The 576,716-nt window shown below is 33.8% G+C and overlaps 1 protein-coding gene and 1 pseudogene across 2 annotated transcripts; one reads left to right on the forward strand and one right to left on the reverse strand.

The window, feature by feature from the left end:
* Nucleotides 1-73,657: 73,657 nt before the first annotated feature.
* EPHA3 (EPH receptor A3) lies at nt 73,658-430,985 on the forward strand. Its single transcript, XM_081078199.1, has 17 exons — nt 73,658-73,873; nt 92,615-92,679; nt 188,829-189,489; nt 307,617-307,772; nt 308,515-308,850; nt 354,986-355,110; nt 357,260-357,422; nt 364,171-364,273; nt 364,971-365,038; nt 370,278-370,403; nt 378,080-378,265; nt 390,174-390,235; nt 391,896-392,105; nt 409,356-409,505; nt 411,089-411,282; nt 423,374-423,529; nt 430,235-430,985. Exons 1-17 carry the CDS (start codon nt 73,786-73,788, stop codon nt 430,338-430,340), a joined length of 2,955 nt encoding a protein of 984 aa, XP_080934325.1. The 5' UTR covers nt 73,658-73,785; the 3' UTR covers nt 430,341-430,985.
* Nucleotides 430,986-508,898: 77,913 nt separating this feature from the next.
* On the reverse strand, nt 508,899-555,543 carry LOC308506499 (heat shock cognate 71 kDa protein-like; annotated as a pseudogene). Its single transcript has 3 exons — nt 555,480-555,543; nt 517,006-517,157; nt 508,899-510,866 (listed from the first exon to the last, which is right to left on the reverse strand). The product of its transcript is annotated as a heat shock cognate 71 kDa protein-like (transcript).
* Nucleotides 555,544-576,716: the final 21,173 nt, after the last annotated feature.

A 576,716-nucleotide genomic window follows, 5' to 3' on the forward strand; every position in this document is an offset into this window, starting at 1 on the left:
ACTCATCAGGAAGCACTCATGATTTTGTGGGTTGCTGTTCAATTTTAAGGGTAGTTTGACCACTTGTACAAAAACATTATAATATTAGGTTGGTGCACAGGTAATTGCGGTTTTTGCAATTATTTTTAACCCTTTAGACTGCAATTTCTTTTGCACCAGTCTAATAGCAAAAAGCTCAACTTTTCTATTTTTATATCTCCCATTGCTCAACAGATTTTCTCAGAAACTTTATATATAACAATAAAATTATTTTTAAAAATGGATGAAAGCATTGAAATGGACATTTACAGATTATTAAAAGGAATAGAACTCTGGGATATTGTTAATAAGAAATTAGTAAGTTACTCCTAAAAAAGTAACTTCTAGAAATTCTGCCTTCTAGGCGTTTGTCTCATATTAAAATCAACAATTCTAAATTTTGTATTATAGGTGGGCCATATTAATTGATAAAAGAGGCTGGACTTGAAATAAAAATTTGTAGGTTTGAATTTTAATTTCTTCTGCTGACAGTGTATCAAAATTTACTCATCTTTCTGGGACTTCAAGTAGGTCAGACAAGATGGTATTTAAAGTTCTTTTCAGATCTGGCTTACCATAAGTTTTTGAATTCTAATCATGCATTAATATATAGACAATTCAATAATGAAAAATACAATAATGAAATATTAAATATTGTCAATACCTGTTTTTAACAATTAACATCCCTTCTCAAGTTTTCTGAAATTCTCTTTGCTGAAATGCAAAGCCAATTACTTCATTTTATTTTATTTATTTTATTGTCATAAGAACACTTAACATGAGTTCTTTCCATTTAACCTATTCTAAGTGTATAATACAGTACTGTTAACTATAAGTTCAATGTTGTACAGTAGATCTCTGGCATAACTGAAACTTCATACCTATTTAACTACAACTTCCTATTTCCCCTTCCCTCCAGCCCCTGCAAATTACCATTCTACTCTCTGCTTCTATGAGCTTGACTATTTTAGATACCTTGTATAAATGGAATCACGCAGAATGGCTTATTTCACTTAGCATAATCTTTTCCAGGTTCATCTATGTTGTCACATATTGCAGGATTCCTTATATTTTGAGGCTGAATAATATTCCACTGTGTGTGCATGCCACATATTCTTAACTTATTTCTCAGCTTTCCATTCAAGTTATTTCCATATCTTGGCTATTGTAATTAATGCTGCAATGAAAATGGGCGTTCAAGATCCTGATTTTTAATTCTCCTGGATGTATACCCAGAAGTTGAAATGCTGAATCATATGGAAGTTCTAGTTTTAATTTTTGAGGAAACCATACTGCTTTATGTAGTGACCACACTATTTTAATTCCTACTAACAGTGTACAAGGATTACAATCTCTCCACAGCCGTGTCAACACTTACCTTTGTTTGTTTGTTTGTTTGTAATAGTCATACTAATAGACGTAAGGTGATATCTTGTGATTTTGATTTGTATACCCCTAATGACTAGTGATGTTGGTATACCTATGGATCATTCATATGTCTTCTTTGGAGAAATGTTTATTCAAGTCCTTTGCTAATTTTTAAATCAAGTTATTTGTTGTTTTTTTTTTGTTGTTGTTGTTGTTGTTTGCTATTGAGTTAAAGGAGTTCCTTATACATTTTGGATATTAAGCCCCTTATCAGAAAATCAGTTTTGAAAATATTTAATCCCATCCTGTAGGTTGCCTTTCCATTTTGTTGATGGTTTCCTTTTCTGTACAGAAGCTTTTTATTTGATATAGTCTCACTTATCTATTTTTACATTTGTTACATGTGTTTTTGTCTCATATCCTAGAAGTCATAGCCAAGTCCAATGTCAAGAAGATCCCCCCCTGTTTTTTTCTCCTAGGAGTTTTATGGTTCCAGTCTTACATTTAAGTCTTTAATCCATTTTCAGTTGATTTTTGTGTATGGTATAAAATAAGGGACCAATTTTATTATTTTGCTTGTGGATATTTAGTTTTCCCAACACCATTTGTTGAAGAGACCATTCTTTCCCCAATGTGTGTTCTTGGTACCCTTATCAAAGAACAGTTGATCATATACATGTGTGGGTTCATTTCTGCATTCTCTATTTTGTCCCACTGGTCTATGTTTTTCCTTACACCAGTTCCACACTGTTTTGATTATGATCACTTTGCAATACATTTTGAAATCAGGAAGGTAATGCCTACAGCTTTGTTTGCTTCCTCAAGGTTACTTTGACTATTTGGGGTCTTTTGTGGTTCCATATGAATTTTAGGATTGTTTATTATATTTCTATAAATAAATGCCATTGTGATTTCTTTTTCATACAGTCTTTGTTATGTAAGACTCTTTCTATTTAGTTGTGCATAAAACATTATATATATTCTTAACTGTTTCAAATGCTAGAATTGAATGTATTTTATAATAAAAAATGACACAAGTATTGGGGACTTTGGAATGGTACTTTTAGATTAAAATAAAATATTGTCTCAAAATATATGTGATATAGATAAGAGCATCTTATTATACGTATTTAACAGTGAAAGATAGTAATTGTATGTTTGATATTTAAATCTCAATTTTTAAATATCATTTCAATTGTACATGAGAGTTCTATTACTTAAGGACATATAACATCTAAATGTTCTGTAAACCTTTCAAGTGTAATATTATTCTCAAACCAATGACATAGTGGTGAATCTACCTTAACTATCACCTAAGTATTCTCCTCAAATGTTGCACTTTAATGTTTAAGGGGGGGGGATATATATATACACACACACACACACACACACACACACATATATAGGTATATATATATATATGTGTGTGTGTATATGTATATATACATATATGTATATATACATATACATGTATATATGTACATTATATGCATGTATATATGTATACATATGCATATATACATATATGCATACACATATATACATATGCGTGTACATATGTGTATATATACGTGTGTGTATATGTACACATGTATGTATACACATATGTATGTGTGTGTATTATTTTATTTTATTTTATTTTTTTTGTTACCATAAATTGGGATGATTTGTTAGTAGCCACAGACTTGGAAAATATAAGAAAAATAAAAACATTTTCTGTAGACATTTACTATTTATCATATGTTATTTGCAAACTGTATGGTTAGATATATTTTACTCAGTATATAACTATACTCCCAATAGATCAGCAATTTGCATGTTTCGGTAACACTACAATAAAACCTTTGAGAGTCTGTGACAGCTAGGATCACAGCTTAGATAGATTTAACTTTTTTTTATACTTAGAGACAAGTATTAATGTGCATTTCAAAAATATAAATGTGCCTTAGAAAAGGTAATATTTTATTACACAAAATATGAATATTTTTATATTGTACCCTACTTTTAAAAATTACAACTGTACTTAGCATGGTTTCTCCATGTTAGCTAAAATAAATCTTTCTACTATCTCTCCAAACAAGCACTGCAATTGTCATTTTTTGAGTTGAATAAGAATGTCTCTAGTACAGTCAAATCAAAGAATGGTCAATGGGTATGTAATAAAATATAGATGTCAAAATCCAGATGTTTACTATTGAAAATTGAATTTCAAGGTATATAGATTGAAATGTCTCAGGGTTGATCAAGTAACTGAAGTTTCATATACATGTAGGCTGGCTTTGGCAGGATCTAGATGGTTTGTGTGTGTGTGTGTGTGTGTGTGTGTGTGTGTGTGTGTGAATGTGTGTGTGTGTTCTCTGATCACAGAGTTTTAATATTTTTGAGCCAATATTAAAAATCAGAAATTTCCATACAACAATCCAGTTATTCTCTTTTTTGAAAACCAAACATGATATGGAACTAGATAAAAGTTTCTGTTTTGCACTTATTCACATTGGAGACCTATAAGCATTTTAAACCACAATTTTGTACCAACTTTAAAAGTTCTTGTCTTTTTGATACATTACACAAAAGCACCCAGTCCCCACAAATATTGTGGAGAGAAAAATATACGACATAGTTAATTATATACTGAACTAAAAGCTAACAAGATGGACTTTAATTTTAGTGATATCTTTACAAATACAGACATTTCTTGCTCAATGTCAGTTGTTCTTGAAAATCAGACATCCTTCATGAATGCACTAACATGAAGCCTATTTCATCTTATTGAAAATATGAGAAATCATAATACACCTTTTGAACTCATTAATTATTGTATGGATCATTATGTAAGGCTTGTAACATTTATTTTCACTATATATATATATATATATATATATTTTAAATTCAGTAATTTGTTTCTAAAAGATAAAATTTCTGGATAGTTAAAACCATCAGAGGGGATATTATTGTACATCCAAAATAGATATTCAATACAACTGATGATGAATATTACAAAGGAGAATGAAACAATGTCAGAGACCAGAGACTTTGGAGACATCATAGTCAATCATGCTTATAGTTTTCTATGGTAAAATTCAGCGTTGTTACAAGAAACAAAAATCTGACAATATGTTTTCTTAAAAAACATCTGAGGAGAAACACAGCTATAAGGTAGTCTTGAAGAATTTTGGGAATTTTGTTTTGGAGGAAAACATACTTTAAATTTTTTTGCTAGAAGACTTCTCAGTTGTCATGTAAGCCCTCGTAAGTAAACATCACTTTTTTTTTTTTTTCTAATGGCAGCAAAGGGAAATTACTATTCTTACAATGGGCAATCAATTAGAATTGTAATTTCTTGTGTCTATTTTATAGAATTACAACACTCAAACATGTATTAACAAATGTTTCTGAACCTACAGATTATTGCCATGTTTAACTTATTCTCTCTCTGTGTGTATGTGTGTGTGTGTGTGTGTGTGTGTGTGTGTGTGAGTGTGTGTGTGTGTGTAGTGTAGTACTGTTGAGAAATAGTGATGAGATCTGGTCAAGATGATGGAGTAGGTAAACACAGTGCTTATCTCCTCTCATAACCATATCAAAATTACAACTAAACTACAGAATAACCATCATTGAGAATCACCTGAAGTCTACCTGAACACAAGTCCTACAACTAAAAACATACAGAAGAAGCCACCTGGAGACTGGTAAGAAGGGCAGAGACACAGAAGAGACTGGCCCCACATACATATGTGACCATTAAAAATTAAGAGGGCTATCTTGGTTGGGGGGCCACCCATGGAGGAGTGAGGGATCCCAGCACCACACCAGGCTCCCCATCCCAGTGTTTCAGTGCCAGGAAGAGAAGTCTCCATAACTTCTGGCTGCAAAAACCAGAGGAGATTGTGGCTGAGTTAGATGAGGGAAGCTATACTCCCAGGCACTCCTCTTAAAGGGCTGACACATGGACTTACTCACTGGTTGTCTCATTTGCTCTGAGATTCAGCACCGGGGCTCCAAAGGCAGCTTGAAAGGTTACAGAGTCATACAGGGAGAAACTATCTGGCTTGAGGGCAAGGGCTAGAGGGCCAGCTTTAACCCCGATGGAGAAGCTGGGAGAAGCCATTGTTTCTTTGCTGAGCCCTCCCTCCTTTCGGCATGCAAACACAGGCCATATGTGAGTCTCCATCAACCTGACTAACACCATTCATTTGTCCTGATTCCCTGAGACCCTGCCCTACCCAACTTTTGGGCCCACCCAGTCTGTATCCAGTGGCTTTTTCGTATAAATGGCTTGTCTTAGCTCATCCTGCCGACTTTCCTAAAATCTCTTACAGGTTCACAAACCCAAAATAAGCAGCATCTGGCCTTGGCATATTCCACACCTCTGGCTAAGCAGCCCTCACTAGCCCAGCACTAGAAACAGCCAGCTGAAATTTGCAGCTTGCCCTCTGGAAGCACCTCCAAGCCCAGCACTAGATTGCTTTGTAGCTCATGCAAGGTGGCCTCGGACAGAACATAAGCTGCAGCTGAACTTGGCCTGTGGTGGTGCCCCTCCTAGGAGGCCTTGGGACTGGCACACCCAAGGCCATCTTTGGACTCAGCCAGAGGATCAACAGGCTACCTTTGGAGATGACACACACAAAGGGCACACTGAGCAGGCACCAGAGCTCTGCTAAAGTGAATCCTACTCCATAGGGTCAGCCCCAGCACAACACTTCCTTCACTGTAGTTATGGCCAGTCCTCACAACAAATCAGCTCAGAGGTCAATACCTCCAGTTGACATGCAAACAGCAACCAAGGTTCAGCTACAACTGGAGAGTACACACAACCCACACAAGGAAAACACCTGGAGTGCCCACCTCAGGTGACTAGGAAGACTGTGCCACAGGGCCCCACAACACACCTACTACATATGGTCACTCGACTACGAATGGGAGAAATAGCAAACCAATCTAATTCATAAAAACAAACACAAGGAGGCAGCCAAAATGGTGAGAAAAAGAAACATGTCCCAAATAAAAGAACAGAACAAAGCTACAGAAAAATAAGTAAACAAAATGGAAACAAGCCATCTATCAGATACAGGGTTCAAAACACTGGTTATAAAGATGGTGAATTAACTCAGTGAGAACTTCAACAAAGAGATAGCAAACACATATATGGAGATGGAAAACAAAAAAGAACCACTCAGAAATAAAAAAAAATACAATAACTGAAATGAAGACTGTATTAGAAGAAATCAATCATAGATTAGATGAAGCAGAGAACTGAATCAGCAATTTAGAAGATAAGGTAGCAGAAAACACCCAAACAGAAAAGCAGGAAGGAAAAAGAAAAAAAGAGAAAAATGAGGATAGTTTAAGTAGCCTCTGGGACAACATCAAGTATATTATAGGGATACCAGAAGGAGAACTGAGAGAGCAAGGGATTTATAACCTATTTGAAGAATTAATGATAGAAAACTTCCCTAACTTGGTGAAGGAAATAGTTATACAAGCCCAGGAAACACAGAGAGTCCCAAAAAAGATGAACCCAAAGAGGCTGACACCAAGACACATCATAATTAAAATGCCAAAGGTTAAAGACAAAGAAAGAATCTTAAAAGTAGCAACTGAAAAGAATTTACTTACAAGGGAGCTCCCATAAGACTATCAATTGAGTTGTTAACAGAAACTTTGCAGGACAGAAGGGATTGGCAGGAAATATTCCAAGTGATGAAAAGCGAGGACCTACAACCAAGATTACTCTACCCAACAAAGCTGTTATTTAGAATTGAAGGATAGATAAAGAGCCTCCCAGACAAGAAAAAGCTAAAGAAGTCCACACCAAACCAGAATTACAAGAAATCTTAGAGACTTCTCTAAGACAAAATAAGAAAAGAAATAATAAAATAATATTAATAGTAATAAATTTGGAATGACTACAGATCTATCAACAATTACTTTAAATATAGATGGATTAAATGCTCGAATCAAAAGATAGAATGGTTGAATGGATAAGAAAACAACACACTTACATATGCTGCCTACAAGAGAGTAACTATAGATTGAAAGATGCACACCAAATGAAAGTAAAGGGGTGGGAAAAATATATTTCATGAAAATGGAAACAAACAAACACACAAACAAAAATGCTGGGGTAGTAATACTTATGCCAGACAAAATAGACATTAAAACAAAGGTTAAACAAGAGTTAACGAAGGTTAAAGAAGGTTAAACAAAGGTTAAACAAGAGTTAATGAAGGTTAAAGAAGGACCCGGTAATCCCCCATCAGGGTATTAGTCCAAAGAAACCCAAAACTCTACTTTGAGGGAACAGGTACATCCATATGTTCATTGCAGAGTTGCTTACAATGGCCAAGATATGGAGGCAACCAAGATATGACCATCCAGGTGGTCATCACTGGATGAATGGATAAAGAGGAGGTGCAATGTATATACAATGGAATATTTCTCGGCCATTGAAGGAAATGGGTTCTTGCCATCTGTGAAGGTATTGATGGATTTGGAGGGTTTTGTGTAGAGTGGAGTATATCAGACAGTGAAAAACAGATGCAATGTGATTTCACTTAAATGTGGAATCTAAAGAACAAAATAAACAAAGAAAACAGAAAGAAACTCATAGATACACAGAACAAACTGATGGTTGCCACATGGGAGGGGGGTTAGGGATGAATGAAAAACGGGACGGTATTAAGAAGTACAAATTGACTGTTATACAGTATTCATGGGGATGTAGCATATAGCATAAAGAATACAGTCAAGAATATTATAATAACTATTTATGGTGTCATATGGGTACTAGATTTATAGGGGTGATAGATGGAGGGGAGTTGGGGGCAGGATGTAAAAGATGAAGGGATTAAGAAGTACACATTAACAGTTGCAAAATAGTCATGGAGATGTAAAATAAAGCATAAGGAATATAGTAATAAATATATTGCTATATATGGTAATAACTATGTATAGTGCCAGGTGGGTACTAGACTAGTCAGGGGGGGTCATATCTTAACTTACGTAAATTCTAACCATATGCTGTACATCTTAAATTAATATAAAATAATATTGAATTTTAACTAATTGAAGAATTTTAAATGGGGGGGGAAGTGAAGGAGAATAAAAGTTTCAAATTCCAGGTATAAAACAAATAAGTCATGGGGGTATAATGTACAGCATAGGAAATAGAGTCAATAATACTGTGATAGCATGGTGTGGTGCCAGGTGGTTGCTGAACTTATCATGTTGATCACTTCTTCTCTTGGCATATAAATGCTGAATAACTATGGTGTCCTTAAAACTAATATAATATTATATGTTAGGTATGTTTTAATAAAAATCCTAAGAAAACTGATAAAAAAGAAATAGTGCTGATACCTTGTTTACAAAGATCACTATTTCAAATGTTCAGAATGTATAAAAAATACATAAATGCATACATACTTTTTTTTTAAAAATATTAAATATACAAAACTCTCTGGGAAACATGTTAGTTTAGTCCTTTGAAATTATTTTTTTGAAAAAGTATGAAAAACATTTAAGATCGACATATTTCATTGTCAATTTTAAGATAATAATAAGAAACATAATTTTATGAGTCATAGCCTGCTTGACTTTAATCCTTTTAGACATTGCAACTATTTGATTAAGTGCTATATGAATTTTCTCTCCCAACACTCTCAAAGTGTCATCTGTCATAGCCTTGCTGTCATAGCCATAAAATATGACTGTCTAATGATATTAGAGCCAAGAAATATGATGTTGGGTTTGGCATTTTAGACCGCAATGACTCCTTACTGTAAACCATGTAGCATGGTCCCTGTGTACATAATGAAAGAGAAGATATCATTTGAGGCCAAGAACATGGCATATTTGGGGGAAAAATAGACTGAAAAAAACGGTAACTTTACTTTTCAACTGTATGTAATGCAGAATATCATGTATAAAGTCCTATTGTCTGCCAATTTTGATTTTGTCTAAATAAATTATTATAAATTTACTGGCATGAGCAAGTGAAAGTTATGCATTTAGGCCAATTCATTTAATCAGAACATTTGCAATGGCTTCAGATGCCTAGCTTAATATTGCATCAGATTTGTTGTTATCTAGTCCCTGAAAATGCTCTTGACACTAAAAGTGTTAACCAAATGTGGAGCATGATCTCATGGGCCTTGTAATAAGAGAAAAAATATTTCACAGAAATAAGTAATTCAGCTGTGTGATATTAGGCAAGTTACTTCTCTTTCTTACATTTCTTCTTCATAAAACTGTGCTTCCAGCGTCTGACTGGCAGATATTTTTTATGAAGTAAGTGGAAAACGACATAGAAAAAATTTAGTAGAGTGCTTAACACATAGTAGGTGCTCAATAAAAGGTAGCTCTATTTATCATTGGGAATAATTGGAAACATATTGTAAATCTATTCATGTCCTTGTACAATAATGTGGATTAGATCTGTAATTTGGAAATTCAGATCATCATTCATTAACATGATTAAACAAGTCATGGAGAATAGAAGGAAGTGCAACATAACTAATTGAGGAGATAGAGTGGTTTAAGAATAATTGCTTTGATTCATAGTGTTACATGGATTGTGAGATATGTCAGAATAGACAAAAAAGAAATGTGGAAAGAAGATATTGTTCACAGGACAGAGAAGATGACGGTTGGTGGGAAATAGCATATATTGAATAGAAGGAGCTTTAGCCAGATTGTTAGATGTGGAGTGGAGTTTATCACATTTATGTAATGAACAACCACTGAGAACAATGTGAAAAACTCAGAGACATAGGACCTGACCTCCAAAAATAAATGTGGAAGTGGAGGAACTGAAAAATATATCAATGCCATAACATACACTTACCAGACTATAAAAATGTATACCTGTGATATGTTGTTGGGACGATCTTGGTCCTTCTTCCCAGCAAAATGACTGTAATTCATGGAAATAATAAAAGAAAAACGCTATCATTTTACTCTCTGAGTATTGTCCTCTGGGAGTTTGCAAACAGCAAAAAGAGAAACATTTATTCAAGAAAATATATGCAATTTTAGTTTTTGCCATTTTATCCACAACCTGCTTCTTCTGCTCCCTCAGCTCAATGTGGTAAAAGCTCTACTCTGGGCATATTCAAGCAAAAAGATGGGATTCACACTTCTCCCAGCTTCCTGCTTAAGGTGAGGGCTTCTCTGTGAGAAAGACAGGCTGTGACCATTACTCATCCCCTCCCTTTAGCTCCATATAGCAGAAGCTCTATTCCAGGAAAACAGAGCCAAGAGGTCTGGAGTTCTGTCTTCTAGCCATTTGTAAAATAAAAATTCTAACACAGAAACCCCCAGCCTAGAACACATGGCCTCAATTTCCTGTTACTCTAGTTTGTTCATAGGGTAGAGTTACATGCCAGTAGAGGCAAACAAGAAGAGAAACCTATCACACACCACCATGACCCAAGTGCCCAGTGCTAAGGTAGAGTTGTCACTCCAGCAGTAGTAGACCACTGTCCCTGCATCTGAAGCAGTGGCACAGTGTTTCTTCACAGGGAGAGATGCAGTCTACATGAACATAAAGTGCTATAGCTCTTTGCAAAGTATTTTACTTTATTTAAAACATAGGAGAAACATTCATGCCCTAGGGCAGGGTTAAAATCAGTGGAGATCTTTGTGCAGAAGAGTTAAGAGGAGACAACCATGACAACAACAAGTAGACTAGATAGAAGTCTAACAGAAAGAGTGGGGGGATAATTAGTTCAGAAGAGCCCTCCAGGTGTTAAAGCAATTTACAAAGACTGACCTGAAAGTTCTTGAATCTTTCCTTACAAATGGGGACATACTTTATTTGGATAAAAATGTGGGAAAATGTATATCCCAGAAACTTTTTGAAAACAATACATCCATCAGCTCACAGTTAGTGGATTCTAACTGGAGATGATGCCACTAGAGACAAACAACTCAAAGCTTAACAGGGAGATCTGCCAAAGGGATCGTCAAAGAGCTCAGCTAACACCAGTTACCTCTGTGTAGATTAGGGAGATACCGTGCCCTGTAGCAAGGCTACACACTCTAAAGGCAACATCAGAGGCTGCACATTGTGAGAGAAGTGGACTTAACTGAAACCGTCCAGCCAAGTCACTAAACAAATAAACAAGCAAACAATGGAACAGGGAAATGGAGGAGTCAGGATAGAGAGTTGTTAAAATATATTATAAAAAAATGTACAGTTTTAACACTAAAATTTTGAGTTATGTAAAGACACAATAATTGGTGATACACACACAAGAAGAAAAAACAAAACGGGCAATAGAACTTGCCTTTGCAATTTGTTGGTACGCTTGATGTTTTCCTAGAGACCTCTTAAACTCTGACATTTTTTGGATTCTGTTCACTATTTTGATTGGGTGTTTTCTCCTATCTTATCTTCTAAAATCACTGATTCAATTCTCTGCTTCAGTTAATCTACTTTTGATCCCTTGTAATGTATTCTTCATTTCAGTTACTGTATCTCTATTTCTGACTGGTTCTTTTATGTTTTCTCTCTCCATTTTTATGTTTCCTATCTCTGTGTTGAAATTCTCCCTGAGGTCATTGAGCATCCTTATGACCAGTATTTGGCACTCTGTGTCTGGTAGATTGCTTGTCTCCATTTTGTTTAGTTCTCTTTCTGTAGTTTTGGTCTGTTCTTTTATTTGGAACATGTTTCTTTGTCTCCCTATTTTGGCTGCCTCCCTGTGTTTGTTTCTAAGTATTAGGTAGGGCTGCTTCCGTTCTTTGTAGAGTGGCCTTATGTAGTAGGTGTGCTGTGGGGGTTCAGTGGTGTAGTCTTTCTGGTCACTTGAGCCATGTGCTCCAGGTACATCCCTTGTGTGGGTTGTGCGTGCCTTCCTCTTGTAGTTGAGCCTTGGTTTCTATTTGCACATCAATTGGAGTGACTGACCCTCGTGTTCACTGGTTGTGAGGACTGGCTGTAACTATAGTGGAGAAGTTGTGGTTCAAAGGCTGACCCTACAGAGCAGAATCTGCCACAACAGGGCTCTGGTGTCTGCCTAAGCTTCCCCTTGGGTGTGTCATCTTTGGAGGCAGCTGGATGATGCTCCTGCTCATTTTCAAACTGGCCACAGGGCACACCAGCCCTAGGGCCATCTGGGAGGGGACTTGCTGCAGGTCAAGTTTAGCCACAGCCCATGCCCCACCAAGGGCCACCCAGTGGGAGCCACAAAGCAATTCACAGTGCCATGCTTGGAAGTGCCTCAAAAGGCCAAGCCATGAACCAAGGCCACCTGCCTCTAGGGACGGGCTTAGGGCTGCTCAGCCAGAGGTACAGGACATACTCAAGCCAGATGCTGCTTGTCTGGGTTCCACTTTCTTAGGGACCTTTGAGAACCCCTAAGAAAGTTTACAGTATGAGCCAATACACAAACTTCATAAGACAAAGCCACTGGAAGTGGCTTGGGTGTGCCCAAAAGCCAGGTGAGGCGGAGGTCTCAGAATCATCAGGGCATGGCAAATGAAAAGTGTTCACCAGCTTAATGGAGACACAAATATGACTCCCACCTGTGTCTGCACATTGGGAAGGGTGAGAGCTCAACAAAGAAACAATGGCTTCTGCCAGCTCCTCTGTCTGAGAGAAAGCTGCTCCTCCAGCCCTCGTCCTAATGCCAGACAACTCAATTTCCCCCTCTATATCCTTGTTGCCTCTCCAGCTACTGTGTCGGTGCTGGAGTTCAGAGCCAGTGATTCCATTGGTGAGCCCATTTGCAGTCCCTTTAAGTGGAGTGCCTGGAACTCCAGCCACCCTTGTCTCACTGAGCAAAATCTCCTCTGGTTTTCACAACCAGAAATGATGGGGACTCTATAACCCTTATTCCTCCAGAGTGGGGAACTCCACAGCCAAGATATCCCTCCCAATTTTCTAATGGCCACAAATGGGTGTGGGACCAGCCTATTCTGCGTCTGCTTCTAACAGTTTCCAGGTGGCTTCTTCTGCATGTCCTGAGTTGTATGGTTTCTGTTCAACTGGACTTCATGTGATCTTCAATGATAGTTGTTTTGTAGTTTAGTTGTAATTTTGATGTAGTTGTGAGAGAAGGTAAGCACAGCGCTTACCTACTCTGCCAGCTTGACGTGAACTCTCAAATTTTTTTTTTTTTTAATACATTCATCTGTTGATGGACATTTGGGTTATTTCCATCCCTTGGATGTTGTGGAAAAAAATACTACAATGAATGCGGGTATGCAAATATCTCTTCAAAATCCCCCTTTGAAGTTTTTTGAATAAAAATCCAGAAGTACAATTGCTAGGTCATATGATAATTCTCTTTTTAATTTTTTTGAGGAACCTACATACGCTGTCTGTAGCGACTTCATCATTTTACATTCCCACCAACAGTTCACCAAGAATTCTAATTTCTCTAAATCCTCAGCAGGACTTTTTTTTCTATTCTTTTGGTGGTGACCATCCAAATAAGTGTGAGATGATATCTCATTGTGGTTTTGAATTGCATTTCCCTGATATGTAGTGATGCAGAGCATCTTTTCATACGCTTGTAGCTCGTTTGTGTATCAGCATTGGAGAAATGTCTATTTGAGTACTTTGACCATTTTATAAAATTGGGTTATTGCTTTTTTAATGTTGTTGTAGATTTTAGGAGGTACTTACATATTCTGGTTATTAATCTCTTATCAGATACATCATTTGTAAATCGCTTTTCTCTTTCTATGCATTGTCTTTTCATTCTGTCAATTGTTCCCTTTGATGACAGAGAGTCTTTCACATACTAAAAGGGCCTATTTTGTTTTCCTTAAGAAGTGCTACTTTAAAAAGTGCAGCACTTTTATATAACTACTGTGTATCCCCGAAAATAAGACTTAGGTGGTCCGTCAGCTCTAATGCGTCTTTTGGAGCAAAAATTAATATAAGACCTGGTATTATATTATAGTATGTTATATTATATTATACCTGGTCTTATATATTGTATTATATTATATTATATTATATCATATTATATTATATTATATTATATTATATTATATTATATTATATTATATTATATAGACTCAGTCTTATATTAAAATAAAACCCGGTCTTATATTAATTTTTTGCTCCAAAAGACACATTTGAGCTGATTGTCCAGCTCGGTCTTATTTTTGGGGAAGCAAGGTAGTAAATCAATCCAAGTGAAAAATACATTTCACCATGCTGCTGTTTCCACACACAGACACTAGAGCACGTCCCACTATATCTACCTCTGCTGAACACTGAATACTAATATTATTACCGTTGATGCTGTTGATTCTGGAAACTAGCCATAACTGCCATTCCTTATACTAGTCTCACCAGCAAAAGCTCACTCTAGTTCCTGCTTCTACGTCTCACTAGCTTCAAATGAGTGGCAGCTTTGTATGCTTGGCAGAGCCAGAGTGAGAAACTGTTCCCATGTTTTAGCTGCAAGTGAGGATTGGAGAGTGAATACAAGACGTTTTCAGCATCTCAAATGGGAGATAGGCTAGACCTCCTTAAGCTGGAGAATTCCCCAAATATATATATATAGTCATTGGCATTGTGGTCGAAAATAAAACATTCATCCACCAATCATCCTTATTTCTATATGATTCTATATGAAAGATATCTTGGTGTAATTATTATAAACAATTATCTTCCAGATAGGTCATTTACCTAACCAAAAATAATGTTTTTTACAGTTTAATGTACATAGAATAACAGGGTGAATTTCAAGCCCAAAGTCCTCTATTCAGTTAATAGCTTGGATTACAGATTTGGTGAACAGTTATTATAATGCTTAGAGACCTTTACCTGTAAGTCCATTCTATTTAAGTAGAGTATACATGTCAGTGATAAAAGAAAGAGTGGGTCAATAAATAATAAATTAGGCCATTGAAATCAGTATCAGTGACTTATATGATCTTAAATGTTATAGCTGATCACTCTCAAATCCTGAAGAATAGTCTGAATTATGTCAGTTGGTCAAATCAATATTTCTTTTTCAAAGGCTAGAGGAGATCACATGCTATACCATTCATATTAGGAATGAAAATAGCATTACGATATTATCTTTCACGAAATAAATATACAATAGCCATATTTAATTACATTAACTATATTGCCTATTCTCTCCTGAAATTAATGATTTATTAAACGTCTGTGGGACTTTATCAGACCTATTTTATTATTTTATTGACATTTTTAATTTATACAGCCATTATCAAAATTACCTCTTATTATATATTTTCACCAAATCTTGTATTTTTACATTTTCATAATTAAAAAAAAATACCTTCCACATGAAAATTTACATGGCGTATTTTTAGGGCTTAACCATCTCAAGTACCCAAAACTCTATTAACAAGTTTAATCATTTAATTAATATATTTTGGAATTTTCACCCCAATAATTTATAGGCAGATGATATGACAAAACAATTAATTAGCATTACCTAGTACCTCTTTTTCAATTTTAACATTAAGATATCATGCAGATCCGGAATGTAACACTTTAGTTTTGCCCTATAGGGGCCAAAGCTCATGTGAGAAGGAAGTGTTACCCTTCTCAAACTGAGGAAATTTAACTAAAAAGAATCCTTAACTTTAAAGCTAAATACTGTCATTGGATTGAACAAATATCTGTTATGTCCGCACACATAAAGCAAACCAGATTCCTGTTGACCATCTCTTGTCTGCAGTTTATTTTTATCCATTTCCAGTCGACTAAGGATGAATTTCACACATAAAAAATGGTGCATTATTGGACTTTAGAAATGGTGGTATTAGTTTTGCAGGCTCTCACCCTGAGCCAGTGACATGGGCAGATTTATATTAATTCCAGAATTGGCTGGAAAAACTTCAGTTAAGCATGGGAAGGAGAGTGAGATGTGAGTCACAACCACAAAATGCTTTATTTCATGTGAAACTGGTGTATGTGAGAACTTTAAATGGTATTGACAGGGGTGTGAATTTTCTTTTTTGAGAGCTCCACCTGCCTAAAAGTGGAAGCCTCTCCTGCTGCTGCCCAGGCTGTCCTTATTTGAGGGATAAACAAAAGCCTCCTCTCCAAAAGTCTGTCAATCCAGCACTTTTGTGAGGCACTGAAATCATTTAAAGGAAAAAAAAAAGTGCTAAATGAATATATCGTCACACTAAAAATGATTTTCATTTTTTAAAAGGAAACTTGGCATACCAATTATTCTGAATAATTATCTCAGCAATGTGTAGTTTTGGGTTATCAACTACTATGATAGCAAGGAATCCAATAGTATGCATGCTATTTTAATCAGTAGCTAGTGTTGATATCTAAAATATATCTAGCAAGAAATGGTTACAAAATTTGCACATAAATGTCATAGAGTGGGAAGTAAAACAGCTGCTTCAATAAATAAACATCATCAGACTAAATATTAATATAATTTAAGACGGTCTGCCTTTATTTTCTAACATTAAACATAAATTGTATAAAAAAGATTCTGATATTTTAAACCAAATCTTCTATTATTTCTTGACAGATTTACAGGAGCAATTTATTGAACTATTAACTCACTGTCTTCAATTTTTAATTTTCTTTATGTTTCTATTTTGGTCCAAGCAAAAATTTTTAAATGCTTTATTATGATTTTTTTAAGGTTAATTTTTGTTTTTTTCTGGGCTCTCTTTCAACTAAAAGATTATTGTAAGTCATTTGTTTATGTTGGTACAAAGGAAATAATGTCTCCAGTTATGATGATACATCACAGTTTTCTCTTTTCCAATAATCAAGTTGGGAACATGTTTTTCAAGGGCTCCTTTTGAGTGCTGCACTTTAATTTCAATTCATCTTCTCCTACACAGGACCTGAAAAAGATAGGATCTAGTTAATACTCCAGATCCATTGTGTTCACAGGGGCTTCCTCTGTGCTACTGTGATCATAAGAAGTACACAATAGGAGGCATTTTGGTACTTATTGTGAATAATTATTAAGGTGTGACAAAAGAATAAAGAAATTGCAGAGGCAATCTGTTCTTCAATCTGGGCTGTCTGAGGACCCTTTTAGATTGGTAGAGTGTTAATTTCCTGAACTACTCATGATAAGGAAAACAAGCCTTCTCTGACAAGGAGGCGCCATAAAAACATGCAGTTGGTGCATGATTTGTTCTCCAACGTAGTGAAAACCTCAGTGAAATAAGAGGGTTCATTCTCTTAGGAAAAGAAACTCTCAAGATTTTATAAACAATTGATGTCTTCCTGCTGAAGTGGGAAAAAAGCAGACACTTTTTAAAAACATATTTTGAAAGTTAATTCCCTCAATTTATAATAATTTCTACTTCATGTAAGCAGTGATGAAAAGATAATTTTATGATAATTTCTAGTGATGTATGAAAGTCCACTCTTCCAATAAAGTAGTTTGCAAAATAACTACAGTTACAGAGGTAGCATTTACCAGTTAATATTATTTAACTGTGTATTGGTTCCAAATAACTGTGAAAAATAATAAACACATTAAAATTTCAAATACATATGCCATGTAAAACTTTTTGATTTAAAAAACAAAAACGTGTCTGTTTTAATATAATAAGCTTGAAAATAAACCCTGGGTATTTTAGCATTATCAGCCTTTGACAGATTATCTTTAAAGCAAATGCCCTATTCAGGAAATAAAATGGACAATTTATCGTTTTGAACTGACTGGAATCAGAGAAAAAAAAGTTTTATAATGAATAATACAAAATACCCATTTTTATCCCCTGAGTTGGAAATATCAGGTTATGTTATAAAATTCTGGTCTGCAAAATAACTCATCAGCTCAGAAGTAAAAAGCCATGTTTTGTTGCCTCCCGTGAGGCTCCAGACCTAGTTAACTTGGAGATTATTGTCTATCTTACTCTACACCTCAGGAGTTTTAGCTCTCATCCAGAGAGCTAAAAGCAGTGGCCTCCATTCTGAGTCTATTGAAAGAAACGGAAAGGAAGAGAAGGGAAGGGCAGGGCAGGGCAGGGCAGGGCAGGGAAGGGAAGGGAAGGGAAGGGAAGGGAAGGAAAGGAAAGGAAAGGAAAGGAAAGGAAAGGAAAGGAAAGGAAAGGAAAGGAAAGGAAAGGAAAGGAAAGGAAAGGAAAAGAAAGGAAAAGAAAGGAAAAGAAAGGAAAGGAAAGAAATCAAAAGCAGAGGCTGTTTGGAATATATTCCTTCTCGATTATTTTAGGTCTGATTCTATATGTTAAGCCCCTTAGGCATTTCAGCTCTATATGAGTGATTTTTAGAGGTGTTTTATGACGGCTTAAAAAGTAATCACAAACTTCTTTTTATCTATCACCTGGGTAGGAATACAGGTAGATCAACTAAGAGACACGCATCTCAAACTGGATATCTAGTCCATGTAGAGAGAAACCATAATCCATTCCAAATTAGGCTGTTCACTAGGGCAGACATCAGGAGTCTTAAAACTGACATGTGGAACAAAAATGGGAATATTTCAGTCATATTCTAAAGATTAGTGTTACTCAAATTTAGTTTGTTAAAAATACAAATTGTCAGTTCTCTTCATCAGAGACTCTGATTCATGTCTAAGTTGATGCCCAGAAATCGATCTGAATGTTTAACAAGTGTCTCCAGTGCTTCTGATAATCACACTCTGAAAAGCCCTACAATAAACCAATTATTACCAAATGTGCAAATAATTCAATGAATTACTGAACATTACAGTTAATCTCAATCTATGATATCGTGTGAGTATACATTTTTTATTCCAATGCCTCCTGTGATGGATTGTAAAAGTTACCAGAATCAGCATTGTGTCTCCATTAAATTTCCTGAATGCTTGTTTTCTCTGCTTTTGCCTTTATTTCTTTCTATATCTTAGTGTGGCTGTTTTGCCCATTCTTTTAAAATATTTTTCAAAGTCTATTTATTGTTTGTTAGGAATTTTTATCCTGATTCCCAATCCGTATGTGTGTTATAATTAAAAAAGTCAAACTGTGTTTTCCACAGGCTTTCTCCAGTACCACTTTACCCATAAATAGCAGGGAAACTCTAATTCAGAAATTTAATTTAGCCTAAGGTTCGAGAAATGGTTATTGGAAGCATTGGTTGCATTTTCACACAGCTGTCAGTGTGCTGCACCCTACTTAGATAGTTTGGCTAAGGTGACCATCCCAAAAACCAGGGTATACACAAAGATGTAGTTAACTGTTCTGCAGGGGATCTAAGAGAAACTAGGGTGAAAGGAACAGAGAAAAACAAAAGTGAGAGAGGAAAAAGAGAAGTGAGAAAACATTATTTCCAGTGGCTGCTGCAACAAATTGCCACAAACTTGGGCACACAAAGCAACAGAAATTGATCCCCTCACAATTCTGGAAGCCAGAAGTTCAAAATCAGCATCACTGTGTTTAAATGAGATGTTGACATAGCTGTGCTCTCTCTGGAGGCTCTCAGGCAGAGTCCATTCCTTGCCACTTCCAGCTTCTGATAGCTTCCGGCATTCCTTGGCTTGTGGCCACATCACTCCAATCTTTGAAGTTGGCATCTTCAAATCTCTCTTTGCTTCATTTGCACATCATCTTCTGCTCTGTGTGTCTGCCATGTCTTATAAGAATACATGTAATTTCATTTAAGGCAGAACCAGACCATTTCGAGATCCTCAGTTTGATCACAATGATCTTTTTGAACCATATGTAAGGTAACTTTCACAGTTCCAAGTATTAAAATGTGGATATCTTTTCGGTGGTGGTAGGGAGCATTTTTGAGCTTAGAGACAAAAAATAAAAGAGGAAACGTATATCAGGAGGCTGACGTTAGTGCAGAAAGGAATCATTGAAACAGCCGCAGGCTGGAACAGGAACATGTAAGATCAATTTTAAGCGGTACGTTTTGCTCAGATAAAAACCATCTTGATCTTCCTAAATTGTCACTTAATACTTCTTCAAAAACAGACACTTGAGGGAAGAACCACCCGATTTTCACAGAAGTAAAAGCGTCTGTCAGAAATGACCACAAAAATTTTAATTCCTGCATGTACTGGGACAGGACTTCCCAAGGACTTAGTATAAAAGCTTGAACTAATTTTATCTAAAAATTCAAGGCCAGTGTTGCTTAGTTGAAATCTGGATAACACAGTGCTTGATGTGGTTGACACGGAGTTTTAACTATGACATTAGGGTCTTGTTTTGTTTGTTTGTTTTGCTTCTGTGGATCTGTCTTTTCTTGGTTGTTCACACATTTCTGGAAGCCATCTCAGTTTACTCTATATTTCCTTTTCTATCTTCTTTGCTATTCCATGTGTCCTGACCACCTTCTTTCCAAGCCTGAATGAAAGATTTTGTTGAAGCACTTTCCTGTTAAAAAGAAAAAAATATATATGTATATATGTATGTGTATGTATATATTTTTTATATATAAATTATGTATACATATATACACACAATTTGTATATATAAATTATATATATATAAATTATATATATAATTTAATATAATATATAAATTATATATATACATACATATAATTTATATATATATATATATATATATATAAATTATATATATATATATATATATATATATATATATATATATATATATATATATTCTTTTTCTTTTTAACAGGGATGTGAAATAGGAGTTTTCATCTGCCTGCCCCTTGATTTATAAGTTTCATTCATTAAATCTTTATCTTCAAATCTATGATGGGAGAGATTTTTAATCTCCATCAGGAAACACTGTGGTCCAGGAGGAAAGGAAAAACTCTCTGCCAGATTGACTTTAGAACTATATGAGTTCTGTGTGTACGGGGTATTGTCTGCCTTACAGTAACCTGCCACATCTCAAAAACAGTCCTTTTTTAGTTAATGGAAAGGTTCACATTAGAGTTTCTGAGGAGGTGGAAATGGAAATGATTATCAGTCCATGGGCCTGCAGGAATTAGGCTGAGGGAATACGAATGCTGTAGAGCCTTATATGAGTGGGCTACACAATGCTCATTATGGCTCATGTCTGCTTATATGTCCAGGTTCCCAGACATCCCTAAATGCCAAAATTGTGAGAAGTGGTTAAACATGAGTTGCCAGGCCACCTTTGTAGGGCATTGTAACAGACTGCATTAGAGTTGCTTCACCTCCAGGATGAGGCTGAAGAGGAACGAAGACTCAGGATTTTCCTTGAGGGCCAAGGGCACACACAAAGCAGGAGGAAATCTCCCTCTGCCTCCTCAGAAAGCTTTCCTCTAGATCTTGTAAAGCTACCATGTAACTCTTGACAAGAAAAATTTAAAATCAAGGTCGATGACTGGATTAAGAAGCTGTGGTACATTTATACAATGGAGTATTACGCAGCCATAAAGAAAAAAGAAATCTTATCATTTGCAACAACATGGATGGATCTAGAGAACATTATGTTAAGTGAAATAAGTCAGAAAGAGAAAGACAAGTACCATATGATCTCACTTATATGCGGAATCTAAAGAAAAGAATATGTGTATGAACTAATCAGAAACAGTTTTGGGGACACAAAAAACCGAGAGTGGTTAGATGGGCGGGGGGGAGGGGGTTGGGGATGGGGGGAAGGGTGAAGGGATTGGGGGGCGGCTGGTGACCACAGGATGGCCTCAGGGTTTTTTGAGAATTACTTTGGGTTACTTATTCAATAGTGTTTGGGGATTTTGTTGGGTGCCCGATGGACATGTGTCCTGTTTGGGAGACCACCTCAAGGATGCTGTGGATGCCTGGTCATGGCATTGTACACCAGAGGCTGGACATTAATGAATGCCAACTATAATTTTATGTGTATAATGTGATGGCTGGGTGTGAGGTCGGGGTGGTGGTGGATGGGGGGAGGGGGGTTCACGGTGTGAGGGATGTAAAAATAAAATAAAATAAAATAAAACTATAAAAAAAATAAAAATAAAAAAAAAAAAAAAAAAAAAAAAAAAAAATCAAGGAACTGTGCCTGAAACTTACCCTTCCTGATGGTACAAGGAGAAAGACTGCATGGGGTGAGCTCTGTAAGTGATCTCTGCTTTCATGGCCATACTTGCCCCACTTCAAATTATAAATATTTCAGTGCTCTGACAGAGCAACAAATTTATTTATTCTTTCATTCAACAAATACTTATTGATATATCTATTGTGTGCAAAACACTGTTGCATTCCTTAAGTGAACACGTAGTACTCAGTCATTTTATTTAGGATAATTACCAGTAAATTAATAGTATTAAAATATATCATAAAGAAATCACAAATGAAATGTATTTATTTACTGAATCTATCTCTGCACAGTACACTGCGTGGGATCCAAAGATGAATCTTATGCATTCTTGCTCAGGAGAAAGAGGAGCTTACTGTTCAGTGATTAATTATGATATAATATCACATGTAGTAAAATATGACACATGAAAAGCAATGCATGTTCAGTTGCAGTGAGATAGTGCCATGAATCAGAGAAAAAATCCATGGGTTTCATGGATTGTAAGTGAGATCTTGCTAACAACAGTTCAATAATCTCATATAAGTCTGCTTGCTTTTTGAATAAGATAATACCACACAAAGATATATGGAGGTGTTCAGGTATCAAATTCTATGCCAGAGGAAAAGAATGTAAAGACAAATCCAATCTATTCCCTAATCTCAAAAAAAAAAAAAAAAAAAAAAAAGGTTATAACTCAGTGGAAGCAATGGGCATTGATGGAAAATTTTCTAATTAAGTGTGTGTGTGTGTGTGTGTGTGTGTGTGTTCCAAAATTGAGGTCCACATAAAGTTCCCAACTCTGTTGAGAAAAGTCAGGAGATGGGGAAAGAGAAAAATCAATGATGATTTTAGAAAGAGCAGACGGTCGCAGTACAAACTTCTCTTACCCAAACCAAAAGAAGTCTGAATCCAAAGATGAGTCTCAGGAAACCAAGGAGATTGATTTATGGCTTGAAGGGTGGCTGCTCCTCTGCCTGTCCTCAGTGGCAAAACAACACACGCCTCATGTTTCACCAGCAATGGTAACATATGGCACCTACCTTAGGCACCATAAGTAAGAAGCTTCGGCATACATGTGCCTGACACAATGCTAGTTCTCTATAACAGTTTTACTGGAGGTAGAACCCAATTCTTTTCTGCATTTGATGATCTTAACTACTAGCCCTGTCACTCTTTCTCCCATTTTATTTCTCCTCAACTTCAAGTTCCCTTGTAATATTTGAAACTCCTTTCTGAAAAACATTAACCTTTCTCAGTAAGATTTTTTGTTCTTTACAAAGGCTGCTCTGATTTAGGGCAATGTGTGTAAATGTAGATCCCCAATTTTTTAAACCATTTCAATCTCACAATCAGAACCTCATCTGTATTGGCACCCTATTATTAAACGTGCTTTGTCCCAAAGGGTGATGTTTAGACACTCTTCACTAGTAATACCACTCTCCACTAATGTCAATAAAATAGGAATCATCGCTCAGCAAAGATTATTAAAATTTCTAAGAAAAAAATGGAGAGCAAATTTAATTGTTTTTGAATACCAGACGACTTTTCTGAAGTATATTTGAATTAGTTAAGTGTAAATACTCTGAAAGCATAAGTTCCAAAAGAAACTTTCCATGAAATACATACTAAATATGGTATGGATTGGCAATTTAATCTAGGGAAAGTAAACCATTGAAGATTTAAAAATTTAAAAAAAAGAAAACACTAAATGCAGAACCAATTATAAAATTGCTGCTTTGACTGAAATGAACATTTTTTTTAAACATTTGGGGATTTAAATTTTATAAAATGCACACAGAAAAGATTGCAAAAAAAAAAAAAAAACCCACAGAAAAACAACTTTTTTTTTTGCTCTTTTAAAAAGGCTCAGCCAGCCATATCAGAAAGACCATATGTTACTTGCAAGAAAAGTTTGCACTAAGGGGTTTTAATTAGAATTTCGCAATTTGGTTACTCTATATGAAAAATACACTTTCAGAAAAGATTTAAGTCTCTTTGGTAAAGGTAACACAATTGAATTATTTTATAATGACAAGAGTCGCTACTTTAATGGTGTCCTGTGCCAAAATAACCACAATATATTCTGTTGTAGTCACCCTTTAGAAATGAGATGGATCCTCCTCAACTTAAAATTTAGTTAGATATCAAGATTGATGATGCCACAGACTCATAGAGAGAGTATGAAAAGGTTTATTACTCACTAAATGAGTCTTTCTGGGGGAAAACAGAATATGCTCCTAAACAGGTTCAAGAATGTTTTGAAAAAGCAGAGAACAGAGATCGTGTTTAAGGTATTTATGATAGATAGCAAGGGTGGGGGTAGGGTGAGGGCTCTTGCACATGGTCTGTGGCTTATGCAGTTTAGAAGTCCCACTAGCCCCATTCAAGGTAGGATGATTTTCAAGTAATAGTGTAAGTGGTGTCAGTCAAAATTATAACTGAGGAGTATATTGCCTCCAGAAGTCAAAAAGGCCTAAAATACGTTTGGCTTGCGTTAAAATGATGGATGCTAAGAAGGTCAATATTTGTTTCTTGTCAGTGTCAGAGTAACCTCAGTTTACCTAATTATTTTTAGAAATTTAACAAAGCATGTGGAGTCTTATACTATTTGTGGGACGATGGCCCAGTCTCATTTGTGAGCTTTTTTGTAACTATTAATATGTCCTGAATTAGTATGTCAAGTGAATCTCTTTGGAAGGGGATGTCATCAGTATAATGTCATACCTGGGTCCCTGTAGAAAGTTGAATGGGGTTAAGAACTTGCCTGCAAAGATTGTGTGTGATGGCAGGGCTGTTTCAGTACTCCTGTGCAGCCAGAAAAAGGTGTTTTGGTCGCTTCAGAGGTGAAAGCAAACTGCAGTTGAGAGGCTGTTGAAATAGGAACTGATCAGAGTACATTAGCCACATTTATGTCTCCAAAGTATCTATCAGTTGCTGATTGGACAGAGTCAGTAATTTTAATAAAGGGGGTATGTGACCTTAATGAGCAGAACAAGGACATTAAGTCAGGGTAATGTGTCATTCATTTTTTCCAAATTTAAAAATAGGCCAAATTGGGCTGTGAAATAGAGAAGCAGTGTAAATAATCGTCCCTTTTCTAGATAAATCTTGCACGATGGGTTTCAGTCCTCGAAGGCCCTGTTTTAATTTACACTGGTATGTATTAACTATTTTAACTGGGGAGGAGAAGGATGATGGAGTCTCATTTTATCAAGCCATTTGTAAATGTCAAAAATTTAATCAATTTAAATTTATTATTCACTTAGTAAGAGCCTTTATGCCTATTACAGGATTCTTTAGGGCAATAGCACAGTGGTTATGGAAAATTTGGGCAAAGCGACAGTGGTTAAAGTAAAGCATATCTTTTCGTCCTGTATTTTATATTCAGGAACTCCGCTAAGGTTATAGGGAACATTGTGTTTAAATGTAAGGGGATCCCAGGTTGAACTGTAATTTGAGCTTCAGTATTGATTTGTCAATTGATGCATTTCAGCAGATGTTAAAGTTAGTTTAGGATCTATATTGTAGAGGCACAAAAGCCAATCGGCACTCTTTTATTTTTCATTGTATAAACTTTTTTTTTTTTCAGTAAATTTTAGATTTTGCATTGGATTAACTGGTGAATTTCTATTTTAGATTTTATTTCTTTCACCTGTATTTCTGTTTTTATTTATTTTTTCCTTTCTTTTTTGTTTGTTTGTTTGTTTGATTTTTTATGGATGTAATTCAGGGAAGGGGTTGTCCTCTCTACTCTGCTCAGATGTGTAAATTTCTCCTCCTCTAACGTTCTCAAATCAGAGCTTCAGAGTTAGGGACTTCTCCCGTGCCAATGGTTGCTTCATAGGGTTTAAGGGCTGTGGATTTCAGTTGGGTTTGAATCACACCCTTGGCTGTGGGAATGTCATGGGTATTTTTGCAACAACCTTGAGGGTCAGGATCTTTGTTAGAGAACCAGACAGTAGCAGTAGCAAAGGCAATCGGTAGGGTCCTAGTGAGTCATCTGCTTTTAAGAGTGTCATCTCAGCATGCCATATGGTAAATACTTTTCCTCCACATGAGTAACCAACCAATGGGCCTATACATTGTGCAGAATATCAGTCTTTCTTCTGATCACCCTATAGAATGGGAACTCATAATTGAGACGCACAGCCAGTGGTCAGGTATACTCTGCTTTCTATGCCAAATGTTGTGGTCACTCACAGTAAGGGAATGAACTTCCTACTCAAAATTTGGTTCCAATGTCAAGAATGATGATGTCACACATGCACTAAGAAGGTTTGAAAAGGTTTTTTACCTATAAAAGAGGACTTTCTAAAGAGAGGAGACCAGCTTTGGGATTTTTAAGAGAGTTAAGGGTGGGGCTGGTATGAGGGTTCATCCATGAAGGCTGAGACTTGCATGGTTTGAACTTTCCACCAATACCTACTCTTTCTTATCAGCTTGCCCATGTGTGGGGCAAGGGAAAAGGAAATGATGGGGCCTGAAAAATGTCAGCAGTCAAACATCAAGAAAATGAAGTCTAATACTTTATCACACATTGTGTGTGTATATTATATGTATGTTGTTTTTTTTAAAGATGTAATTTGGAACATTACCACATCTTCACCTGTACCCAGCGTGAAACAGTGATTCACGGGGACTCAAACAGCGGGGGGTGGGGTAGGGAGGAAGGGCGTAGAAACAGCATGAATTTTAGAGTCAGACAGACCTGAATTCACACCCCTAATCTGCTATTATTTATTCTTTGCCCTTGGAGAAATGTGCTTAAATGTTTCAGTGCCCTCCACTGTGTAAAACAGAAACCTCACAGAACTATTGGGTAGAAGAGGCCGATGTGTGAACTCATGCAAACTGGGTGGCAGGGTTCTCGGCATATGGTAGGTATTATTAATGCTAGTTTTGCCTCTTTTCCTTCAGTCATTTAGTAAGTTCTGTTTATTTCTGAATGGAAATGCTGGCAAAAGTCAGGTTTTCCTGCGCAGCCAATTTCTGATTATCCACAAGTGAGTTGTCCTCCTTGGGAATAAAGTGATGCCCCAGGATTTGCCCAGTTCCAATTTTAGCTGGCCAGCATTCTTTATCTTCGGTAAGGCATGAGTCAAGCCGGCTAATTTAATCACATCTTAAATTGGATTATGCAAGGTTGCTTTCTCCAGTATGTGCTCTTACACCATAAAAAAAGTATATCTGAACCTTCCTGCTAAATCCTTATGAATTACTTCTCTTTTTAGCTATGTACTACAGAATGCTTATCATGTATAGTTTTGTCACTCTATTTTTTTCTTTCAATAAACATGTACTTGGCACATTGTCACATGCCATGGTGACACAGGGGGCCTCATGACAGGATATGATATAAGAATAAAAAAATAAAAACAATTCAAAATACATATATGTAGCAAAGCAGAACGCTGTTGGTTCATAGGTAGACCATGTGCTTCTATGTCCTATTCTTTTACTTGATGGCATCAAAGGGTAAAAATCCATGAGTAGGAACATCTCTAACTTGAAGTTTCTTTATCCATAAGGACTATTTTTAGCATGCAGTTGACATTTTGCCATCCAGACCATATCCTGTTAGCCTTACAATTTGGTGGACACAAGTGGATTCCAACTCCAGTGTCTGCATTTGCCTGTGCCTAATGGCTTTCTCCAAATCCAGCGACAAATTTGCCCAAGCCAAGCATCTTAGAAATTCAAGTATTTAATACCCCTCAAGAGTAGCTGACAACCAATAAATGTTGGGAATTGGCATATAAATATCCCATCATCCTGTGTCTTAGATGAGATAACTCTGAAGCATGTGCTTTACATTGACTTCCAGAGTTTTCTTAGTGAGATTAAGATCTATTACCCTCAGTGGCTGGTGGCTTTATCTAACTATGCTTTATTGATTGCTTTCTTCTATGTCTCATTTCTCTGGTTACCTAACATGTTTTCTGCTACTTGTAAGTAAGCTACTTGCACTCATCTCCTTGATTTAGTGTCTGCTTGGTGGGGGAGGGGTGGGAAGCCAAATTAAGATAATTTAATTTCTTTTGTTGAGGAATTAGAAAAGAATCAAGGTGGTAATAGTCACTTGTATCTGTCAAGAACTGTGAAATGTATTGGATTTTACTTCATTGTGAGTTAGTAAGTAAGCCCATTTCTGTTTCACAGTTATTGGCATAAGACACAAGACTCCTGTATCAGAGGCAAAGAACCTCATTCCTTATAGCATAGCGGGCACCATGCTCGTGCCAGTTCTTCTTGCCACCCTCTTTTCCTCTTTCCTCTTTCTCCAATATGTGCTCTTACACCATAAAAAAGTATATCTGAACCTTCCTGTTAAATTCTTATGAATTACTTCTCTTTTTAGCTATGTACTACAGAATGCTTACCATGTTGCCTTCCCTTTGTCATCAACAACATCAATGAGGTGTTCTGCATGGGTGGTGGTGGGGTACACCTGAACACAAGAGTGTATTTTCTTATTGAGACCCTGTATCTTTCTCTGTGTATACATAAAGTGCCAGTGTGTTTCTCGGCAAAAAAAAAAAAAAAGGAGTGTGATGGAGAGCAACTCAGATGAATGAGGTGTCAGATAAAGACCTGTGTTGAGATAGCCACCTCCATTACCACAATCAAACAAGAAAGTACTGCTTTAAAACATCTTTTCTATTTCAGTAGTAAAGTTCAGTGAATTTGAGACTCCATGGAAATGGCAATTGCAGAATGTATTATATCAGACTCTAAATTTAAATTCTTAAGTCTTCAATCTCTAGGGTGAGATTTTTTAGCTATGTGACATTGGACAAGCTACATAACATGTTAAGGACTCAGTTTTCAAGTCTGTGAAATGGGAATAATGATGTTTTATTCCTCATGCAAAGTGTTCTCATGATTAAATGAGGTAATTCATATAAAGTGCATGGTGGGAACCTGACACATTTTATCATCCAATACAAACTGTTATGATTATTAGGTTTATATTCTTATCAAGTAAGACTTGAGATGGTTGGAAGGTGGCAGTATTTGATAGATAGAACAGCACATATAAAATTAATCTGTTAGATTTATTTGGCTCCTGGTAAAGTATTTACAAAGAGTTTTCCAAATGGGAAATAATCGTACTGTTTACAATTTGTAACATTCTTATCAAAACTGAAATCTGCTTCCTACATCAAAATCTGACTGTGGCTTCCTAAAGAGTGTCAACACATTTTCAAAGAAGTTTTGAGACATGGATCTTTGGTTTATTTTTTAGAAAATCCCCACACATTTATAAGCAACAAATAATGCATTATCTTCATATAAATTATTTTCACATGCCATAGTGGATTGAAAGAGTTAATGTAGTTGCAAAACACCATTAAACTGCTGACAATAGCTTAAATTGGAAGAAAAAAATTACAGAATTCAATAGTTAAGACATATCAAACATAGAACACATGGTTTAATACCTGATATTATCCCAGTATACTTTGTTATAATTAGACATGAAGAAAGATAAGTGTGTGTAACACTGTACCACAAGTGCTTGTGACACTCCTCTTGGCGAAACCCCAACCTGGAAGCCCCAAAATATGCCCTAATGGATAAACCTGGGGACTTCCCACTTGCACGTACTCTGACACAAGTCACAAACAATGCTTGGGCCAACAATTACATAACATGCTTTGCAGCTATAGTAATCTTGCTCCTTCCTCTCTGGGGCCCACTCAGTCATTGCTCATTTATCTTGTTTCATGCCGATCTGTTCACTTTACCCAGTTACTTTAAGCCCTGGTACCCAAGCTCTTCACCACACTGCTCAATTCACATAAGTTGGACTTGAAACTGCACACTGCAACAGATTTTCTTTTAGCATTCACCTCTGATGTGATCCTGCCTCTTCCAAGTACCTTCCTGAACCCTTGTCCTGTATCTACCTTTCTCTTTGCATTTAGTACAAATGTGATATAATTCCTAGGGATGATCCTCTAATCCAAACTTCTCACTTTACAGATGATGAAATGATCTCACTTTAGTTACTTTTAGATTAGAATGTTTCACGTGGGATTTTCTGCAGAAATATTTATCAATCACTCCAAATGCTAGGTTAATTTCGAGAAGGTTTCCACAGCGACTGGTCTCACCCTCTGTGTTATACTGATTCCTAATAGTTTTATTCAAAGGATAAAATTTCTATATTGTTTCCTGAGAGGAAATGCTTTTTATTGATAAGTCAGTGGATCAGAAGAGAGAATATATTGTGTGAAAGTAGATGCACAGCATATTTAAAATATATTTGAATTCTTTATAAAAGATATTAGTTCAAATTATATATCATCCTTACGAATTCACTCTGAAATTTATGTCTTCTTTATTTAGTTCCCCTGAAATTTACCACATTGTTATGTATATAGTACTTCATAGTTTTTAAAGTTCATTCCCTCATATTCTACTAATAACAGTGGATAATATTGAGTTGGGAAATATACCATTTTATTTAATAAATGAATAAACCATGGATCATTTCTAGCTGTGTAGATTAAACTGTCGAAAGAAAAAAAATAAATGAATTGTGAAAATACCAGGGTCGCTGGTGAAAAATTGAATGTTTATATACTTGAGATCCCCAAATTCCATAACTTTATCTCCCCAAAAGGCCAAGTATTTTAAAATACTCACACATGGTGAAAACATCCAAGGTACTGTCTCACACTATGTCATTCTCTGGGTGTGCCAAAAGCAAGTCTTGCGGCATTTTAGGAACTAAATCCCCTTGATGGAGTCCATTTCACAGTGAATTCTTCTCTGCCTGTATAAGATCGTTGCAAGTTTACAGTATCTGTACTTGTCCTTTGAATTAGTTTGGATAGATTATGAGAACAAACTTACTTTGAATTTTAACTATTTTGTTGTCTAAATAACTATATAAATAAAGCTTAGGGTGAATAATTAATTCTTTTTAATGTCTGTCAAAGCATTTCAAACTCTATTGGAAAAATATCATTTAATGTTTATCTTTGGAAGAGAAGGTTTGAAAAAAGAAGACTAATGTGTCATTTTTCTCCTTAAACCCATTCCCTGGTGTTCATTTGGTAAACTTGGCTAAAGATCATATTGAGGAAAACCAAAAGTTAAGCCATTAACTGCTTCAGTGGCACACATCCATTTTAAACAATGAAGACCTTTCAATCTAAATTTACTAATCTGTCATAGTCAGACACACTTTAATCCTCCCTTTTTTATCTAGAATATGACAGCTTCCTCTTATACTTTGAAAGCACTTCAGTCAAAATACTTCATCAACACTCTCTGTTCCTCTTAATACTATTTCTTTCATGTCGTTTGAAGGGTTTCTGTAAAAGTATTTTTTTTCTCTTTAAAATGTCAAATTTTACTGCTTAAGATATATGTGCTACTATACCTCCAGAAACCACCTGCTGGGCCTAGTGATTGAATATGCGTTGGCTTTTCCTTAGGAAAGATGCCATATTTTCCCCAAGACCACCTCTATCCTGTAGCACATGGCCTCCAATCCCGCATTAAACAAGTTGTTTTGTTAAAACAAACAAACAAACAAAAAATACCCACACTTAACAGAAAAAATAGTTAGAATAGTTGGTTATCTAGATGTTTTTAATTGTTTTGTGTAATATTTGTTCTCTGCATTGTCAGAAAAATTACCTCATTTACAGTACTGTATAATGTAGATTGTCACACCGTTACGAATAATATCAAAAAATTGTGCAGCATTACTTATTAGTAATAGAACTAGCAACGATAAAAATTAGCAAAATTTTTGACTGTATTTATATACAAAGGAACCAAGTCTACTTCAAATGTTTTAAAAGCCTATTTATATCTTTCCTTGTGGGTTGTGGTACATTGGGAAACGTACTCCATAAGAAGCAAGAGGTCTCAACTTTTTAGGCAACTCCTCAGCCAATTATCTTTGTGACTCTAAGCCTGGGTGGCTCATGTCTGATCCACAGCTGAAGAACCCTGATGATAGATAGATAGATGATAGATAGATAGATAGATAGATAGATAGATAGATAGATAGATAGATGATAAAAGGTATAAAGGTAGAGATATTTGTATAGGTATAGATATACATGTAGATGCAGATCTAGGCAAAAACCTAGATATAGAGATATATGTACATACAGATATAGATAGACTAGCATAAAGGTTCTTTCACTATTCTGTTCTATCCTGTTTCACTCAGAAATTTATGAGAATTGCCTGGTTCAGATAGGTATATGAGTTCCCATCCTTTATTTTAAGAATTGTATAGTAGTTGGAAGAGCTTGCTTCACAGCCAAAGGACTTCACGTGCTTGGGATAAGCCAACAACTCGTCGGATATACACATTCAGCTCTTACTGAAGTATGAAGTAAACAAAGCATAGGAAATACTTGGCAAAGAATTTAACCTTTGCAATCCTCTGAAAATCTTAGTAAGAAAGGGGTACTATTACAATTTACAAGTGAGAATCTATTAAGTTGACCTTCAGAAACCTTCTTTCTAGCTTTAATAGCAGTTTTCTCAACTTACTTAAGTGTGAGGTTTATTTGCTAATATTATACAAACAGAGCCTGATATGTTGGTAGAAAAAGCAAAACATTTCTTGAAAGCACTAAAGGTTCACCGGGCAGTCGATGTCTTAAAACAACCATACAAATACACACACACAGACGCAGGGCATGTACATATTTACAGACTGTTTCAAATTATTTTTTTTTAAATGTGGGTAATAGATTGACCAGTTTTTCACAGATATAATTTTTCACTACTGTTTTTTCCCCTCTTATATATATAGTTTCAAATATATCCAATTCACTTAAGAAATAGCAAAGGATTAAAAGGCTTCATCTTTAATTAGTAGATTAAGAACTCAAATTCACATTTTCATTGACCTAAAAAACCATTGTGTTCCCCAAGCAGTAGTCTTTGGTTACAACAGTATATACTTTCCACAATAAAATGGGAAACAAGAAGTGCAAAGCAATGCCTGTACATGATGGATAGTATGTTTGATATATATGTTTGATATATATTGACTGGAGTAGCAGTTTGCACTAGTAGTTGTAAATTGATCTGCCATTTATGCTATAATCCTAAATGTTGATATAAATTTAATTGCTGTTTACTTGTTCTGCACACAGATGATTTTGGCTTATAGAAGGCCTTTAGGTCTCCAAACTATTTCTCCATGAGCTGATGTAATTGTTTGCAAACATAGTATAAAATGCAAGAGACCAAAAACAATAACAGTAACAACAAAACATGGAGAGTCATTAGAGATCACAGAGTATTACTTTGGCATGAGAAAAATAAAGTATCTTCTGATAAACTAAAACATTTCTCTTGTATATCAACCTTACAGACTTCTTTAAATGTTTGTCAATTACTCACACATTTCTCTAGTTTCTCTATGATGTTCAGAAATTCTGTGGGAGATTATTTCAATTAAACATTTATATCTTAATTTTGTGATACCAATTTCTCCTTAAATGTCTCCTTAAATTTCTCCTTAAATCATGGGTTGTTAGAACATATCTACAGATTACTGAGTTCATTTTCTGTAGATGTCTGATGTTAAAAGTGAAGAGAAAAACAACAATCAAATAACTGGACAGTAACCTATAAATAAATGGTGTTTTTTGAGCTTCCATTAAGAAAATATTCCAGTACATATCCAAATTAATTTAGATATGTACGTGGGGTGAGGAGGGAGAATCAAAGTTTCTTTGACTCAGGAAAGTTAGAAATAAAGGCAACTGGGGGGGACACTTATTTTCAAACTTTATGTATTGAACACCTACTAGTCACCATTCACTAGTCTAGTCCCTAAACATAGAAACATAAACACAGCATGAAAAAAATCTGCTGTCCTTGGAGGACATATTTAGTGTAGGAGGTGACGTAAAGGAATAAGATTATGTATATGTTCTTAAAAATATGCAAACTGTAAGCAAATAGTGTATTCCCTAATAGTTTGTTAGTTACACAGAGTAACTGAGAAATCATCACAGTCAGACTCAAAACTTCTGAGTGCTGGTCCGGAGTCTGAAACACACAAAATACTTTCATAGGTTATTTACCTCTTTTAGCTTCAGCTTCACGCTAAGTTGATTGTGAATCCAAATATGCTCCCAGTCATCCTTGCAATCTTTCTCTGAATCCCAAAGGTGGTCAAAGGACGTTACTGCATTTTCCAAAATTGAATCAAAATAAGGCAGTGTCATTCTTTGGGTACTTTGGTATGGGGACAAAAGCAAACTGCAACCTAGCAAACAAAACCCATAAAGCATTCCTGGATCTTAGCAAGTGCTAGAAATTAGCCAGCTAATTGATGTCTTATACAAGCCACATGAATAAAGATTGTGAGAATTTAGGGCATGTACATATTCCGTGTTGCCCCATCAGATCCACCCCTAACGTATAACATACTTTGGCCTTCCTCTCAGTCCAATGTTTTAAGGGGACCTTTTTGCTGGACGGTGAGTGGTAATGCAAGACAGATTTGAATGGAACAGCGATTGGGACAAAAAGAGATCACTCTCCCAACCTGTGCTAACAATCAATGATGACTTCCCAACAAGCTAAAGGAGAAGGATAGCTCACCTTTCAGGATTTATAATTTTATTTTTTATTTAAATTTGCTCTTGATGTTTATTTTAAAATGACTGCATCTGCTTTTAAATGCTTGACATTGGACCTGGAGGTAGTATAACTACAGAAAGTATTTTTTCTTAGATTCTATGGCTTCTTATATCAGGGGTTTTCTTATTAATGTGGGTTTAAAGTCAATTGTTGTTCTTGGAAAATATTGGCATCTCTGGGCCCTGGCGCAAATATTCTGATTCAGTAAATTGGCATGTGGCACAGACTCTGTATATTAAATAGTACCCACCCACCCCTCCCCCATTCTAATTCAGTTGACCTTTATAATACACTTTAAGAAAAATAAATTATCTAAGGATAATAGACAACCCTGAAAATAATCCCTTTTTTAAAGTTGCAGATTTTTTTATATAAAATCTTGATTTAGGTATTCTTGTAAAATATATTACAAACAAACTAGTTATAATAGGAAATAAGACAAACACAGAGATTTATTAAATCCTGCTCAGCTGTCATTTTAAATATGAGTTTGTGTTTTTTTTTTCTATTCCAATTTGTTCTTTTTGCTTTCCTTGAGAAGGTGTTCCCCACTATCTGATTAAGAAAACAAACAAACAAAAAGCAAAAAGAAACCTAAACAAAACAAATTAAAAAAAAAAAAAGAAAAATATTGAGAAATTGTTACCTTTTTGGCTTTTACCTAAAAATAAAATATATTTCCTACAACAACCTGAAAAATGTCAAAATAGAAATTTATTAGAGAAAGAAAAGGGAAAATAAAAAGTAAAATAAATATTGATACGAGAGGAACGAGGGAAAAGTATATGAAATAAAGCAAGCTCAGGATCCTGGGAGATCTATCTTTGACTTGGAAACTTCAGGTAAAAGACCTTGTGTTTGAGAAGTTGTGTATGATAGAGGAGGAAAGAGACAGAGAGAGAGAAAATGTGTGTGTGTGTGTGTGTGTGTGTGTGTGTGTGTGTATGCATGTGCTAGCATGTAAAACTCATACACATTTAATACCACAAAACGATAAACAAATCTGCCAAGGGTTTTGTTTTGGTTTTTGTTTTAAACATGCTGTCGATAACTTTGGAGGATGAATACTTCAAAGAAAGTTTGTGAAAGTATATTTTTCTTTTGAAATAATAAATACAAGGGAGGAGAGGAAAAGAATGGTTTTGATTAAGGTTTTCAATTGTCTTATATATGTCAAGAACTTCCTTTGCTCTTCCTAAATTTTAAAAGGTTCAGAAACATTTGATGGGGTTTTATTTTTCTCTTGGTGTTTTCTTGGCTATCCTCTTGGGTTCTGAGAGTCATTACTCAATAGGATGAAGTTGGGGCAACTCCAAAGTTGAAAATAAATATCAAAGGCTTAGGAAATAAGATGTATGCAGAATGGTAATAGAAAAAAAAATGCTGTGGAACCATGAACGAAAGGTACTATAACCCTTTCAGCAATATCAAGGGCAATTACATAGAGCATTTCTCCAGGTGTTCTTCATCTCCATTGAGGACAGAATGAGAGGAAATGAATGAAATTGGTTTATTTACTTTGAAATAAGAAATAAATTCCTGAGACTGAAGACCAACAACTATTTTATTTTTTGTTGTTATTGTGTTGGGTAATTTTTTGTATGTTTTTAAATTATTTCAATGAGGCTTGTAACTTATTACCATAAGATTTCCAAATTGGAGCTCCTTGGTCTCAGTTGGTTTAGGTATGTGCCGAGAGCAAAAGCAGCGTAAGAAGGCTCTTAGAATGCTTTCTATACCTATCATTCTGTAAATAAAAAATTCAAATGAACATTTTATTTTCCTCAGATAGTTTTAAACTACCTGATGAGATGTTTTGGGGGCAGTTTTCCCTGAATTAAATATAGATTTCTTTCCCATGGTGGGTCCTCTTCCCCTTTTACTCTCCATCTCATTCATTCCCAATTAGATTCTTTCTCATGAGAGCGGAAGTAAAATGGGTGGGGAACACAGAGAAGGTTTTAGATGTAATCCTTCCTGCCTGAATTAAAAAACAAACAAACACACATTTGGAAAGTTTATGTTCTAATTTTCTGAGATCTTAAATGAAAACCTATTGAGTTTAGCTTTTGGAAAAAACAACAACAACAAAAAACAATAGTAGCAGATTCCAAAAACTAGTTTATAAACATAAGATGTCCCTTTCATTATAATGGGGAATTTTGAATTGCTCATTTCAAAAAGCAACTGAACTGGATTGTTTTAAGCTGTGCCAAACTGTCCTTTAATTGCTGTATTCTATAGAGGTACAATGCAACCTAAGGTGCAAAGAAAAGATGATATCGAAAACTTATAATGTGTGTTCTCAGTATAGCTGTTATGGAGGCCCACCGCCCTCTCTAGAGCCTGAGGTCCCGGAATGTCCGGGATCCCTTTCCCTGGGCTCGCAGTGAAGAAGGAGCAAATCCTAGAGAACAGGGTGGCAGGCCCACTGCAGAGCACTGAAGTCCGCGGCAGCAGCCCAGGCTGAGGTTGCAAGTTAGTGAAGGACTGGCAACCCTTCCACAGCTGAGTATGCGACTGGGGAGCATTGGTCGGCCGTGAGGTTTTGAGCGCTGAAGGATGATCAGCAATGCAATTTTAAAGCTGGTGGTGGTGGCAGTGGCAGTAGCATCTCACCCAGAGAAGAGGCTAATTTCCCAGCGAATGGTCAGCCATGCTGCTGCATGGGGCAGAATTTGAAGTCCTAAGGACCAGTAGCAACCATCAATTCGGACTCTGAAAACCTAGGCTTCAACTTTTGGTGTAGAAACATGCTTACTTTGTTCTGAGTATCAAGAGGCCATTCTTAGCAACCTAGAACCAAGAAAGGAATATGGCAGTTTTTTTCTAGGATAGGCACTTTTGGTGTCATTAAATTCATGAGTTTTCTAGTATTGTCCCTTGCTCAAAAGGAGCTCCTGTATATACATTTTAAAATTGTATAAATTTGTTATTATCGGACAAGGGTCTGAATTCTTAAAGCTGGAAACATTTCCTCCTGAAATTATCTCCATGCAATTACTATAAGCTAACATGGTAATAAAGGACAGCCTTTGGAACAACAACAGCAAAATATAATGTGTCAAAGGCACATTAAGTTTGGCAATTTAATACATCTTTAGTACTAATATTGTCATATTCAAGTCTCAGCTATTCATTATCTGGGCTAGTAGAGCAAAGGAAATGTTAAAGAGAACACCGTCTTCGGTTTTCGCAAACTTTTTGGATAAGAGGTATCTATTAGAAACAACTTTTGCTTTCTAGAGTAAAACCTATATCATATTCAAAAGATAATAATTAACTCCATCAATATTTTGCAACCTATATTTTTAAAATTGAATTTTATCCCAAATACTTTTCAATAGTTCATTTTTCTATCAATAAAGATGTAGAAAAGAAAATGACTTGATAGAACAAAATAATCACTTAAAATTATTTATATATTTTATATTCTAGCGATCCAGTCTAATAAATAAAAAGTCATTTAAAACTAAATTAAAATAATGTTTGGTATCAATAGCCTTTTCCCTGTCTTTTTTTATAAATTGAGTCATGATTTTGTTTGGGAAAACAATGTTCCCAAATTTTGCATGTTTCTTTTTTGCCACATGATAACTTTCTCTGGCTTTCTTGCAGCCAGGAGTGGGCCTATGACACAATTCTGGCCAATGAGACACAGGAGAAACATGAGGACAGTTTCTTAAAAATTAGCATTGCCTGTTTCTCATTATTCTGCCTCAAACATGCTTGTGTACCTAGAGTTTAGTACTTGCAGCCATCTTTTGGACCATGAAGCAAAAATGCATAAAGACAAAGCTTTGAGAAGTGCGGTATTAAAAAAAAGAATTTTAATGGTGATGTAAACCTGTGTATTAAACTTTAGCCTGCTTACCTCTAGGTTCCCATTTACGAAAATAATACATGTTGATGAATTATGAATTATTATTTATGATTTAAGTCACTTTTATAGGTAAGTTCAGTTACTTGCAGCTGAACGTATTTTGCAGTGATATATTCCCAAAAGAGTTTTCAAAGATGTGTGACCCACATATCATCCTAAGAATAATCTTAACTCAGGAAAACAAGTAAATAGCACTTGCTTCTACCTTTCAAAAATTATTTCACAATTTCTTGATAATAGGAAAGTATTTTTTTAATGAGCACATATTCTCTTCCTGTTTATTTTTACCAAGTACATTTTATATTTCTGAGATGTTTATTTTCATAATTCTAAACATTTTCTATTTATATGTGGAAATCACTTTACTACATAAAAAATATATCAAAAGACAAACATGTTCAAAGATACACCCTTAACAGATAACATTTCTGGATGAAAAATAATATTAATAATTATTGCGATTCCTGAAAATATCACTGAGTTACTTTTAAAAATTATAATCCTCTTCAACAACTATAAATTTCATTCACACTAAATAGAAAGATTTCCATATCAAAAATATATAAAAACAATTTTATTCAATAGCAAATAATGCATTCCAAGTGTTACAATATGTCCTTATCATAAATGCTGAAAAATGTGGAAATATTTGCATTTCTTCTCCATCCCCCATGTATATATGACAAATGCAAATATATCCCTATTTAAATAAAAATGTACATATTTATATGTATTCCCAATACATGCTCTAGTATACTTTCTATTACATTTATATAATTTTAAATACAGTATGCTTGTTTAATTTTTAGATTTTTTAAAATAAATTTTTTATTACTATAGTGACTTTGAGAATATGGGAATAAATATTTAGGAATTATCAAAGTTTTATTTCAATATATTCTGAATTTAGGCTTTCTGAAGAAATAGTTTGGATTGTAGTTAATTAAGAGTGTTAAAGTTTCCAGTTGTTCATTACTTTTAAAATTTGCCTGAAATATTTTAAAGAATTATATTCCCCTTTTTAGTCAAGTGAAACAAGGATAAAAATTCATGATTTTTATTCTTGTTACTTTGTTAAGCTATCTGAATGTGACACAGCATATTCATTTTAAACTTTCATAATGCAAATAAATTAGATTCCAATAAAATTATAAAAATTATGAAGTTTGGCAATTTAATACATCTTTAATACTAATATTGTCATATTCAAGTCTCAGCTATTTATTATCTGGGCTAATAGAGCAAAATAAATGTTAAAGAGAACACCATCTTCGATTTTCACAAACTTTTTTTTTAACAGTGGTTGAGTAGTGTGATAACTTAATAAAAGTAAAAATGAAACTATGATTCTTCAACGAGGAGATAAGTAGTTGTATAATTAAAAACAAAACCTGTTATATACATCATTGGATAAATATACATTACCTTGGTGAAGAATAAATTCCTTCAAAAAAAAAAGGATTAAGAATAGTTATGAAAAAATAATAAATTTGGGGAAATGGAGAAAAACTGAATTTTAAATTATTGTATATAATGCAGATTTTCCCTTTAGCTACAGAAAGTCTATGAGAAAATAATTTCTTATAAATTTCATTATGTTTTACAAATTAATTTTATAAATTTTATTTTGTGGTCACTAAGTCAGTTATGTTTGACCCTAGTATGGTACCCATTTAAACATTCAGGTTGAAGAATTCTAAATGCCTTATGGGAATGTCTCAAGTGGAACTATAAGCTATTAACAGAATTTTATTTATTTCTTCTGAACTTAAACCCTTACTCTAGTTAAACCATGTATAACATGATATGCAATCAACTTAATCATTAATGATTTTTACTTTTAGTTGTAAGATCTGAAGCAAACAGATAATTCCTAACTCTAATATAGTTAGGGTTAACTCTAATATAGTTAGCCCTCTAATATTATTAAGAGGGGGTGGATTGGAAAGGGCTTGATTAATCAAACCAGGTATTTTGTTTACAGATCTTTCAAGAACAATGAGAAATGCAATCAGATAAAAATGAATTTTACTGAAATTGATAAGAATCCCTGAAGTGAGTATGCAGGTAAAACAGATTCTTAATCATTTTCACTCTGGAATAATAAGAAAACGAGAGAGAGAGAGAGAGAGAGAGAGAGAGAGAGAGAGAGAGAGAGAGAGAGAGAGAGAGAGAGAGAGAGGAGACCATAAACAAACAGGAACACTAGGCCTTCAGGCCTTTGTGATAAGGAGTTACATGGCAGGGTTTCTTAGGAATTTTGTCTTCTCAAACACACCTTCACATGGAACAAAGAAGCCAATGTCTTTCCTCTCATCTCTCCCCTTGTCCTTACTGTTTTTAATGTCCATCTGACATGCTAACAATTAAGCACAAGTTCTTTCCTTGCTGTCTGATCTCAGCTGTCTGATAATCACTTAAGAGGAATGATGAGTGGAATCACACATCAAGGGTCTCCTTTGTTGACAGCACAACCAGGGGTGTATTTCCAATTTGCAGTTTGGTGCTCCAGCTTTAGAAGTGCAACATTTGTTTGCTCTCCACTTGGTGCTGTGCCATTGATCTACCAAACTCAGAGGTCAACTGTTCCAACAATGTGTGAATGAGAAATAAAAAATTTGGACTTTGTATAAGTTTGTGAAAAATAAAGGAAACAGTTTGTTTCCCAGGTTATTTTTTTTTTAATCTTTATACATAAAATAATAAAATATCTTTCTGCTAAAATTTAAGTATACCATGTAATATGTACATACGTTCTATACCATCTCTGTATTGGACCTAAAAAAAAAAACTTCATGTTTTCCATAATGAATGAAGAGTCAGTCTCTTCTGTGTTATACCATTTGGAGTTAATCCAAGACCAATTACTTTCCAGATTATTATCACAATAATAAGAGGTTTTTTTTTACATCTCAAACTCTTCTTTTTGGGGAAAGATACATTTTTTCATATCTTAAACTTTTTCTACCATGAACATGTTACTGACGTAGTAATAAAATATAAACCAAAATTTGATAAAGACCTTAAAAAAAAGTCTATGATTACAAAAATTAGAAAAGGCTTATGTTAGAATATTAACTTTTCCCCCTGCCAATAGTAACATGTTGTTTTCATAAAGTTCACTTTCTAAAAGGAATCCCACTCTCTGACTAACTGCAATGCATTGCATTAATAATACATTTTTGGTCTTATATAAAGACACTTGATAGTGATGGAAATTAAGTCTTTTTTGTTGTTTAGGCTACATTCACAGTTAAGAGATTTGAATTCATCTACAATACATTTGTCTAATAGATATGTGTGTGTGTGTGTGTGTGTGTGTGTATGTATATATATACAATCATGCTATATATAATATGTTACTGTCTCCTGTTTTTACTTTAAGAATAAAGAAGAAAAGCTTATATTACATAAACATGACTGATACTTTTTCGGCACAAATACTTATCTCTCAGAACATTATGGTACAAATGAATATTCTAGATAAACCTACTTTTTATTCTAACACTTCTATTAGAATTGCTTTTAACTTTAAGGCACAATGACATTAAGGATTTTAGGAATATTCTTACTTGCACACTCAAACTGTGTCAATATTATAATACAGACATATTTAAGGTAGCATTGTACACATGGGTTTACTTGAACTTAGTACGTGGTAAATTTATTATTTTACCATTTTTATTTTTTTCTGGTTTCTTTTGTATGTTCTGATTGTATTTTACTGAGCTGCGATGCATAAGAAAGACAGAAAAAAATTACAATGCATCAGTTTAGTAAATAGCATTTAAATTAATGTTTGAAGCAAATAAGTGAAGAAAATTACAAAACCTGCAAAACAAAGGATTAGCCATAATAAGTATGGAGAGTTATTAAATTAATAAGTCTGCTATGTACTAATTTATGTCATCGTAATGAAAACTCTGCTAAAACGAAAACTTGCTGACAAAAAAAACTTGTTAATGGAATACTGTTATTTTATTCAAAGCCTAAACCTTTAAGAGAACTTTTGTATCTACTTCTCATGGGAAAATTTACTAACCTTAAGTCTCCAGCAATAAATAATCCATTTTAACTCTTTGCTTTCCAATATGCATTTTTAAGATAGGAATTCCTCTGAAAATAATAACATTTTAAGTCAGATTGTACGTGCTCTCTTTCAAATGGCTCTTAGAAATTATGTAACCCTTCAAATTACATATAAAAAAATGTTTCAGGTGCAATAATAGAATGTAGAAAACCATGAGCTTTGAGAATAACCTTTTAATAGGACCTGTATATATACTATAACTTGAGCAAGTGGTTCTCATGAAGCCTTATTGTGATTTCATTTGCCTTACAACAGCAACTCTCATTGCAACAGCAAAGGTGGGTGGGATAATCAGGGAAGAGAGGAAAGTAAGAAAGAAGGATACCATGTTTCCCCAAAAATAAGACCAGGTCTTATATTAATTTTTGCTCCAAAAGATGCATTAGGGCATGTTTTCAGGGGATGTCTTATTTTTTCATGTACAACAATCCACATTTATTCAAATACAGTCATGTCATCTTCTTCTGGAACATACTAAATGCATCCTTCTGGCTGATGATCCTAACTGGGGTTTATTTTCGGGGTAGGTCTTATTTTCGGGGAAACACAGTAGCATAATCGCCAAGGCAGTTTCCAAGCCAAGTACAAGTGTGGCAGTTTACACTCCAGAATAGGTAGTGTAGGTACCTATAGGTAGAATAGGTAGAATAGATACTGTGTTTCTAGGTTTTCAATAATGTCTCACAATAGACTATAGGCTTGTAACTTTGAATGTTACAAGGTCTTTCATGCTAAATGTGTTTCCAAATTTTAACAGGGTAATTTCACCTTACAAATACCCTATTAATTGAATAGCATTTTTAATTGAAATGCGTAACTGTGATATTGATAATAACAATTATTTTCATTTGGGATAAAAATAAAAACTTGGCAAACATTTGTATTAAGTATTACTGTGAAAAGATACATCTTTATAGGTATAGTGAAATTGTATCATTTTTAACTCATTTTGAGCATCAAAATGTCAAGGTTGCCTTGTTAATATTTCTTCACAGAGATTATTTTCTTTTCCTAAAAATACATATTTTGGGGAAGGTGTGAGTTGCCAGGGAAAGGTTTGTGAATTTCCCTTTAAAGTAATCTTTGAAAGAAAATAGTCATCCATTTTGTCATGGAGGCAATGGAGGTTAAGTCTGATATAGCATTAAAAAGCAATTGAAACTACCAAGTAGAATTAATATAATATTAAAGGTTCTATATCCAAAATGTAGAAGGATAGCAAATTTACCCATTTTAAAATGTGGAGGCAAAAGGAAAAGTAGCTTCTTTACTCTCATTTTTTATAAGGCCAAACTCCACGAAACTAAAGAAATAGAGATATCTTAGCAATTGAAAAACATTCCTGTATTTTCTAGTTTAGTCATCTTTTTTGTTGTTGTTGTTTGTTTGTTTGTTTAAACAGTGAGCCTATTCAAAGTTTCTCTGCTATAGAGTTGATTTTGTTAACTCTCTTTTTTCAGATGAATGTCCTTACAAATTTTATCCTTTTTCACTTCCCCCACACCCAAGATAGTTGTGGTTGTGTTTGGGGAGGGAGATTGTGTTTAGCAACAGGGCAGCAGGGATCCTCAAATGGAGAATCCAATGATACTCCTGGTCTTTCCTTTGGAGTGGCTACAGTGATCTTGTCAACTTTATTGAGCGGGGCTCTTTCCTTCACATTATATTCAACTATTAACTAAAGGCAGCAAGCATCATGGCCAAGCCATCATGGATGAAATGGATTATTTTCTATGTTGTGGAAGAAACTCTTTAATCTGATTCCTCCAGATTTGTTTCTTAGTATGCCGAAGAAAATTAAAAAGTCCTGTTGTCTCAAAGTCTGAATTTGCAAAATTACACTGTAAATGGCATACTAAATATGATTCATTCTTTATTTTGCATACCTTTTGCAACAGACTTACCCATCCTTTAACACATCTACTACCTTGAGATTAATAAGCAACAAACTGATATTGATAAAAGTACAGAAGGGAAATAATATATGTAATATATTTTCAAAGCCTCTTTGAAGTGCAGATAATTTGGGTTAAAAATAATTAAAATAAATCTGAGTGTTAATAATGGTTCCCTTAAGTAATTAATGGATTTATTCACCCAACCAACATTTACTGAGTCTTCATATATTCTAAAGAGTGTTCTATGCCCTGGAAATACATCACTGAACACAACAAACACCTGCCATATTTGACCTATTTTTGTATAAACAGCACAGTTGTTAATATTCTTCTTTCCCATATCTTTCAGTCCCATCTACATGCTGATGACTATTATCAGTGAGAGTCTAATCCAGAAAACAGAAAACACTGTAAGAATTTTAAAAAAAAAGATTTTTAATAAACTCAATTGTTACATCAGTGATAAGGAGAGAAAGAAGAAAAATGGGGTAGTCCTCATGTTATCAATAGCTACACTCTTGGATTAAAGGTTCAAAGAATGGAGATGGAAGTATAGATATCAGGTACAGGGCGTCACCATAAGAAAAGTAGGATCACAGCCAACATATGGAGTGGGAGTTGGAACCAAAAAGGCTAGTGACGTTATTCAAGGCAAATGGAGAGGGAGAGAAATACCTTTTGTTCTCTACTCTTTCACCTTCTTCCAATCTCTCACCAGTGCCTGCCATCAGCCAAACCCAAGGTGAGGCATGGCCAGCAGTGAGAAGCCCACTCATGAGGCAGAGCAAAACAGAGGAAGGATAAGGAATGCACCTGAGAAAAACAAAAGGACAAGGCTGGCACCACTATCAAACTTACATCTCCAGGCATTATTTTCCTCCTCACCTTCAGACTCGCATGTTCAAATGCCTTTGTAAGATCTCCCTGGGATATGCAAAAGGCACATTATACTAAATATGAAAAACATCAAACTTTGGTTACTGCCACAAACACACACACACACACACACACACACACACACACACCAACACAGCTATACTAACGAAAATGTGACCCCTCATATCCTCCTGTACACTAAAAACTGCATCAGGAATCATAGTTGCTCAGGTATTAAGTTAGGGGTGCCTCATTTATTCTTTTTTTGCCTTTACTTTCTTTTCCTTGACTCTCTCCATTTCATATATAAGTCCCATTTCTGAAACATTCAGGGTTTACTTGTCTTCATTTCCACAACTAACACTCTAGTCTGAGCCACCATTATATTGCTCCTGGAATTTTGCAATATCTCCTAACTAACCTGTTGTAGTAGGTTGTGTTTTTCAAGGCTGGCTATATCAAGTTCTCTTATCTCACATAATTTTCTGCCCCATGACTTTGTGTCATCACTATCAGGATAAGGTCTTCTGTTCACGTGGGGTTACTTAAGCTTGGTATGTGGTAAATTTATTATTTTTAGCATTTTTATTTTTGTTATAGTTGCATTTTACTGAGCTGCTGTGTATAAAAAGGAAATTAAAAAAATTACTATTCATCAGTTTAGTAAATATCATTCAAATTAATGTTTGAAGGGAAAATGACAAAATCTGTGAAACAAAGGATTAGGCATAATAAGTCTAAAGAATTACTAAATTAATAAGTCTGCTATATACTAATTTATGTCAACTCAATGAAAACGCTTATGAAATGAAAACTTGCTACATCTCTACCCACTTGAATATGGAAGGACCTTTACATTTTTTGTTTGTTTGTTTTTAAAACTTTTATTTATTTAAGTGTGTTTTTCCAGGACCCATCAGCTCCAAATCAAGAAGTTGTTTCAATCTAGTTGTGGAGGGCACAGCTCACAGTGACCCAGGCAGAGATTGAACCTGCAACCTTGTTGTTAAGAGCACTGCACTCTAACCAACGCCTGCCCCAGGACCTGTGACTGTTTTGACCAATAGATTAAAGTAGATATAACACTGACTCAGTACCAAAGCTTCAGTTTCATGCCCCTTTAAGTCACGTGTCACATAAAAAATGTAACCTCCAGAAACTATGACGCTGTGAGATGTTCAAGTCTTTTGGAGAGATCCTAGAGGATGAGACCAATTTGAAGAGAAAGAGACTAAGAAGCACTTCTGATGCCAAATATATAAATGAAGGAGTTATCTAGGAAATGCTTCCCTGAAGCATCAGTTGCCCAAATGATTTCCTCAAAATGCTAATTTCAGAGTTACCCTAAAACTCATTGATCCACTTCCAAGTATCAAGCAAAGAGAAATGAAAATATATGTCCTCACAAAAACGTATACATGAATGCTCATAGTAGCATTATTCATAATAGGCAAAAAGTGGAAACAATCCAAATATCCATCAATTGTGTAATGGATAAACAAATTGTCATATACTCATATGTTTACAATGGAATATTATTCAGCAATAAAAAGGAATGAAATACTGATACATGCTACAGTTAAGAATGAACCTTGAAAATATTATGCTAAGTGAAAGAAGCCAGCCATCAAAGACTACAAACTGTATGATCTTATTTCTATGAAATGTCCAGAATACTCAGAGCTTTAGACAAAGAATGTAGATTAATGGTTGCATAAGGCAAGTTGGGATGTGTGTGTTGGTGGAGGGGGTGGATGGGTGGGAATGGGGAAAAGGTGCTAATGGGTATAAGATTTTGTTTGTGGATGATAAAAATATTCTAAAATCAAAATACAGTGATGGTTTCATGTGTTCTTGAAAATACTAAAAACTGTTGAAATATAACCTTTAAATGAGGAAGCTATGTAATATGTAACTTATATCTCAGTAAAACTGTTTTGAAAAACTATAGTCAGATCATATCAATCCGTTATTAAAACGCTTCTTTGACTTTTTGTTCATCCAGAATAAACTACAAATCCTTCACCTAGGCCTATAACCCTAACAATGAATTTCTGTGAGGTCACGACCTGATCCACTATTCTGATCTGACCTTTCGCAATTCTTCCAGAGGTCCACTATGTTTTAGTTATGCTGGCTTTTTCAGTGCTTTCTCTATATAGTCTGACTTTGTTCTCTTTTCATGGTATTTGATCCATCGCTATACCTATACCCGGAAGATTCTTCCCCCAGGTCTCCACATGTTTATATTCTTCTAGCCCTTCAGGTCTCAGCTTAATATTAATTTTTAAGGTGGATGCACTCGATCAAAATACTCCACCAATCGCTCTTACATAACACTTTAGTCTTCATGGCACTTCTAACACTATAAAATATTACTGAGTCAGTTTTATTTCCTTATGATGTCTTTTTCTCCCACTAGGATTTGAGCTCCATGAAAGTTGAAATCTAATCTCTTGATCATCATTTTGCAGCACCTGGAAGAGTGCACAGATTAATTGCTTGCTAAATATGTGTTCATTGAGGAATTCACTGTACTTAATTGTCTTCTTATATTTATCATCATGGAGTAAATGATAGCTTTTCAAAACAGCCATAAGTCTCATTGCAACCTTCATTCTCATCTTTTTCTGCTCACTGCCGAGGAAAGCTCCAGCTGCCTTTGGATTAGACCAATGCTATATAGAGAGAATGGTTCATCCTCTTCTTACCTGCTTGAAACACAGATCTTCCCACTGCTATAGTTACAATAGAAACTTCTTATAAACTATGTTTTATCAGTATTTACACTTTATATTTTTACTATATGTGATATAGAATGGTAAAGAATAGGACATAGCAGGAAATCAAGAAACCTAAATTCTTGCTTATATTCTGCCCCCAAAGAAGTCAAGTCACTCATATGAGTCTATAAAATATTGAACTCTTTCTAGACAACTTCTGAAATCCCTTCTTATTGTAACATCAAAAACAAAACAAAACAAAACAACAAACAAACAAAACACACACACACACACACACACACACACACACACACTACACACACAAACACCCACAAAAACCAGAAACAAACAAACAAAGAAAAAATCAAAATGGACTGCAGGAGCAATGAAGATATCCTAACAGCATTAAGAAATCCTAGATTTGTCCCTTTGTGGTTATGCTCATTTTAGTCTAATTGCTTCCCTGATTTGATTGGGATGATTTTCTACTTCATGCTCCACAATCTTATGAGAAATTGCATGTGTTGAGCTGATTTACAACCTTACGACAGTCCCTTGCAGGGCCAGTTTGTCCCACTCTTACAACTGATGCTGGGATCATTCTGTCATGCCACATTGTCCATTCACCTCCTACCCTGGGGATTCCCATCAGCGTCAAAGTCATTAGCTCAGCACTGGCTCAGCAGTCTGCCCTGAGACGTTGTATGCTACATGAGGGTGAGTAGAGAATGTATCTTCCTGATCATCCTAAAAGACCTTATACATTCCTTATGGTACTATATCAGGTACTATATAGTTGCTATTTTTGATTTGCTTGTCTGCTCTCCTTGAGATGACTGGGACAAATCTCTTTTGAGATTTACTTTATATATTGACATTTTAATCACAGTATCTGGAGTAAAATAGTGATAAGAATAATACCTAAGTTTATTGAGTACTTATTGTCATCAGGTATCATACTAAATGCATTTAATCTTTGCAAGACTTCTATGAAGTAGGTAATGATTGTATCGCCACATTACAGGTGAGAAAAAAGCAGAGAGAATAAGTCATTTACATAATGTCATACACTTCACAAGAGACAAGCCGAGATTTCAATGCAGATAGTCTGACTCCAGGCCAATTAATAACTATGCTATTTTTGCATCTGATAGATGCTTACTGATTGTAGAATGAATTTAATAAATTCCTATGACCAAATTTTACAATCTGGTTAAAAACTTGATTGTAATTCAGACAGGCTTTGAACTTCCAACTACCGGCTGCATGAGTAAATTGTCTCAGCTTTCTGGGCATTTTTGCCTTCATTGCTAATATGTGGATAAATAGTACATAATACATATCACATAAAGCAGAGTAAGTGGCAGATAGGTTTTTTGTTAGTTAAAAGAAGTATAATAAATAGCTGCATTACTTTGTAGAAGTTTAGTTTTTCTGTCTTAAACCTAAACACCAATATCTCAGTTGCTTCAAATAACTTTATTTCATGCTCATGTTACCTGTCCATGATAGGACCTGGGCTGATGGAGCATCTACAAACTGAAATGTGATAAGTCTCCGAGAAAGGAAAAAGACAAGATAAAGAATTAGGGACCCAATTTTAAGTGTTTGCTTCCTGGAAATGACATATGTTACTCTATTCACATATCTGGGTCAAAATATGTCACAAAGCTGTATCTATCAAGAGGTTGGGTAAGTTGCAATCCTACCATGTGCTTGAAAGTCAAAAAGAAGACATATTAATGAACTGTTGTAATGTTTATTACGGTAGTCAACATTAGTTTGCTCTTCTTACTTTTGATTGTGACTATTATATAAGGTCCTATATAACTGAGCAGTTTCAGAAATATACCCTATTCAGCTCGATTTAGAAAAGAGTTTTTGAAGCATTCTCATGTGAAGCCACTAGGGTTATCTAAAGGTAAATCAGAGTTCTGATGCTTAAGAAACTTATACTGATATAATGGAGACCAAGTTGTATAAATTGAATATTGGCGGTATTACTGGAAAATCGGTTCTTGGCATTGTCACAGGAAAGAGTTCAAGGACGTACTGAATAAGACACGCGAACAAAGCCTAGCAAGCAGTGGATTTATTAAAAGAAATAGTACACTCTCAAAATGGTGTGAGAGCAGGCAGGCCCAGAAGAAAAGCAACTGCACTGAAGAACAAAGAGGCTTAGGATTTTATTCGAAGGAGGGTGTGAAATCTTCAAGATTTAGGGGTGCTGCCGCAGGCATTTTCAGGCTGGTCCTTGCTGTCCTCCCTGGCCACTCCTTCCTGTTGGTAGGTGGTTATTCCCTACTTCTAACTTGGTCCGTGTCCTAACTGTCATGATGACTCTAGGGGTGGAGATTTTTCCCTGTCTGCAATGCTAATGGTGTTATAATCCACTACGACTAGCTGTAGCTGCACCTATTTTAAAGAACAATCTCATCTCCTCCTTTCTTTGTTTCCCACACTTCCTCCTTCCGTTCTTCCCCCCCTCTCTCAATGGCCCTGTTTTTTTCTGCCTACAGTAACAGTGGTACAATGTAAAGTAGCAGGATGCTTTTATATTCTTAAATAAAATAATTTGAGGTCACAAAAAATGCAGTAATAAATTCTAGTTGAAGACTGAAGAAAGATGTGCACAAATGGCATCCCAAGTAAATTATACTAAATGACTACAATCCATTAGAGAAGGATGAGAAAATGGGGAATACTTACCCAGGTAAGGAGACCAAGAGAAGAAAGACAGAGTAGTGTGAATGTGCCTCAGGACCAGAGTTCAGCCCACGTCAAGTTGTGGAAGCTTTGGAAAATGGAGCTGGGCCTCGTTGAGGACTATGCTAAGAAGGTCAGGCTTTATTCTTTGGGAAATAGCGAATCAACTGAGTTTAGATCAGGAATATGGATGATCAGATCTATATTTTAGAGAGATGAGCGTGTGACTGTGATTTTCTTTTTCTTTTGGAGACAAGTGGGGAGAATTTTCTGAATACAGGAGTACAAAGACACGTTTCCTCCAAAAGTATAAAAAGGCACATTAGAAATGAAAAGAAGAAATATCAAAGAAAGATTAAAAAGGCAACGAGCTGTAGAACACAGAAAAACATCCAGGCCTTTGCCCTGTCTCAGGTCTTTGCATTTACAAATCCTGTAATTTCCTTAGTTATTTACTTTTTAAAAATATCACCGTAACAAATAGACTTTTCATGGCCATCTGATTAAAAAAGTCTTCTCCTAGTCGTCATTTACTATCCTACCCTGCTCTTTCTGTTACAACCTGACATATTAACAAATATATTTACTTCAATTATTTTCCTCTCTTTTCTCCTTCCCACCTCTCAGAATCTAGGCTATAGTAGAGAAGGTATTTCCTTTGTTTTGTCCAATGCTGTACTCCTAGGGTATAGACTAGAATCTGGCACTTACTAATTGTTCAATAAATATTGGTTAAATGCATGAATAAGAGTATGACAATTTTGGGCTCTACTTAAAAATAGGAATTGAGGTAAAAAAAGATATTTTTTCAGAAGGATTCTGTTAAGGTGAAATTCAGGGAATCAATAATGTAGTTCAACTTAACTAGTTTGCAGTTGAACTCACCACAGAGCTCACTATCTAGCCATCTAAACAAAGTAATTAGACTTTGTTTGCAGTTTGATCCACCCTGATATTCATCTGTTTTCTCTTTGTTTCTCCCCTCACTGATTAACTGAAGAACTCTGTTCCCTTTCTCAAGGCCACCCATACCTTGTTAATTAACAATATCCTAACCTGGAAAAGAGCAATTTCTTAATCCTCAGGTACCTGGACACCGAAATCCAATTTACAACTTCTTGCAGTTTTTACTGGTAACACATAGGCCCAGGCCTCAGTGGCTGAGTCCGGAGATAACATCATCTTCAAACAGACCAGACCGCAGGAAGCGATGTCAGCCCTCAGACCTGCCTGACCGTCTCCCCCTTTCCTATATAAGAAAAAAACTAACCTGAAGTTAGCGCAACTGTCCACTCTCAGACTCCAGACTCTACCCTGGAGCTCCCCTCTCCCGGTCTTCTTTAGACACTGCCAAGGGCATTTTCCCTGCCCTAATTTTAATAAAACCTCTCTTCACTCTCCCACTTTATAGAGTCTGTGAATGCTTTCACCTTTTGTGAATGACCAGGGGTTAATTCTACACCAGGACAGATTCAAGCTTGAGAATATCGTGTCTGGGACTATTTGTGTCAATATGGAGGAAAAGAATGATGACACCTTGTAAATAAGCAATAGGACAAGATTCTGGAAAGGGTTGTGCATAAAAGGATTACATCAAGGCAACAGTTCAGGAATAAATCTCAGAAAGGAATAGGAGAATATCTCCATCTAAAAAGTAAAAAAAAAATCAATCAATAAATAAAAGGCACGGGTAGAAATGAAAATAAAATTTAAAGAAGGGAATTGGAAGACTTCATTCTTAAAAGTTGTGGTAGAATTCAAGAATTCTGAAGCAGGCTAGAAGGAAAAGTAGTGCAGAGTCTAAAAGAGAGCCAGAGGAAAGAAATCTTGGACATGCTTCTTAGAGTGAAAAGAGAAAACACGGAGATTTGATGGAAGTTGGTCCAGGGCAGGATTCTTCTCTCTTCATTATACTTGCTTTCCATGTTGTTTTCAAAGTGATCATATTTCCATAATAGAGTATTTGAACAATTTATAATGAAATTTTATTCTACTAAGTTTTTCAGATATAGTCTATTTTTTTGTAAGATAGGCTGTTATAGAATGCAAGGGTATTCTATGCATTATATATAATATATAACGTATATTATATAAATTATATACTTTGATGCTTGTATGTTTAAATATATACAGTAAGTCCTAACTTAAACTAATGTCATCAATAGGTTCTTAGAAACTGTGACTATAAGTGAAACAACATATAATGGAACCAACCTTAATATAGGCTAATTTTTAGGCTATAAACAAGAGTAAATTCCTACGACGTATTTCTGGTCACTAAAACATTACCAAAGTTCTAAATAAAAGCCCAAAACACTTCTAATATTAAACATTGAAATAAATGTGACCTGCACATACATTTAAGAAAGATGAATAAAAACAAGCAAGATAATTATTTTCCAACCCACTTATTCTACTTCAGGGTGGCAAGTGGCCAGAGCCTTTCCTGGCTCAGGGCACAGCTCAGGGCACAGGGCAGAATCCAGCACTGGACAGGGTGCCCTCCCATCACAGGATGCCCTCACTCACACCCACACCCACACACACTCAGACTGGGACAATTTGGACAGGCCAATTCACCTAATGGGCACAGCCTTGGGACGTGCGAGGAAATCGGACTCCCCACAGAAACCACACACAGATATGGGCACACACAGATATGGGGAGAATGTGCAAACCCCGCGCAGACAGTGGCCCAGGCTAGAATTGACATTTTTCCCCACTCGTCAATGTTGTAATGAAATAACATTGAACAAAATGATGTTGTTTGAGGACCTGCTTTATGTACATAGATGTACATATAAATGTACATACATATAAATGTGTGTGTCTCTGTGTGTATCTTCAACATAGAACATAATATTCACTGGGGTTTGATTTTCTTAGACTTTCCTAGCAGACCTGCAAAAACCTAGTATCTTTCTATCTTGAAACTGAATTTTCCACTTGATCCCTGACAGAAACCTTCATCATCTGTTCAGAATGATAGCTGCTGTTTCAGCTTTAGTGGGAGACTCCACATAGCATTTATGCCCCTCTGATGATCCAGCTGCTTTAATAGAGGTTGCCATTTTTTCTAATTAGCATTGGAACTCAAATGACCATAACGTATTTTTTTCTATATCTAAAGTAGTACATTCACATTAAAAGGAAAGGGAAAACAAACAACAAAGAACATAAACGTTGTCCCTAATTTTACTATCCATATAATCATTTGGTAATTTTTTATTGGTGCTTTCCTTCCAACTTATTTCTCCACATATATGATCAATTTTTAAGTGTTCCAAATAATAATGTATGCAGCTCTACAGTCTGCTTTTTTTACCCTTTTGTACATTTTCTCTCATCAGTATTTTGTCAGGCAATAAATGCTTTTGGAAAAAGTAGTTTTTTCTAGCTGCATAATATTCCATTATAAGGCATTTATTTCACCCTTGTTCTACTTGGGATTTCTTTGCTTTTTTTTGTTATAAATATTATTTAAAAAGTTATTTCTATATAAATTCAGACTCTCTTAAGGGCATAAGTTTTAAAATTCTTTAAAACATGATCATTGTTTCTGTGAAAGATTATCATTATAATTGCTGCTAGAGTGTTTCCTTTTAATCCAATATATCAGACAGAATATGGGATACTACTATGTAATTCCATATTTATATGTTAATGCTGACAGTTGCTTTTGAGTTGTTGCATTATCTTACCCAAGTAGTCATAGTTGTGAATTTTCATGAATTTGCATCCTGACTGTTTTATATTATGCTTTTATTAAACTTAGTAAAGCTAAAAAAAATAAATGTTGTGCCTTATGTATTCCTGAATGCACTAAGTTAGAAATAGCACTAAATTCTGTATTTGGGTCATACTTTTTCTAATCATCATGGAGAACGATATTGCTATAAATTTTGTTGCAATAATAGATAAGATTGTCATCCAGGCCAATGTTCAAACACTGGGAATTACATTGAAAATTGTTTTTCTTTTTTAAACCTAAATGGATTTTTTTTGCATTACAATATTCCCTGATAGTGTTAAAACAGACATCATAAGTCTTTCAGAATACAGCTTATAAATGAAATACAGTTATGTGAAAGATTTCTTTTTCCCTGGGCAGAAATATCCTGCCCTTTTGCATTTCAAGAGCTATTTCTTTTTGTTGTTCTTGTTCCAGGAACATAAGTGCTCGTGAGTGAGTGGATAATGTTGGTTGAGAGGGGAGCATAAAGGAGGATAAATCTCACATGTTTCTATTTGGAATTCATCAATGGCATCTGCTGATGTTCAAGGCAGACAAAGTTGCTTAAAATGCAGACTTTTTTCTGTTCCCACCACAATCAATATCTCATATTTTTCATACTTTAAAGGCTGATTTTACTGTAAATCTTCTGGAGTTCCTTAGGTGATAAACGGCAGGCTTTTAGGGACCAGACCATTTCAACTAATATGGTAACTGTATTTCTATGATTAAGATCATTTAAAATAAAATAGACTTTGTTTCTGATACAATAGCAAGAAAGAAAGGAAGATAATCATCATTCTTATCATTTTATTGACATATCATAGGATGGTGCTAGCATACAGGCAGTGTTTAGTTTGTTTAATTTGTGTGTGTGCGTATGTGTGTGTAGGCACATAAGTATGTATGTTTGTTTCTTATTTGAATTTAAAATGTTCTTAGGGCATAGTAGGAAAGAAAGCCTTTTAAGAATATATGGTCCTTTTTCTTCGATCACGTACCTTCTAGCTGAAGGCACATATAGTTTATGAAGTTTACTAAATCGATAATTTTCTTCTGGGAAGACTATTACAAAGAAAGAATTGAGAAAAAATTAGTATAGTTTTAAAGAGTAATAATATGCAGAATAATTTATATTATATATTTTTTTTGTTTTAAAAAGTATACCAAGAAAGTCAAGAATTTAAATGAAATGGAGAAATTATCTGAAGAAATGTAACAAAAAATCAGCACAAAATAAAATAGAAAATCTGAATTGACAATTAATAAAATAATTAACCAAAGATACGTAATACAACTACATATGAAAACTTAAAAACATTGCTGATATGAATTAAATAAGACCTAAATAAATTACAGAAATTAAATTCATTTTTTAAAGCTTTCTCATGAAGGTATCTCCAGGCCTACATGTGTTTATTGGTGATTTCAATGAACATTCAAAGAAATGTACGCAAACACTGTCAGAAAACAAAAGGAAGAAGCACTTTCTAACTAATTCTACCAGGCCTAATGACAAAATCTAAAAAAGACTTCACAAAAAATAAAAAAATAAAAAATACAGATTAATCTCTTTCATGAATATATATGCAAGAATCATTAACAACATATTAGCAAATTAAGTAGAAAAATATATTAAAGGATGATAAATTATAACTATGTAGGGTTTACCGCAGGAATACAATTTTTTTTTAACATTCAAAATCCTTCACCGTATCACAATGAAGCATAAAAACCATATAGTTCTTTCAGAAAAAGCAGAAAAGGATTTGACAACATTCAACATTCATTTATGATAAAAGCTTTTCCTAAAGAGTCTTCAGTTAACATCATGATTAATGGTGACTGTGATGGCTTATTTTATGTGTCAACTTGGCTGGGCCACAGGGGGCCTATCCCTTTGGTGAAATATTACTTTGGGTGTTTTTATGATGGTGTTTTTGGATGAGATTAGCACTTAAATTGGTGGATTTTGAGTAAAGCAGATTGCCGTCCATGTTATGGGGGTCCTCCCTCATTCAATAAATTGAAGGCCTGAATAGATCACAAAGACCAGCATCCTCTGAGCAAGAGAATTCTCCAATATCTCCAGTAGACTGTCTACAAATTTTATGTACAACTTTGGCTCTTCCTGGTTCTACAGCCGACTACCTTTAGACTCAAACTGAAACATTGGCTCTCCTGGGTGTCCTGTCTTTCAGCCTACCTTGCAGATTTTGTAGTTGCGAGTCATCATTGTCACGGAGCCAGTTCCTTATCATTTACATTACACACACACACACACACACACACACACACACACAAACACACACACACAAACACACACTGTATTGGTTCTGTTTCTCTGGAGAATTCTGACTAATGCAGTGATGCATTAAGTGTTTCCCCAGCAAGATCAGGAAAACAAGGATAGATATTCTCATCATCTTTTATCAACATTGTACTGAATGTACTAGTCATGGGAATAACATAAGCAAAATATAAAATAGTCATAAAGATTCAAAAGGAAGAAGTAAACTTTATCTTTTCAGAGATGGCAAGATAGTTTCCATAGAAAATCCTAAAGAATGTACAACAGTACTAAAACCAGTAAGTGAATTTATCAAGGTTACAAGACAAAAGTCAATAATACAGTTGATCAGTTATATATTTATATATTAGTAGAGAAAAGCTGGAAAAATGAAATCTGCAACAGCATCAAAACACATAAAATACAAGAATACATTTGACAAGTGTCGCGTCCTGCACGACAAGAGCTGTAGGAAGCAAGAAGGGCCACACGGGGTTGAGAAAGACAGGAGGAGCCAAGAGTAGAGCACAAGCGGGGCCAAGGGACTCAAGTCTCAAGGACTGAGCCCCGAATCGAGCCAAATGCATAGCTTTTATTAGTGGATATACAAAGAAGTAAAATTGTTTTTTCCATGGTCTGTGATTTCTGTGCCCACTGGCTGTTTTCCCTAGTTGTCTGCATTGTGCTCCAACCTGTACTGTGCCTTCACACACACACACAATCCCAGGAGATGGAGTCATTATTTAGAAACTATCCGGTAAGAGGGGCGATGACCAATATCATTCCATCGAGTCTCTACTCTGCTTAGACACTTGCTTTGGTGCCACAGGATCTGTGCAGGGCCGGTGGGGAGGGGGGGGCAACCGGTTTGGCAGCTGTAAGGCAACAAACAAGGATATGCAAGTCATTTCCTGAAAATCACAGCCATTGCTGAGAGAAATTACAGAAGATATCAATAAATGAAAATATATGATATTTACATATTGGATGGCTAAATATTGTTAAGATAGCAATTCTTCCCTCATTGCAATCTCAATCATATTCTTAGAATATTTTTTCACAGAAATTGTCAATCTGATGCAAAATTGCATATGAAAATGCAAATGACCAAGAATAGCCAAATTCTGTTCAGAAGGAAGAACTAAGTTGTAGGACAACCTATTCTTAAGCCTTATTGTGTCTAAATCTCTAGTAATCAAGATAGTGTGGTATTGGTGAAAGAATAGACATACAGATCAGAGAAACAATAGACAATCCAGAAATAGACCCACACATATGTGCTGTACCACTTTATGGACCAAAAAAAAAAGTCAAAACAATTCAATAAGGAAAGTCTTCTGAACAAATAGGTATTTACCCATTAGAAATGAAAATAAATATTCACAAAAATGTACATGAATATCTATAGCAATTTTATTCACAATAGGTAAAATTTGGGGAAAAAACAAGCAGCCAAGTGTCTATCCAGAGGTGAATGAATTAAAAAAATAAAAATTCCATCTTTTTAACGGAACAATTCTCAGCCAAAAAAGGAAACAAACTACTGATGCATACAACAGCATGGATATTCTGAAACACATTTCTCTGTGTGGAAAAAAAGTCGCAAACAAAATAATACATAGTGTAAGACTCCATTTAATTAAAATTTTAGAAAATGCAAACATGGATTGTAGCTAAAAGTGATCAACTGTTGCCTGGAACTAAGCAACCAAGGAAGGAGGTACTGCAAACAGGCCTGGGGACATTTTTGGGAGTGATGAAAATATTCTACATCTTGATTGTACGGGGGTTTCACACATGTATTTATATATATATAAAATGCAAATATATTTAATTTTAAATAGATGCAGTTATGAAAATAATTATTAAATTAAAAAAAATTAAAAATAGAAACAAATGTACTGTCAAATAAAGTATATGTCCACAGGACTAAATGTTTATCTAACTATGGAAATGATTTTAAAATGTTGATAATAACATCTTTTAAAATGCTATGAAAAGAATAGCCTGACAGATATTGGTTTATTTAGAAAGATCAAAACTATGTAAATGTATATGTGCAAAATAACAAAGGAAGCTTGAAAGACTATTTAAGATATCTTTCCGGTCCCCCTCCCCCGCCCCAGTTTGTGTAAATTCCAAACAGTCTACATATCAGGAAATATCCTTTTGTTCTAAAACGTCTTTTCCATGATGTTGATATGAGAGAGGTAGTGGTGGGATGGGCCACAGGGAATCTCTGTAACCCTTTACACTTAGTTGTGTCTTGTTTCTTCTGAAGAGACTCCTCTAATGAGCTGCCTGCATTACTTCTAGGGAGTGAAACGGATAGAAGACAACCAGTGACTTAGACATCACGTGCTAATCTAATAGTATTTGAAGCTGTGGTTTAACAGAAAAAAAAAATGGCAAAATGTACAATATATGTTGACAAAGCAGGCAAGTATACTAATATTGAGGTTCCTTGCTTCATCATACAAATTAGTATTACCGATAGTATAATTTTCTAGTTGCAGTAAATAAAATATGTTGATGTAGTACACTAAAAGGTAATTGTACTTCAATTTGTTTTGTAAGTGTTAGAGCTACGGAAGACTTTATAAATCATAGGCCACAAAACTTATTTTGTGGATTAAAATGGTAGAACAACAGGGGCTCATTTAGGATTACACATCAAATTTGGGCAGAAGAGACATGCTTCTGAGAATTAGGCTGTTTTTACTAAATCATACATCTCAGTCATTTCTGGAACCTTAAAGAATTAATTTTTAGTAATCCTTTCTGTTTTTCTTCCCTCAAAAGTTCTGGGAGAGTATAATTTTTTGATCCATTACTTACATATCTCTTAATTCCTGAATTAAAAAACAAAACAAAACAAATTATTGTATTTTCATATGATTGCTAAGGGTTTATATTTACATTAAAAATAAATCCTCTTTTTAAAGTTTCTATTCAAATTAAATAATGGTGTCTCTGTAAAATCTTATCTAAAGTATACAACTGACTCACACAATCATGATAATATACTGAAATAAATTGGGTTTGTGAAATGCAATAAAGGAAAAAAGTCCCTGTCAATTTTAGCCTCTAGATTTCTTAGTCTTTTCTTTCTAGTGGTATAATGGTCATAATATGACAAAAAAAAAAAAAAATTTCTCTTTGATCTTTACTACTGAAAAACTAATCTCAAGAGCTTTTGTGTATTTTCACATGTGCTTTAACTAAAACAGTTTGGTGTCAACATTCTAATCACTGCATTCAAGTGGTTGTCATCATTCCCTTAACCAAATGTGTTGATTTTAAATCTCCTTGGAGTTCCTCTCACCGTGTGAAATTACCATTTACTCTAGTAAGAGGGAACTTGTACGTTCTGATCAATGACAAGAATTTTCTCTTTCTTCAACTAACTAAAATGTCAATGTTTTCACAATTGTTTTAGATATCTTCTGTGAACAGTGGAATTCTACAGACAAGTTATGGCCAATGCACTCTTCTCATGACGTTACAGTTAATGTTTGTGGCCAGGAGTCTGAAATTAGATGTTGTTATTGGTAAGAGACAGATAATTTTAGTTAGAGATTATAGGATATATATATATATATATATATATATATATATATATATATATATGAATAAAGAGTCATATTTTCCAAGTTGAAAAACCTCTTGATAATAGTCAGTAACTGTTAAGCAGGCTGACTTCTGTTTTTAGTCCTACTAAGACGCTTTCCTTCACCATAGCTAACCCTGTTTATTCTTAAATTCTTAGATAACTAAACATATACATATATATACATATATACATATATATATACATATATATACATATATATATACATATATACATATATATACACATATACATATATATACATATATACACACACACATATATATGTATATATACGTATATATGTATACACACACAGTAGGTGGTCCTAAATATATACTTAATTCCATGATATATGTTCTAACATTTTTTTGTTTGTTTGCTTTTTACAGCAAATGGTTTTTTTGTTTGTTTGTTTCTTAAGGTTTTACTTTATTCTCTTTCTTTCTTTAGTTGAAGCAACAGTGCAGCTCAAGTATTAAAATTGCTTTTTGTGGGTCTCTCCATGAAAATTGGTAAGTGGAATATTTATACAATTTTCCCGGAGGCTTTTTCACTTAGTGAAGTCTTGGCACTCTAGTTTCTGTAGAAATATCTTTAAAGGAATGTATCTGACATGCTGACTCTCTCTCCCAAACCATAGATACACCCTCTTTCAAACTTTAAAATTTCAAAATACTGAATTTCTGGAATCTTTAAACCCATGAAAGAAAAGTGTAGTTCTTCATAATCAAATTGCTGTTTATAGACAAATAGCTTAAGTTAAATCCACTAAGACTGGTGATTACTATTAAAGCAGAGAGGTGTGTGTGTCTCTACTCATTAAGCTTTCTAATATCCCATTGATTATTGTTTACTTTCAATTTACTTTTATTTTCCACCTTTATTTGCATGGAAGAAAAAATACAGGATCACTAAGCATTTGAAAAAAAAATCCTCCATATAAATCACAAATAAAATGCATATATTGATCTCTACTGGGGCAGGTTATCGAATTAGCTTTGAAAAGTTCATGCCTTCTGTATGTCCTGAGTTTGAACATCTACTCTCATCTTCACTTCGTGTTCTAGTTTCTGCCTATCATTGCCCAATTATCCAGTCCTGTCTTCCTCTCGAGGTCATTCATTAGCAAGCTGTAACACAGATTCCAACATTATTAGCGTTCTTCCCAAATATGCAAAGTTATGAGTTGCAAGCTGTTAAATAAGCAAGATTAAAAAAAAATGTTCTTAGGAAGACCTCCTGAAACGGTACTATTAATGAGGCCAAGCAGGAATTTCTAAATATTTAGTAAATGCTCATAAACAGAGTAAAATGCTAGAAAGTGTGTTGATCAAGTAGATTGAATCGTTTTTCCTGTCACTTAAAATTTTATTTACCCTATTTCTCCAAGAACTTACTGCTTTTTAGAGAGTTTGTTATTGAGCAAAGACACCTACAAGAACCTATTTTGGATGTTAGAATGATTTGGAGATATTATGAATTTTCTATACCTATAATTTACACCTGTCTTTTTCTTTTCCCTTATTAGTTTTTCTGTTTATCATATTGCAATATAACCTGGTGAAGTATGTTTCAAGATTTCCGTGGCCTAAGATTTCTTTGAAGAATTCAGTGAAGTAAATCTTCTGAAACATCATTAACTGAATTAATTCTAAGATTTCAGTGCTTCATAAAGCAAAGCAGCAACTAAGGGAGTAAAGAGTTATATTTTTCAAGTTGAAAAACCTCTTGATAATAGTAACTGTTAAGCAGGCTGACTTCTGTTTTCAGTCCTGCTAAGACACTTTCCTTCACCATAGCTAATACTGTTTATTATTAAATTCTTAGATAACTAAATATATACAAATAAAAATGGAGGGGCTAGGTTTTTCTTTTAACCTCACAAATAATACATTCATAATTTTCTTTAGGTTCTTTTCTTATAGTCTTAAGATTGATCAAAAGATTCAAGTGGCTACAAAAGGCTATTTAGATAATTGTATATCGAAGATGAAAATTAGTTCAACAATTAGAAGACTATATACTAGATATGAACCGACACACGAGGTGGAGAGCAACATAGAGGGATTTGAGTGCCATTATTTTTTTCTATATATGCTTGTCCTGAGAATAAATAAGGACTTTAAATCTCAAAGCTGCCGACCAGGCTTTCTCTATAAATCAGATGCTACATTTGTTCTATTCCACACTGAGTTATTTATAATATTAGTAAAAAAAATATTGCTAAATATCAGTGTCTCTAAAATGAAGATCACTTACATATGAAGATCACATAATTAATGAAAAATATAAATTAAACTTTCTGGACATTAAATAGCTTTTTTACATGAAGTCTAAAAATTGCAATTTGACTGATATAATAGTTGCTTTCTTCTGCAGTCATATGTAATAGTTATTTTCTAATTATTTTTGCAAGCATGAGGCCTAAAGCTCTCTGTATGGTTTGATTTGGGGTGGGTTTAAAGATATAAGAATGTCCTTCTTATTTTTGGGGGGGTAAAAAAAACTCACCAAGTAAAACATTCCATTTTGAGAGTTTAAAATTTTACAAACTAAAATTAAAGAGAACATTTTTTCTTCTTCTTTTTTTAAGGAGGCCACAACTCACGGTGGTCCACGTGAGGGCCCAACCGGCAACCTTGATGTTAATTAGCACCACACTCTAACCAACTGACCTAACCGACCACCCCAACAGAACATTTTTACAGATTGAAAATATTTGCACTCCTTTGTTAAGCTGTAGTTTTATTTTGCTTCCATCATTTTAAAAATTCTTCTGTATAAAATCATTTTATCATGAATAATAATACATTAATTAACACAAAGATTGTTAAATAAATTCGATGTGTATACAGAGAAGATTTTGCTATTTATTTATTGGTTGCCTTAAGAATACTTTCTGGAGAGGGGACTGGAAGTCTTGGTTATGCTAAACTGTTTAGAAAGGAAAATTATAGAAGCAAGCTAAAAGGTTGATTGTTGAAGTCTGACATAAAATGAATCCCAAAAAGGGACAAAAGAGAATAGTAAAGAACAAAACTTTAGGTATATTATCATGAACACAAATTCCATTTTTGTTAATTCAACAAATATTGATTGCTGGGCACTGTGCTAGATGCTGGGAAGGCAGCAGTGAACAAAGCAGACCGAAATCTCTTCCCTCCTGGAATTTACTTAATTCCAAATTATTTGCTTTATCGCATAGTGTTTTGGATGCAGTCATCTTTTGGCAGGTCAGAGGTTGGTCACCAGTGGTTTGTAGGCCACTCAGTGTCTATAGCATCCTTATCTTTCTAATAATACAGTATTCTGGACTTTATCAGTTTCATCCTAATATAATATGGTATTTCTTAGGTTTGGTATATTATTCCATTGGTGAGAGGTCTCTAACAACCCACATAGCTCTGAGTTAGAAGATTGTTAAACAAGGACATTATAAAATATTGTGGAAGTTGTGCAAGGTTGCACTCTGAAGGATATCAAAAATAGTTCAAGTTTTCACAATAAAGATACAAGATAAATTAGTCTTAAAGATAAATTAGTCTTTCTGAGTTAGTCATATTCTCCTCCATAGGAAAAGTTCATCCCTACAAGATTTCTCTGTCCTTATTCACAGAGTGTATCCTGTCTTTTGAAAATCATGATGGGGTAAGTCACTTACTAATGAGAACAAGACGCATTCCACAGGAACATCAGGTATGCCTCCAAAAGATTAGGACATTTGGTCTATCCATTCTTATTTTGATCCCTTCTTGAAGTTGTACACATTTAAATTTAAAGTGCACAGACTGAATTGTTCAGTTTTGGCTATAGATGTTGCTCTCTGCCTTACCTCTACCACAAAGGCTATGGGAAAGCCCTGTCTTGTCACCACCATACATACACCAAGGGGATTTTTTTTTAGTCAGTGACTATCCATTTTGGAGATCCTGTTTATTTCATTGTCAGTTTTATCATATTCCTTTACCATTTCCAGTAAATTTTGCTGAGTCAGCTATTTTGCAGAAAACATCTGTAATACACTGTAAATCTTACGTTCATGTCATTCTCATTATATATTTTAATGGGGAAATATGAGGAAAAAATATATGAAAAAGGAGACATATAAAGAAGAAATTGTGTCACTCATCTCAACACTTTTTAGTGTGGAAATAGATTTATCTGGACCATTGATCAAATGTGACACTTTTCTTGATTCCTCAAGGCTGTGATGAACTCCTCTCAGTGTCCAGAGAAGGTAAGTAAAAGAATGTTATGTGATCAGATAAAACTCACACATAGGCACCCATCACCCTTCTTAATTACTACCCACCCAGAAACTAATTAAACCTAAAAATAAAGTTGTGGTAATTCCTGTGAAGACCTCTGGACTTCATGTCAAAGATCTAATCTAAACACCTCAATCTTCAACTGCAGTGACTGCTGCCTCTGCAGAGCCCTCTAGTGGAGTTCCCGGCCTATAGCAGTTTCCTGAGCCAGGGCCTTGACATCAAAAAATTCTTTTGTTTTTCTTTAAAGTTTATTGGGGAGACAATTGTTAGTAAAGTTACATAGATTTCAGGTGTACAATTCTGTAATACATCATCTATATCTCTCATTATGCATTTACCACCCAGAGTCAGTTCTCTTTCCATCACCATATATTTGACCCCGTTTACTCTCTTCTAGAACCCCACTCCTACCTCCCGCCCCCCCCCACCCTTACCCTCTGGTAACACCTGAACTATTGTCTATGTCTATGAGTTTCTGTTCTTTCAGTTGTTTGTCTTGTTCTTTTGTTGTTTTCGGTTTACATATTGGAAAAAAAAATCTTCCATGAAATTGAGTAGAGTACTGGCATATGACGTTATTCTTTCATGTGTTTAAATGTGGCACTACCTCCAACAGACAGACTTCCTGTATGTGAACTTGGCATGTAAATTTATTCCAATTCGTGCAATGTAAGGTGAATTGAAAAAGTACACATTTTCACTGGGGGTTTACTCATGCAAGTTTTTCAAAAAATAATCATTGAACATCTAAACCTAAATTAACAAAATAATAGAAATTGCAAAGTTAACACATTTGAAATAATAAGAATATAACACACACATTTTGAATATTTTCATTACCATAATTAAGAACTAAGGGAGTGTATAACTTTTTCTAGAAAAAAAAATATCATCAAAATTTGTAATTATTTAAAAATGTTTTAGGTGCAACCCCTTTCACCTAGATTATTTTTCAAATTCAGTTACTTCTTGAGCTTCAATCACCTCTGTGACATATGTATTTTTTTATTTAAGGGAATATATTTAGATATATAAAAACCTAGGGTTTAAAATGGAAGTAGCTTCCATTTTAACTTGGGAAATACTGTATGGGTTACAATGATTGACATTAAGATGTGAATTACCTGCCACATTTTAAATTATTTATCATTATTTAACCACTGTATTGACGTAACATGATAGGGATCATTGACCCATAGCACAGTCTAGGAGACAAATTGGAAAAGCAGGTGAGGTTATTTGGGCACTTGTGGAACCCAGAGTGTCCATGAAAAATCACAAATGTTTGACACTGTTGAGTGTAAGATCCTTATGACTTAATATGAATTATTTTTCTGGTTCCCAACTGAATTGACGACTATGGTTAGACAAGTGCATAATCAGTTAATTTTTTTTATTGAGTAATGCTATTTTATGTTCATGCTTATAAGATACATGAGAAACAAAACTGAAGCTATGTTCTCAAAATATGCTTCTACAGAGCATTTAATTATTCTTTACCACCTTTGGCTTTTTTGTTAAAAATACTATGGATACTCTTACATTTTTAACTGAGCCATAAATATAGCTTTAGTTATGACATCATTTTAAAAATTCCCTTCAATTGATAAGCCATATTACTATTACTTGTTTTACTGACCATACATAAATCAATATATCAAGAAAAATAAAATGCTATTTTTCATTTGATATTAGTTCATTAAAAATAAGGGACATTTTTTTTTCCATCTTTAGGTAAACTTCCTAATATTTGTAAACTCCCTAATACTTGTAAACTTAAATTGATTTCATATTAAGTCATGGGTTTGTTTTTATGACACTTTACTTAAGTATGTAAAGCTTTGCAAATCTCACTGAATTGTTGAAATTTGAACTCTTAATATATATCTTGAAAAATTATCATCAAACTATAATTAGCACATATTCAACACACTGACATAAAATGAAAGAGATTATTATACATTCTTGAACAATGTCGTCTCTCTTCTAGATGATGTTTGATATCTACTTCATCATTAAAGAACTTAAAATATTGAACACACTCAGACCCTTGAAACAAGTTAAATAACAATGAAGATTAGTAGATTATAAAATGCTTACAAGAGTGATTTAGATAAAAGTGAAATAAGAGTTCACAGATTTAGTGTTGACTATATACTTTCAAATAAAAGAGGGACTCAGGGTAACATAGTATTATCTAACTAGGTTCTGGGAGCATTAGGTTCATCCTGAAGTTTATTGGGAGACAAGGCTGAATTGATTGGGCCATGTATTTCCATAATTTTACCCTCTGATTTTTAAATATTCAATGCTTGTGTTTAAATATACATCTACATATTTACACTAATTTTCTAAACACAATTTATGTGTTCTAGAACTTTTCAATATAAAATTTATCAGAACTTCAGAAGACACTGCTGAGGAACTTGTCAGAACTGCAGAATCTCAGGACCCATCCTACCTTTAGTAAGTCAAACTCCTCAGTCTTCTCCATATTAAAGATTGAGACATCGTGCTCTAGAAAACACTATGGGATAGTGTTGATACAGTATTTCGCGTGTGTGTAATGCTAGAGTACATATGTATATTAATGTATATGTGTGTAAATATATATGATTATTTTTCAAAAATGGACTTACAAGGGCAATGATTGAGGTTCTCTTTCAACCAAAATACACCCTTCACTCCCCTACCACTTCAATTCTCATATGCTCTTTGCTCAGAATTGGGATGTTTTCTTTAGATTTTAAGATGAACTCTTGGCATGTTTTGACTGTCTTTTGGCAAGAGAAATGAAAGACTAGGAAGTAATGCTATTAGTAAAGTTTGTTTTTAAAAAAGGAGAAATGGTCCAGAGGTAAATCCAAAAGGGAGCATAAGAGCATGTTTCGAATAGTATTGTTTAATTCTAACAAATTACAATTATGATTTTTTGTGTTTTTGTTTGACTACTTTATAACAATTGGATTCAATCTTTCTCATTTAGAATTAGCATTTTCAATTGATTCAAGCATGCTAAATTTTATATTGATTGCATAAACATGCATGTTTAAATTAAAGGTATATTAATTCAGTGGCTATCAGTTAAAACAGCAAATTAATTTGTACGACCTACTGTGACTATTTTTAAATTCAAAATTAAATAATTGTCCCAAAAAATCATGGCCCTTCAAAGACCTTTCTTGGATTATTCTATTCTTCTAATCAATCTCAAACACTTGAATGATAGAAGATTCCCAATAAAGTTTTGTGTTCAAGTAAGTGTTTTTCTTAATATTTTGTTTGTATAAGGGCAAGATCTCCCAGATATTGTCCCTCTTGTTGCCTTTAACTTGTGACTATAATGAAGTCACTAATGTTTTAGTCACGCTTAAGTTTTAGTCTCTTATTTAACTGTAAAATGATAGGCTTTAAAGAATTCTTCAGTTCCAAAGATTTTCTGGGACAGGATTCCCAGTCCTGTAGTCTTTCCATTAACTGGAAAAACTATTTTGTTTTAAATTTTCATCAAATGCAATCTTTTTTTCTTTGGTTGATTGTCCCCTTTCTAAAAATATCATCTCTCTTGTCTTTTCCCACTCAAATTTTACTTTTCTTTTAGAATATTTACTCCTACTCAGTCAATTCTGATAATTATGCATCCTCCATCTGCCTTTGAATATTTTATTTAACAGAATTATATTCCCCTCACTGTTTATGATCTTCTGGTTATTTTCATCTATTCCAGTGGATTAAGCTACTATCGATTTACTAATAATTGCTTAACTTGCAGTTTCTAACATGCCTACCTTTCTGGCCTCTTATTTTATATCTAACTACAGACTTGAATATCTGCATTTGCATCTCACCATGTCCTAGTCAGAAGTCATTATTTTCCCAACTTTTTTCCACATTCCAAATTTGATTCACCAAATATCTTGTCAATTAATCACATCACTAGTCAAAGAAGCACATGTGAGAGAAATCCTATCAGCTTCTCGAAAGTTTTAACATTCTCATTACACCTCGGTCCCCCCTTTTCTAGGCTTGCCTTCTCCTCTAAGCTGACCTTCTTAAAAGAGTAGTACACATACAGTGTTTACTTCTCACTTTCCATTTACTCCTTTGTCTTAATTCTACTTGCAGTTCAATTACTCTTCCAAAACTGTTCCCACCAAAGCCATCAAAACCTTCAGATGTCAAATCCAATGTGTCACTTTCAGTCAATATCTTATTGGATATTTTTGTTGCATGCACTGTTGACTGTGCACTGTTTATGAAACCCTTAAGAAGTTAAGCTTCTGATATGCTAATCTTTTTTAGGTCTTTGGTCTCTCTTTCTCCCTGCCTTTTAAATATTGGTATATGTTAGGGTTTCATCCTTGGCCAACTGATCTTTCTGCCAACACTTTGCTTGCATGAATGAACCTACTATATTTATGTGTGTGTGTGTGTGTGTATGTGTATATATGTATATATGTATATATGTATGTATACACATACATATATACATATATACATACATATATGTGTGTATATATGTATACATACATATATACATAAATATGTATACATACATATATGCATATATATATATATATATATATATATATATATATATATATATATATGTATATGTGTATATAATTTGCAAAGAAAATTAATTACAAAGAAACAACTCCAGTCACGGTCTTTGTCTCCTAGTAGTTCATCTATTCTTGGCTTTCCCTCAAGTCGCTTCAACTAGATATACCTGAGGTCCACACTGCTGCATCTCACGCCCATTCTCTCTCTTCAGTCCTCTCTTGCATTCCTGATGACTTCTTCACTCAAGCCAGAGATGGAAAGGCTTCCTTGATATGTCCTTCTACCTGTTTCGTAATCAATCTGCTATGAAGTTTTGCCAATTTCCCTGGCGTATATTTGTGTGATTTGTAGTTTTACTGTCACTGCTCAGTGTCATAACCTCTAGATCTGCCTAGATCAACATTAAAAAAAAAATGAGTATTGAATGTTCTTACTATAGAATTACACTTTATCAGTATTATTCCAAATTTCATATAATCCTTACAATATGCATAAGAGATAAGATCTGTTATTATTAGAATTTTACTAAGAGCCAACAGGTCCCAGGCAGTGATCTAGGTTATTCTGGTTTAAAAGCCCCACTTGTGTCTCTACATGATATTGGCTAGCCTATTGCTAAGGATTTCTAATTGGTTTCTTAGCTCCTTTGTGCTTCCATTTTACCCTCCTCCCCTTAAATATGTCAAAATGATTATTTTAAAATGCAAATGAATGTCTCTCTTCTTCTGCTTATCACCCTTAAGTCCAGGCTCCTTAGAAGAGCTCACAGAATTCTTCAGAACCTTCTACTTCCTGATACTCCTGTCACCTCTTTCCCATATCCCTTGAGGGCAACTCAAAATCCATGCTCTAGTAATAGAGATATTTGTCATTTCCTCCAGAAAGCATGTTTTTCATGTTTATTCTTTCTTCTCAGAACTCTTTTGATTAAAACACATGACACTCAATTGCCATCTGCTCCAAGAAATATCCTTTAACCCTTACCTTGAGTGACCTCCCTTCCACCACATACTAGGAAAATACTCTACACATGCTTCTATCTCACACTTGCCATATTTCCTCCACATGATTTTAAATTATTTTAAAGGGCAGGGACAAGGTTTTATTCCTGTTTTTACCCTCAGTGTCTAGCACACGATCAAGCATATGTTCAACACTCACATTCTGTGGAACTGAACTATTAGGTGAACTAAATGTTGCAAATGTCTTAGTTATCTCCCCCTTCCTCAACTCCCAAATGCAATTTTTCTTTGGAGAATATTGTTTGTTTCACCTCAAGCATGAAATAGGATTTCATCTTGTATTTTCTTTCTTTCTGTTAGATGGATTCTAATTCAGTTCTTTATCACTTTAGTTTTACTTCAAAAATAGCCTAAAATCTCACCATTCTGTCTCTGATTCTCCTTCCTTTACACTCAGCAGTGATTCTCCAATGTCAGGGACCACAGGAGAACCTGAGGAGCTTGTCAAGGTTTCTGGGTCCAAACCTCAGAGATTCAGATTCAGTTTAAGTCTGCAATGGGCAGAAGGCATGTCCATTTTAATAGGTATTTCAGGTACTTCCATAGCAGGTGGTCATATACTACTGGTAGAGACACTCTGCTCTATGCTATCCATCAAATTTATTTCCTAAAACTCAGATATGATCAGTATTAACTTGCTGAAATGCTTTTGATGTCTCTCTTTCATCCAGAATATATTATACAATCATTATCATGTGGCCTAGAAATTTCTGCTGTTTCCAATCTGCCTTTTAAAGGACATTTCCTAGCACATCATCCCCACCATTCACCTCATTCTGTCCTGGCCTTTTTTCCATCTCACACACACTCTTTGCTCTAAATACTCCAGATGCTTTACTTGCCTTCACTGGGAAATGATTAGGATTCTGTGTACGTTCCATCTGTATACCTGCAGTGACTTCTGAACCACTCTCCAACTATTGAATTCCTACTCATCCTTCCAGCTACAACTCAATTTTATTTTCTTGATGAGGCCTTCCCTGAATCGGCTGCCCTCACCTCTATCCTTCCTACTCCTGTTTAGGCCAAATTCATCATTCTCTTCCATTTGGGGGCTGCACTCTTTTCCACATATATCCAGAATGGTGCTCAGATTGTGGAAACTCTTTACTTACTGTCTGAGGTCTCTTGACTTAGAGAGTCTATCATCGAGAAATCTTATGTTGTTTATATTATATTCCCAGGCCAGAAATTGCTTTTCACTCCTTTTCACACTAGTGTAGCTTCCTTCAAACATGAGGTCTCTTTCCACAGTGACAAGCAGTTTAAGTGTGAAAAGAGAAGTAGTAAGTGTGAGGGGAAGCCAATGTATGTTGAGATCAGCACATTGGCATGTTTCCTCAAAATGTTTTTAAATTGTCCCTTCCAAATAAGACTTTATTTTCTTTCAAGTTTCAGAAAAATTTTATCTAACCCTATAACAATGGAACTGTGCCTTATGGAAAGACTGCGGTTATGTTGGAACTTTTCAACATGCCAGAGTCACCGTTATCTGAGTCCTCTGTTCAGTATCTGTCCGTATTTTCAATCCTGACAGACTTGGCACTTGAAGAGGGTTCTACAGCCTCCGGTGACATAATGTGCGAAGAAGTTAGAGATACAGAGTCACAAGGCACACATAGAAAACTAAACAGGATCACTTCCTCTGGCTTCCTCTACCCTCTATCCCCTACCCAGCCAAGGAACTATGGCCAGAAGTCACTCACTTAAATTTATGTGAAAATTGTGTCTTGTTAAAAACATAGTGTTTGTGAAATGAATATCTTATTAGGGAGAACTTTTCAAACCTTTCTTTAGGGTCCTCAACTTAGAGCTCTAAAACTCATCACTGATCTTAAAGTTGTTGACCTACCTTTTCTTTCCCGAGTTGTGCAAAGAATGTGAGTCTTGTCTTCTGTATAGAATAGGAAAGATAGATGAGCAGGGGGATATTTGACTACTCATCTTTTGGGGCCTGCTTTACAGATACGAGAGGATATTTTTAAAAATACAAATAGCAAAATTATTTGTGTTGAAGTAGATTGCAATCACGTGGTCCCTCAGGGAACTGGACATAAGAGAAACCATTTATAATTATGGTGCAAAGTAAGTGAGAAAGCAAGGATGCTGTGATAACCGTTGGATTGGGGATGGTAAGGAGGCACAGTTTGCAGCGATGATCAGATTGGAAGTGGCTGAGAGCTGAATGAGGACCTGTGAATTATGTAATGTTTATCTCAGGGAACCCAGAGATCCTAGCTTAGATGGTGAGGGGGTAGTGTTGTGTGGTCAAGAACTTTAGGTCGGATTTGTATTACTCTTCTTTATACCCCCAGCACAGAACAAAGGATGAATGCTGACCTGCAGCTATTCCCAGGGCTGGGTTAGTTCATTTCCTTAGGATGATGGTTACTTCCCAGCTTGGAAAAACAAAGCGCACGTATGTGCACTGAAATTGCTGTGCCAAAGCTATTTAAAAGCCCTGATACCACTTAGTGCAGAACTGAAAAGACTTCCTGATCTGAGGTGGGTATTAGTGTCTGTGTGACCCGCAAAGGATGTGGGAAGAGTTGTGATCACAGTGAACAGAGTAAAGGCATAACTCTAGTTTTCCTTTGACTTACACAATCATCATTAATTTTTAATTTTTTTTTTAAATGAAAGGCTCCGTTCTTTTAATAACAAACATTTCTCTGGCATTTCAGTTTCTTTTCCACTTATACTGCCACATGACACTTCTGTCAGGGTTTCTTGTTTCTTCGAGGTATTAATCTAAGAGAATGCGTAGCAAACAAAATAGCTGCTTTCATTGAAAATAAAGAGGGGGTGTTTTTCTCGCGCCACCACTGCTCTCCGCCACTGCCCCATCACGCCTTTTGCGTTTCCTGCCGCTTTGGCAGGACGGCACCACCCCCACCGCCTTTCTCCCCAGCTCTAAGCTTCAGAGCGGTCTGCGGGCCGCCGCGTGCTGTCCTGCCCCTCAGCTTTCGCTTCGGACGGCACTAGGACCCAGGGAAGCCCCTGAGCGAGGTTCGCGGAAAGGCAGCCAGACTCCTCCTTATCTCCAGTGTCAAACTTGACATCAGCCTGCGAGCGGAGCATGGTAACTTCTCCAGCAATCAGAGCGCTCCCCCTCACATCAGTGGCATGCTTCATGGAGATATGCTCCTCTCACTGCCCTCTGCACCAGCAACATGGATTGTCACCTCTCCATCCTCCTCCTTCTCAGCAGCTCTATTCTCAACTGCTTCGGGGAACTGAGTCTCCAACCTTCCAATGAAGGTAAGCCAGGTGCCGCGACGTGCACAGCACTGCCCCGCCGGTCTAAAGCTCTTCAAAGCACTTTCTCACCGAAACCTTTGCAGGTCTTTCAGGTACCTCCGAATAAAGCAGTTGGCTCTGAGAGTAAAGTAAAGACGTGTTTTTATTTTCGGCTGCCTTCTAAAAACCATTTTAAGAGATCATTTTGGATTGCCTGAACACAAAATGTGTTTTTAAATCTGAAACCAATTCGAGCAATTACCTTGTTTGCCAATTTTAAGCAGGAAGAAAAATTCTCCAGTTTCTCACCCAGGATATCAACTACCTATTAGCCACAGCAGAATTTTATTTTTTAATTATGACCATTGTAGTGCACGGAGAACTTTAAAAGGCAATTCAATCCACCTTTGTAGATTATTTTTTAGTATGCTTTATCATAATGACAGGTTGTTCCTAGTAGGATCATGGCATTTATGAATGGACTAAAAGGGGAAATCAGTTTGTTGAAGCGGAGGGTGTGTGTGTGTGTGTGTGTGTGTGTGTGTGTGTGTGTGTGATGTTTATAATGCAACTGCTATATAGAAGTGATGTGTATCCCACCTGGTGATGGTTTGCTCTATACTACAGGTTCTAATGAGCAGCATATGCCACATTAACATAAGTAATATTTGCAGGAATTACAATAAGCTTAGGTTGGATTTTCTTTGTTTAAGGGCTTATATACGAATAAGAGAATGTATTTAATGCACAATGAGAAGCTACCAGGTAGATATATTAACTAACTGAATAGAACATCAAGAAGGAATGTTCATATGCAGTAAATGGCATTTCATTGATGTTGGGTTATTTATTTTCCTGTTAATGGGCATTCATCTCTTTTCAATGGATTAAAGTGCAAACCTAATATTAAGAACAATGATATTTCCAATAAGATTATGTGCTTAATAGATGCATTGCCTTTTTCCTTTATGCCTTGTGTGATCTGTTCCTAATGATTTGTGAATACAATCACTAACTCTGAAGACAAACTTCTCTGAATAATCACTTGCTTTAAAGCAACACTTACAACTTTGATTTCCTCTTAATCATTTTAACTTACAACAATAAAATCTAGCTATTTACTCTGCACTTTAGCAATACAGAGTAATTAATGTGCAAATACTACCTTATATATTCTTATGTCACACACTAAAAATATACTGACAAGCCAATACTTTATATATTATTATGCATTGTTATTTTTAAAACTCAAAATATTTAGAAACTTTTTAATTAAATATAGAAACCGTCTGTCATATTTGATGACCTACTTTCACTGCCAATAGAGCTGTTTAATTTTGTTCTTTCTTTAGTGACTGCTTTTATCACTGTGGAAGATTTCATTAGATTTTTCTGTGTCGTTTTCTAATTGGGAACTTGAAAATTCTAAAATTCAAGGATCAAGGAAGTCATCTTACCCATAAGTGACTTTTTCTATCCAAATCAAATTAAGATGTTTATTTAAAAGTAATAGTCAATCATTCTTCATGAATGAAAGGCAAGAATAGTCATTTGAATAATGAGTAACATATCAATTAGTTAAAATGAGCGTTTGTTTAATCTTTTGTTTCTTTGAAGATATTAAAATATTGACAATAACTAGAAAAATAGTAATATTATTTCCATATTTCTTTGATAAATTGTATTTCTCCAGATGGACTATTTATAAACTATTTGGCTAATGGATTTTATTGAATTAATAATGCACAGACATATAGCTGAGAGACAGTAATTTTATGGAAAATATAACCTTGCAGTAAATTGCAAGAGAAAAAAAAGACACTTGAAATTTATGCACACTTATATAAATTTAATGAATATTAATTTAATGAAATAAGAATACTTGACTGCAAATGGCTTTTAAGCCATACCACCTTGTGTGTGTTTTGGGGTATATACTGCATATTATTATACAGGCAGGTACACATTAACAATATGTATATTGAAAGGTAAGTATACTCAGAAAACTGACATAATTACATTTAGTTTGCTTGGGTAAAAGTTTATCTATCCATTCTTCATGGGATTATTCTTTCCAGATTGTGTCCTATGGGTAGTGTCTTATTTTTCTCTTTTGAGGTCATGAAGGGAAGCTTTTAAACAAAATTTGAACGGGATAATTTAACTTGAGTAATATTTGAGTGAGAGTTTAAATATTAATACAATAGCTTGGGACTTCATAGTTGTGTTGAACAATGTGAAAAGTGAAAAATCCATGTATATGCCAAGAGTCCATGTATTTCTTCTAACAGTATTATTTGAATAGAAAGCAATGTTTCTGAAAAATCATGTAGTGGGTATAACTGATAAAATGAATCTTCTTGATATAGCTTTCTGATATAAATTTTGAAAACTGAAATATAAAATATTAGGCTGTATTTAAAATACTATGCTAAAATTATATTTTAATACTATAGAAAATTTACTAGTAAATTTTACTGGAATTTATTTAGCAATCTATTATGAAGCTAGGCATGATAGAACAAAAAGAGAACAAAACCATGCCATTGAGTTAATTACTAGGAAATTTGCCATGTGTGTGATTTTTTTTTTTTAATTTGAGATTTTGATAATCAAATATCAATACTGAAATGCCATGAGTCCATGCTAAGGAAAAAAAAAAACTTTAAAAAAGTTTAATATGAACCTTCTTTTTCTTAATCCACTTACAAATAACTTTCTAATAGCTTTCAAAAAATATGATTCCAGGTGATACTTTCTATTACTGGCCTCCTCAATGATACTAGTTCATTTGTAATTTCAATGATCACTTAAATCAAGAATTGGCTTATATGCTTAAACAGAAACTTTATAAAAGCTGCATAGAATTTTATTACAATCTTATAATGCCTCTCTTTTTACATGACATACCAAGGAGAGACTTCCAATGGAAATCAACTACTTTTCATGACAAAACAGGATTGTTATATTATTAGAAAAGCTCCTATATTTGCTCCCTGTTCCCATCCCAGGTGGGTGATGATAATAGTAAATAAAAATAACTTTGGAAAGAGGATGAAAATTGATGTAAAGTGAAGTATTTACCAGTGTTAATTCCATCTCTTTTCACATTGAATAAACTACTCTGTTTAGGTACTCTTCTACATTTGAAGGAATCTGAGGCAGAATGCATGGCTTATTCATCAGTACATAGTACACTAAATAATTTTTCTATCCCAAAGTATTTGTGAATTAGATTAACATTTACCCATAGTGCCCTTTACATTATAAATAATAATTTTCAAAATAAAAGTGAACAAAATTAAGTCTGCATATTTATATACTATTTATTTTGGGAGGCTTTCATTAGAGTAGCTGGGACATAGTTTCTATTAAATGTATTCAACTGAACATAAATCTTCTAAGTACTAGAGACTATGTGATTGCTTAAAGCTTAAAAGTAAGACTTGCAGATGAACACTGTGTGCTTCCTTTTAAATTGAATATTAGGCAAATGCTAGAGAAAATAAATATTTAAATAATGGAGTTTTCCCTTTTAAAAAATTACTATGAATTGTCATCACTTTTTATATATAAACACATCCTCAAATAATATATTGTGATTGAAACATTAATAGAGAACTGAGCTATCATATCATCTTTATAGTTTTTTTTTTTTTGGAAGAGGGTTTACATTTGCTTTTAATAGCATTTCATCATGCTAGACTAAATAATTGAATGCATTACACATTTTTGTAATTTAATAGCTCTCCTAATAGCTCGCCCTACCTCCTCTCCAACAGTTATAACTGTGCTATTTGCCTGGAGGTAGGAGAAACCTTAATTTCACTATTTTATAACCCACAACAGTTAACACTTGACCTAGGTCATTAACAGGATTATCAGCAAATTTGTTTAAGCTTTTACTGACAACCTGAATTGCTACGATAATATTTTGATTGTGCCGGAAAGAAACTTCTTATAACCTCTCAAAATCTATCATGAAATTAATTCATTCTGAATCTATATCTTCCTAAAGACTAATATTGATAATAATAATTCAAGTGGGGAAAATGAACACTTTGATACCCCATTCTCCTCACTCTTACATTTCACATGTTACACCATTCTAGTCTTGTTATAAACTACCAATTAAAAACTTTTTTAAATAGTAAATATTCTGGAAATGACAATAGATTTACTAATATAAACCAGCTTCACTGTAACTATCAACCTTTTCAATTTTATACATTTTTATTATTGATGCTATAGTTGATATGATTTTTCTGCCTATTTTAAGATATAAAGTCGATTGAATATATTTATAACTCAGAAGCAACTGGAACTATAAAAGGGAAACCACATATAATAAAACACCATGCCATGTGTTAGATCATGGTTGCATTTTATATAAAGTTGTCTTCCATGAAACACTAGAAATTGGGAGTACAATGAAAGCAGTTAAATTTAACATAAAAATTTTAAACAAAATGTACACAATCAGAAATTAAAAGCACTTTTTAAAGCATTGTTTAGTTTGTTTAGGAAGTTTCATGTGAAGTTTTTTATTATTTGAATATAATTATGGTTTACTCCTTACTCATATAAACGATTTAGTAGTTTCACCTTGATTGTTAAGAAACTTATCCTTAAAGAAAGAAATTAGTAGATTCTTTATGATTATATGTTATCCACATTTTAATATTCAAATTTTGGTGTGGTCTTTAAAGGTGCCTCATTTTAATTTCTTACAATAATTTTCTTTATAAAAATTCCTAAATGTTAAAATTCTTCCTGAAACTTTGATTTTTTCTGAAATAAAATATATACAATTTTTAAATATCAAATAATCAGTTACATATGCAAAGGATTTTTAAAGGCAAAACATATTTCCACAGAATATTTGATTTACTAACTTCAACGCAAATGGAAACAGCAAGAACTGTTCTTGAGAGGTACATTTTCCAAGTCATAAAATCTTCCAGAAAATATTAATAAAACTTTCCACAAATCATCAAAACTTGATAAGTTCTTACAGACATCTACTTACTAAGAAATCTATGATGTGGGTTACCTTTGATTTTAGTCATTTTCCAATGATTTTGTTTGGCATAAATACTAGATGTAAGGGAAAATATGTATTTCTTGGAAGAACACTAAGTTTTACAAATCATATTCTTTCAAGATTTTCAACTTTGCTTATATTTTAATACACACATTTTCCTTTAAAATATTTAATAAACCTTGTTCTTTTAATTCCTGTTTGATAAAAGATTTAGAAAAACAGATGCAGGTGTCCCTTTTTGGTTCTGTTTTCAGAGATCTGGATTTTATCACCAGGGAGGGTCACTGCAGGGCCTTTTCCAAGTTCACAAGTAGCTTTCCACAGATTTTTCAAATAAAGGGTTGACTGCTGGTGTGAAACGTTCATTACATTATTCATACAGGTATACAGAAAACTAAGATTCGAAATTTATTTCTCTAAGACTTGGACGCATTAGATAATTCTTCTGTAACAACTTTAGAAATAAAAGCTGCTGTGCCATTTATACAATGCAAAGAATTCCAAGCTGCAAAACAATTTAGGAGGACACTCAGAATCAGGGTGTAGGTACTTGTGTACCCCTTGATTTCACTCTGTGGGTCTGCGACCAGCTGCCTAGTAATCAGGTAGTTTTTGGAATCTGGCAGGAGGTTTCCTCTTGGAAAAGTCTGCAAGTCAGTAAGTTTTAGTTTGCCTTCTACCAGTTTTCTTTGAAATAAAAAGGGTGGTAGATTACAAAGAAAAAAAAAAGTCTGAAAGCAAAAAGAAAATAAAAAAGTTGATTAGAAAGATGGAGAGGTAGAGAAGTGCAAAGGTTCTAAAACCAATGTAATATATAAATCTTTCGCTTAAAATAAAAACATTTATCACGTAAAACATCTGGCTAATCAATTTTTATTAAATTCCTAAAATCCTGCACACTTAAAAAGGGGGTGGAGTTGCGATTGTTCCTCCTTTCAAATTTATACACTTTTGTTGTTTTCCCCCAGAAGATAATATTTTATCCGGGAAAGTTTTAAGAGTATAAGCCAAAGAATGTTTCCCCCTTTGGAAGCCCGGGCGAATGCATGTGGCGGGTGGATGGAATCAAAACCAGTTCAACAAATAAAGCCTCCAACTTGGGAGTGATGTTATTAAACTGGAAGCCCTGAGTGTGGAACCTCCTCCCTCCCCTCATTTTCTAAACTATGTCCTGCTGTTCCAGTCAAAGCAAAGGGTGAAAATCCAGATAATCCAAACCAACATGGTGAAGTCAGAATAATAGACGAGGAAGGGGTGGGGAAACAAGTGGGCAGCACTGTACAAACTGTTGTGAATAATCTTAGCCATGGACTGGGGTGGCCACAGGAGGGGATGACGGCGCTTCTTTTCCTTCCCGTTACACCTCCCGCAATGCAATATTGATTGGATTTCAAAAGTGTGCCCTGAGAAATTTTTAGCGCGAATCAAGGTAGTGGCAGTCGTGTGGCCACTGAGAGAAGAGCAGGCGCTCCTGGATGCAAGTACACCCACCACCAGGGCGTCTTAACTATTGTACAAACTATTCCGCCGCCAGGACCAGGCTCAGTGAGTGGTGCAGCGCGGGGCGGGGGGACGGGGTTTCCTAACAATCCCCTACTTTTCTCTCGGAATCGGATTAAAGATCCGATCATAGAAACCCAAGTCCGGGTCCCGGAGCCTCAGCCCTAACGCTCCGGGGCCGGTGGGGTCTTGGTGCTCGAGTGATTTCGCGCCTGGCGGCCAAAGCCTGTTGCCGAAGGGCTGCAAGCTGGCCTCGGCTTCTGCTGCTGCGGCTTCTGCCCCGCGGCCAGGGCCCGGGGCTCTTAGGCCAGGCGGTGTGTGGACAAGGGGGCGCGAAGGCGCCAAGTTCCGGAAAACCAGCGCCGGGAGGAGTCCGGGCGGGGAAGAGGCAAACGTGCGCCCTCTGCCTGCTGCGGCCGAGCTGCTGGCGCTGGGAGAGGCGGCGAGCCTCTCACCACCTGGACCCTCCCTACCTGTGGTCGGTTCCGCCCAGCGCGCTCGAGCTGCTCAGACCCGTCAGGCACCTCCCCACTTTCACGATAGATTTTGACCCCAAATCTATGCCCTCGACCCCAGATCAATGGCCCCCGCCCTCTCCCCCGTCGTGATCAGCCAGCCTTTTCAGTTTGACGCCCGGAGGTGGGATGGTCTCCTTTCCATCCACGTGCACGGATCCACCTGATGACAGGTGGGGGAGGGAGTTATAACTCTGCAGGGTTCCTGATACTCCTGGCCCGCTGGGTTGGGACGCTCGGGAGCGCCTGAGTCCTCCAGTTGTCCTGCTCCCTGCTGTCTGACCCAACCCCTTTGCTGTTTTCTTGACCTTTTGGACTGTCTCCTTTTCTTCAGTCCTTCATTCGCTAGAGGAAAATAAGGAACTTTTTTTTTTTGTTGTTCAGTTTTCTTTATAACCACCTACAAATGCCACCTGATAGGATCCTCTTGACACCTATACATACATGAACGTTCCATACATTTTCACCCCATGGACAATGGGAAGTTGTCTGTTTTCTCCTTCAGCCCCATATTTGATTGGCAGCATTTTATTAAAACAGGATTTTTTGTCTTCCAATTTGAGCAGTAAACCTAGAAACGGGCCAGAAAGAGTTTCTAGGAGCAGTGTTATGGAGGTAGGTTACTAGTTGGACGATGCTAATGTTTCTGTGGTTGTGTCGGATTTTAGTGTTTTTTATAGAAGATAAAATTTTTGAATCCAGGGGATTCCGAGACTAATTTACAGCTTCAGTGCCATGCCCAACATTGCAATAGTAATTGTACAGAGTTCTGCTGGCTAGAAAGATTATTCCTTTATGTTATCATTCACTACTACTGGACCTCATTTAGTTATTAAAGTAGCCCTAAAGTAGGTATTATGACATCTCCCATAGTTACAACTGAGGAAATTCATCATAATAAAGCAGTAACTGAGCCAGGCCCTCTCTTGTCTTAGGCTTTAGATTTTAACCTCATATCTTTTCTTCTGTACACAAATGCCAGTGAATTAAGAGCCATCCTTCTAATCAGAAAGTCACTAGCTTTTCCAACCTTAATCCCGGTGACTACACTAATTTGTCTTGTGACTTTGTAAGAAAAACTTAGAAATGTACAGAGTATTGGTGTGAAAAATTGTACTTCAATGTACTTTCAAAAGTACTTCAAAGAGTGCTTAGAAACTTCAAAGTGTTTACATTCATAAATTATGATTATCTGTATAAGCGTAGGACACACTAAAAGAACAATTGAAATAAAATTTGATGTGGACAGAGGAACAGGAGAAAATGTCTGTGCTGCCTTTTCTTCACACATTCTTAACCTTTGTCTTCCTTTCCTGACACTCAAACACTCCTGTCCTCACCCTGGTAAGAAGATTATGTCAGAAATTCCATTCACAGAGATTGTGAGGCAATTGCCAAGGTAACTCAAATGTTATTATTTAGGGCTTTATGTAATAAAACAGAATGTGAATTGTTATAAAAGTCAATAATGGGGGGAAATAGATATGATCTAAAAAATAGACTTGAGGCCCTGTGGAAACTTTTTCTCCTTTAAAAGATAATTTATAAGTTAATTAAGATGAAAATAAATTATAATGATTTATCTCCTCTTTCATAAAAACACTTGTCCTCTGTTTAAGTGGAAGCATTGAGAAAAGGTAGCTAAAACAAGGGTTTGAAAGGTAGCAAATTAAGTTGGGGCAATTATATTTTTCATGTGGGTATTTCAGCACATATGTTTTGTATTAATTGCTGCGATAAATTCTGTTAACCTGGCAAAGAGCAAAAATAGCATGTTGGTGACATCAGACTTCCAAATCAGAAAGCTGCTTTTAGTATCTTGCTTTCTTCACTGTAAAAAAAAAAAAAAAAAAAAAAAAAAAAAAAAAAAAAAAAAAAAAAAAAAGAAAGAAAGAAAGAAAGAAAGAAAGAAAGAAAGAAAGAAAGAAATTCTAATGTGTTCTCATTTATGTTCCCAACAAATTATCCAACCACTCACAACCACTCACTATTGGAACATTTTTTTCAGGAGCAAAAGTGAAGGCTTAGCAACAAACTTTTTGTTTCTTGCTTTTGGAGAATTAGAATAAAACAACTAGTTTCCCTACTTTTAAAATTTTTATTCATGTTTGAGTTTGTGGAACTGTCTCAAATCACAAAAATGTAAACGACTTTAAAGTCTCCAAACTGAGTTGCTCTGGTTTTAAGACAAAAATCTTGATTGACTACATGGCAGGATCTCAAAGGGGGACTGAGCCAAAGGAGAACCCTAGGTTAATTTCATTGCTGATAAGGCTATTAAATCAATATCAAAATGGTTTTGTCTTAAATTTTCTACATATTCATTAAGGGAAGGTTATTTTATGTTCTTTCAAATAACAGTTAAGGAACATAGATGAAAAAAACTCTACAGATCCAGTAAAGAGTCATACCCCCACCCCTTCTTTACTTGATAAAAATATAAGGCTTTAACATTAACTTTTTGCCAGTGACAAAGTTGGTTGGTTTCAATCAGTATGAAATTTAGACATCCGCTATCCACATCAGAGTGACTGTTAGTAGTTAACTTATTTATTTCCTGATTTCAAACCTAATTTCGCAATTAATAAGTCTATAGGTTTTAGAACGAGATTGTGTGTGTGTGTGTGTGTGTGTGTTGCATATATATTTGTGTTGCATGTGATAACAGTCTTCACACTGAGGAGAAATTTGGCTGCAAAGATGATTTGCAATGGTTTCCATGTGGATTATCTAAATAATCCTCTGGTTAAGTAGAACACCATGCAGAAGAAAAATCTACTAGCAAAACTGTGTGTGTATATGTGTCTATGTCACTAATAGTATTGTCCCCTTACAAAACTAAACCATACATTGTGGGCAAATTTTTATGGATGAATACATACCTTTGGTAACAAGATAATATAGAAATTTTGTTTTTCTAACTTGCAAAACGGTTATGAGAAAAAAAATAAAAACAACATTTTCAGTTGTCACTTCTAATCTCTTTAATTTTTCCCAACTGGATCCCTAATTAACTTATGATATTCAAAAATGGCATAAAGCTAGAGTTATCTCCAAATTGTGATTTTTTCCCCTCAATATGTCAAAGCTATTTATGGTAGATTTTGTATTTTAACAGAATGTAAAGAACTGGCATAATTGCAGAAACTTTAAATAGAAATAAATTAGATTGTTAGTCTTCTATTGAAGACACAAACACTATCAAATATAGCTATTGCCAAATGTTAAAAATGTTTTAAAAAGACAAATAAAATGGAATAGTGTTTTTTTTTTTCTTGGTTTGCTCTTACTATCTGGTTTACTATAGATAAGGTAATACTCATTTACATTAGATAACTCAAAAAAGATAAACAGATCTTATTATGGTGTTCTTGACATTTCTGATCTGAAATTATAATGTTCCGATATTCTTTGTTTTTTGAAAAAAAGATTTTCAGTCGTATTTATACGTATTTCATTTGACTGAACAAGTTAGATTAATCTATGCTTAAAATGATGGTTTCCCTATATTTTGAGGTATAGCTGCTTTCCTTAAACATTTATACATTGAATAAGGAAATTTTTTCTTACCTTTGCTGTAAGTCCAAAATCATTCTAAATGTTTTAACATCTTTAAAAAAATCTATATAGGATTAGAGAAGAAAAAACTAAAAATAGATAAAATTAGTAGTATCCTTTTAAATTTTCCTTTCCAAAGGTGATTGTTTGGAAACTAATTTAGAATGTTTTACTCTATGTTTGGCCAAGTACGAATAGGTTTACTATTCTAACCCTTGTAGTGAAAGCTTCAAACCCTAAGTTTAATTTCAAAGGCACAAATTTAAAAACCTTTAACATGAATCAAGAAAAATATTAAGTCAAAAATTAACTCATTTTTCATATTATAATAATTTGTTGTTTGTATTTGTTTATTTACAAAATAGTGGAAACTTGAGTATTAGCTACATACTGATTTTGGAAAAGAAGGTTACAGTGAATGGTATACTCTATGCCCTTGAAGATAATTTAGGTGGGACAGATGACCACAAAATAAATAGTTATATTAAAAAATCATGTTTTAACATAGATAGGAAAATTATGAAAACTGAGATATGAATCTTCAGAGTATAGTGCAGTTAGCCTCCCAAAACAGAGCCCCTGAAATGTAGAGAAGATTTATAAGATAAAAGCTAATAATAACAACCATAAATTAATAAGTGCAAGGGGAAGGAGATGAAATGATTTGCCTAATTTCATGTGGGGTTAATTGTAACCCAGATTTTTTAAACTGCATATATATAGAAAACATAAAAAATAATTTGAATGAATGCATAATAAGTATAGGCAAAATTAAAAAGCACTTTGAAAGAACATTTGGAAATATTTTTAATAATCATATATCTAAGGTTAATGTAAATACTGTGTGAGTACATGCATGCACATGTGTCCATGTGAGTATATTGGAAACACATTATTGAATATCAAAAAAGAATTTATCTTCAAATAAAAGTTTCTGTGGATATTCCTCATAATATGACTACATTACCAAGTAAAACCACGTTGAAGTTTGTCTGAACTCTACCTTCTCTTGGAGTGATAAATTAAAAGTTTTCTATCACCAGCACTAAAAGTTTGATACCTTCCATTGACAACATGGCCCTAGGATGGAAGGAAAAGGGCTTGAGTTTCGAATTAAGCTGATAAGCAATATGGCACCTTATTTGATCCTTTGTGGGTTATTGTGAAGACCCATATTTATGCCTTGAAGAGTCTGTTTATGTGTGTATGCATTTATGACTGTAAACACCAGTAATGATGTATAACATAAGGTCTAGAAATAATTATCCTCCAGAATATGATGAAGTCAATGCTATATACTGACTTTAATTTTCCAGAAATTTAAATTGATTCACATATTCTGCAATGAGCTTCTTTTGAAATAAAATTTTTAAAAAAATGTTTTGTGATATGAGAATATCCAGAGAATGTTCTTAAATGGAAACATTTTATCACTATGCTTTTTGTTTTGTATGCTAAATTTTTAAACCCTCCTATTTAAGGGACTTCAAGTTATAAAATATATATATTGGGGATGTAATGTATAGCATGGGGAATATAGTCAGTAATATTGTAATAACTATGTATGGTGACAGATAGTAACTAGACTTATCATGGGGATCATTTCATAAAGTATATAAATGTTGAATCACTCTGATATATACTCAAAACTGATGGGATATTGCATGTCATTAAGAAAAAAATAAAGGCAACACTATATTAGAGCTGTTCTGTAGGCCAGTCTGCTTATTCTATTTCATTTTCACGGTCATCAGTCAAATCCCGTCTGAACAGATAGCTTTCATTTAGTATTTGAAGATTGGTAATCGAGATTTTATGATAATATGATTAAAAAATATATACAAGACAGCTTGAATTTATGGTGTGAAAGCAAAATGTATATGCTAAAGTTTCAGCACCTATTTGTTTTAATTATTTTTATATAATTTTATATTTGAATAATATGTTTCCATTTCTTACTTTGTAATCTATCAAGAAAAAAAAGAATCTTTCCAAATTAGAAATAAACAAGGTGTTCTGATATTTCTAGGACACTTTAAAAGAGCAAAAATGTGTTGAAAATATATACTGCTTACACAATCATTAATGTTTTACTTTTAGTAACTTTTACATTTTAGGAAACACATTTCACTTGTCTAAATGATTCATACTACCAGTGGCCAATGCACAGAAACAGACCTGTTATTCTAGGCACTGTTATTAAACTGAAGTTGTTAATGGACTAAAGCTTCACTGACAGCAGAATATCCCTACACATTGATGTGAAAGGATTATTTTGTTATAAGAATACATTCCCTAGTGATATTTTGATAGCAGTTTTCTCCATAATAGAATTGATATCAGAATGATCTTTAGATTTCTCTGATAAAAAATAAAATAAAATAACACTTTAGAAACAGCATACGGTTTACATTTACTAAAGCGTCCAGGTTTCAAGTCAAATTTTGGTCTGTGTTTCTGTTATTTTCTTGAACCACTGTAGTCCTGAAATACTGATGTCTTACTGTGAGACTGTGTGTTTTGATTCCAAGGAGTTTTCCCTGTTGTTGGCAAAGAACTAGATGAGGCAACTAATTACAGTTTCTTCTATAATTAGGACCTGTATAAAGCTAAATCTAAACTTATTGCCCAGGAGGAAAGTTAATAAGAAAGAATAAGTTGACAGTATATCACCTTGTCCAGGAATCTGCTTATATCACATAAATGAGCCACTAAGATACCATGTGACAAAATAGGTTTGTCACAGAAATGTTGAGCACGACAGATATATTTTCTTTAATTCTTACATAATGATTTTAGCTGGTCATCTGATAGAGAAATGCTCATAAATCAATTCTCTGTGAAACAAAATGCCTGAGTTAAATTTAAAATGGTTTATAGGAATTTTTATCTGCACACAATTGATAGAGTATTCAGGCATATCTCATTTTGTTGAACTTCACATATGTTGCCTTTTTTACAAATTGAAGGCAAGACTCTCCACCAGCAAAAAGATTACCACTCGCTTTATTGCGGTGGTCAGGAACCAAACCTGCAATATCTCCGAGGTATGCCTGTAGTTGACCTCATTTATAGTCTAAAAACATTTCTTATAATTTTAGTCTATGAAATAATACTAACTAGAACTACTGAATAATATTTTAATTACATTTATGTAGAAATACATACACACAGGAAGTCCACAGAAGCAGTTAAACTAAGACTGTGTAATCACAATAGATGAAAATTATGTGGAACTACGTAAGTACATTAATAAACCTTTGACTTCTCTAAGTGTCTTCTCACTGGCATACCCTGGTGTATACAGTAAAATGAGAAGCTGAGCTATGGTGCTCTCCCATGAGAACAGACATCTTGATTTCTAGATTCCATGTTATGGTTTACCAAGATACTACACAGAATTACAATACTGAGGACAAAATCGATTACTTGCTATATCATTTTCTTCTCTTTGTGACATTTAAGTGTAACCCAGAACAGATTAAAGGACCCTTCAGCTCTGTGTAACCTAGAGCACAGTTACTCTTTCTATCGTAATAGAAAGTGATGAAAATGATAGAGTAATATACAAGAAATGTGGTTGTGACTATTACAGTGATGGTGTGAGCAGGAAAGGAAATGTCATTATTCTTTAGTAAAAGCAAGATGTAATCAAAGCAATGGTTTGTTTTCCGTTGTAGTGGTTTTATAGTTATTTGCAATTGGCTTTAAGGCATCTTATAGCTGAAGGTTTTATTTAAAAATGTCTATTATTGTAAGAGTCAGAAATTCTTTAGCCATTAAACCCTGCTGTTCACCTTGAAATGATTATTTGATATTCTTTTGTAACTCAATGTTTTCATAAAATGCAACCATAACATTACCACAAAGCATATTGATGTGGTATTAGATAATTGAAATTATCTTCCACTTCAGTAATAAATGTAGCATTTAATTTTAAAAATTATTTTAGCACTGTCTCCATATTTGCAGCATTTAAGCAATCTATAAGATGTTTAACTCTCAGTCTTTCTAAGTGGACAAATAGTCAGTTATGAGTCAGAACTTTAAAATACCCTTGAAAAAAATCTAAATTAATGATTCTCTAACAGTGAAAACTTAAGAAATGTATACCTAAAATTTTAAATCTGTCCTCATTAACTGAGAACATTTTTTCAAACAATAATGGTGTCCTTTAAAACATATTATTGCATTTTTATTAGTAAGAAGGAAAAGTAGTGTAAGTTCTTGGTATAGATTCTTCATGACATTATCAATGCAAATAAGTAAAGGAATGGACATTTGATTGTTTCTTTCCATTATGATGGAGGATAGGAAAGGATGAAAAAAAAAGACTCCTTAACATCTTAAATCTGCAATCCAGCTAAGTGGGAAAAGTGACAATAAAGATTCATGGTAGCAAGATATCCTCCTTTCCAGAAGTACTCACAAACCAGTTTGAACCAATTTACTCTATACTTTGTTCTTATTCCTTCACTCTATTCTATACATTTTAGTTCCCATCAGGCACTAAACTTCCTTTTGTTCAGCATATCTCATGTTGTGCCCACCTAAAAGCCAACCCAAGGAGTTTGAATAAGAATTTCCTTGTCATGTTCATGAATGTAAACTCCTTCACCTATTCATACATCTTTTCTTTTTAAAAGCAATGAAACTAGACAGAGTAAAGTGTATGAAAGAAACCCAGAACCATATCCATCCAGACTTCGGATAGTGATGTCTTAAAACAATTTTGCCAAAAAGCACCTATTTATATCTCAATTTAAATAGAGTCATAACATTTAAAAATGTCTCCAATTTAAATTACTTTAAGAAGTTAATGTATACCACATTGTTCTTTGAATAGGAAATATTCTAAAATTAATGAAATGATGTGTTTCCTGTTATAAACCCAAAATATTTGGAAATCTCATGGTTAGAATATGAAATCTGGTAAGGGACAGTTCATGTCTTTGGCAAATGACCTGGTATGAGGCAATAATTAAGGAATTAAGCCATCCATACATTCCCACCTACCCTTAAGAATTATTTCTTAACTCTTTTTGTTAAAATTCATAATTATTAACTCAAATTTTTCAGCAATTGAAATAGACCTTCCATATTGCAAGTTTTCATTAAAACTCAGACTACAATGTACATCACAATTCTATATGCCCTGGCATTTGAATAGTAACACCACGGGCAAGGTTGTGATCGGGTCTACATCTTTTTTTAGCAAAGGAAATCATTAGTAATCCAATTCTTGTCTATTATCTGTGTGGAGTTTAAGATGTATTACAATGTTAGATTTAGTCAATGCATTAAGAGAAATCACGCACAATAGGCTGACCTTGAAATTCCATTAACTTTCTCTTCTTCTTATCTCAATTATGCTATACTCATATTGCTATACAACATATCACAGGAGAGTAGAGATTTTAATGCATGAAAGTTCCAGTTTAGCAATCATTCACTTTAAAGTGGCTAGAATTTTAGATTCTGTTGTTCTTAATTGGCTATAAACAAAAGGCACCTTATAAACTCAAAATAAATGATTTTCAAAAAGTGTTTTGATGTCACTAGTCTTCTCTATTAGGTCATATATAGATTGCTGATTATAAATATAATTCAGAAGCCAAACTAGAACTGCTGTTAATGAATTAACTTTACAAGAACACTGAATCTGTATAGCACGTTATAAAGTCGGTGGCCTTAAATGCATTTATATTATGTGATCATCAAAGCAACATTGCGAGATAACCAGGGTGAATATAATTATGTTTGATAGACACAGAATAAGAATCATGAGTAATGCTGCTAATTGTGTTGTCATCATTCATGCTAAATGGAGTGCACTAAAAATTAAAAATTTAATTTCTGAGTAAATGCAGTACATTTAATTAATCTATTACACTTATTTTAATTGACAGTGTGACACAGTTCTTTTTGGTTTAGCTATTCTCCTTTGAGTAGAAACCAAATGCTGATGTGATTAGTCCAGTTCTTTTTCCCTCATCATTATCATCTGAGAAAACTTAAGGGTATTTAGTTCTTTAGTTAACAACTTACATACCCAAGAGTAATTTCCTAAAAGGAGACAACATTCATATCTTCTTTACCTCAAAATCTGTTTTCCTCTGGTTATTAAAATTAAAATTAAATCAATCATTCATCTTAGCATGTGGAATGACACATATTCATCATATTTAATTATTACATACACACGAAATGCATTGAACCATTTAAGCCCCTAAATACACTGCAAATATGATCTAATGATTTATGCATACTGGGACTGTAAATTCTACTGTGAAAATCCTGTTTAAAACTCAGAGAAGTCAACTGATGACCGGGATAGAACCAACACTTAAAGTAGGTATATCTTTATCAGAATAACTATTGATAGCATATTTTCAAATTGAGGATGTATTATCATATTTTCAAAATTTTTCTAACACTGGTTAATCTGAAATGTCTATAACATTGATTAATTGGTAGAGGTTTCTTAAAAATCCTTTTTGAGAGATAATTTTAATATAATTAAGCATACTGTTAATTTTCAAACTGATATGCTGGGAAATAATTTCATTATGGAAATTACACTGTGTGATCAATCCATGCTAATCCTACTATCTTCTTCTCTTATCTAAATATAATTACTTGTCATTGGGATTCATTTATTGTGAGACAAAACTTGAATCATTATGGAGTTTCAGTGTAATAGATTAAGTTTATGTGTTTCTTTCACTAGCAAAACTTCGATACTCTAACTTTGAGAATTTTATCTGTTTTATCTTAATGACCAGGAGCCTTTCTTACCTCATCTAGTATATTTATCATCTAACCAGCTAACCAAATATCTGTCTTAAAAAGCAGCCCTTGAAAAATTAGAATTCTAATAGCTATGAAATATATTATTTCTTTTTCTTAACGTTTTACAAGGTTCAGGTTTCTTTTGTATGAAACTAATTAGGATGATTAAAGAAAGGGTGGTACTTTCCATGCATCAGGAAACACATTATTCACAATGCTTGGATTTGCTGTGCATGTATGTATTAAAATTTTGTTTTTATTTGTGACTATATGGAACCCTGGAAAATAACTCTCTCTTATTGTAGTTATTGATTCGCATGCTCTGGTTCATGCTAATAACACATATGCAATTTATGTAAACTTCTTGTACATCTTCTATCAGTCAATAGTGGGATTGTTTTCAAATTTAGCATGATGCAGTAAAGCTATAGTTTTCATTATTTAACAGATCAACAATTAAAGTGAGCCCTTTGCTATTAATTAAACCTGAAATATCTTTCATATACCAATTTCGAATCCATTGCAAATTGATACTGTGTTGTAAATAATGCATTTGTTTTTCTCTTTTAATAATATATTTACATTGCAACCACATTCATGTTCTGTTTTATTATTCATCAGACACCAGATGTTTTAATAAGTAACAAAGTTCTGAATAAAATCATTAACGCCTTTGGGTAACAATACCTTATTTCAACAAGGAAAGCTTTACACAGGCAATATGATAAAATATATTTTTGCTTTGATTTCTCCTCATGTTAGTATCTAAGCATTTTGTTACACATAAGTAGACATCTCATACAGTATTAAAAAATACACATTACAGAATATGTTTAGGATTGGCCAGGAACAATTTGAAGATGCCATTTCAAATATGCACAGATATAAACATTGATTCATTATGGAAGCATATTTAAGAAATTAATTTATAATGAAAAATATGCCAATTTATCATATTGAATTATTTTTACAGTTATTTTGATTTCATGTTAGCATTATTGTTTCTTATTTTGCATTTTTATTGTTTCCTCTTTAAATCTGTAATTATTCTGTAAAAAAAATCAGTGTATTGAATATTAACCTATTTTTGTAAACAAATGTAAACAGTTAAAAAAGCCACAGAAACTTTCCATCCTTTAACTTTCCATCCTTTAATAACCTGTGGTTATTTTTCTTTTGTTAATTCTTTTCCTATATTCACTATTCACAGGTAGAAAGAAAATGAAATCATGTGCTTTGAATATGTTGATATTGTTATATTACCAACAAGAGCAGACAACATTAACTTGAAAGAGGCAAATAGAAAGAACTCACTCCTCCTAACTGTGTTTGTGTATTTGTGTTTTCTTTTAGTCAATCTACTGGATTCGAAAACAATTCAAGGGGAGCTGGGCTGGATCTCTTACCCATCACACGGGGTGAGTTCAGTAAACTATTGAAAGGGAACATTATTCTGTCCATTTCCTCTCTTAGAGAGCAGAAGAAAATATTGGTATGTTCTCTAAAACAAACTCCTGTGCTTCTGGTGACATGTTTATCAGTGCATTTAATACACGGACTAACACAGCCTAATATCTGTGTCCAATGGAACAGCTGACAATTTTGAGGTTTTTTTCTTCTGAATTTATCAATTACTTGAATTGACTAAAGTTTATTACTAACATCATACAGATGATCTAAGCATGACCATCTAATATTGTGTGTGTGTGTGTGTGTGATGTGCTCTGAATAAGTGAATTGAGAAGACATTCTAAAGTTTAAGTAATGTAGAAAGTATAAATTTGGAAATAGTGGCCTCCAGAGTTGTAACCTTAAAATAAACCTTAGTGACGGTTCTAAGTAGTGTAGGATATATTTGTCAACAGTATAAACCTGCGTCACCTTAATTTCTTTGCTTAAACTGTCTTCAACTTGTCTAGTTCAGTTTATAAGTTGAGATTTTATTTAGGAAAAACCTGGATGCTTTTAAGTTTTACACTTTTTTTATGCCTCTAGTACTTTACCAAGCCAGACACAAATTACTAAGGTGTGTGACATATTGGTGGCCTGAATGTTTATGATAAGCCTTTTGTGTGAGAAATTTTCATTTTGCTCTTTCAGGAAAAAAAAAAAAAAAAAAAAGTCGTAGGAGAATTCTTGTTCCTACAGGTTGTGTAAAAGATGCCTAAACATAGCTTTATAGTTTCCAAGTATAGCTTGTAGAAAACTCCAAGTATTTGAAATATTTGTGATAGGAGCAAATTTTTGTATTCGTTCTCCGTCTACACTGGTCCTTTTTTCAAAGAGGTTATGATTACTTCTACTTAGTATTGGTGTTCAGTCGTTGGACTTTTGTGCCTAAACATACTAATTTTTATGGTACTATTGACTTCTTCAACAACGGATGTTTTACATCAGGGATACTTCATCTATCTGTCATGTTTGTATCTGTTTCTCTTCCTGGTACACCTTGACATTGACACAATGCCAAAACCTATCACATAATCAGGCCATGGTTAGTTGCTTCAGAGAGGAAAGGATGAAGTAAGCCAGAATTTGGTTTTCCCATAGGTGTAAAAAGATTCAAATGATTGGGATAAAAGCACATCCTGGGTAGTTATAAAGAGTGAATCAAAACTCAGGATTGAGCTAGAAAATGCATGCAAAACTAATCATCCAAAAGTCAAACCTAACTTTAATTTTGATTTTAGATATTTGAGTTTTTCATTACTCCATCTGACAATAAACCATAGAAACCTGCTTCTTAAGGGTATCTATATATCTATCTCTATCTCTACCTCTACCTCTATCTATATCTATATTTACATCTATATCATCTATATCTATCTATCTATCTATCTATCTATCTATCTATCTATCTATCTATCTATGCAAAAAGCAAAACATGTAGTGACATTTTACTGATATTTCTGTGTTTTTTCAAACAACAAGAAATTAACTTATATATCAAAGTAACAGTCTACCTCATTTTTTCAAAGACAATATAAAGAAAAAACACACTTGTATATATTGACAATTTGAGGAAATGTATTTGTTTCATTTTGTCAATATCATAGATTTTGTGATGAAACAAAGTTGGCACTTCTACTTGCAGAGATATGTTGGGGAAGGGGGTGGTCTAGAAACCTGCCACACCAAAGTGTGGTACACACACCAACTACTAGCAACATCAACACCTGGGAGATGCTTAGAAATGCAGACTCTCAGGCCTCACCCAGGCTTCTGCTTCAGAATCTGCACCTTAGCATGGTCCCCAGGGGATTGCTAAGCACATTAAATGTAAGAAACACTCCTCAGTCTAATTTATTCCTTGACTTTTTCCACCTCTCATCCAATTTCCTACTTCGTTTTTGCCCAGGAATCTCCCCTGGTTTGCTCAGTGAACAGTTTTTAGTTTCTCCTTTGGCTTGCTGTTGCTTCAGAGAGCAGATCTCAGGAACCCGGGGCCCCCTCTTCATTGCCTTCCTGGTTGATCCTCTTGCAGCTGCGTCTTCCCTCTTTCTGATGCAATAAATAGCCTGAAACAGCTGGCCTAGCTCTCCAAGCTTAGCATTAAAACTTGCAGGGAGAACAACTAAAATCTTCCCAACAGGTCATGATATTTATAATACCTCAAGACCCCAAAGCAAAAAGAAAAAAAAAAAACAGAAAATCGAATATGTGAATTATTGTCTTGTGTTGATGTGTAGTCGTGTATTTTTCCTTTACATTTTCTCTCTATATTATGTTAGCCAAAATGTCCATGCGGAAATAAGAAGTGCTAATTTAGAAAATGTTAGATTAATATTCATTTGTTTTGTGAGAAACCGATGACATTCTTGAGTAAAAGCCCTGCATAGCCAATTTAGGTTTGGGATCGAACATCCTTGCTTGTATAATTGCTGGTGCTTTTAGATTCAGTAAATTATTTTAATGCCTAATTGTTGCCATTTTCAATATGACAAGGATAGATGAATTTTGTGGTATCATTGCTGCAAGCTTTTCCATTAAAAAGGACACAGAATAGCTGGAAACAACTTTAAACTTGTGATTGTTTTAAGTAATTAACCCTAATAAATAGCAGTGCATCTGTTTTTAGGTTAATAAGATATGAATGTAAACTCTAGAAAAAAATTATAATAACAATATCACACCACATTGAATCATTGAAAAGCTGCTCTTTTTTCTCTTGTTTATCATATAACTGAAAGTTTGCATTCTTTTACCATCCACTCTCTATTTCCTCCCACCTCCTGGCCCCTAGCACTCACTTTTCTATTCTCTGATTCTCTGGGTTTGACTTTTCTTTTAGATTCCACATATGAGTGAGATCACACAGTAGTTGTTTCTCGGTCTGGGTTATTTCACTTATCATAATGCACTCAAAGTCCATTCATATTGTCGCAAATGGCAGGGGAAATCCTGGTCTTTTGATGTAGGGCAATGGTTTCCAATGCGATGAGGGGGTAAGGAGAGAGGTCATTTTGAGTTTGCCCTGTGAGGAGATTTGGCAGTGTCTGTAGATATTGTTGATTGTCACAACTGGGGAGCCAGGGCACTACTGGCACCTAGTAGGGAGACCAGGGATGTCAATAAACAGCTTAGAATGAACAAGGAGCCTCCCACAACACAAAATGATCTCATCCAAAATGACAGTGCCTAGGTTGAGAAACCCTTATTTAGGAGGTGAACACTGGTGCTCCGTTAGAAGCTGTGGGTGGCCACTATACAGATCCTGGGAGACTACCAGTGGCTTCTTTAAGATCAACCTATTTTTTCATCGGAAGCTCTAAATTCCAAAATATAAATTTAAAAAACAAACAAACAAAACAAACAAACAAAACAAAACAAAAAACAGACAAATGATTCATTCCAAATTTGAAATATATATATATATATATATATATATATATATATATATATATATATATATATATATATATATATATTTTTTTTTTTTTTTTTTTGTCATGGAATGATTATATCATCTGAGTATAGACAATTAGTATGTTTGGAAGAAAATGACCAAGAATGGCTCATACTTTCATGTATACTATGTATGCTTTTTCTTTTTTTCTTTTTTTTTTTTTTCTCAAGTATTGGGAAGAAATTTAAGGAAACTTTGGTTTTCTCTAAATAAAAACTGTGAAATTAATACTAAAATATGCAAAATGAAATTATCAAGGGGTCATGAACAACACTTCATTTTTCAATAATAGAATTCTATTTGACAGGAATATTTTCTACCACTAAATTTGTTCATTTCAGTAAAGTGGACACAGCAGTTACCTTCTTTGCCCCTATAAACTAGGAATTATTTTTTTAATTCTGGGCTTAACTATATTCAGACATTTCAGTAAATATGTCAATAGTTTATATATTCTTTTGATTTAGAGGACAAACACATATATAAGCCCTCATGTATTGTTGGATTACAACCTAGAAAAATCTTTTGTTAACTGGGTACTTAAAAATATTGATTAACTGATAATTTCAGTCAAATGAACTTTCCTAGTCTAGTATCAATACAGAGGACAGATCAGAGGGAGATACAGCTACATAGATTTCCCTTAAGAAAATATTTTATGCTGATTAAGTAAAACAAAGGAATCATGAGTCTTTACTCATTTAATTAAAGAAATTCTAATGAGAAAAGAATGGGGGGAAGTTGGGAGAATGTATGAAAAGAAGTCTGAAATGAGTTATTTGTGTATATTTGTGGATGGTAGAAATATGTCTCAAAATTAGAAATTGTGGAATTATTTTATTTTCTGCCTTCCTCCTTTTTTTCATATCTTTTAGTGTTTTTTTTTTTTCCTCTAAAGTTTTCCTTAGATATTTCTTGGTGCCTTAGTTATAAGATACTTAAATAAAAAACACTCGGTGAATTGAAACCCAACCACTGTTCTCTGGCTTCTCCATGGGCATGGGACACAGATATTGTTCTGGTTTTCACCTTTTCATGTGCTCCTCTGCCACTCTGTGGGGTGAATGTCCATTCATCTGAGAGCTAATCATGAGAAGTACAGTCATTTTGACAGAGAATGGTAAGTAAAGCCAATGAGACTGGAGCTGAATTCCAGTGACTTCTGGGATAGGTTTCCTCCTGGTAAAAAGAGAAGGGGAGAAAATAAGTACTTCATGCTTCTGGGTTTGCCCTGTGAAGACCCCGTATCTGGAGCAGCCGCCCTCTCCTAATAACCAGAAATGTGGAGTCCAGTGAGCATTAGTGAAACCAGCCGGGAATTCTGACATCTCGACACCACTGAGTTACCTGAAAGAATACATTCCCCTTGTTTAAACCACTCTTCTTAGTAACTCTCATACTTGCAAATTAAAGTCATCCTGATAAAATATGCTGTTTTATCTTCTGGACAGATATCTTAATTTCTAAATGAAGGCTATGGTGATGCACAATTGTATTTTACAGTGTTATTTACATTTTCCCAAGTTATCTTTTTTTGTGTGTCAGCACAAATGATGCCAAAGATATTAGGTAGAGTAGTGACAAAAAATAAGTTAAGAATCAGGACATATGCATTTGAATTTCCACTCTACTGTTTATTGCTGTATGAATTAATGCAAGCCAATTAACCATCATTAACACTTATCCTCATGTTTAATAAAAAAGAACAACAGTCATTCTATTGTCACAGCACTTTAGAGTAAATGAGAGTTGAGCAAATGAGATGTTTCTATACAGCTATGAATATATGTATATATATATATATATACGTATAATATATATAGATGATAATGCAGGTGAAAGAGCTACACAAATATCATTTCTTATTCTTAGATTAGTTTTGAAATTCTCCCATCCTAATCTAAAATCTTTTTGCAAACTTCATTAATATGTCTTCTTAAATCTCAGTCTACACTTGATGTCTTGGATTTGGACTTAGGAGGGGAAAAAAAAAAATGACAGTATGGCCTGAAGTGCCAGCAAACCCCTGTCTGAATTAAGAGCCCAAAACGTTTTCATTAGCATCAGAGGACTGTTATTCCGTTGAATGTGAGCAGGCTAAAGTTTGCATATAATATTGAACTACATTTTTAATTGAAAGAGTCAACATACGGTGGTTGGGTAGTTAATTTATTTATTTAAAAATTTTAAGTAATGGGAATTTCCTCAAAATTCTAGTATTTCTCCTTCAGTGAGACCTGACTCATTTACACCCTCCTGGCACCCTTAAACTAGCACAAAACACCTGTTAAACTAATCTACTTTGTTCTTTGTTTTACCTCCTCAGTTTGTAACTATACATTAATAAAATTATTTCATTGATATTATCTCAGCCAGGAAACTGAAAGCTCTTTGAGGCCAATTCGCTTTTCATGAAATTCTGTTTTTCATTCTCCTCACTTTGCGGTCCTGAATTAGTTGTCCATAAATTACAATTACTTGAATAAATGAATAATAAAAGCTTTCCAAAACAAGGAAGAATAACTAAGCTAACACTGATTTTGTATTTGTTAGATAAATTTGATAGTTTCTCATTTGTTATTTAAATGGTGTCTGTCAATAATTCCACTCTCTTTTGAATGGCATAAAGTTAAGTGAAATTATAATATATGTTACTATGTGTGCACATTATATATGTACATATACATATATTACACATGTAGTATACAGATATATATTTATAGCTATACTAAATATAATATTATGTGATTTTTTTTGTACTAAAAGAGCTATTTTGAAAATAGTGTCAGCCTATGAATCGGAAATTTACTGTAAAGAAAATTAGCTAGTGAAAGCTCTATATTGAAAATTATATTGATTGTTGTTATAAGGGTAAAAAGCCAGAATCCTGCAAATAAATTCCATCTAATTGAAAATAGAAATATTTAAAATTGAATGAATCAGAGAGATTAATGGAAATACTAAAAATGCTCTCTAAAACAAGTCATTGCTTTTCTGTTCTCCAGTATAGTGTAATAATTTACCTTCAATATTGGAATTATTGCTGTTTGTGTAGTCCAGTTTCTAAAAGAGTTATCTACTGGATTTCTAGCTTCCAGTTTGTGAACAGTGTCTGAAATCCAGGAAGAATATTTTGACAACTGGGTGTCAACAATAACCACTTGGGATTCTGCTTTTATGAGTCACAGTCCAAATTGTGCTTCATATGCTGAATAGTCGATCCAGGAAAATCAAATTTTTGACATATATGATGTGTGATTCTTGGTGATCTGAAATTTTTCTGCCTAGAATGAATGAGTCTACATATTTTAAATATGTCACTTTCACCTATTGTGCTGACCTCTCAAAGAAGGACATCTGATCAAATTAGAAAAACATGGCAAAGTTTTACAGTTTTTTTAACCTTGACTTAAAAAGCACTGTAAATGTAGGGGATATGTGGACGACTGGTAGAAATCAGGAAAGCCAGAATTTATTGTAAGAATATTTAACTTGTTAAAATGACAATGTTATCTAGCATTTGTTTTAATAGAAATTTTATCAGTGCTTCCAAACAAATAGGAACAATTTTTCTCTTGCTAATGTGTATTTCTATGTGAATCCTTCTCTCTGCATCGAAACAGTGTTTATTTATATTTTGGGGGTTGGATTAGAATTTTTAAAATATTACATGTATGTAGTGTACTTTGCTTCTTTTACTTTGATGTACAGCTTTTGTGGGATTTAAAGCAGAGGAGACTTGAAACGTATTTGGATGGGTTTCATTTAGTTCAGCTTTGCACATAAATTCATTTGTGCTATATGATCCTCACTTAACATGCAGTAACTATAAAGTTAAATAAAAAGCTAAGATCTATTCAAATAATTTTCATTTCTATTTTGAAAGTTTAAATAGTTCATAAATTCAGTATGATCATTTCTTATTTACTTTTTAAAGTAACTTTAAAAAAAATGGAATCAGACAACATTGTGCTTCTTGTGGTTTCTCTAATAGCATTTGTTAAAAAAATTAACTTTGTTACCAAATTTTGTTACTTTATGCAACTTCAGATAAGTGTACTTTCTTTTCAAAAAGGAATGGTTATTAAAATAAAAGCAACCTCAAATATAAACATGTGACTTAAAAATATGGTTTTCACACTCAATTCATTATACATTAAATTTGTTGAAACCTGTGCAAAACAGCATATACCATACTGAATATCAGTTTCCATATTGCTAAGAAATGTCCAGTTCCTTTAATATTTTAAAGAGTTGACTTAGAATAAACACATATTTTCAAGCTTCCAAGTTTTTGTTTGAATATAAGATATAAATACAACAGATGAGTGTATACTCCAATGCAAATGAATATCAATTCTGCCATTCCTTTAAGTATAATTTTGATGGGAATTTATAAAAATGATTGCCCCGAAGATTTGCTCATTTGTTTTTCTTCTTTATTTATTTTATTTCATAAGTTTATGGTTTTGACCCTTAGGATTATTATTCTCTGGTGATTAATTTCTTTTCAAAATTAAAAAAGAGAAAATTTGCCTATGAAGTATAAGGTGTGAAATAGCTTTTAAGTAACTCTCCCATGTCCTAAATGATAACTGGGGGCCTCGAAAACATTTAAATATTGTAATATTTACATTAAAAACTACCTGGAGTATTTCTTCAACCTTAGTAGCCCATTGATTACCATCAGGTTTTCTTTTTTATTTTTTTTTCTTCTAGTGATGCTCACTTTATTTAGGAAGTATTATATGAATAAAAACTTTAGCAATGTGGTATCTGAGGTCTTGGGAGTTGCTAAAATCCTGTATCCCCTTTCCATGAGACCCAAGAAAGAAAACATCAGGGGGGTAGAGTACTTGATTTTCTGCATAGCCTAAGTTTATACATTATTTTTATTCATTCTGATTACTTTTTAATTTGTAAACACTAGTTGTTAAAAATGCAAATCCTGAGTTTCCAACCAAAACCTTCTACATGAGAAATCCTGCGGTGGGGCCCAGAAACCTGCTGTTTCACAGATCCTCCATGTGGTTCTGATGCTGCTTAAGGTTAGGCATCGCTGTGCTAGAAATCATTATTGCTGCAAGAAGGCAAGCATTACTTACAAAGGTATTTAGCTGCTGCTTGATACAATGTGGTGGTTCATTGCAACCTGTTACTTAACACAGCACTGTGAATAATTCATGATTAATATAACTCTGGATGTTTTTAAATTTAGGATTGTACAATAAACATGCAACAAGAAAAATCAGGTATTTGCCAACAACTAGAATGATCTATTGTTAGCAATTTGTAACCAGAATTGAGAATCATCAATTTAGAGTCATCACTTTGCTTTCATGTAATGTTGGAGTTGAGTTTAAACTGTATGTAGTATCTTCAGTATTTGCAAGTACTGAAGATATTTATACATCTGGCATCTATTGCTAATGATGAAAAGATGACATTAAAACAAAAAGACTAGAACAAAACATGAATTAAGTGATAGGGAAATGGTTTTAAATAATATGAACATTCCCCATCAAGGAGTTACCAGAATATAAGGTTGTCTGAGAAGTAACTATGAGATGTTCCCAGAAAGTTACACAGATCAGCTTATAATGAATTTTATGTGCTGCACTAAAGATATTGGACATCAATCAAAGGCAATATTTCAACTAGGTGATTATGGAGGATGTTGTAATTGAAGAACAGACAGGAGTCAGAAAAAGCAATTGGTAAATAGGGTCAAATATATGGTGATGGGAGAACTGACTCTGTGTGGTGAACACACAATGAAATACATAAATTATATATTATAGAAATGTATACTTGAAACCTATATTATTTTACTAACCATTGTCACCCCAATAAATTCGATAATTAAAAAAAAGCAGTTGGAAATCACTGTGAAAATTTCCATGATGGGAAATTAGGATCCACCCTGTATTCCTTTGGTTTTGTATCTTAGTGATTTTGCATAGGTTGACTTTTCACTGTCTTGTTAACACTCCAAGAAGACTGTATTTTTCAAAGAATCAATTTTTTTTGGATTAACAGATCCAAGACTTTATAATAAAGTCATAAAATAAAGAGAAGCCAAATTTGGTAAACTGAGTAAGCTGTGAGACATTTGTGACCTCAGTAGAAATTAAAATTAAAATTATCTAGTAAACTAAGGAAGACAAAGCAAAAGAAAAAAAGAGGGCGTAAGGTGCTCTAACTGTAAAAGTAATCAAATTTTCCTTCTGTATGACAATACCAGTTAATGTTCTTTGGGGCCTGAAGTTAAGAATAAGCCAAATTTTAGAAAAATGTAAACGGTAATCTCCTTTCACAACAAAAAGTAACAAAACCATGGATCCAGCAACCAGGGAGATTCAGCCAGTGCAAGAAGAGAGAAGAAATGTAATATGGTGGTTTCAAAGAACCTAAACTCCCATTCTACACTTGGATATTTATTCCATGACATGGAAATCAAGAAAGTGGATAGCCATAAACTTTATGGATTTACTCAGAAGTCTTCAATGGAGTTTAAAGCTTGTGGATGATATGAATCAATTCTGTAAACTGTACCCTAAAATCATTTGGCACCTGTATGCTTAATGTTGGATGGATGTGCTAGGTGGTCATTTCTCAAAACAGAATTAGTGATATAATTTTGACTTAAATTTGCCTATTCTCCTGAGTACTGGAAAGGCAGTAAACTACAATGTAATCATAAACCAACTAATAATAATAATAATAATAATAACTGTAGAATTTAGTGAAAATGTTTATTGATAGAGTTGTTTCATTTTTCATTAAGGGCAGCAAAATTTTATCTTATTTGAAGCACTAAAGTATATGTAAGTAATCAATTTTAAAGCCAGCAGCGATTTTAGAAATTATGGAGTTCAATACCTTAATTATGCAGAAAAGCAGCTAAAGATGGGCGAGTCTCCATGACTTGCCAAAGGTCATATCTTTGCTTTCTGGGTCTGAGTTCAGTGGTCTTTTCATTAATCCTCTCTGTTTTGGCTATGGAAAGTACCAAAGAAGTCTTCAAGATAATGTGATTTAATTTTTAACAGACTATATACTTCATAGAATTTCAGGATAATTTTGTCTGAGCACCATGCCTTATAGCACCCTAAAAATTAACCAAGTCTTGGGATACATCAGTCAACATAGAGCTACTTTTCTCAGCTGTTGAAAAATGCTTATCTTTCATAAACCCAAGAGGAAAATTGGTTTATATAAGATTATTATTAGCTTTCATTTCTTGTGTATGCATATCCTCTCATCACAGCTTGATTTATGATCTAGGGACTGAGCTGTCACTTGATGACTAAAGATTCTTAACTCATTCTCTGACAACTGAAAATTGATTTTACCTTAGATTTACATATAAATCTGAATTTACTTGCATTGAAAGAATATCTTTAAATGTTAGCTTGTAACCAAAACAAATCTCATCTACTTTTATTTTTCATAAGTTCCAATAAATGTTTTGAGATCTTTTAAAAAATGGTACATCATTTTAATGTGAATAGTTCCAAATCCTCTTCAAGATTTAAAATGTTTCCAAATTGTTAGTTCTACTTATTTTTTCATTCTGAACTGGTAAAATTCAGTCATTTTTTTTTATTGGATACAGAAATATGTGGTGTGGTTATGTAGCCTTAAAAATAATTTGTTAATTACAAATTAAGGTAACAAGTTAGTTAGTTCTTCAACAAATTTTGAAAACTAAAACATAAAAAAATAATACAGGAGTTGTGTAACCCAAAAATATATGTGGTTAAATTTGTCATAGTGATAATTCCTTCTAAAATAAATACTTTTTTCTTTTCTGAAATAAATGGCCTTAATTTAAAGAAAATTTCAAGAGTGGTAAACATTTGGGGGAGGACTAAGGATGATAGCAATATTCTGGGGAAAAAAGTATATGAGGTATTAATAGTTTTCAGAATCTACTGAGTTCTGAATAGTTTACACAGTATAAAGGGGTTTTGTAAAATCTTTAGTATATTGGAATTAATTTATCCTGTTGTTCAATAATTGCTTGAGCTCCTACTATGTGCTGGGCACTACCATAGCAGTGGAGATGCAAACAATATCAACAGCTAATATTTCACAAAGTTCTATGATCTGTTTCTAGTATTTTCCATGTATTAACTCACTTTATTCTCACAACAATTCTATGAAGGTGCACTATCATTTTATAGAAGAAAATAATGTCCAAAGAATTTAAATAACTTGAACAAGATCATACACCCAGGAAGAGTCAGAATCAGAAATGGAAACCAGGCAGTCTGATTCCTTACATTATGTATATCACCTCTACGCTACACTGCCTCTTGTAAGAGAGGTAAGGGAGATATTTCCTTGGGAAGCTTACAGTTTGGTGAAAGAGAACAATCCATGGAGCAGCAACCACAGCACAATGGCAATATCACGATACATTATCACACAGAGAGTGTCAGCAGTTCTGCTTTATATGAAGCAGGGAAAATTAGACCAAGAGGTTGTGAAGCTTTAAAGATAAATAGGAATAGACCAAGTATATGTAACTGGGGACCACACTCACAAAGCACAAACTATAAAACGTAGTGTATGCTGAGAGAAAAAAAAAAACAGCCCATGTCATCTGAAAATAGGTGGAGAAATGGGTGATGGAATTTTTCAAGTTAAAAAAGACAGAATTGTAGACTGAATTATGAAGAGCCTTGTATACCAAGCCAAGGGGTTTGGATTCTCTTAATGGAAAATTGTTAACGCAGTATAGGAATTAGAGTTTACTCTGTGACTTAGGTGAGAGGTTCAAAGAGTTGTTTATTACGGTCATCCAAGAAAGATATTTGGCAGGGTATAAAAGGAAGGTGATAGATACTGGGTCATTTATGATGTCCTATAAGAAATGGTGTCAACTGGATATAGGCAGAAAGGAGATGGAGAATTAAAGTTTAATTTCTATGATATTATGTGTGTGATTGATGATGACTGATGTATATCTCAGTTTCTCCTAAATTAAAGTTTCTCAAATTTTAGAGCGCATCAGAAGCAACTGTAGGACACCACCCCTATAGTTACGGATTGCATTGATAATTGTGCTGGTCCAAGGACCACACTTTGAGAAACAATGTCCACGATCAACATTAAGGGATTCACCTGAAAATACATACGAATAGCTTGGTTTTATGGAAGTTTAATGGACAAAAATTACATGATTTGAAAGGAGAGATGTGATCTATTCTCATGCTGTAGATATGTGTAGTCAGTTAAGATTGAGAATAGATGGTCAGTTAAGATTAAGAATATTTTTTTTAAAATACACTGTTGTCACACACACATCAAAAGTTAAACAAAATGTTCCATATACAGAGGGCACAAAAAAAATGTACACACATTTTAAGAGATGTTATCTATGTAGCAGTAGTTTGCCATAATCAGAAGTGACTGGATGCTGATGGTAACCACTTTGAGTACCTCTTGTAATTGCAGACGTCAAACGTGACTATATATTGAGTATTACAATTTTAATACAGTTTTTTCCTTTCTTTTCTTTTCTTTTTTTTTTTTGGTTTTTTTTTTTTTTTTTGCTTTTTTAGAGATTGAAATGGTCAGAGAATAGTGATGCTTTTTAAATTAGGGACAACATGCATACAAAAATCATGCATAACTTTTAAAATTGTAGAACATCCTTTTAGAATATCCATTGAGGATTGATTCAATCTGATAGACTGAATCAGATTTTTCAATCTACCCATCTCCGGAAATTATTGTTATTGAAACAGTTGGTGCATGCATCTATTTATTTTCTATTTATGTCACTGGCACTTTAGAAAGAGAGAGAACAAATCACTATCCTTCCTTAGTTAGATAGTTGCAAATAGAAAATATAGTTTAACTGGAGGAACAATGTTGTAAAGTAATTGTAAAAAGATAGAACAATACTGGGACCTAAAAGTATTGAGTCACAGAAAGCTAAAATGACAAAACACAAAGTTTAAAGCCAGCACATTCTAATCAAAAGATTGTAGCTCTTTAAAAGAAGATAGAGAAATGGCAGCAGAAACTGTAGTATGCAAGGAGACTGTTGAAATGGAGAAAACCATGCCAAAACAATGATAAAGTATTCTATACGTCAGTGGATTTTGTGGAGTGGATTTTGTGGACTATTGGTTTCTTCCTGAAACCAAGTATGTCTGACATGATTTTGCAGACAGAAACGTAAAGGTTGCATGAAGTTGCATGAAGTTTTGCTTTTGAAAAGCATTCATTCATTCTGTAAATAGTTAGTAAAACACCCTACTTAATTGAGGCAGTGCCAGTTAATTTTTAAGGTACTAGTCTAAAGATAGAACGAGCACTATTTTGAAATATCAGTTGTCTTCTGGATTTCCTTTTCTGAAATAGAAAACCATTGCAACTAGTCAGACAGAAGTACTGTATCATCCATCAGACACTAATCAGGAACTTTTAAGTGATTAGTGTGACCTTATTTAAGAACTACGGTGATGGAAAGAGAACTGATTCTGGGTGGTGAACACACAATGGGATTTATAGATGATGTAACACAGAATTGTACACCTGAAATCTATGTAATTTCACTAACAATTGTCACCCCAATAAATTAAAAAAAGAACTACCCACATTAAATACATAGAAAGAATAAGAAAAAGCAGTATAGAAATCCTACAGAAAATACAAAAGTTGTATATCTATCTTTATAAAAGTTAAGAAGTCAGAAGAAGCCCTTTAAATGCAAAGTTTAAATGGTGTGTCAATATGTGATTGACACATAATATTAATCATGTGTCAATCACACATTGACACACCAGTGATTGATATTAGTTAATAGGAACTTTTATGTAATTTTTACTGTTATCCTCTCAGTTCATGTAATAAAATAATAAAATTTGTAATAGAGTTTACAAGTAAAGGCACAAAAATGGTTTTCTATGTACCAGTGCCAGTTTGTTCTCAGGTAGGACTACAACCTACCAGCAGCAGCAGATAATTCAAAGGACCTGTTGCTGTATATCGATTTCCACATTCTCGGCTCTCTGTTCAGTGACACTAGTGGTTGGGATAGAAAAACACATGACTCTTAAAGGATATCAGTGCCATGCAAATGACTTCATGATTAATTTAGCACCTATCAAGTCCAATGATGTCCAGTCATACAACAGACATTGCAGATACTAAATTTGACGTGATAACGAACAACTAGAATTCTATGGGGTATTTTTGATCAATTGAATAAATGCTTTGAATTTTAAACAAACGGAAAATCATCAGCGGTCTTCAGGAAATTTGGACAGTGAAATTTGACACATATCTCTAGTGTATGTATAATCTTTTTGTATTTTATATGTATAGGTAGCTAATGTACATTAAACATTGGTGGAAAAAAAGAGAAATTTAAAAGACTAAAACAAATAATATCAATAGCAGGGGCCCATGCACCTCGTTTTGGAGACCTCCTAATGTAGATGATAGATGGTCATTTTACGACCAAGGGTCATTTTCACAATTTGAAAACTCATGTAACTTCCCCCACTGCGTATACACACCTTTGAGAAAGCTTCAATATATTGATAACAGATCATGTAACATTCTACGTTACTGAAATGTTTAACAGGTATCAATTTAAATTTAATGTGTTAAGATTTTTTCATATGATTAATTACCTACTTCATATAAAACAATCAGAATGCAGATTGATACAGGCAGAACAATGCATCATATGTACCTGTAGGACATTCATAAATTTGATGTTTTTAGTGTGGGATTCATAAATTTGAACAAGTTATAACACATTTTCCTGTGTTATACATACTGAGGACTGAGCCCTGTGGGAGAAGACATGCTCGATGGCTTAGCTTTGGTAATGAGGGAAATATTATGAACAAATTATTATTATAAGGGAATGGAACAATTGATTCATAAAAGCAGTAGAGAGGTAGACCAAGGTATCATGGCTGGGTTGTGGGCCACTGAAAATCATTTATGTCCAATTGCCTACTCCAAATTCTATTCAATTCTTTTTCTTAATGACAAGGATCTTTATTTTATTCAGACTGACACTGTACCCTGCAAAACGAATACATTTCCAGCTTCTATTAATTCAAAGTGTGTCTATATTCAAAGTTTTGACCAATGTGATGAGGTAAGCAAGGGTGTGGGGCTTCTAAGAAAATGCTGTACAGGAAATCTGCCACTTGGAAAATGACTGGCACTACAGCAGCCATCTTGTCATAGTAGGACGAGGACCACATACTGGGGGTGGTGTAGGAAAGAGCTGGACAGAGGGAGCCTGGGTCACTGATGATGTCAGCAAGTTGCCACAGCAGATGTAAACTGCCTACTTCAAACTCTTTATGTTAGAAAATTAGATCTTGTATATTAATGAAGATTTTCCAGGTCCCATCACTACCAGTAGAACATAACTACTAACTAATATACCAAACATATATTATTTGGAAAAACTTAACCTAAGTCTAGTATGGGTATGTACAAACACATACAGTCTATAATCTGTATATAAATATCATATTGGAAGTAATAGAAATTTAATATATACAAATTAAATGTTAATATGTAAAATTAGCCAATCCATTTCATAGCCTGGTATATCCCGAGCCTCAAGAATGAAAACTCTTCTTCCAAATTCTGTTTGCAGTGATCAATCTACCTATACCCTTAAAAATGGTGACTCGTGGTTACAGAAGGCTGAAAGTGGGACTTTTGTTTTTAAAACTCATAGATATCCCATGTTGAAAAACTATTTTAAAAGGCAATATTGTTTGAAAGGGATTTTTCATTTGAATAAAGTTTTTATCCACCTTCAGATTGTAAAGTAGATTTGTGTACATTATTTCACGTACATTCTTGGGTATTTTAATTCATTTTCTTTCTGGATCCTAAAAGTAATCGTCATCATTATGGTGTTCATACTAATTTGTATCCATGTGTTCTCTGCTTTATCTGATTACAATACCAAATCCCATCTCTAGTTCATTGAACGATCAGAGGTAACACGACACACATAAGTCATATATACGTTAGAATTAACGAAATACTCTCAGTTGTCTACTTCTGGTAAACGTAAAACAATGTCTTCATGCTGTTTCTTATTATGATTAAAGGCTTTCAGAAACTACACAGACCCTGCTTCTCCACCCCCAACCTCCTTTCACATATGGAAGTTTTAACTTAGGGTCAGGACCATTCAAGATGTCTAGGTGATTTTACTCATCTGTTTTTATGAATAATACTTAGGACCTAAAATATTCATACTGTTAAACATTTTAGGGAGGACTAATGGAATACAAACCATTATATATAAAAAGAACTGGAATTCACATTGTTGTTCTTTCATTTATTGTTTCAACCTTCAGAAACTTACTTATAATTTTCTAAATGAACATGCTTAAATCTCCTATCCAGTAAATATTTTTTTGTGGAATCAAAACACAATATAACATAAAATGAACACTATTTTTATGATTATAGGAATACCTTTAATGCAAAAATCAATGTGAAAGAGTGATTTTTAGCATGTTTATAGATAAAAGAGTAAATGTAAGTATATGTATGTTGAAAACATACATTGTTGAAAGTACTTATTATGAAATAGGAACTAAATTCCAGTCTTTTAGGTACCAATCTGCTAGGTACATTTAGAAAAGTCTCTCTATGTTCAATTTTTAGTATCTACCTGTAAAATTTTCTCATTATTTTATTTTCTATTTTTCATAAATAGTAGGTATATATCCATAACCTGAAAGAGCTAAGTGGAAAAAATCTAAATAGAGATTATTCCTATTATAAAGCATATTTAAATAAGCACAGCTGTAATAATCACTGCACTATCTGTTAGTTACTAACTGGTATGTATAAAATACAAACTAGAGATGTTTAGATAATGGAGATATCCATGATGAACTGGGGTGGTTAGGGAAAGAGGCCCTCAGAATTGAACATTCAACTTTGCTTTGAAGAGTGTGTATCAGTCCCAGAGAAAACGAGAATGCTCCATAATCCCTGCACGGGATTCATGATCCCTTGCTCTCCTGCTTATTTCTTTCACACGAGTGGCAACTTCTTCACTGATGTTGCTGTTGCCTTTTGTTTCCAGATGCCCCCAAAATGCTGATTCACATATTTAACATCCTTCTTAACATCTCAATCTCAAATTAAACTGATTAAATATGTATTTCCTTTTTCTCTCCCTATCCCAGCTCTAAAACATACTCCCGTAGTCATCCTCATCTTAGTTTGTAGCCGCTCCCTCCTTCCAGGTCAACTGTGATTCTTCTTGCACATTTCACTTGCAATGGTGGTAAATCTTGTTGGCTTTTCTTTCAAAATATATCAAGAACATAGACACTTACTACTTCCACTACTACTACCTAGGCCAGGATACCACCATTTCCCCCACCTGGATTATTGCAAAAGTTGAGCTCTCTGCTTTGGCCTTTGTCCCATTACAGTTACAGTCACATAGAGTGGTCCTGTTAAACTATTAAGTCAATCGTATAGTAACAGCTATGTACAGTGGCAGAGGATAACAGACCCGGTGGGGAGGGGTTATCACTTTGTGAGGGCGTAACTGTCTAACTACTACATTGATTTCTACACCTGAAACTAATAACACACACACACACACACACACAGACACACACACACATACACACACAGAGTAGTGCACCACTCTGGCAATTAAGTTCGCAAATTCGTCCTAGAAAAAGAGCTACATACCTCATTGCTGAATATCACTATGGAGACCTTCAAAGTACTCCCCTTGGGAAGCTATGCATCGATGCCAGCACCTAGTCCATCCTTAAAGCCAATTTTGGAACTCTTTTTCTGGAATGGCCATTAGAGCTGTTGTCGTATTACCCTTGGTGTCCTAAATGTCATCAAAATGTCTTCCTCTCAATATTTCCTTCATCTTCAAGTAAAGAAAGAAGTCACTGGGGGCCAGATCAGGTGAGTAGGGAGTGTGTTCCAATACAGATATTTGTTTCCTGGCTAGGAACTCCCTCACAGACAGTGCCGTGTGAGCTGGTGCATTGCTGTGTTGCAAGAGCTCTTTTGGGATCATTTTTGCACACATTTTTCTCATGGCAAGATTTTCAGTTAAGATTTTCCTATCTGTTTCTTTATCCATGTTTACTTGGTCTGCTATACTTCTCACAGTCAGCCAATGATTTTGACACACAATTCCATGAATTTCTGCGATGTTTTCATCAGTTCTTCTCGTTACTGGCTTTCCTAACCTCTCCTCACCAGTGACACGTTCTCTCCCCTCAGAAAAATGTTTAATCCATTTGTACACTGCTGTTTTCTTCACGGCATTATCCCTATAAACTTGGACTAACATGTCCCTGATTTCACTTCCACTCTTGCCTAGTTTAACAAGAAATTTAATGTTTTCTCGCTGCTCTAATTCAAGCTCAGACATTCTCCCGTTGGCACACAAAAACACGCAACAATAATGAATACCACTCAGAAAGATACCACCACACGTCGACATGAATACCACTGTGAGACACTGATATGCCAAGGTTATGAAACCTTACCAAGCTGTTTGTGCAGTGCTGCCGGTGTAAGCCCATGGTGGCAAGTTCACAAACTTAATTGTCAGACCTCGTGTGTGTGTGTGTGTGTGTGTGTAAAATATTAAGTCTACTATGTCACTCATTTGTTCACAACCATCCAATGGTATTCATCTCACTCAGAGTAAAAGTCAAAGTACCTAATAATTGCCTACATGGCACAGATATCTCCCTCCAGTGATATCAATAGTCTTTTTCTATCTGCTTCCTCATGCTCCATCCTTGCTGGCCTCCACTGTGACCTTGAACAAGTTAGGTCTGTTTCTTTTCTCTGGGTGTCAGCACTTACTCTTCCCTCTTCCTGCAAATGTAGCACATGCATGAGCACATCACTTCAATATCCTTCACGTTTTCCCCTTTAAGTGCCAGCCTCTTAGTAAGGCTTGCATTGATCACTCTATTTTCAATGTCATTTCCTCCCTTCCCCAACACTCCCTGGGGCACTTCTACTTTTATTATTTCCATAACACTTATTACTTTCTAAATTTCTGTATAGTGTATTTAATTAAAAATAATTTAAAAAATTGTACCCTTTTCTTTAGAATAAAAAGGCAGGTCATTTTTTTTTTCTCCTTTGTTTTCCAATTTATCTTCAGGACTCAGGACAAAGACTGACAGAAGATGAGCACTCAATAAATATTTGTTGAATGTTTCAATAAATAAATTAATTAATTAATATCAATGGACTGTATATGTTTATATGACAATGAAGCTGTGTGAATAGAGTACAGAAAATTATAGTCTCTTACAATTTTTAAAATACTGATTTGGAGTCTAGTTTCAGAGACTGCTTTGTTTAGTAAATGGCTATAAAAAAAAGCACATTTTAAATTCCTTGATCAAGTTAGGGTTAATTTTATCAGTCATGTAAAAAAATTCAATCATTTGGCAGTCCTTTTGTAAACAACTGTCTGTAATTGGTAGATTGGGCAAAAGACTGAAAAATGTAATACAAAGTTATCAGAATTGAATGGATAATGGTTTAGAAATAATGGAGCTTTAAAAGTTAATGTTTTATTTGAGACATTAGGGAGACATCTATATGTTTCATCCAAAGCTAAATGGTATACTCAGTAGGCCAATTTTTTCAAGAAACACAAAAGTGTATATAAATTGATTTTGACTATAGAACAATAATAATTGTAAAAGATGGAGAATCAATTTATCCACAATTCAGCAACTAGTGTTGATATATAAATTTTAAATTCTAGATAACTATGGAATAAGTTTTTATATATATTTAGCTTCTCTTCATTGAGCTAAAAAAAAAACCCAGGCTTTATCTTTTAAAAACCTTCATAAATAACAGTCTTATCTTCTTTTTACTTGTACTCTTACCCAGAAAGCTACATATAATTTTAATCATTCCATTTTGGTGCTTTTATCTACACAGTTTAGAAAAGGGAATTCATCAATAGAAAATAATTGTGCTAAAAGGTTTGGAAGAGTTTTGTTTTCTAAAGATAAAATTTCATTAAAGAATTCTTGAAGTCTGTCAAAGTGACATCTATTAAGCACTTACTGTGTATGTGTCTAATAGAATTGTACATTAAACAGGACAAGATGACTATATGATATGATTTCCAGGTTGAAGGAGTTTTGCAACTAGTAGGAAACAGAAATGTAAAGTTCATAGATAATGAGGAGTATTCCAAAATATGAATAATGATTTCATATATTCTTCAATTTCAATAGCTTAGAAACTAGTTTTGAAATTGTAACTATAATTTCATCCAATCTATGTCATATAAAGTTCAGAAAACAGATAAAACAGCTGTTTCTAGTTATATTAAGATTATTGAGTTGCATTTATTGTGCTTACCTTGTGTAGGGCACTGTCAATATATATTATGCATGTTGTTTCATTTAATCTTTTCAAAACTGCATTAATTTCAAGTATGATATTAACCACAATGGTGCTACTACACATGAGAAAGAAAACAAAATAATCAAATAAGATTTTAGATTAGATCAACTACAATAGCAATCAATTTTGATTGTAAGGGTTGCTTTTGCATTGTTAATGGTAGAAATTCTGAAAAGGGCAAGAATCAATACTTTTTCACAATGCCAGGCTTCACAGAATTCATTTGTAAAAGAAAATAAACAAACAGTAAAATAACCACAGTTTTAGTTGTATTTTAACAGGTTTAAATTAAAAAAAAAATCTTCTCATATACCTGTTGTTGAGGGTTGAATTTTTTTGAGAGTGAAAATATGGCTTTAGTGATTTTTTTTACAAGATCACCCTTTCTCATCTTTAAAAAAAACATTGAATAGATTCATGGTTTATACAGTACGTAGTTAAATGTAGCTCAACGTTGAGAACCAAGTCCTGCTGCAGTCCTAGGAGTAATTACAGCTGTCAGTGCTTTCAACATGAGAAAACAACCTCGTTTCAACTTTACAAGAAACAGATTGTAAGTATCGGGAAAAAAAAAAAAAAGAAAAGAAAAAGAAAAGAAGAGAATTAACAATTGTTATGTGATGAATAGTGTGGTGATTGTTCAACTAGTCAACTGGGTCATTTGAAAGGATATATTTACTGGAGGCTTGGGAAGAAGATACAGTTTATATGCAAGTCCAAGAGTATTTTATGAATGAACAAACAAAAACATGAGTACTAAATATCTTATCAGGACAAGACAAATGACTAGTAGACTGTTCAGGGTAGAGACATGGTGTCTAAAGAAGTCTTAACTGCTTTCATGTGAGTTTTGTTTTCTGTGAAAGCACTTCTTTTGTATCTCTGGGTGTTCCTCACATCTGGTTTATTTGGATGTTAGAAAGTCAGGATTTCCTTATACTAAACAAGAAGTAGATGAAGTTGGCAAAAATCATAAATGTGTTATGAAATGAAGATCAAATACTCTTATTTTTAACTGATCTCCAATAAGTAAAGTTTACTTTTTAAGCTATTTGTTTTGCATATAGTGCTTCCTCTCTTATTCTGTGTGTGTGTGTGTTTGTGTGTGTGTGCGTGTGTAGGGGTAATTTGATGTGCTTTCGGCAAAATTAGAACAAAGGGACAACCTCAGATGTCTGAGAAACTGGCAGAAAATATAATCTATATAATCTATTGCTTTTGGTTTTTATTCCACCATGAAGTAAGACTTCAAGGTCTGGTTTTCTAGTGTCTGCTATTTTCTCCTTCCCCCCTTTTAGTAATGACAAACTGTTTGTTTGTTTTTTTTCTTATCTTAGGCAAAAATAAAAATGAACTGAGTTGGCAAATTATCAAAACCAGTCTATATGCAAAAGATAAAAGATGATATTATAATGCTAGATAGGCAATTTTTATTTAAAAAAAATAAGTCCACTGTAAAAGTGTTAAACGCACATGTTTTTCTGAGTGCTTTTGGTAACACCACTTTTCTTTATCTCTTTATATTCACATATGTCCATTACATATTTTTTTTTCCTAAACAAAGTGTAATAAGGGCAGCCAGATGACCTAGGACAGAAAACAGGACACCTCTCATTGCCTGGACAGGTTTCAAAATTGACACAGCATCAGTGCACAAATGAAGTCAGATAATGTGGCAGAAAAAAGGTGTCTGACTCTTAATGTAGAGTGCAAAAATTGAAGGAATAGAATAAACTTTAGTAGACAGTTCTGGTTTACAGATATATAAAATTGAAACTGTGATGAAGTGAAGGTTTCTACTGAGATAAAAGCCAGGCCACTGAGGTAGTGTGATCCAGTGTCCCAGCCTTGGCCAACTGAATTTCATCCTTTTCTGATTAAATCACATATTCCCAAGGTTTACTCCAGAAAAATTAAGAAAAAAAGAGATGCCTATGTTAAAGAAAAAAAGGAAAAAAAAAAAGCCAGCTATTTCTTAATGTAACTTTCAAATAATTTCTAAGCTTGCTAAACTAAAGGAATTCTATTTGACCTCTATTAACAGGAACCCTTTCTCATACTTCAGCTGTTATCCATAACACCTGTAGCAAATTCCTATGGAGTTTTTTCACAAAGCCAGATCACTTGCGAAGCTGGTGGAAGGGGAAGAGGAACAAGTTGCAGACAATATCACATTTCTTTTAGGTGTTTTTTCTTATTTCCTTTGGGTTCTGGAATATGTGCTTAAGTTTATGATTATCTACCTAACCATGCTGTTTCAAGCAGATGGCTGTTGTAAAAGGGTAACATTAGGGGGATAAAGACCAGGCCATGGAATCCCAGAAACAGAGATGAAACCCTCTGGGGGCTGATGATGTGCGTATATTGATTTCACAATTATCCTATAGGTGACTAATTCTAGGAGTTGTCTCTGCATGTCTCTGGAGATGCAGTGGTAAAGAAAGAGAAAAACTTACCCTTAAAAGAGGGAAGTTACACAACAAACATCATTAATAATATAGATGGTGTTAGATGCTAGGGTGAGATATGCTAGGGAGGAACATAGTATGTAAAATAGTATGGAGGAAAATAATAAGTAAAAGTAAAGCAAGGGAGAGAAATATGGAGGATCCATGAGTAAAGCTGAAATTTTAAATTGGATTGACAGAGAAAAGCTTGCAAAGGTGTCATCAAGGATTAATGGTGGTAAGGCCTTTCTACCTATCCCAGGTGGAAGACTCTGCATTTGTTTGTTTATTTATTTATTTATTGCATACTCATGCAGCTCAGTATATAGCAATGCTTTAAAAGTACAAATTAATTTAATCCACATGGAACCCTATGAGACCCACTCTATTATCATTTTATTCATGAGAAAACTAAAGTAAAAAGAAGGTAAATAAATTACCTAAGGTCATATAACCAATAAATGGTGGAGACAGGATTTAAACATAAACACCTCCAGCTTACTCTAAATCACTTCTAAGTGCTTCTCCAAAAAGTAGAAACATGACTGTAGACTCATCAACTCAATTGAATATCACTTTTAATGCTAATGATAGAGGTTATGTGGTTTCAAGTTGTAAGACCTCATCTCTTAGTTTTCCATTAGGGTACAAATGTAAACTGGCGAGGTTTAATTTTTTATTGTCTATTAAAAGGAGATTTGAAAACATACAATTTATTGGTTGGCTATTTTATTTGCCCAGGAATTCCCAAATTTGTCCACCAAAGGCTATGTATTACTCAAAAAAAAAAAAAAAAATTCAGGTTAACATTTTAAACAAGGGGAAATAAGCTTAGAAGATGCTACATATCGTAATTCTTCCAGATTCACAACAAACCAACACATTAATATTTTAAAGAGATTGAGAAGTCCGGTTTTAAAGAGACATTATTTGCTTTTTTACAAACTCAATGTTTCTCAAACATATTTTACAATAGGCCTTTATTCTTAGCAGTAACTTTTAACATAACAAATAAACAGTAATAAATAGAACCAAAAGAAGATTATTGGTTCAAGCTATTTTTCAAACTTGAAACTAGTTCTATCTGAAAACATTGAAAACCTTGTAGGCCACTGCGTATGAATAACATAAATGTACTTAATTTTCTTATAGAAAGAAAAAAAAATCTCTTACACATACAATGTGGAGAGAAAGAAGAAAATAACTATATTTTTCTTGTTATTTGCCTAAATAGTACCTTAGTGTAGGGCAAGGAAAATATAAACAACTTTACCCATATCTTAATAAAAGTATATACATTAATTATAAATGACTTACTTTAGTTCTTTTTGTATTAATATGGCTGGCATAGTGATCAAATGTTTCTAATGAGATTTCACTGATTAATTAAGCTAAATTTATTAAATATTTACTATGCATTTTGATACACTAGAATTTATTTTTAATATCATTTCTATAGCCCTGGTCATTTTACACCAAACTGCACTTCTATTTACCAAATCAGATACTACTCTTAGGAATCTGAGTTCTTAGTTTGAAGCATCAGAAACCCATTTATGTGAAAGAGTCAGAAAAAGAATTTACTGAAAGGAACATCAGCAAGACCTGACAACCAGCTCAAAAAGCAACAGGATCCAAGTCAAGGAGGAGAAGTGGAGACCACAGCAAACACCACCAAAATCCATTGGTGATGTCTCTGTCATCATCACCTTTATTTTGTCCCTGGCTATGGCATTGGCAACACTGAAAGGGCTCCTGATGGAAACTAGATGGCTTTGCTAAAACCACAGCCACAGAATAAATTTCCCATATTCTTTCACTGTTTTGGTCAGGAACATTTAATGAGCCAAGTACTAGTGGCCAGTTGGAGACACATAAAATAAGTGGGGAACATTTGGTGGTTATGTATCCAAATATAGGAAGATAGTTCAGTTCCTGGGAATCCAAACTGGATAAACATCTGTAATGGTAATAGTAACACCATTACTATTTTTAATTTTATAATTTTAATTGTTATGTTAGAGTACACCCAAGCACTCAGTGTAACAAAACATAAGCTTCACCTGATGATTAGTGAGATTTAGTGTGGAGTATAAGCATGATTTATTAAGATACTAAACACCCCTAGACACCACCGCACCCAAATCATGGACCACCAGAGGCACCGTCAGGAACCAGCAGCTAGCCCTGCCCTGCACAACCCAGGAGGCTCTTTCAACAACAAACAGCTGGTCTCAACTTGCTTGCCACCAGAGGCACTGACATAGCCAGCAGCCAGCCCCTGCCCATGCTATAGTCTATCTTGTACAACTCTTGGGGATCAGTGAGCACCAGGTATGCAGTGGTGGGCCTCAGTGAGCTCTGAGCCCTTTTTTGAGCAGCTTCAGGCACATCACTGGCGTCGAACCAGAATATATATTAACCTGGTAAATACCACTAAGCCCATCCTGGTGACTCCCTGAGATCCCACATCATCCAACTTGCAGCCAAAATGAGGTATCAAAGAAATATGTCCAAAATAAAAGACCAGGAGAAACTTCAGAAAAATAACTAGTCAAAATGGAGGCAAGGATGCTACCAGATACAGAGTTCAAAATAATGTTTGTAAGGATGCTCAAGGAACTTGAGAACTATAACAAACAGATAGCAAACATAAAAAAGGACATAGAAACCATAAAAAGAATCAGTCAGAAATGAAGAATACAATAACCGAAACGAAGAATGCACTAGATGGAATCACCAGCAGACTAGATGAAGCAGAGTATCAAATCAGTGATTTGGGAGACAAGTAGAAAATGCCCAATTGGAACAGCAAAAAGAAAAAAGAATCACACACACACACACACACACACACACAATGGGATAGTATAAAAGACCACTGGGACAACATCAAGTACAAAAACATTTACATCATAGGAATAGCAGAAGGAGACAAGAGAAAGCAAGGGATTGAAAACCTATTTGAAGACATAAAGACTGAAAACTTTCCTAATTTGGTGAAGAAAACAGACAAACAAGTCCAGGAAGCACAGAGAGTCCTAAACAAGATGAAACCAAACAGGCCCACACCAAAATACATTGTATTAAAATGGCAAAGGTTAAAGACAGAGACAGAATCTTCAAAGCATCAAGAGAAAGCCAACTAGTTACTTACCAAGAAGTTTCAATAAGATTATCAGCTGATTTCTCAACAGAAATTTTGCAGGCAAGAAAGAATTGACATGAAATATTCAAAGTGATGAAAAGCAGGGACCTATAACCAAGACTAGTCTATCCACCAAGGCTGTCATTTAAAACTGAAGAAAAGATAAAGAGCTTCCCAGACAAAAAAAATCTAAACAAATTCATCACCATCAAACCGGTATTACAAGAAATGTTAAAGGTACTTCTTTAAGAAAAAGAAGGGGGGGAAGAACATAAATATGAATAATAAAATAGCAATAATTGTGTATCTATCAATAATCACTTTAAATGTAAATGGATTAAATGCTCCAATCAAAAAAAGGTAGCTGAATAAATAGGAAAACAAGATCCCAGCATATGCTGTCTACAGGAGACCCATTTCAGATTGAAAAACATACACAGACTAAAAGTAAAGGGATGGAAAAAGATACTTCATGAAAATTTTAAAAAGTCGGGAAGCAATATTTATATCAGACAAAATAGACTTTAAAACAAAGTTTATAATAAGAGACAAAGAGGGACATTACATAATGATCAATCCAACAGGAAGATATAAACTTTGTAAATAATTATGCACCCAACATAAGAGAATCTAAATATATAAAGCAAATATTGACTGACATAAAGGGAAAGATTGACAGTAATACAGTTATATTAGGGGAATTTAACATTCCACTGATACTAATAAACAGATCTTCAAGACAGAAAATCAATAAATGAAATAAATGAAACACTAGAGCAGATGGATTTAATTGATAGTTTTAGAGTACTTCACTCCAAAGCAGCAGAATATGCATTCATTTTGAGTGCAATGGAACATTTTCCAAGAGAGAGCACATTAGGTCATAAAACAAATCTCAATAAATTTAAGAAGATTGAAATTCTATCAGGCATCTTCTCTGACCACAATGGTATGAAACCAGAAATCAGTTACAAGAAGAAAACTGAAGAACTCACAAACACATGGAGGCTAAATAACATGCTATTAAATAATGAATGAGTTAACAAGAAGATCAAGGAAGAAATCAAAAGATACCTTGAGACAAATGAAAATGAAAATACAAGAATCCAAAATCCATGGACACAATGAAAGCAAACCTAACAGGGAGATTCATAGCAAATACAGGTCTACCTAAAGAAACAAGAAAAATGTCAAATAAACAATCTAAACTTACACTTAAAGAACTAGAAAAAGAACAGCAAACAATGACAAAGTGAGTACAAGGAAGTAAATAATACAGATCAAAGTGGAAATAAATGAAACAGAGTCTAAAAAAAATTACAAAAGATCAATGAAACCAAGAGCTGATTCTTTGATAAGATGAAAAAAAATGATAAACCTTTAACCAGATTCATCAAAGAGGGAGAGAGAGAGAGAGAGAGAGAGAGAGAGAGAGAGAGAGAGAGAGAGAGAGAGAGAGAGAGAGAGAGAGAGAGAAAGATCCAAACACATAAAATCAGAAATACAAGAGGAGAAATTACACTGATATCACAGATATGTAAAGATTTGTAAGAAAATATTATGAACAAGTATATCATAACAAATTGGACAATCTGGAAGAAATGAATAAATTCCTAAAATGTACAATCTTCTAAGACTGACACAAGAAAAAACAAAATCTGAATAGACTAATTACTACTAATGAAATCAAATCAATAATCAGAAACTCCCCACACACAAAAGTCCTGGACCAGGTGGCATCACAGGTGAATTTTAACACAACATTCAAAAAGAATTAACACCTATTCTTCTCAAATTATTCAAAATAAGTTCAAGAGGAGGGGAAGCTCCAAAGTTCATTTTATGAGACAACCATTACACTAATTCTCAAACCAGACAAACACATTACAAAAAAAAATAAAATTATAGACTGATATCCCTAATGAACATAGATGCAAAAATCCTCAACAAAATATTACCAAACCAAATTAAGCAATACATTAAAAAGATCGTACTCTATGATGAAGTGAAATTTATTCCTCAGATGTGAGGATATTTATTCCTTAACATCAGTGAAGGAATACACCACACAAGCAAAATGAAAGATAAAAATTATATGATCATATTAACATATGCAGAAAAAAAGGGTCTGACAAAATCCAGCATCCATTTATGATAAAAAGCACTCTTAGCAAAGTGGGAATAGAGGGACCATGCCTCAATATAATAAAGGCTATATACAACAAACCCACAGCTGCCATCGTACTCCACATGGAAAAGCAAATAGTGTTTTCCTTAAGATCAGGAACAAGACAAGGATGCTTATTTCCATCTCTTTTGTGCAATATAGTATTGAAAGTCCTAACCACAGCAATCAGACCAAAGTAAAAAGAAAAATAAAAGAAAGAAAAATGAGTAAATAAAAGACATCCAGACTGGAAAGGAAGAAGTAAAACTGTCATTGCTTGCATATAGAGAACCCATATAGAGAACTACATATAGAGAATCCTAAAGATTCTACCAAAAAAAGCAAAACAAAACAAAAAACTACTAGAACTAATAAATGAATCCAATCAAGTAGCAGGATACAAAATTAATATTCAGAAATCAGCTACATTTTTATACACTAATAATGGACTATCAGAAAGAGAAATTAAGAAAACAATCCCACTTACAACTGTAGTATAAAGTAAGAAAGAATGAAAGAAAAAACAGAGAGAAATAGAGAGAGAGAGAGAGAGAGAGAGAGAGAGAGAGAGAGAGAGAGAGAGAGAAATAAACTAAACTAAGGAGGGAAAAGACCTGTATCAGAAAACTATAAGAACGCTGAAAAAAGAAATTGAATATACAAATAAATGGAAGTATATACTGTGCTCATGGATAGATAAGAAAAATTAACATTGTTAAAATGTACATACTACCCAAAACAATGTATAGATTCAATGCAATCCCTATCAAAATACCAATGGCATTTTTCACAGAATTGAAACAAAAAATCTTAAAATTTATATGGAACCACAAAGACCTCAAATAGCCACATCAATCTTGAGAATGAAGAAAATAATTGGAGTTATGTATCAAACTATATTACAAGACCATAGTAATCAAAACAGCATGGTACTGGCATAAAAACAGACACATAGATCAGTGAAACAGAATGGAGAGCCCAGAAATAATCTCATGCCTATATGGTCATTTAATCTATGCACCAAAAACAACAAACAATCCAATTACAAAAATGGACAGAGGACCTGAATAGACATTTCTCCAAATAGGACATACAGATGGCCAGTAAACATGAAAAAAAAATGCTCAACTAAAATAATCATCAGAGAAATGCAAATTAAAACTACAATAAGATATCACTCATAACTGTCAGAATGGCTATCAGCAATAGATCAACAAACAAAAAGTGTTGGCCAAGATGTGAAGAAAATCCATCACAACAACCCTCATGCATGTTGATGTGACTGCAAATTGTTGCAGCCACTATGGAAAACAGTATACCGGTTCCTCAAAAAAAAAAAACAAAAAAAAAACAAAAAAAAAGAACTACCTTATAACCCAGCAATTCCACTTCTGGGTATTTATCTGAATAAATCAAAAACACTAATTTGAAAAGATATATGCACCTCTCTCTTCATTGCAGCACTATTTACAATAGCTATGATATGGAAACAACCAAAATGCCCATTAATAAATTATTGAATAAAGAAATAGTGGTACATATATACAAAGCAATATTACTCGGCCTATAAAAATATTGACTTCTTACCATTTGTGACAACATAGATAGACCCAGAGTGCATTATGCTAAGTAAAATTGTTCAGACTGAGAAAAGCAAATGCCGTATGCTCTCACTTATGCATGGAATCTAAAGAACAAAATAAACAAACAAAACAGAAACAGACTCATAGATACAGTGAACAAACTTATGGTTGTCAGAGGAGAGGGGGTAGAAGGACTGGGTGAAAAAGGGGAAGAGATTAAGAAATACAAATTGAGATCCAGGATGGCAGAGTAGATAAATGCTGTGCTTGCCTCAACCTGTGAACACAACAAAATTACAACTAAATTCTAGAACAATAAGCCTGTAGAATCACCTGGAGTTTGGTTACACAGAAGTTTTATAACTTCTGGATATATAGAGAAGCCACGTCAAGACTGGTAGGAGGGGCAGAAATGCAAAATGGGCTGGTCCCACACCCACATGTGGGTGTTGGAAATGAGAAGAGATATCTGGATCACAGTGGTTCCCCCTGAAGTGGTGTGGGGGATCCCAGTCCCCCACACCAGGCTCCCTAGCCCAAAGTACTGGACCAGGAAGAGGAGCCCCTACAACTTCCGTCTGTGAAAAACAGTGGGGATTCCGACCACTGCAGGAAACCTGACATTCTCTTAAAGGGCCTGTGCGGGCACTCACTCTGGGCTCCGATGGAGGGACCGTAACTCTGGGGTGTTGGAGACATATGGGGAGAAACTGAGTTGTATAACTTAGGAATGAGGACTGGAGGGACAGTCAGTCCCCATTTTCCCTGTGTGGGGCCTGCTTGCAAGCAGCCAGCAGGCAGATGCCATCTTTCCAGTGTTGAACCCACCCACAGAGGCCAAATTGGAATCTGATTGGCCTGGTGAGCTTTGCTACAGCACCCTGATCACTCACTAATATCCTGCCTCACCCAACCGGGGTATCTCAGGAGGCTCTATCTTATAAGGCTGCCACCTTACAAGAGCTGGCAGGTGGCAGAGGGCCTCGGAGTATCCTGACTTTTTGCGGAGCTACCCCAGACCCGGAACTGGTGGCAGCCATCTTCAGTTCTCAGCTTTGCCTCTCCCACATGCCTCCAGGTTCAGCACTGGCAGTGAGCAGTCATAGATTGCTTTGTAGCTCCTGCCAGCTACTTCCTGCACAGTCACAGGCAGTGGTTGATTTGGGCCTGCACTGGAGCCCCTCCCAAGAGGCCCCATAACCAACACACTTGGAGGTTGGTTTCAGACCACAGCAGAGCACCACCCAATTAGCCCCATAAGCAGCACACCCAAATGGCAGTCTCAACAGGCACCTGAGCCCAGTGAGGTGAATCGCACTCCATGGGGTAAGCCCTCGCACAGAAGCCCAAAAGCTGTGGATGTGGCCAAACCCCACAGCCAATCAGCCTGAACGTCAATCCCCCCCTCTCTGACATGCTAACAGCAATGAAGGGTCAACTATAACAGGAGGGAGGGCACACACAACCCACACAGGGAAACTACTGGAACACCCAGAGCAGTTGACCAGGGAGACTGTGCCACTGGGCCCCTACTACATAAAGCTACCTGGCTAGAGTAGGAGGCATAGCAGCCCTACCTAATACATAGACATAAGCACAGAGAGGCAGCTAAAATGAGGAAACAAAGAAATACATCCCAAATGAAAGAACAAGAGAAAACTCCAGAAAAAGAAAAAAACAAAATGAAGGCAAGCAAGTTACCAGAGACAGAGTTCTAAACACTGGTTATAAGGATGCTCAAATAACTTAGTGAGAACTTCAACAAAGAGATTGCAAGAATAAAAAGGACATGCAAACCATAAAAATAACTGTCAGAAGTGAAGAATACAATAATTGAAATGAAGAATGCATTAGAAGGAATCACCAGCAGACTAGATGAAGCAGAGGATCAAATCAACAATTTGGAAGACAAGGTAGCAGAAAACATCCAATCAAAACAGCAAAAATAAAAAAAAAGAATTCAAAAAAATGAGGATAGTTTTAAGCAATCTCTGGAACAACATCAAGCATAACAACATTCGCATCATAGGTGTACCAGAAGGAGAAAAGAGAAAGCAAGGGATTGAAAACCTATTTGAAGAAATAATGGCTGAAAACCTTCCTAATCTGGCAGAGGAAATAGACATATAAGCCCAGGAGGGTCAGAGAGTCCCAAACAAGATGAACCCAAACAGGCCACACCAAAACACATTATATTAAATGAGTGCAAAAGTAATTGCAGTTTTTGCAATTGTTTTTAACCCTTTAAATCACAATTACTTTTGCACCAACCTAATATTAAAATGGCAAAGGTTAAAGATAGAGACAGAATCCTAAAAGCATCAAGAGAAAGGCAACTAGTTACTTACAACAGAGTTCCCGTGAGATTGTCAGCTGATTTCTCAACAGAAACTTTGCAGACAAGAAAAGACTGACATGAAATATTCAAAGTGATGAAAAACAAGTCCCTATGAGCAATGATACTCTACCCAGCAAAGCTATCATTTAAAATTGAAAGAAAAAATAAAGAGCTTCCCAGTCAAGAAAAAAGCTAAAGGAGTTTATCACCAACAAACCAGTATTACAAGGAATCTTGTGAGACTTCTTTAAAATGGAAATAAAGAATATGAATAATAAAATGATAATAACTACATATCTATCAGCAATTGCTTTCAATGTGGATGAAATGCTCCAATCAAAAAATATAGGGTGGCTGAGTGGATAAGAAAACTAAACCCTTACATATGCTACCTACAAGAGACACACTTCAGATTGAAAGACACACAAATTTTTAAATTGGATTGTTTGTTGTTTTGTTGTTCTTGAATTGTATGAGTTCCGTATATATTTTGGATATTAGCCCCTTATCAGAGGTGTTGTTTGCAAACATCTTCTCCCATTCCGTTGGTTGCCTCCTTATTTTGCTGATGGTTTCTTTTGCTGTGCAGAAGCTCTTTAGTTTGAAATAGTCCCATTCATTTATTTTAGCTTTTACTTCCCTTGCCTTTGAGGTCAAATTCATAAAACGCTCTTTGAACCCAAGGTCCGTAAGTTTAGTACCTATGTTTTCTTCTATGCATTTACTGTTTCAGGTCTTATGTTTAGGTCTTTGATCCATTTTGAGTTAATTTTGGTATTTGGTGACCGATAGCAGTCTAGTTTCATTCTTTTGCACGTGGCTTTCCAACTCTCCCAGCACCATTTGTTGAAGAGGGTGTCTTTTCTCCATTGTATGTTTTAGGCTTCTTTGTTAAAAATGATCTGTCCATATGTATGTGGGTTTATTTCTGGGTTCTCAATTCTATCCCATTTGTCTGTGTATTTGTTTTTCTGCCAATACCATACTGTTACAGAAATTTCTCCAAAGAAGACATACAAACGGCTAATAGACTTATGAAAAAATGTTCAACATCACTAATCATCAGAGAAATGCAAATAAAAAAAACACAATGAGATATCATCTCACCCCAGTTAGAATGGCTATCATCAAGATAAATAATAATGAGTGTTGGAGAGGCTGTAGATAAAAAAGAACCCTCATACACTGTTGGTGTGAATGCAGATGGTGGAGCCGCTCTGGAAGGTGGTGTGGAGGTTTCTTAAAAAATTAGGAATAGAGTTATCATATGACCCAGCAATCCCTTTCTTGGGTATCTACCTCCAATTCTGAAAACATTTATCCATAAAGATATATGTGCTCCAGTGTTCATTGCAGCTTTATTTACTGTGGCCAAGAGATGGAAACAACCAAAGTGTCCTTTGATAGATAATGGGATAAAGAAGATGTGGTATATATACATAATGGAATACTATTCGACCACAAGAAAAGGTGAAATAGTACCATTTGCGACAACATGTATGGATTTTGAGATTATAATGCTAAGTGAAATAAGTCAGACAGAAAAAATAGAGAACCACATGATTTCACTGATATGTTATATATAAAACTGAAAATAACAAAAGAACAAAACAAACAAATGAAGAAACAAAAATTCACAGACACAGACAACATGGTTACCAGAGGGTAAGGGGGAACAGGGCTGGTAGATGAGGGTAAAGAGGATCAAATATATGGAGATGGAAAGAGAACTGACTCTGGGTGGTGAACACACAATGTAATATACATATAGATGATGAATTACAGAATTGTACACCTGAAATCTATGTAACTTTACTAACAATTGTCATCCCGATAAACTTTAATTAATTAAGAAAGAAAGAAAGGAAGGAAGGAAGAGAGGGAGGGAGGGAGGGAGTGAGGGGGAGAGAGAGAGAGAGAGAGAGAGAGAGAGAGAGAGAGAGAGAGAGAGAGAGAGAGAGAGAGAGAGAGAGAGAGAGAGAAAGAGAGAAAGAGAGAAAGAGAGAAAGAGAGAAAGAGAGAAAGAGAGAAAGAGAGAAAGAGAGAAAGAGAGAAAGAGAGAAAGAGAGAAAGAGAGAAAGAGAGAAAGAGAGAAAGAAAGAAAGAAAGAAAGAAAGAAAGAAAGAAAGAAAGAAAGAAAGAAAGAAAGAAAGAAAGAAAGAAAGAAAGAAAGAAAGAAAGATTGACACACACAAAGTGAAAGTAAATGGAATGGAAAAAGTTATTTCATGAAAATGGTGGGGTGGGTGGAGGAAAGTCTGTGGTAGCAATACTTGTGCCAGACAAAATGGATTTTAAAACAAAGGCTATCACAAGAGACAAAGAAGGACTCAGTGATCCCACTTCAGGATATTTATCTGGAGAAACCCAAAACACTATTTTGAGGTGACCTGTGCGTCCATATGTTTATTGCAGCATGGTTTACAATGGCCAAGATGTGGAGGCAGCCTGGGTATCATTAATGGATGAATAGATAAAGAGGAGGTGGGACATATATACAATGGAATATAGTTTAGCCATGGAAGGGAATGGGTTCTTGCCATCTGCAGTGGCATGGATGGACCTGGAGGGTATTGTGCTGAGTGGAGTATGTCAAACAGAGAAATCAACTGTAATTTGATTTCACATCTAAAGAAAAAAAAATAAACAAACAAAACTGAGATAACAAACAAAAATAGATTCTGAGAACATTTTAATGGTTGCCATATGGGAGGAGAGTTGGGATTGTGGGTGATAAAGAGGAAGGGATTAAAAAGTACAAATTGATTGTCACAAGGTAATCATGAGGATATAGGGTATAGCACAAGGAATATAGTGAGTAATATTGTAATAACTATGTATGGTGTCAGATAGGTACTAGATTTATCGAGGCGATAGATGGGAGCGAGGTTGGGAATGGGGGAAAGGTGAAGGCATTAAGAAGTACAAATTGATAGTTATAAAATAATCATAGGGATGTAAAATAAAGCATTGGGAATAGTCAATAATATGGTAATAACTATGTATAGTGCCAGGTGGGTGCTAGACTAGTCTGGGGGATCACTTCTTAAATTATATAAATGTCCAACCACTATGCTGAAATTAATATAAAATAATACTGAATGCCAACTATAACTGAAAAATTAAAAAGGGGGGAAGGTGAAGAGCAATAAGTGGTCCAAATTTTTAGGAATAAAACAGATAAATCATGTGGATGCAATGTACAGCATCAGGAATATGGTCAATAATATGCGTCCTATGGTTGCTGGACTTATCACGGTGATAACTTCTTTAGGTATATAAATGTTAATAAGTATTGTGTACACTTGAAACTAATATAATATTGTATGTAGCTATATTTTTAATAAAAATCTTAAAACAATGGAAAAAGAAATACAAATTTGTAGTTTCAAAATAGTCATAGAGATGTAAAGTACAGCATAGACAATATAGTCAGTAATATTGCAAGGACTATGTATAGTGTCAGATGGGTGCTAAACTACTTGGGAGATCACTGCATGTATTATATAAATGTCTAACCACTATGCTGTACACCTGAAACCAATATAAAATGATATTGGATGTCAACTGTAACTAAAAAAACATAAATAATAAAAGTTGTTTTATAAATTATAAAATTATCAACATTCACACATAAATAAATAATAGCTTCCTATAACAACACTCACAAAATGTCAACATTTGGATTTGGGTATATTTCTTATATATATATACACTACATTTAACCTAGTAGGGATCACGTTGTACAGGAAAACTTGTATCCTGTTTATTCCCATCCCTAATCAATGTCCTAGAATACGTTTTCTTTAGTGTTGTAACAAGCTGATATGTCTCTTTGGCAAATGTTTTCCAGGTTTTTTATAACCTATCCATCAGTGAAAATGTTTTACTTTTTATGGTACTTTCATCTCATAACCTCAAATGTTTCTACGTTGCAAATTTTCTTCTTTTTTAACGTACTGTATCAGAGTGGTTCTCCCACATTTTGGTGTCAGTACTTCTTTATATCCTTAAAAGTTATTGAGGTTTTGTTTATGAGGGTAATGTCCATCAGGATTTGTCCTAATAATAATTTAACTGAAAAAATTAAGGGAATTATTAATTTATCTAAAAAATAACTATAAGCTCACTAGATGTTAACAAGAAAGCTAGGTATCTTCATGTATCATAGAGCTTCTAAAAAACACCACTGAACACTAGTGGGACAATTAGAGTGACTAGGCAAATGCCACCTTAGTTTTACTACCATGTTTCCCTGAAAATAAGACCTAACCAGAAAAGAAGCCATAGCATGATTTTTCAGGATGCCATCCCCTGAACATAAGCCCTAACGCGTCTTTTGGAGCAGATATTAATATAAGACCTGATCTTATTTTTGGGGAAACACGGTATGGAAATCATTTTGGTCTTCCTGGATCACACTTTGAGAGCTATCATATATCAGAAAACTAGAATAAAAAAGAAAGTTTTGAACAGGTAATATACTTATACATTTCACTTCCCTCTGCCACTAGGACATCTTTTCTCCTCTCCAGAGGCAATTCATATTACTAATTGTGTATTTGTATGTATATAAGAATTGTGCAATGTTACCGTGTTTCCCCTAAACTAAGACCTAGCAGGACAATCAGCTCTAATGCGTCTTTTGGAGCAAAAATCAATATAAGACCCGGTCTTATTTTACTATAAAACTGGGTATAATATAATATAATATAATATAATTAATATAATAGTATAGTATAGTATAGTATAGTATAGTATAATATAGTATAATACTGGGTCTTATATTCATTTTTGCGACTGGGTTTTGCATTAATTTTTGCTCCAAAAGACTCATTAGAGCTGATTGTCTGGCTAGGTCTTATTTCCCAGGAAACATGGTATATAATTTAGATATAATTATTCTTTAATAAAAATAGAAACGTTTTAAACATGTTTTATAGCTGTTTTTTTGTGTGAAACCTAACAATGTGTTTTAGAGATCTTTGCCATAAAGAACTTTCTTTTTCTTTATTTTTATGTTTTCATACTATTATATAGTATGGGTATACCATGATTTATTTAATTAGTTCCTTTAGGATGGGCAGTCATTTCCTTTTCTTTTTCTTTTTCTAACACAAACAGTGCATCCAATGAATCATCTTTTTGTCGTTATTAGTTTTAAGTGTACAAAACAATGTAATAGTTAGACATTTACACCCCTTACAAAGTGATAACTTCCCTTCCCCAATCAACAACCCTTTTGACATAGTATATAGTTATTACAATTCCATTGACTCTATTCCCTTTGCTGTACTCCACATCTTGTGACTACATATACAGTCATATATATACACATATATTTATATATATTATATATTTATATATTATAAATATATAATATATATAAATATATGTAATTATAATTGACATTCAATATTATTCAGCTTCAGCCTCAGGTGTACAGCTCAGTGGTCAGGCATCTACACCATCCATGAAGTGGTCTTCCTAATAAAACAAGTGTCCATCTGACACCCTACAAAATCTTTACAACACTATTGATTATATTCCCCAAACTGTCTTTCGTATCCCTGTGGCAATATTGTGGCTACCAATTTATGCTGTCTAATTCCCTCACCTTCCCCCTCATCCTCAACCCCCTCCCATCTAGTAACCATCAGTTTTTTCTCTATATCTCTGAGACTGTTTCTGATTAGTTTGTACATTTATTCTATACTTTAGATTCCACAAAAAAGTGAGATCAAATGGTATTTGTCTTTCTCCGTCTGACTTATTTCACTTAGCATAATGTTCTTTAGGTCCATCCATATCATTGCAAATGGTAAGATTTCATTCTTCTTTATGGCCAAGTAATATTCCATAGTATAAATGTACCACAGTTTCTTAATCCAGTCATCTACCGATGGACATTTTGGTTGTTTCCATGTCTTGGCTATTGTGAATAGTTTCGCAATAAACATAGGGATGCATATATTTTTTTGAATTAGTGTTTTGGATTTCTCTGGATAGATACCTAAAAATGGAATTGCTAGGTCATAAGGTAGTTCCATTTCCAGTTTTTTGAGATACCTCCATACTGATTTCCACAATATCATTTTCCAATCGAGTACACATATCTTTGTTAAATACCTAGAATAGGAATTTCTGGACTAAACTTTCTATGTATTTTTTTTTATTTTTTATAAATATTGCCAAATTTCCATCAATAGAGGTTGTATCAGTAAACTCTCTGGCTAGCAATCCATGAAGGCATTGGGTTCCCCAACTGCTTACCAATACAAACTCGTATCACGCTTATGGATCTTTCATGAATCATTAATTTATCATAATTTTTATTCATTTAAACTTGTGTTTAGTGACCCTTCTTATCCAAATAACATTCATTTAAAATCACAAGTAAGAGATTTATCCATTTGGGAGAATTATTTGGATGAATATGAAATGATGATAGAATGTTAATTTTATGCAGAACCAAACACAATGAACCAGGAGAAGGTGTTTTACTATGACCTGACTTTGCATTTTGTGCAGTGTAGCTGTCTTTAGTGTTATTCTTTTTACTCCTCTCTTGCCCAGAAACTGCATGTCCAGCTTCTCTTTCTCCATTCCTGTGAGTTGGATTTCCCTGAAAGCCTACTCTAAAAAGGAGTTGAGAATGCTAAACATTTATTAAAAAGTACCTTGGGAATCCATACCTATGGAAAGGACAAGAAGGCAGCAGGAGTGGGCAGAAGAAGTGGAGCTGGGATACAGGACCAATGGGAGTTTTGACTCGTCCCAGAGGGCAAATGCTCTTTTAGAATTATCTCACTTTGAGCTGAAAGCCAGCTCTTTATTCCTGCACAATCAGTCATTGGATATGCCACCCTAGGAAGGGCATGGGCTCTGGCCTGGCTGCTCTCCACAACAGAAGCAACCTTTGAAGGGATTGCAAGATGCAGTCTGCCCACTGACAGCACTGCCAGCAGCCAGGGCACCAAGTCATGCAATGAAGATGTGCCTGGGTGGTGAGTTGCAGTGTTAACCCGATGTGTCAACACAGTTACTAGACAAAGATTATTTACACTAAGTTATAAAGAATTAAAGCTGAGGTTTACCAGGGATATTTAATTTTATCATGAGAACAATAATTGAGCCAAATTAGAGTAGATATAGTTTTGGAATCACGTAGACCTAAATTGGACTCCTCTCTCTGCCTCTTATTCAATGTAAGCTTCAGTTTCTCCATCTGTAATGTAGGAATGGTGACGCTTATTTATGGGACTACTATACAAATTAAATGGTATATTTTATATAAAGAATTTAGTGCATATATAGTAAGCAATTGACAATGATGATTCATATTTTAAAGGATAATAACAAAAATAAAAAATACTTGATTAATTTTTAATTTCAAGTATAATAATATGATTTTTTTTTGTCAGGGGATTGGGGACAGGGATTGGATAGGAAAGCTTTCTCAGAACATGTCTTTTATATGGCTGCTGATTCATTAAGCTAGCTCTGTTACTGCATTATTATACTGTATTACATTATACAACATTACATTACATTACATTATGTTATAGTGTTACAATGTCGAATATGTGTTATATTCTTATGATATAAGAATGAAATGTAGAATTTTTGTGAGTTCCTTTACTCTCTAATGTATGCAGTTGTTCCTTGCTATCCACAGGGATTGGTTCCAGTACCTTCCCAGATACCAAAATTCACCAATGTTCAAGTTCCTTATATACAATGGCATAGTATTTGCATACAACCTACACATACCCTCTTGTATTCTTTAAATCATCTTATAATACCTAATACAACATAAATTCTATATAAATAGTTGTTATACTATATCATTTAGGGAATAATGACAAGAAAAATTCTGTACACGTTTAGTACACTCAACTATCATAGCTCTAACTATGTAGTACATGTGAGCAACACTGTAACTTTTTTCCCCAAATATTTTTGATCTGCTGTTGATGGAAGCCAAGGATGTAGAACCCACAGATATAGAGGGCCTACTGTATTCCTATGGAATGACAGGAATGAGACTCTAAATACCCTAAATGGATACAGTTGTGGGTATCCAAAATGCATTCTTGGGATTTGGGAGACAGACCCTCAATTTTCTTGGTTTCTGGCATGAGCTATGGGTATTTACTACAGTTACATGGCATAGGAGAAAATGCATCATTACTGAACAAATCAAAATCCATTCAGAGGGCACCCAACAAGTTTCCATTACAAGATTGATGGACTAGGGAGGGGAGACACACACAAAAAAAACATTGTAAAATGAAAAATTCTCTACTTGAGGTGAACAAGAGAAGTCTGGTGGGTGTATCCAGGTGAATTAGGGGCAGATTAAAGAATGGGATATTTAGCATCTGACTGTGCCTTGTTTGGAGTGGAAAAGTAAGCAGTTAAGAGCACCAACCAGAGTAGAAAGTGACATCAACTGGTATCAAGGGAATAGAAACACCTCAAATTAATCTGGTGATAATGTTGAATTGTTCATAGTGGTAACATTTCAGACAGAAAGGAGCAAAGTGATTAATCTAGAGATGCGTGTGGTGTGTCATGCGGGGTCTCAGCTCCCGCTCCCGGCATAAGAACGCAGGATATGGTGAGGCCAAAAAGGAACAACAACGGAGCCATAGATAGAGGAGTCATACCATATATTCTCGCTGGCAGCTAGGTTAGAGACACAGGGAGCAAACATCTGCCAGTATCTCAACAAGGGATCTTCCTGCACCCCAGTCTCTCTGGCAGCTGGGCGACACACACACACACAGGAAGTAGTGGCCACACAATGCATAATCCGCTGTCCACTTTTCTGCCTGCCAACCAATCAACCAACCAACCAACCAACCAACCAGCCAACGTAGTCACAGCAGTTGTTTCAGTGGCCAATTGGCTAACTGGTTACAGCTCATGGCCAACCAGTCACAGCTGATGGCCATCTACTACCTGAGCCAGCACATTTCCAAGCGAGGCTGAGAGCCTGGAAGCTGCTCTCTGGGTCTCTGTCCCCACACTGGACATGCCAGACAGCCTTGACAAACACCAGCTTAAAAAAAAAAAAGCCAAGGAAATTTTGTATCATGTAATATCATTGCTGAATCAAAGAGGAAATCATTGTTAAGGGACATTTTCCAGAACGCATTCCACACCTGACCCTTCCTGATTCTTGCCACCCACAGCTTCCCCTGCCCATTGGATCTACTTCCACCCATACTCTCTCTCAGGGGGTGAATCCCATTAGCTTTTTCTAATTTCCTCTGACTCACCAGAATTTTTTCAACACAAAATTCTAGGTGCCTTTATGATCCTTTTCTTTCATGGAAAACATATTAAGTAGGCAAAGGAAATGATCTCCAGATTATTCAATGAAAACATGTACTTTTCTTCCCATTTGCTCTCCTGAGAGCATCAGATTAGTGTGAATAGACTGTGTGTTGGTATGTTGATGCCTCAGAAGGCCCAGCAGAATAGCCATGGAGTATGTCTCAAGGACTAGATGAACACATTTAAGAGAGGGAATATACTGATGATAATCAGGATACTTTAAATGGAATTTTATTTATACAACTACACAGAGACCGTTGATAACACTACTTAAACAAAAAGTCTTTGAGAGTGTGACATTGCTGAGTTGGGGTTCTCATATACTTATACTTTAGAAATGTGGTTTTTAAAGATCGCAGGGGGTCCTTATAATCTTTCTGTCACTTCTAATTCTAATCAGTGAGAGATTAAGAACATGAAACAGATGAACACAGGAGACATTCTGTAAGTGATTCTGGTTCAACATTCTAAACAATCCCAGTGGGATCCATGGGAAAAGCCAATCTAGTATTTTTTTTTTCCCTACCTATAATGGGAAAAGAGAGGAGAACACAAAGAACCTTCATTTAAGAATAAGACAATTTATCAGTGCCTTAGCTAATTCTCAAAAATTGACCTTCAGAATTAAAATAAAACATCATAGTATACAAAGTCACCAACGTGTATTATCAGCATATAAAATCTTCTCCAAGGACACAACCCTTTTCATAGAATTTATTTTTTAATGCAGTGTAGTGCAAACACATTACAAGTTAGTCAAATTCTTTCCACCCCACTGCTGCCACCATGGTCCAGACCACCATCTCTTAACGGTGCTCATGCATGTAATAAAAATGTCACTGCTCTTCCAATTGCATTTCCCCTTCAAAATCTCCAAATTGCACTCAAAGTGATCTACTTAAACCACACATTTTACGTTAATCCTCTGCTTAATTTCTAATGTCATCACTTTTAGAAAAAAAAAAAAGAAGGCCCCTGTCACGCGGGGCAGCCTGCGGGGTCTCAGCTCCCGCTCCCCACATAAGAACGCAAGACATGGTGAGGCCAAAAAGGAGCACCCACAGAGCCATAGATAGGGGAGTTACAACACTATACTCTCACTGGCGACTGTGTTGGAGACACAGGAAACAGGAGCCACACTGTTCACAACCCTCTCTGCGAGGCTTACAGGCTCAGCCACTATCTTCTTGCTAGCCCCCATTTGTCTCGTTAGCCCCCATTTTCTGCTACCGTAGCCACGGCAGTTATATTAGTGGCCAATGGCTCACTGGTTACAGCTGACATCCAACTAGCCACAGCTGATGGCCATCCAATCACAGTTGATGGCCATTTACTACCTGAGCCAGCACCTTTCCACGTGAGGTGGAGAGCCTGGAAACTGCACTCCTGGCTCTGTCCCCACAGCCTCTTTCCTACAGCCCCTTTACACAGTCTGTTATATTGAACACTTATATGTGATACACACCTTCTGAAGGAAGAGCAAACATCAGCTATTGCACAGCAAGCAAAATCCAGACTCCTTGCCAAGGCTAACTAGGCCTTCGATGATTGGGCTTCCTCTGCTCTTGAATTTCATTTCTACCATATTATATTGTGGTTACACTGTCAAATTTCAGTTTTTCGGAAGCACCCGATGCTTTCTCACCCTTTAGGTCTCTCATGCCTATGTTTTCACTTTTCCCTTAACACTTCCCCCTGGCTTCTCAAATGCAGTTCACCCCATGGTTTTAGATGCTATCATTATCTTTGTTTTACAGATGATAAAATTAACACCAGGGAGATTAAATAACTTGCCCAAAGCCTAATTAATAGAAAAGAGGTGGCGGAATTAAACACTCCCGATCTAATTCCAGATTCTGGGTTTGACACCATCATAAGATCCCCATCTCATCGTCCTGTAGGTCTGCTTCTCAGCTTAAATGTCAGGCATTCCTTGATGTACTGTCTAAAGTAGACTTAGCAACTATCCTTATTAGCTTCTATTTCTTTTCCTATCTTCTCCCTCATGTAACTTATCACAATTTGTTATTATTTATTATGGTAATTTTTTCAGTTATTTTTTTAATGTTTAACAATTTATAAGATTTCTGAGAGCAAAACAAAATACATCAGCATATGTTCTCTCCTTTCAGCATAAGCACTCATGCTATATATTTTTGCTTGAAGTAACTAAGACACACTGGAAGGCCAGACAGGTATTGGATATGTCTGTAACTCTTGAAATGACACAATGTCTTTTAAGGTATAATAACTACTGTTTTCCGATTTTTACTCTCCTACCATCATAGCAGCTATATTATAAGAGTCCCTTTAGCGAAAAATACTAAAAAATAACACCAATAATAAAAACAACAGAGTTCTTTGTACTGTTCAAGACAAATCAATCATTTTCTATCATTAGGATTTCCCTTCATCAAATTCACCAGTTTCCTTGATTTGCTCTCTCTTTCTCTCTCTTTTTCTTATGCTTCTTGGAACCATGTACTTGTAATCAGTTTCATAAGTGTTTCATCAGAAACTTCAGACTCTCAAAATATTTTGGAATAAAGTGTATTTAGCGCAGACCCAGATAGAACTAGACTTCGAGTGAATCGACCTGGCATTGAATGAATGATTCTCTGAGAGCATCAGTTAACAAACAATACAAAAACACAAGCATAGAAATCCAGCAAGTATAATGTATCATTTAAAAGAAGTATAGTGGGGCATTTATCTAACAGGTCATAGCCAGGAAAAACATTTCTGCAAATTGGCCCATTTCTCCTCAAAAATGTGTCTGAGGTGAAATGGAGCATCTTTTGTTTTACACAAAGAAAATAACTCAAGAGGATGGCAGTTTAGTGATATATGTCTTCTGGCCTAAATCTCAAGGGTCTGAAAAAAATAAATAAAAGGATTAAATTTAAGTAAAGTTGGAAAAGTGAAGTACAGATAGTTTAAAATATCACATTTATTTTTCCATTAATTAATATGTTTTTCTTCTCTACATAAGAAGAAAAATTATAACTAAAATATACAGCATGGGTAGGGCAAGGAGGAGCAATGAGGAGGGATAATGAAGTGTGTCCATAACATTGACCCCATATGGAGAGAAATAACATCACAAAGAATAAATAGAAATTAAAATGCATTGTCTTACATCCTACATATCAGTGAAATCATATGGTTCTCGACTTTTTCTGTCTGACTTATTTTATTTAGAATTATAATCTCAAGATCCATCCATGTTGTAGCAAATGGCACTATTTCATCTAAAACTGAAAACAATGAAGGAATTTAACAAATAAAGAAACAAAAGCTCATAGACATGGACAATAGTTTAGTGGTTACCAGAGTGTAAGGAAGGAGAGGGGTGTGAGATGAGGGTAAAGGGATAAAATATATGGTGATGGAGGGAGAACTGACTCTGGGTGGTGAACACACAATGTGACATATAGATGATGTGTTACAAAATTGTATACCTGAAATCTATGTAACTTTGCTAACAATTGTCACCCCAATAAACTTTAATTAAAAAAAATGCATTGTCTTCATATGAATGTTATACTTATTGCATAGTTGGAAATATTTATAGTTATTAGAAATTCTGACATCAGTGGTAAAAGACACAGGTGTCTCAGTTTTTGCTTTAAATGAAGGTCAAAGTGCGCTGTGGACCTTCTAATGAACAGCAGAATGTCAAGGGTCTCTTCCTTAAGAAAGTATGGTGATAGTCTGAGGACTAACTTGACACTGAAGAGAAATAGTCACATGTTGTAAAGCTCTTTCTTTTCTTTTCAACAGGAGAGAATTCCCACAGCTAGGTCATTACCATATTTTGACTTCTAACCCCTCATCTTTATACCATTTGAGAACATATTTGAACATTGCAAAAGGCGGGAACAATACTCTCTCCACTAATTTCCATCTTTCATTTAATACATATACTCTTTACAAAATTCTGATGACATTTTATTTGAAGTGTTCAAAGTACCAGCAAGTCTCTAGGAAGAGGGTTTGAGGTTGGCAGTGGATAAAAAGACAACCTTGAACTAATTTTAAAGTTTGCAATTAGCAGAGATCACAGTGTGGCAAGTAAAAGTTTTAATGATAGACTGGCCCAGGCCTTGAGGTAAATTATGCATAATTATTCATAACTGCTATTTTTGGCTTGCCTGATTTGTCCTAGACCTCTGGCTGAGGAAACAATTTGAAATAATTAGTGTACTAGTGCATTGACAATGATGAATGAATTGAATACTTCTTGTGCCAAACATGGGTCTTGATAGGAAGCAGATAACTTTGGTCACTGTGGTATTTTGTTATTGGATCTCCGAAGGTAGTAAGTTTGTATTTTTTGTTTTTTTGTGTGTATGTGCGTGTACGTGATTTTTGTAGGTTGTTTCTTAAGTCATTCACCAAAGACCTCAATCATTAAAAGAGACTATAATTAAAAATAAACCAAAAAAACAAAATGGAAAAATAACATTTGTTGCTATAAAACTTCTAAATTATGTGTTTATTTATACCTAATTTGTGCATGCTTAATGTTGAGAGTTGGAACTATGGTAAATATAAACTAAATATAATTCCACATTAATTAAGAAACTTTCTTTAAATTTTAATTTCATGAAACGTCTTTCAGAGCTTAATACATTAGATCAAAATTATAGTTATGTAATAAAATATATTAGTAATGAACTAAATGCAATACTTTTTGAAGTAGATTTTATATAATTAATACATAAGAATACTTAGTAATTTCTTTCTACACAATTATTTTAGAAAGTAAGAACAAAATAGATATTTCGCTACATGCTGAATTCCTATTGCTAGGCAAAGAAACCTCATCTTTTTATATGATAATATATACAATAACTCTCAATGATTGTAATATATAAATGTGTTGAAATAGAAATGTTGAGTAATTCTGGTGCACCATCAGGAGATAAAACTAGCAGAAAAATTAAAGGAGTTCAGAAACCTAGCTTTTTAATTCACTGTCCATACATTATATAATGCTCTTTTCTTAATTAAGCAAATAGTCAGAAGCACAATATATTCACATTTTTCAGTAGAATAAACACCAACAATTGTCTTTGTCTAGAGAAAACAATTGCCTCTTGGTTGGAGGTTTGGACAAACAGCCAGACATTCTTTATTTAGGTGAAAAATCTTCAGCCCATTTAGGTCACCTGAATGCAAAATTAATTTCCTTCTCCCAAAATCATGAAGTAATTTAAAAGCACAAAGAATAGAATTTCCAGACAACCTTTGAAATCTATATTAGCTGAATTTTATCACTCTTTTAATTGTATATGTTGTTTTCTCTATTTTAAAATAGTTTTTTAAGACATCCAAAGTTACAATAAAGACAGCATAACTTTTTTCTCATATATACCATGAATACATTTTCAGGTAGAAAATATAAATATCTTTATATCATGTACATTACTTGTGTATGAGCTATGCTTCTGAAATGTTATGTCTAATCCAATTATATCATTCTTTATTACTTTTCACAATGACAATATTTTTATATGTTCTTGCCTTAATATATATAGGATAAACTACTGTCTTAAATAATCTGCACATAAAATATGTGCAGATTATTTGCTGATTGTTATATATCATTAAAAAATTATGTTATGTAACTCTTCCCCCAAATGAAAAGGGGAAAAAAAAAAACATGTGTAGCCATATAGTTTTTTCTGTTTATTATCAGATATTATACATGTCAGAATGCTGTGTCCCTGAACTTGAAAAATCTGTTTTTGCAGAGTGACAAGGTCATCAAAAGAGAGGTGTCTCTCAAATTATTTCTCTTGTTATTTTATTCTTGGGTTTAAAACCCAAGTATGTCACAGCTTAAGTTTCACTGGGATATAAATGCCACATCATAGCTTTAACTCTGGTTTTTGATTCACGTTTTCTGATAGAAATTGTATAATTGAGTCTCCTTTTCCTGGAGGAATTCTATCATTAGGGTATCCCATAAGGTTACTGGTGGTGATTGAAAAAGAATCAAATGAGTAATTCTAGAAGTCACAAACTCAAATATTGAGATTATAGTCTCACACAGAAAAAAATATTTAATCACAGAAGTAGAATTATTAAAGCTTAAACATGGGGATACTAGCTTAATCTATTTTTATTTTCCTCATAAATCATTTATTACATTGGATTACACTGTATCCAAACCTTCAAGGGCACCTTACTTTGACTGTCTTTACAGGAATGGAACAGCAATATTCTGGCAATAGAGGTTTCCACTGGTGCTTTGAATACATGCAATTTTGGGGAAAAGTGTATCCAAGGAGTTGATGGCATATGAACTAGTTAGTATCTTCTACAGTTTCCTCTGTGTCAGCTGTGAAAGTCTCTGATAAAGATAAAGCATGAGGGTAAACAGTGGGATCCGAAGCCCAATTCTAAATCTGAATTGCAATAAAATATATTTCCAAATAATAAATCAGTGCACATTACTAATGTTATTTTTGTTACTATTACCTAAAATTAAGTTCAGTAGTTCACTTACTTTTTCTAACATGTCATTAAAATAAAACATATTTACAGCATGAAAAGCAAATGTATACTTTTTATAATCAAGTTTCAAAAATTACATTCTGATACTTTTGCTCAGCTGGGTAAGAGAAAAAAAAATTCTTAACAGATTCGAATCTACAAAAAGGAGTTCTGTTTAGCATGGCATCACGGACAAATATTTGCAGGTTGATACAAATTCACCTCGGCACTACAAATAGAATTTGATGCTTCAAATTTATGAGAGTTGTGTCAAAGGCTATATAAAGAAGGAAGCATTTACCCACTAAAATGAAGTGAAATGTTATATGACAGTCTTACCTACTTCTATTAAGTTCCTTATGATAGGATTTTAAATAAGCACACCATATTTTTCAAATGCCTCTTCTCATTGGAAGTCAGGCTGATTCAATTTCATGGCAACAACACAATATTCAAATCTATGGAAACATTAATTTTTCAAATAGGATAAATAATCAGCACTAAAGAAAGAGTTGCTGTCTTTCTTTGAGGCAGAAGCAATGAATTCTGACACATAGTGTAGCAGGTGGTGTATATGATAGGGTTTTCTTCTTAGGATAATAGAAATAGATACTAAATATTGAGGTTTACATTGAATGAATGTGGTGAGACACAATATTACAAACTGTATCTAACATTTGTTTTATTGTAAGAAAACGGTCAATGATAAAATAATGGGGAAGAAAACATCTTTCATAATTTATTCAGGATTGTTCGATGATTTCTGAATTGCTTCAGGGTAGAACTTCAGGCAGAACCTGTTTCCATAGTGTCATGTTTTTTCTTGTGACATGATTTTTCACAACCTTAATAAAAAAAAATTAAATAAAAAAATTCTGTTATATAGGGCAGATGTTGAAGACTCTACCTGTAGGGCTATGGAAATCCTCCTGAAGGAGGTAATTGAAAGAAGGACAACACAACACACAACCACACAAGGGCCACTGCTGGACTTAAAAATAGTTTAAATCAGAGGCCTCATGGGGATGTGTATATCATTGATAACATTTCCCTCAGGGCACTGTGTGAGTCTGACTATATTCTTTCCATAGACAGAAGCCCTCTGTTTGGGTGGAAGGCATTTTAAATTCGTTTTCTGTGAGATAGATTGCAATTTCTCCATTCACTTTTTGTTTCTTCCTCCTCCCTAACCAACTGTCCCTTCCTCTCCCACCACCTCTTTTAAATTTGCAGCCATCAATGCATGTATTTAAATGTCCTTGGAAACTGAAAGTAATCTAGAAGGTTATTAGCATATTGTTGTAAATGTTAATAGCCTGACACCAAGGATGGGGTTTTTCTTTTATGGGTGTTGTGAACATTATGAGTTTAAATGGGGAAAAGCTTCCCCATTCAGAGTATCACCCTGGCCCTTCATTCACATGTCAGGAGCCCATTGTGTGACCAAACCTTGTCAGAGGCTTCTAGATGTTTAGTGGCAGCAGCTTGCCATTGAGAGCTGGGAAGAGAGCTATTGGGGATGGGGGGGGGGGAAGACTGGCCTCTGCAGCCAGGTGGTGGCCAACTGGCCAGTAACTGACAGACAATTTAACCTAACTAGACTGTACAGTCAGTCCTGTGTTACAAAAGGCCCACATGTGTCTTTAGCAAGCTTCATTAACTCCTTTGGCTAGAGCTATGCTCCTCTGACATATTAATTAGTTGCAACGCTTTCTCTTACTCCGACTTAACCTTCCCATTGGTCACTCCAGTGGATCCACTGGAAGTTATTAGAATAGTATGTATGCAAAATTACTGGGAAAAAGTACTGCAAGAGCAGTAAATATTCTCTATCACTGGACTGATTTTATATAAAACAATAATGATTAAAAAGAAAACAAGTGATCATTAATATTTTATCCAGAATGGTGACCTATTCCATATTGTTAATAAAAATAGGACATCAATTATTATGTAATTATGTCGTGTGATAGGTATAATATTGTCTTCCTTTCTTCTGTTTTTCTACTGAAAACAAAAAAAAAATACTATAAAAATATTTTGAGACATTTTAGATTATCTTAATGACAACAGTGACCAGACTTTTGGATGATAAATTGATTCAGGGTTTTGAGCAATTTTCACAGCTTAAAAAAGTTTTAATGGTGGAAAGCTACTATAAATGTTTTTCAAATTATAAAAAGTACAAAACATTCAGAATATGTAAAACCATTTCATATGTATATAGGTAGATACAGCTGTGCATATAACTATATTCACCGATAAAAATGAGATGAGATTTTTGTGCGTAGTCTTGCAACTTTACATTTCATATATTTGTTACATTCCATAATCAAGTGACATATATTGTGAACTAATGACTATAGATGCATCAAGTATTAAATTTCATGATGGATGATCCTAATTTGTATGTGTTGTTCTTTTTTCTTAGAGAACATTTCTTGGCAGAGATATTCTATAGATGTACATTGTTTTAGAAAAGTCCAATGGCGAAAAATGCATTTTCTGTGTTTGTACTTGGTAAACAGTATCTTCAATGATATAATACTTTTCACTTCTCACAGCGGATTAGTCACCTCTCAAGTCCATTGAGAATAAATTCAGTCTTGTCTGATCATTTTATATCGTGTGATTTTTTTTCTAACAATCCATTTTATATTATAATTAATCCAATATTCTAAAGGAAAAAAAAACTACATAGGAACAAGCACAATGTGTTATTTGTGACTTATTGTTAAATAATGTGTTTTTATTAGCTGATAAAATCTACTGCTCTATGAGAAACTTTGACATCCTTTTAAGTTGCACTGCTAGAGACAGAGAAGCTATGTTCCAAACCTGATAATGAGCACTGCCTATGCTGATTTTTCAATCAGCCTGATTATATTGTTCCCAGCAGTATTTTGTTAACATGATTCTTATTTAGGCTGACTCTAAAATAAGCAAAACCAAGAGGTCCGGACACACAGGTCCAGATTTGAATACAGGTTCCGTGCCACGCATAGAAGTGTGGCCCTGGGGAATTTGCTAAGCCTCTCTGAGCCTCAGCTTACTTGTCTGGAAAGCAGTGAGAGCTACCTTGGGAAACTTGGGGGGATAAAAGGCATTATTATTGTTTTCACAGTAAAAATCTGGAGAATGATAGCATTTCACACGTAAAAATAAAGACACAATATTTGCTAGTAAAATATTTAAAAAAGAAAATAAGCATAGCATAGGCAATTCTTGTGGTTTATACCCAGACTGGTTGGTTTTAAACCCTACAAAAATAATACACTGTCACAATTTAAGGAAAATAAAAGATCTCTTAAACATTGGTTGATGCTTCCTAAACAATGTTCAATAAAATATAGTTTCTTTAATATATTGGTGGTAAGCACAGGCACTCTGGCAGCCTCCTCAGGTGGCCTCACATGTGTGTATTTTGGATATATGTTTGTCATGCCGGGCGGCCTGCGGGGTCTCTGGTCCTGCTCCCCACATAAGAACGCAGGACATGGTGAGGCCAAAAAGGAACACCCACGGAGCCATAGATAGGGGAGTCACACCACTATATTCTTGCTGGCGGCGGGGCTGGAGACACAGGAAGCAGGAGCCACACTATCTGCAACCTTCTGTGCATTTCTCTGCAATCTGTAACCCACACTCTGCTTTGCTAGCTGCAATCCGCTCTTGCTAACTCAGCCACCATCTTCTTGCTGGCCCTCATTTTCTGCTACTGTAGCCACAGCAGTTATATTAGTGGCCAATGGCTCACTGGTTACAGCTGACATCCAACTAGCCACAGCTGATGGCCATCCAATCACAGTTGATGGCCATTTACTACCTGAGCCAGCACCTTTCCACGTGAGGCGGAGAGCCTGGAAACTGCACTCCTGGCCCTGTCCTCACAATGTTTTAGGGGAAAAGAGTTGAAATTGGAGGTAGAAGCAAGAAAAATGTCTCAAGCTATTACAGAGAATAAACTAAGAAGAATACTATGTAAAAAAAAATGACTTGCGAATACGAGTTGTTGTGATAGTTTTCAATTTGTTTATAGTTGATAAGTACTTTGAAATTATGTGTATTATAAGGTGGTGAAAGCTGCATATTAAATATCAAGGAGGATCAGTTAGGTTTCTGTGGCACTAATAGTCCTTTTCTCCTTGGCCCTCCGTGATCAAGGCAAATATATGGGTAAGGCCATTAGGAGTATTTCATTATTGCTTTTATTAGGGAAATTATATTGTTTGCAGCTATATGCAATGAACTTATCATCTGTGGATTATGTTCGGATTGGTTTTTTTAATCCATTTCTATATAGCATATGCACTTAGTTTGCATATCACTTCAGAGAGTAAAATTATGGAAAGATTGATTGGAGAGAGTATATCTGCACTGCATTCTTGCAAATCTGTCATTCTTTTTCTAAGGATTCCTGCCTTGAACGTAAATCAAAATTCATTATTAACCTAATTTTCAATTTATAAACTAGATCCAAAAGTCTTGGAAACACACATTTGAATGAAAAGTTATTCTTTCTTTTTTTTACTAAGCATCAGGTGAAATTATGAAACAAACATCAGATTATGATATCTATAGAGGTAATAATGCTCAAAGCAGGAAGTTCAGAATAAATACACACTAGTCACTTTAAACAATTGTCAAAAATTATAAAAGTTTCTGTTCTGCTTTAAAAACTCAATTCGAGCTTTGTAAATCTGACAACAGCATTTGCAAAGGAAAAAAAAGAATGACAGCATTTTGTAATACTAGTTTTGTTTGTCTCAGTTTAACTAGGGACATATAATAATAACATTCTGTTGCCCTGCATAACACATTTCCAATTTAACCAAACTTTGAAAATCTGATGACAATAGGTTTTGGAAGGGGAGAAAAAGTGATTGCATTTTTCATTTGACCCTGAAACTTTCACCTGAAGAAATAAATAAGAGTTGGTTGTATTTGGCAATTGAATGTTGTCTTTGAAAATATGCCCTTTTTATTTGATGTGATCTAAAATAATGCTTAAACAAATTGGGTCACAAGTGCCAGCACTTGATAATTTAAAGTGTTGTAAAAATGATTGGTGTTTACAAGTACAATTTGCTCCAGGAAAATTTGGCACCACTTTTAGTTGGAAGTGTGTCAATATTTTATGATATATTTTATACCACCCATGCTCAGATTACAAGATACGCTCCAAGTACAAGCTCTAGAAAATTTTAAACTATCCATTTAAGGTTGTGATTTACAGGTATAGTATAGTTACTGATCATTTAGTAAAGCCCATCATTTTTAAAAACCAAAACACTGGAATGAACAAATATATGTACTTTAGTCTGTGGAGGTTTATTTTGAACAGTGTTGTAATATTAACTTTTAAGATTTTTAACTAAATTAGCAAAAACAAGTTTTCTTTTAATTAGCTTCTAAAATAAGTATACACTAATATTAGTTTGTAAAATCATTCCACTTTAAATATTTTATACTTACAAGTTAGTTAAAATATTTTATACCTACAAGTTAGTTTAAATTTTTTCAATTACAGTTGACATTCAATATTATTTTATATTAGTTTCAGGTGTACAGCCTAGTGGTTAGAAATCTATATAATTTATAAAGTGATCCACCCAACAAGTCTAGTACCCACCTGGTACCATATATAGTTAATGTAATACTATTGACTATATTCCCTATGTTCTACTTTACATCCCCCTGACTATTTTGTAACTACCAATTTGTATTTACTTCTTAATCCTTTTTCAGGCAGCTCTCCAACTCCTCCCATCTGGCAACTACCAGTTTGTTCTCTGTATCTAGAAGCACTATTTTATGAACCAGCAATTCCATTTCAGGGTATTTATCTGAGGAAATCCAAAACACCAATTTAAAAAGATATATGCACCTCTTTGTTCGTTGCAGAGTTATTTAAAATGTTTTTCTGATAAGCAAAGTTGCTATGTAACAATTTCCTTTTGGTTTCTGAACCATGCCTATGATTCTACTAGAGTTCTCTTATATTCTGTGACTCCTAGTGTTAAAAAAAGAGATCAGAGGAAGAAGAGGAAGAAAAAGAGGAGGAGGAGGGAGAGACCATTCTATTCTCTAAGATTTAATTTCTTTTAATGATTTGGTTTAATCTGTTTTGTTGTTCTTTAAGTTTTTTTTGTTCTGGCCACCACCACCTCCAGCTATCTTGAGTTGGATGCTATCTTCAGTACAAATTTCTTTTTCTTTTATATGCACGTTACATATGAGTTTCGAGAGATATTTTCAATATTCTCATACCATAACTAAATTGTATTTTAGCATTTGCTCATTCCATTTCGGTGTTGCTGATGCAACTCGCAATACATTCCAATTTGGGGCTATCAGTAGCATAGCACAGTAGAAAGACTTGACTTGGAAATATCCCTTTTCATGTACTCTATTCTTGTCCCAGTAATTTAATCTTTCTAACTCCCAGTAAATTCACTTGTAGAATGAGAGTAATAATTCATATCTCACAGAGTTGTACATGACAACTCTTCAAAGCACTTTAAAAATATTAGCTGCTTCAAATATTGCTTAAAATAGGGAGTGGTGTTACAAATGTACCTAATTATATGAATAAATATGTAACACAATATTTGTCACTGTTGGAAATGGTGTAAATTACTGTAATTTATCTGGAATATACTATAGGAAAATGAATTGAGGGGAATAAATAAAATTCAAAAATGACTTTCAAATATATAATTTTAATTTTCAATGGAAATTAAAATACGTACAGTTTTTCAGTGTTTCGGACATTCATGAAACAACAAATACACTCAAAACACAGATACAAGACATATAACACATATACACACAAATCAGTTGTTATAATATAAATTAGTTATTCTTCAGTGTCTAGATTTTCCTAATCTAGACACTGATGAATAACTAATTTGCACAATCAAAACACTTGCATACTTGTAGCATAGCATAAAGGACTGATGTGTGTGTGTGTGTGTGTGTGTGTGTGTGCGCGCGTGTGCATGTATCTGTGTGTGGAGGGGGAGTGTCTCAGTTTCATCACTACCCACAATCATTAGCGATTTTCCTAAATATTTTAAGTGTTTGTTTTTTTTCTTTTTATGTCCAATTCCATATCTTAACAAGCACGTTTACCTCTAAGAGTGTGCAGAATACCTGACAGCAATTCTATGCATGAGGTCTGCAAAAGACAGTTTTCTAGGTGACGTGAATGCCTTGGTGTGCTCTGGCAACTGAATGGTGAAATCTCTGAGGGGGGCTTCCAGGAGGGACTGCAAGTCTGATGCATTGGATTGCCTGTCCACATTTGGAACTCTAACAATAAAAAAAGATTTGTCTCTCATACACCTGCCTTCTCTCTTCAGAGTTGATATCCTCTCTCCTATTGGTAAGAGCTCAGTCAAGAACTTCAAAGGCTGACACAGGCTGACAGCACAGTGCAGATGCTAAGAGTTAACTTTCTCCATTACTCCTGAAATTGCATCTTTTGTCAAAATTTTTTGAACTTATCAATTAAATTTAGGATTGTTTATTACAAAGAGGTTTAGAAAATCCACTTAAAGTGCCAGAAACTGTAAAAAAAAAAAGGCAAATATTGAAGTGTTAGTTCAAATTAGTGGTTGCAAATTAAATATACTGTTTTATTGTAGAACTCTGTACATCTCCTTCTGGTAATTTAAAGTGTAATCCTGACAACAGCATTTAATGTGCTTTATATTTGTATTAACTGTTTTCTGATAAATACCATGCATCTTTTTCTCCCACCCCTCTTTTCCTTACTCATTTTATCTCTCATTTTTATATAGTGTGTTACTCAAGTAAATGTTGTCCATTCATTAGTTTATTTTACCCAAAATTTTACAAAGAAACTTGAGGCACAAGCAAAATGCAATAAGTCTAAAGATAATGAAAGAAGTATCCACAACAGGGAACAAAGTATTGAAGAAAAATTGTAAAGGGTGGACTATATTAATATCTATTTACTCAAGCACATTTCTATTTCTATTTTGGATTTTACCATTGAAACTTCATCTTGTTTAGGAATAGTTCTAAAATATTGAGAACAACAATTCTATTAAACCACTTCAAGGTAGTTTCCTAGCATTATGATCCGTAAAATACTGTTAATCAGGAGTGAACAATATTTTGAGAGCTTATTATCAAAAGGAACATGCAACCTTTTTTTTCATATGTGAACTTTTCAAGTTATTTTTTTTTAAGATTATATATTACAACTGATAAGTGTGTGTTATTTCTAGCTGGATGCTTCTTTCCTTTCTTTTTCTTTTCTTTTTTTTTTCATTTGTAGAAACATGAGCATATATATATATATATATATATATATATATATATATATATATATATACTGGAATGCTATAAAAGAACTTATGATTTCATATATATTATTGTTGATTTAGGAATTAGAATTGGAAATCTGCTAGTGGAGTCATATATCATTTCAAAGATGTACCAACTGTTTTGAAAGAAATTCTTATTCTGAACTTTCAGACCTTGGGAAATAATGGTCCCTATAAATACATTATTTATTACTATGCATGGTACGTTATCTATGAAGTTTGTGGATTAAGACAGATTTTGCCTTAGTTATTTTTAGGTTCATTGAAAAATATATTTAAAGGATTTTTTTGTTGTTGTAGGCATTATTTATTATTTCTGAACAATATAATTTAATACTTAAATTAATAATTGTCCATGACTGTTACATTTTTAAAGATCCATATTTTTAAAAGCTCTTTGAATATCTTAACTTTTATTTGCTGAGATAAATAAGAATTTATTTCCAGGGCTAAGTAAAGGAAAATAAAGAATAATGAAAATAAAGAATATATTTTATATTAGTTACTGCTTATCAGTAGCATCTGAATTGTAAGACTATATCTTTTTCTGTATGTTTAAGGTCATAATTTTATTACTTTTGGTCATGATACATTATGCCATAAGAATTCAATAAATATGTGTGATATAAAAACTATAGGTGTAATGTATTATTAATATGTGATGTCTTTCTAAAAGCAAGAGATACAAAATATGTCACTTTTATTATACAAGTAATTTGCATTTTATTTTTTTATCTTGAGGAAAATAATTTCTTTATTCCCTATCCAACCATTTTAGAAATGTTATTTGTGATTTCTTCCAATGTTGAGTTATTTCATGTGTATTTTTATGTTTTGCTCAAGATTCAAACAAAAATTGTGAATTAACATTGAGAAGAAATGATTTGGGAGATTAATTAATATGTTTCTTTCTAGTATTTTTCCTAGTGTAACTCTGATCTCTTATTTTCCCAATTATCACTGAGTCGGGTATATACAGGTTATCAGAGAAGGAGTTTTAAATACATCTATTTTTTTAAAAAAATAAAAGTAAAAAGGGAGATTTAAGAATACGTTACCATCTGACTTTATTTCTGAAATCACCTGATTTTATTCCTGAAATAACAGAACACACACACTATCATCTAATAAGAAAAAAATCATGATCCATACTGAGCCTCTTAATGATCTTCAGTCCAGACTAGTCCAAGGGGAATGTAAAAGTGTCAAGTTTGAATCTTCTCTCATCTTTTTTGTTTGGACTGAGGTCACTGGTGGGGCAGAGCAGAAAACTATGTGGTAACTGTAGTGAAGACAACCTTCAAGCCAATGCTAAGTGTTATGTTCAAATGTTAGCAATATTTTAAAACTCTACAAGAAAAAAAAGATCTTCAAGAAATGTGGACAATGAATCCCTTGTCTTGCTTCTTTTTCACTTTTTTCTATTAACACATAGGCACAAACGCGTGTTACCAAGTCAAACACACTCACACTTGTAGATACATGTTCCCAGCAGGGTTTCATTTGTGCTTAGTGCTGCGGTTGGTGAAAAATCCTCTCATGTGTGTAGTTGTTTTCATTTTTGAGCTTGTCACAGCATGGAATCAATGTCTCACTGAGAGCAGTTTTTCTTTAATACCCTGAGACTTAGAAGCTAAGTAATTCGAATGTCTGGATATGCAGGAATATAGCTCAAATGTTGTTTATTTGCCCTATCATTTCCTGTTATCAAAGAATAGGAAAGTTACAGTAAAACAATCTGTTGTGTAGTTGAGGATGTTTGGAAAACCTGTTCTTTTTATTTTCATATTTTTCTAGAACAGAGTGAATAACTTCTTTCTTAAAAATCCACAAATGCGTAGTGTACCATTTATAAGATATCCACACAGCTATGCATTCAAAAAAATGATTTTTTCTTAAATCCCTTCCTTAATTTCCAAATATCAAAAATATTTTAGAGAGACCAGTCTTGAATGGTGTTTAGACATTGTCCTTTATATGATTCCAAACCTGATGTTTCTTTCTTCTATGAGTGTCTCATTCTACCATAAACTGAATCACGAGTTAGTTTCTCTTGATTTTTAAGGCTGTTTACTCAATTCCCGAAAGAGAAAGATGAGACCATACCCTTAAATTTATAGTGTGTATATTTACTGACTGGCATGCGACAGGCTCACTGGTTAGGAAGCCACAGCTTTTTGATGCTTTGGGTCAAATATTGTTTTGACATTTGCTTATTTTACAGTAATCGGCATATTAAGCCGAGGAGAGTTAGCTCATATATGCAAAATGCGGAGTAGGAAAAGCAGCAGTTTAGTAGCATTACAAGGCCAAGAGAGATTAAGGTTTACTTGCCTGGTGGTGCAGCTGATAAAACAATTGGACTGTGTCCAAGATTCCTCGACTTCAGCTTTGTCATTTATTTTTCTCTGTCATTATTTTTCAAGGAAAAGAAAGACTTATTTCCATGAAACTCTGAGGTGGTAAACCTGTACTTTACATGAAAGAAAAACATTTTTTTTTGTAAGTGAAATGCATATGGAAATACTCCAGCAAGTTCAGTTTGTGTAATTTGCTAAGACTTACGTATATAGGAGGAGCTAAAATAATTTCCAGAAACTTAAAAAAAAAAAAGAAAAGAGATATTTTGCTACAGCCTTTTGACCAAGATGTAGATAAACAAAGTGAACATTTTGCCACTTTAACCAGAGTTTTTTCCATACTCTTTAATATATAGTAATTAAAATTTGTTTTTACAGTTTTGAAAATGCTTTTTATTTAAACATGTTTCTGCATTATAATAAAGCAATTTATGTTTGACAGACTTTAAAATAATCCAGTTTCGTATTTAAACAACTCCCTTAATCTACCTGTTTTTGTTTATACTGCAGTTTATTCTTTTTAGACTTTCAGTGAATTTATATGTATTTATTACTGCCTTGTTCTCAAAATTGTCTTAAACGTTTTGAAGAACACAGAAAGATTCCTGAGGAATTTACAGACTAGCTGAGTAAATATAAGAAAGATATATTACGTAAATGAACAATTACTCTTCTGATTCCTACTGAGGAATTTTTTTTTTCTTGCAGCAAAAGGCAGGAATTACATGCTGTGTCATGTAGACCACTTTTGTATGCAGATTGAAATTTTTGAGGAAACAGGCATCCCAATAAAGCTATTTGGTGGGTGGGTAATCAATAACAACCTCAGGAGAGGATGCAGCCAAATAAAGCAAAACTCAAAACAAAACAAAATTAAAATTAAAAATTAAATCACACTGGAGATGGTAGTGGAGATGTTGAAGCACTTAATACTGTGTGGAGATTTAAACTTGTTTGCGTTTCTGAATTTTTAGTATTATAATCTGTAAGTATGCCTTAAATGTTGCTTGCCACTATTACAATACATCAGTTGTAGCTACATAATTTGAGGTGCACAGGGCATAAAAAAAATTCCTTATTCAAAAATTATAAACAATTTTAAGATGGTGATAGCAGAGCATTAAACCAAATGCAGGCCCCTCTAGTTAGGCTTGGAGCCCTACAAAACTGCACAGATCGCAGTCCCAAGAAGCTGGTACTAAAAGCAAGGTAGTGTGACAGTCTCCAGAGTGAGACCTTTTTTCCAATTCTTCAGATTGTTATTCGTGGCAGAATACTAGTACCTTCTTTAAGGATTGCCATGAAGATTAATGAGATAGTGTAATAAACTATGTACACAGCCATGGGCTTTAGAGATCACTGGACAAATGATAATAATTACTATTATGCATTCTTATTTCTGTTAGCTCTGTATCACTAAAATTTTTCTCTTATTTACTATCATAAATTTATCTTTTCTACTACTCCGTTTCGTTGTTTTTTTTTTTCACTTTTGTCCTTCCTGATTTTAATCAGCCCCTCCCTACCCCCAGTCCTTTCATTGAAAAATAAATATGGTTCTCATACCTTCCTTTATTTTTTATAGCGAGGGCATGACATAGTGGTGGCACTTTACTGTCCCAACCATACCTCTATTCTGAGAACATTCTTTCATCAAATTTCCTTGACATCTGTAAAAGATCAGTCCGGGAATGTATAATTGCTAGTTGTGTAGTATGTGCAGTACAGAAAATATGGCTATTCATCGTGGAGAGTAGCCCAGTCACTGAAGTTTAAATATACAGTAGTTCCCCCTTATCAGCAGGGATGGCTTCCAAGACCCCCAGTGGATTCCTGAAACCTGGGATAGTACCGAACCTTTACTTTTCACTTCAAGGAAGCACTTCATGGCTTCTCTTTGGCATGTTCGGATTGCCAGCATCACAATTCTTACACTTTGGGGCTATTACTAAGTAAAATAAGAGTGACTTAAATAAAAACACTGCAATACTGCAACAATCATCTGATAATTTAGATGGCTATGAAGTGACTAACAAGCCAGAAAAATGGAGAACACAAATAAGCTAGACACAGAGAGAATTCTCATCCTGGGCGGGGTGGAGTGGGATGGAGCAGAAAGGCTGAGGTTTCATCACACTACTCAGAATGGTGTACAATTTAAAACTTTATGAATTGTTTACTTCTGGAATTTTCCATTTAATGTTTTCAAACTATACTTAACCATGGGTAACTGAAACCTCGGAAAATGAAACTGTGGATTAGGGTAAATTACTATATTACAGTGTTTTTTAAAATAAGAGGTAGGGATGCATTAATAGCTTGGTGTAGGAAATTTCATAGTTTGAATAGATGTTCAATTGACTCTCCGTACAGTCTACCTAGGTTGCTGCTCATTTCAAAAGATACATCTTACATTATGCCATGAAAAGGGAAAGGTTGAAGGGTGTTGAAAATAAAAGGAAAAGTCAACACATATACAAAATTTGAACAGGAAAAATAGAACTTAAATTAAACAGCTTTTTAAAAAATATAGGTATTAAATTTTCCTGTATGTGTCTGTAATTCTTTTGCTTTACTTGGAAATAGTATATATGTATATGAAAATTTAGATACAATCAAGACAAACTTAGCATGTCTTTTTACTTTTGTAACAATGTAAGGGAAGTAAGGTGTTCCCTACTCACTTTTGTTGAGGAAAACTTGAAAGACAAAAACTATCCTGTGTGATATAAAACTCCATGCTTTATGATTTCCAGAATCACATGGCATACGTTACTTTCTTTTTAAATGTTTTCAATGAAAAGTATCTGTGATAAATACCTTGGTCTTTGAGTTGGAATGCACAAAACAGGCACTACCACTTGTTTAAATGTCAGACATTTCTGAATCTAAAAGGAAAACTAATTACAAATATGATTTTAATTTGGCGATTCAGGGCGGTAATTCTTGAAGTCAGATTCCCAATATAATTTACAATCTCCAAGATTTTGATGATAAAGCTCAAAAATTAAAATAGTTATTGAGCTCCCACTATATGTGTAGTAGTATCTACAGATTTAATTTTAAGTGTGTACTTTTTTTTTTAGTATACTGTAAGCAAATTGAAATTAAATATAAATTAAAAATAAGACCTCATAAACTGGAATTGAGTTTGTGATATATATTTCCCCTGCCTCCCGTAACTTCCTGAGTCATTGAAATGCATTTATTCTGTTCTGGATAGACCTGAGTATAGACTGAATGTTTGTGTAGCCCCCAAATTTGTACGTTGAAACATAAATCCCCAATGTGATGGTATTTGGAGGTGGAACTTTGGAAGGTCAGAAGGTCATGAAACTGTAACCTTCCTGAATTGAATTAGTTCCTTTATAAGAAGAGACAAGAGAGAGATGATCTCACTCTCTGTTGTCTGTCATGTGAGGATACAACAAGGAGATAGGCATTTGCAAATCAGGAAGTGGGTCCTAACCAGACTCTGTATCTGCTGGCACCTTGATCTTGGACTTCCCAGCCTCCAGAATTGAGAGAAATGAATATTTGCTTTTTAAGCCATGCGGCTCATGGTATTTATGTTTTAATACCCCAAGCTGAGTAAGACAACCTCGGATCGTGCTTTGGGTGGGATCTACGATATTTAATGTTTTCTCAAGCCTGCAGGCAGATCTTCTCTTGCTATGCCACCCCAACAAATAACCAAAAAGATGTTAACATTAACCTGTTCATAGGTGTGTTAAGTCCGCAGGACTTTAATATTTTAATATTTTCCATCTTGTACCTTTTCTTTATCACTTAGGTCCTTACCCTAAAGTATTGAAATGTCCTCTACACACACACACACACACACACACACACACTTTTCTCAATGGTGGTTTAATCTACTTTACAAAAAAAGTTAGTTTATAGAAAACAGACGCATTCTAGACCTTTTCTATTAATAAATTTATTTTCAAACAATGTATGTTCTTTTTAAATTTATGAACAGCAATCTTGAATTTGGAACTCCATACACTTTTTGAATGATTCAAGAAATAGTTGTCATTGTTTTAGGAATTGGGAAGAAGTTACAGATTTTTATACTGAAATTCCTTTGCAAAACTCTAGGCTTGAATGTAACTATGATTATAAAATCTTCGAGGTTCTTAAGTAAAATTATTTAATTTTAAAAGATCTATTAAATCTCCTATGAATTTAAAAATGTTCTAAGGATGTAATTTTTATAAGGGAGAATGTTATTTCTCTTTATATTCAAGAAAGGGACATAAAGATAAGCATCTCAAAGTAGGTGAATGGCTGGTTGATTTGTTTGAATGACTTCATCATTCAAACAGGCTACTGTACAGCACTGGTTGCGGGCCACAAGGATTTCATGGCATCAAAACTATTGTTCTCTATTTGTGCTTAAAAAAACCTCCATTCATTGGGTTGATAGTTTATATTAGCATTGATCAAATTACATTCTGGTTATTTTGAATTTGGTTTAGCTATGCCATCACTGATCTTACTTTCAGTAATCATACATAGAAACTACAAAGTAGCAGTCAGTAGAGAACTTTTTTAAATAAATGAGCACTGGAACAACCAAACTCTTATGTTTTTCAGAAGTATACTCCAAAATATAAAACACACTGAAAAACACTTTTAAAAAATTAATAAAAGGTTAATTGACACTCATGGCACTCAAATATTTTCATGCCAGAATTCCTGATATTCCTTGTGATTGCTAAAACAAAATGAAATAAAACTCTTGAAAATGAAATAGTCCTACCATTTTCCCCCTACTTTTTAAAAAAGGCTGAGTGTTTTGTTCCAAGATGGTGTTGGGGGTTCAGGTGGGAAATAAGGGGCCTAGGAAAAGGGAAAGCAGCACTGAAGTTGGGATGTCAATGGAGGAAGTACAGCTCTCAGGATTAAATCATCAAAAGGCTCCCAAATCTTGTGTTCGTTACCAACAAGGAGTTTGGTATATCCAGTTTGGAAAGCATGTCCTTGATTTCTGTATGTCTAAAATAGAAAAGCCAACTTTATTATTTGCTTCTTTCCTATTTCTAGATTATTTTGGCATGAGCTCTGAGCTTTATCTGCATGTGTGTACTATGATGACAATGTACAACTGTGTACGTACACCTATTATCAGGGGAGAGTTAAGAACCTAAACCTTGAAACATTATACTGTCTCTCAATATACAATTTAAAGTAAAAACAGTATCAGTGATGTAATTATAAGGAAGATCAGCAAAGTTCTAGCTTCTCCCCCCAAAAAACCTTCTTTATATTTATTGTTTTTTCCTGTAAATTACATCAAACATCTTTTTAGATTTTGGAAATAAAAAATTAAAAAAAAATCTAAAAGTTTCATGATCTAGTGTCCCTTGGGTACATGTTCTATCTGGTGGCTAATGCAGCATTAATTGTGACTTAATTGGGCATTTAACTGGCTAATTATGCAGAAAGAGGCTTATGTTTGATATATGTAGATGAAAATAAAAAAATAGAGATGTCAGGGTAGTTAAGTAATTGACCAAATGTCTCAGAGACATCATTAGAAGCACAATTAGAATTCAGGCCTCTTGTTAGTTTCGCATCACCCCACCCCACCTCAATCTTTCACTATAGGCTGAAGAACTGCATTTTCTGTCTTCTCTAGGGCTAGAACTTGAAAAAAGTATGGAGTAGGTAAGATTTAAAGAACGCGTTTTGTTTCTCCAGTTATACTCTCTCATTTTTCATTTTATGTGGGTTCTCACAATCTCCATGCAGTCCTGCCTCTTCCATCCTGTGTGCTATCAGAGCATTCTGGGTTCACATATTCACACTATTATGTAAATGACAGTTTAGGTTTAATATATTATCACACTCAAGTATGCGGTCATTTTCAAGGACAAGCAGTCTTATTTAGATGAAATAACAACTTAGTGGAATTTCTGTTGTCTTTTAAAAAGTGGTATTTTGAAAGGCAGATCACCTTTTTGTCACTAAGTCAAATTGGAAGCATATAGAAATAACCTATTTTGTTTGCAAGACAAGTGTCTCTTTTTCCCTCCCTCCCTCCCTCCCTCCCTCCCTCCCTCCCTCCCTCCCTCCCTCCCTCCCTCCCTCCCTCCCTCCCTCCCTCCCTCCCTCCCTCCCTCCCTCCCTCTCTCTCTCTCTCTCTCTCTCTCTCTCTCTCTCTCTCTCTCTCTCTCTCTCTCTCTTCTCTCTCTGTCTCTCTGCTCCAGAAGTGCAAATCTGCTGCTCACTTCTAGAAATGAACACCTAAATCACCATAGTATATTTTTGATTAGCACAGTTAGTGGCTCTATCTTACTTTTGATGTAAACTTCTCTTGGCAAAAATCTCTGTATTGTCATAAGATATTAATCTATCTTGACACTAGATTGTGACTTCCTCCAGGGCTCAATAACCTTTACCTTGTCTGAGAGGCCCAGGGGCCTGTCTAAATACCTCTGTTCATCCGTATAATGGTGTAAGCTTTACCTACTAATAATATACACCCCTGGTTTAATAAAATGTAGACCAGATGGTAAGCTTATAACTCACCTACAGCTTAGTTTACATTTTTTTCTTTTAAGTTGTTTTTTATTATTTCAGAAGAAAAACCTGCTTAAACTTATTTTTCATTGTCACAAATTCAATTATGTGAAATGAGAACAAGTCAAACTTCACATTGAGCAGTATTTTCTGATATTTTGTTAGTTGTGCTTGTGTAGTACTGCCAATTACATTTATTAGCCCTAAATATTAAACAGCTGGCAGAATCCCATTGTATATAAATAAGACATTTGAGACCTGGACAAGTGCCATTTTGAATACAGCCAGCTGGTGTATTTTTACAGTTTCATTCAGCCCAGCAGTACTGATTCCACAGTATATTCAGTGTTTAGGTAAATGACAATAGAAAAACATGTTGTGAATAGTGAATTCTGTAGGAAATTCCATTGTGTAGAAATATAACATTTCAAAGATTTGTTAAACCAAGGAAATGATATGATATGCATCTGTTTGTTGAATTTCTTGAATATTTTTGTTACCTGAGCTATGTTTTCAATCTTTAATTTTCTATGTGTCCATTTTGCAGAGCTGAGTTATGCCATGCAAATGTTTGCTGCTTTGTTTATTTTTCTCCTAATAAAATTAGAATTCTTTTTTTCAGATTTATATTAACCATAAAATATATATTGAACTTAACAATGTGCAGTTTAGAATCTCATATCATATGGTGAATGTACTCTTTTGGGATGCTGTGAACTTTAATTTTTATTTTCACTAATATTATCATGTGCGTATCTTACCTTTGTTGAATAACTACATAAAAGCCCTTTATCATGGTATTACACCAAATTAATGTTTTAAAATGTAAACATATAATATTATCACATTGAATGAGATATGCAGATAAGTGCTGCTAAAGTGACTCGAACATTTATGAAAATAGTAAATATGAAGTCAGTGTTAATATATTGAAATTATATGATGACTTTGGACGTATCAGTCAAATTCTAAAAATACCCCCTTGTTTTGATTAACTATCTCCATTCCTAGAATTGGTAAATAACATAGAAAATCTTTACTGATGTATATCATGTGTGTGCATTTGCATATGTATGAAAAATCTAAATTAAGCAGCAGGCTTGTCACTGCAGGCACTTATCTGAGATAATTAGCAGTGGCATGGCTCTGTGGCGTCACTTACAGGATTAGGTTGAGGAATGCAATACAGCAACCCTCTTGACTTGTTGGAAAATATTTCTATTATATATTAACACACCAAAAAATTATCTCTTCACAACTCAATCTATATTCTTTGACAATTTTAAATATATTTCAAACCATATAAGTAATACATCCTAAATTAAAATGAGCAATCTGAGGAAATAAATAATTTTAAATGGGCAATATAAAACAGCTTACTTTATTCTAATAACAAAATAGAAAACAGTCTGATATGTGGCGTTTTGTTTTTCATTTGTTTTGTGATTTAATGGTTTGCATTATGAAAATAAATGAATTCATTGTTTTTTATAGTTACCCGTTGAGTACCTACACATAATACCTCCTCAATAAAATGTTGTGGAAGAAACGAATAGGTTAAACACATCCAGACAGGAATAAACCAGCTCACGTCTATTCTGTAATGCATATACCATCGACATCCATGTTGCCAAACGCAGAAGCCCAGTCTTCAACCCTCACTTTCCTCATCTACTAGGAACATTTGACAAAGCTTATCATTAATTTCTCTTTCTAAAACCATTTTCTTCATTGGGTTTTGGAGCACAATTTTCATAGTTCTCTTGCTTTACTTGCCCACTTCTTTTTCAGTCTCTTTTGATGGATTCTCCCAATATTCTTGATTTCTAATAAAGAGCTCCAAATTCAATATTCAAATCTTTTCTCTCTACTTATTTCCTAGCCAACGTCACCATCTCTATAATGACAAACCCTATCCACATTGTGTCTGTCTTCATTGTGCTTCTGAATTCCAGACTCAAGAGGACAAGAGCTTGCTGCCATCTCCGCTTGGAAGTCTAGCAGGCATTCATAATGAACATATCCAAAATACCTCCACATTCCTTCTGCACACCTGCTCCCCTACAGTTGATCTTCTTGATCTTCATAAACAGTTTTCTTCCTCACACCATGCAGACCTCTGCCCATAACGATTTATCAGCATCGTTGTCCTTGACCACTGGATCCCTTTATCTACTTTCATTTCTCATTATTTGCTTCCACCCCTTCCTTTTTACTCTCCCCAGAAATTAAGTCCCATGGAACTTGACACTTTGCTGTTTGTTTGTTTTTTCACTGGCTCCATACATACCTCGTCTTGAATATGTTCCGGTTCATAATAAGCCCTCAATAAGTACTTTGGAATGGATTGAATGCAAGACTGTAATAAATGCTTGTCTCCTGTTCTACCTAGATGAAATGCTTATGGCTAGAGTGTAATCATTAAATGGATTCCAGCCTGCTTAGAACATGTTTATAAAACTTTCTGAAGGGAATAAATTTGAATCTTTCTCCAGAATATGAAGAGGGCCAAATGAGAATTGATCACACATTATGAAATGAGAAATATATCATACACTATATGTGATACAAAGTGGAATTCTAGTATTAATATCCACATTTTTATTGCAGTAGTATTAATATTCTATATTTCATTTCAAGTACAGCGTTAAAAACTGTACTAGGATATTCAGTTATATTAGCTATATTCTGAGACACATTTCTCTTTTGAGAAGTCCTGGTTTCCAGAAGATGTTACTTTCAGCTGCTCATTGCCTCATATCAATCTGCCCTGACACAATCGATTTTATTTCAAAATAGAACTGTTGCTTTAATTTGCAATATTTTTCCATATCTAGTCTTTTAAAAACAATCACTATAAGTACTCTATTTTTAACAATGGAATTAGTAAGAAGACATTAACTTTGTTCAATGTGCTCTGCAATTTACTCTACCGTGTTTCCCCAAAATAAGACCTAGCCGGACCATCAGCTCTAATGCATCTTTTTGAGCAGAAAATAATATAAGACCCGGTCTTATTTTACCATAAGACTGGGTCTACATAATATAATATAATATAATATAATATAATATAATATAATATAATACAATACAATACAATACATACATACATACATACATACATACATACATACATATATATATATACCAAGTCTTATATTAATTTTTGCTCCAAAAGACGCGTTAGAGCTGATGATCTGGCTAGGTCTTATTTTCGGGGAAACACGGTATGTCTTCCTTTGTGCGGTAGCATAAAGGTGTGTCTTCCTTTATGCTTTCTTTGTGCTGTTTTCTATCCAGATATAACAATGAAAAACAAACTTTAAACTCAGCTACTTTTATTTGGAAGCATAATTTCAGCATTAGGTTCTTAGCTGAAAACAGGTCTTTCATTGTGCAGAAACTTGAACTCTCAGACGCTTCCTGTGCAACACTATTAAACATCCTCCATCTGCAGCAGTTCAAGCTTTTAGTGCTTAACTATTTCATGACTACTTAACCCAAAGGCTATATCTGCCTCTTTGATATATTCTATATATCTTATTGAAATCAGGTCACAATTTACTTATCTTTTTAATACTTGCTAGAAAATGCTGATAAAGAAAATAAATATTTAATTGCTCTGGACTAGTCTAATTGTAATAAAAGTTCTTAAATTTTTTTCTCACTCTCTTCAAAACTCTACCAGGCATATCTATGAAAATAGATGAATCAGGAATTTTGGAGACTATAATATATCAACCAATTATTGGGCACCTATAAGTATAAACTTTATTTGAATATTAAACTTTTGAATTGTACATAAATGTTATTACATGGTATATTCTCTGCTATGGCTGCCACCACTAAGCACCCCAAACTGTGGTTTAAACTACAGAAATTTATTCTCTCACAGGGCAGAGGTCCCAGACCAAAGTGTTGACAGAGTTGGTTCCTTCAAGTGCTGTGTGGGAAGGATCTGTTCCAGACCTCTCTCCTTGACTTATAAATAGCTGTCTTCTCTCTATGTATTCACACAGTCCTCCTTCCATATGTGTTTGCCCAAATTTTGTCTTCTGATAAAGACCCCAGTCATAGAGAATTAGGGCTTGCCCTAACAACTTTATTTTTATTTAATTATTTATTTAAGTATGGTTACAGCCTGAGGTACTGAGGGTTAGAACTTCAACATGTAAATTGGGGAGGGGACACACTTCAGCCCATAACACATAGTTAAAGGCACACCTGTTTCATTTTTTAATTTGATAAAATTAAAATATAATGTTATTCTTTTATGAGTTGAGCAAATGTTTATTGATAACTCCTACTAGATATTGTGATAGATTAGAAGACAACCATGTTTATGAACAATTAAAGTGGAATTTCTTCAGACCAATAATATACTCTCAAGCTGACCATAGTTCCCTTGAGTCTCCACTGTGTCCAACCAGCTTTATACCTTTATACGATCTACCCCTCAAGTATATACATTTTTCAGCACTTTGCTGGATACTGCAGCTACACGGAGAATTTGCACTCTTAAAGACCACATAAATTTACCTTCAGGGAAAATGTAACCTCTTTGGAGAAAAATGTTTAAGCAAATCAATGCAGTATGAGGTAATACATGCAATAGTATAACTATTTAGGAAGTGATGGAAGTGCACAGCTGAGGAGCAAGTGACTCAATCTTAGTGGGGAGGGGGAAAAATCTTGATGAGGTGTCACATGAATTGGGCCTTAAAGATCAAAGCGTACCTCACTGAGTAGGCACTAGGAAGCAGCAGGAAAGGGAAAAGAGGAATTCTGATTTCTATATAAGTGGAAGAGTGGCGCAGAAGTGTTTTTTGGAACAGCCCTTCAAAAAATAATAATAATAATAATAAATACCAGAAGGAAAATAGAATAAGCAAAACCAAATCAACAGAGATGCGTGTGTTTGAGAGTAGACTGTGAGCTGAGTGCCTGAGTTTAAATCTCTGCCATTTCCTAGTGCTTAGCTACAGGATTTTACTTAATCTTTTGGTAGCTTAGTGTCTTCATCTAGCCCAAGGAGATATTAATAGTCTTTAAACCTATAGGGTAATTTTGAGGATTATATTAGATTATACATAAAAAGATCTTAGAAAAGTGGTCAATAAAAAACATTTAGTACATGACCATGTCGGGGAGTAGGCAAGCCTGGTGAAATAACACCAAAACTCAAGAGGAGAATCTTGGGCATTTTGTTCTAAAATCCATACCACACTATATAGTGTTCATTAACTTACTTTCAACATATACAGTACTATTGGATGATTGTTGATATTGAAAACAGCTTACTCTGGGCCCTCTTGGATCCAGAGTTATAGGTATAAAGAGTTAATTATCTTCAAAATAGCAAGGCTGGGGTTTTAAAGTAGGAAACTATGATAATAAATACAAAAGGGCTAAAATATACTACATATGTGTATACGATCACTATATATTTTACATATATCACAAAGTAGTATATATAGTACACATTTTATATGTGTATAATTAACTAGAAATAAATAACACATGGTATTTATAACAACTGACATGTTTGTGGGATTTAGGAATTAGTTCTCCAATAACCAGGGTTTAAAATTGATTGAAATATCCCACCAAAATATTTTTTTTCCAGTGTACTTCTAAAAACCTGCAAACTGCTGGATTAATATTGGTGTTCTTTAATAGTGTACTACAATCCTATTTAATTCCCTAGAATTGATTCAGGTTCTGTTAGGCTAGTGCAAAAGTAATTGCAGTTTCAAAGGTTAAAAATAATTGCAAAAACCACAATTACTTTTGCAACAACCTAATATATTTTGAAAAGGATCATAATACAGAGAACAAATTGGTACATCTTACCATTAGGAGCCATATCTAGGAGGGGAATGATTCTGGAAGCATGCAATATTGGGAAAATAATACTAGGAGCAATCCTGTTGTTAATCCAGCACAAACACCTGCTTTAAAACATACCAACTTTAGCCTTATTCAATCAGGAGAGCAGAAACTGAGCATCAGACCAGTTGTAAAATTAGAAGCAGTATTTAGACAAATAGTTTCAAATAAATATATTTTGGCACATCTGTTTATACCTAAGTTTTGATTTTATCTGTGAGCGTTCTCTAAAATCTTTAGTAGAAGGTTGGACAAAAATTTATTTGGATAAGAAACAGAGGTGCAATATCATACAGTTGTGGCTTATATTAATGCAATAATTGGAACTACAAAATAATAGGTTCTGTTGAATACTTTTCCTTTATATGGGCCATTTATAAGATATGGGAACGTTTGACATACCACACATAAATAAATAGTCAAACTGTAAACAAAGAAAACAAGAACTCTGTAACTTGTGTAGTTAGCCATGAAGTTTGAATTTAATTTTTTTAAATTCAAAATTGCTCTGGTGCTAATTAATAACTGCCCCTTCCCACCAATTGATAGTGGATTTTACATTACTTTAGGAATAAATGTTACAATTTCATAAACCTATTATTTACAATTTAATTTGTCATTAGAAAAAGATTTCTCTGTTGTCAATAGTTTTTATATTGGAACAATTACCTTTTGTTTGAAAATTTTATTACACAAAATGTTCTGAATACATATCATTTAGCTCTTTAAGTGTTTTCCTGTGCATTTAATTGATATATAAATATCACATAAATAAAACAATTATTTTTCCATGCTCAAAATGTTAAATTTTCATTCATCCCTAAAAAGTTATGATCCCGTGTATTATACTTAGTTCTCCTCCCGAACATGTGTGTATTTGAGATCCAACTTTTTTCCTCACATTAGCTTCTAATCACATTCACTTTAAACAATAAAATAATTTTTAGAAAACTACAATTACTGCAATTTCTTCTCTGCTATCTCCTCCTTAGTTCTGTAACATTTGGGAAAAGCTCTGCTACTTAAAACAAAACAAACATCCATTATTGTGACTGATATCCTTCTTCTCAACAGTTTATTCTTCTCAGACCATTTGTTTTTTACTCCATATTAAATGAAAAGTTCTTGAAATTCTCTCCCCTCTAGTATCACTGAAAATGTTCTCCTTGTTCTATTTCCAACCTTTGTAAATCCTCCTTTCCCGGCAGTATTTACCATACTAAACTTGAAAAGTTTTTTGATGTGGGGAACTTTTCAATATGGATCCTCTGAAGGAGCAATTTTTATAATATTTCCATTTCTTTCATCAGCTCATCTTTCTCTTTCTACCCTCTAAACATAAGCATTTTAAAATATAGTTTCTGAAATTCCTTTTTTCTTGTGTTTTTTTTTTTCTTTTTTAATCATCTTAATCATTCCCAAAGCTTTAATTAGGCAACTCCAAATCTGAATTTCTTCTATCCTTATACTATTTCCCGTCTGACTTCTGGATGACCTCTCCAACTTTTGAAAACATCTTCGTCTGTGTTTCATGTTGACATATCAGACTCTGCTTATGTTAAACAAAACTGATTCTTTCTCACATAACTTTTCCCACCTGTATTGCTGCCCCTCACCGCTCATGACATTATTTCCGAGTCACCAAGACAGATTAGTGGAAAATAAGAAAAGCTTTGTAATCAAAGGGTTCTGGGTTTGAATACAGGCTGCACCATTTACCAGCTATCTGGTTTGGGGCAAGTTGTTGAATTTCTTACAAAATTTCATTTGTCTCATTTATAGAATTAGTTGATAATAACACATGCTGCAAAGGAGCTTTTGCAAGGATAAAATCATTCATTGCCAGGAAAACCCATTACTAGTAACTTCTACCTAAAATGGTCAATATGATTATCAAATGTTAGCTCAGAGTCATTTTCAGGTTTTTAATGTTTTCAAACCAACTATTCATCAATTGCCAAGAAATAGTCTTATTTCTGAAATATCACTGTCATTCCAAAATCAATCCATTCATTTACTCATTCAATGAGTGGATTATGTGGAACTATGCTGGGTGTTGAGAATCATTAATGAGCAAAATGGACAAGTTCCCATAACCCTTCTTTTAGTAACCTCAATAATTGATTAATCTCTCTCCATTCCTCCTCCAATCCATTGCAAACTCTCTTGAAGTAATGTCTCTAAATCTGATCTTTGAATGTCTTGAGTGATGAGAAAAACCTCAGTTACATTCCAAACCATCCTACATGATCATCTCTCACTCCTACTCTAATTTTCTACTGTTCTTATAGCAAATAGAGTGTGATCTTATGAAAAGCTGAGTCTTGTAGGTCCTCTACTCGGATCCCCAAATTGGACCTAATCTCCAACTCTTCTGCTTCCTCCCTCTGCCCTAGTCATGCTCTTTTCCTCTCTCTTCCTAGGACATACCAGATACACTCCACTTCTTGTGTTTTTTTTTGTTTTTGTTTTTGTTTTTGTTTTACTCCAAATATACTTCTTTGGCTTTGTACTTCTATTTCATTTGCATTGAATACTCTTTCCTGATGTGAGCCATCCTTCCAGGTCTTGAAACATCACCTTTCAGGTGAGGTCTCCTTGGGAAGATTTTAAAAATCTTCCACTCCTCCCAACATACACAACTGTCCCCTCTCCCTTGCCTTCTTTATTGCTTCTTTTGAAAATATACCACTGTACAAGAAAGCATAAATTTTACTTCTTTAGCTTGTCTTTTTGGTCTGTCTCTGCCACTAGAATGCAATCTCCCTGAGGAGAGATATTTCAGGCCATTTTGTTCACTGCTATAGTTCCAGCACTGAATAGAGTCCCTAGTACATAATTAGTGTTTGATAAATACGTTAAATTAATCAGTGAAAGGCTAGCTTTATTTCTCACTTTAGCTGCTTCATGAACTCAAACTCAGTCAGTGTTTTTGTGTTTTATTCCTTTGTCTATATTGTTTCTTCTGCCTGGAATGTGTTCTTCTCCCCATTCCCTCTTATCATCTATTTTCACTAATCAAAAGTTCACTTATTAAATTTCTTGCCTAAATGCCACCTCCTGGTTAATATTCTCTTTCTCTGTCACATAAGCGTTACCAATCTTGAGGGTGTATATCTCACTCTCCACCATTCTCTAATATCCCATAGCTAATTTATCAAGTCTTTTGGCTCTATTACCAAGTTTTTCCAGAATTTTATCTGTTCTCTCTACCTCCACCAATAATACCCTGTCCTCTGTCACTTGAACTATTATGATAACCCCTTGCACCCCATTACCTTTCTGATCTAACGTTTCACCACTTCATGCCCGGATCACTCAGTTTCAGCCCACTGGCCTCCTTACTAAGCCTTAATTACAGCACCAACCTCAATATCACAGCCCGTGGGCTTCTGTCTCTTCAGCCTGAGATGCTGTATCAGCAGTTATTCTCTCAGCCTTTTTTCTCACTGGGTTCATTCACGTGGCTACAAAAATAATATCCTTGGTTACTCCACCTAAAATACCATTTTCATCAATCCACATATGGCCTTCTATCCCCTTAGCTGTTTTTATCTTTGTTTTTCTTTATGATTATCACAGGTCAACCATCGTGCATGCAAGCAAGCATACACTGTTCAATTCTCTCAAGTAGAACATAATAAGCTCCATGAAAACACTAGTGGCTTTATTATTTTTTCCACGATTGGGAGGTCTCCAGGACATAGAAGAGTGCTTAGCTAACAATAGATTTCTGTAGAATTAATGACCATTCATTTTTAAAAAGATTTTTATAAAATATAGCCAGCATGCAATATTATATTAGTTTCAGGTGTACATTATGGTTATTCAACAGTACCCATTGGCACTATACATAGTTATTATCACAGTATTGATTATATTCCCTGTGCTAAAGAAGTGATCATTATGATATGTCCAGCAACCATCTGACACCATACCACATTATCACAATATTATTGACTATATTCCCCATGCTGTGCATTACATCCCCATGACTTATTTGTTTTATACCTGGCTTTGAACCTCTTATCCCTCATTATCCCCCCTTTATTACTTTTTGTTTAATTACAGTTGACATTCAATATCATTTTATATTAATTTCAGGTATAGAGCATAGTGGTTAGACATCCTTACAATTCATGAAATGATTTCTCTGACTATTACCTATCTAGCCCTGTGATAGTCATTATCATATTATTGACTATATTCCCTATGCTTTATTTTACATCCCCGTGACTGTTTTATAATTACCAATTTGTATTTCTTAATCTCTTTACCTTTTTTCACCCTGACCCCAATCCCCCATCTATCAACCTGATAGATCTAATATCTATGTGACACATAGTTATTACAATAGTACTGACTATATTCCTTATACTATTCCCTATATCCCCATGACTACTGTGCAACAACCAAGTTGTATTTCTTAATCCCTTCTCCTTTTCCACCCAAACTCCCAACACTACTCCCATCTGGCAACCATCAATTTGTTCTCTGTACCCATGGGTTACTTCTGTTTTATTTGTTTGCTTATTTTGTTCTTTAGATTCCACTTGTAAGTAAAAGTCATATGACATTTGTCTTTCGTTGTCTTACTACACTCAGCAAAATACCCTTTAAGTTCATCCATTTTGTCGCAGATGGCAAGATTTCATTATTTTCTATGGCTTGGTAATATTCCATTGTGTGTATATACTACCTCTTCTTTATCCATTCAGGGACAAACAGGTTGCCTTCATGTCTTGGCTATTATAAATAATGCTGCAATGAACATATGGATGTCCCCTTGAAGTAGTGTTTTGGATTTCCTCCGATGAGTACCCAGAAATGGGATTATTGGGTCCTTCTGTCTCCCTTTATAGGTCTTTGTTTTCAAGTCTATTTTGCCTGGCATAAGTATTGCTACACCAGCTTTTTGTTTTTTTGCTTGTTTCCAGTTTCATGAAATATATATTTCCATCCCTTTACTTTTTGTCTGTGTGTGTCTTTTGATCTAAAGTGAGTCTCTTGTAGGGAGCACATCTAAGGGTCTTGTTTTTCTTATCCATTCATCCTCCCTACCTGTTGATTGGAGCACTTAATCCATTTACATTAAAAATAATTGTTGATAGCTATGTAGTTATTGCCATTTTATTATTCATATTTTTTATTTTTTGTTTATTTATTTATTTGGCTTAAAGAAGTCCCTCTTAGATTCCTTGTAATACTGGTTTGATTGTGAGGAACTCCTTTAGCTTTTTCTTGTCTGGGGAGATCTTTATCTGTTCTTCAAATCTAAATGATAACTTTGCTGGATCGAATAATTGAGGTTGTACGTCCTTGTTTTCATCACTCTGAATATTTCCTGCCAATCCCTTCTGGCCTACAAAGTTTCTGTGAGAAATCAGCCGGTAGTCATATGGGAGCTCCCTTGTCGCTAACTAACTGCTTTTCTCTTGCTGCTTTTAAGATTCTCTTTTTGTGTTTAACCTTTGGCATTTTAATTATGATGTGTCTTGGTGTTGGTCCTTTTGGGTTCATCTTGTTGGGACTCTGCAGTTTTTGGGCTTCTATATCTATTTCCTTAACCAGATTAGGAAAGTTTTCCATTGTTAGTTCTTCAAATAGGTTTCTAATTCCTTGCTCTCTCTCTTTTACTTCTGGTATTCTTATAATGCAAATGTTAGCATGGTTGAGGTTGTCCCAGGGGCCTTTTAAACTCTCCTCATTTATTTATTTATTTTTTGACTTTTTTCTTTCTGCTGTTCTGATTGGGTGTTTTCTACTACCTTATCTTCTAAATTACTGATTTGATCCTCTGCTTCAGTTAATCTACCTTTGATTCCCCCTCTAATGTATTCTACATTTCAGTTATTGTAGTCTTTATTTCTGACCGGTTCTTTTTTTTATTTTTTGTCTCTAATTTTATGTTTCCCATCTATTTGTTGAAGATCTCCCTGAGATCACTGATCATCCTTGTGGGGACAGAGCCAGGAGTGCAGTTTCCAGGCTCTTGCCCTCACATGGAACGGTGCTGGCTCAGGTTGTAAATGGCCATCAACTGTGACTGGATGGCCATCAGCTGTGGCTAGTTGGCCGTCAGCTATAACCAGTGAGCCATTACCCACTAATATAACTGTCGTGGCTAAGCTAGCAGAAAATGAGGGCTAGCAAGAAGATTGTCGTGCGGGGTGTCCGGTGGAGCGGCCTGCCGGGTCTCTGCTCCCGCTCCCCACATAAGAACGCAGAACATGGTGAGGCCAAAAAGGAATACCCACGGAGCCATAGATAGGGAAGTCATACCACTATGGTCTCACTGGAGGCTGGGTTTACACGACGTGCGACCTGCTGACTGCTTTGCTGTCAACCGACCAACTGTCCTCGTCTCTCCTTACTCTCCTTCAGTCTCCTCCTTCACTCTCCTCGGCTCCCCTCTGTAGCCGCGGCAGTTATATCAGTGACCAATGGCTTAATGGCTACAGCTGGTGGCCAACCAGCCACAACTGACGGCCATCTACTATCTGAGCCAGTACCTCTCCACATGAGGCCGAGAGCCTGGAAACTGTTTTCTGGGGCTCTGTCCCCACAAAGATGGTGACTGAGCCAGCAAGGGATGGAGTGAGGGTTGCGGATCTTGTGGCTCCTGGTTTCCTGTTTCTCCAACCCAGCTGCCAGCGAGACAATAGTGGTATGACTTCCCTACCTATGGTTCCGTGGGTGTTCCTTTTTGGCCTCACCATATCCTGCATTCTTATGTGGGGAGCAGAAACTGAGACCCCGCAGGGTCTCCCGCATGACAGCAAGTAACAACTATGTACACACCTATCACTATCATCTATTAAGTAACTGAAAAATCTTATAAGACAGGTGTGGGGACGAAGCCCCAAAAAGCAGTTTCCAGGCTCTCGGCCTCACATAGAAAGGTGCTGCCTCGGGTAGTAAATGGCCATCAACTGTGATCAGATGGCCAGCAGCTGTGGCTAGTTGGCCGGCAGCTGTAACCCGTAAGCCATTGGCCACTAATATAACGGCTGTGGCTACGCTAGCAGAAAGGAATGGGGGCTAGCAAGAAGATGGTGGCTGGCAAGCGCGGACTGCTGTTAGGCAGATTATGTAGATCCTGCTTCCTGTGTCTCCAGCCCAGCCGCCAGCGAGAATATATTGGTTTGACTCCCCTACTTATGGCTCCACGGGTATTCCTTTTTGGCCTTATTGTGTCCTGCGTTCTTGGACAGGGAGTGGGAGCTGAGACCGTGCACGACAACAGGTACTATTATCATCTCCATTTAGACAGGAGAAATTGAAGCTTAACACACTGCCCAGTATAAAGTAAAAATTTTATAATAATAATACATATTTAATGTTATTAAACAATAAAATATTTGCATTAATATGTTATACACCTATGTTATATACTTTTTAAAATATAATAGTGAAAGAAAGTGAAGTCAAATGTCTAGTAAAATTACAGAATTATTGTACTTGTTAATGTGTGGAATATTATTGTCAATTCTTTTACTCCACAAGAATGACAAATTTATCATTGATAAAAGACAGGAGTCTCATGTATAATAAAAATATGAAGCAGTCAAATATTCAATTAATTTTTGTCATTATATATATGTAATAATATATATACATATATAAACAACTTTATATGTATATATACATATATATATATATATATATACACACAAAATTTCAAAATAGTAAAACCAACTACACTTGTCAAAAATAGTGATTACCTTCAACAAATTTGAAGAAACTCTAGACTAGTGAAAAAATAATAAGAAATAGGGAATGCTTGAATTTAAAATACATTCTGGTTATTTTATAAGGGAAAGAAAAATCTGTATTCCAATGACATTTTTAGTTAACTGAACTTTAGCAGAATATTACTAACTTTTGTTTATTGCTTCCAAGCATACTATAGTGCAGCATACTATTACAAATATTTTAAACAGATAATCTACTTATATTTACAACATCTCTACTCATAGAAAGAGTTTACTATTATTTCACTTAATTTACAGATATGTAAATTAAAATACAGTTTATTAAATCTTTTACTAAGTAGCAGAACGAGGTTTCAAACCCAGTATCTGTCTATCTCTAGAGTTTAGTCCTTTAATCTGGGCTCTGCAAGATGCTCAGTGGATAAAGGATTAAAAATATTCCTACGAAACATGGTTGCTACTCTTGTGAGAAAAACAGAATTCTCTGTAGCTTTAAAATTGGTGCAATAACGCAGCTTCCATTTCAAGAAAACACTCTTAAGAATTACACTTATTGTGTTAAAAAATAAACTTAGTTATCTGAAGATCTGTGAAATTTAGCACGTTTCACAGTGACATGAGTTAATTTCATTTCCGTCACTGTAAGTGCTCCACAGGTATATCGTAAATTGCTATGATTACTGTGGCTGTGACCTATTATCGTAGCAGGAAATTACATGAATCTCACCACTGATATGAAATGTCCTGCTGTCACTGCTATGCATTAATTTCTACATAGTTGGCCATTTGTAATAATTCTCTAAGTGTTCATCTTAGCACCGTTTTCAGTCTAGACAAGTTAAGCCCATGTGCATGGAATTTCCCCCATTATTTTCAAGCAGTTATACTGAATTCCAAAATTATCTTTTTATTGGGCAATTTCACATTGAACCTTTTCCCAAGAATTGGAAACATGATAGTCTACATTGTTCTACTCCCTAATATTTAAGGGAAACTTATTCTATAAAAAGTAAAGTCATTTGGCCATGTATATGAACAGAAAGACAAAGTGAGAAAATCTTTGATAATGTACATAATGTTTATTTTTCTGACTTTAATGGAATACATAAATGATTTCTTAAATAATTTTTAACCAATCACTTCTTTGCTAAGGGAATTTCAGATAATAGTAAACTTCATGGTTATAGTTTTTAAAATAACATTTTTGAAATTATAAGTCTTTTACATTATAAATAGTAATATTTTACCATTTAAATGAAGCCTCTATAATGTAAATTATATTTTTCCTATCCTTCCTTTGATATTGACGTTCTTCCTCACAGAAGAAAAATAAATTCAAATTAGCAAGCTTACTTGAAAACTTGTGACAATAGTGAATTTAGTAGAGATGGTCTTTGCATGGTATATTTTATATTTTAGTACATCAGATCTATAGCAGTTCAATTTCCCTGGGTAGATATTCCCTTTTTTTGTTGGTCTTAAACATTGTGCATCATTTTTGTAAGTTTTCCTGTTTTTACTCCACCACATTCCAGACTTTAAGATTATTTTCTTCATGTTCCAAAAATTTTTCACCATCTATTCACCAATTATGATAAAAATATTTATCATAAATTTACTGATGTGAATTTTCTAGAAATTTACTTTCCTCGTCTTTCAAGAAATTACAAAATGCTCATAAACATGGAAATGGTCTTATATTTACTCAGTTAAGACCACTCTCTGACACATAACTATCCAGAATATTGATTTTTAAAATATAATCCCTTATGTACCCAAGAGCTCACTTCTGTGCCTTGTTAGCTATCTGAGATTAACATTTTGCACATCACATGATATTTAATTCTACTTACTCTCTATAGGGTTCTTAGTTTTAGGCCAAGACTAAATGTTTGGGAGAATAAGATGAGCCAAATCAATAACTGTTTTGGAGAGAAAGAATAATGAATAAAGAAATAGGTGAATATGTCTTTAAAGTAACAATAGATATAAAAATGGATATGACCTAAATACTATATGTTCCTTAAGAACAAGTACTCTATTTCCTTCGTTACTCAATTATCAATACAGAGGTTTGTCCACAGTTATTCAGTAAATATAAATCGAATGTTCTTGAAAGGAGGCATATGAGGTCTAATGAGAACAATTGTTTATAAGAGAAAATTAAATATATGCATTTGTTTCCATACATGAACTTTGATTAATTAATTAATTAATTATACTTTACATTTTATTTTATTTTCTGTTGCTAGTCGTCTTTTAGTACAAATAAGCATCTTTATAAAATACATTTTAGTAGTCAAAAAAGTATAATATCATGAGCTGTTACTCCCTGTATATGTAGATGTATTCTGTATACATTCATATGAAAACATATCTATTTATAATATTTAAAGAAATGTTCAATGTATGTTCATTCAACAGAGGTCAACTTTATACCTCTCATCGGATCTTTGCAATAGTCTTTCTGAAGCCCTCCTCCTTTTCTTTTTTCTGTTTTCTTTCCCCTTTCTTTTCTTTTCTTTTTCTTTTATTTGTCCTTTTTTCTTTCTTTTCAGAACCAACTTCCAGTGCAGAGCTAACCATGTGCCTACCTTCAGTAGTTTCTCACTGTAGCAGATGAAGTAGAGACGTGTCAATTGATGTTGCTCAAATCGGCCCACGTCTTTCTGTTCTAAGTAACTGCCTACATACCCACTGCTCAGTGCCCTATTTTAAAACTATACGGGGAACCAATGTCTGACACAGGTCTGCCTTACATATCTTCCTGTTTGCTAACAGTTTTTCTCTATGTATGCCCTGTAAATGTTCTAAGTCTTACCACCCTTCCATTCCTTCTTCCTTAATGCTTTCCCAGGACTTTTCTTTGCAGTGTTAATCCTTCCTTTCCCACAGTTCCTTGTACTACCTGAGATAGAGACCGTTTCATCATTTGCCTTGTGTGACACTTGTGCCTCTCCTTTTAGCATCAAATCCTCTAGATTAACAAAAATCACATTTTAATGTTTTACTACACACAGTTTCTACCCCAGACTCTGCATACAGAAATATTTAATAAATGCACGTATAACTGAATAAAACTTCTAACATAGGGGCATTTTTAAAAATCACAAATCATCACAGAAAATCACAGTAGGAAACTATCAAACTATGGCAAACATACAAATAGCAGCATGTCTAAAACCAGTTGTCTTGCATTCATACCAAGAGAAATATGTGATTGAAGATAATCCTCCCCCACACACTGTTTACATCTTTTTGTAATACACACGGTTTGCATTTACCACCAGATGTGAAATAGAAGAATAGTATGATTAGATTTATTTTGTTACAATAAAATCTTACAATTCTTTGTGGGAGGTAGAAGAAGAGGTTATTCAGGTGAGCTTCTAAGACTTGGCAAATCTGGAATAGAAAAACAGATGGGAAGAGGGCCGAGCAAAAGGCCAATTTATATAAATACATATATAGTCACGGGATGTAAAGTACAGCATAGGGAATATAGTCAATGGTACTGTAACAGCTATGTACGATGTCAGAGGGGTAGTACATTGCGGGGGTTATCACTTTGTGAGAAGTGTAGATGTCTAATTATTACATTTTGTACAAATGAATATGCATATATATTCATATATATATTCATATATATATTCATATATATATGAATATATATATGCATATTCATTTGTACAAAATGTAATTATATATATATATATATATATATATATATATGTATATATATATATATATATATATATATGCCATTCCACAGAGACAGAGGCAGGGCTATCTAGAAACTTTAGACATAGTTTCTGAGGTAATTTGAAGTGTTGGAAGCTGACATTGGAGTATGCTGTCAGGTCAAGCAGAGATCAGAAGTTAAAAACCCAGTTGGCCAAGAGACATATAGCATTGGTTTTTCACCTTAGGGGTACACTAGATCACCTAAGCAATTTAAAAACAAATAATTAGTTTGAATAGGCACCTATGAAGCAGTGTTTTAGAAAAGCTCCCTGGCTAATGTTTAGCAAATGAGAGACACTGATGTAAGGGAATTAGAATGTGGTCAGAAATATGGTACATTTGTCCACAAGTACAGTGATATGGCAACAGCCCTGAGATATCAGTACAGTAGCCTTGATTTCCAGCTGGGAGGACAATCACTAAAATTGAAAGCCTAGAATGGTAAAGCCAAGGCTGCTCTAGTTCTTGTCTCTGTCTAAGGGTTTAAGGAACTGAGAGATGCTGAGAATGAAGATGGATACATTTGTGAGCATGAGGGTCTGGGTAAAGCCAGAGAATCCAAGGCACGAACTTAGAAGGGACCCAAGGGTCCCCACACCTTCCTGCTTTCTGGAGACAATGCCTTTCATAACCCATGTCTAATTATAACTACAGAAAGTACGGTGGACTGCCAAATATTCCTGAGAATTCTAAACAGGGTTGTTACAGCATTCTAGTTCTAACTCTTGCTTTCACTCTCTGAAATCAGTTTTTGGCTTTCCTCATTAATAACCTCTGGTCTTTTCAGCACTTTCCAGATTTTTCAGCTCTTTTCAGTATACTTTACCCAAACTGGGAAGCTGCCCTCCCTATATTCAGTAAGGCAGTTCTAATACCATTATCAAATTTCTGCTGAACACTTAGGTGTTTCAAGGTGGGTGGGTGGAATAGATAGTGGTTATTACTATTAAGATTACTGGCCGTACCATCCGTGGCAGGTCCCTTCTGGGCATTTCTGTTTTTAAACTCTGTCTTTCCAACGTCAAATCCCCATTTTCTCTCTTCTTGATTCCCTGGTGACTAATGTAATTCTCTGATTTGACCAAAAATCAGCATCAACACCAACAACAAAAAAAACCCAAAACCCAAAAATGATTCTATTCCTCTCAACTGGTTTATTTTACTCTAACTTTTTATATAATATACTATTAGAAATACATACACACATATACATTTATATCTGTATGTATGTACTTTTGAGACAGAGAATGTGCTAAGAAAATGTATTTATCAATAAAAGGAAACGGAATGATTTTTGTAAATATATCTGTGCCTGATACTTGACAGTAACACCCTTACTATAAATAATTATGCATCATCCCCATGCTTAAAATGCTGATGCATGATAAATGTTCAAATATTTCTAAGATGAACACTGATTTTTTTTTAATTAATTTTATTGGGGTGACAATTGTTAGTAAATTTACATAGATTTCAGGTGTACAATTCTGTATTACATCGTCTATAAATCCCATTGTGTGTTCACCACCCAGAGTCAGTTCTCCTTCCATCACCATATAGTTGATCCCCTTTACCCTCATCACGCACCCCCCACCCCCTTACCCTCTGGTAACCACTAAATTATTGTCTGTGTCTATGAGTTTTTGTTTCTCATTTGTTTGTCTTGTTCTTTTTGGTTTATATACCACATATCAGTGAAATCATAGGGTTCTCTGCTTTTTCTGTCTGACTAATTTCACTTAGCATTATTCTCTCGAGATCCATCCATGTTGTCACAAATGCTCCTATATCATCTTTCCTTAACGCCGAATAGTATTCCATTGTGTATATGTACCACAACTTCTTTATCCATTCATCTATCGAAGGACATTTTGGTTGTTTCCGTGTCTTGGCCACCGTAAACAAAGCTGCAATGAACATTGGCGTACACGTGTCTCTATAGAGAAATGCTTTTATATTTTTGGGGTAGATACCAAGGAGAGTGATTGCTGGGTCATATGGTAATTCTATTCGTAATTTCTTGAGGAACCTCCACACTGCCTTCCATAGCGGCTGCACCAGTCTGCATTCCCACCAACAGTGTATGAGAGTTCCTTTTTCTCCACAGCCTCTCCAACACTTGTTACTATTTGTTTTGTTGATGAAAGCCATTCTGACTGGGGTGAGGTGATATCTCATTGTGGTTTTCATTTGCATTTCTCTGATGATTAGCGATGTTGAGCATTTTTTCATATGTCTATTTGCCATTTGTATGTCCTCTTTGGAGAAATGTCTCTTCAGGTCCACTGTCCATTTTTCAATTGGGTTGTTTGTTTTTTTGTTTTTGAGTTTCATGAGTTCCTTGTATATTTTGGATATTAGCCCCTTATCAGAGGAACTGTTTGCGAAAATCTTCTCCCATTCAGTTGGTTGCCTCATTATTTTGACAATAGTTTCTTTTGCTGTGCAGAAGCTTTTCAGTTTTATATAATCCCATTTGTTTATTTTAGTTTTTACTTCCATTGCCTTTGGAGTCAAATTCATAAAATGCTCTTTGAACCCAAGGTCCATAAGTTTAATACCTGTGTTATCTTCTATGCAGTTTATTGTGTCAGGTCTTATGCATAAGTCTTTGATCCATTTTGAATTAATTTTGGTACATGGTGACAGATAGCAGTCCAGTTTCATTCTTTTGCACGTGGGTTTCCAATTCTGCCAGCACCATTTATTGAAGAGGCTGTCTTTCCTCCATTATATGTTTTTTGCTTCTTTGTCAAAAATTATCTGTCCATATTTATGTGGTTTTATTTCTGGGTTCTCAATTCTATTCCATTGGTCTATGTGTCTGTTTTTCCGCCAATACCAAGCTGTTTTGATTATTGTAGCCCTGTAGTACAAGGAAAAATCAGGGAGTGTGATACCTCCAGTATTGTTCTTTTTTTTTAATATTGCTTTGGCTATTCGGGGTCTTTTGTGGTTCCAAACAAATCTGATGATTTTTTGTTCTATTTCTTTAAAAAATGCCATTGGGATTTTAATGGGGATTGCATTAAATCTGTATATGGCTTTGGGTAATATGGCCATTTTAACTATGTTGATTCTTCCAATCCATGAGCACGGAATGTCTTTCCATTTCTTTGTGTCTTCTTCAATTTCTTTCAAAAATGTCTTATAGTTTTCAGCATATAAATCTTTCACATTCTTGGTTAAGTTTATTCTTAGGTATTTTATTCTTTTTGCTGCAATTGCAAAAGGAATTGTTTTTTCTATCTCTTTTTCTGAGATTTCATTGTTGGTATATAGGAAAGCAATGGACTTTTGTACGTTGATTTTTGTAGCCAGCAACTTTACTGTATTCATTGATTGTTTCTAATAGCTTTTTGGTGGAGTCTTTAGGGTTTTCTATATATAGCATCATGTCATCTGCAAAGAGTGACAATTTAACTTCTTCATTCCCAATTTGGATGCCTTTTATTTCTTTCTCTTGCCTGATAGCTCTGGCGAGGACTTCCAACACTATGTTGAAAAGCAGAGGTGATAGGGGACAACCTTGTCGTGTTCCTGAACGTAGAGCAAAGGGCTTCAGCTTTTCACCATTAATTATGAGATTAGCTGAGGGCTTGTCGTATATGGCCTTTATTATGTTGAGGTATTTTCCTTCTATACCAATTTTAGTAAGTGTTTTAATCATAAATGGATGTTGTATCTTATCAAATGCTTTTTCTGCATCAATTGATAGAATCATATGATTTTTGTCCTTTATTTTGTTTATGTGATGTATCACATTGATGGATTTGCGAATGTTGAACCATCCTTGTGCCCCCGGGATGAACCCCACTTGGTCGTGATGAATAATCTTCTTAATGCATTGTTGTATTCGATTTGCTAGAATTTTGTTTAGGATTTTAGCATCTGTATTCATCAGAGATATAGGTCTGTAGTTTTCTTTTTTTGTGTTGTCCTTATCAGGTTTTGGTATCAGGGTAATGTTGGCCTCATAAAATGAGTTAGGGAGTACTGACTCTTCTTCAATTTTTTGGAAGAGTTTGAGAAGGATTGGTATTAGATCCTCTTTGAAGGTTTGGTAGAATTCACTGGTGAAGCCATCTGGTCCAGGACTTTTGATTTTGGGAAGGTTTTTGATGACTGATTCAATTTCGTTGCTGGTGATCGGCCTGTTAAGATTCTCTAGTTCTTCATGATTCAGCCTTGGAAGGCTATATGTTTCTAAGAACTTGTCCATTTCTTCTAAGTTATTAAATTTGGTGGCATATAGTCCTTCATAGTATTCTTGGATAATCCTTTGTATTTCTGTGGTGTCCGTGATAACTTCCCCTTTTTCATTTCTGATTTTGTTAATTAGTGTCTTCTCTCTTTTTATCTTAGTGAGTCTAGCCAAGGGTTTGTCGTTTTTGGTAATCTTTTCAAAGAACCAGCTTTTTGTCACATTAATTTTTTCTATTGTCTTTTTGTTCTCTATTTCATTTAGTTCTGCTCTGATTTTTGTTATTTCCTTTCTTCTGCTGACCTTGGGTTTCGCTTGTTCTTCTTTTTCTAGTTTTTTAAGGTGTAACATGAGGTTATTTATTTGGGATTTTTCTTGTTTCTTGAGATAAGCCTGTAATGATATAAATCTCCCTCTTAAAACTGCTTTCGCGGCATCCCAAAAATTTTGGTAGGATGTATTTTCATTGTCATTTGTTTCTATGTATTTTTTGAGCTCTCCTCTAATTTCTTCTTTGACCCATTCGTTCTTTAAAAGTATGTTGTTTAATCTCCATGTATTTGTGTTTTTTCCTGCTTTCTTTTTGCAGTTGATATCCAATTTCAAAGCTTTGTGATCAGAGAATATGCTTGGTATGATTTCAATCTTCTTAAATTTGCTGAGGCTGATTTTGTGTCCCAATATATGGTCTATCCTTGAGAATGTTCCATGTACACTAGAAAAGAATGTATAGTCTGATGTTTTAGGATGAAGTGCTCTATATATGTCAATTATGTCCAATTCATCTAATGTGTCATTTAGGGCTGCGATTTCGTTATTTATCTTCTGTTTGGATGATCTATCCATAGCTGTCAATGATGTATTTAAGTCCCCTAGTATAATTGTGTTTTGGTCAATTTCTCCCTTTAGTTCTGTTAGTAGTTGCTTGGTATATTTCGGTGCTCCCTGATTGGGGGCATAAATGTTGATGACTGTTATGTCTTCTTGTTGTATAGTCCCCTTTACCATTATGAAATGTCCATCTTTGTCTCTTGTTATCTTTTTCACCCTGAAGTCTGTTTCATCGAAAATCATTATGGCTACACCTGATTTTCTCTGGGTACCATTTGCTTGGAGTGTCAATTTCCACCCTTTCACTTTGAGTCTATGCTTGTCCTTGTAGCTGAGATGTGTCTCTTGTAGGCAGCATATGGTTGGGTTTAGTTTTTTGATCCAATCTGCTACTCTGTGTCTCTTTATTGGTGAGTTCAGTCCATTTACATTTAGGGTGATTATTGATATGTGAGGATTTCCTGTCATTCTGTCTTTAGTTTTCTGGTAAGGCTGTGTCTCCATTGTTTCTTTGCCTTTTTGTTGTTGTCTGTTATTTCTGTGTGGTGGTATTCTATGATGTTTCCCTCTGTTTCTTCTTTTATTACAGTATATATTTCAGATTTGGATGTTTTTTGAGTGGTTACCCTTGAGTTTATGTAAAAGAAAGTTTGATATTTAGAGTATTCCAGTTTCTTCAGTACACTTACTTTCTCTATTCCCATATTCCAGTTCAGGCCTTTAAGCTCCCCCTTTTTATGTTTCGGTTGCCACAAGTTGTCCCTGTTGATGGTGGTCTAATAGCCTCCTTTAGTATTTCTTGTAGTGCAGGTCGTGTATTAGAAAATTCCCTCAGCTTCTGGATGTCTGGAAAGGTCTTTATTCCTCCTTCATATCTAAAGGAGATCTTTGCTGGATATATTATTCTTGGCTCATGATTTCTCTCTTTCAATAGTTTGAATATTTGGTTCCATTCCCTCCTAGCTTGTAGAGTTTCTGCTGAAAAATCTGATGATAATCTAATGGGCTTTCATTTGTAAGTTACCGTCTTCTTTTCCCTGGCTGCCTTGAGGATTCTTACTTTGTCATTGATTTTAGACAGCTTCAATACAATGTGCCTTGGTGAAGGCCTGTTGGGATTGAGGTAATTAGGTGTTCTATTTGCTTCTTGGATTCGAGAATCCAGTTCTGTCCACAAGTTTGGGAAGTTCTCATCGACGATTTGTTTGAATATATTCTCTGTTCCCTTCCCTCTTTCTTCTCCGTCTGGTATGCCCATTATTCTTATATTGCTCTTTCTGATGGAGTCAGAAAGTTCTTGTAGAGGTCTTTCATTTCTTTTAAGTCTCAAGTCTCTTTCTTCTTCCCTCTGTGTAAATTCCAGGTTCCTATCTTTAATGTCCCTGATTCTTTCCTCCATCTTGTCAACTCTACTACCTAAGCTGGATATTTAATTGTTAATTTCTTCTATTGAGTTCTTAATCTCCAGAAATTCTATTTGGTTCTTTTTCAAGATTTCAATCTCTTTTGTAAAATGCTCATGGTGTTCTTTGATTGTGTTTCTGAGTTCATTAAACTGCCTTTCTGTATTTTCTTGCATCTCGTTCAGTTTTTTTCAGAATTGTGATCTTGAATTCTCTGTCATTTAAATCACAAAGGTCCATATCTCTAAGTTCCTTTTCCGGAGACTTTTCACTTTCTTTCTGAGCTATCTTGTTGCCTTGGTTATTCATGGCAATCACTGATTTACTATTTCTCTTCCTAGACATCTATAGGAGTGTCTTCTGCAACAGGTTGATAGGTATGCGAAGAGCTTTTGGAGTTCCAAAGCTCTTTCTGCACCAGATTCAGAGCCCGTTTGTTTCAGCAGTTCTGTTTACTCCTGCAGGGATCCGCCCAGATAGGTGGGGCCAGGGGCGGGGTGAGTTGTGAGAGGTGGCCCAGAGCAATGGCGGCGACCACCACCACAGCCAGTCCTGCTTCCACAGTTCCCTCCCCTTTGCCGGAACTAGTTGAGCTGCGAATCTGTGTCTGCGGTCCACAGTTCTCAGAGCAGCAAATATTCTGTCCTTTGATCCGACACTGCTACTTTATCGCTTCTAGCACCGGGCAGGTGGGGGCGGGGAGCTCTGGGAGGGTAGGGAGGGGGCGGCTAGTCTCCGTGCCTAAGGCTTCCGTTCTCTGCTCGGCAGTGAGGGCTTAAAGCACCGGTTTCAGCCCTCTTCCCTTAGTCTTTGCTACGAGGTCTGCCGTGAGCGAGCGTTGTGTTCAGCGGTTTTGTATGCTGCCCCCTCAGCCCTGTGGGCTGTAAGCGGAGCGCTAGCAGTCCGAGTCCTTCCCTCTCCCGCAGCTGCGGAAGATCCGGTAGCAGCGGGCTCCGAGCACTGAGCTAGGTCTGTGTCCTGCGCCCGCGCGGCTCCGTCTCTGCACTTCTCTTCTACCTCCTCCCCCGCTCGTGCGATTCACCCACCTGGAGGTGAATTCAGTAGTCGGCCTCTTTGTCTTGCCTGTCTGCTGTGCAAGGAGTCCTTTGTGGAGTTATTGTTGTCCGATTCGTTGTAAATTCCAGGGGAGCGTTACAGAGGCTCACCTCACGCTGCCATTTTTTTTTCCCACCCAGATGAACACTGATTTTTGAAATTACTATAGGTGTGTACAAAGAAGGAAAAAACATGGGAGTGAGAAATTTGAATGGGGAAAGACTAGCATGAACCAGCTTAAAATCATAAGCGTCTAGTGCAAGATTAATCATTAGCATTTTGTAAGGTGCAGAAATATGAGTTTCTTATTAACCATTTAAATGTAAATGCAATATTGTAAGATAAGAATATTGGTGATTATTTTATTTTTATTTTGTTTGTAAATTTCTAAGAAATCAGTTTTGAATTATCAGATAAATCATGAAGTTGTTTTTTTCTCATTTTCTTAATATTTTCCAAATCCTGTTAGTCTATGCGCTAAATGTGTTATAGATACTCCCTCCTTAAGAAAAATAAAAGCAAACATTTTTCTCTTTACTCCCTATGAGCAAGTCGCTAAAAATGTATCCAAGAGAGTAATATCAGCAATGAATAAAAATCTTAATTACTATAATTGATTTTTATCAGAATGATAGTTATTAGGTTAAATTCTGATTAATTATTAAAAATATATATTTTCCCCCAAAATATGTGTTTGCATCAATGAGATGAACCTGTGCTATTTAGAAAATATAAATTAAGAGTCTCTTTTGTATTCTACACCATCTTTTGATGATGGAGAGGTTCTCTGTGATTATGATACTGGGCTTGGATTTCAAAATGACCTTGTTTGAGAGAGGGAGTCTGAATACATGTTTTCCAATTGTATAATCTGGAAAAAAAAAAAAAAGGTACTCAGTTCTGGCTTCTGTGTTCTAATAATAAACACTTGGAGTAAGAATCAGGGACCCAAGCTAGATATCAGAATTGTTGATTTGGGAAAATTTGAGCTTTAGAAAGAATTATGACCTCTTAGTATTCCCTTTTGCTGAAGACAACATTACTGCTGGGTACATCTTGCAGAGATTTCCTTTAGGATGTCGACATAAGAAATGTCTAAGCCTGTAGAGAACTTTAATGAGTTTGTCTGAGCCAAATTGATGACAATTGCCAGGAAGCAAAATTTCAACAGATGAGAAAATGCTCCAGAGAATGACAGTTTTGCAGCTTATTTTATACATTAGAATCAACTGAGGAGACATAAGGAGAGTTACATGAAATACATTGGTAGTAGATTAAGGGGGCAGGAGAAAGTAAAGCAGGAAAATCTTAGATTTGATAAAAAAGTACAGTGGAGAGACACGTTCTCCTTTTTCTTTGATGAGTGCATGATAGTTAATAATTAACATTTACAGCACATAGATAGAGATAGTATTTGGGAAACAAGATAACAATGAGGGGTTCTGTGGTCTGGTGCTCTGGTGTGGTGGGTGTGCCCTGAGGGATCCAGAAAAAGGGCTTACTCTGACATTCCAAGGGTATGTTAATTTAGATGCATAAAGACAATAGACAGACTCACTTAAGGTAATATAAGACACAATTTTATTTTACTAAGATCATGTATAATATAATATAATATAACATAGTATAATATAATATGATATGATATGATATGATATGATATAATACCAGGTCTTACATTAATTTTTGCTACAAAGGACGTATTAGAGCTGATTTTCGGGCTAGGTCTTATTTTCGGGGAAACACGGTAGGATGTGACTACCTGCTATGACCAGCTTTTAGTTAGACATTTTTATGTTAAGACTATCCTTTGAAGTTAATTTCAGTCTCTGAGTTTGTAGGGCCTGCCACGCTGGTGTCCTTTGAGCTTGTCAGTTTAGTATGTGGTCCCTTTTTTTTCCCCACAAGAAATTAGGACTATCAGGAGAAAGATCCTTTGAACCACCCAAATCTATATGCCATCAATTCTATGTCATCGTTTTATTTTTCTGAATCTTCCTTGCGACAATTACTATGGCAATATAGCATCTCTCATAATTTATGAATATTACAGATTAGTTGTTGAAGTAGGAAGATAAGGTCAATACGGGCTTTTTTCTTTAATTTATAAAGTGTAAGCTTTACAGCAGCAGCTTTCATTAATGGTTTTTGCTTTTGCTGCTGCTGTTGTGAAAATGCTCATTTGGGGATTTTATTTCTACTGTGTTCAGTCCTCAGTAAATGCTATAGTTAGAGACTTGTTTTTGCAAGTGGTCCGAGATGGCAAGTCACCATCACAGGCAATTTGGCCTTCATTACACATTAATGAAGTGATAATTACTCTCTCCAATCTTTTATGTACAAAGCATTGTGGTGCTCTTTGCATTATCTTGCAATTTATACCTCTGCATTCAAGGACTTGTGATAGCTTGCCGAATTAGCATCAAGAGGAAAAATGTTAAACTACAGTGAGAGCTCCATAATCAAAATCATATTTTACATCAAATTACACAAATCTCTACATAATCTCATCTCTGTTTGATGTCCAGTAAAATGCTATTCATACAGAGCAGAAGACATTTGCAATCGATTCATCAGTTGAAGTACAATCTCACATTTTATACTTAAATTCTTGTAAGGGAACCTTGACTTAAAAGTTTTTAAGTCAATTCGTTTATTTAAAGTTATATCATGATGCCCATGATATAACTTTCTGTAAAATGTCGACAGAAAACATTTATTTTCTAGAGTTTTTGTTAGCTCTGTAGTTTACAATGCCAATGTAATGATAATAGAGAGATTCCACGTAATACTAACTTTTTAACATTACAGATTTTTGGAGCTCCAACTCTGTTCATTCTTATTCTTTTTTTTCTGATATAAAACTTACACATAATTTCAGTTTGAATATGACTTTAGTATTATAGGCATCTCAATGTAAAATCCTCATGACTGAGATTCTCATGTATACTTTTCTTCTTAAAAAGTTCATAAAGTGGATGTTTGAAACTGGTATATTGCTGATTATTAAGAACAGTGTGAATATTTTCTTTTCTTATATTAATATATAAATATATCTTCTATATTAGGTCTAGGGTTTTCTAACACAATTCAAACATATTTCTTAAATGAACCTTGGGTGTGAAAATGAAGTAAAACCAATTATGACTCCAGAAAAGTAGTGACTTTCTTATATTCTAGACCCTGAATCATCATGATTATTAAAATAAGTAATGCTTATTAGTTACTTGTTTTTGCTTTGTTTTTAGGATTGTGGGAAAGTAAGAAGTTTTTAAACTATGCTTTTCACACGGGTGGGGACCCACAGATTGGTTTTGGTAATTCAAACACCCTAATGTAAATAATTTATTTTTTCTCTATTGAAGTTCAATGGTCAAATAAATGCCATATTTCTTTGCTCGTGATTACTATCAATTTAACAAATTAACATTTTACCTCATTTTGTGACTAGAAATTGTAGATTGAAATTACTATGTGGTTTTAATAAATATAAATGAAAAAAAATTCAATACACCATAGATGCCATTGATTTAGTTTAAAAGTATGTAAAACTTGCCATTCCCTTAATGGGGAAAAATTAGGAACATATTTCCAATGGGCTTCACAAGGATTGTATTCATTTATTTACAAAGTAAAAATACATTATCTAATAAGAACTTTTTATTAGTTACTCCCTTGAATGATTCCTACATGTATTATAAGAGAAAATAATTGTAATGCATTCCCAAAAGGTGAAGTTTTGTGATGCATAGAATGGAGCATATGAAGAGGTCTAAAATTTAGCGAATGAGTTGAAACAAAACTAAAGTTACCATATATCATGACATAAATTTAATAAGGGTTATATAATACAGTTTCTGAAGCATGACAAGAGTATGGAAGGCATAAAAAAGAGAAGAGCACAGTCCAGTTACAGTTATAACATAAACAAAAAAAAAGATCAAATATCTCTTTTGAAAATATTACAAGACCTCACAGTGATGAAAAAACATAGTATGTGAATAAGTGAAACACAATTCACTAACTTCAATTCATATTTTTAGAAAAATATAAATGTAGGTTAGAAACAGTTTTTGGAAAAATTCAAATGCCAAACTAAAGAGTTTGAAAGTTATTACAAACATCATGGGGAGCTCTAGAAGACTTTGAATTCAAGAATGAAATTTCTTGAACCATTTGTTCTCTGTATCTAAGAGGTTTTTTTTTTCCTTTGTTTTGTTTTGTTTTTAGTTTTCTGTTTTATTTGTTCATTTACATAGAAAACAAACCGATGGTTGCCAGATAGGAAGGGAGTTGGGGGACTGGGTGAAAAAGGTGGACGGATTAAAAAGTACAAATTGGTAGTTACAAAATAGTCACAGGGATGTAAAGTAAATCATAAGGACTATAGTCAATAATACTGTAATGACTATGTATGGCGTCAGGTCAGTATTAGACATCGGGTAGAGCCGAGTGTCACTTTGTAAGTTATACAAACATCTAGCCACTATACTGTACATCTGAAACTAATATAACTGAGTGTCAACTGTAATTGAAAAATAAATAAAGAAATAATGACATAAAGATGTATTTTCCTGGAAGAAATAAGCAAAATTGGGCATGTTAAAAGTGTAGATGCAGGGATAATAGTTAGAAACAATGGTGTAATATTTGTATTATTGTAAGTAACACAAACTATCTCATGCTAAATTAGATTCTCAAAACCTGTTCTAAGGATAAGGAAAGTAATGATTCAATGTTCTAAAAAGTCTTGAAACATTTTAAATGTTTTTACAATAACAGCATGTGTATAAGGATAACCCTAACTGCTATAACAACAACAACCCAAATAGCTATTTATTTTTTGCTTGTGTAAAATTTAATGTGGGTAAAAGATTTTAAAAATTGAAATGTTCATTACACTTATATCTTCTGTTCTCCATGAATAACTACTAGGGTTTTTTGTTTGTTTGTTTGTTTTTGGGGGGACTGTTTATATTTTTACTTCAAATTTTCTTTCATAGTTCCCCAAAATGTATTCCTTGAAATGATTAAATACATTAAAAAGTGCCATGCCTGAAGATATGTGGTAATGACATCATTTACACTCACCTTGCCTTGACATTTATATTGATTTTACCAAAGTCTGACATAAACTGGGAAAAGATTAATAAAGATGAACTTAGGCAGTGTTATTTTTTCCATTCTATTTTTTAATAATAAACAAACAAAAAAGCATTCCAAAAATATACAACAAAACCATTTTATAATGTTATAGAAAATGCCTGACTGGAATATTTGGCTAAGTTCAATCAATTGCTAAGCAAATTTTTCCTAAATTTCCCACAAACTTCAATGCAGTTCAAATGTGTTTGTCAAAATTATAAATGACTTTGTGTCAATGAACTCCGAGAAGCTTGCTTACAAACAAACAAACAAACAAAAATGTTATGGAGTTACTCCACATCAATAATGAGTAAGACTAAATTTTCTGCTTATTTGTTTTGTATTTCCTGTGATGCCATTGACACCCTAATCTTGTATTCACTATTATTCATTATACTTAAGTTATTAATTCTCTCTTTCATTTTTTTTCTTTGATTCTTTAGTGGGAAGAAATCAGTGGTGTTGATGAACATTACACGCCCATCAGGACTTACCAGGTGTGCAATGTCATGGACCACAGTCAGAATAATTGGCTGAGGACAAACTGGGTCCCCAGGAACTCAGCTCAGAAGATCTACGTGGAGCTTAAGTTCACGCTACGGGACTGCAATAGCATTCCGTTGGTGTTGGGAACTTGCAAGGAGACTTTCAACCTGTACTACATGGAGTCTGATGAGGATCATGGGGTCAAGTTCCGAGAGCATCAGTTTACAAAGATTGACACCATCGCAGCTGATGAAAGTTTCACTCAAATGGATCTCGGGGACCGTATTCTTAAACTGAACACTGAGGTTAGAGAAGTAGGTCCTGTCAACAAGAAGGGATTTTACTTGGCTTTTCAAGATGTTGGAGCTTGTGTTGCCTTGGTGTCTGTGCGAGTATACTTCAAAAAGTGCCCATTCACAGTGAAGAATCTGGCTATGTTTCCAGACACCGTACCCATGGATTCCCAGTCCTTGGTGGAGGTGCGAGGGTCTTGTGTTAACAATTCCAAAGAGGAAGACCCCCCCAGGATGTATTGCAGTACAGAAGGCGAATGGCTTGTACCCATTGGCAAGTGTTCCTGTGATGCTGGCTATGAAGAGAGAGGTTCTGTGTGCCAAGGTAAGTTGTCTCTGTTTTCTTTAGTGGTACTTCTCACCTAAGAGTTTATCGTAGAGTGATTAAAAGAAATGAAGTTAGCCTGAACTCACTTGGCAGCAAGATGTGCCTCAAACTGAACAGTCTATATATAGACTAAATTTATCCCTCTTGCTGTGTTGATTCATAGTTTGTTGTAGAAATATTAACATGTTTGATTATGTGGCGCTGGCCTACAGCCCACGAGAGGTGTTACATATGCTATTTTTAAGTGTTCCCTGCTATTTAATGACTATGGTAGTATAACTCTAGATCAACTGAAAGGAAAAGCAATTCTCTCCTTTTTATGCGGAGGGAAGAAATATCGTGGGCACTCAGATAATCTTATTCTAAAAGAATTAGATACTGTGTTAACTAGGTGTGTGCTTTTCTATCTTATCGCAGTATGTACTTCGTTGTTATAAACTATAGTCTTTTCATATACATTAAAAATTTAAATGTATAAATACATAGGGAAACTTAAGTACCTAGTCTTTAGAATCTAACCTGTTTTAATACCTTTGTTTGCTACTACACACTGCCAGGGGAATTGAGTTTGATATGCTACTTATGGCCATTCAATAAGTCGCAAGTCCATGTGGAAGAAATTAATATACTTTGTACTTTATTATATAAATTAATATACTTTATATTTAATTAGTATACTTTAAATTGACCTTTCTAAGAATCTGAACATAACATAGCATTTTGCCTTTGAATGTGGGCACAGGTTATAGGAAAAAATAATTTTAATGAGAGCAAGTGATACATTCTACCCTCACACTTCTTCATGTTATTTAGATACTTGGAAAGCACCATGAGAATACTATTACCGTGTTTCCCCAAAAATAAGACCAAATTTTATATTAATTTTTGCTCCAAAAGACGCATTAGGACTTATGTTCAAGGGATGTCAGTCTGAAAAATCATGCGAGGGTTGATTTTCCGGTTAGGTCTTATTTTCGGGGAAACACGGTACTAAGTATAATTTTGAAAGTCCTAAAATTAAAACAACATACTAGCCACTACTTGCTTATTACATGAGTTGAGAGAAGTCTCAAAAGCCTTCATATTCCACTTTGAATTGTATTTTATTATATGGTATTATTTATGATATACAATATTTGTAAGATTTATTTTAAATAAAATAATGACGGCCTAGCTCAAAAGGAGTTAAAAAAATTGTCTATCCCCTTTAATTTGATCCCTACTGGAGCAGACTCTGATATCCACACCAGGAAAGAAATAGATGTGTCTTCATGTCAATAATATGAATGAATTTAAGCAGAGCTATCTCATAAAATATTCTCCTTTGGCAAGAAATCTAATCATTAGATGTTTGGATTTTAGACAATTTGTATATGGTGCTTTATATTTTATTCAAGTTATAAGAAATAGAAAAATAAGTATCAGTGTGGTAAGACAATCACATAAAAGTGTTAATAGAAATAATTAAAGCATTCAAATTATCAGCTCATTATACATGTTATCTTGAGGACGAACTTTAGTAGAAGAATTTTTTTAAGAGTCATATTAAGTTGTATTCAGAAAGTTTACAATAATTTCAGAATTGCTACTATTTTTCTAATCTCATCTTGACTTAATGATCTACATTTTTAAAGTAACTACCATGCTATTCAGTGGCACTCCATGTCAAATTACTCCTACACATAATATTTATGTCAAAATTTTACATCCTTGATTCTAGTAGTTTATTACATTGCAGGACATCAAAAAGCACCTCTTTGATATAGCAATGCTATATTATTACAGATTTTCTCAGCATTTAGAAATACTAGTTTTAGAATAAAAGATACATATGCATAAATAGAAAATTATTCTTTGAAAATAAACCAATAAAATTAATTTTAGTAGAATTAATTTAGTAGAGATGGCACATGAAATGGGATTTGCTTAGAATTTTAAAGGGGGATGATTTTTTTTTAGCAACACAATTTGAATGTGAATCATGTTCTTATGCTTATATCTTGACATTTGCTGATATTGTCAGGTGCGTTTTGTGTGTATCAACAAATATGTGTGTATTCAGGTTTTTAGACAATGCATCAGGTATTCTATTTTGTTCTGAATTACATGTGCTGCCAAGTATAAACCAACTTTAACTGATACTTGTTGTAATAGATCAGTTTAGTGCATCTTGAAAATCCAGTAGTCAACCAATTAATTCTATAGACTGATATCTGTAATTCTGTAGGTGAGCACGGCTTGAGGCTTCTAATTTTGCTGTTGTTGTTGGTGATGGTTCTGGTGTTTGTTATGGTTCTCTTTTTAATTTTTAATTTTTGGTTGGTTTTTAATAAGCTTTTAGGCTGGTGAGGATACCTTTCTGTTACTCAGAAATCAGTGTTTGATCACCAGTACTTCAATTCCAGCACACAGAGGAATGGTAATACCAAAAAAAGACACATATGAGAAGATAGCTACATAAACTTATGTATTTCATGAGACCAGTTTTATTTTATTTGTTTGTTTGTTTGCTTCTTATGGTACTTCTGTTTTATAAAAAGATAGAACAATACTTTGATATACCCACTACTTGGAGTGCACATATAGCCAGACATAAAAAAAACATCAGGATAATTTTATAACACAATGATGAGCACCCATGGGTTTCTATTTGCCTAAAACAGAGGAAAACAGGACCCATTCACTTTATTTCTACAAATATTTAAGGAGTCCTACTTCATTCCAAGCATTGTATTAAAAATACAAAGATATTTTTAAACATTCATTAAGTCATTATTAGATTCCAGGCACTGTGCTAATTTGCTAAGTATTTGTTATAAGTTATCTAATTTATCCCTTAAAATAACCTATAGGTACCTACTATACTACTATCTCCATTTTAAAAATGAAAACAAAGCTTTGATAGGTTAAATATCTTGCCTTAGGTTCCTTAGAGAGTGAATGTTAGAGTTTAGGTCTGAAATCAGTCAGTCTAATTCCAAAGGCTGCAGCTATAACCTCAACCCACGTAGTTTCCCTAGATTTAGTGCAACAGTGAAAGAAACCAGGAAACCCCACAATGGCACAAATTCCATAGGGCTACTGTATATTAAAGGATGAGTAGGGCTACAGAGAGTTAGCACAAAGTAACCAAGAATCTGTTAATACAAGGTTTATCTATTTCAGTTTATTTCCCAGATCTTTAGGTTTCTATATTTTTAAGAGAGAGTTGCTTGTCAAAATGCCCTATTGTGGGAAGATTAGGTTTAGCCTGGTGATATCTAATAAAATTTGGATATGTAGCATCTTAGATATGCAAAAAAGTCTAGCATCTTAGGTATGCAAAAAAGTCTAGCATCTTAGATATGCAAAAAAGTCTAGAAAGTTCAATAAGTGTTTTGACCATCTATTAATAAAAGTAATGTGTCAGAAACAGAGGAAACAGATGAATAAGTCATTCTATCTACCTTCAAGGAGCTCACGATCTAACATGAAAGACAGATACATAAATTAATAATTTTATTGCAAGACAGACCAATAAATCTTATACCAGGGGTACAAAGATATGTTGGTAATGGATGGGAAGGATAAATTAATTTTGAGTATTTCAAAATTAATAATGGAAATTGTTATTAGTAACGATGCTCTTTTGCATTGAGTTTTGGACTTGTCACTGTTGTGCGTAGAAACTTATTTTTAAACTTTTTTTTATTAGTTTCAGGTTTACAAAACAATGTAATAGGTAGACATTTATCATTTATATCCCTCACACAGTGACAACCCCTATGCCCCATCCACTATCCCTCTGACATCGCACACAGCCATTACATTTCCACTGTCTCTATTCGTAATGCTGTACCCCGCTTCTTGTATATATATATATATATATATATATATATATATATATATGTATATATATATATATATATATATATATATATATATATATACACACACACACACACACACACACACACACAATTGTAGTTGACATTCATTTTTGTTCAACTTCAGCTTCAGATGTACAGTGCAGTGATCAGGCATCATCCCTGAGGTGGTCTCCCTAATGAGACAAGTGTCCATCGGATACCCCACAAAATCTTTAGAACATTATTGATTACATTTCCCAAATTGACTTTTGTATCCCCATGGAAATCTTGAAACTTTTGTAGTAGAGAGAAAGGGCTAACTAAATTCCACAGCTTACACATTTCAGAAAGTGAGGTTTATCATTTGTTTATTGAATCATTATCTCAAAATCTCAATATGTGTACAAATCCCATTAAAAGTCTGTGTTTGTTCTACAGGAAGGCCTTATTGATGATCTAAATTTCATAACTAAGTTCTTTTGTTTTTAGTAATGAAATATTTTGAATTATCTATTCCACTCTAGATGAACACTTGGGACAGTTACCAGCTGATGACAATGTGACAATCTCTGTTTGATAAGAATACATATATGTATAATATATTTCTCTTTATTAGATTTACTGGCTGACATTGGTTAATAAAATTATATGTTTCAAGTGTATATTTCTATAATACATCATCTATACTCCTATATTGCATTGTATGTTCACCACCCAGCGTCAGTTCTCCTTCCTTCACCATATGTTTGCCCCCATTTCCCGTCTTCTACCACCCCTACAACCCTCACTTTCTGTTAACCACTACACTGTTACCTGCATCTATGAGTTTTGCATCTATGAGTTTTGTTCTTTTGTTTTGTTTCTTTGACTTATTCGTTTCTGTCGCTTTCAGATTTAAATGTGTGAACTCACATGGTGCTAGACTTCTGTCTGATTTACTCTCTTAGCATGATAATTTCAAGATCCATCCATGTTTTCACAAATGGCAATATTTCATCTTTTCTTATGGCCGAGTAATATTCCATTGTATATAGTCATCTATCGAAGGACACTTTGGTTGTTTCTATGTTTTGGCCACCATGAATAATGCTTCAGTGAACACAGGGGTACTTATACCTTTACAGATAAATGTTTTCAGAATTTTGGGGTAGATACCTAGAAGAGGGATTGCTGGATTGTATGGTAATTCTATTCTTTGTTTTTAAAGAAACCTCAACTGTTTTCCATAGTGACTGTACAAATTTATATTCCCACCAGCAGTGTATGAGGGTTCCTTTTTCTCCATAACCTCTCCAACATTTGTTATTACTTGTCTTGTTGATAAAAGCCATTCTAATAAGTGTGAGGTGGTATCTCATTGTGGATTTGATTTGCATTTCCCTAAAAGCTACTGAAGTTAAGCATTTTTACATAGATCTGTTGCCCATTTCTATATCTTCTTCAGAGCAGTGTCTGTTCAGGTCCTCTGTCTATTTTTGAAATTGGATTTTTTGTTGTTGAGTTGCACAAGTTCTTTATATATTTGAGATATTGCCCCATTATCTGAGGCATAATTTGCAAATATCTTCTCCCATTCAGTTGGTTGCGTCTTTGTTTTGTCGATGGTTTCTTTTGCTGTGCAGAAGCTTTTTAGTTTGACATAGTCCCATTCATGTATTTTTGCTTCTACTTCCCTTGTATTTGAGGTCAAATTCATAAAATCTTCTCTGAATCTGAGCTCCGTAAGATTAGTACCTATGCTTTTATCTATTCAATTTATTGTGTCAGGTTTTATGTTTAGATCTTTGATCTAATTTGAGTTAATTTTGGTATATGGTAAGAAAAAGCAGTCTAGTTTCATTATTTTGCATGTGGCTTTCCAATTTTCCCATCACCATTTATTGCAGAGGCTTTCTATTCTCCATTGTATGTTTTTGGCACCTTTGTCAAAAATTACCTGTCCATATGTATGTGGGTTTATTTCTGTGTTCTCAATTCTATTTCATTGGTTAGTATTTCTGTTTTAATGCTAATACCGTGCTGTTTGATTATTGTCACTTTGAAGTATAATTTGAAGCCAAGGAGTCTGATACCTTCTGCCTTGTTCTTTTTTTCTTAAGGTTGCTTTAGCTATTCAGGGTCATTTGTGATTCCATACAGATCTGATTATTTTTTGTTCTATTTCCTTAAAAATGCCATTGGGATTTTGATGGGGATTACATTAAATCTGGATATTGTTTGGGATAATATGGTCATTTTAACTATGTTGATTCTTCCAATCCATATACACAGAATATCTTTTCATTTCTCTGTGTCTTCTTCAATTTCTTTGAATAATGTGTTATATTTTTCAGTATAATGGTCCTTCACATATTTTGTTAAGTTTATTCCTAGGTATTTTATTCTTCTAGTTGCAATTGCAAATGGATTTATTTTCTTTATTTCTTTTCCTGAAATTTTATCATTAGTATATTGGAAGACAATGGATTTTTGTACATTGATTTTGTATTCTGCCAATTTACACTATTTGTTTATTGTTCCTAATAGATTTTTGGTGGAGTCTTCATTGTTTTTTATATACAGAATCATGTCATCTGCAGAAAGTGACAATTTAACTTCTTCATTTCCAATTTGGATACCTTTTTTTCTTTCTCTTGCCTGATGGCTCCTGCTAGGACTTCTAATCCTATGTTGAATAACAGTGGTGACAGGAGGCATCCCTGTCTTGTTCCTGGTCTTAGAGAAAAAGCTTTCCGTTTTTCATCTTTAAGTATGATATTGGCTGAGGGTTTGTTGTATATGGCCCTTATGTTGAAGTACTTTTCTTCTATACAAATTTTATTAAGTGTTCTATCATATGTGGATGTTGTATCTTGTCAAATGCGTTTTCTGCATTGATTGGTCATATCGTTTTTATCTTTTATTTTATGTGGTGTATCACATTGATCAATTTGTGTATGTTGAAACATCCTAGCACCCCTGGAGTGAACTCCCCCTTTGATTGTGATGTATAATCTTTTTAATGTATTGTTTTATTCAATTTGCTAGTATTTTGTTTAGGATTTTGTATCTGTATTCATCAGAGACATGTAGTGTTCTTTTCTATGTTATTCTTATCAGGTTTTGGCTTCATAAAATGAGTTAGGAAGTACTGCTTCTTCTTCAATATTTTGGAAGAGTTTGAGGAGGACAGATATTAAATCATCTTTGAATATTTGGTAGAATTCACTAGTGAAGATAGCTGGTCCTGGAATTTTGCTTATGGAGAGGTTTTGGGTGATTGTTTTAATTTCATTTCTGTTGATTTGTCTACGTAGATTTTTCAGTCCTTCATGATGCAGTCTAGAAAGGTTATATATTTCTAAGAACTTGTCCATTTCTTCTAGGTTATTGAATTTGGTGTCTTTCATAGTATTCTTGTATGATTTTTGTATTTCTGTGGTATCCATTGTAACTTCTCTTTCATTTCTGATTTTGTTTATTTGTGTCTTTTCTTTTTTTTTTCCTTAGTGAGTCTAGCAGTGGTTTGTCAATTTTATTAATCTTTTTAAAGAACAAGCTCTTTGTTGCGTTAGCTTTTTCTATTGTCTTTTTGTTTTCTATTTAACTTAATTTTGCTCTACTTTTTTCTTATTTTCTTCCTTCTACTGACTTTGGGTTTCATTTGTTATTCCTTTCCTAGTTCTTTAAGATATAATGTTAGGTTGTTTATTTAGGATTTTTCTTGTTTCTTGAGATAAGCCTGCAATGACATAAATTTCCTTCTTAATACTGCTTTTGCAGTATCCCAATAATTTTTGACACAATTTATTTTCATCCTCATTTGTTTCTATGTATCTTTTGATCTATCCTTTTATTTCTTCTTTGACCCAGTCATTCTCTAGTAGCATGTTATTTAGTGTCCATTTTTTATGTTTTTCCCACTTTCGTTTTGCAGTTGATCTCCAATTTCAAAACTTTGTGGTTGGAGAATATGTTTGGTATGATTTCAATATTCTTGAATTTGCTCAGGCTAGTTTTGTGTCCCAACATGTCGTCTATCCTTGAGAATGTTCCATTTGGACTAGGAAACAATGTATAGTCTGGTGATCTAGGATGAAAGACTGTGTGAATGTCAATTATGTCCACTTGGTCTAACGTGTCAATTAAGGCTTATATTTCCTTATTGATTTTTCTGTTTGTGTGATCTATCCCTAGCTGTCTGTGGTGTATTTAGGTCCCCTACTATAATTATAGTTTTGTCAGTTTCTCCCTGTAGTACTATTAGTAGTTACTTTATATATTTTGGTGTTCCCTGATTGGAAGCATATATATATATATATATATATATATATATATATATATATATATATATATATATATGTAATATATTGATAAGTGTTATGTCTTCTTGTTGTATTGTCACCCCTCTATTGTTATAAAATGTCCATCTTTATCTCCTGTTACAGTTTTTTATCCCGAAGTCTATTTCATCAGATATTAGTATGGACACACCTGTTTTTCTCTGGATTCCATTTGCTTGAAGTATTATTTTCCACCCTTTCACTTTGAGTCTGTATTTGTCCTCGTAGCTGAGATGTGTCTCTTGAAGGCAGCATATGGTTGGGTTTTGCTTTTTTGATCCAGTTTCTTACTCTGTGCCTTTTTATTTGTGAGTTCAGTCCATTTGTTTTTATGGTGATTATTAATATATGAGGATTTCCTTTAGTCATTCTGTCTTTTGTTTTCTGGTATCTCCGTGTCTTCATTGTTGTTTTGACTTTGTGTTTCTGTCTTTTATTTTAGTTTGGTGACATTCTATGATTCTTTTTTTTTTTCTGTTTTCTCTTATTTTATGTTATGTGTCTCAATTCTGGACATTACTTGTTTATTTATTTATTTACTTATTTACTTATTTAATTATTTATTTTTATTTTTTATCTTTTTGGAGTGGTTACCATTAAGTTTATGTAAAATAAAGTTTTAGTTCTTCCTCTTCCTGTAAATGGCCTAAGGTGACCTCTGAATGTAGTTTGCTATTCGCTTGAACCAGAGAACTCCGTTAATCATGTAAATTGAGAGGTTCAAATCTACGGGTTCATTTTAAGAACACTCGTGAAACTGCCCAGGCCTTCAAGGGTACGCATATTTTAAAAGCCACCAAGTATCTAAAGGATATCACAGTACAAAAACAATGTGTGCTATTCCATCAATGTTACAGTTGAGAGGTGTACCTATGCCAAACATTGGTGTTGGACACAGAGTTGGGGGCCCAAAAACAATGTAGAATTTTTACTGCACATGCTTAAAAATGCAGACAGTAATGCTGAACCTAAGGGTTTAGATATAGACTCTCTGTTCATTGAGCACAGCCAGGTGAACAAAGCTCCCAAGAGGTGGTGCAGAACTTACAGAGTTCACAGGTGGAGTAACCCATTTATGAGTTCTCCCTGCCACATTGAGATGATCCTAACTGAAAAAGAACAAATTGTTCCTAAAACAGAAGAAGAAAAAGACCTCCCAGAAGAAACTGAAGAAACAAAAACTTATGGCATGGGAGTAAATTCAGCATCAAATAAATGCTGATAAAAGTAAAAGCAGAATGTTTGTTGTCTTTATTAGTAAATGCATTTCAAGTGTCAAATAAAAAGGAGAATCTTCATATATAAATTTGTCCTTTTTCTTCAGCATTCATCTCATCTCCATACCCCTTTGCAAATTCGGACCTTAACCTCCTCCCCTTTTATGTTTTTGTTTTGTCAGAAATTATCCCTATTTGTGCTGTCAGTTCATTTCTGAGTTGCAGTAGCAAATTGTCTTCTCTTTTTCCTTTTTTATGTTTTTATCTCCCTTACCCTTTATGCTATGCTTAAGTGTATAGTGCCACATTCTGTGTAGGGATTACCATTTCCCATTCTGTCTATCAGTTAGTAATCTTACTCATAGTTTTGTATCCTTTTGTCTTTTTGTTTTAGGTAGAATAACCTCCTTCAGCATTTCCTGTAATATAGGCTTTGTGGTGCAAAGTTCCCTCAGCTTCTGTATGTCTGGAAAGGTCCTTATTCCTTCTTCATATCTGAAGGATAACTTTGCTGGATACATTATTCTTGGCTGGTAATTTCTCTTTCAATAGTTTGAATATTTAGTTCCACTCCCTCCTGGCTTGAAGAGTTTCTGCTGAAAAATCAAGTGATAATCGAATAGGCTTTCCTTTGTAAGTTACCGTCTTCTTCTCTCTGGTTGCCTTGAGAATTCTTCTTTTGTCATTAATTTTTGACAGCTTCAATATAATGTACCTTGGAAAAGGCCTTTTAGGGTTGAGGTAATTAGGTATTTTGTTTGCTTCTCAGATTCAAGTATCCAGTTCTTTCCATAGGTTTGGGAAATTTTCATCGACTATGTTTGAGTAGGCTTCTGTGCCCTTCTCCCTCTCTTCTCCTTCTGGTATGCCTATTATTCTTATATTGCTCTTTGTAATGGTGTGATATAATTATTGTAGAGTTCTTTCATTTCTTTTATTTCTCAAGTCTCTCTCTTCTTCCACCTGCATCATTTCTAGATTTCTATATTTGATATAAGTAATTATTATTTCTTTTCCCAATCTGGGCAGCTCTATTTCCTAAGCTCACTATTTCATTCTTCATCTCTTTTGTTGAGTTTTTCAGTTCCAGAACTTCTATTTGTTTCTTTTTTAAAATTTCAATGTCTTTGGTATAATATTCATTTTATGGATTGATTTCATTTCTGAGTTCATTAAACTGCCTATCTAAGGTTTTTTGCATTTTGTTGAGTTTTTTCATAACTGCAATCTTGAATTCTCTGTAATTTATGTCACATATTTCCATGTCTTTAAGTTTATTTTCTGGAGATTTTTAATTTTTTTCTCCTAGCTTCCTTGTTATCTTGGTTATTCATGACAATTAATAAATTGTTTCTCTTCCTGGGCATCTATGGCAGTGAATTCTGGGGCAGGTTGATATGAAGAGGTCTTGCTTTTTTTTCCAGTAGGTAGCTCGGAGCATTTTATTTTCTCTTGCCCTATTCAATCTTCTTGCTATGGATGATTTACTGGGGAGGTAGGAGTCTCCATCTCAGGGTACCACCACTGTGGTGGGATGTGGTGGGTGATAGGGTTCTGAGCCTCTGAAATCCAGTTCTGCCCATCCAGACAGATGTAGAGCTGTGTGCCTTAGCAGCTGTGGATGTTCCCACTAGGATCAGCTGTGAATGGTGGAGGTGGTGTGGGGTGGGCTGGGAGAGACTGCTGGTGTGTCTCTGTCTTTGTTCTCCTCTAAATAATGGCAACTACTGGACTACAGCTGCCTCACCCCTATATCTCCTCTCTTGTCACTGGGTTTAGCTGCAGTGTATGTCTGCCACTCAGGAACTGTCTCTCCAGCTCTCAGAGCTGTGGATATTCTGCTCTTTAATCTGACACTTCTACTTTATTTTCTGGGGCACACTGCTCAAACTGGGAGGGTGTGGGAGACACAACTGCTGGGAAGGTGGCCAGGCTCTGTGGCTCTGTTTTCTGACTGGCAGTGGGGGCTGTTAAACCACATCTGTATTTGTTCTTTGCCCTGTGATCTGTGCCCCAATCAATTGGTTTAGCCATATTACATGCTGATCCCTCAGGCATAATTTTTGGGGCCACAGAGAGTATACCTGTTGTCTTCATCCCCCCTCTCCTGGGACTGCAGTGAGCTCCAGGCTGTGTCCTGTGGCACCTGTCTGCTTTTCTCCCTTCCTTTCTCCCCTGTTTACCCAAATTTGCCCACCTTCAGACGTTTCAATGTGCGGATCTCTCAGATGAGTTTGTGTGTTGCATAGAGAATCCTTTGTTGAATTATAGCTATTCAACTTGTAACTTCAAAGGGAGAAATCAAGGGGGACCCTCACACTGCCATGTTTCTGATGTCACTCCCCAGAACAAAATATGTATATACTGACACAAATATTTGTATTAAAAAAAATCATCCATCAATTTCAGAACTATAAATAGAACCAACATTATCTCTGTGTGGGACCAGAATTGCAGCCATGGAATTATCTACTCTTGTATATAATGCTAACTTTCACAACAGTTCACTTTTTTCTGAAATGAGAAAAAGTAGAGGAAACTATCCTTTAACCATTTATCCAATTATTCAACATTTATTGAGTTTCTAATATGTTCTAAATCCTGTGTTAGACACTGGAAAGAGAAAGATGAATGTTATGTCTGCTAAATTAGTCTGGCTGATAGTTCAAAAATGTGATTGTGTGTGTGTGTGTGTGTGTGTGTGTGTGTGTGTGTCTTGTAAGATATAAAATGTCTTGGCCTCTGCATGCAAAGGAACATAGATTTTTAACTGAATTAGTAAACAAAGCTAAGTTAATAATAGATTAAACTGAAAAAGAAGTTATTTGTATTAATCAGGATGTGTATTGGTATGGTAGGATATGAGTAATGGGAAATTAGAATTTTCTGCAATAAGACACTTTATGTTACTGGTCTTATTTTTCATTGCTAAGGCAGATAGAACTTAGGAAAGTGAGAGTAGAAAATAGTACAACTTTCTCTTTCAAGGGCTGGTTTGAAGAAGAAAATAAGGGAGGGAAAGAAGTATTGGTAAAGAATTATTAAGAAATTTCATGACAAGCAAACTGGAAAATCCAGAAAAAGGAAGTTCCAGAAGTATAGAAAGTACTTATTACAATAAATTTGGTAAAATAGAAATGCACATAAAAAATAAGTACATCGGCTTAAGTGGATAAGGAGTAATGTAAAGATTAGTGAAAAAAATAAGAAATCATGCATCAGACTTGGTTTTCTAGAAGTTTCCTTAATGTGTAATTTTAAAATATGGCTTTTCTTTTAAGAAGTTAGTTCTCAATTTAATGATAGAGGAAGAAATCATGGCATCTCTTTTAATTTAGTGTGTGTGTGGCTTAAACCTCATTTGGGGCCTCATTTGGGAAATGTTTCTAAGAGTTGGATATTGTGAATACAGCCAAATTGCAGATTAAGTTATTTTTGTAGGATTTCAATAAACCTTTTTTTAAAAAGACAACATTAACAAAATTAAAATTATAAACCTAAATCATCTGCTATTGGCTTTCAATTATTAATGATCTTGATTTACTTGATTTATTTCATTTGGGAAATCCTCCATACCTCCTACATGCCAGCATAACTCTTCACTTTTTAGGATTGGTGGTGTGAGGAAATTTCACATTAATTCCAAGGAAACCTCATGATCTTTATTATTACCGTGTTTCCGTGAAAATAAGACCTTGCTAGACCATCAGCTCTAATGCATCTTTTAGAGCAACAGTTAATATAAGACCCGGTCTTATTTTTCTATAAGACCGTGTCTACAGTATGATAGAATAGAATAGAATAGAATAGAATAGAATAGAATAGAATAGAATAGAATAGAATACAATACAATACAATACAATACAATAGAATACAAAACAATACAACACAACACAATACAATACAATACAATACAATACAACACAACACAACACAACAAACACAATATAATATAATAAATACTGGGTCTTATATTAATTTTTGCTCCAAAAGACGCATTAGAGCTGATGGTCCGGCCAGATCTTATTTTCGGGGAAACACGGTATTATTTTTATCTGGGCTAATGAGTTATTTTATCTGCTTTGATTCAATTTGGAGAGAAGAACTGAGAATGCTAATGGCTTTTTATATAGTCAATTAATTACATTTGAGGCAGAAACCAGGAGGTCACTATAAATATTTCTACTCCTACAAACTTTGTTTAGACTTAATATACCAACTACCTTATTAATGTCACTGAAGAATCTGTTGCTCTGTGTTTTATCTCTGTGCATTCATTGTGGAATGCTAACTTTGTTCATGTACACTAGCAACTTAATAGTAAAGTGTGTTCGATGTGATGTGCAAAGATATCTAGACTTTCTAATGGTTATTTGTAATTATATTTGTTTCACCTAGGACTTAATAATACCAACTCTTAACTCTCTACTTATTTCTGTCAATTCTGAAACTCTTTTAAAAAGCCATCAAGCTCAATAACAGAATGATTTTGAAATTCTGCTTGCTCTGACAGAGGAGCTAAAGAAAATTAAAAATCTCAGTAGAAGTTTCTTTGTACCTACTGATTCTCTGTGCACCTTCTAGAATTTCAAGGTGTTCACATATTTTAATAAATTCAGAAGCATTTCTTTCCTGTTGTTTTAAGACTGGAAGTTCCTTGAGGGAAGGGACCGCATCTTGTCTTTTTGTAGGAACATCGTGCCTAGAACCTGGCAGAATATAATTAAGTTCTCAATTAGATATGTACTGGGTGACTAAATACTGGGAGATTTCTACACCAACAATGCATGCATAGAGTGTAAGTTCTGGAGAGAACATACTTTACATTGTTTTTCTTTGAAGCCATGAGGCCTTTTGGAATGCCTTGCACATAAAGATATTCATGGTTCTAATTTGAAATCAATGCATTTGACTATTAAGTCACATGCATTTGCACTAAGTTAAGACTAGTTTTATTTGAACTATCATTATAGTAATGAACAGATGAAGTAAGTTAATAATAATAATTTACATAGTACCTGAGAGAATACTTTTGCTCCTTATAAATTTATGATGAATATTATTTTTTCTGACTTGCAAAAATCAATTACCACTGGTTTCCTACCTATAATAAAGCAAAGATCTGTTTAAGAAGATGGTGAAATGTGTCTCTTAATTTTACACACCTTTTTCTTAAAGCATTGATTCATCCCATAATGACTGCACTGAAATTATCAGGTTTCTTACCTAGAATTACAAAAATTTTAGTTGTGTTTCCTCAGTTTAAAATGATAGCCCTCCATTTCCACTTTGCCTTAGCAGTTGCACACCCATGACTTTTCAAAGCAATGAATTTATTCGAATAAAAAATATGCCACTGATAAGTAATAATGTAAATAACTTTCAAATAAATTAGAGAGATACATTATGACAGCTTTATAATATCTATAAAACCTTTGATTTACATAAGTTTCTAAGTCTTCTCATCAATTTATGTAAGAAGTACGGCAGCATTAACATGATCCAAAAAGCTTCCTCAAGGTTGTCCTCAAATTTATGTTTGAATTTAATTGTTCTATTTAGCAATATGGTCTTATTCCTAATAAGGGTTTGAAAGCTTGGGCTCAAGAGTCTCAGGGACACTGCTTATCACTGGTGTGGCTAACTAGTTTGAGCCTCAGTTTTCTTATCCACTGAATGGAAGAGATAATATTTACACTTTAAAATTGCCAACAGATGTGTCCCTTCGTCTATTGTAGAGTGTCTAGCTATGGATGAAAGGTATTCGAACCTCATTGTTAATTGTCAGTCTTCAACATTATTGGACTATGTTGCCTTACTTGCTTTCTTGTTTTAATCTGTGTTAAAGCACTTAGATATGACAAACTCACTCTTTCTCTTACCTCAAGCGCTAGACCTTACAGATAAGCTGAGGGAGAAAAAAGTATTTGTAATGAATTCATATAGTATGTATTCATTACTCAATCATTTGTTGTCTACCGTCTTTCAAAAAGGATTTCTCCCCCGAGGAGACTTCATTTTTAGTTCCATTAAACCTCTAGTCTATTTAGTCATAGGTGATATTTCCTCTATTTTCTTATTCATAGACTTTTATTTTTCTTCTTCTTTTAAATAGCTGTCGGTCGATTTTTCCTATCTGGTATATATCTCAGTCGTTTATCCTTTCAAGCACGGATTTTTTTCATTGGTTTTTGAAAAGCAGCCTGAATTTATAGATGGGCATTTTTATATTGCATACACAGGAAGATTTTCAGGATCTAATTGATTTAAGAAAATATAATTTAGAAAACAACAACACTAGCAAAATAAGATAAAAAAGCCACATTTCAAAAATGTTAAATCTTGAATTTTTTCACACTGTGTTATGTTCTAACATTCCTTGTATAAAGAACTAGATTAGATAGTTGGAGAAAATATGACAATTAATAATGTTCTTGCTTTGCAGGAATTATATGAGTAAAAAATAAGTAATCAAGTGTGTAAAAATATTTGTCAAGCCATTTTACTTGACTGTGTAGAACTAACTATATTTCTGACTTGTTCACGTATTTATTATGTACACCTAAGAACCATCCAAATAATAAAAAAGGCAGCGAAGAAAACAAGATGAAGTGAATGAAGAAAATGCTAAATGTGCTTACATGAATTACTATGTATTATTACTGGAAACTTTCAATCAAATTATGTCAGTGTGCTGTCTAAACAATAATTAAGTAAAAACTCCTTTCAAATATGAAAAAAGAGAGGGAAAAAGGAGTGTATTCCATTTGTGACTTGTTTAAATATTGTAGTTTATCTTTGAGTTTATATAAAAACAAACAGTATAAATTTAAACCATGGATTTGCATGTTTAAGATACTAGAAAGAAATGTGAGTTCTTTGTTCTGTATATACTACAAATCAGATAATTTTGAGCAGTCAGAGACAATTTAATTGCAAACATATTTAGGAGATATATGGCTGTCCTTAAATTTAGGGAGTAGAACAAATTCCTATCTAACCATTTAAATACCTCATAATGAATAAGAACAAGTTAAATGATCAGCAATGACCCAACATAAAAGACCTTAAAAAAATCACAGGCAGTTTTATAAATGTTAATAACATTTTAACACAGAATAACAACTAAATAAGAATTACAGAGTTTTAGTAAAATATGTGTTCTTGTAACTTATGTGGGTTATCTTTAGTTACATAATCTTATCCATTCCATTGTTCAAAGAGGGGAAAATAATAAGACATTTTCTCTTTAAATAGATGTTTTGCTACTTTTTATCATAACTTGGAAGACCATTTTAAAGGTCAGTATTAAGGTATTTTCCTAAGGTTCTAACCCACTTCACAATGATCCCTTATTAAAAAGGATATCTGCTTTTGGAATACCAAATTAATTTACATGACTTAGTTGTGTGAACTTTCAGTTATTTTGACTGGTTCAATCCAAATAACAATTTCAGTAAGGTCTATATGCCATGTATAGTTTTTGGAGTACACAAATAATTTGCCCTTTGAGTAGTTTATTTGAGCATCTGTGTCGAAATATGGATTAAGCTTTCCAGGATAGTACTCACTGTGGAAATCTAACATATAGAAAATATAATTCCAGTTGCAGAAAGGAAAATAGCTCTGACTTTATTTGAAAGAAATTTTTTCTGTCATTGAATTTTCAGTCTCATTTTCAAAGGCAGACCAGAACATTGCTTTGTATACCACTCTCTAAATATCTATTAAATATAAACTCATCTGAATATCAATTAAAATTGTCCAGTAAAAGCCACATCTATACCCATTTCTTTGTGGGAAATGGAATGCTGGTTATTTTCAATGTATAAAAATTAGGGTGTTTTGGCATCTTAAGAAATAACAATTTGTCTTATAGTTCATGGGTCTGCCATCATATTTTACTGTCAAGCCTAGTTGGACTCAGGAGGAAGACTTGACATTTTATTTCAATTTTTATTCCTTTAACTTAGATTACTTTAGAGATTATGTGGATAGTCTTCCTTAGTTGTAATTCACTGCATACCATTTTTTTAAACAAAGTTTTTAAAGCGTACATAATCTGTGGCTTTTGTAGAAAATATAATCTTCGATTTTTCAACCCCATGCTTTTTCTTTCTAGCTATTAAGACAATATGAAAGCTTCTTTAAAATTGTTAAAGAAATTTACAAATTTTAAGAATGCAACATATTTTTTTCATAATGCATGTAGTAATTCTAAAGAGAGATTATTAATATTTTATTAAAATTTCCAATTATTTGTTGTATTGTTTTTAGTCAACCCTCCCAGAAGAAGATAAATCAAAACCTATGCAAAGTAAACTGCGAGCTAGATCATTTTCTCCATCTTGTGATTCTTAGATTCTGTGAAATGCATCAGTAACAGTTTCACAATGATGGATTTGTCAGTACAGCTTCACTGAACACTTTTCACCTTCTTTTCTGTGATTTCTGCCCCCACTTAGGTCTGTTTGGAGTTTTGACAATCCCTTATTAGTTCCAGAGTAGAACTTATAAGAGTTAATAAGGGTTGACATTACAGCTCTGACAGCTGGTACTAAACTTTAATGGAGAGCAATTGTAGAGAGAAGTGTAAGTTTTGATAATATTTGAGGAAAGTGTCCTTAAAGTAAGAATGATTTGGAAAGAAATCACAGGACTAGAAAAGACTGCATGTCTGCTCTGCTATTGTCACTACTCATCTTCCAGGATGTAGGCAAAACATCCGGTTGGCAGATTACTCTGTAATCATTTATGGATGTCTCTTTTAAAGAACATACTCTGTGATAGCAAAAAAGGAAATATGTGTTATACACTTTGGTCTTCTTATTTACCACTGTTTTTATAGTCCTCTGAGGTATTTTGCTGTTGATTATCCTTTAGAAACGGGATCACAATGTGAACCTCTAATCATAGACCTGGGATCCCAAGAGTGAGTCAAGATCATCAAAGTCGTAACCCTCAAATAATCAGCCACAGACTTTTTGCATTGTTTAAAAAAATAACAGCTAAGAATACTTCTAATAGCAAAAGACCCTGAATGTAAAATATTCCCGAATTCTCTGTTCAGTGGTCAGCTTCAAAGCTACAAAAGTTAAACGTGGATGTTGTAATTGAGAACAGCTGCTGCTTTTTGATATAAAGACTCACTTTCAACAAGAAAAGACAAAGCATATATGCTATGGGATGAGAGAATACCATCATGAATTAATGCATGAAGAACATGAAAAGTTTGGTGAAACTCAGAAACAAATCTGTGTATGTAAACAGTTGGAAAAGAACATTTTTGCTTCTCTGGTGGTTATTAGAGAGAAATCTATATTTCAAAGGTTTGGACCCATTTGTTGTCTATCTCATGCTGCTTTATTGAAGATGGAATATTTCAATCTATCAATCATCATGCATAAAATTTTATGGCATACAGAATTGATGAATGTGCTGAACTGGGGAGGAAAGTTCAGTTCTTGCTCTAATGCATCTTGTATTCTAAAAGAGGAAATGAACTGAATGTATGTTAAAAGGAAGTGAGAACAATATTCTGAAGGGAAAAAATGGGTAAAAGTGAAAAAGAAAAGTTGTTTAGAGGTTCATCAAAATGTGCTGCGAATGGAGAGTTTTCAATTTCTGCGCAGTTATGTATTATGTCATTTGTTCATTTTTGTCAACAAAAGTTTAATGAGTTCCTACTATACCAAGTATCCACTGGAAATATGACTGAACAAAACAAAAATGTCCCTTCCCTCAAGGAACTTAGATTTCAGTGGAAATATCAAGAAATCAAATGCTAATGCAGTTGATTTCTGTTTAACACCTACAGTATTTTAAAACCGTTTAAGAAGTCATGTTCTCAACCAGGACATGATTGCCGCCAAGGGATATTTGGAGTGCCTGAGGACACTCAGCAGTGTCTGAGGATATTTTTGGTTGTCACAGCTAAAAGAGGGGATTGCTACTGGCATCTAGTGTTTAGAGGCCAGAGATGTTGCTAAAATTTCTACAGTGCACACGGCAGCCTCTACAACAAAGAATTACCCAGTCAAACACGTCAGAAATGCCAAGGTTAAGAAAGTCTGCTATAGAATAACCTCTTCTTTTATAGAGATATAAATTAAGGCTAAAAGGTCATGTTACACATTAGCAGAGTCTGACTGGGAACCCAGGCTCAAGCATCTTATGATTGTATCTAGGAATTACTCTTTCTGGAATTTATTTAGAAATTTCTATAATTTTGAAGGCATAGGAAATCCTGCTAGCCATTTAAAACATTGGAAAGTGACACCTATGCAAAAAAACAAACAAACAAACAAACAAAAATCTAAGATTCTTTATCTGGGAGAACAAATGAAGATTTCAGGAATATTCACCTGAAGATGAATATTTTGAAAGAGAAAAGGAATGTAACTTGCAAAGATCTGGACAAAATGACTGACATTCAGTGGCTTGAATTAGGTAGTACAAGAACAGAGAACGTGAACAGAGTAGTAAAAGAGATATCAAAGAGAAAGTATTTGGAAATTGAGGGTGTTTCCTTATGCAAAGCATTCAGACAGCTGCCACGGAGTTAGTTCCCTTATAGGATACTCTGAAGTGCTGACATGAAATCAAATCTGACATTTGACTCCCTTTTTTCTGTAATGTGATACTAATGCAAAGATAATAGGTAGATGTGGTTATATTACATGACATATTGTATTAATAGTTTTTGTATAAAAAGATCCTGTGCTTCGAGTTCTAAGACTGTTTTTTCTTTGAAAATTAGAACAGCACCGCAACATCAGCTGCTTCCCTTAAAAATAGCCATTTCTGTCCTCTGACATGTAACTGAGCCTAACACTTCATTTAATCCTCCCAGCGAACTACGAGCAAGGTGCTATCATGTCCCCATTTTCCATGAAAGGAAAGTAGAGGCTTGGAGAAGTTGGACAATTGTCTGAGGTCATAGTAAGTTGTGAAACTGGACTTTGAGTGCAGAGTACTTGTGTGTGACCAGAGCTCACTCAGGCTCCATAGTGTCGCAGGCCAGGAGAGTAAGGACCTGAAGCCCATCAGCCTATGTTTTTGGAAATAGCCTGTGAAGCTCAGGCCTGTAGTTACCATCAGGATGCTTTTGAGGATGATATTTAATACCCTCTACCCTGTCCTCTGTTGGCGCCCATCATAGACATTTACCTCTGGCTCCAGTGCCAGGAGTGATTGTGTTTCTTCAACTATTAGCTTGTTTTACTTTGGGACATTATTTCATTATCATGGTCATGATATCTTGTTTGCATTTCCTACAAAAGTTCACAGAATTGTGTGTCTTCCTACATCTGACTAACAGCTGTGCCCTCTCAACACACCTTTTTGATACTAAAGTCACAGTTTTACTTTTTCCCTTTATATTCCCTTGGTGCTCTATTATTCACCTTTTAAAAAGTATTTTATAATGATGTATTCCATCTTGAATTGTGGGTATCCTCTCTCACGTATGGTAAGTCATGAATACATTTGAATTGCCATTTAGTGATTGCCTGCTGTGTACCCAGTGATTAACATACCACTTCATTCTCAGCAAAACCCTTACCAGGTAAATATTAGCCATATTTTACCAGGGCCATGCTTAGAGAATTTACTAATTTGCCCTGCGTCACAATGCCAGGATGGAAATTCAGGTCTGTCTAATTCTGAAGCCCAAACCTTCTATAATATAATAAGCTAATAGTTTTTCATTTAATGATGCTTTTGCAAGTCACCGTAATGTGAAATTTACAAGTTCTTGTTGCCAAAGGGGTGCCTTGAGGATTTGGTAATTAGCGTTGAGGAAAAAAGAAAAAAGAGCGAGATTGACAATAGTTGTTTAAAGAAGCAAGAACTTCATATTCATTAACACAACACTTTTCTCTTTTTTGAAATATAGAATTACGTAAGACTATAACACAAAGATATTTTAACAGGGTATCTCTGGCCTTTATTTTCTGGGCATGTGGAACTGAGTCACGCCTCTAATTACCTCTGCTTCTATTTCCATTGCTCCTGCTGTTGCTGAGGACATGATTGATAGGAGATGATGGCGACTGGGAAACCAGGGCTCAGAAAGACACTAGCTATGTGCCCAGTGTGTATGCTTGCACAATATGCTTCATTAGTAGCTTGACAGATCTCCAAGTGGCAGATTGGGAATTCATTTTGGAGATGGCTGACGTATCTGCTACACACACTGGGCTTTTAAAAGCTCATAAACACTGCTATGTATGAAAAATATATGCACATATGAAAATAAACATGCTCATATGCATGTTTATATATGCATGTATATTTATACATGTGTACAGGTGTATACATAAGTAAACCTATGTAACATTCACATATATAATATATGCAGGTATGTATACATGTATGCATGCTATATATGTCATAACATTAGCACATATACATATCTAATTACTATAATATGTGTACTTAAATATGCACTTAAAATATTTACTTCTTAAAAAATTAAGAGGAATGAAGTATAGAATAAAATACCAAACTGAACTTCAGATGGTGTTGGCGGCTACAGATATTCTTATATTTCGTTGTTGCTTTTAAAATGAGGCAGCATACAAAACAAGTTAATAAAAATAATACGCATAACTTTCAACATTTAGACAGATCACACATATTAAAAATCTTTACACTTTTTTAGTTAAGTAAATGTTGCTTAAAATGTACACAGTTCCTAAGTTACTGATCAGATTGTTTTATATGAGAATCATTTATGAAACTACTTTTCTTTGAATATGTTATTGGTGTTACAGATTACAAATTTTGTGTTGCTATCAGAAATTTCTTAGCCCTTTAAGCTTTCCAGGTCATAAAGGCTTATATAAAGCAACTATTTCATTTCTATATTAAAACTCCTTTAAAGTGTTGTTGTTCAAGAACAGAAGTAATTTGCTAGGGTTTTTATTAACTAGAGTTATTACATTTTAGTGACAAGATAGACACTGTTTTATATCCAAACCTGTGCAATGATGATGAGTGGGATAATGGGGTTCTATTAGTGCTTCAGTGTGGAGCTACTGGGAAAAGGAAGCTGAAAGTGAAAGCAGACTTTATCCTTCTTAAGGTTGATGGTTGCTCTTATTAGTGATGAAAAGGAAATGAGAAAATGCATTGGCTTGCCTTTTATTAAGCACAGTAGGTAAAGCAGATGATCGTTTGAAAGCTCATTGAACTGCCATAAAGAAATTTAAAGATTGTTCATATTGGCTACTAGCCAAGTTCATGCTGCAAACTCCAGACAAGGGTCGGCATTGCAGGGGAATTGTCAGCTCTATGCGTAGAGGATGGTTTCTGTACATTCTTAGCCCAGGAATAAACCTGAGATTTACCCAGAAGGGTTCCTAGGATTACATTTATTTTACATGACTTGATATACATCCACATTTACCACAAAATATCCAATAACATTCTTTAGCATAAGATGATTGTGTCACTTAATTTTATACTTTAGAATCTTATTTATATCATTCTACCATAATATCTTATATCTATGAATGAGATTGGTGCTACATGTCTTGACCTAGAATATTATCTAAGAGTTAGAGTTAGGAGAGAACCATAAAATATGGCACCAAAAAATGAGTACTAAATATGTTTTTAAAGTGAATAAAAAGCAAACTTTGCTCTTGCTATAGATTCCAATCTAAGATTAACAGCAGTGCTTCCTTTCCACTAATTCATAAATCCTTTCAGTCTAGTTCAAAATCTGTACATCAAAGAAATGCATCTATTGTGTGAATATTTACAGCTCAGTTACTAATATTTTACGCTTTATCAACAGATGCACTATACCAATACATAACAGGAAAAATTAAGCAATAGGAAAAGGCGGGTAAGTTTCTCAAATGTAAGCACCCAGGGTAGGTTGACACAGGAGCACATAATCCTAGGGATTTGCTATTTCTTCACCTTCTATTAAAAAGACTTAGCATCTCTCCTTCCTACATAGACATTTTTTTTTCAAAAAAAGTGATTTAAAATTAAGCTTCATAAAACAGAAAAATTATCTACACATTTAGCTAATCAATGTAACTGTTGATGGGTGAATGAAAATATTGAGACCTTCAGTGGGTCAGATGAGTTGAAATAGTTAATTAACAATAAAATGGTAAAACAAATTAAGCTGTATTAGTGAACATAGTTTGCATTACACAGTTCATCTTTAAATATTGTTGTTTTTCTTTTGTTTTAAAGAAAGGCTACAAAGAGGAAGTAACAAGAAAGTAATTGCCTTAAGTTCTGAAGAAGGAAAAAGGCTAGAAATAGCCATTAGTTTATATTAAAGACAAAGATATTCTTCTAAAGCCCAGACATTCCAAATAGTCTTTAAATGTTGAAGAAAAATACAGTAAAAACAGTTGTTTAATTTCTCATACACAAATAAGAAAATCTGCTGTGATTTGTGAAAATTCTTTCCCAATTTAAACTACAATAAAAAATTAAATTTAATTTAAAGACAATGGATTTCTTTAAAAAAAATACCAATAGAAGATGAAAAGGCAATTGGAAACTGTCAAGTTATTTACAGCTAAAATTATCCATCGTAGAGTTTCTGTATTAAGGTATAAGGACTTGAAGGGTTATTACTTAATAATTACATTTTTTGTTTGCTATTATTTATTTGCTGGTCAGTTGTGAGGCATGATTATATGCTGCTGCTTAGAGGATTGTAATGATAAGAAAAGGTACATTTGTAATCTAGTAGATTCCATGTCTAAGAAACTCAGTGAATATATTCTATGAATCTCTGAGGACACTCTATATAGAAAGGGCTTTTATGGGAGTTCCAATAATCCAGAGAGCCAAAGATTTACAATATATCAAATAAAAGGCCAAAACAAACAAAATAAAATTTAACTAAACAGTGTATTAGGTTGGTGCAAAAGTAATTGCGGTTTTTGCAATTATTTTTAACCTTTTAAACCGCAATCACTTTTGCACCAACCTGATTCAATTTGTCTTATAACATACCATATTTCTGTACTCTAAATTGAGAGATCTTCAGTTTTTATATATTTAGAACTTAGACTGATCCATGACTGGATAGTTTTTCAGAATCAAATCACTTTACTTGGTTCAATAATTTGTTTTGATGGTCTGTCTAACCTGGTTCAGGTTTATTTCTTTTAGAGCAAGGCATGTCATATCATTCTGAATTCCTTATATTTTGAATTACTTTGTTGTGACAGCATTTTCCCTTTATCATGTAGAAAACCAATTGTTATTCAGGGCCGAATAATTAGCTACTTTGCAAATGTCATGAAGTTTGAAGCTCAAGCATGATTATTGCGACTTAATCACACTTAAATCCCTCAGCGGCATTCCATTGTCTAAGATTGTGAGTGTGAGGGGGTGATACACAAATAAATGTGTGGCAATGTGTATATCAACATGTAAAAAAGCACAGGATAGATTATAAGGCAGAAAGACAGTGACAGTGAGTGCGCACACATTACATAATAAATTTGGTTTAAAAGGGACAAAAGAGAAAAATCAGGAGTCCTTCAATTTTATATGCAAATGTTTAGTCAAGTATGTAATTGGTATCTGTCAAGAATAGTATGTGTATTCATATATGCAATATTCTTAAATTATTATTTTAACTGTTTTCATTTCTACTGCTTTTTTCAAGTGGAGAAACAGAAGTTCTCACATTGAGAGTCTAACTGTGGCTACTATTAAGCTGCATCATTTTTAAGTGAATTGTTTCAAATTGCCTTTGAGAAATAAGTAATAGCCTTTCTCTTGGAAATTCTGAAAATTGACCTCAGACTTTGGATGTAGCCTTGTTTAGATATTGAGGAAATAAGCCCAAGGGATCACTTCCAGGTCCCTGATTTCTCATTCATTAATCATAATTGATTTCCTGTGTGTTTCTTGAGTAAATATTACATTGAAGTAAGGGACTTATACATCACTGAAGATGGAATATTTAATCAATATGTTAAGGAAAATATCTTATAAGTCATGATATAAATTTAAATCCTGGAACTGGAGCAAAATTCTTGCAGTGCCCTATACCCTTCCATGAACAATTTGTGAGTCTTACTTGTTGTGTGTACTCAGGCACAAGAGGGGTGATTGATTCACAGCTTTACTTGTGATTCCAGGAGGCTGAGTACTACTATTTTATTCATTTAAACACTTTAGGAAACTTTACAATAATAATTCAGGGTCGAGATATCACAGAACATGATGGCTATTATTTTCGGCAGTTTATTTGTAATGTCCCATGTCCAAGAATGACTAACTCTTGTTATGAGGCTGTTTAAACTGGAAAGGTCAAATGACTTAAGCTTCCAAAAATTCATTTAGCAAATTTTACATTTGCTTTCAGCACTTTGGTTCCTTTCACCAGAGTACATACATGTTAGGTCTGTAAGTACAGTGAATTTACAAGGTTAATTACAGTGTATTATGCATAGCACGGTCATTTTGTTGGTGGTTCAATATTATGTTTGGCATGTGAGATAACATTGCAAAGTAGATTTGCAGTAACTTTGACTTTAGTATCCTTATTAAAAATGATTGCTTTGTTAGAAACATGGTCCCCAGATAAAATGCCTACTTAGATTCACTTTTAAATTTTAAAAAACGTTTCTACTGAAAACAGTTTTACCCATTGGTTGACGTTCACAGACACAGTGTATGTAATTGGCAATGTGTACTTCAGTGGTACACACAAGTCTAGAAATAAATAGGGAATATTGAAGATGGAAACTTGATTGAGACGTAGTTTTCCGGAAAAAATGTAGGAAATGCAAATAGGAAAACGTGTAAATACAGTTATAATGGATTAATTTCCTGGTGTTCACATACAGGCCTAATAAATATGGTATATCCACAAGTTCTACTATGCATAGTGCTCTCATTATTTAACATATTTGAGAATAAATATTGAAAAGCATAATAACAATGTGATATTCACTTAAATACAATTTTTGTGTATAGTACAATTAGATATACTATCATATGGCATAAATTTGGCTTTAGTAATTATGAATTTCATAGATACTAGTGTTTGACTATTAAATTCAAGGCGTTTTGCAAAACACTGTGTAGGATGCAAACCTCTTTAACCTATAAACAAAACATACACAAGGAAGTATGTACCTCCAGCGGTTTTCAAACTGAGGTCCATTTAAACTGGAGAGTCATAGAGAATGTCCAAGGGGTACATAGACATTTACGTCTTCAAGGAAATTAGTTTTCATTCTCAACTTTCATATGTACTGATGTTGGCTTGTGTGAGAATTAGACTATTTAGACTCAAACTCTCAAGCTAGTAGTTATCCTTCCCTCATTCTCTTTTCACAATTTCTCTTTCCCTTCTTTTCTAAAGGAAAGTTTTCCTCTCATCGTTTTGAAATCTTATGGTGTGTTGTTCTGTTCTTTGGATATGAGTGGTAAACATAGGAGGATGAAACATCGGTGTTGAGAATGTGAATGTGTATGTGTCACATTTTATTTCAAGTCAAGTAGTTTTAAGTTCTTTGTTTTCATTCAAATTAAAGAAAACCCTATAAATTGTCCATTGATAAAATAGTAAAAAAATATCATTTTAATGATAAATTACTATGGCATTTAACATATAACTCAATTGCAAAGAATTAAGTCACACTACTGTAGGAAAACTATTTCCATTCCTATCTACTTATTTGCGTAAGCATGATTTCCCAGTGTTTATCTAAAATAATAAAAAAAGAGAAAGTGGATTGGTTCTGAGTGCATAGCAATTTTTTTCATCCTAATTGGAAAAAAAACCAAAAACACATCTAGTTCATCTCAGTAAGATATGAATTTCTAACCAAATTTTAATTTTTATTCAGATTGTTTATAAATGTATATCTGAATTTTATAATTTCTTTACTAATAATTGTAACAAGAAAATTTAGAAAAATAATTTGCAGACTTTAAAACATTATAATTAAAAAAATATTGTTAATTTCAATACTTTATTGGGGCAATACATAATAGATTGATCAATATAAAATTTTCAAGCATAAACATATATTACCTTAATATAATATTTTATCAGGGAGTTGATCAAAAATGTGAACTGAAAGAGAAAAGGAAATAACATAAAAACCCAGATCATTAGAGAAGAATGTGATAATTTATTTTTATATGATACTGAGTATCAAATCACTACGGTATTTAGATTCCATTGGGTGCATTTAAAAGAGTGGTGTAACAGCTTTGTTTTAAAATGTCAATATTTACAGCATGCTGGAAATTACATCATTTCCAATTATTTACACTCATGAGGAAACATTTTAAATGTCAACTTAAAATATATGAGTCAGTATATAGGTTTTAAAAGATTATTTTAGGGTGCATGTGAGCAATAAAAGTTAGAAATTCATAGATCTAAGCCAACTACTTTATATTACCAATGAAGAGAGGAAGACCCAGAGCAATTACCTATATTACCTAGGTTACTTCAGCTAGTTAGCAGCAGCACCTTACTAGAAAGATGTATGGAGACAAGGAAGTTGCGTGAAGGGTGTAGCATTGATGCTAAAATTTTGCTGAGTGAAATGGCCTCTTAAGGCTATAGAAAGCTTTGAAGATAGGAAAAATTTTTACTTAGAGCTGTCACTTCCATCTCTAAACCACAGACCATATCACCCTGCCTGAATTTCAGTTTTGTTGGAATGTATTTGTATAGATGAGTGGAAAGTTATGTCTACTGGATGGCTTAGGCCAAAGATTTTAGATTTTAAACTTTCAAATATTATGTGTGTGTGGGATGGTTAGCTTTTGAAGTTGTTTTTCTTTTTTTTTTCTTTCTTTCTTTTTTTTTTTTTTTTTTTTTTACCATGAAGGAGAAAACTAGTATGAATCTAACCTAGAATTTACAAATAAATACTGTGTTAGGTAATTTTGATCATCTCAGGGGAGGTGATTTTATCAAAACACTATGTCAGGGAAATCAATGAAGTATCACTTTACTTGGCTTTACCTTTCTTCAGATTTTACAGTATGGCTGTATCTATCAGCATTGTTGCACTCCCCCAACATACCACACACACACACACACACACACACACACACACACACACACACACACAGAACTGAATAGCCAATCTGATCTCACAAGGGCTTTATGTTCCAGGCTCTGGGCTTTGTTTTAAGGCACAAGCATAGTGGGGTTTCCTCTATAGCTAAATATCTGTGCTTCTACCTACCTACCTACCTACCTACCTACCTACCTACCTACCTACCTACCTACCTATCTATCTATCTATCTATCTATCTATCTATCTATCTATCTACACATAACCTAGGTATTTTGTATTAACACATAACTTAGAAAGAATGTAGTTTTTCATTCACTTTTTTCCTTCCTCTCCCTACCTTCCTCACTTCTAGTTACTGTTTGCATTGTTGTTATTCTTTTGTTTGCTTGTATTTTGGGCAGTGTAGAGTAGTGTGTTCCAAATGTTACTGAGCATGTGGATTACCTGAAGATCTTGTTAAAAATGCAGATTCTGAGTCTGTAGGTCTTGGGTGGGGCCTGAGATTTTACATTTCTAACAAGCTCTCAGATGATTTGGGAAATAGTTATCCGTGGACCATAGTGTCCTAAGACTTAAGAGATTAAAATGACACATATATACTTCTGCTTATAAAACAATTTCCTTTAAAAAGTTTAATTTAAATGTACATATTTTTAAAGTGAAAAGCAAAAATCTAGTGACTGGGCAAGAAAAACCTATTTCTGACCAGGATGATAGATCTGAGAAAGACTTGCTACAGGGAGAATCAAGAGATCAGCTTCCTCCTAAGTGTGGAGATGGCAGGTAGTCTGACAAGGGTGTCCCTGCAGATGGGCTAGATGCGGTAAAGCAGGCCAGACTGGTGTACAGCTTGAAATACAAATTTATGTTGGAAACACAAAGGTGTCTGAAGCTTCAGATAACTTTAAGGGAAAGAAAGTTACCTTGATATGTGTAGATTTAATGTAAAAAATACATATGTGCCTTCTTTTGGAGGTATGCTTTACTTTTAAATTAATGGGAAAATTTAAGTACTAGTGGGGAAAGATAACATTTTTAGTAATGTAATTTAGGCACAGAAGTCAATTCTCAATTTTAAGCCAGATTAAATAATGGAAGACAATTAATATTGCAGTGTGTTACACAAAATGGTTTCTTCATACTTGAGAATATCCAAGTAGCCAAGAAAAAATTTGAAGTGCTCTGTAATTAATTTTAAGCACAGACTCATAATGAATGTGATGTTTTTTTTTTTCTTTTTAATCCTATCCTCCAGTCTAGAAGAGACTTTGCTATTTACCTATCATTCAACCAGGTCATTTTTGGTATCAAATGTAGTCAAATAGTAGACAGAATAAACTTTTAATTTTACTGACTTATAGCTGTCAGTTTTCTTTTATCCCTGCACCTCATTTCAATATATACAAGGAAACATGCCTTTTCAGGGTGTGGGAAAATGAACCCCTATTTTATATCCAAAAATGGTCATTTCGATTTTACTAAAATATAGTAATTTATCCCAATATAAAAGACCACTATCATTCCATGTTTACATATTTACCTTACATAAATACAATGATACCCAGAATAACAAAAGATTAGGATTTATGAGCAGAATAACTCTTTGTTCCATGTGACAACTGTTTGTGTGTATTTTAATTTTTCATGTATTTTTCACTCTATTATATCTGAAGATAAACTACTTAGAAAATAGAAAATATTAAAATAAAAAAGTGGAAATTCTCATTTCTTGGTAGCATTTTTTAATGTAATAGATGCAATAATAATACTATCAACTTAACCGTAATGCTTCCCCAAAGATCTGCATTGCCTTCCCCACTTTTCTGTCTTTGGCATTGAACTAGCGTGTGTAAATGAGGTTGTCTGCTCTTTCTGCCCTGTTGTTAAGTCATGAACAGCAGGCCTTGCCTTTGGTACCCAGGCTATTCATAAGATCAAAGATTTAAAAATGTTTTCATTGTTATTGTTGTTGACATGACTTTTTGCTTCTACTTCCCCTGCTGGGCCAGACCCTAAGAACTTTGCACTGGCTGTTATTTTTTCTCCTGTGCTGAATTGCTGTTTGTTTGAAGACTGCAAGGAGAGAGTGAAAATTATACTGGTTCCTCAATTAGAGTTGTACTGTTTCTAACGGGAGAGTAGAGTGTAAGTGCTACCTCTCTCTGAGGGAATCAGTGGAAGGCATAACGAAGATAAATGAATGCATTTTGGAGTTTGTCAGCTGGAAACGGCAAAAATTTAACTGAAGAAAATTTTTTTTTTTCTCTCAGAGACTTTCAATTACATTTTCCATCATGCAGTGTTGTTGATTGCTTGAGCCTGCTTCATGTGGGAATAATGAGAATAATAATTCATTTGTTTTTAGATCCTTTAGTTCATTTTTTCACTAATATGCAAAGGGGATGCACATACCATTGAAGCAATATATCAGGTGTCTACCTTCTGAAGTCATATGTAATCACACAGGTAGCAGAAAATAAAGTAATGATGTCTGGACTGCTTTCAAAATGCCTATTTATTTAAAATCATAGTGGGAATGTGAGCCACCCATCACTGCTCCAGAGAGATTCCCTGTTGGAGACAACCTTGAAAGGAACGGTTCCCAGTCCTACTGTTCTTTATGAGGTGTCTATAGAATCAGTGGGCTATGGAGTTAGCTGCTCATGGAGCTGCTCACATGGCCCTCAATATGATGAATGATTTCTGGATTAAAATAGATGAGCATGAAAAACATAGTTGGTCATTTGTGCCAGAATTTAAATGTCATGTTAATTTTAAAACTTTGTTAGTGAAAACACTTTTGTCTTCATACATATACTTTTAGGGAGAAACTCTGTGATATGTGACGTTTTTGTAGTCCTCTATAATGTTGATTTACCATTTTTAAAACATAGTCGATTAGAGGAACTTATATTTCATTTTACTTTCTTTTCAGTGAGACATATTTTTTTTTTCCCTAGCTCATGCATTTGTCACTTGATTTTTTCCAGAGACCAAAGCCTATGTGAGATGCTTATAAACTAGATAAATTACTGTTGCCATAATTAAAATGACAGGGATTTTTCTATTTTCTTATCCTCTGTACAGGAAGAAAAAGTATGATTTTGAGGGCTTGCAATTGAGGTGGAGTTCAGTTGGAAGGTAGAACAGTGGAAGGAGGTCTCTGATATGATGGTACAAACTTTAGTAGTAAAGCTCAATAGTTATAGTTTCAAAATTTCACTTCTCAGGTAAACCAAAGGAAAAAAATATGGGGTGAGAATTTAACAAATTATGCCATAAAAGAAAAAAAAAATGTCACTTTGAATTGATATGAAACGAAAAAGCAAATTAAATATAATTTTATAGAGTATTTTTACTCCCTCTGTACTATATACAGAGGAATTAAAAACAGAATAAAAATAGCAGTAATGAAGTAATTCTACAAAATCTTAATATCAGCAGAAAAAATAATTTAATTCATATTGGAGATTACATTAAAATTTAATGTTATTAATTTTCCATGTGACAACTGGTTGTGTGTATTTTAATCAATAAAATTTTGTAAAACTTTACACCATGTAGAAAAAAGAGTTATTTAAACTACACATTAATGTACAACTATTCAGTCTGTGTGAATGGATTTCATTTCTATTTTATTGGTTACTTTCTGTCAACTGTGTAATTAAGTAAGGTAATGTTGGTTGGTTATAATTTGACATATATGGACCAATAAAACTTGTCATTTCCTTCCTTGGTAATAGGGACTATTAATTACTTCTAGAGGTGAATTTCAGTAGTAGACTTGAGTAGTGTTTGGATGGGCTTTAGCTGGGTTGTTTTCAAGATAAATGCTCTCCTGGCACTCACTGATAGCTTTGTAGAATAGACAACTCTTCATGGAAAGAACACTCTTTTCTTGAACAACATTTCAACATCCAAATGGACAAAACAAAATGACTTTTAGTGGCAACATGGGAATTTAAGCCTACAATCAAATATTTTTTTCATAAAAATATTTACCCCTGTGTTAGTATTTCAGTTTCTTAAATAGTATAGCATGACTTCATGATAAGTCCTGATATACAAAAGAGCAAGTTATCTCATTTCTGCCCTTGATATTATTGACAATTCTTCCCCTTCATTCTTTTATACACATTTAAGAATCATGTTATTCAATACCATAAAAATTCCTGTTGAGATTTATATTGTAATCTGAATCTATAGATAAATTTAGGCAAAATTGGTATCTTTTCAATATATTATTCTTATTCATGAACATGGGAAATCTATAAGCTTATTAAAACCCTTTTTAAATTAAAGTTTATTGGGGTGACAATTGTGAGTAAAGTTACATAGATTTCAGGTATACAATTCTGTAATACATCATCTATAAATCCCATTGTGTGTTCACCACCCAGAGGCAGTTCTCTTTCTATCATCATATATTGGATCCCCTTTACCCTCATTTACCACCCACCTCCTCCCTTAGCCTCTGGTAACCACTAATCTATTGTCTGTGTCTCCAAAATTTTGTTTCATTTGTTTGTCTTGTTCTTTTGTTGTTTTCCATTTTATATACCACATATCAATGAAATCATATGGTTCTTGATTTTTTCTATCTGACTTATTTCGCTTAGCATAATAATCTCAAGATCCATTCATGTTGTCACAAATGGTACTATTTCATCTTTTCTAATGGCAGAATAGTATTCCATTGCGTATATATACAGTGAATATATTTCAGAAAGTTTTATTTTTTTTTGGCACCTTACTGAATTCTTAACACTAAATTTTTATTTATATTAAAATTAAGAAATCATTTTATCAAAATATATTTTAAGAAAGTGAAACAAGGTTCAAATTCAGAGAAATTATTCTCAGCACATATTGCTGAAAAATATAAGGATTAGTAATATATAAAAAATTTCTATGTTTTCGTAAATAAAAAATGAAAAGTGAGGAAAAGTTATACACTGACATTTTCCCTCAACAGCAAACATATATGTTCAAGAAACATAGGGAGTTTCAATATTATTAATGATCAGAAATACAAATGAAAAAAGAAATAGGTTACATTTTCAACTATTTAGTTCGAAATGCAAATGTATGTATACATTTAAATCAGATATTTCAAGTTTTGGAGATGTGTTTTTATATCTTCTAGTCAAAATTTAATATAACTTGTGGGAATTTAAATGTTTTAACTACTTTGGGAAATAGTTTAGTGTTACATCTGAAATAAACTATCCCTTAGCTACTAGAAACATAGTTAATAAAAACTCTTGTTTATATTCATAAAGATATATTTTCATGAACCACAGTTCGAACTGTATATGACCTGGAAATAATCTAAATATCATTAAAAAGAGAGTGGCTGAATGACCATTACATTTGCAAAATTGAATATTACACATGGAATATTACACATCAATCAAATTATTACACAAAATGGAATATTACACATCAATCAAATTAATGAAAAGTAATGATATAAAAACTATGAATGCTAGCATTAGAATATTAAGGGACAGATGCATCCTTAAAGTTGTAATTCATTGTATCATGATAACCTTTTTATAAAGTTAAAAAGAACTAAAATTTTTAAAAGTGTTAAAAATATTTATGAAATTAAGCTATATAAATGTACATAAAAAATAAACCAAAATCATGGTCTAAATGCAACTCTGAGTATTGATTACCTGAACTGGAGGGAGACAGTAATGAAATAGGGGAAATAATGAGGTTAGTTGTCTGTAGTTATTATCAAGTTCTTATTCTAGATGATTGATTTACAGATACTAATTAGAGTATTAAAAATTAAATCAATGAATGAATAAATAAATGAAGAAATGAATGAATAAATAATCAAATACATAAATGATGGCCATATATTAACCAATTAAAACAGGTTTTCATAAACCAAAGATTATGATTAATTTAATTCTATAAGCTCAGTTTCAGTTTTAACAAAAATAAATAAAATAATATCTAAAATTGTCACTAAACTTATTTTTTTGTTTACATTTTTTCCTAAGCTTTTCTGCCTATGATTCCAAAGTCAGACTTGTATGAAAACTTAGTTGGTAGTGGATGGTCAGTCTTTGCACACAGAATAAATTTGACCTGTTATGTTAAATCATGACTAATCTGTAGTTTGTAAAAGTATGTTAGAATACGGACATCTAAAGTTTTGTACTTAAAACTCTTCATTAGTAGAAAAATATCATTTGGCTCTCAGCATATTAATGTGAATATCAAGCAAGATTTTTCTTTCTGATATTCCTGAGGGAACAGCAATGACAATATTCAATGTATTCTTAAAATAACTGTTATTTTCTATTCATTACTATGTTCAATATCTTACATCTTTAAAAAGAAAAGCATAATTTTAAGAGGCGATAATTTTATAACATGAGGTAACCAGATAGAAATATATAGCAAGGTTCTATTCACTTTGGCAGTTGATTTAACATCCTCTGCCAAAGAACCAATGCAAATAATTTGCATAACAATCTTAATAAAAAACAACAGATAACTAGGAAACTTAAGAAAATTTTTCATTATTGTACTAGCTTAAAATCTTGCTGAGGTATATGAACCCAATTTTGAATTTGATAATTGCATTTTTTTTCCTAAAGATCTCAGTATTATAATTGATATCTTCTGCTTTCAGTCAAAACCACATGAAGCCAGTCTCAGAATCATGAAACTATTCTTTATTAACCACTCTTTTAATATAAGACATTCATTCTTGAGTTTAACAACTCTCAGTTTAGGGAAGTATTTCATTTTAATGTTTGTTTTAATGTGGATAGTTGTCATTAATGGCAATTTATCTGTAACTAATATAGGTTTTAAGAAGTAGTGTTGTCCAGGAAAATTTGTGAAATGGGAGCCTAAAAACAATATGAAGTTGTCTTCCTTTAAAGCCTTGTTAACCTCAACAAATTACTTATTTCAATTCCAAGACATTCAATGCCAAGTACTTGTAAAATAGTTGCAAATATTTAAAATTAAACTAGTTTATAAATGTTTATAATAAACAACACCATGGATTTGATTATATTTGAGAGGGAAAGAAAACGTTCTAGGAGTTATTTGGTAGTCATGAATCTACACTTTATGTTTCTCAGAAACAGAAACCAGTTGTATTCTGTCTCAAACAGCTAGGTTTATATTAGGTTGGAAAAAAAAAATCCTACCCAGCATGGTATAAATACATCTTAAATTGGGCCCCATTTCCTTGCTCAAGAGAATGACGTGAGAAGTTACACAGTGTACTGGAATGACTGAATACCTTTAATCTTTGGTCTTTCTATACATTGCTGCTCAAAGTCAAAACGAAAGCTCCCTGTGCTAGTATATCTATAACTGTGTACGTTGACCATGGGATATCAAATGTGAGTAGTGCTCACTCAAACAGAATTGTACTGCTCAAATGACATGCTTTTGTACTGTAAGTTTTATTCCTGAAGCCAGTTCAAGTAAATTAAAGATAAAGGGACATAGAGGGATATTTTGCCAGTGAATTCATTGCTTTCCATATTTCAATATACCAGGTTTGTAATTTTGATGATTTTCCAATTCAAACTATTCACCCCTTCAAAGGATGCTGCTTTCAGGTAATAGCTTAGCCAAGACAACCAACTAATATTCATGACAAATCATCTTACATTTTAGGAGTATTATAAAGTTACAGATGCTGTCAATTTTTAAACTAAAAGTAATGATTTGCACAGTATATATTTCAACACTACGATAAAATGTTAGGTTCAAATACAGTAAATGGGAACCGATAGAAACATTTTTTTAATCAACTAGCCTTTCTGAATCCATAAATTGGGTTTAAGGATCTAAACGTATCACAGACATTTATCACCACTCCTCTTTTTGGTGACCTTTTGAAAGGAGCATAATTCATCAAGAAAATATTTTTTAATAATCTCTGCACAGGATAATTTGCCTTTTTTCTGATCTTCAATGTGACAGATTGCATAGGTTGAGCCTCTGTGACTTAAACCACAGACAGTTTCATGTTTCAGTGTGCCTTTTTGTCTCTGGCTGACTTGATTTATAATAGTTGAGGTAGCGCCAGATTAAAAATTAATTAATTTGAGTGAATTGGTAATAAAGGGGACTGAGTGGCTGTATTGAGATGCTAATAGGTCTATTCCAGACCTATTCGGGCCATCTGATCCTCTGGAATATCCAACAGCTGCGGTAGGCAAAACTGACAACTGAGCACATTCAAGAGGAAGGGTCAAGAGTTTGGCATCTAACCTCAGTGGGGCCAAAGCAGGGGCTGCTCTTGGCCAGATTCTCATTCGGGGATGAAAGCAGGTCAGACGGTAGAAATAGTATATTTGTATGGCACTACTAGAGAATCTCTATATAGACACAGTGATTTGATGTCAAGTTGTGATTTTCTGTTTGTTTGTTTTTTTCTGGAAAATGACTTCTTGAGCAGTTTTCTGTGCGACTTCCAGTAACTATAATGCTTGCTTCATTGACTTTTATTGGGAGAATGCATAATTAATGAAATTAAGATTTCTAGGGGGGAAAAACCCTACAATTACTGGTATTTCAATGTAGATATACTAAATGTTACACAACATATAGTAAGTGTTATTCATAGATACTGGAAATGTAAAATATGTATATTTTTGAAAGAGTGAAATACACTATTGAATACGAAAATTATGTTTTGCAACATATACAGTAAAGAGTGTTTTCCCTTTTATGTAACTATCCAATTTTTAAAGCATCTAGTATAGGATGTTTTTATATCTACCACAAAATAAATATATCAAGCATTGCGTTTTCTACTTATGTAAATATAACATGCTCATTTATGAGATATTTTTGTTTAAATTCAGAATAAAGTAAGGAAATAAGATCATTGACATTTCAACTATCTAAGATTATAATTACATGCCTGTCTGACTAAATGGTAGAAAAATAATGGTACAGTAATAGGAATTACTGACAACTGGTCCTCCATAAAAGTATCACAAAACAACACTGATTTAAATTACAAAGATTGGCAAGCTTATCTGAGACAATTAGTTTCAATAATCATTATAGAGCAAGTTTTAAGACCAACTCTTTAAAATTTAGTATTTCTGAAATGCTAAATTCAGGAATGAGTAAAGCAACACAGTGCTTTTTGAAAACTAAACATATGGATAACAAAATCAAATGAACATTAGTTTATTTTTATGTTTTACAAAGACATACCTCAGTTTTTCCACTTTAAAAATCTCATGTGTTTCCTGGAAGAACACAAGTTGTACACATTGAACACATTTTGTGCACCATGGCATTGTCATTCTATTAATTTGAAGCAGTCAAATATCTAGTCTAAACATTAAAAACAAAACAAACAAAAAACAGTCATTGTATAACAATGTAATTTTTAATGTTTCTTCTTCTTGATTTCTTCTTGTTTTTCCTCAGGGAGAATAAGGAAAAAAGGCTATTAGCTATTTCACTCAGAACCCAATTACCTCCATGTTTCTAGAGGGAATTTCCATACCATATATTAAGTAGAGAATCAGCCAATCACTCTTGACCTCCTGTAGCTAAGTTAGGTAATTTAAAATTGTTTGGTATTTGCCCCTGACCTAAAGCATTCAGCTAAAATTTACTATGGTGGTTGTGAGTTTCACATATTTTAACAATCCTGTCATAACTTTCTATTTCATCCACCAACAACACCTATAATATCCCTGCTATTTCTACCTCTGCTACAACTGCTACTGACAGCTAATTAACACCACCACCACTAATACCTAATATTTATTAAGTTCTTCCTTTGTGCCAGTCATTGTTCTACCATATATATGTGTATATACACATACACACACACACACACACACACACACACACACACATATATATGAGTGATACATGGATACATTTAATCCTCATAACAACCCTCATTGCCAAGTACTACCATTTCCTCTATTTCAGAAATTAAGTAACCTAGATAGTTTATCAGTCAATACACTTTTAATACCTGCTACATGGTTTTAAAATAATATAATATATATTATTTGTTTCTCATTTAAATAGTTCATTGTTTCTTACAACACAAATAAGTAAAAGTATAATAACATATTTTATTATGACGTTATTTCCAAACAAAAGTATAAGAGAAAATATACCTTGAGAAGCAAACTAAATATTTCCTCTAATTATTGAATAAAATAACCCCCAATAATAGCCCCCAACCCCCAACTCCCCGCCCCCCAGGGATAAACTAAAGGGATAAACTAAACTAAATAAATCTCAGACTTGTATTGATGGGGTGGTAAATAAAATTATATTTTACTATTTCAGAAAACAAGATTAGGATGTCCTTTAGTGCAATCAAATGCTGATTTCAAACCTAGGTTGATTCTTTTAAGGTGCTTTCCAATCAATGAGGATATGAAAGGAAATGCATAGCTGGCAGAGTTGGGAATCCAACTGAATGTCAGAGTAATGTATCTACCTAATTGCTACAAATGCTGCAATATGAGCTGATGATTTTTAAAGCAGTTTCAAGTCAGGAACTGTAATTCTACTGAGACAATCATTCCCGCTACAGGTTAAAATCCATAGACTATTCCTGTTCAAAATAATAGTAACCATTTGTTAGGAGACACACAGTGATATGAATGTCTCAAAATAACTTAAGAATTACTGTAAAGATCACTGTGAAAACCTCATCGAATTGTGCATTGCAGTGTAATGTTTTAGTATTTCCTTTATAATTTTTATTTTCTATAGTTAATAATTAATCAAAACACTTTGATTGGTTGCGGTTCTCCATGTCATTGGATAGGTATTAAATAAACATAATCTAACTACTTGGGTTCATTTATCTCACTCCTGTGCTTTCAAAGCTTTTTATACATTTTATTCAGTAAAGTATGAAAATTCTTCTACTCAAGAAAAAAATAATAATGCCTCTTTTAAAATTTTGTTCTATACTACCTCTAACAATGTTTGTGACTATAACTCACTAATACAGTGCTATGATTTGGAATTTGATTATTTTGCATTTGAAAACATTAAAATATTGCCTTCAAATCTTGTTTAACATTTTTGAAATAACAATTTTATGTTACATTATTGATACAAAAAGCTTAACTATGAAAAACTATTGAGGAGAATTGGCCTATAATGAGAGATTTTAACTAAAATTAAAATGATTTTTAAATTCTTAATAGAATTAGGTTTCCAAGAATGTCCACGTTAAGGGAATGTGAAGAAAAGTTAGTAACTTTGTTATATTTTATGTTTACTTTGCTTATGTGTAAAACTTTAATCAGACAAACCTGTATATGCTAATATTTTAAAGTTTAAATGGTGTAATTTAAAACAATGATATGAGCTAATTATATCACATGGGTCACATATATTTCTACACCCAACATATTTGAACTATTTTTTCCAGTAAAAGGGAAATTAAAACTTTAAAAATATTTTATACCATCCATCAATTCTCAAAACTAATATATTTATATTATTTTTCCTATTATTTACAAAGGTACTGATTTAATGATCCTAAAGTTTGTACATTAGTGTTTCCTCAAATACAAATATGAGAAAATAAGTGAAATAGAAAATATAGAGAGGTATTTCAAATTATGGTGGTTTGTTACATTAAAATATTATTTTAGCCACTATGGTAATAATACCAGTAATAGTGATATTAATATGACTTCAATAGTGGCTATCGTATGTGTGAGCATTTCGTCAGCTATGTGCTACGCAGTAGAATTGTCATGTTAGAGGTATTGGCTTGTTATTTTTTCCAAATTCTGACTTTGTGCTAAGTATTTGTTTTTGAAAATGAAGTGACACTTTTTCTTATGAAAATGAGTTGAACAGATTGTTTTGAGCAAAGTTCAAGTGCAGTTAACCCTCCAGATGAACAATTGTACTCCCATAAGTCTGTGTCATTCAGGTCAATTTGAATTATTAAAGAGAGTTGCAGAAAGGGCAAGTATGGTTGGATATTCTTAAAGAAACATTAAGGAAAAAAAAAAAAAAAGAATAACTAAGCCAGAATATCTGTAATGGTTTTGATTCACTTTTATTTCATTGCTTTTAAAGATAAATAATGCAGATCATGTCAATCCTATCAATAATTAACACACTTGGTCTTTTTTTTTTAAAACTTTGAGTCCCATTAAAACTTTATATGTCTTTTATGTCCTCATTTTAGGAGGTACATTTTAAGCTATCATATTCATTCATTCTAGAGTATCTAGATATATAATAATCTGAACAATATTTTACAAAGAGTCAAAGAGTGCTTTATATATCAGTGCTTTATTCTTCTTGTAAAATATTTCATTGTTAAAAAACGTAAAATATAACATTTTGGTATTTTCAAATTTATATATAATCAAACCTTATATAAAATGGCTTTTTATTTCTTATAAATGGTTAATGCTATAAATACTAAAAATAATATTTATACATTACCAAAGAAGTTATTTTCACCTTGAAAAATAATAAAATGAAAAGGGAAAGAAAAATTATAAGGTCCTTCATGTTGATTGTTCTGGTGAGACAGAACAAATATAAAAATCTAGTAGACTCTTATAATTGTGAAAAATCCTACTGCAATGGATAAAATTAATCTATAACACCTTCTCTGAAGTGTGAATTAAATCTGACGTTTCAGGATCCTGTGGATTTGATGTGTGGATGCCTGTGTATATCGTGGAACTGGCTATCCAACTGGCAGTTATGGTTATCAGAGTGCTATCCTTGGCTAGTTAAATGGATTTTGCTTCAGGTTAAAAGTCTGCAGGGAATGGGTCAAATTGTTCAAGGACATCTTTTCTAATTCCTTGCCAATGATGTAAAAGTAAGAGTACAATAAGGTTACTTAAAACCCTGCGATATCTAAGATCATTTTGAAATACTAGAATGGGGGATCTCAGGAGAATAAATTAGACCCACAGTTGGATACTGGCAAACGTCTTTTACTAAAAGGATAGGCTAGAATCCCAGTTTCTCTTTACTTTTCTCCCATGTTGTGTGACTCTGTTATGATCAATTTAAACCACAGAAATGCTGACTCTTCAAAGAGAAGCCCTCTGACATAGTGACATAACGTTCACATATGATGCAGGATTGTTACAATTATGCCATCTTCTGCATTTTAGATCATGTTATTCTGAAGATTTTAATGTGGCTGAGAAATATCATACAGTAGAGACTTCCAATATAGTTATGAAATTGTGAAGTTTATATTTTACTATTTAATTGGGAAAGTAGTGTTTTAGATACTTAAAAACCTAAAGAAAATCCTCTCTGCAAAGCATAAAATAAACTCTTACAACTCATTAAATATTATTATGAACTAGTTATTATATATGCTTTAATTGTTTAGAAAATAATAGGTATGAAGTTGACATTTTGTGTTTTCTTATGCAACTCTGAAGGTTAAAGCTATTTATTTGGAAGATGAAATAACATTTCAGTTTAATGTGGTATAAGATATAGCTGTCTCTTAACGTGATCCTCTATTGAATAGATCTGGCCCCCTGCTGGCCTAATTCTTTAATTCTCCCACTAGGTTCTGTCAAAAACCTTGCAAGAAACACAATGAAGTTGCCATCCCTTCCATGGTCTGTGACAGTTTGATTATTTAATCTGTGAATATACTGTATGACAATTGCAACTCTGCACTTTCTGTGATACAGCAGACATACTTTCAATCATTTTTATTTGACAGAAATTTCATTAGCATCTAAGAAAATTAAATATGAGTTATAGTAAGAAGCATTCTGGGCTTCTTCAGAAATTCACTACTAACATTTGAATGATTATTCATTTTGCTTCTTATTACCTTTGAAATCATCAGAAAATAATGTCAGTTTAATGTTCTTTGGAATAGTAGATTTTCTTGCTTGACAATATCAAACTGAAGTTCTTGTCCTAGGAGTTCTTAATGATGCTTGATATATCTGATATATTTATGTCATATATATGATGATACATATGATTATATATATATTTACATGGTGATATAGATATATATATATATTTACATGGTGATATATATATATACACATATGTGTATATATGTATATATACATATATATATATATTTATTTATATACGAGCAAGCATTAGCATATTGTATGTAGGGCTACTGGTGTTTGCTGACTTGGTCTCCATAAGAATATTCAGCACCATTCAGCAAGTATTTCTTGAGCACCTATTCTGTGCCAGTACTTTTCTATATTCTGAAGATAATCGCCAAGGTAAATAAGCCCCAGTCATTATTCCCAAACAGCTCCCAATTTAGAAGGTAAAAAACAGGAAGAAGTCAAGTAAAGGAAATTATTTCAAGCAACAGAGATTAACAGACAGCATCCTCTAATATTGGAAAAGACTCAGAGCAACTTGAGGGCACAAAAGATAATTCTAAAGAGCAGATAAACTTAAAGTGGAACTTGAAGAATTATGAGGAGATAATTAGGGACATAAAAGGTGAGATGGATAAAGAAATCTAAAATACGGTAAAATCATGACAAAGTACTGAAGGTAAGAAAAAATACGACGTAAGCAAGAATGGCCAGTATTTTGGTATTGGTAAAACCAATTGTGAAGAGTGCAGACTGGGATGGAAAATGTTATCTGAAAAATATTCATGGGACAGGTGATATAGTATCTCATATGCCATCCAAAGAACTTTAATTTTATTTATGTGTGGGTGTGGGTGGTGCTTTTCTTTGAGGAAAGTTTTGGGGATTGGCTTTGACAGTCTCCAAACAAACAAGTGACCTAGGTAGAGCTTTTGATGGGAAGAATGTTAGAGATATAAAAATGGAGGCTATCATAGTTGTCAATTCAAGAAATGGTGATGGCCTTATCTGGACTAGTTTTATAACTGAAAAGAAAGAAGCAAATGCCAGAAATACATAGGACATGAAATCCATGAAAAAAGGTCACCTATGGAGAGAAAAGGCTAAATGAGCCAGTTTTCTGATGAAAGAAATAGGAAATATGGGGAAAATACAGGACTGTGAAAAAAGTGATGTGTTCAGTTTTGGACAGTTTATAGTCCAAGGCATTGTGGAACATATGAGAATAACTACTAAACAAACTTGAAATTTGATTCTAAATTTCATTGCTAAATACTGCCATGTCGATTTGTGAGATTCATCAATAACAGATGTAGCTAAAAATCTAGAGTTAATGAGGTAGACTGCAGAAATTGAGAAAGTGAAGACAATGTTAATGTAAGGACCCTTGGGGAACACAGATGCTTAAAGGAATTTTCAATTATTTTATGTCAATTACGTATTGTTTATGGTACATGTCTTTAAGTCATGCATTTTACTTGTTCCCCGTCAGTGAGCATACCTACATATTCCCAAATTAAAACAAAAACAAAAATACTTTCCCAGTATATCTCTCAAGTTACTCTACTATTTATCTTCTTTCCTTATTTTCAAATAATAAGGAAATCTAATCATTTCCTCAATGAATTGAAACGTCTACTGCCTGTACATTTTCACCATGAAATCCCTGGTTATTTTTCCCTGGTACTGTGTGGAAATAATGTTCTTGGAGTTCAAAACATGGATTTTCAGAATCCAAAGCAATGCCCTTTGTTTTTCATCAATGCACATTTTCCCTGATCTCTCTAAAGCCAGTATTCTATTGCTCACTAGACTTAACTCTAGAAAGTGTACCTATCCACAGCTCAGTCCCACATTTCTACTACAACATTCCTGAATAAGGACAGTCAATTTTATTTTAAAATTACGAAAGTTGACTGATTTTTTATTCAAAACCACAGTCAGCATCCTCTGTACAAAATCAGTTCCTCTGAGCTTCTTTTCCCTGTTAGTGAAAACTCCTTTATTCCTTGCTTAGAACCTTTACAAGCTTTTTTGACTTAAGTATACTCACACATTTACCCAGTTGCTTCCTTCCTTAATGTTTGTTGGCCAATCTTCTACCTTGTTTTAGGACTTCGGTAATTCTCACATGTATCAGCAAAGTATTACTAATTGTTGGTATGGGGTGTTTTTTTTTTTTTTTTCTTAAATGTTTGGTCTTTTTTGTCTCCCTACCTTTACCTGCCCTAGGAAGAACTGCAAGATTAATTTTCCTAATTTGTTGTCTCATTTCCTTTTTCACTTAGAGCCTCAATGTCTTCCATTGCATACCAAATTCCTTAACCTGGCTTTCAAGAATGTAGTCTCGGTTACCTTCTGTTATTATTCCTACTGCTGTCCTGTTTTGACCTAATATTTAAACCAAATGGCACGTCCTTCTGAGTTCAACAAACTAGACATACTAACTGTATCAGAATTTCCTTAAAACACCCAAACCTCTTATCAATGCCCATTACTCAAGCTTTGTTCTACTACCCTCTTCATTGGAATGGCTTCTGTATATAAAAATCCTATCATATGTTTCTCAATATTTTACCTCTAATAATACTTCTATATGAAGTCTCAGCTGATTTTTGTCAAGGTCAAATTTCTCCCAATGAATGCCAGATTATATTTTTCTGTAAGACTGCACACTTGACCTTAAAGATTGGTCATGTTCATCTGAGTAAGTCTATAGCTCTTTTCATGAGCCTATAGATACATAGTTAGCAAGCATTAACAACAATCTTTTATGGAATTGTTAGAAGTATTAAATATAGAACGAGTTGTTTGGGACTATGAAACAAAAGGTTCAGCCTTAGATCTAAGCAGTTAGACGTATAGCATCATATCTAACATTTTGCTCTTGAAAATTTGAAAGTCTTCACAAGTTTAATCATCCAAGTGCTGTACATACTCTTGTCAAACTATTGAGGGTTTTTTGTGGGTTTTTTTTTTTTATTATTGGAATCTCTCACGGTAAAAACCAAACAGGAAAACACAAGACAAGTTAAAAATAAACAAGCCATGCTAAATCAGAACCTGTGGGAAAACACTTTTCTTCAGGATTTTTTTTCAGCCTCTCAAATAGATTATGTCTTTTTCTTTAGAGAAGAAAACATATATAATAACTTATAAAAAGAGGTAAGTGTTTCCATCATAGTAGCAATTCTGTGCCAAATTAATTTATCATATATAAACATTGAAAATGATATATGAGAAAGGTGACTAAATTTTATGAGGGCATATTATGTGCTAGATATGTTTTACATAATATCTCAACCCTGAAGGTAGGAGATATAAATCTAATTAATAGAGATAAAACCATAATTCCAAGACATTAACTCATTTTTCTAAGGTAACACAATCAGTAAAGGGCACAACTCTAATTTAAACACAAATCTACCTGATTACCGAATCTATGGTCTTTCAACTCTCACATGATTATAAAGATAAATATATTCAGCAATCAAGTACAACTGTCAAAAATATCCAAATATGGTATTATTTTAATAACAGTTTTATTTTTTGCTAATTTGTCCTACATAGAATAAGTTAATCCACTTGACTCCATGATATTGTATGTGGCTAAACAAATTTAAATTTCTTAACATTATAACCATATATTCTATTTAATAGAAAAACATATTGAGTTATTTTATCATTCCAAGTACCTCAGGATATCTTTATTTAAATTTATCATGGATGTTCATTGTTAATTATTATGTTTTGTTTTGTCTTTCTAAATGGAGCATATATGGATAAAAAGAAATTTGGCGCATGTAGCCTAAGAGAAAGAAAATCATGAATTACACTTTGAGTTTTTGTTTCTATAGATGGTGTATTCAAGAATAATAAATTACAGAGCAAAAACATGTCATAGTTACAAGAACATTTCTTTTAAAAAAAATATGAAATATTTGCAGAATAAACATGATTCTATATATTTCTCATACTGCAAACCTTTTCCAAATTTCCATATATGCTTGCCAAGAACAATGATAATTAATGTTTCATTAAATTCTTTGAGAAATGTTGAATTTCAGGACTGTTTTATACCATATTTAAACATATTATGTTAGACTAAATTCCAGAGCAAGAGAGAATGTTTTATATTTTTGGATATTTGTGTTAATAAAGAAAATTCTCAAGTGGAGTATAGATGCAAAATACATTGGTTAAAAAATTCATATCCCATTTACCAGTTGCTAATTTAGCAATTTTTTTTTATTATTCCTGGCTATTTTTAAAAATCCCTAGTAATTAAGAAACATTGAACCTTTTGTCCACTCATATTTTTAAAATATTGTTCATGTTTGTCATGCTCTTACCTTAATAGATGTCAACAGCACTAATAATATCATTTCCATGGAGTCCGTTGTTCAACTTTAAAACTATATGTATATGTATGTATATATATATGTATATATGTGTATATATATATATGTATATATGTATATATATATATAATTTTAATGTGGTGTGATTATATATATGTGTATATATATATATGTATATATATATATATATATATATATATATATATATATATATATGAAAAACTTTTCATTTAAGGTAAAAGTATAAAAGATCAAAATAGTTTAGGGAAAAAAACATTGGTAGAATTTACTACTTCTAACTGGTTTGCTTTAAACTTGCTTTATTTCTCCCTGCCCCTAATTTAGTCATTCCCCATTGCTAGATGTCATCTAGTTATTCGAAGCAATAGAAAAAGATTTATGAATTGACAAGTGGAGAGATGAAACACTGGTTAAAAGACTTCTGCAAATGATACTTCTGATCCCAGCAGGAGTTATAAGTTTACATTAAGGGGAAAAAAAAGTAAAGTTTTCCCGGTTAATAACTATAAATTACATGCTATAGTATTTTATCCTTTTTTTCTTTTTCCAATGACTAACTATACTTCACTTTAGGGGAAAAATCCCTCAGGTAAATAACTGAGACAGATACAATAACATATTTGAGGAACTCTTGAAGTTTTCTTTGAAAAGAATAGATTTAAAAGGTTGAAAGATACATATGATTCACACACATACCACGCCTGGGTCCCCACCTCAGAGTCACTCTTTTAAAATAAAGGAATGAAAGTTCTCTAAAACACTCCCGACTTAGGACAGTCTGTAGTGATTAGGGCACTCCTCTGTTCTCTTAGTCTCGATGAAGACATGTATTATAGCTTCACCTTTCAAGTGTATGTACATATTAGAAAGTTATACTTACAGAGGATGTCAAAAGAATTGTCAATTCCTTGCAAAAATATAAACTTGAACAACAATTTAGGGAAGTATTTATGTCTCTCAATTTTCTTAAACTATATATGGGTTTAGACACTGAAAATAGTCAGTTAATAGTAAAGTTTATGGCTAAAGATAAACTCAAAATTAAAAAAAAACTCTAATTTGAAATTACAGTTTGTGGTTAGTTTATTTGAAATAGAAAAAAATAGGATGAGTTTATTTATTTATTTATTTATTTATTTATTTAACAGTAACAAAGCACATGACATGGTGAACTCATGGTGTTGCATTGTGGAAATGAAATATCTGCCTCCTCTCCGTATTTTAAATATACTCTAAATAATAGAGGAGGAATCACACATAATAATGTTTAATCTTGATTAGAGTCCTTATAAATCATATCAAGTGTAGGCATTTGCTTTGATCATTGATCCCAATGATTTGATAGAAAATGACACTAGAAAATGACATATTCACTTTTCTTTTAATCTTTTAAATTTGTTTCTCCACACTAAATTTCGTATCCCTATAGCATCAACTGTATATACGTAAAGCAAAACTTTTGAAGAACCAATATATTGATATCGTTTAATATACTTGGGCCATTTTTTACATTGTAAATGCCCCTTTTATAAATGTCCCCCAATTGCTAATGTCCAGAAGAGCTGGAAGTTTCTACACCTGGAAGAACTGATAAGAGATATTCTGAACTAAAATAAAGGTTTTCCTATAGGAAAAGCATGTTTTTAAACATCATTCAGTAACATGATTTGAACCTAATTGTTCTATTACCTGAACAATATGGCATGTAGTGGGAAGAGGGTGATAGGGGAAAAAAAAAGTCTTCACTATTTTGTATTTATATTTATAAGGAAGTATCTAAAATTATATCTGTATTTCTAGCAAATCATGTCACTCATTTTCTTAAAATCTCCCAAAGAAGTCTATCTCATTCAAAGATTATGTTAACACCATTGAAATTAAGGTCAGGTAGTTGTCAGTGTTTAGGGGTGAGTTAGCATGTAACAATAATTGGATGGAGTTCTGGGGAATAATGGAGGAATTCTGCACACTGATTGTGGTGGTGTTTATACAAATCTACATTCATGCAATAAAATTCAAGTAACTTTACACCAAATGGCAACAACAAAAAGTGAATGTATGGAAAATCTCCTGGAATTTGATTAAGGTCTATAGTTTAGTTTACTGCGTACCAATATCAGTTTCCTGGTTCTTGTGATGTAATAACGTTATTCACTATGTTATCATTAAGGGAAGTTGGGTTTGTAAGGATGCTGCACTATTTTTGCAAATTCATTACAAAATAAAATGTTTTAAAGTCACCTACCATGTTTTCCAAAAATAAGACCTAGCCAGACCATCAGCTCTAATGCATCTTTTGGAGCAAAAGTTATTATAAGACCCGGTCTTATTTTTAATAATATAATAATAATAATAATAATAATAATAATAATATAATACAATACCAGGTCTTATATTAATTTTTGCTCCAAAAGATTCATTAGAGGCGGTGGTCTGGCTAGATCTTATTTTCAGGGAAACACAGTATATGACAATATATAACCAGCGCAAGTTACCTCTCTGATCTCCTGCCTACTACACTCTAGGTCATCAGCTCTGCTGTTTTTTGTCGCTTGTAGGCACATATCATCCTCATGTCTTTGTTCTATCATTTTTCTCAGATATTCTCTTGGCTAACGTCTAAGTTTTTAGTAACTATCAATTAGAAAGTCCTTTAATACAGCCTTGTTCCATGGCATTCCCCCATCTTCTTACCTTGTTCCACTTTTTGTTTTCCAGAGCATTTATCACCTATCATCATCATAATTTTCTTGGCCATTATGTTTATTATCTGTCTTTCTGACTAGAGTGAAAATTGCAATGGGACAAGGATCTTTATTTTGTTTATAGATGACACGGAGTGACTAGAAAAAATGCTTGAATGTACATTCTCTGTACATTCATAATTTTTTTTTAGAGAATGCATACTAGGCATTCTCTTAAAAAAGGTGATGAATTAACTAGCATATCTTAAATTTTAAGTACTGGAAGTTTCTATGTGATTAGTGGGAAGTGCGTCATTTCAAGAAAGTACTGTTTCCTACCACTTTCTATGTATAAAATTGACTTAAAGCCCCAAAAAGGAACAAATAATATTCGTCAGCTTGCTGCTACAAGCACTATGGAAAGAACATATTACTTCTTTCTGTGCTTTTTGTTTTGCACACAGTCAAGATCTCCCTCTGTGCTGACTTCCACACCAGGCTGATTCATGAACGATTTCTGTTTCCCATTGTTTCATGCGAGGATTCTGTGGGCCTCCACAGAGCTGGTACTGAAATCTTTGAGGCTGTCTTCCTATTGTTAAATACATAGCAGTCACTGAGGTGTGCTGCTGTCATCCATTCTCTGTACATTTCCTTCTGTGGAGTTATACTCCAACAAAGAAAACCAACATGCTGACTGAGCTTGCTCTTCCTCTTACTATGCCACTTAATTTTTAGTAGGGTTTGCTGACAGATGATGAGGTGGCACAAGCAGCCAGTTATATTTGTTTTTAGAGCCGGTCTTCAAGAGGCTGTAACACATTTTATAATTTTAGAATTCATTTTCTCACTTTAGCACCTGTGTATGCTTCACTGTTTACGTATTTGGAAATGCAATGCATTGCTTAGGCTATCTTTACATGTGCTATGTTTTCCATCACAAATCATACCTCTGTCTTGTCCTTTGTACGTTCAGCTCTTTTCAATACTTCAGACTTCAGTTAGAAGCACAGACAACTGTTCCCTGACCAATAAATTGAAAGTATACTCATTTGTTCTTTCCTGTGGCCATACCCTACATAGAACTTATTATCTTACATGTATTTTTAAATTGTATGGATTGTTTCTTTCCCAATGACCTTCATGTTCTGTGAGAACATGAGGGAAACTTCTCCTTGGTTTACAGTTGTACCCTGGCACCTTGCTAGGGGTTTGTATATGATAGGTGATCACAATAAATATTGTTTAAATAAATGTATTTTTGTCCAAATTAATTTCCACATGAGTAAATTCATATACCCAGGAAATAATTATTTAAACAAAAGATAACGACAAGCATTAGATATTGACTTATTCATAACTAGTGTATTATTCTCACATTGTTCTTTAAACGTCATTTTCAGTCATTTTATATTTCAAAGTAGTAATTTAGAAAGTTGTTGCACTACCTTTAACCTTCAAACACACAGATACTGACACAAATAATATTTGCTATTATAGACAATATTATATTTTATGTAATGTAATAATAGATAATATATTATAACATTGTCCATAATATAACTATTGATATTATTTAATTTGTTTACCTTATTGAATACCTACATCCAAAGGTAAAATGTAAAACATGTAATATTTTAAAGTTACAATTTTTGTTTTTTACTGGAAAGAACACAGCTAATATAACTAGACTCAGAAGAAGCTGTCATCCTTATATCTATTTAGCCTACCTAACTACAGAAATCAACTCTGATGCTCCTCAGAGCTCTGTTATAAGTATGCATACTGATGCAAATAAAAATATCTCAGGATATTTACTCTGGTGAGAAGCTGAATTAATTTTCTAGGAGTGCTGTGACAAGATGCTACAAATTAATTGGATGGCTAAAAACAACAGAAAGTCTCACAGTGGTGGAGGCTAGAATCTGAAATAAAGATAAGGTCAGGGCCCTGCTCCTCTGAAGATTCTAGGGAAGAATCTTTCCCTGCTTCTTCTTAGGTTTTGGTAGTTGCTGATAATCCTTGGCATTCATTGGCTTATAGTGGCCTCGCTGTCACTCCAGTTTCTGCGTCTGTCTTCTAGTGGTCTTCTTCCCTGTAGGTGTGTTGTCATATGACCAGTTTATAAGAATTCCAGTCATTGTATTTAGGACTCACTCTATCCAATATTAAGATAAGATCTGATGTTAACTAATTACATCTGCGTAGACCCTACTTCCAAATAAGTTTACGATTGAAAGTTCCAGTGTACGTGAATTTGGGAGTGAAGATGTTGGGAGATCTATTCAACTCAGTTGAGTCTGTCTTATGACCTCCAAAATTTACGAGGTCAGATAACTAAGTTCACAAACTTTCCACCGTTTAAGTGCATTTCCATTTATTTCATGTGCAAAATAAATTCACCCCTCTCCACTATCCTAAAAAATCTTAACCTATTTTAGCATCAACTATAAATCGAAAATCTCATCTAAGTATCATAGACTAAAGGAGTTTCAAATCTCATACTATCAGTCAAATCTGGGGAGACTCTGGATGTGATCTATATTGCAACAAAATTCCTTTCCATCTGTTTACTTATGAAACTGAAAAATTAGTTATCTGCTTCCAAAATGCAATGGTGGAACTGGCATAAGATAGATATTCCTATTTCCATAGGGAGAAAATGGAAGGAATAAAGGGGTCATTTGTCCCACGCAAGTTTGAATCCCAGCAGGGTAAATTCTATTAGGTTTCAAGGACTGAAAATATGCCTGTGTGGCTTGATACTCAGTTCTGTAGGCCCTCAGATATCCCATCAGCCTTCTCAACTATCTCTTCCTCATCAGCTCCCACATCTACCCTACCCCTTTCCCAGTGAAATCTTAGTAACTGTTATTTAATTATTCTTAAATAGATGAACTCCCTTTTATTTAAATTCTCATACAAACCTCATCTGCACTTTATTAGTCAGTGTTCTCTAGAGAAACAAAATCAATAGGATTTATGTATTTTATATATAATATATACATAATTTTTATATATATATATATATATATATATATATATTCATAGACAAAATGCCTGATTCCATATTAAAGTTCCAGAGAGTCATTAAGCATACTGATGAAATGGAAACTAACTCTTCTGTTTGAATAATTTCAAGATTTAGACAGAACTGGAGACTTCTAAAATTAGTAAAATAACTTTTGGAAATTGATTAAAAATTAAAAATTATTTTCAACATTAATAAAGAGAGACTATACAATGAAAGTTTTTTGTCTATTTTAATTTTTTTAATTTTTAATTTTTTTTACTATCATCATTTTCCTAGTGTAAGTGCATCTCCAAAATAATATTTGTAATTAAAAATGCAACAAAATCTTCTTTGCTTTTAAGTAACCTTTCAGCTAAGGCAAAATTTCCCAAAACTGGTATCATAGAGAAAGGAATTCCTTTAGAGCAACATCAGGAAAAATTGGGAATTCCTGGACAAGTAATTTTGGGAAATATTGTATTCAATATCCTCCACACATTTACTTCCATTAAGCACATTAATGAGGTTAGAGCTCTGAGTAGTTCTACAAAAAAGAAATTTTATTTTTGGTAAACAATTGCCCCTCCAATGACTGTTATTTTAATGATGTTTGTAAGCATTGTGGTGCACCAGTATTTCATGAAACACTTTTTGACAAATGTGTAAAGTAAAATATGATATGGCTTTTATGATTAATCTTGTTCCCATTTATGGTAAATTAGGTAAAAAGATGTCCTTTCTTTCAAGGAATAGCTCAATTTTTCCATATATCTCTTTATGTGCTGAAATGATTATTTTAGGGAAAAGTAGAGTCAAAACAACTGCTTGATTTCTGACCCAACTGCAGAGGTTTATTCCTTTGATAGTGTGAACATTCTGAAACCCAGTACATTCTAAGTAAAAGTCAGGTCCTAAGGATGAGACTGGTTGGATGCCTGGGTAACCTTTTTCATATACCCCTCTCCTCCATGTCAAATCCCTCTGTTTTAGGTCAATGTGACCCTTGGAAAAAATTATTGTAAGAGTATACACAAGGCAATTTCTGTTTCTTGTTTGTATTTGAGGAATTTTCAGGATTTGAGATGAAAACTTGTTTGGGAACTTATTATGACTCAGAATTTTCCAGCTTGACAGATACTAGCAGAAGATACCTAATTGCATTTAAATTCCCAGGTTGGCCTGGACACTATTTCCTGGATACCTTTAACCCCAGGGTGTTCCAGAGAACAGTGCTGCAAAGAAAGACACTCTAAAATCATTTAACAATAATGAAAACATAAAGTGTGGACTCCTTTTGAAAGGAGGACTCATAAAAATCTATAACACAAATATAATTATCAATTCCACTTTACAGAGGGAAAAACTGAGACTTAGAGTGTAAGTCTCTTGTCCTAGGTCACACAATTATTAACTAAAACAAATAGGATTCGTTTCAAATAGGAGCTCAACTATCTCCTTATAGTTACTCCTAATTCTATAGCATATGACACACAAGTTCCATTAGAAACTTGCTTTTTTGAAACCAGCTTAAGTTCCCATCTAGCCAAATCTGAATTTTTCTTCATATTAATAGGACTTAAAAAGTTTTGCTTTATATTTTAGGTGTGTCAATATTGAATTCAGAATTTAAATTCTATTGTAGCACAACATATATATCAGTGAACTTCAATTACTCCTACAGATTTTAACTAAATGGCTCTCAAATGTTATATGTAGATGTTTATAAGAGACCTTAATTTTCCTCTGATCCTAAGGATATAATTTTTCTTAAGTTATTAGACTATTCAATCATCACAAGTGATTTCTTTATGTTTTCTTTGTTTCTTTACACTTTGCATTTCTAAATATTTTTTTTATGTTCTCCCTTCATCTCTATACTTGTAATTATATTAGTTATAATTATAAACAACTGATTTTTTTTTGCTATTATAACTCATTTTATTTCTTGTCACTAAGATATGACATAAAAATTTAGGGCAATTTAGGACAAAAAGAAAGAACCTATTCATTGTCTTAAAACATTTTTTTGTTTTGCTTAATTTAGAATAGGGCTCAAATTACAAACAATTGAGTTTATTAAAATATATATCATTAAAATAAATCAACTCAAAAAGAGAAGTAGACTAAGAAAATTTAACAGTAAAAAAATATCATTGTCATTTACCAAATGTGAGTACCATTCTCAAAACCCTTTTAATGTGTTCTAATTTTCCTTTAGAAACAAAGATTCACTCTCAAAGCTAAGACCTTTGGAAGCCAATGACATTTAAAGATGGGGGAAAAAAATACAGTTGCCTAATGTCTCCTACCATTTCTTCTCCTCTTCTGCCAGGAAATTTTCTTTTTTTTTTTTGGAAGTGTAAGAAAAATTGCAGAATATAAGCAATCTGGATGGAGAGGAATCAGACTCTTTTTAAGGCAGAGATAGAAATGAAATGAAATAAAACATGTAACAGAAGGTGAGTAATAACAAAACAAGATAGTGGATAAAATAAGCTTATCTTGCCAAAGGTTATATTATAAAAGTTATAGTAGATAATGATAAGAACTCCAACAAATCTAAAAAGATGATGAGCATCATTGTTATTTTCTTTGTAACATTGAAAAAAGATGACTGTGTACTTGAATTGAAAGTGAATGAGGGTTGACTCAAAGCATATAATTAATTATCCTTGGCTATTTTACACTGTAGCTAATTCAGATGTTACTCTCAGGCAAAGAGGAAGAAACTTGATTTATTCAGTCTGGAATCCTATTCTCATTAAAAAAGAAAGGCTTGGGCATCACTGACTGACACTTACAAGTCACAACCCTGCTGTTAGCCCTGGAAACCAGGAAGCAGAATAGAAAACAAAGGATGTTTCTAAATGAGCATTAAACGTCCTTCATGTTGGAGGAAGGTATATTCAAAGTAAAGGTTTGATGTTGATGTTTAGCCAATTAAGTTTTAAAAAATAACTTTATGAAGGCTGTCCTAGTATGTTTAAATAATACAAAATCAACCGTTGGTTTATATCTATTTGAATATTGACTTATTTTTTAAATTAATTAAAAGAAAAAAAATTGAAAAAAATGTTAAGACTAAATGGGGAGCAAGAAAAGACTTAAAATTTTATACTAGCCTGCTAACAGTTTCTGAGATGATCCTGAATTCAAGGTTGAGAAAAGAACAACTGATAAACTGATATGATAACATTTTGTTTAAAAACAGTTGATGCCATGAGTCTACAAGTATGTTTTGTTAGTAATTTTCACTGGTTCCAAAGAAGCTCTCTGTTACAGGGTTCATTTCACAGTGGCCTTCAATAAAGTCACTAACAAATGTTTATAAAAGAAAAAGATATGTGAAGTTCTTCATAGCTAGGATGTGCTTACAAATGTAGGTTAAGAAAAATTATGAAGTTAATTATTTGTGGTAGGTTAAAGTAACTTTATCCATTTTTCTAAGGATGCATTTAAATGCCAAAAGAAACAATTCACTTGTTCCAGGCCACACAAGTCAGTAGAGTGGGGTAGTGTTTGAGAGGGATTAAAATTCACAACTTCTGACACCTAGTCTACTAGGCCACACTAGTTTCAAACTGCCCCCAATAGATCAACTTTCTTCTTTCTGAAAACACATGTTTCCAAATGCTGTTGCTGCTGAAAGATATGTCTGTTCATGTGGCTAATCCTCATTACTTAGAAAAGAATAATAAGAAAGGATCACTCATCTTCAAGTTCACTGCCTTCTCAAAAATTTAAAGGGGTACTTCAAGTTTCTAAAAATTTGATTTTCCTTTTCCTTATTTCATAACATATGTGGTCTATCTGGTTTTTCATGTTTCTGTTTTTATTAGTTTTAACCCCTCAAGATGTTACTACATAATCAATGTGCTTGAAAGTGAGGAAATTGAGTATATTTTCAGGATTGTAGAAAAGTAGACTATTATAAATTATAGTGATAATGTATTAAAAGAGAAAGCCTAACTGCTGATTTTCGGGGGGTGGGGGGGAGGAATCCTTATCTATAACTTTAGCACTTGAGCTATAACAATAAATCAGCTGAGATTGAGAATTTACAATGTTCTTTGAGGAAGGTGAAATTTATCATTAGCTTTTATATACTCTGTTATTTTCACAAAGTGCTATAAAACAATTTTACAAGTTATTCTTTTTAACCTTCCTGTGTTGTGGTAAATGATATAATTTTTCTTATTTATAAGTAAAAAAAAAAAAAAAGCCACCTGAGGTCAAAGCAAGGTTTTGTATCTGATACAAGTTTACAGAATTAAACTATGAGCATTAATTAGAATTGAAAAAATAATGTTTTATAACATGACTAGTTCTCCATTCCTACGCTTTTAAACATCACAATCTAATTCAAATATTATTTTTGGAACTCTACTGCCCAATAATAAGATCTTTTATATATTTAGTGTTTATTATGTGCGAGATACAGTTTTACGTGGTAATTTATTTAATCTTCAAAAAAAAAATCCTATGAGGAAGATTTATTTCATATTGTACAGACTGAGGCACAGAGAATTTAAATGACATTTTCACACCCGAGAAGGAATATAGAACACTAGTTCTTCAAGTGTGCATCCGAGGCCAGCAGCATCAGCACAGGGAGGGGGTTTATTAGAAACACAAATCCTCAGGCCCCAATCCAGACCAGCTGAGTCAGAAACTCAGTGTTCAGATCCCAGCAATGTGAATTTAACAGGTGATTTTGATGCATGCCATAGACTGAGAACCATGGCTTAGAACATAGATTCTAGAGGTAGACTGCATGGTTATGAGTGATTTTCAGTTAGGAGCTCTGTGACTTCAAGTTTCTGATCTCTCAGAAGAGTTGGGTTATTTTGAGAATGTGAATGATAGTGATAGTTCCTCTTTGATGGGGTTGTCAAGAGCACTAAAAGTATATATAAAGCAGACCTCAGGCAGGGAATGTATCTTCTGTGAATGTCAAATCCAAAACTCAATTATTATTATACATGGGATCAGAATTAATTATTACACGAGGATACATTATTATAATATGTTAAAGCATTCTGCATGGTATCCCACAGTATATGGTTAGTAACTGACATCTAATATTATTATTGTTATAATTACTGTACTATTATTAATCATTACCATGCCAGTAGTGAATTGACTTGTAGAAGTCTCAGTTATTGGTTTACCTTTGATTTTAGACTCAAACATCTGTTTCCACTCTGCTTTTGACAGGACTTCTGTCCACTGCCTTCTTCTTTGTGGCTGTCGTCTTTGGCCAGCTGTTGGTCGACCTGTTCTTTATGGCTAGCAGTGTTAGCCATGTGGACAGCTTCTGATCTACAGCCAGCCCAACCCTCACTTCTGTGTTATTTCTGTAGGAAGAGACGCAATAGTGTGTTGAATTGTGTGGCTTGAGTATGAATGCAGTCCACCATAATTTTTCTGATAAAAGCTATCTGTGCTTTGATTTAAGAGCAAACAAGGAAACAAAAAAGTGTGCTACTTCACCAGAATATGTCTCAAGTTGCAGCAATAATGCTTTTTTAAAAATTAATCAAGTAAGAAACTAATATGGAAAGACTAACACCTTCCCTTCTCTCTCTCTCTCTCTCTGTTACATATTATATATGTTACATATATATGTGTATATATATATACATATATATGTGTATATACATAGATATGTAATTTATGTATATACATTATTTTCAGCGGGTATTATTTTCCTGTTGACATTATTATTTTCTGTTTCAGCACTGAGACAAAATAAACAAACAAACAAACCTGTTTATTCTTATTCTTCAGGGAACATTAAGCTTAAAAATATTGTGGAATGTATATCTTTAAATATAGTCAGTCTGTTACCTTTTGTATTCTTAGGAAGGCAAAAGGTAAGGGGAAAAAAGTTAGAAATGGTGATTTTTTTGAAAATCCAAATTAAGGTTATCTTTTCACAGCATACAACAAAGTTGGGTATATTTCTGCATGGTGTTCATAGCTAATTTCTAAAAAAAATGGGTGAAGTTCCATAAGGTTAGATTTCACATGGGGAAGTTAAGAGGTCTGCGTGAGCTTGGCCCTTTCTGGTCTTCAGTGTCCTTGGAACTGATGATCTCTATAAGATGCTTTATTTAGATCTCTGGATTTATGTTCAGGGAAGAGGAGGAGGAGGTGGGTGGGAAACAGAAAACAAGAAAGAAGAAATTACCAGAAATATAAAGAAAGAAAACGCTGTCAAATGAGTCAGTTTATATTTATTATTATTATATCAGTTACATTGTCAATCTTTGGCTACTGTGTTTAGAACTAATTTTTCAATTATAATTTTTACTCAAATGTAAATTAAAAATGTTAATAAATCATACAATTTAACTAAATGCCACACACCAGTGGTTGTATGGACTGATTGCACAAAAATTATATTAGCATTTAAACTAAAACCCTATCTTTTACAAATAATTCAGTGTCTTTGAAATTTGCCTATTGCAAGGGTCAAGGAATTTTAATCCATTAATACTTGTTAGAAAATGGAAAATAAATATATCTTTTGCCAGACTTTTAGGTATCTATGTCTGTTTGCAATGAGACAGAGTGGTGTTACATGGCATTATATTTCTCTTTTTTCTAGGTGTATGAGAGAATTACCCATTGAACATCTTAAAATCATTTCTGTTTAGTGTCACTTTGATCTTTTACCCGGTTCATATTTATATTTACTCTTTTTCTCTTTATCCATATTCATGTTCCTGGTCTGTCATGTTTGAAAGGAACTACAGAGTGCATGAAAAGTTGAAACATTATTAGAAGAATGAGGGAAATATTTTCACAACTGGTAATATAAAGAGGTTTTAAAGTAAACATGTAAATCTGCGAGATATTTTATGGAATTGATGTTCTCTGATGGTCAATATAAGTCTTAAGAAACCACACATTTCCGACTTGAAATAAATTCTGGCTTTATTATTTATTACAAAATTATAATCTTTGTCAATTTGTTATATGTTCATTAATGGAAATGGATGCTTTCCTTATCTAAGCAAGTAATTTATTAAGCCAAAAATACATCTATTATCATTGTAAGATACATTTTTAATTTATTCAAATGATTTCTGTATTGTGAGCCAAAAAATTTTTGTTTTTTATTCCAACTCCTTCAGCACTACCTATGTTCTCTTAAAGATGTTACTTTATCTCTGTAAGCCTCACTTTGCTTATATGTTAATTGAAAATAGGAATGGTTTTAAATATCTAACAGGGAGGTAAAGCTAAGATAAAGTAACAAGTCTTAAAAGGCTGTAGAGGGGAGGGGGGTGGAAGATGCGGGTAAAGGGGATCAAATATATGGTGATGGAAGCAGAACTAACTCTGTGTGGTGAACACACAGTGAGATTTATAGATGATGTAATACAGAATTGTACACCTGAAATCTATGTAATTTTACTAACAATTGTCATCCCAATAAACTTTTAAAAAAGGCTGTGGGAATGTAGTTTTCTCTTTGCTGTCCGTTTCTGCATTATACCTATTCGTTTGTATGTCTTTTGCTTCTTATACCTTAATTGAAACCTTATACTCATAGAACAGTAGACAACTTCTTTCTTTCCTCCATTTCCATTAGCCTTATTTCTAAAAACTAGCTTAGAAGAGAGCTTTCAATAAATATAATTCATGTGGATGAATGATTTTCCAGTGGAAATTGGAGTGCCAAAAGTATGTTAAGTGTGTAAAAACATCACAGTGGCAGCAAACATGATCAATTCCCACTATTCTTTGTAGTTATGTTCTATAAAGTTGCCAGGAATACTGAATTTCTGCTCTTAGGGGAAATGTAAAATTAGGTTCCTTGGTGTATCGGTCACACAATTTTTATCAATCAATCAATACATATTCTTGTTTTATGATACCTTATTTAATATACATTGTTGATTAATTAACATTAGACTCAGTCAACAGCACTATAACTCGCACTTAGCTGAAGGGATATTTTCTAACACTTGTATTTTCTCGGTTAGGCACATCGTAGCATTCTTGTGCTTGGGAACACTGGACAGCACTTTAGCACTATACGCTGGGCTCGTTTTAAATAGCAAATTCACCAATACAAAGCATAACAATGTGAAAAACAGGGCACTAAATAGACCGCAGAAAGAACGCTTATTTGCTGTATGAGATCTGAAACAAGAAGGCAGAATTTCTCCTTGTTCGATGTCATCTGGGAACACGCATGTGGGACAAGATTTTTTCTTTTTATTTTCTTTTTCCACTCTGTGCTTCCCTCAAATGACAAAAAAAGAGCCACAGGTATTGTGTTTGGTGTCACAAATAAATTTTAGTAAGTGAATTTGCAAAGACAGAATGCATAAATAATGAGGATCAACTTTGTTTGCTATTTTCGATGTATCTACACTCTATTGTTTGGTCCGAGACTCAACGGAATTTGTTTCCCCTTGAATTTGTTTCCCCTTCTATGACATGCTTTAAATTTATTTACCTTTTAAGACTTTAAGAAAGTAAATCCTTCCATCTCTGTCACTTTAGTACTCCAGTATTTTGTTCTTTTTAGCATTCTTTAGTATTTTATGAATATTACAGAAATTCAAATGCTAACTAATTGAACTAAGTAATTTTTAAATGACATGCAAGTCTATTTGGAGAGGAGAAAAATTAGGGCAAGTCATTTAAGTATAATCATCCAACACTCTGTCTAATGTATTAAAGTCTAACATTTTTTAATGTGTAAAGAATCATATTCTAATCTGAATGGCATATATTTCTGTGAATTAATAGAGAACAGATAAACATGTCTGAAAGAAGTATCACATGTGTCATAATTAAAATGGCTTATCTGGAGGTGAACATCAATACCATTGATAGAGTCATAATTTTGATATAATGAATTGAATGACTGTCTTGTACCTTTTTGTGTCATAGTTTTATGCACTGTTGAAGACTGAACAGAAATGTAGAATGGTAACCAGGGAGGGGGATGTGGGCATAACCAAGAAAATTTAAGAACTGAAACCAGAATGATACATAATCTTTACCAAGCCACTCCTTCCAATATAAATATCAAATGAGAGGATTGTCATCTTTGTTGTCCATTATGTATCAGTCAGATTTTATGCTCATATTTCACTAGCTTGATATGTATGTCAGGTACTTCATATATATATATATATATATATATATATATATATATATATATATATACACACACACACACACACACACACACACACATATATTCACATATATGCATGCGTGTATATATATACACATATATACATATGTGTATATATATACATATATTAATTCTATTAACATCCTATTCAATAGATATTAATACTTTCAGAATTTTACTAACGATGAAACTAAAACTTTAGAGTGGTCTTAACTTGTTCAAGATAAAACAGCTAATAAGCAGTTTAATTAAAATTGCAGTTCAAGTGTAAGTGACTTCAAAGTCCATAACTTTCCACTATACAGATTTTATATATATGAAATCCAAATTCCTACGATTGAATATCTGTAAGCAATGTCAGTTCTATATACTCCTTACCCTGGAGATTTGTGTTCTTCAAAAATCACTGACAGCTACTAAAATCAAGAAGACATCACAGAAGAAATAAAAAGCCCTTGAGATCGGAACCGTGATATTTCTAAGACAAGGCATCTTCGTGATAGAGGAAACTAGATTTCCCTCTACAACTGCATGTTCCCTAAATCTTCACAGTGTATGGCTGGGAAAATGTGCGTTTGTAGTCACACTAATAAAGTTATTAAGTTGTGAGAGCACTAAACCCTCTTTTGTAAAAAAAGTGAGCATTAAGATTCTTGTCTCTCTTGGATGCCAATGACATATTACAGCTGAAACTACCTTTAAAAATACAACTAACTCATTTACAAATGTGCACCTGACTCATTTACAAATGTGTTGTTCTTCCCATAAAATTTCTTCTCCAGCCTCAAATTTTCTCAGTAATTTGTTAAAAGCTTCAATCAATTGATAGTTGACAAGATATGCTATATAGTTTGTGTGATTTTATGTAGAGTCTTCATATTTGGTGTATTCTGACTCTGCATCATAGAACAAAGTATTGGTTTCTTTTATTCATTAAATGAATATTTATTGAGATGAACTTTGCAGAGAACTGGTACTATAATAACAAGTAAAGCAAAATCTCTTCCTTTAGTTAAAGGAAATACAATGCGATGCAATACAATACCATACATATTCTACATAACTTAGGAGATATACTCGACCACGTTTTGGAGATTGTAGAAGGTGATGTCTGAAATGAAGCCCATAGAATGAGTAGTGATCAGTGAGAATAGGACTGAGGGAAAAAAGCAAAGGGAAGAGGCCTCAAGGCAGAAGAGCACATTCAGGAAATCAGAAAATGGCAGCAACTGCATTTTTTAAATAGATGCTTTCAAGGATATGCGTCTTCCTATAAAATGTCCATGCTTTCCAATTGTATATGAGTAATTTCTACTCCAGAACATATTCTGATTGATTTATCAATGTCACTGAATGCCAGTCATAAAAATATGTCAACCTTTTAAAGAATAAGTGCAAGTATGAAAAGGTTCATAACACCTTCCCTTGATCCTTTCCCTCTCTGATAGGATTTCTGGAGAGAATGAAAAAGCCTCTGCCCAAGTGCTTAAATTATTGATGGAAGCTGTCACTAGAAAATTCTTTAAACTGGATACGTTTTGATTGAGTAGGAAGGAATGTTTAAATGGATGCCTGACTGTGAAGAGAATGGTTTTGCAAATTTCTCCACAGTGCTCCTAATTAAAGTTCTGATAATACTGTATTGTGAGATAACTTGTTCTCTTCTATTTTTAATATGGCAATTTAAAATGTGCATATAAATTAAAAACACAGGAGTCAAAAGCAGCAGAGATTGATACCAGTCCTTCCCTTAGCTCTTAGATGTGATTTGGGGAAGAAAATATGAACAAGGACTGATTGAGAGAGAAAATCTTACCAGGCTTTCTATATTCAGGAGAAAGATTTATGATTCTAATCTCAATAGCTCTCTCAGGAAGTCTAGGTTCCCACAGAACATAGGAAATGATGTATTTTTCTATAGCACTAAAGGACACATCATGTATTAAAAAGGATATCTAAAAGTCAGTATGTTTTGAAGCTATCCAGCTGCAGTATTAACTTAAATAGATCATAGTAACTTTTATACTTTCCAAAGTTATATTAAAGATCAATTTAACAGTTCTCAACAAGCAGATCCTTTTTAAAATGTCACCTTATAGAGCTCATGATTAATTACATGGATATTCTTAGGAAATAGCTTTGCCTATCCCATCGCCTGCCTCCCCAAGAAACAAGCTAGGCACATTGGAGTAATCAAAACTTCAGAGGCCATGCTATCTCTCTGTTTGCTACTGTATTGCTAATTTTCATATCGATATCAAGACTTACACTTTCTGTGAAAACTTATTTTCTTCATATAGATGGCTCTCCTGTCTTAATGCAAATGATGATGATGATGATGATAATGGTGATGAGTATAATACACTCTAATTATGAATTTTAAAGTGGAATGATTACAGGCACATTTAGTGAAGTAATATTTAAAATCCAAGCATAATGTAAGTATAAAAACAATTCTTTATGCGTTTAAATATATTTCTAGCCAACACGACAATGACTATTACACGCAATGAAAATTTTTTATTCTGTGGTCATACTAGATGATTAGATTTGATATTTGAAAATTTTTAACCAAATTGAAATGAAAATCTAAAGGATGACACAAAAATGATCTGCACCAAAAAACTTCAGTTGAGAACTACATGGCAATCATAGAGTTATTCTAGGCCACTGAGAACATGATGCTTTTAAATAAAATATTTTTACTTACTTATGCATTTTAAGATATGTTACTATAGGGATAGCACACTCTGGAGAGCTTTTATTTCATGGATTTATAGTTCAAACTCTAAACCACCCATTTTAATGGGAAAATGATCCCAGTATTTTCTATTTGTTGTCATAATATGATGCCCTAGTGTTTTGTTGCTCTCGCTCTCCAAAAATTTCTTGAAAGTTTATTTTTCAGTGACTATTTATTTTCCCATTTATGAAAATTCCTTATGTATTAGCTAATAGGGTTTAAAACACTGTTCTGTTTTTTTTTTTTTTTTTTTTTAATTTGTAAAATTGTTTTACACAGTGATTCTCTCTCAGACCCTCCTTGGATGGTGAATGTAGTTTCAATGGGTGTTTAATTCTCTTAACTCTCTTACACCACACTCAGAAGGTTGGCCGCAGCTGCCTTTCCAAGGAAGGTTCATGAGGTTTGTCTCAAATATAATTTACTTTTTGACAAAGATCTTTGCTTTTACAAGCTTTATGATGGGTTTATACTTTTTACAAGATGGCTTTCTAAAAACATGTATAATTCCCCAGCAGTCCTTTAAAATGGAGTCAAAATACTTTTCTTTTGGAGTTTTACCCGAAAGGCTAGTATGTTATATATATTTCCTGCTTTACTTTTCATTTTAAAAAGATTTATTCTTAATCCCAGGCATATTGGGACATTTTTCAGACAGGGTATCAAGTTTGCTGGCCTCAGTGGCATACTGGCAGACTGCATCTTGCCACAAGAGTAGCTTGAAGCAGGTCTCTGCCCTGTAGGTGGTGAGGGCCAGGAGAAGCTTGGCTCCTCCAGGTGGAAAATCAACCTGTCAGGACGAGTCATGGAAACATGATTAGTTTACTAACTTCATTAAATAAAAACGTTTGCAACACAGTGTTCCCTTTGCTCTCAGTGTCTGCCGTTGCTAAACAATCCCGCGTTTCATGGGCTGAGTAGATTGCCATGTGTACACCCAGCAGGAGGACATTCCAGAAGGTTTGTGGGCTTCCTCTATCTTATGATCTGGTGGACTTCATGTGCAAAGTCCTATTTTTGTGACTTGTTCTCCCCTCCCATAGCCACGAGTATACAAATTAAAAATAAAGTGAAAGAGAGGTTGCTCTACTATTTTCAGATCTTGATAAATTTTAACAAATCGTATATATAAATGATCAACTTCTCGGGTAGAGCATTTTTAAAGACTAGACCCATTGCCCTGGAGGTTTACCTAATATCCCATGAGAAAAAAAAAAAAAAAAAGAGGTCTAAAATGAGTGCAAATTAACTTTTAAAAAGAGGACAGATTCCGTTACTTTAAATGCCTCACATTGGGGGAGGAGCATGCGGCTGAGCTCATATTGTGTGTTTAGAACTGTATCCTTAACTGCCTTTCTCAGTATGCATCCGACTTGCTTGGTGGTGATTTAAATCGTGGAAAATTTGAACCAAATGTGTGCATGGTGGGTTTTTTCCTAGGTTTTCAAATAACAGACTATGTATCATTTACATTCTTGGAGTAGCCTTTTATTTTTAATTTAAAATGATTTTCGCAAGTAAACAGCTATGTCAAATGAACTACACTCTGTTTTCCTAGAGAATTTTTTTATTTTTTATTGGTGTACGCACATATACACAAAACCTCATTCAGGTAGGGAGAACTATGTTCTCTTCTCCTAAGGAATGAATTTTAAAGAAACTGTTTTTTCTTATTAATGAAATTTATACAGTTTACCATTCTGGAAAGAGTTAGAGAAAAAAATCAGTGACAAGCACTTGTTCTACACTTTAATATTTATAGTTATTGAATAAGTTATATTCATATACCCCGTGCTGTCCATGGCTAATTAATTTTTATACTTTCTTTTTTTATGTATAGTTGCTTTTTGGTTACTGTCTCAGACATGTGTTCAATAAATGTTTAAAATAAATGGTACTAAAATTTCAAAGGAATTATTCAATTTGTTTAAAATTCAAGAAGTGAGCTAGTGTATAAGCTAATTTTTAATGTAAGACTTAGACTAATTGACTTTAAAAAAAAACACACAACTAAATATTCCTTAATAAGGCCATCTGTTACAATTGTGGATCTATCTTACAGTACTTATTTGTCATGATTTTAAAGTAAGGGTAGGATGACTACATTATGTATTTAACTACTAATGGGCCTTCTTGCTAATTGCTGGTTATGGTTCTCTTTGCCAATCATTATAGAAGAAAGATAACAATAAATAATGTCTGAGCCCTCAGTATTATTATAAACTGCATTGGGAAATGACACTTTAGACTACAAATAATATGAAAAGAAAGATTTCCTTCAAAAAGAAATGATCTTTATTAAACACATTAAGCCATAATATCCGACAATGTACTATTGCTATCCTCAGATGCAAACTATCTTTTATTCATTCGACTTATGAACTCAGAAAAAAAGTATAGACAATTACTGACTTTTTATGTTAAAACTAAGTATTTTAACATTCCTTGTTGTGTACGTGTGTGTGTTTGTAATGGGAAGCCCAGAGTAAAATATTGTATCAAAAGAGCTAGTTAGAGAATTGATGTGATGACATTTACTTCCTGAAAATATGAATGGATTTATTAGTAATACTCATATTTCATAATGACTTTTGAATACTATTTTATAGAAAATACTGATATTTCATGTAGGAAGCTAGATGAACTTTTAAACATGACTTAAGGAATAAGTGGTTATAGACAATTTGTCCACAACTCTGTGATGCTGGTATAGAGACAGAGTCAATAGTAATCAATGAAAAGGTTCCAGGAGATTGAAAAGAAAAATGGGACTGGAGTTGGGAAAGGGTTTGAACTGTCACTATGTCTCTTCTCTGTTGTACAGCTGATGCAAATCAAAGCACTTGTGTAGAGGCAAGTGATGTTTCTATTCTCATTGATCAGGATTGAATGAAATATTCTGGAAGGAAATATTGCTTCTCAGAGAGTCAAGCCTGGTATAATTGGGTTATAGTCAAATTAAGCAATGCATGAATATAGTTACAAGATACGGTTTTGATACACAGTCATCATCCCTCTATTTATGCATGTCTCACCTCTGTACATAGCCATAAAATATATAAAGGACATACTATTTAGTAATAGGTATGGCATAATCATATGAATTATATAAAACATATTAACAATGCTATTTTCAGTATTGCTATTTAATTATGAATAGGGCAGATTTTATGTTATTTTCCCAGAAGTGGGAACAACTGTATCTTTTCACATAATCATGATTCTTATGTTTAGACTTACGTATTTTACTTAGAAAATTAGCTCACGATAATAATAGATAAATAATAGATAGTATTTACTAAATATCTACCATGATGTTCACATCCATGATGTGAACATTCATTCATTCAGTCTTTCACTTGACACACTTTTATTAAACATATATTATTGTCTACACATACAGCTAGGGTCACATACAATGGTGAGTAAATAAAGACATTATATTGGCTCCTCTGGCATTCTCAATCTTTGAACAAAAATCCAACATTATTCAAATAATCGTTTGATCAGAATTGTGTTGATTTCTATAATAGTCTATTCTCTAAGGTCACTGAGAAGTGACAGTTAAGTTGATATCCTACAAAACTTTACTGAACACTTACTACGTGACATACATTCTAATGGGGGTTGGAGAAATACCAGTGAATATGGATACTTTTCATCTAGTATAGAAGTTATCTATTACTCTTCTTGTTGATTAATCATGAGATATAAACACCTTTTTTGGAGGTAGACCTGTAAAAAGTATAGGTTATCTGTCATGTACTTAAAAAAAATCTTTAACGTTTCTTTTCCTGGCTTTTTTTAATCTTCCCTAACTCATCCCCTTCCTACACAATGGGAAAATGATACTCCATTTATCTATACTCATGGGTATTCATAAATCATTATCTTATGGTAGATCATAATTTCATTTGATACATGCCATGCTTTGTCATGTGTTTTATTTACTATATTGGTATTTTTTGAAATATCTATGATCAGTTATAAGTATCGATACTTGGATTTAAACATAATAAGTGAATAAATCTGAAAAATTAAGGGAGTTATTACTATACCCACCATGAGCAGCCAATAAATTGTCTTTCCTCTGTAGAGAAAAAAACAATCCTCTACACCAAAACTAAAATGTGTTCTTTTTAAATATAATGATACAAATCACTGTGAGTCATGCTGATTCTTTTGGACATGGAACTGATATGGGAATAATAGAAGTCTTTGAAAGGTTTGGACTTTATTTCTTGGAATTTAAGTTCTATTAATCTTTGTATAAATAACGGTTTAACAGTTGACAGTTTCTGTACTTCACTTATTACAAGAGTAACCAGGCAAAATAATTGTTATAGGTCCTATCAATATAAATAACTGTTCGGAATGCAGGTGTAAGCAACTTGTTTTCAAATGAAGTAACAAGGCTTGAACAAATAACTAGTCATTAAAAATAATAGAATTTGTTGTAGATGAAGCAAAATCAACAGGAAAGAAAAAAAGAAGTCTTAACTGGTGACTAGCATCAGATTTTCTGAAGGTTCAAGTCCTTGTTTGAAACTTCATGAGATGCTATGTGGGCAGCTACCTAAAGCAGAGGAAAAACATGATATTGCCTTGTAATTGATATTTATCCAGTGGGGGCTGATGAGGTGATGGTGCTTACCTGAATACGAGAAAGTAACAAAATGGTACATATATGCTTCCACTGCTCTTTCCCAGTAAACTATTAGTAATAACACTGAGGGAAGAAAAACTCAATTGTGTTTTTACTTTGCAGGAAACATCTGTGCTAATCTTCAGATGGAAGAATAAACAACCAATCCTACAATATCAGGTCCCTTGTTATCTAAATATGCATTTCCCAGCACACTAAAGATAAGAGTTTTTTTTTTTCTGAAATATAATTTGGAACCAGTTTAAATTAATTCTGAAATGTAGGTAGAAACCAGGGCCCAGCATAAAGTATGCTGAGATTGTTCGAAGAACAAGTAATTTCTGGTCTTAACTCTGCTAGTGACTTACTTTAAGATTGTTGATTGTGTCATTGAGTGCAGCAGGGCAGCAGTCAATGTGCTGGACTGACTGCTGTTGGACTGATAAAGACATTTTACATATGCACTAAAATAATGCAGAAATAGAACAGAAATAAGAGCAGAAGCATGATAACCGGGTGATAGAATAGCTCAAAATAGGATGCTTTTTATCCCCTTTTCCTCTATATTCTGATTCTTTTAATACAAATCTCATTGTACAGCACCGTGAAACACAAAATGAAAGAGAATTTATATTCTATACACATATGTTTGACATTTAACTGCTCCTACAAACTTGAAAATGCTTTCTTCCCCTATATAATTATGCAGTAGAATAGAACAAAGAAAATTATCATAATGAAACAAATGGGAACATGTTTAGTTTTCTCTTCTTGATTTTCTTCTTAAAGATAGAATTGAAGGTCTTCAATTACAGGGTTCACATTAGAAAACAAAATTCTAGGAACATCCATGGACTTTTTTTATCCATAATTCCATGTCAGATTTATAATTGCTAGCCTTTAGTCACATGTATTAGTGGTATACTAACATAAGTATGGGACATTTGTTAACATAAGTACGGGACACGCAAAAGTCTATATTTATACTGACACACTACAAAAATACTAGAATTTTACTAATGTTAGAATTTTATTAACAAATATTAACATTTAATTTATTATTAATTTTATTAATTTAATATTTAATATTAAAATTTTATAAATGTTATTTATCACTTTTCTTCTGTAACACATTAATGTAATTAATATATGTGTAGAATATCATAAATATAGATACAACAATTAACATAAACTCTATAACAAGATAATTCTCAAATACAAATTACGTCAATTTTTTATCCAAAGCCCACACTTGTTGTCACAGGCATATATTTTAAATCACATAATATCTAGTTTCATTTTGTTTAATTCATTCTCATTATCTTTAATAAACTGCATAATTTAGGAAGTTCTATCAATGCAACTTGCTATATTTTTACAGTTTTTTTTTTTTTTTTAAGATTCAGGGAAGTGAAAATATCTGTTAATCAATGTAAAGCCTTCAGAAAACTAAGCAGTAACAGTAATAAGACCCCTGATAAGCTCAACTAGACTACTTAGGAATATTCAGATTATATTGAAAAAAATGTGAATTCAATGAACTTTTTACCTGTCATCAACTTTCAGACAGAAAAACTTAGTGACTTAATTTTACAGAAAATGTTCATGTTACTGATTTTAAAATCTGGAATTGTGATTCCCCTGATTACTTTCTCCAAGTTAAAAACAAAAAATAACAACTTTCTAGTCCTTGCCGATCAAATGATCTTTTAAAACAAAACTACATTATATTGCTTCCCTCGGCCCATACTTTTAATAATCCTCTTTAACAATGCTTCCTTTTTCATCTAAAGTGAACTTCAATTTTTTACTCCATCCTATCTAGAAGGCTGGAGATGAAATCCCACTCCCTCCTCAAAAGTTATTCCCTACCTCTTTTTTCCTCACTTACTTTACTTCACCATTCTTCCTGTTTGTTAACAGAGTAGTTAGAACAATCATTTAAGGATATAACACACTTCATGTCTCTCCTCTCTGTTCAGACTCTGATAGTTGTTAGGTCACTTTCCCTGCTTAGAATATTCTCTGCTTCTCGATTGCCTAATAGTTGTCTGTGTCTAAATATTTAGGGCTCAGAACAAATATTACTCCTCCGAGAAGAGTTCCTAGGCTACATTCATTTATTCTTTCTTTAATGAATTCATTCATTCAATAAATATTGAAAGAACAGTTATGTGCTAGGCAATTGCCACTGCAATTGGAATACAGCAATGAATGACATACACAAAAATCTGCTTTTAGGATGTTCCTATTCCAAGGGAGAAGAAATAATACAACAAAATAACTACATCAATTAAAACATAATTGATGTGGAGCAAAATCAAGCCTAAATGGAGAACTAGTTCTAGGGATTGGGGATACAATTTTAAAGAGGTTACTAAGGAAGGCCTCAGTGAGAGTGACATTTAGATAAAGCCCTGAAAAAACTGAGGAAGTAAACCACACGGATAATGGGAGAACAACCCAGACATTTGCAGAAGAGCAAAGGCCTGAACTGTAAAGATTGTTGGTGTAGTTCATGAGTTTTGAAGGGTTAAATGGTGAAGGGATTAAGAAATACAAATTGGTAGAAACAAAATAGTCACAAGTAGAGCATAGGGCATATAGTCAGTAATATTGTAATAACTGTATGCTGTCAGATGGGTTCTAGACTATTTGGATCGCTGCATAAATTATATAAATGTCTAACCACTATGCTGTACACCTGAAACTAATATGAAACAATATTGAATGTCAATATAACTGAAAAAAAAACACAAAAATAAAGAGCTGGTTTATCAGGTACAGAGTGAAGTAGGTAAAGAAGAGTGGGATATAAGGAAAGTAAGATAAGGGAGGTGGGACAGCTCAAATAAAGCCTTATGGTGATACTTCTACTTTTATTCTAAACTGAAATCAGAGGCGTTGGAGCCTTTGAATAGGGGAGGCACATCATCCAATTTACGTTTGCTCTGGCTGTGTGTTGGTTTAAGCTTAAGCTGTATGTGGGTAAAGGTGAAAGCAGAGAGACCAATTAGGAAGGTAAGGTATCCAGTAATTCAATTAAGAGGTCATGGAGTCTTGGGAAATGGTGGCAGGAATGAAGGTGGTGAGAACAGGTAAAACAATGGATATATTTTGAAGGTACAGCTGACAGAATTAGCTGCTGATTTGAATAGAAAATACAGGCAAAAAGAAGTCAGGATGGTTCCAGGATTTTTGGTCTTAACAATGGGAAAATGCCATTTACTATAATAGGTAAGACTGCTAGTCAAGCAGGTTTAAGAAAGATAACCAAATTATACGGTACATTTTGGAGTCATATTTAAGCCCCAGTCCTGGGTGAGGTAATACAGGAAAGGCATATAGACAAAGCAGGGATAATTTGCAAGAACTGAGCCTTGATTCCGTCCAACATTCAGACATTATCCATAGGATCAGGGAAAAGCACTTTTTTCCCACTCCATTCTCATAAACCTCTTAATCTCTGTTTCACATACTTTATAAAATTTTCTTAGCAGTTATCTCTACCTGAACCTATCTTATTCATCTGTTTATATTTACTTGCTATCACCTTTTTGCATCCACTGACTGAAATGTAAGCTTTATTAGAGCAGGAATATGATCTACCCTGTACCTTATTCACAGAACCTGATTCATGGGAGCTCTATAAAAACACTTGTGGAAAGAATTAATTTTTGACTCTATCCTTGGTGTTTAACAAGAAAAACAGTTATAGCTGCCGAATGATTAAGGACAGAAAAGCAAGAGCTAACATTTATTAAATGTTAAGCACAGTTAATTCCTTGCGGTTACACGCAATGAGAGGCAGAACAACCCTGGAGGATGAGAACTCTTATTATGTTCATTTTACAGATGGGAAAACTGAGACACTATGCTAAATACCTCGCCAAAGGTTATGTGGAGCATAGTGAGTAATGGTGAGGTCAACAAAAGTGTGACAAGGTTTGATATGCTCGTGGGATATCCCAGGTAAGGCATGTGTGATATCAGCTAAATAAAAGAAGGATCCATCACCATCGGGAGTGTCTATAACATTCTGGGAATACATGTTGCAGAAGCAAACAAGTTTATCAAATGTCCCCCCCCCAAAAAAAATCTAAGGACAAAAGACAGGAATAAAAGTAGAGTGAACAAACATATTTAGTGTGCATAAATTTATAATTGCATAAATTTATAATATCTTCATAGAGATCATTGAGGTCAACAGTTATTTACAGATAGAGAAACTGAGAAAATTACCCCAAGTTACAAAAGTTTGGGTCAGTATCTTGACTCTTACATCAGCCATTTCTTTTCTCCACTCAAGATTCTCCATAAATAGGACCTTGATTTTGAGTTTTCCTTAGAAGTGGAAAAAAACACACCAAATTGTTGAATTTCCTTTTTTATTTCTGACAACTATAAATGTGTTTGAATATTGTAATATAACTTAGATTACTATTCCAGCTCCATAGAGGTATGGCTACATGATAAGAAAACATACCCGATTTTTTTTTTTTTTTAATGAAAAATAACCTATGGTGTGTATGCTTCCTAACGAGATGACTTACAAACAGCTATCAAAGAACAAAATTAATTTTTTGTGTAATGTTTGTATCTAATAGTTATCATGATATACAGAAATTTCTTACATACACATAAAACAATTTCTCACATACCCAGTCAATGTATATTCAGGCTAGGGTATATATGCATTCGTCTTTTTAATATAATATTCTCTGTGAGCAGAACATCTTTCTAAATGGACGTGTCATACCATCACTTGGTAGGACATAAAAGATTACAGCTTTAAAATGGTAATATGCCTTCCTGACACAAATATAGGACTCTGATATTGTATAATGTTGACATTTATAGCCACTTTCATGGACTTTATCTGGAATCCTTGAACGGATACTTGAACGGAGTGTACTGCATATCTATTTTAAAGTGCCGGTGTGGACAAGCTCAGCAACTACTATGTGATGAGAAGTGTTATAGATGCCAGTGTTCCGTTACTATGGGTTGTTTTAGAGCCAATGGAGATACCGACTGGAACCAATCCTTCTATGTCAGTGGCAAATGCTGACTATAACCTGGCAATGTTCTCAGATGACAAACCCAGCCCGAGGTTGGGTCTGATAATAAATTCTGTTTATGTAAGTCTTGAACATTAGTAGGCGTATTATACTCAAAAGCACCATAATGGCTGTATAAATTATACTGCCTTTCTTCAGTATTACAGGAAAACAAGGCATTATGGTTTAGAAGGTTGTCAGCATAATTAAAGTTTAAAACTCAAAATGTAAACCATGTTTTTATTTACCGTAAGATTGATGACAATGCTTCTAAACACCTTCAAATATTCTTTGGACTTTATAAAGAATCCTGAAGATCCTGTCATCCTTTCTTGATAGCAAAATATTTCTTATGGACATGTTAATTATATTACAATCCCTACAGTAACAGCTAATGTTAACATAGCACCTACTATGTGACAATGTTCCAAGTCTTCATACCTATTAATCTATACAGCCGTCAGTACAACCTCATGAAGTCTCTACTATTATTATTCCTCCTCTACAAGTTAAGGGACACTGAGAGAGGTGAGATGACATGTTCCTGGTCCCAGAGCCAGTACATGGAATCCACCTATTATCAGGGACCACTGAGGTGTACAGAGCTTAACTCTTCTGCATCTGAATTCCCTTAGAGTGGGGACTGTGGGGGTGTAGAGAGAAGCTGGGGTTTGGTACTGCCTTTTATTCTTTATTCCCACAGAGAGCCCAAAATACTAATTAAGGTGCCTTATGGTTAGCTAATTTTGGTCTTAGCATTGGTACTAAAAGTTAACAGTTTTAGAATTTACTTCTGAGGATGTTCTATGAAACAGAGAGAAATTATATGTGGCATCTTGAACTAATCCATCCTTTATAATGGGATTCTGGAACAGACAGGGTGTGCCAGGCAAGTTTAATTGAGAGCCTTGAACCAATATTTAATTTGTTAAATTTCTCTATCTGAGATGATGTGCATATATTTAATGTTTTTAATTTATAGAGCCTCATGTTAGAATTTTCTTTTTCTGAATTCTTCTCAGTAACATAATATTAAATATGTGTGAGTATGTCTGTGTACTTATACAAGGGGATGACAAAGAAAGTTGAAACTCACAGAGACATACAGAGAGGGGGCGGAAATGTAGCGAAGACAAAAAAGCCATGGTTCCTACCCCTTGCCACACGGTCATTTTTCCTTTATTTCCACTCAAGTTTGATTAATAGAAGTGGATTCCTTTTCACCGCATTTTAGTGAGCAGCCTTTCTGGTGAGAGAAGCCATTGTGGGTAAATTTAGCTTCTGGGTTATAAGCATGAAAGAGAGCTCAGCCTGAGGGCACCTGATCTAACAGATCATGCTGTCTGGCCTTCAGTTTAGGATTCATCCTCTGATATCTCTGATATCTTCTGTTTTATCAAATATAGTGTCAAATCATACAAACTGTGAGGCTGCCATCAGCTCCTTGTTGGACAATTCTTCTGTTGCTATTTTAAATGTTCATTTCTGTAGATTATATTACGTTTTGTGATCATTCTAACTAGGAACTTCTCTAAGAGGTTTTACTATACAAGTGTCTATAAGCAAACAAAAAATTGTCTTCCTTTTTAAACAAAGTAATGAACATTATTTTAATGAATTCTATCATTATTTCCAACAATATTTTGAAAATTCCTGCTAAACTTTTTCTGATATATTCCTCACACCTTCTCTCTGATAAATCAACAAATGAAAATAGTGTTGAAAGTGTGGTCTCCTCTGCATTGTGGTTTCCAACGAAGAGGAAAATACGTTTTTCCATAAGTAGCATACATGATTTAGAAAAAAAGGCTACAACCTCTCAGAAATATTCTTGAAAATAATTTCATAGTAAGTTATAAAATAGGAACTGTGGCAAGTGTTAATTAAAACTCTTAGTAATTCTTCTTTTTTTCTGTCTTGGTACCGTCGAAAGCAAAATACAAACACGTGTTTGGTTAACAGTAAAACTACCTTATTGTAAAGGAAGTTGAAGACATATCTGTAAATAAACAATATACCTACCTGTCCATTATAAGCCGTAATTTCCAAAACTTTAGCGCTGCATGATAAACTTGTCTTCACTGTTACTATGCAATGTATAGGTCAAATAAAAAACTATAGCGTAGTCATTCTTTGATAAAAAGATTTGCAGACAACTTTCCCCTCTCTTTTAATTAATGACTGCATTTTGTAATTGAAATAAATTAAATTAAACCCACAACTCTATATTGTTAGGTGTCATATTATGAGTACTTTGTTTGTAATGTATTTTTAATGGCAGATTTATTTGAAGAAAGAACTATGGATATCAAGAATCAATTGAGTTGAATGATGTGCGGCTGGGTTTCTTCCCAGCCAGACTCCAATCATGTGGATGACTGGCTTTGTGCCATTTTCTCTATACAGCTCCTGTAGCTAGCATAATGTGTCACTTATCACTAGAATTTTATAGTTGATTAAAGAGTGAAGACAGGGATCCAACTCCAGCTAAAGCATTTATTCAGTCTATGACCATGCATAATTCACTGAACCTCTTTCATATATACCGTCATTTATATGAGGGTTTGTCTAGACTACCTCCCACTTCCCATGTACTTTGATTGCAGGATTTTCCTGGAAGATTTGTATGTAAGAAATAATTACAGAAGGTACACAATTCAACTACATATATTTTCATTCCTAGTTTGCATTATAAAGGAAAAGAAGTCTAGTCTGAACTAAGTTCTGGGGAAAACAATGCAGTTTTTTATTTAGTAACGTTCTCTAAAAATTACGTCTTATGAAAAAGTGATGATAGATAGATAGATAGATAGATAGATAGATAGATAGATAGATAGATAGCATTTGCATCTCTTTTAAAATTAAAATTTTATTTGGACCAGCCTTCTATAATAATAAGAAGATGAGAATACATGGAAGTTATTTAAAGGATTCTTGAGTAATAAAATCAATAGGAGAGGTAGACATAAGATAACTTATGGTCAATTGTATGTACTTAAGACTGAAGAATTACTATTAAATTGCTAACTGAGGACCTTGAAGTGTGATGTTGCATGAGATTACATGTAAGGATCATTTGCTCCATTTTATGACTCTGTCACTTAAAAGAGCAGTATTTTCCTCACTGTGCGACTAAAAGTTTGGCCTGGCTTATGGGACATGTGCCAGCTGGCCAGGATAAATGAAAATACCTGCTTCCTCAATGAACTTTTGATAATGTGTGATACTTAGTCTTCTTTTTAAAACAAGATTAATTTGGATTTAATGTACCACCAATGTTGGGGAACAGACATTGTTACAAGAGTGTAAACTATCTGGCAATCAAATTATTATTAGGTTGACAAATTCTCATGTCCTGATGTCCAATAAATTTTGGGATCTCTGGATTCCTGAGTCTAGTTCTTTTTCTAGTTCTAAGAAAGTTGTTAGAAAGATACTATAATTCTTTAAATAAACCCCTTTAATAATGAATAAAGGATTATTTTATTGAGAAGTTAGAGGAGGATAAGGAAGGAATTTATAAGCCCCACAGGATACCTACTACATAAGGCCACTCTACTAAGATTGGAAGACATAGCAGCTCTATCTAAGACATAGAAACAAATGCAGGAAGGCAGTCAAAATGGGGAGACAAAGAAATATGTTTCAAAAGAAAGAACAGACCAAAGCTCCAGGAAAAAAAAAATAAACAAAATGGAAATAAGCAATCTACTCGACACAAGTATTAAAACACTGGTTATAAGGATGTTCAATGATCTTAGGGGAAGGGTAGATGAAACAGTGAGAATTTTAACAAAGAGATAGCAAACATAAAAATGGAGATTGAAAACATTAAAAAAAGAACCAGTCAGACATGAAGAACACAATAATTGAAATACAGACTACATTAGAGTGAACCAACAGTACATTAAATGAAGCAGAGGACCAAGTCAGAGATTTAGAAGGTATGGTAGGAGAAAACACTGAATGAGACAGCAAAAAGAGAAAATAACTCACCAAAAAAAATAAAATAATAATAATAATAAAATGGCAATAACTACACATCTACCAACAATTACTTTAAATGTAAATGGATTAAATGCTTCAATAAAAAGATAGATTGGCTGAACGGATAAGAAAACAAGACCCCCTCATGTGCTGCTTGAGACTCACTTCAGATAGAAAGACACACAGATTGAAAGTAAAGGGATGGAAAAAGATTTCATTAAATTAGAAATGAAAATAAAAACATGGTGAAAACCTTGTGCTACACGGAAATATAGATTTGCATAAAGATTTGAAGGTACCAACATCAGTAACTACATTGGGAAACATACAAGATTTGTGTAAATATTTAAATCTCTTAAAAATATGATTGAATATTTAAACTAAAATGATAAAAGTGTATTATTAGATTAATAGCATCTGCAAACGGAAGTATACTAGCACAAGGTTTTCATACTGTACATGAAATGGCCTAATATCACTTAAAGGCAATGATATACTAAAATATGTATATAATATACCATAAAACACTAAAATAACAAAACAAAGCACTAAAATTGATTTGCTAACAATGAAATAAAATAGAACCATAAAAAATAAAATTGATCCATCTCCTAGAATTTAAGCTATTTATTTCAAACATTTTACTCTTTTGCAGATGCTATTAATCTAATAATACACTTTTATCATTTTAGTTTAAATATTCAATCATATTTTTAAGAGATTTAAATATTTACACAAATCTTGTATATTTACCAAGGAAATATAGATTTGCATAAAGATTTGAAGATACCAACATCAGTAACTACATTGGTAAACATAATCGTAGATCTGTGACGTTATAGTTTCATCAAATGTAGGAATTTTTCAATTATTACTTCTTCAAATATTCCTTCCTCCCCTCCAATTTATAACTCCTGTTACACAAATATTAGGTAAATTTAAGTAGTTCTAGAATTTATGGATGCTCTATATATTGTTTAAACCATTTTTCTCTGTGTTCTCCATTTTAAGTAGTTTCTGTTGCTACACCTTCAAGCTCAGGAATCTTTTCCATCATTATATCTGATATGTTACTAATCCAATTCAGCATATTTTTCAATCAGACATTGTTACTTTTATCTCTAGAAGTTTTATTTGGATCCTTTTTTATCTTGCATTTTGTATTTAACTTTTTGAGCATATGGGATATAGTTATAACTGTTCTAATGTCCATGCCTATTACTTCTAAACCATATGACAGTTCTGGGTTTATTTTGAATGATTTATTTTCCTCTTCATTATGAGCTATATTTTCCTACATGCCTTGTATTTTTTTTTTTGGGGGGGGGGTTGCCAATCAATGTGAATTTAACTTTTTTGGGAACTGGATACTTTCATATTTCTATAAATATTCTTGAGCTTTATTATGGGGCACATAAGTTATTGGGAAGTAGTCTAACCATTGTGAATTTTGCTTTTAAGATTTGTTACGTGGAATCATAGCAGTTAAGTCAAAGGCGATTTCTCCTCACTATTGAGGCAAGACACTTCTATGTACTCTATGTAAGGCCCCATCAATATTGAGGTTTTCCAATTTGGCTGGTGGGAAGAAAGATTTTTCTCAGCTTTGTGTGAGCACAAAACACAATGTATTTAATGCTTTTGGATGTTCCTCGTTGGCTTCAGGAGGTTTTCTCACACATGGGTTTATCAGTACTTTGCTAAAAACTGAAAGAAAATCTTTCCAGATGTCCTTTATCTCTCTCTGGGCAGCTCTCTCCTCTTTGATATTCTCTCCTGAGAACTCTAGTCATCTGGTCTCCCAAAAATTTCCACACCGTCTCCTCAATTCAGGGAGTTTTCTGAGCTCTGCTTTGAGTCCTTCCTTGTCTTGCAGCCTAGAAAATCTGAAAGCAGTAAGGTGATGCACTGTAGTGCTTATCTCATCTTGTTCACTTTTGTTAAGGATCACTGTTTTTGTTGCTTGATAATCAGTGACTTGAGAATTGATGATACATATAATTGATATTATTAATTAATTAATTAATTAATTATTTTTTTCTTATGAGATAAGTCCAGTTCCTGTTACTCCATCTTGGCCAGGTGCCAAGAATTGAGTTTTGTTATGCATTAATTCTTTTAAAAATATTTGTTGGGCTTTTAAATTTTATATTAGAGGTGCTAAGAAAGACATAAGATCCTATAAAATAATGTGTGTTAAGGATTATCTTAAAATGAATAAAATATTTGGGATAAATGTCAATTTAATATTACAAAACAGAATGAACATTGTATGCTTAACCTCTAAATATTTTGTAAAGATGAGAGTTCAGCATAATAAGAATTTACTGAGGATTGTACATTTAGAGACACCTTCATAGAGAAGGTATAGGGGTAAATTTTCCAAGGCTGGTATGGAATATTTGGAAAAAGTCATCCCATGCAGGTAAACAATATTAAAGGTGTGTTGTATAGAATGAACACAAGAGAGATTTTTTTTTTTTTTTATGGCAGAGGGCAATAAAGGATGACAATATGTTTGAAGAAGTATTTTACATAAAATTACCATTAACATTTTGGAATAAGTTTATAATAGAATGATAAGGGCTATTTTTAATAAGAATACTCAGGATGAAATGACAGGAAAACAAACATTTTGGAGAAGAGTAAGAGAACTATTACACTTATCTGAGTTGAATTAATTAATTGATAATGCAGATGAAAAGAAAATCAGACAGAAATGGAATTACATGCTATAAACTGACAATAGTTGATGATTGATTGTATGCAGGAAAGAGAGAAGGGGTAATTTCTAAGATGACTGAAATTTAGATAAAGTAGAACAATGAAATTATCAACAGAAAAAGAAACACCAGGAGAACTTAGTCTAGAAAACTAAAACCAAAATGAACCAAAAAAAAAAATGACAACATAATAAAATAATAAGTGAAAATATTTCTTAAATGTGCAATATGTGCAGGCTTTCTACAAACATCTTCACATGGACTACTTCATTTAATAATCACAACATTGTTATGAACTTCTATGATTGTCTGCAAGTTACCAATGAAGAGATTGATATAAGTCTTCTGCTCAAGATACAGCAAGGAAATGGTGGGAATGGGATTTGAATATCAATATATCCAGCTCCAGAATCCAGTTTCTTGTTATAGATAATTACTATTAAAGTGGGATAGGCATAGTTTTAAAGAAAAAACATATTGGATAGGAGTTTGTCTAAAACTGTCTGTTAAGTAGGAGAATGTAACTGAGAATTGCAATATCTAGCCTTCAGGAAAAATTTTGATAGCCCTAAGTAACAACCACTCTCATAGCAGCTAGAATCTGAGATAGTATTATATTGTAACTGCATGTTTCTGTATCAATTATATCAATTTTTCTATTGTATATGAGATTATTTTCTTTTTGTTGTTACATCATGTTTTTGCTCCAAACTAAACAAAAACAATGTGTTTTTTTTTAATAAGGCAATCTTTTATTTTATTTATTTATTGGTTTTAAAGGTCTTTTAATTTTTTTTTTATTTGGAAATATTGGGGAACAGTGTATTTCTCCAGGGCACATCAGCTACAAGTCATTGTCCTTCAGTCTAGTTGTGGAGGGTGCAGCTCACTGGCCCATGTGGGACTCTAACTGGCAACACTGTTGTTCAGAGCTCACTTCTAACCAACTGAGCCATCCAGCCATCCAACAAAAAGATAATTTAAAATATTAGTGCTATACTTACTAGGATTTGAACCACAGTAGATTTATGTTTTTGATAATTGTGATTGTTTCATTTTTTTTTAATTATCTAGAATCTCAGTAAATCTTCTAATTGAGAAGGAACTACTAAAGTCTCAAGCCCTATAATGTCTTGTCTTTCTCCACTGGATTATTATTTTTTCTATCAGAAAGCTAGTATTCACTTCAAGTCATTTATTTTTCTGTAATAAAAGAGATATAGTTAATATCAACATAAACTACTCTCGCAGGCCATTTAACATTGTCGATATGCATAAAGTTTACTGACAATGCTACACACACACACACACACACACACAAGCTAAGAAGCAGAAAGAAAATGGGAGGACTGAATTACTTAGTAGTACAAACTGTGTACCAGACACCATGCAAAACAGTTTTATTTAGATTATCTCATTTCAATGAGATACTTTCAACAATTGTCTCCATTGTCTGAAATATGTTCTATGTCACTCAGGTAATAAGCTTTGGAACCAGAATTTGGAACCTTTGCTGTTTGACTTCAAAGTTCAAGTTTTTAACCACAGTGTCGTACTGTTCTGTGCTAAGATATAGTGAGTCAATACAGTATCTGCCATTTATTTTAATAAAGGAAATCTTGTGTGGTGAAGCCAATTTCTTAAAAGTAAAACCTCTCAAATAAAATGCCTATGTCGTCTTTCCATATCGCCATACCTACTCTCTGGAGACCTCTGAGTATCTCTTTCATGCCCTCACTTGTAAATTACTTCATTTTGAGACCTGATTATAAAATCGTTTGTCTGATGTTTCCATGAAGGTACCAAAATATACCTTAAGAAACTATGATCTAGTCCTTCAATGAATGTAATAACAACATATTTTGATTATTTTTCCTAAGGTGAATTTTACTTTTCTTAGTGATTAAGAATCATCCACAGTCAGACCTGATGGCTAAAATGAATTATGAATTACCAAATAAGAAAGGCCGTTTAGGGCTTTTTTTTTTTTTTTTTTTTTAAATGAGTGATGGATTTAAAGCACTAAAGGAAATTTTCTCATGGAGCTCATAAATGTCTCCTGGGTAAATATCAAAGAAGAGTTTTCAAAAATGTTCTGAGTTTCAGCCTATTTGTAGAATAAATGTAAGCCTCCTCAATTTTCATTTTTAAGCTTCCACAATAATTTGGAGTGATATATTATGAGGTAGTTTTGATAAGAAAAGTTGATAATGTCACTTATATCTTAAAATAGATTTTACAAAGCTTACTTTGAACAAAGACTAGCACATTACTACACACAGGGAATTCATAAATGTCCTTTTCAATAATAATATTTAGTATCAGATTAATTAAACTGAGTCATATAATACCTTCATTTACATGTTTAAGCATTTCTAGCTCCCCATCTCCCCATGTTTGTGTATGTTTGTTATAGATTCACCAACTATATTCACAGAATAATTTTAATCATCTGAATCTTAATATGTTACAGCTAAAGATAAATTATTATGTGAATGGAAAGTGGTATAAGTTGGGAATTAAGCATAAAATACCAAAGGATACTTATTTAGAGTTGAAATCATACCGTGTTTACCCTAAAATAAGACCTATCTGGACCATCAATTCTAATGTGTCTTTTAGAGCAAAAATCAACATAAGACCCATTCTTATTTTACTATAATATAAGACCGGGTCTTTCATATAATATAATTAATATAATATAATAATATAATATAATATAGTATAGTATAATATAATATAATATAATATAATATAATATAATATATATAATACCAGGTCTTATATTAATTTTTGCTCCAAAAAACACATTAGAGCTGACGGTCTGGCAAGGTCTAATTTCTGGGGAAACACAGTAATCTCTTTTACAGAGTTTCATGTTTGGGAATGTATTCTAATATTTTATTTTCTAAGAAGCTCAACAAAACAGAACATACCCTTGGATGGTAATCTAGAACATTATGATAGAGTATTGATAAGCTCTGTAAGAGTAAGTGTGTGAAGCTTAAGAAAAACTATCAGGAGTACAAGAAACAAACAAAATAAGGTGTGCCTATTTTGCAAATGTTGACCTTCTTAACTTTGGGCATATTCAAGCATGTAAAGAAAAATAAAATGGGACTACCTCACCACCTAGAAAAATTGTGACCATTCAGATCGATGAAAGAATCTTGCCTTGTAGTCTTACTTGGACAATGAAATATGTAAATACCGCATTTTTAAAAAACATGAAACACATTTCATGTTAGGGGATGGCATAGCATTAGCTTTTTCATTTTGTTTTTTAAATCATTAAAATACCCAAAGTTGTGCCATCTGTAATTGAAAAAGCAATCCACTTACTCCATTTTTTAAAGGCAGTCACATAGTCATATACATATTGCAACATAATTTTAAATTTTAGTAGTAAATAAAATCCTTCTATGATGTCATGATTTTTCCTACTTACAGTTTCTTTGCTTGTTATTGATAACCTTTTTTTATCTGTTTTATAACAGTCTCTCCTTATACTATTACTCTGGTTGATCTAAAAGAACAAAAGGGGTTCTAACATTTAGCTTGCTTTGTGGGAGGTACAAAAGCCTTTCATTTTAGATCTATTTGAGGAGTTTGACTCTATCCTAACTCAGTACAAGTTGAGAATAAGGAACTGAGTAGGTGGAAATGATTAGAGACTTTCAGTCAGGAGCAAAGTGGTGAAAGATACTGCATGTGAATGAAGAATACCATATGGTATTAATTTCATGTGTATATCATGGCTGCTTATTTTTCTAATATTCTTCTCCCCACATGTTTTAAGGTATCTGAAAAAAAATCTTTAAAATGTCTTTATGTTTTCTGAATTTAGAATCATAGTGGTTCCCTACTTGCTAATACTCTCCTAAAGCTTAGCTCTTTTCTATTGCTTTTTGATCTCTCTTGTTCTAACAGACATTAGAATTTCAAAACAACAATATTGTATGGCCCAATAACAATATTTATTACAGGATTATGAAAAGTAGCATTTGAACACATTCTTTTCTCCTTGCTTTATTTAATCTATATTTCTTGACCTTTAAAATAATTTTGATGGATGGTATTTATCCTCAAAATGCTGGATTCTTTTTTTCTCTTTGAAATTCCTATAATTTCTCTTTTCTGTTTTTTGCTCATTGTCTCATTTGGCTTCAAAAGCTTCTTTCTTTTTCTTTAATATTTCTGTAAATATTTTCTCTCTTTAATTAAAAAAAGGTGATCTAAAAATGCAAACCCTAATACAGGGAAAAAGGGAAGGAAGAAAGTGAGGGAAGGAGAAGGAAGGAAGGAAAGGAGGAAGGAAGAAAAAAGTGAGGGAGGAAGAGAGAGAAGGAAGGGGCAGTTTGTGAAACTAGAATTGTTTGTCATACATTTTTATTACTCTTACACATGTGATACATATGTTAGTAAATATCAATTCCTTACACAAAAATGAGAAGCAAGCAATTTAGTTCACATTTAAAAGGATGTTTGAGAGATATTTTGCTTATCCAAGAACACTTTAAATAAAGAAGCATGTCATGTTGTTTTTATTAATATATTCAGGATACCAAAAATAAAGTAACTTTTCTATGATGTGAAAAACACGGACTTCTCACACCAGCTAGCATGTTTAGTACAGAGAACTTCCTCCCTTCACGAATAATTCAGATGGCTCTTTGTACATCTCTGTATTTTTATATCCAACGTCACTTGCTAACCCTTCATGTATTTTTACCAAATAATAGTAAGAGCTGATGTTTTATGATTTAGAACCAGATCTTCTTTTATCTTCCTTGTTGATTTTCAAACTATTGAGTCTCTTTAGATCATTTTATTTTACATTGATAATCTGCTGAAACCCATAACTAAGAGAAGTTTTAGTCTTTGTAGTATCCCTAGCCGTAGTTTTGCTATGAACTTGGGAACACAATTAAAGGTCCTTAAATGTTTGGAACCAGCTGTGGGTTTTGATAAAATTTTCATCACCAGCACTCTCACCAAACTTAGTCCTTTAACAACAAACTTCCTACTTCCTATCTTGTTCAGTTTGAACTATATTTTAGCCTTAATTTTAGTCCCCCTTACCCTTCTACCATCTATTCTCAACATAGGCACGATGTTGTTTTTCAAATTAATCTATTCATGTTTCTCCTCTGTGTCATACCCTCCAATGACTCCCCTATTTATTCAGGATAGAAGCAAATATTCTTATACTGGAAGTTACCATTATACAGGTATCCGATACTTTTGAATACCATCCCTAGTATGACTTTGAGGACTTATCTCCTGTTAGTCTCAGAAATAGTTTCTTCACTCTGGGCATACTAGTCTCCCTAATGTTCCTGAAATATATCCCCCTCCTATGGTTTTTGTCCTGGCTGGCTACTAGGCCATAAACAGTCTTTCCCAGATAATACCCTTACCTCTATTAAATGTTTGTTCAAATGCATGACAAGTTGATGCTCTATTCAAAATATTCTGTAATTTCATGGTTTGTTTTTCATTTTTCCATTTTATTTACTAATATAGCTAACATAAAATATAATATACATATTTATTATATTCATGAATTTTTATCTATTTTCTTTCCCTCTTACCCTTTTTCTTCCTCTCTGCACACTGCACACTACAACATAATGGACAAGGTTCTTTGCTTTGTTTATTGATGACACTTCAGCACCTTGAAAAGCTCATGGAACAGAATGACCATATAATAAATATTTAAAAATGAGAGTTTCCAAGAGTTTAATGAGCATCTTATGTTGATGTTGATCTTCTCTAGTCACATGATAAAAAAGATTATTCATTTAAGGATTTTTCCATTTTATTTCTGACTATTTCAAACAGCAGTGCTTAGCAATTTTTATAAGATGTTTGACTCTCCCTTGCATCAGGAATCGTTTTTATTTTTAAATAATCATTTTATATAGACCTGCATATACACTTTCCATTTTCAGATATATTTCTTCTTGTTAATTATCTTTTTATTTCTTAATGTTATAATCATCTTCCTGTTCTGAATATCTATTTCAGCCCTCTCTGTGATTTTCAATGTGATGAACTCTTGAGCATACCACATGAAAATTGCTATAGTTTAAAGAAAAAATATAAAGGCCAAGAAAAATATTACTTTGCATGACAACTCATGCCATCTGTTAATAGAAGATTGAGTTCACATGCTGTAATTTTAGTTTTATTTGATGAATATTTGTAAGTTTTAAATTTATAAGTATAGGCAGTTCTTTTTTGAAACCACCATGTAGAGTAGAGGAAAGAATATTAGATTGATATTTAGGAAATAACAGATAAAAATTCCTCAATGTTACTATATTCTTATTGTGTAACATGAACAGATCACTTCATACCCCTGAAACTTATTATTTAATATCTTGTTTACCTCTAAAATGTACTCATTCTACTATACATTTGGGGTTCTCGATTATTAGAAGAAAAATCTACGTGTCTTTTCTGACCCTGGTGTTGCCACCATTTTTCATGTTAACAGTATCAACTCCTTGGCTGCTCTCACTTCCAGATCACTGCTTCCCAGGATTTGCTTCCTTTCTTCTCACTGTGTATGTCAAATCGGATTGTTTCACCCTACTTTTCAGGACAGAGAATAAAACTTTGTGGAAAACAACCCAGTTGCATTTTTCCCCTTATTATTCTAACAAATTAGTAATAATACACCAGGTCAAATGTCGTATAGAACAAGAGTAATTTTCATGGAAAGTATGTTTTCTAGAAGAAGAGAAGTGGGTGAAAAAGTAAGGGGGTATATCATTGATGAAATCATCAGTACACCTTGACAGGTATAGGTATAAAATAGTCCTTGTCATCAATATGATATCATCATCATCACCACCACCACCACCATTATCATCAGTGTTTTATGTGTTCTTACTCTGTCCTAAGCAATGTTTTCAGTAGTCTACATTTAATAATAATTCATCTCAACAATTATAGTATGAGGGAAGTATGTTTTGATCCCCATTATGCAGGTTGACATGCTATGCTGAAGCACAGAGAGGTTAAGTGATCCATTTAAGGTAACAGAGCTTGTAAATGGTGAAGTTAAAATTTATGTGAAGTATTGGGCTTCAAAACCTGTTTTCTTAATTACAATACCATTTTGATTTTATCCTATCCATTAAACTAGGGGCAAGGCATTTAAGACACTTTGACAATTAACTCTATTGAAATCATCATGAAAGGCAAAAGTAGAGGATTTTAGATGACGCCATGAGTGTTTTGTGGTTAGAATATAATTCATGTTAGCACTGGCTTTCAGAAAATTTAATTTTCCTATTCCAACTATCTTTAAAAAAGTATCCCAGAAAGTACTCATTGGACATGTTAAAGTCCTGAATGAAAAATTATAGTTCAATTTTGGGTCAAACCTTTAGGAAACAAAGATAAGAGCTGTATAATGGCAGTAAAATTAACGACATAAAACTGAGATCCGATAGATTATCAGACTCCTGTCTTTCCAGGTCAGTTCACCTAAGCTCAGTCTAGCTGTCCATTCATAGCAAACTGTGAGTAATCCTCAGAAAATCCCTGTGGGTTTGGGTCTGTTTGGTTCTGTATACGCTGTGGTTTGGCTAGGCTAAAAGCTGAGAGTAGAAAACTGTGTCTTCCACTACATGTTATACTTGCCAACTGTAAAGTGGTCCTTTTGAATTTGACATAATCCTTGCTAGATGAAGCACCTCTCAGGGCTTTTTTGGTTAAAAATGAAAAAAGTCTGAGAATTGCAAAATGATCATATTAAAACAGTTGTTCCTCTCACATTTCAAAACATTAGACCTATAATTGAAACTTCAAATTTAACAAAATAGTAATTTAGCATTAAATTTTATATTAATGTATGTGTACAAATATAAGTGACTTTCTGTTCCTAGGTTTCAGAAAGTTTGATGAATTCCCAGTTCCCCTCATGAATAGATTTTCAGTCTCTTCTCTATTCTTATGTTGTACCTGAAACTTTATAAACCTATTTACACTAAAATCATCATCATCATCATCACCATCAACTAGCATAACCATGATAACCAAAAAATCCAAAAGTTTTTAAATGTTTTTAAAGAGGGAAATAGAAGATTATTGGTAACCAGAATCCCTGACCAGTTTTGGAGTAGCCTTGGGATTTTCAAGTGTGGAGTCCTAATTCCAAAATTTGAGAGTTGCTAAACTTAATGAGGGCCAATAAAAGCAAAAGCCATCAAAAAAAGTACTAAGAAACCAGAGAGAAGTCTGAAGATATACAAAATGTAAAGGTTTTAAATATTCAGCTGGTGGCATTGTTAGACCAGTTAGGAGTCTGGAAAAAGTCAGGAGACTAACCTGGCTTTATATTAAACATATAACATTTTTGTTTTAAATAAAGCACATATGTAGTTACTAAAATAGTAGCTGCTTATGTGTGTCAGATTAGGAATCATCTTGTATTGATTGATTGTTTTAACTTTCATTTACTTCCAAAATTTTCTTTAATATGGTTAAGTTTAATCACATATGATGAATAAAAATTAGCTGAAAGTTGGGATGTACAATAGCATCCAGCAGTTATTGGAATTTAACATTGAGTTAACATAGAGTATCATCATTAAAAACATACTGATTGCCTGAATCATCTAATGAAGTCCTGGGAATTTTTAAATATCCATTGCCTCAATTAAGCGACAACTAAGTATCTGTTGAGTATATATTATGTTTGGCCCTGTGTTAAATTGTGTAAAATATATGGCAGAAGGATCATATAGTGTTAAGTCTCATTTATTGAACTCAAACTGTATAGCAGTAAAGAAATTACCTACACATGAAAAACATTAGATAACAAAACTGCATTTAAGGAAAGTTAAACTGCATGGTAGAAATAATTCGTGAATATAACAGTGTATACATATAATACGGAAAAGAGAGAAAAAGAAATTTGAGAAGAGACATCAGTGTCCACTGGGATCATCAAAGATGAGAACTAAGCAGGAGTTTAAAACACGATGCTGGCTATAACTTAGAGTAGGAAGGAGGAAACATGAAATGGAGAAAATAAGAACTCTGGCATAGGGAGCAATGGAGAACGTTGCAGTGAAGGTTATACTAAGAATACTAACTAAGGTAGTGGAAAATAAGTAGGAGCAAGTCAAAAGGGATCACATTTTTTATGGATTATAGCTAAAGGGTGACATTTGCAACTTTCCAATTGTTTGCAATTACAGGCTTTGAGCTAAGAAATGACATCCAACTCAGCAAATGTTATGAACCATCACATTGGTCATAGCTGGTTATAGTTGGCAAGAGTGATGTGTGAGATTTGTGGAGTGGTTGGAGAGGTTTGTGTAAAAGGAGCTGGGAATAACAAGTTGAATGAATGACACACAGTAATCTTTTGTAGATAATATTAACAAAATTAAGAAGATTAATAATGAATGCATTTGTAAAATAGATAAGATAGCAAAGGAAATGGATTCAGGAAGATATTTAATCTTTTTCCAGACTACCTTTTCAATATGAATGATCACTGCTTCCTAATCACAGTATGTAGGAGGCAAACAAAGGAATATTCTTGGAAACATTAGAGAAATTAGTAAAAAGAGAGAGTGTTCTCTCAGCGTTGTGAAAGTTTTGAAGATGAATGGAGTAGTGAAGTATCAAATGTCACTTAACAGGTCAAGTAAACTCTAAGTAAGGAAAAAGTATCTTTAGATATAGCAATTGGGAGATTATTCTTGACATTTATCCTGGTAGTTTCATTGAATTGGTAGGAGTTGGAGAATTAATGGGTGGGTATAAGAAACTAGAGGGAGGATAGGATAATCTTTCTATAATTGTTTTGAATGAGAAATTAATAGTTATATCAGCATTTTGGCCCAGAGAAGGGAACTAAGAGAGGCTATTATTATGTTTGCTTCATTTAAGAAAGTACTGTCTTGAGCTTGTCTATAAACCACTGGAGAAGAAGCTAAAAAATATGAGACATCATAATCGATTCTCTGTAAAATGGGAGAAGTGGAAAGAATCAAGAGTGCAGGTGAAGGGAATATGAGAGAGGGAAGGACTAATTTTTAGTTTTAGACTCTCAAAGTCATGAGATTTTGTTGCCATTCATTTTCAACATCCTGCCTTAAACATGGCACACATGTGTGAAATCCCAGGCACACCCACACACACACACACATACACACAGAGCCCCACATCTGTCTGAACCTATGTTAGCCTATTATTCATATTCAGGCAGGAGAACACTAAACTTAGGTAGTCTTCTCTGTTGTTATTATCTTAATATATTTATTTGATAACCTTCAATAGGAAAATTTTCAATTTCACTGCCAAATTTGGGTCAATAGTAATTTAAGTCAAATTTCTAAATGTTCAAGTAAAACCTTTTAATAAGTGATTTTAATAAGTAAGTTTAAAGACCTTGAGAGATATTTGGGTCTATCCTTCCTTTCTTCTTTTCACACAGCAGAATGCCTCCACCAAAAAATATTTTGTGTCATAATACCACTCTCATAGCCTGTGGTTTTGTCACTATAAGTTACAAATCTTGTGAAGTAAAGCTCAGAAGCAAACTGAACTCATTACTCCACAATCAGGATTCTTACAGCAAGTCAAATTTCTGATGGTAAACCCACAGGGTGATCTATACATGCCTTTAAATTATCTATTCTAAGTAGAAAGTGTCACAATGTTTTAAATGTTCACTGTCTCTCTGCAGAGTTTTTAATGGGCTGATACCTATAAAACCCTTTAAGCGTTGAAACCAGGGTTCTTTATATATAAAGTAGACATATAAAAGTAAAAAACAGGTGATTAAAAACATATTAGATCACGAGAGTACTAATGTTAAGGAATAGGAAAAAGAGACAATATATTAGCTTGGTGCAAAAGTAATTGCGGTTTTTGCAATTATTTTTAAACTTTTAAACTGCTATTACTTTTGCACCAACCTAATAATAGCTTTAAAAAAGTAAAAACCGAAGACACTATCACAATTATCCTTATAAATGCACAGAATAATATCAGAATGCTCTGGGAAAGTCATAAAATGCTTTTCTAAAAATGTTAGTGTTTATATAGTGTTTCTAAGCTTATGTTCTTAATGATAAAGTTAACTGAAAAGAACTTTAATTGAGGAGACAAAGCTTAACTTAAATTATTTTAGCCCATCCCCTTCTTAATGTAGGCTACTTTTTACATTTTTTTTCCTAGCCTGGAACTGACTACACTCTCCAAATATCTTACTTATTCATCCCTCCAAAAGGCAGGAACAAACAGTCTGCTAATTAAATCACCTATTAATTAGTAATAAACTCCTGGAAGTCAATAAACAAAGTAAATCTCCCAAATATGTGTCATTGCTTTGTCTAGTCAGCTGTTTGAATATAAGACTTAGAGAAGTTAGCTGGCATGCTGGTGTTATATGACAGATATATTATCAACATCAGTAAAGAGCAAATTGTAGTCTTTTGGAGATGGCTTAGATATGTCATTAGTTGTTGTTGTTGTTTGTTTAAGCATAGTCATTTGCAGTGCAATCTCTGGAGCCAAAATGCCTGGGTTCTTATCCAGACTCTACCATTTCCTGGCTAGTTACTTTCCTTCCCTGGTGGTTGGTTTTCTCATCTATAAATGGAACTCATAATGGTACTGATATGAAGGATTGTAGTGAAGATGAAATAAAATGTCAGAAAGATACCTGGCCAATAGCACACATTTTGTGAACGGTCATCGTCAATATTTAACAGTTTTTTTGTTTGGAGGAAAAAAATATACATAATGATCTTCCCTATGTCTAAAAAAAAGAAATAAATTATTTTTTTAGATTCTGGATTACAAAGAAAAGAAATAGAAAATGAAAGAATTTAACTTCAACCTATTTCCCTTTGTTCTCCTAACTATCCTTGACAAAGGCATGCAGACATTTTGGAAAAATAAATTTTTGGGTGAACATTACAATTTCTTTGTTCTTGCTTTTTGACATTTACTGTGTCGACGAATAATCTAAGTGAAATCATGCAAATGTTGATATCCAAAATGGGCAAAAGGAGATATTGTGATTTGAGGCATAGAGATGGATTTAAAAGTTCTGCATTTTGTTTCCATGTGTATCATTCACTTAGACTGGAAAGACAGTTTTATAATCATAGTTCAGTCAAGACATTTTCAGAATTTTCAAATGTGCTCAAGTTCAACATTCTCTTCAGTGCTAGCTAGCGGACCCAATGGATTTAGAAGAGTCATGGTCCAAGCCATCAACTGTCTCTTAAAATTCATGTTTATTATTCTGGTTTAGTGAACATGGATTGTCTTTCTTCAGCAAATACCAGCTCTGGAATTGTTTAATAAGCGTCTATATCATTAATACTTTCAAGGGGCTCTTTGACCTCAGAGAATCTTTCCTTGGCACAGGCACTTGTATTTTCAACACTTCATAGCTGGCAATGTAACTTGGAATATTTTCCATGTAATGTCTGAAAAATATTCTGGGATTTGTTGTCTCATGTGAAATTGCCAAGAATATTGAAGAGTGGCTTTGGGAATGGTGCAACTGAGGCATGATTTTGTTGGAAAAGAGGGGAACAGAGGGACAATGAAAATGGAAAGAAAATCATTAACTCAAATAAGAATTAAAGTTATAGAAGTGGAGGTATGGAATCTATGTGGCTTATCAAAGTCTTGGCACCTCAGTTTCCTATGCTCAGCACATTCCTGCACAAATGTTTCCTGATTTTACTTCTTTCAGTTTCTTGGTCACTTATATTTATGACCTCTGCTAATAGTAAAGTCAACAAGTAAACTCTTTGCTGAAGGACTTGAAGTACTCAAGGATTGTAATAATACTTATCTTTTATTTTTATTCATTAATCTCACAAATTCTAAGAAAACCTCTATGAAGTTGGAGTGCCTTGTTTTTTTTTTTTTTAGAGAGAGTCTAAATTGTGAGAGTTCCTGTACAGTTATACAGTAACTTTTTTCATAGATTTCTTAGGATTTTCTACATAGACAATCATGCAGTCTGTGAATAAAAATAGCTTTAAGTGTTCTTTCTAAACTTACCTTTCTCCTTTAAATTTTGTCAATTTTTGCTTTGTGTTTTTCTGCTATATTTTTAGATTCAGATACATTTGTAACTGTATTACTTTCTATCATGTTTATGTTTTTATTATGTCCCTCTTTATGTCTAATAACATTCATTTCCTTAAAATCTGTTTGTCAGATGTTAATATAGGTACTCCAGTTCTCTTTGTACGGTATATCTTCTTTTATCTTTTCACTTCCAACTTATTTTTGCCTTTGAATTTAAAGTGTATTTCTTATGGATAGCATATAATTGAATCTTGATCTTTTGATCTAATCTGACTGATTGTCATATGGTTGGAGTGCTTAAATCTTCCACATTTAATATGAAAGTTCATATGTTTTAATTTAAATATGCCATTAGCTGTTTTTTGGTTTTTTTTTTCTACTTGTCTAAGTGCTTTTTTTCCGCCTTATGTTTCTCCTTTAATCTTTTTGGTTTTGTTACACCATTAGTTTAACACAATAATTAGTACATCATTTGATTCCTCTATTGACCTTTAAAAATACTTCTTTGTGTAATTTTTTGGTGGTTTCTGTTGTGATTTCAATGTACATTTCTTACCAAAATCTATCAGGTTGATAATTAATTACTTCCCATATAAGGTAGGACATTTGTAAGTATAGTTTCCCCCACCACCCATGATATTGTTGTCGTATATATCAGACATGTCTTAAAATAAAAGGTGAAATCTAATGTTTAATCACTCATGTAGCTTTTAAATAACTTAAGAAAAGAAATTATATGTTAATGAATAGTAACAAAAGGGAAAAAGAGTAAAAAATATTAGACTTTTATTGTATTATCTGTCACTCCAGCTTCTAACTGCCCCATATTTTTGTGCAACGTTGTCATCAGTAAAATAAAATGATACATTCTCTTGTTGCCATGGGAAGTATATAATTTTTGAATAGTAAACTATTCTTGTAAGAATTCAAAAAATGATTTTATGATGGTATCAACTTAGAATCGAGGTAATTATAATATTAATTTGATAGTGTACGTGTGCACACACAGACACAAATACATACTCTAAGAATTGACATTTTATAATCCTTTTCAATTTGCTAAGCAGTCAACATGCTCTTCCCCATTTGGTTGTATTTGAGGCATCTATGGTTACGGAATATTACATTTGAGCTATATTCTGATAAGTTAACATTTCTGCCACAAATTCTATAATGAAATTTCCAATTTTGTTTAATTTCGTTACCTCCTTTACCATCAAATTATCAGCACATGGTCAAGACAATTTTGGGGGCCAATATAAAAAGCCACATTTCTAACTTTTAACAGTTTCTAATCTATGTATTTTTGGGTTGTGTTTTATTGTGATACTGAATGTATGTCACTAATTTTTTTATAGACTGTGGACCATGAGGATCACATGGAGATAAATAAGATAATTTGTTCAAACAATGGGAGATCTTCAATATAATGAGGATCGATATTGATATAATGCAAAGCAATTTATAATGTGTTTATCAAAGTTCCAAACCACACACACTGTAGAGTGAAAGCTCATAGAAATAAATGATGAAAGTATATAAATGAAGACGCACATTTTCATGACCGTGCCTCATTTCCAGAGCCTGGTGATAGGCCTGCTGTTCTCAGCGTGTTACTCAGTGATGACCTCATCAGTAACATAAGATGCATTCAGCTATCTGGCACCTAAATGGCAGCCTAGAAAAGATAAACACAGTACCTTCAAATGGACCATAAATCCTGACTAAAATCTACAAATTAGTGATAGAAATACCTGTTATATCGTTACATCATTTGGGTACACCCAGCAAATTAATTCCTGATGTATATATTTGGGGGAAAAGTATTACATATATGTGTGCCCATGTGTGTAAAAATTATTCTTATTTTATTTTATGTTTGCTAAAATGTAATGTCTTATAACAGGAGTGCATGCCAACAAAGATGGATTTGAAAAGGTTAGTATTGGGGAGCATGCTTTGATTGTATCAGCCAAATTACGTGATGAGACATTTGGAATAGGAACTACAGTTTAGAATTCAGTGGACAGGAAGACTTCAGTACACATTCAGAAATTAGTAAAATTTTGTTTTTTGTTTGTTTTTTTTGTCAATAGTGACTCACACAAATGTGTTATCATTGATCTGTTTTGGCAATGACATTTAATCTTGTTTTAAGGTTGAATGAATATCACTATATCTTTGATTTAGGAGGCTTGAAACCTGTGAACAATTTTCTTAAATGAAAATGCAGTGTTGTCTTCTTAACCATCTAAGCTTAAGAAATTCCGGCAGAGTTCTTTTTCTTCAAGCCTTATATTGGATTTGCCTCATAGATTGTTTCATGGGGAGAAGCCAATGATGCTAAGATGGTCTGTGCCAGCAAATCTAAGTGTGATAGATGAAGCCTGGTTTCAGATAAAGATTTATTCTTATTTTAGAACTTCATATTCTAGTTGGCACTATTCTTTGAGAATATAAATCTGGGATGCAGGCCCCCTGAATTATCTCTAAGGCATTTTCACAAGAAAGGCATGCCCATTCAGGTATTTGTCAGTCAAGGGAAAGCTTCAGGATAGAATCTGTCAACTCAGATATAGAGACAGAGAGAATGGATGAGTCATGTTTTTGTGCCCACTTGAAATGCCTTTCAGATACTTAATATAAATGTAAGACGTATTCCTCGAAAGAAATCACACTGAAAGATAACTCCTCTTAAACCTACTCTTTGCCTGGGGAGGAATTATGAGGAATAATGTGTTCATCAATATTAACTCTTTCAAATAAGTAGCTGGCACAAAAGTAAACACAGGAGGAGAACAACATCCTGAATTATGAATGCTGTTTGCTATTTTCATGGCACCAGGTGGAAACGTTAACACTTAATCAGTCTCTCTGGCACTATTCCCATCCATATTGCCAGCTTTATCACCGTGAAAGATGCTTTGATCCTCTTCTGTGGTGTTAAGAACAACAGGCCACAGCATCAATGACATTCCAATCAGTGGGGTATCATTTCACATTAGTTGTTATCAGATATGATATTTCACTAATGCATTTTGACAACATCTAGCACAAACAGGGGTCTCTTTCTCTCATTCTCGCTCTCGTTTTAGGATATATGTATATTTAGGGTATATTTTAAAATTCTAAAAAAGAAAATATGTATCCTAAAATGGAAATTAAACACAAAGCACTTTTTCTTTCACTGTTTTAGATTTTGAAGGCAGAAGGAAACATTCTCTTTAAAACTGTGCTATAGCTTTCTCCTTGAGAGTGCTTAATACTGTTTGATGGAAAATGAAATCCTTAGATTTTGGATACACTTGATAGTTACTGCATGTTAAAACAATACCAAGATTGAAATGCTGAGAATTGAAAAATGCTAACATTGCACACAAGTACGGGCTGTGAACTATGAATAATAATAAAAGCTCCATTTTTTTAAAGCAAATACCTGCTCTATATTAGACACTTCATGTAATGGCCATTTTAGTGTTTAGAACCACTCTTTGAGACAGACATTTTTGTACTCAGTATACTTCTCTGAGATCACTTAGAAAGTGGTGAAGCCCTGATTTCCCCCTGAAATCCAGCTTCACCATACTCGTGCACTCTCTTCTGCCACTGGAGGCTGCCCTCCCTTTTTAAACCTTCTAATCCAACAATCAAATTATTCTAAAAATTAGTAACAATACAATTTTCAGCCATAATGGAAAGAAAGTGTTGCAGTATGAAATAAAATGATGGTCACAAAAAGTCATATTGAAACACCTCCATATTAGATTTTCTATTTGGAACTGCTTTTTTTTTATCGTTTAATAATCAGTTAAAAAATTAGGATGCATCGCATCCTAGTGTTTGCAAATAGCAGGGAGGAAAGAAAAAAGGACTTATAAATATTAATGTGTTGTTGATCCAAGACAGATTTGAAACACAGGAAAATTTCAGATCTGGGTGTGTTCAAATCTGTCTTTTCATTGTCAAAGGGAAGAGCCAGGCATTACTGAAACATAGGGGTAGGGAGGGACATTTGTAAAGAGCGAATTGAAGAGAAGTAGCAGAGCATCATACAAAAGTTAACAATCTACACACTGATTCCTAAAAGTCCAGTTCTGATCGCTGTGTATACAGTGATAAATTGCATCTTGATATGTATTGTCCTGTAAAGTAGGAACTGTGAGATATTCTGGATAGCAAACAATCATTTTTGCATTATATAATCAAGAAAATGTTAAGGCTCCCCCATTTCCCCTCCCAAATGTACACAACTATTATTTTTACTAATGCAAGCTATTAATATATGTTAGCTACTCCGTATGTAAAAGACAGACTGGACATTTTCTTCAGATTATTTTTACAATTAAAAAATGTTAGGAGAACATTTTGTATCAGACCAAAAATAATTCAAACAGATGAGGTAATGCATTCTTTTGCATCACTTCTACATAAGCAATATTCTTTGAGGTTTCTAAGTGGCTTAAAAGGCGATTTTATAGGTTGAAATATTGTCCTTTCTAGTTTTATGGCCGGAGCAAAACATTATTCGTCTGGAATGCATATAATATTGCACACGAGGTTAATTAGGTTAGGGATGAATTAATTTGTAACAATTTCCGTTATTTGACAGGCATCAATAATGTAGTATATTGCTTACATTCCATACATCAGCATACTGCCATGACCCAGTCAGATTCAATTTAGGAAAATCTTGGATCATATGAATATTTTATTATTGATTTTTTTTGTGACATCATATTTTACAATCAGGTTTGGTTATAAAACATCATAATAACTTGAGGAGATATTTTAGAAAGCCATACCATTGATGAATGGAAATCATGCTTTCTGTAGCGAAATAAAAACTTACTGTCCTCTTCCTGAAATGAGATGTTAAGGTATAATTTTGTACATTATTAACAGCTATTAAGGAAGTTCTTTTTCTAAGCAATCTCCCCATCCTTTGATTGAATGTTTTTGTTGGGGGAGGGGGAAGGACGATGATTGTTTGTATAACGTACTTATTCCGGCCTCTTTTCAAACTTTTTCTATTTCATACCATTTTCAGTTGAGTAATTTGACTTCTAAAAATCCCTCCATGTTATCCAGGCCCCCATTTCTTTGCACAATATGATCAGATAAGTTATTCAATGTTGCACATAAATGATCAGACGGCTGGCCAGCTTGATACAAAAAGGTTATGTTCATGGGAACTATGGTTGAATGTATGCATTTCCAAACAAGAGCTTACATTCATCATAAATCAAATTGTAGAACGTTTAATCATGGAGAGGCCAAGCTGAACCTAGTCACAATGTGGAAAGATACAAAAGTGACACCTCTAAGGAATGATAGAGGTGTAAATCATAAGAATTGCTATCAGTAATGAGTTTCCATGTTCTATATATATTTGAAAAAGTAGAACACCTTACAGAGATGCTTATACTGTGTTAATTTCATTTAATGATTTTGTACGTTCAGAATTACACACACACACACACACACACACACACATACACACACACCCCTCCCCAAAGGAATGGCAATTATAGATGTTTCTTACGCTGAAAATTGAATTGTGAATTGCTTATCCCGAACTTTCTTGGTTCTCATGTTTTTTACATTTTATTTAGAATATTTTATTCTTGCTTAGTGTTTGTTCAAATTATTGAGCCTTAGTATCCAACATATCTCATTCATCACTCCCTGTATCTGCTTACCTGCATCGTGTTCTCTTTCTCCAGTTTCCAAAATATAGACGGCTTATAAATTTCTATTCCTAAACATAATTTCTCATTTTTTCTATTCTTTTTTTCTATAGAATCTAAGAATATTTGGGGAGAAAAATTGAGAGTAGGGTGGTGGGAGAGAGGTTGAGAATGGAGCTAATATTGTGGCATGGCATGTGTACTAGCTACTGTAAAAGTACACACATATACACACTGTATTTATGTATGTGTGTGTATGTAAGTGTACATGTATTCGAGTTAATGTGTTACAATAAATAACTACTAATTTTGCACCAGACAGCATTAGCATATCTACTACACAAAGATAGTGGGGCCTCATGCCTCCCCTCAATGAATTTTCAGTATAACAGGGCTGAGAGCAACCCCCAAAAGTTAGTAAGACTATAACATACTATGATTGAAGCATATACAAGTGTTAACATTAGTAAACAGAAGAATCACATAGATATTAGTACACCAGCCAGGATGGTGAGAAAACTGAAACTCGTAGAGGCTAAACACGTTGATGCTACCCATTTAACCCCATCCAGGGGAAAGGCCTTGGCCCAAGCTTGTCCTGTCCAGAGACAGGGTTACTCTTTAGGTGACAGTAGAGGGCCCAGATTGCATAAACCAAAGCCATAAAATGTTGAAACAGCTTCTCTCTCTCTTTAAATGCGAAGCTACCATGTGAATTTTTTACACATAATTGTGAGGGGCTTTTTAGTGGAGGCTCGTGGTGTAACAGCTTGCTCTTATTATGCTTCCTATGAACATCTGTAGAAATGAATTTGAAACACACGTAAGTTTGTCTCTGCAAGTAATGGTATACATACACATACATATAAAACATTTATAAATAGCAGTTTGTTCTGTTATTGTAAAAATAAATTAGAAAAAAACAACAACATGTCTTTAAACAATGGCTGTGTTCAAAATGTCAGAATTTTGAGTACTAGATCATTCCTGTGGTTGAAGAAAAAATTTCATAATTCTAGAAAGGTGACTCATACTTTTATCCGTATTATTGCACAACTTGTTTTATTAGTAGTATTTAGAAAATGATAGGCATAGATGTAAGTGCAAATAATTCACATAGAAATAATGGGGGAACCAGATGTAAGTGCCAGCTCCCTGCTGTTATCCCCCCATGAAGCCCAAGCCTTTCACTTCATCTGCTGTGGCAGCATTTCAGGGGCCTCCAGCTGTGGTCGGAACACTGTTCATCTCCTGCTATTCCCCAGTGTCCTAAAGGTGTTTAATTTTCAAGTTATAGTTGACACAGAGGAATAAAAATTCAGCAAATGAAAGAATAACTTGAGATAAAAAAAACTAAAGTGACTACAGGGATGTTATCTTTGCTTTCGGGGAGACATAGTCTCCAATATAATCATTGAACGATCTTGTGTCGTCTTCTAATCCCGGGAGACCAATGCTAAATAAATGAGGAAATCTATTTATTCTAGGATAAGGGATTTTAAATAAAATAATCCTGTGAACTCTTTTTATTTTTTTTTAAGCTAGGGAATTTTTAATCCTTGTTAAAACTTAATTATATGCTTATTTATATATAAACAAAAGTTAGTTAGTAGGTTACCAGTAATGAACACAGATATACAACACCACAGTATTTAAAGTGTTTTACAACTCCTGAAAAAAATCATTAATGGAATAATCAAACATGTTACTACTGACTAAAATTATTCATGTGATCAGTAAGTAACAAGCTATCTCTATGATTAGTTGCTATAATTTTTACTATAAATTAAAATTGAAAAGGAATTTCTAAAACAGAATCAATATCATCTTAGCTATTGAAATGTCAATCCTGGACCTATAGTAATTGATAGAGGAAGGAATGATGAATAACATAAATTTGAAGAGAGGTGCTTGTTTTATTCTATTTCTCTACAAAGAAGTTCACACCACTGGCTTGTCATATTAGACTGCTCCCAGACTTAGCATGGAAACATGTATGTAGAATAAAATATTATAAAAAATGCATGCAAGCCAGGTAAATTGACCCAGGAAAATTTGTTATCTGATTTTAAAGTTCTATGCTCTGAGCATAATGAAAACAGCATGCGATTTGAGGAAGAAGATATGGTGTCAGGTCCATCTCCACCACCCACTGACTATGGAGTCTGTGACAAGTTCCCTCGGCCTTACCTAGATAGATGAGGCCAGCCAGGACTAGAACACAGGTTTATTGCTTCCCAATTTGGGGCTGCTCTTCCTCCAACATGAAAGGATAGAGTTGAATAAGGAACTGTGCTTAGAGTTCAAAACTAAAATAATAAGTTAAAATACATAAACATTAAAAAAAAAGTTAAACTATTTTTCGCTCTAGGAAATGTTCTCAGACCACTTTACTAAGTCAGCATTTTCTTTTAATGTCTATTATTTCTTTAGAAGCTCCATAATATTTCACACATTTGTCGATTGCATGTGAATCTGAAGAATAGCTAGTTTATTACCAAATGTGAGTCAACAGAGAAAGGTTAAAGAGAAACAGAGTGGGGTACACTAGAGCTTTATAAACCAGCTTGGACAAAGGAGCAAAGGTTTAGAAGTGTAAATAAATTACTCTCTATAATCCCTAAATATTGAATTAATAAATGCCTTAACAGAAGTAGTCTCCATGTTCTGCTACTTTAAAAAAAAATCAAAAGAATGAAAAGATTACCTAAAATAGCATTCTATAAATGGCATTAAGCTTCTTGAAAGAATATTATTTACAAAGCTAAGCTGCTGCTCCTAGTGCTATGGTATTTATTGTATAAACATGTTGGCTTGTGTTCATTTCAATCTATAATACCTTATGCAGTGTGGGACTGAAGTATCTTATTTCTGAGGTTTCAATTGCTATGGAGTTAAGTCTAGAATGTTGGTAGTATGATATAAAGTCTGGCATAAGCTATTCAAATGAACCTGTTTCACTGGAAAAGTCCATTGGAAAAAAATCAGTAACTTAACTAAAAACGATATATGCTTATCTTATTCAGGAGAGTTTCCTATTTGGCACGAAGAAATTATTCAAGTATCCATTGGATCTTTAGAATTAAATAAAGCTGTGATCACCTACCAATTATTGCCATATGTGAATGTGGTTTTTGTAATCTGGACGCTTATCCCCTAGGATTTGGATTAATAGCTCTAGCTTTTTACTTCTCATTAACTGTCAGAAAAGCTATCAGACGGAGGAGACATTGGTCAGTGCCAACATAATACAAATTTAGACAAGTGGCTAGAAGTTGAAAGGATCAGTATCACCTTAGCCACAGTCTGAACTTACAGAGAAATAAGACTCAGGAAACCTAAAGAATTTGAAAGTCAGATATGTTTTGATACTCAGTAAAAGAAAGCTCCTTCAAGAAGCGAGGACAAGATGTGGAAGGAAATCAGCCAAGTTTGTGTTTCCTAGTGCATATGGCAGCCAAAAATATAAAAATAAAATGTTGTCAGTATTGGGGGTGGGAAGAGTGAATCTGTATAAAGAAGCCAAAAGGTTTTGAACTACAAAGTCAGAGGTAATTATTTCAATTCCCCCTGAGGGGAACCCATTCAGCTTTGGCCCTTCCACCAGTAAATGCAAAGATTTCAAAAGAGAGTAAAGGCATTAGTTATGTGTGACAAGATGATCTGGAATATCAACCAGCAACCAAGGCCAAAACATTGCTCTGGTTTATCTATGTTAAAGAAAAATGTTGTGCAGACATAATATATCTATGGAAATCTCCAGGATCGCAAGGACATAATTGAAGTATTTGGTATGGCAAAGGACAGGTCAAACATCTATCAATAACTTACTTGTAGAAGAGACTCTGTTTTCTGATATAATTTTGTGAATCCTCTGAAAAACTATAATTCTAACAGAGAAGGATATTGCAATATGTTTCCAAGGAGAAGTGAATGCTTAATACATCTGCAAAAGTAGAAAACTAAGAAAAGGCAAATGTGGTTTAATGGTTTCAAATATATTGACAAATAGATTGATTTATGTCAGAAATTTGGAAATGCATGTATACATTATGTAAATATTTAATTACTTATATATGTACATGTGTATAAATACTTAACCAATTTCTAATATGTATTTGAAATTTATATTCTGAATTTAATTCTTACCAAATCCTAGTAGGGTTCTCTTACTGTCTTTCTTTTACCAATGCAGTAACGGAGACATGAAGAGGCTTTGTAATTTGATCATTTACACAGGTAGTATGTGGAAGAGTCAAGGTGTGAACCAGAGTAATCTGAACCTATGCTCTTACAATTACAATCTCCACATCAAAATAATGTCTCCTACTGATTTACCAGGATTGGCATTACATTTTAAATTGTTGGTTCAGTACAGATTACATATTTTTGTTGATCTGCTCATATTTTTTCTCCATTTCTGCTTTGATAAATAGCATATATTAGCAAAATCAGACAAAAGTTAGAGTCCATAGAACACAGGTTTTCTGTTTATGAAGTCAAGTATCTGGGTCATGAGGAAATCAAAATCAACATTGTGGTTTAGTTACCATCATGTTCTGAGAAGAAGAATCCCCCAACTCAATAGACACTTTGTATCCGTAAACAAGGAAGAATTATCCAGCAGTATTTTATTGGATTCATTTTTACATACAAAAGCCCTGTATTGCTTGATCATGTTTGCTTCTCTGGAAATCCACATTTTTGGTAACTGACTTCATTTGGTGTCAATTAAAAAAAAAAAAGCCTATGTGACAAAGATAACTATATGTGGCATTTTCTTGAACATGAAAATATTAGAATCAGTTTTTTTTTTTTTCTGTAGTACAAAGACTGTGAATAGGTCACAATTCAGTACAGCAAATGCTTATGTGGCTAAATCAATGTAACATATCCAAAATTAAAGTCTTACATCTTTACCTATATATCCATTAATTCCCTAACTCAGGAAGGAAACAGAAATATCACCCAACAACTTGAACAAGAAGCTTAGATGTCAGTCTTTATGTTTTGTTCCACCTTATGCTCTGTATCCATTCTACCTGCAAGACCTATCAATATTATTTACATAATATATCTCAAATAAATAGTTCTTCCTATGCTCATAACTATTCCTCTATCTATGTGATATCATCTCTAATTTGGATTATTTCAGTAGTTTCCTGTCTGCTCCATTCTTGACTCAACTCAATGTGTTTTCCCCATAGGAGCAAGAATAATTTCTTTGAAATGTAAATCTGATTATGGTGTACCTCATGCATGAAACATTTCAATGACCTTCCTCAAACTTATTATATGAAAATAAGCCCTTACTCTAATCTGCAAGACACTCCATGGCCTGATTGGTCTGCATGCCTCCCCAGACTTATATGAGTCCCATGTATCCTCTGCTTTAACTCTCCCCTCTTTTTCTTTCATTTTCATAAACACTCAAAACGCTTTCCTGTGCTGATGCTTCCACCCTAAATTCTCTGCCTTCCACTTATGGCTTTTACATATCACATAAATGTGTTAGTACTTTGTACATAGCACAGAAAATGATAGACCTTACTTTTAAGGTTAGATAGCATACATTCCAGAATTCTTATTGTTCGATTGGAAATTTGCATACTCCATTTCCATTCTAAACTAACTTAACATGTTTATTGAAGAAACAAAGTTTCATTACTAAATGTAACTCTTGAGTGTTTTTATCCTGATGATATTTGCTTAAATACAATTGAAGGTTTTTTTAAAAGGAATATTTAAAATAAACTGTGGAATCTCCTTTATTTCTCATTTAAACATATGATTTATGATTATTGTTAATCACATATATGATTATACATTATGTATATATTATATATATTACATATTTCTGCTTTTAGTACATTTTAGTACCTATTATGCAACATTATAATTTTTAAAATTTTTTCCATCTTCTTTCTATTTTTTCATTATGAACCTTCATGATTGATTAATAGCTTGAGACTCATTCTTTCCAGGAAAATTTGGTCTATTAATATGTCTATCTATGATTAGTTAAACCTAATAATTGAGCATAGGACATATTATTATGGGACATTGCTATGGAGAGATGAAGAAGGCTTCCATTCTTCTCCCAAAATGTACTGGTTGATTTTCATGCACCAACTATTTTAATAGGAGCTTAGACATTAAAGAAAAATGTATCTATGAGGTGCTCAATATATTATCTATGACACCACAATCATATAATAGGAGTTTCAAGAGTAGAATGTTTTTATACATGTTTTATGAAAATACGATTATACCTTCAGTGTTTGGTTTATATGTACACCCAATACCTAAATTGCCTTGTAAGATATATCAATTACACCTGAGTAGAGTACAGTGTTTGAAAAAAGAATTTCAGGTTGTTGAAATTTTCTCTGGCCCATAAGCATGTAGATGATGAAATGTGGAGGAATTCAGAAATGAGTGCTGGACTATGAGTTTGGATGATTTCGGATATTCCTGAACATGAACTTAGCTAGTCACAAATAATATATTCTTCTTTTCTGATACAGATTCTTTCTATATGTCATCTAATAAATTGATAGTACTGTGAAACCAACATTTGCTCAGAAAGAAAAGGGTACAGATCCAGCTATTATAAGTTATGTTAAAAGCATTTTAAGTGTACTATTTTCTGGTCCTAATTAATGAATATCTTATTGGTTTTTAACAGTGTTGTTACTTACTTGTGCCAAATTTATATTTAGAGTGACAAGTACAGGTTGAGGTCAGTGCTGAAGGCTTTTCTGGTCATCTTGTCTGAAATGCATCAAATATACCCCCTAATCTTGGGAAAGGTGCTGATATTTTTCACTCTTGTTGGTATCCTGAAAATTTATTCTTCAGCAGACACTTTGAAGATCTCCAAAAACAATGTTATGTTTTAGTGAATAATCACCTATCAAATATATAAAAAAGTTGAATATTTCATTTCCATAGGCTCCTTAAGAGTTCTTAATATCAGAATAAAGCAATAAAGAGGAATTACATTAGTCTTTTTAGTTTTTTATTGGAAACTATTTACAGTATTCCTTTTCCCCCTACATAATAAAGTTCCTGTTTCAGTTGATTACCTAGACAAAATAGAAAATTCATTTCATGGTAAGAAAGCAGATTCCCCTGCAAAGAAATGCTTCAGAAATACCTGTCCTTCAGACCTACAACAGCTAAGCATTCTCTGCTCCTAGTGCTAGACTTTCCTTCCATCACAGCCATTCACCAGGCTAGTTACAAGCTTGACCAATTGTTGAAGAAAACTAGAAAACTACTATCAACGAACAGTTACTGTGACAAAATGATGTAATCAGTTTTCCTATGTGCCAGTAAGACCTGCCTAACATCTCTATAGTCACACCATATAAATTTGTCATATTAATTATAGGTTGCTGGATCTACTGTCAACCCTACGTTAGTTACCACTTTTCAATTTTCCGGGATGAGAAGACAATAGATACAAAACCACATAAATGATTGTCTAGGAAGCCCTAAGGCTTAGGTTTCATTTTTGGTTATAGCACTTAATAGTGGAATAAGCAGCTAAGGGACTTAATATCATTAAGCATCAATCATCTCCTCAGAAATAATAGATAATACCTGTCTAGCATGATTGTTTTAAGTACAGAAGTGAAGCACAAGTGCAGTGCTAGACCTGGAGGAGATTAACAATAAGTTATATTTATTATGTTACACGAAGGTGAGAACTATTCTATGCAGGGAGACAGATCTGGGGGAGGTCGTGCAAACAGGTAGTGTAATCAGCCTGGGTTTTCAAAGGCTGTTGGGATAAAATGTGACCCATTCCCTTCTAATCCCTCACCTCTCTAGCCTCACGTGTAAGAGCTAAACCCCTGAATTTGCAGAATATGAGAATAAAACAATTACCCTGAGTAAATTTATCAAGTCAGTTGACAATATTCTAAAAAGTAACTCCAAAGGGAAATGAAGTATAAAATAATCTCTGTCCTGGAAAAACACTTGCAAAATGTACCCAGTGATCTAAATTATAGAAACTCACACACATATGCACACACACAAGAGAGGTAGCTATTATAACACACGCAAAGATGCACCCATTCTCTCCCTTCCCTCTCTCCTTCCTTCCATCTCCCACCTCTTCTCTCTCTCTCTCTCTCTCTCTCTCTCTCTCTCTCTCTCTCTCTCTCTCTCTCTCTCTCTCTCCCCGCCCCCCTCCCCACCACCACCACTTCCTCCCTTTCAAGGGTGGCAAAATTGAGCACGGATTCCAAATCTAAAGTTATATGAAATGGCCAGATAGAGCGAACAACAATGGCAGACAGCCTCTTCTTGTTCTTATTCTTCCTTATATTCCAAACTGCTAATGTGCCCCAGTTATTTGTACTAGGAGAGTAATATATGTTTGCCAAATGTAAGCAATGTATTTTAATACTCACATTTCCTCTATAATATGTTCTCTTTCCCCATTCTTTCTGCTCTTTAATTATCTCCTCCTCTTTGATAGACTTAATCTCATCCCCTTTATTGCAATGCATATATCTCCCAAGTTGAATGTAAAGTTCTAAGACAATAGTCATAACTATGAAGAAAAAATGTTCATTGCCATATTTCAAAAATAACCACTTTAATGAATTCAAACCAGTGGCATTTTATTTTTGTAACACCATAAATGCTACTGTGTATTGCTGTGGCACCAACCCATGAAATTTTTCTATATATTTTAAAAATTTTCTTCCTACCTCATTTTGGGAGGTAGGTAGGTAGGAGAGATATTTTGTATTTTTGACATACAAATTAGAATAGATATACACATTTGAAACATTACAATGACATATTTTCTTTATAAACTTTGCATTCTTATGCAAGTAGAAACATTCTTGAGCAAAATTAATTTTTATGTGACATTCAAATATACAAAAATACCATTCTACAAAATTTTGAATATTTATGTCTTCCTAAACAGTTTCAAAATAGATTACTGGTTTAATTTTTGTAAAACATTCATTTGACCAACAGTTTTGCTGATCCCATGGACATCTATCTATGATAGTTTCCATGTTTTTGTTGTGAAATCCATTCTTATACATTTAAGGAGTGAATTTCAAAATTCACTGAGTAGAAATTCCCTTTTAATCTTAGAGCACATATTTACTATGAACATAAAAATAAATGAAAATGAGAGAGACCCTAGAATTACACTGATTTTTTTCCTATGTTATCGCATAAATGTTTGTTAGCCACAATTTCAAATACTGAATACTTTTAAATTGAAACCTCTCCTAGTTGGTAATATTTTGTGATCATAAAGTGAATACAAATGTATAAATAACACATTAGTTTTATTTTAAATCCATTCCATTTTTAACCATAATGTTATCAAATGTGTCATTTTAATAAATTTCAAAAACTAAAAATAGAATGAAAAGTTGATAGAATTATATGACGTATAGGATGTACACTCAAAAGTTGCAAAGATAATTCCTCAGAGAGTGGATAATTAACAATATCACTGAGACAGTAAATATTATTACAGTGTATTGAAGTGTTCACAGAATTTTGTTTGTTTGTTTTTCCTCTGAATTTTCCACCTTATACAAGTTTTCATTTGAAGCCTGTGTTTCAAAAATTATGCTGTTTTCTGTATAAATTTTCCAAAGTGGGGATATAATTACTTGACATCAAAAGTGTGCAATTCACATTAGTGGAACCATCAACATTTGCGGTCAACCATAATTTTCCACCAAGGTGCATTTTTTAAAGAGAGGAAAAGAAGAAAAAGGAAAGTCCTAGACCAGTATAATAGAAACAAGAGCTAATAAGAACTGGTTTGTGTGTGTAGTGTGTATTTGAGTGTGTGTAGCTAGGCTAAGAGAGAAAATCACATAAATGTATAAATTTAAGCTCCACATATAGCTTCATACCTTGTTTTGTACTTTCATGACATGCACTTAAAGTTCACATTACACCCATACACACACACAAACAATGTTTATTGACTAAAGTGTTTTGATTTTTTGTATGTGTATATATAATCTTTTTGCTTCTAAGAGCCTTTAATTTTTGTTTTATATTAAATAAGTGATAATGTCAATATGAATGTGATAATGTCAATATGAATGTGATAATCTTAATATAGATATACAGTAGAAGGAGGATTACATATATATTCTATAATATTATCCTGCTTTTTTTCCATAAAAATAAGAGCACTTTTCTATGTGAGCCATTGACTCCATCATATAAGCATAAGACAATAGCATAATTTATTTGTAAAAATATTTGAACAGATTAATGTAACTATCTTTGTCATTTGAGGCTTTATATATATTGTTTTTAATTTACCGACATTATAAATGTTGTTGTGTATGTTTGTGCATATAAACATACAAAGGACCTAATTGTTCTTTGTGTATTTATAAATCCTATAGAAATAGTATTTAAGGTTTTCATAATTCATTATCTCAAATTTTTAATCTGAGAGATTATAAATTTATGATGACAATTCTATTCTCCTAAAATTTACTTGTAAAAGTGACCTTTCAATGCTCAAATTATGTTTTTAATGCAGCTTGGAAAATGCTAATTGACAGTAGGTTATTTAGACATAGAAATGATTTACCATCTCCAAAATCACTTCCTAGGAGTATCCAAAATCACTTCCTAGAAACAGTTTTCTTAGACATTCCAATACTATTTTGATCTGAAGAACACGTCTGGCATTATTCTGAAAAGTTTTTCCAGGCTGTCTCTCAATATATCATGAGTATAGATTTCGTTCCTGTGCATTTTACGTTCACGATAATAATATTCCATAAAAATATTTTTTCTCTTTCATTTTCTCTGTCTATCCCTCTTTTAGTACTTACCTGCTCATTATATACATACATAAATATGAATTTGTAAACTTAGTTAATGGGTCTCATTTTCTGGGGATTGATAATTAAGGACACAAAAACTCAACTAGTACTACTCATATTTACGGTTCTTCGGTAAATATGGAAGACAACTGGAAAATTGGCAAAACAAAATGTCTTGAGGAGCAGGGGCTGCTTTAGCATTCTCTTTGTGGTGAATGTACCTTGGACATATTTCAGTGTTACTGGCACCTGTCTTGCTAAATCTGATGAAACAACAACAAGCACAATCAAGCCTTGTTACAAAGCTATCTTTGAGGCATACTAGATTGTGATTGATTCTGTTGTGTTTAATGGTGTGGTGGCATTTTGCCTTAGGCCTTTTTTATTGAACAGTGGAAAGAACAGAAGAAGGAAACACTTGATCACTTTATAAATGCTGCACATTGCAGGCAGGGTTTAATGACTGAACGGAGCTACTTCCAGTGTATTGAAATGCCTCTGCCTCGCCTCAAAGCATTGTACCTCTATTCAAATGGCAAAGAATAGAGTTCCTGTAAGATTGTGGAGTGCAGCTCATTTTGGGAATAAACAGTGGCTTTGACCTTGTACTGGCAAATAGACCCTGTCATGCCTGGAATTGCAAGGCCAGGAAATCATCTGTTTAGTCAGTGCTGGTTCTGGTCATTAGTTTGTGTTTATGGCTGGGAATTGATAATATAGCCCTGTGTGTACAGAGTTAAGGTCTGAATACTAAAAAGGGCCCTATTTACCAACAGCTTTGTTTTTTAATTTAAAGTTAATTCAAATTGAAATCAGCCTTTTAACTCTTAATTAGGACCATGTTTTTTCTTAAAAGTCAACCACATTAGTCAACTGGAGACAAAATTCACTTTGCAATTGAAAGGCTGTCTACTTTCCTTCAACAGTAGCCACCATGGTTTACTAAGTGCATTTGTTTTCCTTTCACTATGGTAACTTTATCCATTCTCTATATCAGCATAGCTCAAACCCATCAATTACAACTTGGAGGGAAAGTGTGTTATGTGCTTTGGGAATGAAGCCAAGATTCTATCTTGAAGCCTTTCTATAATTATTATTCACTGTATAGGTAGTGCTCATAATACTCCCTATTTCATACTTAAAAAAATATATTTTCCAAAACTAGTAGTTTGTTATTTTACCCCACTACTTACCCATAGTATTTAGTTCCTGTTTTATTGTTGCCTCTTCATAAATGTAGAATCAGAAGATTCCCAAAATATTTCAAATTCATCCACTACAAATTGGTATTATTTTGGCTTCCTTCTATTATTCGTGTTTTCAGTGTTTCTCAATAGAAAGTCCACATTTGGCAAGGGCGTCATCATTTTTGTTCCATTGTTGCCCATCGTGTTGTTTTTCAATAAGTTTGGGCTTTGCTTAATAAACGAACGCGCATACCCTCACTAACTCAGTGCTTAAAATACAGGAACTACAAGTTAGATTAACAAGGATAAGGCAAATAACACTTCACTGCAGACTAACAGAAGGAAAACATATTCTCTTTTAAATTGTAATTTCAATCCTGTGCTGGTTTTCCTTGCAAAATAGAAAGAAAATCACATCATCTTACATTCCAAAACTTAAAAATAATAATTATCAATATTTTTAAAAATTTGTATTCATTCACATAAGATTCTCAAAGTTCTAACATTCTAATCTATCTATAATGTACATAAAAGGAAGACTACAATTAAATATAGTTTTATTATGCTATTGGTTAACATGAAAATATAATAATAGGGCATTATTCGTTTGGCAGTCAATTTATCTTTCAATTTATGGAATCATGAAATCAACATTCCCTTTGAATATACTGCACTGATACTAGAAAACATAAAATGGTCAAAATCTGTTATTTCTTTTTCAAGTATATTTCTTTTAGGTCAAAAGAGAACCCCATTTCTTTGTTTTGTTGCCCTATGTGATTTTATAATTTCAATGGCTAATTATCCTTATGTAAGTGATGAAAGTGAAGATATTTTCTTCTATTTTTTTCCTACTTATATAGTTCTAGGAATCTTCCAAGTTTTTGTACACAAATATTAATCTTTTAAAGTGTCTAGCCTGAAGAGTTTTGTAGAGACAACTTAGCCAATACCTGTCATTTAATAAATGAGGAAATTAAAGTCCAGAGAGGACAACCCATTGTCAGTTAAACATGCAGTTAAAAAAGTACATCTCACCAACTTCCAGGTGCTGGAAAATGTGAGACACAAGGCATTTACAACGAATAGGAAATAGGTCCTATGTCTGTAATGCTCAGGGACTAACCTTGGACTACGTAATAATAACTAAGTAGAACTTCATACTTATTTATAGATGAGTAAGTCACTATTCCAACTACCTCATTAAAATGTGAAGACTTTGAGATAACATCTGTCTATCGAAAAGACTAGATTAAAACCTGCATTTCCTCCTTCCTAGTCCAGTGTTCTCCCTATAAAATGCTAAAAACACCTGGGATTAAAAAAAAGAAGAAGAAGAAGTTGGGGAATTGCTTGGTGAAGATAACATAAAAATGTGATATTGAAAAGTATCTTAGCAATTACATTCTCAAGAGTCTCAAGAGGAGACTCATTTCTAAAATAACAATGACATATGGAATTGGTGTCTTTAATGCTAAGATTATAACTTTTATCATTGTAAGACTGCACACAACAAATTGTCTAGGTCATTTTAGGGGATCAATGCATGTTTATGTTGATGAAAGTGAATAAATGACATCTAAACATTATACAAACAAATCTGATTCCTTGTAAATCTATGATGATATCCAGTAGGGTTTGAGAGTATGGTACCTTCCATTTTTAATGGTTATTAATTTCTATTCGTGGATCACCCTACTTTGATTTATCAACGGAAATCAAACATGAGAGTTCCTGTCAAATTTAAGTAGCTCAGAAATCTCCATTACAGCAAGGGGATAAAATGCCTCTGGGATTGCCTACAAAAGGACCACTTAAAGGTTCTTAATCTGCCTAATTACTCTTTGGTTTTACTATTGTAGGACTGAAATCTGTGAATAATTTTACCAGTGTTTGACTGATAAGAACTTGTACTACTGGGTTACTGAATAATGATATAAATCAGAATTCTGTCATTTGGGCAGCAGATTTTGAATATGTGTGTATCCACCTTAGTTAAGCATTTCTTTAGTAGCTGGTCGACTCCAGGAAGGGCCTTGACCATATAGTAGTTCTTTATTTTAAAATTCAAAATTAGATAAATATGAATTAGTATCAATTTGTTTACCCTTCCTGCCTGTTCTCTGTTTTCTTTGATATTCTGAAATAAGTTGAACAAGACTTCCCCTGAGTAATGAAAGCAAAGAAAACATATTAACATTTTTACTTTTTGTGCATTACCTGGATTTTTAAAATATACTGAACCTTCTCTGTTTCTAAAATAATACTTAGAATGAGAGAAATGTGCAGATTGTTATATCCTTAGCTTTATGTGGAATGTAGGGAAGGAGATGCTTTTAAACTAAAATCATTGCTTTTACTACTATAAGCAAAAATGATAAATCACAAGTAATTATGCCTCCTAAAAGTAAAGTTTCAAATTCTTCCATGATAATTTTTTGAAGGATAAAGAAGGTATGATATATAGGTATTTAAGCACAGTTTGATTTACTGCAAGGGAGGAACATTATTTATTGATAGGAAAATTTTAAAAGTAGACATGTTCTATAAAGAATTCCCCCTTATACATCCAAAGAGACTTTCCTACCCAGTATGGTAATTTTATTAGTAATATAAATTCTTCAGTCAGATTCTCAAATTTGTTGAACAATTTTGGTGGAGAATTTAGAGATTGTGCTTATAGTGTGAAAGGGGAAATTTACTTGTATGCCTCCCACATGTAGCAGGTTGCCCTAGTCGCCAAGTTGACAGACCCCACTGCCCTTCCAATGAAAAACACCCATCTATCCATAACAATGTTGGGCATCAAATAGAAAATCCTAGAGAAAGACAAGAAAACATTAGTCTTTTTGAAATGGTTTCTTACTAAGAATAGATACAAAAGACTTTCACTTATGTAATTAAAAAAATGTTTAGATGACTTCTTCAATGTCATACTAACAGTTAAGAATTGATAAAAAAAAATTCATAGTTTTAGAGAATAAGTTGCTTTTTTTTTTTAACTGTAAGACACTCTTTTTTTTCTTTTTTTAAAGATTTTATTGGTGTAAGGGGTACAGGACTTTATTGGAGAACAGTGTGTACTTCCAGGGATTTTTCCAAGTCAAGTTGTCCTTTCAATCTTAGTTGTGGAGGACACACAGTTGTGTCCTCAGTTGTGTCCTGAGTTGTGGAGCTCAGCTCCAGGTCCAGTTGCCATTGTTAGTTGTAGGGGACACAGCCCACCATCCCTTGGAGGGAGTCAAGGAATCGAACTGGCAACCTTGTGGTTAAGAGCCCCCTGTCCCATGTGGGAATTGAACCGGCAGCCTTTGGAGTTAGAAGCACGGAGTTCCAACCGCCCAAGCCACCGGGCTGGCCCCATAATTTGCTTTTAAATAGTGATTTATATACAATTATAAGTAAAAAAATCTCCTGCTTAGACTACCATTGAGTATCTTTCTTTTCTTGAGTGTGCTACCCTTTCTACTTATGCTTCAATTATTAGTTCTGTAAAATGTGTAGATAAATATCTGCCTTGATTATTTTAATAGAACTGTTGAGATTAAATGAAATGGTAATATGAAAGTCCTTCAGAAAGAGTAAAGATGTCTACGAAATTTAAGATACTAGAGAATATTGCATTGTATTATCATATAGTTGACATTCAATGCATATCTATAAATTGTTGTTCAAAGCCTATCAGCCAGAAGATACAGAGCAGACCCTACCCCTGTGTGTCACCTAACATCCTGGATGTCAGGGTCCTCAAATGTACAACATACAGACTGGCCAATGTAATTTCTTAGGATCATTTTTTTTTTTTTTTGCTCCATTAAGCTACAATTCTATTCAATCAGTACATCTCAACTGAATTCTTTGTCTTTTTATGTTATTTAAAAATGCTTTCTGCTACAAGTAAAAGAAAACTTGACCAAAGTGACTTAAACAAACCAAGCGTCATTTTTTCTGACATTATAATAAATCTTGAGATAGATGCTTGCTGACTCAACAAGTGCAGGGTACACATGATTTTCTTGGTCTTTAACTTTCTGTCCCATGTAAGTCCTTATGTCCATAATCAATTTTAGAATAATGTAGATGAAGGGGTATCAGTTTTTACCATCTTGTTAAGGGGGGAAAAAAGGTATCCCAATGACTTCCATCAGATTTCTGATTGTATCTCTTTGGCCATAACTTTAGCAGTCCATCGCTATTTGCAATGAAGTCAAAGTTAGGGAGTACTGCGTTAGATGCCATTCTAAACAAAATCAGTAGTCTATTAATGAGTAGGAAGCAGAGTTGGAAGAGTGAGTACGTAGCCAACAATACCTACCACATTCCTCTGCTTAGCAGTTTGTCTGTTCATGTTGATCTATTTATGTATTTAATTATGCTTTTTACAGACCAACTCCTTCTATCTTTCCATGATCTCTCTTAAATAGGATTCATTCTGTGGAGTCTCTTCCAACAGCTCAATCAGAATGTATTGCTTGCTCCTTGTGGCCTGTATTAATGTCTGTTGCCCATTTTTGTATTGCAAGAGCCCTTTAGGGATGGACAGAATTAGGGACATTTGTATCTTTAATGTTGTCTAGGAGCCCAAACAAGTAGATGATTGACAAATATTTATTAAACTGCATATATATGTGCTGACCTATCTTTACTATTATCATCTCTAAGGTTATTTAGTCATAATTAGAGAAAATCTAGTTACAAGTTTGAATTAATATTCTTAACATCTGGGTTTATTAACTGTAGCTACTTTCAAGTTACTATCAGAAGTCCTGTGGGGTAGTGCTGCAGCTAAGAAGTGATTGTATGACTGTCTTGTCTTTCCTTTAAGTATCACATAGTATACTTATTGAGAAGAGTAACAAAAAATTGATTGCGTGTTTAATGAATAAATTTATGCTAAATGATTCAAAACTCATGAAGTCTCCAAATAAAGACACACAGATAAACTTATAAGTGAACAAAATAACGAAGCACATTGGAACAATGCAATTGAATCTTGCAAGGCTGAGCAGTGCCCCGCCCCCTTTTAAAAGCACTTTGTGATGAGCTAAAGTGAAACCAGAAGTTAAGTATATAGTTTGTTTATACCTTATATAATTTCCTCTGAGGCAATATAACAGGAGATATGAGCAGAAGTTTCTAACCAAGGTATACAGACAGTATTCAGAATTTCATAATCCTAATCCATGTTTAGTTAGGGCAAGAGAATTTATTTGAGTGGCTCTCAATGTGGCACCAAAATTTGTTCAATTTAATGTAACATGGTCCTAGAGCAGCCATTCTTAGTAGGAACTAGAAAACAGCAATACTTAATTAATGATGGCTATCATTTTAAGTTATTCTAAATGTTTGACTTGGCAGTGTATTTCCCAAGAAATGTTCAGGAGGAAGATACACTATTATAGATATACATGTGTTATCTTTCAAAATGTATTTAATGATCGTAAAAGTTAAGACTTGTCCACACAGGTTTTACTTGAATGTAAATAATGTGTCATTCACAATATGAGTTGATATAAGAAAATTCTGGATTCAGTGATAATCTTTAGAGCCTTTTCTATATGTAAGTGCTTTAAGTCATCAAATATCACTGTAACACTGAAACTGAGTTTTAGAGATTTAAGATATTATTGATTTCCAAAAGTGTTCTGGAGAAATTAAAAAAATTAGACCCCAAATTACTTCCTGAAAAGAATATCAAGGGACTTCTTGCTAGGATTTTCACAATGATTTCAGTTTTTAATGTAATTATGAAAATGGACAAATGAAACAGTGCAGCATTTTGAATTTTATATCAGATTAAATAAAAATCAGGTAGCAGAGGGAGCTGAATTCAATATTTGATAACAAGTTTATTGGGCTTAAAAAACACATCATTTGGATATATGGCCAGGAAAAAAGAAGATAACATAGAGTTATTGAGTTATTTTTAAAACCTTGAATCTAATAACAATTTAAAGTTATTACAATTTAAATATAAATTGTACCTCCTTCTGTATTTGAGATACAGGTGAGGAAATATATTACAATTTTTATTTTAGTCCACTACCACAGAAATAAAATAATGACACTGTCAAGGCAGAAAAAAAAAATCATAGCTCATGAGAACCATGTGTCAAGACTCTTAAAAATATAGACAAAGCGTGACTTCTTCCTATAGTTGTTTATGATCTGTAGGGATAAACTTGTACACACAGAAACCAATTAGCAAACAAGTAGGGAGTAATATAGTGCTAACTGCAGTGAAGATAGTGTATACGTCGTATCATGTTTAAAAAAGGGAATGGCTACATATGACATGGCTTTGCTTTATTTTCTCCCCAAATATCCCAATGCCAAGTAAAGCTGTGAAAACATGAGCTGGAAATTTCATCACACTCTATTGCCAGAACAATCTAAGTCTTTTTTTTTTCTTTCTTTAACATTTGGTGCAAATTCAAATGTATATGTGGAAAAACTACACTGGGCCACATTATTTGCTTCTGTAAATGCTGGAAGGAAATAAATGCATTTTTATTCATAGTGAATGCGTGCCCTAACATCCTGAAATCTGTTTTACATATTTTCAGAAATACGTTTTCAAAGTGACCACAGAAGTTTAAAAGAGTCATTTTGTTTGCAGCTTGTCAACCGGGTTTCTACAAGGCTTTGGATGGTAATATGAAGTGCGCTAAGTGCCCACCTCACAGTTCTACTCAAGAAGATGGTTCAGTGAACTGCAGGTGTGAGAATAATTACTTCCGAGCAGACAAAGACCCTCCATCCATGGCTTGTACCCGTGAGTAGTTTTGCTGCAACCCATGCCTCCATGTTTGTTTTATTTTGTTTTGGTTTTGTGTGTTTGTTTTGTTGTTTTTCTTCTTGTTATTGTGTTTTATTTTTATTTATTTATTTATTTGTTTGTTTTTTAAATCATTTGCCCCATTTCCTTATGTTATCCATGTGCAAACTGAAAGCTTTCTCTGCTTCAGCTTCACTCTTCATGCTTGGCTCATCACAAATGCAACATTTATCACACAAAATGAATTAATTCTTAAAGCACTTCCTACCACAGGGCCCCAGAAAGAAAGACAATTTTCTACATCTTGTTTTAGATTTTGCATTATATTTGACAGGAGAGGGGAGGTTATAGGCATGGGATTTGTGTTTTTACATTTCTATTCCCTCTTTTTATATGTTGGTCAAAGGTCATAGGGAAAAAGGACTAAGATTTATAAAACTAATGCTAAAGTTTGCATAACTATTCACAAGGGTATTGAATTTAGTGGTGAATTCCTTTGTAGGACTTTCTCAATGCATCTTCAGCCTTGAGGGGAAACTCCCCCACTCTCAGCTTTGAGAGAACAGTGCTCTTGAGTGCATGTGTCTATAATCTCACGGATCCTCTAAGGATGAATTAAAAGTGTATAATACAGACAAGATGGTTATTTACCTCTTTCAGTTCCATTGTAAATTATCTATTTCCCTTGTAGTAGAAACCAGAAGTGAAGCTCATTAATCTTTGTTGAACTACTTTGCAGGACCTCCATCTGCACCAAGAAATGTTATCTCTAATATAAACGAGACCTCGGTTATCCTGGACTGGAGTTGGCCCCTGGACACAGGAGGCCGGAAAGATGTTACCTTCAACATTATATGTAAAAAATGTGGGTGGAATGTAAAACAGTGTGAGCCATGCAGCCCAAATGTCCGCTTCCTCCCTCGACAGTTCAGACTCACCAATACCACAGTGACAGTGACAGACCTGCTGGCACACACTAACTACACCTTTGAAATCGATGCTGTGAACGGGGTGTCAGAGCTGAGCTCACCACCAAGACAGTTTGCTGCAGTCAGCATCACAACCAATCAGGCTGGTAAGTACATGCTGGGCTCTTCCTACTCCTGCCATCTCAGAGTTAGGTAACAGTGTTGACAGAGAGTGGAAAAAAGGGTGGGAGAAAACAAGATTCGAAAGACCTCCAGGATTTTCTCTACTATCACTTTTAGATAGTTGTGGTACATTAAATAACTCAATGTAATTCTTCAAGTGACAATGAATCATATGTTAGATGATTTAAGACTGATTTAATCCATTGTGTCTCAATTTGGAATATTTAAATATTTGGGGCTCTGGAGATAGTACTTGTGGGTACCTTGAAACATATGCAGATTTCAAAGAACTTAACAGACATTGAAACTCACCTGTGAAAAGTTTATGTAGAATGTTTAAAATTAGAAATACCTTTACCTTAGTTACAGATTTTTGATACAGTTATTCAGTTATTTCGTGATTTTCAGAAGCTCTGAGTATTATAGCTCAGAAAGTTATGTCTCTGATTAACTAAAAATAAGAAAAACTATTATTTAATAGCTGTAGCATGTTTTTAAAATTTTAAAATGTGAAATTTGTGGAGAAGCATAATGAAAAGTGGTCTTGGGGGAGAACATTTAGAAGCAGTGATCTAAAACATTTCCTGGGGTAAATTTTTAGGTGATTTTGCCTACTTATATTTTTTCACTGACAATCTTTTCCCAATTAAAAAAAAAAAAAAGCTACATTGGCAGGTAGTAAGTTAAGGCCCTTTAATATGAAATGGAAAAATTAAACAAGCAAACATCTCATCTTAATTTATCTTACATCCACATCTCCCTTTACTGTTAGTACATCTTGTTCTTTCAATCACTCATTAAATCTTCTATGTGTTTTCTAGGTCTCTGATAATTCTTGTGATTTTTTAATATATTTTTAACAGTGTGGTGTTCAAAATTACTAATGGGATTTTAGTTGTGATTTTCTCATACATAGAGAAGTGTCATACTTTACAGAGTATACAGAGACATACCAATGATACCTCTTTGAGATAAGACAATCATTTCTTCAATGTTGACTACTGTGATGAATAAATAAACAGTTTTCCTTTGGAACTAACAAAGCTGTGCAAAGTTAAGCTGATAGATATTTATGTGCTTAATTGTTGCTATAAGATATCATAATTAGGGATACATTCCAAACAGTTCAGTTCAGAGATATGATTTTCATTTACACACAAAGAAATAAACATTGTAGCCAAAAAGGGCGAAAAGGAAGAAACAGAGTGCTCCCTGAGAATACTTCAACTAGAACTACAGATTCTTCAGTCAGCTCCCAGGTGGGTTCACCACTGAGCTGGAAGTCAGGATTGAGTGTAAACTCTGCTTTTCTCTGCATTTGGCTTACATTGTGAAGTCCCTGTGCTCTCTAGTGAGTTTTGCCTTTTGCTTTGAGGATATGTATACTGGATGCCTTAGGAAAAGGTAATGGAGAGATGACAAAGTTCTCTCATCAGTCAGAAGAGGTTGTAGAGCCAGCAAATAACGAGCCAAAAAAAGTCACTATCATTTGTCTCCCTTGGCTTGCTCAGTAAGGTTAGTTAAGCTACCAAGGGCACACAATTAATAGGTGTCATCCAGGGCTAATATTCAGCAAGTCTGCACCAGTATGACTGCTGCTTCTTAAAATTTTGTATTACTTCTACACTGGTTAGGAGTGGTTGTAACTACTTCTGCAGGTTAGTATAGAAATGCATCTGTTCTGGTTAATCTCTCACATAACCTAGTAAAATCCTAAACTCAGCGTCTCAGGTCCATCCCATCCTCCCCCCATAATCCAGCAACCAAAAGGATAAATCCTGTCAAAAAAAGATTTCTAAGGCCATTTGCTGGAACTCCTTCCTTTTTTGAGGGGTCTATGTTCCTGACATGCCCGTTGATAGATATTTTCAATATAACCCTTGACAGAGTCCATGCTCAAATGTGTCTCCATCTAATTCCAAACCCCTCTCTTGTTCCCACTCTGCTTCTCCTCTCTCTATTAATGCAAAGTTTATTTTTTTAGAGGTCTCATGATGACAAATAAACTTTATTTGTGGAAAAGACATGACTTTTAAATGAAGTACACTGAATTATTATTTAAATCTTAAACGGTAATTTCTCCCACTTGAAGATAGATCCCAGACTAGCATATGTTTTTGCTTTGCTTCAATTAGTAATATTTAAACTTAGTTACTAATAATATTTAAAATTTTGTAACTTAAGTTTATTTAACTGTCTTCCATGAGAGAAAAAGTAAAAAAAAAACGTAATGCTATTGCTATGTATCACATGATGATAGCTTCTCATATTCAGTGAACACAGGAATTTAGAAACTATAATTATGTGGCAAATGGCTTTCCCAAATCTTATATTTCATGCTGATTTACTACCTGGTTTAAAATGGAAGCATCAGTCTGTATTATAATTATGTCCTAAGTCAAACAGAAACGTATAAAAATAAGCAAGGATCTCCTTATTTCCTATCTCATCATTAGCTTCTAGCTTTCTGACAATTCATTTATCAGGACCAATGATTTCAGATATATACAGTGAATGAATCTAGGTAAAGTGGCAACCCAGAGAATGTTAAGACGTTAAAAAACAAATGGGGTTGATGCTTTGGCCCTCCTAGTTACAAATCACAGGGCAAGACAGAGATTCAACAGGGATGATATCAGTTACTCTCCCTAACCCTACTCTCATTTTTTTTTTCCAATCACAAACTTTTCTACAATATGCACTGCTAGGCTTCTTATATATTTATTTCAGAGTATAGGTATTATTTTGTGTGCCTGGGAAGGTAGAGGTCTTTGTTCCATCTTCAAATCTCCACAGTAAGATATATAAACAAGATTAGAAGCAATGCATTTCTCCAGAGCACGTTTCTTTGTTTTGCTTTATTTTTGCTCCTGTGAAGGTTAATGGACTGGTAGCCTTGAAAAATGAACTCCATAACACTAGAAAGATATGGCTGTGTCAGATATGATGCCGTGGTGTTTAAATTCCTCCTAGTCTATCTTTGACATGACATAAAGGGGAAATGTGAATGTGTCCCTTTTAATTTAGTTTGTGAAATTGAGTTTGTTGATATTTCTCTTGATTATATTGTAAAAGACATGTGATGACCACATGATAAGACATTTTCTAAATTGTAGCCGATTATGTTGTAAATTTGGATGCTAGTTCTCAGCATTCAATAGGTTCACAAAGTATGTCAGTGAGATGAAAAGCATGCCTCTACATAAAGATTGAAACTATGAATCCATCAGCTTAGCTTGCACAGAAAGAACTGCAGCTGGCAAAACAATAATCTGTAAAGTTATAACTTCATAAACATTTCTACTTTGTTTTTTCTTCCTTGAATTCGTCTATTTACCTATCAGTTCCAGAAACAATCATTCTGGAACATTAGTGGAATATCTATCTCTGTTTATTCTGAATCATCATCATAAAATCTGCCTTCCCCCCGCCCCCCACTAACCTATAACATATAATGATCTTAGACTAGAATAGGAAGTACTAACAGAGAATTTATGGGCTTTCAATTTTGAGGTCCACTCTCACCCCCATTTTACAGTTGAAGAAACTGAGATATGAGAAGGTTTTTCAACATTTCATCAAGAGATCGAACTTCCACTTAAGTGTCCCAACTCCAATCCACTTTCAACTTCTTTTCTTTCTGCCATCCTGTGATTCATGCAGGTAGCTACAGAAATCACACTGCCTTGAAGACAGAGAGAGCCTTTGCTGGGAAAATCTGCTATAACCTATGCCATCCACAATAAACTTGGTCTTTGCTTCTTATATATCACAGGGGTTCTGAGGGGATTCTGCAAAGGATCTTCCTTATCATCTCCATTCTTCTTCAAACCTAATCTCATTTTTTACTCCCTCATTCTCCACAGACAATTCTCCCTCTGTGATCTTGTGATTTATAATAAGAAATATATATTTGGTCTTGGTGCCGGTTTATGGCACAGAGCTCCCAAAACCCTTGGAATTTCCTAACTGATAAGAGCAATAAAGGTGCATTTTGTTATTCATAAACCACCCTTTAAACCACACCTGAGTTTATGTGAGTAAAGTGACATTTGGGAAACCCCTAAGGATGGGAGCTGGTTACCAGTGGAACCAAACCCTGTGATTAGAGAGTTGAAACTTTCTGAACCCCTCCTCCACAGCCCCCTCTTTCCAGGGAAGCAGAGAACTGCTGAAGATAGAGTTCAGTCATCCATGGCCAACAATTTAATTAATCATGCTTAAGTAATGAAGCCTCCTTAAAAGCCTAAAGGAGAGGATTCAAAGATCTTCTGGGTTGGTAAACATATACACATACAGGTAGATGACATGCCTGGAGAGAGCACAGAATCTCTGTACCTCTTGTCCCATGTCTTGGCCAATGCATCTCTGCCATCGGGCTTTTACTGAATTGTATCATTTTGTAATAAACTTGTGATTTAGTAAGTAAAATGTTTGCCAGGATTCTGTGAACTGCTCTAGCAAATGACTTGACCCTGAGGAGGAAGTTTTAGGAATCCCCTTTTTTATAGCTGGTGGATCAGAACCACAACCTGGACTTGAGATTGGCATCTGAAAGGGGGTTAAGGGTGGTCTGGTTGGACTGAGCCCTTAACCTGTGGGATCTGATGCTAACTCCAGTTGATCGTGTCAGAACAGAATGGAGTTGTAGGACACCTGGCTAGTGTTGCACAATTGCTTGTGTGGGGAAAATCCCTACACCTTCAGTTACCAGAAGTGAAATGTTCCGTGAGTGGAGTATTGAGAGGAGAGGAGACACACGGGAGTGTTTTCCCTCTTACACCCTCCTAACTTATTAAGGCCATAACGTTTTAAAGGGAAAAGAAAACATGATGCCCCACCTTCTTTAAATCTAATTTCCCCACTCTGTAGTCTTTAACTCCCATTGATTCCTGACTCTGTAAAGAACATTCTCTCAAGCAAATCTCCTTCCCTTTCAGCATCTTTAACAAGGATTCTCCTGGCTCTTTTTTATTGCCTTTTACATTGCACAGGTTTTCCTTCATCTTGAAGACAAAATAATGAAGTAACAAAACCAGCAATAACAATACACTCCTAAGTGCATGTCCGCATTACAAATCGACTCTTCAAGATTGCATCCTATTTTTCTCCTAATTTTCAAGATAAACTTAGACTTTTTAAAAAAAGTAATTATTTCTCCTTTTGTTCTCTCCTTCTTACCACAGTTTTGTTTCTGCCCTCACTGAAGAGCAAGTTCCCTCCTGAGAACAGGAATAATTTCCTATGTGTGTTTTATGTTAAATTGTTAAGAAGGATGTAAATTCCATGAGGGCATGGACCATGTCTGATGTTCACATTTGTATTTCTCAGACTTAGAGCAATGACTAATAGCACCTTGTAATCACTCAAATGTTTACTGAATTAATGAGTGAGTGAATAAGTGTTTAAAGAAAATTTTACTCATTGAAAAATTAAAATGTATTCTCCTTCAAACCACTTACTCACCTTATTTTTTTCCTCTCTACTGATAAGACCACCATTTCCCCCAGTTTACCAGATTCTAACACTTAGAATCATGTTTGTTTCATATTGTACTTTTAAGAAGTTCTTATATGTTACTGAGTTTTCTTCGGAATTGTTTTGGATCCTCATACATTTTTCTCCACATTTAGTGGTATATTTTTTAAATCCTGGTTATAACATTTATAAATTAATAAAACCACAAATTATAATAGTCCTCTTTTCATTATGTTGAGATTTCAAGATAAAACAGAGTTTTCCAAGATAAAACAGAGTTAGAACTAAAATGTATTAACTTAAATAAAAATAAAAACAACTGTAGCTAGAGACTTGGGTGAATGGCCTTGTCTTTCTCTCAATTTACATTAGTTGAAGACGTTCCCCTCCATTTTCTGAGTCCTAGGATCAATCCAGTATTACCTTTTTTAACATTTCCTTGAACCTTGAATTTTTGCTCCACACAAGCATATTTTTAACATACTTTTTCTAGTTCTAGTTAAACTTATGTTTCTCTCTATGAAGATTATCCTGACTCCTATACTTCCAAGGACTGAATGGACCTTTCCCTCCCTTTTAATTTACCCTAATGGAGTAAGTGTATAATTTATACCATAAAATTTGATTTGTTCCCATGTATGAAAATGTTATAAAATGTTACAAATAGTACCATACTTCATAATATGTGCATATACTTTTACTCAGATTTCTTAAAAGTTAATATTTTACTACGCTTACTTTATCATTCTCTCCCCCATCTTCTCTCTATATAGATATTAATTGTAAACCACTTGAGGGTAAATTGCAGGTATTAAAATGCCTCTTTACTCCTATATACTTCAGTGTGAATTTCTATTGTTTCATACTATGATCTCATCTGCACATTTAGTCAACTCTGTCAATTGTTCCACTAATGTCTGTTTAGTAGAAACAAATGGACATTCTGTTCATGTTCAGTTTCTATCTATAGTATAGTTCCTATCCATAATAATGACTACATGAATCATTTTCTGTAAATTAACAATATGAAGGGAAAGAGAACCAAAGCTTATTGGTAGGACATTCTAAGGTGCATGATAAATTGTTCTAGGAATTTCACAGTTGCCACCGCATTGAAAATGATCAGTAAATAATGTTATTTAAAACCAAGAAAATTCAACTTCACTTTATTTAGATTTCCTATTGAAAGATCATGAATTGATTCAAAGGAGGGTAACATCTTAGAGACTTTATGATGTAATAAAAACATACCTGCCTCAGCTTTAGACAGAATGATCTTTATTGTGCACTGAATTTGATATCAAAGACAAATCCCTTTTTTTCCCTCTTGGTCACAAATTGCTATCCATCACATAAGAGAACTGAACTAGACACCCAAATCATAATTTTCCTATTTAGTTTATTTTGTATGTTTGTGATTTTGGGACTGCAGTTCAGAACTTCATTACCAGTATAATTTTAATCAATCAATATCTTTTTTTCAGCCTTTAAGTACACATATCAACTCACTTTTTTTTTTTTCAACTCCTTAAAAATAATTTTAGAAGCTTTCCACCTGTGGTTTCATGGACTATTTCACAAAACAAAGTAATAGCATCCATTAGTAGAAAAAAATAGATATCTTTACTAAATCTTGAATAAACAATACACACTTTTAAAAAATGAATCCTAGACTATCAGAGCCCTTTGGCAAGATTTAGAATCCACTCTTTTTTTCTTTTTTTTTAACGTTGATAAAGTAGATATTTCTAAATCTCTTATATTCCTGATTTTGAAATATATTTCCTCTATCCACCTTGGGATTTAGAAATAGCTTACATAAATATGACTAGGAATGCCTCATGTCGAAGAAAGCCAGGCAGTCTTGAGCAATTCTGAAGAAGGAAACATTTTGAAATAAAGGTAGAAAAGATGCAAAGTTGGATTTGCTGTTAAACTGTGGACACATACTGGTGTGTTTTCTACAGAAATGTATGCTGCCATGTAATTCTGTACTCTGGAAGGAAACTAGACCGGATGAAACTACATGAGATTTTTTTTCAGGATGTGAAGGAAAGCATTTCATAGTATCAGAATAGAAAATCAGAATGTTAAACATAATGAAAATCAACTGAAAAAAATAAAGATAAGATTCTAGTAATGTACTCTGATGAATCGCCTCTTTCACTGGTATGATTAATAAACCCTAAGAATTAGCCTCAACCTTTTACTTCTTTCAACACACAAGTGAGGTCTGAATCAGTCCCAGAGAATACCAGTGGACATATACAATATAAATTTCGTGGTGCATTTTCCCTGAGTAGTAATTTAGCTTCTTGCTTTCTGATTTGAAATTGAGGCCCATACCTGTGCACCTGGCAATATCACTGCACAAGGTGTTACAGTGTGCCTGAAGCATTCCATATCATTTAACACATTAATGCCGACTTTCAGCCATCATACCATAGTATGGAGACATAGTATATATCTACAACACGAGCAATAAGCTGAACAAAAGCAGAACCATATATTGTCCTGACAGCTATTCAGAACTTTTACATGAGCTTAAAACCACAACCGATGGAGAACCAGCAAATGGAGGTGGTTTGGGGGCTTCCAGGATCTACTGAATTCTCATCCCATCTTCGTTCCTGATCCTTCCTACCACTGCAATTAAGGAGCAGACATGTGCCTGGTGGATTGTGGTTACTCTTTTCCTGCTAGTTTCTTTTAAAGAGTGCTCCCAAGAACAGGAATATGAACGACCAATTAGAGGAGGAAATATGGTGTTAACTAAACACCTACATATTAAGAAAGATTTAATACTAACTTATGCCATCTTCACTGCATTTTTCCAAGAGCAAAAAATATTTTTTCAATACAAATATTTTTATTCTTATTTTTCCCAGGCAGAACAATTTTAGTCACACAGTAAAGATAATAATATCTGTATCTATATAACTTACTGTAAAAATGTGATCTACTCCTATAAAGTTAAATATAGAAGTTCCTTAGAGAATAATTGCAATATGAATACATACAAATAATTGAGAAATTGAACAAATACAAATATTTAGTAGGAAAAGGTGCTTTCTCCTCAAAAGCAAAAATCTACTACCATTGGCCAGCTTTTCATAACAAACTCTTTATTATACTACAATATATCCAAATGTATTATCTCAGTGTTAATAACTATGATATAGCCCAACATTTTGACTTTCTAATCCTATCAATATAGCACCCTGCCGGAATTGAAAACAGGACACCCCTTCCTCAAGGAATTTTATTGCCAGCTGCCACAAAAATTGTTTCAATAAGTATCCAAATTAAAAGAACTATGAGTAAGCACCCTCACATACAGGGAGCCTAAAATTCTATAATATCCACACCAAGACAAAGGGTGTCAAGGCTAAAAGACGTCACATTTCTTACCCCACCCACTTCATCAGTAATAATTGCTAACCTAAGTCCTCTTGATATGATAGGCACTGAATTAAAATTCATTACATAATTATATCATTCAATCCTTACAATTTCAAACAACTGTAAGTGGTTAAATGTCTTGTCCATGATTACACAACTCCAAAATTTCTGTTGTTTTCAAAAAAAATAAATTATTTTTCTTACGGTTCAGGAAAGAGAGGCTTTGCACAAAATATAAGTAAAGCCGAATAAAGAAATATACAAAGATGTTTATCATATAATTGTACAATGTTGGCTGCCTGGAACATAGATTGTATGATTTTTTTTTCTTTGAAATAAAAATTTTACATGATTTGGGCAATGCTAAAAATACTTAAATCTGAATTGCTTTATTAGGAAGTTAATTATCCACATCTTTCTTGCCCAAACCAAATAACAGAAACCCTAAACTCTAAAGTAGATTTGAAATATTGCACTTAATGTTAATTTAAAAGCATTTATGTTGACAATTTGTTACCCCCCAGAAATTGCCTTTTATTGGTTTTCATTCTTCATTCCAGTAGGAAAATTAAAAAAAAATACAACAAACCAACAGAAATAAAATCTGTCTCTGGTCACAATTTTGTCCAAGAAATAGTTTTAAAGGGGAGGCTGTATGTTAGAGTAGGGAGTTCTGGAATGTGTGTCAAAAGAGGAGAAAAGAGCTTTCAGAAGTCTAGTTGTAAATCCAGGTGTTAAAACTGAATAGTTGACTAATTCTTTTTTTAATTTTTAAATTTGGTTTATTTATGCATTTATTCCCAAATTTGTTTAAAAACAGAATTTAAGGCAGTTATTAGACTAAACTTACTGGAGTTTTTGTATCATTTTGAAATAGATACGATAATAATTACTACACACAGATTGTTATCAGGACTAAATAAAATGAGACAGAGAGCATATGTGGCTGCGGAAGTACTAAGATAAGTATTGTGTCCTGTTTCCAGCATAAGCATGCTGATCTTGCGCTATCTAAGGGAAACCGACACTTCTTTTTAAAATTAAAAAAATAATAATAATAAATATGAAAACATATGAGGTCAAACTCTGAAACACCCTACTTTGATGTAGTGATGTAATGTGATATGATTGGTTTAGGCTCCAATTTTTTCACAATTCACATATGTGTGTGTGTAACAACCTTCACTAAGACAAGCCATCCTTGCTTTATTCATTACATACGCATATGTATGTATATTACCAACTTTGAGCCTGCAGTTGAGTGCCCATGAGAAGGTCTAACAGAAGCGTCAAATGGGCAGTTGAATATACGGGTCTATAACTCTGAGACTCAGGCTAGGACAGGACCCAAAGGCATCCATAAAATAAGGGATTGGTAAGAATAGTAAAGGGATAGTCAAGCAAAACATATCTATAAAGAAATCATGTGGCAAAAGAATATTTGAACAATTTTTATGGATAGAGTTAAAATAATAAACTTGTACCAGAGACCATGTTGTGACATAAAACAAGTATTTTGCAATTACATAGGAGATGCCAAACTTTTAATCATTAGAATATCAGTTATTTTAAAGTACATTTTAGTAAGTTCACTATATTTACAAGAAGAGAACATGCTAAATGCCCCACAAATATTTATGCTGCATTATAATGTTACATTTCATGTACTTTTAGTTGTTTGGTTCATCATGTTATTTGAATATACTTTTTGGGCAGTTTATTCATCTTTGTCCATCTATGGAGGATAATTATATGTATATCCTCTAAGAGGGAGTATATGTCACAGTTATTCATGCAGATTCCAATGTACCACAGAACTAGATTCTCTCTTTCTGTTTCATTAAATAAAGCTTGTTTTTTTTTTTCCTTTAATTAAAATGTTTTCAAAAAGGCTTTTCATAGTTGACATCTGAAATAACGTATTTCTTTTCTGATTTGAATTGACATGGTTGAAGCATTTGGTTTAATTTGAAATCTTCTGAAAGGTTTAAAAAATGAATCTCATTAATCTTACTTGAGATATGTTTCCATTATAAACTACTTCAATACATTCTTATTATTGTAGATAGATTTCCTTAGTAAAGTCCCAATATAAAATAGCTAAAGAGCTAGGTTTTACAATTTATTACTTAGGTATTAATATGTGCCTGTGTGTTTGTATATCTCTCTGTGTGTGTATACATACATCAAGAAAAATATAAAGATCTACAAAGAGTAAAGTTCTAGAAAGTGTTTGAAGTCTAACAGATTTGAGAGAATAAAGTCTCTTTTTTGCTAGATTATGTAAACTTGGATAGTTTTATTCTTGATTCTCTATTTAGTAAAGATTATACCTACACTGAGATGTGGTCAAGACGAGAACAAATGCCCATATAGGCATTTATAGAGCTCGCTACTTATAAGGGATCAATACTTGGTACTTAATATCTTTAATGAACATTGGGAACATTGAGCAACAAGCATACTCTTGAAGATCAAAATAACTTTTAGGTGTCCCTGATTTTCTGTGGCAATAAGTAACACATTTGATTAATGGCTTTTTCTCATTCCCTAAGCATTGACTGAGCATTTAGTATGAGCCAGGTACTACAGTGTTTCCCCGAAAATAAGACCTAGCCGGACAACCAGCTGTAATGCATCTTTTGGAACAAAAATTAATATAAGATCTGGTCTTATATTATCTTATGTTATATAAGACCTGGTCTTATATTATAGTAAAATAAGACTGGGTTTTATATTCATTTTTGCTCCAAAAGATGCATTAGAGCTGATTGTCCGGCTAGGTCTTATTTTCAGGGAAACACGGTATGCTGCATTCACTGTGGATAAATGGTGATATGATTAAGATGTGGCTACTATCATCAAGGAGCTTTCAGTTTAGTAGGAGATCTTAAAGGTTTGAAGAAACCAGCATGAAATTGATTAGTTTGGCCAAGAAAAGTCAGGCAAGGGCCAGCTGCCAAGAGACTTCAGCAAGCATCAGCAGCTCAGGGAAGCCACCCAACAAATTTACCTTGAATTTACAGATAATGCCAAATTATGTATAATAGTTTAATCTTTTTTCATTACTAAAGGAGAGATTTTTTAAAACTGTATTTTTTGTGATTTTTTTTGTTGTGTGTGTGTGTGTGTGTGTGTGTGTGTGTGATGTGATGCTAAAAATCAGCCTACTATGCCAAAGATTTTCACTAGGAAAAAGAGGAAAATAAATAAAAGACTTTAAATTAAGTACACATTAAATGATAGTTGCTCATGTAGTTTAAAGGTCTCTCAACTGAGTGTGTCTGGTGTGTATAAAGGACTTAGTAAAAAATATGAACTTACAATAATGGGATGAGACCAAATATTTAGAACTCTCCAGTGAAAGTTTCCGCATCAGTTTTGTTTCTTTGTCCATCTATTTGTCCATTCATTCATTTATTGATTAAGCAGGCTTTTTTGTTATTAGCATGGAATGGAGCAGTCTATTAAATACGCCAATTGACAGACAATTACCACATAAAGCATATGAAACTAGAATATCCTAAAATATAATTAATAGTAAAAGTAATTCTTCATCTTAGTAATTAAGGAAATGTCAAAATTTTAGAAATCTTCATGATAATCATTGTAAACATGAATTATAATTGTTCTGACTATATATCACCACAATTTAGCACTGATATCATATCAATATGCAATGCTTTTCTAGTCTGTCTGCTTTTTGTTAGGATATTGATGTTTACAAATGTTGCCTAATTCTAAAAGTGAAAAGATATTGCATACTCTTTCTATTAAAAGTAACAAACAAACAAACAAACAAAAACCTTTGAAATGGGTTTCAAAAAAAGAAGTCTATCAGAAAAATGAGATATAAAGGAATAATCCACCATTCTTTGTCCAGGTCAAAACACTTTGTTGAGAGAGAAGAGTTTGTCTTAAGTACTTTCCAAGTACTTAAGAAGATTGTAAATTTTAAATGCATTTCACATGTAATACTTCTTTTTGTACAACTATTTGCTATAATTTTTAGAATACTGAATGAACTTTTTCAAAAGATTTGTATATTCAGGCTGTAAAAATACCCTCACTAGCTCTTCCTTATTTAGACGAACTATTGGCATTAGATATTTTACATCAAATGCTATGTGTGTATCTTTGAAATGTAGTAGCCAAAAGGAAGTGTTGAATGAGCATAGAATCAGAATAATTATTATTTAAAGGAGCAGCCCAAGTGTGTAGTGTAAAGCATTTGCCAAACTCTGTATTGGGTATTTTATAAGCATATTTTAAGCCTTAAATCAACTCTGCAATTTCAGCATTATTACCATTATTTATAGAAGGAGAATATGTCTTCAAGAGGTTAGTTACTAGCCCCATTTATCTAACTTAAATGGCTTCAGAGAATTTAAACTCAGGTCTTTAACAATGCAATGATATTACCCAATTTTCAGTTAGCAACTTACTGCTGTCAAGAATTTTGCTTCAACTACCATACATACCACTAGAAGTCTTATAATGTAACAGTATCCTTACTTAAATCAAGCTTCATTTTTCTTACCTTAAAATGTAGCTGAAGCTGAATAACAACAAATGTCAACTATAATTATATACATATATTCACAGGATGTGGAGTACAGCATAGGGAATAGAGTCAGTGGAACTGTAACAGCTATATACGATATCAGAGAGGTAGTAGATTGGGACAGGGAGGTTATCACTTTGTGGGAGGTGTAAATGTTTAACTATTACATTGTTTTGTACACCTGAAACTAATTTTTTTTAAAAAGAAAGAAAGCAGAACCACTGGTAGGGGGAGGGAATATATTTGAAAAGGCAACTTTTCTCCTGTAAATTGAAAATTAATAAAACTTACTAAATATTCATGATTAATTAGATAAGAAATGTTTGTTCAAGTAACACCTAGGACCCTTTTACAAGCCACCAATGGTAAAGTTGGAACACTGGGTAATATATTGCTTCCCACCAATACTGCTTCACCGGCATTTGCAGTATGGGGTCAGTAACCTACCTGGCTCCCCATTTGAGGTAAGGGCAACTTCATCCTTCCGAGTCATCAGATCAAAGCTGTTGGGTTCACCCTTTACCCCTCTCTTTTTCTCACACCTGACTTCTGATCTATCAGTATATTCTGCAAAACATGACTTCAAAATATGATGAGAATCTGACCACTTGTTACCACATCCATTGCTACCACTCTAATTCCATCGTAGCCTATCGATTGTTTAAAATGTCTCCTAACTGGATTCCTTCCTTCCTTTCTTGCCTTCTTTACAACAACAAGCCTGTCATAACATATGAATGTGTATTATCATTAATTATTTTATTGTATAGATTAATGATTTTTATGTTTTTTTTTTCTGAAATATTTTCTAGCTGACAGAATTTCCTAGTTATTTCAAATATGTTATTCACTTCCCCTGTGTCATTTTAAAGGAGACAGCATTATTTTTTATTTAACCATTGAAAAGATGAAAGAAATAACCTTGTATATGACAAGATAGGTTTATTTAAAAATAAAAAAAGTCTCAGGGCAAAATTGCTACTAATTGTGTATCCTTAAATGCTGACTCACAATTTAGATGACTTACTAAGTCTATAACTTGCACCTTTGGCATTTTCTTCCTCACTTAACATCTCATAAATAAAATATCCCCCTTTATAATTTTACCTAAAATGCACATATGGTTTTGAATCCAAAAGAATACACTAAAACAACAAGAGCAAAAAAATACATTAGTGTTTCCCAAGGTACAGCCCTGGACTTCTTACATCCTTTGTCCTTTGGAAATAAAGACCTATGATTTCCTAATCTATACATTTTGCTAAGATACATTTTTAAAAGGGTGTCCTGTGTAACCTAAGACATAAATTTGAAAGTTGATATGAGTGGTGCTTTGTGACTGAACCACAGATGTTCAGTACATGATATATTTATTTTTTACCCCAGTGGCCCTTATAAAAAAAAGGGCTAGAAGATCAGCTTATAACAAGTCACCTAATGACATGATATAGAGACGTCCTGGTTTGGTGGCTGTTATTACAGCTGCATCCCATTTCATATTAGATACCTAGAACATGCCTGCATTCCGAACGGCATTTATCTTGTGAATTTCAAACATTCCTGCCATAAATAAGGATTTTATGCTTTTCAAAAATGTTTCACAGTTTAGTCTAGGGAATACTGAAAGGTTGCTTTTGCTTAATGAAATTCCCCCTGTAAGAATTTCTGGAGCTGTGATGAGCGTTGTCCGGGAACTGAGCCCCACAGGTCTGTGCCACTCTCCTCTCTGCCCATTCCGTGCAATTCCCTTAGCCTGGAGACATGATAATAACTTGAGTTTCACAAAACCAGTGGTGTGGAGACCATATGAGAGGTGGCTTTTGACCACAGTTTACTAATTCTCTCTTTGTTACTTCTTCCAATAGTAGGTATCTGAACCTATTACAGGATGATGACCTATGCTAGTGCTGTGGGAAAAGCAAGATTTTCATATGTGTTTTGTTCCCAAAGTTAACACACTATGTCTTAAATATATTCTACGTGCAAGGATGAAAGAGTGATGACCACTTCCTCACTCCCCAAGATCCTGATTATAATAAGAGGGAACTAAAGACTCACGTGTTTAAAGCACACTAGCCTGAAATCTTAAGAATGACTATATGAGATGACCCTACTCCAGAAATAATAGTCACAATTATTCCTTTTAAAAAATAAGTAAAATGCTCCATTTCATCTTTTTGAAAAGGAACTATGTAGCTGCTATTAATCAAGGATATGCTCATTTTTTTTTTGAGATGTGCCTGTCTCATATCTTGAGGAATGAACCATCTAAAAGAGGAAATTCATTATGTGTGCCCTTGATTCAGGGAGAAGCTCAATCATCTTCCTTTTTTTCTCCAAATAATTGTTGGGATGGTGGGTGTTTAGCCTGGGTAATTATTGCTCGAGTAACAACTGCTGCCTAGGAATGAGCTTTGCTCCACCTCGATGTAAGAAAAGCAGCTGCTTTCCCATTGCAGTTTGTTTCCAGGCAGCTGCTTTTATTGTCTATATTTCTCTCTAGGGCTTCTCATCCTCGCTGTAGTCACCTGCATGCAGGCTGCAGTTTTCTTAGTTACAAAGGCTACAACCAGAAAGTGTCGTATAACCACAGTAATGAGCAATGCAGAAAGTGAAGTGGAAAGACATTTTCCTTCGATATTGAGTAAAGAGTGTGAATAAGTGTATGTGTGTGTGGAATGTTGGGAAGTGGGGCAAAGGGGAAAGTGCTTAACGTGTGATTGAGTGTTTGTGAAAAACACCAGATTGACAGATGGCAAGACGTACACAACATTGGAGAAATGGCAGAGAAGGCTACAGAGAAAAATCACCAGCACAATGAGAACCAAAACTATGCACATGAATGAAGTTTTATATTTGTTCACAGTTTTATATTTGTTCAAAATAAAAGAAAGTGTTCTCATTAACCAGGATTATATTTATTAAGTCAAACTAAGATTTTCAGTCTGGTGCCCATTTCAATCTTCATTTTCCTCCTACAGTTTCACAAAAGAGAGTTTATACAAGGGAAAATCGTGAGGAGATTTGTAAGAAGGTCGGCAGTGGCACCAAAGAAAACAACTCTATCAATTTATCATAAATAAAACTATGTATCTGTCTTTCCTTTCTTTTTCTTTCTTATTTTACATAGCTTTGTTTTTATAAGTATTTTTGGAAAGCGTTTAGGGAATTTGATTAGTCTCTGCATTAGGATTTTCTGGAGAACAAACCAACAGGGTGTGTGTGTGTGTGTAGAAAGAGAAAGAGTGTGAGAGAGAAGTAGAGAGAGAGAAGAAGGGAAGGAGGGAGGGAAGGAAGTGAGGAGGAAAGAAGAAAAAGATTGATTGCTTTTAAGGAGTTTGTTCACATAATTTTGGGAGCCAGCAAGTCTGAAGTCTGTAGCACAGTCTGGCAACGTGGAGACCCAGAGAAGAGCTGATGTTGCAGCTGAGTCTAAAGGCAGTCTGGGGACATAATTCCCTCTTTCATGGGAAAGACTTCAGAGTTTTTCTCTTAAGGCTTTCAATTGATTGGATGAGACCCAGCCACAGAATGTAAGGCAATCTGCTTTACCCAAAGTTTACTGACTTAAATTTCAATCTCATCTGAAAAACACCTCACAGTGACATCTAGACTGGTGTTTGGTCAAATATCTGTGTATCATGGCTTATCCAAGTTGACAAAAAACTAACAAAAATATTTCACCATGGAAGTGGGCTGTATGTGTGTGTGTATGTGTGTGTGTGTAACTGCTAACTCTCTTTTGAATGAATTTCTGGACCATAAGTTTAACGAAAATGCCAGGATAAATTATTACACTGAAAATAATAATCTTTAATCTTTTCCACTGAACATATTGAAATTCTCTTTGAATCACTATTCTTCTCTGGAAGACCCCTTACTTAAGTTGTCCTTAGAATATAATGCCCAGTGCATCAGAGAATGTCCCCTTCCTTAATCTCTATCTCAGATGTATTGAGTTTCAAGACCTCCCTTGAATGACCACTTACAATAGCAATGTAATTTGTGGAAAAGTCACATTATAGCATTTTTGTATTGGTAAATATTTTCATGCCAACATTAAACTTTTGAAGATCACTTTTTAAAATTAAATTTGTTGGGGCAACATTGGTTAATAAAATGCTGTAGGTTTCAAGTATACAGTTCTATAATATACCATGTGTATATTACATGTGTGTTCACCACCCTAAGTCAGATCTCCTTCTGTCTCCATATGTTAGACTCCCTTTGCCCTCTTCAGGGAAGCTATGCACTGATGACAGTGCCTAGTCCTTCAAAGCAATTTTGGAACTCTTTTTCTAAAATGGTCATCAGAGCTGTCGTCCTATTACCCTTGATGTTCTTAATGTCATCAAAATGTCTTCCTTTCAATATTTCCTTTATATTCAGGTAAAGAAATAAGTCATTGGGGGTCAGATCATGTGAGTGGGGAGGGTGTTCCAAAACAGTTATTTGTTTACTGCCTAAAAACTCCCTCATAGACAGTGTCTTGTGAGCTGATGCATTGTCGTGATGCAAGAGCCATGAATTGTTAGTGAAAAGTTCAGGTCATCTAACATTTTCATGCAGCCTTTTCAGCACTTCCAAATAGTAAACTTAGTTAACTGTCCAGTTGGTACAAATTCATAATGAATAATCCCTCTGATATCAAAAAAGGTTAGCAACATCATTGCAACAAGTTCGTGAACTTAATTGTCAGACCTTGTATATACCACATTCTCTTTATCCAATCATCTATCAGAAGACACTTGGTTGTTTCCATGTCTTGGCCACCATGAATAATCCTGCAGTGAATGCAGGGGTACATATATCTTTACATATAAATGTTTTCAAAATTTCGGGGTAGATATCCAGAAAAGGGATTGCTGGGTCATATGGAAATTTTATTCTAAATGTTTTACAGGAACCTCCATAACATTTTCCATAATGGCTTTACCAATTTACATACCGACCAGCAGTATGAGGGTTTCTTTTCCTCCACAGCCACTCCAACACTCGTCATGACTTGTCTTGTTGATAATAACCATTCTAATAGATGTGAGGTTGTATCTCATTGTGGCTTTGGTTTGCATTTCCCTAATGGTGAAACTGAGCATCTTGTCATATATCTTTTGGCCATCTGTTTGTGTTCTTGAGACAAGTGTCTATTCAGGTCCTCTTCTCATTTTTTAACTGGATTTTTGTTGTTGTTGTAGCTATTCAGTTGTATGAGTTCTTTATATACCTATTTTGGACATTAGTCCCTTATCAAAAGTGTTGTTTGCAAATAACCTTTTCCCATTTGGTTGGTTGCTTCTTTGTTTTGTTGATGGTTTCTTTTGCTGTGCAGAAGCTTTTTAGTTTGACATAGGTTCATTCATTTATTTTTTGCTTTTAATTCCCTTGCATTTGAGATCAAATTCATAAAATCCTCTGAACTAAAGGTCCATAACTTTAGTACTTATGCTTTCTTATATGCAATTTATTGTTTCAGGTCTTTCATATAGATCTTTGATTCATTTTTAGTAATCTTTGTGTATGGTGACAAATGGCATTCTACTTTCATTCATTCGAATGCAGCTTTCCAATTTTCCCAGCACCATTTATTGAAGAGGTTTTCTTTTTGGAGATCACTTTTTTACGTGCCCCTTTCAATAGATTTTCAGGAGTTTTCATCAGGCTTGACAAAATACCCTTCATCATACTTTCCCCCCTTAACTGCCTTTGAGGGTCCTCTCTAGGTCCAGGACAGCATTGCCACTGCCACAAACACCACTCAGAACTTATGGATCATCTTTGTGTAGTCCTAATGATGAAAATGCACAGCTCAGTAATTTTCAAATACAAAATTAGCTAAAAAAAAACAAAACACACACACAGAAGCTTTTCAGCACAGCAATATGCACCCACTTCAAGCCAATTCTACAGAACTGAAGTCTCTGAAAACAAGTGTGGGGATCTCCTAGCACATGTATATGTAAAACACAATACAACTGGTCAGCAAGCACTTAGAAGTTCTTGGGAAGAAACTTTTTCCCAATTGCAAGGCTGCAGACAGGCAGAAAATCTACATGCCCTTCACATTTGATGTCTCTGTTTAAGCTTAAATGAACTGCTTGGCCGGCAGCCATGAATATTAAACTTGTAGAAACAGAAGATGGGTAAGTCTCCATTAAAAACCAGATTTATGTATACTTATATTATCTTGGCCTCAAAAGGCAACACGTTTTTCTAGGTCTTATGCAAATTTAAAAGATTGTCATTATTTTATCGCTATATCCTGAATCCATTTAATTCTGAAGGATTTTAACATCCATTTGTATTTTGATTTACCCCAAAATTTGTTGTTGAGTAATGCTGAGTGAGTCAATCAGTGGAATATACAGACGATTCTCCAAAATATGCTTTAACTCATGTTGATTTTCTTTCTGCATTTAGATCATTCTTTACTGCACTTACATTTTTTTTCTTAAAATTCGTTTCACAAAGTGACTGTTCTTTTTTTAACAATGAAGTATTTTATTTATTTAATTTAATTCCAAAGATATTTCTTGAATACTTTTACGTGACCAACATAGTTCTACATATTGTGGGTGGATAGATAACTAACACATGCTTACTGCCCTCAAGGATTTATAATTAATTCAACATTTAATCAACTAAATATAGCTTGTGCAATCAAAATGAATCAGAATGAGGAAAAAGTCATGATTATTTCCAGTTTGAGAATTGAGGAATATTTTACTGAAGATATAGGGTCCTTGGTGGACAATGAAAGGTAAACAAGAATTTAATAGGCACAAAAGGCATCAAGACATTAAGGACTGGAGAATGAAGCACAGAGGCTGGGAGGGTAATTGTCTCTCCAGGCATGTCTATTTACCTGAAGTATGGGCATGAGGAGGACTGAGTAAGGGGTGCTGGCTTAGAAGGTAGTTTGAGGTCTGCACTATTCCAGGAAGATTCAGTTTGTCTGAAATGGGCATACCCACACTCACATTTTCAAACATACAGAGGGTGCCAAAAAAATGTATACACATTTTAAGAAAGGAAAAAAAAAACTGTATTAAAATTGTAATACTCAATATATATATATACCAATGACAAAAGATGAATACAAGAGATGTGTATACATTTTTTTGGCAGCGCCCCCAGTGTTTAATCAAGGATACAGAAGTTAATTGAAGTAAATGGGCTATAAGCACAAGAGCAGATACAGCATCTCTTAGCTCAGCTTTTATCCTGGTTTCTGAATTTTTGCCGGACAACAGCCTCATGTGACTGTACAGCAAGAATCCTGACAGGCTAGGAAAAAAAAAAAAAAAAAAAAAAAACAGAATTTGTGCTCTTCAGTTTAGGGGACTATTTGCAAATATTGAGTCTTTTTGTTTCCTGAACCAACTCAGTACGAACAATACCAATAGACAGAAGGGGAATAGGGGTCAAAGTACAGTGAATGTCACAATCTCCTCGAAAAGTATCTCTGATTCCTACTTTCCTTTGACAAGGAAGGTCCATCTCCCTGCAAAGCCTGCCATGCAAATTCTTGCCTTGTCTAGCATGTATGGGAATGTTTTCTTCATTTTACACATAGTGATGCTTGTGTGTGTTACAGAAAGTTTGGGACAGGGTGGGCAGAAAAACATGTAGATATTTGTGTAGAAGAATGATTTGATTGACCTATGATTTAGGGAAATAAATGAAGTAACGAGGAAGACTAGTTAGCAAACTAACAATAACTTAAACGAGAGACAGTAAAGTCTGAACTAAATTTGAGGAAGGAGGGAGATGACCTTTCAGAGGTTAAAACCAGAATGTACACATTGACCAGGTTTGAACTGAAGAGTAATGGGAAATTGCATGAAAATAATCTAAACAAGTGTGGAAAAAAGGATGATGGAGACATCGAGATCAGGAAAGAGGTAGAACATATGATAAAATAAAATGGAGTATTTTAAAATTTATGAACATTAATTAACAGGTTGTTCATCTACATGGTCATACAAAGTTAACAGTTGAGAATTAAAGTCTGATTCTTAGGAAAGAACTTAAATATAAGTTGTATATTTGAAGTCATGAGAGTTGAAGAAAAAGGGAGTGGATATGTATAGGGTTTTAAAAGATGTGGCCAAATATGTGATCTTGGGAACAGCAACAGGTAACTCCTGAGCATAGGAGAAGATGCCAGTTTTAGAATCAAAGCTCAGACTTGAGGACATAATTGCATGAACATGTCACTTATGAAATCTTATTTTCTTTATCCCCTCTGTTAATCTTTCTCAAAAATTTAAGCTTCATGAGGGCAGGAAATGTTTGCCCACCTTTGTTCATGGATGCGTTGTTGATCCATTTCCTTGGTGCTTAAAATATAGTGGGTTTTAAGTGAATGTCTATCAAATGGACACATAGTCATGTATGCCCTGTTGATTTCACCAGCACAAATTCTCTCCTATTTCTTACAGTATCCTTTCCGTCTTCGCTGATATTTCTCCCTTGAGGTTCTCATCGACTCTTATCTGGTCTATTACAATAACCAATAGTCTGGAGTGGCTCCCCCACCTCATTTGTTTTATAAAGCACCTGAAACCCAAGTGCTTTATTAAGGTTTACAAAGCTGTCCACAACGTGCTCCGTGCCTACTTGCCACTTAATACCTATCCCCTTCATGCTCTGTGAATATAATTTCTTGTGATCTTCATAAAGTCTCCACAGTTTTATGCCATTTAAACCATTTTAGCTCTTTCTACTTACAGGAAACTCTACTATTTCCCTTCTCGGCCTGTTCATTTCTAATCTCTTAAAAGTTAGTTCATGAGTCACCTCCTGCAGGAAGTTTCCCATTTCCCAAATGGAGTGAGCAGGCTGCTCGGGCACCCCCACAGGGGTCTGTTTATAGCTCTGTCACTGTTCCTAACAGATGTTGTGACTCCTCAACGGCTTAGCCATGTCTTCTGAGCTATGATGAAATCATGGCAAGATTAATCTGATTGAATGAGGTTTTGGTCATGTCACTTACCTACTCTAAAGTTTTAATGGCTCCTCATAACACACAGAACAAAAGTCAAACTTTTTAGCCTAGACATGAAAACCCTTCACAGGTAAGCTTCACGCAAAATTCCAACCATAATCTGCCTTATTCCTTTCTACAAAGATGAATTTAACTCTTTCTTGTTCTCTAGGAAGTTTTGCAAGTTTGATGACCTGCACCTAAAATACACTGATTCAATATTCATGTGTCCAAATGTCTTTTTTTTTTTTCTGCAAGGCCCAGATTAAATGCCAGCACCTCCATTAATTATGTTTCTCTAATTCTTAGCTAGAAGTAATTGTGCTCCCATCTGAACACCCATGGCACTGCATGAACAGTTATTGGTATATCTTCCAGGGCTCCTTTAGTCTAATACACATTAGAATGGCAATTTATATGCATTTAATCTTCCCTACTGTACTTGAAGTTCGTTGAGGGCATGATCCAGGCATGGCCCACATTTATCTCCGTTATAGCAGCTAGCTTGGTCCTTATCCAAATAGGTACTTTTGGATACTTTTTAAGTAAACGAAATATAAGAAGAAGGGAGAGATGAGTATCAAATTTATATACTAGAGATTTCACAGAATTAGATTAGCATACAAAAGCAACTGCACTTGGTTGCTTTGGATGTGTGGTATCATTTGAGACAATTTAGAATGAAACTTGGGGGCAGAGAAGTTGAATTGCAAGTGCTGAAGTACAAACTATGGGGCAGGCACTGTGATAATCATGTTCTGTATATCATTTAAGGCAATCTTCATTAAAAGAAAAAGACAAGGTAGATGCTATTATTTTCCTAGTTTTTCAATGAAAGTAACTGAGGCCAGGGTATGAAATATGCCTCAATTCACACAGGAGTTGCTGAATCATGAGTTAAACTCAAGTCTTCTGACAGGAGCGTCTTTACGCTTAACCAGCACTTTCTCTTCTATCGAAGCATGCCACTGAAGGGAAGGAAAATATGGATCAGTAATTAACTGACAAGTTAGGCAGGTCTTTTGAGGACTAAAGGGATGGTAAAAAAGAATAGAATCAGTTACAGGTACTAGTTATGGAAAGGAATAAGAAAACATGTTTCTCTCAACACCAGGAAGAAAGGAGGAAATTATGGGTGAACCTAGATAGTCACTGCCTGAAACGGTCTGTAAACTGAATTGGATGAGAAAAAAAGGAATTGATGTGCCTTGCAGTTAAAAGGTTTTTAGCTTTCTCCTACTGGTACCACAGTTTTTTTTAATCGTCTTTGTGTACCTTGAGAAAATGTCTGCAACTCACAAGAGGGTATAAAAGAAAAGAAAAGCACTATCAAGGAATTAAGGATGCTGATATGGAAATTTTTTACTACATCTGCTCTTAAACTGTATGAAAATGAATGTTTCAAGGTACTCAGATTCTCTGGAAAATTAAGTTTTATACAGTTATGGCCCTTTGTCGTAAAAACTTCCATGTTAGTTGTTTACACATTTGGTTCATAAGATAAGAGGAAGGATGGGCTGGTATTATAGTATTTCCTTCATGGGAATGTGTAGCGTTTTCTAAGTACTATCAGCTAGTTTTTTCTCTAATTCAGTATCGATAGCTACCTGATCTGACACATTTAGAATTTTTAGGGGAAATGTGTTCATGGGTAGAGTTTGTGCTAGTTTGTACCTCTATTTTATTGTGAATAGCACAGTGATATTAAAGAAAAAAAGAAAAGACTGAGATTCACAAGTAGCAAAATGTCAAAACTAAAAATAATTTCTCTTATGGAAAATTGTCAAGTCCTGGTCAACCTTGATTACGTATGTTGAAGAGAAACACAGTTTCTGAAAATGTAACATTTGACGAGTTACTAGAGTATGTCTGAGGTGAGCTTTAGTATCAAGTCCATTGTTTCCAGAGGCCAATTTTCTATTATTCACCTGTAGCCAAGAAGTTATCTAAAAGCTTTTAGTTCCAAAAATTCGAAATTCTATGTCACTTAAAAGCAAGGAAGAAAATGCAAAAAAAAAAAAAGTTTTTTCATATTAATAATCAACCTGATCTGAAAGACTCAAGTCAAATATAGATTGACTTTTGCCTACCTTGGAACCAAAAACTAATCTATCCGAAGTTTTGGGAGCCAGTCGACCCCAATGAACTCTGCAGATAAGAAGGCCAGGGTGTATCAAGAGAAAACCTGAGACGACTTATAGTTTAGTCACGACCTAGAACTTGAAGAGGTCTTGGAAACAAAATTGGGACTGAGTGGCTGTATAGTGGATGGAAAAAAAATGACTATTTCTGATGGTCCCTCGTCATTCTCATGCTTACGCTCAGTTTTCTGTATTTCAAGATATTTTAAAAAATACAAAAATCCAACCATACAGCAAATTTTATTCATATCTAGTACAGCTAATCCATTGGTATCCATGCGCCACTTTGAGGAATGCTCTTAACCACTTTACGAAACTTGGCACTGCCTAGATGTTGATTTTGATTGCCAACCTACAAAAGAGAAGGGAAATTACAAAAGAGAAAATTAACAAGTGTGCACAGTTCCAAAATGTGTTCTACAAATGTGTTTTAAATCAAATGAATCATCTTTTGGCCCAAGCTATTCACTTTATAGTCATTCATTTGAACGGCTTAGTCTCTGTCTCCCGAAGACTGTGGTTAGCATTATTCTTGATGAATGAGACAGTTACCTTAAATCATAAATAAAACAAATAGAATAACTTAACATTTGACTCCCAGAAGAAGTTGTGTTATCTCACTTTACACTGGAAATATATTTTAAAGGGAAGTGTTCAGAAAAATCAGTTTAAACCACAAAAAGAACCAAGGATGTGTCTGCGTGGAACTGCTGCATGAAAAAAGAATAATTTGATTAAACAAATGCATCTTGATTAAGAAAATATGTGATCCTCCCAAATATTTCAATTTGATATTCTAGTCTTTTCACTCCATGAAAGTGGTTTCATTTCTTATTCTTGTTAACTTTCTAATTTGATTCACTGTCTCTGGCACTAAATAGAATTCATTCTGTGGAATATGTGTATTTATTCTTGAAATCAACATTTTGTTTTATTAACTTCAAGTCTTTGCAAGGATAAAGACTTACAAAGGTAGATACTATGTAAAAATTAACCCGCTAAGAGACACATTGGACTTTTCTTATTTTACTTAACTTAATCTTTAATTAAAAAAATTGCTCATTCATTTCTTCAAGACCATTTTTTAAACTGGATCCTTACGCAAGATAAAACAATATTCTTCCTAGGTTTACATAGGCTATCTGTAGATAAGCCTGCATATATTTATTTCTGCCCCTCTTTCTAACAGTAGTCTTACCTCACAAAACAAAACTATGGGAGTAATAACTGTGAAATGGCAGTGTTATTTTAGAACATTTATAGCAGCAAATGAGAACTGAGGAAGTAAGAAACAGAAAGGGTTTTTGTGTAGGCCCACTTGTCTCAATTCCTATGTGACAGGTGTCTTCTTTGGTGAATTCTGCTAGGCAGTGGTATACCAGGATATTGTCACTCTGCTGTGAATGAGCCTCTCCCAGAGGGAATTTGCTTATCTGCCTCTTTCTCTGATTTCTACTGGACTCTAATTTCCATTTACCCAGTGAATTGACAGGAAGGATTTATTCAGAGATATGTTTTTACCTCACTTTTATTCCTAGTCCAGGCTTCTATTTGTGGGATTCTGTAACATGTTACCCCAATACAGAACAAAATTGCATTCTGTAAGTCTTGGAAAGATATAGGATGGGGAAGGTGTTATTATATGGTTTTATTCATCCTGGTTATAAAAATTTAACTCTAAGAGTTAGATAGAGTCATTTGATACAGTTATTATGATATAGGTATTACGTGTAGTACTATATATTATAAATATGAGTTTATTAAGACAACATAATTTATTGAAAAGCAGTTTTCAAACTAAAAGCTAAGATATATACTATTATACACACTTCACACACACATATACATAGATATATAGTCTTATATAAAATGTTCTGTAAAATATTTTTCTGTTGCTTGGCAATTGGCAACTAAAGCACACAATTGGACAAAAATGCACCAAGTAAATCACATTCAGAAGAGGACTGCAAACAGTTGGGGCCTGATATATCTTGAAGATTTTGTAAGATAACTCAAAATGGGTCCCTGCAATGTAGAGATCTGTGGTCTGTTGAAAAAGGTACCGGGGCCTAAAGATCAGCACACATTTCAAAGGCTGATACCAGCCAAGAAACAGTGGGGCTCAACAAATACAATGCAATTGTGTGCACAGTAAGTATAAACATCTTCATTTGTCCTCAATTGTTCCATAGTGCCCCAACATCAGAAGAGGAAATGAAAGTGCTGACTTTTTTCTCTCTCACCCAGGAAATCGCTGTTGTATAGTGGTGTACACTGGGCATTCGTAACTGAAAGTGAACAGAAAGCTATGAGATATCCCAGCAATGTCATCAAAGAACAGGAAAGCAAGGTTCAATAGATCAGAGGAGCTCTGTTCTCTGTATTCCACTTAAAAAGCATTCCATGATTCTGGTCTGCACTGAGGTGTCTGCTTTTTGTTGGAGGGCCCATTGTCATGATACGTCTTGGTGTTTTGCTCGGAATCCCCAAGAATGGCCAGGGAATGAAGCCCTTCTGCTTCTCTAATCTGAGAATGCTGCATTCTGAGCATTGAACGGGAGAAAAATAAATAACCATTTGGTTCAGAAGAGTTATCTGTGCTTAGAGTGGACAGAAAAAACAAAGGCTCACTGAACAAAAGTGGTGCCACTAAAATTCTGTGTAACACCACAAACTATCTCCTCATCTTACCATAGCAATTGTAGTCCAATTACTCCAACAATGTATATATTATTTGTATTACAATTTACGACTCTAGAGGGAGTTTAGGGGATTGCCAATGCCGGGGTGAGGTATATGTTTGTGCATGTTAGCCCTGTGTTAATGTGCATGTTTGTGTGTCTGTACTGGGTTTCCCTATGCTCAGGTCCAATGGATACCAAAGTTTCCTGACACAGTTGGCTGTTAACTAGTGTAGACATAAATTGGTTAAGTGTCTTGAAAATCAAAATAAAGCTTAAGATGGCCTCAGCTCTCATCAATATTCCAAAGTATTCTCAGAGATCCAAGGTGTCTTAGTTTGTATTCGTCCAGAAGTAAATGTTAAGATGAGAAATTTAGTACATATTGTTTGTTGGGAAGATGATCCCAGGAAACACAGGTGGGGAGTATAAAAGTGAAACAGGAAAAGTAAGGCAACCAGTGAAAGGTGAGGTATTGTCAAGTTACTTGGTGGAAAACTAGAATTTAATTCTGCTTCTGAACAGTGAGAGCCAGTGTAGAACATTTGCTTCCCGCCAGAGAAGAGAAAGCTTAGGTATTTATACACTGATTTCTCATCAGTTTTTGACTGATGGATGTTCCAAGAATGAGAGGTAATTGAAGGTATATTCATGTTTAGAACTTCCAGTTTGAAGTTCTTGGGCAGAGGCGACTCTGATGGCTAAAGAAAGCCCTCCTTAGTCAAATACACTGAGATGCTGGCAACTTGAAATAGAAAAGTGACCCTACAATTGTAAATTCCAAAGGGATATTTCTAAGACACCAACAAATTATGCCCATTGGGTGTCCTAGATGTGCTGGAGTACTTCAGACCAGTTAGTGTTTAGATGAGATGATCGGTTCCATATGCATTTGGGGGATCATAGGGTATCAGTTAGTCATTTGTAAAGAAATCCAACTCTAGAGATGAAAATATTTTCAATCTCCATGAAGGCTGGAACCACATCTGCATTGGACACTGCTTTAATCATTGTACCTTCCATGGTGCCTGCCATGTAATGGACACACAAACTCTTCTAGAATGAAATCATTTTATGATATTTACTTTAATAATGTTTACTGAGGAATTAAAGATCTGTAAAAAGCAACATCTAAAGAGATAGTTATTACATTAATACTTTAGAAAGGCTCTTAGAACCATAATAAGGTGAGCTATAAAACTAATTAAAATTGTTGCTTTATTAAATGAAATACAAAATTATGCTGTCTCAGGGGTCTTTCCAAAAAAATACCTGACTACTACTACTTTAGTCTTATTCTAATAGAAAAATAGAAAAGGGGAATAGTATAGGATTAAATGCTAGTCATGATGTTTTTCTCTATGGTAAAATTGAAATAGAAATTATATCATTATTAATATTTCAAAGGGTAATGGCAGGTGTGAATGGACGAATCCAAATGAGAGAGGTATGTGAAAATGAATGGGAGCACCACCATTTTCTAACTGTTTAGTTGAATTTCTTAACATATTTAATTCTGGATTTCCTTTTTTTGTGTGTTAAATCAGAAAAATAATTCTCATTTTTTTAAGTTTGCTGTTAGAATTAAATAAAAGAACGTGTGAACCTAATATATAAAATGGTCGGTAATTGAGCTTTATCTAGGATATGTATATATAGATATATGTACAATGTGTATATATGTACATGTATACATACATATATGTGAAAGTAAATATAGTATATACATATAAATTTGTCTTCTTGTGTGGGATTTTTAAAATTATTACTTTCTGGTTTTACATTTCATCAGTTTTCTTTCTTTAAATATCAACTATCAGTGTATAATTTTCCTGGTGTTGAATTTCTGATGATTCATATGGATTAAATAATTTATCTTCAAATTTCATATAATATTTGTACCTATCAGTATTTTTTGTAATTTTAAATTCATATTTAAAATATAAACAGTCTCCTGTATATGGCATGTACTTTCACCTATATTTGGATTACAGTTGTGTTGATTTAAGATTTCAAATTAGCAGTAAGGTCGACACTAAGTACTTAGATGCCAGTTTTCGCAGCAGCCACTTTTAGGATAGTTTGTCATCAATGTTATTCCTTGTTTCTTTAAATGAACATTGGTAGTTAGCAATTTGTAGTCCATAAGGGCCTTTTAATTTGTCTTCAAAAGTGACTTTGAACATATGTTATTTTGTTAAATTATAGATGTTAACTGAATAAATTCTTTGGTTGCATGTTTTCTTTCTACAATCACTTGATTGTTTCCTGTAAAGCCCTGCTGACTTTTCATGGAATGTGTTGGAAAATTTTTCTCACAATTTTCCTTCTGTGACTGTTGTTCTTGTAGTCACTTCCCTTATTATAAGCTTAAATGCTAAGGATTTTGTAACAAAGACATGGTTTTTTGTTGTTTTTGTTGTTCAAATTTTTGTTTCACTTGGATCAATATTTTTCTTATCTGATTTCATGATCCACCATTTCATTGCAAGTTAGTGTGAATTAAAGTACTTCCCTACCTGTCGGTATACATTTTTTAAATTTATAAACGAAGATCACACAAACATTACATTGATTACATGTAATTGCCTATACGTTGGGTAGTTTATATTGGACACATATGTTAATGTAATGGAATATTTATCCCACACATACCCATTGGCAAATTTTATACATTGTTTAGAACCCAATGTCCGGTCTTACAGGACTCTCATTTCAGGATCCCCTTGCAAAGGATTATACTAAGCCATTATAGCCCAAGATAAATTTGATAGTTATTCCTAAGGTTAACAAAAAATAAAAGTACCACACTTTAACCATCCAAGAAAGCAAGATATATACATAGTTCCATAAATACATATATGAAAACCAACTGTGAGCCCCCTAGAATTTAGCAGGGGTAGGAAAACCCAGTGGTATTTGGAGAATGGACTGCCAGACCTCTCAAACCTCAGGTTTGTTTGCCTCTAGCACTTTTCTCTCAATTTTTTTATTTTTTTTTAAATTTCCAGGTAGGTGCATTTTGAAGAAAACTTTCTAAAGCCAAACCACAAACTGTGTAATGTGGATAGTAATCATCCTTGGTTTATTATTTTTTCAATTTCAGAAGAAATCTGACAGACCAGGACCAGGCCAGTAAAATGTCATAATGCTTATATAATAGTTTCACACAGAATAAAAAAAAAAAAAAAAAAAAAAAAAAAAAAAAAACCCTGATAATTAGGGAAAAAAGGAAAAAAGGAACACAGAAAAAAGGAACATATGGAATATAGTAAAATGATCAAAATAATTCAAAGCCATACAATTAATTTAACTACTTCTCAATACTTACAAACCATGTATATTACCTTTATTTTTCAGGATATATATATATATATATGTATATATATATATTATATATATATGTATATATATATATGTATATATATATATATATACATATATATGAATATATTATATATAATGTTATTGAGGTGTATTTTACAATATGATGTTATTGAGGTGTATTTTACATTCCATGAAATCTACCCTTTTCGATAATTTTTACTAACTACTAACTGAGGCAACCATCACCATAAATCACTATTAGAATATTTTTATCCCCCCAATAAGTAATGATTATGAACCCTTCATTGTATTTTTTAACACAAATTCTAATTTAAGAGTCTTTATTTTGGATTCAGTTTTTCGTAAAGTTCAACACAAAGTGACTTTAACTTTAGTTCACAAGCTTGGGAATGAATGTTTAGAATTTTTCCAAACCTACGTAAAATATAGTATCTCCCTGTAAAAATTCATTTCTACAGCTCTGTTTGAGAATTCTTGCTCTGTGTAGACTAAAGACAATCTTCTGTCAGCTATTAGAAATTAGAAATGCAGGAAACTTAAATACACACAATGAAATGAAAGCCAAAAGCTTAAAAGTAACAAGTATTACTATATTTGTATCCACATAATTTTCTTTTTAACTTTACTTGTGCAATCTAAAAATGGAACAACTTAAGGCTTTTTTTTTTTGTTAATGTGCTAAAAATTTTATTGTGCATGTAAAAATTAATCTGCTCCAGTTCTCAAAAGTCTAAGATTGATTATGTGAAGTTTACATAATTGCAAAAATATGTATCTATGCATTTTCCTTATTTGGGTAGATGTGAGAACAAGATGAGCTCCAAAATTCATGGCTAGCTAAAAAGGTATTTGACAAAAATTACTTACATAAATTAATCTTGCGCCTGAAACTAACGAGGTCAAGCCACAGGCATCACGGAAATTAAACACCAGGTAGTCTGCCTCTGCAATTTCCCCTTTGTTTTCTGCATATACTTTTAAGAATCTCTGTTTGGATAAAACATTATTTATTGCAGCTAAATGTTTGCATTTCTTAACCAACTGATACAGAGTGTAGGAAGAGGGAATCAGGGAGAAAAAGAGGTAGGGAAGTATTATTAAGTGCAAGCATGAACAAGGCAAATTTTGCAACCAAAATAGAAACTTTGCAGGCATGATGGCTTTTAGAAACTCTGTAAGTCTCTGCATTTTGTTTGCATAATTCTGCAAGTACACTCAAATTGCATGTTCCCACCTGCATCCTTTAGATAGCTAGACTAGAAGAAGTGAATAATCACAACCTTTTTTTATTACATTTTTTTTTTAATTTTAATTGAAATTAGATAATGGGTTTAGGATGAATACTTTAAGGAGATGTAGTATGCATGTAAGGACTCATGAAATTGTGAAATGAATTTAAGGTTTTCTTATTTTACTTAAATTTTTTGAATTAACAAATAAAGACTACGTGTTCTTTAAGAATATATCTATATTACAAAATTAGTTCTCAGCATCAAGGTAACGTGGAATTAGGGCTGCTCAGAAAGATGATTTCATGGTAATCAAATATTTTAAATTTTATATATGGTAGTTACCCATCTAAATGTTCTCTTTTTTTGGAATACTCCTTTGTCCCATTTTTTTTTCAAGCCAATGAGTATTTTTATATGAAAGTAAATTGGATAGCTCTGAGCTAATTAAGAAAATCCGATTTCCAAATGTTTCTCCAGACTTCGCAGATTTCCTGTTATGGGAGTTTTGAGCTTTTACTTCCCTAAAGGAAGGGTTCGACCTACATGATTTCAAAAGAGGACCTCCCTCCCGCTTTAGTCTGTGTTTCACTTGGGGTAGAATTTCTGGGCCTATACAAGCTACATGGGCTAGGCATGTATAAGCCATATGCTAAGCAGAATTTCTCAACATTATTTTTCTGCTTCCACAAAGAGGATCACTAATATTTAGATGAAACAGTTACTTCTATGGTGTACATTTATTGAGAGATAATGCACTATAAAAATCCAAGATTCATACAACAGAGAAGAGTAAAGTAATGGCTGCTCACTTATGCATGTGATTCTTATAAGGACAATGGTCATTCCTTCAGGAGTAAATCAATTCCTCGCTCAATCAAGGAGGTATGCAGTAAGTAAGTGAGAGTGAAGTTATCATAGGACCACACTTGAATTCATACAAATGAATGCATGCATAACTGTGTGTGTTTGTGCGTATGTGTTTGCATGTGTGCTTCTAATTTTAATACCTCGATTCAAGTTATTAAAGTTATTACTTATGACACAGACCCCAACTGATCCTACCACAACAGGGTTTACATATGATGCTGTGAAGAACTCTGTACTGACATAACTGTGGTATCATTTTCTCCATCTTGTTTTCCTTTTATTGTAAAAATGAAAGTATCCAGCAAAGGCTGAACAAAATTGTTCACCATGGGCCTCAATGGTACCAAGTAGGAGTAGGTCCAGATAAGTGTGTTAACTCGTGACTTAGTATCCAGTATCTAACTAATGATGTAATCTGACTAAAATCATGGGCCAATGAACAGAGACACAGGAGCTCAACAGAAAGTAAGCCTATAAGCACAGAAGTATGTATATATGAAATAGCATAATGGGTTGCAACGATGTTTTATCAAAGTTTCCATTGGCTGAAACTGAGTGTTGTGAAACATCAAAGAGAGTACACCATGGAGGTCTCTGCTTTTGAAAAGAGTGAGACAAAAACAAAATTACAGCAAGAACATGTGTGTGCCGATTTTTCCTGAGGTAGTTCATTACCTCTGTCAAGAAGAGATCTTTTACTTGCCTGCAAAAACTTCTACGTGATATTCTATGACTGTGATTGATTTAAGATGTAGGTTTTATTATTGTTCAGCTCTGCGGAGGCTTACAGATCAGATAATTGCTTTGGGAAACATAGTTTGTTCAAGTTCCTGAGAGAAGAAGGAATGCCACACCCTGGAGGCCACACAGAGATAGTTGTACCAGGGTCAGGCAGGAGGCAGAGGAAGCAAAGGGAAAGCACAGCGTCTTTATCGTGGTTAATGGGAAAGGCAAAGCAAGATACAATAAGTAGCCTTAGGCTTGTTTACTTTGAATAATTTGAGTGGTCTCTGAGATATAGGGAATAGTTATCATTGTCTAGTACCTGGCCTTGGTATGATTAGAGTGAGGGATGTTGCCTGCTGGACCCACTGGTAGACTCATTTGTATATGAAAAACACACTCCTCAGCCAGCCTTTGCTATTTTTTTTAAATTTATTTATTTATTTATTAGTTTCAGGTGTACAAAACAAGGTAATACTTAGACGTTCATCATTTATATCCCTCATACTGTGAACCCCCCTCCCCCCATCCACTATCCCTCCGACCTCACACTGAACCATCACATTATATATATAAAATTATAGTTGGCATTCATTAATGTTTAGCTTCTGATGTACAATGCCATGATCAGGTATCCACAGTATCCCTGAGGTGGTCTCCCAAATAGGACGCATGTCCATTGGATACCCAACAAAATCTTTACAACATTATAGAATACCTTCCCCAAATTAATTTTCAAAAAAAAACCCTGAGGCCATCTTGTGGTTACCAGCTGCTTCCAAATCCCTTCACCTTTCCCCTTATCCCCAACCCCCTCCCACACACCCATCTAACCACTCTCGGTTTTATCTCTGCGTCCCCAAAACTGTCTCTGATTAGTTCATTCACATAGTCTTTTCTTTAGATTCCATATATAAGTGAGATCATATGGTACTTGTCTTTCTCTTTCTGACTTATTTCACTTAACATAATGTTCTCTAGATCCATCCATGTTGCTGCAAATGATAAGATTTCTTTCTTCTTTATGGCTGCGTAATACTCCATTGTATAAATGTACCACAGCTTCTTAATCCAGTCATCTACCGATGGGCATTTTGGTTGTTTCCATATCTTGGCTATTGTGTAAAGTGCTGCAATAAACATAGGAGTGCATACAGATTTTTGAATTGGAGTTTTGGATTTCTCCGGGTAGATGCCTAGGAGTGGAATTACTGGATCATAGGGTAGTTCCATTTTCAGATTCCTGAGATACCTCCATACTGTTTTCCATAGTGGCTGCACTAATCTGCAGTCCCACCAACAGTGCACTAGCGTTCCCTTTTCTCCACATCCGCGCCAGCATTTGTTGTTTGTTGATTTATTGATAATAGCCATTTTGACTGGAGTGAGGTGGTATCTCATTGTGGTTTTTATTTGCATTTCTCTGATGGTTAGTGAGGTTGAGCATTTCTTCATATGTCTTCTTGCCTTCTGTATGTCCTTTTTAGAGAAATGTCTCCCCAAGTCCTCTGCCCATTTTTTAATTGGGTTGTTTGTTTTTTTGGAGTTGAGTTGAGTAAGTTTTTTATAGATTTGTGATATTAATCCCTTATCAGATATATCATTGGCAAATATCTTTTCCCATAGAGTAGGATCCCTTTTTGTTTTATTGATGGTTTCCTTTGCTGTGAAAAAACTTTTTAGTTTGATGTAATCCCACATGTTTATTTTTTCTCTTACTTCGCTCGCGCGAGGGGATATATCAGTGAAAATCTTACTCCGGGTAATGTCCATGAAGTTTCTTCCTATATTTTCTTCTAGATATTTTATGGTTTCAGATCTTACATTTAAGTCTTTAAGCCATTTTGAATTTGTTTTTGTATATGGTGTAAGGAGGTGGTCCAGCTTCATTTTCTTGCATGTGTCCGTCCAGGTTTCCCAACACCACTTATTGAACAGACTATCTTTACCCCATCGTACATTCTTGCTTCCATTGTCGTAGATTAGATGGGCATATAGGCATGGATCTGTACTCAGAAAATTATACAACACTGAAGAAAGAAATGAAAGAAGACATAAATAGATGGAAACACATTCCATGTTCATGGATAGGAAGAATTAATATAGTTAAAATGTCCATACTGCCTAAGGCAATATACATATTCAACGCAATTCCTATCAAACTACCAACGATGTTTTTCACAGAAATAGAACATATAATCCTAAAATTTATATGGGACCATAAAAGACCCCGGATAGCCTCAGCAATCTTGAGAAATAAGAACAAAGTGGGAGGTATAACGATACCTGATTTCAAACTATACTACAAGGCTACAGTAATCAAAACAACATGGTACTGGCATAAAAATAGATACATAGATCAATGGAACAGAATAGAGAGTCCAGACGTAAAGCCTTTGCTATTTTGAAGAATTTGCTAGCCCTGGGAGCGTTGGTCCTTCTTGTCAGCAAAGCTCCCAATGTCAGAGCCTCAAGAAGACAGAAAAGAAGAAAACATAGTTAATACAGTGACGTACAATTATATCCTTCTTTTTTAAGTTGAGGTAACTTTTATATGTAGTGGATTGCATTAATTGTAAGATTCAACGACTTTTGATAAATATATCTACCCCATTCAAAAAACAAAAAAATGTAGAGTATTTCTATCAGTGTTCCCTTTCCATCTATAGTTATATTAAACAATAAAAAGTTAATTTACTTATGACTACTACATGTTGTGTCTAGTTTCTAAATAAAACATAACCAATATAATGTCACATGAACATTATATTGTCTTTCTGTCCTGCTTGAGCACATGAACCAAGCAACCCAAGAGCATAACCTTGCAGACTAGTTTTCGCTATCGTTACCTGTGAAGTGCAAGCTGGGTTGATGTCAGACCTCTTCTGGACTGAAGGTGTATTTTAGTTGTACCTCTCGGCTCTTGCAGCTAATTAGAAAGAAGGCAGCAAGCCCTTTGTCAGAATCTCCACAGAGAATGCCACCAGCATCCAGAGTTCGTTACAACTGTCCCAGACTGGAAAGTGGCAGCTGTATGCCTGAATGACTCAGAACAGACCTATTATCTCAGCAGTGCTTTAAAACAAAACAAACAAAAATGCACAATGTGGTTAACCTAATGCTACTCCGAAATTTGCTCTGCATTCATCTGGCTTGATCTTATGCCATTACCGTTTTTTTCACCATCACGTTTATATTAGCTGCATTCATAAGCTGGCCCTTAAGTTTTGGAACCATCTTTGGAGCCACCAAGATTATTTTAGTATAAAATAATTTTGCCTACACTAAAATGTTGTGTAAAATATTATCTTATTTTGCCCAACATTTGATATTTATTAATTATATTTAATTTTTTATTATAAACTCTGGTTTTAAATTTTCTACTTTTATTGTCTTTATTTTGTGGAAACCGCTGAATTCAAACAAGCAAGGGGTATTGTCTAAAACAATGGTATATTGGTTGGGAGCTTGAAATCGTAAAATCCCATCAAAGTAAATGTTTTAAATACAATAACTAGTAAACTTACCCAAAGAGAACTTTGAACACAGTACTTAGACATATTACTACTCACAGAGTCAAGCTGTATCTTTTGGAAATTTTGAGATATTTGAAAGCCTAATGAAGTGAGGAATTTCTCAAACAACTTTTGGCTCTCTGGGAAGAAAGATTCTATTCTTTCCATGTGGATTGTTTATATTATCTCTGGAATGCATTTTTCTAAATTTAGGCTCAGGATAATACTTAGAAGTGTGAAGTATGTATTTTTAGAAATAAAGAGTCTTGCATATTTAAAAATGAGGAATGCATAGCTAAATATCTATCTGTCTAGGAATTTTGAGAGTTCTTTACATTTCATGTGCAACTGATAAAGGAAAAGAATGTCCTAGATTTAATTCAATTCCAGGGTCTTACACTAAGAGTAAAACACATTCAGACCCTCCAGCATCATCATACCATCTGTATAAAAAAAGAACATTCAGCTAAAACACACACACGCACACACGCACACACACACATACACACACTCACATACACTTAGATGAATAACCCACTATCATTCCCATTGCCTTGTATATTAATGCATGAAGTCCTTGGATGAGGCTCACTAGACTCTGAAACTCAAACATGTTGAAAACACTTATGGCTCCACAGAGGACCTAAAGAGAGAAAAATATTGTAGAACATCTCAGCAAATCCAAGAAACATTATTGTTTTCTGAAATGTACTGGTGCTGTGATGTCCATAACTTGTCTAGGAATATCAACATTTTATGATAGTTTGTCAGTATACTGCATTTTTCAAAGACAAGTAGTCAAGATAAAAACTTCATTTGCCCTAATCTTTATTACTTCCTATTTACATGATTTCTTATGACAGAGATTAATCAATTGCTAATGGACAACAAGAGTTCTAAAAATAGCTCTTTAACAATATTAACCTTTCACATTGAAGCATTATATTTAGAAACCTATGATTATCCCCAAAGATTTTCAAAGCCATATTACATATGTGAGATAATAGAAAATATATATTGGTCTCTGCCCCTGGTTCCTGGAACAGAGATCCTTAAACCCTTATAATTTCCTAAATGATAAGAAAGCTAGGAGCATCTTTTGTTCTAATATTTCTTCTTTGACTCCAGCTCTGGACACAGAGCTCCTAAACCCCATGTAATTTTCTGGGTGAAAAGAGTGTGTGTTTTTTCTAGTAAGGTGACTCTGGGTGAGTTCCTGGATCGCTCCTGGTTGAGGACTGGTCACCTGAAAGACCAAGTCATGATTAGAAGCTTGGAATTTTCAGCCTTTGCCCCCCATTCTCATGAGAAGGGAGAAGGGCTGGAAATGGAGTTAATGATCCATCATGCCTGTGTCACGAAGCCTCTGCAAAAGAAAAAAAAATCCAATAGTATAGGATTTGGAGAGCTTCTAGCTGGGTGAACACATTCACACATGGGAGAGGGGGGATGATACACCCAACTCCATAGGAACTGAAGCTCTTACATTCGGGACCTCTCAGGCTTTGCCCTGTGTATCTCTTCATGTGGCTGTTCAACTGTATCCTTTATCATATCCTTTAATAAACTGGTGTAGCAGAGTGAAATTCTCTGCCTCTCTGACTCCCTCTTATTCAAACCTGCTTTGTTCCTGTAGCCTTCAAGCTAATAACTTTGGCTGTTTTGCATATAGACATGCTAATCATTACATGAATTCTGCTTGCGGCTTGAAGAGATAAAGAACATATATATTGTTTATCAAAGATTTGCAAGAGACTCTCCACTGTACTCTCATCAATAGGCACAATCTTCCTCAGACCGCAGCTGGCACCCAGAGGTCTGTACCTCCTGCCCATCCTATTTCCCCTTTCCTTGACATAAAATAAGCCTGAACTCTGTAGTTTCTTATGATGGATTTAGGGTATCCCTAGGTCTCCCATCTTCTTGTTTGGCGCCTTCTCAATTAATAAACCTTTCCTTACTCCAATGTTTTGAATTTTGGCCTTTTGAAGTTGGGCACATGGACTTGGGACCATTCATGCTGGTAAAAGGGTTTCCCTGAGTTCTGTGAGCATCTCTGACAAATCAACCAAACCCAAGGAGGGGGTGTTGGAACCTCCAATTAGTAACCAAATGAACAGAAGTTGTGGGTAACCTGGAGACTTATTACTTGCGTTGGCATCTGAAGTGTGGAGCATGCTCAAGGGAACTGAACCCTTATCCTGGCAGTGTTAGAATTGGGATCTGACAGTGTTAGAATTTAGTTAAATTATGGGACACCCAGCTTGTGTCACAGAATCACTTGTGGTGGGAAAGACCACGCATGTGGTCACCAAAAGTGGCAGAAATGTGTGATGTGGACGGAAAAGGGGCCACATATTAAACCTGACAAGCTCAGTAGACTGAAAATAACCACTAAGATGGCGTGAGCATAAAAAATTTCATTACTAGGTGGGCCATGGCAGGAAGTCATATCTTTACTCAAAAACTTCCTTCATAAAGTTAATCTGTGCCTCTAAGTGGGTCTGTCTATTTTCTTTTTGCACCTAAAATGACATCCTTGGAATGTCATTAATCCCTTGTTTAGATCAGAGAAGAAAAGTACAGAATTCCTCATTATTATTCCTGTCCCTTGATTAACATTTCTATATGAACTATTATAATAACTATCCTGTATCCACCTATATGAAAGAAGTACCTGTCTCTCCAATTTACTTGTATCCTATCTCAGAGATTTCCTAGCTTTGTTTTCTTCCACCTCCTTAATCTATTACCAGTGGATTTCATGTAACTCTCCTCCTTTGATTTGATGTATAAAATAAGCTGCAAACCTTCATTTCATGGAACATTTTTCTCAATACATTGAGATTTTGCTTCCCAGCAAATGTCATCAGTTTGGTGATTCAAATAAACTCTCATAAGCTTTCTCTTAGGCTGGATGTTTTTCATCCACAGTTGTAGTAATATGAGAGTAAAGGGGAAAAACAGGAGGGAAAAACTATTACTTTTTAAACAACATGTTTGAAGATTATTTTGATTATGTGAGGATATTCAGTGATATTAAAAGAAAGAGAACTTAATGCTAAAAAATAAGGAATGTAATGATCAATTAGAAAATGAAAAACAAAATCTCATCTTGATAAATCCATGCAATGAACATCAATGAATAGAACCCTTCTTCTATCACTATTGTTTTGTGTGTGTGTGTGTTTCTATGATGAATGGGAATGAGATTATAAATTGTAACCACATTCTTGAATCTTTAAAATTACTCTGGGGTCTTCAAATTTCAATAATTAAATGTTTAGGGTTTTCTAGAAATTAGAACTGAGAAGACTACACCAAAATTTATTTTCAATGTATATGTCTGAAAACGTTTTTTTCCCAGCATTATTGATTAAGTTGAGGAAATTACTTTTCTTTTTTACTATGGAAAATGAATGACATGGTTTTATTGAAAATAGTCTCTTCATGAAGCATATTATAATTTTCATTTTGGTTTGGATTTTATTATTTTAACATCAGAAGCTAAATAGAATTTATCTTTCACAGGAACGAGCCACAAAATACACTGCATGTTTTATTACAAAGCTAATCAAACTATATAATTAGATTTATGTAAGGTTGGTACTATGTGAGGCACCAAAGACTCTGAGGGACTTACAGTCTAGTGGGAAGACACACTGGTAAGCAAATGACGATGTTATGACACAATTCAGTAGGCTAAATAATAAGAGAGAATGATCAACTATCCTGTAAATCAGAACAGGAAGGAGCTGATTATTTCCTAAGGGACTCAGGAAAAGCTTTATGAAGGAAATATATTAACAATGGTTTTCTAAGGAAATGTATGAAAGAGATTTTCAGGTGGAAGTGACTGGGTATTCCAGACAGGGAGAACAGCAAGCACATTGTGAAAAGATGACCAAAGGAATTGTCTTTAGAACTTTAGTTTTGAAAGGAGAACAATAAATGATAAAACTAGTATGTGTGCTGCAGTCTTCTGAGAAGTCTTAAATAATAATATTAAAAATTTCGATTCTATCATAGTCCAGAATTCCCCAAATGTGTGATCCGGAGAGCGTTCTGATATCAACATCTTAAAAATGTGGATTCCAATACCTTTGCTTTGAAGCATAGTTTTTAGTTAACAAGTTTAGGAAAACTGATTTGAAATTAGATTTGTGAGAAGGGAGGTTAAAGTTTCATTTGTTTTATAAAATGATAAATCATCAAAATGTGTAGAAAATTGGAGTTCTGAAAATATTGCGATGAGCAGCACAAAATCCAATCAATGTATGTGAAAAATGGCAGGGGTTTGTTTGGACTAACGGAGTGATGGAAAATGAACTGGGTAGAAAGAAAATTCATTAGTTCTCAAATGTTGGAGCTGATTGGCATGAATGGTTATTGGTGAGGAAGAATGTATAAAGAAGTACAATTCTGAAATTTAAACTGGGTAGACTGTATAAATGGTGAGTCCTGGGACCAAAGCAGGAAATTCCAGAGAAGGACAGGTGGGGAAAATCAGGGTAGGGGTGGTGAGATGGAGAACATTAAGCTATGAATGATTATGATAATTCAAACCCAACAGTGTTTCTAGATTTAATAGAAGTGTTCATTTCTGAAAAAAACTGAGAAGTAAATGTTCTTAAGTGGGCATCAGAATGAATGGTACAAAAAATAAAAAGTAAGGGAGTAATGCTTTCAAAGGCATGTCTGATTCAAAGGAAAAATCTTTCAACCATTTACTGCGTGATATTTTCCCATGGAGATAATTTTTAAAAGCTTTGGCTCACTTAGCAAAGAAATACTGAGCTCTTTTTGTTATTATTTTAACTTATCCAATGTCTAAACCACAGAGATACCTCAGAGGTTCATTAGAAATTCCCAAACCTAGAAAGAGGAAAGTCCCAATAAAAACAAACGAACCAAACCAGATCCTTTAGGAGTTGAATTTTGAAGTTTTGACTTCCTGATTCTAAGGATGGGTCATATTTTCATTGTAGAATAATGGTAAATGTAGCTTAAAAACACCATAGTTAAAATAAGGAATCCCTTCCAATGTTTGTTAGTAGATTTTGCATGCCTAAGTGCCAAGTGTACTCATACAAATTGTGAAATATACAAGCCCCATCTCTAACCTGTTCCCTTTATATGCAAACTATTTTAGCCTAATTTTTCTGCTTCCTTATGGTTAATTAGCTTTTATTATTATTTCATTAGATGCAGTCAATGGCTTAGGTTACATTGATAATGACAAACTATCTAGCCCTTCCTATAAATAAATGACTGAGGTTCTATCATCAACTATTATAGGTTATAATTCTATGTCTCCCTGCCTTCTAGACAAGTCATTGCATGCTTCTAATTCACAAGGCTACCACTGTAGTGGCTTAAGACTAGGGAAGAAAACACCCAATGAATAATTCAACCCTTTCTTCCCAGAAAGTTTCGTCTCCTTAGAACAGAAATTGGAAAGCATTTGATACCAGCTTTCACAATACATGTTACTAGGTAACATGGGGTGAAACTATCTGTCTAGTCCTATGTCATGACCAAATAAATATTTTAAAGAAGAATGCATTGAAAGAGCCATGAGAAAGTCCAGTGTGACACCACAAGTTATTATTATTTTTTTTACTATTCATCATGTTCAGAACTTTTCAGTAGTGTAGTGTAAGTTCAGGAAAGCTTCATGAAGGATGATTAACTGTGTGATTCATGAGTCTCCCTAACTATTTCCCTCCTAACGTTCACTATTTATCTCTTTTATTTGTATTCTTTTAAGAAATATTTCAGTGAAAATATAATACATTTAACTTAATTTTCTTTATTATGTCTCCTTTATTTTCCAAAGGGCACATATGTCCAGTTGTATGCAGAACAGCAAAAGCTAAAAATCAAATATTTGTTCCCTCTCAAATACCAACACAACAAAAATTTATATTACACACTACGGCACTATTTTAAAGAGAGCCATTCACTTGTTAAGAATTATCACCTTCCTACTGCTTTATTTTTTCTTGTTATTAGTTTTTTCCTTTTTATTTTTCTCCTGCAAAACGCTCCATTTACTAAACTGCATAAATGTGTGGACCATTTTTGCAACAGACCTGTGTCAATTTCGTCCTCCTAATAAGAGAATCATTTGTATCATTTAAGGTATATAAAAGAGGCAGCAAATTAAAACTCTTTATCCTGGGATATTGGAGCTTACACACCAGCATTTTGCCAGAAAAATCTGTGCCACCACCTCCTTCTATAAATTTTCATCTAGTTCTGAGCTTTTTCTTGAGTCTTAGGATAATTTTTCTTTCTTCATTCCTTATAACTATTAACCACCAATCTTTCAAATCACAAATTTAAAAAAAAGCAAAACGGGAAACAAGGATAAAATAAATCACAACTATTTTATGATATACATTCTTTTGTACAGAAAAGAAAATAAATTTAAGGAATCTCTGTGGATTTTGGAAATTAGTTCTTTGAACAAATCATTCTTTGATATCTGAAAACTAACTAAAAGAAACATAATCCATATCACTTTCTCATTAATATTACAAATTATATTACAGCACATGAGGAAGTATGGATAAATTATACTTCTGGACATGAATTCAAAATGTTTTAGAAAACTTGTTAGAGAGTGTGGATACAGTGGAGTGCTTATAGAATCTGTCTCTTTCTGCAGTGTTTTATTATGTCTTAAAATTATTTATTAAGGGAGAGAAAAACAATTTCTGTTAATTATTTATTAATATTAAAATATTGATGAGCATTACCTAAATGTAACAGGATTCCAGCTGGTGCACTGGGGTGAAACTACTGAAATGCAGCCAACACAAGGGGCGTATATTAAAAGAGCAGAACAAATGACTTAAGGGGCCTAAAAGCAGCAATCAGAAAAGGTTCATTTAACTTAGAGATGGCACAAGCTTCGAGCAATTGCCTCTACTTAAGTAAGTGTGGAATTACAAAAGGCTATTTATTACAGTCCTACAGGGCTCTGCAGCTTGCTCAAAGACTTTTGAAGAATTTCAACAGTTATAAAGTCTTGCTCAGTGCAGAAGCAGTAAAATTGGGCAGATCCCCAAACAGCCTGCATAGCTTCCATTAAAAAGTTAATACAATCCTCCTCACAATTATTCTTTGAAATGGATTACTTTCTCTTTTTCTTTAAGGAGAAATGCTATAACTGGTAATTTTCAAAACTTCTTTGAAAAATGTATTTTAACAACTAGGAAAAATAAACCAGTTTCAGGGTGATATGGAATGAATGTAGGGTTTACCAGGAAAGTTTACCAACATTCAACTTCTTTGAAATGCTCTGTAAGAATACCTTAGTTACTTTATTAATGAGTTTACTTCAGCAGGAAAATTAGTGAAATTTCTCCATTTATTTTTTGTACAAAAAGCAAAATTTGGATCCAAGGACATTGGAGTTGATTTTTTTCTATTAGCGATTGGATCATGAATTGATTTTCTAAGTATTAGTATTAGTGTTAATAAAAAAAGTAATTTTCAATTATTTAACAAAGATTTATTTATAACTCAGTGAGTATGTTTATAAAATTTTAATTAAATATGGCCAAAATAAATTATCTTTTTCTTAGAATCAATTTCAGAGCAGCAAGCCACCAAAGGGGTGTTGTGAGGCCATTTTGGGAAAAAGAAAAAGAAAATCAAACGTGAATGATAAATGATGAGGATATTGATTATTAATGGGAGAAAAAGTGAATAAGAAAATGAATTTACTTTTCCATTAGAAAAGCAATACCTACATTTTCCTTTGGCAAAAAATCAGGTATCATTCCCAGACCATCAAAGCAATGATGCTTTAATTATAAAAGAATTCATAAGAAGATTTTACAAATAATAGGAAAAAAAGGATGGGAAAATTATCGCAATTAATTCTTTGTTTAAGTTTACAATTTCCAATGAAGTGTCACAGGGCAAGCTTAATGAAAATCTATTTTAAAGTGAGAAATAAAAATGAAAGGCATTTATCAATAGGAACAATTTAAATGAGAGTTTGGGTATACAAAAGCTGGCATGTGATAATCACAGAAACATTAAATCAGCAAAGCTACTGATAAACTGTTGTGGGAAATACAAATACACAGGGTTCTAAGACTCTGTGATTTGAGAAAACTCGATAAGAATATAGGTCCTTTAGCAATAAACAATTTAACGGTTAATGTACCTAAGAATTCTTGATATTTGTTTTTTTCATGTTTGTAATTTATTTTGTTGCATTTGTTAGAGAAGAATGCCACTGAACCTCCAGTAAGATATTTCAGTTGGCCAGTGTTGAGATTTGAAACCAGAAGTGCATGGACGGAGACTATGCATTTTTCTTTTTAATGGAAGGATTTGAAGTAGGATATTACTTAAAATATATTTAATCTCCCATTAGAAATGTAGGTGACCCTATGATATCTGATTCAAACGGATGCTTTTTTTACTCATAATCTATACTTTTGATAATTCATAATTCAAATATTGAGTCACCACCCAAAATATAGCTTAAGAGTTGTGATACAAATGGCAATCATTTCCCTGATAGTTATTATTTTTTAAAGAAATAAAAATATAAAAGCAGAAGATTGTTGTTTCCTGGTGTATATTTTTTTCATGAGACAATTTTGTCAGAAGTCAAAATATATTCTACTACATGTTCAAAATCCTATCTATTTTACTATACACTGAGTATTATTGTTACCTACAGATACCAGGGGACTCCTTATGCCTAACGGATTCCAGGCCTCTTACAGGGTTATGTATGAAAATGTTATCAATGAGCTGAAGAATCTGGCATTAATAACTTTGCAACATTATAACAAATAGGTAGTCCTGATGTTTTGTTCTTATTTTAATATATCAAATATATTTCATTGCTTACATTAGAGTAGCAGATTGAAAACATCTGCTCACTTGCCACTATTCCACGAGCAGCTGAAAATCTCAGCTCATTTTCCATAGGCCTGTATGTACCAGGGCTATAATCCAGCTGCTGAGGTTTGATATGGGGCCAGATTAATACTCAAGAGCCTTTGAAATGGAAATAGTGTTTTCTTGCCAAAGATTAGAACAATGATAGACTCCATTTGCTGTTTGCTTCTCTCCGTGCTCTTCCTACCACCCTTCCCAACCTGATTAATTTGTCCCCTCGCACCATCCCCTCCATCCTCTCTCTACAGCTCCATCACCTATCATGACAATTAAGAAGGATCGGACATCTAGAAACAGCATCTCTTTGTCCTGGCAAGAACCCGAACACCCTAATGGGATCATATTAGACTACGAGGTCAAATACTATGAAAAGGTGAGGAGGTGATGGGAAAGGGTTAGGAAGTGTAGGGAAAGAAGTCACTGACTTATGAGCTGTGCTTTTGCAAAGAAACCAGTGACATTGCTAGGAAGTGGTAGAGCTCTGTGTAAAGCTGTGGACATGTGATACTTTTGATTTACAGGTAGAGAGGGGTTTAGAAATTATTGTGTAGAATATCCCCCATTCTACAGCAATAAGCCACAGCAGAGATGTCACTGCCAAACTTAAACCAGCTAGCGTGGCATTAGAAATGACATTTATGTCCTTCTACATCAACATCTGTACTCTACCAACTGTTTTACAGTGATTCCTTACCCTGTTGAGAACTATCCCTTAGTTCATTTTCTTGAGCCTCATTACTTAACTTTCACATTCACATGAATTTCATTTAATGCAGATAGGAACACTGAACTAATAACAAAATCCCTGTAAAAATTAAACTGATGAAGAAAAGCTTTCTTGACTTTGTCCAAGGAAATTTAGATGATGGGGATGGGTGTAAGTCTGCCTCACATCATAAAATTGAGGTTCAGTAATAAAATTATTAAACAATAGGTCCATGGCTATTTATAAATAGAATTTAGGCTGTGATGTTTCATCACTAAATAGCATTTATTTATTCCTGGTTATAAATTATGGTGAGATTTGAAAGCAAGATGTATTCAAACCTTATTATCAGAGTTGAGGGGTTTTATAGCTACTAATATGAACACAACATATTTGTGTATCGGTTGCAGTTTACAAAGAATTAAAAATAAATTGTGTGTTTACATAGAACTTTATATTTGTACAACACTTCTGCATACATTATTTAACTTAAAGCTGTCTGATAATCCTGAGAAAGCAGGAAAATAGGCTCTTTAACAAATAAGAAAATTGAGTTAGTGACGTTATTTGAATTTCTCACACCCTCACGGCTAATAAATATTGGGTCTCTGTTTGGAACCCTGACAGCCATGACTCCTCGTTTAGTATGTATTCCCTGCATTCCCGGTCTCCCTCTACATGACAACAGATCATTAGAGACATGAGAATCATTGCAATGATCAATTGTGCAAAGAGCATAATGCGTAAACATTTCTTTGCAATATTATGAATGTTTCACTAGATTTTGAGCTCTCTTTCTTGACTGTCTAGTTCACTAATGATAATAAATAAAACCAAATTCTGGATATATTCTCAAAGCATGTTTTATCAAATGAAATAATTTTTCCTGTAAAATAAATATATTTGACTCTTCATTATTTCTTATATTAACTCAAAGGCTACCTAATACATAACCAGCATCTTTAACTGAAAAGTGTCTGTAACCTACAACTTTTTTTCTGCAATGTTCTATTTAGTTTGGGTTGACGATATTATTTCATATAACTTATTCCAGGCCCCGCCATGGAATGGTGGAAGGACATTCCATCATTGCTCAAAATCAGGCAACCCATAAAGTGCTCAGTATATATTAATATATGTTAGAGGAAAAACACAGTTCTGTGCAAAGCCATTTTTTTAAACAAGGTTTGACACAAAAAGATTTTACTATTAATGTGTAGAGTGAATCTCTTAATACACAGTGTGAATCTCCCAAAGGAGATCCTTTTGGGGAAATAGTTCTAGACTTTGATCTGGAGTTCTACTAAACCACTGTGACTTGCATGCAATGCAAATATAGTTGATGCTGAGAAAGTTATTCATGTAGAGCTATGTATAGAAGTTTGTCTTTTAAAAATATTTTACCATTGATAGAATGTTTTCTATCTGAGAATCTGTAGAGCTTTCCTATTAAGTTGAATTCAAAAGGGTATTTTCCTCTTTGTAAATTTATTCTTTTAATTGGGTTGAAGCTTTTTTTCAGCCTTGGCTTTAAAGAGCACAGATTTTTGCTCAGATTTTCACTAATTGGTAAGAATGAAGAACCAACTTTTCCTGCTTTATGTGCAGGACAGAAATTATCATATCCAAATTAGGAAACTCTGTAAATATTTTTATCTTAAGAAATATTTTTAGAGAATGAAATGATTATCATATCTCTTTATCTGTTACACGTTCTGTGTTAAGATTTAAAATAATTGGTTATGAACACTTCACCTTTTTACCACTTGATACATTGGGAAGATTTGATGTTAACATGATTTTTCTTACCTCAAAGCAGGAACAAGAGACAAGTTACACCATTCTGAGGGCAAGAGGCACAAATGTTACCATCAGTAGCCTTAAGCCTGACACTACATATGTATTCCAAATCCGAGCCCGGACCGCAGCTGGATATGGGAGCAACAGTCGCAAGTTTGAGTTCGAAACTAGTCCAGACTGTATGTACTATTTCAGTGTAGTGTATGGGGAGGAGGGCTGTTGAAAAGGTGTCTGATAATTCACTCTCACTCTCTCTAGGTTTTAACTAAATGTAATAAATCAAAAGTACATTGCTTAGGACACTTAACAACTTGTATAGCATTGGGTCTGGGTATTTGTGTTTGTATGGATATGCATGTGTTTGTTTGTTTCTTTCTCTTATATAAATCAAACACATTCTAATGCCTGGAGTGATTCCGGTTTTCTATTAGTCCTAAGTTGCTTTCAGGAACATTATTTAGTATGGTAACACACTTCCAGTGCCTGTTAATACAGATATTCCAGGTCCATTGAATGAATGAGCCAATAAATTACAATTAAAAAAAGGAAAAGATCTCGCTGATCTATGAGGATCCTAATTTTGTTTTAATCCTTAACCCAGTCAACCTTGTAGCACTTAGAGATGAACGATTTCCTAAAACCTGATTTATCACTTCATTTACATTCACAAGCAATTTGAATAGTCCCGTCTGTTTGACCCCAAATTTGGCTAAAATTGGCCTACAATTAGCAAACATTTCCCCCAAAGCATTTTCTTTACTTTGAATGCATTTGCTTCATATTAGAAGAGATTTCTGATAAAATATAATTTTCAAAAAGGTAATATCATGACTATGGTGCTCATATAAAATGACAAGTATTTTATTTAAATTATAAATTAATGAGACTAATATGAAATTAAAATTTGAAGAACAGATACATATATACACGTGTGTGTGTATGTGTGTGTGTGTGTGTGTGTGTGTGTGTGTGTAACCAGAAATATTTAAATAAATTTGCTAATACGTCCCAAACTGGTTAATATTCTATAGAAAAATAAATGTAATGATTGGGGTCATCTTTTCTATAGCACATATCAATTATATCTCTAGTAAGTGTCATTTTAATTATCGTGGAAAAATCGTGTACATCTTGTACTATAACTTTTTTTCAACTCAACTACACAGCTGTAAAATAGCTTAGAAAGAATCAAAGATTAACACCCTTTAGATACAGATTATCCCAGGGGTATCTAACATAGGCCAGCCCTCCACTAAAAGGAAGCCCAGTCAACTTTTTGAACTGTCTAAATATGTAATTTTCCCCTGACACCTATATTTCCTATTTTCTAAATATTTTGTTCATGATATAAAAATATATTGTTTTTGGTTTGGTAATATTTTTTATGCCCAAATTTCATACCTAATAGAAACACTCAGGATTAACAAAAAATTATAAAAATGGCTTAAGTTACTATGATAAAGCAAGTATGTTATGGCACACTTTTTGTCTGACAATTAGATATGGTGCTTATAATAACAAGCTACACATGCTGCAAGCTATTGAGATTCTAGTGTTCTTAGAAATCATATGCTCACAGAGGAAACCTGATAATTCTACTCAGAGGAAGCTGCCATCCTCTAATACACAAATCTATACTCTTAGCCTTCTCCAAATCCTCCTGTGATGGAATGCGCATGGGGAAACCACTCTAAGGACATTGGAAACAAAATGCTGTAAAACACCATGAAAGTCACGTGAACAATGTTTAAAACAAATTTAAAACTTTTGATAACACAATAACAAAATATAACTGCAATTTAACATTAGTAATTCTAAATCTTTTTTTTAAAATAACTTTTAAGTGGTGCAAAGAAAGTTTCTTAGCGTGAAATGCTTGTAGATTGCCTTTTTTTATACTTTTAAATGGTTATTAGAACTAACAACAACAAAGCTATATTTGATTTTACCAAGAATGACTCTAAGTCACAGTTATAGAAAAAGCAAATATTTATTATATCCTGTGATATAACTTAGGTATATTGAGGGCAGGAAAGTCAGCTCCCCATTAGATAAACTTTTATTATGTTCATCTATATTTTGGAACATAAATCTAACCTTGCATGTTCTTAATTATCATTAACCCTATATGATAAGTAAATTTGTAACAATAAAAATTTCCGAAATTCTAATGTGATTCCAGATTTATCACAGATATTGCTATTATACATAAACTTCTAATAAGTTTATGTTATACATGAACTTCTAATAAGGCTTCTGTGTCTGAAATCTAAGAAATATTCCATTTAAAAACTACAGTCTTAGGATTTTTGCCAAATATGTTTTATATTTGCAATACTCTGTACTATTGATTGAGAGAGAGCAGATGAAAAGAGGATACAAAGAAAAATACAAACTTTTTAACATCCCACTCTCTGTTTATAGTTGAGTCACACGGTTTTATTATTTTTTTAAATTAACTTACTCATATTTCTTCACCATAGAAATCTTCCAAACTTTATAGATGAGAAAAAAAAAAAGTACATATTGTCATAAGGGGAAAAGGACAAAATCAATTCTCACTCCATTTTTTAAAATCATAATGATGTACAGTTGACCCTTGATCATCTTGAGGGTTAGAGGTGCCGACCACCTGTGCATTTGAAAATCCACATAAAATTTAAGTTGACCTTCTGCATAAGCACATTCCCAACTGTGAATCAAAAATACATATTCATAAAAATGCTAAGGATTTAAGACTCTTATTTGGTATATATTGATATTTAATGGATATTAAAAAAAGACTTGGGTTTAAGGTTTTTAACACTTTGCTATTCTGGTTTTTATTTTTAAAAAGTATATAAAAAGTTCTCATTCATAACACACGTAAATATTTCTTAGTCAAGTACAGTGTTTTAAGCTGGAGTTTAGGTAACATTTTCTGATCTTGGTTTGTAGTAAAGATAGGGAGGCACAGTGAAGCATATATATATATATTTAAGTGCTTTAAAAAGTCTTACTTTTTATGTATCAGTGTTTTACATTTTATTACCATCCTCCTTTCACAAATGAGGAAACAGGCATACTGAAGTTAAGTAAGCTTTCTAAAAATCACACAATTGGTAGGTGATGGGTCTGATTCTAGAACCCATGTATTTATGTATCAGTATATAGCATTTGTATAAACATTTCATTTGATCCTATTCTGCAAGCTATTCAGATACTTTCATTTGTTTTAATAGATGGTCTAGGACACAGAGTTTATATGTTTTGTGTTTTTTTTCTGAGGATGCGTGGCTAATAAGTGAGGTCAATGAGCCTACAAGCCCCAGATTTTGGACTACGACTGATTCAGTGCAGCTACTTTACATATTAAGAAATAAAGATGTTAAACTAAGATACACAGAAAGCATAGAAAGCAGCAGTCAAAGAGGTTTCCTAGAGTAAAGGCAAAGTCCACCAAAGCCAGAAGTGCCAACAATATGGCTTGTTTGGTGAAGCAGACAGTCCAACTGTCTGGAAACCCTCAGCGAGCAGACAGGATATCCTCAATAAGGTTTCTATGTTCATTGCATTAGTTACGTAAAGTGCTTACAATATCCCACCTCAGTAGGTAGTTTATATGTGTGTATGTGGGTGTTTTGTGTTTAAATAATAGTACATGATTTGAACATCTAAGGAATTTCAAGAGCAAAGATATGTGGGATAAAGCTGAGTTTTGGAATTGGAGGATTCTATTGAATATTACTCTCCAAGAAGATGAGCCTCAGGAACAATTCAGTTAGCACTCCTGAATGCTTCCCACCTCCTTGTCATGGTTTTTAATGAGTGTGTCGGTACCAACTTTAATCTCATGGACCCTATTATAGGACACTAAGACAGCCTGACAAATATTGAATGTAGTCATTATATAGAGAATTATGTATATTAAAATTATACATTCATTTATAATTTTGTAGAATATAAGTACTTCTGCCAGTTTTCCATCAGAGAAATGAAATAATAAAAATATATAGCATTTATTAAACACTATATGTGTGGCACTGTTCTAAGTGTTTTATTTTATTAACGCATTTAATCCTCACAATATCATATAATGGCACACAGAAAGTAAGTACAAATCCAGGCACGTTGGTTCAGGAGAATGAACTATCCAGTCTGTTTTAAGGAGAGAAAGCTGAAGGATGGATTAGATAGGGAAGTGACTTGAAATGGGTTGTGGTTTGCTTGTGGGAAAATATATTTAAATTGAATTTCTACGACATGTAATAGATATCAATTTTTTAACAGTGTGCCACGTAGAATTATTAAACAACTCTATAACATTTAATCCATATTATTCATTCAAATGTTTGCTCATTTCAGTAACAAAATGATCTGATCTGAGTATGTGCTATATATAGTCTCTGGGATTCGTAAATATTTTGCGCTAGAGGAAATTGTAGAGAGGCCCTAGTTTAATCCTGTCTGTGACAGAAAAGGAAACAGAGACTTCTTTCTTCAATCATGTTTCCCCTCCCAGTTTCAGTGACCTTTATTTTATATACTGGCTAAAATTTACTGGAGAATGTAGACCGTGATGCTCTTTATAAGTTGTCACAGTGTACAACATGAAAGGTATCAGATAGTTATTATTATATGTTTATGGAACATTATTGAATCGCTAGGTTAAGTGATTTTACAAACTATTCACAGATCTGTAGTCAATGGGTAGAGAGGTAACAGTTCAGGTCTCCTAGGAAGCAGATATTAAGATGGATTTACAAGAGCTTTAAAGGGGGAAATACAGATAAAGGATAAAAAGGGGAGGAGCAGAAAGAGGGCAACAGCACCTCAGACTGAGATGTAGGTCAGCATCTCTGAGGAGGCTGAGAGAAAGAAGAGGGTTGAGGAGGACAAGTCTCAGACAACAATGCAGTTCTGACGGCCTTGCCATTCTGATGAGGAGCTCCAGAGTGAAACCTGCCCCTAGATGAGTCCGGCATTGGGCAGACATGGGCTGGCTCCAGTCCCCTGCCATGTTTAACCACTGAAGAGAGCATGGCCTGTGCATGAGGTTGCGGTGGATTTTAAAGGGGCAGCAGCTGGAGGCTGTCTGCCCACTGCAGACGTGGCAGCAGAGAGATCCGAGAAGGCAGTCCCATGACTGCCACAGTGGTATAAACAATAGTTTGCTGGTAGTAAAGAATAAAGTGCGGCAACAGTTTATATTACGAGTGTGCATGCCATCCTGCATAGTCTGAGCTCTTTTTTCGATGCTCGGAAAATGTCTAACAGCCTCTCTGCCATGTTTCTTTATTTGCATCATTTAACGAGTCCCAAAACTATTTTAGAGAAAAGCTTCCAAATGAACAATTTGATCGGGTTGAAGATGTGTTGTTGGCTTCTGGAGAGGCGAGAATATTCAAATAACCACATTCACTCTTGTAAGCTCTCCTTTTGATACATCACATGTTCTTCTGTTTAATAAGCACTTACCACAAAAGAAATACATGTTAAAGTATGAGCAAATGAAATAATTGTTCCAGGAACTGCGTGAATTTTATAAAGGGTAGAGATTAGATATTTATGGAGTTTGTTAAGCAGTTGAAGCTGGAGGTTTAGACATGGGACAGAGGTGCAGGCATTTCACATGTTCTGCTGCAGAATTTGCATTTTATCCTGAAAGTGATGGAGAACCCTGCAAACATTTTAGGCCACGAGAATGACAGACTCACATTCATGGTTTAGAAAGAGTACTCTGGTGGCCAGTAAAAGGAAAGGCACGCAAATAGAGACTAGTTAGGAATTACTAATTGGAATCCAGAAGAGAAATGAAGACATAAACCAAGATATTTTAAAGGGCTTAGTGATTAATCAGATCTAGAATGATCAGGAGAGGAAAAGGACAAGGTGACTTCACATTTTTGATCTACTACCTTGCTACCAAATGTTTTGGTCTGGAATCAGCTGCATTAGCACCACTGAGAGGTCATCAGAAATGAATAATTTTAGTCCCCACTCCAGACCCACTGAATCAGAGACTGCTTTTTCCTAAAGATACCCAATAAGAACGTTAACATTAGAGAAGCACTGGTCTAGGTCAAGGTCAGTAAATTTCCTGTAAAGGGCAAGATAATAAATATTTTAGGCTTTGTGTTTATACAGTCTCTGTTGTTCCTACTCTATTTGGCTATTTATTTATAGCATAAAAGCTGCCATAGACAATGCACGAATGAATGTGGTCCAATGCAATCTTATTTATGGACACCACAATTTAAATTTCACATAATTTTCACATCACAAAATCTTCCTATTTTGTCTTTTTACAACCATTAAAAACTGTCAAACCATTCTAAGCTCCTGAGCTATACAAAAACTGATGGCAGGCCAGATTTGGCTTCAGGGCTATTTTTTCCAACACCTTCCGAATGGGACAAGTAATGGGCCTTTTGCAAAGCTAGGGAATACAGGGAGAGAAACAATTCATTGGTGGTATATGTTGAAGTCCATAGGACAGGTGGTCTGCCACCTTCTAAATAAATGTAGATCTTGAAGACTAAACCAGCTTAATTAAAAAGCTTTTATCATTTCATTTGGGGAACTCTTACCTGTTCTCTATGTGCCTCCTCTAACTTCTGCTTTATCCATTGAGCTTCTTACAAGTGAGGACAGAGAAAACCAGTCCAGTGTGTTTCATACAGTAGGCACTCAAATAGTGTTTGATGGATGCCACTGAAACAGAATATTTAATCTTATTAATTAGAAGTTCCACACAAAATTATAAGAAATGTCTAGTTTTGTTTAAAACATAATGAAGAATTATTTTTACATTGTATCAGACAGTAAGCTGTAATTCAGATTGAAGCAGAATAAATGAATACATATGACTTAATTTGTCATATTTCCATGTAGATGTTAGTTAATTACTGGTCTTTTTAATTTTTTTTTTTCTCTTCAACCTCACAGCTTTCTCTATCTCTGGTGAAAATAGTCAAGTGGTAATGATTGCCATTTCAGCGGCAGTAGCAATTATTCTCCTCACAGTGGTCACCTACGTTTTGATTGGGAGGTGAGTTCACAGTCTGTTTTATGACTTACTTTCATTATTGCTTTGCCTGTTCCCCTCCTCCTCCAATAGCTGCTAAAATCTAAAGAGTGTGGTTAATAATGTATTTTAACAAATAAGAATGTCTCCATTGGTATTCTAGACCTTTCTACCCCTTCTTTTGTTTCTTCATCTTTAGCTTTGATTTTCTTTTTTCCATTAAATTCCCGCCCCACTCTCCAATACACACCACTTTTCTTCTCTCTTTTGACCTCAGTCCTAGTTTGTACCTTCTTTTTCCAATTATCCCTTCACTCTTCAAATACACCTCAGGTTTCCCTGACGCTTTCTCACCCGGAACACTGGTAACACTGCACAACCCTAATCACTAACAATGGAGACTTTACCCTTCATTCATTCTAACAGCAGTTGTTTAAAAAATACTATAAACACTTTCTAAGGCCATTATAAAAACTCAACTGAAGGGGTCTGCACAGTGGGGAAGTAACCCTACATATCTCCTCATTAGGCAGCTTTCCAGTGTCCCCAGAGAAGGAGGCTTTCTATAGAGGATTTAGAAAATATGAAGTCATTAAACTTTCACTAAAGCATTTAATTGTTTGAGGAAAATGCTTTATTTTTGTGCTTTGCACATTCTGAGCATAGATAATTGTTTTAAGTATATATTTTTCTGTGTTCTCTTCCCTTTATTTATCTCTAGGTTCTGTGGCTATAAAAAGGCAAAACATGGTACAGATGAAAAAAGACTTCATTTTGGGAATGGACATTGTAAGTTTCGAAACTGTTTTGGTTTTACCATTTTAGTTTTAGCCGTTGTTGATTTATAATTGGATAACTTCATCCTGACATAGAGAATTCAAAAGTAGTTTTATGGAAAAACTGAGCAAATTAAATTTATTTTAAAGAAAGAAGGAGATTCATGGCTCTGAATTAAGTGATTTTTTTCACGGCCACATTTCAGTATATGTTAGCTAACATGAAGGGTAACCTGTGGTTTATATTCAAATAATGCCCATGATGGGGAGTACATATCATTGTCAGCTCTGCATAACTAAAAGGAAAAGTATATCTTCAATTTCCTTATTACTGTCCTTTGCTAAAACCTAAATAGGAGCCTTTCCCCTTTCCTAACTGCCAAGTAATAGTAAACAACCTGTGTTTATGTAAAATGCCTTGCTCCATTTTTGTCAGCCAACCAGGAGAACTCCTTTAGAATAAACTGTTTATTTTGTAGTTACATGATATCCAATTGGTAGGAAAGCCAGCACTTCCTCCCATATTTAATATCAACCAATTTAGTTTTTTAAAAAATATTTGCTAAAAGAAATACTCTTTTAGGAAACAAAATATTTATATCTAATAAAAAGACTCATTTTTTTTTCTTCTTCTGGTAAAATGAATCATCCCAGACAAGTATTTTGCTTTTCCAGACTGTGGCTCAGTTTAATGTGGCAATTACGAATCAGTGGCATTAAAAGGAATAGCATGTTCTGATGGAAATTAGTATGGAGACAATACTCAAGTTTATATGCTTTCAAATAATCTCAATATAAGTAGTATAGTTTTCTAAGCATTACTTTCTTTGGCATTCACTATTGCCTTCTAAAATTATTTTCAACTCAACGTGATACTTTGTATCAGTCATTGGCTTTGCATTTAAAAATTATAGCTTTAGTTGTAACTCAAGCAAAAACTTGATGACCTGCTGCTGATATGCAGGAGGCAGACAGTAGCTTGAAGAAAACAACAAAAAAAAGTTTTCCAAAATGCAAGTTGATGTGGGATGGACACAATGCAAGAGTTTAAGTTGCACGTTGTTTGCTTTATTCATCTTACTGCTGTCATTATAAAATAATTCATCAAAAAAAGCCAAAGTACTACTTTTCTAATATCAACATTTCATCATTTCTGATTAGTTAGGTTAGTCATAAAAGAGTACATGGACAAATTAAAGGATTCTTGTCTAGTTTTTTTTTTTTTTCATGGTTCCACAAAACACCAAAAATTGCCATGCATAAATTAGTCATACCAGTTACATTCCTTTGGATTAAGTTGCTCTTAATTTGAGTTGGACAGTCAATGTAAATATTGTCTTTAGAGCAAGACCATACTGATTTGGTTCTTTATATGGGAATTATAAATCTCATGAAGTTGGAGCATTAATAAATGTCTGTGTGCCAATTGTATGCAGGTTTCTCTATCACTCCGATCAGTTTTAGCTATCGGTTTTTAAAATAAAGTTTGTCGAAACTTTAATTTCTTTCAAATGCACAATATCCTTATGATAGACAAACAAAAAGACATGCACTTTATTCTAGCTGCAAGGGCATAAAGTAATTTATATGCATGTCGTAAACTTTCTGCACCTTAATACTACAGCTGGTTTATTTTAGACCATTTATTTGGTATTACTTTAAAAAGCTCTAGCTATGAACTGTTCCCTCCAGCCTTGTTACAAATCCCATAATATCGCTTCAAAAGGAAAGAAATGTGTTTCACCTCCTAAGATCCTGTCCCATTGCCCTCTCTAGCTGGGCCTTTTTACTTTTTTGCTATCCTTAGGGCAACTCATGCTGGTAAAATGGAAATGTAAATTATTGTGTTTGCACAGAACGAGCTGTAAAGTAGTGCAGCTTAACACGTGGGCATGTGTTTATGGTCTGGTTTTCTTGACACAGCCCAGTTACTCTGTATGTTGCCCTTAATTATTGGTGTGAGGGGATTATGTGCCCTGCATCCTGAATCACCCGATTCCTGGAATCTCTGGGGTCTGCTGTTAAAAATCAGCAGCCAAAGCTCCCACAGGGAACAGGCCATTTTACTTGGGGATGTGTGTGTGTGCGTGTGTGTATGTGTGTGTTTATATTTGTATTGTTTCCCCAAATGTCATGTGGAGAGCAAAGCGATTTACTCAATTTTAATTAATTACAATAAATTTGATTGATTTTATTTGGGAATGATTATTTAATTTTCAGGTTATTTAGTAATACATCTCTAGGGCTGGCAGGTACTGAAGGGTAACTCTAAAACACAATTTCAAGGCTTTATAAAGCCAGTGCTTATTTAAAATACTTGAGACATTGTTTCTGGTAACTCATTTTATAATTCTTTTGTAAATTTTGATGTCAATAAATCTCTCACAAATTGATTTCCTTAAGTTTAGCAAAGTGAGATATTTGGAATTGTTTAACTGGAAAATAATTCATTTTTACCCTATTTTTTAAAGTCCCCCCCCCCCTTGAAAAGGAATGCTAGATTTTCTTCTTACATTACCATTTCCTTAACTTACTATAACTAGTGACAGAGCAAAACTGGTTGAACACAAATCATAACCTCCATTTGCTGGGCTTCATCATTAAAATGTAACCAAATTGACTAAACAAAAAGATTCTGACAAGGCTTTATTTCCTAACATCTTTTAGTATGTCTATGGCTACTTTTACTGTTTTCCTTACTCCAAAGCTTTTCATAATAGTTTGAAGGTATGATATGTATCCTTCATCTTTTTGCTTTTTTTAAGGGTAAAGTCTTTAGTATTGGAAATGCTAGAAGTAGTTTTAGTGTAGTAATAAATTATAGTAGACCCCTGGACTAAAGAGAGACCCTGTTGTCTATTTTTATAGACACAATACTATTTGTAATAACAGCAGATGCATGCAAACTCATCTGTGAGCTCAAAAGAAATGGCCATTTCTGAGCCCAAATTCTGTCTCCAGGAAACCTCAATGATATGAATAACTGTTAATACATATTCTTACATAAAAAAAAAATCTAATAATGGCATTAGGCACCTGAATAGCAAGTTTTCAAGAGCTTTCTTTTCTATGATGTCTAGCTAATTCTTTTTGCTGAGCTATTCAAAATAGAAAAAACTTCAAAAGTGGAGTTTTCACTTCAAAAGCTGTTCCACACATAGTTTGCCCCAAGCAAGGGCAAAAGACTTGCTGTTTCCTCATTTCTGTGGATATTGACTCCCTAACTACTGGTGTCTTCTCAAATTATTTGCACCTTGCTTCAAGATAGAGAGTAGTTACTCTTTTGCCCAGGCAGTGTCAACACCAGGCAGAAGTAGTAGTGTCAGCCTTTCTTTTGTGTTTTCTATTCACTCCCTCACTTTCCCATCTCTATTCTGCTGTTTCAAAATCATCTTAAGAAATAGTGGAAATGTAATTGCTGTATGCGATATCAGAGGAGTAGTAGATGGGGGGAGGGGATTATCACTGTGTGAGGGATATAAATGATAAATGTTTATTATATTATTTTGTGCACCTGAAACTAATAAAAGAATAAAAATGAAAAAAATAACAAAGAAATAAAAATTTTAAAAAAATGAAAAAAGAAAAAAGAAATGCATAAGAAATTTTGAAAAAAGAAAGAAATAGCTAAGGAAAATAGCTTTTTACCTCCCATCTCTCCTGACCACCACTTTTTTTTTTTTTTTTTTTGTATTCCTAGTTATTATTATGCCTATATTTCTTGACTCAAAACCCCAATGAAAGCTTTGCAGGAACATAAGTTATAATGTGGTATAATCATGGCATTCACAAAGTGAGTGTAGGTCCACACACTAATCATTTTGTACCCCAAACTCTGAAATCCTGGATTCATTGGACCTAATCTCCATTGTGCTGAAGTTTCTCAGAACAATTGCTGTCATCATCACAGTATCCGCATCTATTTCATGCAAACTACAACACTCATTCAATGAAATCTGGTCATCACAGATTTTTCGGCTGTGATTTTGCCAACAAGATTCTTTCATGATAAAGAGATCTTGGAAAAAAAGAATGTCTTATTTTTTATTTGTTATTTTGGGATTCAAAAATCTTTCAATATTCTAGTGTGATAAAGGAAAAAATATATCACCAGTAAGCACCCACCTCCCTTGGTGAAACAATGTTACCAATACTTTCTACAAATGTTATCAAATTAGAAGGATAATCAATAATATTAGTACATACACTGTGGGAGATAAATTACATTTCCTTTAATGTTAGAGCATATTTATATACTTTAATAGCTCTTAGGCTCACTTTTTAAACATTTAATTTTTTTTCAAAGAAAGTTAGTTTATTGAACGTTCCAAATTGTTTCTAATATAAGCTATTTTCCCAAATGATAGAAAACGCATTAATAGTAAATCAAATCCAAAATGATTCTCCAGTAATTTTTGTCTTTGCTATTTTGATTACAGAAAATCATGAAAATGTTTCACATTCAGAATAATTAAATAAATAAATTATGAAGGGTATTTATATTTAATAAGCTATAATATGATTTATCTTTGCAATTTAGTTCCTTAGCACCATAATTAAACTTACAGAGAATAGTTACATTGCCTCTAAACATGTTGAAAATCTACACAATAAGATTTTAGTTAACTGATACTATGTTAATATACACCTTAATACCCACATCATATATGCATAAACTCATATCTTAAACTATGTCTATAATTGTAGAGTGGGACTTTGAATGTGAATGTTAGTAAAAGCAGAAATGTCAGATAGAAGGCATGCCATTTTATACACTTTAATTTATCTCTAATTACAGTAGCTATTCCCTCCTTATGAGAGAATTTCACAAACTTTGATTTATTGTCAGAAGTTGCATTGTGATAGATACTTTGTTACTATTTGTAAAATCATAAACGTGCAATGGGGTGATGGCGTTCATTCACTAGTGCTACTGAAAGTAATTACTGGGCCTACACAATTTTTGAACCATCTTTAAGATCCCCCTCCATGAATGTCCATTTTCCTTTTGCAGAGAAAGCTCACTGCGGTTCATCTTTATGTTTCATTGCGGGGATCTTCTTTTTGTAAACTGCTCAACACTTAATCCAATCTACCTGCCAATTTCTAAGATACCTTAGAATAAACTAAAGGCCGGTGCCCTTTATCATAATGGGAATTATTTTTAACCAATCATGTTATCATAAAATGTGCTCAATAAAGGTTTTATAAATCTAGCTACAATAATGCCTTTTCTTCCTTTCCGTAAACAGTAAAACTTCCAGGACTCAGGACTTATGTTGATCCACACACATATGAAGACCCTACCCAAGCAGTTCATGAGTTTGCTAAGGAACTGGACGCCATCAACATATCCATTGACAAAGTTGTTGGAGCAGGTAACCACCACCATAGTTTACCACTGCCAATCTAGTGTGTTAGTAACAAGTTACAACTGCAGGTAGGAATCTTGCCTGAGATTGCTCAGGTTCTCAAGTCTAAGTATATTGCTCTGAAACAGGACATTTTCTGATTTGATTTCATGATCAAAGGCAAGCAATATATAAAAGGGCATTTAATGGGATATAAGGATTTCAAAGGTGCCAGACCTACAGACTTACAGACCACGGACAGCTTTTTATTTACTGAATTTCAGAGGCGGCAACAGCAAAAGCTCAATCTCCCCCTGGCTACGCTGATCAAGTGTCACAAAGACTATTTGGCTAAGTAGGGATAACAGGATAAAAGTGTGTCTTACTTTAAATAAGCCCACTAAGTGAGATTTTGGATTTGTAGAAAAAGGTAATTTTAGAATCCTCTTCGGAAGTTAAAAAATAGACACACAAAATAAAATCATAAATGATCAATTTTATGGCAACTGTTTTGAGAGACTAGTTTAAATGATATGAAGTGCTCCATTTTAATACTTGCCTGTAATTTTATACAGTCTCAATTTATTTGTATTGACTCTTGTTTTCTAATGAGTCTCTTTGTTCTACCCATTAATTTGCTCTATCATAAATTCATTAATAAATACCTATGAAGTGATTATTAATAGCTGTTTTATATTTCTGATAAAATTATAGAAATTTATAAAATAACAGTATTTTATACATTTGCACATAAACACATGGACATTCATAGTACGTGCAGTGTGCATTTGAATAATACCACTACTCCAAATGAACAGTACTGTACAATAATAGTTTTACACCATCATCTCATTTCTCAATATTGCTTGAAAAATAAATAGAAACTAGTTACGTTGATGTGGGAAATAGAGTGAAAGACTGAAAAATTAGCTCATTGAATTATGCATAACATATCAGATCAATTTTCTGCAAGTACTATATTTATGATTGATGCTTTTTATACAAATGTGCATATAATTTTCTGGTTTTGTTTTCTATACACCAATGCAGTATTTAGAACTGAAGTCGTACTTACTATTCAAGCAGTACCATCTGAGTAATTCATGTTATCTAAATTAAATGATAATTTATTAAATCTTCCTTTAATTTTCTTAATGTTGTATCCTCCTAAAACTCACATATTAGGTAATATTAAAATATTAAACCAGTGGCTCATGAAAGGAAGCTAGAGTTATTTTTTTTTCACAGTCTAAGACTTCCTAATATTTACCTTCATGATACCTCTATGTCAATCCTGTTAAAACACGTATATATTAATTACTCACTTTCATTTGTGTAGTTCTCTCTGTGAACTAACTGCTCCATGGAGCAGAGGGTGCTTGTCATTGTTTAATGTTGCCCCACAAGAGTGCACTCTTCTCCAGCATGGAAGCTGCAGTGTCAGAATAGAACTTTTCACACTCAACTGGAAAATCTGATCAGAGGAGGAAAATCCCACTGATTCTCCGCCAATGTCCAGAAGGCCAGACAGACACATTGGGAACTCGAAATTCGAGAGCCTCTGAATTAGTAAAAGCTTATATATACAGATTTTATTGACAAAGACAGATTTCTAGAACATGGTAGTATGAGACAAAGTGTACTCATTAAAACTGGTATCTGATAAATGGGATAAAGGGAATGGCTACTTATGCTGAATCAGTAATCTCTGATGCTCATTAAAGATTACTGTGAATCTGATAAGGGGCTAATATCCAAAATATATAAGGAAATCATATAACTCAACAACAACAACAACAACAAAAACAATTCAATTAAAAACTTGGCAGAGGTCCTGAAAAGACATTTCTCCAACGAAGACATACAGATGGCCGACAGACATTTGAAAAAATGTTCAACATCACTAATCATCAGAGAAATGGAAATAAAAACCACAATGAGATATCACCTCACACCAGTGAGAATGGCTATCATCAACAAATAGTTACAAGTGTTGGAGAGGCTGTGCAGAAAAGGGAAACCTCATCCACTGTTGGTGGGAATGCAGATTGGTGCAGCTGCTATGGAAGGCAGTGTAGAGGTTTCTCAAAAAATTCGAAACAGAATTACCATATGACCCAGCAATTTCTCTCCTGGGTATCTACCCCAAAATTCTGAAAACATTTATCCGTAAAGCCGTATGTGCTCCAATGTTTATTGCAGCTCTATTTACAGTGGCCAAACACGGAAACAACCAAAGTGTCCTTTGATAGATGCATGGACAGAAAAGTTGTGGTATATATACACAATGGAATACTTTTCTTATTTGGCCATAAGAAAAGATAAAATAGTACCATTTGTGACAACATGGATGGATCATGAAATTGTAATGCTAAGCAAAATAAGTCAGACAGAAAAAGTAGAGAACACATGATTTCACTGGTATGTGGGATACAAAACTGAAAACAACAAAAGAACAAGACAAACAAATGAAAAAACAAAAACTCATAGACATAGACAATAGTTTAGTGGTTACCAGAGCATAAGGGAAGTGGGGGTTTCTAGAAGAGAGTAAACGGGGTCAAATATATGGTGATGGAAGGAGAACTGACTCTGGGTGGTGAACACATAATGTAAGGTATAGACGATGTATTGCACACCTGAGAATTGTACACCTGAAATCTATGTAACTTTACTAACAGTTGTCACCCCAATAAACTTTAATTTAAAAAAAATAAAAGGAATATCTCACAAAAAGAAAAACATTAAAAAGGATCAATTAAAAGAAAGATTACTATGGATCCTCTTTCCCTTTCTCTATTCAAACGTACCGTAAAAAATTAGGCAAATACCACATATTCAGGGTTTTGTTGCCAATATTCTCATTTACCACATTAAGGGCAATAAAACTGTACTTATTTGGTTTTCAAATAAGTATATCTTCAAGGTCGGTTATGCTTCTCCGAGAAGATTTCAATATTCACACTCAATTCTAGTCTGTCTTGACTAGTCTTTAAATGCTTTGGCATCTCTAAGATGAAATATGAAATTAAGACTTTGAAACATTCTGTTCTACAAAATTTTAAACAGCCATGAAAATAGATGAAATTGTATGAGTATAATGAACCTGCATGTACCCGTTTCTACAACAAATATAACAATCCACCCATGGCCAGCCTTCCTTCATCTACATACTTACCTACTTCCTATATCCTTTTTAATTTTTTAAAATAATTTTGTATATAAAACATGAATAATTTTGCTTAATTGATTAGCAACTATCTTTCATTGTTAAAAGCCTAAATCTTTTGGTCAAGGACAGAACTTTCACAATTAAACATACAGAAAGACTCTATATACATATATGTGGGCTAATCCTCTAATTTTCTGTCAGAGCTTTTATACAAAGAAATAGGTAAAACAGAGATTTTAATTTTATTCCCTAATCCAACCATTATTTCAAGGATTACTGAAAATTTCTAAAGGTAGAAAATATTTATTTAACTCCTATTCTAAGCTGGGCATTCACTTGATATTTAATTGTATTAGCCTTGTAGATAAGTAGTATCTTCATTTCACCAGATAAGGAAACAAAAGGTGAAAATTTGAATAGCCCATGGTCACATACTTATTAATTAGGAAAAAAATTTTGAATTTATAATTTTCAATGTTGAAGTCCATGCTAGACATTGATGATAACACTGGTGCTTTTTTAAAAGATTTTTGTGAGGCTGAATTGTGATAATTCATGTATAGTGCTTAGCTAACATACTAGCATTGTTCCATCTGTATTTTTATTTTGTTTCTTTGTATTAAAACAGTAGAAGGAGAATGGGCTTTGAGGCTCATGCAAAGAGTCAATTTATTTAAACAGAAGTACATTTTTCTTCCATTTTAAATGATACTGGTGTAAGAAATTTAATTTTGAGCAATTGTGCATCTTAAATCAGAATATAGTATACTAATTATCATAAAGCATACTTTATTTTAACAAACAAATACTACTGCAATTATGAATTAAAAAAAATCACACAGTATCTTTTGAAATTATCTTTTTGTAGGTGTGCTTTTATATAGAAATAATAGAATCTAAATTTTCTTCCTTATTGGTTCAAAGTTCATTGAATAATACCATGTAAAATTTGGCTAGATGGAAAGGTCAGGCATTGTGTTTCCCAGTCTTCATTAATTTTTGAACACAGATTTTTTAAGTTATTACAAAGATAATTAAATTAATATTTAACATTTCTATTTCTAATATAATATATTGGTGACTATTTCTAGTGTTTGATGCAATAATCACATTTTTAAATTTTGTGATTTTTAAAAGTTAGCATTACTGAAACATGATTTTTCTGAAATTTGATGGTAGGTACATATATATATATAACTTATAATATATATATTATATTATTGTAATATTATTATTGTATATTATTGTATAATATTATGTATATTGTATAATATTATTATTGTATATTATTGTAATAACATATATATATATACACACACACAGATATCCCATTGAGGAGAAAGAAAGGAACTCTAATCTGTCCACTTGAGCTTCAAACCTTTCCCCTTAATCTCCCTAGTGAGGTACTTTTACTCTCCTCTAGAAATACTTGTCTAATGTGACATTATATCACCATCATCATCACAGCCATCTCTTCTTACATTAATCCAGCATTTGTCATTTTTAAAAGCACTTTTATGTTTATCCTTCAATTTGTTCTAACTCTTGAGAGGTAAATAGATAATTTATTCTTCTTAAGGTGGGTTTGAACTTGAAGAAGAAAATAGTGACTAACAGTTAGATGGCACTTACTATGTGCCTGGCACTCTTCTAAGTGCTTTACATACATTAATTCCTTTAATAGCACAAAAACCTTATGAGATGGACACAATCGGAGTTCCTATTCTATAGATAAGGGGACAAAAACACAGAGAGGTTAAGACACTCACTTAAAATCACACCGCTAATTAGTGACAGAGACAGATTTAGACCCAAGACAAATCAATTCCAGAGTCCATGCTCTGTCCCACAGCTCTTACTGTCATGTAAACTGATAAGTGACTTGTCATTTACAGTAAGTGGTAATTACATCCAATTTTTTCTGCCAATGCACTTTTTTTTATTTAAGTATAGTTGGTATGCAATCTTACATTGGTTGTATATGTTTTAGTTGCACAATATAATGATTCGACATTTTTATGCCTTACAATGTGATTCCTACTATTCTAGTAATTTTGTGATAGGTGTGAACTTGTCAGAATATTATTGACTGTATCCCTCTTCCCCTTTTCACCCATCCTTCCACCCCATCCCTCCTGGTAACCATCTGTTTGGTCTGTTTCTATGAGACCGTTTTTATTTTGTTTTGTTTGTTTGTTTTGTTTTATTTTATTTTAGAAACCATATATAAGTGAAACCTCATAGTATTTGTCTTTCTCCTACCTGACTTATTTTACTTAGCATAATAATACTTTCTAGATCTATCCATGTTGTTACAAGTGGCAAGATTTCATTCATTTTTGTAGCTGAGTAATATTCCATTGTATGTATGTACTACCTCATCTTTATCCATTCATCTGTTAATGTACACCTAATTTGCTTTCATATCTTGGCTGTTGTAATAGTGCTGCAATGAACATAGGGGTTCACATAGCTTCTAGAATTAATGTTTTTGTTTTTTTTGGATGAATACCCAGAAGTGGAATTGCTCTGTCATATAGTATACCTATTTTCAGTTTTTTAAAGAATCTCCATGTTGCTTCCATTGGGGCTGCACCAGTTTGCAGTTCTACCAACAGTGCACAAGGGTTCTCTTTTCTCCACATTCTCACCAACACGTTATTTGTTGAATTTTTGATAATAGCCATTCTGACTGATGTGAAGTAATATCTCATTGTGGTTTTGATTTGCATTTTCCACCATATTGCCTCATAATAGTGGCAGAACTTTCAGAAAATGAAAATTCATTATGGGTGCCTCCTAGTGGTTTGCCCAAAATTATGTTTACATGAAATACACTGTAGCTGTCTGGTAATGTTTCGATAACCCTGAAAAAAGAAGAAAAATTTACTTTTGTTTGTACATTCTAACAATGATTTATTTTGCATCACACCTTCTCTTCCTAATACTCACACATCTATAATGATGTATTCTACCTTAAAAAAATAAAATCAATGACCGTTCTCAAGTTCTGGCCCTAATTCTCTCTGTAATATTAAGGAACATTCTAGATGCAGGTATTGCTATCTTCTCTATACTTCCTCTTCCTTGTTGACCGTTAGATCTCTGTGTTTTTCATTGTGTCTTTCATTCTGTTACCACTTAATGAATATTTATTAAGTAAATGTATAAATAACTGCCTTCGGACCTTAAGTGACTTTGACAAGTTGCAGTATAAGTCGTTGTTTTAAAAATAGTGGCAAGACTGGATTACTAAGAAGGGGTCAAGTCTGGTGATTTGATGAGCAAGCCATTTGTAGTGATGCAGTCGCCGATCAGTAAAACAACCTGCTGCTTCTGTGGGTCAAACCACTCACTTGGACAAAAAATAGAGAAGTATCTTATTTGTTGATACCATCCCTCTGGCTGATCCCTAGGGCACAAAGATTGTACAAAAACTCACAGTGAGAAGGTTGGATCTAGAATGTTATTCCATTCCACAGAGAGCCTACAAATGGATCATTCAATTAATTCATTTCCATGAAACCTTTCGTTTGATATTTAAATACCATTTTTAAATGTTGTACAAAACCAATCTTACAATACCCACAATATTAGGACTTTTTTATGAACAAGGAATATTATATGGATGGCACCACTTTATGACTATCTCTATGGGGCAGAGAAATGAAGGAAAGGGTCTCTGATCTCAGACAGCTCAAAATCTAATGAAAGAGCAAATCTTCTCAATAACGATGTATATGAAGATAGTGCTAAAACTAGTTCTAGGAAATTTTATAGCAATTGGATCAGACTATTAAAAAGTCAGCAACACTTTACGTTCAACGACTTCTGGATTAATTGTTCACTTGAAACAACTTTTTAAATTGAAGACTTGGAATGTGAGAAAATATTTTTACAGTGATTCTATAGATAAAAATGGGGTATCTTTTATGTGATACTGTTATATTATTGTACATCTCCCAGAAGCCCAGAGAACTTTACAACTATTAGTCTGTCAATAATGCAATATGCCGATACTCCAATAAAATGAATTGATAGCAGATGCTTTGATTCTCATTTTCAGGAAGTCTGAGTATGTTGTTAAATTGTCCTTTGTAGTAAAAACAGAATAGTTAGAAACATCTGAAATTTAATCCGATGCTCAACCCATAATATCCCTGCCAGTCTGTTGATTACCCTGAAGAAATGGTAACTATAAGAACAAGGAGTGAAAAGTCTAACAGCTAAATATAGCTTTCAACGTTCCCCTTGTTCATTTTGCATTCTTCACAGTGTGGGACTTAAAAATACATGAGGCTTCTCACAAGGTCGATTTCCCACTAGGGTGTGGATGTCCTTGTGCTTCTTAGGGAGTCTCAGATTACCATCTTCCAAAATAATTTGGAGGCCTACAATGTATATCTTCCAGGTCAAAGGTATACATTTTTTGTGTGAAATGATTAATAGGAAACAATTGCTCTGTACTGCTAATGTTTTATTATGTAATTGCTTCCCTTTTGTTGTTGATTTGTTCTTTGCTTTCTAACAGGTGAGTTTGGAGAGGTGTGCAGTGGTCGCTTAAAACTTCCATCAAAAAAAGAGATTTCAGTTGCCATCAAGACTCTGAAAGTAGGCTACACAGAAAAGCAAAGGAGAGATTTCCTGGGAGAAGCAAGCATTATGGGACAGTTCGACCATCCCAACATCATTCGACTGGAGGGAGTTGTTACTAAAAGTAAGTAAATTCATGAGACCAACATTTGTGTATGTGGAACAAAGGTTGTTTAAACCCAAATTCAATCATTTAAAACTTTTGATCTTTTAAAATTATTTTTTTCATAAGTACCTATCATTTATAACAAAAAGACCAGTTTAAGATTAACATGTCTTAGTTAAAATGGCCATAATACCCAAAACAATACACAGATTTAATGAAATCCCCACCAAAATCCCAATGGCATTATTTTTAAAGAAATAGAACAAAAAATCATCAGATTTGTTTGGAACCACAAAAGACCCCAAATAGCCAAAGCAATCTTAAGAAAAAAGAACAATACTGGAGGTATCGCACTCCTTGACTTTAGCTTGTACTACAGGGCTACAATAATCAAAACAGCATATTATTGGCAGAAAAACAGACACATAGACCAACGGAATAGAATTGAGAACCCAGAAATAAAACTATATAAATATGGACAGATAATGTTTGACAAAGAAGTTAAAAACACACAATGGAGGAAAGACACCCTCTTCAATAAATGGTGCTGGAAGAATTGGATAGCCACATGCAAAAGAGTGAAACTAGACTGCTATCTGGCATCATGTACCAAAATTAATTCAAAATGGATCAAAGACTTAAGCATAAGACCTGACACAATAAACTGCATAGAAGAAAACATAGGTACTAAACTTATGGACCTTGGGTTCAAAGAGCATTTTATGAATTTGATTCCAAAGGCAAGGAAAGTAAAAGCTAAAATAAGCAAATGGGACTATGTGAAACTTAAAAGCTTCTACACAGCAAAAGAAACCATCAACAAAATAAAGAGGCAACCAACTGAATGGGAGATTTTTGCAAACAGTGCCTCCGATAAGGGGCTAATATCCAAAATATACAAGGAACTCATGAAGCTCAACAACACAAAAGCAAATAACCCAATTGAAAAATGAGCAGAGGACCTGAAGAGACATTTCTCCAAAGAGGACATACAAATGGCAAATAATCATATGAAAAAATGCTCAACATCACTAATCATCAGAGAAATGCAAATAAAAACCAAAATGAGATATCACCTCACCCCAGTCAGAATGGCTATCATCAACAAGACAAATAGTAACAAGTGTTGGAGAGGCTGTGGAGAAAAAGGAACCCCCATACATTGTTGGTAGGAATGCAGACGGGTGCAGCCATTATGGAAGGCAGTGTGGAGGTTGCTCAAAAAATTACGAATAGAATTACCAAATGACCCAGCAATCCCTCTCCTGGGTATCTACCCAAAGAATTTGAAATCATTTATACATAAAGACACGTGTGCTCCAGTGTTCATTGCAGCTTTGTTTACGGTGGCCAAGACATGGAAACAACCAAAATGTCCTTCGATAGATGAATGGATAAAGAAGTAGTGGTATATATACACAATGGAATACTATTCGGCAGTAAAAAAAAGCTGATATAGAAACATTTGTGACAACATGGATGGATCTTGAGAGTATAATGCTAAGCGAAATAAGTCAGACAGAAAAAGCAGAGAACCCTATGATTTCACTGATATGTGGTATATAAACCGAAAACAACAAAAGAACCATACAAACAACTGAAAGAACAAAAACTCATAGACACAGACAATAGTTTAGTGGTTACCAGAGGGTAAGGGGAGTGGGGGGAGGGAGATGAGGATAAGGGGGATCAAATATATGGTGATGGAAGGAGAACTGACTCTGGGTGGTGAACACACATGGGATTTATAGATGACGTAATACAGAATTGTACACCTGAAATCTCTGTAATTTGACTAACAATTGTCACCCCAATAAATTTAAAAAAAAAGGGAAAAAAATTAACATGTTTTTCTTTGACAAGGGAACAAAGATATTTAACAAGATATTCTTATATTGGCAGTACTATTCTAGATCTTTAAAAAGTTTAAAAAAAATTAGAAGTGAAACATTGGACTATATTATATTAATACAGAATGATTAAAATATGGTAAGAAGTGGGAAAAATGATAGCTTAATTTTGACAGAAATTGTCAGGAACTCCCAGCTAGCTGCTTTTTCTTTTATTGTTCACCAGTTTTATTTAAGCTTCCATGTTTTTCCCTTTGCCTTTTGGGAAATTATGGGAGTTTGGGGAATGCTTCTGAGCTGTAAAGTCTGGGATCACATCAGGCCCAAGGTCTTTTCTTGGTTCTCTGTGGATTTCAAACAATTCTGATCTACAGCCTCACATGGCTTCTTGACTGGTCTGGGGAGCTCTGGCTCACAGCCTGTGATGGAGAGCTGAACTTATTTCCATCCATGATGGTTGTTTCTCCAGCCAGACTCAAAAGGGGTCCCTTGAGGCAACTATGTGATTTTTGGCTCCAATCCCAATGAAAACCTCTTGAGAATACTCTGAATTTTTTTATTTTATTTTTTTTTCCCTTCAGGATTTTGGAGCACAAAATGAATTGGCAGCAAACTCCTCAGAGTGAAAGACGACATATGGCAGGGAATTTGGCATCCATTAGGGAATAATTCATTGACACTGCATTTACATATTATGTGGCTACCAACAGGCATTACACATTATGTTTTTCACAATGATATTTTTCTTTAACATTACATAAAGCACTTTCCTAGTGACACTAACACTTATTCCCATTTTAGTGTGACTAAAAACGCCAATCTTTCTTCACAAGAGCATGGTATAATTGCAAAAAACATTTTGGTATCCTTTAGAGTTTTCTTCTATAATAAAGGGGTCAAGAACTTGACAATGTAGAAGAATTTACCCATAAACTTTAAATCCATATTAAGCTATGTAAGAAGCATTTTCCCCTTCTGTATGTCTAAAAATTAGACCATACTAGTAGTAATACTGAAATATTTTGTTACGAAAAACTTTTTATGTTTTTTAATTAATAATAAAAACACTGGTAATAGTAGTAGTACGGATTGGGAAAATGTATGAATCCTTTGTTCCTTTAGAGCAAAACCATAATACTTAATATCCATGGGATACAATCATGTCTCCGTAGTGTTTTAATAGTCAATTAGCCACTTATTCTCCTCCGTAGCATCCTTACCAAGAATGCCTGTCCTTCGTATCTTGAGCCCCACTGGGAGAGGAAACTCATTTGTACTTACGTACCATTTTTTTTTTTTTGACTGCCAATTTTCACAAGTTTTTCTTTTAGAGTTGACTACCATGTGCTCCACACTGTACTACAGACATTATTTTATTCTTACCACCACCCTGTGAATTAGATACAATTCCATTTTACAGTTGAAGAAATGATAACCAAAAGAGCAAGTAGCTTGTCTAACTAGAAAGTGCTAACTGTGGCATTGGGAACTTGGTCTTCTCATTTCACTTCTATCACTAACTCAACAAAAACGATATTTTTTATCATTATATTCTACTTATTATTTTATATCTTCATTTTTGTATATTCCCTAATAATTGACCATAGCAGGGCATTCCTCAAGCTTCGGCAACTTTCTCTAGGTAATTAATAACCTTTAACACTTAAAACAAAAATGTTCATGAAGGGCAAATCCATGTGGTTTGATAATCAGTGAGTAAAACAGAACCTGGATCATAGTAGGTACTTAATTTAGCAATGTTAAGCAATGAAAGATTGATTGATTCATTAAATTAATGAATGAATAAAAGAACTGTATCTTCTACCAATAGGTCTTTCTTTAATGTTGGTTCATTTAATTGAATGCACATTTCAAAGAAGTACAATTGTGTAACTGCTTGCAGCACTCAGGGAGTGATGAAGAAAATGTATACATTTTTGCAACGGCAGAATTATCACCTAATTTCTCCAACACCTTCAACTAAAAAAAAAAAAATAAGATAACAGTAACTATAAAAGTATTAGGTTTAAATTTAAGCTTATTGATAGACTCATATATTGTCAAATGTGAGTTAACTTTTTTTGTTTCCTGTGTTATAAATTATTGAAAACAACTTGTTACATTTGCTAGCTGTTTCCTATAAATTCATGACTGAATAATAAGCAGCATTAAACCAAAATTATTGTGGCAGGGTTTTTTCAGATATACAAATGAAATAATCAAATATGAATTATGGTCACTTAGCAAAGAAAGTCATAAAAAAATCCCCAAGACCAAAATGCAGGGGAGAAAGAAAAAACACATTATGAAAAAAATGACCTTTAAAAATTGCAGGTACTATACATTAAATGTTTTGTTCAAATCTGATTCTATAACATTCTAATATGGATTACGACTACCTTCTTCTTAGAGAAAAAGTTCTAAATTTGATATATCTCGCTAGTCAAATAAGTATGTAAGAAGCTGCCAAATCTGACTGTATAAATCCCAGTTAACTCATATAGTGCAAACATAATAGAGTTGCAGACCTAGAATTAGATTTGAGCTCCTTTAGTGACATATTTAAATGCTCTAAGTCTGGCACCCTGTAACATCTGAGAGAAAATAGAAATGCCATAGAATAAATATAACATGCTGCATTTAACATATAAATAAGACAATTTTGTTACCAGAATAAGGTATTCAATCCGCTGCTATTTCTTTGTTTCCTCAGTCTTTAAAATGGCTAAAACAATCTAACTGCAAAATTCAAACACACAGGCGCGCGCACACACACACCTAGAGTGATGCAAAGCTTATATTTTAATGAACACAATTGTATTTAAAGAAGAAAAGGAAGCATATTGGTATTGGGATTGAGAATCAGAGGGTCACAGTTCCAGTTCTGATTTACACCTACTGGTTGTGAGACCTCTGGCAAATCAAACCACTCACAGAGACTCACTTTCTTCACTTGCAAAATGGAATTAGCAGCTCTAATTTCCTATTTCCAGATACTTCAAAGATCGAATAAGATTACACAGAAATACATTGTTAAGTGGAATAGAGCCATGAAAATCTAAATGACCACTTCTGGTTGGTTTGAGATTTTACCAGTTAATATTAGGTGTATAGAAGAAATACTTGGAATATATATATATATATATATATATATATATATATATATATATATATATATATATATATATATATATATATATATATAATTTTTTTTTGCTCAAAGATAATTCTTTTTATTATTGCTGTTAATTATGTGCTTTGAAGCACTAGATCTATTATAATGTATCATTTTCAACTCATTTAAAGAAAGCTTCAATCATTATATTTTCATTTATTTGAATTGAGCCATAAACAATTTTAATGGTACATTTTGAACCTGATGGTCTTAAACAAGAGAAGGTGAGAGAGTCTCTGATCTTCAAAGTAGCAGAAAGCTGGGGACACAGTCTTTGCTCAGAACTTGGCACTAACATGTGTTATCAATTTTACTTGAAGTTCAAAAAGATGAAACTTTTTTAAAGCAAATGTTTGATATTTCTGCCATCACACCATTAGTCAAATGATATTCAGACTTCAAGAACTCCATTGGCCACTTTTCACCTAGTGAAATAGAAGGGATTAAATTTAATGAAGTTGATGTGTTTTGTTTTGTTGCTATTTGGGGGGAATTATTTACTGAAATTTTGAAAAACAATAATAATAATGCAACTTAACTGTAAACTTGTATTATTGAGGAATGCTGTGAGCAGAACTTTGCGATGATTTCTCACAATTAAAACATTTCCATGTTGGTGTGAGCATCTACTTGACACAAAACAGTCATTTGTTTTCACCTTTTTAGCTCCTCCACACATGATAAAGAAATACTGCAGGAATAAGATGTCATTCTTTAGTGACAATGCCAAATTCTTGCTATTTCCTGTTTTCTTTTTTTTTAAAGGTATTCGCTACTTGTCTCAGGGATACTACACTCCAGGTCATATTCTCAATAGGCAATATATAGTTGTATTTATTTTATTAATAATTTACAGAAATTGTTTGTTAGAATAACAAAATCTCTACCTAATTGCCCACATCAATAAAACTAAGAAAATCTCTACTTAATATATTAGAGAAAAAAACATAAGGTAGGGACTGCTATTTTAACATATCTAAAGAACTTTCCTTATTTCTTCACATTATCCAACTCATAATCTTGGTTGAATTGGCCACATGTGAATTACAAAAGAATGTGTTGTATATTTTTCCCAATCATTTAGATAGGATGTATTTTTGATAGTTCAGAAAAATTAAATTCAACTTACGAAATTTGTTAGAGCATGACTTACATGTGTCCAACAAAACTGTCTATTAAAAAGTGCTAGTTTAAATTTACAATAATTCTCATAATAGAAGAAGAAATATAATTATACACTTGTTTAACAACTGTCTGAGTAATTCTGGTAAACTCTTGCAGAAAGGGAGAAAAGGAAACACCCCTAACTCATGAGGCTAGTGATATTTTGATATCAACTCATACAAGAATATTATCAGAAAGGAAAATAACGGGTCAGTGTAACAATATTTTTATTCTTCCTTATTCCATTCAGAGCTGATTCATATAATAAGTGCAGTGACACTGCATATAGTAATCTCAGTGTGCTTAGTTGGTTTTACAAGGACAGCTTATTTTTTTCTTTCTTTTCAAGCTTTCTACCTTTTACTTATTTTCTTGTCTAATTGCAAAAATTAATATGTTAGGTATAATAATGAATTGAAGTGATAACAGGCTTCTTGTTTCTACTTTAAAATATGTGTTTTTTGTTTGTTTCATGATTGAATATGACATTTGTAGGTTTGTTTATTCTTGTTTCTGTGGTGTTTACATACATTTACCAGGCATACGTATTTTCTATGTATGGTATACTAAGAAAAAATTTTAAATTAGAAAGTTTTTAAGAAGATACTACATCATGCCCAAGTTTAGTTTATTACAAAAATGCAAAGTTGGCTTAACCCTTACGTTCAAGAAACTCATCTTAATAGATAGAAAAGAAAGAGTCAATATCAATAAATGTGGAAAATAAACAATATTTTAATTAAAATTTTTTTCTTAGTATATCATACATAGCAAATCTGTATGCCTGGTAAATGTACGTAAACACCACAAAAACAAAAACAAACAAACCTACAAATGTTATATTGAATCATGAAACAATAAAACCATTTTTTTAAAAGTAGAAAAAAGAAGCCTGCTATCATCACTTCAATTCATTATTATAACTCATGTATTAATTTTCGCAATTAGACAAGAAATAATTCAAAGGTAGAAAGCTTGAAAAGAAAAAAAACAAAAAAACAAAAAAAAAACTAAGCTGTCCTTGTAAAATCAACCAAGCACATTGAGATGACTATATGCAGTGTCATTGCACATACCATATGAGTCAGCTCTGAATGGAATAAGGAAGAATAGAAAGATTGTCCCAGACTTCAAAGGTATTAAAAATTGTGTTTCCAATTAGCAAAATAAATTAAAAAATCTCAAAGTCTGCTGAGTGTAAAGCATTTGATGTGTTAAGATTGATAGAGTATGGTTGGTTAAGGAAGACTTGGAGAAAGTGTTTCTTAGCCTAGTTTTCAAGGGAGAGATTATCCTTAGCCAGCCTGAAATGATAGATATAATGTGATCATTGTCACTGGCACTCTGCTAGGTGCTGGATTTACAACTGTAGACAAAATAGAGTTGGCACTTGCCCTCATTAACTCATAGACCAATGGATATAATAAAGGTCATTCTTAACATGAATAATGTCTTGATTAAAATGGAATTTGGGAAAGATAGTCCTGTATTTTTATATAATTTAAGGGACCACCTGCAGAAAGATACTCTAATTTAATGCATTTCAATAATTCTATCAGTCAGTTAGGTACAGTACGTGAAAATTTATAACCAAAACATTATCTTTCTAATCAGAGATGATTCAAGTCTTCTTTCCTGGAAATAGTGAGACGTATTCTGTCAGTTTTTTTTTTCAATTTTATTTCTCCTGCTTATGCTTTTTTACTTCCACTCTGATTTTGATTACAAGATACTAAGTACAAGTGTGGGCAGCTAATGCCAAATATTTTGACTTTATAAATCATACTCATATATTAGAGTGTGTTTAAGACTTCTGAAAATAAGACATGGAGTATGTAAGACACAATTACTATAAATAGGAGTTAATAGCATTTCTTTGGAAATGAATTAAATTTCCATAAGGTGTAATATTTCAACCACTGTGAATAATTTTATGTTTGCAAGAAAATATTTCAATCTAATGTAACACTTAATTGATAACTGCAATAAAATTTCCTATGTGTGACTATATATTTATCACATTATCCTGCTCTTCTTTTTATAGAAAAAATGTGATCAAGAAAGTTGTGGTGAAATACTGCTGAATCTGGAATTCTTAGACATTCTGAATCACATTTCTTCTATTATCAAACAGTAGTTCAATGATTAGTAACATCTTTGAGCCTGGGATAGTTGGGGAAATGAGCTGATCGTAACAGACTGATATGCTTCCCTTAACCCTTAATTATGAGATATCATGATGTTTATCTTTACAAATTAATTTAAGAATCAAAGCAAAATTCCACTGCAAATTTTTGTTTTGCACATTTTTGATAGTTTCTTTTCAGCTGGTCATTTAGCAATAATTTCATTGCTTTTATTATATATACTCAGATGTATTTTAGGATCTCTGAATGTGCTAAATGATCTAGGTTCTTTTTTTTAATTAAATTTATTGGGGTGACAATTGTTAGTAAATTTACATAGATTTCAGGTGTACAATTCTGTATTACATCGTCTATAAATCCCATTGTATGTTCACCACCCAGAGTCAGTTCTCCTTCCATCACCATATATTTGATCCCCTTTACCCTCATCACCCACCCCCCACCCCCTTACCCTCTGGTAACCACTAAATTATTGTCTGTGTCTATGAGGATCTAGGTTCTTGATGATAATGTCACTTCTAAATCAACATACACACGGAAGAACATGCAAACTTGAATAGAAATAATTGTATCATGCAGATGAGCTGGTATTTTATAGATGATTTCCAACTACAATTAATAGATGTTAGAATTAGTTCTCACGACTATTGCAATTTCTTTTCCTTTAACCCTGTTCATCATAATCAAAATCACAAGGGAAACTAAAAGAAGATATTGTTTTCCAAGGTAGAATATCTGTGATTCTGTTTATTCCTTGTCTGTACATTTGGGTTTGCTGAATCTTTGAACTTAATGTAAAGCACATTTTCAGACTTGCCCATTTTAACTGATGTGTTTATAAATACCTAAATTATAGAGCTGCATACAGCCTGATCTGATTTCTGAATGGTCATGGGGCTTTGGCTTAATTGACTGGTTTGATTTTTTTCAGCTACTTTTATTTTCCTTGCCAAACATTGTACTAGACATGCTAACAAGAAATGAAATGGTCATAAGTCTGGGAGCCAAAAGGAAAGAGTGATAAGCAAAGGTCTGGGTAGTACTGTATACATGGTAACTGGCCACTGTAACTGAGAGTTGGCTGTATGGGGTGAAGTATCTGTGACTGCATTCATGGTAGGCATCAAATTTTGTTAGATGTTATGCTTTCTAGAATTATATTAAAGAAGGAACTTAGAAACTAATAATGATTTATGGAGAACGTAGATATCCATTCATTCATTCATTCATTCATTCATTCATCCATTCATTTCATTACAGGTCAGGTCTATGGGACTAGTCTTTAGGCATTAGATTTACCAGTTCAGGAGAGATGTCGAATGTTCCATTTCTTCCTTAATATTGTCAAATCAAAGCTTGATTAAAATTTTGAAAAAGTAAGTTCTGGAAGATTAAGGTTTTGGCTAAAATGACTTTTCAGAGAGTACCAGACTACCTACATATATAAAAGGTGCCAAAAATATGTATACACATTTTAAGAAAGGAAAAAAACTGTATTAAAATTGTAACGCTCAATATATACCAACAAGAAAAGATGAATACAAGTCACCTGTATACATTTTTTGGCACCCTTGGTATATGATCTGTTACCCAAAATATGTAACTAAATCAGGTTCTTAATAGAAAATAGATTGATGTATCAATTGATTGTTACATATATGAAAAGTATCTGAGAAATTTTATGAATTTAAATAATTTTTCTCACAATTTAATAAGTAAAACATGCAGCTTGGGATATATTGAAGTACTAAATGTAGTAAGTATCACCTTCACAATAGTAAGCCATAATTCACAACCAGTATGAATTAAGAATCTTCACTTGTGAAAGGAAAGAAAATCAACCAAACAAAGCTATTTTCTATCATCAAATGGCAAACTAACCTTCATAATATAGAAGGAACATATGAGAAAAAATTATAAGTATGTTCTACAATTAGGTGTATATGGATGTTTGTTAAAATTCTAGAATTTGCTTGCGGTCTTTCATCAGTACTCAGTCAAGACAACTCAGATTTTCTAGATGTGGAAGGGTTATTTTCTTCTTTTTGTAATATGATGGATTTAAAATTAAAACAATATTATAGCAACAAAAGAAGAGAATGACTGTGTGATGATTAATATATGTAGCCCTTGAAATCAGAGACAACCATGTTGGGGGAATCTGCTGAAGTACTAGCTAATTGTTTGACCTTGGCAAATTTCCTTAATCCACAACACTTTCATTTGAGGAAACAGTAACGTGGGAATAATACATATTACTAAAGCAGAAGGATGATGTGTAGCTGAAGTGATGTATTTTTAATGTAATATGTCAAGTACTAATACAATGTTACATTATTCTAAATATGGGAAAAATTACTAGTGTTTCCTACATATCAAAAATATAAATTTTTCACAAATATCTTTCTGTTAAGAATGTTTTTTGCATTACTTATTTTACTAGTTGTTATCAGACCATATGTAGAATGATTATTTTCAACATGTGCACATTATATTAATACTATAATGACTGTCTAAAGTACTTCAATCTTCAGTCATTTTAATTCAGAAAAATCTACAGAATTGATATCCAGCAATTGCCTAAATTATTACCTGTGCTTGAACAGGTAGTAGATTGTTAGATTCGATTGGTAGATCTATGTATATTAAGTATATTTAGTACTTTTGTATCTAATGCTTTTCATATTTTAAATGTTTCCCTCAGTATAAATTTTCAAAATAACAGAAAAGTATATTAAATTTGCAAATTTCGGCTTTATAACTTACTAGTTGTGTGACATTGAGTAAGTTAATTACCCTCAGTATATCTCAAAGTACTTGTGTGTGAAATGGAAATAATAATTAATAAGTTAGTATATGTAAAATAAGCCAACCTGCATTTTGTACATAATAAGAGATAAATAAATACATTTAAATGCTTGTTTAAAGGATTATTGATATATAAGGCCACATATTTCCAGATAGTTATTACAAGTTACTGCCAACAGAAATTTTAATTTTATTTTCCTTTTAAACATAGACAGTGTGGATTTTGTAATTTAATGTGTTAATTGTTAATATAGATTTTAAAAGGTTATGATTGTATAATTCACATGTAAAATCAATTAAGGTAGGGACTTTCATTTACTTGCTTCTGACTAACCAGAACAAGAGAACACCTAGCATATAGTTAAGTAAATACATGTAGAATCTATATGACTGGAATTTATTGCTTTATCTTGAGATTGAAGGCAGAAATACTTGATTTTGTTGATAGGTTATGATGCAAATAAAGGGAAAGAAAGGTCATATTTTGTGTTCAAGGAAAGCCATGCTAAAGAAGCCAATTTGTATATCATAGGTTATGGGCTCTTGTTCTGAAAACCAAGCTTTAATTTTTTAAAAAAGAGTTATTTTCTACTGGAATCTTTTTTTTTTTTTTTGGGGGGGGGGGTTAAGTGCAACTTTGCAAACTTAGGAAGACAGGGAAAGCTTTTATGTTTTTTAAATTCATCAGGTGTATCCAAGTGCATTATATATGTTCATTGCATGATATTTGTTGAAAACTACTGATGATTATATATTTAATTTATCATTTACAATGTATTTAGGTAAACCAGTTATGATTGTCACAGAATACATGGAGAATGGTTCCTTGGACAGTTTCTTACGTGTAAGTAGAAGATTTTATATACATTCATGTATCTCTTATTGCACATGCATACATAAATATGGAATGAATTACTGAAAATGTTGGGTCAACCTCTGACATTTCTGCCAAGCAATTAGATAATCAATTTTTAAAGTAAAACTGAAATTTTCTGAGACTAAGTCGTAAGAGAAAGACTATAAATTTGCATCTTTATCTTAATGCATCCAAATATTAATGGTTTATATATTTTTAAACAAATGTGTTCAATCTTCTTCAGACTTTTTCTACTGCCAAGATTCACATAGGTTAAACTAAAAATTAAAAAAAAAAATAATCCTAAAGTAAGACATAAATAACACTGATGTAAAAAATATTCCCTTTTCTTTATTTAATGTAACCTTGGACTCCTGTGAGATAGAAGACCATTTATCACTCACATAGTGCCACCCACTCAGAAGATAAGCATGTGCTATAATTCCAAAGTATTCTCAATTCAGAATATGATTTTGAAACAAATATTATGTTCAACAACATACAAAAATTTTGTAGAGTATTAAACATTACCAATCACCAACCACTGCAAGGAATAAAAAATACATAGATCTGTCCTCAAGCTGCTTTCAGCACTATACAGTATAAAGAGAGATAGACAGATGATAGGTAGATCGGTCGGTAGGTAGATAGATAGATAGATGATATATAAGATAGTACAGTCATTATGGAGGAAAATTTTCTGTGAATAAGAAATTGTATTGATTGTATAATTCACATGTAAAATCAATTAAGGTAGAAACTTTCATTTACTTGCTTCTGATATTCATGAGCCCGATATAAATTTTATTAGCAATTATTTTTCATAACCATGTTTCAGAAACATTTTCCAAATTAGGTAATTAAAATCATAATAATAAATATTCTTTTAAAATATTGTTTGTGTAGCTATAACTAGATATGGCATTTTATATTTATATATGTATATATGTATATACATATTATGTACCTATCTAACCATCTCTCTATCTCTCTATCTCTCTATCTCTCTATCTCTCTATCTATCCATCCATCTATCTATTTACCAACCTATCAAATAAACTATGTGTTTCTATTTTAATCCAAGTAGATTGAAAGCTTTTCTAAGTCTAAGACTCTAATAGGATCTCCTATACTTTCTATTTTATGACCTATAACTCAGGTTTGTATAAAAAAAACATATGTTCAGTAAATATTTTTGATTAATTTTGAACTAATTATTTATGATAATTAAAAATTTAACATCCATCTTATTTGAAGCAATTGATGAAATACATAGGAAACCAAAAGGAAATCAACCAAATGAATAAAAACTTAAAATAGTCACAGGATCCATTTTATCTTGTTTTTCTTGAACGTAAAATTTCTGAACAGAGGTTAATATGTCACATAAACACTAAGGAAGTTCTAGTTTTGAACCTGAAGTCAAAGAATATTAGGGTATGTTTTGTTACAAAGTATTTAGTAATGCAGCACCTATCCTATTTTGTTTTAGCCTTGTCTCCATTTATTCACTTATCTTGTTAGGCTGCAGTGCTTAGAACTACAATGTATATAGTCAGACTTGCTACAATTCAGTGAGAGATTTTAACTAGCTATGTTGTTAAGAAATAGTGACATGTCTTAACTATACATTTTAAATACTTCTCAGAAACATGATGCCCAGTTTACAGTCATCCAGCTAGTGGGGATGCTTCGGGGGATAGCATCTGGCATGAAATACCTCTCAGAGATGGGCTATGTTCACCGAGACCTTGCTGCCAGGAATATCTTGATCAACAGCAACTTGGTGTGTAAGGTTTCTGACTTTGGACTCTCCCGTGTTCTAGAAGATGACCCAGAAGCTGCTTACACAACAAGGGTGAGTAACTAGTTTTTTGTGTTGTTTTTTTTTTTCAATTTTCCTTTTAGCTTTGTTTTCCACTTTGAGTTATATAGACGTGTAAATAGATAGAAATCATGCCCCACAATGCTTTGTCATTTATATCTTCCCCAAAGGAATCTTATTCTTTAACATTAAAATAGTGTTGCTTATCTGGGAAACTGTTCTCTTCTTGTTTAATTCTAAAAGTTTATTCCTGATTAAAGAAAACACAACTCAATATCTAGTTTCACTGTTCATGAGGCTAGTAATCATTTTAATTCTGAAATTCCAAACATTGAATTATTGCTTCCCTTCTAAAGGTAGTAAGGTTCTCACATGCCTGAAGTTTTGGTATTTTTATATTTACCATCTTTCTATCATGGATGAGCCACCTTTAAGCGGATTGGATACATTTTCAGTATCCTCATCCAACTGTGTATAGTTTTGAAGCATTTTTGAATTAATGTTTATATAGATAACACATATTCAAATTATAAAAATTTCAAAACAAAGCACTAAAAAGGAGAAAAGTCACCCAGAATTGTGCCACCCACAAAGAACATTTGTAAATTTGTGAGTCAGTTCTTCCAGATTTTTCCTACATACATAAACACACACACACACACACACACACACACACACACACACACACACACACGAGTAGATACGTAATTAGAATAGGATTATTCATAATACCATTGTGTAGCCTATTGTTTTCCTTGGCAATATACTTCTTGAATATAGTTCACTGTCAATAAATAATCTTTATATTTTCATGTTTAGTAGTTTGATGTTTTCTAATCTCTGGTTGTACCATTTTCTTAACAAACAACTACTAATTAGTGGGCAAATTTTTATTATGTCTAGTTTTTCAATTTATACAAATGTATAAATGATCAATGTGCATTCATAATTGTATGAGTCTGATGATTTACTTAGGATATATTTCTAAGGTGGATTTTCTGTACCAAAGAGTCTGTACTATTTTAGAAACGCACTTAACCATATTCCTGATACAAGTAAATATTATCATCATTTTTAGTATTTATTTATTAGTTGTGAATCATTGTATCTAATAGCTTTAATTTGCATCCTTTTAATTCAAAATACATTTGATGATTTCTTCATATATTTATTGGCAGGTTTCTTTGTAATATTATTTTTTTAGAGAATTTGTCTTTCATGGAAGAATATTTAAGAAATAAAGATATAATAATCATTACTAACAATACTACCCAAAGACAACCAATTTTAGCATTTTAATTTTTTATGATTTCAACATTTTACACATTTTCATATGTAAATAATTACCAATTGTGCATATAGTTACAAAAATGGTATCATGTTATACGTGATATGTCATTATATACTGATACATACAATGATTTTCTCTTATCAATAAATCTTATATTTTTATATATAAATTTCATGTTGTTTTATATTCTGCCTTTAAAAACAACATAAAATATGGCAATTTCCAGATAAATATTATTTTTATAATACAATTAAATAGTGTATAGTAGTCCATTTTTTCATGTACGTAATTTATTTATGCAATTCACTATTAATTGGCAGAATTCCAATCGTTTGATATTATTAACAATATATATAGTTCATGTCTTTTCATTATTATCTCTTCAAGATAAATTTCTAGAATTAAAATTACTGAGTCACAATGTGTGCAACTATGTGAGGATTTGATGCATGAATCACCCAATTGTTTTCCATGTAGGTTGTTACCAATTTTCATTCCTAGTAGTAAGATATAATAAGGGTCCTATTCCTTCATACTTTCACCAGCTAAAAAATGGTCAGTTTTTTAAAAAGTCAACTTCTGCTATTTTCTTCTTGTTTAATTCTAAAAGTTTATTCCTGATTAAAGAAAACACAACTCATTCTTTTCTCAAATCACCAGTCTGGACAACTCCATTAACAAAAACCGAGATTGTCACATGGCATCAAAATCACACTCTGAAAAATAGCCCAATATGCCAGACTGAGTTTCATTTACAAATAAAGCTATAGTAATTGAGCCACAGAAATACAGAAACACAATATTCCAGAGATATTCCTAGATGGGTTGGAAGTCTACTTATGTCTCATGCATTACACCCTTGTTTGCATTTCCTACTTTCAATTAAACTCTGTAGTGAATTTGTTTTGTTTAGGAATCTAGGTACTTTTTAAAAATGTGTTCTGCATAACAATGTCCCCACCCCCTTAGGAATACAGTTCACTAGGTTAAGAGCAAGAGAAATAAAAGATAATTTTATATCTAGCAGCTAGTTAATTTATAACAGTGACTGTGACGGCACAGCTCTGAAAACTTGATGGAATTGCAAAACGTGGGTAAATATCTTGTGCTTTTAGTGCTTCTTCATAGATCTCCAGAAAAAATTAGCCAATATTCTGCAGTAAAGCATCATTTTGTGATTAAATTATCATATCAGAAGACAACATATGCAACAAATGATAATATATTTATTCTCGCCATCATTTTTTTTTAAATTTTACTCATTGCTACTCTGTATTCTAAAAATATCCTTCATAACCTTCAGTTACTGTTTGAGTTTTTAACATACTTCATGAAAAGTATCATTCTTGCAGGCATTGTCATACTTGTTACAACAATCACCTGATCCAAGAAATATTTTCAGTTTTAATAAATAGCATTTGACTGATTATAAGGCCTTTGAAATACTCAATTTCTGGTGATTCAGTCAGGTTCTAATCTCTATGCATATTCCATTTTTAAACGAGAGCACCCTAGTTCTCAATTCTAGTCTTGATTTCTAGGATACTCAAAGAAATGATTTGTCTTGTAGAAACTTGTAAGATCCATCCAAATTTAAACCATCTGCTCCCTGGAGAATGTTGGATTAACAGTTTATCAGGATTTAAACTGATTGTTATTTTGTCAGGACCAAGGGGTCCAGAAGTAGAAAACACCAGTTGTTGTGTCAAAATTCCTCTTAAGCATTTGTGAAGTAAAAGAGCAACAGGCTATTTGCATTTATGTTTCATTCTTAGAAGATTCTTAAAAACCACCCAGACCAAATGGGCTCATTCACTATCAATGAATAGCTGTTTAGAGGTCTTCAGTGTTCACCCTTGTATTTTCTTGGAACTCCTCAAAATATCCGCGGGGGTGTCCTGGATTTCTTCTGAGCTGCATCTGCATTTCTAGGATAATTTAGAAATCTTTGACTTAGTCTTCCATAGTAAGTGTTGTTTGGTACAATAATTTTATATTTTACTCTAAAAGGTGAGGTATGGTTATAAAGAAGTAGGCTGCTATTTTGTTTTTTAAACCAACACCGAAACAATGAAATGAGTGTTGGCACACTAAAGTGTCTTTAGGGAACTTGTACTTACTGCAGGGACACTGCTATTGCACAAAATGTTTTGGAAATTCCCCTTTTGAAATTATCTTTAAAACTAGATTGTGAATAATACCATGACTCAGAATTGTTTAAGTATATAGTGATTTGTGAAGCAGACTTGACTGATATAAAATCTCCGTTCTCAAGAAGCTAATAATTAATAAATAAGAGAAGTAGTAATTGTTGTAGAGTGAGTCTGTTTTTTGTTTGTTTGTTTGTTTTTAAACCAAAACGAGTATTATCCAGCTTGGACATAACATCTCATTTATTTGATTTAGCATTCTATGATTATGGTTATTTCAGGAAAACAACTTCACCATAAAAGTGTGCCAAGGCATTCTTTTTGGGTAAACACATTCTGGTTAATCTGTTTTACCAATCATATTACTTAGGTCACATTTAACACATTTCACCTAGTGTCACTTCGATTTAGAAGTTAACCTTTGGTGCCTCAATGTATTAAACCTTTCCCGACTGCTCCTCTGAAAGGTATTGCCTTTGTCGCTCCAACTCCTGGCGACTCCATGAATGACTGACGTCCACAATGTCCTGTCCTCACAGCCCTGCTCAGCTCCCGTAGACTCCTGCCTGTGGCTTCTTCCATGGAGTTGCTCCATCTCATATTTGGTCTTCCTCTTTACCTGCTGCCTTCTATCTTCCTAGCATTATTGTCCTTTCCAAAGAAGCCTGACTTCTCCTGATGTGGCCGGAGCAGGACAGTTTCAGTTTTGTCATTATTGCCTCCAGTGATATTTGTGTCTTAATTTGCTTTAGCCAGAGGGTAATTGCACTAAAGACTCATGAGAGGTGTTGGAGTCAGTGCCACTAAATAAATGTGAGGTGACTGCTGTTCTCATTTAAAAAATATCTCTGTGGTTGATAGGCAGGATAGAAGAGTAGAATATAATTCTGTATTTAGAAGTTCTTAAACTCGAAGGAACATCTGAGGAATTGAGAAAATGCTTAGCCTTAAAACTGAAAACAGTTTATCAGACATTTCCCTGTGCTGCCGTTGGTACTGCCTTCAGTGTATCACACGTTTTCCTTCTTTTTGTCCTCAATTGGATGCCTGAAAGGAAAGGGTCAGCTAAGATAATAATACACACTTCTTTGTGGTTTTTTTTTCCTTTTTCATAAAAATATTGGATAGGAAATCAGAATTAGTTTCAATACTCACATCTAGTTATTTCTCCTCATTTCTCATTACTGAGTTATGCAGAAATTCTAAACACTGACACTTTCCACTATACAATATTATTATGCATCCTGTAACCTTTGTAAAAATTCCACTGTGTATTCATGAGATGTTGAGAGTGAAAAAAGTTATAATGTTTTATTGAGTATCATGAAAATAGTAGTGTAATCTTGTGGACCTCCTGAAATGCTCTCTGGAGCACCCAGAATGTGCTTGAATGACACGTTGAGAACCACTATTACAGATATTTTATCTTTAAAAATCACCTCAAAAACTAACTAAATATTTCAGTAGTTATTAAATGATATAGGATCTCACTTAGGACATGGCATTATGTAATATACCATTTTGAAAAAAAAGGTTTGAAGCATAACTGCAGCTGCATACTAAAGGTTGCAAATCATCTTGAAAGGCCCAGGATTGTATTTGGAATGGATATGAATGGGACATTTAGCTCTACAAATTTTAACCATTAAAGAATTTTTGTTGTTGAGAAAAAACCAACAAATAAAAAATGAATTCTCTTTCTTTGGTTTCCCTTCATGTAAATTTCAAAGTATAATTATGGCATTTCCTACTTTCTGCACTGAACTACTAATTTACTTTATTTCATTCTAACAGAACCATGGTATTACTGGAGAGTACTGTTAGCTGCTGAATAATTTTTCAATCTTTCCCCTTATAAAATTTCATTTGAAACAGGTTAGCATTTTTTAATACATGCATGAATGCATCTGTGCATATGAACTTTCTTATGTTCGTATGTTGAAATAGATGAAATAAAAGATCCTAACACGACAGTGCTCAATTTGCTGCTTTACACAGGATTAAAGAAAGTTACAGAAAATTTAGACCTTTATCTAATTTATATGCTGTGTCATACAAAGCCAATGAATTCTCAAGCCCCCAAATTCATTTTAGGAGTATAATTACCACATGAACTGATTTGAGAAATTTGAGAAAACCAAATGATTTGTTTTTGATTATAATCTTCATTATTAGATATTTTTCTTTTTATTTCTGTTCTGAAGATGCACATGTAGTAATTGTAGTTTTATATTAGATGAGAATGTTCTGCCTGTTGTCACATTACCGTATGGCCAATTAACACCTATTTAATTTCTACAAGACAAAACCAAGTGAAAAGTTATCACAAGCATTGCGTGTTAAGTCATAAGGGAAAGAAACCTTATTTTACATAATAATTTATTTGATTTTCTATCTCTTTGGCTCTACCAAGTTGGTACTAGAAATATTCTAGGACAGCTTTGTTTTATCTAATTTCATTTTCAGGATTAAAAAAAAAAGTGGCTAAAGCAAGTGCTAAGTGGTTAAACACTCATCATGTTCAGGATAGCTCCATTCCAAGAATACAAACAATAGAAACTGTGAGCCTTTGTTCTGCAGGATCTCAAGGACTGAAAATTATGCATACCAAAAACTGGTGAGATACAAAAAGACAATTATATTTTTTGATAACTGATATATGTTATGTATCATTCACACATGAATGAAAAAAAAAACAACAATAAGTAAGTTACCTAATTAGTAGCCCACATATAGTAATGCATTTTAAGCTTTGAGCCAACATAAATCATGTCAATCATGAATTTATTCCCTACTCTCTTGGAATCAATATGAATATGCTTTACTTCACAAAGTAAAGCCCTATATTTAAAAAAAAAAAAAACACAGAAATCCTTAGAAGATTTAGGAATCTCAGTTATCAATGTTGCATCAAAATGTAATGAGTTCTAGTACTTTTCATTTCAGAGAAATGGGTAGCAGGAATATTTTAACATGTAAAAATAATCCAGATTTATATGGAGAAAAATCACAACTATAATTTTGGAATGGAACACAGAAGTGAGGAGGTTATACTTAAATATATTATACATAGTCTCTGGGAGGAACTTTTCCCTCTAAAATATTTCATTCATTCACTCAACATATATTTAAGTGCCTACAATATACTACTAGACACTGTTCTAAGACTTGAGGATCCAGAGATAAATAAAACAAAGCCCTGACCTCATAAGCTTACAATCTAGTGTGGTAATGCAGATAATAATCAAGTAAAAGTACAGAAAGGCAGAGAAGTAAGATGAGGAATGTGGGCAGTATGCAGATGTTACTTTACATAGGATGATGAGAGAGTTTCTCTGATAAAATGACATTAGAGCAGAGAAGTGGTGAGAGTGAAGGAGCAAATAATGTAAATATCAATTACATTTGGTTAATGTAATTGATCAAATTCATTTTGCTTTAATTTTCAATTTAATAAAATAAATGAAATCATACTTCTGGTTCTAAAAAGTTTAAGTAGTTATATTAATGATCTAACTCAGACAAAACATCAGGCTAATAGTGACTGGTCCAATCCATAGTTGGTGAGCCCTGAAAGCTTAGCAAAAATCACTTTCTGAAATTATTCCCAGTTCACTTATGAATATTTCACATTTTCAAATATGTGATGACAATTGCCTGAAGCTTTCCACACGTACCCTGAAGCAATTGACTAGCCCCAGAACCCTTTGGCACTGGGAGTTACATCCAATCCAATCTTAGCACTTGGTGTCTGGAATGGCTAATAATTTGACTCATTGCTTTCCTATCACTCTTTTTAAACAACACTTTTATATCATGGTTCAAACCCACTCCCATCATTCGTTAGCCATAGCTGTTGGTTAACAAATGAATTGCTTCATATTTCTACCAGTTATTTACTAGACATAGGTTTACAAGGAATCATGGGCATGATGTCTAATTAGAATTGTCTCAACAGATATCTATGAGATTCTCAACTTACTTCATCTTTCCTTAGCTTTAAGTCATCAATATTAAACAAATCAAGCTTACGCAGGTTATGAACTTCGGTTAACTACTAGAATAAATGTAGTATTTCTATTCCATTATTATTATTACAAATATATAGCATTTTTGCTGTTAAAGAGATCATTCTGACTTATTTGCTTAAAATATTGCTTCTTTGAAAAATTGTGTTCAGAGTGCTAAAATTTCAGACTTTCAAATGAATTTCCATAAACTGTAAAAAAAAATAAATAAGGGATTGACTATATATAAAACAAAAAGTTTAACATGCAAAACTTCATTGAGCTTTGAAAATATGCGTAACTATACTTATATTAAAATAAATGTTTAGCCTTATCTCTAAATTTTTGCATTATTTTTGTTCAAGATAGATATTATATACAGATGACCTGATTTTATATTGTATTATATTATATAAGCTGCAATATAATAGAAGTGTTCTTTATTTGTGTTTCAGTTCCTAGATAGACATAGAGTTACTTAGAAGTCAATTTGAAGATTTTCCTGTATTTCAAGAAATTCTTACGCTAGTCACATAATGTTGGAAAAACCCAAAAGTTCAAGAGATGGGCTTTTGCTTCCTAAGAGATCATTCATCTCTGATCTCTGGTGGCAATCAAACATCTGCTGAAATGATTCTCTCAATGGCTTTTGGATTTGAACTATTGAGGATTAGAATGGATCCTTCCCCTGGGAGCTTTCTTGGATCGCCCTGCACCTTGTCCACTGTTTACTACAGTGAGTAAAGTTTACTCACTGACAATACATAGATCTGATCCTTGAGTCAAATGATTTATCTCTAAACTTCCATTTCTAACCTGAGAAACCACTATTTGCCTCCAGGTTAAACACTCAATTACTTAGGGTTTACTAACATAAACTCTCTAAAGTCCTTTGTCACTCTAAGTATGACCTGACAGAGCTCACAGGCAAGCAATGTGAACTGTGGATCAGCAAAGCTTTTCCTAAATCAGCAGGGAGAGATTTCTATGTGTAATTAGAGAGAAAAAACGGGGCAGATATGAGATATTATGCCTGAATGTCCGCAGATTTCAGCAATTACACTCCTTTTTCTTAGAAATCAAGACTTGAAGCCCCCTAACTCATAGTAAATGAGCTGACTTCATGGAAGTGCCTGAAAAAAAATCAGGCTTTTAGCCAAATATCTCATTTAAACTGTCTGAATTCATTAAGCTTAGAGAACTGAATTGCAGGATCTTTTGAGAACAGATTTACTGTGTGATTCCTGCTCTAATTGCTGTTTCCGGCCAAAGTGAACAAGATTTTGGACGGCTGTAATCGTGGATTAGAGTTTAGCAATTTCATAAAGCCTCTGTCCAGAGAATTAGTAGGATCATTATTTGCACTATTTTATTCTTCACCTTTAATTTTTCTGTAAGAATTCTGCAGAAGGAAATCCAGATATGATAACCAATAGATATGCAGTGGAGTCCAAAGTTAGGAGAGTCTTTAAGAGCCCCAAATAATTAACATTGAAAATGTCATCAGCATCCTTAATATTCATGTAGGTTTAAGATAGAAATTTGAAAGTTGTAAGAGCTAAGATTCATAAGTCAGCACATCTGTTTGAAATAGATAAGACTTAACATAAAGTCAGGTTTTATGTATCCCATTACCCTTAGTTTGTGAGTGACAAGATATATGTAAACTTGGCTAAAATAAAATAGTAGGGTCAAAGCTGAGCCCAGAAACTCAGACTCCTGATTACCACTAAAGTTTAAAATCCGAGTGGAACAAGTGACCACAAATCTCCCTGCATCCCTAATTTATCGAGCTATAAATAGATTAGACATCAGCACTAGGAAGAACTGCTTCTAGGTTTGGCATTGCAAATAAGGGAAACAAAAATTAACTTCTGGTGATGTTAACTCTGGATTTGCGATCCCTTTGCAGATAGGGTTTTGGACACACACCTTATGCTGTGATTCTGGGCTTGCCCTAGGCAATTGGAGACTTTTTTCAAATACGTAAATATCTGGGAGCTTATAGACAAGATATATAAATGCTTCAGTTTAAAATCTTATTAAATATTTTTTTAAAAACACATCCGTAAATTATTTTTATAATAACTATTAGTGCTTTATAATATTCAGAATGCCTAGTAGCATTTTACCAACCAAAATATAAATTGCCAACTGATTTCTAGTTGTTGTTCATTGTTAACAGTTGCACTAGAATTGTTTTATTGTGGCAAGAAAAAAGTATGCCAAATGATGATGCCATTTTGTCTCATCAAATCCAAATTATTGGATATCCCATCAAATAATCTAGTTGGTAGTTATTTGAAAAAATATCTAAGATATAAAAAAAATGACGGACCCCCACATATAATCTACAAAAGCAATTTCTGAACCTGAAAAAGAAAAAAAAAAAAAGAAACAAAACATGTCAAGTAATATGAGCTTGGATTTGTTGGGGTAGGAGAAAGGAGAATTTTTGTGGTCCAATCAGGAGCACATTATGAATAAATTCTGTAGTTATGAGTGAGTCAGATCTTGTAAATTCAGTTTATTTTATTTTGATAGTCTCAGATCTATACATGCTCAGCTTGAAGAAAGAGAACCTTATCGTGAAGTGTAACTAAATTAAAATGTATGGTCCCCAGCTTCTTCTTTCAGCATATGTCATAACTAAACTGAGTCCTCGAGGACTTTTATCCTATGTCTCACTATGCCAGAGACATTTATGTTTCTGTAGCCGTAGATAGTGTTTCCTCTTGGAGTAAACACTCATTTCTTAGTAAAATATTTGGCTATTGATGCTTTCATTTGATAAAGAAATCGATGCTTAATTTATAATGCTAATTTAAGTTTTTTAGTGAGAGGCAGTTATCCTCTTTTCAGAAGAAGGATGGAAGGAAAAAAGAAAGTAAAAATAAAATACAACATTAAAAACTAAAGGGGAAAAAAAATCTCAAAGGGGTGCTGTTATATTTACCAAAACCCAGATATCAGAAGATTAGCTCTGGTGAACGTGGCCCTTCCTTTTCTAGATTAGTACTGGAATAAAAATAAAAATATCCTTTAAAAGAGTGTGAGAGGTAACAAAAAAAAAAAAAAAGTACTACTACTACTACTAATTCTACTTAGTCTACATAAAATCTCACATAAATCCTAGACTCCATTTGCATTATTTTACCTTGCTGATCAAGGTGTGTCACACACATTCTAAAACAGTAGTTCTCAGGTAGGGATGTCTTTGCTCCCCAGAGGATATTTGGTAATGTCTGTAGACATATTTGGCTGTCACCATTGGGAGGATGATAATGTAATTTAGTGGGTGCTTCTAAATATCTTACAAAGCACAGGACAGCTCCCACAACAAAGAATTAACATGCACTAAAATGTCAATAGTGCTACTATGGAGAGTGTGTTCTAAAGTTACCCAACATTTGTAAAGAATGTATTAAGAATGAGAGTGGGGACCAGACATTACTTGCAGGTACTTTATAATTTCTCTTATTCATACTGGACTTCACATTGTGTGGGAGAATGTGGAATGCATTGCCATTTGTTAAAAAAAAAAAAAAAAAAAAGCAACAGACTAGCCATCTGCCATCAGGACTTCTAGAATATTCTACTTTGAGATATCACAAACATAATGCAAAAAAAAGTATACCTTTTACACCTATTAAATTTTCTTTTCATTTGCTTTTGATCTAACATTTGAAATTGATAGTTCTTTTCCCCCAATTTTCTAAATGTTAAACACGGTTACTTTATTTTTGATATTTTGATTCTATTTTATTAAGATGACTTTGGAGTAAACTCATAAATAAACACATCCAGCTACTATGTAAATATGTCATATATTTTCAGTCAGCATATGTCTTACTGCACTTTTTACATTTCAAAATTTTACTTAGCTTCATCTTACAATGGGATGGAGTAATGCTTATATGCATAGACTAACAATATGTATTAAATTATTGATATGTTAATATTTATTAATGTATCAACATTAATATTGATACAGTTGATAAAGGATGAATATTGTTTATGGAGTCAAATGAAAATCTGAGTAACATTCTGAAAATTCTAAAATACTTAATCCATGTGCTATCCTGTGAGATATTTTCATAATTTTATAGATAATGAAAAGAGTTGATGGTTATTTTGAAAAGCTATCCTTATGCTATATGTTGCCTTTTCTTACTTAATATTCACATATATTCTTAAAAACTAGATTTTTTTTCTAAAAATAAACTGTATATTTTTTAAAAATGCTCAAAATTATCAAAGATATTAACGAAATCTACTGCTCTAAGTCCATCAAATAATTAATCATATTCTCTCACAACAAAACTACTCATTCCTCCAGGAAACAAGGTATTGTAAGCAGGAGAGCTAAAAAGTGAGACCCCTGTTTTAAACTGTGGGAATGTGGAGATGGAGGAGGAAAGACAGTTACTCCTCTGGCTATTCCAGTCTATTCAGGAGAATTAAGCAGAGTAGAAGGATCACAGAAGATGGAGTAACCAGCTTGGCCTACAAGATTCCCAAATGTTCCACCAATGAGTTCACATTTGACCAGGATGTTCAACTAAGAAGTATGCTACTTACAAAAAGCAGGCAGGGAGAAACCCTTCCAAAAAAAGAAGTGCATGCAATTAGAAGAAAGGGAATGCAGTTCCAGTTAACAAGCATTCGTTCAGTTTCTACTCTGCACATTTGCCAAGATAATATCTAAAAAAGATAATTGCTCTCTGCAGTCAGGCTTATGCTAATTTTCTTCATCTTTATAATCTATTCAGCTTTCATAACCTTATGCTTTCAAATTATAGTTTGAGCACACTAATTTTATTTATGGCAATGAATAGGACAAGAGCTACTCCTTGAATTCATTTTACTAGTGTTGAAGGTAAAGAATTTGAAACTACAATGCTGAATTTAAAGAGTTTGTGGTAACATACATATTCACCCTTCCTCAAATTCTGTAATGATTTTCCTAGGCTAGAATCTCTCCTGTAGTTTGATTTCAAATTACATGTGTACAACCATGGTTTAGTTTTCTCTCATTTAAAGCCCAAATGATTTGATGTTGCTTCTTTTTTGCCAATCATAGGGAAAACAATGTATAATATTCTTCTCAGTTTAATTTATATTTAGCAACAAATGCTAATAGTGCTTTGAAGTTTCAAACAATGAGATTTCCCTTATATCCTCATTTAATAAATTCCTTATAGCAATAGTAAAGGTGTGTTAACCAATAGAAGGGAATTAGAAAGGAAGAAAGGCAAAGCATTTATTGAATAGTCTATTAAAAGATTAGGCAATTTATTAGTTGCTTTATGCATATAATAAATCCATTGCCAATGACAAAAAAAATCCCTAATTAATAATGAGTAGTGATCTTCAATCATCTTTATTCTCTTCCTGATTTTCTCAGTGATGGATGGCATCGTTTACCAGATGGCTGACTAGGGGCAGGATTAGAGTCTTGAATCTACGATTATCACATCATTCTCAGAGCAAACCAGAGTGTCTAAAACACAACCTGGAAGCAGATAAAAGTCTTCTGAAAAAACAGCTCAATATTCTAGGGTGAAAATTCTAGGGTTTAAAGCTAATCATCTAGGAGTTTCACCAAGGGCATTAAGCAAAGGAAAACTACTCATTCACTCACACTTTCTTCCAAATAAACAACAGTTCAAATAAGTCCCTGTTGTTCATTTAAAATGAATTGTATGACTATCATATAGGAAAATATGAATTAAGAATTTTCTATTTGTAATGAAAATAAATATATGAACTTTTAAGTATATGTACTCACTAAACAGTGACATAGGACAAAGCTCAGCCAGTAAGGAAAAGAACTAGTATACTAAAAGATTGATCAATGGAAACATCTATTTAAGTTAATGAAACATTTAACTTTGCTGACTGGCTAATTGTTAATTGAATGCCACGTATTTAGTCTTCATGTGTTTGGAATAACATGTTTGGAATAAAATGAAAAAAATCAAATCACCCTACTTCCTTATGCTTTCCCATAAGCTACTTAAGCTTTGCTCTAGTCAGCAGCCAGAGGAAAGCTTAGATTAAAAACCAGAATGAGAAACAAGTAGAGGCAACATAACCTGCATTTCTAAAGTTAGAAGTATTTAGTGAAAGGTGACTACTGTGTAATATAGCCAGAATAGTTTCCCAAAGTAGCACAATGAGCTAAGAGCCAAAACACTGTTAAGAATTCGTGCAATCAAAGTTAAAGATAGTGTTAAGAAATACTTGATCAGCTGTTGAGTTACATAAATTGTTATATTGAAAAGTTTGAAATTATAATTCTAACAATGGTTGTGTGTATTCAGCAGGCACATATTAGCATGAGAGCAGAATTCAAAATATGTTTTTATTAAAACAATTCCACATATATTTTTTTCACAAACATGTTTCCTTTTGTGTGGGTTTTAACAGTTTAATAAGATTTGCACTGTGAAAACAAATAGACAGCACTGGATTGGAAAATCATTTTGGAAATAATTTGCTTGAATCTGTAACCATGTGTTACATGGGCAAACACACTGCAAAGATTACAGTCAAGTTATGGGGTTGTGGGGAGCAAAGCTCCCACTGAAGTGATGGGCATGGCTATGGTGCAGAGATCTCTCCAATAACATGTGTGTTTGTATCTAGAACAGCATGGGAAAAGATTTTCCTTCCTAGCTTAAATACAGGCTTGGCCATTCCTTCCTAAAAAACATCATTTTTTTTTTTTTTTTTTTTTTTTTTTTTTTAGTATTTCACTGTTTTAAGAAACTTCATTAAAATATTCTCAATGCTATCCTCTCTGAAAAATAGTGATGACACACTTAAGATGAAACAATTTGGTATGTACCATTTTAATCCTGGTTGAAACAAAACATGAAAAGTGAGCTTCTGGTTCCTGGTTGTCATCAATCTATTACTTTTACTAATGTCTGTATTTTAATTTCAACCAGAGATCTTGCTAGGTAACATATATCTGTGCTTTATATTTTCTAAATAAATACAAAGTTTTCAACAAGGAAAGAGTTTTCTTCCTTCTTTCCTTCTTTCCTTCCTTCCTTCCTTCCTTCTTTCCTTCCTTCCTTTTTTCTTTCTCTTTCTTTCTTTCTTTCTTTCTTTCTTTCTTTCTTTCTTTCTTTCTTTCTTTCTTTCTTTCTTTCTTTCTTTCTTTCTTTCTTTCTTTCTTTCTTTCTTTCTTTCTTTCTTTCTTTCTTTCATGTGTTTTAGCACCATTTTTGTGCTTTTAGTAATTTTCTTTCATTACTTTTCCAAATAACAAATGAGGAAAAGAAATGACAAAGTGTCTGCAGCGGAGATAAGACTTTTAGCTGAGATTTTAAAATATTATCTTTCTTTTGCACCATGAATACAGCTTTGTTTGACATCTGTTGATTCTCAGAATTTTTTAAGGAGAGAGAGTATGCCTAGTGATTCTATTTAGCACCCTGAATAGATTTTGTTAATTGCCACATGTGTAATTCTGTTTTCATCAAAATTAAGAGGTATCATTTGAAATTTTGACGCCTTAAAATCCAAACTTGGTCTTGGTAGGTACAAAGAAGTTACTTGGGGTGGGATTAAATGTTATTATTATTTTTAAGATTGAACTTATTGGCAGATAAAGAAGGAAATGTTAGGCTTGAAAACGGAACATCTAAATTTAAATATGAAAAAAAAACCTTTTAAAATTTTTTGTTGAAAGAAACACACAATGTAAAGAAGAGAGTGAATGAGTGAGTATGAATGAGTGATAGAGAAAAGGGGAAAGTTGTAAAACCTTGTGCCCTCGCATCCACGTGACTGAAAATTTTCTATTCCGTTTTTCTGGTTCTAAACCATCATTACTATAGTGCATGTTGAGCAGTGTGGTGTGTCTCTCCAACTCCCAAGGCTCTCTTTTGTTTGGATCCCATCTCTCCAACTTGACATATTTTACTTCACCATTATAAATCATAAACTACCCTTAGGCTGGAGGCTTCTCTGTGCTCACTTCTCTCCAGTTTCATGCATTCTTCAAAACCCAGCGTAAGATCTTAACAAAGATCTCCTGGCAGTACTGTCTCTGAACACCTCACTTGAATGAAAACATCAAAGAGAAGTGTTTAGTTTCCTGAGGTAGTTCCAATCACTTATACCAGTCTCCTCTATAGGATAAAACTTACTTACTATACCTGGGATTAATTCCCAATTTGACCTTTTCCCCTCCTCTCTCATTATATTCCTCCACATACTCTGTGGTATTTTTACACCAGAAACTATTCTTCCAGAACATATATTTTCCTCCTCTGTGCTTCAATTTATGCCATTTCCCTCAGAATGTGGGACTAATATGCTAATGTTTCTTGAGACTTTACTATGTGCCAGGGACTATGCTAAAGATTTTGTTGAAATTTGTCATGTAGCTCCACAACAAGACTATGACTCAGTACTACTACTTTCCCAAATAAGAGATGAAGAAATTCAGCCATAGTGAGGTTTAATAAATTACCTCCTAAGTTACTTCCCTAAAGCAATAAATGTCTCCCTTGAGCCTTACTTCAGAACAAATAAAGTGCTATGAGGTGCAATGTCAATGGAACACATTTTGATGAACATGGCTTAAGATTTTGATGTTCTACACTCTTTAGAACATCTGTTCTTTTTTTCTTGTTGTATCAAAAATTGATGCATCATTTAAGGCACGATTTATAGGTGATCTCCTCAATCTCTCCAGTGAGAGTCTTGGCTCCATGCTCTGCATCACAATTGTCACTCTGCCTTTCTACTTAAAGTAAGGCCCATGACCAGTGTGATCAATATGACCTGGAGCTTTTAGAAAGGCAGACCCTGGCTACACTGTGGAACTACTAAATTAGTTTCCATTTTAATGAGAGCGAGCCATGGATGATTCACAGACATTGCGAAGTTTGAGAAGCAAAACGCTAGATATTTATTTCTGCATTTAGTTATTCACAACAACTAAGTATCCCTATATGCCTGATATTTTCCAAACAGAAGGGCCAGTATGTTATTTATATTTGTCTTACCTAGAATGACTAGCGTAATACTTCCCATATGGTTACTACTCAGCACATCTTTACTAAATGTATTTATTAAACTGAGAGCAATTTCCATGGGAGTTATATCTTTATATGTCCTATAAGTCATAGAAGCCATATTCTCCTCTAGATTCTAAATTCTGGGGATGTAGTTATTAGATATTTTCTAGTGAGTGCAGGATACAGACGCTAATGTATCACCTTCACTGAAAGTATTTCAGTGAATAATGATGGAGTGTGGCACTGAGTAAATTAAGATGATTGACTATTGTATTGAAGAAAATATTTTAGAAATATAACTTTAATTTGAATTTAGTTAACAAATACCTATAAGAATTGATGTGTCAAGGAGTGGCATAACTTGTTTACAAATATTAACTTATGTTTACAAATATTATCACATTATGAACTGAGACTGTATGGTAGAGCATATGTTAAATCAGTAAAGGTTGATTTGAGATTACTCATTCAATTCTAACATATGGTATAGCTCACCTACTTCAAATAGTTTTGTTGCAGATGACCAACTAATGTGCCACAGTTGGTATAAAAATGTCAGTGTTTAAGCAATTTTTATTTTTTTTCCTTTAATCATTACAGAATTCTTCCAAATTAATTGGAAATAAATATTGCAGTAAATAATATGCCTGCTTGGTATTAAAATAGAAGAATATCAAGATATAGCAACAGAAACCCACTTTCCATTTCAGAAGAGAAATACCCTGATAAATTCAGTTTCAGATTACATGTTTTATGCATTGATCATGTATGCATACGTGATTTTATATTCAAAGGGAGGAAAGATTCCCATCCGGTGGACATCACCAGAAGCCATAGCTTACCGCAAATTCACGTCAGCCAGCGATGTATGGAGTTATGGGATTGTTCTCTGGGAGGTGATGTCCTATGGAGAGAGACCATACTGGGAAATGTCCAATCAGGACGTAAGTATTTGTAGCCTATGAGTTATGGTTTCAGAGTAAGAGATCAAGCTGTGCAAGGAAATGGAGCATAATGAAACCAGGTGGCTCCCAGTTTGTGACATTGAAGTAGAATACTTAAAAAATGAAATTGTTTCCAAATCTTGTGAGAATATTAATTGAGTTGCTCTTATGGCTTTATATTTTTCCCTCAAGCAGAGGTTTAGAAATGAGACAAAATGAATAACTTAATGGCAAAATGTAATGAAATAAGTACTAACAAGATAACCAATAGTTATCAGGGAATGTTTGAAATATTTTTGCTACAAAATTGTTTCTATGTAACATTCGTAAGATACACATGTCTGCCATTGTTTGCAAATTTAATTAATGCATCTATGACAACATTTTGTTGATGTAAATATAGTATTTCCCAAAATCAGACACACACAAAAACAAAAACAATCTCTAGCACGTTGTTTCTCATAATATATTAAAGTTGCACATGAATTTAGTTATACAAATTGAAGTCTCTGGATGGAAATCATAATCTTTAACTCTCTATTATAACTGTGATGTGATTTTTCAAAAGGATTTCTGTTTTTATAAGTTGTGTTTTGCTAATGCTTAGTACAAGGATGCTCTTGGCATATGGGATCAGCACTCAGAGGTTTTTCTTTATGCTCAGCCAGAAACTGTGAGTACAATCTCAAAGATACATGAGAAGGAATGCTGAGATGCTTTTAGTCATTTCCTACTCACCACATACAAAATTGCTTTTAATGTATTTGGATATAAAAACCTTTTTGTACTTCTTCAAACAAACTGTTTTTAAAAACAGTAACGGGAACATCAGACTCACTTTTTCACATCTCTAGTCTCCAAATTCTCTCTTGTATCAGAGCATCTCACAGAGTGGTCTCTGGGCTATTAGCTTTAGCTTGGCCTGGGAATTTGTAGGAATGCACATTCTCAGACCTTACCCCAGAGTCATGGAATCAGGTTAGTCATCTGTATATTGATAAGTTCTCCAGATGGGTCTGATATATCGTAAAGTTTAAAATCACTGCTTTACATGATTTAAAAATACTACTAAACTGATAGTTATTTAATTGTGCATCACATGAGCTTTTACCAAAGGACCTTACTATGATTTGGAAGGTACCATTTGAACTGTGGTGTAACAAAAATTGGTATACTATTTTTTTCTGCAGTTATGTGTATATATATATATATATGTGTGTATATATATATATATATATATATATATATATATATATATATACATTCCACAAAACTCTGTATTACGAAATATAAAAATTTCTTTATAATTCATGGAACTTTTTATGCGACAGAACATTTTTTTTTTTAATCTGAATCTGAAAAGTATCTTTACAGACTCTTCTAAATTCACTTTCTCTCTCCTGAACTTCCTTTGTATAACATTTTGGGGTATTAATAATATTTATTTCACAAGTTATCTTTTTAATGAATTTAAAATGAGAACATTTCCACTTAACTTTAAAATGTTCCTATTAGTGTGCCCTGCCCATGAAGACCTAAAAGAAGCACCACCTAAGTCCCGGGAAACTTTGCTTCTCACGCAGGTAATTAAGGCTGTGGACGAAGGCTACCGACTGCCGCCCCCCATGGACTGCCCAGCTGCGTTGTATCAGCTGATGCTGGACTGCTGGCAGAAAGACAGAAATGACAGACCCAAGTTTGAGCAGATCGTCAGCATTCTGGACAAGCTTATCCGGAACCCAGGCAGTCTGAAGCTCATCACCAGTGCAGCAGCAAGGTGACACATTAGTTTGTTTCCTGTACTCCTGCGCACACACGGAAATAATGTATTTTCTAGCTCCAAGGTGTTAATTTCCCCTCTTCCAGCTGCATCCTTTGATATTTATGTTCCTCAAGATACTCTTATCTTGGTTTTTATAAGAGAGACGTGTTTTGTTTTCTGTGTTTTTCTATTTAAATCTTTCCGGAGGAAAGCTCATGCTGTTTAATGATAGCGATGAAATTCTGAGTTATTTTTAACTTCCATCTTGACTACAAGGGAGTCTATGTTCAGTCTTATTTAAGTCTCTGGAAAATAGGAACCCGGTACACATAGCTTCTTAGCTTCTTTTCACTGGCATCTATTTGAAAAAAAAAAAAAAAAGTCTCCTGGAGTGGTGAGGAATTTTAATGAAGTCCTAATTTATTCCACATTTAAAATAAAATTTCAAAAATAACAAAAAAGCTTCCAAAACTTTGCACTGGCTAGGAGAATGCAATTTCCCCCCACTTAATTAAATAAATATTTTTTCAATCCATATTGTGTGCCAATTGCATTGTTAGATACTATCCAGGGTAAAACTAAGAGTAAAATAATGTCAATGTTCCCGGACAGCAACACAAATGATAATCCATCCTAATTATAATGCAATCCAGAATACATAATGTCTATTAGATTTTATGCACATTCTCCCCAGTTAAGAAGCACTGAGTTCTCTTAATGGTTTTGAGGAATGTAAATTAAAGTGTACCAACAAAGTGTAATGGAAGAAGTAGGTAAGGAGAGATGAATTTTGTCAAGGCCATATGAGAAAGAAGACAAGTGTTAATTTATTTGGTGCTTCTCAGAAAACTAACAGCAAAAATATCTGTTTGATTTAATGATTTATATTTTCATTTTATACATGAGAAAAACAATTCTTTTATATTTTGATGATGTGTATTCTTGTAGGTAAATTATAGAGTTTTTCGTAAAAGAACCTGTACTTTATGTGCACATAACTCCATAGTATCAATATGTATAAATACTCTATAATAATGACGTAGTGTGACTCACACTTATGTAAAAGGTATAACATAATGCCTTATTGGAAGTTTTCTTTTTTGCACATCTTCTCTCTTTGCTGACAATCACCAAGAGTTATAGACTGATAGACCATTTGCTAATGTACTTTATGCTAGAGTATATTATTTTGTACCTTAATAGGAATCTTTATGGTTCTGTTTTTACACTGTATTTGAGTAAGATAAATATGAGGAATCTGAACCAAAGTCTAAATATCAGTATATAAGAATTATAGATTATTTGTTGGAAATAACTTTTCCAACACTACGTTTGTCTTATACATACAGCTTTAGAAGGTAAAACTACCCATAACTTACCCTATAAGAATTTCTGTTCTAAACTTCACAGAGAGAGACTACTCAGACTCTTGAAAATCCACCTGACAATTTAACAACTAACAGGATAACAAATGTGTCCTTTCTTGGGCCATATGGTCCTCATTTTGCACCCTGAAGCCATTTCTTTCCATCTTCACTCAATGACAGCCATAGCAAAAACAACCAACCAAACAAACAAACAATAACAACCAACCATATTTTCAATTCTTTCCATATCATAAAAAAGATATTAAAACCATTTCCATAGGATGATATTGGCAGTATAAAGACTAACTCATATAATATGATTTCGGAATATTAAACTCAGTTTTATGTAAAAAGATATTCTTAATATCAGATCATATTATGTCAGGATATGTCCTAACATCCAAATTTTAAAACACTTCTTAAATTCACTTTTTCCATTCTTATTGAAATACATTTAATATACTTTCTCCTAATCTATATCTAATCTTTAATACCTGAATAAATTCCATATATTTTGTCACAACACATGTAATTTCAGGGAAAATATAAGTATTTTTCTAAAAAAAATCCATTTTAATTTACTAAATATATATTTTTTGGAAATTGTTTTTATATAATTACTCATTGCCATTAAAATACACGACAGGGCAGAGTGTGTCATTATGGTTTTATTAGCAACAACCTCAAGTGGTCATGCAACAGTGTCAAAAAATCTTTTTCTTAAGAAAATTTTCTTTCTCACTTTTGACAATGTTTATTTCATTCTTTTTCATAACGGATTAAACTCATTCCCTTTCATCTTTAATTTTCCATTGATGACCTTGCCACATACTTTATTGAGAAAATATAAGCTATTAGATGGGAAATTCTAGCAGCAAAAATAAAAACTTCTTGGTTCTTCTACTCATACAGTTTATTCTTCTTTCCTCTAATTATGACAGAGGAAGAGAGGAAATGTCCCTCCACTTGTCAGTGACAAAGTCTTTCTCTCTCTCCTACATAGCAAGACTCTTTCTTTCTGCAGGGTCATTGTTATAGAAATACATTCTATTGTTTCTTAATTTTCCCTGGTGATAAGAATCACTGGGGGAACTTATTAAATGTACAATGTATAACTAACTATCCAGGTCTTTACCAAGCTACTGACTCAGAATCTCCAGGAAAGTGGACTGGAACTTGGATGTTTGATAAAAACTCCAGGTAATTTTTATCATTAGGTGAATTTAACAGATTCTGTTTCTCAACATTACCTCTGTGGGTCCTACATCTCTGCCAACTACTTCCTTCTTTTTCTACCACACATTCATAGCCAAACTTCTCAAATAAGAGTCTCATGGACATCTCAAAATTAATATTCTGAAAATGTATCTGTTCATTTTCTCCAGATAGCCTCATCCGTCCAGTGTCTTCCTACTTTTGTTGAGTACACTAGCACCTATTCATCTGACAAGTCAGGATTAGACCAAGTCTTAGCACCACTTTCTTGCCCTCCACGCTTTGATCTAGGTGATCACTGGATCGGCATGATCCAGCTACAAACACTGTCTTTCCCCTACAAACACTCTCTTTTATGACGTTTTCCACTTCTGCAATAGACCACTGCAAAAGCCCTCTAACATGTCCCCTGCTTCCATTGTTGCCCTGCTCCAAGCACCTTTCCATATAGCCTTGAGAATTTTGTTATCAAAATATACAGAGGGTGCCAAAAACATTTATACACACTTTGAGAAAGGAAAAATCTGTATTAAAATTGCAATATAATGAATGACGCTAGCATTCATTTGATTAATGCCATCTTTTTGCCACCGTAATTCAATTCAACTGTGAAAAGTAACACATACCGTTTTTCCCCCAAAATAAGACCTAACCCAAAAATAAGCCCTAGCATGATTTTTCCAGATGACATTCCCTGAACTTGAGCCCTAATGCGTCTTCTGGGGCAAAAATTAATGTAAGATCCGGTCTTATTTTCGGGGAAACATGGTAGAAGACATCTCTTAAAATGTGTACATTTTTTTGGCACCCTTGGAATATGATATAATTTTGGTCACCTGTTTGTACCCAATCTTGATTCCCATTACACTTAGAAAAAAAAAATCTAGACTCCTTTTGATGATTTAAATTGCTATGCTTCTCCAATGTCATTTCTTTTATTCACATGTTTATTAATTTTTCCAACAACTATTTAGTATTTGTCAATCTACTATGTGCTGGGCATGGGTAGAATCTAGAGAACAATAAAGAAAACAACGTTGTCTCTGTCATCGTGGAGCTTAAATTATATAAGATGTACAATGCACAATAGACAAGTACAGATTTTAGGAAATAACTAAAGAGATGGTTGTAATAGATAATAAAAGGGTGGCTTTATTATCCTGGCTCCTAGAGCCAGCCTTCTGAGGAGCAGATATTGAGCTGAGTCCTTAAGAAAGGAAAAGAGACACCTGTATAAAGAACCCTCCCATCCACTCCTAAACCCCTCCACCCCCCTAAAAAATAATCTTGGCATGAGAATAAGAAACTGCAAATGAGTTTGGAGGGCTCTACGAAGTGGCAGAAGGATAACATGACTGAAAGAGCAGTAAGGAAAGGAAGAGTCTGTCATGAGTCTGAGAAGGCAAATAGAAAGAAGCCAGAGCACTTTAGCTACCCAGGCAGGCAATGGTGAGGACTTTTGAATTTGAAATGCATGAGGAATCCATTAAGTCATTCGAAGCAGGGAAATGACATGATTTTATATACATAACTCGTTTTTGCAGGGAGGGGCAAAAATGTGAGGTGAGTAGTATTTCAACCTGTCAAACTGTACCACTTTCACTTAAACAATACTGTAAGCTCAGTGTCCAACTTTTAGTTCCTTCTGAAAGCCAAGGTATTTCAGATATGAAGACAGTAGCACATGCTGTTTTCTTATCTTAGATTCTCCTTGGCATCCATCTTCCTTCAGGCAGTAGCTGCTACATTTTGTTAATTGAGGCATTCTCTGGCAACACAATTTAAAGGCCAGCTCAATTATTCTTTTATAGAGCACCATTTTCTTGCTCATCACAATTTAATTCTGTTTTGTGTGTATATTCCACCCTGAATGGCTTGCATTTAAACATGGGAAGAAAATAAATGTTAAAAAATACTTCAATATTCCTCAGAATGTGTCGTCATTTGAGCAAAAAGACAATCATGGAATCAGGAAGGAAGGGTGAGTTCACTTTTAGCTTTGGGATTCCCTGGCAGTTGTATGGTGGATGAAGTTTCTATAGTCAGATTACAGGATAAGACCATACCAGGGTAGGGAAACTACGAAAAAAAACAAAACAAAACAAGCAAACAAACAATAAAACCCCGAAAAACAAAAACAAAACAGGACACACAACAACTTAGGATACTTCCAAAATTACTTTGCATCATACAATTCTTCTGGAATATAAGACAAAAAAGAAAATTATGGAGAACAAGCCTGATAGATAATTTCATCAGCTAATGGAAGATTGAATGTTATCTCAAGAAATTTGGACTTTTGTACATGAGGAAAAGGGGAACCATTGAAATCACTTAAGTGATATATTGCACTCTACCTATGGAACAATTCTCCGGCAGCTATACCTAAGCAGGGCTGACAGGAAAGAAGTTCATAGCAAGGAGTTAGGAGGTGATTTCAGCATATAAGAAAGGACTTATGCTATCATAGAGTAGAGGAAATAAAAAGAAAGGATGAGAATTCAGGAAGATTTACTGAAGTATTACCTGCCATGGTCACTAATGAGATGTGCAGAGTGACAGAGAAAGTACCCGAGAGTACTTCCAGGCTCAAGGTAGAGAACCAAGAGAACAGAGCTCTTACTGACAGTCATAAGAAGGGCAGAAGGAACAACAGACTGCCAGGCAGATCAGCCTCCTGGACACAATGACACTGAGTCCCACAAGAAGCGGGGAGTTCATATCTCAAGCTGGGGAAGACATCAAAATTAAGTCTAGGCATACAATTTAGAGCATTTTCTCTGTAAAGATAATAAAAGGAGCCACAGTAAGAAACATGTTTAGCAGGTACAAATTTCAATCTAGTAACTCTGGTTTTCACCACAAATGCCTCCCTTTTTATTTGTATGAAATTATTATATTTCTAATGGAAGCTTTCATATCCTATGGATTATCAGGAGTCTTTAATCTATGAGTAGCGGAGGGTGTTGGTTCACATAGGTTGACACTGAAATATCCCTCATCCCAGTCTGCCAGAATGCACTTTCTCCTTGCCGGTTCTGTGCTGCCCTGGGGTCCAGGGATCTTTTTAAAGCCTCTAAGCACCTCAAGCACTTAGTCCAGAAATCACTAATTCAAAAGTTTGCAAGAATCAAGAAGCTACTTGAAATGAGTGAATGCTTGTCTCATATATGACAGGGTGTGGTGGTAGCCAGTGGATATTTCAGTTTCCTTATTAGGAGATTGTAGAGCCAATCAATGCCAATGGATGGCAATTCTAGAAGGAAGAAAGTATAGAACATAGTTGACATCCCATTGAATGAACATTAACCCATTGCACAGAATCCAACTCGGAAAGAAAGAAAATTGTCTCTGTTTAGAGCTTTGGAGAACGGTACCAATTACAGAGCAGAAGAGTATGAAAGAGGTAGAAACAATCAAGGATTAGGAATGAGACTTAGACCACAAAGCAAAGAATTTTCCAAAGTGGATAGAATGAACTGTGTTATTAAAAGCTGCAAAAGGCTAAAGAAAAAAAAAAAAAAAAAGGAAAAAACCTTACAGTGAAACAATGAGAAGGACATTGGCTTCTTTTTAAGAGAACTGCTTTGATTCTTTAGAGTGATAGATGATATACAAAATTTTAAAAGGTTTAGTTATAACTGGATGATGAAAAGGAAAAGGCAATGTGAAAATAGCACTTTTGAGAAATTTAGAAACAAATGAAAAGTATAATCATAGTGCACATGTGTAAAAGAATAAAAATAAAGTTCCCTCACTTTAAGAAATTTTCTTAAAGTTCTTGATAGAAACTGGCACTATATAAATAAATAGAAAATGGTCTTACAGTGACAAATTTTCTTACTTTACAACACATGCTTTTGTTATACATAAAAGAGAAATAAGCAGAATTCATTTTTTAAAAGAAACTATTTTGCAAGATTAGTTCTATAATAACATAGCTCTTACTATGTAAATAAATTAGCTTGATTACTTTTAAGAATGTAGGTAACTTAAAAATTAAAAAAAAAAAAAACGAATAGAAGAAAATGAGAGATGAATTTGTTTCTATTCAGGCTGTAAGATACCCTTTTTATTTTTGGATATATACATACATACACACACACACACACGTGCACATGTGTGTCATTCAGGTCATTGGATTATTCATACTATTGTAAATTTGTGGAATCTAAATTCTTTGTGTAAAGACTTTAGCAATATATTTAATATATTTAGAATGAGGTTCTGAAGAGTCAAATGTACTTAATTTCATAGAAATGACTTTAAATATATTGTTTCATTTTATTGATCACTAACTTTGAAGGGATTTCTTTTCATTAATTCACAGGATAAATAGAAAAAAGTAAGCAATACTCACAATTTTCCCTGTTGATGGCTTTAAATTAGCATTAATAAAATGCTTCTGATCTCTAAGAGTACATAATAAAATTATTTTAGAGAATAACTGCTGTTTTGACAAATGTATTCATTAAGAGTAGTCTGATGACCAAGAAACATTCTGTTTCTCCAAATGACTTTGACCTCCAATTCTGAAACTGACTTTCGTCACTGAACAAACACCGTACTGAACGTTTTAGAGGAAAGCAAATATGCCAAATACCCAGGTGATTTTTTTTTAATATTAAAAATCAAAAGTCGGTAATTTTACCATTAGGAGGAATTAAACCTGTAATAGCTATAACTGCTAAGATTTTTGTCCTTAAGGCCTAGAGATAATTAAAATAAACACAATGACTGTACTCCTTAATGTGTCATTTATATACTAGTCTCCTGTTGGGAGCTATATATTCTCAAAATTACTTTTAGTTATTGATGACAAATTAAATTCTATTTGAATTGTTAATGTTAGAGATAAAAAGATCAAGATCATAAATCCACATTTTTAAAAAATTGACAAACACAAGCTTTTCTCCTTGAAATACAATAAGACATCATTTGAAGTAAAATTAACACTAAACTATAAAAGATACTGCAAAATTATATTACTATTTTCAGATAATAATAAAGATAGATATAGTTTTGTTTTTAAAATTACTTTAGAGTTAATATTATATATTCCTGAAACTATTCACAACAGAAAAAAGTTAATAATTATAGTCATATAGCATTATATTCCCAATATTATTGATATCTACTTCTAGTTTCAGTAAGCATCTACTTATTCATTCAAAAATGTGTATTAATCATTATTTTTAATACATGAAAAATAAAGCATTCAGTAAACAAAAAGGAGTCTTATGTTACAAAATGATAACTGAACATTGTAAGAGGGATTTAAAATTCTAATGCAATATGAAATAAGGTCATTTTGAGTGATATTCTTGGGAATGGCAGTTATTTCTTAATATTTGTTCCCCAGTGTCTGGGGCTAATTTATATGAAACCATTTACGGATGAAATAGGACTTGATGGGAAGAAAATAAATGTATACCTCTTTAATGCAACAGTTCGAAAATCCATAAAAGAATAATTCACAAACCAAAATACAAGGAGGGAGAGAAAAAGGGAGAAAAGTTATGTTTTTGCTTCCCCTGAGCAAACATGTAATTTCCATGATTTCTTTTTAATGACTGCGGTCTGCAGCCAGTAGGTACTGATTTATGAAAAGCTGTAAAAGATCAGGTGGAACTCTGCAGGACATCGTTTACAGCTGCACGGATTGAAATCTATCTAATTTGTCTAGTAAAAGTGTGAGCTCCTGGTGCACATCACCCAGCCTATAAATTTCCCCTTCAGACCCAGTGTCTGGGGTTGGGTCTAAAAAAAACGCCAATGCCTGCAGCTGCTCAAAAAGCCCACATTCCCTGGGTGCACGTGAAGAGACATCACAGGCTCTTCACAGTGAGAGACAAATTCCTATCCATTGATAAACTCTCCAGATGTCCTCTCGGAGGAGGAAAGGAACCAATTTTTATTTGAATTCCCTAGAGAAATCCTGGAAGTGGAAAAATGATACTTTGCAGGGCTGGTTATTCTGAGGTCACTGGCATTAAAATTAGGTCATTCTTTGTGTTCGTTGTACTTTGATCTAAGTAATAAACAGAAAAACTCAGTTGGGGTCAATTTAATCCCTAATCCACTCGTCCTGTTCTATTTCAATCTTCATTTCTCTAAATATTTCAATCAATTTTCTCTGAACTCTTGTGGAGTCTTGCTATAGTGTTGAGTTTAAAAATACAAACCATTTTGAATTGAGAAGAAAAAATTCTGCATTTTGCTTTTAGGCACACTTCATAAATATTCTGAATACATGTCCTGGGGTTTGATTCTTCATACCCACAAACCCATAAATAAAAAATAAAAAAAAACTGTTGCTATTCATAAGACCAAGAGTCAACAAGAGTCCACATTAGATTCTATGCTACAGCTACAGGAAAAATCCAATTGTGCGTTCTCTCTCTCTCTCTCTCTCTCTCTCTCTCTCTCTCTCTCTCTCTCTCTCTCTCTCCATACACACACCTGTAGATAGTTTAATATTTTATTGTCTTCTTTCTAGGTATAACTTCATTTTTCTTATAAAATTTTGTCACATATGATTTAACGTTATGCATATCAATTTTGTTTACCGATTTGATGACTTAACCAATGGATTTAATGCTGTATTTAATTCTGGCTAGTGATAAATGCTATTTCACTCATGATAGCCAAGCTAAAACAACCCAAGAATATCATGTAAGTTCTGAAAACTGAGTTATATATCTATCCATAATTCCTCAAGTTCTTAGGAAAAAAACAAGAGTTTCAATTATTAAAAGAAGTGTTTTTTTCTTGTTCAGATGATTTAAACAATCACATAAAATATATCTATATCTATATCTATATATATATAAATTTATTATATATATATATATATATATTTCTCTTTTGGAATATATATATATGGTAGAAAATATTTTATAAATTATTCTCTTTTGGAACATATATGTTCCAAAAGAGAATAATTTATAAAATATTATGTTTATATTTTGTAGGTTTTTTCAAATTTCTAAAGGAAAGAAAATTAAAGCTTTGTAAAGTAATGCTTAATTTTTATTTCTTTCTACCATTTTTAAAAAATAACCTCTGAGGGTTCGTTAAAACTAAACCATAACACATAAACATAAATTATAAACACCATAATTTTAATTTATAATTAAAACATTTTAGATAGAGGGGACTGAAGTAGTTGAGTTTAGTGTAAGGGAAAGAAAGTTGAAAAGTCCTCCAGTTTACAAATGACTGTGCCAGGGAGGGAACTAGCTATTGATCTATAATTTTCCATAGAAGATGAATATATAGGCAGAGCCAAATGGTCAAATTTCCATTTTTTCTTAAACTCAGCATTAAGGTTTGATCATTTTTATCAAATAAATGTAATGTATCTCCATCAAAAGTCACATAAATAGTTAATTTACACTCCTCTCATGTGTCCCCAACAACAGCATACATGTCTACAGAACAATAGAAAATTATCTAGATATGAGATTCTTAACCACACACTTAGCATGTTTCTTATATATCCGGAAGTGAACTGAAGAAATTCATCAATAGTAACAGAAATATCCCAATTAAAAATTATTTTAAATATAGGTAGAGCTGGCATATTTATGTACTTCCTTCACAGAGAGATTTTCTCATGAGAACATATCCCAGGTAATAATCAGTGGTTGGTATTCATAGATAAATCATAGTATGGTTTAATTGTATCTGGATGGTTCATTTGGCTCTTATTTCACGCTATTTCTAAAAACATTATTGGAATCAGTAACTTAAAGAGCTAAATTCATTTCTAAAATAAAGATAAATACATGTCAATATATTCCTCATTCTCTTTGGTATCTTCTGAAAACTAATTCTAAATATTGAACTTAAACATTTCAAATGGTGGGTTTTATTGAGACAAATCATTAATTATATATATATATATATATATATATATATATATATATATATGAACATATGAAGTTCTAGTTTTAAAAACCCTAATATTGGGGCACTTAAAATAATAATTTTAAAAACTTTCAAGAGCTCAATGCTGATTAAATTGAACTACAGGATCATAAAACATGAAAGATTCTGAATGACAACTCTGAAGAGGTAAAATCTAAATGTACCTTCTCAATTATAAGATAAAGATTAGTTACGACACCTTTGCAGGACATTTGGTCCTCTCCAAATGTGCATGGAGATTTTTGGTTTATGCCAAAAGGATCCTAGAAATTTGCTGACAGATGAATGCATCACACATCAAGAGATCCCATCCTCGACCTATCCTCTGTGCATTTCTTTCACTGTAACAGGCTCTTCCTCAGTATGCATGGTCAACATAGAGCCTGTGCTACTGTATGATTCGAACTCTAACCCCCCTATCTAACCCCATATTCTATTACCAGCTAAGCTACTGAGGTAAGAAGGGTCATTGACAATACAGCCTCAACATACTTATTGGACCAAAAAAACATGATAGTATGTATTAATCCTGTAAACAAAAGTATAAATAAATGTTATGGTCTATTTTAACCAAGGATCATTTTTAGGAGAAAAATATAGAGAGGACAATTAGTTGTCTACCTGCTGATTGGTCCCAGTCTCATGAGTTAAAGACCATTAGAGGGGTCACTGAGAGCGTAAAACACAGGTAAAGGGCAGCTCACCAACAGCTACTGCTTTGGGCTCTTCAGGGATGAAAACATGGTCTCTTCCATTTCTTTTCAGTCCCTTTGATTCACTAGATCTTGCAGTTGGTACATAATCGATCAATGTTTAGGCCTGTAATTATGTAAAACAATACTAGAAGTTCCTCTTATGCTGATTGTATTGTGCAATATTAATCATGATCACAATCAATCTCTCTCTCTCTCTCTCTCTCTCTCTCTCTCTCTCTCTCTCTCTCTCTCTCTCTCCCTCTTTCTCTCTCTGTATAAAATGAACTCCATTTGATGTTGTCACATATGCAAGGATTTCATTTATTGTTACCTACTTTTATCCATTCCTTTTATAATTTTTGTTTTTAATGACATTTGTGACATTATTTAAACCTGTGCTGACCTTATGTCCTGCTGAAAGTATAGTCTAGGTTGTTCCAACTGTCTTTTAGACAGCAACTGTATAATGTCTGCAAATATCCCCTTGGGCAGGATTTAATAGGGGAAACCAAATCCATCACCAAAGCAGACAGCACATTGTTCAGTGTGTCATGTTTACTATAATGATATCCCAAATTACCACCATCTTAGCTAATGGTTAAACAAATTAAATTATCAAAGTATCTTGGATATAGATATGCACCTCCCTGGCAAAATTTCAGTGATTTCAAAAGCAGTTGTGAGTGGAGAAAAGAAGCACCGAGACAAGACGATTACACAGTATTCTTGCAAGTTGCCCATTCCAACAGATGAAGTTTTCATAGCAGATAAATTCCACAAACAAACAGGAACAACCCGTGAAGTCTGAAAGTTCCTGCCGATGTTGATGTCAAATTTGACTTCCAGCAAATCCGCTGACTCCTGATCTCTCTCCCTTTCGTGTTTCTTTTCTTGCAGGCCGTCAAACCTTCTTCTGGACCAAAGCAATGTCGACATCACCACCTTCCGCACAACAGGTGACTGGCTTAACGGGGTCCGAACAGCACAGTGCAAGGAAATCTTCACAGGCGTGGAATACAGTTCTTGTGATACCATAGCCAAGATTTCCACAGAGTAAGAAAAAGTTTTTAAGACTACTGAATGATTCTGAACTTTCTGTTGAACATACATGTTTTGGATGAATGTGTTATCAATATTTGTTGAACCTATGAGATACCAGCTGTCTCCTGTAACGGCTGAGCTGGGTACTGGATCCCTCTTTGTAAATGACACCATCTGGATTCTGTATCGATTCATCTTCTTTCCTCACAATAGTTCTCGTAGTAGGTGTCTTCACTGAATTATGGCCTCTTTTAATAGACCCAAGTAGTCTATACATATCCCCACAGACTCAAGCTCCTAATTGAAAACATAAGCAGATATAGCACAATTATTAGTATATCCCTGTATTTGTATTTTTTCTATTATTTTTAACAAAGCCTAACCTCCTCCGTGTAAATGGAAAATTTAGAACAAAGTGGATAAACTGGTACTGTTTCTCCAAAAATAAGATCTACCCCGAAAATAAACCCCAGTTAAGATCATCCACCAGAAGGACACACTTAGTACGTGATGATGATGTTCCAGAAGAAGATGACATGACTGTATTTGAATAAATGTGGATTGTTATACATGAAAAAATAAGATACCCCCTGAAAATTTGCTCCATATTTTGGAGCAAAAATTAATATAAGACCTGGTCTTATTTTTGGGGAATCACGGTATACAGGGAAATAGGCTAAAGTCTAAAAGTGATTTTCACAGCTTCTAAATAAACATCATCATCTGTTATTGTGTGTCTACTCTGTGAAGGATAACATGTTTGAAAATGAAGTTACAAATAGGTTTCAGATATGACTATTGTTTTCCTTGAAAGATTTATACTCAGTTTGAAAATACTAATGTGCATAATTAATATGGCTTTGTATGTCAAATCCAAAAATAATTAAACATAATAGGCTGTATTTTTTAGACATGGATCGTTTGATAATAGGAATCTTTTGATATAAGAAATCCACAGGCTTAAGGAAAGGGTATTTATCAAGTGAATTCAGTGAATAATCCATAAAATTCAGCACCATTCATAAGACATGGTAATTGGGAACTGGCAGTGAAGTCTTAGACGCTATATTTTTAATCTCTCTTGAAGAATTGAATTTATTTCAATTCTTAATGCATCATTTTTCTTCTGCTTTACAGTGACTTTTTCTGTACTCCCATGCATGTAGCTAAAAATGCCTTCCTCTGCTCTATGTCACACAACTTTGGTGTGCTACTCAACTGACCAGAACTGAACTGTCTTAACTCTAAGTCTTCAGGAGAAAATTCTGATGGGCTCAGTTCTGCTTGCAGATTGGCACCTTTAAAGTTGTATGGTCGCCATAACATAATCATTTCTGTTCTAAAAAGGAGGGGTATGATAGCACAGATTGGCCTCTCGGAGCCCTTTCCTGAAGGTAGAATAGAAAACTGTTCTAAAGAAAGAAGTTTTGTGTTGAACAGCTACACAAAAAGTTGTCCATAGTTTTGTAGCTTGCAAGGTGTGTTTGGAAACTGTTTCCTTCTCTGTTTCAGTCTTGTATCTTTCATCTTTGTTACTTGAAATAAACTATTGCCCTCAAGTTTCTTTAAATCTTAACCTCTCCTACCAATATTTGAATATTTAAATATTGTTGAATATTTAAAGACTTTCATTGTCATCCCGTAAATCATTTAAATAAAGTCGATGTAGAGAGCTATAGATTAGATATCAAAAAAGGAATGTGGAGTATAATTAATATAATTAATGGAGTATAAACAAATAGGTAGTTTATCATTTACGATATGACTTTACAATCAGAAACACAAAAAGTCACAGAAAGGCCTATAGAAAGGGTTTATTACTATTGAAGAGAATTATTGTTAGACAATAAGCTCATGCTAGTTGACTTGCATGCATTGGCATTCCTATTTAAAGGAAATGTATGGTTTTTAAATAAACTTCTTTTTAAAATTTATTTATTTACTTTTTTCCGTCACAGTTGACATTCAATATTATTTTTATATTAGTTTCAGGTGTACAGCACAGTGGCCAGACATCTATATGATGCATGCAGACTTCCGATCCAATCAACAATATGCTTTGAGTTTCTGTAATAGTTATTTTGATCAAACACAATCCCAAGATATATTGATGTAGTTTTATAAATTCTTATTTCAGTAATGTAAACAGTTAGGGTTATGATATACAAGACACCTGCGTTAGAGCACAGAAGCATAGCAGAGAACAAACACAAAATTGAATGGTTCTGTGTTATTGCCAGATTTTCAAAGGCAGAGTTATACAAATGTTTATTCTCAATAAAATATCAACACTCAGAGGTTTTAGATAATGAAACACTATATTGAAGTGGATAAAGCCGTGCATTGTTAATAGAATTAACTGCTAGGTCACAATATAAATATACTCAGACATTATAAGCTATGAATGTGGTAAGAAAGTTACTGGCTTAAAAAAGTGAAGTGGCAGCATTTGTTACATATCCAAGTTATCAATGTGTTTGTCTCAACAATAGTGTTGGGCCGTAAGCTCTTTTTCACTGCCTAGAGCCTTTTCACTTAATTGTCGTTATTATTATTATTTAAACAACCTGTCAATGTACATTCAAGATGAAAGCTGTTTTTTCCTGAGAGACTCAGCTGTTCAGGTTTGTCCTTCACAGGAGACAGATACTTTCAGATCTCTCAGTGTTCTTTCTTCTGTCCTGTGTCTTAAATTCAGGAACAACATATAATTAAGATCTATTGACCTAACAATCCTTGAAAAGAATTGTTTATTTTTTGGGTCTCCTCAGTGTGGTGTATATACTACAAAAAATAGAATTTATAAAAAAAATATTTAATACTAATACTAATAATTTAGGGAAATCTAATGAGGCGGAATTTTCATCTTAAATACTATAAAATATTTAACTCGATATTTCGTCCTTCCTTTTTCAGTATTGGGCTTATTGTTCGAATTTGTTTCCTTTCAACCCCTATTTTCTTTGTGCAATCCAGACTCAATTCAGAAATGATTCCTTTGACGGAATAAGTCTAGAGATTCTCCTGAAATAAGACAGAGATACTTAAAATTGATATTAAATTTATTTTTGTTTCCCATCCAGACTATCAAGTTACAGAAAAATTTTAATAGAGCTTCATACTAAAATAAGTGTTAACTTATTTTAGTTAGTTTTGGGATTTCATTTACATGCAAGTTACTTAAGTCATCCGATTTTCAAGTAAAATCCAGAAAATGTACAGTTTTATTCAGTGGACATATATTTTAAAATACTGTTTCATAGCTAAGCTGGATTTAGAAAGGTTAATGTGAGAAGGGAAGAGAGAATGAAAAAGGGCAAGAGTGACTATAGACTATGGAGAGAGAATTAAGTGGGTGGAATGAATATTAGGCAGATTAATTGTTACATGTCATTATCCCGTACCCTTGGATACCATTTTCAAAGTGTCATCACCTATCCCTTTGCCTTTGAAGTACCAGTTAGCTTATTAACCTCTGGTTTCAATCTTGATCTGCTCTTTAGTGTTGAACTTTTCCACTGCCCTTCTGAATAGGGTAGTCAAAACAATATAAGCATATTGGAGTGTTACTGAGACTACAGCAGCTGGTTATTTAGAACAATTTTGGACATGGCAAAGTTATGGGTAGAAGATGTTTTGGAAAGGGTGAAGAGAGTAGAGAGTCCAGAAAAACCCAAATTAGGCATAACCTAAAGAAATTAATTATTTTAATTCTCTTTTCCTATATAATCCTTGTGATTAAATATAAACAAAATTATGTATTTATTTGCATATAGTGGGATCCCAGACACAGAATCTGAAACAGTTTTATGCAAAAGATTTCTTGAGGAGTGTGCTTGGGACACACCTCTATGAAGAAGTGATGAGGGCATTGGGCTGAAGGAGAAGACTTGGCTCTTCCTATTGAAACAAGATCCCTGGAGTGGGCTGGCCCTTCAGAGGTGTCGCAAATTGGTCTGTGAACTCTCAGCATCTGAATTTTTTCTAGCTGCGGTGGTATGGGTACTTCAATCCCAAAAAGGGATTACGGCCAAGCATCATAGTGTGGCATTATGTCACATTACTCTTGTCACTATGCTTAAATTTCTCAAAGAGCTATCTTGGAACATTCATTTTTTTCTACTATCCATGATTCTCATTTTGCTCTTTAAGCTTATAAAGACAGAGAAAATGAAGAGACAGAGAAAAAAATCAATGTCATAAAATTATGATATAAAATTGGAAGATGAGAGAAGACATACAAAAATAGTGAACATCTATTGACTTGTATATATATATATATATATATATATATATATATATATATATATATACAGATATATATATTTATATCTGCCCCTTTTTTGGCTCTAGATTCATAACCTGACTTTAATATGGTTTGGGGAGTAGTGAGGAAATGTTTATTGTTCATTTTAAAGAAAGATCTGTGGTATATAAAGAATCAAAATCCCATAGAATACACATTCTCAAAACAGGGATCAACAGAAATAGCCTACATTACCCTAGGTGAATGTTTCATTATCCAGTTACATAGAGAGTGACAAGCTTAATGTCACTCCCCACTAGACTTCCTGGTGAAGCAAAGCATTTGAAGAATATGATCAGAAAGGACCTTAGGCAAGATATGAGTTGTCCATAGAAAATTTATCAGCCCCTTGAATGGCAGCAGGGAGGTGACATGCAGGTCATCAGAAATTTCCTTCCCAGTTCAGGAGATAAGAATTCAATCAGTCTTGGTTCATTTTATGCAGATGCTTAAATACCGTCTAAATTTCTTCTTAACTTGTTAATGATTTTCTGGTTGTGCACCTTTATTGCTTGGGAACTCACTTCTTAAGAAATCAATTAGTCCATTTCTATGCAGTAAAAATCCCAATTTTTCATTATTTCTTTTATGCTCAATATAAAGGAGCCCCTTCTATGTGTGTTTATGTGTTTACATGGTGTGCGTTTGTGTTTGCATTGTATTTTTTTTCTTCTTGCCATGCTCAATTTGCCTGGTGTTCCTTGCCAAATGACACTTTACTTCTCTGTCAACTTCCCCAGATAAGCATACTTTGGACTGTGATTCATTCTTTAATAAGTGTATATCACGCCCCTACTAAGTGATAGCTCTTGTTCAGAGTGTGATTGGCAAGCAGAGTACAAAACCAACAAGAGTTCCTGTTTATGTGGAATTCACCTTCTTGTGAGACAAAATAGAGAATAAAGAAATTTAATCGAAAGAAAGGCAGTGTGCTGAATGGTGAGCAATGCTTTCGAAGAAAATGAAAGAAGAAAGGAATATAAGAAGTAGAGGTATGACTGCAGAGAGGATTTTACAATACTAAATAAGAGGGTCAGGGACATTCTCATGAGATAGAGATGTTTGAGTCAAGACCTGAAACAGTGAATATGAACTAATTACTTGAGTCAAGATGTTTAATTAATAATTTGCCCATGTTCAGACAACTCTGTTTTTTCCTAAATGAAATTTCTCATGTTCTTACTATACTTCATCTAATGCCTGGTTTCTGAGTTTAAACTATTTTAAATGTAATAACTTTGACAAATAGAGATATTTTATTCTACTTTGAAGGAATTTTATACTTTAAAGAAATTGTTCCAATTTTCTATGGCTGATAACAAACTGCTTCAAAACTTACAGGCTAAAACAACATCCATTTTATTGTATATCAAAATGTCACGGCTTATGAATTTGGGCAGAGCTCAGGCAGTTGATTGTTCTGCTGTAGGGTTGATGCTGACTGATGTATCCATTTAACATGAATCTGGTCTAACCTGGAGGGCTCAAGATGGTTCCATTCATGTCTGCCCTGGTGCAGACTGCCACATAGCAGAGACTGAAGACTAAACGCTTACACAGGGCCTCTCCAATGTCTTGGGGTAGGCAGATTTCTTAAATGGTAGCTTGAGGCCCATAGAGAGTGTCTCAAGAGATAAGAAGTGGAACCTGGCAGTTACTAAAGACCTGACTGCAGAAACTGATACAGTGTCACTTCTGACATATTTTGTCAGTCAAAGCAGTCCTTGAGTTGGCCTACATTCAAGGGAACAGAATAATGCCCTGCAAAGAATGTATGACTATCTATATTAATTTCCTAGGGCTTCCATAACAAATTACTGCAAACCACTGACTTTAACAACAGAGATTAATTTTCTAACAGTTCTGGAGACCAGATATCAGAAATCAAATTATTGGCAGGGCCACATGTGCTCTGAAGTCTCTAAGGGAGAATCCTTCCTTACCTCTTCTAGATTCTGGTAGAACCTGGCATTCCTTGGCTTGTGGTAACATAACACTAATCTCTGCAACCATTGATAGGTGGATTTCTTCTCTGTCACTTTGTGTCCTTCTGTATCTAATAAGAATAGTCTCATTATATTTATAGCCCCCCAATCCAGTATGATTTCATCTTGATCCTTGTCTTAATTACATCTGCAAAGACTCTTTTTCCAAATCAAGTCACATGGTGAGGTTCTGGGTGGAGAGAAATTTTGAGGGGTCACTATTCAACCCATACCATTTATGTTCTTTCACAAGGATAGAGGTAGAAGTCGATGATATAATACATGGATGATGCAAAAATTAGGTCCAAAGCACTGGGATATATGATTGTACAAGCTTTGCTAATTGAAAAATCTCATGCTCACGGACTGTCCAGGAAACCATGATTCTCACCAAATATTTTCTTTTTTCTTTTTTTTTTTTAACAGTGACATGAAGAAGGTTGGTGTCACTGTGGTTGGACCACAGAAGAAGATCATCAGTAGCATTAAAGCTCTAGAAACACAATCAAAGAATGGTCCAGTTCCGGTGTAAAGTGCTATTTTGGGAAGGAGGTGGTGGTTCTGGAAGATGAAGCATCACTCTGCAGATAGGTGATAATGCTGGAGATACTGATGGAAGTTCGAAGCCCAATAAGACACTCAGACAAGAGTACAAATGCCTTAAAATGGAATTGAAAAACTCTTTATTTCCCCCTATCATTTAGTGAATGGGCGGGCGGGTGTATTTTGTTTTGTAATTGATTTTTTATATTAGTTGATGGATTAAATTAAAATTCTTCAGCACGGAATAATGAAAAACTAGCATAGAGACATGGATCATATATTGACTATTATAAAAGCAAAACAAGTGAAATAACAAAATGAACATGGAAGCTCTGTTTACTAACAGCCACAAGAGAAAAAGACTTGTGATATTTTTATACACAGAAGAAATCTGTAACAGGTATTTTTTTTTCTTTAAAAGCAAGCAAAACAGAGGAATTTATACCTCAAACTATCTGGCCATATTTACTACCATTTCATTGTATTATTCTCTTTTATCTGTTAAAAGTATATAGAAATGAAATTTGTAGTTGTTTTAAGTAGTACACATTTTTAATTGTTAGCTTCCTTAAGTATTATCATGTAAAAAATGTGTCTTAATTTTTTAAGAAAAATACATATTTATTTTCTTTTGAATTGTTTTTATTGTTTTCTATTTATGCCTTGATGATTTAATTTGGATTTGTTACAGCCAAGTGCCAAATGCCCTCTCAAATTGTCAGCGGTAGGAAACATTGTAAACTAGACATAGAGAATGATGGGTTTCTTTCCAGATTTTTGAACTATCTATCTATCTATCTATCTATCTATCTATCTATCTATCTATCATCTATCTATCTATCTATCTATCTATCTATCTATCTATCTTGATATATATGTATATATATATATATATATATATATATCAAACTCTTTCCCTGTTTATTCACTAACCAAACCTCTCACAGCCTGAATTGTCTCATGCATTTTTTTCTCTCCATTTATTATAAACTGTACGCTCCTATTTAGTGTACTATACTGGCTTGTATTTAATGGATTTTCAATGACATACCTGTCCTACTCTGGTGCTTAGGAAACCATTAACTCCCTCCATTGGTAAAGAAGTTATACTAGAGCTCTTAAATGGAGAACAGCTACTTTGGAAAGAATAAGAAAACTATTTATATTGCTGCATTACTTGGCAAGACAGACTACAGGCCAATGCATGAGTCAAAAATTCGATTGCTGACTGGCTTTGGAATATCACTCAATATGCTTGCTTAAAATCGTTGAGCAATTTAGGGAATGATGATAATAAAACTACTCATTGGCAACACTGGGGTTTAGTTAAATTAATTAAACATTGTGTTCATCAATAGCAGGTATTATTATTATCTTTAAGAGTCTTCCACTGAAAATCACCTGTTGCGATTTTGTATAGCTTAGAAGCATTGAACTTCTTTGCGTTTATTGAGAGTATAATTGTCAAAGTAGCTGGTTATCTAGCAAATGATGCAAAACCTGTAGACAGTGGAGAGGTCTCTCATTGAAGGAATTTAGACTTATTATTCCATAAAGGTCAAATATAATCATACTCAGTGATATCTGAAAACATGTACCTGGTGGAGATCTAGCCACTAATATATTGTGAAGCAACATTTTAGCTCTATCTATATTCTTTCTAATGCTGATATGATCATGTTATGGAGATAAGAAATACACATGTCATAAGAATAGAGTGAATAAAACAATGCTGCAACCTTAATGTTCTTATGCAAAATTGAACATTCTACAGCTTGCAATCACAGATCAAAATTCACAAGTGCTAATCTGTTGTAAATTTAGTGTAATAAGGCTTAGGTTGTGTTCCCTCATATATGAGATTATTTTTTTTAAATTTGGCAATATTCCTTATTGTCAAATCATCCAACTAGAATTCTGCATTGGATATATAAGAGCATAATTTTTTTTAAAAGATATATGCAATTACGAAATTAATTGCAAATTTTACTGACGTCTGCTAGAAGCAGCTAAAAAACATTTTTTAATCCTATATTTTGTGTTGTGAAATGTTAGATTGAGATCTGAATCTGGTTTCAATCTCATTTTATCCCAGACTAGCATTTACTTTTATAGATACTATTCTGAACATACTCAACAAAATCTGCATTTCATGGACTAATAGAAGTTGAGAATTGTTGACTCTATTTTACTTATTTTGGCTGTGGTTTCCATTTCAAAGTAGAGGTTCTATGCATAGTATATTGCTCTTCATTTTTCACTGTTTTTTTTTACCTGACCGCTTATACATTTACTTTACTCAATTTTACCCTGTATATATGTAAACATAACAGTGTACGATTCTTAACTGTGGAGTAGAGGTACCAGAAAGCCCATGGCCATCTCTTTGTACAAGAACCACATCGATTTTTAATAAACATGAAATCGCATCTCTTTCACAAGGTTATGTACCATATTATCTGTTTTGTATCTTAAATTTGATTTACATATATTATTTATTTCTGGTAACTTGCCCAGAGTATTCTGTACTAAGTATCAGTTAAACCATGTATAAATGTGATATGATTGGCCATATGTATTTACTATCACCTGTACTTTCAAAACATTACTCATTTAGTTTATGTTGTACAATGTAGATGGCCTCTTACTAATGTAAAATGATTTGTAGTGGAAACATTTATATTTTTATAATAAACACAATGAAAATATTTTTTACAGATTGGAATACAGAAGTGGTCTTTGAAGCTTTTTAAAATTTTATTAAAGATGTGCTTATTTAAACAGCAATATAATGAAATTTATATGAGTCATGAAGAATGTGCTTCTGTTTCTTTTTTCTCCATTAATGAGGAGGGATTCATGTTATGTAATCTGCTTATGAAGAAATAAGGAATTTTTGACTGGCCAAATAAAACAAATAATAATTAAAAACAAACAACCAGAGTTGCAAAAAACACTCCAGGAAACACCTGAAACTTTGCATAAATTAGGTCCCTAGTAATTTGCAATCTACTTAAAGAAAATGTACATGAAAACCAAAAAAGCTAACTCACAATATAAAACCACATAAGTTATTAAGATTTGCATAGACATGGAAATAGATAAGGAGAGATCACAAAACAGATTTTGAAGCTTGCTTGAAGGTGAAATAGCATTGATCATGTTGAGCGGAGTAAACAATAACTTGTAAGCAGATTAGCTAAGTAATTAGCTAAGCACTATGATGACACAGGTATTTTGCTATCACCACTTACAATTTACCTCATTAAATCTTTGCAACAATTGTGTGAATAGATGTTACCCCTTTTAATGGATGATGGAATCAAGGTTCAAAATCTTTCCCAAGGTCACCCTAATAAATAGAAAATCAAGGAATTTTGTTTTTCTGTGTTCTTTCCATATAATTGCTACTGCAATCCAAAACATGCTCTGTGGACAGTGACTGTGGCAATTTGCAAAAATAATTTAGGGAGAAGCTGTAGGATAAGTAGATTATATGATGTTAGAAATCTGTTATGGTGGTGTTGGCATGAAGCTATGTACTTACTCTAGATGGTGGTAATAAAATGTGAAGAACAGAACGCATACGAAGACACATGAAAAAAGGAGAACTAACAGAATATACCAATCTGATGTCAGAATTTTTCAAAAGGTAGGAGTAAAGAAAACCATAAAATATACGTCCTGAGTGATTGTGGAAATGATGGCACCATTATAGCTGGGAATAAAGAGAAGTTAATTTTCCATTATGAACTTACTAAATTAATGGTGTTAGCCAACTCTTAATAAGTTAAGAGGTATTAAAGATGTGAGTCTGAAGCTACAGAAAAATATCAAAGATAACATGTGTCTGATATCGTGTAAAGAATTACATATCTTTATTTGTGAGATACACACAGACACACACACACACACATATCTTGCATCACTTTCTTAGGTTAATGCTAGCTGCTGTAATAGTTAGATCTCCAAATGTCATCAGCTTAAAATAATAATAATAAAAGTTATTATTATTATTATTAATAATAGTAAAAAATCTAATATTAAACAAAGAATAACCTAAAGTAGTTGTTAGCCAGGTGGCCTTACTTGCAATGATTCAGATTCCCCACCCTCTACATCTTGTGGAGAGTATAAGTAAGGCCTTGGTGTCTCTCCTTCCATTGACTATAAATCAATTATATTGCTATACTTAACCACAAGAAAATATGGAGGAAGTAAGTGTGCCTAAATAGAAAAGGAAAGTTTTCAGAATGCGTATAGCAAACTCTGCCATTGTCCTTTTCACTTACCTATGTAACATGCAGGATGTGAGTTCTAAAAGGCTATTAAGGAAACATCAATCTCTTGCTAACTCCACCTACTTCTTATTCTCTACAGGCAACATTTTTAACTCTTTTCTCTCATTACTTGAATCCAATACTTCAAGTAATGGACACTTGTAACAGCTATGGGCCTGAACTGTTCAGATCCCCTTGCAAGAGAGAATTTATTAGAAGCAGAGCAATTAGCTCACACCTAGCTGCTGTACTTTCAAAATCCCAGCATAGTTTACACCAGGGCATGGAGCACGGTGAGAGTAGCAAAGCCGGTCCATTTCTTCTCAAGCGACAGAATTTTGTAACAAGCAATCTTCAATCTCATGCTCGAATCATCCTTGCTGAGGTTTTCTTAGCTGTACTCTGCAGTCTGTGCTTCCTATGCAATCCTCCTTCTTTTGGTCTCTCCTTTCATAGGTGTCAGATGTGTATTACAATCTGAAAGTTCCCTATGCCTTCTTTTACTCCCTATCCCAAGCCATCCCAGGCATTTCCACTAACATTTTTCTTGCAGGTCTAATTCCTTCTTGGTGTCTGCTTCTTGAAGATTCTAAACAGAGACAATGACTCTTAAGGTAATTAAACTGGCAATTAAAATGTCACCCTTTATTCCTCCTTCATATTCCAATCCTCTGGTGCTATTTTAGGAATGCTAAATTATTTTGTTTGTCCCCTGTCATAACCTGTGTTGGTCCCTCCTTACTTGTCTAGATTTATCAAAGGAATGTCCTAAATAATGCATCTGCCTCAAGGCCTGATATCTTCAATATCAGTCAGATTAATATTATTAGAGAAGATTTAATTTTGTAGTTCCCATTGCAAACACAAATGCCTCAGAGGCCTGTCAGGTTATATGAATGAGTTAAGCAAGTGAAGAGTGTGACGACTCAGAAAAGTACCCTTCATTCCTCCAAAAGCAACTTCTCAGAGACAAGGTGACATGGATCCAATGTGAATCCTGACCTTTCAAGAGAATTCCTAATCTGAGTTTCCGTGAAAAAATTCTTTATATATATTTAAATTTGGTAATCAATCTAATAATGAAGACAACATATCCAAGGGCTTAGCCTGCAACTCCCAACTAATGATTTCTGTTTTTTTTTTTAATTGAAGTTTGTTGGTTTGGCAATGGTTAGTAAAGTTACATAGGTTTCAAGTGTACAATTCTGTAATATATCATCTATACATCACACTGTGTGTTCACCATCCAGAGTCATGATTTCTAAAATACAGAATACTTAGTACTGGTACATAAGACCTGCCTTGAATGAACCTGGCCTCTCTCCACATCCTCATCTGACCGCTACCCCCACGCACTGTATATATCTGCACTGAACCACTTGTAGTTCTCTGAATTTTTTCTTCTTTTTGTGCATCAGAGTCTTTGAAAATTCTGTTCCTTTGTCCAGAATCACCTAACCAATCTCTATTCATTCTTCAGGTCTACAGGTTTACCAGCACAGGGTTAGGTGTCCTTTTTTTGTGTGCCCAGCAAAAGAACCCTGTGACTGATCCTGGATAACACATCATCTTATATTGAAATTGCCTCTTTTTTAAACCCCATCTTGGCTGCGGTTGAGAGTACCTTGAATTGAAACTGAGCCTTATAAAACACTTGTGCCCTTTTGGTCATTGCAATGCCTGGTGTATAATAAGCATTCAAAAAATGGGAATTGAATTAATGCATTAAAATAATTTTTGATAATATAATAATTTTGATAATTTTTTGATAAATTTTTTGATAAAAAATAATTTTGATAATATAATATAGAGGAATGTTGCATATATATATCAGCACATATATATATGCTGATATATATATATTATATATATAATAATTTTGATAATATAATATAGAGGAATGTTGCATATATATATATCAGCATATATATATATATATATATATATATATATATATATATATATATAGTCCTTATAGGAAAAAGTGTAAATTTCCTTGAGGTCAATAAAGCTGGTTAATGTTCTAGTTGTGTATCTTGGATCATTAAATATACTGATTTCTGCTAGAACTGGTTCATTTTCAGAGAATTTTGTGGACTCCTTTCATTGGTCTCAGTGCTCCCATTTTTCTTAGTGCAGTTAAGTCATTTAAGGAGACCCTTGAACCAGAGCTTAACTATAAAAATTTAACAAGGTAAATGCCAAAGCTTTTCTGATCCTTTATACTCTCTTACTATGTACAAATAACGTCAACATGCCTACTAAAAACTACCCTTCTTATGGGGCATCTGGGATACATATTCTATTAACCCAGGGGATCTAGACCCAATTTAGGAAAATAAGTGGTAGAGTTAAATATACTATAAAATGAAGATTTTAGAGGTTTACAGAAGTCTTCACCCTGAAATTCTCTGGGAAAACCCAGTTACAAGTTGATGAAAAATAGTCTTAATTAAATCATATTTTCCCACTAGATGGGCTATCAACACTTTTTTTCTTTTTGAAGAAAACAATTTTCCACTTAAATAAGACATTGTAAAAGTGATAACAGTAATAATAATGACAAATAATCATTTTAAAACTGCTTGATAATTTCTATTACACATATGTACAAATATATATATTACATTTATCTGTTCCAAATAATAACTAACATCAACTGAGCATTTCTTATAGTCCAAGCATTAATATATATCAGTTCATTTAATTTTCCTCAAAACTCTGTGGACTGAGTATGTTATCCACTTTATAGGCTGAGGCTTAGCCAGGTTAACGATCACACCAGGTCATACAGTGAGCAAGTAGAAGAATTGAAGTCAAAATCAACTCCAGGACCCTTTCTCTGAATGACTATACTCGATTATTACCTCCCAGTATAATATTACTAATGAGGATAAAATCTGAAGGACAATTATGAAATGCACTCTGGATTTAAGATCTTGGGTAGTCTCCATTTTGCCATTTTCCGTGTTACTCAGTGACTCTGCCAGCAGCGACCCTGCTTCACATTGGTGCATAACCCTTTGGTTCTTACTGTCACAGAAGAGGAAGAAACAGACAGTTACGCTTGATTTCATTGCTGTGAACTCCACTTCAAGAGCATGAGATTTGTCTGACATAGGGTGAACTCTTCAAGCAAATATGCTCCCTTGAACATTCAACAAATAATCTAATTTGGAAACACCAAATACCACAAGGAAAAAGTAGTACTTTAATGCTATTTTCTGACAGATTTCCACACCAATGATTTATGGAAGTGTGTTAAGTTGGGATTCTTATCTGAAGCCAAGAAAAAAGCCCTTACATTTTTGAAGCCTATCACCCTCAATGATGGAAGCCAAAACCTTGGAATGCTTGCTAAAATCAAGGATGAGAGAACACAAAATGTCATGTACTATCAAGAACTTATTGACTTTTCATATGGTTCTCATTTATTCTCATACATGGCAAATCAAAAGCCGTGGGGGGAAGCCAATACAAATTGTTATAGATAACACTATCTGAATTTAACTGCCATAGGTATGCTTCATATAATAAATATATATTTCATATCAGCAACACAAAAATGGAAAAAGACTCTAGTCAAAATTCATTTGGATTTTCTCCTTCAGAGAATGCTCAATTTGCCAATATTATTATTTATCTTGGGCTGGAGATCCCTTAATACTCAATTTGTTTCATGTTTCTGACTAGAGATTATATATATATATATATATATATATATATATATATATATATATACACACACACACACACACACACACACACACACATATACACATATGTATGTATATATATGTATATATACACACACATATATATGTTTTTATCCATATATATGTTATAAACACACACACACACACACACACACACACACACACATATATATATATATATATATGTTTTTCATCCTCTGGAATATTGGAATGAAGTTACAATGATATTTTAGGATAATAAAATTGTTTCAATTCCTGAATGTTTAGTATATGCTTACAGAATGAAATATATTAAATTGTTATACTTTCAAATTTTCATGGACATTTTACAAATGGGAATATTTTCTTTGTTTAATTGGTTATAGTTCAGTTTGAGGCATGAATTGAGCATGGAAGTTTCCAGCATGACACTGTTAATAAATTTTAGCCTAATAGTGATGCATCATTTATTAAATACCTAACACAGTGCCTGGCACACAATAGATAAGTAGACACACAATAAGTATCTGATAAATTAATATTAAATGTGTTGTTAGAAGACAAATGATTACTATTACCTTTTTCAACTACGATGGCATGGATCCAGTAAGTAACATACAATTGAGTTCCACTTAGGTTAATGTTTCTCTCAAATGAGAGAGAGAGAGAGAGAGAGAGAGAGAGAGAGAGAGAGAGAGAGAGGAGAGAGAGATTTGTAAAGGAAAGTCTAATCTAACACATAACCTGGTCCATAGAATAAACTCATAATTGTTGAATGATAAATATTTTTAATGTAGTATCATTACTGGTAACAAAAGAATTCTATTATATCTTTTCCTTGTCTGCTGTGAAGGAAGGGACTACATACCTATATGATATATTACTTACTAATATTTAAAGAATTAACAAATGTCAAGGCCAAGAATAAGACTAAATTTTTTTGAGAAATGCTTTCCTTCTGTAACAACATGGACATAAAATAAATCAATAAATAATAAAGCAAAGTGTTTTTGTTTATTTCTTTTTTTTAATGAATGTTTCTGTTACCTCGGTTATGTGATATCACTTAGTGGCTTAAAACACTAAATCACTTAAACTCAAATATCTCATGCTTTATGTGGATCAGAAATTCACACATGGCATAGGGCAGAGAGCTTGCCATAATTTTCTATAAAAATTAAGATTAAAGATGGAGTTATTATCCGTACTATTTATGAGAGTTTTTTGAACTGGTATGTCCAGAGTTTAAGGAGTTAATTGAAAGCAGTTCCGGATCCCCTTGTAATAATTCTGGATTATTTGGCATGTGTGAGGAATTCTGCTTGTTCTTCCTTTTTTGAAAAGCAACTTCATTATTATTATTTTTTAATTTTTATACCTTTGCATATTAAAAAAGGTATCAATAGCTTTAAAATTTGTGGAAAACACTTGTAATATAAGCTCACACCTGTGTTGTTTATTTGATGGTAGATCAATGAAAAACTGAGGCAAAAGCATCAAATTAGATTTTTATCAGTCTAAAATAAGCCAAAATAGTCATGTATTTATGCAATAGCAACAAATAATGTGTTTGCTTTTTGGGGGATACCTACTCTCTGTCAGGCATGTTTCAGGGCCTTATCTGTAAGTGAAATAAAGAGGTGAAGAATGTACTAATGATGAATGTTGAAGTTAATGTTGAAACCTGAAAACATTTTAGTCCTTTTGACTCCTGCAAGAGTTCAGATGCTAAGATAATTTGCTGTTCCCACAATGCATGTTATCATTAAACAAACCCACATTTGTTGAGTGAAGCGCATTTTCTTAGTTTCTACATTCTGGAACAGTCTAAAGGATATCCTTAGCCATTACATTGTATACTTGTGGAGGATCCGTTGAAACAGCTTTTTAAAAGTGACTGTTTTGAATGGATAAGTGAATAAACATAAATATCATCAGATATTATATATCACCATGAGTATGCTCGTTAAAAAGTACTGTCGTGGAAAGGAATGAGAATTTAGAGTTAAACAGACCTGAGGTCAAGATTCTTAGTTGTTTTTATTAGTTGAACTCAATGCTTGCTGAATTCTAATAACTCAGGTTTGTTTTTGTTGTTATTGTTGTTCTTGTTGTTTTTACCATTAAACATAATTACAGCAAGATAATAGAATTGGAAAGATAAAATGGAATATTGTAGGTAAAGTAGTTTCCTTAGTTAGTCTACTTGAGTAGTACTTTTCCTTTCCCTGTTTACTTATCTTGGTCCAGTGAAAAGACAGGTTTTAGGATTTATGTTCATCAAAATTGAACTCTGAAGGAAGTGAGCTCAAAAAGTAAATTTTTGAAAGTCACCTGGGAGCCATTGGTAGACTTTCAGCCAACCCTAATAATTATATTCTACATTAAAAGTGATCAATAATTGTTTTAAAAGTACAGAACAAGCTTTCTCTTATTTCTCATTGTTAGTAAAATGACTTTTGTTTTTGACAATTGAAATATGTTATAATAAAAATTATATAAGGTAGAAAGTTTCCTTCAGTGAAATAGAATATTTTGACTTTCTATGGAAGCTATTTTTCAGTCCTAACTTAAATAATACAAAACTTAATTTCCGTTTCCTGGTTTTAAATTATAGGCCATATATTCCTAGTTTACAGTGGACTACATACATTTAGAGAGCTGGAAATGTTATTTCACATGATTAGATATTAAGTGCGGTAAATGGCTACTCCATGACCATAGTTTCCTGCTACGTGGGACACATAAATTATTAAATTTAGTCTGAAATGATTGAAAATGCTTTCAATGACTTTTAACAATTAAAATATATATATGTATATATATATATATATATATATATACATATATATGAGGCTCTGAGACCATCTGATTCATTCAGCAAATTTGTCTTTTGAGTAAAGAAACTATTTAATCTTATACAGTAAGTGCATGGAAAAAGTTGGCCAAGCTATTTGATCCAATGTAGTCGTTAGAGAAGAAAATCTGGCCCCTTTGCGGGCTTTTAGCCTTGTGTAGCTTTCTGATTGTATTTGTTTACTCATAGTGGAAGTGTACTTATTAAATTGTGGATAAGAGGCACTTTTATTGGTTTCCTAAGAGTAACTGCTTATTTCAGGAAGCATTAGATTAAAATGCTAGATGCAGATCTCTGGAACTGATCCTGTAACAGAGCTAGAGCACACTGACTCGATACTTAGACACGTGCAGGAGACAGACGATTTCCTAAAGGGCTGGATGCAATTGCTTCCTTTAGTTTTAAAACCAGTTTTAATAATTTATTCTATCCTTAGTAAAGAGATGGGTGTTATGTATCAAAATATGAGGTTTGATAAAGCCTTCTTGCAATTTTAGTTTTAAACATATATAGCAACTGAACATTACGTGGCTTTAAAAATAAAAGCTTAGTACTATACATACAGAAGAGTCACTGTTAGTGGGTATGGTCTCATTAGCTATTATACTACCGAAACGACTATCAACACGGTGCTGACCTTGCATTGTTTCCTCTTTACTGTTAGCTCTGTACTTCTCTTGTTCTTGGACCAGCTGAGCCAGCGTCTTTTGTCCTAAACCATATGGAGCGTGCTTCTGTATGAACTCTCATGATGGAGGACATATGTCTGGGCCCCAACATTTGCCTACTGGGGATCTTTGTATCATTTAATGGTACAGCTAACAGCATGTTTTTCTCATGAAATTAGCTATACACAGCTTACTAGGGATTACACTATTTTCATTCCTAAAAAACACGTGGAAGAGTCTATATTTTCTTTCTTTCTGTCTCTCTCTCTTTTCTTCATTCTTGTTTTCTTTTCTTCTCTCGGTTGTTTACTTTCTTTCTCCCTTATTTCTATTAAGATTTACTGGGTGCTCGACAATGTACTAGGCAGAGCCTATAATATACCATGTTTTCAACAGCATAAAGATTACCTGCAATTTCTAAATGCAATTCACTTTTCCATTCTGTTTCTTATTTTGAGTATAATTTGGATGCCCTAAAGTAGATGTGTTACTTTTCCATATATTTTATTATAAATAATATGATTCAGATTCAGTTCTCTTAGATTTTCCTGAGAAATAATCTAAATGAATCTACTTAAAATGTCCACATGTGTCATAAGTTATCAACTAAATGTTGGCAGATCCATGTTGAAATCTTACTAGTTCTCCCTACTATAGAGATGTTCACCATAATTTAGTCATATGTATGTATAAGTATTTAATTACAACCAATTTTTAATCATTTTTAAATGGTAGATAGGAAGTACAATGACACGTCATTGAAACTCTCACAAACACTGGGAAAATAGATATAAAAGATGCAAAATTTCTAAATCAATTGCATTATATATTGTTGTTGATTTTTACTTTGTAATTTGTAAAAGACCCCTTTTTGTTGTTGATGCAAAGATAAACTTTATTGAAAAATCCCTGAACAGTAATAAAAGTCTAAGTTAATTTAAAACATATTGCAGACATTAGTCTTAGTATTTTTGTTTCCTCTTGGGTAAATTGTCACTTGTCTCATATATTGATAAATGAAGTGTTCAACTGTGTTTCCAAAGAATTTCAAATTGTAAAGATGAATAAATTTAGACAGTCTCCTTGGTGAAAGCATATTAACTAGTGAATCAGAGACATTGATATTTATTTATTCTTCCTAGTGCTCATATTTACTTCTCATCATGCGTAATATTTGTTCAACAGAAATACTTTTGAATATCTGTGCATGGCAGGTACTATGTGTACATTAAAGATACAGAAATGAATATGAAGTGTCCCTACTCTTGTGGAGGAGTTCACTTGTTGGTACTGAGAGTTTGAAAGGAAGATACAGAGACAATATTGGTAGAATTTGTTTTTAAGTGTGTGGTTTCTTAAATAGGGTGTAGGCAAAAATTGGCACATTTAAATCAATAATGTGAAGATATTAATAACCCCAAAAGGCAAACATAATTCTGTACTATATCTAGTTTTTATATCTCATTGTTGATATATAATTTACATACCATAAAATTCACCCATTTTTGTAGTTTTTATATTTTTTAGTAAATTTTTACAATTGTGCCACCAGCACCACCATCCAGTTTAGAATACTTTCCTCACTCACCTCAGGAACTTTCCTTGTGCCCCTTTGCAGTTTTGCACACCTAATCCCACCCCCAGTCAAAGGCTGATCTACTTTCTGTCTGTATATGTTTTTCTTTTGTAGAAATCTCGTAAAAAATTCAATGATGCATAATGTAGTCTATAACATATGTAGTTTGTTATATATTTTTTCGTGTTTCTTAGCTTCCTTTTTACTAAGAAAATTATATTTTAGGGTGATATTTTGAAATGTGGATGATGCCTTTTGACTAAAAACATTTCGGGTACCAACCCTAACTGACAGCTTACCCCAAAAAGCCATCAACAATCTTTAGAGAAACAACAAATGGAGGTGTAGGTGTAAGGGGCAATTTGATTTTTCATTTTAAAACCCTGGATGTCTAGTTTTTCCAATATTACACCACCCACAAGCTATAAGATACAATGAGAATGCCAATATTGAAGATCTCAATTTCAAAAGAATCTTTTATCAATTTTGATTTTAAGTCTTTGGATACAAGAGACTGCCTTCTGTGGGACAATATTCCAGAAAAAAAAATATTTCTTTTAATCCTTTGACGTAATTATGATGCAGATATCATTTCCTTCATTTAGTAGATATAAAAATAGAAACCAGGCTTTATAAAAGATCAAAATTTGCTTAATGACACAGCTAGTTAAGTGACAACTGAGAATTAAATGTAAGTCTGTCTAATTCTAAATCCACTGTTTTAGTTTTTCAGAAAATTGAAATACTTTCACATTACAAACTTGTTGATCGTGGTGGATATTCTTTCTGTTGTTTTTTAATGGTTACCCTTAGGTATAAAACCATGCTCAACACACAATGGAATTTTTATTGTTGGTAATCATCTGGTCAATCATTAAAACAGTTTTTAAACACTCCTGTACCAAACACTGTACTAGTTGCCTGGAGTAAAAATAAGAATAAGAAATTGATTAGACTATGATGTAGTTTTCATTTGTTTTAACAGTCTCCCCTCATGATGTATCTCAAATCACAGGAAATTTCTACTTTACATTTTTTTCAATTAACATTACATCTTTAAAAAAAGTTGTTTTTGCTGACCTCCCTGCCTGCCTTCCCTAAAGCAAAGTTTATGAGACTTTTCTGTGCCAACTGATATAACTTCTATGTGGTATATAGATTATATTATTTTTATTTATTTGTTTGTTTGTTTTCCTGTTGTAGGACAGAAAAAGTAATGGGTGAGTTAATTTAACTATATCACACATTATTCAATTATTTAAATGTATTAAAAAGCAAATGTAATTATAATACATTCAGATGCTGTCTGAAATTCTTGGGAAGTAATACTTTTAGAACCAAAATATCCAATCTGGTTTACTGGAAATTTTTAGCAGTAAGTGAAATCTTAATGTATTTCCATCTGCACGACTTTCACACACTGTTTATCAGGTACTAGAGAAACACTGAATGTTAACACCTTAAAAATTTGCTGAATTGATGTACTGTATAACTCCTTTCATATGAAAGATTTCACCCACATAACCACCAGAAGTAGTGTTTTCACAATGCATGATAATGACAAAGACAGAATGAGAGGAAGAGAGAAAAGTGACATCAAGTTCAGAGTCAAAAAAAAAAAAACACAACTTTTTTTTTCAGTTATCTTATTCAGTTCAATAAAAATAATAATAATAATGGATTTACAACACGTTTATTAAAAGTTACTTATATTCTTCATTTCCAACTTAAATCTGAAACCTTACTTATAAAAGTGTGAGTGAGTGTGTGTGTGTGTCATGGTAGAAATGACATATATGACGTGAGTTTGACATTTTGTTAAAAGTTTGCTGTTAAAAATAAGCTTAGTTCATTGATGCCAGCAATAGATTAAGTGTACTAATAACTAATACATTATTCTGTGCCAGTATTTTTCTTGTAAAATTCTCTCATCTTTCATTCTTTTTCTTTCTTTCACTTTTTAATAGGAGTTTGAAGTTAGATCATGAGACTATATCATTAAGCCCATCATTCAAATCTTTATCAGGATACTAGAAATCTTAAAATCACTTACGTATTATGGATGTGATGCTGGGAATGAAGACATAAAACAAGGGGGTGTTTCTAAATGCCTTCCAACAATAATGAAAAAACGGAAGTTATTTGCGATCTTAGAAGACGGTTAAGGAAAAAGTGAAACCTGAAACTAAGGAAACAAAAGTTTAGACAAGATAATCCCAACATCAGAGAGAGCATTTGTCATTGTCAGAACTCCAAAGAGCAATAAAGCTTTAATCCATTTCATGGACCCCAGGCCTCATGGTCTAGTAATTCTTATGTCACCAAGGCATCTTATGATCTGTATGAAATTACAGTGTGTCACCACTCTACATCTGCAATCTAATGTTTCCGTCCTTTGATTGCATGACAAGAAAACTCTTGAACCAGAGCACTCCACTTCACAGGGGTTGGATAGAACCAGCTGCTCATAATTTGGGGAATTTTTTTAAAAGGGCTTTTTAGTTCCAGAATCCCACTCTGACCTGTGTCTATTTTCAGAATTCTTCACGAAAAATTTCAGGCTGTTCTTTAGTATCTTAAACATTTTTTTAAATACTAGGAAAAATATTTCTAAAGCTACACATAGGCTCACTGTCTTTCTCCACTGTTTCTTTAATTGTATAACCATTATGGAATCTAAAAATTGACCATTTTAAATTATATTTCTTGATTTCAAGCCAAAATGTTTTTAGATAGCTACATCGCTCCCCCTGAAAGAACAATTATTGTCTAAAATTAACATTACCGAAATTGATGTCATAATGGATTGTGTATGTAAATTTTGTTGTTGTTGTGAAACACTAAAAGGGAATATTGACTGTTTTTATTTAGTATTTAGTTTATTTAGAACAAACTAAGAAGAGTTTAGAAATGTTATGTTATACATAACTCTCTAAAATTATTTGTGCCCACTTTTTCTATTCTCTGAGAATATAACCTTTTGCAAAGCTCTCTGATAACCTTATGGATGGTCAATGATATTTGTTTGGGCATTAATTTTCCTCCCACAACTCAGTAAATATATGACACAGCTTACTGTTCTGTTAAAAAAAAAAAGAACTGATATCTGAACAACTGCTTAAGAGTTGTTCTCTCTCTGGTAAGAGTTATGCAGTTTATATGTTTTGTCTAACGTTTTTCTGTGATACCTAGAATTTTTTTTTTTTAAATTTCAGTGTATTAAAAATCAAATCATCACCATATATTTGATCCCCCTTATCTTCATCTCCTTCCCCCCACCCCCCTTACCCTCTGGTAACCACTAAACTATTATCTGTGTCTATGAGTTTTTGTTTCTCATTTGTTTGTCTTGTTCTTTTGTTGTTTTGGGTTTATATACTATATATCAGTGAAGTCATAGGTGATGAACACACAATGGGATTTATAGATGATGTAATACATAATTGTACACCTGAAATCTATGTAATTTCACTAACAATTGTCACCCCAATAAATTAAAAAAAATCAAATTAGTGTCATTAGGAAGTCTCTATGCACATTAAAAAAATAGCATTCTCATAGTCATGTACCTGTGCCGCTTGTGGTAAATGGTTTTACATGCCAATTTGCCCTTTCTTTTTTGTTGTTGTTTCTACTACAAATAGTAGTTAACACACCAGTTTGAGTTATAGTTGATTCATTTCCAAGAATTACAATGAATGTGTATTGCTAATAATTATTCCTACAAATTATGTACATTTAAATGAAAATACAAAGTGCTCCTGGGGGGAAGGGGAAAATAGGGTTCACACAAAACACTCCGCATTGGATAAAGCAGTAGTGGTATTGTGATTAATTAAGTTTGGGAAATATTATATGCCCTGTAGCTCCTATTGGTCAATCTCTGTGCTTGTTCTTTGTTAAAGTCTCTAGAAAGTATAGCACTAAAACATCTGCTAAGCAGTGGTCATTCTACATTTAAATATATTTGACCACAGAATGCTTTTGACTAGGTATCTGTTTTTCAGAAAACATGTTGGGAAATGCTGTTCTGTGCTGTACTGAATCACAGTACAACACTTTGTACTGACATGATGCTCAAAGGCTGAAACAGTTTTATATTTGTTTTGTGTTTTTTTTAAGTTTAGAAATTTTATGGCAAAATACATAAGGCACCCTGATTATCAGGAGACTTGTTATCCATTATAGTGCGTGTGAGTTGTGTCTCTTTTTTTAAGATGCTGTGCAGGCCTCGTCAGGAGAACTATTGATTCAGCAGGAAATTTTATGACTATTTTTTTCTTTAATTCTATCCAAGTGTAAAGAAAGTTAAGATTTCTTAGAAATAGATTCAATAGAATTACATACCCCAATTTTCAGGATTCAGCTGGTATAGAACACAATTTTTATTTCATCATACCTAAGTCAATTTAGAGTTATATGTGTACCTTTTATGCTCTTCATATAATACAAACTGAACTTCCCTGAGAAAAATATAAATTACCTCAGACTTTGTTGCTATTAAGAGACATTGTATAGCTTCATACCAGGAAAATATGAGGTCACCTTGCAACAACTGAAAACAAATATTAAGTTTTCATCTGATGAAAATGTAACATGATTAAACCTGAAAATAACTCTTTTCAAATAGAGGAGTACTCAGTTTTCTTTGCAGGGCATCACTTTCTCTAGCTGCCAAGACACTAGCTGCTGACCAGATTTCAACAGGACTTGGAATAGAAATCATCGTGGGGTGGAATTGACCTGGTAACTGTTGGGATGAAGTTCCTTTGATAATTTTGTTTCTCATGCACTGTTATAAAAAACGAAATGTGATACTCCTTGTATGTCAGTGAAATTTTGATTGCTTACCTTTCTCTACAGACCTCCAGTATTGATCCGATGTCTCTTTGATGACTTAATTAGACATCACTAAACATGTGAATGGTGAATGCTCTGACATTCCAGGAGGACTGGAGGAAGGGGAAGAGGAAAAGTAGGAAGAACTGTTTCACTTCCAGGATGGCAGGCAAAGGATTGGCAATGCTTCTTCTGAAGCCATCAGCAGGTAACAGTGCATTTCTGTTTACTGACTAGACGAAACCTGTTGCTATTGCTTCCACCTGAATCTCCTCGGTCAACTAGGCCACATCCCAGGGCGTGAGACACAAAAGGAATGGAATCGGAGGCTTGTGACTGCTGTTTAAGTACAGCCAGTCAGGGCTGGTTCATTGGTTGCCAACATATGCAATTATGTTTAGAATAATGCTTTTTGACAGAAAATGAAAATGCAAGATATGACACGTAAAACTGAAAGCAATGACATATATCAGAATCACATGGAGGAAAAAGCATCTTCATGTACATAAACTCTCCCCTAAGACTGTAACTATATCTATTACTTTTGACCTTAGCTTAACCCCTTTATAAAATCCTGTTGCCACAAACTAAAGCCATGAGTTTACCTCAACTCCTCCTTGACAGCTTCCTGCTAATAGTTTACATCTTTAAATAGTTCTGCATGTTTCTCTAGGTTGTTTCAGCCAGACCAGACAGTCACCCTGAGGTATGCAATATAGATGCCATATTAAAGCCCTTATTATGGCTAGAAAAATGACACGTGGTACTTATAAAGTCAAATTGAAATATGTCTAATTTTGTCAAAATGTTTGGCAAAATTACTATTGAACATCTTCAAAGAGATTTCGGTGATTACAGTCTCCAACCAGGAGCATGGTTAGTGATAGTAGTAAAACTGCTTGAATGAAGGAAAGATGAGAGAATGTTCATTTACATCCACATTATCAGAGCTGGTGGCAAAAATGTTTTCATACAAGGTATTTTATCAAGAATGACACAAGGCATAATGTGAAGACCAGTGTTTGTTTTTCAGTGAAGCTAATTCTAGTTCATTTTAAATGTATATTTTCAGGCTACGGGGTACACAGCTGGCTCGTGACCTCTTGCAGAAATACTGAGCAGATTTCTTCATTTGTCTAATGTAAGAGATAGTGTATTGCACAGGACTAAGGAAAATTTATCATCATGACAGGAAAAGATAAAGCATCTAATAACTGAGTGATACCATATGTAGAATCTTTCAAAAGTATTTAGTACTTCTAACCTTATATAAAAGCTATCTCAGTTTTATCTCAGCCACTCTTTTTAGTACCTTTTTGTTGAAATCAACATTATAAATTCAATGACTTCCTGAACTTCTGCTAGCAGAGACCTGATTGATGGCTCTAACAGGCAGTAGGTATGTGCGGTCAGGAGATGAACATTTATTTTCAAGTAGCATCAAGCCAGACACAAATCAGTCAAATCAAAACTTGCTGCTATACAGACATGAAGTTGTTCGTGGATAATAGGAAGTTTCCACATATCATATTTACCTTACATCATTGATATGTAAGTGATTCCCATCATCCTTGAATAAAACTATGCAGGATGAAATATTTAACACGCGGTTTCAAAACAAAATAAACCTTTCAAAAATCTTTAAGCTTTATCATATATAAATTTTCCCTGATGTATGTGCAAGGGAAGAGGATTTCCCAGGCATGAAAGTGTGAAAACAATGATATAAGCTACAGCATTCTTATAAGATACCACCCTCATTCATTCCTACCAGAAATAAATACTTTGTGGGTCTCTAGTACTAGAACTTCAGGTCCAGGAAGCACTTGATAAAACTATTCAGAGTTTATCTTTTGGGAGTTTTAAACGTCTGATGTGAGCTCTGAAACTCAAATAACATCCTGATTATCTAGGGTGTTACCTCAGTCATGAAAGTAAGTTCTCAGTAGTGGAGTTTTGCTTTGCCAAAATACGTTATGAAGAGTGAATACCAAGAGCAATACATAATATCACCACAGGTGTTCTAGCTTGGAATGATATTTAATTAAAATGCTTCAAGTTTAGAAATAAGCTTTCAGAGCCTCACAAACTTTTATCACTTACAAGGGGCACAGACAGTTTTTAAAATTTGTAGTCACACACCAACAACATTTTTTTTTCTTTTTGGAACACTAAATAAAATTATTATCAGGGTTGGTTTATGTGTGCATGCTTCTTCCTTCTACTCTGTGACTGTTCCTAGTACATATTTGCCTCTGACATGGAAATATAGATGTCTACCAAAAATAGTGCCGTGTGCTGCCATTTGTTGATGTATCCCACAAGATGTTGTGAAAGAGGGTTTTCCAAGCCCCAGAATTCTTATTTTAGTAAATTATTTCATCTGCTATAGTTTTGCAGTTCAAATCAGAAGACTTTGTTGCTTGTCTAATGTAAGATGATGCATTACATTGAAATAGAGAAGTCCACACAGTGACAGGAACACAGTGAAAGCATAGGCTTCCATTTAATAACTGAGTGATACCACATGTAGAATCCTGAATGTTTATAAAACCGTGTGGGTGGGTTCAAGGAATCAGGCCTTCCCCTAGATTTGGAGACCTGTTTACTGCTGTACTCAAGTAGAAAGGAAATATCACTGGACTTGATCAAAACCCCATTTGGGAAAGGATGACCAACTTGTATGTACTCTTAATCTTCAATTTAAAAACAATATCAAGTTTGTTTTTCCTATTTCTTCATTGGAAAGTTGGTTTAATTATTACGTTGCCATTTTATACTTGATTTCAACATTGCATCCTTTGTGGAAAAGCATGTATTCAATTACATGTTAACATAATAACTTATTTATGTTGAGTTTTTAGAAATGTATTAGAAGAATTTGCCAAACAAAACATTATCAGATTAACATTGCAAAGCACAAGAACGGCCATACAAATAGTGCCTCATAGGTGATGATCAATGCATTTAGCCTCAGGTCTCCTTAGACCACAAGAACTCATCTTCCTGGATGAGAGGGGAGGGAGTTGGGCATCTATTTCATCTACTAACCTTGGAAAGGGGGCTCCAAAAAATTGTTTTCAGAGGCTGTGTGCAGGAGTCCCCAAACCATCCTCAGATTTGATGATTCACTAGAGGGCCTTAGGGGATTACAAAAAAAGCTGTCACACTCATGGTTAAGATTTATTACAGTAAAAGGATGCAGACTAAAATTACGTACGGGATAGGTTGCATAAAGAGATGTCCAGGAGAAAGAAACACAAACTTTCAGATGTCCTCTCCCAGTGGGGTCACATGGACATACTTAATTCTCACAGCTATGTGTGACAACACACACAAAGTGTTGTCAACCATTGAAGCTCTGTAGAGGCTCGGTGTCCAGTATTTGTCCTGCAGGTGAGTCATGTCAATATGCAATGCATGCATGAACTGACTTTAGCGACTCAGATGCCAGGCACCCAGACAAAAATATGCATTCATCATAAATCATACTGTCAGCATAAATTATCTAAACAAACTGGTACCTTGAGGCTCAATGCACCAGGCATACAAAACCATTCTCATTGTGTAGTATTTTCCAAGGACTAAAATCTCATCTCCCATGATCCAGCCCAGGGTCAGTCCTGAGGAGTCTTTCTTGGAATTGTGCAGGTTTAAGCAACCAAGTCTGTTGCGCTAAACCTTCTCTGAACAGACTGACTTCTGCTTTCATAATTGGATATCACCATAGTTATCTCACTTGCTGGCTTGCCCTTATTTACACCACTTGAACTGATAAAGTCTTGAATAGATACTGGATGGTGATATGACCAGGCATATTATGCTCTCTAGTTTCCAATTCCTAAGATGTACAAAAACTATTCATGCTTATCCTATGTATATTGAAGTCACAGTGGAGAGTGAGATTAGATACAGTGGACTTTCTGAGGAATGCCAAACTATTTTCCAAAGCAATTGCAGCATTTTAATTTCCCACCAGTAATATATGAGTGTTCCAATTTCACCATATCTTCACTAACCCATTTTGTTGTTCATCTTTTTGATTATGGCCATTCTAGTGTGTGTGAAACGGTTTCACTGTGGTTTTGATTTGCACTTCCCTAATGACTAATGATGTTGAACAACTTTTCACATGCTTGTTAGCATTTGTATATCTTCTTTGAAGAAATGTTTATTTAAACATTTGCTCACTTTTAAATTGGGTTATTGTCTTTTGTTGAGTTGTAAGAGTTCTTTATATATCCTGTAATAGTCTCTTTTCAGATATTTCATTTACAAATATTTTTTCCCATTCTCTGGATTGTCTTTTCACTTTCTTGAGAAAGTCCTTCGAAGCACAAAAGTTCATTTAAAAGAAATCCAATTAATCTATTTTTTTCTTTGGTTGAAATTATTTTTGATGCCATGTAAGCAACTCTTGACTCCAATATCATGAAGATTTGGGTCTAAGTTTTTTTTCTAAAAGTTTCATAGTTTCAGCTCTTAAATTTTTTAATTTGTTTCTTTTTAAGATAATTTTTGTATGTGGTGTGATTTAAAGATGCAAATTCCTTCTTTTGCACATGGCTGTCCAGTTGTCTTGTCACCCTTTGTTGAAAAGAGTATTTCTCCAATGGATTTCTTTTTGGCATATTTGTCAAAAATAAATCAAGGTTTATTGTTGCCCTTTCAATTGCATTCAGTTAATTTATATGTCTACCCTGATAGCAGAATCATACAGTATTATTCACTACATATTATATATATGTAATATAGCAAAAAATGTACACACATTTCCAGAAAGGAAAAAAACTGTATTAAAATTGTAATACTCAATATATACCAATAACAAAACATGAATACAAGTCACATTTGACTTCTGCAATTACAAGAGGTGCTCAAAGTGGTTGCCATCAACATCCAGATATTTTTGGTAATGGTGAACTACTGCTAGAGCAGTGTTGATCAAAGTTTCCACTTGTATATACATTTTTGGTGTCTCAGATGTATATGTGTATGTATATGTGTGTGTGTATGTGTGTGTGTGTGTGTGTGTGTGTGTGTGTGTTAAATTTTGAAATTAAGAAAGTGTAAGTTTTCAAACTTTGTTGTTCTTTTTCAAGATTGATGTGACTATTCTGGGTCCCTTATGTTTCCATATGAGTTTTAAAATCAGTTTGTAAATTTCTTCAGAGAGGCCAGCAAAATTTTGGTAGAAAGTGTGTTTAATTGGTGGATAAAGCTGAGTCGTATTGCTGCCATCAAATGAACATTTTCCATGCCACCTATCCATGAAGACTGGCTGTCTTTCCATATTTTAGATCTTTAAATTTTTTAATGATTTATTTTTGACTGTGGACTTGCTCTCTTTTTTGATAAATGTATTCCTAAGTAATTTAGTTTTTTCAATACTATTATAAATGGATTTGTTTTCTTAATTTTATTTTCTGTATGCTGAAATCCTGCCGAACTGGTTTATTAGTTCCATATTTTGTTCTTTTTTTAGCACCTATAAAGACATTTTTTTAATCTTGCAGTATAATTAAGTAGGTGACTATTTAGTTATATTGATATATTATTTCCTGTGTTCTATTATTTTCTCATCTTTGAATTCCAGAAAACAAAATACATTTTTGATATTTTTCTTTAAATATAAATATTTAAAGAAAATATTTAAAGAAAATATATTTCTTTAAATATATTACTGGAAATCATGTATTAATATTGAAATAAGTTTTGCATTTTTGTACCTAAAGTTAGGTTGGTCTACAATATCATTTTTTGCACTGTATTTTTTTCATATTAATGTCAATTAACATCTTATCAGAGTCCTAATTTCTCAATTCTTTACTCACTTTTAAATTATAAACTCTCCAAATTTTTCAATTATCCTGTTCTAAATTATGGGTCTTAGAAAATGCCATTATGGTAATCCAAGAGCTCTAAATTGTGCTTTTTAAATTTACTTATATACATTCACAAATTCATTTTGAAACCATATTAAATATCATTACCTTAACTTAGAAATCCATTTCTACTGTTCTAGTATATACTAAGCCATATACTCTTTTATTTTAAAAATGTTTATCTTTTATAAATGTACTATGAGGGGATTAATTGTGACCTCCTCTTTGTTTCATAAAAACATAACTTTTATTTCATCTTGTATGATACCACACAGAGCATGAAAAAATAGATGACTACCTTTTCCGCTCTCTTCTGTTTTTTTTTTTAATTATTATTTTTATTTTGAGATAAATTTTATTCCTGTACATGTTCAGTTTCCATTGCACTGACAAGCTCACTTATATTTAAGATATGTGAATTAGATAGCTCGTTTATATAAAGTACATTCTTTAAAAGAGAAGATAAACAGAAATGAGATTCATAGCAGAGAATGTCTAACTATTCAGCCAAATCACTTTCTTCCCTTCTGAAGAAGAAAACACAAGAACATTCACTTAACACTTACCTCCAGAAAAAACTCGCAAACTTAGTAAAACATTTATTCAAGACATTTTATTATAGGTATGACAATAGTGGCTTATGTATTGGGCTTTAACAGTTACTCTGTTTTTAGTTCAACTAAGGTGCAAGGATCTCCCCAAAAGGCTTCCATTTTACCTCAGTGAGATATAGAAGTGATTCTTGCTTTCCACCCCCAAAAAATATTACATTGGAAAGAAAATTAAAACAGGGGCCAGGACACCTGATTAGTCTTTTATCTTTATCATAAATGTTGTGAGATATTCGGCAAGCTTCATTTTAATCTCTGCCGAAGACTGCTTGCAAGTAAAATGAGGGGGTTGAAATAGGTATCTCTAAGGTCCACTCCATATGTAGAATTCTATGATATTATGCTTATTAGAGACATACAATTCAAGTGTTTCTTGATAGCTTAAAACTGGAAGTTTAACCTTCATCCTAGACACACATTTGATGTTGAAATTAGCTGATTTATTTTGAAAGAGCTTAGCTTTGATCTAATGCATAGATTCAGAACATCATGATGTGCTTTAAACATAATTTAAACATAAAGTGACAGTCTGAAGAGAGAATTACTGTTAGGCCAATTTTTGAAAAAGAGCTTATATTGCAGTTTTATTCTTAATTAGACAGAGATTCCAGTAAAGTACTTACAAAATGCGGACTACCATTTTTTGTTTGTTTCCTTGCTTTCCTCCGGAGCCTTTTAAACAGAGCTTCAACTAATCATTTTAACAGCATATAGTTAATATGTCAAGCTTTAATTAATCACAAATATATGCTTTGTATGCTGTCTAATCCCTTTCTCTTCTTCCTCATCCCCACTACCCTCCCTTCTAGCAAGCATCAATTTTTCCTTTATATCTCTGAGACTATATCTGTTTACTTTGCTCATTTATTCAGAACTTTAGAATAAAAAAACAAACAAACAAAAATATGCTTTTTAATATTTCTTGCAACACATTATCAAACACTTGTCTCCATGATTTTAAATCAAATTTGAAATTTTGGGGTTTTGTTAATAATGACAGGAAAAAAAAATCTGAAAAAATTTTTATTTAAAATTATTATAGAAATTAATATAAATGCAAAGTTCACTGAACCTAACTGAAATCATTCTTAATGTGTATTATATTTCTTTGTTTTGTTAATATTTATTATGGTGGCAAGCTTCACATTGGCTTATATTTTAATTTACTTTTTCTTCTATTTCAGTGAATGCTGTGTACAAATTGTTAACATTTCATACATAACTTTAGTCAAATTTAAAAAAAGGAACATACCTAATGTCTATTTGAAAACATTAATATAAACTTTAAATTATTTTTGCAATATATTTTTTTAACTTTAAATTTTTTAAAGATTGTTTAAAATTGTGATTTCATGGCTAGATATGGTTCACTCAATATGAAGTGTATTGAAGGTAATAAAAGAGAGACAATGAGAGGGAGAGAGAAAGAGAAAGAGAGAGATGTGAGCTGCAATTAGTGATAAAGTTGACAGGCAAACATTAAAAATTATATATTGACAAATTTCTGAGTTGTACTTTAACCTAATTTAGGGTAGTTATAGAGGGATTCGTTAAAATATTTATTGAATGAACTGATGAAAACATTCTACTTTCTCCTTCTAGTTCTTATTTCTCTTCTTTATTATTTTTCTTTTCTTCTTTAACAATGAAGGGTGTTTTAAGAAGTTGATGTGACAAAGAGGTATAGGACTGGGTTCCTGCCTCCAATGTGCTTAAGATTCGCTTGGAAACTCTGAATATTTACAAGAAGGAAGGAAGGAAGGAGGGAGGGAGAAAAGAAAGGAGGGAGGGAGGGAGGGAACGAAGGAAGGAAGGAAGGCAGGAAGGAAGGCAGGAAGGCAGGAAGGCAGGAAGGCAGGAAGGCAGGAAGGCAGGAAGGCAGGAAGGAAGGAAGGAAGGAAGGAAGGAAGGAAGGAAGGAAGGAAGGAAGGAAGGAAGGAAGGAAAGAAGGAAGGAAGGAAGGAAGGAAAGAAGAAAGAATACTACCAATATAAATTAGTGGTATGTATTAACTTGACTTTTTGTGTTATAAAATGTGGGAATTAAGATGAGTGAAGAATAGACATTTCTGTTGGATCTCATAGAAAGTAAAAAGGAATTCAAATTGACCCTTGAATAGACTATTTTAAAAAGACGAAAAGAAAATGTACACATTTTTTCTGTACAAAAATGAATAAAAATATAATTATGCTAAGAGCATAGATACTAATAAGTAAATATAAATCTTTTCTGTAAGTAGAAAGGTATAAGTATTTGAAATAATGCATCTTTAAATTTTAAGAAAATAAATATAATAGCATTAGAGAAGTTTTCTTGAATAGAGATTTGCATATTGTTAGTAGAAAGAAATGAAATTAAAAATAAACAAATTTAGAAAGATGCATCAATTCAGTCTCATTCTGCGTAATAAGAATGATGGAACCTTTGGTGAACTTGTAGCACAAATTGATTTGTGCAAAACTAATGCTTTTAAAAAGGCTCTTCTGACAGTAGTATGTAGGGTATATTTAAGGGGACAAGAAGACAGCTGAGGAGAGTTAAATTAGTCATATATGTAGGAGTCTAGATAGCTTGGACTGGAAGATGTTAATAGCAGTGGGAATGGAAAGGAGAAAAATGAAAAAAACATGAAGTAGAGGAATTTACAAAATGTAGTAATTAATTAGATTGAAAAGGAAAGATTGCCAGTATGTGAGCATGAAAATTCTGGCTCTATTTGGTGAAAATAAAGTTGTTTGAGGGAGAATCAAGTCTGGGGGAAAATCTTGACATATTCGGTCAACGTTAAGAGTTTGACAGAATGATCACACATCCATTGGCTACAACTTTTATATGGGGCTAAACCAGAAAAGATTGATGAATTTAGAAATAATTTTACTGGAGTATGTTTTACTGGAGCTGAAGTGATTAGTTATCAAACTTCCAAGGGAGAAAATAAATGAAGATCAAAAAGATAGAAAGTGTAAGTCATGAGGCACAATTTAAACAGTCATCAAAGTGACAGGAACTAAGAAAATAGAAGCAATAAATAGTAAGGAATAGAAATAGAACCCTGTAGTGATTGTGAAATCAAGGGAACAATTTCAAGAAGATGTTCAAAGTGTCACAATTTGGGAAAAAATAGAAATAATAATCATGAAAAAAATCTTTGCAATTTACATGCGATCACTGGTTAACTTCAACTAAGGTACTTGGAAAAAGTCAGAAATTATGTCATGAGATTAAAAAATGGAAGCATAGCAAGAGTGGCATGCTCTTGTGAATTTTGTGGTGGAAGAAAATCCATAAATGTCACAATGTGGGCTTAGGACTAGAAATAGTATAAAATTAGAATAAATTTCTCATATCTTTCAGAAAACATTTTTGTTCAGAAATAGACATTGAACAAAGCAATTCAGAACCAGAAATTATCTAAACAACTCATTACATAAATGGATTTATTGACATATCTGGACTCTGTGACTATTCTTTGTACTGTAATCATCCATCTATGTACAGGTTTTGACTTCCTGAAACTTAAAAAATGGCAAGCAAAACAATTGACTTCAAAGTGTCTTAAAAATACTTTGCACTTAACATCCAAGAAACTATACCCAGAGAAGAGAAACCATCTAGGGTGAATATATGTTCCTGTGGGGGTTGTAGCTTCCAAGAAGGACCCCTGAAACTTTCAAAGGCAAAATACTACTAGGATCAATAAAGCTGTCAATACAGTTGTAGATGGTAAGATGAAAGCTTTTTTTTTCTCTTACTTTTGATGAGTATATCATGTAGCATTTTAATTTTTTTTCTCTAACCATACCAGTGGTTCTAATCAAAATTAATTTAGGATGATTGTTTAAAAATAAACTTCTGAATGATATATTTTGCATTTTAAACACTGTCACCTTCACCTATCATCATTTAAGAAAATACACATATTTATATTTTGTCTCATTAATCACTGTTAGTTTTTGTCTTCTCCGGTGAAAAGTTTTACTAGCATGATGACAAAGAAGGAAACAGAGGCCTAGATTAAATATGTTACGATATATTGCACAATATTGATAGTCGATGCCACAAAGCAAATCAGTGACAGACTGAATTATGTTATTAACCTCATTTTAGATTCTAGATTCTAAACTTGACGCAAACTGAAAATAACTCATAAAATTTTAAAAAGGCAGAAATACAAAGGGAAATAAAGTATTTGTGGCCCATAAGATGATTTAAAAAATCTAAAACACCTTAAAGACAAAAATGAGTATGGAATAACTTATCAAGAATATGTAAGAGAGAATTCTGAATATGACAGATTTCTCATGACAATTATTATTTTTTATATCAATTGATCCTCTTTATTCAAAATCACTAGTGCAATTACAAGTACAAATGTTTTGTTTCTATATTTGTTTAAAATTATTTTTAAAAATTAATTGTATTAATCAAGAGAGTACAAAGTAAGCTCACCTGCATTCTATATCATCTTAACATCATATAACTGCAAAAAAATATTTATACAGGTTGGTATTTGAAAAACAGTTACTCTCAATTACATAAAAGGGGTGCATTACCAACACATTTATCACCTTATTGTGGTAATGAAAGCCCAAATATTTTATTTATTGTTCTCCAATACTGCAGAATAGTATTTTTCAGAAATTTGAATCCAGAAAACCTCCTTGAGGATTTTGAGTTGAATGTGTTTAAATAACTATTAGATAATTTTAATAGAAATAATTCATTTCTTCTAAAATCTTAATTTTTCTTTATTTCGTCTGCTTTATCTATTTTTCTTGTACCTACAGTACTTGGATTTTATACAATCTCAGTTAGTTTCTGCTATCTTGAGCAATGAACCATGGATCCTGAAGTAGATCTAAAGCAACAGATAGAATTGTAAAATATGAAAGAAGTCTGACGATATAAAGATGTTAACATATTTGAACTTAGCAGTGTCTGTGATCCTTCTTCAGGAAGCAAGAACGAGGCACCTAAAGGTCATGATGCTGAGAGTAATTCAAGACATGTAAAAAAAAAAGTAAAGACAAGAAAAGAAATTCTTGAAAACTTATAGAAAGAAGATAAAATAATAATGAAGAATTATTCTGTGTTGTGTCATCCATCACTGATGCCAAAATAATTCAACATATGAAAGGCTACTGTCAGCTATGGTAATGTGTAGCCTGATGCTAATTAGACAAGTTGTACTCCACACATCAGTCCGGCTCTTGCAGTTCTTTCTAGTCATAAACATAAGGGGTTACTGATTTAATGACAGGCAGAATTTCCTGCTGAGCCAGGAAGAAGATAATGGTTTAAAGATTAAAGTAAAAAGTGTTAACTAGGAGACACATTCAAAACAGCTAACACTGATCAATTTTTTTTGGATTAAAGTTCTGCTTGTATTAGTTTAAACATATTACGGAAAGCAATAGGACTGACTGTTTATAACTTCATTTCATTATTTACTAAACAGGAGCTTTTAAACTTTTTCCCAGGTGGAATGAATTTACCTAACCTCTCTATTTTTTTTTTTTTCCTGAGACAAGCACTGTCACAAGAAAGGATTAAAAAGTGTATCATAAGGATCTTCTACCAAACTCTTTCTGCAAATTGATGCAGGTAAATGGAGGAGGTATATATATATATATATATATATATATATATATATATATATATATATATATATATATGTTTAAAAGGAGGATTACAAATAAAAACACTTTATGGAATTGTAGAAAATCTCAGTTTTCTCGCCATTCTTCAAAAGACAAATTGTTCATATATAGTACCATTAGCCATAACTCCACTAAATTTTACCACAGGCTCCCTACCCCTGAATTCTTGACTTGTTCCTTTGAGACAACATAAAAGAGAGATTTTACAACAGGATTGTAAAACACGAGGTCCTGTAAGTATTTTAAGTTATTATACACATGAATGTATTTTGAGTACAGCTTTTTCAGCTAAAAATGTATTTATTGTTTTCTTCCTTTTATAACTGATATTTATCCTCTGCTTAGAAAAGTAGATCTGAGAAAAGAAATGAGAAGTGAAGTACCGGGAAATCATCTACTATATACACAGTGGTGATTGCTGTCTGTAATAGTCAATGAAACATTTTCTCCTGGATTGATTGGGTTCACATGGAAGCCCACAAACAGACTACAGCTGTTTGGTATCCTAAAATTTACAATACACCCTCCATAAACGAAGCTTCATTTTATCTCTTAAGTAAAACTCTATAAATTATCCCAGGAAACTGAGGCTCAGAGAAATTTAACTAATGGTCATAAGGTTAATTAATGTGAGAGATGAAACCAAATTTCGAGGTTTTCCTGTTATTTCCTCTTCAGACTCATGGAACATTGTGTTTACAAAGAAAAGAGCAAAAGCAAAAGTGCTACCAGGGAAAAGGAGCAACAAGTAATCTTTACTTACTTTTATTCTGGAAGAATAGAAAATGATGACATTCTTTTTAGACTGCATTAAACTTTACCTTGAATTGTATAACTCTCCATTTTTGCCCCTCTTGACATTAGCACTATTCTACACTTGATTAATCTTTTATTTATTACTAGATTTCCAGTGGCTAGAAATAGCACCTTGTGCATAGTAGATACTCAGTAAATATTTACAGAATAAAGAAATTGTATTTTCTCTCTGCAAAACTCTATTTTTAACACACCAACTGAATTAAGTCAAGCCTTGAAATTGAACCACCCATATTGACAAATTGTCTGTTAGCTAAACATGGTTTAAATCACTTTAGTGCTGCTCTATTACTGTCACTCTTTGGAAGTCTATTAACGGGATGTGTTAGAGTGTCGGGTATTCTGGACACACTGTAAATATGAAACTGTAAAATGTTCCTTTTTGGCTGCAATACAATTGAACACATGTTTAAAATGGAACATATTTTGCCTGATACAGGAAAATACTTGCCTGCCCAGTCTCTCACACTATGTACATTTTAAATAAATATTTAAAAAATCAAAAGGGAGTTAGGTGGTATTCCATTTATTTTCTTTTAATCTATTGTCTCTTTCCATTTCATAGTCACAATTTTCCTCAATATCTTGTAGTATATAAGCTGTATTTAAAAAAATGCCCCCAAATATGCATTTTTCATCAGTTGTTGAATAGACTCTTTGGTACAATTAAGCTTATTATTACAAGTAGAATGCATGTTATTGATGAAAATAAAATTGACCTCCTTTAACATTATCATGGTTGTGATAAAAACGTGTGATGAGTTGGTCTTGATTCAACCAATAATGAATAGAGATATAAATTTCCAATAGTAGCACTGCATGGGACTCTGACATATACAACAGGATGTCTGGCCAAGGGGTAAACAGCAGGGCAAAACATGTGTTCTTTCTTTCACTAGGGGAATAGTTCTACCATCAAGGCCCTTAACGCTCATGGACCACGTTTCCCTACAGGTCGGTGTCCATTAATCTTACCACCTCCTGCCAGCTGAGTCAGCACTTCCAGATTCAGCACTTTATCTCTCCAATGAGCAACTGACTCTTGAGTTGTCAGATGTTGCCCAAGGGGAATAGACAACACAGTGGGAAATGATTGGGCCTAATACATTTTCAGTTCAAAAAAACAATAGTTTCAGTCAAAATAAATAGACTTTTTTGGATATTTTTACCACCTAGATGATCTTGACAGTAAGAATGATATGAATATTTCTCCAGCAAAATTACAATTTAATTTCTTGAAAAACACACAAATAAATAAAGATGACCATCTATTATCTTGTTGTTTAAATAATCTCCCCCAAACTATATAAGCACCTCTGAGCTTCAGATAGGTTTAATTGATTCATTTGTTGAATATTTGGGTTTTATTCATTCACTTTTTGAATATTTGGGTTTAATTCATTCACTTTTTGAAAAGAGATGCTTATTCTATTTTCAACTAATAATTTCCTATCTATTGATGGTCTCTTTTTCCTGTGTGGGGATATCTCGGCAGTATTTAGGATGGTCTCTGACTTCATGCGGAAATAAAAGATGATGATAAATCACCTATTACATCTTGCTAAAGAAACAGACATTTTTAGAAAAGTTACAGATTTCTAGATAAGCTAATTTCCAGATATTTCACTTATATTTGCACATATCTGAATACAACAAAGTATTTTAAGTGTATGCTTTTGTCAGATTGCCAGAGAGTATGCATTTTATTTGTTGATCCTGATCTTAAACCTACATCCTTTAAAATGTGTACTACAGTTTTGATTATAAACTGCTAAATATTAAAGGCACATAACCTTAGAAATACATAATACAAACAGTGCAAAGAAACAGATACATTCAAATTTACAGCACTTTCTCAGTGTATGCTGGGTATTCCACTATTGGAAGGAGTTTTGTTTTGTTTTGTTTTGTTTTGTTTTGTTTTTTTAAATATCTTTTACAGTACTTGATCAAGTATTTCTTAAGGTGATAAACTTTAAAACCTTTCAGGACAGGTGCCCTCCCTTGTTCATATGTTTATAAATGCAATGGCATCTTGTACAAACAAGATGTAATGATGTTTCTTGAGTTCAGTGATGGGAAAGTGGGCTCTCTGGCCTTATCTTTGTAAATATAAGCATGCTAAATTTAAACTAGCTATTCCGAAACATAAGTGTGAGAGAATATTGTAAGGTGCTTGTATAAAATTTATTTTTGGGGGCCTCATATGCTGGAATTCTTGTTTAGTAGGCCTGAGAGTGACTTCAGAATCTGAATTTGTAACAGGCATCATAATGACACTGCATGGTTGTTTCCCGAACAATATTTTGAAAAAATATTGTTTTTTAACAGTTAACACCATGTTGTCCTCCATAATTCCATCATTGTATTCAACCAGTAGGATAAATTTTAGAACAACACCCTCTTACACTACTATTATTCCCATGATTCTTCAGATACTCATGTTTCTGCATGGAATAAGGCAGGTCGTCTTTGAGCTGGACACACAGCTGACTGACAACTGGTACTAGTGGTAGGTCAGCACTAATTACGGTTCTGTATTTGCATGATAAATTTTGAGAGATGGAAGCTAAAGTGTCTATGGCATTTTCTGCCAACCACTTACCTGGCTAACAGGAGGGTGTCTCTGCTCATCAGTGCTGACCGTGCGTAAGCTGGTACTTGTGCAATTAAGGAAAAGTGAAATATTGCCTCAGAGAGCTACCTTCCTGGGAGTAATTACTACAGGTGTCAACAAGGCTGGAAAAAGAAGGGGTTCTATTTGCTGTTCTGTGAGTAAAGGTTGTGAATGATAAAAGGGCTGATTCTGACTATCATCAAAATCTTTATCCCACTTCAGTCTACTTGTTTGTCACGGATTATAAGAAGACGAGAAAGAACTCAGAAAGCAAGACAGTAATTAGGCAGTTGAGAACAAAATCCCTGTTACTTATTCCCTGGATTCCTGAAACATTTCTAATATGAAACATGATGTCACCAGGTAGATTTCAAGAGCCAACAAAAAGGAGTAAAGATAGGAGGAATCACTAGAAAATAGTTGGATACCAATTTATCGTAAAGAAAAAGGATTTGGAGTCCCCATTTTCTAGAGCCCAAATATCTGGAGCACCCGGGGCTTTGGTGTGTGTCTCCATAGAAGTTTGCCAACTTCCTTCACCAATTTGAAACTGCTCTAAGTCTATGTCTTTCCTCCTTGCTCCACTTGCTTCACGTCTCCTGCTGGCTACATGCTACCCACACAGCAAAACAAACATACCCTGATTTTTATAAGCTTTTCCTTGTAGCCAGTATCATCAAATAGCAGTTTGGAGCCCTCTCTTGGAGATGGAGCATATTTGAACATTTGCTAGGAGACGAATGATGGCTAAGGCTACTAACTATAGGCTTTTTCATCTGGTTTATGTAGCTCAGAGTTCACCACCATCGTCAACCCTGATCAGAGTTCTGCAGTTCTGTTCTGTGTTAACCCCCTCAGACCCTTATGGCCTCTGGGAGACCTGACCTCTGCTTTGAGACACATTGAACTGGAAATAATAACTCCCATATGGGAGAAGAATACTTCAGCCCCAAGAGCATATCAAGCTTTGTTTTTTCTACGGATGCTAAGAAAAGGAGTGTGTATTGGAAGCAATTCTCTCAGCTTATAGCTATTTTCATAGGGGTTCTATATTTAATAAAGGTTAAATCCATTGAAACTGTGAGTCAAAAGCACTTTTTATGGCCAACAATTTCACAGCCAACAATTTCACCTACTTTAGAAGCCCATCTCTTCCCACTCTCCCGGTATCTACTCAAAGCGGGAAATGGGCGACATTGGCTTTGTTTAATAGGCAAATGGCCCTTTCCCCAAAGAATATGAATACGTATTTTCAATCTGCACTTGCACATCACTTTTATATGTCTCTCTCTTCCACACAAAAGAAAGCTCTTTCAGTAATTGCAATACTTAATTAGCCAGTGTTCATACAAAGGCTCCCTTTGTTCACCTATCAACAGGCCGCTTTCATTGATGGTTCTCTGGCTCTCTGAAGACTATTCTTTTCCTAAGTTTTACAAGAACTTCTATTTTTAGCTTTGGGGTCCTATGATATAAGTGCTCTTCATTCCCTTCCCCAGCGCTTTGTCTGTTACAACCCTGTCTATAACACAGCTGATGGTGATCTGATCACCTTCCCAGTCTGCTGACTCCTAATCTTCAATGTGACAGAAATAGATTTTCAGAAAAGCAGCAAGTCTGTGGCAATTATGGTCCACTAAAGAGCTGGTTTCCATCTAGTTCCATTTGTAAGTCAGAGTTATAGGAATAGCAGGGAATTTGGAAATCATGAACACCTGAATAATACCAGGAAGATGTATTGGTAGCTACACTCTACAGATTTAAACTATATTTCTTTTGTGAATTAAAGGAAGGAAAGCACATTTTATATCATTCCACAGATTTTTTTTTTTTAAGTTTAGATCCCTTATTAGCTAATTTATGGCAATCACATTTTGAGCATTACCCAATCTTACTTTCTTTGAAATTACCTCCTTTCTCTCCACTGCTTATGTAAATCCAATGGTAACATTTTATGACACTTTTTATGTTGACATTTAAGAGGCTACTGTCCTAGATATTACTGTTTTCCTTCCAGGTAATAAGCTTAAAATTTACATACCTTTTGGAGTCTGACATCTACAGACTCAAATTTATAGTAATTCTGCCACTAATATAAAACAAAACCATTAGAATGTCATTTGTTAGTGAAGAGGAAGTTCTCACTGCCTGGATATAGTAATTCTTCCAGAAAAGGATTATTATCAAGATTATTCCTATCCAGTGGCAAGTGATTCTTGTAATTTATATCCTTAAAGCTGAATACCTATGGTATTCAAAAACATAGGTCCCCATATAAAATTGAAAGTTTTTAAATCATGAATTGCTTCTATAAAGCTTTCTCTTAAATCTATTAAGCATAAATATTTGTTTACATTACCATGACATTTTAATTTGAAAGATAATGAAAGGATCAGATAAAGGTGTTTTAAAATCATAAACATTTCATGACAATAAATATGAACTCAATAATCTTGAGTTGTCACCAAACATTACTACAATAAGTCAGGATAGTTTTCACCTGTTTCAGAAAAAAGCAGTTTATTAACTCTTCCAAAATTTGCTAATAGAATACCAGTTCTGACATTTTCATGAGTGCTAGGTTGCAAAAGGGTTTTATTTGGAGTTGAATACAATTAATCAGGGTTGTGTATTAAGTTTGATTTTATATTTTTCTGCTATAATTCTCAGATTTGACATGCTAATAATGTACAGTTCTTTCCAAGATAGGAGTACAAAGTAAGCTGTCCTCAATTAACTGGACAAAGAAACCCCTCTTTCAGGGAGCATCTCATGAGATTGGAGTTACATGGTGCACACTTTATTCTAATTCACCATTGGTTTTTCTTAGAGTTTTGAAGCTGTCTATAACTTTTAGCCATTCTGCAGTAGTTTTATCAAATATGAAAAACAAAACAAACTTTGGTTATAACTCTTCAAATAAAAGAATTATTTTTATAGTTCTCAGTACACGTTCGATTTCACTACATTACCTCATCAGTACTTTGTGTGCTTATATCCTTGCACTTTTTCCTCAACCACAGCTACAAGAATACAGTCTTGTATTCTTGTCATAAATTTGCCATTATGACCACTTTTCAGAAAGAAGTATCCCTTTTTTCAGTTCAGAGGGAAGTTGTTTCCTTCATTTGCAGATATTTCTGCAGAGACAGATTTTGTTTACTGATTAACTTATTTGTAGTACAACTTGCCTCATTTTATAGCCACCCATCTATGCTTGATTTCTTTTTTACAATGTGGCCTATGTTATCAACTATACTCTATAAAATTACTGAGTTTATTGCAGAATGTACTCATTAAACCAGTTAAATAAAACATGAATGATTAAATATTATTTTGTCATCATGAAAACGATAGTCTCAGGAAAAACTAAATCACCCACAACTAATAGTAAACAAATTGGTAACAGTGTTCTGTGTTTAGGAATAGACATCTTTCTATCAAGGTTAAATCCAAAGAGAACCATTAGTGATGATTTGCTCTACATATACACCCCGTTAAACTCTCAACTTTGTTAACATCCTCTCCAGTATGTTCAATAATAAACATTTTTGATTATCAACCATAGAGGGGAAAACATGGCATTTTTGTGGAGAGAAAGGTCACAGCAGTATTTCTGACCTTAAAAGGCCCTCAGTACAGTTCAATAGTTAAGGCAACAATCCTTTCGAATATAACAAACAATGTGTAAGGAAGCTCTTGATACATAAAAGGAATTATAACAAGGTGACAACACTGAGCATTGGGGTGGTCAGGGAAAAAATCATGCAATAATAAATCATATAATACACAGACTTTAAACATTTCTGAAAATGTGTAGTGAAGGAAGAAGAAACAATGAGATTGATTACACACTACACGAGTGGCTTTAGAGCAAGTTAAGAGAGAAGATTTGAAGTCTATTTTCCTAGTTTATTAAGCTTGTTTAAGCAGTCATTTGTTTTAAAAAGTTAATTGTTAATAAAATTATATTAACATTTAATTCTCTTAATCATATTTAAAAGCTCTTTTTGGGTCTTCCTTTGGGAAAAGATAATACTTCAATTAAATTAAAAGTCTATTTTCCTTTCTATCTTTGAATTATTTGCAAACTTTTTTAATCTTAGAGTTTTGTCCCTCTATTATTAACATAAACAAGTTTCAAAAGAACTTTTCTTTCAGTTGTCATAGGTTGTTATATACAGTTGATTTGATATGGTAATAATACATTCATATTACATTAAAATTCACTTAAATAACACAAAATATCTACATTTTTCATTTTTATTTTTCAATTAAAGTAGACATTCATTTTACATAATTTCAGGTGTACAGCAGAGTGGTCAGATCTTTATATAACTTACAAAGTGATCCTCCAATTAGTCTAGTACCCACCTGGCACTATACATAATTATTACAATATTATTGACTATATTCCCTATGATTTACTTTACATCCCCATGACTATTTTGCAACTACCAATTTGTACTTCTTAACCCTTTCACCTTTTTCATCTAGCCCTAATCCCCTTCCCATCTGGCAACCTTCAGTTTGTTCTCTGTATCTATGAGTTTGCTTTTGTCTTGCCTGTTCATTTATTTTGTGTGTGTGTGTGTTTTTTGGATTCTACATATAAGAGAAATCATATGGCATCTGTCTTTCTCAGTCTGACTTATTTCACTTAGCATAATACCCTTTAGGTCCATCCATGTTGTCACGAATGGTAATACTGCAATTGTTTTATGGCTGAGTAATTTTCCAGTATATGTATGTATCACCTCTTCTTTATGCAATATTCTATTGATGGACATTTAGTTTGCTTCCATATCTTGGCATTGTAAGTAGTGCTGCAGTGAACATAGGTGTCCATATATCTTTTTGAATTAGTATTTTGGGTTTCTTTGGATAAATATCCAGAAGTGTAATTGCTGGGTCAAAAGGTAGCTCTATTTTTTGAAGAACCTCCATATTGTTTTCCATAGTGGCTACACGATTTTGCAATCCCACCAAAGTGCACAAGGGTTCCTTATTCTCCAAACCTTTGCCAACACTTGTTTGTTGATTTATTGATGATAGCCATTCTGACAGGTGTGAGGTAATATCTCATTGTGGTTTTAATTTGCATTTCTCCGATGATTAGTGACTTTGCACATCTTTTCACATGTCTTTTGGCCATCTGTATGTCCTCTTTGGAGAAAAGTCTATTCAGGTCCTCTGCCCATTTTTCAATTGGATTGTTTGTTTTTTTGGTGTTGAGTCGTATGAGTTCTTGATAAATTTTGGATATTAACCCGTTATTGGATGTATCATTGGTGAATATCTTCTCCCATTCAGTAGGCTGTCTTTTCATTTTGTTGATGGTTTCCTTTGTTGTGCAGAGTTTGTGATGATGTAGTCCCATTTGTTCATTTTTTCCTTTGTGTCCCTTGCTTGATGAGATATATCAGAAAAGATATTATTACTAAGAGCAGTGTCAGAGTGATCACTGCCTATATTTTCTTCTAGAAGTTTTATGGTTTCAGGTCTTACATTTAAGTCTTTGAGTTTATTCTTGTATATGGTGTAAGAAGATGATACAGGTTCATTTTTTGCATGTATAAGTCCAGTTTTTCCAGCCCAATTTATTGAATAGACCGTCTTTACCCCATTTCATATTCTTGCCTCTTGTGTCATAGATTAAATAACCTTATAGGTGTGAGTTTATTTTTGGTCTCTCTATTCTGTTCTATTGATCTATGTGTCTGTTTTTATGATAAATGAATTCAGTAAAGTAGAAGGATACAAAATTAATATTAAGAAATTTGTTACATTTTTATACACCAATAACAAACTACCAGAAAGAAACTGAAGAAAATAATCCCATGTACAATTGCATCAAAAAAATAAATAAATAAAATAACTAGGAATCAATTTAAACAAATCTACATTTAAACTTTACTAAGTAATTTAGAGAAAACATTATATTTTAATGCTATTTCAAAAACTAAAATATTCAGTAAGAACAGAAAATCCTTTGGCTATATTTGATTATAGTTTACAATGAAAAGAAAGCTTTATCTTAAGAGCAGAAATATTGCAAGAAACATTTTAATCAGACTAGTGCTGTCATCTGTCTCAATTTTAGTTCATGAAAATCAGCAAGGTTTTTTAAATCTGCCTATGCTGAATGACAAATAGATAGATTCGAATAACAATTATTTTACTATGGTTTTTAACATTCTTGATTTCCTACCCTCTCTTTCTCTCTTTGCTCATAGTCTATAAAAATGCATCACACCCACTGATAACTGCAAACAGATTCTAATGTAGTCCTATTTCTTCAAACTCAAGTGTACCACGTTTGGGTGCACCATTTACTTCCCTGGCACCTTGGAGGGGTCCAGATCTTTATATTGTCCATTTTTACCCCTATCAATACCTGTTCTCAGAGCAAACCTGAACATTTTTGTAATACCATACAGTGTGCCTTCTAGAGGGTTGTATTTAACTTAAAATAATAATTGTAAAGTATAAGTTATAGAAGATAAACGTCAGTTTTTGATTGCAGGACTTTTGTAACACCCATAAAACCACTCCATGTAGACAGTTACTTACCTTACGTAAGGCCAAACCAGCAAGAGATTCTAAATGAATTCAGTTTTTTATTGAAGGAAATGTAAACATTATATCATATAGAACTAAGGCAAAGTGGATACATAAAAATTCATCCTACCACATAAGTATAAATATACTATCACTTATTAAAGTGACAACTAAATATTTATTATAGGTATCTTTAAGAAGTGAAATATTTTATTGAAAATCTCTATAGTGTAATTTTAAGATGCAATTCCAAATGATAGCTAGTATCAATGAGGAAATGATTCCTTAGTTACATAAAATGTTCCAACAGTTCCCTAAATTCCTAAATATTATTAATTTTCTTCGCAAACTCAAAAATCTCACAGAAACAGCGACACACGTATGTGCTATATATTTACATAAGGGAGAAAAGAAAAAGAATAAAATGATGCAAAATCAGTAAACCTAGTGGTGAAATTTCCAATAAAATAGGCTCATGACTGCCTATAACTGCATAATAATGTACTTGTTTAAAATTTATTAAACATTTTCTTATTATTTCTTGCAAAAACTTCATTTGAGTTAAATAGCGAAAATTTACCCTTTTCATGTTATTACAAATTTAGAGCCATACACAGCATTCAGGAAAAAATATGATAGAGTAGCAGTATCCAGTTGAATTATATTTAGCCTTAATCGTACAAATTGAGTGTACTTTTTCAACTGGCAAAAAAATTAAAAATGGTCTAATCCAAAACCTTGCATGATATCTCTGCTGTGCTTCAGACAATTGGCTCTTGAGTCTCACAATAGTCTTTCTATGCAACTTGTGTGGTCCTTCTTAGGAAGCTAAACAGTGAGATAACGACAATAGCACTTATTATAAAAATCACATTTTTGATCACTATGTTTGCTGTCCCCCAATTTGAAGTTTAAGTTTCTCTTTATTAAGAAAAACTGGCTGATGTAAAATCTCATACCAGATGGTACAGACTCAGCTCCCCTCTCTTCCTATTTTCCCCAGAACCGTTGACCACCACACACATTGCTGTCAAATTGTTCTGCTTCTTGTCAGCTACACACTGACCAGACAGGAGAACAGGAGGCTGGTCATGGACTGATTAGGAAGACAGAATTTTTTTTTAAGTCCATTCTGAGAAATATAGATGCCAAATATTAGCTGATGTAAAAGTTATTTAAGGAGAAAGGTCAAGGATAGAAGAATTACAAAACAGAATTCTTAATGTCTTCAGACTAGAAAATTGAGAGAAATCGGTTATCAGGATGGCACCATGTTAAAGTAAAATTCTTCCCTGAAGCAAAGAGGGCTGAACTGGGGGGTCCATTTAGAATTGATGGCTTTAAAAAAAAATTCCAAATATATAAAAATCTTCACATGCATTTAACTAAATAGCTCTGTTTTTCTGAAATAATTATAGGCTAATAAAGGTGCTAAATTTATCAGAAAAACATTAATCTGATTTGGTAGAAATAATAAACAGCATAAACCTATAGTACATTGAAAGTTCCCATAGGAGATTTATCTTTTAATATTTTTAATTATGTATGAAAAGTGCAATAAGTAGAAGTTTTTCCCTGTTTGAATAAATTGGCTTGTGCTAAATACTGCATAACATGAAGTTAAGACATGCAAAAGGAATGTTTTAAAATATCTTATTAATGATTATAGAATGGTATGAAAGACAAATAGATGAGACTATACAAATGATTAAATGAGCATATAAATTTATTGATTTTGTGTATGTATCACTTTATATATGTACATATGAATATATGTGATACAGCAGGAATATCATTTGCAAACACCCTAACATCAGTCATTTCTCAAAGATGAAATTAGTAACTTTTAATTTATCTCTATTTTATGTGATTCTACTTGGAATGATTTATTTATGAATGATTACAGTGTTTTAAATCTTTTTTTGAAATTTTGGAAAATATTTGAAACACTGAGTAAACTAAACTGATACTAAAGAATTTATAAATTAAATAATATCCACAGTGAGAAAAACAAAAGCACTCCTAACCTGCCTAATAGTAGGTTAGGAGAACTGAGAAGGCTAAGAGTGGCAAGGATTTTATAATATTTTGAAGATCGTCTAGATGCTAAGATACTAGTGTTAAAATAAACTTCAGCAAAAAACTCAATTTTAAAAGGTATTTTTACAATTGTCCATTTAATAGACCTTGATGAAAACTTTTAGAAATAATTTAATTTATACCTTTTACTAAAAATACAAATTATTATTCATACAGTTGTTTCTTATATTAAATTTAGATAAATCTGAGGACGTAGAATAATTTAGTAAAGTATGTATGTGCATTCTGTTATTCACCTTGGCATTCAGAAAGGATTATGAAGAGATGAGTAACTGAATTACTTGTGCTTTTAACTATCTGATTAAGAATCGAAAGTCATGATGGGTCAAATAAACTATGAAAAATAGCAATCTTATTGTTGATGGTATATTAAATGAGATTAAAAAGTATGGCAATAATTAATAGTTGAGTAGCTGAGACCACAACCTATCATATGAGAGAGAGTAAACCCATGGTATATTAAGAAAGATGCTATATCATGATTTTTTTGAAATAGCTGTGATTGAAGGATAATTTCACACACACATAAAATAAGATAAAGTACAGTCTGAATCCATGCATGATGTATTTTAAAATCAAATTAAATGTGTAGTTCTAAAAATTGTGGGACATAGAATTCTGTGCATGATTTTATGTTTTCTTAATTTTCAATACATAAACAAATTTATTCAAATTTAAAATAATAGAAAAGTAGAAAAATATGGGGAAAATCCCATGATTGCACCACACACACTCTATTCATATTTTAATGCTCTTATTTAATATAAATATAAATTTATATTAAATGGAAAGTTTTATATAAATGTAAAGTTACATCCAGAGTATAATTAGCATTTTCTTATTGTTGATATGTAGGTTGTAGTGGCATACTTACAGTTGGAAAATTATAAAAGTAAATCTTAAATTAGCTTAAGCAGAAAGGAGAACCAATTGGAATGCACAACTTGGCTGGAGTTGCATGAGACAGGTCCTAGGGGCTCATCAAGTATATATCTCTCATCCATCACATATCTCTCATCTATCATTTAGCTTTGCTTCTCTATGCATGTTGGTTTCAATCATCTGTTGGTAAAACTCCATGGTATCTATGGACATGCTGAGAATTACATCTTCCCTATAAGCAACTCTAGTGGAAAGAGGACTTCTCTCCAAAGTCTATACAACAGATCAGGAAAGAACACCAAGAGTTCTTGCATAAATTCTATTCATCACTGTATCTAGCAAATTGGACTAATGAGAATCATCTCTCCTGGGTCGTATACCATATTTGTCTGTTTGTGTGTCTGTGGGCCACGTTTTTGAAGAATTAGAATGAACACAAAATAAGAAGAATACACTACAGTCCAAAGTAGCTGGTTTCTAATTATTCATTTTTGCTTGTTCTTAGATTTTAGACTTTTATAAAAAAGAAAGATAGGTTTTGGATTTATTCTTTAATTTACTATTTCCATGTTTCATGATGAAGAACAATTAATAATGAAGATCCACTGTGTGTTATTTGGAAGTGTGGGACAAATTACTAGTAAAAACACTTGGACCTAGGGTATACTCAGTAGATTTCTGATTTTTTTGTTAACAATATTTTTATTACTCTTATTATAACTTTTTTCTCTTTCATTCATCTAATTTTGAAAGTTTTTACTTAAGAATGATATCACAAATTTTGTTAGAATTTTCTGTTTTGGAAAAACACATACAAAAGAATAAAACAAGACTGCTAGTGACACAATACACAAAAATTAATTAAAAATGGAAAAAGACATAAATATAAGACCTGAAACAATGAAATACATTTTTAAAAAAGCATAGGTACCAAACTTATGGATCTTGGTCTTAGAGAAAATTTTATAAATTTGACCTCAAAGGCAAGGGAAATAAAAGCAAAAACAAATGAGTGGGACGATATCAAATCAAAAAGCTTCTGCACAGCATAAGAAACTATCAACAAAACAAAGAGGCAACCAACTGAATGGGAGAAGATATTTTCAAACACCACCTCCAATAAAGGACTAATGTCCAAAATATATAAAGGACTCATACAGTTCAACAACAAAAAAACAAACAATCCAATTAAAAAATGGGCAGAGGATCTGAATAGACACTTTTCCCAAGAAGATATACAAATGGCCAACAGACATATGAAAAGATTCTGAACTTCACCAGCTATTAGGGAAATGGAAAGCAAAACCACAGTGAGATACCACCTCACACCTGTTAGAGTGGCTATTATCAATAAGACAAGAAATAGCAAGTGCTGGAGAGAATGTGGAGAAAAAGGAACCCTCATATAGTGCTGTTTGGAATGTAAACTGGTACAGCTATTATGGAAAACAATATGGAGGTTCTTCAAAAAATTAAGAATGGAACTACCATATGACCCAGCAATCCCTCTTCTGGTAATTACCCTAAAAATTTGAAAATGTTTATTTATAAAGACATATGTACCCCTATGCTAATTGTAGCATTATTCACAGTAGTCAAGACATGGAAACAAGCTACGTGTTTTTTGATGGATGATTGTATAAAGAAGATGTGGTACATATTTACAATGGAATATTACTCATCCATAAGAAAAGATGAAATACTGCCATTTGCCGCAACATGAATGGATCTTGAGAGTATCATGCTAAGCACAATGTCAGATGAAAAAGGACCAGAATCATGTGATTTTACTCATATGTGGGATATAAAACAGAAAACAATAAATGAACCAACAAAACAAACAAACTCACAGACACAGACCACAGTGTGGTGGTTATCAGAGGGGAATTGGGGTGAGGAGTGTTTAAAAAGGTAAAGGGGGTCAAATATATGATGATGGAAGGCTAGACTTTGGGCAGTAAGCACACAATGTGATATATAGATGATGTATTATAGAATAATACACTTGAAATTTATATAATGTTATTAACCAATGTCACCCCAATAAATTTAATAACAATAACAGGGTAACACTAGCCTTACAAAGCAAGTTGTAAAGTGCTTTCTTTTCTTCTGTATTCTCTAAGAATTTTTGCAGAATTGGTATTTTTATCTTAAATATTTGATCAAATTTACCTGTAAAGACATTTGATCCTCAAGTTTTCTCTGGAGAATGATTTTTTTAAAAGTATTTTTAGAGAAGTTTTAGTTGATAATAAAATTAATAGGCAGGTACAGATCTTCAATATATCCCCCACCCACCTCCATACATACATAGTCTTCCTATCAGTATCCTCCAGCCCCTCCCCATTGAGGGGTACATTTGTTACAATTAAATAACCTACATTGACACATTATAATCATTGAAAGTTCATAGTCTACATTAGGGTTCACTGTTTGGTGTTGCATATTCTATGGGTTTAGAGAAATGTTTAATTATACGTACCCATTATAGAACCATGCAGAATAGTTTCATTGCGCTAAAAATCCTCTGTGCTCTGCCTACACATCTGTTCCCTCCTACCCACTCCCTGACAACCATTGATCTTTTTATTGTCTCCATCATTTTGCCTTTTCCAGAATGAAAAATATTTGGAATCATACAGTATGTAGTGTTTTCAGATTGACTTTTTTCATTTGGTAACATGCATTTAAGGTTCCTCCATGTCTTTCGTGGCTTGATAGCTCGTTTCTTTTTAGCCCTGAATAATATCCCATTTATTTTAGCCCTGAATATTATCCCAATAATATCCCAAACTATGGACTTACCATAGTTTATTAATCCATTTGTCTACTAAAGGGAGTCTTAATTACTTCCACAACATGACAATTACGAATAAAGCTGTTATAAACATCCATGTGAAGGTTTTTGCATGGATTCTGTTGATCTATCTTCTAGTTCAGAAGTTCTTTTCTCAACCATGCCCAGTCTACTAATGAGCCCATCAAAGTATTTTTTTTTTTATTTCTGTTAAGTGTTTTGATCTCTAGTATTTCTTTTTGGTTCTTTCTTAGAATTCTTATCTTTCTGCTAACATTGTCCATTTGTTCTTGCATGGTGTTTCCCTTGTCCGTTAAAGCCCTTAGCATATTTGTCTTAGTTGTTTCAAATTCCAGGTCTAATAATTCCAGTTCCGTTTGGTTCTGATGTTTGCTATGTTTCTTCGAATTGTGGTGTTTGCTATTTGATATGTTTTGATAGCTGTCCATGATGTACTCAGTAAAAATAACTGCCGCAAACAGGCCTTTAGTAATGTGTGGAGTATGGAGGAGGGAAAGAATGCTATAGTCCTATGAGTAGGTCTCAGTGTTTTAGTGAGCCTGTGCCTCTGGACTGTGAACTTTACAAGTGGTTCTCACTTGTTTTGTGTTTTTTTGTTTTCTCCCCCTTAGGTGGTACAGGATGGTTAGATTGGGATGGAATTGGGTATTTTCTTCCACCAGGTCAGTTAGTCTCTAACAATATCTCAGCAGGGTAGGTTCTGGTGAACTAGTTTTCTGTGAGGGCAGGGCTTGTAAAGAACAGAGTGCTCCAGTGTATTTCAAAATGGTAACTTTTGCCCTCCTCTGCCAGAGCATGAGGGGATTTGTCTCTGATATTTACTAGGGGAACCTAGTCAAGCTCCTGGAGGTCAATTTCACAATATTATGAGGGCCCCCATGACTGTGGGTCCCCTTTCAGAGTTCTCTATATTGATCCCTTCAGCAATTTGTCACTTATACGAAGTTCACGAACATGTTACAGTTATGTTGCTAACCATTTTTGAAATCAGAGGGATTATTCATTATGAAATTGTACCAACTGGACAAACAGTTAACCAAGTTTACTATTTGGAAGTGCTGAAAAGGCTGCATGAAAAGGTTAGACGACCTGAACTTTTCGCCAACAATTCATGGCTCTTGCATCACGACAATGCACCAGCTCACACAACACTGTTTTGAGCCAGAAATAAATAACTGGATTGAAATAACCCTCCCTACTCACTTGATCTGGCCACCAATGACTTCTTTTTTTACTTGAAGATAAAGGAACTATTGAAGGACAACATTTTGATGACATTCAGGACACCCAGGGTAATATGACTAGAGCTCTGATGGCCATTCCAGAAAGAGTCCCAAAATTGCTTTGAAGGGTGGACTAGGTGCTGGCATTGGTGCATAGCTTCCCAAGGGAAGTACTTCGAAGGTGACCATAGTGATATTCAGCAATAAAGTATGTAGCACTTTTTCTAGGATGAATTCATGAACTTAGTTGTCTGACCTCATAGTTCAGTTTTAGCTACCCTAAAATTAGTTTCCAATATGGCTTCCACTTTTGAGTCTCTGCTCCAGTAAGCCATGACTCCCTGCATCTGCCTGCCTGTCTTTTTCAATCTTGGGAGAGTGGTTCACCCTAAGTCTTCCTCTAATATGAATCCAAGAAGAGTTGTTGATTTTACAGTCTATTTAACTTTTACCACTTATTAGTATAGAGTGGTGACTTCCCAACTTCTTCTATCAAACCATAACTCAGAAGTCTATGGAAATGTATTTAAACTAAATATTAATTTACAAATAGTTACAGAATCATTCAGGTTATTTTTTATGAGTAAAGTTTGGTCATTGTCTTTCAAGGAATTTGTCCATTTCACTTAAGCTTTTGGGTTTAAAAACATAAATTGATTATGATATTCTTTTACCATAGTTTTAATATTTCTAGCTTTTATAGTGATGTTCCTTTTTTCATTCCTGTTGTTGGTAATTTGCTTCTTCTTTTTTTCTTCCATAATTAGACTAGAGATTTATCAATTTTATTAATCTTTTCAAAGAACCATCTTTTGGTTTCACTGATACTTTAGTATTTATTTTAAAACAAATTTATTTCTGCTCTATAATAATTATCTCATCTATCTACTTACTTTGGGTTAATTAACTCTTCTGTGTTTGTTTCTTAAAATGGGATTTTTTTTTTCATTGACTTCAGATACTTCTTGCTTTCTAATATTGATATTATTGTTATAAATTCTCCTTTAAGTATTTCAGCAGTAGGACATCACAATTTTGATATATTGTGTTTTATTTTAATTCAATAGAATACATTTCCAAATATCTGTCTTTTTTTTTTTACTTCTTTGTTAACTTATGTGATATATAGAAGTGTGATGATTTATTTACAAATATTTTAAGGTGTTTCAGATATCTTTGTTACTGAGTTCTAATTTAATTCCACTTTAGTCTATAAACTTTCTTTTGTCTTAAATTGTTTTAATTTGTTGACATTTAGGTTTTTCAGGCCCAAAATATATCTTACATAGTGAATGTTTTAAAATCAAAATGCATATTATTTTTAAGTGCTTATATAACATTCAATGGTAAATCATATGCTGGATCTCATCCTCTTGTCTGTTAATTTTAGGCTTAGGAATATCTTATTCAGAGTTTAGCTGGGTTTGCATTCTGTTGTTGTTATGGTTACCTTCAGAGCATAATTGGCTTCACAATCCTCTAGAATTTCTTATACTTGTGTGCTTGGCCAGAGGTTTTCCTCCAAGTCTCTTTCACCACTCGCAGATCTTCCTTTTGTGCATGTCCCACACAGAAGGTCTGCCTGTATGCTTGTCTTTCACTAAGCAGTAGACTGCTGTTGTTTAACATTTGTTGCTTGATACCTGCTGGTGGAAACTAGGTGTTTTTCTATTCCAGCCTCAATGTTAGCCAGGCCCTGTGTCTCTGATTCTTACTCAAGGGTTACAGATAATTTCTCAATGATCCTACTGCTCTCCAAATATTTGGAAGTGGTTGCCATAAAATTTCATTAAACTTACAGATCAAGGAAAAGTAATGATTTTATTGACTATAAGGACTTTTCCTTTTGTTAGTTTGGGAGTTAAATGATTTCCAGCTTTCTATTCATTAAGCTGATGCCAGAAGTCTATCCCTTTCTTTTAAATGAAAAATAATGCTTTTATGTATTTTCCTCTGAGCGTACCATATATTGTTTTATGTAAAATAATTGACAATTATTTTTAAGTTAATGAGTCATTGTACCTTTTAACATTTAATCTCTATTAGTAGTACCAACTGGAAGATATCATCTTCTCTTGTTTTCATTTCTAATAGCATGCATAAACTTTATTATTAATTTCTATCGTATTATGTTATAATCAGAGTATACAATATCTTCTATTTGACTCATAATGTTACCAATTTTTTAATGTCTCTTCAGTAGTTAATGAGAATTTGGATGCCCAAAGAAAGTAATTTTCAAATGGCACTGAAAAGTTAACTGAAATTCAATATCAAAATAGTGCTAAAAGTAATTATCATTATTATACAACAGCTTAGTTGTAGGGTGAAGGCACATAAGCATCAAGGTTTAGGGGGAAAAGGTTATTCTTTTATTCTAGAATATACATTATGTATTAGTGTAAACTATATTCACAGATGTTTTATGTAAATTGCATACATTGTTGATTATTATTGAAACTACCTGTTTTTAAAAGTCTTAAGATGCCAATACAGCTAAACCAGTCAATAATTGGACATTTTGATTTTATTACTATTCCTTAAATTTATCCACATTAAACTTTCTGTATTTAATGTAATCCCTTATTTCATCCTGCCAAGGCCTTCTTGGACACTAATATTGTCATCCATAATACTATCTATTCCTTCCAGATTCATGCCATCTTCTATTTGGATAATTATATTTTCATACAAGTAATTGATGAATGGTGATAAGTGTTTTACAGAACAGGATTGAGAAGAAATCCTTATGTTCTGCCACTGGAAATGTCTTTTGTAAGTTTACACTCTTCTACAAATAAATGTTTGGATATGGCCATTTAATGTACTACAAATCTTCCAAACTATTATCTTAACCCAAACGTACATTCTGCCATCTTTTCCGCACATATGACAGAAAAAATCTGGTTTAATGTCATTTTGAAATTCAGATATGTCTCATCTATTTCAGAATCCACTTAATAGGTTTTTTGTTTTGTTTTGTTTTTTCTGAAATTATGAGTGTGATTTGTGTCTGTCTTTAGAGAAATTACTGTACCAAACTTATTGTAAAAGGGGCTAAATATATCACTCCTCTCTCTATGTATACCTTTTGCATTGTAACTTCACAGCTTCTTCAGTCAAGAGAGGGACTCTGTTTTTCCCACCCGAGTCTGAGCTGACCCTGTGGCAGAATTGCTTTGGCCCATACAACATGGTGGAAGTATCAATATGACAGAGCCACTCCTAGAGCTCAAGAAGACTTAAGCATTTTCAGTTTCCTGGAATTCTTCCCCATCATAAGAACAAGCCCAGAGTATCCAAGTAGAAGATGAGACAACAAATGGAAGAGTGCAGAGTTGCTCAGCAGAGGTTATCTAGATGAACTGACTGAACACAGACAGGTTATCGATCCCAAAGAATATCAACTGAGTCTGGCACATGTTATCAGAACAACCTATAGAATCATAAAATAATAATAATAATAATAATAATAATAATAATAATAATAATAATAATAATGATTCCCAAAGTGATCTGCAGATTCAATGCAATCCCTATCAAAATTCCAACGTTATTTTTCATAGCAATAGAAAAAATAATCTCAAAATTTTTGTGTAACCACAAAAGACCCCAACTAGACAAAGAATCTTGAGCAAAAAGAACAAAGCTGGAGGCCTCACACCATCTGATTTCAAAACATACTACAAAGCTGTAGTATGTAGTAATCAAAGGAGGATGAAAACAGACATATAGACCAATGGAACAGAATAAAGAGCCTAGAAATAAAATCATGCATTTACAGTCAACCGATTTTCAACAAAATGCCAGAAAAGTACAATGGGGAAAAGACAGTCTCTTCAACAAATGGTATTAGAAAACTCGATATACAAATGCAAAGGAATGAAATTAGCCCCTCTCTCACACTACAAACAAAAATCAACTCAAAATGGGTTAAAGAGTGAAGCATAAGAACTAAAATTGTAAAACAATTAAAACAAACAAACATAAGGAAAATGCTTCTTGTTTGTCATTAATCTTGTAAATGAATTTTTGGATATGATTACAAAAGCATGGGGAAAAAAGTAAATCACATCAAAAAAAAATGTTTCTGCACAGCAAAGGAAACAATCAACAGAGTAAAGATACAACCTGCGGAATGGGAAAAATATATGTGAAATTTACATCTGGTAAGGGATTAATACCCAAAATAAACAAGGAACTCAAACAACTTAGTGGCAAGGAAAATAACCCATTTAATAAATGGTCAAAGGAATATATGTTTTTCAAAAGAAGACATACAAATGGCCAAGAAATATTCAACATCACTAAATATCAAGAAATACAAATCAAAACCACAATAAGATATCACATCACACCTGTCAATTGGGAATCCTGTCAATTGTGACAACATGGATGGACCTGGAGGACATTAAGCTAAGTAAAATAAGCCAGACAGAGAAAGACAAATACTTTATGATCTCACTTATATGTGGAATCTGTAAAGTTAAGCAGATAGTAGTAGAGAGTAAAATAGAGTCTGTCGTCAATAATTACAATATTATACACTTGAAATTTGCTAAAATAGATCTTAAATGTTTTCACCATACCCATAACAGAAGATAACTATGTAGAGTGATGGATATATAAATTAACTTGATGTAATAATCATTTTTCAATGCACTTATATTTCAAAATATTATATTGTACAATCTAAATATATACAATATTTACTTGTTAATTATATATCAATAAAGCTGGAAAAATATAATAAATGTTAGTTGTATTAAGCCATTAAGTTGTGGTCTTTTTTTTTTTTTTCACCAATAGATACCTGATACATTAACCATTCTACCTTTTAAGAAAATTTGAAAAATGATTTCCTGTGTATATTTGTCAACATATCTTCCAATTTTAAAATTATTCAAAAATTATCTATAAGTTTATATTTGACCTTATTAACACATTTATTACACTAGGTTTGGGTTGACATATAACTTGTCCAATTTTTTAGTTCAGATTTATCAGTAGTGATATTGCATCAAGAAAGATGATATGGGTATTTTAACTACTTCTAAATGAGTGCTGTGGACATAAGGTAGCAACAACGTAAGTGCAGTATATTTGTTATTCTTGCTTTAGAGTGTCTAATGTACTTTGTGCACCTTGAATTTCCACAATTATAATCACTTCTGAGTCCTATTTCAAAGGTAAGGACACTGCATACATTGTCTCTTGGTGATTACTATTAAAATAAGTTTATATTACTTGAGGAGATTTATTTGTTTTCTCTATCATTTAAAGTAGTTCATTATTATGTATTAATTTTCTAGATTGTCTAGTTGTTACCTTACAAAGAATATAAACTTTGGCTCTAAGGTGATGGGGCTGACAGAAAAAAATCAGTCATCATGGGAAATAAGGGGACAGAATGAAGTTCCTAAGCAACACAACTTCAGGAGTTATCCATTCTTTCATACTCCACAAACTGGAGCAAGATCATTGGTTGTCTTATACAAGTCTATATAGTTGACAGTGAGCCACTCTGACAAAGGAATGTTTATGTGGTTTTTTTTTGTTTTGTTTGTTTGTTTTTGCTTATTTCCTTAGTGTGTGGAGTTAGAATTTTTAATTGGCCATTTTTTTGGGGGAGGGGCAATCCATTAAGACAGATAAAATAACAACAGAAGCGTGGATCTTTTCAAAATAATGGCTAAAATTCAGAATGTTTTAAATGACTGAATATTTGTGAGTTTGGGAGTGGAGCTATCACTTCTATTTATTCTTGGTGTAATAACTAATTTATTAAGTTTAAAGAACTACCAGGATGTTTTTCTAAACATTTTAATATTATTTAGACAATTAGTAAATAAAAATACCCCAAAGAAAATAAACCAAATCTCTTAGACATCTAAAACTGACTACAAACAGTAAAATCCCCCTAGATATTTTTTTTATAAAATAATGACTTTATTAACCTTCCCTATAGTGCATCAAATAATATAAAAAAAATAAAGCATTTATAATTATCAAATGATTCAAAACTTCTTGTTATCTCTACATAACTTATAAAAGAATACCCTGGAACTCTAGAGGCTGGGCACAGGAATTTGTTCTTCATGCCCTCCAGATGATTCTGATAATGATCATAGTAGAAAACCACTGGTCTACATTCCTTCACCACTGGACATCTGTTTTCTCCTCCTTTTGTCCTTACCCAAGCTCTACCATGTATTTTTGGTTTATAGAAAAAATCAACCCAAAGTCCCATATACCCCTTCAACACTGCATGATCGGTCTTTCAAAGTTGCCAAGGTATTTGGTAAAGTATCCTTTTGGTCAGGAACAAATGCATACTAAAGGTCACCTATATTATTATGAGAATTAGAAATTTCTAGCTATTTTGTTATTTTTTTCATTTTGTTATTTTTGATTTTTTCAAAGCCTATGGGTGGAATTTAATGGTTTCTCCTACTTCTGTGATTTAGAAAGGGAAATTGGCCAAATATACATTTGTCAAGCATCTGCCCACAATCGCCCTGTTTCTATTTATTTCAGTGTATAGCAATATTGTCCATGGAAAAGAAAGTTTTCATAGGGTATATTGTCACCTACAGCACCTAATACTTGCATTTCAAAGTGGAAAAAGGGAGCAGTATTGAACAACTTTAATTAAAACCTAACGTGGTTGTTACACTGTAGTTTTATTTTCTTCATTGTGGCTATTTAAAAGAATGTCTACTAAGAGTTAACCATGTGCCAATTTAAGATGTGATAGTAACTGAGCAAAATGACATCTCAAAAATTACCTTCTGATCAAGTGAATCGGTGTGCATCATACAGTCTAAGTAATCAAAGTTATTACTAAACTCCATAGTAAATGCAGATGAAATCACTTAGATAAATGTAACTGGAGATTAAGACATGCATATTATAGTTGAAGGAGTTTTATCATCTCAAATATAGACTGCAAAATGTTTCCTTCATGTTCAGGTAAGTTTGATTTTTAAGCACTTTAAAATTTTATACACTGTGCAAATCAATTTATGAAGTGGATACTATATCTTAAAAATATATTGGTCTCTGGGACAATAAAAGTAATAGTATTGGGCTGAAACTGAAATTCCAAATTAGTATTACATTCAAATCGCTTTCTGGAGATGTAATATCCAGATATACATCCAGAAAGATGTTTGAATTAATCATAATATGTTTGTATACATATATATATATATATATATATATATATATATATATATATATATATGTATATATAAATCTATATATATACTTATAAATCTATCTATGGTATATATACATATATATATATATATTCTTTGTAAAACTTTCATTCAAATAAAAATAATTGAAGGAATTCAAAATTAACATTAATTTCTATTTTTTTACTTTATTATGCCATAATTGCCTTAATTGTGTTTATGGAATTATTTGACTATGTTTCAATGGAGCATGTAGTAATGTAGAGAGTTTAACTATTCCATACAACTGAAGATTTAAATGTATAGCTTTTTAACTATACATACTTCTATTTCCCCAAAATAGTGTGTATTATTTTGCATCTCTATTCTTTTCAGCATGAGATGTGTAAGGTTATTTTAAACTTTTTGATAGTCTTGAGAGACCAGGTTCTGCCACCAATTTTCTGTTGGGACTAATCTCCACATCTTCCCTTCAGTGCTCTTCTCTCTATCACAAAGGGCTACAAGCTGGGAAATTTATTTCCCAGAATTTGTTAATAGTCAGTTGGTTTCTGTTTAGTTTCCGCCAAAGGGATGAACTGGCTGGAGATCAGACGGCAAGGTGAAGACAGAAGGTAGTTTGTTTCTGGTTCTTGCAATGGCTTCAAGGAAAAGACTGTAGACTATGAGGAGCTCCAGGAACACAGGTGATCCCAACAGTGACAGCTGGTCTGTCCTGACCTACGGCTATGGCAGTGCCTTCAGCAGTGTAAATAAGTAACAGTAATCCAGCAGCATTAGCAACAGCAGCAGCTGCTGTCAGTTCCTGCAGGTTGGTGGCTATGGAACTCTAGAAGTTCTATGGTTTTATTTTCTTCAGTTCAAACTCCTTCTTACCGTGTGCTCATCTAGCCCTTCCAACACCTTTAAAACCAGTTTTCTTTATGAGCACTTCCTCTGCTTGAAATATCTAGAATAGTTTAACTTTTCTGGACTGAAAAATAACCTAAATGAGAACAACTTAGCTTTTTCATTGGGAAATAGAAGGTAAGACTGATGGGTGTACATAGAACTCACGCTGTGTCCAATATGGTAAATATTTTCTGATATCTCAAGTCCAGGCTATTAACTGCCTTATAGATAGCACCTAGGACCCTTCCTATTAGCATCCAGGAAGATATACCACACACTATCCTAAGTGTCCATTTATTTGCCTTAGTCTCCTACTAGATCAAGGTTGTCAAACGTTTTTTCTGTAAAGTTCCAGATAGCAATTATTTTAGGTTTTGCAGGTCATGAGGTCTCTGTCACAATTACTCAGCTATGTCAATACAGCATGAAAACATCAATAGGCAGTAAGAATAGCTGCGTTCCAATAAAGTTTTATTTACCAAAACAGTCAGTGAGGAGATTCAGCCCATGCGTTGTAGTTTGTTAACCCCTGTACCAGATGGTTAAACATGTCCATTCTTATTCACAATGTAGCCTTAAATAGAATATCCCCTTGCCAATGGCAAGCATGCCAAATAAATTGGTTGAATTTAATCTGTATTCTGTATAGAACTTGGCTCAGCTTCCAATTAAACAAACAAGCAAACATACAATCAGTGGTTTAAATAAGGTAAATGCTTATTTCTTTATCACGTAGGAGAATTCTGGAGGTAGGCAACTCAAAATTGATATGGCAGCTTCACTGTTCTCAATGTTTTAAGACACTGGTTCCCAGCTGTATATTCTCCCGTCCTCAACATGTGTCTTCCATTCTGAGGGACTTCATTTATGCATGAATGAAGAAGGAAGTTCATTTAAGGAGACCTCCTGAGTCTGATATATGATCAGTTACATGAAATTTTCCAGAACGCAGTCACATTTGACTACAAGGGAAGATGAGAAATGTGGTTGTTTAGAAAGGAGTTCTAGGATCAGCTAAAAATTGGAAGTCCGATTTCAAAGGTAAAATGACAAAATCGATGTTGGCACTTAGCATACATATTAATACCTGTTATCGGGGGTTGCTTGGTATTTTGTTCCAACACTTATATCTATGCCAGAAAACGAAGCCCAAATATTATCTACCTGGAATGAATGGCTGAAATGTGGCAGTGGAAGTAGCAAATGTCTTTCATAATATTCCTTCCCATATTATGATTATATTAGTTCATAGACATAGGAAAATGACTCAAGCAGTTTCAAAAATTTCATTTTTGAGTGACATCAGAAGTTCACAAGTAAGTGACCTCCCTAAATATTTCAGTTCATGATTAATGTGCTTGCATTTACTCTAATCTCTCATTCTACACTTCAGGAAGACAAATAATGTTTGGTTAGGCCAGCTCCACCCACAATTTCTAAAGCAACTGTTTTTGTGCATGAAAGGCAGCCTGAAACATGCGTAATTACAAATATTTACATGTGTTTCCAATCTCTAAGCCAGAGAACAGAATAACTTTTGTACTGGGACTTACACAGTTGTCCCATTTTTTTATTTATGTATTCATTCTTGAAGTATATGTAAACGGACACAATAACAACAATGTTCTATATCTGATATCTGTCAGATTTTGGGGTTAGCATCCTGGAAGATATTTTGGTCTTCTTCTTGAAGAATGGATATTTGATCTTCACAAGAAGAGTTCTGGGAATCAAGATTTAAGAAATAAAAACTTGTTAAATCTAATTTGTTTTAATTAATCTGTCCCTTTTTTTTCCTATAAAATTGTTTGGGTCTTTTTCCCCTATTTATACTGCATTGGAAAAACATGAATCAATATCTATTTATCTACCTAGCTAGCTAGCTATGTTTGTTAACTTAGATCTTACTCATTAATCATGATTTTGCTTTACTTTTGATATTATTTCAATAATTAAATTTTATATATTATAATTCCTTTATTTGAAAATAGAAACATTTAAATCTTCCGTTTTTTTTACCTCACCATCATAGTGCCCTTATCTAATTTTAGGAATCTAAGACCTTAGAAAGTTGGTTTTTATTGTTAGTTCACTAATGCTTTTTTTATGTTAGTCTATCAGAAGGAAAACAGCTGTTTTATAATATTTGTCATTGGATTAATTTTTATTCCTCTTCCATTCTTCAACATTTGACATTTATAAATAAACCACTGACCTTTATCTTTGGAAGATATTATAGAAATAGCAGTGGTCCTCTAAATGTAATGTTCAGAATAATCACACATGGAGCTTATAAAAACACAGATTCTCAGTCTTTGTCTCTAGAGGTTCTGACTCAGTAGATATGAGATTTTGCCAAGAATCTGCATTTTTCAGTAGACAGTGCTCCGTGATTCGTGCTTTTTGGATAATGGGACAAGTATATTTTAAGTATGCTTGACTACCTCTGTAGTCAAATCATTTTCTTCATGTGAAGTATGGTATGTGTGTGTGTGTTTCTACTGGAGTGGTGTTGGGGGTGTTTTATTCCTTCTTTGATTTCTTGGGCTACTGCTCTGAAACATCTCCTTCCCACTCTCTGCCTCCCCTGCAACCCTGACAACCTAATTTACACTGGGTAATGTGAGTACTAAAGTCCTTTCAGCATGATTGAGCTATGCTTACGACCAAGAAGTATATGGTACAATTGGGATAATAGTGGAATGCAGTGAAGCTGAATTGCTTTTCATTAGATTCCAGTGTTGTACTAGTACCTTTTATTTATGCCATGGTTGTTCCCAACTTTGTAGCCCATTTCACAGACTTGGTTCCCTAGGGTTATTCTGATGGCCTGGGAACCTGCAGAGGCATCATGTCTTTTCTTTTCCAGGAAGAGTTTCAGTATTTTTACGTAATGAGATTGAAATACAGTTTTCAAAAGCCATTCATACCTTTATATTTATTCACCTAAATACCATAGAAAAATTAACATGTTCAGATATTTGATGACCATGCTATATGTTCCAGGGTTTTATAGAATTCTCATAAAAACTTAAAACCTTATTCTCATCCCACTATAATATTGTTTACAAATCAGTGGTAACCATATTCTTTTGTGTATGTCAGATTACTGAGAGGATTATGATCATTGTCTAGAAATTACTTGATTTCAACTTTGAAAGTTGTAATTTGTTTGGTATGCATATGTGCTATGTGAGTTCTTAGCCGTAACCTCACGAGAATTCTCATTAGTTTTGAATGTTTCCAAATATAACCAGTATAAATTGTTCCATGACACTAGGATATGAAAAACATGACTCAAGATAAGAAGAGAATTTTTAAATTAGAGTAAATATCCCTAAACACCAATACCTGACTAAGGGAAGATAAAATGTCAGTTATCTGATGAAATCCACTCCCCTTTCTATGTCCAAGAAAATTCAGGGGACTCAAAAATGTTCCTTAGACTGCCATACTACTGTTTCTCCTTGTCTTGGACTAAGGGAGGAAGTGATAGCCTATTGAGAAGCTGTGCTAAGGATTTCAAGGTGGTACCTGATTGCTGGAAAAGGCAGCCATGGCCTATGACAGAGTTAGAGTAAAGGGGAACAGGACATGATTTGGGGAATATATACTGTGACTTAGGGAAGCAGGGTACAAAAACAATAGAGAAAATGTCTATACCTATAAGCATAGAAAATAAATTGAGTCCTGAGGTCTTGCTACAGGCATTTCTGTAATAGAATCAGCAAACTATAATCTAAAACTGCTAAAACTAATAGCATAAAAAATGTTACCTTGAAGGATATCACCATTTATCAGAACTGCCACCTAAAGACCTAGAAAAAGATCTCCTGGACACCAACTAATAGGTTGTCCTCAGTTCTGTATAGTGAGGACATTATCTATATTGCTCCAAATGACAAGTAAAAATAAAAATAAAAGAAACAATAAATATTTATCCTTAGGCAAGCAAACACTTGAAAATAGTAAGTGGCATTGCTCAAAGACACAATTTCCATTGAGAAATGAATGTTTTATATTCCCTTTCAGGCTGGTATGAACTCTTTTGCTAAGACTTCTAACTCCTGCTTATAAAATCATGTGTGGCAGAGCTACCTGGAGATATCAGCAGTAACATCCTCAGAAAACCTCACTGATTCTCAAGCATTCAATAGGTATACCAGAACTCTCTGTCTCATGTGCACTTCATATTTGTCATGAGATATCTTCAGGCTGTATTTGAGGAATCCAGCTCCAGGCCAAAATCCTCTGAATGATCTTGCATGCCTGACCATAGGCAATTACAAGGCGTTGCCTGCTGGCTTCAGGGTAGGAGGAAGCTGTTCTCCCTACAAAAATCTCGGTGCGTAGTCAGTGCATTGCAATATTCTGGAGATAGTTGCAATCAATGGTTCATGCTCATGTGCATATCCTGCATTCCTAGCCGGAGTGCCTTCCCTTGGTGGGCTTTTTATTGACTAAGACACTTTTCTCACTCAGTGCTTCTCTCCTCATAGCATTTCCTCTCTTCCTCCCCTAGCCTTGTGACAACTTGCGCTGAGAGATCATCATCAGTGACAAAGTCCCCCAATACATGCTGATCCACCTGACCTATTCCTGGTACTGTTCCATGGCAAAAACTGGCGTATTAGAGAGCTGGTGCCTATTTTTGACTCTTACTTACACTGTCTCAGTAAGTGAATAAAGTTTTGATTATTACCTTCTGTTTGGCTTGTTGTCCTAATTGACCACCTAGAAACCTGGTAGCTTAACAGTAGTGTGAAATATACAGGTCTCTTCCCAGAAGTGTGGAGATTAACAAAATAGCTTGGGGGAGAAAGTGTTAGTAGGGAATGTTCCCCTTCTTTATCCAGCCATCGATTAACATATCCAATAAAGTCTTTATCTAGACTGAGGCTGTCCAACTTCCCACAATATAATTAGTTCAGAATGTGAGGTTTATACTTAAAAGAGAAAAGATAAGACTAGCATGTGTCCACAAATTGTATATTTCTTTGATGCATATTCTACTTTCTTGTGAATTATCAGGCCATTATGACTGAATACCTCTGAAGAAATTAACCCAGAGTTTTATTCATATTGTGACTTACAGGGACCAAGTAGCTAAAGGGAGAGAATGCACATAATATCCTCTGACTGGCATGAGAAATGAGAAAGCTACAACAATTTTTCCTTTAGTGCTACGGTTTACACCTGTAAGTTCAAGCTAGCAGCTGGAACTGAGAGGACAGCATTGGGGAAATGAGAGCAAAAAAGGCAGGGAGAAAAGTGGATTCTTGGGCTTCTATGAATTTGCTAAAAAAAAAAAAAAACTATGGCTGGCTATCCAGAGGTCTCAACTTAGTTTGTCAAGTCATCTACAGAAGACTGTTTAACAATCTGGTTTCTCACAACAGATGCATACTGCCAGGCAAGTTGTGCCCTTCCCAAATCTAGGGCATTATTCACATTGACACATCTCAAATTTCATGGGCATACAAATCACCTGGGATCTTGTTAAAAATGCAGATTCTGAGTTAGTAGGTCTGGGTTGGGATCTGAAATTCCGTACTTCTCACAAGCTCCCAGCCTCGATATCTCTGTTGCCATTCAAAAGCTACAGAGACTGTGATGCAAAGGGACCCCTGGACTTGGGCACTGTACGACCTGCACAGATACTCACAGTGGCCCAGTCTTCAGCACTTGAGATACTGCTTCTCATGAACTTATTTTAACTACCAAAGGAAAAACAAAACAAAACAAAAATTTCCTCCCTTTCATCTACCATGCTTCCAGCCATGATGGAGTAAAGGGAATCAAATTTATTCTCTAACCTTATACAATTAAAAACATGGACAAAATATAAGAAACAATAGTGTTCAGATATTAGACAACAGGGAGTACAGGTCTGTCATCCAGGAAAGGAAAAAATAAAGCAACGAGAGCCCTATAATTGCCCAAGTTTCAGAGATAGAGTTAAGCATCTGAAGAGGCAAACACAAACAAATCATTCAAAAGATAGAGTACAGGTGAGCAGAGTTGCATGGAGAACTCTGGAGATGTGAAGCAGATTCTTCTTGAATCAGCTGAGTACTAATCAACAAATGCATTGAAGCTTCAGAAAGAAGGAGGCAGAACAACTACTAAGAGTCACATAGGATTGATAGTAGATCATGTTTTTAAGAACGAAAGAGGAGACGGCGGCATCAGGCAAAGTACTCAGAAAGATATTGCCTCTGTAATGGGGGTCAAATCAGCCTAGACTAAATGTTACTCTGATCCTGCCTAAAATAGTCTTAAAAATCAGCTTCAGAAGAATCAAACTGTTTTCAAGTAATTTATTGGTGTTTTTAAACAAAGACAAAATAATATTTAAAGGAATATATAAATAAAAATCAGCTAACACGTACAAATGAAATTTCACAATTTTTGGCAACCTATGAAAAATTACCAATTCTGCAAAGAATCAAAAGGGTACAAACCATATGACAAAAGAAAAAAATTAATCAACAGAAATAAACCCAGAGAGATCCAAGATGGCAAAGTAGATTAAACACTATGACTGCCTCCTCCTGTGAACATTAAAATTACAACTAAACTATAGAACAACCAACCTAGAAAACCAACTGAAATCTAGCCAAACAGAAGTCCTATAACTAAAAATATAAAGAAGCCAAGTTGAGACTTGTAGAAAGGGTGGAGAATCTGAATGGGCCCCAAACCTTCTGATAGCGGAGAATCAAGAGGGATATCTTGGCCACAGAGCTTCCCCCCAGAGGAATGAGGGGCCCTAGCGCCCCACACCAGGCTCCCCAGCCTCGAGTACTGGTGCCAAGAATAGGAGTCCCCACAACATCTGGATGTGAAAAACAGTGGGGATTCCAACCATCCAGGCGGAATGGAAAGCTTCAAGGAAACCCAGACATCCTCTTAAATGGCCCACACATAGATTCGCTTACTCTCAGGCACTCACCTTAGGCTCCAGTGGAGGTACGGTGACTCAGCGGACCTCACAGGCATATGTAGGGGGTGGACAGATTGAAGTGTGTGGCTGCAGGGAGAGGACAGGAGGACAGTTGGTATTTTCCTGGTGAGGAGTCCTACTCCAGTGCAGCCAGCAGATGGGCGCCATCTTTCCTGTGTTGAGCCCTCCCCCTCAGGCCAAACCTGAAACTGATTGGCCTGATGAGCCCTGCTGCTTCACCCTGCTGACTCACTGGAATCCCACCCCACCCCACTCCCCCAACGAGGACACACTTTCTACAAGGTCAGCCAGCCCCTCCCACATTGCACTCACTCTTGGAAAATTATTGGAGTCCACAGGCCTATGTCAACCAGCCCTGGTGTGCTCTGAGACTTTTGCTGAGTCACTCCAGGTTCAGCACTGGCACCAAACCAGAGTCTACATTAACCTGGTGACCACAATTCTTCCTACTCTATGACTCCCTGAGACGCTGCCTCACCCCATTCACTCACATAGCACATGAGGCTCTATCCTTAGCTGAACCTTAAGTAGCTGAGTTGGCAGGTGGCAGCAGACCTCCTGATATCCTAGCTTTTTGCAGAGCTACCCCAGGCCTGTTTCACAGTGTGGCCTCTCCCACATGCCTCTAAATTTAGCACCGGCAGTGAAAAACTGCAGATGGCTTTGTAGCTCCTACCACGTAGCCTCCGGGCAGTCACAGGCACTGGCAGTGGAAAAGGAGAAGGGAAATAAGAGTTCCAAATTTCCAGGTGTAAAACAAATTAAGTCATGGGGATATAATGTACACAATGTGAAATATATTGTGATAGCATAGTATAGCATTGATATCAGATGGTTGCTCTACTTATCATGGTGATCACTTCTTTAGGTGTATAAATGTTGAATAACTATGCTGTACCCCTGAAACTAATATAATAATATAAATTGCTATATTTTTAATAAAAATCTTTTCAAAAATCAAAAACACAAAAACAAAACACCAAATAGTCCAAACAATCATGAGAAAGAAGAAGAAAACTGGAGAGAGGCATCACACTTCCTGATTTGAAATTATACTACAAAGCTATCATAGTGAAAACAATAGGTAATAGCATACAAATAGACTTAGACTGATGAACAAAATAGAGAGCCCAGAATTAAACCTTTGTATATACAGTCAATTAATTTTGACAAGGAGGCAAGAATACCAAATGGGAAAATAATAGCCTCTTTAACAAATGGTGTTTGAAATATTGGATAAACACATGCAAAAATAAAATTAGACCTCAATCTTACATCATTCACAAAATTTTGAAGTCGATCAAAGACTTAAGCATAAGACCTGATACCATAAAACTCCTAGAAGAAAATGTAGGGCAGAAGCTCCTTGACATTGGTGTAGGCAATGATTTTTTTGGATATGACACCAAAAATACACATACACACAAAGCAAAAATTAACAGATGAGATTACATCAAAATAAAAAGCTTCTGCACAACAAAGGAAACAATCAACAAATTGAAAAGGCAACCTACAGAATGGGAGAAAATATTTTCAAACCATATTTCAGATCATTTTAATACCTAACATGTATAGAGAACTCATATAACTCAATAATGAAAAAAATAATCTGATTTTTAAATGGGCAGCAGAACTAAATAAGACATTTATCCAAAAAAGACATCTAAATGGCCATCAGGCTTACAAAAGGATGCTCAATATTGCTAATCATAAGAGAAATGCAGATCAAAACCACAATGAGCTATCACCTCTCACCTGTTAGAATGGCTATTATCAAAAAGACAAAAATATAAGTGTTGGCAATTATACGGAGGAAAGGGAGAAAATTCTTGTGCACTGTTGGTAGGAATGCACATTGGTGTACCCACTATGGGAAACATATGGAGGTTACTCAAAAAATTAAAAAGAGAACTACCACGTGATACAGCAATTTTTATGTGGGAAGGGAGAAATAAAAATTCTGTTCTTCCTTTGATATTTGCATGTTGTCCTTCCTGTTAGATTTGGTTATATTCATTGTGTCCGTTCTTTATATTCTGATCCATTTGGAGCAACAAATACTGAATGTACACAAACCTTTTAATCCACAATTCTTTTTGCACCAACCTAATATTAATAAATGAAACAAAAGCATTCCTCCCCAAAGTACATTCTAGAATTTTACACACTTTTTCTTGAATATTTCTAACAAGTGGACCTAACATTATCTATTGTGGTAACATTTTTATAAGGAAAAGACTATACTAAGCTAGATTTTATTTTTAAAAAGAGCTCTTTTTTTTCTGCCTCATGACAATTGAAGTATAATTTTCAGACAGGTAAAATTGTGACTCTCATGCTAATATAAAATGAACACTTGTCAAAGATTTTATTTAACTCTCTAATTAGTGAGAGAAACAGTAAACTGTTAAAATCAATTCAAATGAGAATTCTAGAGATTTATATTTTGTACAAAAATTATTTTCATGCCATGAGCAAGAATCTTTTACATCGCAATGTGATGAAGTTCCAAGATACAGTTGCATTACTTCAGTTTTCTCCACGTTAATCTGTCATAGGTGGATATTCCTATAGGATCAAGTAATCTCAGAGGGTCACTTATATCATGCCCCACATTCCATTCAAAGTATACCCAGTGATCTCTTTGTACATTTCAAAGCCTTGCACAGATTTCTAAAGAGGCGTATTTGCCATTATATTTGTGCTGTTAAAATTTTGCTAAAACTCATTACAGCATCACATTAATTAGACAAAAATTATATTTTATTATGATTTTTAAACAGATTTCCCATGAAGTTGAATCTCAGCGAAAGATAAAATAAAGTGAATTCTAAAGAGAAAAGTGTTAACAATTACTTTAAAATTGTAATTAACTTGTAAAAATTATAACATACAGATTCTCAATAATTGAACTGTGACTCCATCTAAAATAAATACAGAGGGTGCCAAAAAATGCATATGCATTTTAAGAAAGAAAAAAAACTGTATTAATATTGTAATACTCAATATATATCAATAACAAAAGATGAATGCAAGTCACATCTGACTTCTGCAATTACAAGAGGTGCTCAAAGTGGTTACCATCAACATAATTTTAATACAGTTTTTTCTTTCTTAAAATGTATATACATTATTTTTGGCACCCTCTGTATTGATGTCTGAGAGGTAAAGATACTAACTGCTCCCTCAAATTAGAATTGTATTAGCTATTTTGAAAAAAGGCAAGGAAAAATTTATTCACTAAATTATAATCACTTCTCACATTTCAAGGTAATATATCAAAAAGGAACTATAACCACTTATCTCTTATTTTGCCTCAATAATTTTTCCATATTTTCTTTTACAGGTCAGTAACTACAGCATCAAACGCAATTCTTCAATTTCCTGAGGTTTTTTTTTTTTTTAATAAAAACCAAGGGATTTAAGCACTATAAAAATAATGCATTTTGAAATTGATATTTACTCTTTAAAATGATAAATGTAAATACTTAAGATAAACAAAAACTGAATTGTTTCTTTTTAACACTTGTCTTTGTTGTTCTTGGTAGCTCTTGATACATATTGCCAGTCCTATGTCAACATCTAAATGAGAGAAAAATCTTAGGTTTAGTTTTTTAGTACTCTTATTTTATTTCTGACTATTTTAAACATGACTGCAGACTGCAGTTTTGCTAAATTTTATGATTATTTATGTTTGTATTTTTTCTGTACTTCCAATGATGATATCAGAGTGCAAAATACAATTTCATCCCTTAATGTGTTGCTTTAATACATACTCAAAGAATGTCTTAATATCACTATATCTGTATCTCCCCCACATCAAGCTCCACACAGAACCAGTCATTTCATTTCCCTATGAAGAGATGGAGTTAAAATCCACCTTGTCCACTAGCACAAAGTACAAGGAATCCTTTTCACAGGCAATTAAAGTGACAGAAACATATATAACTCCCGCCTAACCTCTTTGGGATGCACCTTGTGAATTGCTTTCTCTAGGACCTCCATGCCAACTTGCTTCTCTGCTGTGCGACTACAGAGTGGTTTCATTTCAAGTCACGGATTCTGGCTACCAACCAAGCTGGCAAATGAAAAATAACTCAGCCAGGGCCATTTCACCCACCAGTGATCTTTGTCTGTGAGATAATTCCTCCCTGAGGTTTCTTTTCTCCACAACTGTGTTCTTTGAGGACTAACACAGGGCAGCGGGCTGGTGCCACTGTCTCAGGTTTCAATTAAGACATGTGGAGATATCAAAGAAGTCAAAGCAGGCCTCCACAACAATGCCTCATGTTGGCTCTCTGTTCTAGCTCAGAGATGGCAAGATGCTTGAAAAAAATGCAGCTCATTAATCCTCACAACAGACCCTGGAGGTTGGGAAGACAGAGAGGAAGCCAGCAACAGGATCAGGTTTGAATAGTCTCTCTGTTGGTTGTGTACATTTGGAACTAACTGTGAAATCTATGTGGACGTACTGAACCCTCTGGTTAACCTCATGGTGCAAATACGTTGATCAAAGGCACTCTGTCAGTATCTGATTAAGAGCCATGTAAGAGCACTGAAGACATTTCCTTCTGGTTAACAACTCTGATTACAGGGGGCTCCTGGAGTGAGTTTTCCGGTAAGCAGTCAAGCAGGTCCCTGGGCTCCAGCTGGAGCTCTAGGGTTTCCCAATGGCAGAGCTTCCTGTTGCTGAAGGCTTCAATTCATTCACAGCTTGTAAATCCGTAGCCTGTAAATCAACAGATTGAGCTACTACTGTTTAAAACACAGTTTCCTCAACAACTTTCCTTCTGGTTTTGTTTTCATATATCAAGGGCATGAAAAAAAGTGTCCAATTTTTAACACCTGGAAGGATGGGGACTCAGCAGGAGAGGTATGTTACACTGAGATCTGCAGTTTTGTTTTTGTTTCAGTGAGGCAAGAATTTAGTGGCTAAAGTCAAGATAGCATTTACGTAGAGAAATGATAGAGGTCTGTTTTGGGGAAATGGAAAACTATAAATGCTGCACGCATCTTGGTATTTTTTAATGCCTGATAAGAAGTATAAAGCTAAAACTGGAATGAGAATCAAGACATGTTTGCTGACTTTCCTGTATGAAACATGTGTACATATTTTGAAATTAATGTGAGGTGTTTAATCCAACTACTTTGAACATTTTATATGACTTAATGCCTATCGGAAGAGGACCGATAGCCAGACGACTAGTCAATTACAGAAAATTTTCTGTTGTTAATGATCAGTTATATAGGGTAAGACATCAAAACACAGATACCTGAAAATATCAGACTTCTAAATTCATGGCTTCACTTATTACCACAGAGTGTTTTAGATGGCAATAACAGTTATTGTATGTGTATACACTATAAAATATTATAATAAGCTTTTACTCATTATTTCCATGTTTATTTGAGAGGGGTAGAATTCTGTGAGAGACCATTTATAAATTTTAATATTATGCTCTAAGTCAACATTAAGCATTGATAATTCGTATCTAAGACAATAAATAATTCCATTTTGTCCTGGTCACTCTACTACAATGCAGCAAAATTAACATAGAAACTTAATCTATGTAACTATCTGTATATTAATTCTATTTATTTGAGGTCGGATAACTAAGTTCTCAAACTTGTTACAACAATGTTGCTAACCTTTTTTGATATCAGAGGGATCATTCATTATGAATTTGCACCAACTGTACAGTTAACCATTAAGTTTACTATTTGGAAGTGCTGAATAGGCTTCATGAAAAAGTTAGACAACCTGAACTTTTCGCCAACAATTCATGGCTCCTGCATCACAACAATGCACCAGCTCATACGGCACTGTCTGTGAGGGAGTTTTTAGCCAGTAAACAAATAACTGTATTGGAATACCTTCCCGACTCACCTGATCTGGCCCCCAATGACTTCTTTCTTTACCTGGAGTTAAAGGAAATATTGAAAGGAAGGCATTTTGATGACATTCAGGAAATCCAGGATAATACGATGAGAGCTCTGATGGCCATTCCAGAAAAAAGAGTTCCAAACTTGCTTTGAAGTGTGGACTAGGTGCTGGCATTGGTGCATAGCTTCCCAAGGGGAGTACTTTGAAGGTGACCGTAGTGATATTCAGCAATGAGGTTTGTAGCACTTTTCCTAGGGTGAGTTCGCAAATTTAATTATCAGACCTTGTATAATTGTCTCTAGGCCGCTGATGAAGGGAATCATGGAACTAGTCCTTTGAATAACAGTAGTAGCAGTAGCAGTAGCAATAGTAGTAAGAGTGGTAATACTGTGTCCTTTAAACAGACTTGGACTTAAAGACTGCTCCAGGCTGTTGGAAAGAAGTCTTCATAAGCCAGAAATCTCCCTCTGGGATAGAGCAGGAATGTGAACATCTTGCTCCATTTTAGTTGGGGAGGCTAAAACAGCTGCACAGAGGGTCACACATTACTAGCACACATCTTTGACCTTCAGGGATTTGGTCGAACTTTCTGGACAGTAAGTGTCATTCCTAGGGAGGAGACTACATTGCGAAGGTCAAAATAGGCAAAGTCACTGAGGGGCCATATCTTGCTTGCAGGTAAAAAGTTTTTCTTTCTGGCCTGAAGGGCTGAGACTTTCTCAAAAAAGTCGCATGAGCTCAGTGGTATAGGAGATTGGCAATAAACCATCCCAGAACTTGGGGGAAAGGAAAATATAGATTATGGGAAATGCCCCGCCATAGTGATAAAAGAGTGACAGTTCCAATTAGCACTCAGAGATACCACCCTAGAGAAGGGGGCTGGGAATCCAATTTCCAGGAATCAATTTAGAGAGGACTGCTGCTCAGTGTCTCCGTGATGGAGGTTGAACCCTGGGCTATGTCCTAAGGCAGACGTTGCCTGGTAAACAGCTGTATATACACATACAATTAAGTTTGTAAACCACAACAGTCATACATTTTTCACCCATTTGTCTTTCTACGATAATTTTTATCCAATTGTTCCCTCCCCCTTCCTCTATGTGCTACTTCAGCTATGTAACAATATTTTTCAGAACTCCCAGTCTTTCAAGAATAATATGTGTTAAAGTCTCAAGTTTTTATTCATTATTCAGTCCACATGCAAGCCTTAAAAGAAAAGACAGATTTTTTCTTAATTTATCTCAACCATAAATGCAATAATTATTGCTACTTTATATGCTCGGTCCCCAGATACCTAAAATATAGGGTTGCTCCCTGTTTATTCTTACTAATATAGATGGTTCAAAACTGTTGTCATGCTGCTGTCACTTAATGGCCTTTCTTTTATGACATTCTTTGTATCTGTTCATAGCAATACATCTCTGATAAATTAGTCAGCAGCAAAAATACTCTTATTAATTGATTAGAGCTTTTCCAGTTTTCCTTGTTTCCTTGTCAAAACTTGTGTTTTGATTTTCCATCATTCTCTGATTAGCAGACCAAAAAATGAGTCATTAAAAATAGTCTTGTCTCCTATATATCACATATCTCCTAGAATACTCACATGTCTTCCATTTAATCTATCTGCTTAACCAATCTGGCTGTGTACGTATGTGCTAGGTAAGTCCTAGTTCCCATCTTCCATTGCCATTCATCAGAGACTTCCTAGCATAAATAAAAAGTATATATGGAGGCAAGAAGAAATCAGCAACTGGAATCATTACAAGCTCATTTCATCTATTCTATAAAATATGTCATCAGTAATCCAATCCATGTCCATTTTGGAAGAAACACAGCATTTCAATAATTTAATTAAAATTGTGGCATAAGAGCTGGTTCCAACTTTTTTAGGTAACAAGGAAAACAACTAAGGGAAAACAGTGACAACCCATCACGATTTTCTTATAATTCATCCTGGTTCAAGAAATTATGCTTCATACCAGAGCAATCTTTGAGGCAATGCTTCCAAGTAGTGCAAGGTTAAATTAATACACATATATCTTTTAAATACACACACACACACACACACACACACACACATACATGTATATATATATATATTTGAAACATATGTATCTATATCTTTCCTGCCCACATCCACCATTGGAAAACTTTGAAACCTGAATAAAACAAAAATATCTATGAGTATCAGGTTAGAGTATGAGGGGGTGTCTGAGTTAGAAGAAGTACAATGGGTCAAAGAGAATGCTGTGGGACAGGAAGATTGTTTTCCAAATGCAGAATTGAAGAGGGGGCTGCACGTGCACCAGAAAGGGTCCATCGAGTGAAGTTTACCATGAGGAGATAGAGCACCCATGAGGTACACCATCCCTGTGCAGATGTAAATCCTGAAGGATACTCTCCTTTCTAACTGATGTGGGGAAGAGCTGATTTAGCTACAATTTCAACCTTTGTTTAAGGTACAATAAAATGTCTTTCTTAGAATTGCATATTTTAAAAATAAGCAATATGTATATGCTTATGGTAAACTTGCATGATTATATTGGTAGAGGCTGATTATGTAAGGATGACTCAAGAACGATGACAATCTCCTTTACCTAGTAATTTCCTAGACAACTCAGCTTAAACAAATGGGAGAAGAATCAATCTTGTATAGACACCTATATAGAGTCCTCAGTTTACAGGTAATGGCAAAGAGATTCAAAACTCTAGGAAATTCCTAAAAGGATACAAGATGTTGGAGAAATACGATCAAACTTTTTGATTGGCACTTTATAGGTTAGAAGTTACACCCATGAAGGTAAAAAATATGTACGTGATCACTGCCACCTGGATTATATTATCTAGTTCTACATTCATCTTTATTTGCTCCTTATTGAATTTCCTGCAGTGATTAGTGATTTCCATCACTAATGGAATAGTTACTATTACAACTTCCTTAGGTCTCTTCAAGACTCTTGAAAACTTACTTCCAGTTGACACTTTACTTATCCCTATGATGTCAGAGGTTTTCCCATTTGGCTGTACTGCAAATATTATGACAATTTAATGGAGGCCCTTCAAATTTCCTATCAACTTTTCTATTGCACTTTCTACCTTATAAATTTTGCTGACTCTTACCTACCTTTATGAAAATACACTTATGTTTTTCTTTCCAAAAAGAGAAACGATAACCGAATGTTCATTGAAGCATTAAGATTTCTCTTTGTTACTTGTTACTATCATAAATTTGATTCTATTTGTTTTCTTCTTCTTACAACAAACATCACAAAAACATTCTTTTCATGTAGTCAGAATTTCTGCAAGTTTTAGCTTTTAGCAATTTTGCCTGAGAAATATGTTTGTAACAATGTTAGGTCACTATCTCACAGATATTGTTTCCTAGACCTAAGAGTCACAGCCTTACAACAGTAAGATCATAGGGAAAAACTTATTTATTTATTTATTTATTTATTTTACAAAAAAAAAAATCCCTATGAAGTAAATACTATTATCTTCTTATCTTATAATTTAAGATATCAAAGATAAGTAACTTGTCCAACATAGTTCTATGTGTAAGAGTGGCAAAGATTTCATCTCAATTTATCTTGTTCTAGATCCCACACACATCATTAGTTCATGAAGTCCACCAAAAAATAAAAAAAATCAACAATCTACCAATCATAAATCACTGCAAAATAAATATTATGTAACAACATATTATACTGACAATATTTCATCTTAAGTTACAATAATAAAAGTATAGTGTCACTATCAAAGGAGCAAAAATATATTAACCTCTGCACTTTTAGCTGGTCAGACAACTTTGGCAGATTTTTAAGAGGATGCTAATAAACAGGAGCTAAATTAGTGGTCGTGAGAATGATGTAAGACCTAATATCATGTCAGACGAAGAACGTGTGGAGGGGCTAAGAACATATAGCAAAGAAGTATAGACAGAGACAGGCATTTTGCAAGTGCCCAAGGATGAGAGATTAAATTTGACATAAATACCTTCAGGAGGGAGACTGAGGACCCAGAACTAGGAAATATAGAAAAGCAAATGTTTCTCAAAACTAACGAAAATTACATGGCTAATTAAAGCATGATGTAGAATAAAGTCCTTTCCTGAAGCAAGTGTCATATAATATAAAATAATTCCCTTCTAATATATAAAGCATGGCTACAGTAACAAACTATAAGTTGCGAAAGATATATACTACATAGAACTCTCTTTTCCACTCTGCCATTCCCCAGGCCATAGGCCCATTCCCAAAAGAGTTACCTATGTTACTAATTTCTTGTATATTGCTCCAGAGATATTCTATCTCTATACCAGCATTTTATATAATTGGCAGTACACTCCATAGACTTTTCTGGACCTTCTCTTCTATCTTAAAGATAATTCCATACCAAGACGTAAGACACGTCTTATTTATCTTCGTATAATAGTTACATAGAGTTCCCTTTAATATGTGAAGTATAATGTGTTGGACTAGTATCCTATCATAATCATAGGGGTGTTTTCAGTCTTTTTCTCTAATAAACATAAAAACATGTTTTGCTTATAATCTGAGTGTATATTAGAATATCTGTAGGATAAATTCCTAAACGTGAAATTTCCCAGTTAAAGGGAATGTGCATTTGAAATTTTGATATTTTCCCACACAGAAATTTACATTTCTACACACAAAAAATGTGCAATTTAAACTTTCAGAAAAAATGTAGTTTTTGTTTTATTGCTCAACATGAAGTTGAGCTTCTTTTCATATTTTGAAAATTCATTTGTATTTTATTTTTACTGTAACCTTTGTTTTAATACCTTATGCCATTTTGTTAATGACCCGTTGATCTTTTCCCTATCAATTTGCAGGATCCCTTTATAAATTAAGTAAATAATGAGAATTGAACTTTCATAATAGCTGCAAATATGTTTTCAAAAATGTCTTTGTCTTTCGATTTATTCATGCCATTTATATAGATTTTTTTATTAAGTTAAATTCATCAATCATTTCTCATGATTTCTAGGTTTGATACCAAGTTAAGTAATTCTATCTCCACATCCTGATTGTATAAAACACTCTCCCACATTTTCTTCAAGTGTATTTGGGTTCATTTTTCAAAGTGTTTAAACATAAGTTCCTGAGAACTTTTTTGTCATAGGGAGTCAGCTACAGATCTAAATATTTCTCAGATCGCAGCTCAGTTGCTTAAAATGTTATCAGTCATTCTATCTTTTCCTCATTCATATGTAGTGACACTTTTACTGTATAATCTATTCCCTTATAATATGTTGGTTCGATTCATGTGTCAGAATCTACCATGGTGTTTCAAATATTGTTTGGGTTAGTTTTTCCCAAATACTTTTATCTTTTCAGATTTCTTGTAACTATGATTACATGTGTTTTTTTTTTTTTCCATATGAACTATAGCGTCAATTTAGATTAACAGTAAAGCTACTTGTGAATTCGTTTGCCTTAATCTAAAGTTTTAGATTAGCATCAGCAGATTCCAACCCACGGGCCAAATCTTACCATTTACCTGTCTTTGAAAATGAAATTTTATGGGACACAGCCATATCTATTCATTTAGGTATTATTTATGGTTATTTTTGTGCTATGACAGACGAGGTAAGTAGTTGTGATTGAAACTATACCAAACATAAAATCAAAAATAGTTAATGTCTGGACCTATACAGAAAAAGTTTGTTGATCACAGTTGTAGATTAATATTCCATTGTGCAATATATTTCCAAATTTCCAAGGTAATCACCATAGCTCCCTGATTTAACATAATAAAATTGTATTTCTGGCGTCTAATATTCATTCATCGCAATTCAGTGAGGGTGGCGGTGGGGTAGTCAGTTTTCATAATAGCTACTCAGTGATCCAGAAGTTACATCTTGAAATTTGCTACCATAAATCCTGTAAAAAAATGTAGTAATAGAAACATGTTAAATCATACACTGGCATTTAATGCTTCTTCCTGGAAATGACATATGTAACTTCTCATATTTTACTGGCCAAAGCAAGTCATATGGCCATATTTAACTTCAAGGGAACAGGAAAGTCAATTCTACATGCCCAGAAAAAAAAAAAAAAATGAGAAAAAGGATTTTTGGTGTGCAGTGTTAATGACCACCATAATTAAAGTAAGGAGGCCTGTCATTTCTTGAATATTGAGGCACCCTGTTCAAGAGTATTATATGCCTGGAAAAATCATTAAAATTTTATATCAGATCTTTGCGTTATGTATTTGCTTATTTCCCTCAAATAGCTCTTGAATAATATTTGGTATGTTTACTGCTCAGTACTTTATTTCTGTTACTAATGTAAATGGGATTTATAATTGATTATTGTTTACATATTGAAAACTATTGATTTTACGTATTACTTTTAATTTCTAGCCATATTATTAAAGGCTATTATTGTTCTTAGTAATTTTTATGTGTCCCCCTTGTATTTTCTAGGTACACAATAATTGTTTGAGAAAAATTATCATTTTGTCTTTGACTTAGCTTATATTTAAGGTTCTTTGGAAGTCCAAATGTCCATGGTATGCATTATCTGAATTGATATCCTATAGTTCCTTGATTCATTTATTGATTCATGTACTCATTTAACATCCAATTAGTATTTAACATATAAAGAATACAGTGTTATGTATTACAAATTGAAAGGTGGATAAGCAGAGTAAGTACCTATGTAAAATGAGTACCTGCTTTGAGGAACTCATTTTACATAGGCAGATATATTAATAAATAAGTATACAATATGAAAATCCTATGCGTAAGATAAAAATAATGCCACGTGGTAAAACGTAGTAAAGTACGTAAGATTTAGTGTTAAAATTCAGCAATGACTAAATGTTTAATTATGGTAATGTTCCAAGGTCAATTAATGTCATTGTAAAACCACTAATAAAAATCATTAAAAATAAAAATTTGTATCTTAAAATCTTTGTGACTGTTTCAAATTATAGTTTATATTTACAAACTATTAATTTAAAATATCAGGGACAGTGTAACTTCTTTTTAATTTTTTGCAGCAGTACCTAGTACTATTGTACCGTCAACGAGCTCTCTCAATTAATTGTGACTAATTTTGTTATTAGCACTCTGGTTACTGTTTGATTGAGTTCAGAATATTTCTAGGACAAAGGAAAGATTATTGAGCAAACATAAAAAGAAAAACATCTTCACAGGTATGAATATGTTTTCACGTGATTGATGCCATGGTTAGAGATATGGACCACAATAGCCATGATAGAGCAAATTTGATTGTGAATCCACTTGCCTAAGCCTCCTACATTATGGATTTTATTTTTCAGATTCATGACTGAAGTAGGTGACCTGACAAAATTCAAGGACATTTAGAAATATTTACTTGTGCCAGGACCAGTTTTGAAATATCTCCATTAGGGAGGAAGTGGTCTTTGTCAGCTGCAAGGGACTCACAATTCTCCTGCTTCTGTTTGAAAAGCCTGAGGGTAATCTGATGACTGATTCTTTTTCAGTTCCCTAGAGAATGTAGGTAAATTGAGAAGAAAACAATCGTCATAAATCATACACAATGTCTTGAGACTTAACATTTTTCATATAACTCAGAGGTTACTCCAATCATGACACTTGAATGACATACAATAATAAGGTACATGGACCTCCAATTATCAAATCAGGGTGGTCTCAAAGGAGTATAGGCATTTTTAAGATTGCACTATATTGCTAACAAATTGTGATTACACACTGGGTCAGATTATTAACAGAGAAACTGTCTCATTTCGGTCGCCATCCATTTCGTGAAGTTGAGATTCCAGAAAAGTTTAATAGAATTACAGAAATCATCATATAAAATGATGACTGCATGGAACACACATACCACATCAGATATCTGCTCCAAGATTTTTTTCACAATTATTTGCAATTTTATGATGGAGACACACATTAGTAAACAGGACTTGGTGGTACATTCAAAAGTAATAGTTCAAATGTACACACAAATTATTCTTTTCCTTTTTCCCCCCAGTTATTTAAATATTAGAGGCCAAATATTTTAACTGTCAGAGATTTATACATGTTGAAGATATACATTCCAAACAAATTTTTAAAAAATCATTCTTAGATTTCGGTTACATTCTTACAATTTAGATTTTTAGCGAATGTCATTAAAAAAGTCAAAATATTTTTTCAACTCTGTTTACATAAAGCTAAGTAGGGTAGCATCAATTAATAAATATGATTTTATAGCCATTATTTGATAATTCATAAAAGAAATGGAATTCAAAAACCAGAGATTAAATCTCCAACCTCTCCTTTTTTATCTGCTCTTTCCTGTCATTTATGGATTTCCCAAAGCTTTTCTCCCAAACCTACTTTCCAAATGTATCTCCCACTGTTCCCTTATATTAACATTTTGCTGGCTTATTTATTATTTCCTGCACATGACTTACACTTGCTCACTTTTCTCCAAGAGTTTGCACAACTACAATGCTTATGAAAACTATAGTCACATTTTATGATCTCTTAGATATATTTTCATTTATGTAGTTTCACAAATTTATTTCAATCCATGGTGATTTCTCTCCATCTAAACTCATAGAACTTAGTAAGCAATGCTTCTCAAATATTTCATGCCCGAATAACATAAAAAAATCAATAGACTTTGTAACCTACTGTGGTAAACCAGCATGCCTTTTTACAATATTGGAGGTAAAGGTAAACTAAATAGAGATTCCAAATGCCCCCAATCCAATAAGACCAGCCAAGCTTCAGAATGCAGCACAGGCATAATCAAGCATGTCTGTAGGAAAGAGCTGAATTATATATATGTCAATTCCTTGAAATATGCAGGTGCTGTTCTATATCATGACTTGAATCTTTCCTCATTACTGGACACTTTTGGCCTCTTTCTTGAACAGATTAGATGTTTTTTGGAAGTAAGGATAACGTCTTGAAATTATATTTATTTATGTATTTACTTATGTGTGTATGTATTTAAAGTTGTGGATATATATGTGTGTGTGTGTGTGTGTGTGTGTGTGTGTGTGTATCACAAAATTTACTGTTTTGAACATTTTTAAGTGTACAGTTCGGTGGCATTAAGTACATTGCATTTTGTGCATTCATCATCACCTTCCATCTCCAGAATTTTTTCATCTTCCAGAACTGAAACTTTGTATCCCTCCCTCTCCCAGGCCCTGGCACCCACCATTCTATATCTGTCTCTATAAATTTGATTACAGTAGGTACCTCATATAAGTGGAATCATAGAATATTTTCCTTTGCTGGTTGGCTTATTTCAGTTAGTATAATGTCCTCAATATTCAAGAAACAAATATATATTATTAGTTTACTACTCATGCTCCTCTCTAAGAAGCTTACATTTAGTAGAAATTAAGTATTAGAAGAGTTAGTTTCTAATTATACTTAAATTGTGAATCATCTCTAAGTTGTATTGCATATAATCTTTGATTTGCTATTAAATTCTTTTTATGAGAATCAATATGGTCATTTATTTGAAGGCAGTTATGGGCTTAGTTACTAATTGACTTTGATGTATGGATTATAGTTTATCACACAAAATCACCTAGTCTTAAATTGACCCTAATAATTCAATTATTTTGAATTAGATTATAGTGCCATGGTCACTAATAAGACCATGTCTCTTGATATTTCTTGTTCATTGAAAGGTTTCTAATAAACTTGTTAAATTATTGTTTCTAATATCCATCATTTTTTTTGAAATAGTTGTTAGTGATTTATTGTTTTATATAAGCATGTACAGTACACTACTTTTCTTTATTATCGGTTTTCATCTTTACACTAATGGCCCTATTCCCTGGACAAAATTCTGTTTATAATCTATGACATACTGACAAAAGTATTAATATTAAAAAAATATTTTTTGCCAACAAAATAGGTTTTAAAACTAATATTAAGAGATAATTCCAAATTTAAACTATATTTCTATTGACCACATTGTCCTGCATTTTGTAATTGTTGTTGCTCTATTTAATTTTACAATTCAATAATTTTACAAAAAACTGTAATAAGTTTGCTCATGCAATCATGCAAGCAATCTAGTTGATGTACATTCTTGTAGGTTGCTTTTTTGTCCTGCTGTCTTAGCTCCCTTCTTTTACATTTATTTTGAATGTTTGTTGGCTATTACACCTATGTATAACTTTCAAAGCTGTGATTTGATTTCAAAATATGTATTGACTCTGAAAATATACTTAAAATTATTAGTTTATATTGTATATTAATAATTACATAACATAATAAGAAATTTAATTAAACACATTTCTATTTTTTTGCCAATTTTAAATACAGTTTTATTTAAGTCATTGCATTTTTCACTTTAAAACACAACGCTTATACAGTGCACCATTTTTTTTCCTATTCCATATTTAGGTATCAAGAACACCAGTTATTTACTATATAGTATCTCAACTTTAAAATTGCCATGGAATTTGCTACAAATTTGGGTCCTTCCGTATTTTGTGTGGAACAATGCTAATTCCATGCTCAAGGTTGGCTTAATCAACCTCTTCAATGGTGGGCACAGAGGAAGCACTACCAGAAGGAGGGGCTCCACCACTAGGGAATGCCCAGGCATCCCTCCTGGCATGCCCCCCATGCTCTGGTACAGCTTGGTAATGATGGGATTACAGACTTTTTCCAGCTCTTTCTGCTGATGTTCAAATTCTTCCTCTCTGAAAGTCTGCTTCTCATCAAGCCAGTTGATGATTTCATTGCATTTGTCAATCTTCTATTTGTCCCCATCATTGATCTTGCCTTGGAGTTATTTCATCTTCAACAGTTGCTTTCATGTTGAATGCACAGGATTCAAGTGAATTCTTGGAAGACACCTTGTCCGCCTGCTTCTCATCTTCAGCTCTGTACCTCTCAGCTTCCTGGTCCATGTGCTCAATGTCTTCCTTCCTCAGAGGACACTGTCATTAGTGACGGTAATCTTGTTCTCTTTTCCTGTACTCTTACCCACAGCGGAGACAGTGAGGATGCCATTGGCATCAATATCAAAAGTGACTTCAATCTGAGGAACATCTCGAGGTGCAGGAGGTGCCTGTGAGGTCAAACTTGCCAAGCTGGTTGTTATTCTTGGTTGTGGCCCGCTCACCTTCGTAAACCTGAATGAACGACCACGTTGGTGGTCAGAGCAGGTAGTGAAGGCCTGTGTCTGCTGGGTCGGGATGACAGCATTGTGCTCGATGAGGACTGTCATGACTCCACAGCAGTCTCAATGTTAAGGGAAAGAAGACTGACATCCAACAGCCACAAATCTTGAACATTTTCAGATTTGTCTCCGGATAGGCTGGCTGCCTGGGAATCTGCACCGTAAACAACAGCCTCATCAGGGTTCATGCTTTTATTCAACTCTTTTCCATTGAAGAAGTCCCGTTGGACTTTCTGAATCTTGTGGATAAGGGTAGAACCACCCACCAGGACAATATCATGGATCTGGAACTTGTCGAGCATGGCATCCCAAAGGGCTTTCTCTATAGGGCCCAGGGTGCCAACAAAAAAGGTCAGCCCTCAATTCTTCAAATCAGGCATGGAGGATAGAGGTATAGAAGTCAATTCCTTCATAGAGCGAATCAATCTCAATAGTGGCCTGAGTGCTGTTAGAGAGCACGCTTAGCACGTTCACAAGCAGTACGGAGGTGACTGACAGCCCTCTTGTTCTCACCGATGTCCTTCTTATGCTTGTACTTGAACGCTGCAAAAATGGTTGTCAAAGTCTTCTCCACCTAAATGGGTATCCCTAGCTATAGATTTGACCTCAAAGAATCCTTATTTAGTTGTGAGAATGGACACATCAAAAGTGCCACCTCCCGAGTCAAAGACCAGCACATTTCTTCCAGCTCCAACCTTTTGTCTAAGCCAGTGAGACACAGCAGCAGCAGCTGGCTCACTGAGGATACTAAGTCCATTGAGACCAGCAATAGTTCCAGCATCTTTGGTAGCCTGACGCTGAGAATCACTGAGGTAAGCAGGTACTGTGACGACAGCATTGGTAACAGTCTTCCCAAGGTAGGCTTCTGACATTTCCTTCATCTTTGTCAAAACCATAGATGACACTTCTTCTGATAGAAACTCTTTGTCTTTCCCTTGTATTCTACTTGCACCTTGGGCCTGTCAGCGCCATTCACCACCATGAAGGGCCAATGCTTCCTATCGGATTGGACAACAGCATCATCAAATCTATGTCCAATCAGGCATTTAACATCAACAACCGTGTTGGTGGGGTTCTTTGCAACTTGGTTCTTTGCGGCATTATCGATTGATCGTTAGGTATTAGTAAAGGTGACATAACTTGGGGAGGTTTGGTTTCCCTGGTCATTAGCAATTATTTCCATATAATCATGCTGGAAGACACCAACAAAGAGTAGGTGGTGCCAAGATCAATGCCAACTGCAAATAGGTCCCTTAGACATGGTTGCTTCAGTGTAAGTGTGGCTTGTGAGGAAGAGAGATACAGACACCTACCCCTATATCCAATAAGTGATTAAAACACATTTTTAATAGCAAGCAACAGTGATGAAGGACAATAACACCAACATATTACATGAATATTAGGATTAAGAGAGAATATGCATAAAGTGCTTGGCATAGTGCCTGCCACCTAAAAGTTTAACAAAAAATGCTGGTATTATGTGTTGTTAAAGTTTGTTTTGAGGAAAAATCATTTATTTATAAGAAAACTTGAATATCTAAGAAACTCCAGTTAGAATAAAATCCTGTTATTATAGCTTTATAATGGTTTATAAATGTAGTTTACGTGGGGTAAGAAAACTATTATTCAGTTTACAATCAGATGAAATTCTAGACAGAAAGCATTGTTTTAGAAAAATACTGCAAATTGACTGGAACAACTATCGGTGAAATAGGAAACAAATATGCAAAGACAATCCTTACAATTTCTACAGTTTTGTTGTGCAAAAGGTGACAGTTACTACTCAAATTAACCTTGAGAATGTGAATTAGTTGGTACTTGAAGGCTGATATCACTTATTCAAAAGAATCTTTTGCCCTCATTTAGTTCCTTCTGTGCTTAAGAATTTTCTGAGAAGAAATGCCAACATTCTGAAAGGCTGAGAGAAGGGTGAATGCCAATTATAGTCCCAGTTGAACACAAATAATTCCACCCGTCAGTAAGCAAGGTGAACCATTCGAGGAGTTCCTTATATTAATGTTAACAGTAAATGTGGCGAGTCCGTCACAGGATATTTCAATACATCGTGCATGTCATTCAGATTTACAGGCAACCTGCTGAGACTGTGGGGACCTACTTTCCTCTGCTGTGATTTTAGTGCATTTTAAGAAATATCCCTAAATTTTACCCCTTCCCCCAAATACTTGGTTCTGTAGTACTTTCTGAGTTAATAGGAAACATGCTCATGCTCTCTTCCCCTAATGTAAAGGAAGTCATATATTTCCTAGAGAGATGAAAGGGGGGTAGGGAGGGGTAAGCTAAAATCTGCTGATCTTTCATTAAAAAAAAAAATCAATCCTGTAGTCTTCTACAATAAATAGATAAACAAACAAAAATATAGAAGAAAAAAGAGACAAATATATAATTTAACATCCAAACACAAAAGTCTAAGTAAGCATTAAATAAAATACTTAGCGCAATTGACAAATTTATTGTTCTCACTGAGGCAAATTCCAGCTTTGATCTATTGTCTGTTATTGATTTATCTTATCACTATAGCTACGTGTTATTTCACAAATAATATAACTCTTACAATAACAGTATTTTGGGAGGAAATACTGAATACTGCTTGTTGAGTTAATAGCCTATTTCAGTCAAATTGCCTTAAAGTATGTACTTACTACATGTATTAATGATTTTTAATAATTTAAATTATATAGCATAACTGTGAACTACAGTGGAACTCTCATTGATTTTTTTGTGGTAAATTGAAGCTGCAAAACAACCTAGCAGAGTTTCCCACAGGAAAGAAAATATGCAAACGCATCTTTAAAATGATGGACAACTTTTGAAGAGAGGATCAATTCTGTGTCCCAGTTTTGGCTAAATTTGTGAAATGTGTTCAGTACTTGCCTGTGGCAGGTCCGTTAGAAGTGCATCCTGCTTTCCTACAGAAGGCACCCCGAGTAGTGCAAGAGCACAACTTATTGCAGGGTATAATAGCTATGTATCAAATAACAGGAAAGAATGCCTTCAGCTTGGGTCCCCTCACTAACACAAGTGCATTGGTCTGTACTTTGCATATAGTACATTAGCATTTACTCAAGTATTATTTATGGTTTGAGAGTTAACATAACATAATGGTAAAGATTATGGTCGGTGGAATCAAATTATATGGCTTTAAATACTGACAGACAAGGCCAGTTATGAAATTTGAAGCAATTTACTCAATGTCTGTATTTCATGTTTCTTGTTTATAAAATAGAGATTCTCCACCTTAGAGGACTGTTTGTGGACTAAATATACAATCCATAAAAAGTTCTTATTACTGTCTTTGGCCTATAACAAATGATCAAAGATAATTAACTATTGTTATCTTCAGTATTATTTTCTATAAAAAACAAAAATTTAAAAATATATTTTGGTTATTTTTTACCTATTAGTAACTATTGTTCTATTTACTCTGTTATTGCACCTATAAAAATGGTATAGTCTATCACCTTTCAAAAATATTAAATAATTCACCAGACACTTACAAAACATCTATTATGCTTTAAGCACTGTTAGTCACCAATGAAATAACAGAACAAAATAGATTCATTCTCTGCTTATGTGAATCTCATAGTTCATTATGGAAAGATTTAGGTAGACATTAAAGTGGGATATTCAATTTTATTGTAATAAGAAAACTATCATCCTATTTTTAATTAAAAATTAGTCTACTTTCAGACTAATTATTTAATATAGTACTAAATATGGGTCAAATACATAAGTTGGCAGTTTCTGTCTAGCAGCTAAATGCTGTCTTACATGTAAGCGCTACATATATTCTTACAGTCATTCATCCATTGAATCAAATTGTTCTTGAGCCTTTCCCTGTACTGACTCTGAGAGGCACTGGGAACCAAAACATAAATAAGAACTTCTCATCTTTGCCCTCTGAAAGTAGGGGGAAAGTAGAAATGTAAATAGGGGGTGAGTTTATTTTTAATTAAAGGTGTGAGTAAAATGCTTTAGGAAAAAAAGAGAAGTAAGCTGAATGCAGGAACATTTTAAATTTTATATTTAAAAGTTGAGAAATAGAAATACATGTATGAAAAACAAAAGTTATAAACTAAAAGAGTCTATGTAACAAAGTCATAGTTCTTAATATGTATTAGTAGTAGTAATTACGTAATATACCAGTAACATATTACTTAATATGTAAGTAATATATTTGATTGAAAGTAGAATTGAAATTACAAAGGTAAAAGGAGAAACATAAAAAACAACTGACTCTCGGCTTGGAAAAAAATGTTATGAGAAAACAGTATACTATAATTTTATTTTTACTGAAAACAGTGCAAAAGGAATCTAGCCTAAGGCACCGGATTTAGAAGAATTCCCTCAGCAAGCTGGGATGTGTTTCAGGAAAGTTATAGAATTGTTATTGGTGAATATTTACCAGTTATAATATAGACATTGTTTCTTGAAGAGCGGAGGCAAATGCCTTATGAGTTCACACAAATACGTTAAACCATGCAGCTGAAGGTAGCCGTCTACAGGATGCCGCTAAGACTGGGCAGTAACACTCAAAATTTACTCATGAGTGGCCACAGGTAACAGTCTATAAGCTTAAAGAAAAATGTGCACCAAGTTTGACAAGTGACGTTCTGATTCACAGGATAGCAAGGCCACCTTCAGATGTCTAACATAAGGATGTCTTGTTAATCTGGGAAAAGGCCTTGATTAGTAGTCAAAAGAAATATATAATAGGAAGTTCTTTTAACAACCGATAAGAGACAGATAACCTGTTCTTCTGCAAACAGGTGTAATCCCATTTTCTGCTTCTGATGGTGCTTACCCCCCAAAAAAAGAAAGCCACAACCACAGCAACTCTGTGCTTTCCGCTAAGGATTACTTACATCATTTATTCTTCATTAGATACTGATTGAAAAAACATTACACGTTCTGACTGAGTTATGGCTATTTTGAATGTCAGGTTTTCAGTTTTATATATGCCTCAAAAATAACCCACGGAGTCATTTATGCCCATATGTCATCTAACCAAGAGAAAGTGAGCTCTGAATTCTCACTCTTGAATGAAATTTTTAGATTGGAATTTAGACTCTCAAGGACTTGCAGAATAATAGAAGTAGAAGAAAGCATTTGTGGAGGCCCTTAGTGTATATTTAGAGCTATTAGGAATTGTTCTTTGGATGAGCGTGTACATTCCTATTAGTGTTTTAACAGTGTTTCCTCCTAGTTTAAGTAATAAATCTTATATTGACGTGAGTTGGTTGACACCAAATAAACGTGAAATGACGTGAGAAGGAAAGAGCAAGTCAAATACTTGGCTGAGACCTAGTCCCTTAGTAGGAAATGAGCCCTTAAGTCTCTTTTCAGTGAGCCAGAATTCAGTATAGCCCATTAACATTCTGCCACCCCGTGGCTTGTTTGAATGAATTAAATGAATTCCTCCCTTTCTCCAGCTCTGCTTAGTTCAAGCAATCACTGACCTATCCAGGATGCATTTTCCAGACTCCTTTGTCAAGATTCTTCTTGGCTGAATTTGGCCAGAGAAGTTCTAGCAGTGTCAGGTGGCACATCTGACAACAACTGCTTCTAAAAGCCTGGTCTCCTATGGTTCCATGTCTTAGTGAGGATCCAGTCTCCTGGGCTCTGGAAACAATATGTTCTTCCTTTGTCCCTCCAACCTAGCAGTGGTAAAGATTCCTGCTATTGCTTTCCTTGGGTTCTCTTTCACAGATCCCTACTAATTTCTTGGCTCTTCCATTGTCTATGTAACTGATTCCTTATTTGTTCAAATATTCACAGTAGCATTTTCATAAGTGGTTTGCATTAGCCAATATATTCTTGGAACCAGAGGTAGTCTCAAGATAGAAATCCTCAAGTTGGTGTTCTGAGATGAATTATTCATCTGTTGGAGTGGGATATTGTTAATTAATGATTTGCAAAAGTATTATGATTATGTAAATTATTGCATGTGGTTTCGTGAAATAAAGTGCAAGTCAAATGCAAGACTTTAGGAAATCAAGGTTGCTTCATTGACCATTTATCACGACAATAATGATGCTTGTTCAGACTGCAAGGTGGAATCTCTATTTCTGATGGCACCAGAGGGCTCACAGGAAAAACAAGCTCAGAGCTTCAAAGTTTCCCCTCAAGGCATGGGGAGCAACAAGAGAGGTTTAAATCTGACATTTAAAATGATTTTATACTCTTTCAAGTTTCAAGGAAAATGTGGTTGTTAATCAGGGCTAATTGTAAAGGTGGCAGAAACACAAGTCAAGATGAACACAGAACGGTACCAAGTCTGTTATGTAGAAGTGAAGGTACTAGTGGAGGAAGAGTGGGATGGCAAGGCTTGGGGTGAGTATATCTGCATGTACCCAACTGAGCCTGAGAACCGTTAAGTCCTCTTTGCAAGCAGACACAGCTTTTTGTTCCTTCTCTGAGGAAACTAGCTGAATTAGTCACAGTCACAGCATGCATACTTGTTTAATATTTTGAAGTTAAGTTGATAAATAAACTCCTAAAGAGTCTGGCCAGTGTTAAGAAAAAAAAAAAGAATATTGAGGCAGCCAGGTACTTGCAACTGCAGTGATCTTTACCACACATTCCTGAAAGAGTAAGGGAAAAATGAGAGCCTAGTCTAACTAAGAACCACTCAACAGGATCCCTAGTTGTACATAGACACAAGCACTACCAAAAATGCAACTCAACCTTTCTCTCCATCAACCCTCCAACATCACCTGTTGGTGTTTGCATTGGCCAAATCCAACTAGAAGCGAAACATTCAAAAGGCAACTAAACCTATAAGGGCTAGCCTCTAATGATATGTAGTAGGTAGCAAAATATGAAGAGTGAAGCTGGAGGTGGAGGAGAGCAAATGGAGATTATAAAGTACATTTCACCCCTTTCTCCAGTCCACATCCATTCTGGGTATCTACTCAGAGGAAAAACTTCTCAGCCTTGGGGAGACACCCTATCACTGAAAAATAATCTGAGTTCAATTATGGTTCACCATGGGACCACAATAATAACATTAGCCATCATCTTTACTTTTTAGATATGGTAGCCAGAAATGTTAATTTAAATTATAGCTGCCAAAGTGCTCAAATGTGTGCCTGGTCACTAGGCCTACAAATGATATTTACAGCTTAAAAAAAAAAAAAAAAAAAAAACAATTATTCTATATTCTTCTTACTCTCTGACACCATCTCTGACCTTTTGGCAACATCTTTACTGGTATAATAATCTAAGTATTTGTTATAGGATCCGAGCCCTCACTGCAGCTTGTCTTTAATGGGTGGATGGCATATCCCATTGATGGTGCGGACTGGACATGGGAAGAATAATAGGTACTCCAGTGAATCCTCTGCTTTAGTCTCCCTTTGCTGCTGTGGTAGAATAGCAGACCAATTCTCTCTTCACATTTGGGAATAAGAACTGACCAGTGGACTGACCTTATTCTCTACTCCTGTTTTCAGCAGCATGAGGAACCCCAAATGTCCAGAGGGTAATCTCAACAAGCTAATTAACAGAACCATGACTATGTTCCCCAGCACATGCCCTCTTCCTTTGGCCACAAATACCTCCACACCCACCAAGGCCAAGGCTGAAGAGATAAACAGCAAACATTAGAGAAATGAGTTATTAAATATATTAATGAACGAGGCTTACCTTTACCTTGGTTCTCAGACTAATACATTCTAACTAAAGAAAAACTAGAATAATACATTAAACTACAATGTAATTATAGGACACAAGTGAATCTACAATAGGCCAAATACTATTCTATCAAACTCTTTCTTTCTGGGTGAGGAGTTCCTGGTAACACCAATGTATACCTTGTACATGAGCTCATTGTTACATGTATTTCACAGTAAAATGAGTTCTTTGTTTGGATGCAATGATGTGTGAGAAAACAAGGCCATAAATAAGGCATTCTATAAATCTACCAGTGGATCTTCGGGCAGGAATATTTCAGACATGGAATGAAAGCTCATATTTGGAATATACTCATGTATTCCCATGAAGACAAATCATCACTTCACACCTAAGGGAAAAGGTCAAATGTAGTCTAAACATAACATCTATTGATAGTTGGACAAGTGGTAGCCAGATCAGCCTCAATGAAGGAAAGTCCATTTTTTGAGCCCATACCTAGCCCACATTTTTATCTGCATATCTTCTTCATACAGAACCCACTGACGACATAATGGAATATTTGAAGAATGAGGTTGACTGGTGTCAACAGGATGGTTCAGCTTGTCTACCTGATAATGAAAAGTCTCCTCTGAAGTGGATGCTTCTGGAAAGTATCTATTTGGTACATGTATTCTTTGTCTTTCTTCTCATTCTGTGATCTTCATCCATATTTTTCCCAATCCTCCTTTTCATAAATAAATATTCCAATTTTATTCTTTAAATTTCCAGCAAGATAAAATTTAGCCACTACCCATACATTGATATAGATCTATACCATACATCGTTTTTCATATATATAAGATAACTAGATATACTGCTTGGCATTTGGTCAAGAAAAGCTTTTTTTTCACCATTGTCTTCTACAGGCTCCCAAGTCGGGCTGTACTGGAGCAACTATGCACTTCCTGATGGAATGTGCTACGTGTATACCTATCTATAAACCAGGCCTATTCTTTCCCCCTTCAGTTAGTAAGTCCTAAGGAGCTCCCCATGAGACCTTACTTGTGGATTGAGTAAGAAGTGGTGAAACTGTAGGAGTTGTATTTATGAGTTTGATCCATCTGCTTACACTAATTACTTGTACAATCTATGCCTTTGAGACCTTGGTTTCACATTTAACTATTTCAATTTTACAATGAAATGCTTTGGCTAATAGCCAAGATTACACCTTTATGGAGAAGTTATAATCTCAGTGCATGATTGGAAAAAGGGTATAGGCTTTGCACTGGCTTATTCAACTAGGACTTGCCAGAGTCTCCATATCACATCCCTCTCTACCACAAAGATTTTCTTCATGATTATTTATGCTGCACCATTAAGTACAAATGGAAGAACTGCTTGCATCTCAGACTGGGTATGCTGAAGTATCTTCTCTTGCTCTAGCTTCTGTTCAAAACTGATAGCATTATAGATTTCCCAGTAAATGAGACAGAACAGAACAATCTGAATTTTAACAAAACCCCAAAGCATCAAAATTTGGCTTCTTCCTGAATGGCAATCTGCGGTGTACTAAGTTGTCTTTTACTTTAAAGGAATAGCCCCAACATACCCTAAACACTAGATAAAAGCACTAATATGGGAGCCCTGGATTCTTCTCAGGGCTTACTGTCTGTACTCTGGTGTACATGTATCTCATTAAAGCATATATGGAGCTTGCTAAGTCCTCTTTATCAGGTCAGTTAGTAAAGTTTTCATATGGTTAAGGAGAGTTGATCAAGGTAACATAATAACATTTATTCCAATGTTCCCACTTCCTAATCCAGTAGACCCCTTTCTCTCTATAGTATGTCAGGGAAGTTCTGGCCTCTTAACCTCATTGACTCTAGGCTATTGCTGAGCCAAAGATTTTTTTAACCAACACACCAAACTGTGTTGAGATCCATCCTAGGGGTTGGAGCTAACGTTTTAGATTCTGAATTCCAAGTAATTGCCTACTATCAGTAACATTTAGCCCTAAAAAAAATCTTTATGTTCCATTTTTCTAACACAATTAAGATCCTTCCCCACAAAAGATGGGAGGAGACACCCCCAAAGTTACGTAATTGGAAATTGGTTTCTTTAAATTAAAATCTAATTTCTTCTGATTTGGAGAAGGTCTGACTTTGCTGCAAAGGGTGGTTCAGGGGCAATTAAGGATTCAAGTTACTAAGCTCTGTTGAAATCTTCATCTAACATTCTTCAACTTATTATAATTTGTCTCTACTCCTCACAAGGTAATCTCTACATTGAAAAAAATGTTTAGTGATATCTTACATCTATAAACACATCAGTGAATAAAACAAACAAAAATCCCTGTCTTCACAGTTACATTATAGTAGGAGAAGAAAATGGCATGCCAAATAAAATATAAAAGTTTGTTATTAATTAGTTCTAAGAGAAAAAGAAATAATGCAGGAAAGTGTGCTGGATAGAACATTATAGTAAAAGAGGAGTTGCAATTTAGGTAAGTGTCCATGTTGGACTTTCACTAAGAAGATGGCATGAAAGGTAAGGGTTGAAAGCATGAAGATGCGATCCATTTGGAGTTCAGGGTACTTAGCATTCCAGGCAGAGGAAACCTCAAGGACAAAGGTCTTGAATCAGAAGTGTCTCTGACTGGCTCAGTGAACAATGAGAGGCCAGTGTAGTTGGAGTGAAGTGAACCAGGGGTAACAGCAGTACAAGATGAGATAAGAATGGGGCCAGACCTAAAAAGCCTTGTATATTTTAAGAATTTCAGGTTTTAATCTCAGCCTGTTGTAATAGATTGAAGCTTGGGGGCGGGGGTGAAGGTTGTAGAAGCAGAGAGTTAGGAGGCTATCACAATAGTGTAGAGTAGCCAGGGAGGTAGGTAGGCCATTGAGATCAAAGACATTTCACCCAGTTTGAGATTAAGAAACAGGTTTCAGTTAAGGAATTTTCCACCTAAGGGATAACTAATTCAGTCTAATTCTCTTTAATGAGAATTCCCTCATTCTCTCTAATTCTACTCCAATCAGAGTTTTACCCCTAGACACCATTTAAACTACTCTTGTCACCAGTTACCTCCATGTTCTCCATGTCCTACCTTCTGCCCTTTTATCTCTTTATATTTCAAACATTAGAACAATCTTATGTAGAGGAAATAGTCATGATGGAGTCATCAATCTCAGCTCAGAAGTCTTGATATGTAATGGCTTATGGAGAATACCAGCTGCTAGCCACCAGAGGCCTGTTGGGGAATAAGATTTTGGCTTCACAGAAAGCAGTGTCTAGGTCTCTAAGACTATTGTATTCAAGTGAGTAACCCCTTCAGATGAAAAAAGACAAGCAACTAACTCCCAGCCTCCTTGACGGGCTGCCCAACCAAACATTCTAGCACCACCTATTAAATAATTCTGCTTTTGTCTTCCATGCGAACAAGTAGTAACAGTGCCTTGCACTAGGATAGTAGTAGTTCGATACATTAATAGTGAAAAAAATACCTCAAATTCTGATTAAAGGTTTAAACAACAGGATTTTCTGAAAAATCTGATGTGGAAAGAGAGAATTCAAGGGTGATTCTTGCATTCTTAACCAAGGAACTGGAGAATGAAGTTGCCACTAGCTGAAATAGGGAGAATTGCAAAGGATCTGAGATTCAAAGATAATGCAGAGCTCAGTTTTGGACATGGAAGTGTGAAGTACCTGTTAGCATCCCAGAGACGATGATTGGAGAGAAGTCTGGGCTGAAGATGTAAATTAACATATAGACATGGTCATTGGCAGCATAAAGTTGGGACTTAAAGTGCCACGAGAAGATGAAGTCATCAAAAAAGTGACTGTAGATATCGGTAAATGTCCATCCAAGGACTGAACTCTGTGTACTCTGAAGTTTAGAGACAAAGGAGATGAGGGAAATCAACAGATAACACTGAAAGAAAAAAGGCCAAATCTAGTAGAAAAACCAGGGGGAGTGCTATCTCATAAGTTCATAGAAGAAAATGTTTGAGGAGAAGAAAGTGATGAGCTAGGAAAACATGCTGCTGAGAGGTCAAGATGAAGAAGAAGAGCTGACCACCAGCTTTAGAACATGGAGGTCATATGACTCAACAAAAGTAGTTTAGCTATGGTTGTGGGGGTAAAATTCTGACAGGATTGTATTCAAGACAAACTGGCAAGAAACAAGTTGGAGAGTACTCATTCTAATGGTTTTGCTGTAGAAAGAGGCTGGAATTATGGTAGAAATAGAAACTGATGGTGAAACCTTTTTGTTTTAAGAACACAAAGCATTTTTGTATATTGATAGGAATTTAAGAAAAGAAAATTATTAATGAAGGAAAGAAAGGGGATAAATGGGGAGGGGCAATGTTCTGAAATACTCATAAGTGATAGGATATTAAATTTCGATCACAGATGAAAAGGTTGGACTTGGCTACAGTTCTCTTATTGCAATAGATGATAATATGGATTCTGATGAGTGTAGATGTGGTCATGGGAGCCTGTGAATTTTTTTTCCAGATTTTTTGCATTTTCTTAGTGAAATGTAAAGCCAGGTCATTATCTGTGTTTTAGACTGAGGAAGGTTTGAGCAATTTGAGGGTAGAAAGAAGGTATAAAGGAGTCAAACAGGAGGGTTTAGTTAAACTGCTCACCGAAAATTACCAACAAATATTTTGTGTATACAATAGAAGGGCAGAGATAGAGGGACCTGAGAGATTCCAAAAATTCCAAAACCTGAGAGATTCCAAAAATTATGTTATATGTAGAGGGAAAAAAAATACACACACACAAAAGAACCTTTCAAAAAGTTCACCTGGAAGGAGCATACAGAGAATTTGGGTGAAATAAAATTCAGGAAACAGTGGTGAAGACCTGTGGTGTAAAGGGGCAAGAATGCTGCAGAAATCATGTTAAGATGTTAAGACCTCAAAAGTTTTTATTACATTAAGTAAAAAGAAAATAATTATTTGGCAATACCGGTATTTTGGAAGGAGGGCATATATTAGCAATAATAATTTAGATCTATTAAAAACTTAATGTATTCCAAGAATTGTATATGAGACTTTTTATGTATTATTTTATTTGATACTTAAACAACTCTATGAATTAGGTACAATCGTATCCTCATTTAACAGATGAAGCAATTGAAGCACAAAAGATAAAGTAAATAAGTCACAGATGCTGAAAACAGAGAGATTTTGGACCAGGCCTCTTTGATAGAGAACATTCCACCTTAATTACTACATTAAACTGCCTTCCAGAAGTCAGATTTCCATGGATTACTGGTGAGTGGACATCAAGAAACACAAGGGGTAAAGACAGCTTTTCAAGACATTTACTGTGATGGAAAGAAGAAAAATAATTTGATAATTGGCGAGGATGGTATTGAAAAGATTTTAACTATTTTGTGTTGTTTTCACTTTGTCTGTAAATTAGTAGCGTCTTGAATACATTTACATATTAGTGGGAAAAAGCCACTACTGAAGGAGATATTGAAGATACAGGAAAGAGAGAGGGACAAAGAAATCAATTTATAGAGTGCAATCTCTAAGGAGACAGGCAAAGATAGAATCTAAAGCGCAGGTTGAAAAATTTAAACAATAAACTTCAAAGAATATGCTGGACCCTTTTTTTATTGTTAGAAAAGGAAGACATTGAAGAAAAAAAAGAATAGAAGTGCACATGAATTTGTATATTTACTGGCAGGAATTTGAGAGAGAACTTTTCAAATCAAACGTAATAGTAGGAGGCAAGATCGTCTGCTAAGAACTGGGCAAAGGGAAATGATGAGGTCAAAGAATCGGTGGAGTGGTGAACATATGTATTAGCCTTTTTAGGAAAAGTCCAGAAGGGTGACTTGGGAATGATACTGGAATCCGGATTCACAGTTTGCATGGAAGGCAGAGTTGACAATAAAAACCGTGCAATTTGTTTTATTGTATCTATTTATACTATTAATAGATAACACTCAGTATGAATATGGACCAGACATTGTTTTAGGCACTTTGTGGTATTCATTTTCACTGCCACTCCATCAGGTTAGTATTAGTATTGTCTCCATTATAGATGAAAAACTTCAGAACAAATAAATTAAGTACAATGGCCTACATTATAAGCTAATACATGGCAAAGCTGCAGTTTGACCCGAGTGTAGTTATTAGTCACTGTCTCATACACAAAACTATGAAGTTCTATGCTTTGCCTTTAGCAATGATAAATAACTCAAATACGGGCACAAGGGAATGACACAGTAACACAGTAGGTCAAGTGGGTGGAGGGATTTGGCAAGAGACGACTTGGAATGAGAACTCTACTATATAAACTAGATATGGAAGGCAAGTAAAGGCAAGCATGTAGGAGCTGCGGCATGATAGGATATCAGAGTGGGGTGTGAGAGCATGCTGCCTGCATCTGAAAGCACAGAATTGGAAAAGCTATTCTTGGCTTCAATGTCCAGAAAAAAATGTTCAAGATTTGTTAGCGAGGTCCCATCTATGAATACCCCCTTCATGTTAATTCTTCTATAGCTAACTTGTGTAATCATGTTTTGATTTTGGACTTTAAAAGTTAATTTGTGTCTTTATCTTATTTTTAAAGTAAAAATTGTATATACTTAAGGTATAAAACACAATGTTTGGTATACATATATGTAGTGAAATGAACACTACAGTCAAGGTAATTAGCATATCTTCTCACATAGTTACTGTTCGTGTGTGTGTGATGAGAACACCTGAGATCTATTCTCTTGGCAAATTTCCAGTATTCAATACAGTATTATTAACTATAGTCATCATGCTATACATTAGACCTCTAGATTGCTCATCCTACATAAATGCAACTTTAACCAAAATCTCTGCATATACCCCATCTCCTCACCTGTAGTAAACACAATTCTACTCAATCCTTCTATGTATTCAACTTTCTAGATTCCACTTATATAAGTGACATCAGGTACTTATTTTCTTTTTGTCCTGGCTTATTTTACTTAGCTTAATGTCTTCCAGTTTCCTCTATGTTGTTGCAAAAGGCAGCATCTCCTTCTTCTTAAAAATTAAATAATATTCTATTATGTGTATGTGTGTGTGTGTATATATCTCATACATCTTATATATGTATCATATATATGATGTAAGATATATATTTATACACACACACACACACACACACACACATATATATATATAATTCTTTTGTCATTCATCTGTCAAAACACACTTAGGTTGTTTCCATGTCTTGGCTATTATGAATAATGCTGCAATGAACATGAGAGCACAGATTCTCTCTTGGAGGTACTGATTTCCTTTCCTTTCTGTATATATCCAGAAGAGGTATTGCTGGATCATAGGGTAGTTCTATTTTTGATTTTTGAAAAAGGCTCCATATTGTGTTCCATAATGGCTGTACCAATTTATATTGCCACCAACAGTATAAAAGAGTTGCCCTTTCTCCACATCCTTGCCAACACAGGCTTGATGTAATATTTCATGTGTCTTTGATGGGTATTTCCCTGATAATTCATGATGTTGAATAACTTTTTATATACCTGTTGGCCATTTGTTTTCTTCTTTAGAAAAGTGTCTATTCTGGTTCTTTACCTATTGTTTATGCAGGTTCTTTGGTTTTTCAGCTATTGAGTTGCATGAGTTCCCTATATATTTTTGATTTAACCTCTTATCACATATATGGTTGGCAAATATTTTCTACCAATCTGTAAGTTGCCTTTTTGTGTTTATTTATTCACACGGTTTAGAATTTCAAGTGAAGATATATCTCTAAAATAAATGAAGTAAACTAACTAGTATGTAACTCGGACGTAATTTCACAAACCTCGTGGTCTTTTTCTTTTTCTTTTTTTTTAATTTGTTTTTTTTTACATGGTTTAAAAGAGATACTGTATTATTTTACAAAATGTTACTTCTTCATTCTGCCAGTACTGAATGACCATTACATTTATTACTAAACATTGTGTTTCACATTTAGTGAGCAAGTTGGCATTAACAAATACATTGTGGCTAGAGAAAAGATTTTGAATCAAAGGCTGTAATTATTGGTTTTGTAAATTTTTAAATTAAATTTATTGAGGTGACATTTGTTAATAGAATTATATATTTCAAGGATACACTTCTATCATACATCATCTTCACATTGCATTGTTTTCACCACCCAAATTCAAATCTCCTTCCACCAACTTATATTGTAATATTAGAGAACTCACTGATGTTCCCAATTTTTCCTTGGTAAAATGGGATTTAGCACTGTAGGGGTATATTCATAATTTAAATTACATTAAATACTTGAAAATTTTCTAAAACAACGTTTCCTTTACTTATATTAGATTTAAGCCAACTCAATAGGCATGTGAATTAATTAACAAACACACTTTAATAACTTCTAGAGAGCCTCAGGAGTGGCTAAGGGTGCATACTTGAGGATTACATAAATTCTGGTACTCTCTTGAAGCATATTTGTATTTATTTACCTCTAAAACTTAAACGTTAATAAAATGTAAAAAAAAAAAATTCTATCTGTAATAGTTTCCTAGGGCTGCCATAACAAAGTACCACAAATTGTGTGGCTTAAAACAATAAAAATATATTCGCTCATGGTTCTGGAGTCTAGAAATTCAAAATCAATGTGTCAGCATGATTGGTTCCTCCAGAACCCTCTCTTAGCTTGTGCTGAGATCCAGCAGTTCTTGGCATTTCTTGGCTTGTAGATGCATTATTCCACTTTCTGTCTCCATCTTCACATGGCATTATCCCTGGCCTTCATCATCACCTGGCTGTCTTCTTATAAAGACACTGGCCATATTTGTTTAGGGGTTCACCTTACTTCATTATGACCTTAATTAATTATATCTGCAATGACCCTGTTTACAAACAGTCACATTTGGAGGTACTGAGGTTAAGACTTCAGCATATCTGTTTTGTAGAGGGTGTGATGAACCCATACTACTGTCCAATTGAAATGCATTTATGGTCATGATTTAAAAGTGAGTATTTTTCTAGGAAACCAAATTAGAGTGGGATTTGTTCTTTTTCTATAGATTATCTGACACTGTCATTCTATGATTTTTAAATATTTTGTTCTTATTATCAGAGATCAACAAGAGGCCTAAAGCTTAAGCAAATATTTTGGTTACAGGCTTAGGGACATAATTTTTGAGGTTAACAACACTGCAATTAATGTAACCCAGGCTCCCTCCATAGGCATTCCTTTATTATAGACAAAGATAATTCAGGGATGATCATGAAGATAAATCAAATGTATCTTTGCTCATAACATTGAAAGCTTAATGGTGCACCGAATTTCTACTGGCCTCACGATCACTAGATGTCCCACCAGAGGTCCATCTTAAATCCATTTTAAAAAGCTTAAAACAGGTGGGATTCTTAAGTAACTTGTGGGATAGATTGAAGAGGCTGCAGAATTCTATGTGCATTAAAATTGGTATCTTACGAGATAACGTGTTCTAATGGCAAAAGTGTGGACTCTGAAGTCAACTTGTCTAAGGGTCTGAATCCCAGAGTTTCTTCAGTTCTTAATTTTGCCATCATGTATAAGATGGAGGTAAGCTCACTTACCTAAAGAATTTGAGAAAAGATAAGGTAAAATCTGCATAGCAGCCAACATAGTTCTGTCATACAGTATACAGTGGTAAATACTGATTTCCATTTCCTTGTTTTCTGACTATATATGGTTATTATTTCATTAAATTGCACGTCTTTTTCAGGAAACCAACATTCTTCAATGATCTCCTTGACACTATGGAGGAAGTACAACAGTATGCATTGACAAGAGAATCAAATGATAGTTATTAAGCATCTCATGAAAACATAGTTATGAAGATCTAGGAAATAAGGTAAATGCATGTGTGGTGCTGACAGAATTGAAGGAGATTATGGGACTTAAAAATGTGGACTAGTCAGTATAGCACAGGCCATGGGGTCATTACTCAAGTGTAGAAGTTCAGAAATTGACTCCTGAGATCCCAAGTGACCCCAGATAACCCCTATTTCACTGGGAGCCCTGAAAAAGTTTTGAGACTACATACCTCTCACTCTCATTTTGAAAACAGGCACACGATCATAGTACTAGAGGTACTCTCCTAGTGCTACACCCTCATAAAATTGTGTTACAGGAAAAGTAGGGGGTATTTCAGTAAAAGGACCATTTTATTATATATTCAAGTTTTTCTAAACAAATATTCCTTGGGAATCAGCAAAGGCTTCTTGGAAGTTGTAGAATCTCAGATAAATACTAAGGGATGAAGAATAATTAGCTAGTAAAATGAAGTTGAGATTAAAGAGGAGATAAGCTTTATAGGTGGAGGAAATAACAAAAGGTAATTAATTCAGAGAGAGAGAGAGGAAGAGATATTGATTGATTCAAGGAACAGGATATATATAGTAAATTAGAATTAGACTGTGAAGTGCAAATAAATCACCCTTAAGAAATAAAGCTAGAGGGACAAAAAGGAGCACTTACCTGTATGGTTCTGTGTTTTAAATAAAATGAGGAAACATTGAAGGGTTATTAGCCCAGGAAATGGCTGATATTTTCAATTTTGTGCTTTAGAATGATTTGAGAATGGTTTATAGAGGGGTCCAAACAAGATCTGAGAGATGTTAGGATGTTGTTTCTGTAATTACACTACAGATCATAATGGATTTAACTGTGGCAGTGGTAGAGTGACCAAAAGGGGGGTGGGGGGTAGATCCTCAAACATTAAATAGGAAGTTAAAAAACATAAGACCTGGGGGTAGATTTGAAATGAGAGCAAAGAAAGAGTAGAACATAGGAATGATCCAAGGATTTCTGGATAGGGCAAAAGAACAGGTGGTGTTGCTTTCTTCATCTCAGAGAGAACAGAAGAGAAGATATATTGGGAAGTGGGATGATTACTACTGATTCTTTCCCACCTTATACATGAGGTGATTATGATATTTCAGTATAAAAGCTTAGAACTAAATCTACTCTGCATCTGTGAGCACCTCATAGGCTGTGACTTTTCAGACCAGTATAGAACAGATGCTATCATAGAGCTAACATTTAAAGGGCATTCAATAAATATCTCGTTTATGCATTTATTCATTTATTCACAAATATTTATTGAACATGTACTGTCTACCAAGCATTAGCCTACATCAGTCATTCTTCATCATGGTTGTACATTAAAGCAGCTGAGAATGTTTAAAAACCAGTGAGGACTAAACCCCTACCTGGATCCATTATATCAAGATATCTGGTCCAAGAAAACAGGTGACTATAAATGGCAGCTAAGTGAAATCCAGCAAATTCCATCCAGTATCCAGGATTCAGAACTACTGTTTTCAGAGCTGGGGATACTGCAATGAACAAAAGAGCCAGAGGCAATAATCTTTTGGGGTTTTATGCATAGATTTGTGGAAAGCAGAAAGAAATAAAGGCAAGAAGCCAGAAATTGCTGCTACACTAATTCAAATGTTTGAATATTTAAGTAAATAACAGTTATTAACAAATTATAAAACAATTGTGAACAACACAACAAAGTCATATAATTAAAAAATCACATCTTTTATGTGGCAGTCATAAACTGAAGCAGTATCATCTTAGAATAATCTTATACATGCAAGTAAATAAGTACATCATAAGGTCACTGCTATTGACTTAGTATGTCTATTCTCCAAAATTCATAGTTGAAACCCTAACCCCACTGTAGCTCAGATGAGGGTTTCTAAGTAATTAATTATGGTAAAATGAGGTCGCAAGAATGGAACCCTGATTTGACAGGATTCATATCTTTATAAAACAGATATCACAGAGCTCTCTACTTCTCTCTTTGTCTCTCTGCCCTATGCATACACCTAGGAAAGACCAGGTGAACACATGGTGAAGAGGGAGCCATCTGCAGACCAACAGGAAAACCCTCTCCAGATGCCAACCCTGGTGGCAACTTGATCTTGAACTTCCCAGCCTCCATATTTGTGAGGAAAAAAAAATCTGTTTTTTTTAAACCACCCACTCTGTGATATTTTGTTATAGATGCTTGAACAGAAAAATAAAGTCACCTCTTCCAATTTAAAATTACAGCCCTTGATTCTCTATGTTACCTGAGACACAGAATATATTTGATTCATTTAAAAACAATCTCTTGGTTTCCAATTATTCCATAGTTGGAGAGAATACACTAGAACATATGGGGATAGTGATGAGTGAATGGAAGCATATTAATTGCTGCAAAAAGTGATCTAAGGATTACAAGAAGGACTGCAAACATGAAGACAAAAAGAGCCCAGGCCCATTTTGAGTGAAAACAGCATTACATATTCCAGATTGTCCTATATTGTTGGATAAAGAAGGCAGAATAACAAAATTAACTATGGGAAAATGAATAAGGGAATGTTATATCCAATTTTACTCACAGGTCCCTGCATATATTATAATATTAGCACATGGTACAATACTAGTTTTCCTATCGTGACTTAATCATTTTTGAAAAAATGAAATAAAAAAATTAAAAGATAAGAAATTATAATCTCAGAGCATTATAAAAGCAATGAGAAAGATTAAATATTTTATTTCTGTGATTAAGCATTAATTATCTGGAAAGTTTTACTTATCTTTAATCTCTAATTTCCCAGAGGGTACACTATAAATGAAACATTACTACCTTATTACAAAAGGTGGTCCATTATTGCCTATTACATGGAGCAAACTATTAATTTCATTTACCATTTGACTCCAAATAAAGTATGAGAGTCATTTCTCAAGAGATAATTAAAACATGGCTTCAGCATGTTTATACAGAGTCAATATGCACAAAATATCATATAGATGTTATGTATACTTTTGCTGCCTTAGGTAATAATTATATACACAAAAACTTAATCCAAGATCAACAAAGTAATATATACATTTATCATTACTTTAGAATTATACATAGTATAGCTTTTTATACATTGCCATTGGCTTTTTATTATTTAGAGTTCAATTAATTTAATTGATTAAACATATTAGAATAAAAACAAGTACTGTGTATTCATATTTATCAAGTACCAAACATGTACTAGGGATTTTCTCATGTAATTTCACAATAAGGTTTACAATGTCATTCAAGATAAACACAAATGTTCCCATTTAAAAATAGATGAATTAATTAATAATTGATAAATTATATGAATAAAATGGTGGTGTGAGGTGAGCCTCTGTAAAGCTTCCCTGGAATTTACAACTAATCGAACAACAATAACTCCACAAAGGACTCCCTGCACAGCGGACAGGCAAGACGAAAAGGCCCACTACTGAATTCACCTAAAGGTGGGCAAATCCTACGAGCGGGGAAGGAGGGAAGGGAGAAGTGCAGAGACAGAAATGCGCGGGTGCAGGACACAGACCCAGCTCAGTGCTTTGAGCTCGCTGCATTCCGTAACTATGGCAACTGTGGGAGAGGGAAGAACTCAGACTGTTAGGGCTCTGTTTATGGCCCACAGGGCTGAGGGGACAGCATATAACGGGCTGAACTCAACGAGCATGACAGAGACCTCGGAGCGAAGACTGAGGGAAGAAGGCTGAAAACGGTGGTTTAAGCCCACACTGCTGCAGAGAATGGAAGCCTTAGGCACTGAGCTCCCCTACCTCCACCTGCCCAGTGCTAGAAGTGATACAATAACAGTGTCAGATCAAAAGAACAGAATATTTGCAGTTCTCAGAACTGTGGGCCACAGACACAGATTTGTAGCCAACTACTTCTGGCAAAGGGGAGGGAGCTGTGGAAGCAGGACTGCCTGTGGTGGTGGCCGCCACCATTGCTCTCGATTCTCACAACTCACCCCGCCCCTGAACCCATCTATCTGGGGGGGTCCCTGCAGGAGTAAACGGAACTTCTGGAAAACACGGGCTCTGAATCTGACACAGGAAGATTTTTGGAACTTCAAAAGCTCTCCCCATCCCCACAGGGACGCGGCACCCTATGACCCAGGCAAACTCTTAACACAGGAAGAGCCCACCTTCCAAAGAATACTCCCCATTGTGTGAGAGCTGGAATAGTGTAGAGAAAGCATAACACTACAGTGTGAGACAGAAAAAAAGGCTACAGTCAGAGAGAAAATATAACATTCTACAAAGATGTACTAGAAAACAAAAGAAAGACCTCTTCCTATCAAGCTGTTGCAGAACCCACTCCTGTAGATGTCTAGGAAGGAAAATAATAAATCATTAATTGCCATGAATAACCAAAGCAACAAGATAGCACAGAAAGAAAGTGAAAAGTCTCCAGAAAATGAAGTTAACGATATGAAAATATGAGAATTAAATGACAGAGAATTCCAGATTGCAGTTCTGAAAAAAACTCAACGAGATGCAAGAAAATACAGAAAGGCAGTTTAATGAACTCAGAAACAAAATCAAAGAACAACATGAGCATTTTATGAAAGAGATTGAAATTTTAGAAAAGAACCAAATAGAATTTCTGAAGATTAAGAATTCAATAGAAGAAATTAAGAATGAAATAGCCAGCTTAGGAAGTAGAGTTGACCAGATGGAGGAAAGAATCAGTGACATCGAAGACAGAAACCTAGAAATGACATGGATGGAAGAAGAAAGAGACTTGAGACTTAAAAGAAATGAAAAAACTCTACAGGAACTTTCAGACTCCATCAGAAAGAGCAATATAAAAATAATGGGCATACCAGAAGGAGAAGAAAGAGAGAAGGAAACACAGAATATATTCAAACAAATTGTTGATAAGAACTTCTCAAACTTGTGGACAGAACTGGATCCTCAAATCCAAGAAGCAAATAGAACAGGTAATTAGTTATTAATTAGTAATTAGTTATCTGAACCCCAAAAAGCCTTCTCCAAGGCACATTGTATTGAAGTTATCAAAAATCGATGACAAAGAAAGAATTCTCAAGGCAGCCAGGGAAAAGAAGACAGTAACCTACAAAGGAAAGCCCATTAGATTATCATCAGATTTTTCAGCATAAACTCTACAAGCCACACGGGAGTGAAACCAAATATTCGAACTATTGAAAGAGAGAAATTGTGAGCAAGGAATAATATATCCAGCAAAGATATCCTTTAGATATGAAGGAGAAATAAAGACCTTTCCAGACACACAAGGCTGAGGGAATTTTCTAATACACGACCTGCTAAAGGAGACTCTGACCACCATCAACAGAGACAGTTTGTGGCAAACAAAACATAACAAGGGGGAGAATAAAGGCCTGAACTGGAATCTTGGAATGGAGAAAGTAAGCATGCTGTAGTAAATGGAATACTCTAAATATCAAACTTTGTTATACATAAACTTAAGGGTAAGCACTCAAAAAAATCCAGAACTGAAATACATACTGTAATCAAAGAAGTAACAGAGGAAACATCATAGAATACCACCACACAGAAATAGTACACAACAACAACAAGGCAAAGAAACAATGGAGACACAGTCTTACCAGAAAACTAAAGATAGAATGATAGGAAATTTTCACATATCAATAATCACCTTAAAAGTAAATGGACTGAACTCAACAATAAAAAGGCACAAAGTAGCAGATTGGATCAAAAAAATAAACCCAACCATATGCTGTCTCCAAGAGACACATCTCAGCTACAAGGACAAGCTTAGACTCAAAGTGAAAAGGGTGGAAATTGACTCTCCAAGAAAATGGTATGCAGAGAAATACAGGTGTAGCCATAATGATATCAGATGAAACAGACTTCAGGGTGAAAAAGATAACAAGAGACAAAGGTGTACATTTCATAATGGTAAAGGGGACTATACAACAAGAAGACATACAGTCATCAATATTTATGCCCCCAATCAGGGAACACTGAAATATACCAAGCAACTACTAACAGAAATAAAGGGAGAAATTTACCAAACACAATTATACTATGGACCTAACTACATCATTGACAGCTTGGATAGATCATCCAAACGGAAAATAAATAATGAAATAGCAGCCCAAATGACGCATTAGATGAAATGGACATGATTGACATTTATAGAGCACTTCATCCTAAAACATCAGACTATACATTTTTTTCTAGTGTACATGGAACATTCTCAAGGATAGACCATATATTGAGACATAAAACTAACCACAGCAAATTTAAGAAGATTGAAATCATACCAAGCATATTCTCTGATCATAAGGCTTGAAATTGGATATCAACTGCAAAAAGAAAGCAGGAAAAAACATAAATACATGGAGATTAAACAACATACTTTAAAGAATAACCGGGTCAAAGAAGAAATTAGAGGAGAGATCAAAAGATACATAGAAACAAATAACAATGAAAATACATCCTACCAAATTTTGGGGATGCAAGGAAAGCAGTTTTAAGTGGGAAATTTATTACAGGCCTATCTCAAGAAACAAGAAATATCACAAATAAATAACCTTACGTTACACCTTAAAGAACTAGAAAAAGAAGAACAAATGAAACCCAAATCAGCAGAAGAAAGGAAATAATAAAAATCAGAGCAGAACTAAATGAAATAGAGAACAAAAAGACAATAGAAAAAAATTAGTGTGACAAAGAGCTGGTTCTTTGAAAAGATTAACAAAATTGACAAACCCTTGGAATAGACTCACTAAGATAAAAAGAGAGGAGACACTAATAAACAAAATCAGAAATGAAAACGGGGAAGTTATCACGGACACCACAGAAATACAAAGGATTATGCAAGAATACTATGAAGGACTATATGCCACCAAATTCAATAACCTAGAAGAAATGGACAAGTTCTTAGAAACATATATCCTTCCTAGGCTGAACCATGAAGAACTGGAAAATCTAAACAGACCGATCACCAGTAACGAATTTGAATCAGTCATCCAAAACCTTCCCAAAAGCAAAAGTCCTCGACCAGATGGCTTCACTAGTGAATTCTACCAAACCTTCAAAAGAATCTAATATCAAACCTGCTCAAACTCTTCCAAAAAATTGAAGAAGAGACAGTACTCCCTAACTCATTTTATGAGGCCAATATTACCCTGATACCAAAACCTGGTAAGGACAACACAAAAAAGAGAACTACATACGAATATCTTTGATGAATACTGATGCAAAAATCCTAAACAAAATTCTAGAAAATCGAATGCAACAATGCATTAAAAAGATTATTCATCATGACCAAGTGGGGTTCATCCCAGGATCATAAAGATGGTTCAACATCCACAAATCCGTCAATGTGATACATCACATGAACAAAATAAAGGACAAAAATCATATGATTACATCAATTAATGCAGAAAAAGCATTTGACAAGATACAACGTCAATTTATGATTAAAACACTTAATAAAATAGGTATAGAAGGAAAATACCTTAACATCATAAAGCCCATATATGACAAACTCTCAGCTAATCTCATAATTAACAGTGAAAAACTGAAGCTCTTTGCTATATGTTCAGGAAAACCACAGGGCGGTCCACTATCACCTCTGCTTTTCGACATAGTGTTGGAAGTCTTCGCCAGAGCAATCAGGCAAGAGAAAGAAATAAAAGGCATCCAAATAGGGAGTGAAGAAGTTAAATTGTAACTCTTTGCAGATGACAGGATGCTATATAGAGAAAACCCTAAACACTCCAACAAAAAGCTATTACAAACAATCAACAAATAAAATAAATTTGCCGGCTACAAAATCAACCTATAAAGGTACATTGCATTCCTATATACTAACAATGAAATCTCAGAAAAAGAAATTAAAAAAATAACAATTCCTTTTGCAATTGCAGCAAAAGGAATAAAATACCTAGGAATAAATTTAACCAAGGGTGTACAAGATCTGTATATTGAAAACTACAAGACATTTTTAAAAGAAATTGAAGAAGGCACAAAGAAATGTAAATATATTCAGTGCTCATGGATTGGAAGAATCAACATAGTTAAAATGGCCATATTACCCAAAGCAACATGCAGATTTAATGCGATCCCCATCAAAATCCCAATAGCATTTTTTAAAGAAATAGAACAAAAAATCATCACATTTGTTTGAAACCACAAAAGACCCCGAATAGCCAAAGCAATCTTAAGAAAAAAGAACAATGCTGGAGGTACCACACTCCCTGACTTCAGCTTGTACTACAGGGCAACAATAATCAAATAGCATGGTACTGGCAGTAAAACAGACACATAGACCAATGGAATAGAATTAAGAACTCAGAAATAAAACCACATATATATGGACAGATAATTTTTGATAAAGAAGCTAAAAACATACAATGGAGAAAAGACAGCCTCTTCAATAAATGGTGCTGGGAGAATTGGAAAGGCATGTGCAAAAGAATGAAACTGGACTGCTATTTGTCACCATGTACCTAAATTAATTCAAAATGGATCAAAGACTTAGGCATAAGATCTGAAACAGTAAACTGCATAGAAGAAAACATAAGTACTAAACTTATGGACCTTGGGTTCAAAGAGCATTTTACGAATTTGACTCCAAGGCAATGGAAGTAAAAGCTAAAATAAATGAATGGGACTATATGAAACTTAAAAGCTTCTGCACAGCAAAAGAAACCGTCGACAAAATAGAAGCAACCAACTGAATGGGAGAAGATTTTTGCAAACAGTTCCTCCGATTAGGGGCTAATATCCAAAATATTTAAAGAACTCATGCAACTCAACAATGAGAAACAAACAACCCAATTGAAAAATGGGCAGAGGACCTGAAGAGACATTTCTTCAAAGAGGACATACAAATGGCAAATAGACATATGAAAAAATGCTCAACATCACTAATCATCAGAGAAATGCAAATAAAAACTACAATGAGATATCACCTCACCCCAGTTAGAATGGCTATCATCAACAAGACAAATAGTAACAAGTGTTGGAGAGGCTGTGGAGAAAAAGGAACACTCATACACTGTTGGTAGGAATGCAGACTGGTGCAGCCATTATGGAAGGCAGTGCGGAGGATCCTCAAAAAAATTACGAATAGAATAGAATATGACCCAGCAACCCCTCTCCTGGGTATCTACCAAAAAAATCGAAAACATTTATACGTAAAGACACGTGTACTCCAATGTTCATTGCAGCTTTATTTACGGTGGCCAAGACATGGAAACAACCAAAGTGTCCTTCGATAGATGAATGGATAAAGAAGTTGTGGTATATATACATAATGGAATACTATTTGGCAATAAGAAAAGATGAAATAGGACCATTTGTGACAACATGGATGGATCTTGAGATTACAATGCTAAGCGAAATAAGTCATACAGAAAAATCAGAGAGCCATATGATTTCACTGGTATGTGGTATATAAACCAAAAACAACAAAAGAACAAGACAAACAAATGAGAAACAAAAACTCATAGACACAGACAATAGTTTAGTGGTTACCACAGGGTAAGGGGGGTTGGGGGTGGTAGATGAGGGTAAGGGGGGATCAAATATATGGTGATGAAAGGAGAACTGACTCTGGGTGGTGAACACACAATGGGATTTATAGATGATGTAATACAGAATTGTACACCTAAAATCTATGTAACTTTACTAACAATCGTCACCCCAATAAACTTTAATTAAAACATATGAATAGATAAATCTCTGAACATCAGAGAAGTTGGGAGAATTACTCATGGATCCAAGCTACTAAAAACAGAATCAGGATTCAGAATCTGCTTATTTTGATTCTAAAGCTCAGTGGTTCTCAAGTGTGGTCCCCAATAGTATCAGTGACATTTGAGAATTTGTTAGAAAAGTACATTCTTGGGCTCACTCCATACTTACTGACCAGAAACTCTGGAAGGTGGCCCAGTAATCTATGTTTTTAGTCCTTTAACATTCTGATTCAATTTAAGGATCGAGAATCACTGTAAGAGTCAATGCTTTTTTCTGTGACATACAACTCCTGCGATTTAGTGAAATGTCAGTCGCAAACACCTTATAGGCCGCAGTTTCTACATATGCTTCCCCAATTCCGTGCTCATTCTTCTGCACCTAACTTTGCACCCGGAGAGGATGACCAGTATAAACCACCGTAAAAATTCCCCTTGACCTTGGACTTCCAGTTGAATTCTACCAATAGATAACAATGGTGGGAGATTTGAAAAAGGGAAGAAAGGGCTTTCAGTTGTGGGTATGACCCTAGTTCCTTGCCTGTGGTGTTGCTGTGGCCTAGCTTCACCCAATTAATTTTAACACCTTCATTTGGGCAACTCTTTCCAGACAACTCTATCTCTAGTATATAGTAACTGTCTCATCCCCTTATGCCTTCAGTAATAGGGGTAGAATGAAGCCTTACGTTCATTACCCCAGGCTACTACCCATTGTGGTTTTCCAACATTATAACCATGATTTTACTATACTCTTTTCAAATTTCCCAGTGTAACGGTGCCACATATTACCTAGGGGCACTGACTAATTTATCTCCATTTATCATTTAAATTAACAATGAAAGTTTCATATTATTTACTTTTAAAATGTTCTTTATTAAATTTGTAATATATCATTATCAAAACATTATTAAACTACATCCCCAAAAACTACATACACATTTTTAAAATTCAATTCCCCGTATTTATAATTAGTATAACTCTGGCTGTATTAGTCAGGTTAGTTTAAGATATGCCGCAGTAACAATTTCTGAAATCTTAGTGGTTTAACACAATAAAAGGTTATTTTTTTTTCAGTTAAACTAAGGTGAGACAGAGAAGCCCTCTTGTAAGCAGTAACTTTAGTATCCATGTGTTTTCCACATCAAAGATGGAGAGAAATGGAAGACTTAGAATGTCCCATAAATGCTTTGGAAAAGAAGTAACAAACATACATTTTGCTGACGGCCATTTGTCAGAAATTAAAACACAGATCCAGCCCACCACAAGGAAATCTGGGTAATGCAGCAAAACACAGAATATTTGTAAATGCTGCCAAAGAGATGGTTTTTATTCACCATGGGAAGGGGAGAGTATGAGAAGAAAAAGTGACATAGAAAAAAAGAAAAAATCCCAGGCATATCTAGTATAAGCCACTTCTAATAGAGTCACTTGTTTTTCTTTGTTTTTAAGGTATAACAGTTTTATTGAAATATAATTCAAATACCATAAAATTCACCCATTTGAAGTATATAATTCAATGGTTTTCACTATGTTCACAGATCTATGCAACTATTGCCACAATTAATTTTAGAGCATTTTAATCATACTCATATTCATATCCATATCCATTAACATTCAATCCCCATTTGTCCCCATCTGACAGCTTCAGGCAATTGCTAATCAGTTTTCTGTCTCTATACATTTGTCTATTTGTGGAAATCTCATATAAATGGAATCTGCCAATGTGACTTCTGTGATTGTCTTATTTTACTAAGCATAATGTTTGCAAGAATGGCATGTATCAATGCTTTTTTTCTTTTATTGCCAATAATGACACATTGTATGAACATACCACATTTTGTTCATTAGTTGATGGACATTTGGGTTGTTTCCACTTTTGGGCCAGTATGAGTAATGCTTCTATAAACATTCATGTACACTATTGTGAGGACATACGTTTTCATTTCTCTTGTATACACCTAGAAGTAGAACTCTATGCTTATCCTTTTGAGAAACTGCCATACTGTTTTCCAAAGTGGCTACGTCATTTTACTATCAGCATTATATGAGTGTTCTGATTTCTCCACACCCTGCCAACACTTTATTATAAACATCCTAGTGAATGTGAAGTGGAATCTCATTGTGGTTTTGATTTACAGTTCCCTAATAACTAATGTTCAACATTAGTGCTTATTGGCCATTGGTTCTACTTGGGGGAAATGTCTACTTTGGGAAAATGCCTTTGCCCAATTTTTAACTGGGTGGTTTGTCTTTTAATATTGAACTGTAGGATTCTGTCAGAATCATGAATACAAGGCTCTAATCAGAGATATGATTGGTGAATATTTTCTCCCAATCTGTGGGTTGTCTTTTCACTTTTTGATGGTATCCTTTGAGGCACTTTTTTTTTTATTTACAATCTTTATTTATTTTTACTTTGTCACTTACACTTTTGTATTAAATCTAAGAAGGATATGCCTAATCCAAGGTCATAATAAACTCCTGCATTTCCTTTGAAGAGTTTTATAACTTTTGCTCTTACATTTAGGTCTATGAACCATTTTGAATGAATTTATATTACGGTACAAGAAAGGAATTCAACTTCATTGTTTTGTATGTGGATGCCCAGTTGTCCTACCACCATTTGTTGAAAAGGCTATTTATTCTCCATTGATTTTTTCCAGACAATTTTTTTGAAAATCAATTGACCATAAGTGTGACAGTTTTTCTGGAATGTAAGTTCTAGTCAATTGAACCATATGTCTATCCTTATGACAATACAAAACTGTTTTGATCCCTGTAGATGTGTAGTAAATTTTGATACAGGGAAGTGAGTCCTCTAAATTTTTATTGTTTCAAGATTATTTTGGATTATCTGAGTCACTTGAATTTCCATATAAATTTTAGGATCAGCTTGTCAATTTCTGCAAAGAAGATAGTTGGGATTTACATAGGGATTGTAATGAATCTGTTTAGGGAGTATTGGCAACATAAGAGTATTATCTTACAATTCATGAATATGGGATATCTTTCCATTTATTTAAGTATTCTTTAATTTCAACATTATTTCATAATTTTTACAGTATATTTTTGAACTTCTTCTGTTAAATGTATTCCTAATAAAGTATTTTATTATCTTTGCAGATATTGTAAATTGAATTGTTTACTTAAGCTCATTTTTGGATTTTTCATTGCTGTTGTATGAAAATGTACTCTGTGAGGGAACAGGGGTAAAAGTTATAAGAGCCCAGTATTCTTGCCCGCCATATCTGGGTTATATCCTTCATACTATAAGTTGGGCCTTGGTAGAGGAAGAGAGACCAAATTTCTTGGTTGCACTCTCCTGGAATTAGCCTCTGCAACACAGAGCTGGAGGGTGCTAAGAAATGATGACAGCCTGCCTCTCCTCGATACCTTAGCCCTTGAATGAGAGCTGGAGTGAGAGGGATCACCAAATTCTTGGCAATACCTACCAGGAATGGACTTCTGTCATGCTGAGCTGAGGAATGGGAGGAAGAGAATGGGTCCTTTCTGAAATGCCACAAACTCTCATCTTTATTGAGTTTAGTAGCTTTTCTTTTACTTCTTTTTTTTTCAGATTTTTTTTTTATTTTGCAATTTTAGTTGACATTAAATATTATTTTATATTAGTTTCAGGTGTACAGCATAGTGGTTATTAGACATGTATATAATTTATGAAGTGATTCTCCTTCCTCATCAGTCTAGTACCCACCTGTCACTGTACAAATTATTGAAATATTATTGAACATATTCCCTATACTGTGCTATACATCACTGTGACTATTTTATAACTACCAACTTGTACTTTTTAATCTCTTCACCTTTTTCACTCAGCCTCCCCAAACCCCTCCCATCTGGTCTGGTAACCATCAGTTTATTCTCTGTATCTATGAGTCCTTTTCTGTTTTGTTTTGTTTTGTTTGTTTTATTCTTTAGATCCCAAATGTAAGTGATATAATTTCTCCCTCTTTGACTTATTTCACTTAGCATAATACCCTTTAGGTTCATTCATGTGGTAGGAAATGGTAAGATTTCATTCTTTTCATGGCTGATTAATATTCAATTGTATATATGTACCATATTGTCTTTATCTAATCGTCTATTGATAGGCATTTTGGTTGCTTGCATATCTTGGCTATTGTAAATAGCGCTACAGTCAACATAGGGGTGCATATATCTTTTCAAATTAGCATTTTGGATTTCTTCAGATAAATACCCAGAAGTTGAATTGCTGAGTCATAAGGTAGTTCTATTTTTAATTTTTTGAGGAACCTCTAAACTCTTTTCCAAGGGGCTGCACCAATTTGCAATCCCACCAACCATGCACAAGGGTTTCCTTTCCTCCACATACTCACCAACACTTGTTGTTTGTTGATTTATTAATGATAGCCATTCTGACAGGAGTGAGATGGTACCTCATTGTGGTTTTAATTTGCGCTTCTCTGATGATTAGTGATGTTGAGCATCTTTTCATATGCCTATGGCATCTGTATGTTCTCTTTGGAGAAATGTCTATTCAGGTCCTTGGCCCATCTCTTAATTGGATTGTTTTTGTTTGTTTGCTTGTTTGTTTTTTGGGGGTTGTATGACTTCTTTATAAATTTTGGATATCAAGCCCTTATCAGATGTATCATTGGTGAAAATCTTCTCCCATTCAGTATGTTGTCTTTTCGTTTTGTTGAAGGTTTCTTTTCTGTGCAAAAAGTTTTTATTGATGTTGTCCCATTTGCTTATTTTTGTTGTTATTGTTTCCCTTGCCTGAGGAGATATATCAGGAAAAATATTACTAAGAGAAACATCAGAGAGTTTATTGCTTATGTTCTCTTCCAGGAGTTTTATGGTTTCGGGTCTTAAATTTCAGTTTTTAACCCATTTGGAGTTTATTTTTGTATGTGGTATAAGAAGGGGATCTAGTTTCATTTTTTGCATGTATCTGTCCAGTTTTCCCAACAACATTTAATGAATAGACTCTCTTTACCCCATTGTATAGTCTGGCGTCTTTTGTCATAGATTAATTGATCATATAGACATGATTTTATTTGTTGGTGTGCTCTCTATTCTGTTCCATTGATCTATGTGTCTGTTTTTATGCCAATATTATGATGTTTTGATTACTATGGCCTTGTGATTTAGTTTGATATCAGATAGCACTTCCAGCTTTGTTCTTTCTCAGGATTGTTGTGGCTATGCGGGGTCATTTGTGGTTCCCATAAAAAGTTTATGACTATTTGTTTGAGTATAGTGAAAAATACCAGTGGTATTTTGATAGGGATTGCATTGAATCTATAGATTGTTTTGGGTAGTATGGACAATTTAACTATGTGAATTCTTCCTATCCATGAGAATGGTATTTGCTTCCATTTATTTGTATTTCTTTTTTCAATGTCTTATGTTTACCAAGGACAGGTCTATTACTTCCTTTGTTAAATTAACTCCTAGTTTGTTTGTTTGTTTGTTTGTTTGTTTGTTTGTTTTTGATGCAGTTGCAAATGGGAATGTTTTCTTAATTTCTCTTTCTGATAATTCATTTTTGGTGTATAGAAATGCAGTGATTTCTGAATATTAATTTTGTATTCTACTACTTTACTAAATTCATTTATAAGTTCTAATAGTTTTTGGTGGAATTTTGGGACTTCTATACATATAGTATTGTGTCATCTGCAAATGCTGACAGTTTTACTTGTTCCTTTCCCATTTGGATGCCTTTTATTTCTTTTTCTTGTCTGAATGCTGTGGCTAGAAATTCTAGTGCTATGTTGAATAAAAGTGGTGAAAGTGTACATCTTTGTCTTGTTCATGATCTTAAGAAGAATGTTTTTTGCTTTTCCCTGTTGAATATGATATTAGCTGTGGCTTTATTATATATGGCCTTTATTATGTTGAAGTACATTTCCTCTATTCCCACTTTGCTGAGAGTTTTTATCATAAATGTATGCTGGATTTTGTCAAACATTTTTTCTGCATACATTCACATGATCATATGATTTTTATCCTTTGTTTTGTTTATGTGGTAGATCACATTGATTGATTTGTGAATATTGAACCAACCTTGCATACTGGGAATAAAAATTCTACTTGATCACAGTGTATGATTATATGTTGAAGCACAAACCCCCCAGTATGATGAGTATTTGGAGATGGGGTTTGAGAAATAATCAGGGTTAGATGAGATCATGAGGGTGGGACCTCATGATTGAATTAGTGCCCATATAAGAAGAGACATCAGAAAGTGTATGGTCTCTCTCTCTCTCTCTCTCTCTCTCTCTCTCTCTCTCTCTCTCTCTCTCTCTCTCTTTCTGCCATGTGAGGGCACAGCAAAAAGGCAGCTATACAAAAGCCAGGAAGAGAGCTCTCACCAGAACCCAACCATGTTGGCACTCTGATCTCAGACTTCCAACCACCAGACTATGAGAACATAGGTTCTATTTTTTAAGTCATCCCATCTATGGTATTTTGTTATGGCATTCCAAACTCATCAGACACTTACACTTTTGCTTTTGGCCTTATTATATGATGTTGCTATCAGATATTACTCGCACATTGTTCACAACAAGTGTTCTATCATTGGTAATTCAGATTCCTACATGAATCCTGGCCTTGTATTTCAATGTTATAATTTATTCTGTTCATTCTCAAATGTCCAGTTCATAGTCCCATACCATTGAGATTGATTCTATAAAAGACTGACAGCTGTAGCCATATATTTTCTGAATGTAGGCCTTTAAAAAAAAAAAAATCCAGCTCTGGTGGTTAGCCTGGGTTAGCAATGTGTAATTCTTCCTTGTAGTTGAGTTTTTTGAGTGTCCTTAAAAAATTGCCTTCCAGTTAACATCAGTTAGGTCAATGAGATTCCATCAGAGAAGTTTTAATAATATTAAACTTCAAAATAAAATGGCTATGGTTTCAATCTCTTTCCTTTCAGAAGGTTATTTGTCCCAGTTCAAATATGTCCACGTTGTACCTATTGCTCAGTTCCACATTCCAAGAAGCTTTGAAAAAGATTCAAGGCCACAGATGCTTTACTTCACAATTCCCCAGACACAGAGGGGTCCTATTTGATTCACATTTATAATACATACGCAATTATGCAGAGAACATTCCAATGACTCTTCCCTGAACAAGCAAGTTCTCCTAACATGATTTGTCATGTCCATTAATACAGAAAACTGATTGTGTCATTTTATAAGATTTCCGAGATTTTTAAAAATTTTTGCTAAGGAATCTGATTATGTATTAAAGAACATTTTAACTGAAAGGTTAGTAAACCTAATAACTGATAAATCATCAAATTCATTCTAAAATATATTGCATTCGATCTTCGGTACATTTTAGTTATTATCTCTATTCTGCAAAATGAGCAATGCATTTTTCTTCTTGCCCTCATGGGTACACATGTATTTTACAAGGACACTGATGGTGTATTTTGCTATACAAATCACAAGATATAGTTTACACAAGAGCTCAGGTTTGTATACATTTCTCCCCAAGGGGTATTCACATTTGATAAATCACTGATTGAAATCTGAGGCAATTAAGTTGTGATGACCTTGGCATACTTGGGGATGTATTTTCCATTAAGACAATGTGAGTCCTTTATTACAGCCAACCTGAGTAGAAGAGAGCCAAGTTAAGTCCACATCACATTTAATTTCTTACCCCTCAAATACACACAATGTTTTAATTCACACAGATTAAATCTACCTGGCAGCCTCTTGCTTTATTAGGCCAAATTGAACCCCTTGCTTAGAATTTCCACTCTTTAATTGAAGTAATAGCCATTAATCACCCAAAAGCCAAAACAAGTATCTAACATTACATTGATTTTAACTTTTTATTTTGTCTTTTTGAAATCATGAATAGAATATTCTGCTATATTCTACACTGTTATAAAACAATACTTAAGATATTATGATTATAAAATATTCCAAGAATATCTAAGTTTTTGAAGAAAAATATGGCCATTCACTTTCACATTTTATTGCCATTCTCTCTTTTCTCCTCAGAGGTAAACTTTCTCACTAGCTATTATGTTTCCATGCATGCCTTTCCATTCATTTTTATACACAATTTACAGGATGGCAAATGGGATCATTCCTATTAACTTTTCTGTGGGGTAATCCCAGATCTATCACATAGTATTTAATCCTGACAATCTGGGATTTCTGGAAATTCTGTGCCCGTCTAATTCCCCTTAATAAATTATTTTTTTGCTTATACATTTGGAACGTATTCTGTTGTTAGCAAGAAGAACCCTGAATGACACAGGCATGTGTTGACTCTTTTCCTTAGAAGATAGCCATCGATCATAAACTCCTCAAATTCCTGATTATCATTAAATAAATTTGCCAAATGGTAACTTAACTGAGTATAGTACTTTTATGTCGCTGTCCTTTCAGCTCAGCACTGTGCAGATGCTATTCTGCTTTCTTTCTGATTCAAGGTTGCAGTTAAGTCTGATGGTAACATAATTATTTTTTCTTTTGTAGACATCTTGCTTTGTTTGCCTTAAAACTTATAAGATTTTTCCCCTTGATTCTTAGAGTTTGAAGGTTTTATCAGAAAATGACTAGTTTTGTGTGCCTTTTCTTATCATTATAGCTTTGAATTCTGTAGGAAGTCTTTCTTTAGTTCTTCAGTTCAGGAAAAATTTATTCTAATTGGTAAATTCTTCTCTATCATCAGTTTATATTTGATTTTATAAAACTATTTTTCATATAATTGCTCTTGACTATATTCTCCAATTCTCCTCTTTTCCTTCATGATTTTGTACTTTGCTCTTTGCTTTGAGCTATTTCTTGCATTTGATCTTTCAACCACTAATTTGGGTTTGAATATTCACTAGTGTTTTCATCAATAGAGATACTGGTTTGTTGTTGTTAGGAAAGCATTTGTTTAAGCTCTAGACTTTTTTTCTTATGCAAACTGTTATCTGTCTCCTCCTCCATTCCATTTGGCTGAGCATGTGTTGGGTTTGTTCTGACTGAGGTGTTTTCATTGGCTGATGGGCCCTTGAGACAGGATGCCAAAATTCCTTGTCATCAGTACAGCCAGTTGATCCTCCAACAAGTGTGTGCCATGCCATAGGTGGTGGATATGCATAGTGATGTACAAATAGGCAGGTGGCCATACCACCAATAAAGGATCTGGAGGAAGCTTCATTGCTTGCACTTGTCCAGTTTCAAGGGAACCAAGGATGTACTTCAGCCCTTCAGCTCCTACGTGGCCACCTGAGGGCCAAAGAGACCCAGCATACTTAAAAGGAGCTGGTGTAGACTTGCCTCCAGTAGTCCCTAGGCCTCTGTAGAGATCTCTGGCCCTCCCTGGGGCTCCTGTTCAGGATGTCCAGCTCTCGGGGGAGAAAAATCCTGTCCCACTTGCTTCCTGTTATCTGGAGAGGAAAACTCATTGTGTTTGGGATTTAAGTGAAGGGAGCTTCCTGCAGGTCACCAAATTTCCCAGAATTCTCCATAGATAACCTTAACAATCAATATTGTAGAATCTTTCCTATTTGTTATTTTAAAACTGTTTTTCTTCTTTTCTTAGATAACCTTATACAAAACATGAAATAGAGTATGGAATCAGCACCTGTCTTAATACCGATCTTTCAGCCACTCACCCCATTTGCCTCTAAATGTTCACTCCTCTTTTCCTAGGACTCCATCTTTCATACCTATAACATTTCCTCTCAACCGACAGATACATCAGTGGGAATCAGTGTTGACCTGGGGGAACAGTCCAGTGCTTCTCATTCGCCACATGGAAACCCACGCCCACACTGGCCTCGCTTTCAGCATCTAGCCTTTGAACTTTTTCTTTCTAGATTTCCAAAACCTGATTTTCACCTGCACCATTCACCAGTTAAGATAATATCATTTTAACATCTTACATTATCATAATACCAACACTCTCGATATAACTTGAAAGAACATCCTTTTGACTTGCTAGTTAACAGCTACTTGGAATCATTTCTGTCAGTTCTGAACATGATAATAAGGAAAGGATGAGTTTGAGATGTGTCTCTTTTATCTTGTTTTCCTTCTGATGATGCAATAACATCATCAGACAATAACAGATTATTTGAAAGCAGACTGCATCTTGCTCAGTACTCAGTACCCCCCAAGATTTTATGGCTCTCTTTAAGTTGAATTTTTAAAACAACAATGTAGTTAAAGATTCCACCAAATTGAATCAGAAGTAGTCAAATCAAAACACACAGAGAAGCTCATGGACTAGCTGGAGTCATGGTATTTTAGCAGCATTTAAAAATACCTATAAGTATATTAAATATTTTAATCTAATATTTTTAGTTTTTACATTGAACGCTTTAATCAATCCAGAATTTATTTTTGTAGTTTTATGACTAGTATGAGGGAGAGATCCAATTTCACACTTTTTTTATATAGGAAGACAATTAATCCCACAATTTATTTTTAAAAAATCTGTCCTTCTTCTGCTGATTTTTATAATATTTTGAAAGCACGGTTTCATATTTAGAATTATTTATTTTAATGTCAGTTCTTGTTAATTATTCCTAACATAGTGACCTTATAAGGTAAATATTAGACTAGGAATTTTAAATCTAAATGTTGACATCTAGATATTAAAACAAATGAGAAACATCAAATAAAAAAAAAAAGATCATTTTTCTGGACTTAGTTATTTTTGTTAAAGTAATCATTGTATTCACTTTAAATCAAACGTAATATTTCTTCAAGATGTGTTCAAGAGCTTGAGAATGATTTTGTACTTTGAGTATTGAGTCCAGTACCTGTCTCAACTTCTGCTGTATCACGGTTAAACCTTAGATGGAAGCGAAAATTTCTGTTCCTCTGTAATGCCGTATGGAAAACATGCAACTAGCCTCAGGAAGTTTCTGTCTGGAATGACTCTGCTTCACTAGGTAAAAATATTTCATACAGTACCAGGAAAATCTGAGAGATGGGGATAAGGGATAGTGGTGTAATATACACACACATGTTTAAAGTTGAAGAAATTGAACTTATAATTTTATACTTGCTTTTGCATTTGGAACAAAAGGTTTACTTTTACTCAGATCAGAAAAGTTGACGATCACAAATGTGAACATACCACCTTACTCATATACTGCGTTTTATTTTTAATTTTAAATATGGTTCTAGATCACCTTGTAGACTGGACATGGTACTTTTAGACAGTGTTCTGTCTGTTGCTAATTATAGCAAGGTATTGAGAAAAGCAGTCACATCTAATTAGATAAACTAAAAGTGAAAGGCAAACTATTTTGAGGTCTATATCTTTGCAATAATTAATAAATAATTTAAGTTCTGTATAACCAGGCCATTAGAGAAACATTTTAATATGTACGACTGATAAGTCACATATTTAAGGGAGGTAGGAAGCTGAATTTCTAATCAAGAATTTGCAAACGTCCATTAAGAAACTTCATTTACAAACTGGTGGGGAAATAATAACCAGATCTTACTTATTTCGAAATAAATGAAATTATGTAATTTTCTTAGAGTAGAAGTAAGAATGTCCTTGATATTTTGACTCAGGTAGTAGAGCATATTTAATTCTTATGTACCCCAATATAAGTGAGATTTGAACTTCTTGTATTTTTTTCCCTTTAGTTTGAGGCCCTAAAGATGAACAGAGATGGAACAGCTGCTTCTCCTTGTTGTAGCAGATAAAATTAAGTGCCTACAAGGAATTGGGCCCTCCCTGATTACATGGCAAATATATATTTCTCCAAGGAATCAGTCAATTGAGACCATTTTTCAGAAACATATGAATTTTAATAATCTCAGGTTTAAGCTGAATTAACCAACTAGGTGAAGACAGCTGTAGCCATTAACTACAATTGTCTAGAGTTCCCATCTGCCAGGTGGTTTAGAACAGGTCTCAAATAAAGGAAGAAATACATATCAAAAGTTCCATTTGATATGTAACTGTCCCCATGCCACATCTGTGAATACAAATGTATTATATTTTAAATGCATTGTGTTATAAATCTCAAAGCTCTAAGCTTTCCTTTGCAAGAATAAAAACAAAAATCCAATCTTTTCCTGGTATCTCCATCAATTATCTGTTAACTATCTAGGTATCTGGAGAAGTATGCATTTGTGGATAGGTAAGGATTGTTTGGTTACCATTTGATACTTTATGATGTTTGCAACATTTTAAACCCTTGGTCCTAGTGTTATTTACTCAATTATTTAATAATTATCGATTACCTATTGTGAACAAGATGTGAGCTAGATACTGGATATACTTAATAAACAAGATGGTGAAGGTGCTGGCCTTTCTAATGTCTTTCTAATATCGCTGCCTTCACTGTTTTTCTGGGTCACTCATACTGTTGGTCTTCTTCCCTCACTGTTTCTCCAGTCCTCGGGGCCCAACCTCCATGCTTCCCATCAGTGGCCTCCCTGTAGCTGCAAACCTCTTCTTGACTATTTATCTAGGTGTTCTTTCTCTTCTCAGGCCAACAGAAAACTTCTTATGCCTCCTGGGACAAGCTCTTTCAAAGGGACTCCCCACAACAGTGCTCTTGCACCCTTTGGGACACACTTCTTTCTTTTATGCTAATGATCCCTAACCTTGGCTCTGAATCAGAATCACTTAGTGAGATGTCTAAAAGATATTGATTTTCTGGTTCACTTCATGTTGACAGAATGAGAGTAATGAACAGCAAAACCCAACCATCTATTAGGTTGGTGCAAAAGTAATTGTGGTTTAAAAGGTTAAACATAATTGCAAAAATTGCAATTACTGTTGCACCAACCTAATATATTCTGTAAAATCTCCTCAAATGATTTTGATGGAGTGTGAAGCAAACTTTCACATGGTCCTATTAATTTCTTCAACCCTGAATCCTGTTGCTGTTTCACTCACAGTAACAAACTATTCCTGTGTTTATGGCTGGTTTGCTGTAAGGCCCCAATTTTCTTTTTCATCCTTCTGAGGCCATACAAGGATTCTCAGTCCATCAAGAGAGTCTGAATATTCCCAAACTCTAATTGTGGATAACTTCAGTTCACTTTCACAGGGTTCTATAGAATTCAAAGTTGTGGTTTAGAGTTTTATGTCCTGGGCTGGGACCAACATTCCACAATAGCTACAAGATTCTTTCAGTATTTACTAAACATAGAAAGGCTGGTGTGTGTGAAGAACAGAGAAACTCCACAGGGTGGTGGCGCCTAAAACTCAGGAAACTAAATGAATGTCACCTTCAACAAAGCCAAATACAGTTACTCATCAAATTTCTGTGGGAAAGAATATTATTAGAGATAAAGATAAATATTAGCACATTAACCTCACAAAAATATTTTCCATTTGGCTAACCTTCGTTTCTGGAAACATGAAATTCTCTTTGCAGAAGAGGAAAGGGTGATGGTGGTAAAGAGCACCAGCAGATATACAGCCACTTAGAGTCAAGTCCTGGCATTGATATATTCTATCAGGGTGGTCCTAACAGTGTTTACCTTCCAACGTCTAGTTTCCTCACCCGGGAGCAGAAATGCGAGCAGTACCTACATTATAGGGTCATTCTGAGTATTCGTTAAAACGATGTACCTTAAGCACTTAATATGGTACTTAGCACATTGTAAGGATTCAAGAGACAAATGACTATTCTTGGTATTATTATTATTGATATCATTATCATGAGCAAATATATGAAGCTGGAAGTTGTAGGTAGGACTTCTCCCTGAGTAAGTTCTACAACCAAAGTTATGATGGCATGGACCAATAACTGTTTTCTTTCAGTGGTCATTATGTAAGATTAATCATAACCATTTTTTTTTCTTCTCTTTTGGGGGTTGGAGGAGGAAGAGGAACATTCTCACAGTCTCTCAGATCATCATGAAGAGGCCTGTTCCTATCTAAAGTAAAAAAAAAAAAAAGTCACCTTCTTCTGGTTTAAATGTCAATCATGTTTATATTCACAAAATGTATGTGATAACACTACAGCTGACAGGCTAGTTCAGGTTCAACTGGAAAATCTCAACTGTTTACTGATTATTTTCTGGGATGCACATTCTAAAAAATTTATTGTAGGCAGATAAAATTATTTAACAAGTTCTGTTATCAAAAGGAACTTTCTAAATAAATCTTATACAAATCAATATAAGGGATAATAGTTAAAATAATGTAAATCCTGCTATGAAAGCACACAGTCATGATATAAAATATTTGATATTTTAACTCATAAATCAATTGCGAATAATTTCATAGAAATATAAATGTAAAGAATATCATCAATATAATGATCTGAATTCATTTATGAGGATCATAAAATAATTAGCTTATCTGACCATTACCTATATCTAATTCTAAAACAGTTTTGCAAGCTGTCATTGCTCATTGCTCAATATCTAATCAAAAATGGTCTTTATGGAACACACAGGCATTGAGCTGAAGGAATGTGTAATATAAGTTAATGGAATCTAGTATACGTGCCTTATTTTTTTACACCTTAAATCAATTTTTTTTCATAAAAATAGGAGTTTGTGATAAAATTCTGAGCATATTTACTATAAGTGGATATTTGTTTCTTTCAGAAAATCATGAATATGTATTAATATTACAAAGACAAATAATATAAAACTAGAATATTTTAGTTGTTTTAATAAAACTTTGTTTCATACTGTAATGCACAATGCTGGTTTTCAAAAGAAAATATGATATAAAGTATGTATTAACTGTTTCTAAATGATTATAATGAAAAAGTCTTAGACTCCCTCTGAGTGGTATATCCAGAATTTCCAAAATATAGGAAAATCCTAGGAGGTGCTTATCTGTTTGGAAGGAAAGACAAAGGCATGTCATGACAGGGTGGTAATATTAGCAACATCATTAGTGTGACATAGAGCTTTTCTATTTCCGATGGCTTGGGCAAACAGATGCTTATGTGGTGATGTTGGGGGAGGTGGCGGTGAGGAAACATCTCCCTTTATGCCACCATGGCTCCCTTTTCTGATCAACTATTGTAACAATAACGTTGGTCACATGTACTTCAACTGTAAGGGGCGGGGAAAATTAAGAAACTAAAATCTCTCACATCTCAAGTTACAAGCTCTGTACTCTTTAATAATCAAAACACAAGACATCAAATGCAAATCAAATGCAGTAATAAAACTTAACATATCTGATAATTAATTCTAACAATCTGAGATTATTTTACAGCGTGCTTTTGGTTCTATACTAGAACTATTGTACATTTTGTGATAGTTATGGCTTCCAAATACATTTCAGTGTGAGAAATAATAATTCTACTGTGAGATATAAAGAAAAGAACATGAAACAAAGACTTTTTAGTTAATGTACCCATGCAGATCAATCTCAGTGGTATGGTGATCATTAAAAAACATCATATATCATGAGAATTAATATTCTATTGAATGACAAGTTCCATTCTTCCCTTCTGACAGAGAAACCTTCTAAGGAATAAAAAGCACCCTGCCTTTAATTGTTTTGTTTATCTGCATTTTGAAGAGTTAATTTTTATCTGAGTAAAAAAGCTATATTAACAAAAAATTCTGTGCTGGCACTAAAATTCTTTCCTCAGAGTTTTCTTTCCTAAAAGCTTATTGAAGGAGACATTAGTTCCATTTCTCTAACATCTTAGCTCAAGACTTTAGGGATATAAACAATTATCCTCATCCGGCATAAAGCTGAATTTCCTGGCTTGAAAAGCAAATGTATACACAGTTTGATTCTACTTACACCATTCCATGCCATGAATTTCTAGGTTACTTGGACATATATATGCCACTCTCCCTTATTTTCCAGTGTGAAAATCTTATTGGCTGGCTGTCTTATAGTTTATCCCCAAAATAAAAGTCTGCATTACAAAGCAGGCATCTAATGAAACAGAAAATCAGGATGAATATATATGATTCTTCCTTTGTCCCATAAATCCCCAAAGACAATATAAATTTTAGAGAAAAAATATTATTAAAAAGGAAACCTGGCTTACAATCTCAGCCTAATGGGATATGCAGAAGACATGTGAATCATATTGCTCCAGAGTTAAGTCGATAAAATATTAGGTTGTCAGATGTTTATGGAAAACGTAAGTGCATCCTCATAGGGCAATGCACACACAAGCTTTCGTAGCTTCCACACTATACTTGAATGATGTTTCCTTTGCTTGCTGTATAATCATACCAAGTGGGCAACTATATAAATGGTGAAGTCTAAATTTTTGCATGGTAATTTCATTCAAAATATTTAGATGATGTTTTGTGAGTTGCTCTCTAGTGAGTGACTACAGTAAATGTGACTGACATTAGTAATGAGCTTTATCTGTATTGCTGCCATGTTGTGGTGCGTACCAGTTTTGTTTACCTGTGCTAATCCAAATAAAATGCACATTATTAACTGACCCTATGGTCTTCTTAACGATTTTTAACCTATGGCTCACTTTGTACTTTTGACATAGTAGAATAAAGATGAAGAGATTGGTTCTGGTACAGATCAGGTTCTCATTAGAGCGAATTGAGTTCTTTAATCAGCAACATATTTTTGTTAAAGAAATTAAAACCAATGTTTGGAGATTTCCTGCTTTTTTAATGGTTTGCTTTTCTCTTTTTAAAGTAGCCTTAAGCCAAAGTGAAGTTGAAGTTGGGTGGGGGGAGAAGGGAAAGGATAAGGGAAGTTATGCAATCCAGAAGTTTGTTGACAAAACTTTTTTGATGTCTTCCAGTTTATAATGGAAAGTGAAATTCCCAGAATAGTACAAAAAGCAAGTGAATCACATTACTCTTAGTCAAAAATTTAAATGCAAAACAGTTCTGAAAATGCTCATGTTTAAGTTCTGTGACTTTGTAGCAAATTCTTCCATCGTGAGCAGTTTATTCTGTGTGAAAAACAAATATCTGTATACGAGTACCTAATTCTGAAAGTACTAAATAGATATGGTACAGCTAATTTCCATAGTAAGAAAATTGATCTTTTGTGTATGCTTCTGTACTTGAAATAAATTGAGGTCGTCAGCCATAACCAGGACTACAGTTAAAATAGATAAAGTTTCTAATTCTTTTCTCTTCAAAATCTTGTTATCTATAGATAAATGATCCTCAAAAGAAATCTAAAAGTCTAAGACTAGCCTGGTTTTGTTTTTTACCCTGTGGAATGAGGGTATTTGTGGTAATTTACTCATTTCAGTTGCCCTTTATTTTTTAATCTGTTCTTTCATCTTATCGTTAAATATTTCCTCTGTTTTATTGCAATGCTGTTATTTTTCATTGTGTCAATGACAACAAGTCTTTTAAAATATTTTCTTATAAAAAAGTATTGTTTAATAGGATTTTATTAAAATTTAAAACTTTTGCTCTGCAAAAGATAATTGCAAAAGAATGTGGAGACAAGCTACAGACTGGGAGAAAACTATTTCCAAAAAAAAAAAAAATAATAATAATACATCTGATAAAAGATTGTTATCCAGAATACATAAAACATTTTAAAATTAAACAATAAGAAAATAAGCAATCCAATTTAAAATACGGATCAAAGATTTGAACGGACACGCCATTAAAGAAGATATACAGATGGCAAAAAGTGTATAAAAAGATGAACCACATTATATGTCATCAAGGAAATGTAAATTAAAGCAACACTTAAGTATCATTACACACCTATTAGAATGGCCAGAATCCAGAACACTGGCAACAGCAAATGCTGAAGAGGATGTGGAGCAACCAGAACCCTCATCATTGCTGGTGAGAATGCAAAATGGTACAGCCTCTTTGGAAGACAATTTGGTGGTTTCTTATAAAACTAACCATAGTCTTTCCATATGACCCAGCATTGCAGTCTTTGATATTTATCCAAATGAACTGTGGATATTTGTCCACATATTTTGCATATGTGGGGAAACAAGGAATATAGGACATCTCTGTACTTTCCACTCAGTTTTGCTGTGAACCTAAAATTGCTCTAAAATATAAAGCTTATCCATTAAAAAGCATACTCTAAAATATGTTTTTCTTCCAATTTTTAGGTGATGTACCTTTTCCATTATATTTCAATACTTTAATGTACATTTTCCCCTCTTTCTCTTTCTCAACATTGTATTGAGAGAGATTTATCTGTAGTTTTTTTCACTGTTTGTTTAGAAGTTCATAGATTTTCACTTTCAGACCTTTACTTTACAAGTTACTGTTCTGCATAGGAGTACCTCCATCTTTGAGGGCAATTTGACATTCATTTAGGGCACATCTGCTCAAGATTGTTCTGCCCTCTTTTTGGTCATGCTAGATAGCCACCTAAACAATCTTTTTGTTGTTTGTTGTTGTTTGGTCTTCTTTCTTTTTCTTTTTTTCCAGAACACTCCAGACAACCTTCCCCTACTGAAAACATCCATTACTTCTAGAAATCTACTTCAATGGCCTGTGAATTTACTTTCCATTGGTTAAAATTTGTAGAGTATATACCTTCATCCATTCCTTTATTTTTTCTTTTTGGATCCTTAAGATTTGTATTGTTTAAATAAATTTGAAACACTGTTAGAATGAGATATAAAACTCTAGTGGTTGCGGGCAACAACTTACAAGTTTTCTTTCTGGTCAACTCAGTTCCTGCACTCTGGATTTACATACAGATAGTTGATATACTTTAAATCCATTCCTCACTGTTTTTGTTGACATTTTTCCTTCGTTGTGGATCAAAAGTGTGTGAATGCATACTGAACCCAGTTTATCTGCTACCCTAGATCTTTCCAAGCATGTCTCCCCAGCGTCTTGGTCACTTGCCTTGCTCCTTGGCCAGAGTGTCTCTGGTAGAAGATCCCTGCTGCTCCCAGAGTGGTAAAGCCATGTAGCGACCACTGGTAACACTATTAGACTGAAGGACCCTTTGTTTGTTCCAATGCAACTGTTAAGAAGAGATACTTGTGCCTGCGCAATGGCTGGATCATGCCCAAGGAAGCCTGGATTTCTCTGGGGACTTCCTAGAGACTCAGCCAGGTTAAACAAAACAGGCATACGGGGCACCAATGTTTCTGAGAAGAAGTTTTTTGACCAAGGACACAGAAAAGGCAGGGATGATTCAGCAAAGAAATGGCTCCTTGTCCTCTGGCTGGTTGATTTCCATGTTCCTCTCTAGATAGATCCCACGTATCTGAACAACAAAATGTTTTTTAAGGCAAAGCTGTGGCCAGCTGTGGAATGTACCACCTTGTGTTTGCTTTCCCATCTTCCTTGCTTCACTTTCATTTGTCCTTGACTCTTGGTCCCTGGGATTGTAATCCCCAAAGCAATATTAACTTGTTAATTTTTTCCTCAGGCTCTGTTTTCTAAGGAATCTGTGTGTGTGTGTGTGTGTGTTTATGTTCCAAAAATGTCTTTCTCACTCATTGTTTTTTTCAACATGCAGTCAGAATAATTCCTTGTGTGAGTTTTATCATGTATGTTCTTTTAGCATTAGCATATAGTGCTACTACAAATAGCATTTCCTATAATTTTCATATATGCTTCAATGGAATATTTCTAAATGATAGCTATGGGACCCCTAATCCTCCATTATTTTGTCCTGGGGCATAAACATTTTATTTCATCACTTATGCATTAAACACATTGCTGTCTCTCTGATCAAGCAGTTTGGTTAGGAAAATTGGAAAGAAAAACAAAAGAGGCAATAAGTACAATCAAAAATGTGGGGAATTTTTCTGCTTGTTTATTTATTTTTATTTTCTTTATTTCAACAGAATGTTGACTCTGCTTTAACCATTAAAATAGAACTCCTTATGTGAACTTGTTTCTGTTCTTATTCCTATACAAGTTTTTTTTTTTTTTTTTTACGTTTGAAAGTCATTTACAACCTAATTTGGAACAGAAAGTAAAGCAAAAAATATCAGTCTTTTGTTGTCAGATAATAATGTAAAATTGAGTAATTGAATGTAAATTTCAAATGTAAATTGAAATTTCTCCCTACCAACTAAATAAGCATGGAACAATATTTCTCATGCTAATTGCAAAGATTATGCCAATTGGCTTGTTGCAAGGAATTACAATGACAATGATAAGGCTCACTTAAATATATCTATCACCTTTTCTTCTTGAGCACAATGATAATCCACATTTTCCCCCATTCATTTATGTAGGCATATATGTTTCAGTTTTGGACAAAGGAATCTGGTTAGAGGTGGCATGTGTGTCATTTATGGCCTAAAATGTTCCCTGTGGACCTCGATGCTTTTCCTCGATGCTTCACCTGCCAGTCATCAAGACTCAGAGGACCCAGTAGAGAACCCTGTACCTTTAAGTCATGGTGAGCTAGTAGATGGAAAGCACTGAGAGCTCAGAAGGATTGTGTGGAGCAGATTCCCCATTCTACCTACCCACCAACCATATTGGGATATGTGGTTAATAAGAAATGTCCTTTTGTTTTGTTAAGACATTAGAATTTTGGAGTTAACTACCATAGTAAGATGCCCTAACACTTTTCTTCAGAAAGCAATAATCATATTATAGCATAAGGAATATTTCAAAATTAAATAAAAGTAAATTTAGTATTGACATCATAATGAACACTATTAATATAATTACATGAATTATAGGAAATATTATAATTAGAAATCTTACTTATGAACTTGTCTTGAATATTTAGTAAATCTAATGAAGATGCAATTTTTATGTTTCATGTATATATAATAAACTTATAGATACCTTGTTGGTAATATAAACTTGAAATATTGTTACTCACAAACCAAACCACACATCTTAGAAAGTATAAAGCTATTATCAAGAAAGCTTGTAGAAATCTTTGACATCTATTTTTATTATATATTCATGAAGTCTTCTTTATTCTTAGAATTTGAGTAAATGGTACTATCTAGCTATGGAATGAACAAACAAATACAAAAAAATAATTTTCATGAATTAAAATATAATGTTATCTGTATATAACTAGGAACATAGCAAGTCTTCCACATTCTCTGTGCTCACTCAAATCAGCCTCCACCCAATCCACATCAGTTGCTCCTGACTTCTGCTAAAACATTATACAGAGAGACACAGTGCAGAGAAATACAATATAGCATAAATAAAGAAAACCATTGAGGAAGCAAATCTCATAATCAAGGGTTACCAAAGAGCAAATGGAAGAACCTATCTCTGAGGTAGTAAATAGACTAAGGAACATACCTCTAGAACAACTTTTTAATCTTCTGAAAGATGTTAACAGAATGATATAGACACAAAAAATAATTGCAAAAATTAGAATTTTGATGACTTAAATTAAAATCTTAGCAAACAAAAGTAACATTATGTTCAGAGATAAAAAGCTAAGCAGTGTGCTGTAAATTTAAGCAAAGGCATTCTTCCAGACAGCAAAACAAAAGTTTGGGAAAATAAGACATTGAATATAAACCTAGTAGTCCCAACACCTAATTAGATCTTGAGATTGTAAAAATGGAAAAGGCATTGAAAATTTTCACAATGATTTGAAGAACAAAATAATAGAATTATATAAGAAATACTGATCAGCATATATAATATGTGCCATAAATAACACAATTTAATTTCAACAAAATAATTTTAGGGAAAAAATGTGCTCAATAGACTTGTAGTGAAATTGATTTTGTAAGGAAAACATTATGTTGTTTATATATTCATAATAGTTCTAACTAAAGTTGAATTAAAAAAAAAATCACAAATACTGCGTAACAGGACTAGCCTATTAATCTTAATAATCTAAGACCACAGAGCTAAAAAAAGTGTTGGTATTAGAAAATATTGGTAGATAGCTACCTTATACTAGTATAGCTAGCTTATACTTTAATTATAAAATATAAAAGTAATACTGCCAATTGAATATCTAATTAACTATTTTCCCATGATACTATTTTTAAGAAAATAACCAGTGAAATATAGAAATTTGAATCTATTCTGATATTTTATTGCCATGTTTTGATATCAGGAGTCTCTTTGGTGCTCACCCTTTATACAAATATGTGACAGAACACAATTTGGGAGGATAGAAAGTACTGTGAATTCACGTAAAACAATGTCAAGTACAGAAAAATTATATGTCAACATATAAGATTGAATGGTGAAGAAGAGAGCAGATGAAAGTAAAAACATACTTTATTCCTTATTCAGTGGAAGGATAATAGATAGTGATAATTCTATAATTTGTTACAAAAGTAGGTTTAAATAGGTGTAATAAAAATACAAGAGGAACTATTAGGATAGAAGCAGAGGCATAACTTTAAAGCAGTAGAATAAAATGAATGATACAAAAAAATGTCATCACAATCACAAAGGGTAAGAAGGGTAGGAAACTTGAAATAAATAACTAGAAAAGAAAATAATATAGAAACTATAGGGTCACACAAAGCAGTAATTATAATTATTTAAATAAAAATTTACTTTATATTTATCTATTAAAAGATTAGAGTTGAGAATAAGCTAAAAACAATGTGCTGTTTGTAGAGATAAGCTTGCAACAAAAAAGAAAATAAAGACGCTATAAACATAATTGTATTGGCCAGGGTCCTCCAGAGAAACAGAGTCAACTGGCTGTACCAGACATCAAAACACAAAGCAAAGAGAATTTAAAAGCACAGCTGTAGTACCAAAACAGAAGAATATACCAATGGAACATAGATGGTGTAGGTGTACTTCAAAGAAATGTTGAAAGGATGAACTAGTTAATAAATCATCTCCACAAAACTGGAAGTTCACTTAAAAAATTAATCCCTGTTTCACACAACTGGATAAAGTCTAAGTAAATTGTTAAGTATATTGCTTTCAGAAAATATGGAGTATATTCATACCTTTGGTATTTGGGGAGGCTTCTTAAACAAGACAGAAAAGCAAAGCAATAAATTTAAATCTGTATACATCTCAATGTGAAATATCTTTCTGGCAACAGACAACACAAACAAAGCTAAAAGGCTGGAAAAATATTTACTATACATCAGCAAAGAATTTGTATTTAAACTATATGAAGATTTATGAATGAAAATCAACAGGAAAATGACAAAAATCTAGGAGAAATGTAATTCTATAGGAAAAAAGATGCAATCAACAAATGGAAGAGGTTCAATCTCACTAGTCAATAGGAAAATGCAAATTAAAGCAAAAGAAAATATGATTTTTTATCCATCTAACTTCTACATAGATAAAAAATATATTGGAGAGACGTGTGGAAATATATAATACATTATTTATAAGGATTCAATATAGTACAGACACTGAGAATCATTGTGGCAGCAAAAATTTAAATTTTATTCAAATCATCAAGTTCTCAAGACCTAACAAGAGAAACATTTACATCTGCACACAAGGAAATACTCAAATAACATTCATTGATTTCAGTAGCAGAAATTAGGACAATCTAAAAAAATCCATCCTTTAACGAGAATAGCTCGATAAACTTTTGCAATATTATGCCGTAAGTAGTTAAAATGAACAATGCAGATGAGTAAGTACTGATCTGGAAAGAAAGCAAACTACTAAACACTAGCTAATAAGTATTACTAACCAATAAATTAGTGACTTATTACATAGTGATTATACACTAACATATATACGAGGTCGGACAATTAAGTTCACAAACTCATCCTAGAAAAAGTGCTACTCATATATATGTTACACATTTTATGGGTGCAACATGTTTAAGTATTTCCTTGGAAAAGCCAAAGGTTATATACACTGAACTCATAAATATGCCTATTTCTCATTAAAAAGCTGAATTAAGGTTAATCATCAAAATAAATTTTAGTCTTATTAATAATATTTTAATGTATTGTAATGGGGATATTCATATATTAATTATATAATTAAAATTTAAATTGAAATATAAAAGATATGGCTGAGGAAGAGGACTAAATTATTAGGTATTAGTTGGCCTAGGAAATACATATTCTTTATACTGTCTATCCCTAAGCATAGTTTTTGTAGGAGGATTATATAATAATATAGAAGATAAAACACAATGAAATGTAAATTTCCTTTAAGAGGGAAATTTATATAATTACAGGCCTATCTCATAAAACAAGAAAAATCCCAAGTAAATAACCTCATGTTACACCTTAAAGAACTAGAAAAAGAAGAAGTGAAACCCAAGGTCAGCAGAAGAAAGGAAATAACAAAAATCAGAGGAGAACTAAATGAAATAGAGAACAAAAGACAATAGAAAAAAATTAATGAGACAAAGAGCTGGTTCTTTGAAAAGATTAACAAAATTGACAAACCTTTGGCTAGACTCACTAAGATAAAAAGAAAGAAGACACTAATTAACAAAATCAGAAATGAAAAAGGGGAAGTCATCACGGACACCACAGAAATACGAAGGATCACCCAAGAATACTATGAAGGACTATATGCCACCAAATTCAATAACCTAGAAGAAATGAACAAGTTCTTAGAAACATATAGCCTTCCTAGGCTGGATCATGAAGAACTGGAAAATATAAACAGACTGATCACCAGTAACAAAATTGAATCAGTCATCCAAAACCTTCCCAAAAGCAGAAGTCTTGGACCAGATGGCTTCACTAGTGAATTCTACCAAACCTTCAAAGAGGATCTTTGAAGAATAGCAATCCTGCTCAAACTCTTCCAAAAAACTGAAGAAGAGACAGTACTCCCTAACTCATTTCATGAGGCCAACATTACCCTGATACCAAAACCTGGTAACGACAACACAAAAAAAGGAAACTACAGACCCATATCTCTGATGAATACAGATGCAAAATCCTAAACAAAATTCTAGCAAATTGAATACAACAATGCATTAAAAAGATTATTCACGACAACCAAGTGGGGTTCATCCCTGGGTCACAAGGATGGTTCAACATCCACAAATCTATCAATGTGATACATCACATAAACAAACTAAAGGACAGAAATCATATGACTATATCAATTGATGTAGAAAAAGCATTTGACAAGATACAACATCCATTTATGATTAAAACACTTAATAAAATAGGTATAGAAGAAAAATACCTTAACATCATAAAGGCCATATATGACAAGCCCTCAGCTAATCTCATAATTAATGGTGAAAAAAACTGAAGCCCTTTGTTCTACATTCAGGAACACGACAGAGCTGTCCCCTATCACCTCTGCTTTTCAATATAGTGTTGGAAGTCCTTGACAGAGCAATTAGGCAAGAGAAAGAAATAAAAGGTATCCAAATTGGGAATGAAGAAGTTAAAATATCACTCTTTGCAGATGACATGCTATATATAGAAAACCCTAAAGACTCTTTGCAGATGCATGCTATATATAGAAAACCCTAAAGACTCCACCAAAAAGTTACTAGAAACAATCAACGAATACAGTAAAGTTGCTGGCTACAAAATCAACGTACAAAAGTCCATTGCATTCCTATATACTAACAATGAAATCTTAAAAAAAGAAATACAAAAAACAATTCCTTTTGCAATTGAAGTAAAATGAATAAAATAACTAGCAATAAACTTAACCAATGATGTAAAGAATTTATATGCTGAAAATTATAAGACATTTTTGAAAGAAATTGAAGAAGGCACAAAGAAATGGAAAGACATTCTGTGCTCATGGATTGGAATAATCAACATAGTTAAAATGGCCATATTACCCAAAGCAATATACAGATTTAATGCAATCCCCATCAAAATCCCAATGACATTTTTTAAAGAAATAGAACAAAAAACAAGATTTGTTTGAAACCACCAAAGACCCCGAATAGCCAAAGCAATCTTAAGAAAAAAGAACAATACTGGAGGTATCACACTCCCTGACTTTAGCTTGTACTATAGGGCTACAAAAATCAAAACAGCATGGTACTGGCAGAAAAACAGACACATAGACCAATGGAATAGAATTGAGAACCCAGAAATAAAACCACACAAATATGGACAGAAAATTTTTGACAAAGAAGCTAAAAACATACAAGGGAGGAAAGACAGCCTATTCAATAAATGTGCTGGGAGAATTGGAAAGCCATGTGCAAAAGAATGAAACTGGACTGCTATTTATCACCATGTACCAAAATTAATTCAAAATGGATCAAAGACTTAAGCATAAGACCTGACACAATAAACTGTATAGAAGAAAACATAGGTATTAAACTTATAGACCTTGGGTTCAAAGAGTATTTTATGAATTTGACTCCAAAGTCAAATTTGCCATTCCAAAGGCAATGGAAGTAAAAGCTAAAATAAATGAATGGGACTATATGAAACTTAAAAGCTTCTGCACAGCAAAAGAAACCATGGACAAAATAAAGAGGCAACCAACTGAATGGGAGAAGATTTTTGCAAACAGTGCCTCCAATAAGGGGATATATCCAAAATATACAAGGAACTCATGAAACTCAACAACAAATGAACAAACAACCCAACTGAAAAATGGGCAGAGGACCTGAAGAGACATTTCTCCAAAGAGGACATACAAATGGCAAATAGACATATGAAAAAATGCTCAACATCACTAATCATCAGAGAAATGCAAATAAAAACTACAATGAGATATCACCTCACCCCAGTTAAAATGGCTATCATCAACAAGACAAATAGTAATAAGTGTTGGAGAGGCTGTGGAGAAAAAGGAACACTCATACACTGTTGGTGGGAATGCAGACTGGTGCAGCCGCTATGGAAGGCAGTGTGGAGGTTCCTCAAAAAATTAAGAATAGAATTACCATATGACCCAGCAATCCCTCTCCTGGGTATCTACCAAAAAATCTGAAAACATTTATACATAAAGACATGTGTGCTCCAATGTTCATTGCAGCTTTGTTTACGGTGGCCAAGACATGGAAACAACCAAAATGTCCTTCGATAGATGAATGGATAAAGAAGTTGTGGTATATATACACAATGGAATACTATTCGGCGGTAAGGAAAGATGATATAGGAACATTTGTGACAACATGGATGTATTTTGAGAGTACGATGCTAAGCTAAATAAGTCAGACAGAAAAAGCAGAGAACCCTATGATTTCACTGATATGTGGTATATAAACCAAAAACAACAAAAGAACAAGACAAACGAATGAGAAACAAAAACTCATAGACACAGACAATAGTTTAGTGGTTATCAGAGGGTCAGGGGGGTAGGGGGTGGGAGATGAGGGTAAGGGAGATCAAATATATGGTGATTGGAGGAGAACTGACTCTGGGTGGTGAACACAATGGGATTTATAGATGATGTAATACAGAATTGTACTCCTGAAATCTATGTAATTTCACTAACAATTGTCACCTCAATAATTAAAAAAATAGCATGTATAAAGTAAGCCCTTCCATGTGAAATTAATATATTATTTTTACATGTAAAAATAAATTAGAAAGAATAGGCAAATTTAGATGCATATTTACTGATTTATAGTGATATCAAGATAAATTATACAAAGAAAATAAGTTTCATATTAATGTATAGATTATGACCCCTTTTCATTAAAAACAAATAAATCACAGACACACACACACACACACACACAAAATATTGAATGTCAACTATAATTGAAAAACAAATTCTTACAAAGAAAATAGTATAAATATGTGGGGAAAACAACATTGATATACGTTAGGATTCCATGAGTAGAGGGGAAAAATATGTTTTAAATAGAAATTCTTTGGAGAAAAATAATTATGAAGGAAAGTAAAAGCCTGACGGAAGGTGTAGCTTGCTGAATTAACGAAAGCAGTGGCTATGGGTATGCTATTAGAGACAAGCTGAAATGCATGAAAATTACAGGCTTCAAAGCTAGATAGGATTGCACTCATCATCTGACCAAACTCAACTGTTCTACTGATAGAGATTAATATAAAAATTGACATATTATATGCTTTATCAAAGTTACAGTTTGTGAAGCAAAGGTATTATGAGAAACCATAATTTTTATGCTCTGTTCCAATGATATTTGTCTCCATACTTTAGGGAAAACCCCCACTGCTGGATTTTTTTCTTTTTATTTTGATCACCTATAATGTTTTTTTTTTCAATGATATACCCAAATACCACTATGTCCAGTGGAATCTGTTATTTCCTTCTAGAAGACTTAAAGGTATTGGCCCAACTTTTCCACTGTCAACCCAAACCTAGTCTTGTTCCTACTCTCTGCAACTCCCCAAAAGGTTCTATGTGCATATTGGTCCAAGATGGAAACATAGGGTAATACCAATCATATTTCTTTCACAATTCACCCACTTGCTATTAATAATGAAGTCTACTGTGTTTCCCCAAAAATAAGACCAGGCCTTATGTTAATTTTTTGCTCCAAAAGACGCATTAGGGCTCATGTTCAGGGGATGTCATCCTGAAAAGTCATGCTAGGGCTTATTTTCCGGTTAGGTCTTATTTTTGGGGAAATACCATAGTGCATTTTCTCCTACATAGTTTTCAGATATGATTACATCTGCCCCATTTCATTCTGTCCCAATCTGAGTTACCGTCATTTGCAAAATACAGAGGAAAATAGACAAATCACAAGTATATAGGTTGATAAATTTTCATATCATGTTGAATATACAAAACACAGGAAAGTTATCAAGCAATTGAATCTTAATGTCACAGAGTTCCCCTTATCTACTCCATCACTACATTCCCCACCCAAGGATTAAAACCACCATCATTTTTAGTACCATTAATTAGTTTTGCCTGTTTTTGAAATTTAAAAAAAACCCAGGTCATACAGTACATATTTATCCTATTACGTCTGACTTCTTTGGCTTGACAGTAGGTTTGTGAGATCTATCAACAGGCATAGTTGTTCAATCTCATTGCTGTGTAGTATTATTATATTTCTTTCCATTGATACTCGTATCATAACTTATTTACCCTTTTTTATTATTAATGAACATTTCAATTGCTGTTAGTTAAGACCTATAACAAATGACGTGAATATTCTACACAGATTTTTAATGAACATCTGCATGCATTCCTACTGGGTATATGCCGAAGAGTGAAATTGCTGGGACACAAGATATGAATGTGGTAACATTTATTACCCAATAAAGAGTAATACAAAGTGCTTGTATTAACTACAGATTTAGTGTGGTGATCATTTCGTAATGTATACAAATATTGAATCAGTTTAATCACCTGAAACTAATAGGATATTGTATACCAGTTATACTTCAATAAAAAAGTGGTTGTGTTAAGAATTCCAATCGACTCCTATGAAAAAGCAACATTGCTATAATCTATGTTTTTAAATTTCAACAGTATGAATGAAATTGTAGTTTTAATTTGTATTTCATTAAAGGATAATAATTTGGAACACTTCATATATTACCTTCTTATGAATATCTTCTTTTGTGAAGTATCTGTAAATTATTTTTCTACTGGATTTTCTATATTTTTCTCATTAATTTTAATATATGTATATTCTATTATAGTATATTATAGTATATATATATGTATATATATATGTATATGTATCTATTGTTGGAAATTATACAAGCATATACCAGGGGGTGCCAAAAAAATATATACAAGTGGACACTTTGGTCAACATTGCTCAAGCAGGAGTTCACCATAATTCCTCTGGACCTGACGGTAAACACTTTGAGCACCTCTTGTAATTGCAGAAGTCAAATGTTACTTGTATTCTTCTTTTGTTATCAGTATATATGAGTATTACAATATTAACACAGTTCTCCCTTCTAAAAATGTGTATACATTTTTTGGCACCCTCTGTATATGATAATATGTAATTCCCATAAAGCAGACATTTTATATATGATTATATATAATTTAATTATATACATAATTATATGTGAATATATAACTACTGTGTTTCCCTGAAAATAAGACCAGGTCTTCTATTAATTTTTGCTCCATTAGGGCTTATTTTCAGGTGATGTCTTATTTGTTTCATGTACAACAATCTACATTTGGTCAATTACAGTCATGTCATCTTCTTCTGGAACATCGTCATAAGGTACCAGATGCATCCATCTGGCTGAGATCTTAACTGGGGCTTATTTTTGGGGAAACATGGTATATATAAAATGCATATATAATTTAATTATGTACATAAATATGTATGCATGTATAATTACATATTTATAAATAATAAATATATATACATACTACATATACTAATTATTTTAAAATATGTACTAATATATATACTGTATATACTCTATATATTACATATACATATTTTACTGTATAAATTATATACCCTAAATATATCATATATTTATAAATATTAAACTATCAATTAAATTATATATACTTGTGTATAATATATTTACAGTCATATAATTCCCACTCCTTAACTTGGTGTTTCACTATTTCAATTGTGTTTCCTAGGACCAAACTTTTTAAATTTTAAATATTAATGTAATCTAATACAATTATATTTTTTTTATGAGTTACTTTTTTGTGACTTATTTCACGCATCTTGCCTCAAAATTGAGAAGACACTGTCCTATATTGCTTTTAGAATTTTTAACATTTTTCTCAAATTTAAATGTATAATCCATCTGATGTGTATTTGTGCATAGCATAAGAATATTTCTTTAATTCTTTTTGAATAGCAAGAAAATTTTACAATTTAAGCTTCTCCTGATTGTTTTTTTTATTGTCATGTATTTTAATTGTAGATGTTATAAATATTAAAAGACAGTATTATTGTTATTATTTCCAGTAAACTTATTTATACATTTTTTGTGTATACTTATCATTGCCTGTACTTTTCACTTCTTCCTGTAGTTTTATGATTCCATTTGGTATCATTTTCCTTCACACTGACAGACTTCATTACATCAGATAGTGAAGGTTTGCTATGTGGAAATTGTCTCACCTTTTAATTGTCATAAGAGGTATTTATTTTGCCTTCACTTTTAAGGGCATTTTCTCAGAGTTTTGAATTTTTGGTAGGGTGGAATTATTTTTCCCAGAACGTTGAAAATGCTGTTCCATTTCCTTCTGGATTCCATGGTTTCTGTTTAAAATACAGTAATCAATATTATCAATATTTTTGTTACTCCTTTGAAGAATATAAAGTGTCTTTTTTCTGAGGTTACTTTCAAAATCGAATTTGTTTTTTCTTTGATTTGAGCAAATTATCTATGAGGTGTTTTTGCTGTTATAATGTATGGCTTTGTATTTATACTGCTTGAGGAAGTCTAATGAGTATCTTAATTCTGTGAGTTGATAAATGTCATTAATTAAAATATATTCTCAAATGTTATCTCTTGCAATGTTGCTTTATCTTATCTCTCTGTTCTCTCCTGTAGGGACTCCAATTACATGCATGCTATATTATGTATGCTACAGACCCCGGGGCTGTACCCGAGGTCTCCAAAAATTAGATTTATTTATTTATTTATTTTTGTCTATCTTTGCTTGAGTTTGAATATTTTCTATTCAAAGTTTGTTAAGTTTATTAATCTCATCTTTTAGTGTGCCCATTTTATTGCTAAACCAGTAAAATGAGTTATTAATTTCAAATATTTTTGCAATTTTGTTAATTGCTTGAATACTATTTTAATTGTATAGGCTGTAATTCAGTAGAAATTGTCTATATTTTATGTTTTGTCTTTTTTTCTCTAATTTTTTAACGTATGCATAATAATTATACTAAAGTTTTTGTCTGTTAATTTCAAAACTGGGTTATTTAGGGTCTTTCTCTACAGTGTTTTTTGCTTTTGTTTGTTTGTTTCTTTCCCTGTCAATTATTTGTCACATTTTCCTCTTTATTTACATCTTTTAATTTTATTTTTTTAATGTATGTTACATAATGTCTAAAAGAATTATAGAGACGAAGGATGTTACTATCTTTCTTCCCCTCTAAAATCGTTCCACTTTTCCTCTGTTCAGCAGATTGGGTGATCAACTGATCACCTCTATCAAATCAAGAAACGATAAGTGCACAGTAGGTGTAATGTAGTAAGACTTTGTCATTTTTGTTTTATTCCTGTTTCTCATACATGTCGCTCCCAGGCGTTTGATTGACTGGTGAATGACTATAGCTTATTGGAGAGTTCTGTTTTTGTTTTATTTTGTTTTAGCTCTTCTGCTTCTTGTCCTTATAACTTCAGACCCTGGCAAATGTGTTAACCTCAACACTGCCCGTATATTTGAAGCAAGACACCCTGGCTCTAGAGGGATTTTGTCTCCTAAGTATCTAGAGATGATAGAAGATTTTATTCTGCATTTTAGAAGCTTACAAACCAAGCTTTTAACCATCACCATCTCCACCACCACCACCACCCACCTATTCCCCTCAGACACAAACAGCTCACTCTACAAATGTCTCATCAGGAAAGACGGCCACGTCCTTGGGCTCTTCTAGATTCTACTGCATCACCCCAGCCAGTGTAACGGTCAAAAGTTCCCCTGGATTCCTGTTATCTCAGGAGAGACTGTATCCCTAGGTTAAGCCCAATTCTCTGCTTGTGCTCAGAATCAGCAAACGATCCTAAGGAGACAGTGTCTGTCAGACCATTTAGGTAGGGCTCCTGCCACTATGCAATTTTAGCTCCTGTCCTGGTTGATATCACAGTTTTGATACCTTAAAAAAATACAGTGTTTGTAAATATTACTTTATTTTCTAGATAGGGTATCAAAAGTATTGACCTACCTGATAAAATTCTGGCTAACTTTCAAAACATTTCAAAGGAGAGATGAGTTTTGATGTTTTCTCTTTCTCCTTTCCCTCTCTACTGTTATCTATTGTATTTATCACGTGCCAAACACAATGCTAAATGCTTCACTGCAAGAGTCTCTCAATAGATAAAATATTTGCCCTATTTATATTTGGAGTAACTCAGGCTCATGGAGGTTTGTACAGCTAGGAAGTAATGAAATTTGTACTTTGTAACTGACCATATGACTCCAAATGTATTTTTACCATCATGCTATATAACATTGCTTTCTCTCTCTCTGTCACATACAGAGGGTGCCAAAAAAATGTATACACGTTTCAAGAAAGAAAAAATCTGTATTAAAATTACACTGTAGTAACCACTTTGAGCACCTCTTGTAATTGCAGAAGTGAAATGTGACTTATATTCATCTTTTGTTATTGGTATATATTGAGTATTACAACTTCAATATAGTTTATTCCTTTCTTAAAATGTGCATACATTTTTTTTTAAATTAAAGTTTACTAGGGTGACAATTGTTAGTAAAGTCACATAGGTTTCAGGGATACAATTCTTTGGCACCCTCTGGGTGTGTGTGTGTGTGTGTGTGTGTGTGTGTGTGTGAATATACATTACATATATTCATATCAAATATCATATATTTATGCATATTTAACATAATTCAATATATATTATATTTCTGCATAATATCTTTCCCAAAGAGCTGATCTGTACACAGGTTTGCCATCAGAAGTATGGGTTTCTACTCTAGCTCTTGCACTTGAAAGTGTGACATTGAGCTCAATACATAATTTTCCTGAATATCACTTTCCTCATCTATAAATGGTATGGATAATACCTCATTGGGCAGTTCTATGATAGAAGTTAATGATGTGCAACCAATTTTTAAACTATAAATCACCACAAATATTTTAGTTATCATTTCCATTAACAGATATATGTATTCAAATAGTGACAAGTTTTTGGTTGTTCATATATTTCTTCTTGGTAACTTCATCACATGACAATTATAGTTAAACCAAAAAATGAAGTTGTTATTCCATTGTGCGGAATAACCAGCTACTCTCATTATTGAACTTGGCACGTTATGTTGAATTATATACCCTAAGTGTCAAGGACAGGTCCTTAAATAAGCCATCAGCAGTAATAGGATTTTAACCTTAGTTGGCCTGCCAAAGACATTTTAATTGATTGCATTGTTAAGTTTGCTGAAACTACGAAGAGAGGCCATAAGAAAATTGAGCTGCCAGTTGTTTAAAAACTAATAGGATGAAGGGGCAGTAAGTTAGACAGAATAGTTTTTAAAACAAAGACAGATATTATGTTGAAAATCATTCGGGCATAAAAAATGTCTATACAATATATTCAGGCTCTATTTGGCCAAAATTCATATAACAGCAAAGCATGTAATAAGATTTTGTTTTCCTTTAAACAACACCAAATACTGGAAACTGTTTCTGGTGGTGATGGATTTTGATTCACTGCAGCCACCAGACCCAACTTCTACATGTTCCACATAATTATGGTGTAATTACAGTGCAATGTTTATTTGTGAAACAGTGGAGTCTTAGCACACACCCATTTAGTTTACACAAATGTAACTAAATGTTCTGCAAAGATAATTGAAACTGTGAAAGAGAGAGAGAAAAGAAAGGAAGGGGAAATAGAGAAAATGGAGAGAAAGAGAGACTGGAAAAAGAGAAACATCCCTGTATTTAATTTTGTAACATTTAATTTTCAAACTATTTTTCCAGAGCTAAAATGCTGAAAACAAATAAGCAAAAATTAACTGTTGTGATTTTCAAGAGCAATTTTGGCTATAAGAGATTTTGTAACCTAGCCCTTTTAAAAGATGTTATTCCACTCTGTTTTTAAATGGATGATTAATTGACTGATTTTTTGTTTGGAAAGATTTCCTTCCCTCTTTTTTACTTGAAAACTAATTTACCTTTTGAGGAAATAATGACAAGTAGTATCCTCGTCTAAAACTAATCTCAGAAGTTCATAAGGTTTATCTAAGATCCTTTCCATATATGTGAGGCTTCATTCCTTAATCTCTATGTTCGTGCTCTTCTTATGACTTTATAAACTACACTTACACACATATGTATACATGTGCACAAAGACCACACACATTTGGGTATGTCACACACACACACACACACACACACAATAAATTTAAAGGAATCACAAGTAGATTTTTTTTATAAGAGAAATAACGTTTCCCCAAAGCTTTCTGTAGCTATTTAATTTTCAGTACTATTTATTTTTTCAATTGCCGTGTTTCTCTGTAGATTATTCAGATTACATTCAATTTTTGATAAAAGACTAGTACTAAAAGTTAGTTTATATTTTCTATTGTCTGGTCTTTTTGACATTTTTTCCCCTAAATTTTCATAGGTCAATTAATGGACTTTTCCTTATAAGGTAAAGTATAATATATGTTATTACACTTCATGGATGGCACTTACTCTCCTTTGTTTGCATAATTGTTTCCTCCAGTTTTACCTTTGGCATTTGAAGGGAATGTCAGAGAAATCAAATCTATTGTCTATGTAAAATGCTTACTATCTAAGAGCAGGTCTTAATCTTGACAGGTTTTTAATTAAACAGATATTCATACACACAAAACATACAATCCAACCAAGGAATGCATTACACATCCAGACTCTGATTAGTGTTCATATTTAGACTTCAGGTGGATTATACCACTTACTAAATTATTGACAGAAAGAAACCAACTTGATAGAAACATACCAGTAACAAGAACCACAAGTACTTCAAAAGAAAATGCATTTTATAGTAAAAAAAAAGCAAAACACTAAAATAATTTAATTAAGCTACTACAAGATATGAACAATATTATGGAGCAAAATGAAAGACAAAATAAAATATAAAAGACTAAACAATGCATTCTGGAAATAATATTCTATAAAGGAACTTTTTTATCTCAAATAGTAATCGTCTAATTTTAAATTTTCCTTTCTATTCTATGCCTTCTTGTGATTTAATTGGTTTTTAGCATCTCACCAATAAATGATAATAAAAATCTTAATATGTCTTATAATAAAACTTTTGTATCTATACTTGATCTTAGCTAAAAGGTTGAATCATAGTTAAAACTTTTATATCTAGCAGTTTAAAATTTAAACAAGTCTAATGCCTACTAAGATAGAATAGATTGAATTTCTCTGTGAAATTAATGCTCTTTTTTTTAAATTTAAGACTTTTAATGTCTCTTCAATTTGTACCTACAAACTTTGCAGTAATTTTCACCTATTACCCTTCTGACAAACTTTAGGAAACGTATGCACTAGGGGTTGTACTAAACACTAAATACATAATTCTGAGGCATAAAAAACAAGGTCATTATGTCATGGATCATATCTTCTAGTGAGTAATTATGGAGTGCTTCTAGGCCTCCTACAGGAAACAGCAAAAAAGTTACGGAAACTGGTTTCAGAAAAAAAAGTTGGAGCATATTCCATGTGTCCCGCAGGGCGGCAGACGGGGTCTCAGCTCCCGCTCCCCACATAAGAACGCAGGACACGGTGAGTTCAAAAAGGAACACCCACGGAGCCATAGATAGGGGATTCACTACTATATTCTCGCTGGCGGCTGGGTTGGAGAAACAGGAAGCAGGAGCCACACTGTTTTCAACCTTTACTGCACCACTTGCTATCTCAGTCACCATCTTCTTGCTAGCCCCCATTCTTTCTGCTAGCATAGCCACAGAAGTTATATTAGTGGCCAATGGCTTACGGGTTACAGCTGACGGCCAACTAGCCACAGCTGATGGCCATCTGATCACAGTTGATGGCCATTTACTACCCGAGCCAGCACCTTTTTATGTGAAGCCGAGAGCCTGGAAACTGCTTTCTGGGGCTCTGTCCCCACACCATGTGATCGACTCCTATCTTCAAATTATTTGTAAAATCAAGGTTAAAGTGGAAATATACAATTCCAACTAGAAATGACTGGTTCACCCTGAATTTGGTCGACCTCTGTTGAGTTAATAAAGAAAAGAAAAAAACTATTTCATGGGTAATTCTACTTTAAAAGAATCACAGCATACAGCTATGATCATGTACATAATCTGCTCTCTATTTTTATTAAAATATTGGAAACATTGATCATGTACAATTGCTTTTTACTCATGTTATTTAGGTTTCCTTTTATTCATTCATTTATCTAGTCATTCAGAAAAACCAAAGACTACTGATACAGCATGGACCTAAACTAAGCCCCTTCCTATGTCGACATTACTTTCTAACAGGGTACGACAGACTGTCTTTCCCAAAATTGACCATAGCAATATTTTTGGTCTCATCTGCTCTTGTAGACTAAGGAGCACCACAGTTCTTCCAGCCTCACGATGTTTGAGTCTTCAGGCATTAGAAATGTGAGAAGGTGAGCATTTACATGATTTGAGCCCCAGTAACTGTGTAACTGTGTAACTACATTGGAGACTGCGATAGAGAACCCGGTAGCTAAGGTCAGTCAACTTCTAAATTCATGAGCAAAATAAATGACTCATTGTTTTAAGGCATTATTTTGGTGTGGTATGTGATGTAGTAGATAAGTATAACATGGAAGACAGATAAAAATAAAAGCAAATATGCTAATGAATATAGAGTATGTCACAAAGACAAAGGAATAAAATAGAGCCAGGTTAAGGGAGATTAGCAGAACCAGGTAGTGAAAATGGGACTTTATTATTATGTAATGTGTTCTCGGAACAACCTTGACTGATGTGAACATTTCAGCAGAGTCCTAAAGAGAACCAAGGTGAAAAGGTGTGGGGAGAAACATGGGTCAGAGAGAACAGTGCAAAGGCTCTGGGGTAAGAGTGCGTTAGTGTGTTTGCTAACAGCAAGGTACATGGGTGACTAAAGCAGAATAACAGAGGGTAAGAATCATAGGAAATTAGGTTTTTTAGTGTAACTGGGCCAAGGGGAGGTAAAGGTATAATTATCTGCATTCCCTATAATTAAGGGAAAAGCTGAAAACAAAATATAGCACTGAAAGTCCTCACTGTACCCAGAATAACTCTAGCTTCAAACTCTGCCAAATTTTCACAAACTACTTTGATTAACGATCATAGCCTCATTTTGCTTGACTAAATTCATATCATACACTATTTGCATATCAATGACTTTTAAGCCAAACAGAAAAGAATTTGCCCTGATGTTGTTCACAAGCACTGGAAGGCAAATAAATCATAAAAGACAACTTTTTAAAGCATATATTGCAAAACATTCATCTTAATGTCTTTAATTTTACCGCCTAGTCCAAGATGATTAATCCGATTTGTAATTTTGTTTGTGAGATTAATGCTATCTTGAAAACATAGCCATTGAACAGGAAAATATCTTATATATGTGGCCCAGATCATCTCAAAGAGTTTTACTGTTGGCAGAAAATATGCTTTTGTCTGTCATTAGTGGAACACTATAAACTCACATAAATTGTGCTTAAGGGATTGTGTTAGTTGACATGAAGCACTGATTGACTCTGGATTTAAATACAGCTGTCACGTGGACTTGGGAAATGATGATAATCTAGATAAACTTTATTTAGCTCTCACTTCCCACCATCAGCAGGCACACTTTCATGAAAGAGGATACTAGTGACATTTAACGGTCTGTGTTCAGTAATCAAAAAAGAAAGAAAAAAAAGAAAGATGAGGAAGTTAAATACAATTAAGAGAAAGTTTAAACCCTGGAAAAATTCTGATGGGGTAATCGAGAAGTGACTAAGTGACTGTTTTCAATATAATTGCATCCTAAGTCCCAGGAAATCATATGTAAAACTATGTTTATTTGCTGAGGCTTATGGGCTCTTAGGGTCACTTTTTTTTTATTTTTAAAATTTTTCAGTTACAGTTGACATTCAATATGATATTAGTTTCAGGGGTACAAGATAGTGGTTAGACATTTACATAACTTACAAAGTGATCCCCCTGATAGTCTTGGACCCACCTGACACCATATATAGTTATTACAATATTATTGACTATATTGCCTAAGTTGTACTTTACCTCTTGTGATAATTTTTGTAAATGGCAATTTGTTCCTCTATATTCCTTCACCTTTTTTTACCCAGCCCCTCCATGTTCTTCCCATCTGTCACCCATCAGTTTGTTCTCTGTATCTATGAGTTTGTTTCTGTTTTGTTCATTAATTTTGGTTTGTACGTATAAAAAGACATAGAAACACAAAAAAGAACCAGTCAGAAATGAAGAATACAATAACTGGAATGAAGTGTATACTAGAAGGAATCAAGAGCAGATTAGATGGAGCAAAGGATCAAATCAGCAATTTGGAAGACAAAGTAGCAGAAAACACCCAATTGGAACAGCAAAAATTAAAAAAATATCAAAACATGAGGATAGTTTAAGAAACCTCTCAGACAACATTAAGTGTAACAACATGTGCTTTGTAATGGTACCAGAAGGATAAGAAAGAGAGCAAGGGATTGAAAACCTATTTGAAGAAATAATGACTGAAATATTTCCTAACCTGGCAAAGGAAATAGACATACAAGTCCAGGAAGTGCAGAGACTGCCAAATATGATGAACCCAAACAGGCCCACACCAAACACATTACAATTTAAATGTCAAAGTTTAAAGTCAAAGAGAGAATCTTGAAAGCAGCAGAGAAAGCCAGTTAGTTAGCTACAAGGGAGTTCTGCTGACTGTCAGCTCATTTCTCAACAGAAACTTTGCAGGCCAGAAGGGATTGGCATATTCAACGGGATAAAAAGCAAGGACCTACAACCAGGAATGAAAGGCTGTTTCGATATTTGAAGATTAATTAATATAATCCAACATAACATGCTACATACATCAATTGAGAAAAGGAGAAGTTGAGGAAGAGAGGGTTGTGGATGTGATATGAGGGCAATATGAGGAATTCTTGTGGTGATATAAATGATTGGTGGTTTGACTTTATCGCTGTCAAAATCTGCTTGTGATATTGTACTACGGATGTCAAGATATTACCATTGGGGAACTGGGTAAAAGCTACACCGGACTCCTCTGTATTATTTATTACAACTTCATGAACAAGTAAAATTATGTCAACATTGAAAAATAAAAGAAAGAGTTTTAAAAATTATAAGACCCAGCCTGAAGAACTGAGGGGGAAAAAAAGAGCAATAAATTAGAGTGACAGACATATTTGCCCAAAATATTTTCTAAAGGGATACAACTCAGGAACAGTAATTCAAAATTATAGCATTCTCAAATGTTAGAGACAACAAAACAACTTATGGTCTGTGCCATTTTTTTCTCCATCACATTATGAAAATGTGATTCTAATGATTTGTGTTCTTTTTAAAAAAATATAATATTTATGTGACTTTTCTTATAGAAAAAGTTAGCAAAATTAAAACAGTAAATTTCTTTCTCTATTTTACATGAGTTAC

The sequence above is a fragment of the Rhinolophus hipposideros genome (genome assembly GCF_964194185.1).
Source record: "Rhinolophus hipposideros genome assembly, chromosome: 2".
NCBI lineage: Eukaryota > Metazoa > Chordata > Mammalia > Chiroptera > Rhinolophidae > Rhinolophus > Rhinolophus hipposideros.

Bases quoted from the DNA above. Each gene is read 5' to 3' on its own strand.
- EPHA3 (XM_081078199.1), top strand. From the start codon at position 73,786: ATGGATTGTCACCTCTCCATCCTCCTCCTTCTCAGCAGCTCTATTCTC. The intron at 357,423-364,170 runs GTATGTACTATT...TCAACCTCACAG, and splicing joins GTTCGAAACTAGTCCAGACT to CTTTCTCTATCTCTGGTGAA. The intron at 378,266-390,173 runs GTAAGTAAATTC...CAATGTATTTAG, and splicing joins GGAGGGAGTTGTTACTAAAA to GTAAACCAGTTATGATTGTC.